Source organism: Hyla sarda, chromosome 8 (genome assembly GCF_029499605.1).
Source record: "Hyla sarda isolate aHylSar1 chromosome 8, aHylSar1.hap1, whole genome shotgun sequence".
Classification (NCBI taxonomy): domain Eukaryota; kingdom Metazoa; phylum Chordata; class Amphibia; order Anura; family Hylidae; genus Hyla; species Hyla sarda.
In genome coordinates, this window is record NC_079196.1 from 79,939,426 (window position 1) to 80,516,141 (window position 576,716).

The 576,716-nt window shown below is 43.5% G+C and overlaps 4 protein-coding genes and 2 long non-coding RNA genes across 16 annotated transcripts; 3 read left to right on the forward strand and 3 right to left on the reverse strand.

The window, feature by feature from the left end:
• Positions 1–6,511: 6,511 nt before the first annotated feature.
• On the forward strand, positions 6,512–32,672 carry LOC130284485 (uncharacterized). 3 transcript variants are annotated; one of them, XM_056534879.1, is made up of 4 exons: positions 6,512–6,625; positions 14,323–14,988; positions 29,910–29,982; positions 31,578–32,672. In XM_056534879.1, the coding sequence occupies exons 2-4, from the start codon at positions 14,430–14,432 to the stop codon at positions 31,618–31,620; spliced, it is 675 nt and encodes a 224-aa protein (XP_056390854.1). In that variant the 5' UTR covers positions 6,512–6,625; positions 14,323–14,429; the 3' UTR covers positions 31,621–32,672. The 3 variants fall into 3 exon arrangements, 2 of the variants coding, with proteins under 2 accessions (XP_056390854.1, XP_056390855.1); XR_008847050.1 differs by lacking the exon at positions 14,323–14,988 and having other exon boundaries at positions 6,560–6,625; XM_056534880.1 differs by lacking the exon at positions 6,512–6,625 and having other exon boundaries at positions 14,308–14,988.
• Positions 6,837–7,547, reverse strand: LOC130284487 (uncharacterized). The gene is made up of 2 exons (XR_008847051.1): positions 7,185–7,547; positions 6,837–7,091 (listed from the first exon to the last, which is right to left on the reverse strand). It is a non-coding gene; the product is annotated as an uncharacterized LOC130284487 (long non-coding RNA).
• A 45,601-nt stretch (positions 32,673–78,273) lies between the features above and the next one.
• On the reverse strand, positions 78,274–120,370 carry ASB18 (ankyrin repeat and SOCS box containing 18). Of its 2 annotated transcripts, none has more exons than XM_056534461.1 (5): positions 120,077–120,370; positions 89,415–89,682; positions 80,617–81,115; positions 78,975–79,088; positions 78,274–78,637 (listed from the first exon to the last, which is right to left on the reverse strand). In XM_056534461.1, exons 1-5 carry the CDS (start codon positions 120,306–120,308, stop codon positions 78,446–78,448), a joined length of 1,305 nt encoding a protein of 434 aa, XP_056390436.1. In that variant the 5' UTR covers positions 120,309–120,370; the 3' UTR covers positions 78,274–78,445. The 2 variants fall into 2 exon arrangements, with proteins under 2 accessions (XP_056390436.1, XP_056390437.1); XM_056534462.1 differs by lacking the exon at positions 120,077–120,370 and adding an exon at positions 91,181–91,421.
• A 10,766-nt stretch (positions 120,371–131,136) lies between these two features.
• IQCA1 (IQ motif containing with AAA domain 1) lies at positions 131,137–373,209 on the reverse strand. 3 transcript variants are annotated; one of them, XM_056533244.1, is made up of 20 exons: positions 373,096–373,209; positions 368,968–369,075; positions 326,408–326,735; positions 307,170–307,289; positions 292,447–292,638; positions 289,660–289,731; positions 227,545–227,750; positions 189,743–189,827; positions 187,060–187,197; positions 176,172–176,247; positions 175,542–175,648; positions 171,291–171,383; positions 166,343–166,410; positions 157,878–157,960; positions 156,029–156,136; positions 147,175–147,374; positions 138,460–138,546; positions 136,280–136,457; positions 133,903–134,138; positions 131,137–131,343 (listed from the first exon to the last, which is right to left on the reverse strand). In XM_056533244.1, exons 2-20 carry the CDS (start codon positions 368,976–368,978, stop codon positions 131,224–131,226), a joined length of 2,508 nt encoding a protein of 835 aa, XP_056389219.1. In that variant the 5' UTR covers positions 368,979–369,075; positions 373,096–373,209; the 3' UTR covers positions 131,137–131,223. The 3 variants fall into 3 exon arrangements, with proteins under 3 accessions (XP_056389219.1, XP_056389220.1, XP_056389218.1); XM_056533245.1 differs by lacking the exon at positions 373,096–373,209 and having other exon boundaries at positions 368,968–369,167; XM_056533243.1 differs by lacking the exons at positions 368,968–369,075; positions 373,096–373,209 and adding an exon at positions 359,258–359,549.
• A 95,847-nt stretch (positions 373,210–469,056) lies between these two features.
• On the forward strand, positions 469,057–470,354 carry LOC130283785 (uncharacterized). Its single transcript, XR_008846847.1, has 3 exons — positions 469,057–469,119; positions 469,783–469,883; positions 470,152–470,354. It is a non-coding gene; the product is annotated as an uncharacterized LOC130283785 (long non-coding RNA).
• Positions 470,355–531,775: 61,421 nt separating this feature from the next.
• On the forward strand, positions 531,776–551,508 carry ACKR3 (atypical chemokine receptor 3). 6 transcript variants are annotated; one of them, XM_056535512.1, is made up of 2 exons: positions 531,776–531,829; positions 549,522–551,508. In XM_056535512.1, the coding sequence occupies exon 2, from the start codon at positions 549,551–549,553 to the stop codon at positions 550,685–550,687; it is 1,137 nt and encodes a 378-aa protein (XP_056391487.1). In that variant the 5' UTR covers positions 531,776–531,829; positions 549,522–549,550; the 3' UTR covers positions 550,688–551,508. The 6 variants fall into 6 exon arrangements, with proteins under 6 accessions (XP_056391487.1, XP_056391493.1, XP_056391488.1 ...); XM_056535518.1 differs by lacking the exon at positions 531,776–531,829 and adding an exon at positions 534,092–534,111; XM_056535513.1 differs by lacking the exon at positions 531,776–531,829 and adding an exon at positions 539,044–539,149.
• Positions 551,509–576,716: the final 25,208 nt, after the last annotated feature.

Below are 576,716 nucleotides of genomic sequence, written 5' to 3' on the forward strand. Positions count from 1 at the left end.
AGGGGGGGCTCTTTCCACACCTGGGCAGGATTTCTTCTCTGGGCTGGTGTCATTTTTTAATATGGTCACTGCCATGCCCAGAGGGGAAGGAAGCAACAACCAATCTCATGCTAGTTTAGCTTGGGCCAGCCAGCCTTCTGTTACCACCCCTGGCAATGGTCCTGCTAGCCTGGGAGCGGAGGCAGCCAGGATTTTGAAGCTTGTTTCTGCTTCACAGGTAGCCAATACTAGTTCTGATAGTGTACCTGACATCAGTGGCGGGACTGTGGTCCCTTCCAGCCTGGTGCCGGGTATATGCATGAAAGAAGCATTGACATGTGAGATTTCTCCACTAGGTTTTCACCTGTCACCTACAATTAAAGAGAAAATATGGAAAGGGGAATACATTGATATATTTTCCCTCTTGCCATCCTCAAAAGAACAGCTCCCCAGCACCTCAGATAATAAAAAGAGTGAAGATGATAAGAAACGTACAGTTAAGACATTTCAGAATTGCATTTTTGCAGCAGTAATGGGTGAAAAACATTCCCACCTGTGTACCGCCTTATTTCATCACCTAGATATTATCTTGGAAGCATACAGAAACTTTGGCGGGTCTGCTTGAATTCTATATGATTAAATGTTCAGACAAAAACTCTCAGTACATCCGCATATGAAGTGGGGCCAGAAGGATGTGGGCCTGTGGATCAATCTCATGTTGCCTAATCAAAGGTCTCGCAGCTTGCCTGTCACTGGTCAGAGCAATTTTCGTAAAGGGATGTGCTTCGCATTCAATGACGGGAAATGTTGGTGGCAGGCAAGCTGTAAATATAAGCACGAATGTGCTCACTGTGCAGGGAACCACCCAGTTAATAAATTCTTCAAAAAGATCAATTTGTCCACCCAACACATGCCATCCAGCAGGGTGATGCTTTCCCGCAGCATTGACGCCAGTGAGGCTCATAAACATGCTGCCCTATCTAAGCAAGTTCCCAAACTCACGGATAGTTAATCTTTTGATTGAAGGTTTTTCTATAGGATTTTTTGTTCCTGAATTTTCTGGTCCTGGTTGTGTTTGGGTGGACAATTTGAAATCAGCTTCCCAGAATATGGATGTAGTCAGGGAGAAAATTCACAAGGAAGTTGCTGAAGGCAGGGGGGAAGGCCCCTTTGATTCCCCTCCCTTTAGCAATTTCAGATTATCGCCATTAGGGGTGGTACCTAAAAAAGAGCCAGGCTCTTTCAGGCTCATACATCATTTATCATATCCACTTAAAAAGTCATTAAATGATGAGGTGAATCCAAAAGATTTTGCAGTAGAATATGCAACGCTTGATTCTGCCTTGGCCCTGTTAAGGGAAGCAGGAAATGGAGCATGGTTGGCCAAGGCTGATATCAAATCCGCATTCAGATTACTCCCAGTTAGAGAGTCAGGTTATAATTCCCTGGGTTTTCAATTTGAGAATAAATTCTATTTTGACAAGGCCCTGCCTATCGGGTTCTCCCTGTCATGTTTCTATTTTGAGGCATTCTCCTTTTTGGAGTGGGTAGTTAAACAGAGGTGTCTGGTGGGTTACATTGTTCATTATTTAGATGATTTTTTGTTCTTGGGTTCTGGTTTAAATGAAGACATTTTTAGATTATTTAATACTTTTGTTGAGATTTGCAACCTTTTTGGTATTCCATTAGCACAGGAGAAGACAGTTTTACCAGTCAAAGAATTTGTATTTTTGGGTATCAGTATAGATAGCCTGAATATGTGTTTTAGTTTGCCACAGGATAAAATTCAGGTTATGTTGTTAGGTATTAATAAGTTTATGTTAAGAAAAAAGGTTACACTTAAAGAACTACAACAGTTATTGGGTATGTTTGTCTTTGCATCCAAGGTAATCCCAATGGGTAGAGTTTTTTCAAAAAGGTTACATTTAGCAACCAGGGGGGATTAAACATCCTAAGTGTCATATTCGTTTAAACAGATCATTAAAGGATGATTTATCTTTGTGGGCCGAGTTCCTATCAGACTTTAATGGATCATCAGTTTGGCAGGCTGAGTTCAAGGACTTATCCCAGTTAGGGGTGTTTACAGATGCTGCTGGCTCATCCGGCTTTGGGGCATATTTTAGACGTCACTGGTGTGCGGAACCCTGGCCACCCAGTTGGTCAGTGGCGGGGTTTACAAGTAACATTGTGTTGTTAGAGTTATTTCCTGTGGTAGTGGCTTTGGTTGTTTGGGGTTCGGAGTTTAAGAATAGACGGATTTTAATCCATACAGATAACAAAGGGGTTGCATTTGCCATCAATTGCTTGTCATCAAAATCAGACCCGGTCATTAAGTTACTCCGTCATTTAGTATTGTTATGCCTTAGATTGAATATATGGTTGAAAGCTCAGTATATAAAAGGGGAAAGTAACGTTATAGCTGATGCACGGTCACGGGGTCAGTTTTGCAGATTTCACAAGCTTTGCCCGGAAGCGGATATGGAAGGTATTCCGTGCCCAACTCACTTATGGAACCTAGTATGGGATTAATACAACACTTTGCTATGAGAGCTATTTCTGAGAAAACGTATGCAGAATATAGTAAGTCATGGTCTAAATGGTGCTCTTTTTGTGTTTCTAATGGCGTTTCTCTGTATCAATCTGAGGTAAATTCTTCCTTACAGTTCATAGCAGGTCTGTTGGCAAAAGAGTTATCCCACAGCCACCTTTCTAGTTTTTTAGCGGGTATAGCGTTCTTTTAAAATTGGTTTGGTGTGCGCCCCATTAACTCCTTTTACCAAGTCAAGCAAGTTCTGAAAGGGTACAGGCTTTCCATTGCTAAGAAAGACCAGAGGAGACCTATTGACTATGCGTTGCTGCAGAAGGTTGTTGCTGCTTGTGTTCAAGTGTGTACAGATGAATATGAAACCTTGCTTTTCCAATCAGCCTTTGTTTTAGCATTTTTCGGTGCCTTACGGATAGGGGAGTTAGCAGCTAAAAATAAATGATCACCCTCTCCGCTGGACATTACAGATGTTTGTATTTCTCATAATGGCCTGATTATAAACATTAAAAAGTCAAAAACGGATCGCTTGGGAAAGGGTAGACAGCTGCATATTTCCAGTTTACCAGGTAATTTACTTTGCCCAGTTAAGTTTTTAAAGTTATATATGGCTATCCGGCCTCTAGAATGGACAACCTTTTTTTGTTACACAGGGATGGCTCTGCTCTCACCAACTTCCAATTCAGATACATATTAAAGAAATGCTGTGCGCATCTGGGTTTGGGTACTTTTAAAATCTGTCCCCACTCATTTAGAATTGGTGCAGCAACGGAGGCATCTCTGGCCGGTTTGCCTGCCAACATAATAAAAGCTATGGGTAGATGGAAGTCAGACAGGTATAAAATGTATGTACACCCTGATCTTTTAATAAATTAAATTATTTTACAGATGAGCCAGTGAGGATAGTGTGGATTGTTGGACACTCCTTCATTCACTGGACAGAGAGGCGGACAGCAGATAGGTCATATGGCCTGAATCTGGGATATTCAATTGATAAGGTCTGGGTATTTTGGGCTGGTGAGAGGGGTTTGAGATGGGACGATTTACATGACCTATGTCTCACGAAAGCCGGTATCTGGCCCCCCCCGATGTAATGATTCTGCATGCGGGGGGGGGGGGGGGGGGGGGGGAAACGATGTTGGCAGAGTTTGCACATCATTATTATTTAAAAATTTCAAGCAGGTTCTTTTCGCTATACATGACACTTTTCCCTCATGCTTGTTAGTTTTCTCCGAGCTTATCCCAAGGAGGTCCTGGTCTTTTAGGAACACTAGGTTCATGGACCGCATACGTAAAAGACTTAATAGAGGGATAGAAAAATGTATGGCTGCTGTTAAGGGCTTCTCATACAGGCACACTGAGCTGCAGGGTTTTGAGACAGGGCTTTTTTGTTATGATAATGTTCACTTGTCCGAAATTGGGGTGGATATCTTTAATGTTGGTTTTCAAAATATAATTGACTTGGCCACGGCTTTGGGGGGTGCTCGCCTGTAAGCTTTTGGGGGTCACCCAGAATGCTCTGGGCGGAAAGTTGGTGGTTATTAAGTTGATATTCAAGTTATGGAGTATTTAGTTGATATTTATATTTATGGTTTTATATGGTAAATTATTAATAAATTATTTATTTATTTATTCCCCTCAATAAACGTCCGTGGCCTTTTCATCCAAAGGTTGTCTGTCTTTATTCATTATTTGTTATTTATTTATCTATTATAATGGGGTGTGGTGGTGGTGGGGGGTCTCTATCCCATGTACAGGGCCCAGGAGGGTAACGGACCCCTTACGATCAGACACTTATCCCCAATTCTGTGTATAGGAGATAAGAAGTAAAGTAGCAAAGTAACCCTTTAAAGGAAATCTGTCATCAGTGTCACCTGCACTAACCTATCGGTACAGACATATAGTGCAGGTGACACTGATGACAAAGGTACTTACCTAGTCCCCAGTGGTGTAGCTATAGAGGTCGTAAGGGTCGCAATTGCGACCGGGCCTCACAGCCAGGTACGCCCTTGGTCCTTAAGTACCAGGGAGCATCAAACTTTAACAAAAATTCGTCAAAACACCTGTGGGGTGTTAAGGCTCACTATACCCCTTGTTACATTCCTTTAGGGGTGTAGTTTCCAAAATGGGGTCACACGTGGGTATTTATTTTTTTGCGTTTATGTCAGAACCGCTGTAAAATCAGCCACCCCTGTGCATATCATCAATTTAGGCCTCAAATGTACATGGTGCACTCTCACTCCTGAGCCTTGTTGTGTGTCCGCAGAGCATTTTACGCCCACATATGGGGTATTTCTGTACTCAGGAGAAATTCTGTTACAAATTTTGGTGGTCTTTTTTTCCTTTTACCGCTTGTAAAAATAAAAGTATGAGGCAACACCAGCAAGTTTGTGTAAAATGTTAATTTTTTTACACTAACAGGCTGGTGTAGACCCCAACTTTTCCTTTTCATAAGGAGTAAAAGGAGAAAAAGCTATTTCTCCAGAGTACGGAAATTCCCCATGTGGCCCTAAACTATTTCCTTGAAATACGACAGGGCTCCAAAGTGAGAGAGCGCCATGAGCATTTGAGGACTGAATTAGGGATTGCATAGGGGTGGACATAGGGGTATTCTACGCCAGTGATTCCCAACCAGTGTGCTTCCAGCTGTTGCAAAACTACAACTCCCAGCATGTACTGATCGCCGAAGGGCATGCTGGGAGATGTAGTTATGCAACAGCCGGAGGTATGCAACTACAACTCCCAGCATGCCGAGACAGTTGTTTGCTCTTTGGGCATGCTGGGATTTGCAGTTTTGCAACATCTGGAGGGCTACAGTTTAGAGACCACTGCACAGTAATCTCCAAACTGTGGCCCTCCAGATGTTGCAAAACTACAAATCCCAGCATGCCCAAACAGCAAACAGCTGTCTGGGCATGCTGGGAGTTGTAGTTTTGCAACATCTGGAGGGCTACAGTTTAGAGACAACTGTATAGTGGTCTCAAACTGTAGCCCTCCAGATGTTTCTAGGCAACTACTCACCGGCTTCCGTAGGATCCATGGAGCCTGCCGCATGTCATCGCCGCTGCCGAGGATCGACGCCGGGCATTGCCGCTGAGGGTAACCGTTGGCGCCGGTCACCAACGGTTCCCCTGCTCTGCCCGGACAACAGTGGGTGGGCAGAGTGGGGGGCTTTGGGGGGGGGGTCGACCGAATGTTAACCCCCTCGGCCCCCAATCTGCTATTGGTCGATCGACCAATAGCAGGGATAGGGGGGGGGGGTGGCACCCCTGCCACCTAACTCCTATCCCTTCAGGTGGACTGTGGGTGTCTTGGACACCCCCGATCCCCCTTATTTTTCGGGTCACCGGGTTAGCGGAGACCCGTATGACCCGGAAATGCCGCAAATCGCTGGTGTGAATTCACCGGCGATTCGGGTGCCGACATGGGGGGTCTCAGGACCCCCTGGGCATTGGCACGGGATGCCTGCAGATAAATATTTCGCCAGTCATCCCGGTCCGGTCCTTGCCCGATGCGGGGCGCAGGGTTGACGGAAATTCCCACAGGCGTACAGGTACGCCCTTGGTCCTTAAGTACCAGGGAGCATGGGCGTACCCACACACCCGTGGTCTTTAAGGGGTTAATCTTCTCCCTTTGTGCTGAGTGTGCTGAGCTCCTGTGTGTGAGGGAGAAGTCTCCACCAATCAGAGCTCAGCTGGCAAAGGGAAGGGGTGGGGTTAGCTCTCGCCTCTCCATCCCTACATATCACAGCCCAGGGGGCTTAGATAAATACCAGCCATTGAATTGCTGGTATTTTTATATTAAAAATACTGGCAGGGTGTCTAAAATACCAGCTGTGCTGATAAAATACCAGCCAGGTGGCAATCCTAAGTGTGTGACATGGTTGTAATAATTATTGGGGAGATTTATCAAAACCCGTGCAGGGTAAAAGTTGATCAGTTGCCCATAGCAACCAATCAGATTGCTTCTTTCATTCTTAACAAGACCTCTGAAAAATAGAAGAAGTGATCTGATTGGTTGCTATTGGCAACTGGTCAACTTTTCCTCTCCACAGGTTTTGATTCCTGATTGTCTTCATATATAGAATGAGAATCTTCTGACACAGTGAGTAGCCAACCATTTCTGGGCATAAGACATCAGAACTTGCTGGGTGCCCTACGGTTGCCTGGACAACTGTGCCCCCCAGCATCAGCCGCCTCTCCCCTCATCACATGGGGCAGATCGGGCAGCAGTTTTGGACACTTCTGTCATCCACATTTTGCTAACAATATTTTTCACACACAGAAATAAAATAAATGAGTCGAACAAGTCAAAGAACAGTTTAAACAAAGGGAACTTTATTTATTATTTACAAAAATGTTTGTGTAGGGATTTTATGTAACCTCCATCACTCACAAAGAGCGGACAGTAACTAACTCAGGACAGGAAAAACCTCCAGAGGGGAGGAAACCTGTAGGGAATCCATGGCTACTGTACTGCCCTTCCTCTGGGCATACTAAAGGAGGTTACCTCTAGAATTTGGGCCAATGTGTCCGTGTATGTGCTGCCCCACAGCCTGGAAGGTGTGCATCTAAGATAGGAAAAGAAAAGAGAGATTAGTTACATGTTTATTATAGAAATGCACATGGAACTGGACTAAAGACCAAAAAGATGTGATACTTACCAGTCACAGGCGGGTATGAATGTGTATTCCTAGGTTCCTACAGTTTAGGCCCCTCACTGATGACAAAGGTTATGACATCACATGTGTGACCTCACGGGAGTTCTATTTGAGTAGTGCTGCTTTCTGATTGGCTGAAAATCCAATCATATTCTGCATGACTTATCTCAGGGATTTTTGGCAATTTTTATTAAAATGGCTCACTCCCTGTGGGTACATTATATTTGTTTCTCCTAACCAGACACTCAGTATTTGTAATATCATTTGGTGACCCTAACAGCCTGGGCCCATAGGTTTCTTATACAGAACACTGCGGCTCTGGCAGGCTCAATGGGGGAGATTCATCAAGACCTGTCCAGAGAAAAAGTTGCAGAGTTGCCCATAGCAACCAATCAGATCGCTTCTTTCATTTTTGAAAGGGCCTCTAAAAAATTAAAGAAGCAATCTGATTGGTTGTTATGGACAACTCAGCAACTTCTCCTCTGGACAGGTTTTGATAAATCTCTCCCAATGGGCAGCGCTGGCTGCTGGGACATCTGACGAGTGACGCCTCTGACGTTGCGGCGTGGAGCGGAAGGATATTATTCATCAGACGTCCCGGCAGCCAGCGCTGCTTATTGATTTAAAGTGGTTGTGGCTCCTGCTGCCAGTTCAAGATCAGGCAGCATAGGCCGAGATTGACATACTGCATCAGTGACCCCCTCTGGCTGTCCAGCAGTTGCAAAACTACAACTCCCAGCATGCCCTGACAGCCTTGTTGGAAGGGGGGGGGGGGGGGTGGGGGGAAAGATAAAGCAATGTGGGCTTTGAAAAAGGCCACACATAAGCTGTGTTTGAAGGAAAACAGTCACCCGTTCACCCACACTAAACCCGAAACACCGGGTTATGGTGTGGGCAGGGACGTGCACAGACATTTTGAAGGGCAGGGGCTCAAGTAAAAAATGAGGGCACTTTTCATAATTTAAAAAACGTCTGCCAAACTTAATGGGCAGATGTGCTGCGGCCCAGGGACACAGCAGTAGACTCCCGCCAGGCCTCCTCGACATTCCTATGCCCATAAAAGTTGGTGTTTTTGTAAAATCGAGTCAAGAACAGTTTCTCTGAGGTCTGCCATGTGTATATACACTTTGGCTGTGCTGTCAGTCTTATTTACAGAAAACATGTGACAGCTGCCCTATAATATACTGTATTATAGAGGAGATTTATACAAAACCTGTGCAGAGAAAGAGCGGTGCAGTCGCCCATAGCAACCAATCAGATTGTTTTGCTGAGGGCTTTTCCTCTGCAAAGGTTTTAATAAATCTCCCCCTATATGCCCCGGTCTGACTTCTATATGACAGAACCCATCACCAATCACCCAGCACCCATCAACAATCACCCAGCACCAATCACCCAGCACCCATCACCAATCACCCAGCACCAATCACCCAGCACCAATCACCCATCACCCAGCACCCAGCACCCATCACCCAGCACCCATCACCCATCCCCAATTACCCATCACCAATCACCCAGCACCCATCCCCAATAACCCAGCACCAATCACCCAGCACCCATCACCCAGCACCCATCCCCAATAACCCATCACCAATCACCCAGCACCCATCACCCAGTACCCACCTTTTGCAGGAATCTCCACACAGCTCTGGTTCTTACACTGAAGAGATGGGCACCACACAAATATATATGCTTACAGTCTACAATATCCAAGAGTTGGCAAAAAAAATAATTATAAATATACAAAGACGGCCGGGTATAGCACAGCATACAGGATGGAGGCAGGGAAGCTCCGCCTCCATTGTGCGCAAGACTGACTTCGCATACTAGCAATGTGGGGCAATACCTAGAAAATGGAAAGACCAATTTTTGTGTACATGCACTGTAATTTAGTGTATTGGGTTTAGTGTGAGTAAACAGCCTGTCAGTTTCCTTTTAATTATATACCGTACCCCCCTTAATTCCCTATATACTGTGCCACCATTAATGAACTATATACTGTGACACCATTCATCTATTAATTGCATATATACTGTGCCACCATTCATCTATTAATTCCCTATATACTGTGCCACCATTAATGAACTATACTGTGCCACCATTCATCTATTAATTCCCTATATACTGTGCCACCATTCATTTATTAATTCCCTATATACTGTGCCACCATTAATTCCCTAAATACTGTGCCACCATTAATTCCCTATATACTGTGCCACCATTCATCTATTCATTCCCTATATACTGTGCCACCATTCATCTATTAATTCCCTATATACTGTGCCACCATTAATTCCCTATATACTGTGCCACCATTCATCTATTAATTCCCTATATACTGTGCCACCATTAATTCCCTATATACTGTTCCACCATTCATCTATCAATTCCCTATATACTGTGCCACCATTCATCTATTAATTCCCTATATACTGTGCCACCATTAATGAACTATATACTGTGCCACCATTTATCTATTAATTCCCTATATACTGTGCCCCCATTCATCTATTAATTCCCTATATACTGTGCCACCATTAATGAACTATATACTGTGCCACTATTATTTAACTATACTGTGCCACCACTAAGGGTGGGTTCACACGTGCGTATTTTCTGCTGCAGATCTGCTGCAGATTTGCTTTAGCAGATTTCTCTTCCCATTGTCAATATACATATACATACACACACACTGACATACAATCACTCACATATATATATATATATATATATATATATATATATATATGTATACATACACACACTGACATACAATCACTCACATATTTACATACACACACACTGACATACAATCATTCACATATATACATATACACACACTGACATACAATCACTCACATATTTACATACACACACACTGACATACAATCACTCAGATATATACATATACACACACTGACATACAATCACTCACATATTTACATATACACACACTGACATACAATCACTCACATATATATATATATATATACACACACTGACATACAATCACTCACATATATACATACACACACTGACATACAATCACTCACATATATAAATACATACACACACTGACATACAATCACTCACATATATACATATACACACACTGACATACAATCACTCACATATATACATATACACACACACTGACATACAATCACTCACATATATACATATACACACACACTGACATACAATCACTCACATATATACATACACACACACTGACATACAATCACTCACATATATACATACACACACACTGACATACAATCACTCACATATATACATACACACACACTGACATACAATCACTCACATATATACATACACACACACTGACATACAATCACTCACATACATACATACACACACACTGACATACAATCACTCACATATATACATATACACACACACTGACATACAATCACTCACATATATACATATACACACACTGACATACAATCACTCACATATATACATATACACACACTGACATACAATCACACACATATATACATACACACACACTGACATACAATCACTCACATATATACATATACACACACTGACATACAATCACTCACATATATACATATACACACACACTGACATACAATCACTCACATATATACACACACACACTGACTTACAATCACTCACATATATACATACACACACACTGACATACAATCACTCACATATATACATATACATACACACTGACATACAATCACTCACATATATACATATACACACACTGACATACAATCACTCACATACATACATACACACACACACTGACATACAATCACTCACATATATACATACACACACACTGACATACAATCACACACATATATTCATATACACACACTGACATACAATCACTCACATATTTACATATACACACACTGACATACAATCACTCACATATATACATACACATACACTGACATACAATCACTCACATATATACATGTACACACACTGACATACAATCACACACATATATACATACACACACACACTGACATACAATCACTCACATATATACATATACACACACACTGACATACAATCACTCACATATATACATACACACACACTGACTTACAATCACACACATATATACATACACACACACACTGACATACAATCACTCACATATATACATATACACACACACTGACATACAATCACTCACATATATACATACACACACACACTGACATACAATCACTCACATATATACATATACACACACTGACATACAATCACACACATATATACATACACACACACACACACACTGACATACAATCACTCACATATATACATACACACACACACACACACACTGACATACAATCACTCACATATATACATACACACACACTGACATACAATCACTCACATATATACATACACACACACACACTGACATACAATCACTCACATATATACATATACACACACTGACATACAATCACTCACATATATACATACACACACACTGACATACAATCACTCACATATATACATACACACACACTGACATACAATCACTCACATATATACATATACACACACTGACATACAATCACACACATATATACATACACACACACTGACATACAATCACTCACATATTTACATACACACACACTGACATACAATCTCTATCATATATATACATACACACACACTGACATACAATCACTCACATATTTACATACACACACACTGACATACAATCTCTATCATATATATACATACACACACACTGACATACAATCACTCACATATTTACAGTCACTTACAGTAAGGGCTGCACAGGCTGGAGTTCATGGCCGGACATGCAGTGGGCGGGGCTTCTCTCTGCCTTCTCTGCTCCTGTCTCCTCCATGTGGAGAAAAGCAAAGAAATGGCAGATAATGACAGGGTGAGTGGCGCCCCCTATCTGCAGGGAGGGCACAGCACCCTCCATTAAACCACATACAACTCCCCAGCAACGGATTCTTTTTACTTCACCTGTTACCGAGTCTGCACCTCCTTTTGTGAGGGCACTAGAGGGGCAGGTGAGGAAAAGGGCAGGGGCTCCAGCCCCCTTTCACTCCTATGTGTGCACGTCCCTGGGTGTGGGTGCTGGTCACGTGAGCGGTTGTGCCTACTGAGCGCTCATATGGCCAGCGCCCATGAATATTCAAGTCCAGCCGGCGGGCCGCCTCCAGCGAAGCGGGCCTTCAGAGGGACGCCGAGCCGGACTACAGGTACGCATATGGGTCAAAGAGCTCGCATCGGTCTCATGTTCACCTGCACTATAACTCTGTGTATCAGGTTTTGTGTGACTGAATGGGTCTAAGCCTAGGAACAGATGCAGTTTTTGTTAGAGTTTTTTTTTTAGCCAAAAATAAAAAATAAAAAAACACCACAAAAAGCTGCCCCCTCATTTCTTTTCCCCCAAGATGCCCTTGTGGTGTGCCACAGGGTGTAAAGGTGTGAGGTGTATGGGGCTTTATGTGGTGCAGAACGTCTGGCACTCGGGTGCTGCCTGAGGGCCCGGGCCTGCGGAAGGGGAGTCTGTCGCTGCCAGCACATCTCCTATGCCGGGTGCGGGCCCTTTAAAAATTACTGAACTGCCGGAGAGGCTGGGGGCTGCTGGGACAAGACGCACGAACGCCTTCTCCAAGCCCCTGACGTCTCCCTGCCTCCGACCCTGCTATTACATTTCTGACACTGACTGTGGCCTCCTCATGACTTATCAGCACCGCGGAGGGAGAGAACTGGCTGCGGAGTAAAGAGGACGGGGAAGGATGAGGTGAGCTGTGGAGATGTGTGTAAGGGAGGGGTGGGGGTGTGGAGATCTGTGTGAGGAGATAGGGGACGGCGTGGAGGGGGAGATGTGTGTGAGCAGATAGGGGAGGGGGTGGAGGGGATGAGGGACAGCATGGCTTGGAACATTCCTGGACAGTCCATTAATATTGAGGATTCTTAACATTATCCATGACTAGGGGATCGTAGAATTACGCTTGGCCTACACCACCCATTTCCAATTACCTTTTTTTCCCCAGTAAACACAGACACTCCAAAGTGGTACAAAGGCCACAGCAGACCCAATTTTATTATCCAAAACCAATTAACAAATATATATTAATAAATATATATATAAATATAACACTTTACATGTCTTCATAAGTAACATGCCCCCTAACATCTCCCGCTATCCAAGGTAACATTACCCCATAACATTCACATAACCTGAACATAGTGCAAAATGAATTAACCAAACTCCTGATATAGCACCAGACTGTAAGGGGACCTGAAGGCAGCTTCTTCTTCTGCTCTCTCCTACTTTGCCCTTGGTCGACCGTCACCTGACCCAAGGGCACCACCTTCGGAGACCACTCTGCCAACCACTCGAGCATGCCTCCAGATCCCCCTCCATCTCTTGCCGCTGCGACAACAATTACCATGCCCCACCTCACCCTAAATCAGGGCGGGCGGGCAGGACTCTCACTGATTCAACTTTCCTAATGACTCCTCCCCTTCCTCCTTATACTCCCCCTTCCCCCCTTTACGCAACGTAATCCCCCCTCCTTACTTCCTGAACCTTCTCCCTGCACTTTCTACTGCCCCCTGTCATGTGCCCCCTCCCCTCCCATGCTGTCCTCTCCGGGAGCTCTCTGTAAAGGGAAATTGTACAGGACATTGTTGCTGCAATCCGGAGGACAGTATAAGCTGAGATACTAGCTGGGGAAAAGCACCTGAGGTGTAGCTGGGACCAGTGGATCCACATCCCTGTAGCTCATGGTTCTGTATTGGTACTGTGGTAGCCCTTGGGGGGTGTATGGTAGTGGTGGTATGGTATCGGTATATGAGGGGTTAATATTAACCCCATAGTTCGTGACGCCAGGCTGTGGGCTGCTACGCTGAGGCAATGCTCCGGCCTATCGCCGCCCCTCCCAGTAACGATAGGTGCATGAAATGACCGAAGGTCCACAAGGAGATTGTTAAGGCCCAGGAGAGCAGCATAGGGGCCACATGGGATGAGCCCCCCTCCCCCTGGTTTTATATATTAAGTTGTAACCATTAATTATATGGCTCACTTACATTTGTGCTGAGATTCTCATTGCAGTGCCAGCTGTTGCTGGTCAGAATAGACCTGGTAGCTGATTGGTTGTTCTGGTTCAAGCGGGAACAATGAACGGAATATAAGTCAGGTCAGCGGGAGTGTTGGTCCAGATGTTCCAGACCTGTGAAGAAGAAACATCAGCCCTGAAGATGGATTTACAGTATGAAGAGGCCGGGACGAGGGAGGCGACCCCCGAAGTGAATGCTCTCTACCTGAGGCTGCTGGAGCGAGCTGCCGGCGCTGGAGGAGAAGATTGGCTGCGCAGATGTCTGGGAGAAGCCTCGACCGGAGCATCGCTGGAACAGCCTTCAGAGGACATTGCTGCTGCGGGACCTGAGGACTTCATCGCCGACGCGGATGTGGAGAATCGTCGCACTCAAGTTCCGGCGCTGGAAGGGGCGGAGCTTACGCGTGACATCACGGAGCGTCCGACTGCCGAAGATGACGTCGCCGGAAGTTCAAGGAATGCCGGATCTTCTGCAGGCCAGCTGTGCCGCTCTTCACGGAGCGTGAGCAGGCCTAAAAGGGCCCTTTCTCCTGTAGCGGAGCCCAGCTGCAGCAGAGGAGCTGTGAAGAGGATCCCCGCCCAGCCCGCCCGGAGTTCTAAAGGGGGCTCGCCGAGACCTGCAGCTTTGTCAAGGGAGCAGACCGGTCAGAGGGCGCCTAATGGTGAGTTGATAGCCGCTCACACCACACCGACACCACAGCAACATAATGGGGGGTCGGTGGATACAACTGGGCAGAATGTCCTTGCAAGCTTGGTGGCGATTTTTAACATGGTCGCTGCTTTGCCTGCGAGGGATATCACTCGCGCCCCTCAGAGCAGTATAAGCACTGCTTGGCTGGGGGGTGGCGAGCGTCCTTTACAGGATGCTTCACAGTCTCTATCTCTGTTCCTGCTGTTAGTATTCCTCCTGTTAACAATGATGTGTTAGTTGCCAATAGCAACATTTCTGACACTGTGAGTGATTTTAATAGCAATAATGTATCAGGTGCTAATTCTAGTGCAGCGAGTATCGCTAGTGTTGCCGAGGTTTCTCGCCCTCTCCCCTCTGAATCTATTCCTGGTATATGCATGAAAGAAGCTATTACATGTGAGATCTCTCCTTTGGGTTTTCATCTTAATATGTCAATCAAGGAGAAGATTTGGAGGGGAGACTATGTTGATATTTTTTCTCTGTTACCAACTAATAAGGAGCAATTGAATAAGTTAGTGGAATTAAAAAAAGAGGACAAAGATGATAAGAAACCAGTTGTGTTTAAATCTTTCAATAATTGGGTTCAAGCGTTTTGCATATTTGCGGCTGTACTTGGTGAAAGAAAAGCTCATTTATGCTCTTCTTTATTCCAACATTTAGAAATGGTTTTAGAGGCATATAGGAGTTTTGGTGGCACTGGATGGCTGTTATATGATGAAATGTTTAGGCAAAAAATAGCGGAGCACCCTCAGATGAAATGGGGCCAGAAGGACGTTGGTCTTTGGTTAAATTTGATGTTACCTCAAAAGCCTAGGAATTTTCATGGCACTAGCTCGGCCCCCAATAATTTTCGTAAGGGATTCTGTTTCGCATTTAATGAAGGGGTGTGCAAATGGCAAGCAAACTGCAAGTATAGGCACGAATGCTCTCATTGTTCAGGCAGCCACCCAGTCAATAAATGTTTCAAAAAGATTAATGCATCAACATTTGGGCAACTTTCCAGTAGGGAGGCGCTTTCAAAAAGCGCCGACTCCAGTGATGCTGTCAAACATGTTGGGCTATCTAAGCAAATACCCAGACACTCAGAGAGCTAACATGTTAATAGAAGGTTTTTCAGTGGGTTTCTTCGTGCCTGAGTTTAAAGGTGTTGGTTGTACATTAGGGAAGAATTTGAGTTCAGTTAATCAACATAAAGGAATAGTGAGGGAGAAAATTAACAAGGAAATTAGAGAGGGGAGGGTTGAAGGCCCTTTTTCTAGCCCTCCTTTTACTAATTTTCGTTTGTCCCCTTTGGGTATTGTACCTAAGAAAGAGTAAGTTTTATTTTGACAAGGCTTTACCGATGGGTTTCTCTGTATCTTGTTCCTATTTTGAGGCATTTGCTTCATTTTTAGAATGGGTAGTCAGGCAAGAGTGTGAATGTGGGGAAATGTTACATTACTTAGATGATTTCTTATTTATTGGTTTAATTGATGAGGTTGATCGGTTGTTAGCTGCATTTTTTAAGGTTTGCAAGTTATTCGGTGTTCCATTAGCGTCTGAGAAGACATTCTACCCTTGTAGGTTAGTTTTTCTGGGTATTGAAATTGATTCCTTGAGCATGCAATTTTACTTACCAAAGGTGTTGTCTATGTTAGCAGGTATTAATAATATGTTGTGGAAGAGAAAGGTAACTCTTAGAGAGCTTCAAAAGATTTTAGGATTGTTTGTTTTTGCTTCAAGAATTATACCTATGGGTAGGATATTTTCCAGACGACTAGGCAACTAGGGGGATTAAGTCTGCGAGATGTCATATTAAGCTAGATGGGTCTCTGAAAGATGATCTTTCTCTATGGGCTGAATTTTTAGTTAACTTTAATGGTTCTTCGGTTTGGCAATCTGGTTTTCAATCCTGGGATGAGTTAGGAGTTTTTACTGATGCTTCTGGGTCTTTTGGTTATGGCGCTTATTTTCAGAATCAGTGGTCTGCTGAACCCTGGCCAGTAGCTTGGATAGAAGCAGGTTTTACATCTAATATAGTACTGTTAGAACTGTTCCCTGTTGTTGTGTCATTAGTCATTTGGGGTTTCGTATTGTTAATAAAAGGGTAATTATACATACTGATAATAAAGGCGTTGCTTTTGCCATTAATTGTTTGTCTTCAAGATCTGATCCTGTGATAAAACTGTTGAGACATTTAGTTTTGATTTTCTTAAGGTTAAATGTTTGGTTAAAAGCTGTGTACATCAAAGGTGCATCTAACGTCATTGCTGACGCTTTATCTCGGGGTCAGTGTTGCAGGTTTTATCAATATTGCCCGGATGCGGACAGATTGGGAGCTGCTTGCCCGGCGCACCTGTGGAATCTAGTTTTGGACTAACGTGGTCTGTTTCTGAAAAAACGTGGTCTGAATATAGTAAGTTCTGGTTGTGTTGGTGTGACTTCTGTGCTAGTAATAATATAGATAAATGGTTCTCTGATGTTTTTTCTTCTTTATTGTTTGTTTCTAAATTATTAGAGAAGAAATTGTCTTTTAGTTAGGTTTCCAGTTGCTTGGCAGGTGTTGCATTCTTTCAAAAATCGGGTGGCGTTTAGGCTATAAATTCATATTATCAAGTTAAGCAAGTCCTGAAAGGTTATCGTATGGCGAGGTTTCATAAAGATCAGAGGAGGCCAATTGATGCAAGTTTATTGAGGAAGCTAGTGGGAGTCTGTCCGGAAGTTTGTATGGATTGTTATGAAGCATCTCTTTTTCAGGCTGCATTCAGTTTTGCCTTCTTTGGGGCACTGAGAATCAGTGAGTTCACCGCGGCTAATAGGAATGCTGATCCTCCTTTATTGTGTTCTGACATTAGTTTTCATAATTCAGGTATGTGTGTTCTGGTTAGGAAACCCAAAACAGATGCGTTGAGAAAGGGTAAGCAGATTGTTATTGGAGTAATTCCTGGTGAGGATTTATGCCCTGTTGAGCTATTAAGAAAGTTTATTGTTTTGCGTCAGGTTGATGCTCCAGGTCTTTTTGTTCACAAGGATGGATCCTGTTTGACCGCCTTCCAATTTAATGCTATTTTAAAAAAATGTTGTGAAAGTTTAGACCTGGGCGACTTCATGATTAGCTCCCATTCATTTAGAATTGGGGCTGCAACTGAGGCAGCTAGGTTAGGATTGAGCTCTGATGCTATCAAGAACATAGGTAGATGGAAGTCTGAGAGGTATAAGCTTTATGTTAGGCCTGATATGATTATTAATTAATATCGTTTTATCTTACAGAATAAAAATCTCCATAAAAATAATTTGGATAGTGGGTCATTCGTTTGTTCATTGGGCTGAGCAGAGAGCGGCCTGCAGACCATACTCTTTAAATCTAGGATTTGATTCTGAGAAGGTCTGTATTTTTTGGGGAGGTGTTAGGGGTTTGAAATGGATTGAATTGTTTGACTTATGTTTACATAAAGCCACTATTTGGCCATCCCCAGACGTGATAATTTTACATGCAGGTGGCAATGACGTTGGGAGAATGAACACTGCATTACTTTTTAAGTATTTTAAACAAGTTTTTCTAGGGTTGCATGACGTTTTTCCTTCTGCAGTGCTGATTTTTTCAGAAATTATCCCAAGGCTTATCTGGGCGAATAAAAAAGCTTGTTTTATTGAAAGAATGAGAAGAAGACTAAATAGAGGGATGGAAAATTTTTTGCCATCTATTGGAGGTTTTTCCTACAGACATAAGGAGTTAGAAGGTTTTATTCATGGTTTATTTTGGTTTGACAAGATCCATTTATCTGAGATAGGAAATTATATTTTTAACAATGGTTTACAGGAAATGATCGAAAAGGCCACGGCGTTAGACCAGTGTTTTCTAATCAAGGTGCCTACAGCTGTTGCAAAATAATCTCTCCCACCCAGTGGTCGCTTCACCCATTGAAGCAGGACTGGCTGCCTTTGCACAACTGACTATTGATGTCAGGTCTCGACGCACTGCAGCCTGGGAAATCCCGAGACACGAGTAATTTTTTATGCTGTTAAAAATAAATATTGGGGCAAAAATCAGGTACAGACACTATATTATGAACTACACTAACTTTACAGCCCCTGTAGCATATGTAGTGTGCCACGGGGATGCGATGAGGTATATGGGGCAGATGTTATTAACCCCTAAATGTTCGTGACGCCAGGGCGCGGTTTTCCTAAGTAACCACCCGAAGGAAGCTCCGCTATCCTTAGCTTAGGCAGGGTAATAATAGTTCAAGACCAGGTAAGGGTTAATGGTAGCTTTACTGAGTTAGACAGATGGTAACAGTCTTTACAGCTAGGCCAGGATCCCAGAGAGGTGTCCAGTAACACGGAGGGCACCTTACAGCTTGCTGGGACTTGCAGTGACTTCACAGACTTTAGGACAGCCATGCTGACTATAATAGACTAGACTATAGACTTGACTTGACTGTAGGTAGTGACAGAAGACATAGACGACTTGACTTACTGACATGTTGCTGTAGGTTAGGCTTAAGGCCTCCAGATGTGCTGGACACTAGCTCTGAGATGTCTGGACTGGACATGACCTCAGCAGAGAATGTGGTGGAAGAGAGCAATTGTAATACCTCCCCCTCTTATAAAGGGGGGCAGAGCAAGGAGCCCATAGGTCAAATTGCATGTCACCTGGTTAGTTGGTGCTCTCTGGGTAACAAAACATGTGACTTGAACATGTGACAACATTATCATGTGATTAACTCAAAGGTCCTTTATACATAACACATATAAGACTATGGGGGACACGCTGGAGGAGAGCCACTAGGGCACAGAGAGACTCAACCTGACAGGGCCTAAGTACTGTACAGGACTATATCCCGTACTGGGACATCACACATAGTTGAAGAAAAAAATTACTGGAATACCCCTTTAATATTGTTTGAAGTCATCACAAGTGCTTGATATCGCCCCATTCACACTCTGATAATTGCTTTAAAGGGGTACTCTGGTGGAAAACTTTTTATTTTTTAATCAACTGGTGCCAGAAAGTTAAACAGATTTGTGAATTACTTCTATTAAACATTCTTAATCCTTCCAGTACTTATTAGCGGCTTTATACAACAGAGGAAATTATTTTCTTTTTTAGATTTCTTTTCTGTCACGACCACAGTGCTCTCTGCTGACACCTCTGTCCATTTTAGGAACTGTCCAGAGCAGGAGAGGTTTGCTATGGGGATATTCTCCTGCTCTGGACAGTTCCTGACATGGACAGAGGTGTCAGCAGAGAGCACATCCTGTAGTTCAGAGCAGTTCAGTGTGCAGCTCATTCGGGTGTGTCTCTTTGTGTGTGCTCCAGAGACTTCCAGCAGACCAGAGCAGGTGTTTCATCAGCCTCCCCAGGAGTGTGGCAGCCTCCTCGGGAGAGCCTCCCTGCATGGCGTCCCTGGCCTCCACCTCCCGTTCTTCAAGGCTGGCGGGGGGTGGAGAGCAAACAGCAACAGCCTTTCCGGTCGGGGGGAGAAGATCTGGCAGAGTCTGCAGTAATGCAGACTCTGCTCCCCCAGCAACGGGTGCCAGCCAGAGATCCAGTGGTGGAAAGAAGGCAAGGAGGAAAAGCTTGGAGTTGTGGGCTGAAAGAGGACCCAAGGAAACAAGTGCAACATTCTGCTCCCGCATGACCGCGCGGTTTGCGGAGTATGAGCAGTGTGGTAAAGAGCTCAGGCTGGCCAGAGAGGACCTGCGTGGGGCACAGAATCTCGCAAACACGTGTTCCAAAAAGAACCGGCCTGAGCTGAAGAGAAGAGTCACGGCACTGAAAAGTAAAATCGTGAAGTTGGAGGAAAGGAGGGCAGAGATCCTGGAGGAGGAGGAGGAGAAGTTGGAGGAAAGTGTAAAGGTTGTGGAAGATAAGGATTCATTGCCTGTCCCTGCTCCCTGTGACACCCGGACTCAGGACAGTTACATTGAGCCGGCACAGGTGGCGCTGCCACTTAGTGAAAGCAAAGAGGAAGATGTGGAGAGTGAGGCTGGGGGATTGCTGAGGGCTATAGTGATGCAGGAGTCCCCAGCCCACCTCCAGAATTTTACTTTTGGTGATGACCTGTGCGAGGATGTGGCAGTAAAGCGCAGGTCAAAGAGGCAGAAGATCCAGGAATCCATACAATATGTGTTTGTTCCTTTCCAGCAGTCTGGGCCAGCTGCAAAGCTGGTTCAGACCGCTGAGCCCCCCAGACTGCCAGACCCCGTTTCTGTGGTGGAACGGAGCCAGCATGGGGGGTACAGCATGGCGTCAGTAAAGGATGTGGATGCAATAGATGTGAAGCCCACCCATCCTGCCTGTAGGGAGGGGCAGGATGGGCTCATGGTGGGCAGTGGCGAAGTAAGCTATGCTGCCGTGTGCTCGGGGGGCGGTTCCCCGAGTGCTGTGGGCATTACCGGCGCTGCGGGGCATTCCTCTGTGGGGGGGGGGGGAGTGTCCGGGTGATGGTGGAGGAGAGTGGTAGGTCTGTGTGCTCGGGGGGCAGTCCTCCGAGTACTGTGTATTCTGTGGGTGCTGCGGGGCACTCCTCTGTGAGTGTCCGGGCGCCGGCATCATCCCCAGAACCCGTGCGGTCGGGCAAAGCGGGTGCTGGCACTGTGGGAGGTGCTGGGGTGCGCCCGGAGGGGCAGCCCCAGACTCCGGAAGTGACTTCAGCTATGGAGAAGGAACCACCAGCATCAACCCCGGCAGCAAAGCCAGTAAAGAAGAGTATAATAAAACATGCAACACTACAAGTCCCAGCCAGCCCAGAATCTGTTAGTCAGGATAAGAGTGCAGGATGTGAGAATGCTGAGTGTGGAAGTGTTGCGGATGAGAGGAATGTATGCGGGAGTGTCAGTGCAGTGAATGATGGTGGGAGTAGTAGTGGTATGAATGGAAAGTCTGGTATGGATAGGAAGAAAGATGATGACAGTAGTGTTGTGAATGGTGTTATTAGTGGTTCTGGGTCAGGTTCTGGGTCTGGTCCGGCTGCCCCCCCCGGTAGTGACTGCTCCTAGGAGCTATGCTAATGTCACTGCCGGGGGTTCAGGGGGGTCCCCATCTCCGTCCGGCCCTGGGGGCCACTTGCAACAGCGCCTCCTGGAGGCTCTACGCAGGGGTGACAGGTCGATCCAGGTAGAGGGAAGGGGTGAGGTCGACCTGTCTTTCTGGATAGAGAGGCACGGTTTGGGGGCTTTCCGAGAGCGAAATGGGGAGGTGGTCTGGTCCCTCTCGACACCCGGGCAGGACAATAACCGTAGGAATGTGGTCCGTCTGATTTGGAGGGGTGAGGATGCGTGTCCACCTCGCACAAAAGTGGTTGAGCTCCTCCTCCAGATGGAATTCAGGGCGAGTGACATCTTAGCCCTGATTCATCCCTACGGATCGTCTGAGTTTGACGTCAGTTTTGTTCGGCCAGAGAGTCTTGAACTCTTCTGGTCAAACTACGAAGTGGCGAAGAACGAGCCCGGCTGGCGGGATTTCGCTGTAAAGGCGATTTCCCGTCAGAACTCTGTCAAGAAAGTGATCGTTTTGACCCGTAACGAGTCGCTTTCTTGTTATGACATCATGACCTGGCTCGGACGTTATGGGAATGTGACGGACATGCCCAAGAAAAACTTTGATGAGCACGGGATCTGGTCCGGGGCCTGGACGTTTTCCGTCAAACTCAAGCGTTCAGGGAGTACGGTTGCCCACATTCCGTCAGCCGCCTTCCTTGGACGTGATAGGATCCAGGTCTTCTACCAGGGGCAGCCTAAGGTCTGTCACAGGTGTGGCAGCCCCACCCACTTTAGCGCAGCCTGTACTGTACAGGTCTGTGCTTTGTGTGGTGGGGTGGGTCATCTGGCCGCATCCTGTAGGCAGATCCGCTGTCATCTGTGTGGTGTCCTCGGACACCCTTTCAGCCGTTGTCCTAGCGCCTTCGCCCGTGCAGCGGCCGCTCCGGCTGAGGAGAGCTGTGAAGTTGCCTCGGCTGGAGAGGGTACGAGCAGGGATGGGGGTGCAACAGGGCTAGTGAGGAGGAAAAAGGGCCCCGCCAAACTAAGGCGGGAGGAAAATCGGAGGAGGAGTAGGGAGCTGGAGAGTGCCCAGGTGACGGGGGTAGCTCCAGACCCTGCTCCTGAAGCTGGCCCTGTAACTGCTGAAGCCCTGGGGGAGAACGTGCTGGATGAGGAGATCAGGAGACTTCACAGAGAGGATGGCAATATGGTCGACCCTTCCGATTCCTCCCACTATGAAAGTGTGGATGAGGAGAGTGGGGTGAGGCCCAAAAAGAAAGTTAAGGGCAAAAGGAAAGGGAGAAAGAAGAGGTCAGAGCCCTCTGTTCCTTGTACTGCGGGCCAGGTCCAAAACGGAAGCCTGACTGCCCCCCCTCTGATTGACCTGTCAAACCGGTACCTCGTCCTCGATACCATCTCCTCCCCCTCCTTGGAGGGGGAAGGTGAGGGCGGGGTGCCTCGGGAGAAAGAGCCTCTGGGGGGAACTGGGCCCTGTCCTGTCGAGGCACCTTCCTCGGATGGCAGGGCTAGACCGGGGCCGGACGGAGACGGGGACCTTATGGACCAATCAGAGTCGAAAAAAAGATGTAAGAGTGGTCCTGCCCTCTCGTCGTCTTCGGGGGATGAGGGGGCTAAAAAGAAGGGTAAAAAGAAATAAAGGGTGAGGCCATCTAATTCAATCACCCTGTATGGCGGCACTCACCCCATTGACGCTGGCATCTATTAACTGTGCCAGCATTAAGTCGGATACGGCTAGATTTGCAGCCTTTGATTTTCTCGGCCGTGTTGAAGCTGACATTTTCTTTTTACAGGAGACCAGGTTGTCAGATCTAGCCTCTCTGGTAAAAGCCAGGAGAGAGTGGAGGCGCGGTCCCTCCCACTGGTCTCTTGCGGCTGAGCCGTATAGTGGGGTGGCGGTCCTTTTTACCGCTCCTGTTGAATGCCGACGGGTTATTGAATTAGATATGGGGAGGTGCCTGATCTTAGATATCTTCATGAAGGGACAAGAGCTCCGGCTCATTAACATCTATGCCCCGCAAACTAAGCGGGGCCGTAAAGATCTCTTTATGAGGATTAAGCCCTTTCTTTTTACGAGTCGGCAAGTGATCTTTGGAGGGGACTTCAATAATGTCACGAGGTCCCAAGATAGGAGAGGCTCCAATGGTCCGCTGACTTGCGATAGTGTGGCACTGATTAGCATAGCTAGAGAAGCTCGCCTGGAGGACGCCCACATCCGGAGCCCCTCGGGCCACACGGGTTTCACCTATCATCAAGGTAGTCGCAGGTCTAGGATAGATAGGTTTTATTTAAAGGAGGAATCCGTCTCTTCCGCAGTGTCCGTGGTTGAGGTGGAGTTCTCCGATCACTGTATGATTTCTTTTTCCCTGAATGTTTCAGAGACCCCCCGGATGGGAAAAGGTTATTGGAAGCTGAATTCGTCCCTCCTGGAGGAAGTGGAGATAAGACAGTCCTTTGAGGATTTTCTTCAGAGTCAGGTACCTTTACTGGACCTATGTAGTAGTAAGTCAGAGTGGTGGGAGATATTCAAGAAGCGGGTTGCGGGGTTCTTCCGCCAGCTCTCGAGCCTCAGGTCCCTGAACAGGTATCGCTTGTATCAGGGTCTGAGGAGGAAACTCGAGCTTCTCGTCTCGACTGAAATCCTTGCTGATGGGGTGTCAGTACGATAGGCACGCATCTTTGGTTTTTGAGAGGGATTTCCGGAAGTACCGCTCGCCCGACCCTTACAGAAACTGTAAGATGTCAGTGAGTAGTAAAGTCATTTCAGGACTGATTGATAGTACGGGATCTCTGAATCGGTCCAGATCAGGGATCTTGGAGGTCGTCAGATCCTTCTACTCGCACCTCTTGGGAAAGAAGGATCTAGATCGAGACAGGATGTCGGCTTTCCTGGCTGAAACCATTCCTGAGCCAGGGGTAGACCCCTCTCTTGATGTTTTGGCAGAAGAAATCAGGGAAGAGGAAGTGAGACTGGCGATCGAGGGGCTCGCCCCTAAGAAGTCGCCAGGTCCGGATGGCTTAACATCCGAGTGGTACAGGACCTTTAAGGAGTCTTTAGCTCCCCTCTTGACTGAGGTATTCAATGAGTGTCTCTCCTCGGGCACTCTACCAAAGTCAATGAGGAGGTCAGCCCTGATTCTTCTCTCAAAGGGTAAAGATCCCAGCCGAATTGAGAATTGGAGGCCCATAGCTCTTCTCAATACGGACAGAAAGCTTCTGGCCAAGATACTGTTTAATCGGCTGGTGAAGTTTGCACCCCGGCTCCTTTCGGGGACTCAGCACTGCTCTGTTCCAGGCCGAAGCACCTTAAGTGGGGTCCTTAGTGTCAGGGAGGCAGTGGAGCGGAGTAGTGCGAGTTTCTGGAAGGGGTACTTGCTGTCCCTGGATGAGGCCAAGGCGTTTGATCGGGTGAACCACGAGTACCTCTGGTCCGTCCTCCTGAGATATGGCTTACCGTGTACTTTTGTTAATTGGCTTAAGATCTTGTATGCAGGGGCAGAGAGTTTCCCGCTGGTGAACGGTTGGTCTGGCCGCTCTTTTGAGGTGGGGTCCGGAGTCCGTCAGGGTTGTCCTTTGAGCCCGCTTTTATACATGTTCGCAATCGATCCCTTCGTCCAGAGGGTAGATTGTGGGCAGTTGGCGGGAGTCGGGATGACTCTGGCGGAGCTGGATGTCACCCAGAGAGTGGTGGCATACGCTGACGATGTCACTATTTTCGTCTCCTCGAGAGAGGAGGTCGATGTGGTGATGTCAGAGGTGGACCTCTACTCGGAGGCATCCGGGTCTAAGATCAACCGGGATAAGTGTGAGAGTCTCTGGCTGGGAGGGGGGATCCCACGTTTGATCTCCCGGACACCCTTCCAAGGCCCCAAGAATCAGCAAAAGTCTTAGGCATCACATTCGGCCAGGACGATTATCCCACCAAAAACTGGGATGGTAAGCTCCAGGATGCCGCTCAGAAGGTGGACCAGTGGAAGGGTTGGTCTATGACCCTCAGGGAAAGGGTACACCTGATCAAATCGTACCTGCTCCCCTTGTTTATCTATCTGGGCAGCGTATGTATCTTGCCAGAGGCTTACTACACTAGGGTCTACAGCCTGTTTTTCCAACTGTTATGGGGGAACAGGATGAACCTAGTCAAGAGGGAGGTTACGTACCGCACGAGGAGACTAGGGGGTTTATCTATGGTAAACCCTGTGGTGTTCTTTACGAACACCTTCTTGAAAGCTAACATCGCAAACCTCTGGAAAGAGAGGGCTCCTCCGTGGGTAATCTCCTGCAGGGAATGGTTTCGGCCTTTCTTCCAGGAATGGGAGAGAGGAGGGCAAGTGAAGGACCTCCGTACACCCCATGGATATCTTCCGGCTTACGCTACCCCGACTCTGAAGGTGATACGTCGGTGGGGTCTGGGAGTGTGGGAGATCAGGACCCAGTCAAGGCAGTTCCTTGACAAACGGGTTCTGTTGACCCATTTCCAGAAGCCTCTGGCGCTAAGGGACTGCCCAGGTCGGGATCTGAGGGTGGTGTTGTACCTTTTAAACATGAAAAGGATCCCCCAGAAGTTTTGGGACTTGGCCTGGCGCTGCTTTCAGGGGAAGCTATATGTAAGGGACAACCTGAAGTGCAGGAACTCTGATGACCGGGGATGTCCCCGAGAAGAGTGTGGGGACACGCTGGAAAGCATGGACCACTTCCATCTTCATTGTCCCTTTAATATAGGGGTCTACAACCGGGTGGGCGCTTCCATCGGCTGGAGTCAACTTGCCGGCCTAACCTATCCAGAGTGGGCTTATGGGGCATTCAGGAACCTGGGTGGCCGAGATCGGGGCACTTTATTCTTAGTCAGTTTAGTGGTTAGGTACTACACGTGGAATGCACGGTGTTTAGTGTCGACCCAACAGAAAATCCTCTCCGAGGTGGAGGTCTGTAGGAACATCACCGGTGACCTCAGGAAGATCAGGTCTTTGGAGTATGGCAGTCTTGGTACCAGTAGGGCTTCTCTCCTGTGGAGAGGTTTTTCTTTTGATGTGCCCTAGGTACTAGACCTTTTTAGGTAGAGTACCTTTATTTTGGTTAGGGGCAGTGTTATAGGGATAGTGATAGGGTGAGAGCAGGGTCAGTTTTAATGGAGGGATAGAATTAGGGAAAATTGTAGGGGGGAGTTAGGGAATGAGTTTAAAATTTTCATGTATCAAGTCTGCCATCCTTCTTCCTGGTGGTGGGCTAATGCATGCACACGCTAGCTGTGTTTTGTTTTAAGCTGATATGGTATGAAGGGCTTACAGGCGACCAAACTTGGGCCTAAAGTGGCTTTGGTTCAGTGTGTATATGTTAGTATGTATAAGTTTGTGTGTAAGTTGGTTGCGAGGAGTGCTAGGTGGGGAGGGTGTATTTGTGGGTGGTGGTGTTTTGCTTTTCTTTTGGGGACCTGACATGGGTCAGTTAGGGACAGGACTTTGTGTACGAACGGTATGGACTCTGACCCATGTGCAGGAGGGGTGGTGTGGGAGAGGGTACAGTTTTAGTGTAGGGATTTTGGTAGGGTTTTCAATTGTTTTTGTAGGTTTTCTGTAGTGTATATATATTTATTTTTAGTTAAATACTATATTATTATGTTCATGTGATTTTGTATGTATATTGTTTATATATATATATATATATATTATTATAATTTTTTTTTTTTTTTACAGCATTACAGTAGTTATGGCAGTCGGACCAGTTATTATGTTACATGGTTTACGTGGTTTATTTGAGTTTATTATGTTGTTACGTTGTTTATTTGAGTTTTTAATATTTTTTATTTTTTATTTATTTATTTATTTATTTTATTTATTTTTTTTTTTTGTAGCCAGCTAAATTTAATGTTTATGTTTATATTTTGCTATGCCAAGTTGTGTATTTTTTTTTGTTTGTTTTTTCTTGTTATGTTTCCCGAATATGGATGGTTTTGAGTTGTAGCCAGGTAGTGCTAAATTTTATTTTCATATTTTGATAAGCCAAGTGCTATTTTTATGTTCATTTTTGGTATGCGTGTGAGTGTGTTGTTTGGTTCAGTTAGGTGGGTTGGCATATTTTAGGCTTTTGTAAAGCTGGGCTGGCCGGTTAGGCAGGGTTTTGTTTTTGTTCTTTGGTACCAGTATATTTCTTATTTATGTTATAGCTGGTTAAGCTTGTTTTGTGTTTTTGTATAAGTTTTGTACTTTTATAATAAAAAAGAGTGTCAGCAGAGAGCACTGTGGTCAGACAGAAAAAGAAATCCAAAAAGAAAAGAACTTCCTGTGGAGCATACAGCAGCTAATAAGTCCTGGAAGGATTTTTTTTTTATAGAAATCATTTACAAATCTGTTTACCGTATATACTCGAGTATAAGCCGACCCGAGTATAAGCCGAGACCCCTAATTTCAACCCAAAATCCCAGGAAAAGTTATTGACTCGAGTATAAGCCTAGGGTGGGAAATACCTCATCCCCCCCTGTCATCATCCAGACCCGTCATTAACATCCTCATCATCATCCCCTTGTCATCATCCCACACATCCCCCCTTCATCATCCCCTTATCATCCCACACATCCCCCCTTCATCATCCCCTTGTCATCATCCCACACATCCCCCCTTCATCATCCCCTTATCATCCCGCACATCCCCCCTTCATCATCCCCTTGTAATCATCCCACACCCCCCCTTCATCATCCCCTTGTCATCATCCCCACCCCCCTTCATCATCCCCACACCCCCCCTTCATCATCCTCTTCTCATCATTCGCCCTCAGTGGTCTTCAACCTGCGGACCTCCAGAGGTTTCAAAACTACAATTCCCAGCAAGCCCGGGCAGCCATCGGCTGTCCGGGCTTGCTGGGAGTTGTAGTTTTGAAACCTCCGGAGGTCCGCAGGTTGAAGACCACTGCGGCCTTCAACATCATCCAGCCCCCTCTCACCCCCTTTAGTTCTGAGTACTCACCTCCGCTCGGCGCTGGTCCGGTCCTGCAGGGCTGTCCGGTGAGGAGGTGGTCCGGTGAGGAGGTGGTCCGGGCTGCTATCTTCACCGGGGGCGCCTCTTCTCCGCGCTTCCGGCCCGGAATAGAGGCGTTGCCTTGACAATGACGCAGAAGTACGTTGGCAATGAATGCACCTCTGCGTCGTTGTCAAGGCAACGTGACTATTCTGAGGCCGGGCCCGAAGCGCTTAGAAGAGGCCTCCCCGGTGAAGATAGCAGCCCGGAACCAGTATCCCACCGGACCACCTCCTCTCCGGACAGTCCTGCAGGACCGGACCAGCGCCGAGCGGAGGTGAGTACTCAGAACTAAAGGGGGTGAGAGGGGGCTGGGTGATGTTGAAGGCCGCTGTGGTCTTTAACCTGCGGACCTCCGGAGGTTTCAAAACTACAACTCCCAGCAAGCCCGGACAGCCGATGGCTGCCCGGGCTTGCTGGGAGTTGTAGTTTTGAAACCTCTGGAGGTCCGCAGGTTGAAGACCACTGCGGGTGGGGGAGTTCACTCGAGTATAAGCCGAGGGGGGTGTTTTCAGCACGAAAAATCGTGCTGAAAAACTCGGCTTATACTCGAGTATATACGGTAACTTTCTGGCATCAGTTGATTTAAAAAAATAAAAAAATAAAAAAATGTATGTTATGAAGTAACCCCTTCATAACCGCATTTACAGAAGCATTGCATACATCTCTATGAGAGTAGCAATATAGTCCCAGGCACTGTGTCACAAAATCCCTGTCAGTCAGATCTGTAATACCACAGCGCCAGGATTTTTATAGCTAGTAAATGTGGCTTTCTATGATTTTATAGCTGAAGTCTTGCAGTTAGCAGCATTAATGTCGCCTGTATCCGGTGTCACTCTGGAAGATTGCATACACATCTGCATCACAATATGTTTATGTATTTCTGCTTGTCTTTACACAGTCACTTGCCATAAACTACTATGCCATCCCATGTCTGACAGTTTGTCATTGAGTAACAATGAGCCACCGAGGATGTAAGTGTCTCTGTTTATCTACATGACAGTGTCTGCTTGTGTCAATGTGTTCTTTTCTATATCTGCCAGTCTGAATGTGTCACATGCAGATCCCTGTTATGACAGACTGTCAGTATCTGCCTGCATGGGGACAACCATATATATGACAGTGTGTGTCTGTATCTCCAGGTCAGTGACAGTAAGTCACTGTGTATCTCTGAGTATGTAGCTGAAAGAGGTTTGTGTCTGTCTTTTCCACTTATGGCATTAGCAAGCATATCTTTTGTTACCCTGTAACAGTAGTTCTCCATTGCCTTTCTTTTGTCATTGCATGTGTGTTATTTAACCGCTACATTGCTATTTTTGTAATGTGTTGATTGTATCGCATGCATTTGGGCTGGGCTATCCCTCTTTTTCAGTGTTTCCCAACCAGTGCGCCTCCAGCTGTTGCAAAACTACAACTCCCAGCATGCCCGGACAGCCAACGGCTGTCCGGGCATGCTGGGAGTTGTAGTTTTGCAGCAGCTGGAGGCGCACTGGTTGGGAAACGCTGCTCTATTTAGCTTACTATGTACTCCTATTTATTATGCTATGATATTTGTTGAACATTTCACAATTTTTACGTGTGGGTTCTTGTAAATGTATTACCTTTTGTGTATTTATATTTATTGTCAGTATTCATAATAATAATATAATAATAATAATAGTAATATTATATTAAACTGAATAATGATAATAATAATAAAATAATAATAATAATAGTAATATTATATTATATTAATAATCTGAATACTATAGGAATAATATAATAAACTAATAATAATATAATAATAATAATAAAACAATAATAATATCATAACAATAATATAATAATAATAATAAAATAATAATAATAATAATACTATAATAATAATATAATAATATTTTATATTAATAATCTGAATACTATAATAACATAATATAATAATATAATAATAATAGTAATAATAAAATAATAATAATAAAATAATAATTTAATAATAATACAATAATAATAATAAAAATAAAATAATAAAATAATAATATTATGATAAAATATAATAATAATATTTTACATTAATAATCTGAATATTATAATATAACAATAGTATAATAATAAAAATAATAATATAATAATAATAATAAAATAATAATACTATAATAATAATAATAATAATAATAATATAATAATATTTTATATTAATAATCTGAATACAATAATAATATAATAATAATAATAATAATAGTAATAATAAAATAATAATAATATAATAATAATTTAATAATAATACAATAATAATAATAATAAAAATAATAATAATAACAATAAAATAATAACAATAATATTATAATAAAATATTATAATAATATTTTACATTAATAATCTGAATATTATAATATAACAATAATATGATAATAAAAATAATAATATAATAATAATAAAATAATAATAATATAATACTGATAAAATAATAATAAAATTATTATAATAATATAATAGTTATCATAGCAATAATAATGTAGAAAAAAAATATTTGCAGAATATGATATTATTTGGATCAAAGCACATAATATACACATTTTCTTTCTCTCCTTAGGAAAGCTGACATATCATTTAAAGGGAGACTTTGGACCAGCTAATGGGACCGAGCCGTTCCAGAATGTCCTCTCTTTTTTTTGTAGGCTCGGCATGGCGGCTGAGTCAGGTCACAGGGACAGAGTCTTATTACAGTCAGCAGTGCCCGTCCTGCAATTCAGACATTAAAGTGCAGTATTTTTCAATTAGAGCTGACGAATTCAATCAAAATTCCATAGATTAGGATGAAATGAGGCATGGGTCATTTACACGAGATTTAATTGCAGGGCTATTAGACAAATAGTATATCTGCCACTCTCACATGATCTATCATTTCAAACATCAATATCTGAGGCACATCTAGCCTAATATCACCTCCCTCTGATCACCCCAGACCTCCCCCCTCCCCGCTCAGCTGTGCTGCTCTTTTGATGAGGACCGGATTCATTTAAACCAGTGGGTGTCAAAGATTAATGTGAGGTGGGGTGGGGTGTGTTTCGGAGTGTACGCCACTCTTTTACTTGTTTTTCAGTGTATCGCATTGTGTTAAGGAAGGCGTCGATGAAAAGATTATCCCCTCAGTACTGGGACATTTGTCAACAACACCCTAAAGAAAGAACGTTGCCACCATAGACCAAAGATTATCACACCAATGGAGGGATTAGCCAAATTATTGACATCCCTGTGATCACTTAAACTTTGGAATTTTAGAACAAAGCCAATATATTGTCAATTTCCAGAATGTTGTCGAAAATTCAAACTTGAAGTCCAAATTACAGATAGGTGCTTCCCTCTCAGCTCCGAGGCTATCCTACTTATCTCCGGCCTGGCATTAAGGGATAAATTGTCACAACTGTGTATTTTATTATGACAAGGATTCTCTAAATCAGATGACCGAGGCATTTCAGATCCATCTTATGTGTGTTGAGAAGACTTATGTTTGGTGTTGAGGTAATGGGGTGCTCATATCTATTGATATTGTATTCATATTCTAACCATGAGAGTTGTGAAATCTCTTCCTATAATGAAGGATCTCAAATATTTCCTATGGAGGTTTAAGAGCCTTGGGTCTAATGACCATACATACGAATGAGGGGTCCAGGATCTGTAATGAGAAATTGAGGGGTCTGTTCTAACAACTAGAAGGAAGGGGGTGGGGGGGGGGAGGGGGGGTCAGCTTTAATGTTCTGATAAAACAAACCACACATCATTTCCTCAAGCGAGGGTCTCTCTATTCTGGGTACAAAGTGTGAGTTTGAGACATTTCAGGGAGATTCATTATAGAAGAGAGGTGGGGGGGCTCTCTCCTCCCCAGTAACGTACTGGACGTGTTTTCATTGCTGCCTGTGCTGCCTCAGTAATTTAATTGGAAGTAAATGTGCAAGATAGTGGATGTCATTGAGGAGAGTCCATGCCTCACTTGCCAGGAATCTCATTGTGTTAACCAGGAACCCACTGTGCTCCTTTTAGAAGCTCTAATCACATTTTTATGTGGTTCTGTATTACCGGTTAATGGGTCTGCCCCCCAACCCCCCCCCCTCACCGCTCGCTGATACACAGTAATTGTTTCAAGACAATCACAAAAGGCAGATTGCATTGGGGAAAAAAACAAGAAAAGAACAATTATTCTTTCTAAATGTTGTTCTAACTCTAAAACTTCATCAGTGAAACTAGACGATACATTCTTTTAAAAGTGTGACTTCTAATATATATATATATATACATATATATATATATATATATATATGATCATTAATATATATAAATACATTTATATAAATACATTTTTATATATATATGTGTTATATATATATATATATATATATATAAAAATGTGATAATTAATTTATATAAATAAATGTATGTATACATATATTTGTTAAATTATATATACATATATTTACATATATATATTTTTATCATGCACATAATTTATATATATATATATATATATATATATATATATATATATACACACACACACAAATAAAAATACAATAAAGAGCAGCACAGTTGTCCACACTGCAAATAAATATATCTTTTTGCTATATATATACAATTATATATTTTTTTATTTTTAATAAGAATATATATATATATATATATATATATATATATATATATATATATACATATACATAAGCACACACAATGCCGTTTTAGACTCTTTTGCTACACCTTGTTTGGAGTCACCTGTGGTCAATCCAGCCATGAGGAGAAAAGAACTCTGCCTCAGAGACAGTATTTTAGGGAGCCACAGATCTCGAGAAGGTTACATTAAGTTCTGCACTGAAAGTTCACATGAGCAAGGTGGCCTCCATAATTCTTGAATGTAAGAAGTTACGAACAACCAAGACCTCTTCCTTGAGCTGGCTGTCCAACTAAGGAAGAAGGGTAGAAGAGCCTTGTTAACAGAAGTGACCAAGAACTCAATGGTCACTCTGGCTGTTCCTTGAAGGAGATATCCAGTGCTGAAAAACTTATCCCCTATACTATGGTCGGACCCCCCCCCCCCCCCCGCGATCTCCTCTACGGGGCCCCGCTCGCTGGGCAGGAAGGGGGCGTGTTGACCACAGCGCGAAGCGGCGGCTGACATGCCCCCTCAATACAACTCTATGGCAGAGCCGGAGCACTCCGGCTCTGCCATAGCGATGTATTGAGGGGGCATGTCAGCCGCCATTTTGTGCGGTGGTCGACACTCGCTATCTGGCCAGCGAGCGGGGCCCCGTACAGGAGATCGCGGGGGGGCCTCAGCGGTCGGATCTCCCGCAATCTGATAGGGGATATGTTTTTCAGCACTGAACTACCCCTTTAAAGATCCTGCGTGCAGATGGAAGAACCACTCGAGCATTCCATCAATCTTGGCTTAATGGCAGACTGACCATAAAGAAGCCTTTCGTCAGTAAAAGACAAATGAAAGCCGCATGGAGTTTGCCAAAAAAACTAAAAAGCACCTAAAGGACTTTCAGACTGTGAGAAACAAGATTCTCTGGTTTGATATATGTCTGGAGGAAACCAGGCACTACTCATCATCTGCCCAATGCCATCCCTACAGTGAAGCATAGTGGTGGTCGCATCATGCTGTGGGGGTGTTTTTCAGTGACTGGGACAGGGAGACAGGTCAGGGTTGAGGGAAAGCTGAATGGAGCAAAGTACAGAGATATTCTTAATGAAAATCTGATTCAGAGAGCTCTGGACCTTGGACTGGGGCAGAAAATCTACAAATCCAGGTGTTCAAACCTTGTTGCATCACAATGAACAACACTGGAGACTGAAATTGCTGCCAAAATGAATACTTATGTCCATGACAATTTAAAGGGGTATTCCGGGGAAAACACATTTTATCCCCTATCCAAAGGATAGGGGATAAGATGTCTGATCGCGGGGGGCCCGCCGCTAGCACCCCCGCGATCTCCCTGCAGCACCCGTATTCTATGCGGGAGCTGCGTCTCCAGTTTCGGAAACCACTGGGACATGAATGGAGGGGGCGTGGTGTGACATCACGTCCCCAGTCCCGGAAACCCGGAGGCGCAACTCCCGCATAGAATACGGGTGCTGCAGGGATAGGGAATAAGATGTCTAATCGCGGGGGGCTCGCCGCTGGGACCCCCCACGATCAGACATCTTATTCCCTATCCTTTGGAGGGAATAAAATGTTTTTGCCCGGAATAACCCTTTAAGTTCTTCCCTTTTTTTTTTTTATAAATTTGAAAACATTTCTATTTTTTTCTTATTCTCATTATGAGGTAATGAGTGCAGAATAATGAGGGAAAACTTGAATTTTGGTGATTTTAGCACAAGGCCACAACATTACAAAATGTAAAAAAAAAAAGTCTGAAGACCCATTGCACTATATATATTTGATTATGGACATGCATAGGAATATATAGATTCTAAAAATATGCAGATGTGGCTCCATGTAATCTGTGATTGCATATACTATGCCCTTCTGAAGTGGAGCTGGAAGTTTCAATCAATATCTAAAGCTGATTTTTTATGATTTAATCAAGTACCGGAGCCCGGACAGAATATAACAGCTATTTAATATAAGATAATTACAGTCCACAGATTGTACTCCGAGACTGGATAAATCACAATGATCAAATCAATAAAGATCATCAGCCTATCGATACAGGGGCTACACAGTGCTTATGCTGAATGAGCAAAGACAAAGGCAGTTTCTGTACATATAGGAAACACGTGACGCCGTTATACATAAAAATGAAAAAAATAAGAAAACGCTTCAATATAAAGGGGTATTTGGGCTTTATACATCTGTGGTACCCCTGTAGCCTTGCTGCCCTGTCAGGCAGACTCCATTCCGTCACCCCTGGGCCCCCTTCACCTATGTGCCCTAATTAGTTAAAGCAGTGCCTATGTGATGTATTGTAATGTACATATATTGTTATACACCTTTAAGTAATGTTGCTATGCATTGTAACCAAGGAAGGTACCAGTGACCATGTGACCTATAGGGTAACCCATGGGACCCCTCCAGAGTTTGCCACATATAAACCCTGGGTGGAGATTGCTCGGTCTCTTTTCCTGCTTAGCTGAGTTGCAGTGAGGTCAAGTCCAGAGAGAGTGTCTAGTGTCTGCAGTCTACCATGCAGCCATGAATCCACAAGTCCACTGCCCCACAGGTGAAAGTCAAAACCTGGTAAGCCACGGGGTGAAGTCTATCTAGTCAGTCCCAGTCAAGTCAGTCAAGATTAATCTGCGTCAAGTCAGTGTGGCCCTGCATCAAATTGTCCAAGTCCACTACAAGTCCCAGCAAGCCCTGAGGTCTCTGAAGTCACTGGTTACCTCCTTGGGCCTAGCCAAGCTGTTTAGACTGTTACACCTGTCTGACTCAGTAAAGCTGCCGTTGTTACGTAATTTGGCATCGGAGTCATTATTTGTCCCCGTACCTAGCCCAGGATCCAGTGGTATACCTTCGGGTGGTGTAGAGATTAAACCACGCCCTGGGGTCATGAACACAAGGGGTTAATGTCATCTGCCCCTAGGGTAACAACATCTGCCCTCATCACACCCTCACCACACATCTCATCCCCTATCCAAAGCATAGGGGATAAGATGTATGATCGCAGGGGTCCCCCCGCTGGGGACCCCCGCAATCTTAGTGCAGCCCCCGGCATTCTGTGCCAGGTGCTGCCTCCGAGACGAGGACATGACATCACAGCCACGCCCCCCTACTGACGTCACACCAGGCCCCCTCCATTCATGTCTATGTGAGGGGGCGTGATGGCTGTCACGCCCCCTCCCATAGACATGAATGGAGGGGCGTGGCCGTGACATCACATCCCTGTCTCGGAGGCAGAGCCCGGCACAGAATGCTGCACAGAGATCGCAGGGGTCCCCAGCGGCGGGACCCTTACGATCATACATCTTATCCCCTATCCTTTGGATAGGGGATAAGATGTATAAAGCCAGTGTGGTGTCCCAGTACAGGACATGGTCCTGTACCTTCCCTAAGTCCCCTCAGGAAGAGTCCCTGCAGTCCATAGGGCTCTCCTGCAGGGTCTACCCCTTTGTCCACCTTCTATTGTCTCATATAAATGCATTGTATATATTGTGTATGCATTGTCAATATGTATAAAGTATGTAGAAATGTGTACAGAAGTGTTAGTCATGTGATGCACTGTCATGTGACATACCCAGAGTTCCTTGGGTACAGGACACACAGGCTTTGCAACCAATGGGCTTAAGTCCAGCCTCCTCAGTATATAAGGGGCTGTAGTCTCTAAACTCTCTTATCTCCTGGATTTCAGCCCAGCACAATACCTGTACTATCTAAATTCATCTCCGCTAGGCTAAAGCCTAAAGAACCTGCAGCGTCTTCAAAACGTGAGTTATCAAGCTCTATCTACAATTCTAGTGACTACTACTCAACTAAAGAATAATATTAGTAGCACAGTGGCCTGCATAGATATTCTCAATACTACAAGTCCCAGCAAGCCTGTGAGGTATCCTGTGTCCCGGTTGCCTCTAGAGGAACTGCATAACTGTAAAGACTGTTTCTTAAGAATTACAAGTAAAAGTTCCAGTTCTTGCATAATTCCTGCTGTGGACATTCCTTTCTTGAAGAACGTTTTTGGGTTGGTTGACGGCGGTTACCATACCTGAATAACCACATCCTGACATCACGAATAATCCGGGGTTAATAATACCTTACCCCACAGGGTTAATACCACCAGACCCTGCTACACTATAGCAACACCCCAGCTCACCACACCAGAATACCCCTTTAATAATGTAAATGACTTATGGATAAGACATGGTGTGGAGTGTCAATGTGACAATTACTGATGGTAACTATTAGACTTCTTTCCTAAACTGCATATTATTCTGTAAAACTCTGTTCTACAAATGTGTTTATTTTTTAAATCCTATTCATGAAGGGGAAATAATCTGTGGGGATAACAATGCAAAGCATGCCCTGTCATGGATTTTAGGCAGAAATCAGCATGTGGATCTGACTTAAGTTATTTTTGTGTTGTGGGAGGCTGAATTTACAGTATTTATGGTGTGGTCACCTGTCCTTTATAGAAAGTGTGAACAATGGCCTAGACTTTCCAGTCTGCCTGAAACCAAAACTGTTTGGTTTTGCCAATAACAACCAATCACAGCTCAGCTTTTCTATCTTAAAGGGGTACTCTGACCCTAGACATCTTATCCCCTATCCAAAGTATAGGGGATAAGATGTCTGATCGTGGGGGTCTCACTGCTGGGGACCCCTGCAATCTCCCTGCTGCATCCGACATTCTTTAAGAGCATCGGGTGTAGCGCCGGAGACTCGGGTTGTCACGGACATGCCCCCTCAATGCAAGTCCATGGGAGGGGGCATGACGGCCTTTACGCCCCCTCCCGTAGACTTTTATTGAAGGGGGCGTAACCGTGACTTCACAAGCGGGGCATGACTGTGACATCACGAGCCTCCGCCCCACATCACCAGTCATCCAGCACGGAGCAAAGTTCGCTCTGTGCAACGGATGTCAGGGGTGCCACAGCCAAGAACGTGGGGGTCCCTAGCGGCGGGACCCCAGCGATCATACATCTTATCCCCTATCCTTTGGATAGGCGATAAGATGTCTAGGGGCGGAGTAGCCCTTTAATGAGCTCGGGGAAAATGAAAGCTAAGCTGTGATTGGTTGCTATGGAGTAAAACAGACAGTTTTATAAATATTAGCCAGTAAATAAAGGAACTTGTCATATTAAAAATGTTCTCCAATCTGCAGTTTCAGGTCATAGAGCAAGAGGAGCTGAGCAGAGTGATGTATAATTTTATGGGAAAAGTTCCAGGATAACTTGTCATTTATTAATGTAAATCTCTACTCTTTCTTGGCTAAGTAGTCAAGTGGGTGGTTCCTTAAAGTCACTGACAGCTCCTTCTACATGCACACTTACGTTCACACTATGGAATTTCCAAGCGGAATTCCATTTTGAAATTATGCAAGGAAATTCCAGTGCTGGCAATGGGATTCCGCTGCACAGTCCACACTACAGAATTTTAGTAGCAGATATTCTACCGCCAAAAGAATGGTCTTGTCCATTCTTTAGGTGTAAACCTCTCAGCAGACATTGTGGTCTATGTGGACGGCAATGTCCGTGCGGTCCTTGCACCGACTCTTTCAGTTTGTACTGGCTGCACTTGGAATCTTTGCCTTCTCTGTGTGAACCTAACCTTATACACAGATAGTCTTTTACTGAATAGGACCGCCCATATGACTACTGAGCACAGATTGAGCTGAGATTGAAATCAATTAATAAATAATTGACAAGTTATTCTGGAACTTTTACCACAAAACTATTTATCAATCTTCTCAGCTTCTCCTGCTCTATAACATTATGTCAGCAGACTGAAGTGCACTTTCAGCATAACAGGTTCCCTTTAAGCGCATGCACAATATATTTCATGCTGGGAATGTGTTGATGCCAGTCACTAGAGCGACTTCCATGCTGCGGCCTGGTAGCCCTGGGTGTTTGTTCGCAGCGGCAAATTTCCCACTGCAGATCTGCTACTAGCAGACACACAGGGCTACCCGGCCGCAGCAGGGAGCTAACTCTAGTGACTGGCATCGGTGCATCCACAGCATCAAATACGCTGCGGATGTGCTACTTGTGACCCTACCCTAATGCTGTTTTCAATGGACAAACTCCGGTAGTGGGCAGGATCTATTCAGGCGCTGGTAGTCTCTTACATAAGAGCAACTTTATTTTCCCATCATGCAATGCGTTTTGCGGAATAACCACTTCTTCAGGCATCTGAAGAAGCGGTCATTCCGTGAAACACGATACATGATGGGAAAATTAAGTTGTTAAGTTGCCTGCCCACTACCAGAGGTTTCTTCATTGTTTGCTGATACGAGGCCAGGAGCAGCTGCAGGAGGTCTGTGCATTGCACCTACATGCATTTTCCCAAAGTTCTACTTGGTTTGTGCAACCAACCTTGGTAAGCGCTTATAGAGATCCTTACTGCTTTGCTTAGGATATCACACCACGGAGCGCTTTCTGTTTCAAATTTAGCTGCTAATGCTGTTTTATATTCCTGCAGCTGTCCCTTCTTCTACCACGCTGCAGTAATTCTAGCATTAAATGGTTAATCTAATGCCATAAAAAAATGTACACTGGTGTAAAAGAGTAAAATGAAGCAACTCTCTAATTTATTCTCCTTTTCAAAACTACTTAACAACAATGTTACTTGACCCTAGGCATTTGATGGTTTTCCTGTGAGGTGTGATGTGTAGTTACAGCCCCACATAGTGGTGAGCTCCCCCTCTCCCTGTGTGTTAGCAGAAGACCAAAGGGGTAAAATGTCATACTCCACTGGGTATTTTGTGAAGAAAGTTGTGAAAAGCAACTCTCTGGCTTAAAGGGATACTCTGCCCCTAGACATCTTATCCCCTATCCAAATAAGATGACTTGCATTTAGGGGCCATGGCCATGACGTCAAGAGCGGTGCATGATGTGATGTCACGAGCCTCCGCCCCGCATCACCAGACATCCGGTATGTTCCGTGCATCGGATGTCTGGGGTGCCGCAGCCGAGATCTTGGAGGTCCCTTTGAACTGAGGATAAGATGTCTAGGGGCAGAGTACCCCTATAAAGGGAAAGCTACCTCCAAAAGGTTGCGTTAGAGAGCTGCTTTCCTTATCCTTCTTCACAGATCACGCACTTTCATACAATCCCCCTTGCTTGCATACACAGTAGACCAGTGTCTGACAACCAGGGTGCTTCCAACTGTGGCAACACCACAAATCCCAGCATGCCCAGACAGCCAAAGGCTGTTTTAGTTTTAGTTTTGCAACAGCTGGAGGCACCCTTGTTGGGAAAAACTAAAATAGACACTAAAAGGCATTTTGCAGTTGCACAGTTCATGTTTAGCCATTTCAGTGGATGCCCAAAAATGGTCATAACCAAAAGCAACAAGGTAATACACAGAAGGCACAAGGGGGATTAGTAAATATGTATATATATATATATATATATATATATATATATATATATATATATAATGCAAAATCATCTGTAGAGTACTCCTAACTACTATATATATATATATATATATATATATATTATAAAAAGTATGTTTTTTTTTTTTAAAGAAGTGTTTGTACATTTTAGGTACTGTATGTTTAATGTCACATAATGCATATGAGGACCTACCGTATTTAACTTTGTGGTATCACATAAACACAACATTTTAAATAACAAAGTTCTGTGGTGGTGGTGGTGATGGTGACCAAGCTTTTTTATTATTTTCACCCCAGCACCATATTATATTTGTAAGAAAGGTTAGATAACCCCTTTAAAGATCTTTACTATATAGTGCTAACATATTTTGCAGAGCTGTATACAATCATGGCCATAAATGTTGGCACCCCTGACATTTTTCTAGAAAATGAAGTATTTCTCACAGAAAAGGATTGCAGTAACACATGTTTTGTTATACACATGTTTATTCCCTTTGTGTGTATTGGAACTAAAACAAAAAAGGGAGGAAAAAAAGCAAATTGGACATAATGCCACACTAAACTCCAAAAATGGTCCGGACAAAATCAATGGCACCATTTCAAAATTGTGGAAAAAATAAGATTGTTTCAAGCATGTGATGCTTTTAACCCACCTCTGGTAATAGTAGGGGTGACCAGAACTCCCTTGATGTATAGGGCCCTTGGTGACAAAATAGCAAGAGATCACCAATAAGGCTCAGATGTAAAACTTAACTTTTACTGAATTAACAAGAAAAAGTGCCAAAGGTAAATAATACACTAAAAGTTCCGGAGGGAGAAGGGTACAGGTGAATCCCTAAACTAAAGTCCCTACTGTGGAAATCTCCTAATCACTAAGTATGGAAAAGGGGGTAAGGAATAATCAAAAAACATAGATACAAAATCCTTCTGGGAAAACGTCTTGTGGACAGATGAGACCAAGATAGAGCTTTTTGGTAAAGCACATCATTCTACTGTTTACCAAAAACGGAATGAGGCCTACAAAGAAAAGAATATAGTACCTACAGTGAAATGTGGTGGAGGTTCAATTATGTTTTGGGGTTGTTTTGCTGCCTCTGGCACTGGGTGCCTTGAATGTGTGCAAGGCATCATGAAATCTGAGGATTATCAATGGATTTTGGGTTGCACTGTACAGCCCAGTGTCAGAAAGCTGGGTTTGCGTCTGAGATCTTGGGTTTCCAGCAGGACAATGACCCCAAACATATGTCTAAAAGCCCCCAGAAATGTATGGCAACAAAGCGCTGGAGAGTTCTGAAGTGGCAGCAATGAGTCCAGATCTAAATCCCATTGAACACCTGTGGAGAGATCTTAAAATTGCTGTTGGGAAAAGGCGCCTTCCAATAAGAGAGACCTGGAGCAGTTTGCAAAGGAAGAGTGGTCCAACATTCCTGCTGAGAGGTGTAAAAAGAATTTCGAAACCATGTAACTCTTTTAGGCCATGTTCACCTATTGTAAAATGTGCAGAATGTCCGCAAAGTGTGCAGAATGTGGCCACTCCCGGGAGAAGGTCCGAAACGGTCGAAGGGGTGGACGTCTCCCTGCTGCGCATATGCTCTGGACATGTGGGTATTTTTCAGCTTGCAATATGGTACCTTGGTATGCATTCATCTCACTTGCACCACAGTGTGCTGTTGTATTGCCATTTTACATTGCTATATATTTACCATGCAGTAGATGTTGTGTGCAACCAGAAGGTTCCCACCCCATTATATACCTGTCTATTGTATGGCACATGCCATTTTTGATACTAGTACCTCATGCACTATATCCAGCAGACATCCTTTATTTCAGTTACTATTCCTCCCCGGTCTTTATGTATTTTAATCTGTGCTTTTTATTAATAAAGTTTGTGTACTTTTTTGCTATCCATGTCTGTTATAGCTATTTTTTGATATTGGTGTTTGCAGCAGAATATTTGTGCGGAATATTCTCGCGCAATTCCACATGGACATTCTGCCAAGTGAACATACCCTTAGCATGTTTTTGGAGTGTGAGAACCCAGAGGAAATCCATGCAAAGGTGGTCCTGGTGTATAAAGGCTTATGCATTTTCAAAGTCTGTTATAGAGATAAGACTAGTTTCAGAACAGCACGGCTGCATTTCTGCATCGGTATTAGGACCGCAGGTCCTGGTCTGATGCAGGTCTAATAACCAGAACTGATGGCATTATACGTAGATCCCTATGATAGATCCCTATTATGCTTTAAGTTCAGGTCATTAGATGTGCTGCGTCTGGACGGCGATAATACCGATATAAAAATGTGGCTGTAATACGCTCATCAAAAAATGGCATAAAGGATTTAACCTTCACAGCTGCAGAATCAATGTATGGTGGCTGCACCCAAAATAATGTACAATTAGTTCTTCTTTATCAGTGTTTATAACGCTGGTCTTTGTATATTTGCATTAAATTTTTTTCATAATTATAACAACAGTTATCTAAAATGGCATAGGTAGCTTTAGATTTGTTTTGCGCAGGCTAGGGATCCAGATGGGAAACGGTTACTGTCTGTGGCAGAGTTAAGACTTGTATGTAAAACAATCCATCCTGTGTAGAGCCAGAGAATATGCTATAAATAGCAGAGAGGTGAAGGCCTCTAGGCTCTGGTTAATCAATATTTTAATTAGTACAATTCCTGTGTGTGATTAGAGCCTAAACAGTTCTCTATGGAGTTTCTGCTATGCATGCACTGCCACCTGCTGGCCAGTTTTGAAAAAAAACGGGCATTCTCTCAAATAGAATTTCTATGCGTTAACTCGCCTACAACTCACTGAAAAGAATCAGTTTTGTTGAACCTGGTTTCATGATGTTTTTGGCTGACAATATTGATCCTTGAACAGTACAGATATTAGATCCCTGAACAGGAGTACTCTGTAATAGAAAAATGTATCCTCTATCCTAAGGCTAGGGGATAAGTGTCAGATCTTGGGGGTCGGATCATCATTTAAAAGGAAAGCTGGGGTGCCGTGCTGGAGATCCCCTATCTTTTACAAGGGAAGATCATTTTTATATCCTGGAGTACTCCTTTAATACTACATTTTTGTCAGGATGCGGTAGCCCTTCTGGGTGTCCCTCCTGGCGGTCTAGGGGAGGTGTGTGTGGCCATTAGGTTCCGCACCTCCCTGCAAACACCCCGGGTACTCCTGCTTTGGCAGGGTACCTACCGTTATCGGCTCTGCGGGCAGATACCTTGGCTAACGTCAAGGGGGATGCCGGGAGCATTTGTGGTCCCCTAGTAGCTTCGGCGAAAAGGGACATCGAGCCTGGAACCTCGCAGGTACCTTTTGGTCAGGAGGCGAAGGGTAAGGTTTGTTGGGGGGCCTCTCTCCTATCGGAGAAGGGCTTGCGATAGACCGCATCCTTTGTGCACGTTTTTTTAGTGTAACACGTTTGCACTTTTTCTTGCACTTTGGGTGATTCGAGAGCACGTTCCTCGGCTTTAGAAAAAAATAACTACATTTTTATAGTCTTGTATACTTTCACACTTCTAAAAATTCCAGCATTTTTATATGGGACATGCACATTTGTTTGGTATGCCTTAGTACCTATGTTTTTGGTGACACTTTTTCTGTAGTGGTTTTTCCAGAACACATCAAATGATTCACAATTCATGTGATTTACTGATTCCTTTAAATCACGATTTATAATGTGAAAACGCCACAAAAGATCCACAAAAACTGCACATTAAAGGAAATCTGTCACCATTGTCACCTGCACCAACCTGTGTACAGACAGGTAGTGCAGGTGACACTGATGACAACGATGCTTACCTGGTCTTGTTCCGTGCTGTGGTTCTCCCTCAATCTTCCGCTGCATCTTCAGCTCCGGCCCGACTTGGAGCATGGGTGGAGCTTAGTGACATCTCTGCTGCTGTTTGCTAGCAGCGGGACCCAGCAGAGAACAGCAGCGGCGATGTCAGCTCCGCCCATCCTCCAAAACAGAAGATACCAAAGAGTATCTGGGCCCGGAACAGAAGATACTGAAGAGTATCTGGGCCCGGAACAGAAGATACCAAAGAGTATCTGGGGCCGGAACAGAAGATACTGAAGAGTATCTGGGCCCAGAACAGAAGATACCGAAGAGTATCCAGGCCCGGAACAGAAGATACCAAAGAGTATCCGGGCCCAGAACAGAAGATGCCAAAGAGGACAGCCGGAGAACCACAGCACGGGACGGGACCAGGTAAGTATTGTTGTCATCAGTGTTACCTGCACTACCTGTCTGTACTGATAAGTTAATGCAGGTGACACTGATAATAGATTTCATTTAATGTCTTTTTTAGTTACACACTGCACTTTTTGGAAGCCTGCCACTGCAGTTTTTGATGCAGTTTTTTTGAGCCAAAGTCAGAAGTAGATCCAGCAGGACGCAGTATAAGGGTTTGTTCACACTACAGAAAATACGAAAGGAATTCCTCACTCCACCCTGCATCAAACTCCCATTGACTTTCATTGGATTTCTACTCCTCTGTGCACACAGGGTAATTTCCAATGATGATTTGAATGAATGAACATTCATTAAGTAAATAGGACTTTGAACGCTGCACTAAATGCTGTGGCAAATTCTACAGAAAGTAAGAATTAAGTCTACATTTTACCACGAAGCAGAAAAGAAGACTTAGCAAAGAAACTTTTCATGTTGAATTCTGTTATGTGAACATAAGTCCTTCCTTCTTATTTCCTGGTTCTTTTTTGAAACTAGCTTAAAAAAGGACATAGAGCTGCCACAAATACTGCAGCTTTTTTTTTTTTTTTTTTATAAGAAATACGGTAAATAAAACAAAAAGAAGCAATAACAAAATGCAGCAAAAAGAAACACTTTCACACATGCCATTTCGATCAACTTTTTTGATGCAGTTTGTGAAATCAGAGCTAGTAGTAAATTAAAGCATAGAGTAGAATCTTTTTTTTTTTTTTTATATATATCTCCTCTCCCTTTATCATCCACTGCTAGTAGGTATTTACTAAGGTTTCCCTACATTTTGCCTTTTTACACATGCTCTGATCTGTCGGGTTTTCCTCAGCTCAAATCCACCACATTTTCTGTGGAAACCTTAGTAAATATGTTGGGTTTAGTGAAAATGTCGGGGCCACGCCCCCTTCTTGGTGACCACACCCACTTTCCTCGGTGGCCACTTCCATTTTTCGGGTTCTCTCAGTAAAATGGAGAGCTAGACGGGTTTTTTCAATTCTGGTACAAATTCTGGCGAAAGGTCTGGCGCAGTCAGAATTTCTGGCGCACAACCCGACAAAACATGTTGTCGGGTTTACAATAGTAAATCAGCGCCACTATTTTGGAAAAACGCCACAAAGACAACATAAAAAAATGCTACAGTTTTTTTTCCTTTGAACCCCACTTGACAAGGAGGTGTGGCATAATATAAAAGGAAACTGACACCAGGATCACCAGTACTAACCTGCTGGTACAGGCTAATAATGTGGGTGACACTTATTATCTCTTTTTTAAATGTTGCTCTGTTGCAGAGATATGGACCAAAGCAGGAAATATGTAAAATAACTGTTTTGGTTCCTTGATGTGTTCCCAAGTCCTGATGTTGCACTGATACAGTAGCCCGCATATTGGCCCTGATTGACTAAAATCCAAGTGTTCTTTCTGGAGTGTTTTAGATTTCACTCCTCTGTGTTGCACGTGTCGGTTCATTTTCTGTTGCCAAACCAAACAAGCAAGATTTCATGGAAATTTAGCAACAAAATAGAACTAAAAAAATTAAATGGAATTAAACCATCTAATATAGGAGTTTACCCCCCCCCCCCCCCCGCACAAGAAAAAACATATATACAAGTAAAGGCATATTTTAAAATTTAAAATGCATTACATATTCTAAAATACCTTGTGTAGAACTGTAAAACAATGAAAAAAAAGTTTTTACACATCCTCTTGGCAGTCGGTTTTTCAGCAAACACAATTCACACAATTTACAGAGTGTTTTCCAACTAACTCGGAGTGTTTTTAGCATTTTGTCGGGACCATACCCCTTTTAACAAAAACTCCGCCAATTTTCTCAGTTCAAAAAAATACTCAGAATAAACTGTCGGTTTTGCAGTTTAAATTTTGGACACACACTGGTCGTACGCTCGCTGTGACAAAAATGTAGGCACAGAAACCAATATAAACAGTCGGGAAGCCTTTAGTAAATGAAGCCCATTGTCTGTATAACAACCCCATCATTTATTTTTATTATACTGTCCTTAAGGACATAGCCCTGACGTGCTGCGAAATTTCAGACATCGGGATTTCCAGCTTAGGAGAGACCTGATCCTAGTATTATCAATGGTGCTGTGAGTAGTATGGCAATCCTCAGTGTAACCCACACAACTTTTGTCAATCAAGGGCTGCAGGTGTTGGTGGTAAGTCCCGGGCATTAAGTACTGCAAAGATTAATGTAGTGTACAGATTGCAACTGTTTGCAGCAACATAACCCAATATGAGTGTGGCCTCTCTAGTGCAATCACTGAGTAAGGTCTTCTTAGGGGTCTAACTCTGAATTGAACAGCATTGAATTTACTAAGATATTTTCCAGCTGGCATATCTAGATGGCATCCCCTGACTGGGTTTTGTTTGTTTGCTATCAGGTACTTCAGTATTTTCCTTTCTCCTGAAAGCTCCCTAGTATTAGTAGTGAAAACCCTGTCAGCAAACGGAAATACTCTAGAGACAAGGAAGTAAGCACTCCATAGAATAATATTGTTGGACCCAGGGGGCTAAATATATATATATATATATTAGAACTGCTCAACCTAGGTGGTCGTGTAAGCACATACACAACAATGGTATAGGTATGTAGAAGAAGGTCGTCTGCTGCCCTCTGGAGTAAAAGTGGTAGTAGGTACTTGGCTTCCGAGGAACCCGGCTCACGGCGCTGATCGACCAGACAGGAAGATATGCTTAAAAGAGGATTTATTGACCAGAATGCATTTTTCATTTTGGTCAATAAATCCTTTTTTAAGCATATCTTCCTGTCTGGTCGATCAGCACCGTGAGCCAGGTTCCTCTAAAGCCAAGTACCTACTAGCAAACGGAAATAGACTGATGTTTCTAGGTCTCTCTCTTGTGGCTCCAACTTGTCTTGTCCTCAGACGTGAACTCAAACTCAGATATGGACAGGTAAGCAGGGCCTTATATGGACTTCCCTGACCTATATCTGCGATGTGATGTCGGCTCTTAAAGGAGACTTTACTCTGCAGTGACCTTTATGTCATAGTACGATTAACCCCAGATGTTACTTTGCAGTGATAGCGTTCTAGCCAAAATACCAGAAGACAGGTACATAGAATCAAGGCACAAGTGTTCATTCACCACCCAGACTAAACCCTATTGTGGGATATTACACATGCGCCACTTAGCCCAGAAGCTACGCAGGTCCAGGGAAGCCCCTTCCCGGCCGTGCTGGTGATCTTGTTGAAAAAACGATATAAGTGAAACTGACCGTATGGAGTTAAATATGCCCATTCATCACAGCATTCAAAACACGTCAGGTTTTCAGATTCTTTTCCCTTCAGTTTTTGAGTAATAACTATAAAGAAAAACAAATTACAGATCCCTCCCTCATCTTTCTAACCCCGTTTACTCTTTCATATATAGAGTAATGAAAATGCACATACATGTAAAGGAGTACAATATACAGTGTAGTAGGATACTGACACAAACATGCAGTCATGGCCGTAAATGTTGGCTGCCCTGAAATTTTTCTATAAAATGAAGTATTTCTCACAGAAAAGGATTGCAGTAACGTTTTGCTATACACATGTTTATTCCATTTGTGTGTATTGGAACTAATCCAAAATAGGGAGGAAAAAAGCAAATTCAACATAATGTTAAACCAAACTCCAAAAATGGGCTGGACAAAATTATTGGCACCCTATCAAAACTGTGGATAAATAAGATTGTTTCAAGCATGTGATACTCCTTTAAACTCACCTGGGGCAAGTAACAGGTGCGGGCAATATAAAAAAACACACCTGAAAGCAGATAAAATGGAGAGAAGTTCACTTAGTCTTTGCATTGTGTGTCTGTGTGTGGACAACAGAAAGAGGAGAAGAGAACTGTCTGAGGACTTGAGAACTAAAATTGTGGAAAAATATCAACATTCTCAAGGTTACAAGCCCATCTCCAGAGATCTAGTTTTGCCTTTGTCCACAGTGCGCAACATTATCAAGATGTTTTCAACCCATGGCACTGTAGCTAATCTCCCTGGGTATGGACGGAAGAGAAAAATTGATGAAAGGTGTCAACGCAGGATAGTCCAGATGGTGGATAAGCAGCCCCAAACAAGTTCCAAAGATATTCAAGTTGTCCTGCAGGCTCAGGAAGCATCAGTGTCAGTGTGAACTATCCGTCAACATTTAAATGAAATGAAACTTTATGGCAGGAGACCCAGGAGGACCCCACTGCTGACACAGAGACATAAAAAAGCAAGACTACATTTTGTCAAAATGAACTCTACTGTTTACCGAAAATGGAATGAGGCCTACAAAGAAAAGAACACAGTACCTACAGTGAAATATGGTGGAGTATCAAAGATGGGTTTTTTTGTTAATTTTTGCTGCCTCTGGCACTGGATGCCTTGAATGTGTGCAAGGCATCATGAAACCTGAGGATTACCAACAGATTTTGGGTCGCACTGTACAGCCCAGTGTCAGAAAGCTGGGTTTGTGTCCAAGATCTTGGGTCTTCCAGCAGGACAATAACCCAAAACATACGTCAAAAAGCACCCAGAAATGGATGGCAACAAAGCGCTGGAAAGTTCTCAAGTGGCCAGCAATGAGTCCAGATCTAAATCCCATTGAACACCTGTTGAGAGAACTTAGAATTGGCGCCTTCCAATAAGAGAGACCTGGAGAAGTTTGCAAAGGAAGAGAGGCCCAACATTCCGGCTGAGAGGTGTAAGAAGCTTATTGATGGTTATAGGAATCGACTGATTTCAGCTATTGTTTGCAAAGGGTGTGCAACCAAATATTAAGTTAAGGGGGCCAATAATTTTGTCCAGCCCCTTTTTGGAGTTTGGTGTGACATTATGTCCAATTTGCTCTTTTTTGGTTTAGTTCCAATACGCACAAAGGGAATAAACATGTGTATAGCAAAACATGTGTTGCTGCAATCCTTTTCTGTGAGAAATACTTCATTTTCTTGATAAACTTCAGGGGTGCCAACATTTACGGCCATGACTGTATGTCTATTTCATAGTTTGTACTGTACACAGGAAAAATTTGCATAGACACAAATATCTACCTGACCAAAACATTGGTGATATAAATAGTGGTAATGTCCAGAGGCGTAGCTTGTAACTTTTGGGCCCCGATGCAAAATCTGCAACAGGGCCCCATATGCCAAATGTAATACTGGTCTCTTATTGGGCAGTTGTGCTTTGAGGCCCCCTTAGGCACCAGGGCCTCAGTGTGACTGCTACCTCTGCTACCTCCATAGCTATGCATCTGGTAATGTCATAACCCTGTTGCACGAGTGTTTCTGTAACCAATCCCAGGGTGTTCAGCCAAGGCTTTTTCCTGTAGTAACAATATATTTACTTCATAAATAAATTCACACCTCATGGGAGGGGATGATTGGATCCAATGAAAAGCTATTAGCTAATGTGCAATACAATAAACAATTTACAGCAGTTTAACCATGTGTATCCTGTATCAGTTCATCCATATAACCCAAGGGGCATACCTTGGAATCTTTAGTCAATCCCACAGAGGATGATCTATGAGTAACCTCAAGAAGCTTGCTCTAATACTCATTTAGCCAAGAGCCATCTCACAGCCTGTGAATAAGATTAGCGGGTTAAATAAATCACCCTGGACATTATTCTAATCCTAGCGCTAAGGATAACACTTTGTGAGGAAAGTAAAGCTCCAATAGTCTAGGAGGGAGATTTATCAGCTATTTTTTTGCTTACAAAAGTAGCACAAAAAGTCGCATGTGCGCCTAAGCTATTTTTTATTTTTTTTTGCGACTTTTGACTGGAAGCAAAAAATTACAAAACAGCTTACCAAAGCAAATTTTAAGTTTTCACTTTGCAGTGGTCAGGGATTTATCAAGTGCTAAAGTTGCACTAAAAGTCACAACCGCCTAAAAAGCACAAGAAATGTAAGCCAGCCCAGACCTAGCTTACAAGACTTGCTTTGGAGAACGATATTTCATAATTCCCGTTGGGAGCCGAGATCACGGCTCCGGCGGGAAATATGGAATCACAGCTGCATAAAGGAGCCCGGGCTCCATTTTATAAACCGAATTCCCTCCACCGCATATCTCTCCCTCTAACTGCTTATCTCATATCTCCCCTCCCACCGCTCATCTCTTCCCCTGCCCCCTCCCCATAAATCACATACGGTGGGGCAAAAAAGTATGTAGTCAGCCACCAATTGTGCAAGTTCTCCCACTTTAAAAGGTGAGAGAGGCCTGTAATTTTCTTCATAGGTATACCTCAACTATGAGAGACATAATGAGAAAAAAATCCATAAAATCACATTGTCTGATTTTTTAAGAATTTATTTGCAAATTATGGTGGAAAATAAGTATTTGGTCAATAACAAAAGTTCATCTCAATACTTTGTTATATACCCTTTGTTGGCAATAACAGAGGTCAAATGTTTTCTGTAAGTCTTCACAAGGTTTTCACACACTTTGCTGGTAATATGGCCCATTCCTCCATGCAGATCTCCTCTAGAGCAGTGATGTTTTAGGGCTGTCGCTGGTCGACACAGACTTTCAACTCCCTCCAAAGGCTTTCTATGGGGTTGAGATCTGGAGACTGGCTAGGCCACTCCAGGACCTTGAAATACTTCTTACAAAGCCACTCTTTTGTTGCCCAGGCGGTGTGTTTGGGATCATTGTCATGCTGAAAGACCCAGCCACGTTTCATCTTCAATGGCCTTGCTGATAGAAGGAGGTTTTAACTCAAAATCTCATGATACATGGCCCCATTCATTCTTTCCTATACACGGATCAGTCTTCCTGGTCCCTTAGCAGAAAAACAGCCCCAAAGCATGATGTTTCCATCCCCATGCTTCACAGCAGGTATGGTGTTCTTTGGATGCAACTCAGCATTCTTTCTCCTCCAAACATGATGAGTTGAGTTTTTACCAAAAAGTTCTACTTTGGTTTCATCTGACCACATGACATTCTCCCAATCCTCTTCTGGATTATCCAAATGCTCTCTAGTAAACTTCAGACGAGCCCAGACATGTACTGGCTAAAGCAGGGGGACACGTTTGGCACTGCATGATTTGAGTCCCTGGTAGCGTAGTGTGTTACTGATGGTAGCCTTTGTTACTTTGGTCCCAGCTCTCTGCAGGTCATTCACTAGGACCCCCGTGCGGTTCTGGGATTTTTTCTCATTGTTCTTGTGATCATTTTGACACCACGGGATGAGATCTTGCGTGGAGCCCCAGATCGAGGGAGATTATGAATGGTCTTGTATGTCTTCTATTTTCTAATAATTGCTTCCACAGTTGATTTCTTCACACCAAGCTGCTTGCCTATTGCAGATTCAGTCTTCCCAGCCTGGTGCAGGTCTACAATTTTGTTTCTGGTGTCCTTCGACAGCATTGGCAATAGTGGAGTTTGGAGTGTGACTGTTTGAGATGGTAAACAGGTGTCTTTTATACTGATAACAAGTTCAAACAGGTGCCATTAATACAGGTAACGAATAGAGGACAGAGGAGACTCATAAAGAAGAAGTACAGGTCTGTGAGAGACAGAAATCTTGCTTGTTTGTAGGTGACCAAATACTTATTATCCACCATAATTTGCAAATAAATTCTTTAAAAATCAGACAATGTGATTTTATGGATTTTTTTTTCTCATTATGTCTCTCATAGTTGAGGAATACCTATGATGAAAATTACAGGCGCCTCTCATCTTTTTTAGTGCGAGAACTTGCGCAATTGGTGGCTGAGTAAATACTTTTTTGCCCTACTGAATTTCCCCCCTCATCTAATATCTCTCCCCCATCTCATTTCCCCCCCATAATCTTAACACGCCACGCACATCTCCCCCCGCCGCCGCTGCCTTTGTGCATCTCACACCCACACTACCTGTTGCAAAACTACAACTCCCAGCATGACCTTACAGTGAGGACATGCTGGGAGTTGTAGCTACTAAGCCAGGGCCTCAAAAACAGCTAGCGCTAACCCCCAATTATTACCCCGCTACCCACCGCCACAGGGGTGCCGGGAAGAGCTGGTAACAACAGTCCCTGAGCGTCAAAAATGGTGTTCTTGGGCCTAGGTGGTAACAGGCTGGCTTTATTTAAGCTGGGGAGGTCCAGTAACAATGGTCCTCGCCCTCCCTGATAACATCAGGCTATTACTGCTTAATTGGCATCTGGCTGAGAATTATTTTTTAAAATTATTTAATTGTTTCCAAAAAACGTGTGTGGTTCCCCATATTTTCATTCTCAGTCAGATACCAACCAAGCAGCAACAGCCTGATGTTATCAGGGTGGGCGAGGACCATTGTTACTGGCCATCTCCAACCTTAATATCACCAGCCTGTTACCGCCTAGCCCCAGGAGCGCCATTTGTGATGCCCAAGGCCTGTTGATACTGGCTCTTCCCAGTACATCTGTGGCGGTGGGTACCAGGGTAATATCTGGGAGATAGTGCTAGTTGTTTTTGAGGCTAACACTAAGCTCCGGCTCAGTAATGGAGTCTGTCTATAAGATAGCTTCCACTGAGCCTGTAAAGTAAATTTTAATAAAAAAAAAACACGTTTAACCTGTTAGGGATGAAGGGCGTACAGGTACGCTCTCACGTCCTGGTACTTAAGGATGGAGGGAGTACCTGTACGCCCTCCGTATTTGCAATCATCACCGCTCGCCGGGCGGTGATCGGACCGGGATGACTGCTGATATCTATCAGCAGGCATCCCATGGCAATGCCCAGGGGGGTCCTGAGACCCCCTATGTCGATAATTGCTGCAAATCGCCGGTCAATTCAGAACGGTGATTTGCGGCGATTCCAGGCCAATCGGGTCACAACCCCCCGATCATCCTAAAGGATAGGAGCGAGGTGGCAGGGGTTACACCTCCCCCTATGGCAGTTGGGGGCAGGGGGGGGGGGTAGAGTTAATTTCCCTCGCTCTGTCCACCGATGGAACTCCAGGCTGAGCAGGGGAAACAAGTAGGGCGAGTAGGGGAGCATGGCAGGCTTACCGGGCGGCATCAGAGCAGTGGCAGCTGCGCATCGGAGCGGGGGACATCGGGCGGCGGCAGGAGAAGTGTGGCCGGAAAGTACGGCAGTGAAGGAGGCTGCAGTGAAGATCCCTGGTAAGTGATCTTCACTGTGGCCTTCTAAAAGTTGCAAAATTACAACTCCCAGCATGCCCAGACAGCCAAAGGCTGTCTGGGCATGCTGGGAGTTGAAGTTTTGCAACGTCTGGAGGGCCACAGTTTTGAGACCACTGTGTAGTGGTCTCCAAACTGTGGTCCTCCAGATGTTGCAAAACTACAACTTTCAGCATGCACTGACTGTCTGGACATACTGGGAGTTGGAGTTTTGCAACATCTGAAGTGGCAAAGTTTGGAGACCACTATACGGTGGTCTCCAAACTGTAGCCCTCCAGATGTTGCAAAACTACAATTCCCAGCATTCCCAGACAGTCAGGGATGCTGGGTGGTGTAGTTCTGTAATATCTGGCTTTTCAGATGTTGCAGAACTACAACTCCCAGCATGGCTGGACAGTCTGGGCATGCTCAGAGTTGTAGTTTTGCAACATCTGGAGGGGTACAGTTTAGAGACTGTTCTTCCCCAGTTGTTGCATAACTACAACTCCTAGCATGCCTTTCAGCTGTCAGTGCATGCTGGGAGTTGTAGTCTTGCAACAGCTGTAGGCACACTGGTTGGGAAACACTGAGCTAGAGTCTGTTTCCTAACTCAGTGATTCCAACCCATGTGCCTCCAGGTGTTGCAAAACTACAACTCCCAGAATGCACTGAAAGACCCTACATGCTGGGAGTTGTAGTTTTGCAACAGCTGGAGGCACACGGGTTGGAATCATTGAGCTAGAGTCTGTTTCCTAACTCAGTGGTTCCCAACCAGTGTGCTACAGCTGTTGCAAAACTACAACTCCCAGCATGTACAGTCTGTCAATGCATTCCCAAACAGGGTGTCTCCAGCTGTTGCAAAACTCCCAGCATGCCTGGGCAGTCAATGGCTGTCAATCAATACTGTGAGTTGTGGTTTTGCAACAGCTGAAGATTTGGGGCGCCCCCCATGTGAATGTACAGGGTAATTCACATGGGCGGGTTTACAGTGGGTTTCCTTCTACAAGTTTGAGCTGCAGCAAATTTTCCGCCGCAGTTTCAAACTCCCAACGGAAAACTCACTGTGAACCCCTGCTTGTGTGAATGTACCCTAAAAACACTAAACTACACCACACCTAAACAAAATACAAAGTAAAACACTACATACACACCCTTACACATCTCCCCCAATAAAAATGAAAAACGTCTCATACGGCAGTGTTTCCTAAACGGAGCCTCCAGCTGTTGCAAAACTACAACTCCCAGTATTGCCTGACAGCCATTGACTGTCCAGGCATGCTGGGAGTTTTGCAACAGCTGGAGACACCCTGTTTGGGAAACACTGCCGTAGGGTTTTGGTGGAGACAAGCCCCATCCTTGTGTCCGGGTCCGCCCCTATTGCAAATTCCTAATTAAGGCCTCAAATGTGCATGGCGCTCTCTCACTTCAGAGCCCTGTCTTATTTCAAGGCAACAGTTTAGTGCCACATATGGGGTATTTCCGTACTCTGGAGAATTTGTGTTACAAATTTTGGGGGTATTTTTCTCCTTTTACCCCTTATAAAAAGGAAAAGTTAGGGGATACACCAGCATGTTAGTATAAAAAAAAATATTTACACTAACATGCTGGTGTTGCCCCATACTTTTCATTTTCACAAGAAATAAAAGGAGAAAAATACCCCCAAAATTTGTAACACAATTTCTTCCGAGTACGGAAATACCCCATATGTGGGCGTAAAATGCTCTGCGGATGCACAACAGGGCTCAGGAGTGAGAGAGCGCCATGTACATTTGAGGCCTAAAGGTGGCTGAAAGTTACAGCAGTTCTGACATGAGCGCAAAAAAAAAAACCTCAAGGAACGTAACAAGGGGTATAGTGAGCCTTAACACCCCACAGGTCTTTAATGAAGTTTCGCTAAAGTTGGACTTGAAAAAAAAAAAATTTTTCATTTTCACAAGGGGTAATAGGAAAAAAGCCTCCAAAAATTTGTAGCCCCATTTCTTCTAAATAAGAAAATACCCCATATCTGGATGTAAAGTGCTCTGCGGGCGAACTACAATGCTCATAAGAGAAGGAGCGCCATTGGGCTTTTGGAGAGAGAATTAGGTTGGAATTGAAGGCCATGTGCGTTTACAAAGCCCCCATGGTGCCAGAACAGTGGACCCCCACATGTGACCCCATTTTGGAAACCACACCTCTCACAGAATGTAGCAAGGGGTACAGTGAGCATACACGCCCCACAGGTGTCTGACTGATTTTTTGAACAGTGGTCCGTAAAAATGACATTTTTAAAATTTGCACAGCCCCCTGTTCCAAAGATCTGTCAAACGCCAGTGGGGTATAAATGCTCACTGCACCCTTTGTTACATTCCATGAGAGGTGTAGCTTCTAAAATGGGGTCACATGTGTGGGGGGTCCACTGTTCTGGCACACTGGGGGGCTTTGTATACGCACATGGCCTCCAACCTCTATTCCAAACAAATTCTCTCTCCAAAAGCCCAATGGCGCTCCTTCTCTTCTAGGCATTGTAGTTTGCCCGCAGAGCACTTTATATTCACATATGAGGTATTTCTATACTCAGAACAAATGGGTTACAAATTTTTGGGGGCTTTTTCTCCCGTTACCCTTTGTGAAAATGAAAAATTTGGGGTAACACCAGCATTTTATTGAAAAAAAAATATTTTTTTATTTTTACGTCCCACTTTAAGAAAAGTTTGTCAATCCCCTGTGGGGTGTTAAAGGGGTTGTGCGCTGCCCTGCCTTTCGGAGCTCTGCTCACAGCATCTGGAAGTTCATTACTCCGAACGCTGTGTGTGGGCTGCCATGTTCGCGGCCGCCGGGCGTGACGTCACGCCCGACCCTCGTGACGTCTCGCCTGCCCCCTCGTGATGTCACGCCCGCCCACTCTACCAAAGTCTATGGGAAGGGGGCGTGACAGCGGTCACGCCCCCTTCACATAGACTTTCGTTGAGGGGGCGGGCAAGACATCACGACGGGGCGAGCGAGGCGTCACAAGGGGCCGGGCGTGACGTCACGCCCAGCGGCCGCGAACATGGAAGCCCACACACAGCTTTCGGAGTAATGAACTTCCGGACGCTGTGAGCGGAGCTCCGAAAGGCAGGGCAGCGCACAAGCCGTTTAAGGCTCACTATACCCCTTGTTACTTTCCTTAAGGGGTGTAGTTTCCAAAATAGTATGCCATGTGTTTTTTTTTTACTGTTCTGGCATCATGAGGGCTTCCTAAATACGACATGCCCCCCAAAAACCATTTCAGCTAAATTTGCTTTCCAAAAGCCAAATGACGCTCCTTCCCTTCTGAGCCCTCTAGTGTATCCACAGAGCACTTTACATTCACATATGAAGTATTTCCTTACTTGAAAGAAATGTGGTTACAAAATTTGGGGGGATTTTCTCCTATTACTCCTTGTGAAAATGAAAAGTTTGGGGTAACACCAGCATTTTATTGTTAAAAATAATTTTGTGAATCACTTGTGAGGTATAAAGACTCAATTTACCCCTTGTTACGTTCCTTGAGGGGTGTAGTTTCCAAAATAGTATACCATGTGTTTTTTTTTTTTTTTTACTGTTCTGACATCATGGGGACTTCCTAAATGCCACATGCCCCCCAAAAACCATTTCAGCAAAACTCGCTCTCCAAAATGCCATTGTTGCTCCTTCCTTTCTGAGCCCTCTAGTGCACCCACAGAGCACTTTACATCCACATATGAGGTATTTTCTTACCCGAGAGAAAATGAATTACAAGTTGTTGGGGGCCTTTTTACCTTTTACCCCTTGTAAAAATGAAAAAAAAAATGGGGCTACAATAACATGTTAGTGTAAAAAATTTAGATTTTGATTTTTCTCCTCCATTTTGCTGCTATTCCTGTGAAACACCTAAAGGGTTAACAAACTTTTTGAATGTCATTTTGAATACTTTGAGGGGTGCAGTTTTCCTAATGGGGTCCATTATAGGGGATTTCCAACATAAAGACCCTCATATTCACTTCAAAACTTAACTGGTCCCTGAAAAATTCTGATTTTGAAATTTTCGTGAAAAATTGGAAAATTGCTGCTATACTTTGAAGCCCTCTGATGTCTTCAAAAAGTAAAAGCATGTCAACTTTATGATGCAACCATAAAGTAGACATATTGTATATGTGAATCAATATGTAATTTATTTAACATGTCCCTTTTCCTTACAAGCAGAGAGCTTCAAAGTTAGAAAAATGCTAAATTTTCAACTTTTTCCTGAAATTTTGGAAATATTCACCAAGAAATTATGCAAGTATCGATGAAAATGTTACCACTAACATAAAGTAGAATATGTCACGAAAAAACAATTTCAGAATCAAATTTATAAGTAAAAGCATCCTAGAGTTATTAATGCATAAAGTGATAGAGGTCAGATTTGAAAATAATGCTCCCATCCTTAGGGTCATAATGGGCTCCGTCCCCAAGGGGTTAAAAAATAAAACAAATAAATAAATAAATATATATATATATTCTAAAAAAAACACTCCCCCCTACAAGCCCTCTTTAGACATTTTTATGATATAAAAAAAAAACGCTGGTCATCTACGTAGCCTACTGAACACAAAGAAGTCCTCTGCATACACGGATCTGAAATGAGAAGAAAAAAAAAAACACAAAAAATTGTTTAGTACATTTAGGGGAAAAAAAGTGGTAAAAACTTTCAATAAACACAGAGGAGAGAAGGTGGTGTTCCCCAGTGGTGTTCTAATGTCATTTATTGTTTTTTGCTTATGTGTGCTAAAAAAAATTGCATTCTAGAGTGATTTACTGGTTTTTCTTTATGTGAGCCAAATTTATCAACCCCCTATGATAGTATGATAAATATGTCACACATAAGCAAAACCAAAGCAAAAAATAATTACTTCAGAACTCGCTTACCAAAGCAACAATGATAAATGTCCCTCTATAACTTTTGCAAAGTGAGTCCCTTTTCCACAAGTGTTTACTCATGTTATGTACCCTATGCTCAGGGTATATGTTGTCAAACCAGTGCCATGCATATATGTGCTGTGTTCAGTGAGTTCAGTGGACCAACATAGTCTGCTAGTCACTATGTTTGCTTAATTTCCAAGCATATAGGAGGAGATTGCCCATAGCAACCAATCAGGTTGCTTCTTTCAATTTTGAAAAGGTCTCTGAAAAATGAAAGAAGCGATCTGATTGGTTGCTTTGGGCAACTCAGCAACTTTTCGTCTGGACAGGATTTGATAAATTTCCCCCATAGTCTTATTTTGCAGGACTCAAAGCGTGACCACCAGCCCTTTTGGAGTCCTGCAAAACAACAGTATAGACTTAGAAATAGACCAGATGTAGTCCCTAGTAGGCTATGTACACGGCACTATACGGTAGCATACCAACATATTATCGGTGTGCTAACATCTACCACAAAGTTATTATGTGTGAATATAGCCTTATTCATATTATTATATAGGGTGGGCCATTTATATGGATACACCTTAATGAAATGGGAATGGTTGGTGATATTAACTTCCTGTTTGTGGCACATTAGTATATGTGAGGGGGGGGGGGGGGGATTTTTCAAAATGGGTGGTGACCATGGTGGCCATTTTGAAGTTTTGTTTTTTCAATAGGAAGAGGGTCATGTGACACATCAAACTTATTGGGAATTTCACATGAAAAACAATGATGTCCTTGGTTTTAACGTGACTTTAATCTTTCATGAGTTATTTCCAAGTTTCTCTTTGTTTACAGCCATTGACATGTCATCGAGGTTAATACGTGAGGAGTTGATAGAAATTGTGTTGATGTCTGGTGAACGCAGTAAGTGGGTCATTGCAGTAGATTTCAATGCAAGACACCCTACGGGACCACCCATCTCCCATACTACAGTTAGCAAACTGCTTGCTAAGTTTTGTGAAACTGGTTCAGTGTTGGATTTGCCAAAATGTGGACGCATGGAATCTGTCACTAATGAAGAAACATCAGTGGCTGTCCTAGCTTCATTCAGCAAGAGCCCACAGCGTAGCACTCACCGCATGTCAATGGAGAGTGGCATTAGTCGAACATCCCTTCGGCGGATATTAGCTACTCACAAATGGCACCCTTACAAACTCCAGCTACTGCAGAATCTCAACGAGGATGACCCAGATTGGCGCACTGAATTTGCAGAATGGGCAAAACCAAAATTGGAACAGGACCCTCAGTTTACGCAGAAGATTTTGTTCAGTGATGAGGCAAACTTTTATGTAAATGGTGAAGTTAACGAACAAAACCACCGCTATTGGTCTGACACTAACCCACATTGGATAGATCCCTCCAAGACTGTTGGAACACAAAAATGTATGGTATGGTGTAGTATATGGGGTACAAAGATAGTGGGGCCATTCTTCATCAATGGAAACCTCAAGGCCACTGGATATACGAAATTGCTACATGATGATGTGCTTCCCTCTTTATGCACTGAAGCAGGCACGTTCCCTGAGTTTTTCCAGTAAGATGGTTCACCACCACATTATGGGTGTCAGGTCCGAGCATTCCTAGATGAACAGTTTCCTGGAAAGTGGATTGGTCGTCGTGGGCCAGTTCAATGGCCCCCAAGGTCTCCCGATCTTACCCCCTTAGACTTTTATCTTTGGGGTCATCTGAAGACAATTGTCTATGCTGTGAAGATACGAGATGTGCAGCACCTGAAACTATGGATACTGGAAGCCTGTGCTATCATTTCTCCTGCAGTGTTGCTATCAGTGTGTGAAGAGTGGGAGAAGAGGGTTGCATTGACAATGCACAACACAATGGGCAGCACATTGAACACATTTTATAAGTGGTCAGAAACTTGTAAATAACTCTTGAAAGAATAAAGTTATGTTAAAACCAAACACATCATTGTGTTTCTTGTGAAATTCCCAATAAGTTTGATGTGTCACATGACCCTCTTCCTATTGAAAAAACAAAGGTTGGATTCAAAATGGCCTACTTCAAAATGGCCGCCATGGTAACCACCCATCTTGAAAAGTTCCCCCCTCACATATACTAATGTGCCACAAACAGGAAGTTAATATCACCAACCATTCCCATTTTATTAAGGTGTATCCATATGAATGGCCCACCCTGTAGTATTAGTGAACAAGAAGCTCATACAAAGTGAAAATCAGGCAGACACTGTGATATTGAGCATTACCTCTATATGTACTGACAGTCTTGTTCTACGTTGAATCTCATATGGAGGTCTAACTTCTAGGTTCACGTATGGGGGGGGGGGGGGTAGGGGGTCCTTGACAACTGGGCATACATTTTGTGTCAAAAGTTGAGAAAAACACACATTGATAAATCTTCACCATTGGTTCATACACTGCTGAAGGACAGAGCTGATTTTTCTGGCGCAGATTGTTCTCTGTGTGGAGACAACAGAGAAAAACTCATTGATGTCAATGGGAGTGTGCTGCAAGGTAGAATCCACGTAGACTTCCTTGCAGAGATTCATCTTGGATTCATCCTTAAAATAATGTAGTATGAATAAGTCCCATGACTATAAGTAACCTACATAAATTCATAGGGGATGACAGCCCTTATTAAAGAGATATCCAGTGAAAATTTTTTTTCATATCAACTGGTTCCAGAAAGTTAAACAGATTTGTAAATTACTTCTATTAAAAAAATTCTAATCCTACCGGTACTTGTCAGCTGCTGAAGTTGAGTTGTTCTTTTCTGTCTGACAACAGTGCTCTCTGCTGACACCTGTCTCAGGAACTGTCCAGAGTAGGAGCAAATCGCCATAGCAAACTTATGTGGCTCTGGACAGTTCCTGAGACAAGTGTCAACAGAGAGCACTGTTGTGAGACAACTCAACTACAGCAGCTGATAAGTACTCGTAGGATTAAGATTTTTTAATAGAAGTAATTTACAAATCTGTTAAACACTCTGGAGTAAGTTGATATGAAAAAAAATGTTTTTCACTGGAATACCCCTTTAAGAAATCTATACCCAACAACTTTGGAGGTCTCCTTCTTCTCAGAAATTCTCTTGTCAAAAATTCTATTGATGCAATTGGTGATATTGAGGACAAGATCAGATTAGAAGTTTTAATAGTATGAGGTTGTGAAGAAAGAAAGCAAGAGCCAGCGCACGATCTTCAGATTTATTCATGAGGTATACACAGGTAACAGGATGGTACACATACCGGCACTCCGGATAGGATGTGACGCGTTTCGGGTCACGTGACCCTTTGTCAAACAGATAGTTGGGTGGAGATCAACCATCTTTTTATATGGTGTTTCACAGGTGCGGCTTGACTGGCCAACGGAACAAAGGTCTATTAACCCTCAATAGCTCGAACATTGTGAAAACATCAAACAAATTTAACAAGAAAATGTTACAAAAATGCACAAATGCACAAACACAAAAATATATGTTATGTTGCATATTACATCAAAAGTTCTATATGCTAACATAATAAAGTAATGCATATTTAGAGGTAATACCGTATTTATCGGCGTATAACACGCACTTTTTAGGCTAAAATTTTTAGCCTAAAGTCTGTGTGCGTGTTATACGCCGATACACCCCCAGGAAAGGCAGGGGGAGAGAGGCCGTCGCTGCCCGCTTCTCTCCCCCTGCCTTCCCTGGGGTCTAGAGCGCTGCTGCCGGCCCCTTTCACCCCCCCTGGTTATCGGCGCCGCTGCCCGTTCTGTCCCCCTGACTATCGGTACCGGCGCCGATAGCCAGGGAGAGAGAAGCGGCGCCGACAGCCAGGGGGAGAGAAGGGGCAGCGGCACCCATTGCCGGCGCCGCTGCCCCGTTGCCTCCCCCCATCCCGGTGGCATAATTACCTGAGTCCGGTCCGCGCTGCTCCAGGCCTCCATCGTGCGTCCCCGGCGTCATTGCTATGCGCTGAACGGCGCGGCGCATGACGTCAGAGCGCCGCGCCGTGCATAGCAACGACGCTGGGGACGCACGACGGAGGCCTGGAGCAGCGCGGACCGGACTCAGGTAATTATGCCACCGGGGATGGGGGGAGGCAACGGGGCAGCGGCGCCGGCAATGGGTGCCGCTGCCCCTTCTCTCCCCCTGGCTGTCGGCGCCGCTTCTCTCCCCCTGGCTATCAGCGCCGGCACCGATAGTCAGGGGGACAGAACGGGCAGCGGCGCCGATAACCAGGGGGTGAAAAGGGCCGACAGCAGCGCTCTAGACCCCAGGAAAGGCAGGGGGAGAGAAGCGGGCAGCGACGGCCTCTCTCCCCCTGCCTTTCCTGGGGGTGTATCGGGGTATACACGCGCACACACGCACCCTCATTTTATCATGGATATTTGGGTAAAAAACTTTTTTTACCCAAATATCCTTGGTAAAATGAGGGTGCGTGTTATAGGCCGGTGCGTGGTATACCCCGATAAATACGGTATATAGAATTGGTATAATATTGCAGAAAAGAGGTGCAAGATTAATCATAATGCAGAATAATATCAGATCTGAAATTTAGACCATACGGCTGGTAGCTGCGTAAATTGTATATCCAAAAGATTTCTCTATTGCGAAGGGTTTTAACCCTATCACCACCTCGTTTCTGCTTATGAACCAATTCTATACCATGGAATAAAAAGTGGGATGTGTCACGGTTATGTTGGTCACGAAAGTGTTTTGAAACACTGGATAGATTAACATGATGGGGATTTAAAATGCCTCTGATATGCTCCTGAATCCTGATTTTAAGTGAACGTTTGGTACTTCCTATATAGGAAAGTTTGCAGATTTTGCAACAAATCCTATATACCACAAAAGTAGTTTGGCAGTTTATGAAGGATTTTATAGGCAAACTGTGTTGAGCAGAAAGTCCAGGTGTGGATTTACACTTTTCGGCATATCTGCAAACGACACATCTTGGGTTGCCACAAGGAAAAAATACATTCACTTTAAGCCAATTATCGGCTCGTGGACGCACACTGGATAACATGCTAGGAGATAGCATGCCACCCAGTGTGGGTGCTTTCCTAGAAGAAAAATTGCATCCATTTTTAAGAATTTTAGCTAAAGTTGGATCCTGGTCTAAAATGGGAAGATATTTTTTTATGATCTTTAAAATTTGATGGTATTCGTTGCTATAAGTGGTAACAAAGCAAACTTTAGATGCACTAACAGGTGCATTCACACGTTGCGTTTTGGGTACCAGCAAGGAATTCCTTTCTTTACCACTGACTATAGATCGAGCCCGATCTATAGTCCACCATGGATAACCTCTATCCTTTAATCTGGAAGTAACCAAAGTGGATTCCAAGTTAAATGAATGGGTAGAAGAACAGTTACGTTTTGCTCTAGTAAATTCACCTACGGGAACAGGTTTTATGGTGTGTTGAGGGTGGCATGATTCTGCCCGCAGCAAAGTGTTGCCGGCACTGGGTTTTCTGTATGTGCATGTATGCACAGTGTTGTTTTCCGCAGAAAGAAAGATATCCAAAAAAGTGAAAAACAAATTGTGAAAATTGTTATTGACATAGTCAATAAACTTGTGTGCACGGTCCTGTGTGGACGACCATATGATGATCACGTCATCCACAAAGCGGCCGTACCACACAATATCTGAAAAAAAGGGATTTTCCTCACAAAAAATATATTGGAGTTCCCACCAAAAAACATAAAGATTAGCTGCAGATGGGGAAGATTTTGCCCCCATTGAAGCTCCTGTTTTTTGTAGGAAAAATTGGTCTTCAAACATAAAGAAATTATGTGATAAGATGTAATGTAATGCCTCCAATGTGAAAGATTTTAATTCGGAACTGTAAATGGTAAACAGATCCATAACATCCGAAACAGCTTGTACTGACAAAGCATGTGGCAATGATGAATACAAAGATTCAATATCCATTGTGAGCCAGGAATAGGAATTCTTCCATTTTATTTGGTCCACAATGGATAGTAAATGTTGGCTGTCCTTAATATAACTGGGGCACAACGGTACTAGAGGCTGAAGAATAGAGTCCACCCACTCACACAAATGTTCGTTTAAAGAGCCGATGCCCGTCACGATGGGTCTCATAGGTGGCGGGAATCGGCCCTTATGAACCTTTGGGAGTGAGTGAAAGATCGGGGTAATAGGATTGGATACTAGCATGTAATCATGTTGCTTTTCAGTAATAACCCCCATCTGTAGTCCTGTATTTAGAAGCTGAGTCAGATTCTCAGTGAACATCACTGTAGGATCAGACTTCAGACGACTATATGTACTGGTGTCATCTAAGAGGGTTTGGTTCAGCTGGCAATAAAGCGATCTATTCATGCATATCACAGAACCCCCTTTGTCAACCAACCGAACTACCAGTTCCCGATTGTCACGTAACTGACAAATAGCCATTTTTTCCCCCTTGGACAGGTTGCCAGCGCCCCGGCCCCCAGAGCCATGTGCCAAGCACATGAGATCCTGGATGACCAAGTCCTGGAAGCTGTCCATGGGGGAAGATCTGGACTGCAAGGGATAGAAAGTGGGATTCCCAACAAAGAAATTTTGAGACTCACAAATGGATTGCATTGCAGAAGATTCATTTTCAAGTATTTTCAAGTTACAAACAGACATCTGTTCAGTATGAGGTTGTGTTCACTCTATTTTCCAAAATCACTGTAAAATAACTCTCTTTTACCATCATTTGCAAAGATTCTCTATTTTTACGACGATTTTGGAAAAGAATGGAAAATTCACTAGTTAAACTCCGTTTGTGAACCCAGCCTAGGTGTGTGTTCACACATTCAAGTTTTTAATTGAAATGATTTAATAAAAAGCCAGAAAGTAATAAAAAAAAGTTTTAGGGTCTAGTCCAGGGGTCTCAAACTCCCGGCCCGTGGGCCATTTGCGGGCCACGGAACGAAAGTTTGTGGCCCGCACCAGGTATATGTAATTTGTATTGCCCGACGTCTGGGACATGCGGTTCCAGGTGCCAGGCAGGTGACTTCTTCAGGCATTTAGCCCTGCTTTGGCAAGCAGGGCTAAATACCAGAAGGCTTCACTTACCCCGCCCTCCTCCCCCCCGTCTCCGGTTGGCTGGCCGACCCGAGTCTGATGAGGGACGTCGCGCATGTGACGTCCCTCCGCAGACCCGCACAGGAGGACGTCACTCGTCAGGCCGCCGCCGGAGAGGAGCAGCGCAGCGCAGGACAGATAAGTGTGTCTATGTGTGTGTGATGTGTGGGTGTCTGTCTGTGTGTAAAAACAAAAGGAAAAATAGCCAGCACAACAACCTTATACACAGGTGCCCGCTGCTGTGGCAAATACAAAATGTACAAAAAAGAAAGTTGCAACAGCACTCTTGGTCTAAAAATGGAGGCTTTTAGCGCACTTTTTGATCAAAATGTGTCCCCCCCCCCTTTCCACCACGCGGAGGTGGCCTCATATTGGATGGGACCCAGACATGATAACTCACCTCTGCTGTGCATATAGCCTCTGACCAGTGGCGTTGCTAGGGTTGGTGTCACCCTGTGCGGTAGAAAATGGTGTCACCCCCATACCTACCCCCTCCCCCCAGTAAGTTTTTAGCCTGTTGTGACAGACACCACTGTTGTAGCGCATTGTGAGAAATTCCAGTATAATAATCAGATATACCAGTTGCCACAGAATAGGAAAGTGTTAAAGAAGTTTTCACCATTGAAATATACAGCTCCCAGAATTACTTAAAGGGGTACTCCAATGGAAAACATTTACTTTTATATCAACTGGTGCCAGAAAGTTAAACAGATTTTTAAATTACTTCTATTTAAAATCTTAATACTTACAGTACTTATAAGCTGGTGTATGCTCCACAGGAAGTTGTATAGTTCTTTCCAGTCTGACCACAGTGCTATTTGCTGACACCTCTGTCCATGTCAGGAACTGTCCAGAGCAGGATAGGTTTGCTATGGGGATTTGCTCCTACTATGGACAGTTCTTGACATGGACAGAGGTGTCAGCACAGAGCACTGTGGTCAGACAGAAAAGAAATTAAAAAAGAAAATAACTTCCTGTGAATCGCTTATACAGCAGCTAATAAGTACTGGAAGGATTAAGATTTTTAAATAGAAGTAATTTACAAATCTGTTTAACTTTGTAGCACCAGCTGATTAAAAAAATGTTTTCCAGTAGAGTACCCCTTTGAGCAGTGGTGAGGATATGCTGGGAGTTGTAGTTTCACTGACCTAACTGTAGAACTGACAAGTGACTACAGCTCTGATAGGACATAGAGAGGAGAATATACAATGATATCAGTGACTACAGGTGACGTCTTCTCTATAGGGAGGAGAATACACAATGATATCAGTGACTACAGGTGACGTCTTCTCTATAGGGAGGAGAATACACAATGATATCAGTGACTACAGGTGACATCTTCTCTATAGTGAGGAGAATACACAATGATATCAGTGACTACAGGTGACATCTTCTCTATAGTGAGGAGAATGTACAATGATATCAGTGACTACAGGTGACGTCTTCTCTATAGTGAGAATACACAATGATATCAGTGATTACAGGTGACGTCTTCTCTATAGTGAGGAGAATACACAATATCAGTGACTACAGGTGACGTCTTCTCTATAGTGAGAATACACAATAATATCAGTGACTACAGGTGACGTCTTCTCTATAGTGAGAATACCCAATGATATCAGTGATTACAGGTGACGTCTTCTCTATAGTGAGGAGAATACACAATGATATCAGTGACTACAGGTGACGTCTTCTCTATAGTCTTCCCTTATCTAATTCAGATGGTACATACCGCCAGGACTTGTTCCAGCTAAAACTTCTGTCTGTAGAATGTGACACCCAGACGTCTCCTCACTATGTCAGCGCATTTTCATCCTCTATATGAAAACAATTATTATTATAAACCTGACAGACACTGTATCCTCTAAATATAATACTACTATACACTACACTCTTTGATTACAAACCTTCCATACATCATACCCACTGAATATAATACTACCACACACTGTACATTCTGAATATAATACCAACACATACTGTACACTCTGAATATAAATCTGCCACATACTGTACCCCTGAATATAAATCTGCCACAAACTGCGCCCTCTGAATATAATACTACCACAAACTGCACCCTCTGAATATAAATCTGCCACATACTGTACCCTCTGAATATAAATCTGCCACATACTGTACCCCTGAATATAAATCTGCCACATACTGTACCCCTGAATATAAATCTGCCACATACTGTACCCCTGAATATAATACCGCCACATACTGTACCCTCTGAATATAATACTACCACCCACTGCGCCCTCTGAATATAATACTTAGAGATGAGCAAACGACAGTAAATTCAACTCGTCACAAACTTCTCTGCTCGGCAGTTGAGACTCTTTCCTAGGAATGTATCCACCTTTTTCAGCCCACCGGAGCACCTGAAGGCTGAACTAATTTACGCAGGATAAGTTATCAACTGCCGAGCCGAGAAGTTTGTGACGAATCGAATTTACTATAAGTTCGCTCATCTGTAATAATACTACCACAAACTGCGCCCTCTGAATATAATACTACCACAAACTGTACCCTCTGAATATAATACTACCACAAACTGCGCCCTCTGAATTTAACGTTGCCATACAGTGCACCCTCTGAATATAATACCACAACCGCAGTAACACCCCTCAACATCCGTTAGCTGATGCTATTACCATGGTTGGGGGGGTATTGGTGGTGTTGCTAGTGGATGATGGGGGTGCTACTACTGGGGGGGTGTTGCTGGAGGATGATGAGGGTGCTACTGGCCATCCCCCTTGGCAGTATCACCCCCATCATCCATCGGCAGGATCATCCTCCTGGCAGGAGCACCTCCATCATCCACCATCAGGATCTGCTGATGGAGGTGCTGCTGGGGGGGGGGGGTTGCTGGTGGATGATGAGGGAGATACTGCCAGGGGGGGAGCATTAGGTAGGCAGCAGTTCCCCCACATTAGATAGGTCGCAGTTTCCCCACATTAGGTAGCATCTATTCCCCATATTAGGCAGCATAGATTCCCCACATTTGGTACCAGTTCCCCCACATTAGGTAGGTACCAGTTACCCCACATTAGGTAGCAATTTCCCCACATTAGGTAGCACAGATTCCCCACATTCGGTGGCACAGATTCCCCACATAAGGTAGCATAGACTCCCCACATTTGGTAGACTCTCCACATTAAGGTAGCATAGACTCCGCACATTCGGTAGTAGTTTCCCCACATTAGGCCGCAGGTTCCCTTGCAGGTTCCCCACAATGGGTCAAAGTCTCCCCACAATAGATCGCTGGTTATAGCCCCCCCCACCGACCCACCCACACACACACACAAAAAAAAAACACATACAACACAGAGAGACAAACACACACACTCACAGACAGACACACACACAGAGTCACACACACACAGAGTCACACACACACTCAGAGAGTCACACAAACACACACAGTCACATACACACAGTCACATACACACAGTCTCACACACACAAGCATAGATAGAGACAGACAGACAGAGAGACAGACATACACACACACTCACCCATCCAGCGCAGCGTTCCTTCTCACCGTGCGCCGTGCGAGTGACGTAACTGACGTCCTCCTGCGCGGCCATGCGGTGTGACGTCAGGCCGGCGCAGACGTGGGAGCGGAGGCCGGGCACAGTGCTGGTGAAGGTGAGTGGGGGTGTGATGATGGACGGGCGCACAGTGAAGGTGAAAGAGGGGGGTTGCTGACGGACGGGCGCACCGCACACACAGCTCAGGGAGGGGGGGGGGGGGTGCTGACGGATGGGAGGCCGGTCGGGCACAGATGGGGGGGTGTCTGTGTAGCTGGGGAGGGGGTGGGTGCTGCGGAGCATCTTGGTGTCACCCCATTAGGTTGGTGTCACCCGGTGCGGGCCGCACCCCCCGCACCCGGGTCGCAACGCCACTGCCTCTGACTGTGTGACATGCTGGATCAGCCATTGACTAAACCACCTGTCTGTGTGTGTCTATGTGTGTGTGAGAGTCGGGGGGGGGGGGGGGGGGAATAGTAAACGACAATGCTATCTTATGTGGGGAACCTGCTACTACCTAATGTGGGAAACCTGCTCCTACCTAATGTGGGGAACCTGCTACTACCTAATGTGGGGAACCTGCTACTACCTAATGTGGGGAACCTGCTACTACCTAATGTGGGGAACCTGCTTCTACCTAATGTGGGGAACCTGCTGCCTACCTAATGTTGGGAACCCCCAGAAGTAGCACCCCCGTCATCTGTCTGCTCATCCTATTACCACACAGGGGTAGGGGGAATTAGGGGGTTGCTGGTGGATGTTGGGGGTGCAACTGTTGGTGGGGGGTGTTGCTGGTGGATGATGAGGGCCGCATGATGGGGGCATTATATGTGATGGGGGCATTATATGTAAGGGACGCATGTGGCCCAGCCTCGCCCAGCTGCTACCACCAGTGGCCCCCAGATAGTTTGAGTTTGAGACCCCTGGTCTAGTCACACACAGAGGACCTCATTTACTAAGCTGAAACTGACCAGTTTTTGTCTGGTTATTTTGGCACAGAGTGTCTGAGACATATCTGCGCCAGTGTGCAACAGTGTGCGCCTGGAAAATCCGACAAACCCAACATTGCACTGTTAAAAGCAGAAAGAGGCGTGGTCTGTCGTAAAGGGGGCGTGACTGGTCCAAAAAGGGGCGTGGTTTCACAACCCAACCGATTTACTATTGAATTCACAGAAAATCTTGTGAATAAATGGCTGGAAAAATCTACCTAGAAAAAGCTGGTCAGAAAATGTTCCCGACTTTTCCCAATAGTAAATAGAGAGGAATCCTGCAAGTCTGAAACAACTTTTCCCACTAGTAAAAAAACGAAACTCTTAGTAAATGAGGCCCAGAATTTCTGTTTGCGGAATTCTTAATTAAAGCCCATAGACTTCTATGGGATTCCACACTCCCATTCACACTTCAGAATTTCCGCTAGTGGAATTCCGCTAGTGGAAATGCAGAAATGTGAATGGAAGTGCGGAATCCCATAGAAGTCGCATTTATAATTGTAGGTGTAAGTGAAAACATTTTTTTACACCTTTTTTTTGTGTGCTGGTAATGTGTAGGAACACCACATTTATTAAATTTGATACATTTTGTGCAGATCACATTTCCGAAATTTCTCTCTTCCCATACACCAAAAAGCTAAGCTAAGTCTGGGCTGATGTAGTTTTAGAGACTTTTCAGTGGCTTTGCGCCTTTTTTGCACCTTTTCACAAAAAGGCGCAGTTCATAAAACCCTTCCATATCATGTGTATGGCCAATATATCAGTGGATTGCAACTGAAAATTCTTCAGGCGGAAATTTTCAAGCGGATTTTCCGTTCCCAAATTCCACTTCACAAATTCCGAAGAGGGAATTTGTGAACAGAAACCCATTCACTACACTAAACATTTTAGAAAGCGGAATTTCAGCCTGCAATTTCAAAGTGGAATCAGTCGGCGCTAGGACCACACGGACATTGCAGTCCCCAATAGAATACATTGTGTTCCGCGATTATTTCCGCCTGAATAATGAGTAACGACATTCTTCGGGTATGTTCACACTACGGAATTCCCCGCGGAATTCCGCATTGTGAACTTAACATTAGTGTGAATGGGTTTCCGCGAGACCCATTCACACTGCGGAATTTCAGCGGCGGATAATTCCGCCGCTGAAATTGTTCCGCGAAAAGAAAGTGGAATTCCAGCCTTAGGCTTTCTTTTATATATGCCCTCCATTTAAAGGGGTTATCCAGGAAAAAACTTTTTTTAATATATCAATTGGCTCCAGAAATTTAAACAGATTTGTAAATTACTTCTAATAAATGTTTTAATCCTTTCAGTACTCATGAGCTGCTGAAGTTGAGTTGTTCTTTTCTATCTAAGTGCTCTCTGATGACACATGTCTCGGGAACCGCCCAGTTTAGAAGCAAATCCCCATAGCAAACAAATCCCCATAACAAATCTGTTTAACTTTCTGGAGCCAGTTGATATATAAAAAAGGTTTTTCCTGGAATACCCCTTTTAAGATCTGTTCCTGGCTTTGTATTCAACAATTACAAAACCGGAATGAGTGAACACACCCAACTGACATGGGGGAAGATTTAGCAAAAGCGGTGCAGAAGAGAAGTGGAGCAGTTGCCCATAGCAACCAATCAGATTGCTTATTTTATTTTTAAAAATCAATCTGATTTGTTGCTTTGGTCAACTGTACCACTTTTTCTCTGCACAGGTTCTGATCAATCGCCCCTATGGTAACTCCGAGCTGTCAATTCAGTTTTACATTTTTGTGAGACATAATAGAGAAACAGCAACAAGTAAAAAAAAAGATGTTTTAGCATTTTTATTCCATAGGGAATACAAGCATTTAGGAAAACACATGTTCAATGTGTCTTTGTGGTCACTCCCAGTGTTATTGGCAGTAGTCTCTGGATTTTACTGACACTTGTGCACAACCACAAGATGTTGTGTTGCCGGTCTTTAGTCTTTGCCATAAACTGTCGTGTTGTGCTAGATCAGACAGTGGTAAAGTTTGTGGACTACTGTTTCTTCTTACTGGATGTCATAAGCAATTTTCTTTAATCTGATATTTATATACATTTTGTCACTCATTGAGATATTTTCAAAGAACATAGAACAATAGATTGTATGACAAAAAACAATTATAATGGTACATTTACCTAATTATCTGTCAGTATAAGATTCAAAAATGATTTCTTTACATTTATTTACAAACTAGAGTATAGTATCGTATAGTAACTAAAATATCCCTTTTTCTCTGGAAGATAAGCCACCAAGTACATAGTAACATTGGGGGGTATGTATGAAGGATTTTACCCTGTTTTTTTGACTGTGATTTGTCTCAAATTTCCTTTTATGTCACTTTTTGCGACAAACAATTGCGACAAATGGTTTAGAACAAAATCACTGATTTCACTTTGTTAGTCGTGATTTCAGTTACAGTCATTCTTTGGTCTGGAATTCATTAATTGCGATTTTTCTCCATCGAGTTCAACCTAAAACCCTACTATGTTGATCCAGAGGAAGGCAAAAATCTCCATGAGGCTGATGCCAAATTCCTTCTCAACCCCAATATGGCGATCGGAATAAATCCCTGGAACAACGTTCTATCCCCATAATTCTAGTATCCATAACCTCTAATATTATTACTCTAGAAAAACACCCAGGCCCCCATTAAACTTATTCAGTCAGACATCATAACATCATGTGGCAGAGTTTCATAGTCACACTGCTCTTACAGTAAAGAATCTCTGTCTGTGATGATTGTGAAACCTTCGTTCCTATAGACGTAGAGGATGCCCCTTTGTCATGGTTACTGGCCTAGGTGTAGAACGATCACTAGAAAGATCTCTGTACTGTCCCTTTATATATTTGTGATCAGATCGGCCCTAAGACATCTTTTCTCTAAACTCAATAACCCCAAGCTTGACAACCTGTCTTGGTCCTGTAATCCTCCCATACCATCAATTGCCCTTGTCACCCTAGTAGACAGAGGGGAAGGCTCAACACCCATAAAAGTTAAAAACAAAAACAAAAAAACCCACAATGTTTTACATTTTTATACCATTGTAAGTTTCCAATCAGCCAGATGTTAGCAGGGAGTCAATAGGGAAATGCAAAACACCAAACCCACTTTGCGTTTGGTGTTTTCTCCCCAGACCCTGGCGTATTGGTGTGATCTGCCAGTTTTGCCAAATCATAGCATGTGGAGTTTCAGCATCCAAGGAGGGAAATAGTGATGCCTAGCATCGCTCCTTCCCTTCGCAGTCGTACAGTATTTCAGCGAGGCATAATGCAGCCCTGGAAACTGCCTCTGCAGAGATCAGAACTCCGCTGTGCCCGCGGCTTATGCTGCAGCTGTGCCCGAGTTGTATATCTACTGCCCAGCAAGAATTTACAGTGAACCTAATCACTTAGGGGGGGGGGGGGGGGGTATGTATCAATAATGGTGTAGCAATGTGTGATTTTATGTATGTTTTTTGCGTCAAATGGAGCATATTTGTGCCAAAATTATCAATAGTCGTACGCAAGTTTGTAATTTTGGCACAAATGTAGCCCTACAAAAGGCGCAGACCCCAGAATTCCAGGCAGTAAATCTGACTTTGGGACGTTCTATTGTTGTAGCTATTTTCTCTGTCACTTTATTCATGGTGTAGATTTGCGCCTAAATGAAGGTATTTGCGCCTAAACGTGCTCCAAATCGAAAAGTCACAATTAATGAATTCTAGACCAAAGAATGATTGTAACTGAAATCACGACTAACAAAGTGAAATCAGTGATTTTGTTCTAAACCATTTGGCGCAATTGTTTGTCGCAAAAAGTGACATAAAAGGAAATTTGAGACAAATCACGGTAAAAAAAACAGGGTAAAATCCTTCATACATACCCCCCTTAATCTCTTGCTGGGCAGTGCGCTATGTGCCATCCCAGCAAGGAAAGAGTTAACTTACACTGCTGGTGTTGGTTAACCCTTTGGGTGGTATCCATAGATGGCTGTATATACTGGATAGAGAAGCTGTCCACTTACCTCATACTGCTGCTCTGGCTAGGTCTGTGTAGTGATGACGTAATTAAGGATGGAGCTAGAGCAGGAAGCCAGGGGTGGTAAGTCTGAGGCTCTGTTCCCATTGTACGTTTTGTATAATGTGAACAGACCTTTCTAGCAGTGTCTTCCCAGACAGGGAGACTCAAGCTTTTGCTGAACTACAACTTCCAGAATACCCGGACAGCCAAAGGCAGTTTTTTTTTTAACACTACCATTAGATATAAATCAATCACATAAATCTTTATTGAAAATAACCATTTAATAGAAATAAATAGGCATATTGCCTGTTTCTTTTGTTGGAGGCTGAGTTGTAGTTTTAAAACAATTGGAAGCTCCCTGTACTAATGTACTCACCCATTTTTGTGTTTTTCTCTTCTTCTCACTACAGATCTGTGTCTGCAGAGGACTTTGTTGGATTTGTTTGACTACATTGGTGACCAGTGTTTTTTTCAATGTTTTAGGTTTTTTAAATAAAATTTTCAGGCTTAGTAGTGGAAGCCATCTTGTAGACAGAATCCATTACTAAGCCGGGGCTTAGCGTTAGCCCCAAAACAGCTAGTGCTAACCCCAATTATGACCGGGTACCCACCACTACATGGGTACCAGAAAAAGCCAGTGCCAACAGGCCCGGAGCATCATAAATTGCACTCCTGGGTCTAGGCGGTAACAGGCTGTCATTATTTAGGCTGGGGAAAGCCAATAACAATGGTTCTCGCCCACCTTGGTAACGTCAGACTGTTGCTGCTTGGTTGATATCTGGCTGAGAATGAAAATACAGGGAATCCTATGCATCCCCCCCCCTCCCCCCCCCCAAATACATAAATAATACAACTCATCATTGTCTGCACATCAGCTATTACACAGGGCTATGTACGCCCCTTGTGTAAGAATTATTTTCTCAAGTTAAAACCAAGCAAGTCATTGATACATTAAATTGGGCTGATCGGTGGACCTACTAAATAGGGTGTATAACAGCCTGTTTGGCCATTAATCGCCCCATGTAATAGGGCCCTAAAGACTGGTTCAATGCTATTAACACTTGTATAATAACACATAGGAGCTGTACATAAAATGTAATAACCTATTGAATGTGAGAAGTCTATTCACAGGATATCAGTCAGAACAGGCTGTTATATACATTTTTATAGAATAAGAAATACAGGGAACATCGAAGTATCATGACAGAAGAATAAACAAATGTGAAAATTGTTAAAGAAGAAAGCGCAAAAATAAAATATTAAAGGGCAAAACTAAAACATTAAAGAAACACTCCTGAATTTTTTGTCTAGGTAGTGCAACATACCTAGACATTACCTATTTTAGTTGATGTAACCACTGCGACCTCTTTGATTCCTTCTGCCTCTCTAATATGATTTCCCTAATGCAGACTAAATTTCCCATAATGTCCCATAGTGTACTCATTTAGAATGTAGCTTCAGCCTGTCTTCTTGGCATAGGTTTCTTCCAGTATATACAAGAGGCAGGGGAGAGCAGTGTGAAGCTGCATCTCATAAGACACACTAGAAATAATACACAGAAGAGACAGGCGGTGTGAGTTAAGTGAGTTTCGTTACTCTGGAGCTACTTACTGTATGGATTGCTGTATCACTACTCTCCTGGTTTCTTAGATAAAGGCAGTGGTGATATGTTTAGAAGCCTTTTATATGCGAAAGAATTTGGAGGGCAGAGCTGGGTAAGGAGGCATCTAAAAGCTGCCCGGAGTATATCATAGATGATGATATAATCCTATAGTTCACAAGTACTCAGACACATGGGAGACTGACATCCTGTCTTCATAGCAGAGCATACTGTGATCTGGTAGTCACAAGTAGTATTGCTGGTAAGTTAGTATATATCCTATAAAAATTGGAGTGCTTCTTTAACATTGGTTTTAATATATATACACTGCTCAAAAAAATAAAGGGAACACTAAGATAACACATCCTAGATCTGAATGAATGAACTAATCGTATGAAATACTTTCCTCTTTACATAGCTGAATGTGATGCCCGTATGACCTCCCTACAATGCCTGGGCATGCTTCTGATGAGGTGGGGGATGGTCTTCTGAGGGATGTCCTCCCAGACCTGGACTAAAGTATCAACTCCTGGACAGTCCCAGATGTGATAAATCGGATTCCGGTCTGGGGAATGGGCAGGCCAGTCCATAGCATCAATGCCTTCCTCTTGCAGGAACTGCTGACACACTCCAGCCACATGAGGTCTAGCATTGTCTTGCATTAGGAGGAAGCCATGGCCAACCGCACCAGCATATGGTCTCACAAGAGGTCTGAGGATCTCATCTCAGTACCTACTGGCAGTCAGGCTACCTCTGGCAAGCACATGGAGGACTGTGCGGCCCCCCAAAGAAATGCCACCCCACACAAATACTGACCCACCGCCAAATCGGTCATGCTGGAGGATGTTGCAGGCAGCAGAACATTCTACACGGCGCCTCCAGACTGTCACATGTGTTCAGTGTGAACCTGCTTTCATCTGTATAGAGCACAGGGTGCCAGTGGCCATTCTTGGTGTTCTCTGGCAAATGCCAAACGTCCTGCACGGCCTTCATACCACCCTCATGGAGTCTATTTCTGACCATTTGAGTGGACACATGCACATTTGTGGCCTGCTGGGAGTAATTTTGCAGGGCCCTGGCAGTGCTCCTCCTTGCACAAAGGTGGAGGTAGCGGTCCTGCTGCTGGGCTGTTGCCCTCCTACGGCCTCCTCTACATCTCCTGATGTACTGGCCTGTCTCCTGGTAGTGCCTCAATGCTCTGGACACTACGCTGACAGACACAGCAAACCTTTTGCCACAGCTCGCATTGATGTGCCATCCTGGATGAGCTGCACTACCTGAGCCACTTGTGTGGATTGTAGACTCCGTCTCATGCTACCACTAGAGTAAAAGCACCGCCAGCATTCAAAAGTGACCAAAACATCAGCCAGGAAGCATAGGAACTGAGAAGTGATCTGTGGTCACCACCTGCAGACCCAATCCTTTATTGGGGGTGTCTTTCTAATTGCCTATTATTTCCACCTGTTGTCTGTTCCATTTGCACAACAGCATGTGAAATTGATTGTCAATCAGTGTTGCTTCCTGAGTGGACAGTGTGATTTCACAGAAGTGTCATTGACTTGGAGTTACATTGTGTTGTTTAAGTGTTCCCTTTATTTTTTTGAGCAGTGTATGTATATATATATATATATATATATATATATATATATATATATATACACATATATTTACAAATGTAAATGATTCAATTGCATATTCGTATAAAGCAATGTTTTCTTATGATGCTTTGGGGAGAAAAAACATTGCTTTATGCAAAATGGTTGCATGATAAATACAGGTAAGGCATTTAATCAGTGGTAAACCATAAGACATTACTGTTATTCTTACTTGGTAGCACAATGTATAAAATCCTAATGGGTATTTTAGATACAGCTTAACCCCAAAGATACAGTTCCCAAAACTCATAAAAGAAAATGTTTAATAGAAAAAGGGTTTTACGTTTACAAAAGAGGGTGAATTCATGGTTACATTGGGATTCAAAGCAGACAGGTACTCTGTCCAGTGGCAAGCAGAAGATAGTCTTTAATAACAGTAGGGACTGGTAGTAAAGGAATGAGAAGGTGACACCGACTACCAAAATGTTTGCGGAGTGTAAATCTGCACAAGTGCTGCAGGGATCGCACTCCTCCGGAGACATCGAAGAATGTTGTGTAGAAAGAACGATGAGTCTAGAAGAAGTAAAACATAATAATATGAGAAAATGTGGAAAGTCTGAAGGGATTATAAAAGGCTTATTGATTTGGGCATGATGGGAGATTTCTTTTCATGTTCTGCTTTGGAGCCATTTGTAAAATCATAGAACACTATTGCATATCATTCTGTAATAGTGTGCCATAATAGAGTGCATGACTGTGGATGAGCTCTAACCTGGGAACTTCAGGTGACACAGAAAACTGGTGGTGCCTGAGCCGATCAGGGAGAGAATGACACAAGTGGAATCACATTGAGCTATATACTACTGTAAGTAGTATCACATGATCAGCAGTTATCCCAAATGATTCTGACCTCAAACACATCCTGTGGGATGTCTTGTCTCCATTTGCTGCAGACTTGAAGGTTTAGGTATGAGTTGTAAAGCAGTGCAATGACTTCAGGGAGTCCAGAACAGCAACGCAGAACCTGCACAGCATAAAGTATACATATCTTAAAGGGGTTATCCACCATAAGGTGATTTTAGTACGTACCTGGCAGACAGTAATGGACACGCTTAGGAAGGATCTGCGCTTGTCTTGGGCCTAAATGACTATGTTGTGAGATTACCATAATACTGTGGCTATCTTTTTGTGTACTGGCATTTCCTGTTTGACTTTTCTTTTTTTGACTACAAATCACATAATTCCATTTTCCTCCCTCACACACATGAGCCACCCCACCCATTGAAACATAAATGAGCTGCATACATTCAAATGACCTGTGGTTTTCAATCAGGGTGCCTACAGCTGTTGCATTAGTTACAGATTGATCTCTCTCCCACCAAGCGATCGCTCCACCCATTGAAGCAGACAGGCTCCCTGTCATCAGCTGACTAGTGAGTCAGGTCTCGGCCGCATTCCAACTTGGGAAAAATCTGAGACAACAGTCATTTTTTATGCTGATAAATAAATATTGGGGTGAAAATCACAGAAGAATTGTGAGAAAACCGTCACACACAGGTACAGACACTATATTATGAACTACACTAACTTTACAGCCCCATGTAGCATAGTCAAATAAAAAAAATCTTGGAATACCCTTTACATATCACTGCCAATATAGTAAATAAGTAAAAATGACATATTTCATAACTGAGCAAATCTCAAAACAGCAAAGTACGCATATAATAATCACATTATAGTTCAGTAAAACCTTTGGCATCATCACAGAGATGGCATCTTCTGGTATGTTAGAATATGTTCTTAGTAAAAAGTGACTAACATACACTATACAAAAGCCGTTTACTGAGACAGGTTAAATAAAATCATAATAACCATCTATTTTACATTGTGTTTCAATACATTTTTGACTATGTCTGCTAGCAGTGATCTGCATGTTAACATGACAGAAAACTGTCCTGATTAAGTCATTGGTGCGGGATTCGTTACAGTGTGTCAGACCTCTCTCTTTAAACAAGAGTACTCTGTCAATCTGAAGAAGGGGTGTGATACCCTGAAACCCGTTATTGTTGTACATAATATAAAAGCTAACATAAAACAAAAGCTGAATAACCCTTTCACCTCCATGCCTTGGTTGTGATACTTCCAGAACACCTGAATGCCTGAGAACAAGGTAATTTTTTTTCCTTCACCATTATCTACACTGTATACAGGCACCCTATGTGCCTGCAGACTCCATTTTGTGATACATACACTAGTTTTGTATATCATCAGATATATTCCTAAATATGATTCACTTTCATATTATAAAAAGTTGGTATAAGTTTAAATGAGTTCTATAAACACCTTTGCACTGCATTGTTTATTTGTTTCATGAATGCTAAATTAAAGGGGTGTTCTAGTCCTCTCTACTTGTGGTGCAAAGCAGAAGTCAAGTTTTTCTAATCTCATACAAATCTCATACAAAGATGAACTTACGTGTATTAAACATAGCTTGAATATCAATTGACCTGCACTAATTTTATTAGGGCTTTTAAAACCTGATGGGTTCTTACCTTTCCAAAAGCCTCAGGGCACACACTGCGGGCTCCTCGGTTGAGCAGAGCCTGTAGAGTAAGATGAGGTCTCTTGTCTTGGAACAGCTCAGCATTCTGTAATACACAGCTCAGGGGCAGGACTCCATTATAGTCAGCAGCACTGACATCCACATCATATTTAAGGAGCAAGTCCACCAGATGGTATTCTGCCTTTCTGCAGGCATGGTGTAGCGGTCTTCTATCTTGTAGGTCTTGGGCTTCTGGGTCTGCCCCTTTCTCTAGAAGAAGTCTGCAAAGTGGCAGGCAGGTATCCTCATCACTAGATTTTCCTCCACAAGCTGATATCAGAGGAGTCTCACCATCCACATTCTTAGCATTGATGTCCGCTCCACAACGTAGGTATAATCGTACATGGCCCAAAAGACCTAGTTGTGCCGCAATGTGGAGTGGAGTGTCCTGCATTACCCCTGTGGTCTGATTCACAAGAGCTCCATGCTGTAGGAGAAGCTCTGCACATCTAATGCAAAATAAACATAAGGACCAATTCAACTTGGTAGATTTGAAATATGAACAGTTTGATACAAGCGACGGGCAACGTGCTTAAAAGGATACTAACTTTAGAAAATAAACTACAAAGAAACACTCCTTCCAGTAATGTTGTGGTTAGTAAAAACCTTCACCGGTGCTCTTTCTGGAAGACCAGTCCAGCTAATCTCTATCTGTTGAACTTAAAGTGTGTACCTGTCAGATTCCACAAAATAAAACAATTAATATGTTACTCGGTACCTAATCCTGACCACGTACATCTCATTTTTATCCCCCTATCACCTAAATATATATATATATATATATATATATGTTGGTGTAGGTAGAAGTTTTTGGTAGATTGTTTTGGTTGGTCTAAATTTGGTCTAAATGTACCATGCTTGTGCAAGGCACGTGATAAATTTTGTGCAAAGTTCTAAATCTCCGCACAGTTCTATATGTACACCGGAGCTGCACCTCACAGGAAACGTGGACATAGGGATTTTGTTCTGTTGCTTTGAGGCTAGGATTCCATTGAGGTTTTTTTTTTTTTATCCACCAGCAAAAACCCCAGAAAAACTGTCACAGCTTTTTCCTGCGTTCTGTCAGTTTTTCTTGCGTTTTTGGCTGGTGTGTGGGTACAGTCATTTTTGTAACCTGTGGCAATTTTTTCACTGTCTTTAGGTATAGTGTAAGGAGGTGAGGAGTGATGTATAGCATATACATATACAGGGTGCAGAGCATCACTACCTACCTAGTATTCAGGGGTGCATAGTGTACCCATGTATACTATACAGGAACCCAGCAAGGAAAGAGTTAACCCACACTGCTGCTGAGTAGTTCTGGGTTGTCTTTGTGTGCTATCCTGTATATACAGCTGTCTATAGATGACTGTATACAGTACAGGATACATTAGGCAGACCTCAACAATTGGAGGCTCCCTGTTTAGGAACACTCCAGAGTAGAGCGCCAAAAATGTACTAACCTTTTTTTTTTTCTTCTCATTTTAGATACGTGAATGTGGAACACTAGGTCAGATTTGGTGGATTGTGACGATGAACAGCGTTTTTTAAAAATGTAAATAAAAGGGTTAACGAGGGATGCGGGGGAGTGTTTTAAAAAAAATAATTTTTCAATGTGTTGTGTTTTTTATAATTGTATTTTCAGGCATGGTAGTGGAAGCTGTCTTATAGATGGAATCTATTACTAAGCCAGGGCTTAGCATTAGCCCCAAAATCAGCTAGCGCTAACCTCCAATTATCACCCTGGTACCCACCACCACAATCGGTACCAAAAGGCATGGAGTATCAAAAATGGCACTCCTGGGCCTAGGCAGTAACAGGCTGGTGTTATTTAGGCTGGGGAGGGCCAGTAACAATGGTCCTCGCCCACCCTGGTATCGTCAGGCTGTTGCTGCTTGGTTAGTATCTGACTGATACTGAAAAAATGGGGGAACCACACACATTTTTTTTTATTTATTTAAAAAAAACTAAAACGCATAAGGTTCCCCCTATTTTCAGTGTCAGCCAGATACCAACCAAGCAGCAACAGCCTAACATTACCAGGATGGGCGAGGACCATTGTTACTGGCGCTCCCCAGCCTAAATAATGCCAGCCTGTTACCACCTAGGCCCAGGAGCTGCATTTTTAATGCTCTGGGCCTGTTGGCACCAGCTCTTCCCAGCACCCCTTTGGCGGTGGGTACTGGGGTAGTATTGGAGGTCAGCGCTAGCTGATTTTGGGGCTAAGGCTAAGCTCCGGCTTAGTAATTGATTCCGTCAATAAGACAGCTTTCACTACTAAGCCTAAAAGTTCAATTATAAAAACACACGACAAATTTTATTTAAAAAAACACACCCCGCAGCCCATTTTATTGAAATTAAAAAAACTTCATTGTTGCAGTCCATCGAATCTGACGTAGTCCTCTGCATTCAGGTATCTGAAATGAGAAAAAAAAACAAAAACAAATATGGGTTAGTAAATTTTTTGCGCTCTCTCCTGGGGAGAACACACATAATGCAGCGTGTTTCTAAACAGTGAGCCTCCAATTGTTGCTAAACTACAACTCCCATCATGGGGGCTGTAGTTAAGCAACATCTGGAGTTTCCCTGTTTGGGAACACACTGCCAGAAAGGCTCTGTTCCCATTATGAAAAATGCATAATGAGAACATAGTCAGGACTGGACTGTGTAGCTCCAACTCCTAATGACGTCATCACTTGGGGGCGGGGCAGTAAAGGTCGCAGTAGTCTCAGGAATGAGATCCCCTTTAGATCTGTCCCTCTGCCCTTGGACTACTACTTCCTTCATGGACAGATTCCGTTCATGATGGGAGTTATAGTCCAGGGGCTGAGGTGCAGATCGCAGCAGGTCATTCTCCAGAGACCCGCTACGATCCGCATTTATAAGTTAACAAGCCGGCAGCACATGCGGCTACACTGCGCTCCCCGCCGGCCAGGAGACAGGAGCTCTGAGTGGTGAACAGCTATTCACCAATCAGAGTTCCTGTCTCCCGGTGGTGGGGATTATAAATTATGACAGCGTATACAGGAGCCTGGAGCAGGCGGGCAGCGCAGTGGAGCCGCATGTGCCGCCGTCTTTTACAGTAACTAAATGCGTATCACAGTGGGTCTCTGGAGAATGACCCATTGCGATCTGCCCCTGGACTATAACTTCCATCATGGGCAGAGTCTGTCCATCATGGAAGTAGTAGTCCTAACTGTCCCAAAATAGTCCCGGGAGGGGGGGGGGGGGAGTGCAAGTGCCATCTCTCAGCGCTGCAGTACTACAACTACCCCCATCATGGGACAGACTCTGTTCCACGATGGGAGTAGTTGTAGTTTAGCAATGTTGAGGGACGGCTCCTGCATCCCCCGGCTGTCTCGGTAGAACACTTTCCTACGTGTCCTTTTTGATGGTATTTTTGCAATCAAAAAAAGTATTTGCGCAAAAAAATTTGTCTAAACAAAAAAAAACGCTCATGATAAATTAGTATCCACTGTAAAATGCATTCCACAATGCACAAAAAAATAGAGTACTTGCTTTTTACTCTATCAAAAAAGACACACAAAAAAGACGCAATGAAAGTCACTGCGCAAATTTTTGCGCAAAAAAATACACAAGAAAAAGGGTAAACTCAATGATAAATCTCCCCCAATGTGTGTGTGTGTATGTTCTAGCATCACGTCCAAACGGCTAAAGATATTAACATGAAACTGGGCACACATGTTACTAATATGTCAACAACAAACATAGGATAGGTGATTTAACCCTTATTCACCCCCATTTGCCAGGGGCGGGGTTTTTGTTGAAAGTTCCAAACAAGTCTATTGGAAATATATGTTACTGCTTAATTTCCAAGCGGCTGGAGATATTTCGATAATACTTGGTCACATGTTACTTATATGTCCCCTTAAAATATGAGATAGTTAATTTAACCCTTAACTACCCCCATTTGTGAGGGTTAGGTTTTTTGTTTAAAGTCCCATGCAAATCTATGAGAAATGTATGTTCCCACATAAATTCCGTACAACTGGAAATATTTCAATAATACCTGGTACACATATTACTTATATGTCAAATAAAAATAAATGATCATTAAATTAACCCTTACCTACACCCTTATATAAAAGATGGGCTTTTGTTTCAAGTCCCATGCAAGTATATGGGACTTCCAGTCAGGGGCATAGCTAGAAACCACAGGGCCCCGATGCTAAAAATTGTCCTGGGCCCCCCTACCCATGCCCCCCCCCCCCCCCCCCCCGACGACCTGCTTTCCCAATCCCTGACGACCCCCTTACTCGGCCTAAGCCGCACAAAGATACCAATTAATATGGAAAAAAAAACAACAGGAGGTGCGCCCCTAGTGAAGACCGTTTACCAGTTGTGACAAAGTGAAATCAAAGATGGGTTCTTACCCCTAGGTGTTGCGCTCAGGGCACAACACCTACAATAGTATCTGGAGAGAAACAGGTGGGCCGCTGCCACGAGGAACTTCCCGGTGTGATGTCAGTCAAACCGGTGGAAGGGAAGTTGCAGGATATTGGGAAATTGATTCCTCTCAAAGAAATTGCTGGTCCCCAAATATTGTAACAGATGTTTGCAACGTGTTTCAATCCCGGACAGGGATCTTCGTCATCTCAGCCTGACGAAGATCCCTGTCCAGGATCAAAACGTGTTGCAAACAAATAAACATCTGTTACAATATTTGGGGACCAGTCAGGAGAAAACACAATGATATCGGTGACCTGAGTGACGTCTTCTCTGCTGTCTTTCCTTTTCTTCCTCATCTGGTCCAGACGCCAGGACTTCTTCCAGCTCCATCTTCTCTGCAGAGTCTGGTTCCTTAATTTGTCAGCAGATCCTTATCCTCTGTATGAAGACAATAATCCTTAGATTTCTGCCAAATACTGTACCCCCTGAATATAATACTGCACCCCCTGAATATAATACTACAAACCACTACCTCCTGAATATAACCCTGCCACGCACTGAACCCTCTAAATATATTATTGTCACACACTGTACCCCCTGAATATAATACTGCCACACACTGTACCCCCTGAATATAATACTGCCAACCACTGTACCCCCTGAATATAATACTGCCAGCCACTGTACCCCCTAAATATAACCCTGCCACATGTTGTACTCTCTAAATATATTATTGCCACACACCATACCTCCTGAATATAATACTACCACCCACTGTACCCCATGAATATAATACTGTCATATACTGTATCCCTGAATATAATACTGCCACATACTGTACCCCTGAATATAATACTGCCACACACTGTACCCCCTGAATATAGTCCTGCCAACCACTGTACCTCTAAATATAATACTGCCATATACTGTATCCCTGAATATAATACTGCCACACACTGTACCCTCTAAATATATTATTGCCACACACTGTACCCCCTGAATATAATACAGGTACACATTTTGCCACCTGAGTAAAATACTGCCACACACTGTAGCCTCTAAATATAACCCTGCTATATGCTGTACATTGAATATAATATAAATCTTCCTCCCGATTCCTTTGTTTCCCCCTCTTTCCCCCTAGACTTGTAAGTCATCTTCATGCTCCCCTGAACTCCCCCCTACATTCCTAAGTCCTTTCCCATGTAAATAACATCACTCCCCTACCACCAACATACTGTCCCATGTAAATAACATCACTCCCCTACCACCAAAATACAGTCCCATGTAAATAACATCACTCCCCTACCACCACCATACAGTCCCATGTAAATAACATCACTATTATACCCCCAACATACAGTCCCATGTAAATAACATCACTATTATACCCCCATCATACAGTTCCATGTAAATAACATCACTTCCCAACCACCAACATACAGTCCCATGTAAATTACATCACTCCAATACCACCAATATACAGTTCCATGTAAATAACATCACTCCCCTATACCACCAATATACAGTCCCATGTAAATAACATCACTCCTATACCACCAATATACAGTTCCATGTAAATAACATCACTCCCATACCAACAATATACAGTCCCATGTAAATAACATCACTCCTATACCACCAATATACAGTCCCATGTAAATGACATCACTCCTATACCACCAATATACAGTCCCATGTAAATAACATCACTCCCCTACACCAATATGCAGTCCCATGTAAATAACATCACACCAATGCTTGTCTCCATTCCTGTTGCTTTTTCATGGCAAGAATAATGGAGGAGATTTATCCAACCATGTGCAGAGGAACAATAGAGCAGTCGCCCATAGCAACCAATCACATTTCAGCTTTCATTTTTCAGAGGCCTTTTTTTTTTTAAATGAAAGCTGGAATCTGATTAGTTGCTATGGGCGACTGCTCTATTGTTCCTCTGCACATGGTTGGATAAATCTCCTCCCCCCCCCCGTCCTTCTCATCAACATTACACCCCCCACCAACCCTGGCTCGGCTCTACTCACCTTCCTGAAGCTGAGCGGTGCGAGGCTGGAGAGTCTGCTTCTCCTGTCACTGCCGGCTGCCTGGGATAGATCTTGCGGGGTCAGAGGCTGTGACAGGTCACGTGCATGCCTGCGCTGCTCTCCCACCAGCCCTCTGCATGTCTGTTGACCCTGCTGCAGCAACAGGGCCCAGGCAGTTTTAAAAAAGTGCTGGCAGCGGCGGACCCGGGACCTGTTGCTGCAATATACAGTTTAGTAAAGTGGCAGGGGGACCCTGTCGGCCCCCCAGGCTATTGGGCCCGGTCGCGTTTGCGATCCTTGCGAACTCTATAGCTACGCCACTGCTTCCAGTACCTTACTCCACAAATAACTCCTGGTGAATGTGTCAGTCTGGCTTGCAAGCCACAACCCATCTCACAAAGACATGCCTACTGTTTAAGCCCCACCCCTTTTACTCTCTTCCCTTTGTGTGCATCGGTCTGGCTTGCAAATCACGCCCAGTCCCATGAAGCCACGTCCCCTTCTATTTTCAGCTTACAATATCTTCCTCACAAATCAGTCCCACCTGAGGACAGGATATGAGGATGGGACATAAGGACAGGATATGAGGACAGCATAGGAGGCTGGGATATGGGGTCGGGTTATGAGATCAGGATATGAGGACGGGATATGAGGACGAGACATGAGGACGGGATATGAGGATGATATGAGGACAAGATATGAGGACGGGATATGAGGTCGAGATAGGAGGACAGGATATGAAGACAGGATATGAGGACGGGATATGAGGTCGAGATATGAGGACGGGATATGGGGATGGGATATGGGTTGGGCTATGAGGACGGGATTTGAGGACGAGATATGGGGATGGGATATGGGGTCGGGCTATGAGGACAGGATATAGGGATGGGATATGGGGTTGGGCTATGAGGATGGGATAGGAGGTCGGGATAGGAGGTTGAGATAGGAGGACGGGATATGAGGTTGAGATATGAGGACGGAATAGGAGGTCGGGATATAAGGTCAAGATATGAGGACGGGATATGAGGTCGAGATAGGAGGAAGGAATAGGAGGTCGAGATCGGAGGACAGGATATGAGGTTGAGATATGAGGACGGGATAGGAGGTTGGGATATGAGGTCGAGATATGAGGACAAGATATGAGGACGGGATATGAGGTCAAGATATGAGGACGGGATAGGAGGACAGGATATGAAGACAGGATATGAGGACGGGGTATGAGGTCAAGATATGAGGACGGGATATGAGGCCGAGATATGAGGACGGGATATGAGGCCGAGATATGAGGACGGGATATGAGGTCGAGATATGAGGATGGGATATGGGGATGGGATATGGGTCGGGCTATGAGGACGGGATATGGGGTGGGGCTATGAGGACTGATAGGAGATTGAGATAGGAGGACGGGATATGAGGTCTAGATATGAGGACGGGATATGAGGTTGCGATATGAGGATGGGATATGAGGTTGAGATATGAGGACAGGATATGGGGACAGGATATGGGGTTGGGATATGACAACAATATTTGAGGAATGGGATACGAAGTCAAAAGCTTCCTCTTTTGTTGATTTTCCTCCCCAACAAGGATAGAAAGGAAAAACCGGACAACGCCGGGTACTCAGCTAGTTTATTATAAAAATACCTCTTTACATTAGCTCACAGTGTTAGAAATCCACTCAGAGGAAGGGGCGTGTCCCTCCCTTGTGGTGGTGAGAGTTGATTGGTGTGTTTGCTCATGATGCCTTGTCCATGAGTCATCTCGTGTCCATGACTCATAGACAAGCTGTTGCAATGGAGCATGTTGGGGGAGAAAGGGGGGGGGGAAGCTCTTGAATTTTTTATGAATTCAGTGTCATCAATGTTTTTGGGGATGGACTACAGCTACCCCCTTCTGTTAATTACAGTGTGGTCTACACCGTCATTCCAAGGTACCCCCATAACAATGATCACAATGGTGACATTCCTTTAGTGTATGGTGACTCTTTACCACCACTGATGATATAGGTTGCTTTTAAATTCTGGCTCATGTGTTTATACTTATGACAATAAAATGTAGTTTAATGGCGGCATTATGTGTAGTGGTTTTTCTGGGCCTTTTTTTTCTTCCAGAGGTTTTTATTAGTCTATTAACTTCTAATGTATTTGTGGTTTTGTGCCCCTGTATTACCAGGCCATGGATGTGATTGTTCCCTTTTATAAATATATGAATATTTTCATCCAGGAGGTAACAATTACATGGGAGCAGTGCAGCTTTTGTCTAGCCTAGATAACTATCTGAAGACTGGATATTTTCGGTTAACCTAATGTGATCCTACCTTAAAGATCCTTTCATGTCACAGACGTGTAGAGGGATGAGACCATCCTCGCTGCGGTGGTTAGGATTGGCTCCATGTTCCAGCAGTAGTTGGACACAGCTGTCATGCCCTCCAGCACAAGCTTCATGCAGTGGAGAGCGCCCCCCAGGTGCAGAATTGGGATCTGCCCGGCGGTGCAATAGATATCGGACACATTCTGTGTAACCATGGGAGGCAGTGATGCAAAGGGGTGATGTTAACTCCTGTGTATATTCCAGTGTCCACAATCCTGAGATAGATAACCATAAAATAATGATGAAGAACATCATTGGACACATGATGCTACAAAAGTAACCAAAAAGTGAAAAAGGTGGCCGTCCATGTAATGAACATTATATACCTAGCACTCTCAGATTGGCTTTGTGTGCATGTTTAATTTCAATTAGGAGAGGAGACTAAGCCATTGTAACCTACTACTGAAAGTCAAATCATAAGGGAACAAATGATCAACAGAATTTGGGGACAGCAACATAGGAACATAGGAACAATAGACTGAGGGGGCTTTCTATGGGAGAGTATTCTAGGCATAATCTGTGACCTGTGCAGAGCTCATTGTGCAGAGAAGAGGGTAGCTGTGACTCTCACCTCTATTATTCTCTGTTATATTGTGAAACAGTGAGCAATGTCCAGCTCACCCTCAACTCCATATTGCGTCCCGGTCTGGGGCAGGGCAACACCAATGGTAAAGTACAATAAAGGAAGAGATTTTCCAGTGCAGACTATGTCATCTGTAGTTGTTTATTGATTAAAAACCAATGTCAGAACAAAGAAATTCATGTGATGTGCTTCAGGTGTCAGCATACACCCTTAGTCATACATGCAGGTGTATCCTGACACCTAAAACTTGTCACATGACTGTCAATAAACAACTGAAGATGGCACAGTCTGCGCTGGACAATCTCTTCCTTCATTGTGCTATCATCTGTTATACATATGATCTCTGAGGGCTCACTAATGGGACCCTGAATGATCACTAGAAGGGAAGAGTTCATATAGATTTTTATGTTGAGCATGCACACTGACGCTCAAATGCTAAAAGAGTTATAGAAACAGTGCTGCAGTGAGAAGGATAGCTCCCAGAACCTTTTTTTGGTGACTGGCTTGGCTCCCAGTGTTGGGTCCACCAAAAACCAAACATTGATTCCTTATCCTGTATAATTTTAAACGTTTGCCAAAATGCCCAAAATATTTTAACCAATGTTTATCTCATGGGTCCATACTACAGAGGAAGTTGTGTAGGTCTTAACACAGTGCATCTTTAGATGTTATATTTTTATCATAAACTGATCAATTGTGCCTTGAAAACAGCGATGAACAAAATTAATTCCCTGCTAAAACATCTCTGCTAATCAAAATAACAGTTAACAGACCTATATTATTGTAGGGACTACCTTGTCACTAGAGATGAGCAAAGTTACAGTAATTCGATTTGTCACGAACCTCGCGGCTTGGCGGTTGTTGACTTTATCCTGCATAAATTAGTTCAGCTTTCAGGTGCTCCGGTGGGCTGGAGACTCTCTCCTAGGACTGTATCCACCTTTTCCAGCCACCGAAGCACATGAAAGCTGAACTCATTTATGCAGGCTAAAGTCAGCAACCGCTAAGCCGTGAGGTTCGTGACGAATCGAATCACTGTAACTTCGCTCATCTTTACTTGTCACACTGTGCTGAACAACAAAAACCCAAAACATATCCTAGTGACTCAAATATGCATGAAACCATCCTACCTGCCAAGCCAAACCTTGCAGGGGTCTGTGCCTGATACCCCATTTCCTCGCCTCTGATATTCAGCACACAGTTTGCATGTCTGGATCCCAGAAGTTGGACAAGGCTAAGGTTTCCAGTCTCCAGTGCGGCAAGGAAAATGTTCTCTGGGGCCAGATGCTGCTGATGTCCCATATCTGATATGACCTGCTGCTTGTGCAGAACTTTACACCTCAAGTTGTCCATCGCAATAGCCGACCACCGTCTTACCACAATCCCCACAGCCCACCTGCTAAGTATTTATAGGGCTCTGTTTGTGTATTTAAGGCATGGGGTTGATAAATCTAACAAAGTATCCCAGGTCACATGCAGACTACACAAAGCTACTTGTGATTATTTTATCGGCATTGTGCCCAGACTGACATTCTTTTTCAGCTCTTTTATAAATATACATACCGATATGCTACACACAAACACTGAGCTGTGATGAATTATACATAACAACATGATGTAGTTCAGGAAACATGCATGTCTATCTGAGCAGTTGGGTCAGGTGCTTCTTGGCATTGATGAAAAACATAGCTTTGATCCTTCTTCTGAAAAGTTATTTTCTTAATATTTGTACATTAATATATTGTTTTATTAATATTTATACTTGAAGATGTTATCAGTCATTCATCATTTTGCAAATACCCCAAAAAATCTTCAAAAGAAGATCCAAAGTGCATCAAGTTCAATCTGACGCACCACAATGTATACAGTATATACAAGCATAGAATAACTGGACCTTAGTTGGCTGGCCATACAAGCAGTGACAGCAGTGAAAATTACTGTATAAGTGCATTGTAATAGAGAATAAATAAATATATTTTAAAATAAGTTTTTCTACCAAGATCTGTATCTGCTTAGGTTGTGTTCTTTGCATACATTGGCATCCTGTCAAAAAAGGAATGCTCGATGTATACCGAGGGGCACTACAGCCTGTCCATTTACTTTGTAGGCCTAACAAATATGGCAGCCACGGGAAATTGGACAGATTGTGGTACGTGACTAGAGGGGTTAGATGTATCACTTTGTGACGTCAGGGCACCGTTAACCTACACGGTCTGAGGATATGATAGCTTCTCCTGGGCCAGGCACGGAATAATAAATACACCGATGCCAGGTTACGGATTACTGTCTCTTTACTGATGATCGAGGTAGCAGGTCTTTACAATACAGAAGTTTGTGCAGTAAGATGGGCAGAGGGGAACCTGGGGAGTCTAATACCCGGCTGGGAGTTATAGTGGCCATTGAATGCAGCCTGAAGATTAATGGCAGCACAGGCCGACTGAAAGCTTTAACTTGACTGGCTGAAGTAGATATTTTCCCCATGGAGCTTTTGCTTACTGCCAGGCTTTGGCAATTCACCTGCTCACAGGGGTCTTTTCCTGAGATTTGACATGACTGTGGAAGATAGCAGACTTCTTCTCCTTTAGGCTACTCCTCAGCTTGATAGCTGGAACACACTATCCTCTCACTCTCTGACTACTGCTCACACTAGACTGCAACTGCACTCTAGACTGAAACGAAACTGAACTCCTTCCCTCTATACTACATTAAGGGCTAGGTTTGGGGGCCTCCCATTGGGCAATCAGGGTCACCTGGTCACTCTGCCTCGATCTCTTAAGGGTACAGTGCATAAGTAACATAACAAAATTACACAATAAAGCAGTAGGCCCAGTAAGCAGTCAGACAGGGTGTCTGAGGCAATCTCTAGCCCACAGGACAGCCTTTGGTGCTGGGACACCCCACATAACCAGCTAGTGATTATGTACAGCTAACTTCCTGCAGCTTTACGTTTATTCTGCTGGACACAATAGCTTGGTCTTCTGTGCTTTTGAGTGTGAACCAGCCTTAGCAAGATCTAGGGTAGGGTTACACGTAGCACATCTGCTAGATGACCATCCTAGAGTGAGCCTCCTCCAGTGCCCAGGTGTCCTGCATTGTCTGCTTGCAGCAGCAATCCGCTGCTACGTGCAGACACACTGGGTCCTGCGAGTCGCACGCGCAGTTTACTCACAGACATCACCCTGCTTCCTGAGATAGGCTGAGTGCCGCAGTGTGACTCGCAGGTCCCTGTGTGTCTGCTCGTAGCGGCGGATTGTTGCTACAAGCAGGCAATGCAGGACACAAGGACACAGTAGGAGGCTCACTCTAGGGACAATCACCGGTGCATTCGCAGCATCAAATACCCTACCCATATTGGGGTACTCCACTCCCCAGTGTTTGGAACACTTAGTTCCGAATGCTGGTGGGGGCTTGGGGGGACGCCCCCTTCTATAGACTTACATTGGGGGGGGGGGGGGGGGGGCGTGACGTCACAAGGGGCAGAGTGTGACATCATGAGGGGGCGTGGCGATCCCCAAAGCCGGCACCAGCTAAATGTTCCGAACGCTAGAGAGTGGAGTATCCCTTTAAAGAAGCAGAAACAATCCAGTGCTACATATTGGCCATGCCATATTGAAATGTTGAAGATTTCCAATTTTGTGAAACTCCGATTAGTTTTTTTTTTGTTGTTGTGGTATTTAACATTAAAAATTTTTAAATATTTGTATAAAAATTATAAATATCAATGTGGACAGCAAACATAAGGAGATTACACAGAACCAAACAGTCCTATAGCAAAGCACCAAAACTAACATCAGCAGTGAATCAGAAAATGGGAAGGACATTATTATGGCCATTATTCTGTCCCTTGTGTCTTTTCTTATTTTCATTAGCATTTAATATAATGGGATGTTTTGTAACTGGGATGGTATATATTATGTAGAATTCTTCACTATTTAACCTTTCAAAGATACAGTTTGGCTTCAGGAACTTAAGAAATGTTGTATTTTTTGCTCTAACGCATTCTGCCATGTTATATAGACAGTCTTTCAGAAACTGGTGGTTTTTGATAAAAGTTGTATTTACAAATATATATGTTTTGCCATTATCAGTTAAATAAACCCTAGATGCTAAAACTCCTTTAGGGTGCGTTCACATGCTTTTAGTTTTTGCGGGTTTTCTGCGTATTAGAAAGTGGGCAGGCTCTTCTCAGCTGTCCGAAGTCCTACTGACTTCAACGGGGCTTGCAGCGGATTTTCTGCTATGTAAATTGCTTCGTGGAAAATCTGCTGCAGACAGCCGAGAAGAGCCCGCCCCCTTTCAAATACGCAGCAGAAAACCCACAAAAAGCGTGTGAACGCACCCTTAAGCTGTCCATTCACCTTCAATAGCTGTCGAGAGAATACATACTTGGCTCAGCCTTCATGTGTCCTGAATGGAGAGAGGGAAGGTAGGCCATTGCTAGACCCCCATGATGGCGTCTTATTTCCCCAGGAACAAAAGGAGCAGGCAGTTGCAATCCAACATGCCTGATCCTTCACTCGGGAGGCCCCCATACAAATTTTATAACCTTCGGGCAGAGCCTGAAATCATAATTACACTCAAACATAGGAATACATAGGTATTGTGATGCATTACTTTCATTAGTTAAAATAAAGGGATCAAAAAAGTTCAAATAAGTTTTAAAAAAAATTTCAGAACTAAAAAAAATAAAAGCAAGCTACCTATATACCCATACACTATGCTCTATAGAATAAAGTTATTATGTCCTTTATTCATGTAGTGAATGTTATAATAAATTAGAATTTGTTTTTTATAACATTGAAATATATATACCAGGGAACATCGCCTGAAAAGGGGATGTTATGAGCTGATTTGCATATTCCCCTACCCAGAATGCCTGCGGAGTGCTTAGTGGCCCTTGAAAGCTCTGTCACACCAGGAGTGGGGAACTCTCACCGAGTTAAATACTCATCCTGTTTATACATACCGTATTTTTCGCCGTATAAGACGCACTTTTTCTTGCCCAAAACTGGGGGGAAAAGTTGGTGCGTCTTATACGGCAAATACACACACCTATCGCGGCAGTCCCTGCGGCCATCAACGGCCGGAACCCGTGGCTAGTACAGGACAACACCGATCGCGGTGATGCCCTGTATTAACCCTTCAGAGCTGACCGCCGCGTCTGAAGCGAAAGTGACACTAACCCGGCTGTTCAGTCGGGCTGTTCGCGACCGCCGGGGTGAAATCACGGCATCCCGAACAGCTTACAGGACACCGGGAGGGACCTTACCTGCCTCCTCGGTGTCTACTCCGTGCCGGGATCCCCTGCATGGCCGGCGCTCTCTTTCGACGTGATGACGGCGACGGAGAGCGTGGATCCCGGGGAAGAAGACGTCCGGAGCGTCGGGGACACCACGGGGACGCGGCAACATCGATGGAGCGACATCCAGGGCAGCAGTGACGGGTCCGGAGCGGCTGGGACATGTGAGTACTACCTCCTATACCAGTGGTCTTCAACCTGCGGACCTCCAGATGTTACAAAACTACAACTCCCAGCATGCCCGGACAGCTGTAGCTGTAAAAACATTTTACAGCTACAGCTATAGCTGTAGGAAAAAAAAATAAAAAATAAAAACCTAAATGCGATAGTGGTACCTGTTTGGGTGTAAAACAGAAACTCTCTTGCATTATCTACCCCCTACAATGCACCTAGTCAAGGCAGTTATCTGTGAGGTGTATATATACCAGGAGAACAAGGAGTAAAGGATATTTAAGCACAAAGAGGAAATACTGTTAGTGTAAAGAGATTCTGAGGGTTTTGAAATAGAAAGTATATTATAAAATTACAAATCTTTAATTTACAGTGATTAAAGAGAATCCATCAGCAGAAATCAATACATTATAAACATACACTTTTGTATGTTGTTTCTTTTAGGCTTCTTTCACACTACAAAATTACTCCATTTTAAACATCCGTACGAAGTTCCGTCTGGAAATCAGCTGAAAACGTCAGTTACAAAATCCTATACGGCCGTTAGAAAATCCCATTATAGTCTATGGGATTTTTCTAATAGCCGTTTTAACCCGTTATAGCCCGTTATTAATAACGGCCATTATTTTGTGACGGAAGTTAGTAACAGGAGAAATACCGCATGAACTATTTCTCCCGTTACTATCTTCCGTCACAAAATAATGGCCGTTGTTAATATTGGGCTATAACGGGTTTAAACGGCTATTAGAAAAATCCCATAGACTATAATGGGAATTTCTAACGGCCGTATAGGATTTTGTAACCGCCGTTTTACAGCTGATTTTCAGACAGAACTTTGTACGGATCTTTAAAACGGAGTAATTTTGTAGTGTGAAAGGGGCCCTACCTGATATGTGCCTTTCCATACCAAAAGGTCACTTTCATGCCATGCAAAACTGCTGGAGGCCTACATGAGGCCAAATGGTGACGCTATATACACAGATAAGGTAGGTATGGGAGGGGCTGTACTACATGACTTCCTGTGATAGTCTATTGACATTATCTGACATTTTACACCCATTCATTGCAGCTGCCATAAAGCATGCACAAACTGTTGCACTGTTTATTCCCAAAAATGTATGGATCCTCAATGGGTAATTTTTTTTTTTTAAATAAAAAACACAAAGCTGAAACATTGAAAGTCATCTACATACTTACATATTATTAATGGAAATAAAAAGTTTAATTTATATGCATTTGTAATTTATATACGTGTTACCCACTGCTTCTCCTGTATCTCCTAGCTTTCCTCAGCTGCAACTCTGGTTATTAAACCCTGGTCACCAAAGTTTCAGATCAGTGATATTAAAGGGGTACTCCGGTGAAAACATTTTTTCTTTTAAATCCACTGGTGGCAGAAAGTTAAACATATTTGTAAATTACTTCTATTAAAAAATCTTAATCCTTCCTGTACTTATTAACTGTTGAATACTACAGAGGAAATTCTTTTCTTTTTGGAATGCTCTCTGATGACATCACGAGCACAGTTCTCTCTGCTGACGTTATTTTAATAATAATAACGCTTTATTTATTGTTGTCCTTAGTGGGATTTGAACCCAAGTCCCCAGCACTGCAAGGCAGCAGTGCTAACCACTGAGCCACCATGCTGCCCTTAGCATACATCTGCTATGCATCTGCTATGCATGGTTGCTAAAATGGACAGAGATGTCAGCAGAGAGCACTGTGCTCGTGATGTCATCAGTGTTCCAAAAAGAAAGGAATTTCCTCTGTAGCATTCAGCAGCTAATAAGTACTGGAAGGATTAAGATTTTTTCGTAGAAGTAATTTACAAATATGCTTAACTTTCTGCCACCAGTTGATTTAAAAGAAAAAAGGTTTTCACCGAAGTACCCCTTTAACGAAAAGGTGGCACTTACCATGGGGCCTGCAGCTCCATCTCATGTCTTCTCCCTCAATAACCAGGGTATGATTCACGATCTCCAAACTCTCTCTGAACAGCATGATGATCCCATCCAAGTCTCCCTCAAAAAAGCAGCGTAGGATATGCCCATCATCCCAAGAGAAGCTCTTAAACATATTGGCTGTCTACACTGGTCTACTCGCAGACTGCTACTCCTGATAATACCAGGGCCGAGCCCAGGACTGGACATGGCCTCTTGGGGATAACCTCATCAAATGGACAGCTTTTGAATTTTAATCCATATAGGCTGTAATTTCTTTTTTTAGCTTCTAAGGCTGAGCATGATAAAGTAAGTGAGATGTGATATACTAGACCAAAGATTAGTCCAATAGATAGTGGACTAAAATAATGACAAATAGAAAGACAGGGTGTAACAAAAGAAAAGAAAAATCTGTGCAAAATTTAAAAGCCTCCCTTTACCCAAAGTGTGTATTCTAAAGGCAAAGTCAATGGGGGACATTTATCAAGGTATTTAGTGCCTTTTTTATTTTTGCTTACGAAAGTCGCATAAAAAAATCGCACAGGCGCCTAGGCACTTTTTGGTGCGGCTTTTGTGGGTAAGCAAAAAGTGACAAACAGCCTTTCCTAAGCAAGATTCAGTTTTCACTTTGCAGTGGTCAGGTATTTATGATGTGCGAGACCCCCCTTCAAAAAGTTGCATGTCTGCTCCAGGTCCGACCTGGAGTACAAAACTCCCATATGTAAGGAAATTTAAAAAGTCGCCGCCGCCGCTCATCTGCTGAGCGGAGAGGGGGGGGAGGGGTGGAATAGCGGCGGGGGACATGAGCGGTAGGGGGGGGGAGATGAGGGGCTGGGGCAGCGGAGAAATACTAAACTACACTGTAATTTTATATTTCCCGGGCTGTGCCATGATTGGCCCAACCGGCCAATCCCGGCAACGCCCGGGAAATATGAAATTACAGTGTAGTTTCACATTCCTGGCAGCAGGCCGGCTCCGCAACCCGGCCAGCTGCCCGCAACTACCACCGGCCCGCTAGCAATTACAACTACAATTCCCAGCCTGTCCTCATTGTTAGGGTATGCTGGGAGTTGTAGTCTTGCAACATCTAGCAGGTGGGTTGTAGGTGCAGGCGGGTGGACGGTAAGCGGCTGGTGCCTCCAGCTGTTGTTAAACTACAACTTCCATGATGGGAGATGTAGTTTAGAATCGAGGTGCCTCCAGCTGTTGCTAAACTACAACTCCCATGACAGGGGTTGTAGTTTAGGATGGGGTGCCTCCAGCTGTTGCTAAGCTACAACTCCCATGACGGGAGTAGCATTTTAGAATCGAGGTACATCCAGCTGTTGCTAAACTACAACTCCCATGACAGGAGTTGTAGTTTAGGAACGGGGTGCCTCCAGCTGTTGCTAAACTACAACTCCCATGACGGGAGCTGTTGCTAAACTACAACTCCCATGACAGGAGTTGTAGTTTTAGAACGGGGTGCCTCCAGCTGTTTCTAAACTACAACTCCCATGACAGGAGTTGTAGTTTAGAATCGAGGTGCCTCCAGCTGTGGCTAAACTACAACTCCTATGAAGGGAGTTGTAATACAGCAACAGCTGGAGTCTTGCTGTTTCTAAACTACAAGTTATATCTTTCCCAGACAGCCAAAAGCTCCCTGTTTGGAAACGCTGGTTTATGGGCGCTTGCCCTAAGGCAAGGCACCATAAATGTACTAACCAATTTTCAGTGTTTTTTTTCTTCTCATTTCAGATCAGTGTATGCAGAGGACTTCTTCAGAACATCAATGACCAGTGTATTTTTTGTTTAAAATGAATAAAATGGTTAATGAGGGCTTGTGGGGGAGTGTTTTTTGGAATAAACGTTTTTAAAATGCTTTTATTATTTTTTATTTACTTAACAGGCTTAGTAGTGGAAGCTGTCTGATAGACAGAGTCCTTTACTAAGCCAAGCATAGCGTTAGCCACAAAAACAGAGCTAATCCCCAGTTATTACCCCGGTACCCACTGCCACAGGGGTGCCAGGAAGAGCTGGTACCAACAGGCCGGGTGCATAAAAAATGCCGCTCCTGGGCCTAGGCAGTAACAGGCTGGCATTATTTTGGCTGGGGAGGGCCAGTAACAATGGTCCTCGCCCACCCTGGTAACATCAGGCTGTTGCTGCTTGGTTGGTATTTGGCTGAGAATAAAAATAGGGGGAACCCTATGCGTTTTTTTTATTTTTTTTTATTATTTATGCAAAATATGTGTGGGGGTTCCCCATATTTTCATTCACAGCCAGATACCAACCAAGTAGCAACAGCCTGATGTTACCAGGGTGGGCAAGGACCATTGATACTGGCTGTCCCTAGCCTAAATAATGCCAGCCTGTTACCACCTAGGCCTAGGAGCACCATTGTTGATGCTTTGGGCCTGTTGGTACCGGCTCTTCCCGGCACCCATGTGGTGGTGGGTACCAGGGTAATAATTGGGATTTAGCGCTAGTTGTTTTTGGGGCTGATGCTAAGCCCCGGCTTAGTAAGGGATTCCGTCTATAAGACAGCTTCCACTACTAAGCCTGTAAAGTAAATAAAAATAAAAAAACTCAACACTTTAAAGACTTTTATTCCAAAAAACACTCCTCCACAAGCACTCGTTAACCATTTTATTAATATTAAAAAAAAACACTGGCCATCGACATAGTCTACCGAATTCGAAGAAGTCCTTTGCATACACGGATCTGAAATTATAAGAAAAAAAAACACGGAAAATTGGTTAGTACATTTATTGTGCCCTCCCTCAGGGAAAACGCCCATAAACCAGCGATTCCAAACAAGGAGCCTCAAGCTGTTGCTAAACTACAACCCCCATAATTTCTAGACAGCTTTTGGCTGTCTGGGAAAGCTAAAAGTTGTAATTTAGCAACAGCTGGAGTCTCGCTGTTTCTAAACTACATCTCCTGTGATGACATTTTTTTCGATGGGAGCAGGAGGAAAAAACGTTGCATGATTTATTTTTCCTCCTGCTATTCTCCCCGGGTTCCCACATGGACATCACACTGTTGTGTCACAACGGCAGTGTGAAAGAAGCCTAAGTTTGATATCTTTTCAACTGTATGGACCTACAGAATACATAGAATGTGTCATTTTTACCAAAAAGTGCACTAGGTTTTGTCCCACAAATAATTTTTTTTTGTTTCGCCATAGATCTTGTGGTGAAATTATTGATGTCATGACAAAGTAAAATTGGTGGTGCAAAAAACAAGGCCTTATACAGTCATAGCCGTAAATATTGGCACCCCTGAAATTTTTCAAGAAAATGAAGTGTTTCTCACAGGAAAGGATTGCAGTAACACAGTTTTTGCTATACACATGTTTATTCCCTTTGTGTGTATTGGAACTAAACCAAAAAAGGGAGGAAAAAAAACAAAGTGGGCATAATGTCACCAAACTCCAAAAATGCGCCGGACAAAATTATTGGCACCCTTTCAAAATTGTGGAAAAAAAGATTGTTTCAAGCATGTGATGCTCCTTTAAACTCAACTGGGGCAAGTAACAGGTGTGGGCAATATAAAAATCACACCTGAAAGCAGATAAAAATGAGAGAAGTTCACTTAGTCTGTGCAGTGTGTGTCTGTGAGTGCCACACTAAGCATGGACAACAGAAAGAGGAGAAGAGAACTGTCTGAGGACTTGAGAACCAAAATTGTGGAAAAATATCAACAATCTGAAGGTTATCTACAGAGATCTAGATTTGCCTTTATCCACAGTGCGCAACATTATCAAGAAGTTTGCAACCCATGGTACTGTAGCAAATCTCCCTAGGCGTGAATGGAAGAGAAAAATTGATGAAAGGTGTCAATGCAGGATAGTCCGGATGGTGGATAAGCAGCCCCAAACAAGTTCCAAAGATATTCAAGCTGTCCTGCAGGCTGAGGGAGCATCAGTGTCAGCGTGACTATCCGTTGACATTTACATGAAATGAAACACTATGGCAGGAGACCCAGGAGGACACCACTGCTGACACAGAGACATAAAAAAGCAAGACTACATTTTGCCAAAATGAACTTGAGTAAGCCAAAATCCTTTTGGGAAAACGTCTTGTGGACAGATGAGACCAAGATAGAGCTTTTTGGTAACGCACATGATTCTACTGTTTACCGAAAACGGAATGAGGCCTACAAAGAAAAGAATATAGTAACTACAGTGAAATATGGTGGAGGTTCAATGATGTTTTGGGGTTGTTTTGCTGCCTCTGGCACCGGGTGTCTTGAATTTGTGGCATCATGAAATCTGAGGATTACCAACAGATTTTCGGTTGCACTGTACAGCCCAGTGTCAGAAAGCTGGATTTGCGTCTGAGATCTTGGGTCTTCCAGCCGGACAATGACCCCAAACATACGTCAATAAGCACCCAGAAATGGATTGCAACAAAGCGCTGGAGAGCTCTGAAGTAGCAGCAATGAGTCCAGATCTAAATCCCATTGAACACCTGTGGAGAGATCTTAAAATTGCTGTTGGGAAAAGGCATCTAAATAGGCTGAAAGTAAATGAAAAATAGATGCTGGCAGCAACGGAATAGATGGATATATATATATATATAAAAAAAAAAGAGGTTCCGCAGCACTCCAGAGTAGAACATCAAGTGTAGCTACACCTGATGTATGTTCTACTCTGAAGTGCTGCAGAACCACTTTTTTCTATTGGCTAAGTAGAGCGGACCCTGACCAGGACTGCGCTTTTCAGCTGTCTCCCACTACACTGTATGCATTTGGAGTTGTTCTGCTTCTCCTTGTGTGTATCTAAATAAACAGATAGATAGATAGATATGAGATAGATGATAGATAGATAGATATGAGATAAATAGATATGAAATAGATAGAGTGATATGAGATAGATAGATATGAGATAGATAGATAAATAAATAGATAAAAAAGGATACGTTGGCCAGCATATACTGATACCAAACTATTGCATGGACCTGGCATACAGGTGCATGCTGCTAGGCTAAATATACACAAACAGGAGAATACAGCAGCACACTGCTAGCACAAAGATACAGATAAATCATGAAATGCTACAATGAAAAAATGAAAAATGTAGGTGCTTTGCTCACCATCTGGCCAAATAGTTTAGACCATCCCACTGCGATAATGTGACCTCATTGGGATGGACCCTACACTGTGAATGTGCTTCTGTGCAATCAGTTACCAGGCTTGTAAGGTCTGAAACATCCAGCACCTTATAAGATGGGTGGGGTGCAAGAACCAACATGGACTTAGCTACTCCCCCATATGCATAACACAAAAAAGGATAAGTTGCCCAGCACATACTGATAACAAACTATTGCATGGACCCGGAATACAGGTGCACGCTGCTAGGCTAAATATACACAAACAGGAGAATACAGCAGCACACTGGTAGCACAAAAATACAGATAAAACATGAAATGCTATATTGCTACAATGAAACAATGAAAAATGTAGGTGCTTTGTTCACCATTTGGCCAAATACAGCGTGCACCTGTATGCCGGGTCCATGCAATAGTTTGGTATCAGTATGTGCTAGCCAACTTATCCTTTTTTGTGTTATGCATATGGGGGAATAGCTACCTCCATGTTGGTTCCTGCACCCCACCCATCTTATAAGGTGCTGGATGTTTCAGACCTTACAAGCCTGGTAACTGATTGCACAGAGGCACATTCACAGTGTAGGGTTCGTCCCAATGAGGTCACCTTATCGAGGTGGGATGGTCCAAATTATTTGGCCAAATGGTGAGCAAAGCACCTCAATTTTTCATTTTTTCATTGTAGCAATATAGCATTTCATGTTTTATCTGTATCTTTGTGCTAGCAGTGTGCTGCTGTCTTCTCCTGTTTGTACATAAATAGATAGATAGATATGAGATAGATAGATATGAGATAGATAGATAGATAGATAGATAGATATGAGATAGATAGAAAGAGAGATAAGAGATAAATAAATAGATATGAGATAGATAGATAGATATGAGATCGATAGATAGATCTGAGATAGATATGAGATCGATAGATATTAGATCGATAGATAGATATGAGATAGATAGACAGACAGATAGATCAGTGTTCCCCAACCAGGGTGTCTCCATCTGTTGTAAAACTACAACTCCCAAGATGCCCACAAAGCCAAAGACATGCTGGGAGTTGTAGTTTTACTACAGTTAGAGGCACTCTGCTGGTAAACACTGAGATAGTTTCCATTTACCTCCCACTGTCTCCCGAACCTGACATTTCCCTCCCACCCAACGTTACTTACTATAAAGGGCAGCATCAGGCTGGGCAGGGTAAGTCTTTCTTTTCCTGGAGGCATGGGTGGGTGTCTGGGCCTTTAGTGGAGCAGGAAACACAGCTCGGCCTGCTAGAAGCACAGCACACAGGGGAGTGAGAGGGGGAGGAGCTTATCTCTCTGCTCTCTTCCCAGTTAGCCCCTGCACTGTGAAAAGGTCTGCTGGCTGAATGATGCTGACAACGATGGGACCATTCTCAGTCCTGATGGGCAGCCCTGCCCAAAAGCGGGAATGTCCCGCCAGATCCGGGACAGCCTTTGTAGTTTTGCAACAGCTGGAGGCACCCTGGTTTGGAAACACTTTCTATCTATCTATTTATCTATATATCTTTCTATCTCATCTATCTATCTATCTATCTATCTATCTATCTATCTAGAAAACGAACGGCAACCGCACTCCCATATGTTGCAAAAAAAGGTGGTCTTTATTCACACAAACGTGAAAATGGCGACGTTTCGGCTAGCTCACCTAGCCATTATCTATCTATCTATCTACAACAAGCAAGTGGAGCAGCACTCAATGCAGTCAGGAGGTGAGTGGGTGTACGCTGTGGTCAGGCTTTGGTCATCGGCCCCTCTTAATGCAGCATATGGATACATGGCAGCACTCCGGAGTAGTGATCAAAAAGTAGTGGCTTAATTGAATCCCCAAAGTGTTACAGCGCAACATTTCGGCCACCTCAAGTGACCATCATCATTACAATTCACAATGTGAGGGATTTAAATATAGTGCAAGCAGTGACATCACATCCTGTTGGGTGTGTACTAAATTATAATTTGTAAATAAACAGTGATATAGGATTACAGCAGCAGTACTCAAAACATCATACATCTACGGAGACTGACTTTACTGTTAACATAAAACACATGTGGCACAACATAATGCATATAATAATCAGTGCAGCGATCCCAAGTGCAGTGTATCTGAGTGGAGAATGATGAGCAGTACCTTCAGATCGGGTCAGGAGGTGGAGTTTGCATAGATCCCAGGTTGTTCATTAGATGGTAAGATCATACAGAAGGTCACCACATGAGAAAAGAAAAAAATAGACAGCAAAAGAGTAAAGAACGACATTTTCGACAGTATTCCTGTGACTTACGGAGTCGATGAAAGTGACGCGGCATGCTCGAGTATGTGCGCTAGCTGGCTGGAGGGCTCCGCACCATATTGAGTAAGGGCAACCCATACTGGTAGTGACGCGACAAATCTTTACACTAAGGCCATCGATTGCAATTCCATGTTGCGATATGATAGTGGCCATCCAAAACCTACTATACGATCTCTCCCAGCCAGCCAGATGTTGAGGGCTAGGAGAATCATCAGTACACCACAGAATGTGGGACCAGCACTAGACACAGTGGCCCTCATTTACTAAGAAAATCGGGTTGTAAGTCTATCTTGCTTTCTTACCCGACTGCTTTTTCCCCTGGTATTTATTATTATGCCGCATCCTGTTTGTCGCACGTGGGTTTTGTAGGTTTTGGTTTCCAACTCCTCTGAGCTGTCGGGAAAAAATCCACAACAATTCAACTAATTCGGGTTGGAAACCTTAATAAATACGTGGGAAAGCTAAGAAATGTCGGGTTACGCCCCTTTTTCGGGTTTGGGAGAATCCACATCGGGTCCGTCAGGAAAAAATGTTGCATGGTGTCGCAGACTGGCGCAGGATGTCTGCGACATGGCGCAGACAAAGATGCGACAAAAAAACCCGACAAAAGAGGTCGGGTTTAGAATAGTAAATGAGGGCCAATGTCAATAAATTTCATCCACAGGGGATATCCCACTAAACTCAATTCCAAGTGTAAAACCCAAGCTATGGTAACTAATAGGCAAGATCTCTTAGGGTATGTTCACACTGAGGAATTGGGGCGGAAATCAAGCAGAAATGTTCTGCCTCAAAATATTGTTACTATTCCACAAGAACTCACAGAGATTTCGCGCGGAATTGGCGCGGAGTTCGAGCAGAATTCCACACACGGAAATGAAAATTTCAAGCGGAGGAGGAGAAGAGTATAATATATATATATATATATATATATATATATATATATATATATGTATATATATATATATTATCCTCTTTTTTTTCATGCGGAAATTCCGTGCCAATTCTGCGCAAATTCCATGCCAATTCCGCGCCATTTCCGCGCCAATTCCGCGTGGAAATGATTCTGACTGAAAAAATAAAATTAACATTGATCTCTATGGGAGTAAGACGCTGATTCCGCCTGAAAGAAAGAACGTGTTCTTTCTTCAAGCGGAACAGACTTCCTCGTCAGAATTCTGCTTGAGGAAATTCCTCAGTGTGAACTGAGGGGCAGAAATTCTGCACAACTCTTTCGGGATTTCACTGCTGAATGAATTGGAGTGGAAAAAGCGAGTAGAATTACTCGTGGAAATTCCTCTCCAATTCCTCAGTGTGAACATACCCTTACCTCCTTACACTAAAGAGAAAACTTCACAACAAAGGGTGGCATTTGTCTCTACCTACTCTATGTCTTCACATAAGGTAGCCACAATTTAGAGGAAATACTGGGGAATCCTAGGTAAGGAATATCCCCAAGTATGCAAGTTTCACAGTCCCCCTTTGATGGCAAATAGACGGCCAAGGAATCTAAAGGATCAGCTAGTGAAGGCTGATGTGTCTCAAATTCATGCTTCTGGACCACATGCCCCCCCATTAAAAAGACGGGGTGACAGAATCAGCATCCTAAAGAGGAAAGAACTCAATTGGATTTTTAAACTCCAGTCCTTAAAACCGAGAGGCCTAAATGGTAACACATACTATATGTAATACTGGACATGTGTAGATAGTAATTCTGCCTGTTCTGAATTTGAGTTGGATTTTGTTCTGGATCACTTATGTTTTTACATTAGGCTGAGTTCACACTACGTTTTTGCCATACTGTTTTCAATCCGTTTTTCTAAAGAAAACCGTATGGCAAAAAAACGGATGGAACAGTATGGAAAAAAGTAAACTGTATGCGTTTTTAAATAGTATACTGTTTTTAAAAGTGCATACAGTTCCGTCAGTTTTTATAGAAAAAAAACCATACGTTTTTGAAAATTTTGGCCATTTTTAATGGGAGGGGTCTTGGGTGGGGACTTTAGGATTCAAATGCACATGTGCAAAGTAAAAACGTATACGTTTTTCCCGTATGGAACCGTATACATGTGCGTTTCCCATTGACGTCCATGTTAAAAAAACGTATGCGGTTGCAGTACGGTTTTTAAACCGGAGACAAAATCGTGGTCAACCATGGTTTTGGGAAACGCACATGTATACGGTTCCATACGGGAAAAACGTATACGTTTTTACTTTGCACATGTGCAAATGTGAATCTTAAAGTCCCCACCCAAGACCCCTCCCATTAAAAATGGACAACATTTTCAAAAACTTATGGTTTTTTTCTATAAAAACTGACGGAACTGTATGCACTTTTAAAAACAGTATACTGTTTAAAAACGCATACGGTTTACTTTTTTCCCATACTGTTCCATCCGTTTTTTTTGCCATACGGTTTTCTTTAGAAAATCGGATTGAAAACAGTATGGCAAAAACGTAGTGTGAACCCAGCTAAGGCTGGGTTCACACTACGTTTTTCAACTACGGTTCCCGCATATGTTTTCTATCAAAAACCGTATGGGGAAAAAACGGATGGAACAGTATGGGAAAAAGTAAACCGTATGGGTTTTTAAACAGTATACTGTTTTTATAAGTGCATACTGTTCCGTCCGTTTTTGTAGAAAAAAAACCCATACGTTTTTGAAAATTTTGTCCATTTTTAATGGGAGGGGTCTTGGGTGGGGACTTTAGGATTCAATTGCGCATGTGCAAAGTAAAAACGTATACGTTTTTCCCGTATGGAACCGTATACATGTGCGTTTCCCGTTGACGTCCATGTAAAAAAAAACGTATACGGTTGCAGTACGGTTTTTAAACCGGAGTCAAAACCGTGGTTGACCACAATTTTGTCTCCGGTTTAAAAACCGTACTGAAACCGCATACGTTTTTTTAAACATGGACGTCAATGGGAAACGCACATGTATACGGTTCCATACGGGAAAAACGTATACGTTTTTACTTTGCACATGCGCATTTGAATCCTAAAGTCCCCACCCAAGACCCCTTCCATTAAAAATGGACAAAATTTTCAAAAACGTATGGGTTTTTTTTCTACAAAAACGGGCGGAACAGTATGCACTTTTAAAAACAGTATACTGTTTAAAAACCCATACGGTTTACTTTTTCCCATACTGTTCAATCAGTTTTTTCCCCCATAAGTTTTTTGATAGAAAACGTATGCGGGAACCGTAGTTGAAAAACGTAGTGTGAACCCAGCCTAAGGCTGGGTTCACACTACGTTTTGTCCCATACGGGAGCGCATACGGCAGGAGGGAGCTAAAACCTCGCGCTCCCGTATGTAACCGTATGCGCTCCCGTATGCCATTCATTTCAATGAGCCGACCGGAGTGAAACGTTCGGTCCGGTCGGCTCATTTTTGCGCCGTATGCGCTTTTACAACCGGACCTAAAACCGTGGTCAACCACGGTTTTAGGTCCGGTTGTAAAAGCGCATACGGCGCAAAAATGAGCCGACCGGACCGAACGTTTCACTCCGGTCGGCTCATTGAAGTGAATGACATACGGGAGCGCATACGGTCACATACGGGAGCGCGAGGTTTTAGCTCCCCCCTGCCGTATGCGCTCCCGTATGGGACAAAACGTAGTGTGGACCCAGCCTTACTTATATTTTTGTTTTGTTTTCTTTCAGAATCGGGTCAGGAAGCTGGGATTATCCCTGACTACTATGAAACAAACTAAAGAAGATCCAAATATGCAACTGCTTGTTATATTTATTTATTATTTTCCTTTTTATATTTTTATTTATTTATTTTTCTTCACTTATTAATTTTTCTTTTACTGTTTTATTTTCATCTTCATTCTTCTTTATTTGCCCTTCTGGCAATCCACAGGGCTCTCTTGTTATTCTGGATCTTAGGGATTCAATACTGGAAATGCTTGCAGACAGTACATGTTTCCATATCAGGGGCCTGTACCCGTCCACGTCCGTCCACTCTCTGGTGTGGAGAGGGGATAACCAGGACTGATATACCTCAGTGCCAATCCCCAATACCTGGGGGAGGACAAGTATGTGTGGTACCTTTTGGGGGGCACTATCTACTGCTTTTCTAGTTAACCACATGCTAGTATCTAGTCTAATTTCATGTGCAGATAGTAATGCACATATCTTGCGTATCTAACATAGTCAAATGTCACATATTTAGTCAAAACTGTAGCCATAAAGTCAGTATATTCAGTCCATAATAGTCATCAAATGTATCATCAAATGTTTAATGTCTATTATTTTCCTGTCCATTGTGCGCAGGGTTCTCTTGTGGCCAGAGAGTTCTCCTGAAAGGCGTAAGTAGCACATAAAGTGACAGAGCTATTGTATATAGGTAGCATTTTCATGTGTTGTCAGAAAAATGTATAACTGATGATCCTAATGTTATGGGGAGAAGTAGCTAAAGCCAAAGGGCTCCATTAGCACAGGCATCAGGGCAGAGAGCCTCAGGCAACTTGATCCGAACCAAGTATTCACCAAAAAGCAGTTACAAGACCAAAGGATCTCAAATGTATTTTCGTCTCAATTATCATAGTTTTCAAACCCCCCAAAAGGGAGCATGTAATAATGTTGATTGTCAGTCCTGTGAAGGACATTAGTGCAATGCCCCAGGAACTGTTTTTATTGCTATGTCTTGGCCTCAGTGGCCACTTTATATTCATCTGCCCTCCAGGACTGGGTGCCAAGGATGGCTGTTGTTAAGAGGGGGAGTTTGTGGTGGCCCAGTACTGGAGTTGCACCCCTGTACCATTGCTGTCCTGTCTGGTGGACTCTATTGCAGTGACCCCTGAGTCCCCCCTTTAGCTGTGTGTTATGAAAGGTTAATAAGTACCTTGTATTATCTAATGTAATGTATATATGATGTTATGTACCTTTAAATATTGTTACTAAGTCTTGTAACCAAGGAAGGCACCAGTGATCAGGTGACTTATAGGTTGATCTATAGGCACCTCCAGATTCTCCCCCCTATAAAACCTTGGGAGGAGCTAACTAGTAAGTCTAGAGTTTGCTAAGGAACAGTCAAGTCCTGAGAGAGTGTCTGGTGTCCTGAGTAGACCCAAGGCCTACCATGCAGCCACGCTTCTACCAATCCAGTGCCCCACAGGTGAAAGTCAAAACCTGGTAATCTACATACAGGGTGAAGTCTGTCTTGTCAGTCCTAGTCAAGTCAGTCTAGATCAGTCTGTATGAAGTCAGCGTGGGCCTACAGCAAAATGTTCAAATCCACAACAAGTTCCAGCAAGCCTGCAAGTCTCTAAAGTCACTGGTCACCTCCTTGGGCCTAACCGAGCTCTAAAGACTATTCCATCTGTCTGCCTCAATAAAGCTGCCGTTGTTCCGTAACTTGGTATCGGAATCATTATTTTCCCCGTGCCTAGCCCAGGATCCAGCGGCCCTACCTCAGGTGGTGACGAGGTTAACCACGCCCTGGCGTCACAAATACAAGGGGTTAATGCCATCTGCCCCTAGGGTAATAACATCTGCCCTCATCACACCCTCACCACATATCATTTTGGGTCATGTATTTAGTGTACTGTAAGTTGAATGTGAGGTTATTGTTCTTTGTAGTCTTCTACTTATTAATAAACTGTTCAGACTTCACATCATTTGACATCATATCTCTACAAGCAGCTACATATGTATAAATCCGGGGATCTTATTGTGTATTAATGTTCCTGCAATAAACCTTGGCCTGATTTGGATAATGTAGAAGCTGGTACAGTATTATTCTGGGGTTTAGAGTATTACCAGGAATTGTGTGATACTTGTAATCAGTAGCTGGAAAGAGTGACCTCATGCCAGACTTCATCCAGATACTTCTGTATACAGCCGGGTATATTAATAGCTCTGAAGTGTCCTACTGATTCATTTACAATGCTATTCTTTAGACAGAAAATACTGTATAAATAATATTTCTTTTAACATTTTTTGTCTTGTATTTTAATGTTTACATTTCTATATCTACAATTAGGGGAGAGGCAGTGCATTATTTGTGTCCTAAAATATTGTCTTGTGTCAGCTAATCGTGGTGGGATTACTGTCACGATGCCGGCTGGCAGGTAGTGGATCCTCTGTGCCAGAGAGGGATTGGCGTGGACCGTGCTAGTGGACCGGTTCTAAGCCACTACTGGTTTTCACCAGAGCCCGCCGCAAAGCGGGATGGTCTTGCTGCGGCGGTAGTGACCAGGTCGTATCCACTAGCAACGGCTCACCTCTCTGGCTGCTGAAGATAGGCGCGGTACAAGGGAGTAGGCAGAAGCAAGGTCGGACGTAGCAGAAGGTCGGGGCAGGCAGCAAGGATCGTAGTCAGGGGCAACGGCAGAAGGTCTGGAAACACAGGCAAGGAACACACAAGGAACGCTTTCACTGGCACTAAGGCAACAAGATCCGGCAAGGGAGTGCAAGGGAAGTGAGGTAATATAGGGAAGTGCACAGGTGATTACCCTAATTGGAACCACTGCGCCAATCAGCGGCGCAGTGGCCCTTTAAATCGCAGAGACCCGGCGCGCGCGCGCCCTAGGGAGCGGGGCCGCGCGCGCCGGGACAGAACAGACGGGGAGCGAGTCAGGTAGGGGAGCCGGGGTGCGCATCGCGAGCGGGCGCTACCCGCATCGCGAATCGCATCCCGGCTGGCAGCGGGATCGCAGCGCCCCGGGTCAGAGGACGTGACCGGAGCGCTGCAGCGGAGAGAGTGAAGCGAGCGCTCCGGGGAGGAGCGGGGACCCGGAGCGCTCGGCGTAACAGTACCCCCCCCCTTGGGTCTCCCCCTCTTCTTGGAGCCTGAGAACCTGAGGAGCAGACTTTTGTCAAGGATGTTGTCCTCAGGTTCCCAGGATCTCTCTTCAGGACCACAACCCTCCCAGTCTACTAAAAAAAAATTTTTCCCTCTGACCTTTTTGGCAGCCAAAATTTCCTTGACCGAGAAGACGTCCGAGGAGCCGGAAACAGGAGTGGGAGGAACAGATTTGGGAGAAAAACGGTTGAGGATGAGTGGTTTGAGAAGAGAGACGTGAAAGGCATTAGGGATACGAAGAGAAGGAGGAAGAAGAAGTTTATAAGAGACAGGATTAATTTGACACAAAATTTTGAAAGGACCAAGATAGCGTGGTCCCAACTTGTAGCTAGGGACACGGAAGCGGACATATTTAGCGGAGAGCCATACCTTGTCTCCAGGGGAAAAAACGGGGGGAGCTCTTCTTTTCTTATCCGCGAACCTCTTCATGCGTGAAGAAGCCTGTAAGAGAGAATTTTGGGTCTCTCTCCATATAATGGAAAGGTCACGAGAAATTTCATCCACAGCGGGCAGACCAGAGGGCAAGGGGGTAGGGAGGGGGGGAAGAGGGTGACGGCCGTACACCACGAAAAATGGGGATTTGGAGGAAGATTCAGAGACCCTGAAGTTATACGAGAATTCGGCCCATGGAAGGAGATCTGCCCAGTCATCCTGGCGGGAGGAAACAAAATGTCGCAAATAATCACCCAAGATCTGGTTAATTCTTTCTACTTGTCCATTGGACTGGGGATGATATGCAGAGGAAAAATTTAATTTAATCTTGAGTTGTTTACAGAGAGCCCTCCAGAATTTAGACACGAATTGGACACCTCTATCCGAGACAATCTGCGTAGGCAACCCGTGAAGACGAAAAATGTGTACAAAAAATTGTTTAGCCAACTGAGGCGCAGAAGGAAGACCAGGAAGAGGGATGAAATGTGCCATTTTGGAGAATCGATCAACGACCACCCAAATAACAGTGTTGCCACGGGAAGGGGGTAAATCAGTAATAAAATCCATACCAATCAGAGACCAAGGCTGTTCGGGGACAGGCAGAGGATGAAGAAAACCAGCGGGCTTCTGGCGAGGAGTCTTATCCCGGGCACAGATAGTGCAGGCTCGCACAAAGTCCCCAACATCCGTCTCCAGAGTCGGCCACCAATAGAAGCGGGAGATGAGTTGCACAGATTTCTTGATGCCCGCATGACCTGCGAGATGGGAGGAGTGACCCCATTTGAGGATTCCGAGGCGTTGGCGTGGAGAAACAAAGGTCTTCCCTGGAGGAGTCTGCCTGATGGAGGCAGGAGAAGTGGAGATCAGGCAGTCAGGTGGAATGATGTGTTGCGGAGGGAGATCAACTTCTGAGGCATCCGAGGAACGAGAGAGAGCATCGGCCCTAATGTTCTTATCGGCAGGACGAAAGTGAATCTCAAAATTAAATCGGGCAAAGAACAGAGACCACCGGGCCTGGCGAGGATTCAGCCGTTGGGCAGACTGGAGGTAGGAGAGGTTCTTGTGGTCGGTGTAGATAATAACAGGAGAACTTGATCCCTCCAGCAGATGCCTCCATTCCTCAAGTGCTAATTTAATGGCTAGAAGCTCTCGATCCCCGATGGAGTAGTTCCTCTCCGCTGGAGAGAAGGTCCTAGAGAAAAAACCACAAGTGACAGCATGCCCGGAAGAATTTTTTTGTAGAAGAACAGCTCCAGCTCCCACTGAGGAGGCATCAACCTCCAATAGGAAGGGTTTGGAAGGGTCAGGTCTGGAGAGGACGGGAGCCGAAGAAAAGGCAGACTTGAGTCGTTTAAAGGCGTCTTCTGCTTGAGGAGGCCAGGACTTGGGATCAGCACTTTTTTTGGTTAAAGCCACGATAGGAGCCACAATGGTAGAAAAATGTGGAATAAATTGCCTGTAATAATTGGCGAACCCCAAAAAGCGTTGGATAGCACGGAGTCCGGAGGGGCGTGGCCAATCTAAGACGGCAGAGAGTTTGTCTGGATCCATCTGTAGTCCCTGGCCAGAGACCAAATATCCTAGAAAAGGAAGAGATTGGCATTCAAACAGACATTTCTCAATTTTGGCATAGAGTTGGTTGTCACGAAGTCTCTGAAGAACCATACGGACATGCTGGCGGTGTTCTTCTAGATTGGCAGAAAAAATTAGGATATCGTCCAGATATACAACAACACAGGAGTATAACAGATCACGAAAAATTTCATTGACAAAGTCTTGGAAGACGGCAGGGGCGTTGCACAGTCCAAAGGGCATGACCAGATACTCAAAGTGTCCATCTCTGGTGTTAAATGCCGTTTTCCACTCGTCCCCCTCTCTGATGCGGATGAGGTTATAGGCGCCTCTTAAGTCCAATTTAGTGAAGATGTGGGCACCTTGGAGGCGATCAAAGAGTTCAGAGATGAGGGGTAAGGGGTAGCGGTTCTTAACCGTGATTTTATTAAGACCGCGGTAGTCAATGCAAGGACGTAGGGAGCCATCTTTTTTGGACACAAAGAAAAATCCGGCTCCGGCAGGAGAGGAGGATTTACGGATAAAGCCCTTCTTTAGATTCTCCTGGACGTATTCGGACATGGCAAGAGTCTCTGGGGCAGAGAGAGGATAAATTCTGCCCCGGGGTGGAGTAGTACCCGGGAGGAGGTCGATAGGGCAATCATAAGGCCTGTGAGGAGGTAGTGTCTCAGCTTGTTTTTTGCAGAAAACATCCGCGAAGTCCATATAGGCCTTAGGGAGACCGGTTACTGGAGGAACCACAGAGTTACGGCAAGGGTTACTGGGAACCGGTTTTAGACAGTTCTTGGAACAAGAGGACCCCCAACTCTTGATCTCCCCAGTGGACCAATCCAGGGTAGGGGAATGAAGTTGAAGCCAGGGAAGTCCAAGGAGAATTTCCGAGGTGCAATTGGGGAGGACCAAAAGTTCAATCCTCTCATGATGAGATCCGATGCTCATAAGAAGGGGCTCCGTGCGGAAACGTATGGTACAGTCCAATCTTTCATTATTTACACAATTGATGTAGAGGGGTCTGGCGAGACTGGTCACCGGGATGTTGAACCTGTTGACGAGAGAGGCCAAAATAAAATTTCCTGCAGATCCAGAGTCCAAGAAGGCCACAGCAGGGAAGGAGAAGGCAGAGGCAGACATCCGCACAGGCACAGTAAGACGTGGAGAAGCAGAGTAGACATCAAGGACTGTCTCACCTTTGTGCGGAGTCAGCGTACGTCTTTCCAGGCGGGGAGGACGGATAGGACAATCCCTCAGGAAGTGTTCGGTACTAGCACAGTACAGGCAGAGGTTCTCCATACGGCGTCGTGTCCTCTCTTGAGATGTCAGGCGAGACCGGTCGACCTGCATAGCCTCCACGGCGGGAGGCACAGGAACAGATTGCAGGGGACCAGAGGAGAGAGGAGCCGAGGAGACGAAACGCCTCGTGCGAACAGAGTCCATATCTTGGCGGAGTTCCTGGCGCCTTTCAGAAAAACGCATGTCAATGCGAGTGGCTAGGTGAATGAGTTCATGTAGATTAGCAGGGATTTCTCGTGCGGCCAGAACATCTTTAATGTTGCTGGATAGGCCTTTTTTGAAGGTCGCGCAGAGGGCCTCATTATTCCAGGACAATTCTGAAGCAAGTGTACGGAATTGTACGGCATACTCGCCAACGGAAGAATTACCCTGGACCAGGTTCAACAGGGCAGTCTCAGCAGAAGAGGCTCGGGCAGGTTCCTCAAAGACACTTCGGATTTCCGAGAAGAAGGAGTGTACAGAGGCAGTGACGGGGTCATTGCGGTCCCAGAGCGGTGTGGCCCATGACAGGGCTTTTCCGGACAGAAGACTGACTACGAAAGCCACCTTAGACCTTTCAGTGGGAAACAGGTCCGACATCATCTCCAGATGCAGGGAACATTGGGAAAGAAAGCCACGGCAAAACTTAGAGTCCCCATCAAATTTATCCGGCAAGGATAAGCGTATCCCAGGAGCGGCCACTCGCTGCGGAGGAGGTGCAGGAGCTGGCGGAGGAGATGACTGCTGAAGCTGTGGTAGTAACTGTTGTAGCATAACGGTCAGTTGAGACAGCTGTTGGCCTTGTTGCGCTATCTGTTGTGACTGCTGGGCGACCACCGTGGTGAGGTCAGCGACAACTGGCAGAGGAACTTCAGCGGGATCCATGGCCGGATCTACTGTCACGATGCCGGCTGGCAGGTAGTGGATCCTCTGTGCCAGAGAGGGATTGGCGTGGACCGTGCTAGTGGACCGGTTCTAAGCCACTACTGGTTTTCACCAGAGCCCGCCGCAAAGCGGGATGGTCTTGCTGCGGCGGTAGTGACCAGGTCGTATCCACTAGCAACGGCTCACCTCTCTGGCTGCTGAAGATAGGCGCGGTACAAGGGAGTAGGCAGAAGCAAGGTCGGACGTAGCAGAAGGTCGGGGCAGGCAGCAAGGATCGTAGTCAGGGGCAACGGCAGAAGGTCTGGAAACACAGGCAAGGAACACACAAGGAACGCTTTCACTGGCACTAAGGCAACAAGATCCGGCAAGGGAGTGCAAGGGAAGTGAGGTAATATAGGGAAGTGCACAGGTGATTACCCTAATTGGAACCACTGCGCCAATCAGCGGCGCAGTGGCCCTTTAAATCGCAGAGACCCGGCGCGCGCGCGCCCTAGGGAGCGGGGCCGCGCGCGCCGGGACAGAACAGACGGGGAGCGAGTCAGGTAGGGGAGCCGGGGTGCGCATCGCGAGCGGGCGCTACCCGCATCGCGAATCGCATCCCGGCTGGCAGCGGGATCGCAGCGCCCCGGGTCAGAGGACGTGACCGGAGCGCTGCAGCGGAGAGAGTGAAGCGAGCGCTCCGGGGAGGAGCGGGGACCCGGAGCGCTCGGCGTAACAATTACTTTCTCCCAGCCCTCGTGATCAGCTGTTACTGCCGGAGGAAAGCTGCATCTAGACATGACATGCCAGCCATTCTGATGCCCCTAATCGAGAAGATAAATCTAAAACTAAAGCTGATCATGCACTAGAGATTTTGGATGGATATTTTTGAAGGCCAATTTGGACCATTTTTCTGCTGACAATCGGTGCCTTTTTTGTGACATCATGAGAGAGAAAGATACTAAGAGATGGCAGATATGTTTTTGAAAAGTTGATCTGTCATGTTGGATGTAAGTAGGTATTCCCCCAGTAAGTAGGTTGTCCCTTCAGTACGCACTTGCAGGTAACCCCTAGTAAAGCCCCTAGTAAAGCAGTTTCAAGAAGACGATTGATCCAGCACTAATGCTGAAACATTACATGTCCATCTTGACGTTTTTCAAGCGCATATTCTGTTTGTCAAAAGATACTATACTATATATGGCCCTTTTTCATGTTTTAACCATTTATATGCTCAAACAGCCTGGTAGCACTTGTGTTTCGTCAGTAAATCCAATATGCTAACTTTGTAGATTTTACCTGCTGCTACCTACTGGAAAATTATTTGTTTACAATGTGAAATATGCTTTATCTTAATATAAAGTTGAAATACGTATCATTATAGATGAATAAATACTTGCATACTAGATACATATGTATATACCTGGTGTATAAGTTACAAAATAAAAAAATTGCTAATTAATTTAAAGGGTTATTCCAGGATTACCTAACTTTAAACTATCCTGCCACTTATGAAGAATTATGCTAGTTCTACATTTACTTGCTATACCGCTCTGTCATGGATCATCTTCTTTTTCTCCTTTATATGGTCCCCCCCAGGTCTAGCGTATCCTTTCAGGTCCTGATGACGTTCATCTCACAATCCTTCATCTTCATCTCCGCAATCTGCAGAATGCGGGAATACAGGGAACGCCAACACGTCAGGACGTACAGATGGACCGCAAACACCATCAGGGGGCTGGCTTGTGAGGAAATACAAGAAATAGCCAAGCCCCCGTATACCAGCTGCGGCCTCGAGCCACAAAGGATTGTGAGACCAACGTCATCCATACCTAAACAAAAACGCTAGACCTGGGGGGACCATATAAAGAAGATGATCCACGGCATAGCAGTATAGCAAGTAAATGTAGAACTAGCATAATTCTTCATGATGTGCAGGATAGTTAAACGTTAGTTAATCCCAGAATACCCCTTTAAAAGAGAAGTATCATGGGGAAAAACATATCTAAAGGATAGGGGATAAGTATTAGATCGCTTGGGGGGAGGGGCTATGTTCAACCACTAGGACTCCCGCGATCTCCTGTACGGGGCCCGGCTCACCCCAGGAGTGGCGCATCATGACCCCCATACATCTCTATGGGAATGCCGGAGATAGCTGAACAGCTCTCCCATAAAGTTATATGGAGGGGTCGTGGTGGCCCCTGCTTCATGTGGAGGTCATGACGCGCCACTCTTGGGGAGAGCCGTGGCCCCGTACAGGTGATCACAAGGGCCACGGCGGTTGCCCCCCCCCCATGATGTAAAACTTATTCCTTATAATTTATATCGGGGATAAGTTTTTCCCCATGATCTATCACCTCTAAGACCCAATTAGAACAAAGATCTTTGCTATGAAATCCCACTAAAATATACTTTATGTGACTGCAATAAATCCTCGTTCTAAGGAAGTTTACGTAAGCTCATGCTAATTCAGGAATTAAACAACTACAGCAGACTTAATCACGGAAGAAAATATCTGAAAAACAAACATCAAGGTGGGATTATATAAAATCACTGTAGAGATTAACAGTGATATAAAAATTCCTTCCTTACATCACTATTTGGCATTCTTGTTCATAAAGTGAATTGCCAGAATGCTTCCCGGTCAAAAAATTTGCATTGTCCCTGTTACGCCGAGCGCTCCGGGTCCCCGCTCCTCCCCGGAGCGCTCGCTTCTCTCTCGCTACCGCAGCGCTCCGGGCAGCTCCACTGACCCGGTGCGCTGCGATACCGTCTCCAGCCGGGATGCGATTCGCGATGCGGGTAGCGCCCGCTCGCGATGCGCATCCCGGCTCCCGTACCTGACTCGCTCTCCGTCTGTCCTGTCCCGGCGCGCGCGGCCCCGCTCCCTAGGGCGCGCGCGCGCCGGGTCTCTGCGATTTAAAGGGCCACTGCGCCGCTGATTGGCGCAGTGGTTCCAATTAGTGTGTTCACCTGTGCACTCCCTATTTATACCTCACTTCCCCTTCACTCCCTCGCCGGATCTTGTTGCCATTGTGCCAGTGAAAGCGTTTCCTTGTGTGTTCCTAGCCTGTGTTCCAGACCTCCTGCCGTTGCCCCCGACTACGATCCTTGCTGCCTGCCCCGACCTTCTGCTACGTCCGACCTTGCTTCTGTCTACTCCCTTGTACCGCGCCTATCTTCAGCAGTCAGAGAGGTTGAGCCGTTGCTAGTGGATACGACCTGGTCACTACCGCCGCAGCAAGACCATCCCGCTTTGCGGCGGGCTCTGGTGAAAACCAGTAGTGACTTAGAACCGATCCACTAGCACGGTCCACGCCAATCCCTCTCTGGCACAGAGGATCCACTACCTGCCAGCCGGCATCGTGACAGTCCCCTTTATTCCAAATTATAAAATGTGAGCTGTTCAATCATCTTATCATTTGGAATAAAGAGCTGGGTTTGATATTATTGATTATTGATTATGGTGATTTGAAGAGCTTTACCCGAAGCCACCAAGTCGGAAAGAGGTGAGTTGGTCTCCTTAGCCCCAATAAGCAGATAGTCCCCCCCAGTAGGCAGGCTGTCCCCTTAATAGCCAGATAGCTCTTCTTCTAGGCAGACAGTCCTCCCCCAATCATATGTACCTTCTCTCCTGTGCAGAGCAGTAGCTGAGCTGCCTCCGGCACCTCCTGCACCAGGGCAGAGGTCAGAGGTCAGGCTCTGCTACCAGTGTAGGCAGCAGCCTGTACCTGTCTGAGGCCTATACCAACAGTTTTAATTGTATATCCATCTGTTAATACAGTTGAAAGTTCAGCTGGTTGGCATAGGGATCTGGGCCAAGTGTCCTAGATTGCCTAGTTAGCTACTCGATTATAAAGTGGGCGATTGAACGACCACCTAAACCACCCCCATTAAAATCCACTGGGCTAGGTGGATTGAGGGTGGAGCCATTTGGTCCCCCATAGCAGTGGTGTACTCTGCCTCTATGGTAGGTACACCACTAAGAGTATACAAAATTACTACAATGTTAGCACATACTAAATAAGTAAAAATGGATGTTGTATCAATAAAAGCTGGCATTGAATTTTACAATAAAGAGCTTTTCAGCAATACGATGGCAAAGAACTCTATCTCAACCCTGTGAGAAACTGGGTAACAGTGAGCACTGTAATAGCTACCACTAGAGGATACCATCTTTGGAAATCTAAAATTGTTAAGATAACAAAGAATCTGAAAAAAATACCAATAGATTTCACATAAAGACTTCACTTAAAAAGAGCCAACTAGTTACCCAATAAGACCTGTGGAGGTATTGGTACATCTGGCTCCTTCATCCAGTCATCATTGGAGAGCTCGATGATGGCTACAACGTGTTTGACTTGATATTTTAGCAGGTCAATAATGGCTTCTTTGTCCCCTTTGGTCAGGGATGAAATAAGATGAGAAACAAATATAGAATGTGCTGAATGGTCAGGCCTACAAATCTGGGATGGAGTTTTACTTCTCTCGTTCCAAGCACACATTATGGATCCTATTGTAGTATTTTTCAGTAATATAAAATAAACTGATGTATTAAATTTGTGGCGATCAGTCTGTGTTGAGCAGGCGGTGTGTTTTTCTGTGCTATTTGGTGTCACTGGCTCATGCTGTGAGTTCTATAGATAGAACAAAGCATGTGATCTATCAGTAACTGTCCAGAGCAAAACACAGTGGAGGCTGTAGGAGTCAAAGACAGTAAGTACATGGCTGTCTCCTTACTGTAACTAAATGTTTAACAACATAACTAAATAATCCAGCTAAATCAATTTGACTCCTAATACGACAACGTCCAGTGAAAGAAGGAGATTACATTATTTATGTTTATATATCAGGCAGATGCCAAAAAAAAGTCTACAAAGCCTAGGTTTACACTTGCATCTGAATTTTGTTTGGAGAGCTCTGTTACAGATTCCATTTATTTTATAGGATCTGACCGGATAAAAAAAAAACTTATCAAGTCAAATTCCACTATTTATACAGATGCCCCATCTTCGGCCGGTCTCTGCTGACAGTCTGCTTCACCGGAGCCGGCCAGAGCTGTAGCAGTGTCTTGTCTTGGCCAGTGATTGGCCAGTGGTACTGTCAGTTCACTCAGCTGTAGGTACTATGCAGAGTCACTGCCCGCTGATGGGGCGCCCCAATACCAAAGCTACAAGAGCGGAGAAAGTTGGTTTAAAGTGTTTGTTATTTTATTTGGCAGACGGAGGATGATAAGAAAATAATCACTTTTACAGGACAACTTTTAGTAACAGGTTCAAGACTTGGGTGTTTCAAGGCTGGCTCATTGGTTGACATTATTGCCTTGCTGGTTCTTGGGGCTAGCCAGATTTGGTCACTTAGACTTGGTACATTATAATGATGTCAGAGTAGTTTTAATAAACATATAAGAATGTGTATTCCTGAATCTTGCTTTAAATGCTTACCTGTTTCTCTTCTGAAGAACAATTTCATTGTTTCATTTTGTTGGTAAACTATTCACGTAGGTGAGCTTAGAAGTCATTGTGCTGTTGCCTACTAATAACTAAATGTCCCTATCCTTCTGTGCTTAAAGCAATATCGGGGCCCAATCAAAAGGTACTAGTGTTCAACAAATTGATGCTTATTTTAACAAGCACCTGGTGCTTTGTGCCCTTGCTGTTACCTGGTTCCTACTCCTCCCTCATTAGTATGGCTGACAGAGAAGGTGGGAGGGTACTCCTATGTCTTGCCAAATTACAGGGAGAAGGACACTGAACAATGAGGACACATCTGTACTCATACATCACTATGTCAGCTCTTCCTGTGCCCATGGCAGGAGGGAGGTAAGCTGCAACACCATGTAATCATAGTGATCCTGCAATGTCCACCACATATCAATCAAGGGCCTTTTACTGCACCTCCATTCTTTCCTGGCCATGTTCTGCTTACCCTTAATGTCCAAGACAGCTGTATTAATAACAATGGACATACATCACAAACTAGTCACTGTAATCTAATGATACTGTGTTAAAATTAATTTTCCGTAGAAATTAAATAGAGAGGGGTATATGTAGTAATACACAATGATCAAAAAATAAAGGGAACACTAAGATAACACATCCTAGATTTGAATGATTGAACTAATCGTATGAAATACTTTCGTCTTTACATATTTTAATGTGTTGACAACAAAATCACACAAAAATTATCAATGGGAATCACATTTTCAACCCATGGAGGTCTGGATATGGAGTCACACTCAAAATCAAAGTGGAAAACCACACTACAGGCTGATCCAACTTTGATGTAATGTCCTTTAAACAAGTAAAAATGAGGCTCAGTAGTGTGTGTGGCCTCCACGTGCCCATATGACCTCCCTACAACACCTGGGCATGCTCCTGATGAGGTGGTGAATGGTCTCCTGAGGGATGTCCTCCCAGACCTGGACTAAAGCATCCGCCAATTCCTGGACAGTCTGTGGTGTTGGTGGATGGAGCGAGACATGATGTCCCAGATGTGCTGAATCGGACTCAGGTCCTTCCTTCCTCTTGCAGGAGCTGCTGACACACTCCAGCCACATGAGGTCTAGCATTGTCTTGCATTAGGAGGATCCCAGGGCCAACTGAACCAGCTTATGGTCTCACAAGGGGTCTGAGGATCTCATCTCGGTACCTATGGCAGTCAGGCTACCACTGGCAAACATATGGAGGGCTGTGCGGCCCCCCAAAGACATGCCACCCCACACCAATACTGACCCACCGCCAAACTGGTCATGCTGGAGGATGTTGCAGGCAGCAGAACATTCTCCATGGCATCTCTGTCACGTCTGTTATATTTGCTCAGTGTGAACCTTTCATCTGTGAAGAGCACAGGGTGCCCGTGGCGAATTTGCCAATCTTGGTGTTCTCTTGCAAATGCCAAACGTCCTGCACGGTGTTGGGCTGTAAGCACAACCCCCACCTGTGGACGCTGGGCCCTCATACCACCCTCATGGAGCCTGACCGTTTGAGTGGACACAAACACATTTGTGGCCTGCTGGAGGTCATTTTGCAGGGCTCTGGCATGTCGCACCTGCTCCTCCTTACACAAAGGTGGAGGTCCTGCTGCTGCGTAGTTGCCCTCCTACGGCCTCCTCCACGTCTCCTGATGTACTGGCCTGTCTCCTGGTAGCGCCTCCATGCTCTGGACACTACGTGACAGACACAGCAAACCTTCTTGCCACAGCTCGCATTGATGTGCCATCCTGGATGAGCTGCACTACCTTAGCCACTTGTGTAGGTCATGAAAGCACTGCCAGCATTCAAAAGTGACCAAAACATCAGCCAGGAAGCATAGGAACTGAGAAGTGGTCTGTGGTCACCACCTGCAGAACCACTTCTTTATTGGGGGTGTCTTGCTAATTGCCTACAATTTCCACCTGTTGTCTGTTCCATTTGCACAACAGCATGTGAAATTGATTGTCAATCAGTGTTTCTTCCTGAGTGGACAGTGTGATTTCACAGAAGTGTCATTGACTTGGCTTTACATTGTGTTGTTTAAATGGGTACTCCGGTGCTTAGACATCTTATCCCCTATCCAAATGATAGGGAATAAGATGCCTGATCGTGGGGGTCCCGCCGCTGGGGACCTACGTGATCTTGCACCCCAGTTAAAATCAGTGCCCGGAGCATGTTCGCTCCGGGTCTGATTACCGGCGACCACGGGGCCGGCAGCGTGTGGCGTCACGCCTCCGCCCCTGTGTGACGTCACGCTCCGCCCCTCAATGCAAGCCTGTGGGAGGGGGCGTGACAGGCATCTTATCGCCTATCCTCTGGATAGGAGATTAGATGTCTAAGTGCCGGAGTACCCCTTTAAGTGTTCCCTTTATTTTTTTGAGCAGTGTAGTTACCACAGCTTGCTTGCACACTGGAAATTGCAGTCTGCAAATAAAATCATATTCATTTGGTGCATTATACACATAAAGTACGGTGAAAGAGTTTTAAACGGGTGTGAAAAAATGCTGTAAGAATGCTTTAAAAAATAGAAGTGTTAATAGTTAATCTTTAGCACTTAACAAAACGTAAAGCGGTCACAGGAATGACCACCCTTTGCCTGAAAATCATCATCATCTCTTCTGGGTACACTTGCACACAGCTCATAAAGGTATTCGGCAGGGAGGTTATTTCAAACATCTTGGAGAACTAACCACAGCTCTGCGGTGGATTCACTGTAGGCTTGCTCAATTCCTTCAAGTCTCTTCAGGTAATCCCAGACAGACTTGATGATGTTGAGATGAGAGCTCTGTGGGGCCATCTCATCACTTCCAGGACTCCTTGTTCTTATTTGCCCTTCTTTTTTACGGTCATCAACATCGCTTTTCTTTTGTGCTTCTTTCAAAAGAACTTAAACAGCACATTTTGAAACCCCAGTATGCTTTGAAATATTTGCCTTGGGAAGCCCTTACTGATGCAGTATAACTACTTGTGTCTTGTTGATCTGTTCTGTCTTGCCATGGCGTATGGCCTGTGACATGACACTGTTTTACACAACATGTTTCTAGAAGAGTTTGGCTCTTCCTCACCCAGTTTTAAGCCTTCTTCACAGCTCTTTCTGTTTCAGTTAATTACTGTGCTTCAACCCAGGGCCGGATTAACGTAGGGGCGGATGGAGCTGCCGCTCCAGGTCCCTTAGTTAAAATAGGCCCAGCGAATAGCACGGGCAGCCCGCGACCAGGGCCAGCGTTAGGGTGGGGCAAACCAGGCAATTGCCTAGGGCCCCTGACCCTCAGGGGGCTCCCTGCCGGCTGCTCAGCATAGGCCTAATCAAGCCCGGGGGGATTCGCGGCCGCCACTGAGAAGCCCGCAGGGGCCCCCGTCACATTCTGGACATCCCTGTGTCCCGAAAAATCTTTTTGGGAAATAAGGATGTCCCTGTTACCACTCTGCGGCAGCCCCGCGTTAACTTTAAAAACGCAGGGGCTGCCAGGAGTTGGCGCACGCAGGGACATCACTGACGTCCTGTGCATGCGCCCATAGCAACGGAGGAGCGGAGCTGTGAGGAGGACTCGCGGCGCCAGAATAGTAAGTCACCAGCACCAGCTTGCAGCACGTTCTCTTCGGTGCTCCGACCATCGGTCCTCCGGTCCTGGGACCTACTGCTATGGTCTATAGGCCATAACGGTAGATCGTGACCCTGGACCGGAGGACTGGTGGTCAGAACACTGAAGTGGGGCAGTACACAGACACTGTATATGGCTGAAGGTTGTATGTCTGTGGGGGAACTGAACTGCACCTAATGTGGGGGAACTATACTGCACCTAATGTGGGGGGACTATACTGCACCTAATGTGGGGAACTATACTGCACCTAATGTGGGGAACTATACTGCACCTAATGTGGGGAACTATACTGCACCTAATGTGGGGGAACTATTCTGCACCTAATGTGGGGGAACTATACTGCACATAATGTGGGAAACTATACTGCACCTAATGTGGGGGAACTGTACTGCACCTAATGTGGGAACTATACTGCACCTAATGTGGGGAACTATACTGCACCTAATGTGGGGAACTGTACTGCACCTAATGTGGGGAGCTATACTGCACCTAATGTGGGGAACTATACTGCACCTAATGTGGGGAACTATACTGCACCTAATGTGGGGAACTATACTGCACCTAATGTGGGGAACTATGCTGCACTTAATGTGGGGAACTATACTGCACCTAATGTGAGGAACTATACTGCACCTAATGTGGGGAACTGTACTGCACCTAATGTGGGGAACTATACTGCACCTAATGTGTGGAACTATACTGCACCTAATGTGGGGAACTGTACTGCACCTAATGTGGGGAGCTATACTGCACCTAATGTGGGGAACTATACTGCACCTAATGTGGGGAACTATACTGCACCTAATGTGGGGAACTATACTGCACCTAATGTGGGGAACTATGCTGCACTTAATGTGGGGAACTATACTGCACCTAATGTGAGGAACTGTACCAACATAATGAAGTGCTCCGTCTTCCAGGCAGCCTTAATCTGGCCCTGGTTATAATAGATCAACTATTAAAAACATACAGGCCTATAAGCACCTGTGCAGAGGAAGAGTCGTGCAGTTGCCCATAGCAACCAATCAGATCACTTCTTTCATTTCTTAAAAGGCAAGAAGCGATCTGATTGCTTGTTATGGGCAACTGCACCACTATTACTCTACAGTCTTGCACTGGGCCCACCAATGTGTAAAAACGGCTTAGGAATTATAGCTAGCTAGCTACCTACCTGCCTATCTAACCTGCCAACAACCCAATTAAATACCTACCTACGTCACACTCTGTGTATCATGCTGTTTGCACATGATGTAAGTAAATGGCATTGCACTAAAACTCACAAATAGCCGTAACCAAGCTGTTGTGTCGTGTCAACTTTAGGCCCACCAAAATCTTTTTTTTTTTATTCAATAATTTTTATTGAAGATTTGTTTTGTAAATAAAACAGAACAACACAAAAACATCTGAGTTATACAGTGAAGTACACCAGGAAAAGGTACAATAATTATTAGCAGTCAGACTTTTACAATCAAAGGTGTGCAACACTGCTCATCGTAACATGAACACGGTCTCTATACAGCCTGCTTGTGAGCAGAAGCAAAATAGAACCCTTATGGTTCTGAACACGGGAACCATAGAGAACAATATAGAACAAATGAAAGGTTCGAGTATACAGAAAATACGCTAGAACAAGTAGAAACAATCGCACCAGTGTGTGTCAGCTGATTATCATGACCACAAGGCCATCTTTTAGGATATTCAGCCTGGGTCGACTTGTGGACAGTGTGGGCTCGATATCCAGGATTTCCAGTGTTTAAGATATGATTGGAATTGGGAGTGGGCCAATGCATATATTTTTTCATAGCTACAAGATAGGTTGACCATATTAATCAGTTCCATTAAGTCTGGCACTTCGACCGACTTCCATCGCCTGGTAAGCATCAGTTTGGTGGACATCAGGATGTGTGCAGTGACCGTACGTGCATGCATAGGTATGTTCTCCAGACCCAACAACAGGATGGCTAAACTAGGTTTTAGTTTAAAGTCTACACCCAAGAACCTTTTCAGTAGACAAGCGACGCCTGCCCACAGAGAAGAAAGTTTAGGACACCCCCACAGGATATGTAGGAGAGTCCCCTCTTCACCACAATTTCTCCAGCATAGTTCGGAGCAGTCAGGGATAAACTTATGGAGTTTACTGGGAGTGTAATACCAGCGGTAGATGGATTTAAGAACTGCTTCTCTATGATTAGTGGAGCGAAATGAGGATTTAACTAGCCTAAGGGCAGTCAGCCATTGATCTGTCGTGAATGTAACCCCCAAGTCTGTTTCCCACTTATCCATGAATGGTAGCCTACTCGGTTCCGTCTTGTCGTTCAGTAGGTTGTAGAAAAGTGTGATACATTTCTTGCTAGGAGAGGGCATTTGGAGAAAGGCCAAAATCCGGGATGGAACCTTAAAGCTACGTGTAAATTTGTCTGTCATGAGACTCCTAATCTGTAAACATTTATAGAAGTCAGTGCGAGGCCCACCAAAATCTTCAGCACCAGGCCCATGATGCTCTTGATCCGGCCCTGCTTCAACCTTCATGTGAAAATGATGATAATTTTCATCTTTATGAAATGATTGGTTAATCATACACTTGACTATAATCCTACAAAATCCATGACTTTGTACAAGTGTACCGAGAATAACTGATGATGTTTTAAGGGCAAAGTGTGTTCACTAGAGTTGAGCGAACTTACAGTAAATTCGATTTGTCAAGAACTTCTCGGCTCGGCAGTTGATGACTTTTCCTGCATAAATGAGTTCAGCTTTCAGGTGCTCCCGTGGGATGGAAAAGGTGGATACAGTCCTAGGAGACTCTTTCCTGGGACTGTATCCACCTTTTCCAGCCCACCGGAGCACCTGAAAGCTGAACTCATTTATGCAGGAAAAGTCAGCAACCGCCGAGCTGAGAAGTTCGTGACAAATCGAATTTACTATAGGTTCGCTCATCTCTAGTGTTCACACCAAAAATGTATTTAGATTTTTCTTCTGTTGATTTATTTAGAAAATTTATAATAAAAATAAAACTATAACACTATTTTTGAAAGTATTCTTACATATTTTTTCCCCCTGCCTACAACATTTGCACAGTACTGTATGCGTAGGGAGGTGGGTGCACATGAATCAGACCAGACAGGTTAGTATTCACTTCATATGCTCATCAAGGAGCCTTGGGTGCTCATAACACATGCCCATGTTGTACTTCCTTGGGACACTTTTGGAAGATACTGGTAAAAAAAAAAAACTATAAGACCTGCGATTCTGGAGATGCCCTGACCCCATAATCTAGCCATCACAATTTTGTTTTTGTAAAAGTTGTTTAGATCCTTACACCTCTAACACATTCATATTTTTTTTTTTTTTTTTTCACTGACAAAGTTGTATTAGGGCTTATTTTTTGTGGGGTAACTTGTACTTTTTACTGACACCCTTTTTTTTATCATATAATTTATTATAAAATAAAAGAAAGATAAAAAAAAAAAGTAACAATTTTGTGAGGCAATCATTCAATAAAATGAAAACTTTATTCTCTGAGTGAGTACAATGTACCAAACCAATGATACCAAAATAGGAAAAGGTAAATATAAAAGGTGCTGTAAAATCAATTTCTGAGGTGGGTCTAGAATACAAGTATTTCACAAATAAGGGGTACCAAATATACTCCCAAAAATAATGACATCCCAATTAAGAAATGGTAGTTCTATGGTAAATACAAATACAATATATATATATATATATATATATATATATATATATATATATATATATGTGTGTGTGTGTGTGTGTGTGTGTGTGTGTGTTTGTGTGTGTGTGTGTTAGAATTCTGGGCTGGACACACAGGTGTGTGATATCTGTTTTCAACAATTCTGTGCAATCTATATACATGACAGTACCAACCCTTTACTAATTTTCTTAACCCCTTAAGGACGGACCCATTTTTTACCTTAATGACAGGCTCTTTTTTTGTGTCTCTTTAAATGGTAATAACTTTAGAACACTTTTTCTGAGCGGAGCGATTCTGAGATAGTTTTTTCGTGACATATTGTGACGTATTGTACTATAAGTGGTGCATTTTTGTTCGCACATGCAGCATTTTTTGTGAAAAATGCCAAAATATTGTGAAAAACTGAAAAATTTCTGGCATTTAAATTTTTTTTTATGGTGTACACTGTGCGGTAAAAGTGAAGTTATATTTATTCTGTGGGTCAGTACGATTATGGCGATACCCATTTTATAGAGCTTTCTATGTTCTTTTTCTTTTTCTGAGCAAAATTCTTTTTCTGCCATTCATTTTCCAACAGCCGTAACTTTTTTATTTTTCGTCCGACGCCATTGAGTGAGGGCTTATTTTTTGCGGGATGAGCTGTACTTTTTATTGGTATCATTTTTGCGATATGTGCTACCTTAAGATATTTTTTATTCTGCTTTTTGTACCAGAGTTGGCAAATTTTGCGCTTTTTGTGTTACTTGTTTTTTTACGGCATTCACAATGTGGGATCATTCACATTATAGTTTTATAGTACACATCATTATGGACGTGGCAATTCCTATTATGTATATTGTCACGATTCGGCTGGCTGGAGGTGGATCCTCTGTGCCAGAGAGGGATTGGCGTGGACCGTGTCGGTGGACCGGTTGTAAGTTGCTACTGGTATTCACCAGAGCCCGCCGCAAAGCGGGATGGTCTTGCAGCGGCAGTAGCAACCAGGTCGTATCCACCGGCAACGGCTCAACCTCTCTGAGGCTGGGTTCACACTACGTTTTCTCCCATACGGGAGCGCATACGGCAGGGGGGAGCTAAAAGCTCGCGCTCCCGTATGTCACCGTATGCGCTCCCGTATGTCATTCATTTCAATGAGCCGACCGGAGTGAAACGTTCGGTCCGGTCGGCTAATTTTTGCGCCGTATGCGCTTTTACAACCGGACCTAAAACCGTGGTTGACCACAGTTTTAGGTCCGGTTGTAAAAGCGCATACGGCGTAAAAATGAGCCGAAAATGAGCTGAGATAAGCGCGGTACAAGGGAGTAGACAAGAGCAAGGTCGGACGTAGCAGAAGGTCAGGGCAGACAGCAAGGAATGTAGTCAGGGGCAACGGCAGGAGGTCTGGAACACAGGCTAGGAACACACAAGGAAACGCTTTCACTGGCACAATGGCAACAAGATCCGGCGAGGGAGTGCAGGGGAAGTGAGGTATAAGTAGGGAGTGCACAGGTGAGGATACTGATTAGGCCTGCTGCGCCAATCAGTGGCGCAGTGGCCCTTTAAATCGCAGAGACACGGCGCGCGCGTGCCCTAAGGAGCGGGGCCGCGCGCGCCGGGACAACACAGACGGGGAATGGGTCAGGTACGGGAGCCGAGATGCGCATCGCGAGCGGGCGCGTCCCGCATCGCGAATCACATCCCGGCTGAGAGTAATATCGCAGCGCACCCGGTCAGCAGGTCTGACCGGGGCGCTGTGAATAAGAGAACGCTGCGAGCGCTCCGGGGAGAAGCGGGGACCCGGAGCGCTCGGCGTAACATATATGATTTGTGTTTTTGATCTTTTTGGTGATAATACAGGGCTTTTATTAGGAAAGGGGCATTAAAATTAAAGGGGCATTTTTTCTATTAGATAGGTTCCACCCCACTCCTACATAAACAAATAATCACAGGAACTGACTGCCCATGTGCTGCCAATATATCCTTTCCCTAGTGATGTGTCCCAAGATAATGTTATTCAGTTCACCTCTGGGTGGTTTTAATGTTCTGGCTGATCGGTGTATAATGACAACATGTATTCTATTAATTACTCTTTCAGTCACACACCAGATGAAGATGAAAATGTTATCTTTCTCGCTAATACCTTTTAACACATGCTCCCAGATCATTGCTTCCTCAGCAGGAGGTCCTCAAAGTTTTTGTGTGAAGGGTGAGCTGCTGAGTATGAATGAAGCTGTAACATAACTAGGCTTATTATATAATTGGACATGTGTATAATTAGCCTTTCTCATCCTTCATCCTACATCTATTCTCTATATCTACTGCTCGGAGTGTCCCTTTAACTTTACAAAGATAACGCTGTGTGATCTTCAAGGCTAAAATGAATCAATATACAGCAGTATTATTGAATAGATAGGCTATCCCCAACTAATCAGAAGGTGAATAGTGATCATGGGAACATAGGGTACATCAGCCTCTGTGATTGCTTTGAGATGGTAGAAAGTCTTATCCATATTTCTGATGGCGTACATGGTTCATTACCTGATTCAAACCAATTATTATTGCAGTATTCAGAGTATGAAGAACATTTATTAGAAATCATTGTAAGATATATTGTACAGGCACATCGGTGTAAATATTTGAACATTTGAATTTACTATTTCTTCTTCCCTTTCTTTGCTCCTTTCTTCTTTCCTTTGTCTTTCCCCGTCTCTTCCTCTGCACCAGGCATTGCTTTGCTCCTCTTCTTTCCAAGTGGTGTCTTAGAGTACCAAGTCTGTTACAGGGGCAGATGAGAAAGTACAGTTATTTTAAAGCATTTTGGAAAATATTGGCCACTGATATCTTTTGACCATTGGGGCATGTAATACAGTTAACATTTTTCCATACATAGAAGAATTTGCATAAGTAACTGTGGTGAGCCACGGGGTGTGAGGTGAGGTGCAAGGGGCAGATGATGTTGCCCAGGGGTAGATGGTATTAATCCCTTTGTGTTCGTGACGCCAGGGCGTCGTTTGCCTGTGTAATAAAGGTCCTTTACTCTTTATGTGAAAACTTATATACACAGGGGGAGATGCTGCAGGAGAGCCTCGGGGACAGACAGGGACTCAACCTGACAGGACTGTAGGATCATACTGGACCATATCCCGTACTGGGACACCACATAACAACAAAACAAAATGGCTGCTATGCAAAGCTACAGTATGTTATGGATCCAAGGGCTCGGTGGTAACAGCCAGGTTAAATGGACTGTATCCTCAAGAAATTACATATAATTGAATTGTGGACTTATACATACATTTGTTCTATTTTCCTTTCTTTTTTTTTTTAAATGTACTTTCATTAATTCTAAAATATTTTAACTAGATACTGAATTCCAAAGCCCAACATTGGTTTTGCATTGGCTAGTCATTGGTTAGAAATGAGACATGGCACCTATGACAAGGCAGGTACATAACTCACTGTGGTGCATGGATCAGGAGCAGGAAGATGAGACATGGAGCGTGGAACAAGACCAGAAAGATGTGGGGATTAGACAAAGACAAGACAATACCAGGCTAGGTATACAGACCAGGAATAGAAGCCAGGAGAACTGATAAAAGGAACAGACCAGGAGCTGTTATCATGAGTACAAATACTAGAAGCAGACCATAAGCCAGAACCGGGAACATTGTCATCAGGAACAAACTAGGAGCAGAAAACAGAATGATAGGTGGAGTACGGCCAGGAGCAGTAATGTGGTCGCAACACAGGAACATGGTCACACCACAGGAATGTGGTCACAGCACAGGAGTAAGCATTGCAGAGCAGCAATTTTCAAAACCTGGGTGAGTTAACTATTGCTTTACTTCTGCAGCAATGTGGTTGGGCAACTAAAAGCATTATAAATGGGTAGATCCATGCTATGCTGGCACTCAGGCAAGGGTCATCAAATAACGTCTATCCCACGCATCACTCTGTAGTTATCTTGGTGGGGCCTAACACCTGGTTGCATAAATTGCAAAGTATGCAGGGTCTGAGGCACTACAGGAGGAAGTGAATCAATTCTGCATTTTATCTGAAACCCTGGTACCTCGGACCTTGTGTATTTACACATGGGTTTGGAGAATTGAACTATGCTTCTGGTTTCAGATGCTATCATCTGTGGCATTAAAACACAACCCATACACCAAACAGAAGGTGGAGGATGAAGCTGGAACGGGACCCCTACAGTGCTGTATGTGACATCCAGATTTCACCCAGCTCACCTTGGGTATACACGATAGGCTCACTTGTCAGCTTTACTATGTAGACTGGGGCAGGATCAGTAGTCATCTCAATAACATTAGAGGGCAGGGGATTTATTATGAGACAACATTTCTATTGCACTACTGGAGTCTTAGATAAAGCAACCTGGTGTCAATTTACAAAATGTAAAGGCTCTATGGGGAGATTTATCCAAAACCTGTCCAAAGGAATAGATGCTGAGTTGCCCATAAGAACCAATTAGATTGTTTCTTTCATCTTTCAGAGGCCTTTTCAAAAATGGAGAAAGCAATCTGATTGGTTGCTATGGGCAACTTTTCCTCTAGACAGGTTTTGATACCCCCCCCCCCCCCCCCTACATGCTGCTTTCAATCCACTCTCTGGTACCTGGGGAGGAGAGCTGTACCCTCTCATCTTGTTGACTGTATTAGTCTATTGACACTTTCCTGTTCATAAACTGCCATTCAATTCAGAAAGTGCTGTTCTCTCTATTCAGACAATGCTGAAAGTGTATGAGTTTCTCCAAGATGACCACTCATTGGAAGTTTTTAAAAATAAAAATAAATCTCTACAATAACTAAAATAAAATACAAAAAATATAGTTTTTTTTTTTTTTTTTTACAGATATACACTAATAAAACTGACATTAAATATACAAGATATAAGGTTGTCCAGTAAAAAAAAATGTATCCCCTACCCACAGATCCTGGAGGATCCGACCACTGGGACCCCTGAGATCTCCTATATAGGGCCTAACTCTTGCCACTCCACTTACCAGTCAGCTGCTTCTCCCCTAAGGGCTTCGGCCCCCAACTGGTGCTGGACAGCAGTGACGCCTGCTCAGCCAATCACCAGCTCAGATGGGGTAACTAAACCAGTACCGTATGTACACCGACATAATCTGTTAGCAGAGTTTGGTGCTATTTGTGCAATGTAGGAGTTACTGTCTCTTCTCAGGGGAGAAACAACTGTTCTGAATTTTGGGGTCATTTGGGGTTTATTATTTTCCTTTCTAATGCAGAAGTAACGTCAGAAGACTTACAATGTCCAATGCTAAACATGATTTGTATTATGCAGATAACACACTAACCTTAAAGGCCTCCTCCTCTTCTTTGTAGATTGGTTCCTGTTTGGACAATGAACCCAGAAATTCTGCTGCTGCTAGTGGCTTTTGGGAAAGCTGTCTTATTCGTCTTTCATTGAGCACTATGTCCACTGCTTGCACCATGTGACTGGGGGTAAATCCATCTGTGATCTTGGCCAAAGCACTGTAATTTAGAGAGGGTGCACTGTCTACCCGAAGGGAAATCAGCTGCTTCCAAAGAACTGGAGAGAAAGGATACGTGACACAGGTTATATAATCTACAGCCAGGACTAACCGGGGAAAAGGCTTTATTTTGGAAAATGCAATCTATGAATTTGATTTGGACAATATTGCTAAAGCTGATGTTTATTAGTTTAATAGAGGTTGCATATATAGATATTGAAGCTTGTGTCCAATCAAGAAAACCTCCTTGTTTGCCTTAAAAGGGAGGTATTTCAGTACAGTAAGAAAAAATGAGCTCGCCAATCTCTCGGCGTCCTGCCACTGCTGCACTTCTATTAATCTTTATCGCGGATTGTAAGGACTATATATTACATCAGCGTTCTTATTCAGTGTATCTAGCTTAGCGCCTCAGTCATGTTCAACATGATTTCCCTTGAAACGGCATTGGTGGTACATACTGTCCGAGGTGGCTTTAATATGCTGACTAATACATTACCTGAAGCGTTGAGAACTCCTGCTTGTGGTAGGGGTATGAAACCCCCTGTTGAATATTATTTCTAATCAATAAAGGTTGCATGCCATTTATTGAGAGACTTCAATTATTCCTTGCTTCAGCTATTATTAAAGGGGTACTACACTGGCCAGAATTTGGAAGCAAATGTTCCAAACGCTGTTTTCGCGCTGCGGGGGTTGCCCGTCACGCCCCCTCCCATAGACTTGCATTGAGGGGGCATGACCTTGATGTCACGAGGGGGCGTGGCCGACCCCCGCAGCGCGAAAACAACGTTTGGAACATTTACTTCCGAATGCTGGCCAGTGGAGTACCCCTTTAAGCTAATTATCACTGGATGATGCTAAATATGGGTTGTCTAGGTTGAGATATTAATCATTCATGTATCCGTGGTTGTCTTGTCAATGCTGATTAATGATATGGCCATACTGGTCTGGGGTGCGATATTCTTGCAATTTTTATATAAATTCTTCTTGTGATTTTTTTTTCTCCTCCAATCTTGGGAAGTCACTTCTTTTTGTGGTGGTTTTTAACTGAAACCTATTAAATGTTATTTTTTATGGCACCTCTAGTTGATATTCTTAGTTTCATAGCCTTTGGGGGTAGTACTATTGGCAGACATTTGGCCATAACTAATATATATTGCTTTGATGCAGCATACAGTACACAGAGCTGAAAGAAGATATCTGGATACACTGGGGGATATTTATCAAAGTTGTCTATGTCCCGCATCAATATAGACCAAACTACAGAGGGTTAGGCTGGTCTATTGTGCGCCTAATTTATCAAAAGGCGCACGGCTCTTGATAAATTCTGCGCACAGACTTCGGGATCTATGCTTTGGATTGTATTTAAACCTGCTCCAGTATGGTCTGACATTTCGGCGTACTTTCAGCCGATGCGACTTGTCGCTGAAAAGTCGCTTTTGATCAATTCAGCACCGTTTTTCTGTCTAAAATAGACTAGAATGCATCATGTTCTAAAAATCCTCTAAAGCAAAAGTCTCAAAAAAGTCGCACATATTTAGACTGCGACTTTCTGTGCGACAAATTTTGACAGGAAAAAGCAGTCTAAATCCTTTGATAAATATCCCCCATTGTGTAGTGTTGTGTTTGGTTACTGCAGCTAAGTTCCCAATTTAGTGAATGAATGAATGAAGTTCAATGGGGGAGATTTATCAAAACCTGTGCAGAGGTAAAGTTGACCAGTTGCCTATAGCAACCAATCAGATCGCTTCTTTCATTTTTACAAAGGCCTTTGAAAAATGAAAGAAGCAATCTAATTGGTTGCTATGGGCAACTGCACCACTTTTCCTCTACACAGGCTTTGATATACCTCCCCAAATGTATTTTGCAGGCTCTGCAGCTGTGGCAAAGAGATGATCTGTGGGGCTTACTAGTGTCAGACCGCCACCGGTCAGACATTGTTAACCTATTCTGAAGAGAATCCATCATTGAATACGTTCTGGAAACCCCTTTAATCACTAAGCCTGAGATATAAGCCTGAGATATAAGCCTGAGATATAAGCCTGAGATATAAGCCTGAGATATAAGCCTGAGTCATAACAGCCTTCCCCAGGAGAACTCAAAATGTATGCAGTAAGGCAACTCAGGGGAATGACTTTTGGCCCTTCTGGGCCCCCGATATTTGTGATGCCAAGCCGTGTACCAGTATGGAATTCTTTCTCACCCAGGCGTGCTGCATAATCTGGCCGTGGAACCAAAACAATTTTCTTGTACACTTTACACAGAGGTTTGATTTCTGCATCAAATGGTCGCTGACTGGTTCCTATGACAATTATTCGATCTTCTGCTCTGATGGATTTTAACAGTTTTGGAAGATCTTTCTTCAAACGTTTGGGGTCTAACTGTTAATGACAAACACGAAAGATGGTTGAGACTAAAACATTACAAAATGTATCAATAAAAGATGTACAGTGATCCCTCAACTTACAATGGCCCCAACATACAATAGTTTCAACATACAATGGTCTTTTCTGGACCATTGTAACTTGAAACCAGACTCAACACACAATGTACAGACAGTCCAGATCTGTGATACATGTCCCAACTGGAGGAACTGACCAATCAGAATGGGCATTTTACTGGTAAATCACCTGTATTACTGAAGTGCATGCACTGACTGATGTCTGGTAGCGCCCCCTACAGTACAGGGAGGAACTACAAGTTCCATACTACTCCTTACTTGTGCCAGGGTTAGCTGCTCCTTTGGACACCAAGTAAGGGTGGCTCCATTTGGGACACTGGGGGGTATGTATGAAGCTTTTTACCCTGTTTTTTTGCCTGTGATTTGTCACAATTTTTCCTTTATGTCATTTTTTTGCGACAAACAATTGCGCCAAATGGTTTAGAACAAAATCACTGATTTCACTTTGTTAGTCGTGATTTCAGTTACAATCATTCTTTTGTCTGGAATTCATTAATTGCGACTTTTCGATTTGGAGCAAGTTTAGGCGCAAATACCTTCATTTAGGCGCAAATCTACACCATGAATAAAGTGACAGAGAAAATAGTTACAACAATAAAATGTCCCAAAGTCAGATTTACTGTCTGGAATTCTGGGGTCTGCGCCTTTTGTAGGGCTACATTTGTGCCAAAATTACAAACTTGCGTACGACAATTGATAATTTTGGCGCAAATATGCTCCATTTGACGCAAAAAAACATACATAAAATCACACATTGCTACACGATTATTGATACATGTCCCCCACTGTGTGTACTGTATTGGACCCTGAAGAAGCTCCTATCCTCTACATAAACCATTGTTTCCCAACCAGGGTGCCTCCAGCTGTTGCAAAACTACAACTCCCAGCATGCCCGGACAGCCGTTGGCTGTCCGGGCATGCTGGGAGTTGTAGTTTTGCAACAGCTGGAGGCACCCTGGTTGGGAAACACTGACACAGACAGTGATTCACAGCTTCCAGCAGCTATTTCTTACTTTTATATGTAAGGATTTGCTTTATCTGGATTGGTTATGTACTTTTTCCTATTTTCGGATGACATTTTGGTGGCTTCAGAACCAATTTCCAGGTTTCCATAGAGTTCTGGTCTCAACATACAATGGTTTCAACATACAATGGCCATCCCGGAACCAATTAATATTGTAACTTGAGGGACTGCTGTATTCAGTATACAGTATATGATAACACATTATCACTGTTAAGATGGATCTCAAATGGTTTTTAATTTTTTAAAATCTTGTAATCTCATGAAGTCCTATAGCATGGATGTTGCCGGTGTGGTATAGTATACATAATGGACACAAGGGGGCAGTAAATCAATGAAGCATAACTAGTATAGTGGAAATGTACTGGACAAATGTGTTACATTTCATTCACTGGATTAGTCCTGGCTGACAGTGTTCATTTATCTAATGGATTTGAGCATGAGAATAAATAAAGAATACAAACGACCTAAAGTTAATAAAGTACTGAAATAAGTGGAAATGAGATAACACGTGACATACAGTTTCTCAGTAGGGCAGTATAAGCTTTTATAGAGGAAATCTTACTCATCCATGGCAATGATAAAGCTACATTGGCACTAGAGATGAGCGAACTTACAGTAAATTCGATTCGTCACAAACTTCTCGGCTCGGCAGTTGATGACTTATCCTGCATAAATTAGTTCAGCTTTCAGGTGATCTGGTGGGCTGGAAAAGGTGGATACAGTCCTAGGAGACTCTTTCCTAGGACTGTATCCACCTTTTCCAGCCCACCGGAGCACCTGAAGGCTGAACTAATTTATGCAGGATAAGTCATCAACTGCCGAGCCGAGAAGTTCGTGACGAATCGAATTTACTGTAAGTTCGCTCATCTCTAATTTGCACCTTGCGATACTCATTTACCTGTTTCTCTGTCTTTGGTACCTTCTTATAAAACATCTTTTCTGCCTCTTCGATCCAGATGATGGATGGCTGCAGCTGTCGGGCCACCTGGAAATATTTGACAGTAATCTTAAAGTCTATCTCCATCTTCATTACCACATACTCAATGGACGCGCAGTCAATTCTCATCACATTTGTGTATTACATCTGCTTCTGAAAATCCAATTAAAACTGAACCTTTGTTCCCATCGTATCCAAATATTTGCATTTACTGCTATTCCTGATTAGTTTGATTCATGTACTGGAAAGAAATGCATATACATTGTGGTCTCATATAAATAAACAGATGCATAGATCAATGTCTATGGCAAGTTCTTAAGTATGCTATTACCTCCAATCACCACTAGAGGATGTCCTTCTATCACTGCTACACAGAACCACATCTGCCTCATTGACATCACCTGCACATTCCAGAATACAGTACCTATCTACCATAAAGAGCAGAAATGTACCCTAAACTTCACATATGCACAACCTACTCTTTAAACTGTATACATTGCAGAATACAGTACAGTGACCCCCCGACCTACGATGGCCCCGACATACGATCATTTCAACATACGATGGCCTCTCAGAGAAGGCAGCATCAACATACGATGCTTTTGTATGTCGGGGCCATCGCATAAACGGCTATCCGGCAGCGCAGTCTGCTTCAGCTGCCGCGGGATAGCCGTTTACGGTGGCCCGTGTGGTCCGCTGACGATCACTTACCTGTCCTCGGGGCTCCGACGCATCCTCTTTGGTAGCCCCTGCATCGCTGGCGCTCTCCATCGTCATCATTATGTTGCTGCGCACGCCGTCTCGTCATCCAATAGGAGCGGCGTGTGTAGCGACGTGATGGAGGCGACGTGAGAGAGAGGATGCCAGGGAAGCAGAGGCCTTGCCGGAGCGTCGGGGACACCTCAGGAACGCGGCGACAGTGATGGAAGGCGACATCCAGGGCAGCGGTGACGAGCGGTGACGGTCCGGAGCGGCGGGGACAAGTGAGTACCACTTCCTATGCCAGTGGTCTTCAACCTGCGGACCTCCAGATGTTGCAAAACTAAAACTCCCAGCATGCCCGGACAGCCGTTGGCTGTCCGGGCATGCTGGGTGTTGTAGTTTTCCAACATTTGGAGGTCCGCAGGTTGTAGCCCACTGTCCTATACTTTACATTGCACGGATCCCTCAACATACGATGGTTTCAACAAACGATGGTCCATTTGGAACGGATTACCATGGTATGTTGAGGGACCACTGTACCTATACACCATAAAGAACAGAGATGTACCCTAAACTGCACATATGCACAACCTACTCTTTAAACTGTATACATTGCAGAATGGGGGCAAATATTTTTAATTGGGTTTTGCCAACCTGCAGCACCCCAGTTATTTCAAAACCACAACCCCCAGCATGCTGGGAGTTGTAGTTTTGCAATGTCTTTGGAGCCACCAGCTGGAGAACACTGCTGTGTAGTAATGATAGGTTGAGCAAGTATAGGAGTTATGAAGACATAGAGGGAGATTTATCAAAACCTGTCCAGAGGAAAAGTTGCTGAGTCGCCCATAGCAACCAATCAGATTTCTTCTTTCATTTTTGAGAGGCCTTTGAAAAATGCAATAAGTGATCTGATTGGTTGCTATGGGCAACTCAGTAACTTTTCCTCTGGACAGGATTTGATAAATCTCCCCCATTAAGTTTTAAGTAAAAGTATTTTGCACTTAGAAAACAGTCAGACAGTTTAATAATACTCCTTATGGTAGAATCTAGGGGAGAAGTATCAAGCGGTCTTATAGTAGGATTCTCTTTGTTGCCCATATCAACCAATCACAGCTTAGTTTTCTTTTTACCAGAGCAATATGAGAAATGAAAGAAGAGTTGTGATTGGTTGCTATGAGCAACAAAGGGAATCTTATAAAACAGAATGAGAACTCTCCCCCATCTTTGACGCCCAAGTTTCTCTTTATTTCTCATATGCTCTGAGTCACTCTTTATCCACCTTTATCTATGTGGTGAGCCATGGGGGTGCGATGTGAGGTGTAGTGGCAGATGGTGTTGCCCAGGGGTAGATGGTGTTAACCTCTTAGTGTTCGTGATGCCAGGGCGTGGTTTGCCACCCGAAGGTAGCACCGGTAGTCCTAGGTTAGGCAGGGCAAATATTAGTCCAAGACCAGGTTAAGGTTAACAGTAGCTTTTACTGAGATAAGACAGTCTATACAGTTAGGCCAGGATCCCAAAGAAGTGACCAGTAACACAAGGGATCTGGCAGCTTGCTGGGACTTACAGTGACTTTTTTTTTTTTTAAAGCCGAGGAACGTGCTCTCGATTCACCCAAAGTGCAAGAAAAAGTGCAAACGTGTTACACTAAAAAAAACGTGCACAAAGGATGGGGTCTATCGCAAGCCCTTCTCCGATAGGAGAGAGGCCCCCCAACAAACCTTACCCTTCGCCTCCGGACCAAAAGGTACCTGCGAGGTTCCAGGTTCGATGTCCCTTTTCGCCGAAGCTACTAGGGGACCACAAATGCTCCCGGCATCCTCCTTGGCGTTAGCCAAGGTATCTGCCCGCAGAGCCGATAACAGTAGGTACCCTGCCAAAGCAGGAGTACCTGGGGTGTTTTCAGGGAGGTGCGGAACCTAATGGCCACACACACCTCCCCTAGACCGCCAGGAGGGACACCAAGAAGGGCTACCGCATCCTGACAAATCCTGTGAACACACAACATACAAAAAGTGACACAGTGAAACAAAAAGAAATAAATAAGTGAATTTGTGCAGATATACTGCCCGGACATCCGGCCGGATCTATAAAAATTTCTCTGATCCTAGCCAGAAGGCCGGGAATCAAGAGGTGAGTGCCACAAGGTGAAGAGATTATGGTGCCCGTGTTTCCACTCAGTGAGCCGATTCTCCCAGTGAGTTTCGGCACCTCTGGGTCACCACTCCCCGAGGCACAAAAGTACCTCGGCTCTAGACCCTCTCAGCCTCATGGCGAGACCTGGAGGGAACAGGTCACATCGGGGCAGCCGTCGAGCTGATTCCTCAGAACCAGCCCCGGAAAGCCCTGGTACACCTGCATCCTCCATGCAGCACCCATCCCCACCAGCATGAAAACTGATAAGAACAGATACTACAAAAGGCCGAGAAGTGACTTTGACAGACTTTATCACAGCCACGCTGACTATAATAGACTTGACTTGACTGAAGATAGTGACAGCAGACAGATGACTTGACTTACTGACTTGTGGCTGCAATTTAGGCTTGAGGTCCCCAGATGTACTGGACACTGGCTCTGAGACGTCTGGACTGGACTTGACCTCAGGATCTAAAAGAGTGATTGTAGTAACTCCCCGTCTTATAAAGGGGGGCTGAGCAAGGTGCCCATAGGCTAGCTACGGGTCATCTGGTCACCTGGTGCTCTCTGGGTAACAAAACATATGACTTAACATGTGACTAATAACCATGTGACCATATCAAAGGTCCTTTACACTTTATGTACAACCTATACATTTTATGGGGAATAGTGCAGGTGAGCCCTGAGGACGTACAGGGACTCAACCAGACAGGACTGTAGGAGCATATCCCGTACTGGGAGATCACATCTACATATTCCATATTTACATTTCACCTCCACATGCAGTGTATATTTTTTTCTGTCAAAAAATGTTGTTTTCCGGCAGCCATAACCCTGTGAAGTCACTGGCCCATGGGTGCCGGGTTGCAGGCAATAAATCAGGAGCAGTATTTGGCGGTGATGTAGGCCGCAGCTGTTCTGCCTCTACCATTGAATAATTCATTATCGAAAAATGTTACTGTTGGCAAAACTGTGCCCTGGCTACACAACCCCCTCACACTCCCGTATCCTTAAAATTACTTTACCATGTGACAGCATCTTCCTCCTCCTCCTTTACACTTGTATCTAATACAGTGGTCTCAAACTTTGGCCCTCCAGATGTTGCAAAACTTCAACTCCCAGCATGCCCGAACAGCCAACGGCTGTCCGGGCATGCTGGGAGTTGAAGTTTTGCAACATCTGGTGGGCCACAGTTTAAGACTACTGATCTAATACAAGCTGATCATGGAGGATATTACACTAAATGACTGCTGGACAACGAATTGTTGGGCCAGAAATGTTTTATATTTAATAAAAATGGCTGATTTATCATGGACCAAGGTAGTTTATCTGCTGCTTATATTGTCAAGATACCCAAAAACCTCCTACAATGTACGTCCTACGCATACCAATATAAATTTCACCAAAGACAATAGCGTACTAGGGACATTAGATTTTGAAAAAGTACTTTATTAACATAAATGCAAAAATTCACAAACATTTAAAAACATTTAAAAGACACAAATATTGCATGTCAGAAATGCCGCCAAAAATGCTGAGAGAACCAGGGGGCAAGACACTGGAGCGTCTAAGCACTGTGATACCAAAGGTATATATAGAATGCAGTAATGCCAATTCACTGTATTAATAAATAGGTATGATGCCTATATGTTAATTAATAGGGAACATCCCCGGAAGAAGCCTTCATTGGTGAAACGTTGGGTGGCGGGCGGCAGGCACTCTATTTCTCCTCCACTTGGTTAGTACATTTTTCTCTGTATATGTCTATGCACTGTCCTATGCTTCTTTATTTAAGCCATTTGTTTCACTTACTGCCTTGTATTATTTATCTTTTGTGTGCCTTGTTTGTATACTTGGCCTCTATATGGGAATGTTCCCTATTAATTAACATATAGGCATCATACCTATTTATTAATACAGTGAATTGGCATTACTGCATTCTATATATCCCTTTGGTATCACAGTGCTTAGACGCTCCAGTGTCTTGCCCCCTGGTTCTCTCAGCATTTATGGCAGCATTTCTGACATGCAATATTTGTGTCTTTTAAATCTTTTTAAATGTTTTTGAATTTTTACATTTATGTTAATAAAGTACTTTTTCAAAATATAATGTCCCTAGTTCGCTATTGTCTTTAATGCTTATATTGTCAATCTAAGATTCAACCTGGCCATTCAGTATTTTGTTGGATCTCAGGGTGCGTTCACACGATATTACTAGCAGGGGGTTTCATGCTGCGGGAAACCTGCTGCGAGTTATGCTACCATTGATTTGAATAGGTCCACAGACAGTCCGCAATAGTGTCAGATTTGCGGACTGTCCGCGGACCAATTTAAATCAGTGGTAGCGTAACTCGCTGCTAGTGTGAGAACGCACACTCAGACTAAAACGTGCCAGCTCACATGACCCTTAGATTCTATGTGGATTTTAAAAGTTTCCCTCAAATGTCTCTAGTCAACATTAAAGTCTACCTGTCGTCAACAAAAACGTATTATATAATGTAGATAATACCATTATATGTATATTTGTAATATACATTGGTTAAAAAATATGTATATTTTTGTCCCTGCAGCTATTGTCTGTGTGTCTCTATGAGGAGTCCAAATACAGGAAGAGTATGTGGACAAGCAGGGTTCTGTGCACTAAGGACAAGCAGGGCTCTGTGCACTAAGGACAAGCAGGGCTCTGTGCACTAAGGACAAGCAGGGCTCTGTGCACTAAGGGCAAGCAGGGCTCTGTACACTGAGGACAAGCAGGGCTCTGTGCACTGAGGACAAGCACGGCTCTGTACAGTGAGGACAAGCAGGGTTCTGTATACTGAGGACAAGCAGGGCTCTGTACACTGAGGACAAGCAGGGCTCTGTACACTGAGGACAAGCAGGGCTCTGTGCACTGAGGACAAGCAGGGCTCTGTACACTGAGGACAAGTAGGGCTCTGTACACTGAGGACAAGCAGGGCTCTGTACACTGAGGACAAGCAGGGCTCTGTACACTGAGGACAAGCAGGGCTCTGTACACTGAGGACAAACAGGGCTCTGTACACTGAAAACAAGCAGGGCTCTGCACATTGAGGACAAGCAGGGCTCTGTACACTGAGGACAAGCAGGGCTCTGTACACTGAGGACAAGCAGGGCTCTGTAGACTGAGGACAAGTAGGGCTCTGTACACTGAGGACAAGCAGGGCTCTGTACACTGAGGAACAGCTGGGCTCTGTACACTGAGGACAAGCAGGGCTCTGTACACTGAAGACAAGCAGGGCTCTGTATACTGAGGACAAGCAGGGCTCTGTGCAGTGAGAACAAGCAGGGCTCTGTACACTTACGACAAGCAGGGCTCTGTGCACTAAGGACAAGCAGGGCTCTGTACACTGAGGACTGGCAGGGCTCTGTACACTGAGGACAAGCAGGGCTCTGTACACTGAAAACAAGCAGGGCTCTACACATTGAAGACAAGCAGGGCTCTGTACACTGAGGACAAGCAGGGCTCTGTACACTGAGGACAAGCAGGGCTCTGTAGACTGAGGACAAGCAGGGCTCTGTACACTGAGGACAAGCAGGGCTCTGTACACTGAGGAACAGCTGGGCTCTGTACACTGAGGACATGCAGGGCTCTGTACACCGAGGACAAGCAGGGCTCTGTATACTGAGGACAAGCAGGGCTCTGTGCAGTGAGGACAAGCAGGGCTCTGTACACTTACGACAAGCAGGGCTCTGTGAACTAAGGACAAGCAGGGCTCTGTACACTGAGGACTGGCAGGGCTCTGTACACTGAGGACAAGCAGGGCTCTGTGCACTAAGGACAAGCAGGACTCTGTACACTGAGGACAAGCAGGGCTCTGTACACTGAGGACAAGCAGGGCTCTGTACACTGAGGACAAGCAGGGCTCTGTGCACTGAGGACAAGCAGGGCTCTGTACACTGAGGACAAGCAGGGCTCTGTACACTGAGGACAAGCAGGACTCTCTGCACTAAGGACAAGCAGGACTCTGTACACTGAGGACAAGCAGGGCTCTGTGCACTGAGGACAACCATGGCTCAGTACACTGATGACAAGCAGGGCTCTGTACACTGAGGACTGGCAGGGCTCTGTACACTGAGGACAAGTAGGGCTCTGTACACTGAGGACAAGCAGGGCTCTGTACACTGAGGACAAGCAGGGCTCTGTACACTGAGGACAAGCAGGGCTCTGTACACTGAAACCAAGCAGGGCTCTGCACATTGAGGACAAGCAGGGCTCTGTACACTGAGGACAAGCAGGGCTCTGTACAATGAGGACAAGTAGGGCTCTGTGCAGTGAGGACAAGCAGGGCTCTGTGCACTAAGGACAAGCAGGGCTCTGTACACTGAGGACAAGCAGGGCTCTGTACACTGAGGACAAGCAAGGCTCTGTGCACTAAGGACAAGCAGGACTCTGTACACTGAGGACAAGCAGGGCTCTGTACACTGAGGACAAGCAGGGCTCTGTACACTGAGGACAAGCAGGGCTCTGGGCACTGAGGACAAGCAGGGCTCTGTACACTGAGGACATGCAGGGCTCTGTACACTAAGGACAAGCAGGGCTCTGTGCAGTGTGAGGCTCTGTGACTTGCTACGGGGTCACACATCAGGATGATTGACAAGCCAGGAGCCTGCACAGAGCCCTGCTTGTACTGCCCTCCCTTCCTGTATTTGAGACACACAGGCAATAGCTGCAGGGACAGCACTTTTTCACCCAAAAATATATAAATTTTTAAACAAATGTTTATTACAAATATACATATAATGTTATTATCTACATTATATAAAAAGTTTTTCTTGACGACAGGTACACTTTAACCAATCTAGCCAAGATCTTCATTCTACCATCAGAAATTTTCAGGGGTCCTTTACTGTTGAAGTCAGGGCTCTCAGACAGTGCAAGGAAAGGGGGCAGAGCCAGCACCAAGGGGCCCCTTTTTATATGTCATTTGGCCCAGGCCCTGATGGCCACCCTGCCCTTATCACTTCACCTGTCTTTTTGACCTTCTCCATCTTACTTGTGTTTCAACCGATTACTGGATCGGAGTCTTTCTATAAGTCATTACAGCTGGCCAATGCACTTAACATAGCTGTCAGTGAATGGCAACTTGACCAATAGCTATGTTCCTCGAACGCCCCATAAATGTGTCCGTCAGCTTGACCAAACTGGCATTTTTTGTGATCACTAGATAGTTTTGTGACCTAAAACTGACCCATGTGTCAGGAACTGTCAAGAGCATAAGCAAATTCCCACAGCAAACCTTTCCTGCTCTGGACAGTTCCTGACATGGCCAGAGGTGTCAGCAGAGAGCACTGTTGTCAGACTGGAAAGAATGGTCAGACTGGAAAGAACTGCACAACTTCCTCTGGAGCATGCAGCAGCTGATAAGTACTAGGAGGATTAAGATTTTTAAATGGAAGTTATTTACAAATATGTTTAACTTTCTGGCACCAGTTGATTTTAAACTTTCTTTCCACTGTAGTACCCCGTTTAAGGAGCTCATACTCTTCCAGCTTATCTCTTACTGGAACAAAGATCAGGCTTTTTAAAACCCATTTCTTTGTCTCTTATATCTGCCCTCATATACATTATACATTAGATAGTTTGCCAGTACCTTTGAAAAAACAGCAGATCAGTCAACCTACATGTAATGTGTAAGGCAGCGTTTTCCAAACGGTGTGTCACCAGCTGTTGCAAAACTTCAACTCCCAGCATTCCCGGACAGCCTTTGGCTGTCCGGGAATGCTGGGAGTTGTAGTTTTGCAACAGCTGGAGACACACTGTTTGGAAAACACTGGTGTGGGGCATCTTTAAAATATACACTGCAAGCATTTCTATATACTTGCCTTAAGCACCATATGCAGCATCATCTGCAGTCCGCTTTTGCCTGGGTACTTTCCAGAAATGTTAGCGGGTGATAGGTTAAACAGGTTTGCTCCAGTTTCATTGCAGATGGCATTCACCAACATCTTCTTTCCCACACCCGCTGGTCCTGCTAGAAGAAAGGCTTTCACCTGCGGAGCTTTCTCATGGACTGATTCGCAGCCTGTCAAACAAAGATGAAAAGTTAAAGCCCATGGAATCCAAAATCGGTAACCAATAACCACAAAATAAATAATGAAGTATTCGCTTTTCTAAATTCTGGAAGCTATTTATTAGCAATGTGCACAGGTGTATGGCTTTAGTTTACAATATGTGTCTTGGATGAGCAAATATTGGGTTCTGTGTTAACATCCGCACAATTGTGCAATGGAGGTATCAACTACTACAGCCTGTCACATTTTGCTTATTTCCCAAATAAAGTAGAAGCCGAATTTGCAACATTCTTTTGTAATCCAACTGTAATGGTCAACGGGTGTGGACCCACTGTGCCACAAGAGGTAACTGGCCAGGCAGGCAGAAGGGACAAACTGACACTAAAGAGAGCTTCAGACACAGCAGAGCTGATATAGGTGTTTATTAGGCTATGTTCACAAGGGCAATGTCCGTATGGAAAATTTCCGAGCAGACATTCCCTCCACAGCGGAGCGCACGATGCTAGCACTGCTTGGAAATGAGCCGTCGGCAATAGACATGTCTATTTTTTTTTCTGCGGACTCTGGAATCTTGACTTCCGCAGCAGAAACATCTGCTGTGGAAATTCTGCCATGTGGCAGCGCAATATAATCCCATTGATATCATTGGACTCTGCTGCTGCGGAATCTCCATGTGGAATTCTAATGCAGAATTCCGCATGGAAATTCCATTGTGTAAACATACGCCTAGCGGAGCAGGAGTGACAACAGCTGGCCAAGATGGCTAAGGGAGTAGGCTGGCTGGAGCAGGCTGCAACAGACAGGAATTGTGGTAGGCAGTCCAAGTTCATTAACAGGAGAGACAGGTCAGGTTCCAGGGGATGAGACAGAGGCAAAGTCCAGTAGACAGGCAGGATCAGGAACACAGGATCAGCAGACAGACAGAGACCTTAGCAGTTCTGAATACGCAACTTTGCTGAGGCCTTGGACATCAAGTGTGGCAGACATATATATGTATATATATATATATATATATATATATATATATATATATGCAGTGCCTGGCTGGGATTGGAGGAGGATTCATTAAGGAGTGCATGCTGGCTCTATAAAACTAAGGAAATACAGCAGACATATGGCACAGAGAATGTCATCCGATGCTGGGTAGAACCAGCACACATGGTACGCTGGTGGTTGACAACCAGCAACATTACACCAACAAGATACAGGAGATGATAGATAAGCACTAATGGACGTGGCAATTAACCATCATGTTAAACCTTGACCTCTACAACACAATCAATAAATCCTAAGAGATCTGCTCTATACATGTTCTCATTAACACTGTTTGCAGCAAAATAGTGCCACATCTTTAACAATTTCCTTCCTTGGTACTCAACAAACAAGGTAATTGTGAATCCTGGAAGAAAAAACAGACATGGCCGCACATCCACAATTTTGTATTATGATCTAATTGCTTCTCAGCATAATTTCAAAAACTAACAGGTTGTTAGTATATACGTTTTGATCAAAAGGTACAAAGCCCACTCGCCACGTCAATAGGTGGCCTTGACGTGGCGAATGGGCTTTGTACCTTTTGATCAAAACGTATATACTAACAATCTGTTAGTTTTTGTAATTATGCTGAGAAGCAATTAGATCATAATACAAAATTGGGGATGTGCGGCCATGTCTGTTTTTTCTACCAGGATAAACAAGGTAATTGACTCTCACAATGTTCTGTCTTCATTTGCATTAGCTTTGTTATGTCTGATAATCATTAATGAGGTGTGTCGTGCAGCCAGGAATGGTTCTGTACATCTTTTCACTATAGAACCTTTTGTGATGAGTTCTACATCGCCGTCTTAACCGTACTACATGACAACAAAGTCACATCTGCCTCCTGTTATGTAGAAACATCCTCGTTCTTCAGCTGGAATCACAACATGTTCTGCTCCATAAAAAGAGATAATATTCACCAAGACCTGACCTGGCCTTCACTATCCTCCCCACACAACTTGCACCAAGAAGGGAGTGACTGAGAGCAGCCATGTGTTCACCATGTTCTTACAAGTGACTTCAATATACTGAGGTTAAAGGGGTTATCCAGGAAAAAACTTTTCTTGATATATCAACTGGCTCCAGAAAGTTAAACAGATTTGTAAATTACTTCTATTAAAAAATCTTAATCCTTTCAGTACTTATGAGCTTCTGAAGTTAAGGTTGTTCTTTTCTGTCTAAGTGCTCTCTGATGACACATGTCTCGGGAAACGCCCAGTTTAGAAGCAAATCCCCATAGCAAACCTCTTCTAAACTGGGCGTTTCCCGAGACACGTGTCATCAGAGATCACTTAGACAAAAAAGAACAACCTTAACTTCAGAAGCTCATAAGTACTGAAAGGATTAAGATTTTTTAATAGAAGTAATTTACAAATCTGTTTAACTTTCTGGAGCCAGTTAACTGTCTCTCTCATTAAGTAAGTGAGTATACCCTCATCATGTGAGGTAAATATACACCCACAAGCTGCTACCAGTCCATACTGGAGACTGGTATCTACTACAAATCTCTATTCCGCATCTGAGACAGAGATTATCATCAGGAGGGAAAATTAAGTAACCATTGCTGGGCTCCAGCAGGTCTCTGGCTGAAGTCTGTGCTACATGCCTTCACGTAACAAACCTTACCACCCTACACCCTGCAATAAGGAATTGTAGCACAACCAGTCATGGGTAGTGCTGCTCACGAATATTCGCAATACGAATTTTATTCGCGAATATCGCATATTCGCAAATTCGCGAATATTCGTGAATATAGCGATATATATTCGTAATTACGAATATTTTTTTTTTCTTTTTTTTTTTTCACAGTACACATCACAGTGATCACCCCTCTCTGCTTGCAGCTTGTGTGGTGTAAAGAAGGCTCTAATACTACTGTGTGAGACTGGTGTGCGAATTTTTGCATATACGAAAATTTGCATATGCTAATTTTCGCATATGCGAACTTTTGCTTATGTTAATTTTGCATATGCTAATTTTCGCATATGTTATTTTCGCATACGCGACTTTTCGCATATGCGAAAATAAAACAAGAATATGCGAATATTCGCGAATATATGACGAATATTCGTCCATATATTCGCGAATATTCGCGAATTCGAATATGGCCTATGCCGCTCAACACTAGTCATGAGTAAAATAAGTTGTCTAAGTATTCACCACCATGAGCCAACCTCCCCTTCCCAAACTCCTCTAGAGATTTGCTAAACTTTTCTTTTACAAAAGCTACCAAGGGGTACTTAGTTGGAAAACAATTTATTTTAAATCAAAATCTTAATCCTTCCAGTACTTATCAGCTGCTGTATACTACAGAGGAAGTTGTGCTGTTCTTTTAAGCCTGACCACAGTGCTCTCTGCTGACACCTCTGTCCATGTCAGGAACTGTCCAGAGCAGGAGAGGTTTGCTAAAGGGATTGCTCCCGCTTTGGACAGTTCCTGACATGGACAGAGGTGTCAGCAAAGAGCACTGTGGTCCAACTGAAAAGAACAACTCAACCTCCTCTGTAGTATACAACAGCTGATAAGTACTGGAAGGATTAAGATTTTTTTAATAGAAAAGTATCCTGGGCCACTGAAGGCTCTTAGTACATTAACAAAAAGAAGTAGAAGATCCTAGAAGTGATCTTCTCCAAAGTCAGCAAATTTTGGGGCTGTTTTTTTATTAACCCATTTTGTACATGGCTCCAACAGAGGACCCGTTGATACTGGTCAATGTAATTTTTTGTTGGAATATTCAACAATGACATCTTCTAACATGTCTAACATAACACTCTTTATACCCAGTTATTAACCCATTCACATAGATTTTCAGCATTCTTAACCCCTTAAGGACGCAGCTCATTTTCACCTTAAGGACTGAGACCTTTTTTGTAATTCTGACCACCGTCACTTTATGCATAAATAACTGTGAGATGCTTTTACCGATTATTCTGATTCTGAGACAGTTTTTTCGTGACATATTCTACTTTATTTTAGTGGTAAATTTTTGTCGTTACTTGCATCCTTTCTTGGCGAAAAATCCCCAAATTTTATGAAAATTTTGAAAATTTTGCATTTTTCTCTGCTTGTAAGGAAAATGGATATTCCAAATAAATTTTATATTGATTCACAAATACAATGGCCCACATTTATCATTGTCTTTAGACAGTTTTTTGTGTCTAAAAAAGGCGCAAAAAAGGCGCAAAAAAGGCGCAAGCTTGTTTTTTTGCGCCTTTTTTTGACCCTTTTTGTTTACACATTTCTGCTGATTTTGAGTTGCAATCCACTGATTTTGAGTTGCAATCCACTGATTTCGGCAATACACATGATATAAAGGGATTTATCATTGCGGCTTTTTGTAAAAAGGAGCAAAAAAAGGCGCAAAGCCATTGAAAAGTCTCTAAAACTAAACCAGCCCAGACATGGTGTAGCTTTTTGGTCTATGTGTAGACAGAAATTTTAGAAAATGTGAACCTGCACAAAATTTATCAAAGCTCTTTTAACTTTTAATAAATTTGGTGCTCCTACACATTATCAGCACACACAAAAAAAAGGTGTAAAAAAATGCTTAACTTGCACGGCAATGATAAATGTGGGCCAATATGTCTACTTTATGTTGGCATCATAAAATGGACATATTTTAACTTTTTGAAAAAATTTGAGGGATTCAAAGTATTACAGCAATTAAAAAATGTTCATGAAAATTGCAAAATCTGAAGGGACAGATGTTACAGAACTACAACTCCCAGCATGCCTGGTTAGTCTAGGCATGCTGGGAGTTGCAGTTTGGCAACCACTAGAAGGGTAGCAGTAAAGATCGCTTTACTGCCCCCTTCCTCCCCCCCCACCCCCCACGGTCGCTTCCCTACCTGCACCGCTAGTCTACGCTGTCTCCACCGATGATCGCCGGTCCCCGCCGCATCTTCTGGTCAGGTACCCGCTGCCATCTTCTCCCCCCGTTCTGCCCAACATCCAGGGGTGGGCAGAGCGGGGGGTTTCCATGGCAACCCCCTGTCCTGCGCTGCCATTGGTCAGCATTCATTTCTGACTAATGGCAGGGGATGATCGGGGCTGTCACTGACAGCTCCGATCATCCTTATTTTCCGGACGATCGGGTCACCAGAGACCCGATCAGCCCGGAATAGCAGAAAATCACATGTCTGAATCGACATGCGATTTTCTGCGATCGCGGACAAGGGGGGGGGGGGTCTCAGGATCCCCCTCGGCGATGTGGCGGGATGTCTGTTGAATGATTTCAGCAGGCATCCCAGTCTGGTCCCCAACTGGCTAGCGGCGGGGACCGGATTTCCCACGGGCGTATGCATACGCCCTACGTCCTTAAGGACTCGGGATGCAGGGCGTATGCATACGCCCTACGTCCTGAACAGGTCAAAGGGGTACTCCGCCCCTAGACATCTTATTCCCTATCCAAAGGATAGGGGATAAGAATGTCAGATCGCTGGGGTCCCGCCGCTGGGGACCCCCAGGATCTCGGCTGCAGGACCCACCTGTTGCGGCTTCCGGAAACGCTGAAGGCTTCGGCTCCCGACCACGGTGCCGCGAGTTCGTGACGTCACGACTCCGCCCGCGTGTGACGTCACGCCCCGCCCCTCAATGCAAGTCTATGGGAGGGGACGTGACAGCCGTCATGCCCCCTCCTATAGACTTGCATTGAGGGGGCGGGGCGTGATGTCACACAGGGGTGGAATCATGACATCACGATCTCACGTCATTGTGGTCGGGAGGCGTTAGGATGAGAGCCTCCAGCGCTGCCGGAAGCTGCAACAGGTGGGTCCTGCAGCCGATATCCCGGGAGGCCCCAGCGGCGGGACCCCCACGGTCTGACATCTTATCCCCTATCTTTTCGATAGGGGATAAGATATCTAGGGGCGGAGTACCCCTTTAAGTATCTCATGTAAGTCTTGGCCTAGCTGGTGAATTCGGAAGGAAAACATCAAGATTTTTGAACTCTGTAATTTAAATTGTTGATACGTCTTTCAAAGACTATATTCTTCCTGAGACCTGGCAAACAGTCTAGCTGCCAGCCATTGTATTGTGCAGGCGCACACATCTGCAAACAAGTCTATTATTAAAAAATATGGCACAATATAACATCACTGAACATTTGTGAACACAAAAGCAAGACAGCTGAGAACCAGGAAATGCTGCATACTACGAGGTTTAGAACAATAACTCCGTACTGGGATAACAATCAATACATGTACAACATTATGGCTACTGTTCTCTACCACCCTGATCGGAATAATTTGTTGTTGAGTTTATGTTTTATACATTTAATAGGTCACTGTACACACTACATGGAGCAAACCTGTACATAATCCTTGCATGTCAGGTAGGCAGGGGTCAAGTCCTGCACGAATGCATGGGAACAAAGTTCCTGCACTTTTTCCACTGCAGGAGGTCTGCAGGGCTCCTGCAGGACGAGCCCCAAGTGGAGTCCTTCAGGACCAGCCCCAAGTGGAAATCTTGGGTGAGTTCCCACACTTTCTTTTCCCAGGACTTCTTTTCCCCCTGCAGGTCGTGTATATATATATAGTATTTCTGTCACTTAACAGTCTATTGATTAGTGGTCTACAAACTGCAGCCCTTCAGATGTTGCATAACTACAACTCCCAGAATGCCCAGACAGTTGGTGGCTCACATACACACTGGTGTGACATCACAACTATGTTTTCGGAGTTGTGGATCATAAATTTCTTTATCTTTATATTCATAAACAAAGGTAATGGCACTCACTCTCTGTGTATCCTTAAAACAAAAATCATGAAAAACATGAAACAGCTGTAACTCCAGTTCAATCTTTGGGCATTTGCCTGATCTGTAACGTCCTGTACTATGTTTATTTTTTGTACGTCTTGAATAACGACATTTTAAGGATACACAGAGGGTAAGTGCCATGAACTTTGTCTATTATTCTGAAGATTTATTTGCACTGCCTTTCTTCACTGAGCAACACCCATATCTTAATCTGTGTAACGCGCTCCTGCAGCCAGTCTGAAGAGCAACCAGGGGCGTAGCTATAGAGGTAGCAGAGGTAGCAGTCGTACCGGGGCCCTGGTGCCTAAGGGGGTCCAAAGCACATCTGCCCCATAAGAGAGCAGTACAATAATTGGCATGTGGGGCCTTGTTGCAGATTTTGCATCAGGGCCCTGAAGCTACAAGCCACGTCTCTGACAGCGTCCTATATACTAGAGTGGTGCCAGCTATTCATCACACCTCTACTTAGATACATTAATGTCTTTATGTCAGGTAAGCTGTTCAAGTATTTTGTGGTGACATCACAAGTGGGCTTCAGTCAGCTGAACAGCTGTTAGTTTCTGTGACATCATAGTTCTTACACAGGAGCCTGTTATTATTAGCGCCCCCACTGCACCTAAGGCAATGCTTTTAGGCCTAGCTGACACTGCCTGGCACAGGGTATGTTTAAAGGGGTACTCCGCCCCTAGACATCTTATCCCCTATCCAAAGGGGTTCAGCGGCGGGACCCCCGCGATCTCGGCTGCAGGACCCACCTGTTGCAGCTTCCAGAAACGCTGGAGGCTTTGGCTCCTGACCACGGTGACGTGAGATCGTGACAGCATGACTCCGCCCCCGTGTGACATCACACCCCGCCCCCTCAATGCAAGTCTATGGGAGGGGGCATGACGACTGTCACGCCCCCTCCCATAGACTTGCATTGAGGGGGTGGGGCGTGACATAACACGGGGGTGGAGTCATGACATCATGATCTCACGTCACCGTGGTCCGGAGGCGTTAGGATGAGAGCCACCAGCGCTGCCGGAAGCCGCAACAGGTGGGTCCTGCAGCCGAGATCCCGGGGGTCCCCAGTGGCGGGACCCCCACGATCTGACATTTTATCCCCTATCCTTTTGATAGGAGATAAGACGTCTAAGGGCAGAGTACCCCTTTAAGGCATGTCTACAGGTTTATCTCATAGGTAGCTTTGTTGGAAGCACCATAAACCTGTCCATGCTGTCCCTGTGGGATTGTTATATGGATCATATTACATTCTGAATGTGCTGCAATAAGGATTTATAATAGGTAATAGGTCATTAATGAATATATTCAATAGAACAGGACCCAAACTGACCCCGTATCAGTGGCACCATATCAAATGCTTTGGAAAAATCCAGATATACGACATCCAATGATTATCTGATGACAGATATAGCTGCATGGAGAAGCTGGGCTGTGGCTGTGCACTTTGATCGGTCAGGGCCTCATTGCCATGACCTTGACTGATCTCTAGGTATAGCCAGGAGAAGTGCGTGGCTGTGCACTTCTCTCCCTGGCTCCATAGACTTACTCTGGAGCCTGTTTCCTGCAATGAGTTAACAGAGAACCAGGGAAAGAAATGCCCTTTTGACATATTTGTGTGACAAGCCATATTTGTATGACAGTAACTGTTTCAAATTCATGTGTTTTATATGAGATTGTTATACACAGCAATTTCTGCTATGCGTTAGGGTGTGATGCTACTTGCCATTGCAGACTGGAGCCAATAGGTTGTGTTGATTTCGGTGCCAGTGCAGCCTAAATTAGATTGCAGACTATAGTCAATGCACTGTGCGCATGTCTGTAAAGCTTAACACAGTATTAGAAAACATTCAGGCCATCTTTTGCTCACCTAATGGCAGGACTCCATACAGGACAAGAAGCTGTTTGACGTCGCTAAGCGATGGCATTGGTTCTATGTCAGCCTGGCGCAAGGTAGTGCCTAAATAACTATATTCACCTGGAAACAAACACGTGAGTTTAGTTAATAACACTGTACACTATATAATATTCACAAATCAATCATTATGGTATTCAATGAGGAAGGGGTACATTTAAAGCAGAGATGAGCGAACTTACAGTAAATTCGATTCGTCACAAACTTCTTGGCTCGGCAGTTGATGACTTATCCAGCGTAAATTAGTTCAGCTTTCAGGTGCTCCGGTGGGCTGGAAAAGGTGGATACATTCCTAGGAAAGAGTCTCCTAGGACTGTATCCACCTTTTCCAGCCCATTGGAGCACCTGAAAGCTGAACTCATTTATGCAGGAAAAGGCATCAACTGCCGAGCCGAGAAGTTCGTGACAAATCGAATTTACTGTAAGTTCGCTCATCTCTAAAAGCAATGGCTGAGATTTACTGAAATTGTCGTGTTTTTAAAAATCATATCACATTAGGGTTTTCTTTCTCACCCCGCTAGTTTTTTTTATCCTCTGATTTCCGCTTAGTCTATTTAGTTGGTTGTTCACATGTAAATCTATGTGCCAACTTCTGCCAGTATGTGCTATTTTGGGCCTAACTGCACCAATAATGCCATTAATGTTAAAAAGACTAATTAAAAGTTTGTCAGAAAAATGTAAACTCCATGTGGTGTGCTATTATGAGACAATTTGCACCAAAAACTGTGGGAAAACCCTTAGTAAATATCTCAGGACATGTGAGAAAACAGGGCACAGCCCGTTTTAGGGTTTCTGAGAGGCTTTGTCAATCTTAGTGCAAAATCTGGAAAAACCTGACAGAAATAATTGATAAACCTGTTGGAAAACACAAAACACAGAAAAAAAGCAGAACAAAAAACTATATAAAAAGTGGCGGCTTTCTGTTTCGTATATCTGGACCAGTACAGTGGTCCCTCAACATACGATGGTAATCTGTTCCAAACGGACCATGGTTTGTTGAAACCATCGTACGTTGAGGGATCAGTGCAATGTAAAGTATAGGACAGTGGTCTTCAACCTGCGGACCTCCAGATGTTGCAAAACTACAACACCCACCATGCCCGGACAGCCAACGGCTGTCCGGGCATGCTGGGAGTTGTAGTTTTGCAACATCTGGGGGTACGCAGGTTAAAGACCACTGGTATAGGAAGTTATACTCACATGTCTCAGCCGCTCCGGACCATCACCGCTGCCCGGGATGTTGCCGTCCATCGCTGTCGCCGCGTCCCCGGGGTGTCCCCGCCGCTCTGGCAAGGCCTCTGCTTCCCCGGCATCCTCGCTCTCCGTCGCCGCCATCACGTCGCTACGCATGCCGCTCCTATTGGATGACGAGACGGCGTGCACGGCGACGTGATGACGATGATGGAGAGCGGCGGCGATGCAGGGGATCCCGAAGAGGACGCGCCGGAGCCCCGAGGACAGGTAAGTGATCATCAGCGGACAACACGGGGCACCGTAAACGGCTATCCGGTGGCAGCTGAAGCAGTCTATGCGATGGCCGTTTATGCGATGGCCCCGACATACAAAAGCATCGTATGTTGATGCTGCCTTCTCTGAGAGGCCATCGTATGTTGAAATGATCGTATGTCGGGGCCATCGTAGGTCGGGGGGGGGGTCACTGTATTGCCAGAGTTTCCCCTTAGTGAATTGAAATGGTTCCTCTGAGAACAGAGCCTTTTGAAATATTATTCTGATAATAAAATTTGCTATGCCATTTCCAGTAAGGCCACAAAGGAGTATTGCTGGCTGCAAAACAGTATCTTACCCATAAAATCGGAGAGTTTCACAGGCTTTGGTTTGATGAGAAGACCTTCTGTGACCAGCTCCTCATATAGAGAGTCTATGGTTCTGTAGATAGAACAACACAGTGTAACACGATGGATATAAATATTTATGACACAACGTACTAAGTGATAAAAGACTTTACCACTTTAGTAGTAAAATTTTTTACTGCTCACAGCTGCAAAAAAAATGTCCAGTGAGAACATCATTCCAAACTTCATCAAGAATGCCAATTTCAGTTTTAGCGTCCGTTCACACTACGTAATTCCCACTGAATTCCGTGAGCGGAGTTCCGCGATCGGATTTACACGCGGTGAACTTTAACATCAGTGTGAATGGGTCTTCCGCAAGACCCGTTAACACTGAGCAATTTCAGCGGCAGACAATTCCGCCGCTGAAATTGTTCTGCTCAGAGAAAGAACATGTTCATTCTTTGAGCGGAATTCCGCGAGCACTGCATAGCCGTCAATAGTAATGTCGCAGTTCCGCGCAGTCCCACCACCGCTGGCGGCTGCCAGGCTGAATCTCTGCTCGCTGAATTCCGCAAGCGGAGATTCAGCGTGCGTTCCTCAGTGTGAACGCATCCTGAGGTGAAATTTCTTTTAAAGGGGTTTTCCCTAAACTGGATTAATCACCTATTCACAGTTTACATGGTAAATGTTTGACAACAAGTGGACCCCTTTTTACACCCCCTGATCACTACACTCCAGTTTTTCGCCACCCTCTAGAGCAGTGTTTCCCAACCAGAGTGCCTCCAGCTGTTTCAAAACTATGACTCCCGGCATGCTCGGACAACAGAAAACGGTGTCCCTGTAGCGGAGTGTGACCCTCCACAGAAGGACACAACTTTCTGCTTTACAGCCCGCTCCCTTTCACTCCATCCCCGCTACACTCTCTCACGGGGATGGGGACACAGTCTCTCAGCACATCTGCCTTTCTCCCATCCTCCAGTGCCGCACATCCACCATCCGTCCGCTAGCTGTTGCAAGATTACAACCCTTAGCATGTCCTCATTGTATGGGCATGCTGTGGGGGTTGTAGTCTTGCAACAGATAGCAAGGAAGGGGTGGAGGGGGTGGTAGATGTGCGGCACAGTTGGGAGAAAGGCTGTGGAGTGCTCCTCTTTCTGTAATCCCCATTCTGTGGTGCGGAGATGTGCTGAGAAACTGTGTCCCTGTCCTCCAGAAAGCCCTGGAGGGGACAGAATGGGAACGGAGGGGCCCCATGACAGGGGTATTATGCGGGAAGGTAGGGGTTAAATGTGAGGAGTTTAGAGGAGGGAGCTAGGGAAGCGCGGGCTTTTAGTGAGGGAGTAGGGAGGAGTTAAGGAGGGTATATAGGAGAGGGCATTGGTACGGGGGTCACAATCTGCGTGGCTGAAGAAGTGTCCCTACCTGTGCCATGGCAGACATGGAGGCGATTCTGCGGCGCGTGCGGGATGAGGTCCTCCGGTGCGGCTCCCAGTGGCTGGAGGACGCGCTCCCATCCCTCACCGCCTCTCCGGTGCTTTCGGCGGGGGAGTCCGGGCCCCGTTCTAGCGGTCGGCGCTCTCGCCCGCCGGAGCGCCTGTCACCGGCAGCTTCCCCTATTCCCAGGCGCCGACGGGTGAGTCCTTCTCCGGCCGCTTCCTGCCGTGGGTCCGGAGCGTCGGGCGGGGGGCGGTCCGGTCAGGCACCCCTCGGTCGGCCTGTTGTGAGGAGCGGTGCGGGGCGTGCTGTCGGCGCGCCCCTGGGCTTCGGTGAGGGACCGGCGCGTGGTGCGGCCCGCTCTGGAGGGCGGGCCTGGCGGAGATCCGGAGCTGCTGTTTCCTCTGCCCCTCAGTCGGGGGGGCAGTCTCCTGCAGGCCTGGTTGCTACCCGGGCCGTGATTCATGTTGCGCCCTCTGCTTCCTCTTCCAGGGGGAGCAGGAGGGCTGGTTCTGCGGTGTCCCCTGCTGCTGCTGCTGGCAGGGGGGCGGTGCTTCTGGGAGGAGACGAGATCGAGGCTGCTCTCAGTGAGGTCAGTGAGGATGATCTGCTGCTGCTGGCTGGAGAATCTACTGAGACCCTGGACCCGCTGTCTTGTCCCCTGCTCCCCTCCGGGTTCCGAGCCGGTGAGGTCGGGTGAGTCTACCACTGTCTCCAGTCTGGGGGGTTTTGGGGGGGGGGGGGGGGGGTGGGCGATTTACAATTGTTTTTTAATGGCTTGCATGCTTTACTGCGGGGGAGTGGTCTGGGGGCGGGGGGGTCCCAGGTGTCTCCGGTACCTGTTTGGGGGGCTGGGGGGGTGCAGCAGGCTGGGGGGGGTGTTGGGGTGTCAGGACCGGTTGGGGGGACTGGGTTGGGCTCGTCGGTAGGGGCCCCGGTGGTGGCGGCGTCGGGCTCTGGGGGAGGGGTTCGACTTGCGGATGCGGCTAGGGGGGAGATTTATGTTTGTTTTGAGGGCCCATTGGGCGCTCATCTCAAGGCGGAAGTCCGGGAAAAAATTTGGAAGCGGGAGTATGTCGACATTTTTTCGCTCCTGCCGCTGGATAAGTTCAACTTGGACAGGGTCCGGCCGGACGAGTCTAAGCGGTTGGAAAAGGTGGAGGAGGAAGAGCGTCGGCGGTATCGGCTGATACCGCGGACGTTCTCCAATTGGCTTCAGGCCTTCGCCATTTTGGCTAGCGTGGTGGGTGAGAGGGCGCCGGAGTCCTGCTCCGGTCTCTTCTGCTACATGGATGCGGTGGGGGAGGCATATCGGATTTATGGGGGCTCGGCGTGGCTTCGGTACGACGAGCAGTTCCGGCAACGCATGGCGGTGCGTCCGGATCTGCGTTGGGAGCATAAGGATATCGGTTTGTGGATGCGGCTGATGGCAGCTCCTCGTAGCGGGACCGGGCCGCAGTCCTTTCGGGACGGTGTCGGGGGTTCGGGTTTGGGGTCAGGGCGGTCAGGGGGGGCCAGGCGTGGGGTTTGTTGGCAGTTCAACGAAGGGAGCTGCAAGTTCGGGGCGGATTGCCGGTTCAAGCACGAATGTTCCGGTTGCGGGGGTGGGGGACACGGTTTGTCACGCTGTTTCCGGCGGGGGAAGGGTAAGCCGGGAGAGGCTGACCAGAAGAGGGGTGACGCCGGTGCGGGTGGAAAGGATGTTGCCTTTCCTCGCGCTTTACCCAAATAGGGAGGCGGCGGAGCTGTTGCGCTTGGGTTTTGCGGAGGGTTTTCGGATCCCCTTTTCCGGGTCGGCGGGTTCGGGGGGGCAGGTGCGGAATTTGGTTTCGGCACGGGCCCGTCCGGAGCTGGTGGAAGAAAAGCTTTTGCGCGAGGTGGATCTGGGGAGGATGGCTGGTCCTTTTGCTGGCTCTCCTATTGAGGGATTGCGGGTGTCGCCTTTGGGCCTAGTGCCCAAAAAAGAGCCTGGCAAGTTTCGCCTCATTCACCATCTCTCCCACCCTGAAGGGGGATCGGTGAATGACGGCATTGACCCGGTTTTGTGTGCGGTGTCGTACACTTCTTTCGACGCTGCGTTGGTGTGGGTGCGGCGTTTTGGGCAGGGGGCTTTATTGGCGAAAACTGACATAGAGGCAGCTTTTCGCCTGCTGCCTGTTCATCCTGACAGTTTTTACTTGTTGGGTTGTTGCTTAGGTGATAGTTTTTTCGTTGACCTTTGTTTGCCCATGGGTTGTTCTATCTCGTGTGCATTTTTTGAAAAGTTTAGTTCGTTTTTAGAATGGGTGGTGCGGCGGGAGTCCCAGTTGGACTCGGTGTTGCACTACTTGGTTGACTTTCTTTTTTTGGGACCGGCCGGGTCTCGGGTTTGTGCGGTGCTGTTGCAGGAGATGGAGCGGGTCGCAACGTGGTTTGGCGTCCCGTTGGCGCCGGACAAGACGGAGGGCCCGTCTACGGCGGTTAAGTTTCTGGGGATCGTTATTGATACCGTGGCGATGGAGTGTCGGTTGCCGGATGAGAAGCTGAGTGAGCTGAAAGAGGAGGTCAATAGGGCATGCAGGGTTAAGAAATTGCAATTGCGGGAGGTCCAGTCACTACTGGGTCGTCTCAATTTCGCCTGCAGGATCATGCCTATGGGGAGGGTTTTTTGCCGGCGGCTTGCGGCGGCTACCGCGGGGGTTTCGCGGCCTACCCACTATGTCAGGTTGTCGGCAGACTTGAGGGCGGACTTGCGGGTTTGGCAGGATTTTTTGGGCAGGTACAACGGTCGGTCAGTGGTGATGGGTTGCCCGGTTTCTAATTGGGATTTGGAGTTGTTTACCGACGCGGCGGGCGGTTGTGGTTTTGAGGCCTATTTGCAGGGTCAATGGTGTGTGGGTCAGTGGCCGGAGGTCTGGCGGGTGGCGGGTTTGACGCGGAACTTGGCTTTGCTTGAATTGTTTCCGATTGTGGTGGCGCTGGAGGTGTGGGGGGACTTGTTTCGCAATAGGAGGGTCTGCTTTCATTGCGATAACATGGGGGTGGTACAGGCTATCAATAATCAGACGGCGAATTCTCCGCCGGTTGTTACGCTACTGCGTCACCTGGTGCTGCGGGGTTTGGAGCTTAATTCGCATGTTGTCGCTTTGCATGTGCCGGGGGTGGTTAACTCAGTCGCTGATGCTCTCTCTCGTTTGCAGTGGGACCGATTTCGGGAGTTGGCACCGGAGGCCGAGGAGCAGGGGATCCCTTGTCCGGAGTGGCTGTGGAGGCTGGTTTAGCTGTGGCGATGGGCCTTGTGGGACGGTCTGTGACCAGGTCAACGTGGGAGTCTTATAGTCGGTGGTGGGCAGATTGGGAGTTATTGCTTAGGCAGCTTTCCATTACGGGCGCCCCTTCGGAATGGGAGGCGGCTCTTTTATTTTATGTGGGCAGGGCTTTTTGTGAGCGGGTGTCCCCGTCGGGTCTGGGTCGCCGGATGGCGGCTCTGGCCTTTTGGTTCAAGGTCCGGGGAGTGCCGGATGGGACGAAGTCTTTTTTGGTGCGGCAGGCGGTGCGGGGGTTTCGTAAGGGGGCTAGTTCTAGGGATTTGCGCAAACCGGTGACATTTTCGTTGTTGTTGCGCTTGGGTTCTTTATTGGCTGGGGTGTGTTTTTCGGTATATGAGCTATGTTTGTTCCGTTTGGCTTTTGCGTTGGCGTTTTTTGGGGCTTTTCGTATATCGGAGTTGGTGTCTCCTAGTCGTTGTCGGGCCGGGGGGCTTCTTTTTTCGGATGTGGTTTTGGTGGAGGGGGTTTTGCAGTGCCGTGTTCGGCGGTCAAAGACGGATCAGTTGGGTCGGGGGGCGGTGGTGCGTTTGGCGCGCCTGGGGAGTTCGGAGATGTGCCCGGTGGCTTGTTACTCCGCGTTTTTGGCTTTGCGGGTGGGGATTGTGGGTCCGTTGCTGGTCCATGCTGACGGGGGTTTTCTGTCTCGTTTTCAGTTTGTGGGGGTTTTCCGTAAGTGTTTGCGCGCGGCGGGATTCGTGGCAGAGGACTACAGTTCTCATTCCTTCCGGATAGGTGCGGCGACCGAGGCGTCTCGGTGGGGCCTGGGACCGGAAATGGTTAAGCAGATTGGGAGGTGGGAATCTGAGAGGTATAGGCTGTACGTTCGTCCTCATTTGTTGTGATGTGCGTGTGTTTGCGCCTGTGGGTTGTACTGTATTCTTTTCTTTTGTCGTTTCAGGTGGAGCGGCTGGGCTTGTCTGGATTGTCGGCCATTCGTATGTGACGCGAGGGGCAGTGAGGGCAGGGGTTCGGCCGGCGGGCAGACAGTTGGGATTGGACGGTTCGGTGGCCCAGGTTCGCTGGTTGGGAAAGGGGGGCATGAGGTGGTCAGAACTGTTGTCCAGGGTCCAGTTCTTTGTTCAGCTGGACCGGTCCCCAGATATATTGGTGGTCCATTTAGGTGGGAATGATTTGGGTGTGCGCAGATCTCGGGATTTGATCAGGGACATTAAACTGGACCTGTTGCGTTTGTGGTCCTCTTTCCCGGATTTGGTCCTGGTGTGGTCCGAGATGGTTGCCAGGCAGAAATGGAGGCAGGCTCGGTCGGTGGTAGCAATCAACAAGGCGAGGATTAAGGTGAATAAGGCGGTGAGTAAGTTCGTGGCCAGGAATGGTGGTTTGGTGGCGCGACACCGGGATTTGGAGGATGGGGGTGCGGATTTTGTGGCCTCGGATGGTATTCATCTTAATGGGATGGGTATGGATTTGTGGCTTCTTGAGTTGAAGGAGACGGTGGAGAGGGCATTGAGGCTGTGGAGGAACGGGGACAAGTAAGGGGTCACTTGTCCCCGTTGTGGCGGGGTCAGGAGAGGAATCTGGGGAGGCACCAGTGGATGGGCATGGTATGTTGGATGGTGTGGAGGTGGGCTGGGAGCGGTTCCCAGCCAGAAGGTGGAATTCAGGTTGGTGGGCTTCACAAAATGGTGCTCCTGTGCAGGTGAGCTACGGCTAGGAGCAAGTGAAGATCCCATCACCTGTGGTCTGCTAACGGTGCCCCTCAGGTTCTTCTCCTGCGCTAATAGACATCCTAATGTTAGGACAGGTTATATTGTTATGTATGACGTTCATACATCGGTTTACAATGTTGTAATTGATTATTTATGTTATTTAATAAATGGGCTGCTGTGGCCTTTGTTTAACCAACACATGTCTTATGTCATTTATGGGAGGGAATAAGCTAAAATTAAGTTAAAGGTGTTAAATGATAGATGATCTGGTGGGGGTCTTAGCAGCTATAATATCCCCTAGTCAAGAAAGCCCTGGAGGGGACAGAATGGGAACGGAGGGGCCCCATGACAGGGGTATTGTGCGGGAAGGTAGGGGTTAAATGTGAGGAGTTTAGAGGAGGGAGCTAGGGAAGCGCGGGCTTTTAGTGAGGGAGTAGGGAGGAGTTAAGGAGGGTATATAGGAGAGGGCATTGGTACGGGGGTCACAATCTGCGTGGCTGAAGAAGTGTCCCGCCCGCCCGCCCTTAATTTTGTCACAGTGGCGGGGTCAGGAGAGGAATCTGGGGAGGCACCAGTGGATGGGCATGGTATGTTGGATGGTGTGGAGGTGGGCTGGGAGCGGTTCCCAGCCAGAAGGTGGAATTCAGGTTGGTGGGCTTCACAAAATGGTGCTCCTGTGCAGGTGAGCTACGGCTAGGAGCAAGTGAAGATCCCATCACCTGTGGTCTGGTAACGGTGCCCCTCAGGTTCTTCTCCTGCGCTAATAGACATCCTAATGTTAGGACAGGTTATATTGTTATGTATGACGTTCATACATCGGTTTACAATGTTGTAATTGATTATTTATGTTATTTAATAAATGGGCTGCTGTGGCCTTTGTTTAACCAACACATGTCTTATGTCATTTATGGGAGGGAATAAGCTAAAATTAAGTTAAAGGTGTTAAATGATAGATGATCTGGTGGGGGTCATAGCAGCTATAATATCCCCTAGTCATGGGAGAGGGTAGCAGGGATGCGGAGTGAGAGGGAGCGGGCTGTAAAGCAGAAAACTGTGTCCTTTTGGGGAGGATCATATTCCACTACAGGGACACAGTTTTCTTCATTACACCGGAAAACTAAAGTTTTCATCCAAAAAACAGAGTGCCCCAAATGTCCTACACAATAATAGTGCCCTGACTTGCGCCCTACACTGTAACAGTAATAGTGCCCCTTTGTGCCTTCCTCCCAGTAATAGTGTCTCACACAGAAAAAGTGTCCAAGTGCTCTCATAGTACCCTCCTCACAGTAATAGTGCTCTTACTGTTTATACAAACTAATAGTGCCCCCTTACTTCCCCAACACAATAATAGTGCCCCCTTATTGCCCGTAAACAGCAATAGTGACCCCTTAGTCCCTTACTCAAAGTAATTATGCCTCCTCGTTACCACTACACAGAAAAGTGCCACCATAGTACACTTCTACAAATAATAGTGGCCCCATAATGTCCCCAAACAGAAAAAGTGCCCCCTTAGTGCCCTTTTCACATAGTGTCCCACAACATTATTGTTCACATTGATAATCTCCCCACACAATTGATGTGTTGATCATGTGTCCCTGAATAAAAAAAAAATTATAATAATAATAACAATAAAAAAATGTCACTTAGCCCTCAAAATGAATTCTCACTCAACCCTCACTCCTTTGAAGTGCTGCCCACAGGGCCTCCTGTGACCTATGGCCTGTACTGTAGGAGGCACAGTGGAGGTGGTTGCAATAATGTCACTGCATTGCGTTGGCCTGTGGTTAATCTTGCGGTAAAAGGTCTGAAGTGTCTGCAGCCTACAATTGTGGGGCAGGTAGATGGTGGCTCCTTTTGTGCCATAGTATTTAACTACATCTGCATCCTGAGGACACAGATGTAGTTGAAAGAAGTGCAAAAAGCATTTTTTGTTTTGTTTTGTTCAAGTAAGGGGGCACTAACATGTAGGTGGACCTGGAGAAACTGCCCTCCCCCCTTCGCTAGCTAAATTTCTGCGCTGGGGTCTTGTCTTGTGGTTATTAGGCTGAAATATACTTATGTGCATACCTGTCTGGTGTTAAATCCTTTTCCTTCTTTTTCTTTCTCTTTCCGCTTTTCTTCCCTTTTTTCTTTTTCTAAAGTTTTAAGACATTTACTTTGTTAAGATATACAGCCATTACTTATGCATTACATCGGTGTTTCCCAACTAGTGTGCCTCCAGCTGTTGCAAAACTACAACTTCCAGCATACCCGGGCATGCTGGAAGTTGTAGTTTTGCAACAACTAGAGTTACGCTGGTTAGGAAACACTGAATTGGTTGGGCATCACTGCAGTACACAATTGCCATACAGAATACGGAAGGACCAACAAGAGGACTCACCGACAAGAAGCCTTAGGGTATTGATTAAAAACAAAATATGTATTGGATTTTCATTTGATAATCCAATACAAATAAATTTTTTACCTATACCCTAAATTCTCTTTTCAGTCATTCCAACATCCCTCTGGCATCACTACACCCTGTTCCAAATTATTATGAAAATTCTATTTGCCACAATTCTCTTGTCACAAAGATTAAATACTGTATATACATGAGTATAAGCAGAGTTTTTCAGCACGATTTTTCGTGCTGAAAACACCCCCCTCGGCTTATACTCGAGTGAACTCTCCACCCGCAGTGGTCTTCAACCTGCGGACCTCCAGAGGTTTCAAAACTACAACTCCCAGCAAGCCCGGGCAGCCATCGGCTGTCCGGGCTTGCTGGGAGTTGTAGTTTTGAAACCTCCGGAGGTCCGCAGGTTGAAGACCACTGCGGCCTTCGACATCATCCAGCCCCCTCTCACCCCCTTTAGTTCTGTACAGTACTCACCTCCGCTCGGCGCTGGTCCGGTGCTGCAGGACTGTCCGGAGAGGAGGTGGTCCGGTGGGATAGTGGTTCCGGGCTGCTATCTTCACCGGGGAGGCCTCTTCTAAGCGCTTCGGGCCCGGCCCCAGAATAGTCACGTTGCCTTGACAACGACGCAGAGGTACGTTCATTGCCAACGTACTTCTGCGTCATCGTCAAGGCAACGCCTCTATTCTGGGCCCGAAGCGCGGAGAAGAGGCGCCCCCAGTGAAGATAGCAGCCCGGAACCACTATCCCACCGGACCACCTCCTCTCCGGACAGTCCTGCAGCACCGAACAGTCCTGCAGCACCGGACCAGTGCCGAGCGGAGGTGAGTACTGTACAGAACTAAAGGGGGGTGAGAGGGGGCTGGATGATGTCGAAGGCCGCAGTGGTCTTCAACCTGCGGACCTCCGGAGGTTTAAAAACTACAACTCCCAGCAACCCCGGACAGCCGATGGCTGCCCGGGCTTGCTGGGAGTTGTGGTTTTGAAACTTCTGGAGGTCCGCAGGTTGAAGACCACTGAGGGCGGAAGATGAGAAGAGGATGATGAAGGGGGGGTGTGGGATGATGACAAGAGGATGATGAAGGGGGGGGTGGGATGATGAAGGGGGGGTGGGATGATGAAGGGGGGTGGGGATGATGACAAGAGGATGATGAGGGGGGGTGTGGGATGATGACAAGGGGATGATGAAGGGGGGTGTGGGGTGATTACAAGGGGATGATGAAGGGGGGTGGGGATGATGACAAGGGGATGATGAAGGGGGGTGGGGATGATGACAAGGGGATGATGAAGGGGGGATGTGTGGGATGATGACAAGGGGATGATGATGAGGGTCTGGATGATGACAGGCTGTGATGATGATGAGGATGTTAATGACGGGCCTGGATGATGACAGGGGGGATGATGTATTTCCCACCCTAGGCTTATACTCGAGTCAATAACTTTTCCTGGGATTTTGGGTTGAAATTAGGGGTCTCGGCTTATACTCGGGTCGGCTTATACTCGAGTATATACGGTATTTTGTTTTTCAGTTAAACTCATGGATGGCATTGTGTCTCAGGGCTCTTTTGATCACTGAAAACAATCTTGGACACCTGTGATAATTAGATTGCCAGATGAGCCCAATTTAAGGAAAAACTACTAAATGTGGGTGTTCCACATTATTAAGCAGAGCACCATTTCCAAGCAATATGGGAAAGAAAAAGGATCTCTCTGTTGCTGAAAAGAGTAAAATAGTTCAATGCCTTGGACGAGGTAAGAAAACATTAGATATTTCACGAAAACTTAAAGGGGTACTCCGGCGCTTAGACATCTTATCCCCTATCCAAAGGATAGGGGATAAGATGCTTGATTGCGGGGGTCCCGCCGCTGGGAACCCCCGTGATCTTGCACGCAGCACCCCGTTACAATCAGTCCCCAGAGCGTGTTCTCTCCGGGTCTGATTACTGTCGATCACGGGACCGGAGCATTGTGACGTCATGGCTCTGCCCCGTGTGATGTCACGCTCTGACCCCTTAATGCAAGCCTATGGGAGGGGGCGTGACAGCTGTCATGCCCCCTCCCATAGACTTGCATTGAGGGGGCAGGGCTTGACGTCACGATCTTCCGTTCCCGTGGTCGGGAGCCAGAACCTCCAGTGCTGCCGGAAGCCGATACAGCTGGGTGCTGCATGCTATATTGCGGGGGTCCACAGCGGCGGGACCCCCACGATCAGACATCTTATCCCCTATCCTTTGGATAGGGGATAAGATGTCTAGGGGTGGAGTACCCCTTTAAGCGTGATCATTACACTATTAAGAGATTTGTGGTTGATTCAGAGCACAGACGGGTTTGTGCAGATAAAGGCACATTGAGGAAAATTTCTGCCAGATCCATGTATTGGATCAAGAGAGCAGCTGCTAAAATACATTACATAGCAGCAAACAGATATTATATGCTGCTGGTGCCTCTGGAGTCCCATGGACATGAAGGTGTAGAGTCCTCCAGAGGCTTGCAACTGTGCATAAATCTTCTATTCGGCCACCACTAACAAATGCTCACAAGCAGAAACAGCTGCATTGGGCAGAAAAGTACATGAAGACTAATTTTCAAACAGCCCTGTTCACTGATGAGTGCCGTGCAACCCTGGATGGTCCAGATGGATGGAGTAGTGGATGGTTAGTGGATGGCCACCCTGTTCCAACAAGGCTGCAACGTCAGCAAGGTGATGGTGGAGTCATGTTTTGGGCCGGAATCATGGGAAGAGAGCTGGTCAGCCCCTTTAGAGTCCCCGAGGGTGTAAATATGACCTCTGCAAAGTATGTGGAGTTTCTGACTGACCATTATCATCCCTGGTACAGAAGGAAGAACTATGCTTTCCGTAATAAAATCATCTTTATGCATGACAGAGCACCATCTCATGCTGCAAAGACCTCTGCATCAATGGCTGCTATGGGGATAAAAGGGGAGAAAGTCATGGTGTGGCCTCCATCCTGCCCTGACCTCAATCCTATTGAGAACCTTTCGAGCATCCTCAAGCAAAAGATCTATGAGGGTGGGAGGTAGTTTACATCCAAACAGCAGCTCTGGGAGGCTATTCTGACATATTTTAAACAAATTCAATCAGAAACTGTCCAAACACTCACAAGTTCAATGGATGCAAGACTTGTGAAGCTGCTATCAAATAAGGGGTCCTATGTTAAAATGTAATGTGACCTGTTAAAATATTTAAAAAGTTACAATGTTTTTAAAAGTTTGATTGAAATACCTTTTGATTTCAGTAAATATGTTGCAAACACAACAAATGACAATTTTCAGTTCTTTACAACCTATAAAGTGTTTTGAAACTTGCTATGCTTAAAGGGGTACTCCGCCCCTAGACATCTTCTCCCCTATCCAAAGGATAGGGGATAAGATGTCAGATCACCGCGGTCCCGCTGCTGGAGACCCCCGGGATTGCCGCTGCAGCACCCCGCTGTCATTACTGCACAGAGCGAGTTCGCTCTGTGCGTAATGACGGGCGATACAGGGGACGGAGCAGCGTGACGTCATGGCTCCGCCCCTCGTGACATCACGGCCCGCCCCCTTAATACAAGTCTATGGCAGGGGCGTGACAACCGCCACACCCCCTCCCATAGACTCGTATTGAGGGGGGCGGGCCGTGACGTCATGAGGGGTGGGGCCGCGACGTCACGATGCTCCGGCCCCTGTACTGCCCGTCATTACGTGCAGAGCGAACTCGCTCTGTGCAGTAATGACAGCGGGGTGCCGCAGCAGCAATCCCGGGGGTCCCTAGCAGCGGGACCGCGGCGATCTGACATCTTATCCCCTATCCTTTGGATAGGGGATAAGATATCTAGGGGCGGAGTACCCTTTTAATAATTTGGAACAGTGCATTGTAAGTTTTTTTATGTTTAAAAAAAATCCTGTTATCATTAGGAGGTTTGTTCAATAAAATTTGAATTGTACTCTTAATAGTTGATAACATGAGAATTATGCTGACTGTTATTTACATCAATTATTTAGGTAAATGAGAAAAATATAATTTGCATAATAATTTGGAACAGGGTGTATTGACATCCACATTTTAAGGGATCATTTGAATTCTCTCCCCCCGTTCTGCTTGCTGTTTAACCCACTGTCCCCACCCGGAGTTCGGTTGTAGATGCTGGCTACCATGAGGCCTTACTTGTGCCTGCAGCACAAATTTGCCGGGTGAGGGTACACCTATCCTTGACTCTTCTTCACTGTATTTGTTGACGATAACAGCATGTAGATAGCGCCACTATTTCTGTTCCTTTTTTCTATACATTTCTGCTGCTTATAGAAACATAGAATCATATGCTGTCAATTTACTAATAAGTCATATGGACAAGTTCTAGTAATTCTTGTAATTCTCACCATATGAACAACACAGGACTTGTTATTTATTGTCTGTCTTAAAAAGATTAGGATCAGAAAGAAGTCAAGCCCCTTCTAAACTTTTTACTCACCATGGCAATGTGGATTTGTTTAGACCAGGTAAACATAATCTCTGTTTAATCTCCATAATTCTCTATGGAATGGAATTAAGCTTTCTTATATACAATTAATGATGTAAATGGCTGCCTGTCTGTGAACTCTAATACCCCTAATCCTCTTACTTACCTTTCCTCCTTTCTTCCCCTTTTTCTTCTTGTTTTTATCTCTGTCTACGGACAATTTCAGGTTTTGAAGTTCTTGTCTCATCAGCTCATCCACCTTAGCAAGAAAGTAAAAAGTAAAATGAACTTTAGTGTCATTTTTTTCCCCATGTTTATCCCACTTTTGTTTTAGAGAATAACACACTTGAGGGGGTTATTCAAGTGTTCTTGTCATAGTGATTCGAAGACATAAGGACATTAATGTTCAGAAAGGTGGGGTGCAGGCTCAGAGATCGCGGGGGGGTCCCTGCAGCTGGACCCCCATACTCACACATCTTATTCCCTATCATTTGGATAGGGGATAAGATGTACCCCTTTAAGCCTTCCAGTACTTATCAGCTGCTGTATACTACAGAAAAAGTTGAGTAGTTATTTCCAGTTTTACCACAGTGCTCTCTGCTGACACCTCTGTCCATATCAGGAACTGTTCATAGCATGAGCAAATCCCCAAAGCAAACCTCTCCTGCTCCAGACAGTTCCTGACACAGACAGAAGTGGCAGCAGAGAGCACTGGGGTCAGATTGCAAAGAACTACACAACTTCCTCTGAAGCATACAGTAGCTGATTAAGAGCTGGAAGGCTTGAGATTTTTAAATAGAAGTCATTTACAAATCTGTTTGTCTTAATGGCACCAGTTGAATTGAAAACATTTGTTTTGTACCAGAGTACCTCTTTAACCCCTTCAGGACGGAGCCCATTTTGGCCTTAAGGACCGGAGCATTTTTTGCACATCTGACCACTGTCACTTTAAACATTAATAACTCTGGAATGCTTTTAGTTATCATTCTGATTCCGAGATTGTTTTTTCGTGACATATTCCACTTTAACATAGTGGTAAATTTTTGTCGATACTTGTATCCTTTCTTGGTGAAAAATCCGTAAATTTGATGAAAAATTTGAAAATTTTGCATTTTTCTAACTTTGAAGCTCTCTGCTTGTAAGGAAAATGGATATTACGAATACATTTTTTTTTTGGTTCACATATACAATATGTCTACTTTATGTTTGCATCATAAAATTGACGTGTTTTTACTTTTGGAAGACACCAGAGGGCTTCAACGGTCAGCAGCAATTTTCCGATTTTTCACAAAATTTTCAAACTCAGTATTTTTCAGGGACCAGTTCAGGTTTGAAGTGGATTTGAAGGGTCTTCATATTAGAAATACCCCATAAATGACCCCATTATAAAAACTACACCCCCCAAAGTATTCAAAATGACATTCAGTCAGCGTTTAACCCTTTAGGTGTTTCCCACGAATAGCAGCAAAGTGAAGGAGAAAATTCACAATCTTCATTTTTTACACTTACATGTTCTTGTAGACCCAATTTTTGAATTTTTACAAGGGGTAAAAGGACAAAATTTTTACTTGTATTTGTAGCCCAATTTCTCTCGAGTAAGCACATACCTCATATGTCTATGTAAAGTGTTCGGCGGGCACAGTAGAGGGCTCAGAAGGGAAGGAGCGACAAGGGGATTTTGGAGAGTAAGTTTTTCTGAAATGGTTTTTGGGGGGCATGTTACCTTTAGGAAGCCCTTATGGTGCCAGAACAGCAAAAAAAAAACACATGGCATACCATTTTGGAAACTAGACCCCTCGGGAAATGTAACATGGGATAAAGTGAACCTTAATACCCCACAGGTGTTTCAGGACTTTTGCAAATGTAAAAAAAAAAAAAAATTTTACCTAAAATGCTTGCTTTCCCAAAAATTTTTTATTTTTAAAAAGGGTAATAGCAGAAAATACCCCTAAAAATTTGAAGCCCAATTTCTCCCGATTCAGAAAACACCCCATATGGGGGTGAAAAGTGCTCTGCTGGCGCACTACAGGTCTCGGAAGAGAAGGAGTCACATTTGGCTTTTTGAAAGCAAATTTTGCTCTGGGGGCATGCCGCATTTAGGAAGCCCCTATGGTGCCAGGACAGCAAAAAAAAAACCACATGGCATACCATTTTGGAAACTAGACCCCTCGGGGAACGTAACAAGGGGTTAAGTGAACCTTTATACCCCACAGGTGTTTCACGAAGTTTGCATATGTAAAAAAAAATAATTTTTTTTACCTAAAATGCTTGTTTTCCCAAAAATTTTACATTTTTAAAAAGGGTAAAAGCAGAAAATACCCCCCAAAATTTGTAACACAATTTCTCCCGAGTACGGCGATACCCCATATGTGACCCTAAACTGTTGCCTTGAAATACGACAGGGCTCCAAAGTGAGAGCGCCATGCGCATTTGAGGCCTAAATTAGGGACTTGCATAGGGGTGGACATAGGGGTATTCTACGCCAGTGATTCCCAAACAGGGTGCCTCCAGCTATTGCAAAACTCCCAGCATGCCTGGACAGTCAACGGCTGTCCGACAATACTGGGAGTTGTTTTGCAACAGCTGGAGGCTCCGTTTTGGAAACAGTGGCGTACCAGACGTTTTTCATTTTTATTGGAGAGGGGAGGGGGGCTGTGTAGGGGTATGTGTATACGTAGTGTTTTTTACTTTTTATTTTATTTTTTGTTAGTGTAGTGTAGTGTTTTTAGGGTACAGTCGCACGGGCGGGGGTTCACAGTAGTTTCTCGCTGGCAATTTGAGCTGCAGCAGAAAGTTTGCGGCAGCTCAAATTTGCAGCCAGATACTTACTGTAATCCTCTGCCCATGTGAGTGTACCCTGTACGTTCACATTGGGGGGGACATCCAGCTGTTGCATAACTACAACTCCCAGCATGCCCGTTGGCTGTCGGTGACTGCTGAGAGTTGCAGTTTTGCAACAACTGTAGGCACACTGGTTATGTATCACTGAGTTTGTGACCTAACTCAGTGTTTCACAACCAGTGTGCCTCCAGCTGTTGCAAAACTACAACTCCCAGCATGTATGGTGCATGGTGTACGGTGACTGCTGAGAGTTGTAGTTTGCAACAGCTGGAGGCACACCGGTCGTGAAACACTGAGTTAGGTTAAAAAAAACTCTGAGTTTCACAACCAGTGTGCCTTCAGCTGTTGCAAAACTACAACTCTCAGCAGTCACCGACAGCCAACGGGCATGCTGGGAGTTGTAGTTATGCAACCAGCAGATGCACCACTACAACTCCCAGCATGCACTTTAGCTGTTTGTGCAAGCTGGGAGTTGTAGTTATACAACAGCTGAAGGTACACTTTTCCATAGAAAGAATGTGCCTCCAGCTGTTGCAAAACCATAAGTCCCAGCATGCCCATAAGGGAATGCTTGGAGTTCTGGTGGTCTGCCTCCTGCTGTTGCATAACTACAGCTCCCAGCATGCCCTTTTTGCATGCTGGGAGCTGTTGCTAAGCAACAGCAGGAGGCTGTCACTCACCTCCAACGATCCAGACGCTGCAGGTCAGTCCCGCTGCCGCCGCTGCTCCTGGGGCCCCGATCCCAACATTAACGCCGGGGATCGGGGTCCCCAGCACCCGGGGTGCACGTCCCGCACCCGCTCACGTCCTCCAGAAGAGGGGCGGAGCGGGTGCGGGAGTGACACCCGCAGCAGGCGCCCTGATTGGTCGGCCGGTGCACCTCTCCCCTGCAGTGCCACCTCTCCCCTGCAGGCTCTGGCTGTTCGGGGCCGTCAGAGACGGCCCCGAACAGCCAGTAATTCCGGGTCATCGGGTCACTGGAGACCCGATTGACCAGGAATCGCCGCAGATCGCTGGACTGAATTGTGCGGCGATCGCCGACATGGGGGGGCATAATGACCCCCCTGGGCGATATGCCGGGATGCCTGCTGAACGATTTCAGCAGGCATCCGGCTCCGGTCCCCAACCGGCTAGCGGTGGGGGCCGGAATTCCCACGGGCGTATGGATACGCCCTCGGTCCTTAAGGACTCGGGATTCAGGGCGTATCCATACGCCCTATGTCCTGAAGAGGTTAAGACAAGTAAAAGGTGTCCATAAATGTTCAATAACTGTTGGGCAAATGCTTTTTCCAGGAATTTTGCAAGATTCATCTACAGTATATACATGTGTTATCAATAGGGAGAGTACAGTAAGGCACTGCCACAAACCTCTGGTGGTGGCTTATCTCGATGGGGAAGAAAAGGATTGATGGTTCAAGGGTTAACATTCAACATGCCTGATCCTTCTTTCCCCAACACCATATGTCAGAGAGAATCAGGAGGTCTCCATGCATGTAAAATAGTCGGCTGTCCTGCTGAAATGATTGGGTTTTCTCTAATGTGTATGGGGAGTCCTTAGACTGTATTTTAGCCAAACCTGTATTCTGATCTCTTCTTCTACTTCCTTCCTCTTATCTTCTTTGATGAGCTCAGGATCATGTGCTTGATGCAGGTTCCAAGACTCCTTACGACTTTGCCAAACACCTTCAAGTGAAGCAGACATTGAGAGGTGAAGACAATGCAAATGTTCCCCCTAAGGCTAGGTTCACACTACGGAATTACCGCTTTGAAATTGCAGGCAGAAATTCCGCTTACTAAAATGTATAGTGTAGTGAATGGGTTTCCGTTCACAAATTCACACTTTACACTGTGAAGGGCAATTTGTGAACAGAAAATCCGCTTGAAAATTTCTGCCTGGCGTTGCTCATTCTTCAGGCGGAGAAACTTGAGGAACACATTGCAGTCTATTGGAGACTGTAGTGTCCGCACGGTCCTAGCGCTGACTGATTTAGTTGTAGCTGGCCGCACTCGGAATCTCCGGGCAGAAATTTGCCTGGAGATTCCGTAGTGTGAACCTAGCCTCATAGTTTATCTATATATGCCTGAGCTGCATCAGAACATACAGAGCCATTCTCTCTATTATGACTTGGATCATTCCCAAGATATATAGAGCCTTGTCCGTGTTCTGTCTTTATCTGTAATTTTCACTTTTCATAGATAACCTTACTTTCATAAGTGTGGTTTGCAGATGATAAGTCAGGCAGAAATTGGCTTGGGTTCATTTTCCAACCTGGTTCTTCTTCCTACAAAAGAAAGTTAGGAATTTACTTAGCATACATCCATGACACATGCACATGTAGAGTATGTTTTGTATGCCTTGTGCTTCCTTGTTTTAGCTGATATGGCATTTATGGAGTTTTATCCATACTGATTTTATCTACTAATACATTTTTTATCTACATACTATTTTATCACTGAAATTATAATTTTTTTTTTTTTACTGCTGCCTACATTTCCCATGAAGCCTTTAGCTTTACAGATAGAGGGTGTGGAGTCTCATCACTGCAGTTCACCTAATGAGATCAACCTAACCACCTTGCTGGGCTCTTGCAGCCTAACCTGCTGAGACTTATAAATTGGTGTCAGTTCACAGTTCATGCAGCTTTTATACATTTTCTTATGCAAAGTGTGTGGTTTAGAGAAATATTTCCATGAGGAGAAAGGGATTTAATCAGGGTGTTTTATGAAGATTTAAAATATGCAGGCAGTATTCACCCATTGAACCACTCCTTTTCATTTTTTACTGCACTTTGGCTGTATTTTTGCTGCGATTTTTTAAACTTGCTGTAAAAATTATTGTGGTAAAATAATTACTGTATGTGGTGCAATTTTGGAGAAATCACAGCAAAAATAAGGAAAGGTGTATAACAATTTTATGTCTTGATCCATAAAGATAGCAGCAGCAGTATACAGACAGAGCTGGGAAGGAAGGGGTCTGGGAGATTCCAAGAGGGATCTGATAGGTGATAAAATCATCCTGTAGTTCCAAGGAAGCCAGCTGACCCAGGACAGACCATGTCCAGAGACACATGCATGTACAAGTCATGTCATTTTCTGGTGATTCGAATGCTGGTCACATGACCTAGGTACAATAATGAAACGCATGAATGCAGCTGTGCTGGAATAAAACAGATGACACTGTAGGAATAGTGATGGTAAGTGTGCAAGATGGGGGAAATAACACAATAAAGTGCTTCTTTACTTTTAATGTTGCTTTGTTAAAGTTTAAGTTTATTATTTTTATTGCGGGCACAGGCAAAATAAAAAAAAATAAAAAAAAATCTCAAATTTCATTATTAATTAGAAGGGTCAAGGTTTGATCTCTCTATATGCATACTTATACACAGCTGTCAATCACTGAATAGGTCCGCCCTACTTAGCCCAGATTGAGCAGAGATTTACATTAATAAATGACAAATTATCCTGAATTTTTTCATACAAAACTATATAAATCTGCTCCGCTCCTTCTGCTCTATAAAATGCTGCCTACAGAATGGACTGCATTTTGAGTGTGACAGGTTTCCTTTAATTAAATTCCCAAAGGAATTTTCTAAACCAGACAATCCCTTTTAACCAAGGATATGAATATGTGTATATCTCTATATAATTACAATAATGGCAACCAACATTACACAATTCTAAGTTGGGAAGCATATTTTGCAACAGCAGATGAAACAGGCAATGTAAATGGGACTTAACTGGGTCAGATGGGTGTTTGGTGAAGTCATTAATATGAAATCACTAAGAATATGTAATATAAATATTATTCATATAGAGTCATATAGAACCCTTATGTCTGACACTGTCCAAACACCAAACAATATCCAAATTTTTTCCCTATATTACTGATATAATGGAGAAAAACATGCCTGATGGGGTGTCAAGTCTTGTTCTCCTAAGTCGATAAGTGGAAAGTAATAAGGGTTCATAAGTTCATGCTTGAAAAGCAAAGATGATTGGAAACATAGATATGGCGTGTGATCCTATAGATATATGGTTCATGAGCAGTCCCACGTACATTTCATTAGAGCCCTGCTTATTTAAGTGTGGCACAGTTTCCAATTATCCATATCTAGAGGGAATTATCTCATCGACTAAGGGTAATAATCTGTATTTTAAAACATGGAAAGAACTGGTGATTTCACCTCATATTATCTTACTAGTAAGTGCAATTGAAAAAAAAAAATGACAGTAATATTTAATGCAATAATATAGAATAGAATTATTTATCTTTTATGTAATCTTTTAGGAAATAAAAATTTAACATTTCGTAAAGTAAAAGAAGATGTAATTTAAAGTAGGTCTTTTAATGGGATACTCTGTCCCAAGACATGTTATACCCTACGTAAGCATAGGGGATAACATGTCTGATTGCGGGGAGTCCAGCCGCTGGGACCCCCCCCCCCCCCCTCCGAAATCCCCGAGCTGGCGCTGTGGCTTCCAGGGGCTTCTGGGTTCGCGACGTCATGTCACGCCCCTCCATTTAAGTCTATGGGAGGGGGCGTGATGGCTAGTACACAGCCATCATGCCCCCTTCCATAGACATGAATGGAGGGGGCGTGACGATGGTGGTCGCCTGTCATTTTGCACAGAGCAGAGTTCGTGGATTGCATTGCGGAGTGCCGCACGGGAGATTGCGGGGGGTCCCAGCGGCCGGACCACCCGTGATCAGACATGTTATTTCCTATCCTATGGATAAAGGATAATGGGGAAGATTTATCAAAACCTGTGCAGAGGAAAAGTTGCCCAGTTGCCCATAGCAACCAATCAGATCACTTCTTTCATTTTGCAGAGGCCTTGTTAAAAATGAAGGAAGAAATCTGATTGGTTGCTATGGGCAACTGGGAAACTTTTCCTTTGCACAGGCTTTAAATCTCCCCCAATATGTTTAGGGGCAGAGTACCCCTTTAATGTTTTCCATTGAACAGATTAGCCATCATAACACGTATGTTATTTATCAGACTAGTCAGTGGTAGTGGAATTAACAGGTTTACTGGACAGTAAAGTATGTATATCAGGTGCTGAAGGCCTAGGTATCGGTGTTTTCTATATTGCAAAAGTACAATTCTAGATTTCTCTGTAATGAACATATGTAGGACGGCTGAGAGCACAGGGAGCACTAGTATAGCAAACGTTATTGTGGATATGCTCAGCTAGCACAGCAGCCGTAGCTAGAAATAATGTAAACCACAACAGAGGTGCTCTGCTCCAACGAAAGACCAATATTATATTAAAATAAGAATTAGAATGAGCAGGCACTCACCATTCACATGGCATTTCAGTGGTTAGGCCAGAAGAAGTGCACAGCTGTCACCCCCCCCATAGGATGGCATTGAGGGGGCGGAGCGTGACGTCACACGGAGCAGAGCCTTGACGTCACACGGCTCCGGCCCCGTGATCAACAGTAATCAGACCCGGAGCGAACACGCTCCGGGGACTGATTTTAACGGGGCGCTGCGTGCAAGATCATGGGGGTCCCCAGTGGTGGGACCCCCGCCATCAGGCATCTTATCCCCTTTCCTTTGGAGAGGGGATACGATGTCTAAGCGCCGAAGTACCCCTTTAAGAGTGTGTATAACACCTAAAACGTGTCACATCTTTACCTATTCTAAGCAACGTAGTTACATTTTATGGAAATTGGGCAATGAACCAGTTTCCAATTTGCTTAATATTAAATACCACTGTTAGAAAACACATTTGTATGTTAGGAAAGATTTGTGGAAACAAAGTCTCAAGAATAATCCTTTAATAATCCCTGTCCTTCAAAGGGGATGTATGGAGCCGATTTTTGTGTTATTCCTGGGGCCGAGGAAAAGGGCGGATGGTGAGAGCACTCCAGTCACTGATTAAATGCATATTTTCAGAGATCTCCAGATTGTAACCACATCTTTCCTCTCTGACCTGTAGGGTGCACTTGGCTTTCTTGGAACTTGGGCGGCTATTCCCTCTACTCCCCAAAGACAACAACCCCTCTGATGCCAGTGTGTGTCATTCATCAAACATACACAATGTTTGCCGTCCTCCAGCACGGAGCCAAGTGTCGCTTTTGATCAAATACAATCTAAAGTTTCGTTGCCTAAGACAAATGATAAATATTATGCTAATGATATTAAAGTGGAAAGCACACATGCATATTAAACATATTGCTTTTATTATCAGTGATTATTATTAGCTTAATTATTATTTATGATTATGGATTTTCCCCTAAATATTTCACGCAAAGATATTTTAGCAATGAACGTTGACTGCAGGAATCCTCAGCGATTTGGATTCTGATTAGAATAAATTACAGGTTGGCCTCTATAGTGAAAGTTAATCAGGTAACATTTTGCTTATATCTTGAAAAAATAATACATGTAAATTAATATAGAAACACATTATGTACTACACAGACAGCCCATGTGTCTCTTATGGACTCTCCAGAACTGTGCTTTTCAAACAGTGTGCCTCCAGCTGTTGCAAAACTACAATTTATAGCCATAGGCTGTCCGGGCATGCTGGTGGTTTTTAGTTTTGATACAGCTGGAGGCACACTGTTGGGAAAACTATGCTCCAGAGAGTGGAAACCGAGACAACATTTCCTTGGTAGTGTGAACCATGCAAAAATCCTTTTATCATATAGTGTGTGGAGCATAAATTGAAGGATCATGGACTTTAAGGCTAGGATCACACATACTTAAAGGGGTACTCCAGCGCTAAGACATCTTCTCCCCTTTCCAAAGTATAGGGGATAAGATGCCTGATCGCAGGGGTCCCGCCGCTGGGGACCCCTGTGATATTGCCTGCAGCACCCTGTTAGAATCAGGCCCCGGAGCATGTTCGCTCCGGGTCTGATGACTGGTGATCACGGGGCCGGAGAATTGTGACATCAAGGCCCCGCCCCGTGTGATGGCACGCACCGCCTACTGTCACGCGCCCTCCCATAGGCTTGCATTTAGGGGGTGGAGCGTGACATCACACGGGGCGGGGCAGTGACGTCACAATGCTCCGGCCCCGTGATCGCCAGGCATCAGACCCAGAGCGAACATGCTCCGGGGGCTGATTCTAACAGGGTGCTGCGTGCAAGATCACAGGGGTCCCCAGCGGCAGGACCCCTGCGATCAGGTATCATATCCCCTATACTTTGGAAAGGGTCCGAAACACCCTCTAGCAGCGCAGAGCCAGGACCGTGGCGGGGCCCCATATAGGGATACATTTCTTAGCACTGGACATCTTCTTTAATCAATATAAATAAATAGCTGAAATCTGCAGCAGAATATATGTGTGTGATTGTACCCTAATGTGGATAGTCCCCAAAGTCTGCCTGCCCCCAAATTAAAATGCATATATTTTCTCTAATTCTGTATGTTACCTTGTATACACAAGATAAATGTATACACAAGAATGCTTTCTGGTAAAGGTCAAAATATTTTACAATTAGGAATGCCTAAAGGTCCACAGGTGGGGAGAAATTTGTTTGAATATATATATAACGGGACGGGATTAATTAAGAATATAATTATGGGTAAATTAAAGGGGGAGCGACAGATGCTCCGTTCATTTCTATGTAGAAATCTGCCGCTATTAGCGGACACACAGAGCTACCAGAGGTACTGCTCGCTCTGCAGTCGCATATAACCCTGCCCTAAAGTACCATGTGGGAATCCAGTCTAAAGCATGTGTACGAAACTTTGGAGAGGCAGAGATGTTCTGGCATAATTTAAAATTTTCTTAAGATCTACTGCAAAATAAATAAATAAAAGCGTTTGCAACAAACTTTATTAACCCCCTTCCCTAGCATGCCTTTGGGTCCTTAATACCCAAGCATTTTTTGTTTTTGTTTTTTTATTGTCACCCTCCAAGTCTGGGCTGATGTCAGAGGTAAAAGGCACTCTTCACATGCAGCAGTCATGATTTCACTGTGGCATGTGAAGGGCTAAACTACCATAGCAGAGGTTCCTCCAATCCTGATAGTAACAGCAGGAACCCAGCTATCATATTGACGGTCGAGCTCCTAAAATCTCTGCACGTGGCTCTTATGCCCACATGCTACTGGACAGCCATAACATAGGCACAGAACTGCTCTCATTCACATTGGGATGAGTAACATAGTGTCCTTTGTCTTGGGCTGCTTTGTTGGGAATCCCTCCAAGACCTACTGATACAAACCTGCCAAGTACCAAGATAAAGTAAGTCTAGAGTGCAGAAGAGAAACTAGAGGAGTGCTGGAAAATGTAGTTTGGATCACAAGTTATATCTTTTGGTTGCCAGCTAAGGTAACCAGCCTGCCAACTTCTTATTCCAAAACACAACTGTCCAATGGCGAGAGCACTCAAGAAGGTTATTTTATACTTTTGATCATAAATAATAATATATTTAACATTTTTATATTGTAACCACCAGTCAAAAATTGGTTAAATTGCCAAATCCATTAAAAGTTTTCAGTGGGAATATAGGAAGAACTCTGAGGATTCCAGGCAAATACATTAGTTATCTACTATTAAGATCGCGCACCTCATTTTTTAGGTATATACTAAAATATCATACTCTCATTCTAAAACACAATTTTTTTTTATGCTTGACACTAAACACTAACGCCACATGGAGTTAGGCTTTAATGGAAATAATATGATCTTTTTGACACACAACATGTGGACTAGATTAGACTTTTGTTACTTGTTAATACATTTTGATAGTATAATGTAATAATGTTGTCCCCTATGGCAATGTTTCTACAATTGTTGCCGTTACTGAATCCTTCTCATTGTAACATAGGAAGTTGTATTAAGGACCACTTAATCCATACACACTGTGAAACGTTAATGTCAAAATTTGTTTGGGAAATGGGAATAATAATGTTCCCCTCTTAATATATGGAGAACATACACATTTTAGTGGCCTTTAATCAAAATCTACGGGGAAATAACTTATAATATGTAATACAGTTTTTGTTTAAATGGTTTTAAATTATTAATGTTCAAAATTTTTGCGAGTCTCAATAACAGAAATGAAAATAAACCACAGTAGTAGCTAGGCTTATCTTTATTCATCTTCACTCACATGTCTACTTTCAAAGGCATTTCCAAGGCAGCATTTTATTTTTGGCACCCCTATGGCACTCTGCACCTTAGTATGTTCTTATCTATGAGATACCAAGGATAGGATTAAAAACATCCAAGAATCTTGGCTATGCTATGGTAGGTTACTAGTTGCAGACAGTTCTTGGACCAGAGAGCATGTTCAGCATACCTCATCAGGGACATTATGCAATACATACAGAAAGTGCCATTTGTCCATAGCCCTCATCAGTCTCAAAGGGGTAGGTCAAGGGATTAATTGTATGTATGGCTTGGAACATATGGCAGCAGGTATATAGCATACTGACAACAGTCTCAGGACCAAAGCAATATATGGCAGGTATGAGAGAAATAACAAATCAGGTTACCAGGGGATATAGCGGCAGGTTAACCAAGAATGAAAGTAAGTTAACAGGTAAATTAAGTCAGGACACTATGCAGATAAGGATATACAGGGTTTGATAAAGCAAAACGAAACAGAGAACACACCAGGCTGGGGGCAAAGCAAGAAAAGCAATGAATCAGGACCCATACCGTGGAGGAGTACAAAACACAAACACGTCTGAATACAGGTCAGGATACAGGTTAAGGTTCAGATACAAACTAGACAGAATTTAAATGACCATGAATACAGACAGATCACTTGATAAACATGACTAAGCTAAAAGCTAAACAACTGGGTCAGAACTACAAAGTGATCGCTAAAACAAAGTAACAACTCTGAACTGAAACCAAACAGGACTTAAACAGAACAAAACTGAAATCAAGAGCCAGAAGGCTGAGGATGAGACAAATACTTCTCCTGCTGATTGGCCTGAGCCTGTAACTCCTCACTGACCAGAGCGCAACATGCAAAGCCTACCCAGGTTCGGTCAATACATTTTGTTTAGCAAAGAAAATCTTAATGGAAGTCTTGGCAAGATTACTTGACTAAAGTCAACCATAAAATTGGACTATGTAGCCTTAGAAATGTTGCCATCCAGAGAAAGACTCTCCTGTAGTGCATGATGAGATCCTGAATCTGTTTCAATATACAGTGGAAGTCTGAACTCCTAAAGTCTTTGTTTTGTTTAGCAAAGCAAAGGTCACCCCTCAGGTGTCCCCTGAGGAAGTCACTTGGCGACGGAACGTGTGGGGTTCTTGTGTGACCCTGTCCACTATACATTTGCTGCACCATCTTCCACCAGTCTGGTTTGCTATCTATGCCTCTGTGTTTTTGCATGGGATTTACACAGACTCTGTTATTCTTTAAGATAGGTGTTGTTGTTGCAGGGCAATTGTTCTATAATAATAATATCTTGACATTATGTATCTGATTTATGGATTGCCTGCCTTACACTGTGTTTTAGAACTATAGCATATGCACTTTACACAGAGGTTTACAATTTCAAGTATTATTTTGGTTAACCTTGGCTGAGTGCATTATTGCTAATATTTCATTTGGGACAGGGTCACAATCCGGGGGAGGGGGTTCATGGCCTTGCTCCATAGTGAACAAATTTTAATAGTTTTTAAGATGTCTCTCACTGTTGAAATAGCAATATCTTAAAGGGGTACTCCCGTGGAAAACTTTTTTTCTTTTAAATCAACTGGTGGCAGAAAGTTTAACAGATTTGTAAATTACTTCTATTAAAAAAAATCTTACTCCTTCCAGTACTTTTTAGGGGCTGTATAATACAGAGGAAATTATTTTCTTTTTGGATTTCTCTGATGTCATGACCACAGTGCTCTCTGCTGACATCTGCTGTCCATTTTAGGAACTGTCCAGAGCAGGAGAAAAACTCCATAGCAAACATATGCTGCTCGGGACCGTTCCTAAAATGGACGGCAGAGGTCAGCAGAGAGCACTGTGGTCATGACATCAGAGAAATCCAAAAAGAAAATAATTTCCTCTGTATTATACAGCCCCTAAAAAGTACTGGAAGGTTCAAGATTTTTAAAATAGAAGTAATTTACAAATCTGTTTAACTTTCTGCCACCAGTTCATAAAAAATAAAAAAAAAGTTTTCCACGGGAGTACCCCTTTAACTGTGAGATGACAAGGAAGGCAGCACAGAATCTCACACATTCACTGTAATGCAGCGCAATATCGCACTGATTGTAACAAGAGTCTAGCACTGCATTCTGGGGGAAGCAGCAGTACTGCAAGTTAAGCTGAGAACATCCGGCTGAACAGTATTATTATTTACAATATTTATTAAAAATTCAGCATTTTTAAATGCTTATATTATATTCTGTTTTTTTTTTTTTTTTGCCATGTACTTAATAATAATAATAAATAATAAACAGATGGCATTTCTCCATAATAGGTCCTCTTTAATGTGTCACTGAATGGTGCAAACATATTGGAACTAAATTGGTAACATATTTAAATGGCCACTGTCATTATGCAAAACTTTTCCATATCCTAACGACATGTCAAAAGTTTTAATTGGTGGAGGGGGGGGGGGGGGGGTCTGAGTGTTCCTCTGCTGACCATGATAATGAGCCAGAAGAAGTTTGTGCTTGGCTTGTTCTCACCCTGTTCCGTGTCTCCTAATTGAGACAAACTCTCCATGTAAGTATATAAGAGTGTCTCAATCACGTGACACAGGCAGGGGAAGGGGGGGGGGGCTGGTAGGAGAGGACTGCGCAGCGCAGACTTCTCCATGCTTATTCTCCTGATCGGTGGAGGTCTGGCCACTCCCACTCTCCTGATCCCTGTTGGTCAAAACTTTCGACACTAGGACATGTCAAAAGTTTTACATAATACCAGGTACACTTTAAGAGAATAGCTTTGTAACATTGCATCCAGTAGAACATGCATCATACTGATACAACATTTCTCAGCAGCAAGAAGTAAGGCTGGGTTCACACTACGTTTTGTAACTACGGTTCCCGTATACGCCCCCCCCCCCTTCTCCCAGCCGTATACGTAAAACATAGTGTGAACCTAGCCTAACAGAGAAGTGCAATATGGTCTCATAAAGTCAACTTGGAGTTTGTGTAAAGTGAATATGGTCCAGGGCTGTCATTTAAAAAAACATTTTTAACAAATCTGTCTAAGGGTGCATTTACATCACGTTTTAATCCTACAGCTGCCGGATCCGGCAGGGGTATTTCAAAACCGGGTGCACTTGTATCCCCGCCGGACTCACGCAGCTTCTCATTCATTTGAATGAGCCGACCAGAGTCAGATAGTGACTCCAGTCGGCTATTTTTTCCTTCGTATCTGTTTTTTTCACCAGACTTAAAACCGAAGTATGGCTGCATTCACACCTCATTTTCAGCCAACGGTTGCTGGATCTGGCTGGGGGAGGGGAAAACCGGGTGCTCCCATACCTCATCCGGACCAGCGCTGAAATCCATTTACTTTAATGAGCTGACCGGAGTCAAACAGTGACTCCGGTCAGCTCGTTTTTGACCCGTATCCGGTTTTGTGACTGGACCTAAAACCGTAGTATCTCTGGCGGCAGACGTAGTATTAAAACGTGGTGTGAATGCACCCTAAGAGAACCTTGGCCAAATACTTACATTTATATATAAATGTACACTGACCAGATTTGGCAAAAGTTGTGTTGTTCTTACCAGAAACTCCATGTGTTCTGCAATCCTTGCTGCGGAGAATATGTGCATGTGCTACAGTCCATCATCTGATGCTGGTATAAATGCCTTTGACTATCTCGAATGTCAAAGAAAACACAAAAAATGTAAAATAGCTGAAGTGGGATATTTCTTATTTATGTAATTCCGTGATTATATTTTTGGTGTTTTTCAGGCACATTCTGGGAGTTTATGCATTTCTATCAGATTATGTACAGTAATTGTAGTAAGTATTACATGAGCTTGTAAAGTTCCTCTGTTGCTACTACATGTTGTTTTTGCTGGCATTTGATACAGTTTACTACACTTTTATGCCGTGTGTGGATATCTGCTGTACTTGTAAAATTTAATACAGGTTTAAAAGGCTCTTGAGATTTTTCATTTCTTCATATAGAACCAGCAGGGATGTCTTCTTACCTCCTCCTTGCCTTTACCCTTTTTTCCTTTGGCTTTATCTTTTTCCTTCTTTCCTTTCTTTTTCCCCTTTTCCTTTTTCCCTTTATCCTTCTTTTTCTTATCTTTGGCTTCTTCTTTAGCGATTAGCTCTGCAGCAACCTAAAAAATAAAAAATTAGGGAAAGCCCCAGTCTGGTCATATTTTATATATAATTATTTTATATTGCAACAGTTTATAGTCTGTATAAGGCCTAGTGGGCCTTATAATAAGTCCTTAGCACAGTTAGAAAACAAGCATCTTACACAAGAATTACTGCAAATATTCACTAATATGTATGAAACTTTTGCTGGAGATACTAAGAACAAGAGAAGCAATAAAGTAGTGATCACACAGCAGATATTTTTCTGGGCTATATCACTGTAGTACTACTCTACAGTCGTGGAATTATGGCTCCAGTTTAGGCTCCAAAACCAGATAGCCTGTTACAAGAGATAAACCGGTATTACTTCTCAGCTTTCAGCTTGGTAAAAATATTAAAGGGGTACACTAGTACATTAAAATATACCCCCTCCTCTCTGCAGGATAGGGTATACATTTCTGATCTCGGGGGTTCTGATCACTGACAAGACCCCTCCCCCGATCTTCAGGACTATGCTCTGTCTCTGCCTCTCTGTGAGAGTACCCAAGGTAGCCACAGTACAGTGTTGAGTATAGTATTGAAAATACCTATTGTTCCCCTGTGGATAGGGGATATGTTTTTAATTTCTGGAGTATCCCTTTAACTTGTCATTCATCTTCCATATGTACCATGCTCTTTTAATGTAAGCCAAAGGCTCTAAAGGGCCCCATGCAAATTAGATAAAAGACTATCCCCCAATAGATGGATGGAAAGATGGATTTCAACTGCCCATTCTTTTGTTTTAGGAGACATATGCTGCTGGCAGAAGAGTCTGGTAGTGGGGTACCTCTTTTCTCTATGTAGAACGCATAGAATGATGACCAAAGAGAAGTAATGATGGCACTCACCACGTACAAGGTGAAAGCTGTGCTTATTCAACAACCGGCAGGTTACAGCATGGGGAGGAGGCACGCCAGGAGCGTGTACGCTCCTGGCGTCCCTCCTCCCCATGCTGTAACCTGCCGGTTATCGAATAAACACAGCTTTCACCTTGTACGTGGTGAGTGCCATCATTACTTCTCTTTGGTCATATTTCCCTGTACTTCGGATTGAGCACCCCGCTATAGGTGCACTGACTGTGGGTCTGTGAACGTCATTATTTGGGCGTATGAGAGCTGTACCGAGCCCTCTTTCTCTGTAAAAACTTGATTTAGAACGCATAAAATGTTGGATGAGAGAAATGCTCATGTGTATAGGAGATCGGGAGAGCGAGTTGTTGGCCAACAGCCATTGAAGGTGTATGGGCACACTAATATATATAACATTTGCTTAAAATGTAAGCAGCCAGGCAGATAGGGGTGTAAAATAACTAACTATGCAATACTCACCTCTTCCGCTTGGGTAGTGGAACTCTGTACTGTCCCAGTGCTTTTGTTTACTTTCCTCGATTACGTGCTACCAATGATATTCTGTACCCGCTGCAGACTCCATGATCGAATGCAGTGGGATTGGAACGTCATCAGAAAAGGAGGGACAGCGTGTCATTGAGATAAATAAACAAAAGCAACGGAGCGGAATAGAGCACAGGCACTAAATCGGAAGTGGTGAGTATGGCATAGAGAGTTATTTTACAGCCCTAGTTGCCTGCCACTTCTTTTTAATCAAAACGAGCAACACCCTTTAATACAGTGCATTACAATATTAGACACAGGAAAAGATTTGGTTTTAATCTCTTCATTGGCATTTTTTTCAGATCATCTTCTAAGTTGCTGCTATCTGGGCACAAGATGTATGGTACAAATTCTTAGTCTTTAGAGGAATTTTTAATATGTTACCTGGTTGGGCTTTATCTCATACCTCTTTATTGTCCACTATCACTTTCAGATTCTTCAGACTGTCAAGAAAGACTATATTGACAGCAGGACGCATACAGGTTGTTATTAACATGCTGTTTAACATAGGTGATTTAGAACATAATAGTCCTTTTTTATTGGCCTAGAGAGCTGACATGTAACATGTGCCAAAATCTTTACAATTTATTTAATAAAGAAATCAAAATCTGGAAAGAATCTGTATTTAGTTTGAAAGCTCTTGGCTCTCCGTGAACAGACCCTGACATGGTAGCAAGATCTTGACTGGACCTGGTAGACTAAGGCACAGCTCTCCAGGGGTATTTGGTGTCATGTGCTAACATTTAATACTTATTATCGCTCCAGGGATCAAAGGCAGGAGCCAGAGTACAAAGCTTAGTCAGTAACATGCACAGGGGAGATTAGGATCCTATTCCATGAGGCTGCAGATCTAGTGACAGGGATAAAACCGAAAAAAGAAAGAAACCACTGCGGCGGCCAGAGATGTAAATGTTACATTGCATGTGGCCTCACTTTCAATCTTTTATTGTTCGGAGATGCAAGGCGACAGCTGACAGCTGGGATAAGGCAAAAAGACACGAGTCTCCTATGAGGAGACTTTTGGCCCTGACCTGCGCCTCCTCTAGTCTTGGTGACTTAATTGAACATTGCCAGAATTGGTGGACAATACACAGTTCCTTCACATATAGGATGTCAGGATATATAGTTGTGATACCTGTTCTGGAGTCTTCTGGGCAAAGATGGCCTTTGATCCACCATCCTCTTCATCTGGGAAGTCTGGAAATTTTCCTGTGGCGTGCCTAATATAGTAGAACATATATTTTTAGTTCAGGTACATTTACAGTGTGGATGCATTTGTATGAAATAACATGTCTGGAAATAATTTTACAGAAAAGTACACTGGTGCAGGAGGGTGCAGGAAGGTGTTAGGTCTCTTTCACACTGAGTTAGCAGTACACACTTACTGTATAGCTGGGAAAACTCCCTCAGGCCCAGTGTGAAAGTATTCACTGGTATTAGGCTAAGTTTCCAGTTTTTTTCTGGCGTAAAAAAAATGCCAGAAAAAAAACGCCACGGCATTTTTCTGCATTTGGCGTTTTTCTTCTCGTGTTTTTCCTTTGAGTGGAAATGGCATTTGTGGCCCCTTTGGCATCTTTTTAAAGAATTTGTTGGGTACCAAAAAAAAAAAAAAAAAAGGATGCAGTATGGATGGAAAAAATTGTATTGAATAAAATTTATATTTTTTATAACGAAATTTATATAAATTTTTTAACAAAGAACAATTCATGTGGGCGGGCAGGGACCTAAAAATTTTGCCGGTAGTATTAAAAATTGTTGAAAAGGGCCATTTAAATATAAAATACTATATTTTTTATAATTCATTTTGTTAAACTTTTTATTAGTAATGTATTTTAATAATGTGTTTAATAAAGTGTGTGTTTTTTTTTCCACTTTTTTTTGTTTATTTATTTTTTTTAGGTAGTACTATAATCCTGAGAACTTCACATCACAGTGTACAATGCAGGGGAGCGGAGAATTGGCCGCGCCACCCGCTTCTATAGATTATATAGGAGGATCGTAACGGATGTCAGAAGTGACATCCAGGGGGATCTGTACAGGTATTACTACTCCCAGAATGGAACAGTGTGCCATTCTGGGAGTAGTAGCACTACCTAAAAAAAAAAAAAAAAGAAATAAAAGTGAAAAAAGTTAAAAACACACACACACACAAACTTTATTAAACACATTATTAAAATTGAATTCACAAGAGGAAAGTAAGGAAGACATCTGCCACTCACCAGGTTTCAGCAAAAGTATCATCTTCTTTATTGAAGCATACTCACATACTCATATAGATCGGAAGAGGTTGGTGGGGGGACAGTGATAGACGACCGAGCTCTGTTTCGCACGACTTGCGTGCTTCCTCCGGTCATACTAATTCCTACCTGTGCAACATTTAAATACAGGTGCGTGCAAAATTACTTGCCTATCACGTCATGTGACGTGATAGGCAGGTAATTTTGCACGCACCTGTATATAAATGTTGCACAGGTAGTATGACCGGAGGAAGCACGCAAGTCGTGCGAAACAGAGCTCGGTCGTCTATCACTGTCCCCCCACCAACCTCTTCCGATCTATATGAGTATGTGAGTATGCTTCAATAAAGAAGAAGATACTTTTGCTGAAACCTGGTGAGTGGCAGATGTCTTCCTTACTTTCCTCTTGTGAATTCTATTAAACTTGACTGCATACATCAGAGCACCGCCACCAGCATCACTTGCTACATCCAGATCCGATTATCAGCACAGGCTCCCAGTCCATGCGCTTAACGCAGTGCCGTGTTACTACCTCCTTGAGAACTACATTATTAAAATACATTACTGATAAAAAGTTTTACAAAATGAATTATAAAAAATATATAATTTTTATATTTAAATGGCCCCTTTCTACATTTTTAATATTGCCGGCTACATTTTTAAGTACTTGCCCGCTCACATAAATTGGTCCATTTAAAAATTAATAAAAATTTTGTTATAAAAAATATAAATTGCATTAAATACAATTTATTCCATCCCTACTGTATTTTTAATTTTTAATGGTACTCTACGAAATTTTCTTAAAAAAAGGTATCTCCATCCCTTTTTGGATCACTAAAGTCCAAAAAAGAATAAAAACTGCCTGCAAAAACGCCAAAGTTAAAATCCACATGGCGTTTTTCTTTGCGTATTCTTCACTCCCATAGACTTCTATGGAAGAAAAACTGCACAATTTCATTGAAAAAAACGCCATAAGCTCAACATGCTGCAATTTTGAAAAACTGCCAAGGAGCTTAAAAACGCCAAAAGGATAAAAAAATAAATACAAAACTGAAAAACGTAAAGTTGAAAAGGCTTTTTGCGTTTTTCTATTACGTGCAGCTAACATCTGGCCGCAACGTTTTTTCACTGCGTTTTTCTTGGCATTTTTACAACAAAACACAACTTTGCCTTAATCAGAAAATGTGCAGTAAAAAACACCTATTCATTTACCATGTATGCACTTATTTAGTCCACCTCACATGTACAATAAATAAACTAAATACCAACACCATAAATTTAGCTTGACTTCATATTGCACAGTCATTTACAGAATGCGTAATACAGAGCAGCTTATATCCATCTGGTTCATGCCATATCATGTTGTGGTGCCATATTAGTAGGCTCTTAGTAACATATATAGTCCATTAGCATATATAGTCTATAGCACCCCAACATTTTCTTATTGCTTTTTGTTTACAGTTAGACTCCGTAGAGTCCGTATCAAGAGAGCATACAATTTCAGCCAGATAAGCTTGTAGCGACATGGGGGGAGATTTATCAAAACCTGTGCAGAGAAAAACTTGCCCAGTTGCCCATAGCAACCCATCAGCTTGCTGCTTTCATTTTTATGAAGGCCTGTGAAAAATGAAAGCAGTAATCTGATTGGTTGCTATGGGCAACTGGGCAAGTTTTCCTCTGCACAGGTTTTGATAAATCTCCCCCTTGGTGACATGAACAGCGCACAGAAAATTTAAGGACATTAAACAGCCTCTCACTGTGTCTACTGTGCCCTACACATTTCCTGTATACACATACATTCATCAGGGGCAATTATACAGTGGATTATGAAGGGATAGCTTCTGGTATAGCAGATCATGCAGGGATAGTGGGTGAGATTTATCAAAACCTGTCCAGAGAAAAAGTTGCCCAGTTGCCCAAAGCAACCAATGATATCGCTTCTTCCATTTTTAACAAGGTCCCTGAAAAATGAAAGAAGGAAGCTGATTGGTTGCTGTTGTCAACTGGGCAACTTTTCCATTGCACAGGTTTTCATAAATCCCCCCCAGTGTCCCTATCCCAATCAATGACTGACATATAGCTCAGCTGTGGGGAGTATTGTACAGTTCTGTATTTCTGCTGCTGCAAAATAATATACACACACCAATTGCTAACCTCCTTTTTGGAAAGGATTAAGGTGTTCTGTACTGATAAATCAATGAATCAGTGGTGGACATAAAGCTCCCCTTAGGCTTTTTGTCTCAATCCCATTCTTCATAGACTGTAAGCTCTCGCGAGCATGGCCCTAATGTTAGGCTGAACTGGTAATTGGTAAAAAAAAAAAAAATGAAAGTGAACCTTGTTGCAAAACTTTTAACCCTTTAAGGACGCAGGGTTTTTCAGTTTTTGCATTTTCGTTTTTTCCTCCTTACCTTTTCAAATCATAACCCTTAAAATTTTCCACCAAAAATCCATATTATGGCTTATTTTTTACGTCACCAATTCTACTTTGCAGTGACATCAGTCATTTTACCCAAAAATCCATGACGAAATGGAAAAAGAAATCATTGTGCGACAAAATCGAAGAAAAAACACCATTTTGTAAATTTTGGGGGCTTCCGTTTCTACGCAGTGCATATTTTAGGAAAAATTACACCTTATCATTATTCTGTAGGTCCATACGGTTAAAATGATACCCTACTTATATAGGTTTGATTTTGTCGGACTTCTGGAAAAAAATCATAACTACATGCAGGAAAATTTATACGTTTAAAAATGTCCTCTTCTGACCCCTATAACTTTTTTAATTTTCCAGGTACAGGGTGGTGTGAGAGCTCATATTTTGCGCCGTGATCTGAAGTTTTTATCGGTACCATTTTTGTTTTGATCGGACTTTTTGATCACTTTTTATTCATTTTTTAATGGTATAAAAAGTGACCAAAAATAAGCTTGTTTGGACTGTGGAATTTTTTTTACATGTACACCATTGACAGTGCGGTTTAATTAACGATATATTTTTTTAGTTCGGACATTTACGCACGCGGCGATACCACATATGTTTATTTTTATTTACACTGTTTTATTTTTTTTATGGGAAAAGGGGGGTGATTCAAACTTTTTTAGGGAAGGGGTTAAATGATCTTTATAAACACTTTTTTTTTACTTTTCTTTTGCAGTGTCATAGCTCCCATAGGGACCTATAACACTGCACACACTGATCTTTTACACAGATCACTGGCGTTTATTAACACGCCTGTGATCAGTGTTATCGGCGCTTGACTGCTCCTGCCTGGATCTCAGGCACGGAGCAGTCATTCGCCGATCGGACACCAAGGAGGCAGGTAAGGGCCCTCCCGGTGTCCGGTCAGCTGTTCGGGATGCCGCGATTTCACCGCAGCTGTCCCAAACAGCCCGACTGAGCAGCCAGGATACTTTCACTTCAGACACGGCGGTCAGCTTTGATCGCCGCGTCTGAAGGGTTAATACAGGGCATCACCGCGATCGGTGATGTCCTGTATTAGCCGCGGGTCCCGGCCGTTGATAGCCGCCGGGACAGACCCGATATGACGCAGGGACATCGCGGGAGCCGGCGGATGACGTAAATATAAGTCCTTCGTCGTTAAGGGGTTAAATATCAAAATTATAATAACTAAGCACACTTCACTGAAAAGAACAGAATAATAGATGCAGCTTTAAAGCACTGATTCGTTTACTATATTAATAGATTATTATACAGTGGTCCCTCATGTTACAATATTAATTGGTTCCAGGACGACCATTGTATGTTGAGACCAGAACTCTATGGAAACCTGGTAATTGGTTTTAAAGGCACCAAAATGTCATCCGAAAATAGAAAAAAGTGAGAGTTAAAGAAAAATAAGTAGATAACTAATATAGATCCTTGCAAATCCTTGGATATAAAAGTAATAAAGATCTGCTGGGAGCTGTAATCACTGTCTATGTCAGCGTTTCCCAAGCAGGGAGCTTCCAGCTGTTGCAAAACTACAACTCCCAGCATGCCCGGACAGCCAAAGGCTGTCCGGGCATGCTGGGAGTTGTAGTTTTGCAACAGCTGGGGGGACCCTGCTTGGGAAACACTGGTCTATGTAGAGGATATGAGCTTCTTCAGGGTCCTGTACAATACACACAATGTCCTAAAAAAGTTACATGGGGTTCGCCCTCATCTAGTGTGCCAAGGGAGCAGGTAACCCTGAAACAGGTAAAGAGAAGTACAGAAAATGTAATGCCTCCCTGTACTGTAGGGAGTGCTACCAGACACCAGGCAGTGCATACACTTCAGTAATACAGGTAAAGAGTACAGAACATTTAATACCTCCCTGTACTGTAGGGAGGCGACACCAGACACCAGTCAGTGCATACACTTGAGTAATACAAACGTTTTACCAGTAAAATGCCCATTCTGATTGGTCAGTTCTTGCTGCCATTGACACGTTACACAGATCTGGACTGTCCATAGCATTGTATGTTGAGTCTGGTTTCAACTTACAATGGTTCAGAAAAGACCATTGTATGTTGAAACTATTGTACGTTGAGGCCATTGTAAGTTGAGGGATCACTGTATGTATTAAAAAACAACAACAAAGAAGTCAATGCACTCAGTTTAATTTCCTAGAAAGAAGTTGTTTTTCACATAACTGGAAAAGTCATGCTTACTGTGTCACAACCTCATTGACAATGAGAAAAATGTATCAAACTAGGGCAAAAGAAATGTGGAGCCTTTGCCCATAAAAACCAATTACATTCCACCTTTTACCCTTCAATTGGCCTCTAAAACATGGATGCTGGAATCTTTTTGGGTACTATGGGCTGTTTCCTCTACTTTTCATAAGGTCTAGTTTAAAGGGGTTCTCCGGTGCTTAAACATTACCGGCGACTACAGGGCGGGCGGCGTGTGACGTCACGCTCCGCCCCTCAATACAAGCTTACGGGAGGGGGCGTGATAGCTATCATGCCCCCTCCCGTAGGCTTGCATTGCGGGGCGGAGCGTGACGTCACACGTTGGCGCAGGCGTGACGTTACACGCCGCCCGCCCTGTAGTCGCCGGTAATCAGTCCCGGAGCGAACACGCTCCGGGGGCTGATTACAAACGGGGTGCCGCGTGCATGATCCCGGGGGTCCCCAGCGGCGGGACTCCCGCGATCAAGCATCTTATCCCCTATCCTTTGGATAGGGGATAAGATGTTTAAGCACCGGAGAACCCCTTTAAATAACTCTCCCACAATGTGCACCATAGTGTACAGTATTAAACTGTGTTAATATACTTAACTTTAGTTGGTTGCACTTTTTTAAGAGATCATCGCATCATATGTTTTTGCTGCATAGGGATGTAATAGTACAGTAATCCTTGTGATCTATGTTTGATATTCTGACTATGATAAAACAACACGGTTTAAGGTGTCAGTGGAGAATCCTTGTGGGTGGTAGAGTCAGGCTTCTTTTGGGCATAGAGCAAGGTACAGATTTGACATCCAAGTCTCCAATGATAGATCTTCATGTTGTGACTGCTAAGCAACTCTTGGCAGGGATCCTTTATTAATGGTGGGAACTGACCTAACATAAGTATAAATGGAATGAGAGAGCATACAAGACCTTTTCTTCATTCACCGGCATCTCCTTACTAATAGCAGGGTCTGACATAACATGGCCTGCTGATCTGCTGCAGCCCATCTGCTTTGCGGGGAAAGCAAAAAGCCAAAAGGACAAAGACAGAATCATTATTTATTGCCTGTCCTCTCAACACCTTCTGTATAGAGGCAACCTTAACATTCCTCTCCCACAGATCTGTTATCAATAAGGGGTTTCCTGTTTTGTGTTCTATTGATTCTGCTTAAGAACGAACCCACAACCGCAGGTACACACATCTCTGAATACACACAGACATTGTATTAGGCCATAATATATACTGTACCGTACTACAATGCGATACCATTAAATACATAAAGCAAAATTGAGTCATGTCAGGTAAAGACATGCTGTAGAATAAAATATTTGCCTAGAACCAATATGAACATCCATTAATCAGTCATATGGGAAAACCAAAAATGTTCCAAAAACAAAATAGTAAAAAGTTCTTCATAAAACATAACACAGGTTGTTTTTTTTTTTGTTTATTGTTTGATTGTTGTTATCTTTATTATAGAAAATGAAGGATAAAACTGGTTTCCACTCCCGCATTTTATCCATATAGTCTATAGTTTATTGAAAACACATTAAAATCCAGGTACCGGGCAAATCACATCAAGCAGTAGCATCTAGAAACATTAACGCGTTTTGAATAGATTAGTTCTTCATCAGGGAATGCTGGGATACATGCACTTATTAAAGTACTTCTGCATTATGTGATTTTCCAGTACTTGGATTTTAATGTGCTTTTAATTAGCTATGGGTTTTATGGATTAAAGGGGTACTCCGGTGAAAACCTTTTTTCTTTTAAATCAACTGGTGGCAGAAAGTTAAACATATTTGTAAATTACTGAATGCTGAATGCTACAGAGGAAATTCCTTTCTTTTTGGAACACTGATGACATCACGAGCACAATGCTCTCTGCTGACATATCTGTCCATTTTAGCAACCATGCATAGCAGATGTATGCTAAGGGCAGCATGGTGGCTTAGTGGTTAGCACTGCTGCCTTGCAGTGCTGGGGACTTGGGTTCAAATCCCACTAACGACAACAATAAATAAAGCGTTATTATTATTATAATAACGTCAGCAGAGAACTGTGCTCGTGGTGTCATCAGAGAGCATTACAAAACGAAAATAATTTCCTTTGTAGTATTCAGCAGCTAATAAGTACAGGAAGGATTAAGATTTTCTAATAGAAGTAATTTACAAATATGTTTAACTTTCTGCCACCAGTTGATTTAAAAGAAAAAAGGTTTTCACCGGAGTACCCCTTTAAATGCCTTTATTTGTTATAATGCCTTGAGCTAATAGTCTGTGCATATCTTTCCTTCCTACTTGGGTTATACTGCAGCAAATGGAAGTAAAGGAATGTACGGTGAGAATAACCTCTACGTAATAAATGTGACTAATGACGGGGGATGGGCACTGGGAGTAGATAGGGCATGTGCCTCAGGTGCTGGGAGCCAGAGGGGACAACAAACCATGTATTAGTTTTTGCCTTCAATAAGGGAAAGCCTAGCACATCTGCTGACTAGTCAGTCACACTTCTAATAAAACCACAATGCGGTGGACACCACTGGTGCCCGACAAACTGCACTGATTGATAATGGGGCCCTTCAGGTTCTTACACAGTGTTTACTGTTTGTAAAGAAAAAAACAACATGACAGAATCTGGAGCCTCCGACACAGACATAAACAGAGAGTTGTGCCAGGTTTACAAAGTGTTGTGTAACATTGTCGTAAATCTATTGTAGACACCGCCATACGAACTACACTATTTATACATAAGCCCCAATGGAAATGAAGTGTCTAAACATGATTCCCAGCCTTAACTATCACTCGATCATCAGACGGCCCAAGGAAAATGTTGGAGATGACAGGGTTGTAATTGTTTCTCCGCAGAGACTGTGTCCTAATCACATCATCATTAGCTGTAATATTTCACTCTCTTACCCAGTGCTTTATTGGTATGTGTCACTTTACAATAAAACAATGGTATTATTCCTACTATGTTTAAGTATCCATATTCATCCAATATTGGATTCACACATCTGTTTCACTGTTGGGACTACTCCTTTTCTAGGTGCTCGTTACAAAAAGGATGTTTGAAAACTGCTATGTGAAGAGCTCAGCATTTGGTTTTATTTATGCAGTTGGTAACATAAAACTAGCATCGTAGTTGTGTAGTTCTAGTCTGACCACAGTGCTTCCTGATGCCCTCTCTGTCTGTGTCAGGAATTGTCCAGAGCAAGAGCAAATCCCCATAATAAACCTCTCCTGCTCCAAACAGTTCCCAACAAGATCAGAGGTGGCAGCAGAGAGCACAGTGTTAGAACTACACAATCTCGTCCTATTCACACAGCAGCTGATAAATACTGGAAACCTGGATTTATTTTTATAATAAAAGTTATTTACAAATCTGTATAACTTTCTGAGCTCAGTTGATATGAAAATATATTTTTCTTCACATTAGGACTGAGCAACGATCTGAAAAGATTTTCAGTCCATAGATTTAACTTGATCTGGTTAGGCCTGCATGTGAACATTTCTTTCTATACAAGAAAAGGCATCAAGTGAAGATTCTGGGCATCAATGCAAAATATGTAACAGGACTCTTAAAAAGGTACTCTAGCCCTGAGACATCTTATCCCCTATCCAAAGGATAGGGGATAAGATATCTCACCACGGGGGTCCCGCCGCTGGGGACCTCCACAATCTTGTATTCGCCACCCACCTGTTTGGGCTGCACGCCATGGTGCCAGCTCACAAACAGCCGGGTGGCGACCATGGGGCCGGAGTATCGTGATGTCACGACTCCGCCCCCGTGTGGGGTTTGTATTTGATATATACGCCTTTCAATGTACATTCATACCCCCTGACTGTATAATCCCGCCCTTTACCTTATATTCACTGCCATTCTTAAAATTAAGTTCACACCCATCTGATTGATTCCTTGAATTTTCAGGCAAACTAGAAACCCTCATACCTCAAGAATGGAAGGAACTGTGAAAATGTGTTTGATTAAGGCACCCTGAGCTATTTAACCCCTTAAGGACCAAGCTAATTAAGCCTGTACGCCCCTCAAAGACCAGGCCTGTTTTTTCAAATCTGGGATGTATGTCTTTATTTGAGAATAACTCTCGTAATGTTTTGCCAATGAAAACAATTCTGACATTGCTTTTTTGTCACAAGTTGTACTACTTGAAAATAGTAAAAGTTAATCGATATCATTTGTATTTTTTTATTTGCAATGCAAGAAACTGTGAAATTTTTGAAAAAAAGACGATTTTTTGTTATTTTGACGTTAATAGGTTGCATATATTTATACATAATGTTCATTTTTTTTATCAAAAATTATAATTTCTTATGTCTACTTTATGTTCTCAACTTTTTAAAAAAATTATTATTCACATTTTAGATGTATTAGAGGCCTAACAAATGTACTTGACATTTTGAAAATTTGAAAAGTACATCTTATTTTTATGTGCTAAGCAAGGATTGTCGCAACTGAGAAGTAGTAGAACATGGGAACCCCCCCCCCGAATGACACCATTTTAAAAACTAGACCCCTCAAGGTATTCGCTAGGGGGACAGTGAGTATTTTAATACCATAGTTTTTTTGGCAGGAATTATTACAAAGTCAGTATTGAAAATTGGAAATTAGCTTTTTTTCACAAATGCATCATTTGTGGGACATATTTTTTGTACATCACTTTTGATATTGAAAGAAATGCACCCTATATTTTATTTAGCTGCTTGTCCCATGTTCGGAAATACCCCCGCTTTGGCCATATATGGTTCCTTGGCCGCGTGGTAGGACTCAGGAGAGGAGCGCCATTTGGCTTTCAGGGCAGAACAGTACCCCCACCCCCACAAGTGACCCCATTTATATACCGCACCCCTACAAGTTATTGGCTGGACCTCTCTGATTGGTCCTTGGTCGGCTAGCAGTATAACGCGTCTGTCTGTGACAGTTAAGGCTCCTGATGGATATATCCGCCATGTTGTGGGAATAAGCACCCGCTCATGGCGAATATATCCATCACTGCTGCGGCTGGGTAGCTCAGTGTGTCCGCTCACGACTGCCGGCGGGAAATCCGCCGCTTTGAGTGGACACACAAAGCTACCCAGCCGCAGCAGGGAGCTCATTACCGTGACTGCTGCATAATGTGTAGGATCACATGGTGGACATCCGCAGCATATTACATGCTGCGGATGTCCGCCAATGCTATCCTACACATTATGCATTTTTTTTATTAGATTCATTTAATAAATGTATTTTTATAATTTTTTTTTCTTTTTCTTTTTTTTTACACTTTTTTTTTAAACACTTTTATTACATTTTTATTTATTTTTACACTTTTTAATGCTTTGGAATACTTAGTATTCCAAAGCATTGCAGTTATATGCTGCCTGCCCAGTTTTCACTAGCAGGCAGCATATCAGGACATGCCTCTGGCATCCTGACAGGCAATACCCAGGGCAGACCTGGGGGTCTTTGTAGGACCCCTGGCTGCCCAGCTATGCAGCAGCACCCCGTGATGCTCCGAGGTGCTGCAGGAGAGACAGAGGGAGCCCCCTCCCTCTGTTAGAACTCCTTACAGTGCGCGGTCACTTCTGACCGTGGCTGTAAGGGTTAAACTGTCGGGAGTGAAGTGAACTTCACTCCCGGCAGTGCTGCAGTCCTCGGCCAACCGCGTATTACACACAGCACCCCGTGATCGTGATGCGGGGTGCTGCAGAGGAGACAGAGGGAACCCCCTCCCTCTGTCATAACACTTACAGCCCGTGGCTGTAAGGGTTAAAACTGCCGGGACTGAAGTTTACTTCGGTCCCGGCAGTGCAGCAGGGTCCCGGCTGTGTGATACAGCCGAGTCCCTGCTGCGATCTCGTGGGTGCACTGGGCAGCACCCACGAGAATTATGGACAAGTATAGACGTCCATTTGCGGGAACGGCCGCCAAACTGGACGTCTATACTCATCCATGGTCGTTATCAGGTTAATGACAGTAAAATCTCAAATTTTGGGGGTTGGCCACAGGTCCTCTTTAAAGGGGTACTCTGGCCCTGAGACATCTTATCCCCTATCCAAAGGATAGGGGATAAGATGTCTCACCGCGGGGGTCCCGTCACGCCCTCTCCCATAGACTTGCATAGCGGGGGCGGGAGGTGATGTTGCACAGGGGCGGAGTCGTGACGTCACGATACTCTGGCCCCATGGTCGCCACCAAGCTGTTTGTGAGCTGGCACCGTGGCGTGCAGCTCAAACAGGTGGGTGGCGAATTCAAGATTGCGGGACCCCCGCGGTGAGACATCTTATCCCCTATCATTTGGATAGGGGATAAGATGTCTCAGGGTTGGAGTACCCCTTTAAAGAGGACCTGTGGCCAACCCCCAAAATTTTAGATTTTACTGTCAATAAATAGCTCAGGGTGCCTTAATCAAACACATTTTCACAGTTTATTAATGCATTCTTCCATTCCTGAGGTATGAGGGTTTCTAGTTTGTCTGAAAATTCAAGGAATCAATCAGATGGGCGTGAAATTAATTTTAATAATGGCAGTGAAGATAAGGTGATGGTTGGGATTATACAGTCAGGGGGTATGAATGTACATTGAAAGGCGTATATATCAAATACAAACCCCCTGACTGTATAATCCTGCCCATCCCCTGATAGTCACTCCCATTATTAAAATAAAGTTCACTCCCATCTGACTGATTCCCTGAATTGTCAAATTATAAACCCACAGGTTTCTAATTAGGAACGGAATGTTATATTGAGAATTTTCTTTGTAAAAAGGAGTGTGATCAGGACACCCCTAGACATCTTATCCCCAATCCAAAGGATAGAGGATAAGATGTCTGATGGCGGGGGTCCCGCCGCTGGGGACCCCCACATTTTACCATGCGGCATCCACCAGTAATGGCTTCCGGAACCGCTGGAGGCCCTCGGGCTAATACCATCCCGACCACGAGAACGGAAGATCGTGATGTCACGACACCGCCCCCGTGTGACATCACACCCGCCCCCTCAATGCAAGTCTATGGGAGGGGGCGCCTCCAGCAGTTCCGGAAGCAGTTAGAGGTGGGTGCCGCATGGTAGAAAGCGGGGGTCCCCATTCTAGGCATTCTTGGATAGGGGATAAGATGTCTAGGGGTGGAGTACCCCTTTAATCATAATAGAATCTTATTTTTTAGGGGTTGGCCCCATGTTCTCTTAAAACCTACAATGTGCTTTTTGTCATATTGAGCTCTTCTTATATAGCAGGAGGCCCTTTGGGTCCACTTAAAGCGATTATGCAGGAATTGAAAAACATAGCTAATTTCTTTCAAAAAACCACTCGCCGTCTGTCTCCACTTTGGGTGTGGTATAGCAATTTGGCTCCATTCACTTCAATGGAACTGAGCTGCAGAACCACACCCAACCTGGAGACAAACAGGGGGTGTTTTTTGAAAGAAATTAGCTATGTTTTTCTATTCCTGGATAACCCCTTTAAGCCGCAGGACCTGGGTGTGACTACTGTCTCTGCACCCCCATAGCCCTGCCCCAGCATATACGAATACAACATGTGCATGTTCATGGATAGACTGTCTACACGTTATAAAAGGACATTTTCCAGGGCAAGAATAGTGCAAGCCATCTGATGGCACTGGATTAAATATTCCTGACCTAAACTTTTTTCAGGTGTGTGTAAATTACACTACATGTTTTTCTCTGTATTTTTTCTATCTCCTTTGCTGATCATTCTGCAACCGTCAAACATAGATGTCATGAAAACAATAGACCAGATTCCACAGACCAAAGTGCAACACTCTCCTGCTCAAAATATAACATTTTAAAGCCACTGTAGAATCCGTGTCTTCCTTTGACAACCACAGAGCATGAAAACAAGTACAGATGCTTTGCTAAGATTACTATTCACACAGCACCTGTGGTATGTCCCAGAGTGCAAAAGGGTAAGATAACTAGAGAGGGTGAAAAGAACAGATGGGGAGCCGCTTCCAAACATGGACGGAAAAACGGTATCAAGTTAACTTTCAGCACAGACTGCCGGTGTAAAATGTATGTAAGCAACTATTTCTTCAATGGCAGCCCCCACATAACCCTCATCTTTCGAGGCTGTTTTGAATTTTTCAGGCTTATCATAAAATGACATTGAATCTAGGTAGATTTCTACCTACCACCCAGTCTGTCTCCTAAACTATGCTGTCTACTCCTGGATGATTAATCTGTATACTATGTTCAGCCCAGTGGATAAACAAGAGAATCCATCCTAGATATGTTGGACAGGAATGTCTTCGCGAAAGCACAAATGTTAGGATCATTTAAATGCATTAGACTTACAATATAATATCCAATATATATATATATATATATATATATATATACACCATTATTTATTTATTTATTTTTATCGTCTGTGTTAACGGTAGAGTAAGTGGAAAAGGAGGAGGACTCTTGCTCAATAAACTTAATGCTTGGGGAATAACATGAGGATTAAGGCATGTATTATAATTATAGTTCTCAGGAGGATTCCACCCTGCTGATCGCATTCAGGAAACTAGAGGCTCCTGATAGAGGCCCATGTGCCACCTCCCACTTGCACTAATGGCGACTTGATTTATGGGAAGTTGCGATTTCTACATCTCTGTCTTGTACCGAGATTTATCCCCTGTCTGCCTCGGAGGCCTGCCTTTCTTTTCTTAGGATTAGAAACCTGCTCCAGGGTAAATCAAGCATGTGAGGAGCGTGAGACATTGAAATACAGAAACACAGAATTTGATGGCAGATAAGAAGCTTTTGGCCCACTGGGGTTAAACAGATTCCACTTGTGTCGTAGACTAATCCCCATCAACCAACTGCAGCCACTGCACCCTTTCCCTGCAAAAGAGAACTGCAAAACCTGTAAAAAAGGACTTTGCTAAAACAAACGCGGGCCTAAGTCTATATTGACGGAACAGCGAGTCTCGTAGCCGGAGCGGAGAAAACAACAGTTTATTAACAACAGACTGTGACTTCATGCTAAGAAGGGAAAGTGGCACATGGGGAGGGCTGGGTTTTTTGTGTTTAATTGAACTTTCCATGTTTCTGCCTTTCCGCAAACCAAAGGGATTAACATACTTGTTCCACTTCACATGATCTAGTGAAAACGCAATACACTGAAAGCACTCACCCAGATAACCTTTTATTGTCAGGCTTTTCAATTAGGAACGGCAAACTGGAGAAAGCAGCATAAAAAGAACAAAATTCTCATCTATGTCTCCCCCCCCTAAAAAAATAAAATAAAACCACAGGTGTGGCTGTTTGCAAAATCGAACACTTTTTTTTTTCTTTTCTGAATGGGGCTGATAATGCCCCCTCGTTCCTATGGTTAACTGAAAGGAAAACATCCTTTTGGATTAATGGGACTTCATGCCATGTCTGGGGGATTTCCTTCCGTCTGACCACAGCCTCATTTTTTACTTCACTCTTCATTAAACTCACACCTGTAACATTCGCCTTCTTGCCCTCCTGGAGTTCTGCAGAGGAGGGGCAGAATGTATCTGGATGTAAAACACTAGATGTTAGTGCCAGCATTATCCAAATCTGTCTAGTACCCAGGCCTCTAAACTGCGGACCTCCAGCTTTTGCAAAACTACAACTCCTAGCATGCCCGGACAGCCGTTGGCTGTCCGGGCATGCTAGGAGTTGTAGTTTTGCCACAGCTGGAGGTCCCCATTTTGAAAATCACTAATCTAGTGGATATCTAGTAGGGCCGGGAGTAACAAACATGTCATCACACATTTTTTCAGCGCCCAAAGACTAAAATCCATGAAATACAGCAGAAGTCTGAACACCTTTCTTTAGCTGCCTCTCAGCTATACTTTATAGGCTTATTATGGAATCCGGTTGCTCCTGTTTTTAAATGTAACATGACAGATTAGTCTGGTTTACATCTTTCTCGTCTGGATTGCGTAAGTCCTAAAAGGCATTTGCATTCGTTCTATATACAAAAGTTTACCAGTCTGAAATATCTAAAGACTTGAAAATTTAAATAGGCAGATTATACCATTCGTGACCTACTTTCACATACACATATGCATAGGCAATCAAAAGAGGCCATACGTCTGCATCTCACCTAAAGCTTCGACATCACACGTCTGAATGCAGATCTGTGACAACACCTAGAAAAACTGTTAGTGCTACGAGTTTTGAGGTCCAATTAAATTGTATTTATTTATTTATTTGTGTTTATTTATTTATTTATTTAGTTTTCGTTGAAATCTGAATGTAATATATATATATATATATATATATATATATATATATATATATACCAAAGCATATGGAAGGCATATATTGCAAGCAAAAAATATAATGCTATTTATGCAAAGAACAAAGAATCACTTTATCTATTAAGATATAGATAAAAGTATAGAACAGATTTATTTATTTATGTGTTTATTTATTTTTTCCCCTTGAAATCTAAATGTTATATATATATATATATATATATATATATGCATCAAAGTATATGAAATGTATATGTTACAAGCGAAATATTTAAAGCTATTTATACAAAGAACAAATAATCACTTTATCTATCTATCTATCTATCTATCTACTCCACAAACGAGAGACCGCAGCACTCCAATGGATAGGTGAATAAGGTTTATTGACCCAAAATCAAGAACTTATCTATCTATCTATCTATCTATCTACACACACACCAAAGCATATGGAAGTCATATATTACAAGCAAAAAATAATATAATGCTATTTATGCAAAGAACAAAGAATCACTTTATCTATTAAAATATAGATAAAAGTATAGAACAGATTTATTTATTTATTTGTTTGTTTATTTATTTATTTGTTTATTTATTTTTTTCCTTGAAATCTAAATGTTATATATATGCATCAAAGCATATGAAATGTATATATTACAAGCAAAATATATAATCCTATTTATACAAAGAATCACTTTGCAGAAACATAGATAAAAGTATAAAACAGGTGTATTTATTTATTTGTTTGTTTATTTATTATTTCTTTTCCCTCGAAATCTAAATGTTATATATCAGCACCAAAGCATATGGAAGGTATATATTGCAAGAAAAAAATACATAATGCTATTTATACAAAGAATCACTTTACCTATTGAAACATAGATAATAGTACAGGACAGACTTTTCTGTGTTCAGTTTGACATTAGCGCAAGCTTCTAGCCAATTCTAATACAAAAATATAGTATTATACAACTAAATGAGAGGGTGACTAAGTCCTCCTTTTGCATTGGAACCTTCCAGTACTTAGCTGCTTTATAATACAGTTCTTTTCTTTTTGAATGTCCTCTTTGTCTGACCACAGTGCTCTCTGCTGACACCACTGTCCATGTCAGGAACTGTCCGGAGCAGGATAGGTTTGCTATGGGGATTTGCTCCTACTCTGGACAGTTCCTGAAATGGACAGCGGTGTCAGCAGAGAGCACTGTGGTAAGACAGAAAATACATTTTAAAAGAAAGGAACTTGGAAGGAAAGGAAAGCAAGAAAGTATTGGAAGGATTACATTTTTTAAAAGAAGTAATATCTGTAAAAGTAAAGAAGTAAAATCTGTTTAACTTTCTGGCACCAACTGATTTAAAAAATGTTTTTTTCCAGTGTAGTACCCCTTTAATATTTTTTAGATTAAACACATTAAGCTTTATGACAATGGATGTGACACTTTACCATGCATTACAATGAGTATGATGAGAGATTGATCACAGATCCCTGGTAGAATACAAATCTTAATCACCTCTCTCCATTTGTATAGAAGGGTGACCTCTCAATGTCTTTGTTACTTCCTATTTATACTGGTAATAGGTTAGTACACAGAGGAAGTAATGAATAAAACACAAACAAACTGGACACCTTTGGGTGTTGTTTTGCTCCCTTGGCCTACATTTACTGGATATCAGCCATGGTGGGTAAGACACAAGAGAAGAATTGGGCAAAATATTGTAAGTAAAGAAGACGTTTTGCAATTGTCCATTATGTATGAGCATGGTCAAAGCAGTTTGATACATGACTGAGAGCATTAACAAATAAGCTGAATTTAAATATTTGCAACTAAACCACTTACACAATCATCTATGAACATAAAGGTAGTAAAATAATCTAATGCAAAGGTAACATAGATGAGTTGTTCAATTAGAAGTAGCAGTAAGGTTGATCATTTAGTTTACAAAATTGCATTAGGAAAATGAAAGGCGTTCACTATGGCTACCATCCAAAGGGAGACAGATAATGCAAGTAAAAAGTAACACTGTCATGAAATGTACTAACACTCTAGTAGATTCAGCTGTCTGTCAGTGATATTTATACAAATGCCTCAAGCGCAGGAGGGCTCTGAAGATGGGTTAAAAGGCTACAGAGATCTCCAAAGAGTCATCAGAACTAGGAACGTGTACAGATGTCCCATCCATTACAGCAACATGTTCACCACAGCTACAAATGAAACACTGATAAATGACCTACAGGGCTGTAGGTCCACTGGTCATTTACCCATCCAACTTTCAATACTTTCAATTTATCCACATCCAAGTGAGCCAAAGGAAAACAAAAGAGCTCATGAAATTCCGCTTGAACCCCATGTTGACTTCCCTAACTTGTTCATTAGTGTCAGCAAGCCTATAAATCTTTACGTACAGAAGCTCCATAAAGGTCCCTTTCCACCTACAAATCCAGTGTCACCCCATAAAGCACATTGAGTCCAGATGTCTGGAAATCTTTGTGGACTTCTTTTGGAACATTAGTGGGTCTTCACATGTCACCACTGAAAATTGTAGTCACTTAGAGACTTAGTTTTTTTTTCCATTGTGCAAATCTTCAAAATAGCCATTTTAAAATGTGAAAGCTTGCATGTTTTAGCAATATTAATCCAACCAAAGGAGCTTTTTGGGAGATCAAATCCAGCCGAGTACCTCTATTCTTAGGAGTTGTGGTCAACCACCAAAGTAAATTGTATTAATAAAAGCAGTACACTTCCCATTTGGCTTTACTTCCAATACAAAATGGTTAGGGGTTACATAAAGTATAGTTTAAAAAGTAAAAAAAATATTAAATATAATATATCTCCCATTTGAGCAAGTTTTCAACTACTGATACTGGGAAGGCATCAAACTGCCTTTACAAAGTCACAAGCATTCCAAACAAGTGGGGACTTGTTTCAGACAAAAATATAACATCTAATATTACATCCCTCTGTCTTATATACTGCTCCTGGGTTTCTTCAGACAATTTCCTTTAAACACAATGGATTGTTCAATCTTCCATGCCATTCTAGCAAACAGATACATTGAAATAAATGGACCTGAGTCAAACAATTGTGTCGCTAAAATCAACACGCTTATGGTTGGTGCTCTTACCAAGTTCAAACTTTCTGGTATAAAGAATTTCACACAAGGTTAAAATATCTTTCAGCTGTCAAGAATGTCTTCAATAAGCATGGCCACTTTTTTTGTAGAAGAAAAGGCCTTTTTAGAATAGGAGATTTCTTTATAGGGAATTCCAATAGCCGTTAATTAGTGAATACAATTACTGGCAATAAGGGAAGGATCTGTAATGTAAATGCTTCTATCCCTGTAGATGTCCAACAGTAGCTCTCTAGCTTTTGGTAATTGCTTATGTGTCGGAAGAGCTTGGAGACAGATAGAAGAGCTACACTTGGCTGCACATGGCTCGGAATGCAGTACTGGGATGTTATATTGCCTATGAATGTGGAAAATACTTCTATCCATTAAGAGACGTTATCTATCAATGAGACTATTACTCCAGTAAAGATAAGACTAACATCTACTAAAAGAGATCTAGCTTGTGCATGAGACATGAGGGATCTCCTGATGTGGATATCCTAGACGTGCTTTAATTGACCTTAGTAACTGGGGCAGGAACAGACATTAGTTAAACCTTGGGCTGGTTGTCTCGGCAGACATCAAGTGCTTCACCTTCAATTCCTCATGGTAAATATTCCTGTAGAAGAATTAAGTCAACAGATTTGAGTGGCACATCATTATATGGAGCAGGCCTAGTGTGTGCACAGCGCTCACTCATTAGAAGGTCAGGCTGCGTGCTAGCCTCACTTACTCATTAGTTTTCTTCACTCCCTGGATGGGACATGCATTATTCATTCATTAGCCCTTTCCGCTTATAGAAATGTGAGGAATTCTGCTTCTTTTGTCCCATGCTTCGTGTTTTTTTTTGTGAGTTTTTTTTTTGCTTCACTACCTATGTATAAAAGTCTCTGCTGACTTGTGAGGGTTCATAGAATTCATTTCATGCCCCATTCCTAAATCTCCCTTGTTCCAGGATTCTAGGAATACATTTAGACAGTTCGCAGCTCAGGCATGTAACAGTATGCAACACAATAGGGAGTTGATGTTAGACTGATGTTGTGTCAAGTTTTATTTTGTCTTGTTAACTAGTTTTCTGGGGGAAAAAGCATGGTGGAAGGAAGTGAATAGAAAAGAATTACTGTAACATCTACTGATATAAACCAGTATTCTTCGAATCAGGTCTCATTTTCAAGACGCATACCTGACCCTTGTCCTGAAACCACCACCTCATCGACACTCACATCCTGGCAAAACCTGTGTGGGTGGGTTTTTCCAGGTACTATGGTGTCCTGTATTACTTTACAAACATATTAAGGTTCATTTGCTCTTGTATATCTACTTAAAGTGGAGAAAAAAAGACTGTGATTTTTTTGGGGGAGTTGATTTGGGCAGCCTGTATACAGTACTTTGCAATATGTTAAAGTTATGTTGGAATAATAAGTACCAAACCATGAAGATCCAAACAACAACAACAACAACAACAAAAAAAACAGACAAACATCTGTCTAAATATCATCATTAACTTTGAATGCATACTTGTGATAGCTGCTGGGTTGTTTTTAACCCCTTAAGGGCCCAGGGCATACAGTTATGCCCTGGCTCCCTGGGACTTAAGGACCAGGGCGTACCTGTACGCCTGTGAGAATTTCAGTCCCCGCCGAACGCCGGGCAGGGACCGCAGCGGGATGCCTGCTGAAATCATCCAGCAAACATCCCGTGACAATGCCTGTGGGGGGGTGTGGGGCCTGAGACCCCCCATGTAAGCGATCGCTGGGGAATTCACACCGGCAATCTGCGGCGATTCCGGTCATATGGGTCACGTGTGACCCGATGACCTGGAATTAGAAGGTGATCGGCGGTGTAGTATACACCGCCAATCACCTCCTGTAGCTGGGGGGAGGTGGCTGTCCCGTCACCTCCCCAGGAGCGCTGCTATTGGTCGTCCGACCAATAGCAGCTGGAAGAGGAGGGGGTTAATGCCCCCTTCTCTAAGCTCTGCTCGCCCACCAAGTTCAGTCAGTGGGCAGAGCTGAGAGAATCCAGGGACCCCCCCCCCCTCTGTGAAGATCTGTGCCCCTCAGGGCTGAAGAAGAGGTGTTAGTGCAAGGTGAGCTTCAGTATAGGGACAGGTAGGAGGTTAAAAAAAAATTGTATGCAGATGTTTCCCCCCCCCCCCCCCCCCAGGACTCCTAACAGTTCCTCAGGATCTGCCTTTGCCCCCCCCCCCCCACCCTTTATTTTTTATTTTTATAACGATGTGTGATTTCTAATCACACACTGTTATATAAAGTTAACACCAAGCACATACACTAATGCTGCAGGGCATTTTCGGTGGAGAAGGCATATGCCTAACTTGCCTCTGACAACGAATCTGTCCATGAGGACGAGGAAGATCCTACTTTTCTGTGTTCTTCCTCGTACTCCTCACCATTTAGCAGTGATGATGAGTCCCCCACAAGGCAGCGGAGACGCCACAGGTGAAGCCACACCCCCCCTTGATATTGACCCAGTCGCCGACACTAGTACGAGCGTCCATGCCGCTCATTATAGGAGTCTGACCCCCCCCAGACAAGCGTACCGGAGCCCCCTTCCGGTAAACCTGTCTGGAGACCCCCAGAGGGATATCAGCCACGGATTTCTGAGTTTGTTGGCAAAGTTGCGGTCTACTTGGTACAGATTGCCATGTACAACTCTTTTGTACTGTACTAGTACGCTGGCAACACAGTGACATTCCTCCAGTTCCAAGAAGTCCTAAAGGCCCTGATCTTTGGTGACCGGGAAAGAGAAGGCCGGACTTCCCAAAGATATGAAGTTATAGGTGCCAGGATCGTCCCAGGTCAGCACTTTCCAGGTGAAGTCCCACTGTACTCCACTTTACTAACTCAGTGTACTCCATGTAACGTTCCTTGAGGGGGGGTTCTGCTGTTCTGGCTCCATAGGTAGCTCTGTAAATGCTCAAGGCCCCTGACTGCTCTACTGCTCTTCCGAGACCTGGTGTGCACCCGCAGAGCAGTTTACGTCAAAATTCGAGGTATGTCCTTACTCCAAAAAAATGTATTTACAAATTTACGGTGACATTTTCTCCCATTACCACTTGAGAAAATGAAAAATTTGGGGAAGCCCCAGCATTTTAGTGTAAAAAATCTAATTTTTCCTTTTCATATCTCACTTTAATGAACATTTATCAAACACCTGTGGGGTTAAGGCTCACTGTACTGCTTGTTATGTTCCTTGAGGGGTGTAGTTTCATAATTAGTTTGCCATGTGTTTTTTTTTTTTTTGCTGTTTTGGCTGTTTCAGCTAAATGTTCTTTCCAAAAGCCAAATGTGACTCCTTCTCTTCTGAGTCGTCAAACACCTGTGGAGTGTAGAAGGCTCACTGTACCCCTTGTTACATTCCTTGAGGGGTGTAGTTTCCAAAACACTATGCCATGTGGGTTTTTTAATTGCTGTTCTGGCACCATCCTAAATGTGACATGCCCCCCAAAAACCATTTCAGATAAACCTACTCTCCAAAATCCCATTGTCGCTCCTTCATTTCTGAGCCCTCTAGTGCACCCACAGAGCACTTAACATTCACTTATTAGGTATTTCCTTACTTGAGAGAAATTGGGTTACACATTTTAGGGTGATTTCTCTCCTTTTACCCCTTGAAAAAATTAAAAACTGGGTCTACAAGAACATGCGAGTGTAAAAAATTAAGATTTTGAATTTTCTCCTTCACTTTCGCTGCTATTCCTGCGAAACACCTAAAGGGTTGACACACTTTCTGAATGTCATTGTTAATACTTTGAGGGGTGCAGTTTTTATAATGGGGTCATTTATGGGGTATTTCTAATATGAAGGCCCTCCAAATCCACCTAAAAACTGAACTGGTCCCTGAAAAATTCAGATTTTGAAAATTTTGTGCAAAATTGGAAAATTGCTGCTGAACTTTGAAGCCCTCTGATGTCTTCCAAAAGTAAAGAATATGTCAACGTTATGATGCAAACATAAAGTATACATATTGTATATGTGAATTAATATATGATTTATTTGGGATATCCATTTTCCTTATATGCAGAGAGCTTCAAAGTTAAAAAAATTTTAAAATGTTAACATTTTTCATCAAATTTTAGAATTTTTCAACAAGAAATGTTGAATATGAAGATAAAGTAGAATATGTCACGAAAAAACAATCTCGGAATATGAATGAAAAGCGAAAGCATTCCAGAGTGGTCAGATGTGCAAAAAATGCTCGGGTACATGAGGTGAAAATGGGCTGGGTCCTTAAGGGGATAAGGAGAAATGGTTTGCTGGTCAAAAACTAAGGTAGCTCTGTCATTCATACACACACACACACACACACACACACAGTTGAAATTCCCTCACATAATGAGTGCTCTCATTATTATAGGCATTGTGCCCCCCATATTAGTACTGAGCTTGAGATCATACAGATTTGAGACCCAATACTTGGAACACACTAGGTAGAGATAGCTGGTAGTATGTGACTGTCACAGTTATTGAGAAATGTGGTTGAGACTTGTAGATTGCCTGAGGTGAACTGGTTCTCTATTCCTAGTGGTACGCGCAAGGCCCAAAGGCCTGCAGCGGTTCTGGCCTGTTCTACACTGGTCTTGCAGGATTAAACTTGACACTTCAGACTTTAGACTGTGACTTGAGACTTGACTCAAGACTTTACTTGACTTACAGCTATACCTAAAGACTACCTGTCACCAAAAGAAACTTTTAATATAGTGTTTCTTGTGTAATTAGCAGACACTTTCCCATTCACTTGCTTTTAAAATTATCAATAGTGTTGCTCGCGAATATTCGCAATTCGAATATTATTCGCAAATATCGCATATTCGCGAATTTCGCGAATATAGCGCTATATATTCGTAATTACGAATATTCATTTTTTTTTTTTTTATTTATTTTTTTTTTTTATTCACAGTACACATCACAGTGATCATCCCTCTCTGCTTCCAGCTTGTGTGGTGTAAAGAAGGCTCTAATACTACTGTGTGAGACTGGCGTGCGAAAATTCGCATATGCGAAAATGCGCATATGCTAATTTTCGCATATGCGAATTTTCGAGTATGCTAATTTTCTATATGCTAATTTTCACATATGTTAATTTTCGCATACGCGAATTTACGCATATGCGAAAATAAAACGAGAATATAACGAATATGCGAATATTCGCGAATATATGACGAATATTCGTCCATATATTCGCGAATATTCGCGAATTCGAATATGGCCTATGCCGCTCAACACTAATTATCAACATAAATATGTTTAAAATGTAATATAAAAAAGGGCCACTAGGTGGCTCTGTTCTGTTCCCTGCAACAACTAATACAGTGAGTTTGGTCTCCTCCCGGCCTGGCAGGAGACCAAACTCAGGAAGTATTTCTCTCCACTGAGCTTGATTGTCAGCTGCACAGAAAGTGAAAGCTCCACAGATTCTCACAGAAAACTGCACAGACTGAAAGCTGCAGGAGAGCCTCCCTGAATGTTGCACAGACTGAACCATGCACAGACCCTGAGGTCTTCTATTCATCACAGCACTGCAACTATGTGAGGGCAGAAGTGGTCCCCCAGCAGGCTTCAGTGATGTCATGCCTGCTGGGAAACCCCCTCTTTCTCCTGCTAGGAAATTGCATGAGCAGGAAGAAAGCTTTTTAAAGCTCTGAATTTTTTTTTTTAAGGGCTGGAGAGGGTTCGGAGTAATGTCAATAAAGACTTGGCACACTGTTAATAGAATTGAATCAATGTGAATTTATTAGCAATCCAAAAATAAATGTTAAGTTTCGGTACACATTGGACCTTCCTTAACCTGGATTGATGCGGGAACTGGAGAGAAAAATTGTTGAACGGCTAGCAGCCGTGTGACATGGAGATATGTAATGCAGCCTGTAGTCACTGGAGTATATGGAGCATATCCTATGATTATATGCTTTTCTATTATTGTACCACTTTAAAAAAAATCTTAAAGGGGTTATCCACCATAATGTGATTTTAGTACGTACCTGCCAGACAGTAATGGACATGCTTAGGAAGGATCTGCGCTTGTCTTGGGGCTAAATGGCTATGTTGTGAGATTACCATAACACTGTGGCTAGCTTTTTGTGAACTGGTATTTCCTGTTTGAGTTTTTCTTTTTTGACTACAAATCCCATAATTCCATTTTCCTCACTCCCATACATCAGCCACCCCATCCATTTAAACATAAATGAGCTGAATCGATTCAAAAGACCTGTGGTTTTCCATCAGGGTGCCTACAGCTGTTGCATTAGTTGCAGATTGATCTCTCTCCCACCAAGCAATCCCTCCACCCATTGAAGCAGACTGGCTCCCTGTCATCCGCATTGCAACCTGGGAAAAATTTGAGACAACAGTCATTTTGTATGCTGTTAAAAAGAAATTTTGGGCGGAAACGAATTGTGAATTCCATTAACTTTACAGCCACTGTAGCATAGTCAAATAAAAAAAAAATCCTGGAATACCCTTTAAAAGTTTTAGCTAAATTAGTACATTTAAAATCCCTCTATTTTGATGACCTATAACTTTAAAAACATTTTTGTATAAGCGGCAGTATGATGGCTCATTTTTTGTGCCATGATCTATACTTTTTATTGACACCACATATGATGTAACAAAACAGCAGCAATTTTGGACTTTTTTTTATGTTTACGCTGTTCACCATACGGGATAATTAACATTATGTTTTGATAGTTCGGACATTTTACCTTTTTATTGGGGTGGGGATTTTTAAAAATGTTTTACTTTTTTTTATTTACATTTTTTTTACTTTTTTTATTTTTTTTACAATTTTTATGTCCCCATAGGGGACTATTAATTGCAATCATTTTATTGCTAATACTGTTCAGTGCTATGCATAGCACTGAACAGTATTATCGGCGGGTCCTCAACTGCTGATAGCAGCCGGGAACTGCAGCGCATTTCACGAGCGTGCTCACGGTCATGTCAATAAGTTAAATGTACATCATGGTGCGTTAAGTACCACTGCACCATGACTTACATTTAAGTCCGATGTCGTTAAGGGTTTAAATAGTCTTACTTAAGTGGACTTCACGGGAAAGTGTGCCATGGTAAACTTGCAAAGATCCCCTCCCTCCCAAGGATTCCAACCACAACCAAAGTATCTGCTTCTGCTGGCTTTCCTTAATATTTCCAGCATTGAAGGGATTTCCCACTAAGGGCATTTGCTAATGGCTGTTGCTGCCTCATCGATTGTCATTCCTTGGATCACTTTTGGCATTTACTTTATTCCAGGAATAACCCAGAAGACCTACCATTTTGAAGGTGCTCTGACACAATCTTCTTACCCTCACAATGTGTCCCTTGTTGAAGTCTTTCACATCCTTACACTTCCCCATTTCCTACTTCCATCCCATACCCTCCAGGAACTGACTTGCAACTTGCTACCTAATATAATCCAACCCTTCACATTTGCCATTAGAACTAGACAATTAAAGGGGTACTCCATCCCTAGACATCTTATACCCTATCCAAGGGTAGAAAGTGAAGTATTTCTCACAGAAGAGGATTGCAGTAATGCATGTTTTGCTATACACATGTTTATTCCCTTTGTGTGTATTGGAACTAAACCAAAAAAGGAGGAAAAAAAGCAAATATGGGCTGGATAAAATTATTGGCACCCTTAACTTAATGTTTGGTTGTACAACCTTTGGAAAAAAAATTACTGAAATCAGTGGTTTCCTATAACCATCAATAAGCTTCTTACACCTCTCAGCCGGTATGTTGGACCACTCTTCCTTTGCAAACTGCACCAGGTCTCTCTTATTGGAGGGGCGCCTTTTCCTAACAGCAATTTTAAGATCTCTCTACAGGTCTTCAATGGAATTTAGATCTGGACTCATTGCTGGCCACTTCAGAACCCTTCAGCGCTTTGTTGCCATCCATTTCTGGGGGCTTTTTGAAATATGTTTGGGGTCATTGTCCTGCTGGAAGATCCGAGATCTCAGACGCAAACCCAGCTTTCTGACACTGGGCTGTACAGTGCTACCCAAAATCCATTGGTAATCTTCAGATTTCATGATGCTTTGAACATATTCAAGGCACCCAGTGCCAGAGGCAGCAAAGCAACCCCAAAACATTGAACCTCCACCATATTTCACTGTAGGTACTGTGTTCTTTTCTTTGTAGGCCTCATTCCATGTTTGGTAAACAGTAGAATGATTTGCTTTACCAAAAAGCTCTATCTTGGTCTCATCTGTCCACAAGATGTTTTCCCAGAAGGATTTTGGCTTACTCAAGTTCATTTTGGCAAGATGTAGTCTTGCTTTTTTATGTCTCTGTGTCAGCAGTGGGGTCCTCCTGGGTCTCCTGCCATAGCATTTCATTTCATTTAAATGTCAACGGATAGTTCGCGCTGACACTGATGCTCCCTGAGCCTGTAGGACAGCGTGAATATCTTTGGAACTTGTTTGGGGCTGCTTATCCACCATCCGGACTATCCTGCATTTACACCTTTCATCAATTTTTCTCTTCTGTCCACGCCCAGGGAGATAAGCTACAGTGCCATGGGTTGCAAACTTCTTGATAATGTTGCGCACTGTGGACAAAGGCAAAACTAGATCTCTGGAGATGAACTTGTAACCTTGAGATTGATATTTCTCCACAATTTTAGTTCTCAAGTCCTCAGACAGTTCTCTTCTCCTCTTTCGGTTGTCCATGCTTAGTGTGGCACACACAGACACACAATGCAAAGATCAAGTGAACTTCTCTCCTTTTTTATCTGCTTTCAGGTGGGATTTTGATATTGCCCACACCTGTTACTTGCCCCAGGGGGGTCTAATGGAGCATCACATGCTTGAAACAATCTTATTTTTCCACAATTTTGAAAGGGTGCCAATAATTTTCTCAAGCCCATTTTTAGAGTTTGGTGTGACATTATGTCCAATTTGCTTTTTATCCTCCCTTTTTTGGTTTAGTTCCAATACACACAAAGGGAATAAACATGTGTATAGCAAAACATGTGTTACTGCAATCCTTTTCTGTGAGAAATACTTCATTTTCTAGAAAAATTTCAGGGGTGCCAACATTTACAGCCATGACTGTAGCTCTAATTTGCATCACATTGTACATGGTTAAATCCATCCTGTCTAGAAGTTCCCATATTACTCTAAACTTTGCAATAGCTTCCATACATTAGATTACATACTTATTGGACATAATTTCTTAACCTTCAACATAGATTCCTGTGACGAATCAGTTGATCCCCACTGAACCCATACATGAACTCTGGTGGTGAGAGTCAGACACAGACGGTTATTTATGGCACAACAGTACAAAGTCCTATGCCTCATTTAACTCCGATGAGCCTGTTCTTGCACACACTTAGGTTTAAGTCCAACCGCGCAGGAAAACACAGCTGCCCCTTTATTCAAAAGGCAACAAAAATATGGAGACCATTTTGTTTTCTTGTTTTGACCATCATTAAATGAAATGTTCTTAATTGGGACCCTGAACAGGGAAGTTTGTCCTTACACATGGACTTGTTTGCCATTATGGGGCCCTTTCAGTGATGATATACCTTTTCTTCTTCACCTCACATATGATATTTATTCATATTTTATATACTTTTCTGTCGTAATTTTTTATTGTGAATGAAGAATATGCCCAGCGCAGGTAGATCAGACGAATTATTTATTAAATCTTGCTTCAGCACATGAAAAACATAAAGAGTGACGCGTTTCGGCCCGAACGTTGAGCCTTAGTCATACAAAGTGAAACCAGACTTACAAATCTTAAATAGGGAGCACTGATCCGGTGCAGTGCTCCTTATTTAAGATTTGCACGTCTGGTTTCACTTTGTATGACTAAGGCTCAACGTTCGGGCCGAAACGCGTCACTCTGTATGTTTTCCATAAATAATTTGTCTGATCTACCTGCACTGGACATCTTCTTCATTCACATTACTGTGCTACAGTGCTACAGGCGTTGCCCATGCCAGTCCGGTCGCTACGGGCTTGGGAAAGAGCTGGACTTTCACCTGTTTGCTGGTATTTTTTATTGTACACTTTTCTGTTATGTCAATGTGATATGTGCTTTCTCATACATAAATAAAAGAGCCTTACAGTGTTTTAAGGCGCCAGTGATGGACTGAGCTGGTATTTTGGGTAGAAGGGACTTTCTGATCTGTTTTTTTATTTCATCTACTTGTGGGATGTGATGTGACCATGAAACAATTTTTAGATTGGGTATTTTTTTTGTTTACAGAGTTCACTGTTCAGGATGAATAACAGTATATTTTTGTAGCTTTGACATTTCGACATCCAGCGATACCAGTTATATTCATTTTTTTGTAGTTTAGGTTTTTTATTTGAAAAATGGGAAATATTGGTGTTTTGTATATTTTATCAGGGATTTTGTTATACCATGTTTAAAAAAGAAAGCTTTTTTTAATTAATTTTTTTAGCACATTTTAGTCTTCTTAGGGTGACTTTATTATGTGATCACTGCTAAAGTATACTGCAATATTTATGTTTTGCAGTGAACTGTGCTATCAATGATCTACCTGTCTATAGTATGCAATAGAAGCCCTATTATGGCAGCTATGGAGACCTTTAGAAGTCGTCTGGCCACAATGAAAACCAATCATGACATCTGCTTCTAACCACCTAGATGCTGCAGTCACCATTGACCACAGCATCCAGATGGTTAAATTACTGGGTTCAAGACTAGGTCTGATGCCAGTTGGTGACTGCATCTGTCAGCTGCAGATAGCAGTTTCCTGAATGCATGTACAGCGAAATGCATTAAGGGGTTAAAGAATTAGCTCTTGGAGCAAAAAAACAGTGCATATGTTATTTATCATACGATAACCCTCAGTGTCCAATATTAATTCTACACAATATATTGTAATGTACTTGTTAGACTATGCACTCCGGCCTCACACCCTGGCCGTGAGCACATGGTCCCCTTACCTTCTGCTGCCGACTGGGCTGGGACTCGCATCGCGGATCACACCCGCATGTGAGCCCCAGTCCGACATTCTCCGGGTGTTTCTCCTGCCCCTGCCTCCACCTCTCTGCTCCGGTGCGCGTGTCCCCGTCCCTTAGGGCGTGCGTGCACCGGAGCTTTAAGATTTAAACGGCCAGTACGCTCATTAGTGTAACCACCTGTGGCTTGTTTATAAATTCCTCCACCCACCTTAGTTCTCTGTCGGATCTTTGTGTTGCCTTGTGCCCAAGAGAAAGCGTTCCTTTGTATTGCCTTGCCGTGTCCTAGTTCTCCTGCTCTTGTGACTTGACCTTGCTCCTCTGCCGCCTGCCTACTGAACTCCTGCTACATCCTGACTGCGCTACTGTGCCGCCTGCCCTGACCTACTGCTATCCAGACTACGAGTTGCCTCATCCCTTCTGTGCCTCGCATCTCCTCAGCCACCTGTGTGGTCGAGCCGTGCCAGGGGTAGCGACCTGGGTGTCGCCTGCAGCTGTAATCCCATCCTGCTTTGCGGCGGGCTCTGGTGAAGACCAGCGGCACCTTAGACCCAGCTCCCTGGTACGGGAGTCATCTGCCACACAGGTCCAGCAGATCCACATACACAGGAGTTCCTGTCTTCAGAAACGTGTTACAATACTATGTAATACACAGACATAAAAATGGCAGCTACATACATGAGGGTTTAGGAACACCAAATGGGTACTTTACAAGGGGGAGATAGAAATTGTTCAGTTCTGAACAATACAACAAAATACCTGCACATTATAAGAAAAGCATAATATGCCCCCCACAAGACCTGTGAACGAGGAACAGTAAATCAGAATAGCATGTCTCAGGAATGCAGATTTGACATAGAAGAATGGAAAATGGGAACATATTTTACTGAAACCTTTATCCAACAAACACAAAAAAATTAACCCATTGTTTACGGAAATAGAGGCCCTGATTTACTAACCTTTTCCGGACAGTGTTTCCTCGGGTTTTGTGCAACTTTATTGGCGCACAGTGTCTGTGCTATGGCGCTGACACTGTGAGACATAGCGTGACATAATTTCCCGAGTAACCCAACATTTCCTCTGAAAATCCCAAAAAAGGGACATGTCCCCAACACTTTTCAAAATCCCAACCAATTTATTAAAATATCAGATTTAAACTAGTCGGTTTTAGCCTTTCTAAAACCCACAACATTATACAAGGTTGAAAATCTATTTTAAATGTGTATCCCATTATTTATTTTTTTTTTATATCTTTTAATTTTGCAATGTAAATGTTAATATTTCTTCCCCAGCAGTGTTAGTGGCCTATTCTAGTGTGAGCAGTTCACATTTTTAATTAATCAGTACGGTGTCCATTTTAGGACAGCATCAGCCGTCAAGCTGTACCTCGCTCATCCTTCAGCCAAAACGACATCCTGCCTCCTCCCTCGCTCATCCTTCAGACAAAACGGCGTCCCGCCTCTTCCCTCCTCCGTCAGGCGTCAGGCAAAACCTTTGTCATCCTTAAGTCTGTCATACCTCAGATGAAAATGAAAGTGCTGAGTCAGCAGAGCTTCGGCAGACCTGCTAGCACAGACAGTGTGTGATTGGCTGCTGCCAGCAAAGATACTGTGATTGGTTGATGGGAGAGTAGGTGTGTGCAGTCCCGCTCCACTGTTTACACACATTTCTTTACAAACCCTAATCCTCTCATGTAACCAGCTTTCCCCTATTCCTGCAAAACAAACCTGCGCTAATCCTCTCATGTACCCAGCTTTCCCCTATTCCTGCAAAATAAAATTGTGCTCACTGTGATTGGTTGATGGGAGCTTAGGTGTGTGCAGTCCCGCTCCACTGTTTAGACACATTTCTTTACAAAGCCTAATCCTCTCATGTACCCAGCTTTCCCCTATCCCTGCAAAACAAACCTGTGCTCTCGGCTTTTCCCCTATTCCTGAAAAACCTACAGTTATGTACTCAGCTTTTAACAATTCCTGATAAACCTACAGCTGACTACATAACTGTAGGTTTTGTAGGAATAGGGGAAAAGCTGAGAGTGCAGGTTTGTTTTGCAGGAATAGGGGAAAGCTGGGTACATGAGAGGATTTGGGTTTGTAAAGAAATGTGTCTAAACAGTGGAGCGGGACTGTACACACCTACGCTCCCATCAACCAATCACAGGGAGCGCAGGTTTGTTTTGCAGGAATAGGGGAAAGCTGGGTACATGAGAGGATTTGGGTTTGTAAAGAAATGTGTCTAAACAGTGGATCGGGACTGCACACACCTACGCTCCCATCAACCAATCACAGTGAGTGCAGGTTTGTTTTGCAGGAATAGGGGAAAGCTGGGTACATGAGAGGATTTGGGTTTGTAAAGAAATGTGTCTAAACAGTGGAGCAGGACTGCACACACCTACGCTCCCATCAACCAATCACAGTGAGCACAGGTTTGTTTTGCAGGAATAGGGGGAAGCTGGGTACATGAGAGGATTTGGGTTTGTAAAGAAATGTGTCTAAACAGTGGAGCGGGACTGCACACACCTACGCTCCCATCAACCAATCACAGTATCTTTGCGCTCCCATCAACCAATCACAGTATCTTTGCTGCCAGCCAATCACACACTGTCTGTGCTAGCAGGTCTGCTGAAACTGTGATGACTTAGCACTTTCATTTTCGTCTGAGGCATGAGAGAGTTTAGGTTGACAAAGGTTTTGCCTGACGGAGGAGGCGGGACGCAGTTTAGGAGGACGGAGGAGGCGGGACGCAGTTTAGGAGGACGGAGGAGGCGGGACGCAGTTTTCGCTAAAGGATGAGGGAGGTACGGCTTAAAACTGACAGCGATTTGTCTGGGGAAGGAGGCAGGATGCCGTTTTGACTGAAGGATGAGCGAGGTGCGGCTGACGGCTGATGCTGTCCTAAAATGGACACCGTAAATCAGACTGCCCCTCTTATACTGTGCGAAGTCCCAAGTCCCAGCATGCCCTTTCATTTGTTTGCCATTTTGGCGTTCCATCATCCTTCACTTTTGAAGTGTGTGCTGCTGTCAATGTAGGTTACTGCCCAAACATATATTTCCAAATCCTCCTCTGTCCTTTTAACCTCTTAAATGTGTAACGACCAAGGACGTGTATCCATGTCCTAGTGCCATTAACTGTGTATGGTGCGAGCTCACAAATTGAGCCCGCGCCATACCGCACAGCCCTCAGCTTATTCTTGTAGCTGAGGGCCAGCTTTAATAGCCGACATGCGGAGATCACCACATGTCAGCTATTAACCCTTTAGATCGCCGCTGTGAAAGCTAACAGTGGCTTCTAAAGGTATATTCAAACACTCCCTGGTGGTCCCGTGGGGTTGATTGCCCCCCCCAGCACGATCGCGGGGGGCGATCAATTGATGAGGTATCCAGCAGGCTTACCAGTCATGCTGCATCGGTCCCAGACATTTTGTTAAGTTTATGGATGTCGTGCTTATTGCTGTGAAAGCTTCACCGTGTCTGAAAGGAACATTTCCCATTCAGGTTTCAAATTGACGTCGTGCGCCCAAAAAAAACCATGCAACAAAATCCTGCGACACCTTAGTAAATTAGATGGGAAAAACGAGTAGGGAACATACCAAACCCGATGCAACAGAACCCGACACATTAGTAAATCATGGCCAGTAAGTTCAGATATAGGTAGAGGCGGTGGCTTATTTAACCTGGGAACAAAGTATCATGCAAGATAAAATAAAATCAGGTTTTTGGTGAACTTTTATCTAAAGTGTATGGCTAACTTTAGCCTTTTTTGGGCGTTTAGTGGCCTTTGTGTTTTGTTTTTTTTACATTGAGAGCTGCATAGAAGGTAGAATTTAGATTATAATGTACCTATATATAACCTAGCAGCAAACAAAGTAGGACGGTCCAGCCCAAGGTAGCAGGTAAAAGCAGTATTATCTTTATTGGGTAGTATTCAGACAGAACATCAGCCGACGCGTTTCGGACCTACACCCGGTCCTTAGTCATGGCATGCCATGACTAAGGACCGGGTGTAGGTCCGAAACGCGTCGGCTGATGTTCTGTCTGAATACTACCCAATAAAGATAATACTGCTTTTACCTGCTACCTTGGGCTGGACCGTCCTACTTTGTTTGCTGCTTACACGTGGTCAGGGACGCTGCTGATCAGGCCCGTGCACAGGTGCAGGTGGCGAAGGTGAGCTGTCGGCTAGTCTACTCTCTGATATATATAACCTAGGGTTTAAGATACTGGCCACAACATGTTGGTAAATATTCAGCACAGATACCCTCAAACATTTTATTATTTACGCCTTTTGAGCTCAGAAGCATAAAATATATTGTGTCAATGCAAAATGGCAGCATATTAGAGATGGCATAGCACAGGGGGTCTACATGCTGTGTATAGCATATGACTTAAATTACTGAGAGGTAAATATACCTTTGTGCAGAATGCAAACTTTTTCTAGTCTTACTAAATCACCTCTGGTCTTGGATGTTGAGAGCTTAATGCCTCCTCATATTTACTGTTGAATCTCTAGTGATTCCTTAACATTACGTAACAGGCTATAATAATGATGAGACTGTCTTTGCCTTAGCATGAGATGTTTTGATTACCTACTGTATGTCTAGAATAGCAATTAATGATCTGGCTCTTTCAAAAAAAGGAAACTACTAAAGTTGAGCTCTATAGCGCTGGAAATAAGTCATGTCAAAGTCACTCATACACTCACTTCTACAGTCTAGTGTGTATTAAAATACTAACTGTATTCTAAAAGATGATTAAAAAGATAAACAAGTATAAGGCTAGATTTCCACTTGTTTTTTTTAACACCTAAAAAAAACACCAGCAAAAATGCCAGAAAAACTGCCACAGCTTTTTCCTGCATTTTGGCAGTTTTTCTGGAGTTTTTTCTGGCATTTTTCCTGGTCTGTGGAAACAGCCAAATTTGTCCCCTGTGACAGTTTTCTCATTGTCTTCAGGTACCACTCTGTGGGTCGGATGCTGAGTGCCCGGTTCACAGAGTGTTAGGAGGTGAGGAGGGATGTACAGCATGACTCCTTGCCTCCCCAGGCCCTATAGTTTACAGGAGTGCATAGTGTACCCGTGTATACTATAAAGGAGCTGGGAATCCTGTTACCAGACTGACAAGACTCCCTGCTCCTATAGCCCCTTTGGGCGGTATATAGAATATACAGCTATCTAAAGATAGCTGTATATAGTGTATACAGAAGACGAGCTCTGCTCACCTCCCTCACTCCCGGTCCCCACTGGGTCAGTGTAGCTCCACCCCCTAGTGATGAAGTAATTAGGGGGCGGAGCTACAGACAGGAGGCAGAGTGGTAAATTTGAGGCTCTGATCACATTGTCCGTTTTGTATAATGGGAACAGACCCTTCTGCCAGTGTCTTTCCAGACAGGGAGACTCTAGCTGTTGCTGAACTACAACTCCCAGCATGCCCAGACAGCCAAAGGCTGTCTGGGCATGCTGGGAGTTGTAGTTTTGCATCAATTTGAGGCTCCCTGTTTGGGAAGACATTGCATTATGGACGCTCTCCCCTGCCGAGAGTGCCAAAATTGTCCTAACACATTTTTTGTGTTCTTTTTTCTTCTCATTTGAGATCCGTGTATGCAGAGGATTACAGCGGATTCAATGGATTTCAGCAAATGAACTGGATTTTTTTTTCTTTTAATAAAATGGTTAACCAGGGCTGTGTGGGAGTGTTTTTTTTTTTTTAAATAAAATAAAAAAAATGTAAATTGAATTTCCAGGCTTAGTAGTGGAGGCAGTCTTATTGATGGAATCCATTACTAAGTTGGGGTTTAGTGTTAGCCCCAGAAACAGTTGAAACCTAGCCTAAAGGTAGCCATGCAAGTATGGTGTGTAGGGGGCAGGGGAGGGGAAGGGGCTTGGGAATAAAAGGTGTCAGCCAAGCTACTTGTCTAAGGTGTATATTGCATGTACTGTTTTAAGATGTCTACTGGTTATTATATAGTGTATAATGTTCTGTACCATTAGTTTTTTTTGTGAATTAGGTCATTTCAGGTCAGCACTGCACAACCCAAGGCAAATTTATGGAATCACACAATGTTGAAGAAAATATTATGCTATGACCTTGTCATTTGTATTTCTAAAAAAGATACTGACACAAGTGTGAGAATGTAAATTACTCTGCTGTTATAAGTGAAAGTGCTTACAGATCTTTGGAGGTTTGGAAAATATAACCTCAGAAAGGGAGTTGCCAGTTAAAACAAATGAATGGATTATAAAACATGGTGTATGGTAAAAGATGTTGGTTGTTCCTTGTCAGTTGTAAAATTTAATACAAACAAAATGAGTAGAATTTAAAAGCAAAACATACAGGTACATCAAGGAAGACATCAATGTGCAGGATAAAATAGTAAAGCAGAATCAATTGAAAATAAAATATGCAGAAAAAAATAATTGTATGTGACTTAACTGTAAGAAGCTATAAGTAGCCATCCATTTGTTCCAGCAGTTATAGAGATACCAAAATGTCCCCATCATAATGGTTTGTTAAAAGTGGCCTAAGTGTGTCCATATTAGAAAAACTGGCAAATCCAAGGATCAGTATACTGGTGATACTATTAATTCTGCTTTCAAAACTTTTAAAACATTAATCACAAGTTTAAGTAAATAGGGAAAAGAATCAACATAAAAAATAAAAAAAACTTTGGGCCAATTTGCACCAGAAAACTGGCTTCCATGACTTGTACCACATTTTCCATGTGTATAGACATTTTGTAGTCTACACTTTTGTGCCTTGCTTGACAAAGGAGTGTAGCTTATCAGAAAGTGGGCATGGGTGTGGCTTAAATGCATTAAAATTGTGTCAAATTTTGGCACACGTTTTTGGCATAAAAGTAAGACAACTAAGAGACGCTGCAGGCTTACCAAGACTGTCTAAAGGTGTGTCAGATTTTCAAACAGTATAAGGTATAAGTCACTGTTAAAAACCTGCCACATCATTAGATTGTCTAGACTAAGTTTACACTGTCTAAGCATTATACAGTTTTTTTATTATCTCCCCCATTATGTTCATTTCGGGTCAAAACCTATTAAAAACATCTGAAACCAGGCATAAAGGTGTTAAAGGATAAAAATAATTTCTATATTTGAGTAATTCCTTTAACCAACCAAACATACCACAAATTGCATTCAGCAACCTCTAACATGCATAGTTATACCAAATATGTCTTTAAATGGTTTTGTTTAAAGGGGTATTTTTTTTTAAATCAACTGGTGCCAGAAAGATAAACAGATTTGTAAATACTTCTATTTAAACATCTTAATCCTTCCAGTACTTATCAGATGCTGTATGCTCCACAGGAAGTTCTTTTCTTTTGCATCTTTTTGAATTTCTTTTCGTCTGACCACAGTCCTCTCTGCTGACACCTCTGTCCATGTCAGGAACTATCCAGGGCAGGAGAAAATCCCATAGCAAACCTATCCTGCCCTGAACAGTTTCTGACATGGACAGAGGCATCAGCAGAGAGCACTGTGGTCAGACAGGAAATACAATTCAAAAAGAAAAGTGGAGCATACAGCAGCTTATAATTGATAATTGATATAAAAATTTTTTTTCCACTGGAGTACCCCTTTAAGTAAACTCAGACATAGAAATCTGCCAAATAAGTTGCAATAAGTGAACACATAAATTATCCACATCCCCTCAGCCAATTTCACGATTTGCAACTCCATAATAGGTACAATACTGATGAATACATTGTACACTGGATTCATGGTTACCTGCATTCTATGAACCATTGCCGAATCTGGTCTTGCAATGTCTCTTTAATGTCTAGTCCCTCTGTCTCTCGTATAGTGTCCTTTATTTGTACCAGGGCCTGCTGGAAGCCAGCTTCATGCTCTTCTTGTAATTCTGACCGCAGGGATTCAGTTTTTTTGGCCATTACCTCTGCCATGCTCATTTTGTTGAAGTGTGGTGGTGGCACCTGGAAATAGAATAGGGTAAAAAAAAAAACAGATTGGTTATTGCTTTGCCTGGTTAATTGTATGTTGCTTCATTAATGGGATGGATGGCTGACACATATGTCTGACAACATTCTAACATTATACGGCATGTCTTTGGCAAGATCTTCCACCTAACCAGTTGTGTGTTGACACATACTGTATTCCGCACTAGTTTAGATTAACAAGTGGTGGATCAAACTCCACTGGCATGATGGGTGGTTTTCAGAATATGCCCCTTTATAACCATACACAACACTATGCAGGGTGGGCCATTTATATGGATACACCTTAATAAAATGGGAATGGTTGTGATATTAACTTCCTGTTTGTGGCACATTAGTATATGTGAGGGGGGAAACTTTTCAAGATGAGTTGTGACCATGGCGGCCATTTTGATATCGGCCATTTTGAATCCAACTTTTGTTTTTACTTTCATGAGTTTATTCTTTCATGAGTTATTTACAAGTTTCTAACCACTTATAAAATGTGTTCAATGTGCTGCCCATTGTGTTTGATTGTCAATGCAACCCTCTTTTCCCACTCTTCACACACTGATAGCAACACCACAGGAGAAATGCTAGCACAGGCTTCCAGTATCCGTAGTTTCAGGTGCTGCACATCTCGTATCTTCACAGCATAGACAATTGCCTTCAGATGACCCCAAAGATAGTCTAAGGGGGTCTGATCGGGAGGCCTTGGGGGCCATTCAACTGGCCCATAACGACCAATCCACTTTCCAGGAAACTGTTCATCTAGGAATGCTCGGACCTGACACCCATAATGTGGTGGTGCACCATCTCAGGTACGAACATTCCTAGATGAACAGTTTCCTGGAAAGTGGGTTGGTCATCGTGGGCCAGTTGAATGGCCCCCAAGGACTCCTGATCAGACCCCCACTACGGATACTGGAAGCCTGTGCTAGCATTTCTCCTGCAGTGTTGCTATCAGTGTGTGAAGAGTGGGAGAAGAGGGTTGCATTGACAATCCAACACAATGGGCAGCACATTGAACACATTTTATAAGTGGTCAGAAACGTTACGTTAAAGCCACGCACATCATTGTTTTTCTTGTGAAATTCCCAATGAGTTTGATGTGTCACATGACCCTCTTCCTGTTGAAAAATTTCCTCCCTCACATATACTAATGTGCCGCAAACAGGAAGTTAATATCACCAACCATTCCCATTTTAGTAAGGTGTATCCATATAAATGGCCCACCCTGTGTATATATATATATATATATATATATATATATATATCCCCCCCCCCCAAATACATGCTGTCCATTGCCATACCCCCATTCTTCAACTATTCCCTTCAATAAAACTCCTTGGATCAACACTTCTTCTTACAGGTTGAACTTGACGGATTAGCATCTGTTTTTCATCCTTACTGTAGCACATTTACTTTTTTATATAACAAATGGAAATGCACAAAATCACTTGTTAGACTGATGGATTATACATAGAATAAATAACAAAAATAATCAAGTCTGGTCTATTTTAATTTTATTAGCATAGGCAAATACGATGAAGTTACTTGTACACATCTTCGTATAGCCAATTTTCTTAAAGTAAAGGCCACCTTTAAACCCCTAGAATCAGCCCATATCATCTAACTAGTCAGATGGTATAAATTTGTCATTTTTGCAGCATTTCATTATCCTCTACAAGCTTTCCTTTTGTATGTTATTGGTCAGCGCTCAGTGACTTCCCCCAGGTGTAATATTGGGTCAGTTGGATACCGTGGATGCTACTTTATATACATTTTAGAAGAAAATTACAGATTCTATAAGAAATCTAGACTCTTATAGCTTGTGGGATAGTGAGAATTCATCCTGCCGAACTTTGCTCCTGAGAACAATGTGTGATGTGTATTTGCAGCAAGAATACAAGAATAGTCTGGTGCAGGGGGTTCCTACTGTTCTGCTAGTGGTGACAATGGAGAATTCAGGGTTGCCTTTGTAAGACAGAGCTTTGTATTGTGTGACACTGAAAAGAAAATAGAATTGTGATCTTTACCAATAGAGATCAAGGGAGTTTACAAAATAACTAAAATTGTCTCAAGGGTCCAATTTAAGATGGCTTTTGTAGTTCTGTTAGGATAGTTAGTGGCATTTATAAACACTTGAGAGCAACAGAAATGGGGCAGAGATAACTATTCCGACAAATGGAATGTCACTTATGCTGTGTAGATAGAAATTTCAGAAGTCTTAAAATAAATGTAGTAAAGTTTTCAGATTAGAAACATATTGGGGGAGATTTATCAAGAAAAGTCTATGTTAGATCAAATGTCCATCTTTTTTTGTCTATAGTTTGACTAGCGTGCATCTTTTTCATCAATAATGCGCAAAGCGCCGACAAATAATGGTATGCGAAAGCGCCGACAAATACTGTCCATGCACTGGCAAGTACTTGTCAGCGCATAGCCGGGCAAACCTCCAGTCGTTGCAAAACTACAATTCTCAGCATGCAGTGACAGAAGGGCATGCTGGGACTTGTAGTTATGCAACAGCTGGAGGCACACTACTATGACTTTCAGCATGCCCTTTGCCTGTCCGTGCATGCTGGGGGTTGTAGTTATGCAACAGCATGAGGCGCTTTGTTTGCAAAACACAGAGTTTGTTACATAACTCAGTGTTTCCCAAACCATGTGCCTCCAGCTGTTGCAAAACTAAAACCCCCAGCATGCACGGTCTGTTAGTCAGCCAGACAGCTGAAGGGCATGCTGGGAGTTGTGGTTTTGCAACAACTGGAGGAATACAGATTGGGGACCACTGTGTAGTGGTTTCCAAACTCTGGCCCTCCAGATGTTGCAAAACTTCAACTCCAAGCATGCCCAGACTGCCTAGGCATGCTGGGAGTTGTAGTTTGGCAACATCTGCAGGACCAGATGGTACAGAACTACAACTCCCAGCATGCCTGGACTGTCTGGGCATGCTGAGAGTTCTAGTTTTGCAACATCTGGAAGAGCACAGATTGGAGACCACTGCACAGCCAAAGGCTGTCTGGGCATGCTGGTAGTTGTAGTTTTGAAACTCCTAGAAGCAGCAGCGAAGATTAGTGACGATCTTCACTGCTGCCTCTAATGCCGACGCTGCTGCTGCTCCATTGCCTCCCCCATCCCCGGTTTTATAATTACCTGTTCCCGGGGCCCGGGGTCCACACTACTTCTGGTTCTGCGGAATCATGCGTGCTGCGCATTGACGAGTGATGTCCTCAACGCGACGTCACCGTCAGTGCGCCCAGTGACAGCTCAGGACGCCGTCGGAGCCAGATGTAGTGCGGACCCCGGGCCCATGGGAACAGGTAATTATAAAACCGGGGATGGGGGAGGCAATGGGGCAGCGGCGGCGGTGGTGGTTGGACTAGGGAGGACCCCAGGACAGGCAGGGGGAGAGAAGCGGGCGGTGGTCTCTGGCCCCGTGAAAGCCCCTGCAGTTCATTGACCGGGTTAACTGAATGCCGTCTATAGACGGCGGAATGCGCGAAGGACCTGCGCAATTCGCACGTCCTTGGCCCGACATGTTCTCCAAATGCACAACGGTGACCCCAAAAATTTAAGATTCATAGGCATTCAAAGTGTGGAAAGAGGCCCCCGTGGAGGTGATTGGGATAAAAAATTGCTACAAATTGAATGCAGATGGATTCATCGCCTGAATTCTTTGGCACCAGGGGGCTTGAATGAGTCCCAGAATTTCATATGCTTCATTTAAACTTTGGTATCTATAACTACTGTGATCTATCAATTTCAGTAATTTAATTTTGATATGGTAGTACTGGGGACTATTATCCCCTAATAAGAATGGAAAATTGTATTCAATCTTCCCTGGGGAGTGTTATACATGTTTTCTATACTTTGGGCCCCCACCAGCATCTTTAGAGGGTACCTATGGGCGGTACTGTACTGTACCAGCCACCAATGATTACCCTTAGGTAGGGTGACCCAGGGTATGTTTGACTACATTCCTTTAGGATATTGATATCTTTACTAATATAACATTCTAGATGCTAACCGCTTGCTTGTTAGCTGAAGACAAGTTGTAATTTGATTTCTGTGCTGTATTATATTGTAAGTAACTTATATACCTTGTGGTGTTAAACGCAGCTAACAGAGAGGTTTGTGAGGAGTTAATCTCAGTCAGGGACGCGCTGTTAGTCCCTATGGTTACTATCGATTCCTCCCCTTTGGGCGTGACACGCCGAATGCTGGAGAGAGGGGGCGGGATCCATGGTCCGGGAATTACCCTATGACACGCTCCGAGGGCGGTGCAGTAAGTTACGGCCGCAACCGGAAGTGACGTCAGTCCCGGCCAGGAATCCCAGTGAGAGCGTATGCGCCCTCCCCCTGCCTGTGGCATGTTGGCGCGCACAGGTAATGGACGCCAGGAGGATATTTAAAGATCGCATGCTGGTAAGGTAAGTTGCCACTGCCATCCTGCTGCTATTATGCTATGACTGCCAATGCTGCTGAAGTCTCCCTGATGAGCCAAAGACGAAACGCTGCGTAGGAGACACGCTGCAGTCAGGTTTATTGCACTGAACAGCACTCTGCACTTTCATTCATTGCACCCTATTACTGTATCACTGTGTATTTATCAGGGACAGTACAGAGTAGGAAACAGGTTCCTGAGGCACGGGGGTCGCCCTTTCTAGGGCGAGTGCCCCAGTTACGTGCCACACAGCTAGGGTGCATATAGAATAGGGAGTCTTGCACTACACTATAGGGATTTATAGGGAACATAGGGAGAGATACATATATGGCTTCCCAGCAAGTTTCCTAATATAAGCCACTGCTTTTTTGGATATCCCCCCACCTCTATTACCATTATCTGTGTAATTTTTGTTGGGCATATGTGCAATTTACTCCTGGTCTATGCACCATATTGCTTGAATGTTTAGAATCATGTTTAGATTGATTGACTGATAATTCATGATTGACTATGAGCTTATGGGTATAGGAAAGTGCAAGTGCAATATCGGACTACGTGCAATATATTATTGTTTGTGTGGATTTTTTCACTTTACTTTATCTATTATGGTGATCTATGCACTTTAGAGGTGTTTATAATTAATTACTTGTGTTTATACATTTTATCAAGTATTATTAAAAGTTATATTTTAAATTGGTACCCCAGGACTTTAGGATTTGATTTATGAAACAGTGGGGCTCTTACACAGGCTTCTAATGCCATTATCTCATAGACTATGAGTCATTGTGTCTAGTTTTTTGAACTACTTCTGGTTCTGCGGAATCATGCGTGCTGCGCATTGACGAGTGATGTCCTCAACGCGACGTCACCGTCAGTGCGCCCAGTGACAGCTCAGGACGCCGTCGGAGCCAGATGTAGTGCTGACCCCGGGCCCATGGGAACAGGTAATTATAAAACCGGGGATGGGGGAGGCAATGGGGCAGCGGCGGCGGTGGTGGTTGGACTAGGGTGGACCCCAGGACAGGCAGGGGGAGAGAAGCGGGCGGTGGTCTCTGGCCCCGTGAAAGCCCCTGCAGTTCATTGACCGGGTTAACTGAATGTCGTCTATAGACGGCGGAATGCGCGAAGGACCTGCGCAATTCGCCATTTATAGACGGGATTCTGCGGGAAGGGGTTAAAGGTTGAATTGTGGAAGGTAGAAATTATTCTCATGCCTACTGGTAGGTGGTGTAGCTTTGCGCCTAAAAATTTACATTTGCGCACAAAATAGCGACTTTTGACAAAAGTCGCAAATGATAAATATGTGACCACTGCATGGTCAAAAAGAAAATGTTCTACTGGTAGGCAAAAAGAGTAAAACTGTCTATATCAAAAGGCGCATAAAAGTCTCAAAATATGCTGCTTGTGCCTGAACTGCGCCAAAACATAGACAAAAAAAAATGCAATGATAAATGTCCCCCATTGTTCGTGAAATGTAAGCTGTATTTAGTGTCACTTTGCACACAATTGCTGCCTTGGTGTAAAGTGGACCTGTAAACTTTATCTCCTGCCCATTCCTCAGACCAGGCATGGAGACACACATTCCATACTGAATGGTATGGTTGCTGTGGCAACCATACCATGCCCAGTGGTTTCAGTGCATGAGCCCTTTTCTAATTAATAGGAATTACTGGAACTCGCTTGGCATCATACGGTTGCCTCAGCAACTGTACCATTCTGTGTGGAATGCATCTGTTATCTCATCTGAGGACGGGTGGGTGTTTGCAGATGTCCTTTAAAGTAATGCTGCACAAATAACTGCAAATAATTAAATGGGCACTACCCTTGGGAAAATTGGCACAGGGAACCATACTGTGAGAATCAGTATGGTTCTCAGTGCTGAGACCCATACCGATCAGGAGAATGAGCCTAGTGAAGTGCGCTGCATTGCTGTTCACTATCCGGCTTGTGGCAATCTTTGCCTTACTGCTCTATAGTATATGGAGGCAGACTTCAGACAGAGGTGCCGGCTTTCAATGGCGCAGGTCACAGAAGAAGCATGGATAGGTAAAAGCAAGGTAAGTTTATTCTCCCAGCATGCAACGCGTTTCACTGCAACAGCAGCTTCATCAGGCATCAGGATGCCTGATGAAGCTGCTGTTGCAGTGAAACGCGTTGGATGCTGGGAGAATAAACTACCCTTGCTTTTACCTATCCATGCTTCTTCTGTGACCTGCGCCATTGAAAGCCGGCTCCTCTGTCTGAAGTCTGCCTCCATATACCTCCTGCTCAGCCGGCTGGCTGCGGACACTACATGCGCTCACCATTGTTGTGTATGTGGGTACACAACACTTCCAGGTGAGCCTCCTCTTTCAGCGCAAAAATTGCCTGACAAGTTACTCTTTTAACCCCTTAAGGACTCAGGGTTTTTCCGTTTTTGCACTTTCGTTTTTTCCTCCTTACCTTTTAAAAATCATAACCCTTTCAATTTTCCACCTAAAAATCCATATTATGGCTTATTTTTTGCGTCGCCAATTCTACTTTGCAGTGACATTAGTCATTTTACCCAAAAATGCACGGCGAAACGGAAAAAAAAATCATTGTGCGACAAAATCGAAAAAAAAACGCCATTTTGTAACTTTTGGGGGCTTTCGTTTCTACGCAGTGCATATTTCGGTAAAAATTACACCTTATCATTATTCTGTAGGTCCATACGGTTAAAATGATACCCTACTTATATAGGTTTGATTTTGTCGCACTTCTGGAAAAAATCATAACTACATGCAGGAAAATTTATACGTTTAAAAATGTCATCTTCTGACCCCTATAACTTTTTTATTTTTCCACGTATGGGGTGGTATGAGGACTCATTTTTTGCGCCGTGATCTGAAGTTTTTATCGGTATGATTTTTGTTTTGATCGGACTTTTTGATCACTTTTTATTCATTTTTTAATGATATAAAAAGTGACCAAAATACGCTTTTTTGGACTTTGGAATTTTTTTGCGCGTACGCCATTGACCGTACGGCTTAATTAATGATATATTTTTATAGTTCGGACATTTACGCACGCGGCGATACCACATATGTTTATTTTTTATTTTTTTTACACTGTTTTATTTTTTTTATGGGAAAAGGGGGGTGATTCAAACTTTTATTAGGGAAGGGGTTAAATGACCTTTATTAACACTTTTTTTTTACATTTTTTTTGCAGTGTTATAGGTCCCATAGGGACCTATAACACTGCACACACTGATCTCTAATGCTGATCACTGGCGTGCATTAACACGCCTGTGATCAGCATTATCGGCGCTTGACTGCTCCTGCCTGGATCTCAGGCACGGAGCAGTCATTCGTCGATCGGACACCGAGGAGGCAGGTAAGAGCCCTCCCGGTGTCCGATCAGCTGTTCGGGACGCCGCGATTTCACCGCGGCGGTCCCGAACAGCCCGACTGAGCAGCCGGGTCACTTTCACTTTCACTTTAGAAGCGGCGGTCAGCTTTGACCGCCGCTTCTAAAGGGTTAATACCGCACATCGCCGCGATCGGCGATGTGTGGTATTAGCCGCGGGTCCCGGCCGTTGATTACCGCCGGGACCGACGCGATATGATGCGGGATCGCGGCGCGATCCCGCTTCATATCGCGGGAGCCGGCGCAGGACGTAAATATACGTCCTGCGTCGTTAAGGGGTTAATACACCATGGAGCGCTTTGTTTTTGTCGTTTTTAGCTTACTGCTCTATAGGCTTATAATGGAGCAGCGAGACAAAGATCACTACAAGCTGGGGATGACAAGTAATGGTGTGCACTTCTCCCGGCTCATTCTCATAATCCGTATGGGTCTCAAAAATGTTAAATGTCTCTGTGACATGTCAAAAGTTTTTCTAAGTGACTGTAATACTTCAAAAGAACATATTAGGTCAGATTCTGGGGCTGCAAACACCAGCCCTGGGACCTAACAGGTCAGGAGAACAGTATTCCAACACTGCTGTCCTCAGCTCTCTGCAAAGCAGCATAGAGATGAAAATATACTTTAGTCACTGACCACCATGACTGGTTATACAGTCATGATGTGTGGTTACAGTAACACTTGCCGTGCCCCTACCCACTAATCAGGCTTGATTGACAGCTTGTGCGCAAGACTTCCCCCTGCATTTAGGCTGTCAGTCGCCACCGTCTGTATAACCAGTCACGGCCAGCAGTGACTAAACTTAGTTTCCATCTCTCTGTAGCATCTTCGAGAGCTGAGGAAAACAGTGCTGAAATGCTATTCTCCAGCTGCTGGGAGGACGTCACACCACGTCCCCTTGGGACATCACGCCATGCCCTCTCCATTCATGTCTATGAGAGGGGGTGTCATGCCTCCTCCCATAGATATGAATTGAGGGGGCATGGCGTGATGTCCCAATGGGGCGTGGTGTGACAAGGGGGCGTGGCATGACATCACTAACTCAGCATTCTCAACATAATGTTCAGAATGCCAGGTGTCTGCATGAAGATCGTGGGGGGTCCCAGAGGCCAGACCCCCCGCGATCAGACATCTTATCCCCTATCCTTTGGAACAGAGTACCCCTTTAAGTTGGACATTTCCCTGTGCAGTATCTTCTGTGAGTGTTTACATTATCTTAAAATAGCATGACATACCATACATTTCCTAATTATAAGAACAATACAATATGATGGCTAAATAATAGAGCCAAACATTGGTCAAAATTATTATTAAACAGCTGTCTAAGTAATAATGCTAAACAGTGTCTCCACCACCATCCAGTGCTGAAATTATGTGTACAGTGCAGTGCCACTATATTACCACAATATCACCATACAGTGCTAAATAACACAATACTTCCGTACAGTGCTAAAATAATACAAAAAAGGTGGATAAATGAAAGTTCTGCATACTACATACAAGTAATCCTATACCGGGCTGTAAAATTTCTATATAAAACTGCAAAACAGTGAATATTAAGATTCCTGGTGGTTACAAGTTGTCCCAGGTAACAGATTATTTTTGGTATCCCTTCTTTGGTCCTGTTGACATAGTCATTTACAGTAATGCACTGGTCTGCATCATATTCCTTTCCATTGCCTTACAGATCAGTCAGCATACATAGGCTATTTTACAATATGCCTGTAGTCAGGACAGTACATAGATCTGCAGAGATAATCTACTTCCATCTACTCCTTTTAGGAGTATATACGGTATATTAATTACATTATATTAGTAATTTTCTGATTTATTCTGCAAGTTTACGTAAAGGTTGTATTTCACTTTGTATATAATTTAAAGTTTTTTCAATATTTACATTTATGAAATTCTTTAATATATTATTTATAATTGCTCCAAGGAAAAACTTCATTTTATGGGATTGGCACTTTGGCTGTCTTTAATGTAAACAATGCAAAACATGGCAGAGCCAGTTAAGGACTAACAGACTAAATCTCTATATTTAAAACTTAACTATGTATTACATGGCTGGGGTATTTTGATGAAACTTGGTACACATGTTACTCATATGTCAACTAAAAATAAAGTAAATTCAACCCTAACCCACCCCTTTTGCATGTTTATAAGACTTTATGGGACGTAAATAAATCAATTTCTTCCCTGAAACAACATTTTTTTTCAGGACAGAGCCAATGATTTTTGGACACTCTAACTACTGTACCGGATTTGAATAATAGAGGAGAAACTCGAATATCATTACATCTACCTTTGAGGAAACAAATTACCCTAATGAAAATGAGCGAATTGCAGTATGATGAGAGGAATACAGCACTTTCTTCTATCCTGTACAGTCCAGATGCCCCTGAATGGATGCCTTCCAGCCTGTAGTTGAGAGGGAACTTTTTGAGCTGGAGAAATTTACTGCTGCAAGTAGCCTGCCGTCAAACACGACCACCAGAGACCACAAAGCTTTTAAAGAATTACAAGAATATTCTGATATTATAGTTAGGTCATCTGACAAAGGTGGCTCGGTTGTAGTGGTGGACCGTGAGCTATATCGCAAGCAGGTCTGGGACATGTTGGGTGACAACACCCCGTATGGCAAGTTAAATTTTGATCCCACCATAGAGTGAAGGTCCGGTTTTGGGTATTTTTTTATGTAAAATGGAAGAGCAACTTTTTGTTTCAGAACCTGTTTGCCCTATTTTTCATTGTTTCCCTAAAACACATAAAAACATCCCCCCCCCCCTCCGCCCTATAGTTTCGGGCAGTGGCTTAGTTAATGAGAAGCTTTCCATGTGGTTGGATAGTCTCCTACAACCTTTAGTCACCAGAGTCCCTGAGTACATACAAGACACCAAAGATCTTTTGGTGTTCTTTCAGGATTTCAAGTGGGAGTCTGACATGATGGCGATTTCCAGTGACGTTACGCCTCTATATAGTGTCATACCCCATGACCGTGCCCTCATGGCACTTCTTAAAACCTATAGTAATTACAGTTCAGATCTAAAAAATTACATATTGGGCATTACATCATTTTTACTTACCAATAATTATTTTTCGTTTGATGGATCTTTCCTCCTACAGGTCAGGGGTTTTCTGATGGGGGCCAAATTCTGGCCCTCATTGGCCAACCTCTATATGGCCCTGTGGGAGGAGAGATCTATCCACACTACAGCTTATCCCTTTCTATGCCACATCGCATGGTATGGATGCTATATTGATGATGTCCTTTCGGTGTGGAGGGGACCATGTGATCATAACACCATTTCTTCTTTTGTACAGTACCTCAACAACAATGTGGATAAATTAATTTTTACGTGCAATTTCCATCCCAATGAAATTATTTTCTTGGATGTTTTTTTTCTTTCTGACTCTGTCTCGGGCACAGTTCACACTAAATTATACAGGAAACCTTGTTCTGGCAATTCCCTATTGCATGCAAAGAGCGGACAGGAGAAGCATACAATACACAATTTACCAATAGGCAAATTTGTCAGAGCAAGGAGATCATGCTCTAAGGATTCCTTTTACAAACAGGAATCTGAGGTGATTAGATTGTGCCTCCTTAACAGAGGGTAGTCCTCAGGCCCCATTGACCGTGCCGAGAACATAATGAGCAATAAAAATAGAGCTGACTTTTTGTACAGTGGGAAAAGGCCACAATCATGTAAGGAGAATACGTCAAAATCCCTGGTAGTTTTTTCCCCAGTTTTTTCACAACAATATAAACAAGTAAAAAATATTGTAAAAAAGAGTCTTCCAATATTACAGCAAGACCATACTTTAAACACCAATTTGTCTGAAGGGTGCAGATAAATGGCACGTAAAAATGCTACAATAGGAAATTATGTATCTCCCAGCTATTTCATCCATAATCCCTCCCCGAACAAAACAACATGGTTACCTTATAGAGGAAGTGTATTTTGTGGCAGAAGCAGATGTCCTTCCTGCAAGTTCATTCAAAAAACCCATGAAGTTGAATCGTTAACTAACAAATGTGAATTTCCAATTTCTACCTATTTGTCCTGCGAATGAGATCATGTAGTCTATTCCATCCACTGAGTATAGGGTCCAGTATGTTGGATCGACTACACGCAAGCTCAAGACCCGCATCTCTGAACAAGTGGCAGGCACACAAGTCTTAAATGGCATTCAGACTAGTGCTCTTTCATGCACGTCTAGACATTTTAGAGACGTGCATGCGGGCAGCACTATTTCACTCTGCGTAGTTCCCATAGAAAGAGTAAGGTGCCCCCACGGGGTGGAGAATGGAGGAAGAAACTCCTAGCACGGGAAGCCTACTGGATTATTAAACTGGGTATGCAATTTCCTGCAGGCCTAAACAATAGATCAGATATTATGCTACACTATTAGTTGATATCCTATATATTTCTGATCACATACTCATTATCTCATAGAATTGTCATGACACACACTATAGGTTCATATATATTCATTGGCACACATTATATTTTACATATATGAAGTGTTTGCATATTTATATCTTTATCTTGCCATTACATCACTGTGAGATTTATACTGCAGTTTACATCTCATACTTATTATACACATTAATATTTTCATTATGTATTGGTGTATTTTTGTACCTTTGTATATTTGCACATATACCTGGTTCATGACACCACATATTACAAAGGATAAATTTCCCTCTCAGAGTCTTGGACCAGCTGCTGTTAAACTTCCTTAATGGAAAGGGGGAGTTCTCTTTACATTGTATGTCTATTTATTCAGGGTTTAATTACTGTTTATATACCTTAATAAAGGGTCCTCCCGAAACGCGTCAGTGTTTCCATGCTATTTCATTCCTTTTTCTCCCCCATTTTTGTAATGATTTTAAGAAGATGAAAATAAAGCTTGCATTTTTTACTATATCCTGACTGGAATCTGGAGTGCTGGTTCCCTCCCCTTCGCTGACAAGTTAAACTGATGACATATTTCCTTAAAAAAACAAAACATACATCTCAAAAGTTTTGTTTATTTAGGGTCTCTATGCCTACTGATAGCTAGGTATAACTAGAAGAAGCCTGTGGCCGTGTGCTTCACTCCTCAGCTTGCTGCTTGAACCCACCTGTTACAGGAGATGGACTACATAGATTTCTAATAGAGCTTGTCTCTTGCAATGAGTTGAAAACCAAGGACAGAGCATGTAGGACCCCTTAATAATGATAATGGGGAGGTTGTCACAGGCGATCAAGACAAAGCGGAGGTACTGAATGGGTTCTTTAGTTCTGTATACACTATGGAAAAAGGAGCTGACATTGGCCAGGTCAGTGCTGGTAACACATCATGTAATGTACTGAACTGGCTTAATGTAGAGATGGTACAAGGTAAGTTAAGTGATATAAATGTAAGCAAATCTCCAGGACCGGATGGACTACACCCAAGAGTTCTTAGAGAGGTAAGTTCAGTAATATCTGTACCCCTGTTCATGATATTTAGAGATTCTCTGGTGTCTGGTATTGTGCCAAGGGACTGGCGCAAGGCGAATGTGGTGCCAATCTTCAAAAAGGGCTCTAGGTCTTCCCCAGGAAACTATAGACCGGTAAGTTTAACGTGCATTGTGGGTAAATTGTTTGAAGGACTTATAAGGGATTACATGCAGGAATACATAGGGGATAATAGTATTATAAGTGATAGCCAGCATGGGTTTACTAAGGATAGAAGTTGTCAAACCAATCTAATTTGCTTTTATGAAGAGGTGAGTAGAAGCCTTGACAGAGGAATGGCTGTGGATATAGTGTTTCTGGATTTTGCTAAAGCATTTGATACTGTCCCTCATAGACGTCTGACAGGTAAGTTAAGGTCTTTGGGTTTGGAAATTTTAGATTGTAACTGGATTGAACACTGGCTCATGGATCGTACCCAGAGAGTGGTGGTCAATGATTCGTACTCTGATTGGTCCCCGGTTATTAGTGGTGTACCCCAAGGTTCAGTACTGGGTCCGCTGTTGTTTAATTTATTTATCAATGATATAGAGGATGGCATTAACAGCTCAGTTTCTATCTTTGCAGATGACACCAAGCTTTGTAGCACGGTACAGTCTATAGAGGATGTGCATAAGTTACAAGATGACTTGGATAGACTAAGTGTCTGGGCATCCACTTGGCAAATGAGGTTCAATGTGGATAAATGTAAAGTTATGCATCTGGGTACTAATAACCTGCATGCATCGTATGTCTTAGGGGGGATTAAACTGGCAGAGTCACTGGTAGAGAAGGATCTGGGTGTACTTGTAGATCACTGACTACAGAATAGCATTCAATGTCAGGCTGCTGCTTCCAAAGCCGGCAGGATATTGTCATGTATCAAAAGAGGAATGGACTCAAGGGACAGGGACATAATACTCCCCCTTTATAAAGCATTGGTACGGCCTCACCTGGAATATGCTGTTCAGTTTTGGGCACCTGTCCATAAAAGGGACACTGCGGAGTTGGAAACGGTGCAGAGACGCGCGACTGAACTAATATGGGGCATGGATCATCTTAGCTATGAGGAGCGATTAAAGGAGTTACAATTGTTTAGTCTTGAGAAGAGACGTTTAAGGGGGGATATGATAAATGTATATAAGTATATTAATGGCCCATACAAAAAATATGGAGAAAAACGGTTCCAGGTTAAACCCCCCCAAAGGACGAGGGGGCACTCCCTCCGTCTGGAGAAGAAAAAGTTTAGTCTCAAGGGGCGACACGCCTTCTTTACCGTGACGACTGTGAATTTATGGAACGGTCTACCTCAGGACCTGGTCACAGCAGGAACAATTAACAGCTTTAAAACAGGATTAGATACATTCCTGGAACAAAATAACATTAATGCTTATGAAGAAATATAAAATCCCATCCCTTCCCCAATATCGCGCCACACCCCTACCCCTTAATTCCCTGGTTGAACTTGATGGACATATGTCTTTTTTCGACCGTACTAACTATGTAACTATGATCAAGCAGCAAGCCAGGAAGAATGAAGTGCATAGCCCTGTGCTTTTCCCAGCTATATCTAATGATTGGTTGGAGTCTCAGCACACGGACCCTGACTTTAAAACTTTTGACATGTCTGTGTTACATGAAGTGACAGTAATATTTTATAATAAAAATTCTAAAATCTGTACAATAGATATGTAATATATATATATATATATATATATATATATATGAGCTGCTTTGCATGTTCCCCTACCCAGAATGCCCGCGGAGTGCTTAATGGCCTTCTGAAGCTCCGTTACACCAGGAGTGGTGGCAAATACTCATCCCCTTTATTTGCTCTCAGGCCTCTTACCCCAGCCAAGCCAGATCACCCTGCTCTGCACTGACGAGTGGCAAAAATCACGAAACAGCTGTCTGCAGATGGGTAGAAACTTCCCTTTTGGGGAGTAGTCTGGCTTGGCATAAAATCCCGATCAATTTTTTATATTCCTTAGAAGCATATTTCCCTATATATATATGTATGTATATATATATATATATATATATATAGTACTTCCAGGTACCTTAGGTCACATGACTACTAAGCCTACTGTTATTTTAAGCTTAAGGACCTTCCAGGTCACCTGAGTAAGTCACATGATGTACCACAATGCTTTGTGAAAAGACTGACAGTTGGTGGGAACCAATAAGCTATGAGTCTGCCCCTTTCCATATAAGGGCACTGTATCCAATGATCGCTCTCTTCTCCCCATGCTTTCTTGGGTTCCGGACTAGCAGAGAGAGAGAAGCTCCGTGCATACCTTCAAGACAAGCCTAGGCCTGAAGCCTGCTAACTTCAGCCGAATACCAAACCGTGAGTTCAACTAAACTCAATCCTAAATCTACGTGACAACTGAACCTAAAACTAAACCCTAAATTCAGTGGAACAGCGTAAAGCAAGCCTCAGAGCTTATTCCCTACAAGGTCCCAACCAACTGTGAGGAACTTTAAGTCCTCTTTTTCAGCAGAAATAACAGCTATATTAACCCTAATTCGAAATAGCTCTACAGTTGCTCAGCATTTCACTGCTCTTTTAGTGCTAAGGCTTTATTTTCACTCGAAATCTCTTTGAGTAGTTAAAGTCTTTTCCCCTCATGCTCCTATAATGTTTCACCATTGATGATCATGGGACTGTGCCAGAGACACCTGCTTGGCATGCACAATGCTTCATTGTCTAGGAGGAAAACCAATTAGCCGGCTGTAGTAGCAGGTTCATATCCCCTGGTCAGGAGTTAATTCCGACAGCCTCCTTGTGTTCCAGCGTCAGACAAGGGATTCGTAGCTATCCTATGTGCCCTTCCCACGATTCAGTCCCAGAGCCACGTGTTATTTGTTAGGATCCCATGTAACATTCACTGCCATTGCTTTGTCACTGACTTCCTGACATGCAGCTGGTTAAGTGGTTGAAGGAAAATGATTGTGTTGCCCCCTCTTTCCTTCTCAAGAGCAGCAGGGGAAAAAACACAAAATAATAAAACAAACAACCAGTGCACTGAAAAAACAAGCCACTCAAAGAAATGAAAAGAGCTAAGTTAAACAATGGGCCTGGGGGATGCTTCTGGCTTCACAGAATTTCAGGCTCTGCAATTCTATACAAATCATTATACATTTCTATAAAAAATATAGTTATAAAAATCATTGTTACTGTAGTGTCCCAGTGCAAATATTCCAGTTACTATCTTAAAGAAGACGTCATGTGGGAATTTGACATATTGCATAAATGTGCATGAGATACTGTAGAGTTAATGCAAGTGTATTTATGTGCATTGCATCACTTTTATTGCATACACTGAGGTCTTCCAGATTGTAAAGGGTCAACAAAACTGCATTTTCAGGATGAAGAAGGTTTGAGCACATGATCCTGCCAACCAATGGTTGCAGGAGAAGTCTCTAGTCCAACCTCCCTCTCCCATGAGAAGGGCTGGACCTTAAACCTGCTAGTCAATAGTTTAGCAATAAGCTTTGCCAGAGCAACATCTTCTAGGTTTGTTATTGCTGGGCATGCCACGACTAGGCCATATGTCTTCTACCTTGGTTGCTGTCTGCACTGTGAGCATAAAAGGGCAACAAGTTCTTCATCTCCAAGAGGGAGAATATCATCTATGCCACAGAGGAGAAGACCTAACAAGGACCTCTCTGCAATACACTTCTCTCTTTGCTGGCCTACAGATGGAGTTAGTGCTGCTTGGCTACCATGTCGGGGAGATTTCCCTGGATACATATATTCTTATAAATATTGTGTAGCAGTAACAGAGGTATGTGAGAAAGGACATGTTAAAAGCAACTTAAGAATGCTAACTTCAGTAAATCTGCTATAAAAGCAACATTTAAAGGAACAGTGACCAAATATCCGTTCTTCTGGCTGAAAAGTTGTAATATTCCCAGTTATACCAAAGCAACTGTTGAACATGCACAAGAAGTTTAAGCAAACTTCCTAAAGTTATTTCACTGAATCCTAGCGTCCAAATGTCTTATGTTGCACATGGGAACAGCTTTCTTGTATACAGTGCCTTGTAAAAGTCAATGGAAATGTGCAATTGTCAAAAGATTTTTCTCCCTCAATTCAATAAGCTGATTCGATTACATTTGTGGTTGCATGCAGTTTTCCATGCTTGTGTACCAGTTGTGTTAAAACCATTGTATGTTGAGACAGTAACTCTATGGAAACCTGGTAATTGGTTCTGAAGCCCCAAAATGTCATCCAAAAATAGGAAAAAGTGAGGATTAAGGAAAGATAAGTATATAACCTGTACAGTCCTGTACAGTACACACAGTGTCCTAAAAAAGTAACATGGAGCTGCCCTCACCTGGAGCAGCTAACCCTGGCACAGGTAAAAAGTAGTAGAGAACATGTGTTACCTCCTTGTACTGTAGGGGGCGCTACCAGACAGCCAGTCAGTGCATGCACTTTAGGAATACAAGGGTTTTACAAGTGAAATTTCCATTCTGATTGGTCAGTTCTTCCAGCCATTGACAGGTATCACAGATCTGGACTGTCTGTACATTGTATGTTGAGTCTGGTTTCAAGTTACAATGGTTCAGAAAAGACCATTGCATGTTGAAACTATTGTATGTTGAGGCCATTGTAAGTTGAGGGATCGCTGTACATTGTATGTCAGGCTTATACATTGCATTAATGCTGTGATTCCATTAAATGGATAATCTAATTTTTTCAAATCAACTGGTGTCAGGACATTTTACAGAAATTCAAGCTGTCCAGCAATTACCAGCTGCTGTATGAAGGTGTGTTGTTCATTTAAATCCAACACGGAGCTCTCTGCTGCCACCTCTGTCCATATCAGGAACTTTCCAGAGCAGAAAAAGGTTTGCTCCAGGGGTGTACTCCTGCTCTGGACAGTTCCTGATATGGACAGAGGTGGCAGCAGAGAGCACTGTGTTAGATTGGAAAAAAACACAACTTCCTCCAGGCCATCCAGTAACTGATAAGTACTTAAAGGCTTGAATTTTTAAAATAGAGGAAATGTATACATTTTTATAACTTTGTGGCACCAATTAATCGTAAACAGTTTTTCTAGTTTTTCTATTGGAGATAGGAAACAGCACAGAAAAGAAGTAATGTGTTGCTTCTTTTCTCTATATGTGCCAAAGCTCCCATTGACTTCAATGGAAGCTTTAGCGCATAACTACACAGAAAATAGGAAAAAGGGGCCAGTCTCCCCTTGCTACCAACAGCTCAATGAGAGCTGCTTAGTGTGGTAAGAATACATTGTAGTGAGCAGGGAGATATTGTGGTAGATTCGGCGCTTGTGGTGGTCACATACAACATGCCAGCTCCGCCTGAAGCCTTGCCAACTCATCCAACTTTTGGCCAATCTGTGCTAGATGCAGATTTTTATAAATTCCCCCTTATATTTCTACAAACATATAGGCTTATATAATATACAGCTCTTTCCAATGGAAACGACAGTATCCCCACCCATTCGAAATTTGTTGTCGTTAACTTGGCAATATATATCATGAACCAAATGTATTTTATTAAGATGAAATACATTAACATTCCTGTTATTTTCTGTGTACTAAAAGAAGCCAAAACATTAAAAAAATTTGTCAGAAAAAGTTCCTACAACAAACATCAACAATTACGTCACATAACGCACTCTCCCAACTTTGGATATAATAAAGTCTAATTTTGTTTATTTTTAATAGTGAATTTAAAGAAAGATTAACTATTACTAATAGAAAAATATGAGGGTAATATACTATTCAAGGAAAACAGTGTCCAACTGCCAGCAAGTAATGATATTGACCTGAAGAACATTTACATATATTTATTATATTTACCTTTTGCCTTTTAGTGGAATATGATCAAATAGGAGGGTAGATTGATTAGTACTTTAATTTCTGAAGTTGCATTGGAAAAGGAAATCATTCAGAAAAATACACAGGTGGCAAAATGCCCTTTAGTGCTTAGTATTGTAGAACTTAGGTCATGAGTTTCATTCTGATCATTGTAACTTCTACATAAAGGTTGTATGTTCTTCTTAGGCCAAGGCTGCACTGCCACTTTTCATTGCGATATCAGATTTATTTTAAAGGGGTGCTCCGCCCCTAGATATCTTATCCCCTATCCAAAGGATAAGGGTTAAGATGTCTGATTGCGGTGGTCCCCCTGCTGGGACTCCTGTGATCTCTGTGCAGCACCTGGCATTCTTTTAGAATACTAGGTGCGGGTGGCGGGGGTCATGACATCACGCCCATGCTCCCTTGTGATGGCACGTCACGTCCCTTCAATACAAGTCTATGGGAGGGGGTGTGGCGGCCGCCACACCCCCTCCCATAGACTTGCATTGAGGGGGCATGACATCATAAGGGGCATGGCTGTGGCATCACGATCCCGCCGCCCGCTCCAAGCGTTCGGAACAAAATGTTCCAAACGCTGGGGCAGTGGAGTACCCCTTTAACTGCAGATTGCATAGAGCTTATTGGGAGCTTTGGACTGCAGTTGTAGCATGATAGCTACAATCTATCTTGTAGTACTACAAAGGGTTGCAGTTTAGCCCTGGCCTTATACTGATGTGGGTTTTCTAACACACACAGAAAACATGCTTAGGCCAATGTTATGTTTGCGTAATACAGATGCATTTATACATCCATATGTCCAGATGCTGCATCATCTTTGTCCCAGCTGAAGCACAGGCTGGGACAAAGTCCAGTAAGTGAGGGCAGTACTAGCACTCCTCTGTGCTCACTTCTGTCCTTTCAGACTACAGCAAGAAAACAGAGAGGACGGGGTTACAGAGCAGCTTGCAGTGAATGGATGAAGAGATCCAGCACAGCAAACAGACTCAGTGCTTGCCTCGGACATGCCCGTTCCTGAGCAGGTGTTGTCAGTATGAGTAAGCAGCAGAATAGAGGGAGCCAAAAAAAGAAGCTAGACACATTAAAAAAAAAAACACATATAACAAATCGGATGATCTAGTTAATAACATATATGAGCATTAAATGAACGCTTAACCCTTTAAGGACATAGCCCATTTTCACCTCTAGGACGCAGCCCTTTTTTGCACATCTGACCACTGTCACTTTAAACATTAATAACTCTGGAATGCTTTTACTTATCAATCTGATTCCGAGATTGTTTTTTCGTGACATATTCTACTTTAACATAGTGGTACATTTTTGTGGTAACTTGCATCCTTTCTTGGTGAAAAATCCCCAAATTTTATGAAAAAAATGAAAATTTTGCATTTTTCTAACTTTGAAGCTCTCTGGTTGTAAGGAAAATGGATATTCCAAATATATTTTTTTGGATTCACATATACAATATGTCTACTTTATATTTGCATCATAAAATTTACGTGTTTTTACTTTTGGAAGACACCAGAGGGCTTCAAAGTTCAGCAGCAATTTTACAATTTTTCACAAAATTTTCAAACTCGCTATTTTTCATGGACTAGTTCAGGTTTGAAGTGGATTTGAAGGGTCTTCATATTAGAAATACCCCATAAATGACCCCATTACAAAAACTGCACATCCCAAAGTATTCAAAATGACATTCAGTAAGTGTTTTAACCCCTTAGGTGTTTCACAAGAAAAGCAGCAAAGTGAAGGCGAAAATTCAAAATCTTCATTTTTTACACTTGCATGTTCTTGTAGACCCAATTTTTGAATTTTTACAAGGGGTAAAAGGATAAAATTTATACTTGAATTTGTAGCCCAATTTCTCTCGACTAAGCACATACCTCATATGTCTATGTAAATTGTTCGGCGGGCGCAGTAGAGGGCTCAGAAGCAAAGGAGCGACAAGGGGATTTTGGAGAGTACGTTTTTCTGAAATGATTTTTGGGGGGCATGTTGCATTTAGGAAGCCCCTATGGTGCCAAAACGGCAAAAAAAAAAAAACACATGGCATACCATTTTGGAAACTAGACCCCTTGGGGAACGTAACAAGGAATTAAGTGAGCCTTAATACCCCACAGGTGTTTCATGACTTTTGCATATGTAAAAAAAAAAAAAAAAAAAAAATTCACTAAAATGTGTGTTTCCCCCCAAATTTCACATTTTTGCAAGGGTTAATAGCAGAAAATACCCCCCAAAATTTGTAACCCCATCTCTTCTGAGTATGGAGGTACCCCATAAGTTGACCTTTAGTGCACTACGAGCGAACTACAATGCTCAGAAGAGAAGGAGTCATATTTGGCTTTTTGAGAGCAAATTTTGCTCGGGGGGCATGTCGCATTTAGGAAGCCCCTATGGTGCCAGGACAGCGAAAAAAAAACACATGACATACGATTTTGGAAACTAGACCCCTTGAGGAACGTAACAAGGGATAAAGTGAACCTTAATACCCCACAGGTGTTTCACGACTTTTGCATATGTAAAAAAAAAAAGTTTTTTTTTACCAAAAATGCTTGGTTTAGCAAAAATTTTACATTTTAAAAAAGATAATAGCAGAAAATACCCCCCAAAATTTGAAGCCCAATTTCTCCCGATTCAGAAAACACCCAATATGGGGATTAAAAGTGCTCTGCTGGCGCACTACAGGTCTCAGAAGAGAAGGAGTCACATTTGGCTTTTTGGAAGCAAATTTTGCTCTGGGGGCATGCCGCATTTAGGAAGCCCCTATGGTGCCAGGACAGAAAAAAAAACCCACATGGCATACTATTTTGGAAACTAGACCCCTTGGGGAACGTAACAAGGGGTAAAGTGAACCTTTATACCCCACAGGTGTTTTACGACTTTTGCATATGTAAAAAAAAATTATTTTTTTTACACTAAAATGCTTGTTTTCCCCCAAATTTTACATTTTTACAAGGGATAATAGCAGAAAATCCCCCCAAAATTTGTAACCCCATCTCTTCTGAGTATGGAAATACCCCATAAGTGGATGTGAAGTGCACTGGGGACGAACTACAATGCTCAGAAGAGAAGGAGCATCATTGAGCTTTTGGAGAGAGAATTTGGCCATGTGCATTTCCAAAGCCTCCCGTGGTGCCAGAACAGTGGACCCCCCCACATGTGACCCCATTTTTAAAACTACACCCCTCACGGAAGGTAATAAGGGGTGCAGGGAGAATTTACACCCCACTGGCATTTGACGGATCTTTGGAACAGTGGGCTGTGCAAATTAAAAATTTTATTTTTCATTTTCACAGACCCCTGTTTCAAAGATCTGTCAGACACCTGTGGGGCGTAAATGCTCACTATACCCCTTGTTACGTTCTGTGAGGGGTGTAGTTTCCAAAATGGGGTCACATGTGGGTATTTATTGTTTTGCACTTATGTCAGAATTGCTGTAAAATCAGCCACCCCTGTGCAAATCACCAATTTAGACCTCAAATTTACATGGTGCACTCTCCCTTCTGAGCCTTGTTGTGCGTCCCCAGAACACTTTGCTCCCACATATGGGGTATCTCCGTCCTCAGGAGAAATTGCCTTACAAATTTTGGAGGCTTTTTTTCTTTTACCGCTTGTGAAATTTTAAAGTATGGGACAACACCAGTATGTTAGTGTACAAAAATGTTTTTTTTTACACTAACATGCTGGTGTAGACCCCAACTTTACCTTTTCATAAGGGGTAAAAGGAGAAAAAGCTCCCCCCAAAATTTGTTAGGCAATTTCTCCCAAGTATGGCGATACCCCATATGTGACCCTATTCTGTTGTCTTGAAGTACGACAGGGCTCCAAAGTGAGAGCGCCATGCGCATTTGAGGCCTAAATTAGGGATTTGCATAGGGGTGGACATAGGGGTATTCTACACCAGTGATTCCCAAACAGGGTGCCTCCAGCTGTTGCTAAACTCCCAGCATGCTTGGACAGTCAATGGCTGTCCGGAAATGCTGGGAGTTTTTGTTTTGCAACAGCTGGAGGCTCCGTTTTGGAAACACTGCTGTAGGATACGTTTTTCATTTTTATTGGGGGGGAAGGGGGGGTGGTGGTGGTGGTGGGGGGGCAGTGTACGTGTGTATGTGTAGTGTTTTACTCTTTAGTTTATGTTAGTGTAGTGTTTTTAGGTTACATTCACACTGACGGCGGATTACACTGAGTCTCCCGCTAGGAGTTTGAGCTGCGGCTGCAGCTCAAACTTGAAGCGGGGAACTCACTGTAATCCGCCGCCAGTGTGAATGTAACCTGTACATTCACATGGGAGGGGGGGGGGGGGGGGGGGCAAAACTACAACTTCCAGCTTGCACTGACAGAACGTGCATGCTGGGAGTTGTAGTTTTGCAACAGCTGGAGGCACACTGGTTGGAAAATACTGAGTTAGGTAATAGAACCTATTACCTAACTCGGTATTTCCCTACCAGTGTGCCTCCAGCTGTTGCAGAACTACAACTCTCAGCATGTACTGATTGCCAAAGGGAATGCTGGGAGATGTAGTTATGCAACAGCTGGAGGCACGCAAGTACAACTCCCAGCATGCCGAGACAGCCATTTGCTGTTCCTGAATGGTGGGAGTTGTAGTTTTGCAAGATTTAGAGGGGTTCAGGCTAGAGATCACTGACAGTGGTCTCTAAACTGTGGCCCTCCAGATGTTGCAAAACTACAAATCTCAGCATGCTAAGACAGCAAACTGAGGGCCACAGTTTAGAGACCACTCTCTAAACTGTCGCCCTGCAGATGTTGCTAGGCAACAGACTCCCGGACACGCGGCGCCATACTCACCTCCGCCGCCATGATCACAGCCTCCGCCGGGTAAGTGACCCCGCTGCCGCCGCCGCAATTACACGGTTCCCCCCGCTGTGCCCGGACACCGATGGGTGGGCATAGCGGGGGGAACCGAACTTTAACCCCCCCGCCCCCAGTTTGCTATTGGTCGGCCGCTCTGCCGATCAATAGCAGGGATAGGAGGGGTGGCAACTCTGCCACCTCACTTCTATCTCTTCAAGGGGGATCGAGCTGTCTTGGACACCCCCAATCCCCCTTATTTTATCGCGGCGCCGCCGTTGATGGGCAGGGGGAGAGCGCTCCCCCTGCAAACACCGTAGATGCCGTGATCAGAACTGATCACGGCATCTATGGGGTTAATGCTGCCGGGACCGGCGCGATCGCGGCCCCGGCAGCTGCGGTGGGACTCCGGCTGTGATTGACAGCTGAGTCCCACCCGCGATCTCCTGCGCTGCCCGCGGCAGAGCAGGAGATCGCTTGGACGTATGCATACGTCCATTTGCGCGAACGTGTAGTTCGCCTGGACGTATGCATACGTCCAATAGCGGGAAGGGGTTAAAGGCTAAAAGTCCCAGACTTACTGCAGGTCTGATGACAGCTGTTAGTTTGGGTCATCAGATGTATGGTGGCACCACGACTTGTGTCCATAATATGGATGTGTTCATATTACCCTAGTATAAAACCAGCATAGGGTGTGTTCACATGTGGTGGATACACTGCAGATTTTTGGCAGATTTTGACTTACTCATTGCAGTTAAAGGGGTATTCCAAGATTTTTTTTTATTTGACGGTGCTACAGGGACTGTAAAGTTAGTGTAGTTCATAATTTAGTGAATGTAGTATCTGTACCTGTGTTTAAAGGCTGGTCTCTCAATTCTCATTTGATCTTTGTCCCGATGTTCATTTTAAGCAGCATACAAAATGAGTGTTGTCCCAGCTTTTCCCAGGTTGCAGTGCGGCCTGAGACATCACATCACTAGGCAGGTGTTAAAAGGCAGCCTGTCTGTATTTCAATGGGTGGAGCAACTGCTGGGTGTGAGTGAGATCATTCTCTAAAGGGCTGCAGGGAATTGTAGTTTACAGCACAACACAGCAGGCAAGGCAGCTTATGTGTGCTGCAATTGGGGGGGCTGATATGTGGGAAGAAGAAAAGGGACCTCATACTTACAAACAAGGGATCCTGGTACTGGTAGTTGGAGGGAGCAAACTTCAACAGGAAATAGCCATTTCACAAAAAGAAAGCAGAAATATGGTGGGCTCACAATTAGCCCTAAGACAAGCAGAGATCCTTCCTAAGCATATCTATTACTTTCTGGCAGGAAAGTACTAAAATCCCCTTATGGCTGATAACCCCTTTAATTGGAAGAATCTGCAACAAATCTGCAACATATCCACCATGTGTGAGCATATTCTAAAGGTACATTTCCCCCACAGTTATCATCTCTAGTATATGCCCAACTTGCTTATAGATGGAAATTCTACCACTACCCTGGGAACACACTTTGGGAGTAGGACTGCACAGAGAAAACAGCAAAAAGGCCATTTTATGAATCAGATAATAGTTTCTAGGATTCCACCCTCACCAGTTAGTGAGTGGGGTTGAGTTACATTTTTTACATGAAGAAGTGGTACACATCTCCTGTTCTCTAGCCCATTATGGGCCTATTAAAGTTTTAAGCCCTTTCTCTGCCTTGTACATTAAAGCATAGTCACCTTTGGCAGATCTGATTCAGAATTTTCTATGACTACTGAAAACATTCAGGTTATCTGTATCGGATTGTTGCAGCACATGGATTTCTTCAAGTCCCATTAATACAGGACAACCATAAAAAAATCTGCAACTTATCTGCCGTTTGTGTATAAACCTGAAAAGTTATACAAATTTGAAGCTTCCACCGTGGGTGTTGCCAGCAACACTTTTGTTTATCTTGCAGTTTTAAGACAATCTGCCTTAAATTTATGGCTTTCCTGATATTCCTACACCTTTCCGCTGATTTTTATGACCTGATTTTTGGAGGAGTCTCCTTGTGATTGCTTTACTGAACTTCTACACTTTTATGTATGGATCAACTGGTTTTAAGGGCACTTTAAAATGTAGCTGTTAATTTATAGTAGTTATCTCCCTAATGCATTCATATCGAAGTGAAATTTACTTTTATGGTCAGCGTGTCTCTTCTAGCCATATGGAACTAACAAGTTATATAATTTATATTTTTCTTATTTTTTTTTTTTTTTTTTTGGAGCCAGGATCTATTTAATTTTCTATAGTTTATTTTAATATTATTTTAAAGAAGATGATACTGCTAGTACATGATCAATATTTTTGCAATTTAATTCAGAAGCTGAATGCTTATTTATTGCTATGGATGAGAAGGCCATATCTTAGATTTCAATATTACGTGTGTTAAGATTTAGCAAAATATATATACGCTTATTCTATTATATATTTAAAAAAAATTCTAACAATGTAAACACACAGTATAATTTATATTTCTTCTTTGGTGCAGCAATCTAATGCAGGGCAAATATAATTTCGGTCAAGTACAAAATTTATGATGTAATCCTAAAATGTGAGATAGATTATATTTATGGCATAATAGCGGGGAGTACTGTTCAGGATATTTATCTTTTGGTTTTGGCAAGAGTGGAGAACAGTTGCAAAGAAGATCTGATCGTGGGGGGGGGGGGGGGTCTGACTGCTGGGACCCCTGTGTCTCCAGAATGGGTCCCATCTATCCCCACTGAGCGCTCTGGCTCCCACCTTCCGAGATCTAATAGTCTCTGGAGTGACATCCCGCTCAGCCAATCAACAACTGAGGCAGGAGACCTCTGCGGTGGATAGGGGTTAAGTTTTAAAAGCCGGATTACCCCTTTAATGCTCGCTTTCCTCTGTGGTGCCGCCACAGTGAAACTGAACACTTATTGACAGTTTTCTCACAAATTACAGGGGGACACTTTGTGATCAGCTCATTTTTATGGCATTGGTATTTTTAATGCATTTTGATAATGTGAGTTTAATGTTTGAACTTGCTTTCACTTTATCTGTGTTACATCAATGTGGTACTTTACAAGACTTAAAAACATACAGTAACTCCAGTGCTATTAACATCATTGCACCTCTTTCCAATACGTATATTGCAAGTGTGTACCTCTACGGATTAAAAAAATAATAGCTCCGGATCTACCAACTGTGCAGATGCAGATTCCTCCTTGAACAAAGCTGAATGGGTCGGTCTATCTCCCAGATACCTGCATTTCGAGGTCCCTGCTACTCAGCATCCAGCAGAGACTATTGGTCAGAATGGAAGCCAAGGAGACAAAACTCTTCTTCTATGGAACTCTATAGTGTGCTAACACAATGACAAAATGTACATTAATCGAATGAAGACCAAAGAGCTATATTTGTGATCATAAATGGTGGCCTGATAACAAGGATTAAACAAATTAAAAAAAAGTCACAGTTATCTAATCCACCGATGAATGCATAAAATTGTCAAGATCCAAAGATGGATATTTAATTCTTTACTATTATCATAATAAGAACAATTAAGAACAATTGAAATATAAGTTTGATCATAATCACAATGCAGTTGTCAGGATCCGGACTGGTATGCAGAGAGGACACTGGAGGTGGATCCTCTGTGTCAGTGAGGTGATGGCGTGGGCCGTACCAGGGGAACGGAATCTAAGAGGTTACTGGCATTCACCAGAGCCCGCCGCAAAGCGGGATGGACTTGCAGCGGCAGGTAACCCCCCAGGTCGTTCCACCCGATAGCGACTAAACCTCACTGACAGCTGAGACAGGCGTGGTACACAAGGACAAGGCAAGAGCAAGGTCGGACGTAGCAGAAGGTCTGGGCAGGCAGCAATGGTTTGTAGTCAGGGGCAACGGCAAGGGTCTGGATACACAGGCTAGGGATACACAAAACGCTTTCTCAGGGCACTAGGGCAACAAGATCCGGCAAGGACAGGAAGGGGAAGTGGGTTTTTATGTGTTTAGAACTGATTGGGCCAGGCACCAATTAGTGGTGCACTGGCCCTTTAAATTTCATAGAGCAGGGAGGGCAGTGAAGGAGGACGTGGTGGGTGAGAGACACGGGGCGCGATCCGAGAGCGGGCACGTCCCGCACCTCGGATCGCGTCCCCTCCGGGAACATGGAAGCAGCGGGACCCGGAGCGCTCGGCGTGACAGCAGTTCTACAAGAAAAGACAAATGAAGACCATCTACATCCCAAACAATGTTTTTATGTATGAAAGAACGATTTTCAGTGCTGAGAAACCATATTTTTTCATTCTCAATTTGTACATTTAAAGTGTCACCATCATTAAAAAACATATTTGCACATGTTATAGAGAAATGCCAAAAGTTTTGTATTACATAAAATCTAATAAAAATTATGATACACAAAAAAAAGTTTTATCAGTCAGGGTCTGGGTGCTGAGACTCTCGCCAATCAAACAGGAAGAAAAGATTGGCTAAGTGCTTTTGTTCCTCTGGCTCTCCTGACTGCGGGAGATAGGCTCCATTAGGATTTTCATAGAATCAGTTTTCTGCAGCAAGGAGGAATGGGGTGAGAAGTGCTTAGCAAAATATTTTTTCCTGCTTATTGTAGTGATTGGTGGGGGTCTTAGCAACCAGACCCTTAAATTTGAAACTTCTGACATAAATCTACTGCAATGACAGTAAAACCTTAAATCGACAATTATTAAGGTGATCACTCGTACATTGTTCAAATGGTAGTAGAGAGGTGAAATGGTTACCTTCTTATTAATATAGAAAATATAAGTTTTCTGTACTCAATAATAAGTCAGACCATATTACAACACCATTCCATTATAGAAATTCCTTCCAAAAATACCTTAAACACTTTATAAATGTTCCCTCTTTGGGAATCAATTCATCCTCCTGTTGAATAGATGATCATATTCCACCAGTCATGAGGGTGGTCTGACCATAACACAACACAGGTCCTCCTAGAGCTGTTGCTGGATGGGCTCTGAGTTTGTTCATGGTGTGTGGTTTTAGATTTTACACCAATGTGTGAATTGCATTAGATTTGTTTTTCGATATATGATGTTAAATAAGTTCATAGTCCAACCTTTTAAGCCTTTAACCCTGTATGCTTTTCAATGTTGAAAATGCCTTAGACCCCCTGTTGGTTTGAGACTCTATGCTTTTTGAATCTGCCAGAAGTTTTGGGAGTTTTGAGCCCTCCTTTCATAAGAACCAGTGACAGGGTCTCTGTAATGAAAAACGTATATCAAATCTGTATCTTGAAATTATGCCATAGAAGACCCTAGGGACCTAAAGCTTATAAGGCTTTCTCAGGAACAACATTTTTGATTTCAAAATGAACTTATATAACTGGCTAGCAATGTTTAGCCAATGGTTTATGAAACGTTAAATCTTTTAGCTGCCTCAGACATTCTTCAGTCCTATCTGCCTCCACTACTTGGCCATTTTTCAATGTTTTTATCGGTATGTGTTGACTTAAGTGAAATACATTCAGATTGAAGACTCTGCTTGATGTGTGTTTTGTAACAGGATATACCCCATCCTGTACATTTACCCTGTCATCTTTAGCACTTCCTATATATTATGGACCTTCATTATAAGAAAGATGAATTTAGAACATCATATTGCTTCATGAAACGCAATAAAAATGACCTTCTTCGTATGACTGTTACTAGAATTACAAACTCTATTACATCAGAGAAGTAAATGGCCCATAATGTGCATATAGTGTATGTTCTATAAAACAAATGAAAGAAGTCAACGAGATTACCTATGGACCACAAAAGTGAAGCAAACCAAGATGGCAAACAAGAGTAATATATATTTATGAAAATAAGTCATCAAGATAACTGACCGGGTTTGACATGTATTTCAAATACTAGTTTGTCTTTAGTTTCTTACTCTAACTTAATTCCCCATTGTTCGTAATCTATATAGATAAGGCTTGTTTAAAGACACAAAATATCTATCCTGTGAAATCTACAGGTCTCGGAATGTGTTAATTCGAATAGCAGATACCAAAAGAAAGTCTGCTCATTATTTTGGCTCTCAGAGAACGGTTCTTGAGTCTTTTAATAAGTGAAGTTGTATACAAGGTTACTTGTACTACTTGATGGTCAGAAATGTCAGAGGTTAAAAAGGTATTTCCAATTACTGCACATGTGGTACAAAGAATTTATATAAGGAGTGATCAAATGTCACGATGCCAAAAGATAATGAACATATGCAGATAATTTAGAGAAGGAATGTTTTCCTTAAATACAATCATTTAGAGTCTTCCACATTGTGAGGAGTTAAATGGGACATTATGAGACTAGAACGCCATTCTGTTGCAGCATCAACATTTTTGACCTCTCTGAACTAATTTATCAATTTTCTTACCACTTTAAAAGGATGACATTTGATTAATATGGTGTACATAATATACCATATTTCAATCAATTGCCAACTGCTCATACTACACATACACGCACATACCCACACATACACGTACATATAAAAAAGTTACTTTGATAATACAATTGCATTACAGAAACATATGCATCATCCTATAATATCAGTAAATGTATTACACATAGAAATCCCAAACAATGCCAGCAGCACATAGGTTAAGACGTGACAAGCTTACAGTCTTGTCTATAAATGCTCCCAGTTTAGGGAATAGGATCAATAAACTTGGGTCAATAATGACATCTGAGAATGTAGATTTAATGGCTGTTACTGAGACATGGTTTAATAAGAGTAATGACTGGGACAAAACAATACCAGGTTACTGGAATAGACAGAAAAGGCAAGAAAGGGGGAGGGTGCCCCTGTATGTGAAAGATATCATACTATGTAACCTAATACAAGGTAATAAAGCCAACATAGAGTCAGTTTGGGTTACGTTGCCGTCTGGTAATCATACAGTAACTTGTTTAAGTGTGATTTATAGACCCCCTGGTCAAGTAAAGGAACTACTAGTTGAGGAAATAGCTTAAATGACATTGACAGGGGAAGTTATCATCATGGTGGACTTTAATCTTTCTGAAACAAGAAAACCAAAATAGCTAGTTCTGCCAGGAGTATAGATATTCTAAATTCCCTACTGGGATTATTTTAAGTAGCTGAGGAGCCAACCCAGAAGGAGGCCATTTTAGATTTTGTATTCACAAACGAGTATTTAGTATATGATATTACTGTAGGTGAAAACTTGTGATCTAGTGATCACCAGTCAGTGTGGTTTATTATAAGAACAGTGATTGAGTCCCAACACACAAAAACAAAAATTTTAGATTTTAGAAAAAACAACTTTTCTAAAATTAGATTAATGGCAAATATTAGACCGGAATGGTTGAAATAAAGTCCATAATAAATTGGACTATTTAAAAGTTGCATTATTAAAGGCAACGGATAGTTGCATGAGGCTTGTCAGCAAAAGCAACAAGAGACCACTGTGGTACTCAGTAGAAGGGGCCCAAATCATAAAAAAAAAAACAAGCTAGCATTTAGTAATTATAGAATAACCCCATAGCAATGAAGAAAGCCAAATCTTCAATAAAGGGGCACTCTGCCCCTAGACATCTTATTCCCTATAAAAAGGATAGGAGATAAGATGTCTGATCGCAGGAGGGGAGGTCCGGGCACTGGGACTCCCCGTGATCTCTAGGCCGGCACCCCAGCATTCTAAACCACAGCCATCACTTCCTGTAGAAGTGGTTGCTGCCAATACAGTGAACAAGTTTCAGCATACATGGGATAGGCATAAGGCCATCCTTTATAAATGATAGCCTTAATAGCATTCAGAATATTGGGCAGACTCCATGGACCGAATGGTTTTTATCTGCAGACACATTCTATGTTTTTTATGTTTTAAGGTTTCTATAAAAGGCTGGACTTGTTCTATAGGTTTAAGGTATAATATGACTAAACTAATGCTGCCATAAAGCAAAGAGATGTGTGGCTTCTGTGGAGTGGAGGGTGAAAAAATGGTATTCCTTCCTAAAGTTAAATTCTTGATAATGGATAATACCTTGGTTTTTTTTAATGTAATTTTGCTGTCTAATCTCACACTTGAGGGTTTGGTTGTCATTGTGCTTAGGTTCACAGCCAGGTCCTGCGGCACACCAGAGTCCTGGCATGTGCATGTCCTTAGAACCTGCTAAGGGGTTTCCAGGGGGTTTCAGCTGGGTTCAGAGAAAGAGTTACGAGCTGATGTGTAACAGGGTTTGAGGAGTCTCAACAGATACAAGAGACCCCGATGCATGTGAAGCCACTAGACCTGTAGTGTCCTATGGCTGGCAAGGCTCAAGGAAACTCTCTACTTCTAAATATTAGCTTGGATAACAGGTCTATCAAATCAGTACTCCTTATTAGTGTTGCCCCCGAATATTCGCAATTCAAATTTTATTTTTTCACAGTACACATCACAGTGATCATCCCTCTCTGCTTCTAGCTTGTGTGGTGTAAAGAAGGCTCTAATACTACTGTGTGAGACTGGAGTGCGAATTTTCGCATATGCGATAATTTGCATATGCCCGACATATGTGAATCCGACCTAAGAAACATAAAAAGCTACGTCTTCTGGCTGTTGTTGTTGTTGTTGAGATGTTGGGCAGTAAAGATCAAGAAAAAACACAACCTATGTCTGGCTATTATCCATTGCTACAGCCCATGAAACACTGGCGAGTGGTCCAGAAGGGTATGCTGCCCTGAGTGCACTCTGTCCCTCCGGACAGCACCCTCAAAAGCTAACAGAAGAAATGTTGGTTTCCTAGTTTTCAGAAATGGTGCTAGCACTAGGGCAGGCCCAGGAAGAATCTGTAAGAGGATGCAAAGAATAGTGTATATATAAGGATGTGGTTTGGTGCTAAAGGGGGAGAGTGTAGTCTTACCACATTAGGTGCTTGGAGACTCTGTTATTTGTCAGAGTAATTGCTAGGCCTGGGTTTGTCCATTATAAGGCTGTTGTAGGGCTGGAGTGGGTGATGGTGTGCCAGGAACCATGAGAACCATAGAGCTGAGATGGCACCACATAGCATGGCCAAAGTGTTGTTGCCAGAAGCCAAACAGGAAACTGTAGAAATCATATTACGTGTTTTCTGGAACCTGTTATTTCATTATAACTTGGAAGATGTCAACAGTAGGGTGCACAATCTTCAATGTATGAGCTAATTTGCCTTGATGGCTGCCCTATGGTTTGAATGTTGCAAGTTAAAATAGGTAAAAGTAAAATAAACCTACAAAATTATTTTCTCTCAATAAGAAATCAGTGTACATTATACAGCAAAAATGTAGAGAATAACTGTAGAGAATAAAAATGTAGCCTATACATTATGCTTACTATAGAACAACATATACTTTTATATTTAAGAAGGGAAATGGCATCTCATAGAGCCATCTTTTCAGGCATCTGCTTAAATAAATATATTTGTAGCATTTTATCTTCCTTTTATCATCTCTACCCACACTGATAATGTTCATAATGAATTACCACATTCATTAAAGTCATCTATACTAATTATCCAAGCTAATCGATACAGTGTATTCATTTTAATTATTAATTCTTTATAGATTTTACTCTCTGTATGATTGGTAACTTTAATTAGAATTCTATAATACACAAATTACTTTTCTATTAACATTGGAAATTCATGTATTTCACAAGAAATTTATGCTAATTGTATTTTATCATGTCTTTGATGAGATATTGTACTTCAATAGATATGCACTTAATCCAGCATTGCTTTTAAACAATGTGCAAATAATACACTGTTCATCTTATTTGTGAAATCTTTGCTTTACTTTCTCTGAGACAACCCTTACTTTAATCATGAAAGTGTCCCTGATTTATAATGATGTCCGATGTGTTTAAAAATATACGATCCATAGAACAGGACATCTCAAAGAAGATGGTCTGGTCAGCACTAATATATGGTTTTCATTTCTTTTCCACATGATGTCACAATTGATCTTGCTGAGATGTCCCTGTCTAACATGAGTTAAAAGTCTTGGGCATGTAAATAGGATCAGACATGGTATTGCCAGTGGTGTCCAGCAGCAACCATTGTCCAATAGCTGTTAGTTGGCAAATCAAAGGGTACTCTACCCACAGACATCTTATCTCTTGTCTGATAGTGGGGGTCCCGCCACTGGGACCTCCCGCAATCTCTGTGCAGCACTCGTTCCGCACTCAGCATTCTAAACGGTATGTTAAGAACACTAGGGGATAAGATGTCTGTGGGCGGAGTACCCCTTTAACCCCTTAACGACGCCGGACGTAAATGTACGTCCTGGTGAGCTGGTACTTAACGCACCAGGACGTACATTTACATCCTATACATAACCGCGAACATCGGAGCGATGCTCGGGTCATGCGCGGCAAGTCCCGGTTGCTGATAGCAGCCAGGGACCTGCCAGTAATGGCGGACATCCGCGATCGCACGGATGTCCGCCATTAACCCCTCAGATGCCGTGATCAATACAGATCACGGCATCTGCAGCATCATGGTCACTAAAATGGATGATCAGATCGCCCACAGCGCTGCTGCGGCGATCCGATCATCCAGAACTGCAGATGGAGGTCCCCTCACCTGCCTCCGCTGCCTTCCACGGGTCTTCTGCTCTGGTCTGCGATTGAGCAGACCAGAGCAGAAGATGACCGATAACACTGATCAGTGCTATATCCTAAGAATAGCACTGAACAGTATTAGCAATCGAATGATTGCTATAAATAGTCCCCTATGGGGACTATTAAAGTGTAAAAATAAAAGTAAAAAAAGTAAAAAAAAACGTTTAAAATTTTTTAAAAACCCTCTCCCCCTATAAAAACTTAAATTGTCCCATTTTCTCTATTTCACCTGACAACGTGTAAAAAAAAATATTTTATATACATATTAAAATAAAATGTTAATGATACCATACGGTGAATGGCGTGAACGTAAAAAAAAAAAAAAAAGGCCAAAATATCTGCTTTTTTTTTTTATAACATTTTATTCCCAAAAAAATTCATAAAAAATGTATTAAAAGTTTTATATAAGCAAATATGGTATCAATAAAAATTACAGATCACGGCGCAAAAAAATAGCCCTCATACCGCCGCTTATACGGAAAAATGAAAAAAGTTATAGGTCTTCAAAATAGGGGGATTTTAAACGTGCTAATTTGGTTAAAAAGTTTGCGATTTATTTTAAGCGCAACAGTATGTTATCATGGGTATCATTTTAATCGTATTGACCCAAATAATAAAGACCACATGTCTTTTTTACCGTAAATTGTACGGCGTGAAAACGAAACCTTCCAAAATTTGCAAAATTGCGGTTTTCTTTTTAATTTCCCAACACAAATAGTATTTTTTGGGTTGCACCATACATTTTATGGTAAAGTGAGTGATGGCATTACAACGGACAACTGGTTGCGCAAAAAACAAGCCCTAATACTAGTCTGTGGATGAAAATATAAAAGAGTTATGATTTTTTGAAGACAAGGAGGAAAAAACTAAAACGTAAAAATAAAATTGTCTGAGTCCTTAAGGCTCAAATGGGCTGAGTCCTTAAGGGGTTAAGGGTCCAGCTACAGTTCATATGACTTATTTGTTGAAGATTTTCCATATGTGATTTCCATGTGGCAAATATGCAGCATTTACAGTAGCAGTGAAGCACTGTGGAATTATTGGGGATTTTCAGAATTTAGGTCAAAATCTCAAATAAATCTTGATGCAGAAACACTATCATCCGAAGCAAAATCTATAACTGTGAATTTATAAACACATAGATTATGTTTATTTTTTATTTTTTATTTTCATATTATGAACCAACATCCACTTCAGAAAATCCACAAGTAATCTGGAGCAAAATTTGCACAATTTGATGTGGAGATGCTGTGGATTTTCCTTTGTACCCTGGCCATATCCTAAAAATGGCCACAGACATTAGATATTTGTTGATTCAGTTAACATTTCTGCGATCTGCTGTTAATCAAATGTTAAACAGGCACTGTCATTTGAACAATCTTTGCATAGATCAATAGAAAAACTAGAAGAAAATTTGTAATATATCTTAGATTAAAATTGTTTCCCTCCCTCTCACCTCCTGCTGATTAAATCTTCTCTGAAAGCTTTGTCCTGTGTTTGCAAGACAAGTAATAAAAGTCTATAAAGGAGGGGGGGAGAATTGTAAATTAGAGATGAAGCCTGCAGAGCAGAAATCTGCTGAAAGGTAACGTAATACCATATATAAGTTATAAAATGGCCAGATATTGTGCTGCTTTTTATATCAACACAAGTAGAGAGCTTATCCTAAAAAGTCACCTAGAATGACAGGTACTCACCCAGATTTGTCATGCTTACAAATAATTTCAGTGGACAATTGATCAATGTTTTTGATGTGATGTAGCATTAGACAGTTGTTCTTTCGCCTCATCTACCCCTGACTTACCCACAAGCATACATTTTCAGGTTACCTAAAAATATGTTTATAACTTTAGGTGACAAAGAATCACACAGCTTAGATCCAAAATGTATTTCAGATACAGATACAATTTACTCTTGGCAAATGGAGCTGAAATGGTTTGGACTTCCTAAGAAATGGCGAATGTTTAAATACAGTATATGGCTACTTAACCTCATTTAGTAAACAATAGAACTGGAAATAAACTTCCTTTGAATGGACACCTGAGGATGCCTGACAGCCCCTGCAGGCCTGAAACTATTGGCAGATGATTCCAACAGCAATCTTATGTTTATGTCCAGTTTAAAATGAGTGTGTATTTGTGTTCTGATGTTCTTGCGTCAAGTACCGTATTTTTCGCCGTATAAGACGCACTTTTTCATCCCCAAAACTAGTGGGAGAAAGTTGGTGCGTCTTATACGGCGAATACACATCTATCGGGTCGGTCCCGGCGGCCATCAACGGCCGGGACCCACGGCTAATACAGGACATCACCGTTCGCGGTGATGCCCTGTATTAACCCTTCAGACGCGGCGATCAAAGGTGACCGCCGTGTCTGAAGCGAAAGTGACACTAACCCGGCTGCTCAGTTGGGCTGTTCGGGACCGCCATGGTGAAATTGCGGCATCCCGAACAGATTACAGGACACCGGGAGGGACCTTACCTACCTCCTCGGTGTCTGCTCTGTGCCGGGATCCCCTGCATGGCCGACGCTCTACTTCGACGTCATCACGTCGTCGCGCACGCCGTCCCTTAACCCAATAGGAGCGGCGTGCGTAGCGACATGATGACGGCGATGGAGAGCGTGGATCCCGGGGAAGATGACGTCCGGAGCGTCGGGGACACCACGGGGCGCGGCGACAGGGATGGAGCGACATCCAGTGCAGCGGGGACGAGCGGTGACGGGTCCGGTGCGGCGGGGACACGTAAGTATTGCCCCCTACCAGTGATCTTCAACCTGCGGACCTCCAGATGTTGCAAAACTACAACTCCCAGCATGCCCGGACAGCCAACGGCTGTCCGGGCATGCTGGGAGTTGTAGTTTTGCAACATCTGGAGGTCTGCAGGTTGAAGATCACTGTTGGGTTCAGAATCTTTTTTTTCTAGATTTTGCACCTTTAAAATTGGGTGCGTCTTATATGCCGGTGCGTCCTATAGGCCGAAAAATACGGTAATCATGTATTGTACATAAAAAGTCTGCATGTTTTTATTAATGTAAGTCAGAATCCCAGGTGCAGCCCAAGAATATGTCTATATATTCCACACTGCCAGAAAATGAAACACAAAAAGACTAAAAACAGAACCTGTAATTTGTTCTTTTCAGCCTTATTACAATTTATTAAAGAACAAACAAGCAAGCAAACAGAAAAAGGAAAATTTATTTAAAAAAAAAAGGGCCTGACCCACTTCATATGTGTGTGGTTTATGTTTATTTTTTAGGGGATAGGGGCGAGAACAGAAGATAAATTCCATTTAATTTATACAGCGAACAAATAAATGATATTAAATAATAAAAAAGCTAACATTAGAAGGGGTTTATAGTTTTTCAGCAATAAGGCTTAAATAGCTAACAATATCTAGTGCTCAGTGGGAGCTAATTTTTTTTATCTCTGAGTGCTGAAGGTCCGGAAATGTGCACAGGGCCCTTATATTTCCTGTACCATGTTCCTAGTGGAGCCAGTATGTACTTACATCAGAAATAAATAGATACAGATGCAGATATAGTTTTCAATATCAACACTTGGGGATCAGGTTTCAAGACTAGATTAAAACCATATATTCAAAGAAACACCCAATGGAGAAGGTTAAATAAAATTTGACTTTTTTTTCCCCCTAAAGAAAACATAAAAAAATAAATAAATACCAACCAGTGCTACTAAGCTCTGTGCTTACATGTTTCAGATGTTATGTCATTAATCATACCATGTTTCCCCGAAAATACACCCTACCCCGAAAATAAGCCCTAGCTGGATTATCGGGGTGGGCTGCAATATAAGCCCTACCCCGAAAATAAGACCTAGGCCGGTTGTCTTCAACCTTCGGACCTCCAGATGTTGCAAAACTACAACTCCCAGCATGTCCGGACAGCCGTTGGCTGTCCGGGCATGCTGGGAGTTGTAGTTTTGCAACATCTGGAGGTCCGAAGGTTGAAGACCACTGACCTAGGCAATGCCCGGTCAAAAATATTAAAAAACAAACTTTAACTCACCGTACCTTCATCCTCCGTTCCCCCGTTGGGACATCTCAGAGCCTTCAGCCTATCACCGGCCGCAGCGATGTCCCACCTCGGCCGATGATAGGCTGAGCGCATTGTCATGTGAGGAGCTGGCCTGCTTCGTACATGACAGTGGGCTCAGCCTATCATCGGCCAAGGCGGGACATCGCTGCGGCCAGTGATAGGCTGAAGGCTCTGTGACGTTCCCATCCCCAGGAAGCAGCAAGAACAGCGGAGCGACCATGAGGCCGGTTCCTTAGCAACGGGAGAACGGAGGACGAAGGTAGAGTTAAAATTTGTTTTTTAATATTTGCAGCCCGGGCACAGGAATACAAAGTACAAGTAGTGATAATTATTTGGCAGGGGGGGAGAGAAGCTGTGCTCGCGGGTGACATACGATTAGTCTCCCGATGTGGGGTGCAGTGCTGGGCTGATAAACAGGTGGTGGGGGACGTTGGGGGGGAGGCAGAGCTGCACCCATCACATGATGATGATGATGGGGGGGGGGGGTAAATATCGTTAAATGTTGTTCAATGTACATACTGTAAATAAATAAGCCCTACCCTGAAAATAAGCCCTAGTGTGTTTTTTGTGACTAGAATTAATATAAGACCCGGTCTTATTTTCGGAGAAACACGGTAGCTGACTAAGAGGTGGACTTAGAACCCACTGGCTATTGGGTTTTTATCAGCCAATTTTATGAGAGCAAGTTACTCAGAGCCCCCTCATTTATTAAATCTCGCTTTATTGTGCCCACTTCTCTTAAGAATTTCATCCCAACAATCCCAAATAGTAGACAGAAGCAGCAATATTAGTTTCTGTAAGGTGCTACTCCTATACTCTTTGCATACCTTGCCTCATCTTATAGCACTGTCTATAAAACTACAGCATAAACAGTAGGGATTTTTGACAAAACATCTTCACATTTACAAGATATCATAGAGTAATCTGCCAGGCCCCAAAAACATTGCCAATAGGGCATCAAGATCTTCATGACATGCTCTTTTTATGTACCAGTTTGGTTGTTAATGTATAAAGTTGCAACCTAGTGTAAAATGTAGGCATTCCCCTGAAAATTGCGATTTTTTTTTCTTACTACTGACATTGCACGTCCTTCTCTATATCTACTGTCATTCCCAGAGAGGGTATTATGAAGTTAGTAGTGACAAATTCCCTTTGACTCTGTCCTATATGTACAGCAGAAGACAGAGATGGACATGTTAACAGTTGAGTCTATTCTATGCAATAGGTGTAATATGATAGCAATTAAACCAGCAAGATGCCATGGTAAATAGTGACCACAGCATCAAACCGGTTAGACAGTGTATGTGGATCCCTCTTTCCTGTTCAGCATTTATTGTGAGGGTGCCGGTTTTCATGGCAGCCAGGAGCTTAATGAAGGTCCTTAGGTTTGCCATCTTAGTACTCCTATTATGCCCTAAGTGTTACTGTCAAGAAAAAACAAACTTTTAAACTTTTGACATTTCATGCAGACATGTAAAAAGTTTTGATCGGTGAAGCTCTCAGTGCTGAGACCCCCACTGAATGCTTTATAGAGCCATGTGCTTTACTCTCTAACTTTGGTAAAAGACGTTGTCAAACCCAAAAATGTACTTTCATGAATAGGTGGGAAAATTCTGAACAGAGGGTTGACGGTGGATATAGTAGGCCCTAATTTACTATTGTAAACCCAACCTGTTTTGTCGGGTTGTGCGCCTGAATTTGGCACTTTGCGGCAGAAATTGTGTCTGCGCCAAAATTTCCACCCAAAATTTTTAAAACCCGCCCAACTCTCCATTTTAGGGTACGTTCACACATACAGGATCCTGCGCAGATTTGATGTGCAGGATTTGTAACGGCCGATTAGAAGCTGTGCTCGGTCATTTAGTTTATGTTGAAATCTGCATCAGAAAATCCTGTGCTTCAAATCCTGCGCATCAAATCTGTGTTAAAATACCCTTACTCAGAAAACCTGAAAAAAGGGGAGTGACCACCGGGAAAAGGGGCATGGTTGTCGAAAAGGGGGAGTGTCCCCGACATTTTTTTCAAAAATCCCAACATATTCACTAAAGTTTCCACAGAAAATGTGGTGGATTTGAGCTCTGGAAAACTCCGCAGATCATAGCAGTTGTAAAAAAAAAAGCAAAATGTAGGGAAACCTTAGTAAATACTGTGGAAAAATACTTGTAGGGAAACAAAACCCACAAAGAAAACTACACTCCACTCTTTGTAAATCAGGGCCAGAGTGTTTTTGGATTTTGCTAAAGAATATAACACTGTCCCTCATAGACGTCTCATATGTAAATTAAAGAGGTACCCCGCTCCTAGACATGTTATCCCCTATCCAAAGGATAACGTGTGTGATCGCAAGGGGGGGGGGGAAGTCTGGCTGCTGGGGCTTCTGTGTTTGTGACGTCATGCCACGCATAAAATTGGGAGAGTCACTGGTAGAGTAGGATCTGGATGTACTTGTAGATCATAGACTACAGAACAGCACAATGTCAAGAAGCTGCTTCTAAGGCCAGCAGGATATTGTAATGCATCAGAAGAGGCATGGACTCAAGGGACAGGAACTTAATATTACTGCTTTATATTGCTCTGTTACGGCCTCAACTGGAATATGGAATATTTTGAGCACTGATGAATAGAAAGATGTCCTGAGCAGGGAAAGATAAAAAGGTGCACCACTTGACTAATAAGGGGCATGGAACATCTTAGCTATAAGGAAAGACTAAAATAATGAAATTTGTTTAGTCTTGAGAAGAGATGTTTAAAGGGAATATAATCAACTTATTTAAGAATATGTGTTAAATAGTAGAGAGAACCAGCACTATCAAATGAACAACAATGACAGCAAAAAAATGTGGATAATAGACAGTGCAGATAAATGGTAATGTTAAAAGTCCACGAGACGGCGGTGCACAAACCAGGAAAAAACAAGAGAACTATGCACGAAGAAAAAATAAAACGCGCTCACCGTACTTGCGTGGAAAAACTAGGTGTGGTTTATTGAGGAAGATATGGATACATCTTCAGTGGAGGAAGGGAGAGACAACAGATACCACCTCTGATGGAGCTGGATAAGCAACGACGGTCCGTTTCGCATAATGTACTGGTTGATCAAGCAGTACATTCTGTGAAACGGACCATCTCTGCTTATCCATCTGTTGTATCTGTTGTCTCTCCCTTCCTCCACTGAAGATGTATCCATCTCTTCCTCAATAAACCGCACCTAGTTTTTCCATGCAAGTATGGTGAATGTGTTTTCAATTTCTCTTCGTGCTTATTTAGGTATATAAATGGTGCATACAAAAATATGGGGAAAAACAGTTCCAGGCAAAACCTCCTAAAAATGCAAGGGGAATGTCCTCCCACCTGGAGAAAAAAAGTATATTCTCTAGTGGCATTAAAAGCATTATCCAGAATTAGAAAACCCTGCTTTAAAAAACAAAAACCAAATAAAAAGTCACGTGTAGTACTGCAGCTCAGTCCCATTCACTTCACTGAAGCTGTGCTGCAATATAAGACACAAACTGTGAACAGCAGTGGAGCTGTTTTTGCAAGCAAAAAGCAGCATTTATCTAATCCTGGAGCACTCCTTTAACCCCTTAAGGACCCAGCCATTTTACACCTCAGGACCCGGCCATTTTTTGCACATCTGACCACTGTCACTTTAAACATTAATAACTCTGGAATGCTTTTAGTTATCATTCTGATTCCGAGATTGTTTTTTCGTGACATATTCTACTTTAACATAGTGGTAAAATTTTGTGGTATCTTGCATCCTTTCTTGGTGAAAAATCCCCAAATTTTATGAAAAATTTGAAAATTTTGCATTTTTCTAACTTTGAAGCTCTCTGCTTGTAAGGAAAAGGGATATTCCAAATAATTATTTTTTTTATTCACATATACAATATGTCTATTTTATGTTTTCATCATAAAATTGACATGTTTTTACTTTTGGAAGACACCAGAGGGCTTCAAAGTTCAGCATCAATTTTCCAATTTTTCACAAAATTTCCAAACTCACAATTTTTCATGGACCAGTTCAGGTTTGAAGTGGATTTGAAGCGTCTTCATATTAGAAATACCCCACAAATGACCCCATTATAAAAACTGTACCCCCCAAAGTAATCAAAATGACATTCAGTCCGTGTTTTAACCCTTTAGGTGTTTCACAGGAATAACAGCAAAGTGAAGGAGAAAATTCACAATCTCCATTTTTTACACTCGCATGTTCTTGTAGACCCAATTTTTGAATTTTTACAAGGGGAAAAAGGAGAAAATGTATACTTATATTTGTAGCCCAATTTCTCTCGAGTAAGCACATACCTCATATGTCTATGTAAAGTGTTCGGTGGGCGCAGTAGAGGGCTCAGAAGCGAAGGAGCGACAAGGGGATTTTGGAGAGTATGTTTTTTTTAAATGGTTTTTGGGGGGCATGTTGCATTTAGGAAGCCCCTATGGTGCCAGAACAGCAAAAATCCCCCACATGGCATACCATTTTGGAAACTAGACCCCTTGAGGTACGTAACAAGGAATAAAGTGAGCCTTAATACCCCACAGGAGTTTCACGATGTTTTCATATGTAAAAAAATAAAAATAAAATTTCACTAAAATGTGTGTTTCCCCCCAAATTTCACATTTTTGCAAGGGTTAATAGCATAAAATACCCCCCAAACATTGTAACCCCATCTCTTCTGAGTATGAAGGTACCCCATAAGTTGACCTGAGGTGTACTATGGGTGAACTACAATGCTCAGAAGAGAAGGAGTCATATTTGGCTTTTTGAGAGCAAATTTTGCTCGGGGGCATGCCGCATTTAGGAAGCTCCTATGGTGCCAGGACAGCAAAAAAAAAAACAACCACATGGCATACCATTTTGGAAACTAGACCCCTTGTGGAACGTAACAAGAAATAAAGTGAGCCTTAATACCCCACAGGGGTTTCACGACTTTTGCATACGTAAAAAAGAAAAAAAAATCACTAAAAGGTGTGTTCCCCCCCAAATTTCACATTTTTGCAAGGGTTAATAGCAGAAAATACCCCCCAAAAATTGTAACCACATCTCTTCTGAGTATGGAGATACCCCATAAGTTGACCAGAAGTGCACTACGGGCGAACTACAATGCTCAGAAGAGAAGGAGTCATATTTGGCTTTTTGAGAGCAAATTTTGCTCGGGGGGCATGTCGCATTTAGGAAGCCCATATGGTGCCAGGACAGCAAAATAACCCCCACATGGCATACCATTTTGGAAACTAGACCCCTTGAGGAACGTAAGAAGGCGTAAAGTGAGCATTTGCCCCCCACTGGTGTCTGTCATATCTTTGGAACAGTGGGCTGTACAACATTTTTAATTTGCACAGCCCACCATTCCAAAGGTCTGTCAGACACCAGTGGGGTGTAAATTCTCACTGCACCCCCACATTACATTCCGTGAGGGGTGTAGTTTCCGAAATGGGGTCACATGTGTTTTTTTTTTGCGTTTGTCAAAACCGCTGTAAAAATCAGCCACCCCTGTGCAAATCACCTCAAATGTACATGGTGCACTCTCCCTTCTGGGCCTTGTTGTGCGCCCCCAGAGCAGTTTGCGCCCACATATGGGGTATCTCCGTACTCGGGAGAAATTGCGTTACAAATTTTGGGGGGCTTTTTTCCCCTTTACCTCTTGTCAAAATGAAAAGTATAGGGCAACACCAGCATGTTAGTGTAAAAAGTTTATTTTTTTACACTAACATGCTGGAGTAGACCCCAACTTCACCTTTTCATAAGGGGTGAAAGGAGAAAAAGACCCCCAAGATTTGTTAGTCAATTTCTCCCGAGTACGGCGATACCCCATATGTGGCCCTAAACTGTTGCCTTGAAATACGACAGGGCTCCAAAGTGAGAGCGCCATGTGCATTTGAGGCCTGAATTAGGGATTTGCATAGGGGTGGACATAGGGGTATTCTACGCCAGTGATTCCCAAACAGGGTGCCTCCAGCTGTTGCAAAACTCCCAGCATGCCTGGACAGTCAACGGCTGTCCGGCAATACTGGGAGTTGTTGTTTTGCAACAGCTGGAGGCTCCATTTTGGAAAGAGTGGCGTACCAGACGTTTTTCATTTTTATTGGGGAGGGGGGCTGTGTAGGGGTATGTGTATATGTAGTGTTTTTTTCTTTTTATTTTATTTTGTGTAAGTGTAGTGTAGTGTAGTGTTTTTAGGGTACAGTCACACGGGCGGGGGGATTACAGCGAGTTTGAGCTGCCGCGCAAAATTTGCTGCATTGCAAACTTGCAGCCCGATACTCACTGTAAGCCCCCTGCCCATGTGAATGTACCCTGTACATTCACAAGGGGGGGGGGGACCTCCAGCTGTTGCAAAACTACTACTCCCAGCATGCCTGAGAATGTTTGGGAGTTGTGGTTTTGCAACAGCTAGAGGCACATGGGTTGGGAAACACTGAGTTAGGAAACAATGTTTCCCAACCAGTGTGCCTCCAGCTGTTGCAAAACCACAACTCCCAAACATTCTCAGGCATGCTGGGAGTAGTAGTTCGGCAACATCTTTAGAGCCAGATGTTGCCGAACTACAACCCCCAGTATGCCAAATCTGTCCAGGCATGCTGGGAGTTGTAGTTCTGCAACATCTGAAGGGCCAGATGTTACAGCACTACAACTCCCAGCATGCCTGGACAGTAAGGGCATGCTGAGGATGTGTAGTTTTGCAACATCTGGAAGGGCACAGTGGTCCAAAAACTGTGGACCTCCAGATGTTGCAAAACTGCAACTCCCACCATGCCCAGACGCCAAGGGCTGTCTGGGCATGCTGGGAGTTGTAGTTTACAGGGTCCCATTACAGCAATGCATGTCGCTTTACGGCGACGTGCATTGCTGTAAAGGGCCCGATCGCGGCTGAAGATATACTCACCTGTCGCCGCCGCCGCCATCTTCATCGTCTGGATCCGGGTCTTCAGGAACGAGGTAAGTACCGGGGCCGGTCCCCAGCACTCCCCCGTCCCCCCGCCGCGTCCTCCGGTCTTCCTCCCGTCCTCTCCGGACTTTCAGGGGCCGGGCAGGACGGGAGGAAGTAACCGCCCCCCCTCCTGCGATTGGTCGGTTAACTAACCGACAGATCGCAGGGTATAGGAGGAGGTGGCAGGCTTGCCACCTCGCTCCTATACGTTAGCATGGTCCTGGCTGTCTGTGACAGCCGGGATCATGCGAAATTACCGGGCGGTCGGGTCCCAGAGACCCGATCAGCCCGATATCGCCGCAGATCGCAAGGGCGATTTCCCTTGCGATTTGCGGCAATCGCCGACATGGGGGGCCTACATGGCCCCCCTCGGCGTTTGCCCTGGATGCCTGCTGAAGGATTTCAGCAGGCATCCGGTTCCGATCTCTGCCCGGCGAGCGGCAGAGACCAGAAAACGCCAGGACGTACGGGGACGTCCTGGGTCCTTAAGGCCCAGGGTGCGGGGACGTCCCCGTACGTCCTGGGTCCTTAAGAGGTTAAAGGGGTACTCCGGTGCTTAGACATCTTATCCCCTATCCAAAGGATCATGTTCGCTCCGGGTCTGATTATCGGCGACCACACGGCCGGCGGCGTGTGATGTCACGCCTCCGCCCCGTGTGACATTACGCTCCGCCCCTCAATGCAAGCCTACGTGAGGGGCATGATAGCTGTCACGCCCCCTCCCTTAGGCTTGCATTGAGGGGCGGAATTCTATTGAAGTCAATGGGCAATTAGTTTATTGTGGAATTTACTGCAGAATTTTTATGCAGAATTCCGTGCAGAAATTCTGCTGTGTGAACCTAGCCTTAGTGATACTCATCTACATGATCACCTGCAATTCTGATGGTGCCCCCCTTGGTATGGTATCTAGCCTTTCCCTTCATCCTAAGCAATGTTTTAGTTTGCAGCCATACTATATAAGCTGTGGATTTTATGCTGTACATTTTATTATTGATTTACCAGCATAAAATCTTCAGCATGAAATTCACAGTGTATACAATAGGTGTGAACAAAGCCATAGATTTTTTTTATGGGCTCCCTTGGCTCTCAAAGCCCGCCACTTATCCCATCAACCCCCTTAGCTATTCCTCTGCCGTGTAACAGTTGTACCGCTGGTGTTATACTCTGAATACTTAGTTGTAAAGCACATTTCCCACTATGCATTGTACTTCATTAGAGGTCACTTCTTTCATCTAATAGGTAACAGAATTAGAATGATAAAGTCAGTGATTGATTAAAGAATAACTCCAGAAAAGTCTGAATGGCTTCCTGGATGAAATGTTGTGCCAAAACAAGGACGGCACTGAGGAGCTGATGACAGCTTGTTTTTATGGAATAGGCTACAGCTATACATCAGAATATGATTTATATTTTTCCTGAGACTGTTTCCTTACATCTATTAAGTTCACAGTAGATCTGCAACTATCTGCATTTCATTTCTTCTGTATAAGAGACATCTGTGTTTAGACTTGTCTATTACATATGCATGTGCATTGATTTATCCCATACTGAGGCCTGCTGACAGCGGATGCTGATGTCTGATAAATATGTTAACAGTATTTAAGCACACTTTTCAAATATGTACTCCTGGATAGTCACTCCTTCTGAACATTGCTCTCAGCCAGACAATGGCTAAAATAAGGTAGGAAAACATTTACTCTCCTCTGAACTCAACTGCTGAGATACTGGTACTCTGCTATAATGCTGATTAATCTAGTCCTGTGAGACGAATCCATGTGCAATAAGGAATGATGCAATAAAACCGGAAGAATATTTCCAAAGAGATCGTGAGTTATGAATTTTATGTATACTCACTTGCTATGTGAAGCTTATTTGATGTGCTGCTAGCATTCTATTGCCCTACCAATGTGTACTACTCAGGCGGCATGAGAAGAACATATAGTGGCTGAATGAGACAGCCTGGAGGTGACAGCAGCATCAGGAGTCCTTAAAGTGACCCAGTGACAGAGTGGTGCGGTGGGTGGCAATACCAGTACCCGGTGATGAAGGTGGCTGGAATGTTTGTAACTGGGCAGCAGCACCTTAAATATGTTTGGCACTATCCATATTTGTGCAGTGTTGGTGTAGCACCATGGTCGATCTACTCTGATACATCAGGCAGTGGTAGGTGGAAATCCTGGCTGATCCACGCCTGATTCATCTTCACAAATGTCAGTCTCTCCACATTTTTCGTGGACAGACGAGTTCTCCTTGGGGTGACTATGTCCCCGGCCACACTAAACACTCGCTCTGATGGAACACTACTGACCAGGCAGGACAGCTTTCCAGGGCAAACTCTGCTAGTAAAGGCCACAAATCAAATTTGGCTGCTCAGAAGTCCAGCGGATATTTAAGGTATGTTAGCATGGGCATGTCAAGGTATGCCACCACCTGCCGGTTCAGGTCCTGATCCAGGTTTACCTGCTGCTTATGAGTTGCTTCACTATACGGGTGAAAAAAAGTACTCATCAGTGAGCGTAGACTCCGGCTGCTGCTGATGGAGCTGGTACTGCTCCTGCCACCCCACCCCTCCCTAGCAGCCATGGCAGTGGAAAATGAGCACAGAGGGCCCCCAGAGTCAGACCTGCGAGAGGATGGATGATGGCGCAGATAGGCATCGGCCAACTGACTATGTAGGATGTCTCTGTAGTAGGTCAGTGTGTCCTCACTCTCATTGGGTATAAAAAAGGCCCCCATTTTGTGGTGGTAGCGAGGGTCCAATAAGGTGGAGAGCCAGAAGTCATCCCGCTGCCGAATGGTGACAATTCGGCGGTCACTACGCAAGCAAGTGAGCATGCATCGTGCCATTTGTGCAAGTGACTCGGAGGGACTCCCTGCCTCCATCTCCACTGCATACTGCCACCGTGTGTCTGGTTCCTCTGTCTCATCTTCCTCATAACCCTCTAGCTCCTCTGGCTGCTCGGGCTCCTCCTCTCCCATCAGATGACTAGAAAAACCGCCCATTTGGCGAAACCTAAACTGTGCTCCACTGTGCCCTTTCCCTCCTCCTCCATGTGGCCATGAGATGTAGGTGCCACCACTCCATTACCCTGACCAGCCATTGTTTCCAACATGACGTTGTCGTTCATCCCATAATCCTGGCGACTGACTAATAATGTGGCTTCCTCAAAGGGTGTGAGCAAACGGCAGGTGTCACGTATGAGCTGCCACTGGTTGACATTGAAGTTATATAAGGGAATCCCCCTATCTGCTTGGGTCATCAAGAAATCGGTGATGGCTTTTCTCTGTTCATATAGTCGGTCCAACATATGGAGGGTGGAATTCCAACGTGTGGCAACGTCGCAAATCAGACTAAGTTGGGGGATACTGTTCTGACACTGCATCTGAGGGAGGGTGTGCTTTGCGGTGTACAAGTGGCTGAAGTGCATGCAAAGTATCCTTCCCATTGTTAGGATGTCGTCCAAATGGGGGGAACACTTCAGGAACCGCTTGACAACCAGATTGAACAAGTGTGCCATGCAGGGCGCATGGCTCAGCCTTCCTTGTCGCAGCGCAGACAAGATGTTCTTCCCGTTATCAGCCACCATGGTTCCCATTTCTAGTTTTCGTGGAGTAAGCCATGCTCCGATTTCTTTATGAATGACTTTTAGCAGTTCCTCCCCTGTGTGACTCCATTCGCCAAGGCAAACCATGTGAAGAACAGGGTAACACCGCCGTGCCCTGCACACATGCTGATGGGTCACTGAGACTTGTCTGTGCAGTGGAGGCCGAGGACACAGTGGAGGGTGAGGAGGCGGAGTCGCACACTGTCACAGGACCAACAGCCTGAGACCGTGGAGGAGGAAGCGGCGTGACCTGTCCAAGTTGGTGTTGTGGCTGTGCAGGAACCACATTCACCCAGTGAGCCATAAAAGACATGTATTGTCCCTGACCGTAGTTACAGCTCCAGACATCGGCGCTGCCATGCACTTTGGTACACACTGACAGGTTCAAGATGTCAGATTGCCGCGGTCCCACTGCTGGGGAGCCCTGGGATCCCCGCTGCGGCACCCCGCTATCATTACAGCACAGAGCGAGTTCGCTCTGCACGTAATGACGAGCAGTACAGGGGCCGGAGCATCGTTATGTCACGGCTCCGCCCCTCGTGATGTCATGACCCGCCCCTTTCAATATAAGTCTATGGGAGGGGGCGTGGTGGTAGTCACGCCCCCTCCCATAGACTTGCATTAAGGGGACAGGCCATGATGTCACGAGGGGCGGAGCCATGACGTCCCGCTGCTCCATCCCCCGTATCGCCCGTCATTACACATAGAGCGAACTCACTCTGTGCTGTAATGAGAGCGGGGTGCCGCATCGGGGATCCCAGGGCTCCCCAGCTGCAGGATCGTGGCGATCTGACATCTTATCCCCTATCCTTTGGATAGGGGGTAAGATGTCTAGGGGCGGAGTGCCCCTTTAAAATGGGTGACAGCTGTTGCGCGCGCGCAACAACTGTCACCCATTTGCATGCTGAAGCTCTTGTGAGATGTCCTGCCAATTGATGTGATGCACCCCTGAAAATAAAGAATCAAGCACTGTTTGCACTTTTAAGCTGGTGAGTGCAGCCCATTATTTCTTCTTTGTTGGATTTGTATGGACTTCTCCCTATTCGTGGGCTTTCTGCACCGCAGCAGGTGCAGCTCCAGTGTCTCACAGTTACCCGGGAGGAAATCTGCATTGCGCTAACCCAGTGTCCGAGTGGAATATAGCTAAAGAAGGGTGTTGAAGTGCCGACTGCTGTATCTTCTTTACTATCATAGAAGATGTGTACTTATGCTTTTGGGAAAGTGGAAATTGTTTACTAAAGATTTCACTGAGCGATGGCCCAAAGGCAACTTCATATCTCTCTACAGTACTGTAAACTGAATAAATTGGAAAATGCATGTAAGAGCAAAGAAATAGGAAAAAAAAACTTCCACACCACAAGCCTATGCTGTAAATAGCTGTAGTAAACATGTATTATTGAGGGATCTCTGTGAGAACGTTTTGCTGTATGTGGGCCAACAGCTAGCAAATAATCCAGCATGATGCAGTCCATAGACAAATAGAGAGGGACTCTGGAGAGATTCTTTAAAGGAATGATAAAGTGACCAGGAAGGCAATTTGTAAAGAAAAATATTTGTGCACTGAAGGAATTGGCCTGGCGCATTAAGTAAACGTATGTGGATGTGCCTTGCCATACATCATACCTCCCCACTGTCATTTGCGATAGCTGGTGTGGTGATGGCGGCGGTGGGGGGGTTGTGCGTGTGCTGATGCTGGGTGCATGTTAATGGACATTCTCCAAAGTGCAGGCCCAGTTCAATTCTTGCATCCTCCGGCTAATGACCCAGAACAGCTGCTCAATGTGCGTGCTGGGCGCCGGCAGAGAACATTAAACAGGGGAAGGCAGTTATGGAAGGACATATCTGCACAAGCAGTCGGGTGAGGGGAATGTCGGGGCGAGAGGGAGCCCATTAGCTGTGAAAGCCAAGCGATTAATGCACCCGCAGAGACTTCATTAATAAAGTAACTTCTGTAAAGATGAGCCATCGCTAAAACCTTCAGGGCTGTGTCATAATGGAGCAGTGTGTGGGGCTAACACAAGCAGAGGAAGAAACGGACCTGGAGTCAGTCAAAATAGAGAAAAGGAGGTTTATGAAAGATTCTATTATAAGCCTATCCTGATTTCTGCTCCAAAGTACATATTATACTGCCGCCGCACTTCAAAGAGCTGTGGCTTTAAAAACATGAAGACTCAGCCAAAAGTTATTAAGCTGCTGGTCAGTGGAGTCGCAAATATTCCCCCTCACTGTGAAGGCGAGTAAGCTCCCCATTGATGTACCTGCAGACCATTGCATTCATTCATCTATAGTCAGTGTAGATGTGGCAGAGGACACAAACATACTGGCCCAGATTTATCAAACAGTATGAGAGGAAAAATGGAGGGATTTTCCCAAAGCAACCAATCACAGCTCAGCTAACGAGCTGTGGTAAAGTGAAAGCTGAGTTGTGATTGGTCACTGGTAGGAAATCCCTCCACTTTTTCTCTCACACAGTTTGATAAATCTGGGCCACTGTATATAACTATACACAAGTAGGTTATAAAAATGTCAGGTTTCCAATCAGTATGAATAGAAAAAGAAAAGGAACTAGTAGCTTGTGTATCTCCGAGGAAGCCTAAGGGGACATGGTATCCAGTGGTCCCTCAACATACGATGGTAATCCGTTCCAAACGGACCATCGTTTGTTGAAACCATCGTATGTTGAGGGATCCATGCCATGTAAAGTATAGGACAGTGGTCTACAACCTGCGGACCTCCAGATGTTGCAAAACTACAACACCCAACATGCCCGGACAGCCGTTGGCACGGGGACGTTGTAGTTGTAGTTTTGCAACATCTGGAGGTCCGCAGGTTGAAGACCACTGGTAGAGGAAGTTGTACTCACTTGTCCCCGCCGCTCCGGACCGTCACCGCTCGTCACCGCTGCCCTGGATGTCGCCTTCCATCGCTGTCGCCGCATCCCCGACGCTCCGGCAAGGCCTCTGCTTCCCCGGCATCCTTGCTTTCTGTCGCCGCTCTCCGTCGCCGCCATCACGTCGCTACGCACGCCGCTCCTATTGGATGAAGAGACGGTGTGCGCAGTGACGTGATGACGACGATGGAGAGCGCCGACAATGCAGGGGATCCCGAAGAGGATGTGCCGGTGCCCCGAGGACAGGTAAGTTATCGTCACCGGAGCATCAACATACGATGCTTTTTTATGTCGGTGCCATCACATAAACGGCTATCCGGCAGCGCAGACTGCTTCAGCTGCCACCGGATAGCCCCTATCCGGGGCTATCCGGTGGCAGCTGAAGCAGTCTGCGCTGCCGGATAGCCGTTTATGTGATGGCACCGACATAAAAAAGCATCGTATGTTGATGCTGCCTTCAACATGCGATGGTCTCTGAGAGGCCATGGCATGTTGAAATCATCGTATGTCGGGGCCATCGTAGGTCGGGGGGTCACTGTATATGGCTGTCCAGCTTTAGCATGTGATGCAGTTTAGTGTTATGAATGTTGATATTTCATATTTTCACCCCCTTTTCTTGTCATCCCATAAGTAATTACCAATCAGGAATCCCCACAGATCAACGCAGTGTTCTACTTTGTCAGCAACAGCCCGGACCCCTTTAGGGCCTCATCTAGAGATAATTTGACTGCCGCAGTCGTGTCCATCACCGAGCAGATCTGTGTAATTAAACCAAGTATACACAGCACATACAATGGGGAGCATAGTGTGGCATGGTGCCATAGCATATATAATTTACGCCTGTCAGCTCTGGAGTCTTATTTACATGGAATTTATGCAGTCTATGCATTTATATACACAAGAATAATATGCGGACAGAATTTCATTTTATAAGATTTCATGGAATATGCAATTGCTATAAAAAAAATTAAAAAAAAGCTTTAATAAATAATATATAGCCTCACATTGACTTCAGGGTTTTTGCATGGTGTAAAGGACAATATATGGATTTTCTCATAAAATAATTATATATTATATGAATATCATCAACCTTATATAAAGAACTATAAAATAAGGGTGGTAGAAAATTGTTGGTTCAAACAATATTATCTTTAAGACATGACACATGAGTGACTTGATGTGGCCTAAATTCCACACACAAAAAAATAATTCATTAGAATCCAAACATTTTGTAGTTCATTACGGATTTGCTTTGTTCCTGGTCCTGAACCCTGAAAGCACCATATAGAGGGACACAGTGTGTCTACAGGTCTGTACAGTAATACCCATAGTACACATAGGGACTATACTGTGCATAGCAGTACAGTACATATATGCTATATACTATATGCATTACATGAGTTCATGCATATAGTTTTATGGGCCATAAAGAATCCCAGGTCACTAACAATAAGCATAAAATTTAGGGGGCACAATAGCAAAGTAAGGAATGGGCTTCCCAATTTATTTACAGCTTTTTGCTTTTGCAGCAAACAAGGTATAAATAGTAATGGGACAACATCTGCAACAAGTTTATATGTTCTCTCTGTGTTTGTGTGGATTTCCCTTCGGGTACTCCGGTTTCTTCTCGCACTCCAAAACATACTGAAAATTATTTGATATTGTGAGCCCCAATGGGGACAGGGACCAATTTGAGTGAACAGCGTACAGCGCTGCAGAATCTGTGTGCATTCCATAAATTTAGAATACCGTATTTTTCACCGTATAAGGTGGGGGGGGGAAGTTGGTGCGTCTTATACGGAAAATACACATTTTGCCTGCATTAAAACCCTGTCATATCGCGGCGGTCCCTGCGGCCATCAACGGCCGGGACCCGCGGCTAATACAGGACATCACCTATCGCGGTGATACCCTGTATTAACCCTTCAGATGCGGCGATCAAAGCTGACCGCCGCGTCTGAAGCAAAAGGGAAACTAACCCGGCTGCTCAGTCGGGCTGTTCGGGACCGCCGCGGTGAAATTGCGGTGTCCCAAACAGCTTACAGGACCCCGGGAGGTACCCTACCTGCCTCCTTGGTGTCCGATCGGCGACCGACTGCTCCGTGCCGGGATCCCCTGCATGGCCGGCTCTCTCCTTCGTCGTCATCACCTTGTCGCACATGCCGTCCCCTCATCCAATAGGAGCGGCGTGGGTATCGGCATGAAGGCAGCGACGGAGAGCGGCGACAGAGAGCGAGGATACCGGGCAGCCGAGATGTTCCGGAGCAACGGGGACACCCAGGGGACGCGGTAACAGCGATGGAGGGTGAAATCCAGGGCAGCGGTGATGAGCGGTGATGGGTCCAGAGCGGCGGGGACACATGAGTATTACCTCCTATACCAGTGGTCTTCAACCTGCGGACCTCCAGATGTTGAAAAACTACAGCCAACGGCTGTCCGGTCATGCTGGGAGTTGTAGTTTTGTAACATCTGGAGGTCCGCAGATTGAAGACCACTGTCCTATACTATACATCGCAGTATTTGGTTCAGATTTTTTTTTCTAGATTTTCCTCCTTTAAAATTGGGTGCGTCTTATATGCCGGAGCATCTTATATGGCGAAAAATACGGTAAATATAATGTAATAGAGTAGAAGGAGGAAACCACAATAGATGTTGTTAGTAGAAAACCAACACTTTATATGGTTTTCTCGACTATAATGATTTAGGATCTGTGATCGCAGAAGGCCCCCTAGTCACTGGTTAGTAGATGCCATCTATGTCTACCACTGCTATAATAATGCCCCTGCTGGGTCTACAAGGAATCATTTTTTTTTTGCTGCATAATGGCAAGAGAAAATAGTAATATTTATATGTATTATACCCACACATAATATATACGCTATACAGAAGTATAGACACAATTTATGACTTGAGCACATTAAATGGCTTGTAAAATGGATAGTCAGCAAAGACCTAATTTCTGCTAACAGGACAAATATTGCTTCCGCTGAACTCCCTGGTAAGTCTAAGGAGACACAATGGAGCAGAGAATGCATAGTTTATGTCTCCAGTTTTCTCAAACAATAAGTGGGTTATTGGAGTGAAACTCTGCACACATCCCCCTGCGCTACAATGTATACCGAGATTGTTAAGGTGTTCCTGTGCATTAGACAGAAGAAAATGTTGTACCATGTGATTGATTCTCGCCCCAGAAATATCTTTTGTCTTCCAACAATTTTTTTACAGAATAATAATCTCTAGCATTGGTCTTCATGGTACTATATGTTTCTGGAGTTCTACATTTCTAAAAATAAAAATAAATTATTTTAGAACAGCAAAATACTGACCAAAAATGTTATTTCTTACTACTGTTTGTATGTGTTTTCTGACATAGATATGTTGGCGGTCATGTAGATCGTATTTAATTTGGAGGTACCCTTTGCTTATGTATTAATTCAAGTAAACACAGAGCTTAGACATGAACCTATAGATAACATACATAAAAATGTCTAGCACAGAGAAAGCAGGGAGAAGGAAAATGCTGGGAAAAATATGTGTATATGTATGAATGCAAATGGATGCCCAGAAGACTTAGTTCTCAAAGAGCTCTCAATGGTTGCAATTTATTGTGCTTTATATATTGGAAAAAACTATTAAAAATAGGAGCATAGGTGAGTCTTATTATTTAGTTGGAAATGCACTTTGAGCCTTAAAGGGGTACTCCGGCGCTTAGACATCTTATCCCCTATCCAAAGGATAGGGGATAAGATGCCTGATTGTGGGGGTCCCGCTGCTGGGGACCCCCATGATCTTGCACGCATCACCCCAGTTAAAATCAGCCAGTCTGATTATCGGTGACCACAAGGCCGGCTGCATGTGACGTCACGCCTCCGCCCCCGTGTGATGTCACACTCCACCCCTCAATGCAGCTGTCACGCCCCCTCCCATAGGCTTGCATTGAGGGGCGGAGCATGACATCACACGGGGGCGGAGGCGTGACGTCACATGCAGCCGGCCTTGTGGTCGCCGTTAATCAGACCCGGAGCGAACATGCCCAGGGGGCTGATTTTAACTGGGGTGCTGCGTGCAAGATCACGGGGGTCCCCAGCGGCGGCTTATCAGGCATCTTATGCCCTATCCCCTGCTCAGCATTTGGAACAAACTGTTCTGAACGCTGGAGCCGGCGCTGGGAGCTTGTGACGTCATAGCACCGCCCCCTCATTACATCATGCCCCGCCCCTCAATACAAGTCTATGGGAGGGGCGTGACAGCCATCACACCCCCTCCCATAGACTTGCATTGAGGGGACGGGGCTATGACATCACGAGCTCCCAGCACCGACTCCAGCGTTCGGAACAGTTTGTTACAAATGCTGAGCAGTGGAGTACCCCTTTAAAACCTATATTAAGTAAATGCTATAAATTGTATGTAAATAAGTTGTGTAGTTCTCCCATTGTCGATGTGGTGTTGTCTTAGCACCACACCTCCTCCCTTTCTCTGCTCCTCCCTCTCTTAGAGGATGCATCATCCTCTGCTGTCTCAGGAGGTGTGGCTGGATCTTGTATCTGAACTCTAGCCCCATCCCTGAGTGATGTCATTACCTTTGACACGCCCCTATAGGATACATCACCAAATCCCTGTCATATAAACATACAAATATATATTAATTGGGACATATGGGGAGATTGAGGTGTGTTTATACCTGCCTTGTGCTGAATAATACCACAGACAGAAGAGCAGGCAAGGAATTAATGCAGCAGGTGCTGCAGCCTCCCTGATATGATAGTCTGCTGTGAAATAAGATGTTTTGAAACAGATGAGCAGAGAACTTTTGTGAGTCAAATGAGTAAGGTCCTATATTGAGGACCTGGCCCGGTTAGCAGATTCAGCCCATCTATATTTGAAGTAATTTGAATGGTAGCCATCAGTGGTGCAACTAGAGTTCATAGAAATGAGATGGGCATCCATTACCTAATGAATTGCAGTTGCAGGGCAATTAGGGCACTTCTGAATCAGGATCAAAATCCTTAACAAATCTGATAATTTGACCAGAAACTGAAACAGCAGCATAAATAGAAATAATAAAAGGTATGATAGCATAATTTATCAGAGAACCAACTTAGTAGTACTAAGATGGCAAACAACCACCAACTTGTTATCTCCTACAAATTGGGCCCCTTAACCTCCGAGCTCCATAAGGGGTGCAATGGTTACTACAGATAGTTACATCCATGACTGCCATGTTATGCACCATTATAAAGGGGTACTACAGAGGAAAAAAAATGTGTTCTGCTGACACCTCTGTCTGTGTCAAGAACTGGAACAAACCTCTCCTGCTTTCGACAGTTCCTAACACGGACAGAGGTGGCAGCAGAGAACACTGTGGTCAGACTGGAAAGATCCACACAATTTCCTCTGCAGGATACAGCAGCGAATAAGTACTGAAAGGATTAAGATTTTTAAATAGAAGTCATTTACAAATCTGTATAACTTTCTGGCACCAGTTGATTTGGAAAAAAATGTTTTCCTCTGGAGTACCCCTTTAATCTCTATAGGGAAGATGTATGCTTTTCAGGAGGTTCCCCTGCCTGATGACTGGGGATTAAAGGGGTACTACTATGCTGACAACTTATCCCCTATCTAAAGGATAGGGGATAAGTTGCCTGATCGCACGGGGTCCCCCGCTGGGACCTCTGCAATGTCGCACGCAGCACCCCGCTGTCATCAGGCCCTCGCCCGTGCCATAGACTTGCAGTGAGGGGGCGGAGCGTGGCGTCACACGAGGGCAGAGCTGTGACGTCACGATCACCGGCCCAGTCATCAGACCCTGAGCTATGTTCGCTCTGGGGCCTGATGACAGCGGGGTGCTGCATGCGAGATCGCGGGGGTCCCCAGCGGCGGGACCCCGCGCGATCAGGCAACTTATCCCCTATCCTTTATATAGGGGATAAGTTGTCAGCACAGTAGTACCCCTTTAATAAAGCTGGATCTGCAGTGATCAGCCAATCCGTAGCTTCAATATAGAACAGGGTAAGTCGTGTTAAGATACTGTAACCCTAATAATAGAAGAAATATAAGGCTAATATTTGTAATTCTCTGGATTCTTTCTTGTTCACAGACTGTTTTATGCTATTCGGAAAGTCATTAATTACAAAAGAAGAAAACCATTAGTTTTCAGCACCCTGGGAACTTGAAAAAGTTCGGCACTTCATAGTGATTTCATATGAATATAGTGAGCGGGATATTGTTCTTCACATCTTCCCACACTCGATAAACCGATGACAAAACTGCAGCCTCTTGGTGTTATTATTTTTTCTTACGTAGCGTGCAACGTTCTCTGGGAAATGAAGAGTTAATTGGACCCAGCAGTGCCGACTCTGCATGTTATCTTTAGAAGTGTTGCATTTTTGATATGTGGCTTTGGCTCTGCAGTGAGGGGAGAGTGGGTCATTAAACATAACATTACCCTGTAAATCAAACTGTTCTGCCCCCACGCAAACACAGGCATAAATATTTATGCAAAGTGTCCATAACAGCTAATTTGTCAGGCAGATTGTGCCGATATAAATAGAATGGATTCAGATTGGCTGCACAACTGCAAAGAAGCTCCCTGCGTGTGTACAAAACCATTATACACCATAGTGCTGAGACTCTGTCATTTTACACTGTAAAGACTATGCATCACGCTATATTAATGCCACACAGTGAGTGCCTTTCTATTACATCCCGAGATGCTGCATTAAGTGCAAGACATTAGTTTTCGGCATATGCTCATCATTTTTTCTTTTCGGTTTGTGTCTCACATATCAGACAGTGAAAAATGACATTGGAAAACTCAGAGATACTAAAAAACCTATTAATAAAGAGTGTGTGTGCCAAAAACAGCTCATTACAGTGCCCCCGCTGCCCGTATAGCCCCTCCTATAGAATCATTTAAGGAGAACTCGTAACAGCCAATGGTCTTTTATATAAAGCGCTATAGAGCCCTTATATAAGGATGTCCTAATAATGTTAAGCTAGAGGGCGCAATTGTACTGCATATTAGAGGTGTTCATGCTTCATGGTTTATGTAAATGTTTTATTTTTACTTTTTAGCTTTCTAAATGTGCAGGCCTTTATTGCTGTGATGTGAATACTTTTGTGTTGTTTTCTGCTGCACACACTCTCCATATTCCATGGCACTTTAAATGGGTACTCCACCCCTAGATATATCATCCCCTATCCAAAGGATAGGGGACAACATGTCTGATCGCGGGGGGTCCAGCCGCTGGGATGCACAGCCATCACACCTCCTCCCATAGACATGAATGGAGGGGACGTGGCGGCTGTGGTCGTCAGTCATCCAGCACAAAGTAGAGTTCGCACCAGATGACTGGGGTGCCCCAGTAGCCGAACCCCCCCCCGACATGTCATCACCTAGCCTTTGGATAGGGCATAACATGTCTAGGGGCAGATTACCCCTTTTTGTCTCTCCCAGTTCTGCTCCTCCTCCCCTCTCACAGCATGCAGTTTCACAGAAACCAAGAAAGAGAACTTAAATGAGAAAAAGAGATGCTGCAGCAACTATTTCGCGTATTTCAACCCCAGTTCAAACTTTTATGGAGAGCTTATAGACAGGGGGAAGTATAGGATATTAAAAAGTGAGCATGGTGTTACTTTTCTCTAATATGTTATGCATTATACTGTATTGTATGCATCATACAGTATTTGCTGTAGTGTTTACCTCAGATATCTACAATAAACAAGTCATTTCTGAACAAGGCCTTATAGTGCAGTTTCTGGAGAAGGGCTGGTTCACATCTATACCACAGCAGTGTGTTGGGAGATAAGTTTAGACAGTACCTACATGTAGGCTGTGGTTTACCTATAGGCTTCTATAATGCAAACAAAGTCAAAAGTATGTCACTTTTTGTCCCCTGTATGACTGTCTATGATTTTTTGTGGTATAGAAAAATTCTGAACACACCACTTTTATGTACCACAAAAAATTGTATACGTTAAAATGTATCTAAAAGTATACAAAAGAAACATTGGTGATGTTTTGGTACATACATATGTGGTATACTACAATAGTGTTGAGCGGCATAGGCCATATTCGATATTTTGCGAATATATGGACGAATAATCATCATATATTCGCTAAATTCACATATTCGCGTTTTATATTTGCATATGCGAAAATTTGCGTATGCAAAAATTAGCATATGCAAAAATTAGCATATCAAAAAATTAGCATATGCGAAAATTAGCAGATGCATATTTTCGCATATGCGAAAATTCGCACGCCAGTCTCACACAGTAGTATTAGAGCCTTCATTACACCACACAAGCTGGAAGCAGAGGGGTGATCACTGTGATGTGTACTGTGAAAAAAAAAAAAAAAGAATATTCGTAATTATGAATATATAGTGCTCTATTCGCGAATATTCACAAATTCGCGGAATATGTGATATTCGCGAATAAAATTTGTATTGCGAATATTCGCGAGCAACACTATACTACAAATGTATGTGTGTAGTACAGTTGTGAACCTACCATGAACCCTCATGGTACGTTCCCATGTGCATATTTTGCTGCAGATTTTCTGCTGCTGATTTTCCTACCCATTGAATTGGGAAATCTGCTGCAGACAATCTGCAGCAAAATATGCATATATCCTTAGGGTGAAAATACACGATCATTTTGTGTTGCAGTGTGGTTTCTAATGGCATGTAATGGAAGAATTTCATTGCAGTATTGGAAACTGTAATGCAACTGCAATGTGTTTGTGTTTTCCCCCTAACATTGTGTACATGTTCTGCATAATCCTCTATGTTTATTTTATATGCATAAAAACAGTAAGAGATCCAACTGATAAAGCTATTGGTGCCCTTGTGATTTTGCATGACTATGTGCCTCCAGTTTCCTTTTTCATCAGTATGTGTCCAGTGGGATGTGGGTTAGCCCCATTTATTGGGGTCAAGTGTATCCAATCTACCCGATGCATACTTTAAAGGGTATTACTTTTTTTTTTTTATGTGACTGAGCTACAGAGGCTGTACAGTTAGTGTGGTTCATACTATTGTGTCTGTACCTGTGTTTGATGGCTGGTCTCGCAATTCTTATGTGATTTTTGCCCTGATGTTTATTTTTAACAGTATACAAAATGAGTGTCGTCTCAGGTTTTCTCAGGTAGCAGTGCAGCCCGAGACATTACATCAATAGTCAGGGAGCCTCTTTGAGTTTCAATGGGTGGAGCCACCACTGGGTGGGAGGGAGATCATTCTCCACAGTGCTGCAGGGAATTGTACCTCCAAGAACAGCACAACATGGAATGTACAGCAATGAGTTATGTGACTGATGTGTGGGAGGAAGAACAGTGACCTTACACTTACCAACAAGGGATCCTTAGACTTGTAGTTGGAGGGAGGGAACTCCAACAGGAAATAGCCATTTCGCAAAAAGAAAGCAGCAGCATCATGGTGGAATTATATCATAGCTATTTTGTCCCAAGACAAGCACAGAGCCTTCCTAAGCATGTCCATTACTGTCTGACAGGTGAGTACTAAAATCACCTTATGTAGGATAACCCCCTTAATGCATTAATCGGGCCAATTTTCATTTTTGCTGTTTTATCATCAGTACATCAGTAACAGGTGTAGGGATAGTATAATGAACAGTAAATGAAGCCATAAGGATAACAAATGTTGACTGTTTCTACAGAGTAATAGCAAAGATTCATTCTGACACAAAAGCGTCTCCTTTGCCAAAACTAAACTCAAGTGTATGGCTGAATGTATAGTGTGGTAAACATATTAACGTTGTCCTGGAGAAGCGTGTCCTCTGGAAAACCTACCATGCCCAGGAAGATCATTTCCTCTTCTCTTTGCTGCCTGGTTTTCTTCCTCTGAATATAGCCTCGCCAGACCTATGGTGTGAACGGAAAATCAGTGAGGATACGGCAGGAATGGAAACAGCTTCCTGAGCGGCAGAGCAATTGGGGAAATAGAAAAGCGTACAGGAAGGGAGTGTGGAGTGGAATGGGCAGTGAATAAACTGGAGATTGGCTTCGGGCTAAGACTTTGTGAACCTTTCACATTACTTACCCTAGGAAAAGTCACAGTATTCCATTTGTAAACAGTATGACTGCTGTGGGAAATGGAAATGCCTCTTTTTCCTTATTTAACCTTACGTTCTTTTTTGTGCTGGATTATTAGTTTATTCATAATTATGTTTCAAAGTATGTACTAGAAAAATAAGCGTACATTTCCACATATGTTTATGGGAGCATAGCTAGGACCTTTAGCAAGGCTATGTCCTCATCAGAAAACTGCCTGTATATATTAGGATACCAGTACAAAGGAAAGCCACATATTAAGTGATAAACCTGCAGCAGGTCAATTGACTTTAATGGACTTATTTATTGTAGTGACTACCTTCTGTCTTTTTCTCAATTTGTACTCTATATGACAGACTCAACAGTGCAGTAGACCACACTTCTCTAAGGAAGTTTCTTAGGAAAACAGTATACCTTATAAAAACAGTCCCTTAGGAAAACAGTATACCTTATAACAACAGTCCCTTAGGAAAGCAATATACCTTATAACAACAGTCCCTTAGGAAAACAGTATACCTTATGAAAACAGTCCCTTAGGAAAACGGTATACCTTATAACAACAGTCCCTTAGGAAAGCAATATACCTTATAACAACAGTCCCTTAGGAAAGCAGTATACCTTATAACAACAGTCCCTTAGGAAAGCAATATACCTTATAACAACAGTCCCTTAGGAAATCAGTATACCTTATAACAACAGTCCCTTAGGAAAGCAGTATACCTTATAACAACAGTCCCTTAGGAAAGCAGTATACCTTATAACAACAGTCCCTTAGGAAAGCAGTATACCTTATAACAACAGTCCCTTAGGAAAGCAGTATACCTTTGACAAAGAAACCAGACACAATTGTAGACTAAAGGGGTACTCCCATGGAAAACTTTTTTTTTTTTTTTTAATCAACTGGTGCCAGAAGGTTAAACAGATTTGTAAATTACTTCTATTAAAAAAAATCTTAATCTTTTCAGTACTTTTTAGGGGCTGTATACTATGGATATATATATATATATATATATATATGGAGTGAGTGAGGAAGGAAGGAATAGCACTACTTGCGATTGCTACAGAACTGATAGGGTTAAACTTCAAACGAACAGCTCACACGGAGGCGGGTCGGGAAAGGCCATCAGCTATGGTGGTGCTGGGAAGATCCGAACATAGGAAAAAATCAATGTGCATAGAAGATAAATTCAAAAACAAAATACCCGCACTCACCATTAGGTTAGCGACAGCCGGCTCCTAGGAATATATGATGGTTAGACCAACGGAACGGGGACCATGCTGTAACGGGCGCTCAGGTGTGAGGCGATAACCGGTTATTTCATCCGGCCGCACACCTGAGCGCCCGTTACAGCATGGTCCCCGTTCCGTTGGTCTAACCATCACATATTCCTAGGAGCCGGCTGTCGCTAACCTAATAGTGAGTGCGGATATTTTGTTTTTGAATTTATCTTCTATGCACATTGATATATATATATATATATATATATATATATATATATATATATATACTATAAGCTTTTCTTTTTTGGATTTCTCTTCTGTCACGACCACAGTTCTCTCTGTTGACCTCTGCTGTCCATTTTAGGAACTGTCCTGAGCCGGAGAAAATCCTCATAACAAACATATGCTGCTCTGGACAGTTCCTAAAATGTACAGCAGAGGTCAGCAGAAAGCACTGTGGTCGAGACAGAAGAGAAATCTAAAAAAGAAAAGCATTTCCTCTGTATTATACAGCCCCTAAAAAGTACTGGAAGGTTTAAGATTTTTTAATAGAAGCAATTTACAAATCTGTTTAACTTTCTGGCACCAGTTGATAAAAAAAATAAAAATAAAAAAAAAAGTTTTCCACGGGAGTACCCCTTTAATGTCAATTGGAGTCCCACACATACTTTTTTGATTCACAATTTTTTTTTGATTGTCAATTTTTCACACATGTAAATTAATCTTCAGATCAGACTCTTGAGACGCAAATGTGTGTAAAGGCTCCCATAGTGACATTCTGAGACATGCTGAACCAAGTTCTAGGCCTTGACATGAGCAATTCAATATCCTACCCTACCATCTTGTAACATGCGAGGCGCTGGGTGCGCAGAACTGAAATTTAAGTCGACCCCTCTGTCAGTAAAATCCAATCAGTAAAATTTCCTGTCGAATCTAACCAGATGACTTTTTTTCACAGCTTTAGCCCAACATTTTTTTTTTAAATAAAGTATTTAAAGAAAATACTTTTAAGGCAGCATAAAAATAGAATAAGGTTTTTTATAATGACTATAATGCATTAAGTGAATAGGACTGGCTGCAGTTTCACCGCACAGCTGGGTAGCAAGATGCGCTGTGCAGGAATAGCCATAGAATCAGAACTGCAGCCCTTTATTTTTGAGAATTGGTCAGGTTCCGGAGACTTTGCTGATAACAAAGGGATGGGCCATGATGGTATAATCCTAGTGAGATGCCATCACTTTACTCGATTAGAATACCTCTTGAATAAAGCTATAAGACCACTCTATAGAAATGGTATATTCATACCTTCTGGATATGAAGTACAGCCAGGTCTGGGTCCAGGACCTTCTCCCCATGAAGTTTGGCCATCCTTTCTCTCTTTTCCTCTAGATGGATCTCCCTCATGAATTTGGCTCTCAGCCGCCCCTGTCGAGCCCTCTCAGACACTTGGATGACACGAACTGCCTCATCTAGTGACATTGACTTCAATGGTTTTACCTGGCAAGAGAGAAAATATAAACAGAAGATGTCAAGCGGGTCAAAAAGAGGGGTATTTTAATAAGAGGCGTATTTTAATGGCTTGAATGTCAAACAGGCCAAGCACTTTAATTTGGAGTTTTTTCATTAAAAAAAAAAGTACTGTAATGTACAACTCTATGAATGGAAAATACTGAGATCATATGAGTGATCTTTTCATACCTAGGCCAATAAACAAGGGTGAAGGAAGGAAAAAAACTTTCTCCATCATCACAGACTTTCTTTACTTTAAAGCACAACTTTCACCAGTTTCTTACCCCCCAGAGTACCAACATGAGTTTACTGCTGAAAACACATGTAATGCAGCCATACCTTTGGCTGCGCTTCTGTTGCTTTATCAGGTGAAAATGATCTTTGTATGCCGGTCATCATCATTTGGACAGGCATGGCTGGGCTTTGCAATGGCCCCCCGCTGCCACACCTCTCCCCCCTAGGTCACCGCTTGTACCGCTGTGCCAGAGCGACAGAGGTCCTCAGTGCATGCACCCCTGATGTCCTGGACGTGCGCGCGGCCTGTCGTAACTTCACAGAGCGAGCTTTTCAAGTTTCTTGGCCTTCCTCTGGACAGCTGCTTTTTAGGCTCGACTTGATGGACCCTTTTCTTTTTTTAACCTTATCATCTTTTTAACACCCTGATCAAAATCATAGCGATAAGAAACTGTCCTTGTTTGCATAGTGAAAATGTGCAAAACATCTTGAGTAAAATAACCCTGGATGTCAACAAACCCATTAAAGAAAAAAAATCCTTAAAAATGAAATATCTTGAAAGTGTTTATACTATGAGGCTCCCAAGATGTATATTACCAGAGAATAGGAAATAATAAAATCTGTTACTGTATTTTCTGAAGTGTTTGAGGTCCTGAAAGGCTAATATATTTTATATTAGTTTCTTTAATATGGAAGATAAAATAAATTTCCTTTCTCATTATGCCCCTTACAAACATACTTTTCCTTTATCCAGCTACATATGGACAAATTCCTGCATACAGATCATACTGTATGTAACCCACATGTGTAGGTTTCCTCCAGATATTCTAGTTTCCACCAAACCCCAAAAATATACAGAATACTATAGGTAGGGGAATATGTAAAGCAGCTCATTACACAACCTTTTCAGGTAGTGTTCCCTGGTATCAGCTTAGCTCCTGTTAAGGAATATAAAAAGCTGAACGGGATATATGCCAAGCCAGACTACTCCCCAAAAGGGAAGTTTTGACCCATCTGCAGACAGCTGTTTCGGGGTTTTTGCCCATCGTCAGTACAGAGCAGGGTGATCTGGCTTGGCTGTGGTGAGAGGCCTGAGGCTTTAAAAGGGGTTAGTACTTTCCTCAGGGAGAGGACACCTCTTCAGGTGTGACGGAGATTCAGGTTAGGCCATTTAGCACTCCGCAGGCATTCTGGGTAGGGGAATATGTAAAGCAGCTCATTACACAACCTTTTCAGGTAGTGTTCCCTGGTATCAGCTTAGCTCCTGTTAAGGAATATAAAAAGCTTAACAGGAGCTAAGCTGATACCAGGGAACACTACCTGAAAAGGTTGTGTAATGAGCTGCTTTACATATTCCCCTACCCAGAATGCCTGCGGAGTGCTAAATGGCCTAACCTGAATCTCCGTCACACCTGAAGAGGTGTCCTCTCCCTGAGGAAAGTACTAACCCCTTTTAAAGCCTCAGGCCTCTCACCACAGCCAAGCCAGATCACCCTGCTCTGTACTGACGATGGGCAAAAACCCCGAAACAGCTGTCTGCAGATGGGTCAAAACTTCCCTTTTGGGGAGTAGTCTGGCTTGGCATGTATCCCGTTCAGCTTTTTATATTCCTTAACAGGAGCTAAGCTGATACCAGGGAACACTACCTGAAAAGGTTGTGTAATGAGCTGCTTTACATATTCCCCTACCCAGAATGCCTGCGGAGTGCTAAATGGCCTAACCTGAATCTCCGTCACACCTGAAGAGGTGTCCTCTCCCTGAGGAAAGTACTAACCCCTTTTAAAGCCTCAGGCCTCTCACCACAGCCAAGCCAGATCACCCTGCTCTGTACTGACGATGGGCAAAAACCCCGAAACAGCTGTCTGCAGATGGGTCAAAACTTCCCTTTTGGGGAGTAGTCTGGCTTGGCATGTATCCCGTTCAGCTTTTTATATTCCTTAACAGGAGCTAAGCTGATACCAGGGAACACTACCTGAAAAGGTTGTGTAATGAGCTGCTTTACATATTCCCCTACCCAGAATGCCTGCGGAGTGCTAAATGGCCTAACCTGAATCTCTGTCACACCTGAAGAGGTGTCCTCTCCCTGAGGAAAGTACTAACCCCTTTCAGAATACTATATATATATATATATATATATATATATTATAAGGTTAACCGGCTTTGTACATTATTGGTCCTATAGTGTGTGTTTTAGATAAGAAACGAATTCTAAGCTTGCACACAATTATAAATAAGAATAGATGTTCATATTTACTCTATTCTATTGTCAAAGGAACAAAAATAAGTAAAGTTCTACCCCTCTCATCAACCCTCCCAATAAAGGCGGTGCATCTAAAGCTGCCTGTGTGGGTTTAATAAACTAATGCTGCCCGTGGGATTTAATAGACTAAACATAACCTACTTGTGACTATTTTAGTGTGCTTAATGGCAGTGTATGTTGGGACATAATAGTGTAGAAGAGGTTTTATGCAGGGGCATTGCTGGGGGGGGGGGGGGGGGGGGCTAATGGGGCTGTAGCCCCCGGTCTCAGGCCCATAGCCCCGGGTCTCTGGCTAGGACTGTTTTTTTTTTATTGCCACCAAGGCAGACAGTGGTGACTTCTGTGAAGTGACATGATGCTCCTGGCAGTCCCACTGTTCTCCTGCCCTCCGTGTATAGCTGTAGTCTCAGATTATTTTGGCCTTTCGGCTAGGCGCAGAGAGCGGGAGAATAGCATCTCCTCACAGCAGACAGACTTTACTCGCTGCAGCGTACATTTATGCTGCATGTCCCTAAGGGGTTAAAAAAGAAAACAAAATGCATGATGTTCACTCTTTATTTGCTAACGAGCAATTTTAAAAATATATAACCCTCCCCTCCAATAAAAATAAAAATCATTACCTTTTCCCATTAAAGAAATGTAAAAATATAATAAAAATAATAATCCACTATATATCTGGTGTTGAAAACACGTTCTTTAAAAATATAATGTTTATTATCCCACGCGGTGAATGGAGTAAACTTCAAAAAATTCCAAATGCCAAAATTGATGATTTATGATCATATCAACCATTGCTCTTAGAGGTATTCCCAAAATTTTAGATGATCCCCTATCCACATGATAGGGAATAGCTAGGAGATCGGTGAGGTCTGCCTGCTGGGACACCCACTGATCTCCAGAATGGGGGAGTGATGTCCCTGATAATGCTTCATGCATTCTCTTAGGGGCGTGTCTGAGGGCATGGTTAGGGCGTGTCTGAGGGTGTGGTTAGGGGGAGTGGCTGGGCTATGGGCTCTAGCCCTGGGTCTTTTGGAGACCTAGCAATGCCCTTGGTTTTATGAATATGTGCACGTTCTTGTCATTGCAGGGAAGGGGTGTATGCACTCTTATGATATTGGGCCGTACCTCTTGATGAGGTCACAGCATGTATTGGCGACATGATGAGTAAGGAACATGCATATTTATGATGGGGGGTATAGCACGGGGGTGGGGGGGTATATGGCATATTGAACATTTCTGTTGTGGACATTCCCTTTGCCTGACCCACATATAGAGAGTGTGAGCACAAAAAAGTGCCTAGGGTAGCATGAATCCTAAATACGTGTAGAGGGAAAGAAGAATGTGTGGCTAAATTTTGGATCTCTAAGTATTTTATCTATTATTCATTCCATTGTTTTTTAAAATTATACTCAAGCAATTTGAGGGTGTGTGGTGGCTTGTATTGTATTGGTGGATTTGTTTTATAGGTATTAATCTGGCTCTTGGGTTAGACACTGACTTAAAGGCAACAACCTACAGGTGGCAGTACAGAGTTAACTACATTCCTTCTGGAGAAGAGATAATTTGCATAAATTTTTTCCCATGGAACATTGCCTTAAAAGCATTCATATGCCAGCTGGCAGTCTCCACAAGGAGAAACATTACCCCTAAGACTTGGCTGACCCTAGTGATGTTTTATATTTCTCTTGCCACAAAATACAAATGTTGCCTATGCATTGAATAGCTGTGCATGCCTAACAATGAGGATATGAAAGCACTTGCTGAATACGTTTACATTGATGTGGTGCGAGTCCGTACACACCCCTTTCATATTATTTCTATGTATGTTTTTGGGGAATTGAAATAATGCTGAGTTACTAATCTTTTCTGCTATCATTCTTTTCCTCCCAAAATAAAAGAGCTTAATTCTTTAAACAAACGGACATTAAATTATGTCTAGGAACTGAAAGATCAGGGATCAAACTGATATTTCCTGCAATGTGCCAGGGGAGTACTTGGTATGAGGCGTTCCTGAAAGAAGAAAGAGGATTGATGAGCGGCCTGTTCTACAGCTATGCACATCTTCACAAGGAGGATCCCTGACCTGGAGGGTAGTCCTCCATAACACCTCTTAACCCCTTCACTGCATGAGAAATCACCAACAACTTGGAAAATGATTAGATACATAACATTGTGGCCCCTCTTTTCCTGCAGTGATTAGGTACAGGAAACCTGATAAATACATACAAGGCGTCCGCCCTATGAACCTTAATTAATCGGCCCCTGGAGTTTTTGGATGCCAAATCTCTAAGGCTAGTTATTGAGGAAATCTGCACTATAATGCTGCTTTCTTAAGCCACCTTCACACCGCATTGTTTGGATCTGTATTTTGCATCAGTATTTGAAAGCCAAAACCAGATTTGGGTCTAAAAACTTGGAATTTTTTCCATTATAATTTTCCTTTGTGTAGGTTTCACTCCTAGTTTTGTCATATACACTTACTGATACAAAACACCGACCAAAATACTGCTAGGAAAAACTACGAAGCATTGGCCCTGATTTACTAGGGGCTCATTCACACTATGGAATCTCTGAAATCTGTTTTAATTGACAAGAATGCATTTCAAGTGGATTTTGCCAAAAGAATGAACATGGTCATCTGTCTGGGGTCCAAAATTCAGTAGTGTGAATGGGGCAGCTGAATCCGATTAAGAACAATGGAAGGCTGCTGCACCCTATTTTCTAAGCATAATTCTGCAGCTGAATTCTGTTCGGAAAATCTGTAATGTGAATGGGGCCTAAGAGTGTTAGGTTTTTATTAGTGTAAAATGTTTCAGACTTGCATGATTCTGCTTTATTTACTATTTACTTTATTTACTTTATTCACAGGTCAGGAAAGCTCTGACCAGCTTTTTCTTGGTGTGGATTATCAGCCATGTATCCAGAGAATTTTTTGTAAATCCAATAGCAAATAGGTCTGGTTGTGAGAACACACTTTTTTGTCGACCACACCCCTTTTCTGGCTGGCCACACCCCTTTTCTGATTTGTTGGGTTTTTAGGTTTATTTTGGCGCATTGCACCACAAATTCTGGCACACATTTGGCGAATTGCAGCAAATTAGGACAATTTGGCACACAATCCGACAAAGGCAGGTTGGGTTTACAATAGTAAATCAGGGCCATGTCTTTTTCTGACTAGTTTTAATTCCAGGGCTCAAGTCCTGCAGGAATGCATGGGAACGGAGTTCCTGCACTTTTTCCACAGCAGGCACACTGTTTCCATTAGCAGAAGTTCTGCAGGACCAGCCCTTGAGTGGAAATCTTGGGTGAGTTCCCACACTTTTTTTCCCCCAGGACTTGACTCCTGTTTAACTCTATTATAAATTTTAGCCTGTTGACAAGGTAGTGTATGGGAATATATTGATGGGATTCTTTACTATTTTTGGTTTGTTTTTCTGCAATTAGAAAATGGGCATTCTGGTCTTTTTAAAAAATTTGCATGGAAGAAATGGGGTGAAAAATATAAAAAACTGTACTCACACCTCAGCTAGCCACTGATTTATCTCCTTTCCAGTTTTCCCATGTTCTGTGGTGATGTCCCTTTCTGCACATGAGGCTGCAGCCAATTTCCGGCCTCAGTGGTCTTTTCCTGTATGTACTTGATGTGACCAATGAGGCCAATGATTATCTGCAGCATCACGTGCTTCTAGTGGAGACCAGAGTGGCAGCAGTGCAGGAGCTGGCTGAGGGATGAGTACAGTTTTTGTTTAAATTTTACCCCATTCCCTGCCCATATACAATTTTTATTATAAAAACAACCCCTTTTAAACTAAACTTTTTAGGAACTATAAGAAAGGTTTACAAATTAAAATGTGACAAAATTCTACTGCAGATTGCAACTAAAAAGGGAATGCATGATGTTCTTCACAATTCTTCCACAACACTTTATACCTTTATTAACATTTTTGGAAAGAGTCGAGAAAAGGAGATTTGGCCAAAAAGTGGCATACGATTTTCCAAATTTAACATGCATCAATTGTCGGGTCAACTATTGGTGTATACATATACTGACAGAAAAAAAGCATACAGAATAGTATTGTGCAACAAACAAGTGAGTGATCCAGCTCACCTTCCGTGATGTACGGTGCTCGGACTGGTGCAAGGCAAGGCATCCAATATTGAAGAAGGAATGTACGGAGGGTCCAGCACTTCATTGCAAGCAGTTTTATTGAAGATACATCACACCATAAAAACGACAGTCAGTCAGACATGTTTCGAGCGCAAGCGCTCTTCCTCAGTCACTTGCGCTCGAAACATGTCTGACTGACTGTCGTTTTTATGGTGTGATGTATCTTCAATAAAGCTGCTTGCAACGAAGTGCTGGACCCTCCGTACATTCTTTCTTGAATAGTATTGTGTCTATTATGTTTATACAAGTTTTATTAGATAAATAATGCCAGGTAATATTTTGCATTGTTGCAAAAATTCTGTGCTTGCCGATCCCTACTTCAGTTTATTAAACACTGACATTCTTACAGTCAGGTCATAACCTTCTATGGCTTTCCGTGACCTCTCTCAAGTTCATCCTCTATATTCTGTGTTCTAGACCATAAGCCTCTCTTGTTTATATAGGAGCCTAATGATTTATAGTTAGGATTGCACATTTTATGACATCCCCATTTGTATGAGCTATTAACCTTGGGTATTTATGGCTTATAGGGTGGAACAGCAGCTTCATTCAACCACATTTGTTTCTGGCGTGATATTGGTTGTGCTGGGCTATTGCTGTTATTGTTTGGCTTCTTGTCTATATTTTGTTAGTATAAACTGCAGCCTCCCTATCCAGATGATGCCAATTAATATGGAATTTTAGATATTCACTTAACTGCGCCCATACCGCACAATATATTCATAATGAATTTAATAAATCTATAACAGCAGGGGTCACAACTCCAACATGCTGCGGTTAAAGTGAAGAGTGTCTTTGTTCTCTAAGCTGACTGTGGATGAAACACAGTAGAAAGTGTAAATCTGTCAAATAGTTCTGACAACATAAACGTGACAATAATTCACCAACATTCATTGTCCATACACCTTTCAATAGCTGTCATCTGAATATGCATTTAGGTAAGTCAGTTTAGGTAAGAAAAGCAAGGTTGGGAAGTTGAAGTGTACCATCGCTAACAAAAACTTTTTAAAAAATGTAGATAATACCATAATATGTATAGTTGTAATATACATTGATTAAAAAAATGTGTAAATTTGTGTCCTTGCAGCTTTTGCCTGTGTGCCTCATTGAGGAGTCCAAATACAAGAAGTGTGGGTGGATAAGCAGGGCTCTGTGCACTGAGGACAAGCAGGGCTCTGTAAACTGAGGACAAGCAGGGCTCTGTACACTGAGGACAAGCGGGGCTCTGTACACTGAGGACAAGAGGGGCTCTGTACACTGAGGAAAAGAGGGGCTCTGTACACTGAGGACAAGAGGGGCTCTGTACACTGAGGACAAGCAGGGCTCTGTACACTGAGGACAAGCGGGGCTCTACACAGAGGACAAGCGGGGCTCTGTACACTGAGGACAAGCAGGGCTCTGCACACTGAGGACAAGCAGGGCTCTGCACACCGAGGACAAGCAGGGCTCTGTACACTGAGGACAAGCAGGGCTTTGCACACTAAGGACAAGCAGGGCTCTGTACACTAAGGACAAGCAGGGCTCTGTACACTGAGGACAAGCAGGGCTCTGTACACTAAGGACAAGCAGGGCTGTGTACACTGAGATCAAGCAGGGCTCTGTACACTGAGGACAAGCAGGGCTCTGTACACTGAGGACAAGCAGGGCTCTGAACACTGAGGACAAGCAGGGCTCTGTACACTGAGGACAAGCGGGGCTCTGTACACCGAGGACAAGCAGGGCTCTGTACACCGAGGACAAGCAGGGCTCTGTACACTGAGGACAAGCGGGGCTCTGTACACTGAGGACAAGCGGGGCTCTGTACACTGAGGACAAGCGGGGCTCTATACACTGAGAACAAGCAGGGCTCTGTACACTGAGGACAAGCGGGGCTCTGCACACTGAGGACAAGCGGGGTTCTGCACACTGAGGACAAGCAGGGCTCTGTACACTGAGGACAAGCATGGCTTTGCACACTGAAGACAAGCAGGGCTTTGCACACCGAAGACAAGCAGGGCTCTGTACACTAAGGACAAGCAGGGCTCTGTACACTGAGGACAAGCAGGGCTCTGTACACTAAGGACAAGCAGGGCTGTGTACACTGAGAACAAGCAGGGCTCTGTACACTGAGGACAAGCAGGGCTCTGTACACTGAGGACAAGCAGGGCTCTGTACACTAAGGACAAGCAGGGCTCTGTACACTAAGGACAAGCAGGGCTCTGTACACTAAGGACAAGCAGGGCTCTGTACACTAAGGACAAGCAGGGCTCTGTACACTAAGGACAAGCAGGGCTCTGTACACTAAGGACAAGCAGGGCTCTGTACACTAAGGACAAGCAGGGCTCTGTACACTGAGGACAAGCAGGGCTCTGTACACCGAGGACAAGCAGGGCTCTGTACACTGAGGACAAGCAGGGCTCTGTACACTAAGGACAAGCAGGGCTCTGTACACTAAGAACAAGCAGGGCTGTGTACACTGAGAACAAGCAGGGCTGTGTACACTGAGAACAAGCAGGGCTCTGAACACTGAGGACAAACAGGGCTCTGTGCACTGAGGACAAGCAGGGCTCTAAACTGAGGACAAGCAGGGCTCTGTACACTGAGGGCAAGCAGGGCTCCTGTCCACACTTCCTGTATTTTGTCTCTTCATAGAGACACACATGCAATAGCTGCAGAGACAGCATTTTTTCACCCAAAAATATACCATACACAATCCCAGGGCACACAATTCTGCTGTAGCAGGGGTAAGTTTTGCAAACTCGTAAAAAAGGAACGCACATTTATCTGAAGTTCACGACCATCTGGTCTTGCAGAGGATACGAACGACTCAAAAATTTTTTCACACAGCCGAAGCACCTCAAGCATCAGAAAGAGTCAAGATCTGAGGCGCGACGTTTCGGGGTTCCCTCACACCGATCTTCCTTTGTATGTCCTGACACACCTTCATTGAATCAACTAAATTAGACACATTTCAAATACAAGTTTTCAGATTTTAAAACCATATAAAAATTCACAGATTTCACCTGTATTACAAAAATGCTCTAAAACTACACAATTCATGTAATCCTGACGGTTGTAAAGTTTCAAGTTCAGTAATCCAGAATACCCTCCTTTGTAGGAGCAGCTTCTTATTGCTCTCCCTGTTCCCACCTTGCATTACTTGTTCGATCACCTGCCATATAAGCTCATTCACACGATGGCATTTTTCTAAAAAAAAATGCCTAGCTACAGATATTTCCCCGAACCTGCTTTCTTGCACTGGACAGCATTTTGTTTCTAGGGCTTTATGTATGGCACTTTTATGTTATGAAATTCTGATTTTTCACCATTCTACTTCTCTGCCCTACGTGACCCATCCCGCAGGGACACTTCATTAGGTATATCACATTTTCACTGGTACAACTAAAATAGCAATTTACTGGTACACCTAAAATAGCCCTTTTTTGGGGTGATGAAGATTTTCCCCTTTTATTATCCCCTTGCATTGTATGCATGAAAGGCATGCAAACGATCCTTTTTTTCACTAGCTAAGAACCCCTGTTCATTCTTCTTTTTGACAGCTTTGTCTCTTTGGACAAGTCTATAACCAATAGTCTTCCCTTTAGTGTGAACAAAGAGGGGAAGTTCCCGAAACAATATGCCATATTTAGGGTTTGACCACAATAAACCCAAATATTCCTGCACTGCCTGTCAAATGATAGGGATATGTCTGTCATATGTGCCTGTATACATGGCACGATTACATACCTTCTTTTCTTTAGGTTTAGTTTTCATCAATTCTTTTCTGTCCATTATCCTTACTTCCTTTCCTGCCTCAGTAGCTGTTTATTATCATAACCTCTATCCATAAATTTCTTCACAATCTGTTTTTCTGATTTTTCATACTCACTGTCTGTACTAGATATTATTTTCACTCGGATCAACTGACTTTTTGGGAGGCCCCAAAAAACACCAGGCGAATGAAAGCTATGTCGCTGGAGCATATTATTTTTATCTGTTCTCTTCGTGTACATCACAGTTTGAAATGTGTCCCCATGTTTAATAACTTCGATATGAAGATACTGTATCCTAGTCTTATCATACTGTATGTGAGGGTAAATTTAATAGAAGGGTGCATGGAATTCAACCTCTCAACAAAGGACTGTAATTCTGCCTCCTCTCCCCTCCAGAGCATGAACACGTCGTCCACATAGCGGAACCAAGTGGGCGACATGTTCATGCCACCAGGGGAGAAGATGACTACGTCCTCAAATGCTGCCATGTAGGCATTTGCCAAACTGGGTGCAACGGGGGACCTCATTGAAGTCCCGACTATTTGTAAAAAACAATCTTGATCAAAACGTAAATAATTTTTTGTTAAGACAAAATCCAGTATTGCCATCAAAAACGCAATCATTGCATTTGTAAGCCTGTTATTTCTACATAGTAACTCCTGCACATTCCTGACTCGTTCTGCTTGGGGAATATTGGTGTACAGACTCTGTACATAAAGGGTGCACAGAAATCGCACACCAACTGCATCAACTGGATACAATTCACACAAGAACTGGCTAGTGTCCCGGAGACACCTAGGTAACTGCTTCACCTCTGGCTGTAGGAAACTGTCAACAAGGGTGGCGAGCGGCTCCAACAGGGAACCCGATCAAGAAACGATTGGGCGACCTGGTGGGCGGTCGCGATCCTTGTTGACCTTGGGAAGTAGGTACAATACGGGCATCCTGGGGGAATCAACTCTCAAATTGCTCAACATCCATTGGGAAATAATGCCATCCTGTACACTCTCCAAGTATGAAAAATCTGAAAAACAGATTGTGAAGAAATGTATGGATAGAGGTTATGATAAGAAACAGCTACTGGAGTCAGGAAAGGAAGTAAGGATAATGGAAAACTAAACTTAAAGAAAAGAAGGTATGTAATCATGCCATGTATACAGGCACATATGACAGACATATTCATATGATTCGACAGGTAGTGCAGAAATATTGGGGTTAATTGAGGTCTTGGCACCTTGTTTTGGGAACTCCCCCTCTTTGTTCACAATAAAGGGAAGACTATTGGTGATAGAGTTGTCAGAGGAGACATAGCTGCCTTTCATGCAAACAATGCAACGGGATAATAAAAGGGGAAAATATTCATCACCCCAAAAAAGGTCACACAGTTCCAGTGAATGGCTATTTTAGGTGTACCAGTGAAAATGTGATATACCTACTGAAGTGTCCCTGCGGGATGGGTCACGTAGGGCAGACAAGTAGAATGGTGAAATACAGAATTTCATAACATAAAAGTGCCATACGTAAAGCCCTAGAAACAAAATGCTGTCCAGTGCTAGAAAACAGGTTCGGGGAAACATCTGTAGCTAGGCATTTTTTTTTTAGAAAAAGGCCATCGTGTGAATGAGCTAAGATGGCAGGTGATCGAACAAGTAACGCAAGGTGTGAACAGGGAGAGCAATAAGAAGCTGTTCCTAGAAAAGGAGGTATTCTTGATTACTGAACTTGAAACTTTACAACCTTCAGGATTAAATGAATTGTGTAGTTTTAGAGCATTTTTGTAATACAAGTGAAATCTGTGAATTTTTATATGGTTTTAAAATCTGAAAACTTGCATTTGGAATGTGTCTAATTTAGTTGATTCAATGAAAGTGTGTCAGGACATACAAAGGAAGATCGGTGTGAGGGATCTAGTACACATGAGTAAGGCGGTAGACCCCGAAACGTTGCGCTTCAGATCCTGACTCTTTCTGATACTTGAGGTGCTTCGGCTCTGTGAAAAATGCTTTGAGTCGTTTGTATCCTCTGCATTTTTTGTAAATCTGCTGCAAAAAATAAGAAGAAGACCAGATCATCGTGAACTTCAGATAAATGTGAGTTCCTTTTTTTACTTGTTTGCAAAACTGACCCCTGCCATAGCAGAATCGTTATGTTCCCAGGGATTGTGTATAGTATGTTCTAAGAGAGCATTTGGGATGTGATTAAAACTGTGCGCTACAAGAAACTTTTATATATCTGAGAAACCTTTATATATCACCCAAAAATATACACATTTTTTTAACCAAAGTATATTACAAATATACTTATAATGGTATTATCTACATTATATAAAATGTTTTTGTTAACGGCAGGTAACCTTTAAAATTCAATGTGCAATGTCTATGCCTTGACATTATCTCTAGTGTCAGTAGGCTCCCATACACTTTAAGCAGTTGGCAGGTTCATGTAAATTGGCCAGGTTTGTCTGACTTTTAACTAAAAGAAGACATATATTTTAATAACTGCTTGCCAAACTCTGTCCCAACCTCCTCAGACATGTGCTGGATGGGCATTGCAAAATGTTCTAGTTACCTCTATGGGGAGGGGTAAACCAGACAGCACTGACACCGGCTTACGTCTCCCATAATAATAGGGGCAAGTGGTAAAAATCTAACATGCTCAACCCCTCTATCCGCCAACCACCATACACATTAGACGGCCATTTGAACCCGCCATAGTTAGAAGCATTGGACTACTTTAGTCTAAGGCCTGACCCTGTGCTATAAATAAGAACTAATTTGGCAGATCGGCACTGGTTTAAAGAGCCTTTTCATGGCTTAAGCACTGAATGATCGCTGGATTATTCATGTTGCCCTTTGATGATCAGCCAATGACAATTTGGGGATTAGACTAAACTATGCACTCAGCTAAGGATGAGCATTTTCTCATTAATTCGGTGATTGGTAGCCCTATTACATCGGGTGATATTGGTCTGTTAGGCCAATAATCCTCCTGCCTAATAGGGCCCTTTAGAAGTTAAACTGTTTGGCGACCTATAAACTTTGGTATACTGGAGATGAGCATCTATCTCAATCACAACTTGGATCAACAGTCATAAGTAGGCATTAAAAACTTGTGGTTATTGAGACTGAATTAGTAAACCTATAGGCAACAAGTCTAATTACAAATCTACAGTTGTGGCTAAAGATCTGCAAATAGATTTACAGGCTACCAGTCACAAAGTTGTCAAATTGATTTGCTTGCCTTTATCACTTGCTCTCAGGTTAACCTAATAACCTCTCATAAAAGCTTTGATTTGTTTCTACTATACATTACAATGTCTCCGTGGGTCACTTTACTATCCTAATGTTCATGAATTCCCATTTTAGTATTGGGGTGTCTGAAACAACTGCTTTTAATACACATGGATTTATAGTGTAGAGAACAAAGTAGGGTGTAGATACTTCTCAAGTCTTTCTGTAACACTTTGTACCTGTGAGCTCTAAATGGGAATCCCACGCAACTCTCTCACGCCTGCTTAATCCCGTCTATAACTTTGAAAGATGGCTTAAACAGGCTGTGCCTGGTGGATGAAAATAGCTGAATATAGAACTAACTTATCTCCATAAAAGATTGTTTTTGTCCTGGACAAAATCAAGTGTTAAGACACCTATTAGGATTATATGAAACTGCTGTTCTAAATGTTTTGTTTCTTTAGTTTTAGTTTGCACTCCTGAAGAAAACAGATGATGATTAATAGAAAACAATAATCACATAGGGACCTTTACAGAGACGAGTCCATTCAGACGACTGTAGCGTGGATCCATGAGGGAGCTGTATATTTAGTGTCAAAAACTACATCCCATTATGTGTAGCTTCTGGGAATGGTTTCCTGCAAATACACAATGGGCGCAATTCCGTTCTTGACACTAAATAATACGGTTCCTGCACGGAGCCGCAGACCAGCTGTCTGAATCAATTTGATTGCAAATATGCTAATCGCCTGCGTCAAAAAGGGGTCATCAGTGAACACCAGACTTTTCTTTTGTTGGCTTCAAAAAAGATTATATGTTATTAGAAGGGCCGGTGTAGACTAATTGCTTTTATTATCTTTTTATATAAACCTTACCTCTTCTGTGGCCTTGGCTCCATTGCGCTCCAATATCTGGGAAAGTATTCGTTCACGATCCTTCAATACTTTAATTTTTTCCTTAATGAAGTATTTTGGAATTGGAATTTCCAAACTTTCCTGGAAGAGACATTGAAGAAAAAAAAGGAAGTGACTCAGTACTCATTGGTGTTAAGTCCTTAGCATTGGTTCTCAATGTAGGGTTAGTAAAGGAGGGCCCTAACTAATCAGAATGCAGTGTTAGGCTAGGTTTCCACAAAGGATTTTCTGGCAATTTTTGGAAAACTGCCACTGCAGTTTTTGAGCCAAAGCCAGAAACATATTCAAAGAGAATGGGGCATATAAAAGAAGGACTAATACTTCTCCTTCCTGCTGGATCCACTTCTGACTTTGGTTCAAAATTGCCATGGCAGTTTTCCAAAAAACGCCAGAATAAAACCTGTGTGGAAACCTAGCCTTAGGGGCACTCAGTATAACGTGACAGCCCCTTTATTTCATTATCAGACACAGTGACATTTATGCAAGTGCGGTCATATCTGGTACTGCAGTTCAGCTCATGTAAGTCAAGGAAATGATCTACAAAGCCAGGCAGAGCGGATGAGTGTTGTTTTGTACTGCGGTAAAGGAGCTGTGGTGGGCCGAATTTCTGCTTATTGCTAGCGGGTTCAGTAAGTTGGAATTTTCACCAGTTATATGTTAAAGGGGTATTCCAGGCCAAAACTTTTTTTTATATATCAACTGGCTCCGGAAAGTTAAACAGATTTGTGAATTACTTCTATTAAAAAATCTTAATCCTTCCAATAGTTATTAGTTTCTGAAGTTGAGTTGTTGTTTTCTGTCTAACTGCTCTCTGATGACTCACGTCCCGGGAGCTGTGCAGTTCCTATGGGGATATTCTCCCATCATGCACAGCTCCCGGGACGTGACATCATCATTGAGCAGTTAGACAGAAAACTTCAGAAGCAAATAACTATTGGAAGGATTAATTTTTTTTATAGAAGTAATTTACAAATCTGTTTAACTTTCCGGAGCCAGTTGATATATATAAAAAAAAGGTTTTGCCTGGAATACCCCTTTAATGGTCCAAATTAAAAGGTTATTCTAATTCGTATCACCTATCCACAGGATAGGTGAAAGATAACTCTTTGGTAGAAGTCTGACCACTGGTATCCCCACCGATCATGAAAATGGGGGTCAATGATTTTCTCATTTAAATGGAGTAGTGGTCAAACATATGTGTTCCCTCTCCATTCACTTTTTATAGCATTTACAGAGATAGCTAAGTGAAGTGTTTAGCTTTGGCACTCCCATAGAAAGTTAATGGAATGGTAACATGCATGATTGACTGTTGCTCCAAGCACATGGGGGAAATGGTGCCCCTAATACTCAATACGTGTTTAACCCCCACTGACCAGATGTTTATCGCCTATCTTGAAGAGATGATAAGCTTTCATCTTGGACAAACCCCTTAAAGATAGATCATTAATTAAAAATTGCTAAAAATTGTAAAAAAATAAAAATGAGTTGCTGAGTATAACGGTATAATAAAACCACACATTATATTATTATATTATTTCTCAAGTACTCAATAAGTACTATTCAATTATTATAAAGATATGAGGATATTTACTACTGAAATAATTCTGGAGTGAACTCTTAAGTTATAATAATTCAGCATAATTTGAGATGTTATATTGCGTGATTCCTACAGTACATTTTTACTATCACAATGTCGCACCACACTATACTAAAGCTGCTAAAAACATTAACACTCAGACCCAGACATTGTTGGCATGAGATTATAACAATTTTTTCCAGCCCAGTCTGGAAAAATTTCAGCCTTCATTCATTTTTTATTATTCCTTTGTGAGTACGCAGGTACTTTTTAATTCCCACATTCACTGGGTCTGTTTTACAAATGTGGAGGAAAATATATTAAAATCTAGAACCTCCCCCCTTCCCTGTGGCTGCAAGTGTGCATTTTTAATGAAAAATATAGGGCACAATGATTTTCTGCAAAATACCAATATCCAAGCATTAATTGTAATTCATAACATAAAAAGTTCTTCTTTAAATGATGTAGCCTGTGGTGCCTAGAATTCTCTATCCCAAGGATTTTCACATTTTGTAAATATTAAAGGGATTATTCAGGGACAGAAACCCAGAGCTTATTTCTTCTATAAACAGCACCCCCCTTGTCCTCAGGTTGTGTGTGGTATAACAACTGGGTTGCAATACCTCAAACAACCTGAGGACAGAGGGGGTGCTCTTTTTTGGAAGATATTAGCTCTGTGTTTTTACCCCTGATTAACTCATTTAAAGGGGTACTCCGCTGCTCAGTGTTTAGAACAAACTGTTCCGAACACTGGCGCCCGCAGCTCTTAACGTCATAGCCCCGCCCTATCATTACATCACACCCCGCCCCCTCAATGCAAGTCTATGGGAGGGGGCGTGGCGGCTGTCACGTCCCCTCCCCTAGACTTGCATTGAGGGGGCGGGGCTATGACATCATGAGGGGGCAGCGCTATTTCGTCACAAACTCCCGGCGCTGGCTCCAGTGTTTGGAACAGTTTGTTCCAAATGCTGAGCAGCAGAGTACCCCTTTAAGCTGTTGAGGCAGGCTAGAAATGCACCAAAATCTGATATACAATCTACATGTGCTACATGTTCTGTGACAGATTGGATATGTATATTCAAAAATCTGCAGCATGTATAAGGATTTACTGTAGATTGTTTACACTATAAGAGACAGTTCACACAATTCAAACATTCTTATATTTTACGGCAGGTTTACTGCAGCAGATTTTGCTACCCATTGAAGTCAATGGGCAGCAAAATACAGTATCCTGGATGTATTTGATGCTGCAGATTTCAATGAACACTAAATGACTGAACACAGCTTTAAATCTGTGCAGGATACTGTACATGTGAATACACCCTTAGGGTAGGGTCACACATACCATATTTTGCTGCTTTTGGGTTGCAAAATCAGCTGCAGAAAATATGCAGGAAAATATGGCATGTGTGACCCTACCCTTAGTGTATGTTCACACATACTGTATAACCTGTAGATTTTATGCTGTGGATTTTGTCATTGATTTACCATCATAAAATCTGCAGCACAAAATGCAAGGCATATATAGTTTGTGTGTACAGATTTTCTGCAACAGAATTTAAATACAGTGGTCCCCCAGTTTACAATGGCCTCGACATACAATAGTTTCACCATACAATGGTCTTTTCTGGACCATTGTAACCTACAGACAGTCCAGATCTGTGAGACATGTCAATGGTTGGAAGAACTGACCAATCAGAATGGGCATTTCACTGGTAAACCCCCTGTATTACTGAAGTGCATGCACTGACTGGCTGTCTGGTTCCACCCCCTACAGTACAGGGTGGTATTACATGTTCTGTACTACTCTTTACCTGTGCCAGGGTTAGCTGCTCCTTCGGACACCAAGTAGGGGTGACTCCATTTTACTTTATAAGGACACTGGGGGGAATCATTGTATATAGAGCTTTTTTTTGTCTATTTTTTTCGCGCAAAATCTGACAGAATTCTTCATAGCCATGTCTACGGTTAAGTTTACCATAGAGCACTTTCTACTGTATAATCAAATTTATTAACTGCATGTTTTTTTTTAACGCAATAAAAAGCGCAAATGCACTTTTCTTGTGCAAATATACACCACCTCGGAGGACACGTACCAAGGTGTTCTAAAGCATCTGAGAATGTGAAACTTGTGTTCCCCTTTGTATTTTGGAAACATAATATATTAACTTTTTTGGGACAGATAGGACTACTACTCCTATCATGGACAGACTCTGCCCATGATGGGAGTTATAGCCCAGGGGCTGAGGGGCAGATCGCATCGGGTCATTCTCCAGAGACCCGATGCGATCTGCATTTATTAACTGTAAAAGCCGGCAGCACATGCGGCTACACTGCGCTGCCCACTGGCTCCTGTATACACTGTCATAATTCATAATCCCCGCCCGAGAGATGGGAGCTCTGATTGGTGAATAGCGATTATGAATTATGAGCGGTGTATATAGGAGCCGGCAGGCAGCGCAGTGTAGCCGCATGTGCCCCCGGGTTGTTAACTTAATAAATGTGGATCGCAGCGGGTTTCTGGAGAGTGACCTGCTGTGATCTGCACCTCAGCCCCTGGACTATAACTCCCATCATGGACAGAGTCTGTCCCATGATGGGAGTAGTTGTAGTACAGCAGTGCTGAGGGATGGCACTTGCACATCCCCCGGTTGCGGGACTTTTAGGACTGCTACTGCCATCATGGACAGACTCCGTCCATGATAGGACTTATAGTTCAAGGGCTGAGGTGCAGATCGCAGCAGGTCATTCTCCAAAGACCCACTGCGATCCGCATTTATTAATTTCACAAGCCGGCAGCACATGCTGCTACACTGCGCTCCCCACCGGCTCCTGTATACACCGCTCATAATTCATAATCCCCGCCGCCGGGAGAAGGAGCTCTGATTGGTGAATAGATATTCACCAGTCAGAGCTCCCGTCTCCCGGGTGGGGATTAAGAAATGTGACAGCTGTATACAGGAGCCACATGTGCCGCCGGCTTGTTAACTTAATAAATGCAGATCGCAGCGGGTCTCTGGAGAATCACCCGATGCGATCTGCCCCTCTCAGCCCATGTACTATAACTCCCATCATGGATGGAGTCTGTCCATGATGGGAGTAGTAGTCCTAAAAGTCCTGCAGCTGGGGGGTGTGCAAGTGCCATCCCTCAGCTCTGCGGTACTACAACTATTCCCATCATGGGACATACTCTGTCCCATGATGTGAGTAGTAGTCCAAGGGCAGAGGGACAGATCGAGCTACACAATCCAGGCCTGACTCTGTTCTCATTATGCGTTATGCATAATGGGAACAGAGCCTTTAGGGCAGTGTGTTCCCAAACATGGAGACTCCAGCTGTTGTTTAACTACAGCCCCCATGATGGGAGTTGTAGTTTAGCAATAACTGGAGGCTCCCTGTTTATGAAGACGCTGCATTATGTGCAATCTTCCCAGGGGAGAGCGCAAAAAATGTACTAAACCATATTTCTTGTTTTTCTTTTCTTCTCATTTCAGAAATGTGAATGCGGAGGACTCAGATTTGGTGGACTGCGACGATGACCAGCGTTTTTTTCTATTTCAATAAAATGGTTAACGAGGGCTGTGGGGATTTTTTTGAATAAAATTTTTTTTTCAATGTGTAGTGTTTTTTATAATTGAATTTTCAGGCTTAGTAGTGAAAGCGTCTTATAGACAGAATCCATTACTAAGCCAGGGCTTAGTGTTAGCCCCAAAATCAGCTAACGCTAACCTCTAATTATTACCCCGGTATCCACCACCACAGGGGTGCCGGGAAGAGCCGGTACCAAGAGGCCCGGAGCGTCAAAGATGGTGCTCCTGGGCGGTAACAGGCTGGCGTTATTTAGGCTGGGGAGGGCCAGTAACAATGGTCCTCGCCCACCCTGGTAACATCAGGCTGTTGCTGCTTGGTTGGTATCTGGCTGATACTGAAAATAGGGGGAACCCTATGCGTTTTTTTATTTTTTATTATTTTAAATTAATTAATTAAAAAAACTTGTGGTACCCCCATTTTTTCATTATCAGCAAGATACCAACCAAACAGCAACAGCCTGACATTACCAGGGTGGGTGAGGGCCATTGTTCCTGGCCCTCCCCAGCCTAAATAATGCTAGCCTGTTACCGCCTAGGCCCAGGAGCGCCATTTCTGATGCTCCGGCCTGTTGGCACGAGCTCTTCCTGACTCCCCTGTTGCGGTCGGTACTGGGTAATAATTGGGAGTTAGCACTAACTGATTTTGGGGCTAACGCTAAGTCGGGCTTAGTAATGGATTCTGTTTACAAGACAGCTTCCACTACTAAGCCTGAAAATTCAATTATAAAAAATACAACACACTGAAAAAAAAAGTTTTATTAAAAACACTCCCCCACAGCCCTCGTTAACCCTTTTATTGACATTTAAAAAAACGTTGTTCATCATCGCAATCTGCCGAATCTGACAGTCCTCCGCATTCACGTATCTAAAATGAGAAGAAAACAAAAACAATAAAACTGCAACCATTTCTGTGATTTCTACACTATCAAAAAGCTGGTGTGAACATTTTTATGTAAACTGGACTCTCACCCCTTAGAAAATACCATGTAAAGCAGACAGTATACGTGGACACGCCCACTTTTACAAAACTGGCGTGAACTGTGTTAACCGCAGCACAAAGCTCTTTGAAAATGTGGTTGATACTTTTCGCGCCAAAATAGATTTTTTTTTTTGGTGCAAAAGTCTCCCTCTGTGTACTTTATAAAGATTTATGATTTTACTATTGTGCAGAGTTTTGTTCGGCACACACTGCTACTCCGGCACTTCTAGCTATGTGAGCAGTGTACCGCGGGAAAACGCCACAACTCTGGGAAGTGTGATGTAGAGAAGGAATGCACGGTAGAGTGAGGGGGGCCTTTCTATATTTGCACAAAATTTATCAAAGGACGTGTGCAACTTTAGTACATTTTGAGCAAGAGTGTAAATTAGACAAGCAGTGTAAAGGGTAGAACTGTGTCTACAATAGACACCTAATGATAAATCTCCCCCACTGTGTGTTCTGTACAGGACCCTCTTGTTCTCTACACAGACAGTGATTTACAGCTCCCAGCAGATCTTTATTACTTTTATATATAAGGATTTGCTTCATCTGTATTGATTATCTACTTATTTTTCTTTAATCCTCACTTTCTCCTATTTTTGGATGACATTTTGGGGGCTTCAGAACCTATTACCAAGTTTCCATAGAGTTATGGTCTTAACATACAATGGTTTCAACATACAATGACCGTCCTGGAACCAATTAATATTGTAACATGAGGGGGCACTGTACATTAAGGGAAATAAAAACAAAATTTGAAAACTGTAAAATCACAGCTCAGTTTTCATATTACCAGAGTTTGTTGAGAAAATAAACCTGAGATGTGATCGGTTGTTATGGGCAAAACCAGACAGTTATTGTTTTCACAGATTCCCTGCAGATTTTGTGCACCTAATCTGCAGCAAAACTGCAGCATATCTCAAGCATGTAAACATCTCCTTAACCCCTTAAGGACCCAGCCCATTTTCATCTTAAAGGGGTTCTCCACCATAAGGTGATTTTAGTACGTACCTGGCAGACAGTAATGGACATGCTTAGGAAGGATCTGCACTTGTCTTGGGGCTAAATGGCTATGTTGTGAGATTACCATAACACTGTGGCTAGCTTTTTGTGAACTGGTGTTTCCTGTTTTAGTTTTCTTTATTTAACTACAAATCCCACAATTCCATTTTCCTTCCTCCCACACATCAGCCACCCCACCTATTGAAACATAAATGAGCTGCATCCATTCAAAAGACCAGTGGTTTTCAATCAGGGTGCCTACAGCTGTTGCATTAGTTGCAGATTGATCTCTCTCCCACCAAGCGATCACTCCACCCATTGAAGCAGACAGGCTGCCTGTCATCAGCTGACTAGTGAGTCAGGTCTCGGCCGCATTGCAACCTGAGACAACAGTCATTTTGTATGCTGGTAAAAATAAATATTGGGGTGAAAATCACATAAGAATTGTAAGAAAACCGTCACACACAGGTACAGACACTATGGCCCTTATTTACTAAGAGTGGAGTGTAGGTTTCTTTATGGGTTTTAATTCCCTACAATTTATTTTCCACAGTATTTACTAAGGTTTCCCTACATTTTCCACTTTCCCTACACTTTGCTTTTTTTTTTTTTTTTTTTAACACATGCTTTTTACACATGCTCTGATCTGTCTGGTTTCCCTCAGCTCAAATCCACCCCATTTTATGTGGAAACCTTAGTAAATATGTTGGGTTTTAGTGAAAATGTCGGGAACACGCCCCTTTTTTGAGATCACGCCCCCTTTTCCTGGGGTTTGGAGAGTTAGTCTGTGTTTTTTCAATTCTGGCGCAAAATCTGGCGCAGACAGAATTTCTGGCGCAATGCGACAGAATCTGGCGGACAACCTGACAAAACATGTCAGGTTTGCTATAGTAAATGAGGGCCTATATCATGAACTACACAACTTTACAGCCCCTGTAGCATAGTCAAAAAATAAATAAAAAATCCTGGAATACCACTTTAAGGACCCGAGCATTTTTTGCATATCTGACCACTGTCACTTTAACCTCTTAAGGACCCAGGGCGTATGGATACGCCCTCACACCCTGGGCCTTAAAGACCCAGGGCGTACTAGTACGCCCTGGCGTTTTCCGGTCTCTGCCGCGCGCCGGGCAGAGATCGGAACTGGATGCCTGCTGAAATCCTTCAGCAGGCATCCAGGGCAAACGCCGAGGGGGGCCATGTAGGCCCCCCATGTCGGCGATCGTCGCAAATCGCTAGGGAAATCGCCCTTGCGATCTGCTGCGATACCGGGCTGATCGGGTCTCTGGGACCCGACCGCCCGGTAATTTCGCATGATCCCGGCTGTCACAGACAGCCAGAACCATGCTGAAGTATAGGAGCGAGGTGGCAAGCCTGCCACCTCCTCCGATCCCCCTGCGATCTGTCGGTTAGTTAACCGACCAATCGCAGGGGGGGGGGGGGCGGTTACTTCCTCCACTCCTGCCCGGCCCCTGAAAGTCCGGAGAGGACGGGAGGAAGACCGGAGGACGCTGCGGGGGACGGGGGAGTGCTGGAGACCGGCCCCGGTACTTACCTCGTCCCTGAAGACCCGGATCCAGACGGCAGCAGCGGCGACAGGTGAGTGGATCTTCAGCCACGGTCGGGCCCTTTACAGCAATGCACGTCGCCGTAAAGCGACATGCATTGCTGTAATGGGACCCTGTAAACTACAACTCCCAGCATGCCCAGACCGCCCTTGGCATCTGGGCATGCTGGGAGTTGCAGTTTTGCAACATCTGGAGGTCCACAGTTTGGAGACCACTGTGCCCTTCCAGATGTTGCAAAACTACACATCCTCAGCATGCCCTTACTGTCCAGGCATGCTGGGAGTTGTAGTTCTGTAACATCTGGCCCTTCAGATGTTGCAGAACTACAACTCCCAGCATGCCTGGACAGTAAGGGCATACTGGGAGTTGTAGTTTTGCAACATCTGGAAGGGCACAGATTGAGAACCACTGTATTAGTGGTCTGCAAACTGTAGTCCTCCAGATGTTGCAAAACTACAACTCCAAGCATGCTGGGAGTTGTAGTTCGGCAACATCTGGCTCTAAAGATGTTGCCGAACTACTACTCCCAGCATGTTTGAGAATGCTGAGAGTTGTGGTTTTGCAACAACTGGTGGCACACTGGTTGGGAAACATTGTCTGTTTCCTAACTCAGTGTTTCCCAACCCGTGTTCCTCCAGCTGTTGCAAAACTATAACTACCAGCATGGACTGATAGACTGTGCATGCTAGGAGTTGTAGTTTTGCAACAGCTGGAGGTCCCCCCCTGTGAATGTACAGGGTACTTTCACATGGGCAGGGGCTTACAGTGAGTATCAGGCTGCAAGTTTGCGATGCAGCAAATTTTGCGCGGCAGCTCAAACTCGCTGTAACCCCCCGCCCATGTGACTGTACCCTAAAAACACTACACTACACTAACACAAAATAAAATAAAAAGTAAAAAACACTACACATACACATACCCCTACACAGCCCCCCTCCCCAATAAAAATGAAAAACGTCTGGTACGCCACTGTTTCCAAAATGGAGCCTCCAGCTGTTGCAAAACAACAACTTCCAGTATTGCTGGACAGCCGTTGACTGTCCAAGCATGCTGGGAGTTTTGCAACAGCTGGAGGCACCCTGTTTGGGAATCACTGGCGTAGAATACCCCTATGTCCACCCCTATGTAAATCCCTAATTTAGGCCTCAAATGCGCATGGCGCTCTCACTTTGGAGCCCTGTCGTATTTCAAGGCAACAGTTTAGGGTCACATATGGGTTATCGCCGTACTCAGGAGAAATTGCCTAACAAATTTGGGGGGCTTTTTCTCCTTTTACCCCTTATGAAAATGTGAAGTTGGGGTCTACACCAGCATGTTAGTGTAAAAAAATAATTGTTTTACACTAACATGCTGGTGTTGCCCTATACTTTTCATTTTGACAAGAGGTAAAAGGGAAAAAAGCCACCAAAATTTGTAATGCAATTTCTCCCGACTACGGAGATACCCCATATGTGGGCGCAAAGTGCTCTGGGGGCGCACAACAAGGCCCAGAAGGGAGAGTGCGCCATGTACATTTGAGGTGATTTGCACAGGGGTGGCTGATTGTTACAGCGGTTTTGACAAACGCAAAAAAAACTAAACCCCACATGTGACCCCATTCCAGAAACTACACCCCTCACGGAATGTAATGAGGGGTCCAGTGAGAATTTACCCCCCACTGGTGTCTGACAGATCTTTGGAACAGTGGGCTGTGCAAATTAAAAATGTTGTACAGACCACTGTTCCAAAGATCTGACAGACACCAGTGGGGGTAAATGCTCACTGTACCCCTTGTTACATTCCTCAAGGGGTCTAGTTTCCAAAATGGTATGCCATGTGGGGGTTATTTTGCTGTCCTGGCACCATAGGGGCTTCCTAAATGCGAAGTGCCCCCCGAGCAAAATTTGCTCTCAAAAAGCCAAATATGACTCCTTCTCTTCTGAGCATTGTAGTTCGCTCGTAGTGCACTTCAGGTCAACTTATGGGGTACCTCCATACTCAGAAGAGATGGGGTTACAAATTTTGGGGGGTATTTTCTGCTATTAACCCTTGCAAAAATGTGAAATTTGGGGGGAATCACACATTTTAGTGAAATGTTATTTTATTTTTTTACATAAGCAAAAGTCGTGAAACACATGTGGGGTATTAAGGCTCACTTTATTCCTTGTTACGTTCCTCAAGGGGTCTTGTTTCCAAAATGGTATGGCATGTGTTTTTTTTTTTGCTGTTCTGGCACCATAGAGGCTTCCTAAATGCAACATGCCCCCCAAAAACCATTTCAGAAAAACGTACTCTCCAAAATCCCCTTGTCACTCCTTCGGTTCTGAGCCCTCTACTGCGCCCACCGAACACTTTACATAGACATATGAGGTATGTGCTTACTCGAGAGAAATTGGGCTACAAATATAAGTATACATTTTCTCCTTTTACCCCTCATAAAAATTCAAAAATTGGGTCTACAAGAACATGCGAGTGTAAAAAATGAAGATTGTGAATTTTCTCCTTCACTTTCCTGCTATTCCTGTGAAACACCTAAAGGGTTAAAAGGCTGACCGAATATCATTTTGTATACTTTGGGGGGTGCAGTTTTTATAATGGGGTCATTTGTTGGGTATTTCTAAGATGAAGACCCTTCAATCCACTTCAAACCTGAACTGGTCCCTGAAAAATAGTGAGTTTGGAAATTTTGTGAAAAATTGGAAAATTGTTGCTGAACTTTGAAGCCCTCTGGTGTCTTCCAAAAGTAAAAACTTGTCAATTTTATGATGCAAACATAAAGTAGACATATTGTATATGTGAAAAAAAATTAAAATATTTTGAATATCCATTTTCCTTACAAACAGAGAGCTTCAAAGTTAGAAAAATGCAAAATTTTCAAATTTTTCATAAAATTTTCACATTTTTCACCAAGAAAGGATGCAAGTTACACATTTTTTTTAGCACTATGTTAAAGCAGAATATGTCACGAAAAAACAATCTCGGAATCAGATTGATAACTAAAAGCATTCCAGAATTATTAATCTTTAAAGTGACAGTGGTCAGATGTTCAAAAAATGGCCGGGTCCTAAGGTGTAAAATGGTTGGGTCCTTAAGAGGTCAAGCATTAATAACTCTGGGATGCTTTTACTTTTCATTCTGATTCCGAGATCGTTTTTTTCGTGACATATTCTACTTTATGTTAGTGGTAAATTTTGGTCAATACTTGCATCATTTCTTGGTGAAAATTTCCAAAATGTTATGAAAAATTTGAAAATGTTGCATTTTTTTTTAACTTTGAAACTCTCTGCTTATAAGGAAAATGGACATCCCAAATAAATTATATATTGATTCACATATACAATATGTCTACTTTATGTTGACATCATAAAGTTGACATGTTTTTAAGCAGTTAAGCATCAATTTTCCAATTTTTCTCAAAATTTTCAAAATAGGAATTTTTCAGGGACCAGTTCAGCTTTGAAGTGGATTTGAAGGGCCTTCATATTATAAATATCCCATAAATGATCCCATTATAAAAACTGCACCCCTCAAAGTATTCAAAATGACATTCAGAAAGTGTGTTAACCCTTTAGGTGTTTCATAGGAATAGCAGCAAAGTGAAAGAGAAAATTCTAAATCTTCATTTTTTATACTCGCACAGTCTTGAAAACCCAGTATTTGAATTTTTACAAGGGGTAAAAGGAGAGAAATCACACTAAAATTTGTAATCCAATTCTCTTGAGTAAAGAAATACCTAATAGGTGGATGTTAAGTGCTCCGTGGGTGCTGAAATGGTTTTCGGGGGCATGTTGCATTTAGGAAGCCCCTATGGTGCCAGAACAGCAAAAAGAAAAAAAAACACATGACATACTAATTTTGAAAATACACCCCTCAAGGCACGTAACAAGGGGTACAGTGAGCCTTTACACCCCACAGGTGTTTGACAAATGTCCGCTAAAGTTGGACATGAAAATGAAAAATTAGATATTTTTCACTAAAATGCTGGTGTTACCCCCAAATTTTTCATTTTCACAAGGGGTAGAAGGAAAAAAATCCTCCAAAAATTTGTAACACCATTCCTTCTGAGAAAGGAAATACCCCATATGTGGATGTAAAGTGCTCTGAGGGCAAACTACAATGCTCAGAAAAGAAGAAGCTTTTGGAGAGAGAATTTGGTAGGAATAGAAGAAGGGGCATGTGCGTTTACAAAGCCCCCCGTGGTGCCAGAACAGTGGACCCCCCCCCCCACATGTGACCCCATTTTGGAAACTACACCCCTCACAGAATTTAATAAGGTGTGCAGTGAGAATTTACACCCCACTGGCATTTGACAGATCTTTGGAACAGTGGGCTGTGCAAATGAAAATTTTAATTTGTCAGACACCAGTGTGGTTTAAATGCTCACTGCACCCCTTATTAAATTCTGTGAGGAGTGTAGTTTCCAAAATGGGGACACATGTGGGGTCCACTGTTCTGGCACCATGGGGGCTTTGTAAACACACCTAGCCTTCAATTTTGGGCACATTCTCTCTCCAATGGAGCTCCTTCTTTTCTGAGCATTGTAGTTCGCCTGCAGATCCTTTTACATCCACATATGGGGTTGTTCCATACTCAGAAGAAATGGGGCTTCAAATCTTGGGGGGCTTTTCTTCCTATTTTCCCTTGTGAAAATGAAAAATGTAGGGTAACACCAGCATTTTAGTGAAAAAACATTTTTTTTTTCATTTTCACATCCAACTTTAACGAAAATTTTTCAAACACCTGTGGGGTGTTAAGGCTCACTATCCCCCTTGTTACATTCCATGAGGGGTGTAGTTTCCAAAATGGGGTCACATGTGGGTATTTATTGTTTTGCGTTTATGCCACAACTGTGCAAATCCTCAATTTAGACCTTAAATGTACATGGTGCGCCCTCACTTCTGACCCATGTTGTGCGCCCGCAGAGCACTTTGCCTCCACATATGTTGTATTTCTGTACTCAGGAGAAATTGCATCACAAATTTTGGGGGTCTTTTTTTTCCTTTTACCGCTTGTGAAAATGAAAAGGATGGGGCAACACCTGCATGTTAGGGTAAAAAAATTTAAACATTTTACACTAACATGCTGGTGTAGACCCCAACTTTACCTTTTCATAATGGGTAAAAGGAGAAAAAGTCCCACAAAATTTGTAATGCAAATGCTCCCGAGTATGGAAATACCCCATGTGTGACCCTAAACTGCTGCCTTGATATACAACAGGGCTCCAAAGCGAGAGAGCGCCATGCGCATTTGAGGCTGTATAGGGGATTTGCATCCACCACCAAAATATCCTACGGCAGTGTCTCCCAAACAGGGTGTCTGCAGCTGTTGCAAAACTCCCAGCATGCCTTTACAGTCAGTGGCTGTCCCACAATACTGGGAGCTGTTGATTTTCAACAGCTGGAGACTCCGTTTTGGAAACAGAGACAGAGACATTTTATTTTTTATTGGGGGGGGGGGGGGTAACTGTGTAGGGGTATGTGTATATGTAGTGTTTTACTTCTTATTTTGTGTAGGTGTAGTGTAGTGTTTTTAGAGTACATTCACACGGGCGGGGGCATACAGTGAGTTTCCCTCTGCAAGTTTGAGCTGTGGCAAATTTTCAGCCACAGCTCAAACTATACATTAACATGGGGGAGAGGGGGGGGGGGAGCAAACCTGCAGCTGTTGCAAAACTGCAACTCTCAGCATGCCCTTTGACTGTCCGTGCATGCTGGGAGTTGCAGTTATGCAACAGCTGGAGGCACACTGGTTGCAAAACACAGTTTGTTTCTTAACTCTGTTTTGCAACCAGTTGCAATACTACAACTCCCAGCATGTACGGTATGTCAGTGCATGCTGGGAGTTGTAGTTTGCTACAGCTGAAGGCACACTACTACATTGCCCAGCATGTCCTCTGGTTGTTTGTGCATGCTGGTTGTTCATAGAAAAAAAGTGCCTCTAGCTGTTGCATAACTACAAACCCCAGCATGCACAAACAGCCAAAGTGCATGCTGGGAGTTGTAGTTTTGCCACAGCTGTAGCAAAACTACAACTCCCAGCATGCCCTTTGGCTGTACATGCTGGGAGTTGTTGCTTAGCAACAGCAGGAGGCAAACAACTCACCTCCTGCTGTATCCTGCTGCCGTTGAGGACGCTGCTGCCGCCGCTGCCCGGGGTCCTCCGCTAACACTGATGGACAGGTAAGGGACCCCCGACTTGCCCAATCGCTGCCAGATCTCCTTCCAGCAGGCTCGGTGATTGATCGGTCATCCGGACCGATCAATCACGCGATCGTGAGGTAGCAACCGTGCCACCATACTTCTGCTGGTAAAGGGTCCGAGACACCACCTATCACCCTTTTTTTCTGGGTCACCAGGTCACTGGAGAGCCAATTGACTCGGAATTGCCGCTAATCGCCGGTGATCGCCTACATGGGGGGTTGGGGGGACATCCCGATCCGGTCCCTGCCCGGCGAGCTGCGGGGAGCAGAATTCCCACAGCTCTACAGGTACGCCCTGGGTCCTTAAGTGCCAGGACGTTAGGGCATTCCTGTACGCCCTGGGTTCTTAAGTGGTTAAGGTACGTTCACACGTGCCGTATTTTGCTGCATATTTGCTGTTGCATATTTTCCTGCTTATTTAAGTCAAAGGGTAGCAAAATTAGCTGCGTATTTTGCTTCCCATTGATTTCAATGTGTAGGAAAATACACAGCAGCAAATACGTAGCAAAATACAGCACGTGTGACCCTACCCTTAGGGTACGTTCACACGCGCTGATTTTTTTGCGGGTTTTCCGCTGCGTTTTTTAAAGTGGGCGGGCTCATCTCGGCTGTCCGCAGCAGATTTTCCGCTGCAGAATTTACGCTGCGGAAAATCTGCCACATTCCCTACTGACTTCAATGGGGGAAACTTGCAAAACATTTGCCGTGTATGTCTTACTCTATGTCTGGTATCCGGCATAGGTGAACTCAGCCTAGATCTCCACGCAACTGATGCCCACAACTGATGACAAGTTATCATCAGATGTATGGCATCCGGCATCCGTTATTTCTGGACGGTGGACAGGGGAACGGAGCAAGCTGCGTTCCCATGTCCGGTGCCCTCCGGCATCAAAATTGACACACTGGATGTTTGTGAACTGTCCCATTTAATTGAATGGGATCAGTTATAGCATTGGTTTCCATCTGGTGCATGTCAGAGGAAAGCTATGCCAGATGCCTGATAAATGTGAACCCAGCCTAAACGTACCATAAGGGTACATTTACACCTGCATATCTAGCTGTGTATTTTGCTGCAGATTTTCTGATTTTTGCTACCCATTGAAGTACCCAGAGTACGTTCACACATGCAGCAAAATACGCATATATAAACATACCCTAAGGGCTGATTCACACATATAGGATCTGCTGTGGCTTTCAAGGCAATTCTGAAGTGTATTGTATTGGATTGAAAAATCCACAATTGTGGATTTTACACCTACGGATCTGCTATTTCAAATTCACAGCGGATCCGATGTGTGAGGACACGTAAAGTATATATTCACACCTACAGGATCTGCTGCATATTTGATATTGCAGATTTGAAGCTGCAGATTTAACCTCTTAAGGACAAAGGATTTACAGGTATGCCCCTGCATCCTGGTACTCAAGGACCAAGGGCGTCCCTGTATGCCCTGGTCCCACTCCCACAGTTTGAAGCGCGCTCATGAGCTGAGCGCCCATTATACCTGGTGGGTCCCGGTTGCTATCAGTAGTCAGGACCCATGGTTATATGCTGATCCCTGGCATTAACCCTTTAGATGCCACAATCAAAGTTGATCTAAATGTGGGATCTAACATTGCCCGTTAGCTCAGGGAGCTGATCGGTACATCTGTGGCAAAAATCGGGTCCCGATCAGCTGAGTGGACCTCCTTGTCGTCCGATAGGTGCTCTGATGCTGTAGCCAGCCATAGCAGGCTAGAGCAGCAGAGCACCGATAACACTGACCAATGCTGAGCCAAAGCTCAGTGTATGCATTTGCTAGATTGCATATTATGGCCCTCTATGGGGACTAGAAAAAAAATGTGAATAAGCCCCTCCCCTAATAAAAGTTAGAATCACCCCCTTTTCCCATTATTTTTTTATAAAATAATGTAATAAAATATTAACATAATCATATGGTACTGCCGCGTGCGTAAATGTCTGAACTATTAAAATATGAGGTTTATTAAATTGGCGTACACGTTAAATTATAACAAAGTCCAAAATTGTGCATTTTTGGTCAATTCATATACAGTACCATAAAAAATGTATAAAAATAAATAAAAAAGCCCCATGAAAACGAAAATGGCACCAAAGAAAACTACAGACCATGGCACAAAAAATGACCCTCATACATCACCATATGCGGAAAAATAAAAAATGTATAGGGGTCAGAAGATTTTTTTTAAAGTAGTAAAATAAAATAAAACCTATATAAATTAAATATCCTTGTAATCATATGGACCTACAAAATAAAGATAAGGTGTCATTTTTACCAAAAAGTGCCTTGGATTGAAATGGAAGCCACCAAAATTTACAAAATGGCTTTTTTATTTTTTTATTTCACTCCACAAATATTTTTTTTCCATTTTGTTGCAGATTTTGTTATAAAAAAGGGATGTCATTACAAAGTAAGACTGATGACACAAAAAACAAGCCATTATATGGGTCTGTAGGTGCAAAATTGAAAGCGTTAGAGTTGTTAGAAGGGTTGGAGGAAAAAACTAAAGTGCAAAAATGAAATTTAGCCTGGTCCTTAAGTGGTTAAAGCTGTGTTCAATCATCATGCTACAACTCTGGAACATAACATCTGCAGTATTAAAATTGCAGCAGATCCTGTACATGTGAATGCCCCTTAAAGGGGTACCCCGGTGGAATTTTTTTTTTCTTTTAAATCAACTGGTGCCAGAAAGGTAAACAGATTTGTAAATTACTTCTATTAAAATATCTTAATCCTTCCAGTACTTGTTAGCTCTTGAACAATACAGAGGAAATTCTTTTCTTTTTGGAACACAGCACTGTGCTAGTGATGCCAGCAGAGAGCACTCTCCGCTGACATCTCTGTCCATTTTAGGAACTGTCCAGAGCAGCATATGTTTGCTATGGGGATTTTCTCCCACTCTGGACAGTTCTTAAAATGGACGGAGATGTCAGCAGAGAGCACTGTGTTCCAAAAAGAAAAGAATTTCCTCTGTAGTATTCAGCAGCTAATAAGTACTGGAAGGAATAATATTTTTAATAGAAGTAATTTACAAATCTGTTTAACTTTCTGGCACCAGTTGATTTAAAAAAAAAAAAAAATATTTCAACAGGAGTACCCCTTTAAGTGAATAGAAGGGAACCTTATTTACTTGCATTGTATTGCAGAATTCCAGTGCAGATAAATGCGATGTGTGACCTAAGGGAGACATTTTTCACTGCCTGTAAACATGCATGGATTGCAGGAAACCCCATTCCCATTCATGAGATGCTATTCTTCATTGGATTTGACATGGATTTCTGCATAAATCCACACCAAAATTCATGTTGATCCTGAGACACCCTAAGAATTTCCTAAATAGTATATACTTTTTCTCTGCCTAAAGCTACATTGTGTGTATGGCAAAATAAAGTGCAAAAGTTTTCGCAAATTTCATATTTAAAAGGAGTATTCCAGGAAAAAACTTTTTTTTATATATCAACTGGCTCCAGAAAGTTAAACAGATTTGTAAATTACTTCTATTAAAAAATCTTAATCCTTTCAGTACTTATGATCTTCTGAAGTTAAGGTTGTTCTTTTCTGTCTAAGTGCTCTCTGATGACACCTGTCTCGGGAAACGCCTAGTTTAGAAGAGGTTTGCTATGGGGATTTGATTCTAAACTGGGCGGTTCCCGTGACACGTGTCATCAGAGAGGACTTAGACAGAAAAGAACAACCTTAACTTCAGAAGCTTATGAGTACTGAAAGGATTAAGATTTTTTAATAGAAGTAATTTACAAATCTGTTTAACTTTCCGGAGCCAGTTGATATATATAAAAAAAGTTTTTTTTCTGGATAACCCCTTTAAGTGGCACAAAAGATAAAAGCTAGTTTTGTGGTCTCTGAATAATAACTAAGTTTAGGATAACAGGTTTATAAAGCATTGAAGAAGGGAAATATCACATAAATTTTCAGCACATTTACCCCTATCTATTAATTACCCCTTTTGATTTATTTTAGCATATGTTTAGGCTTACCTACATAATCTGAAGGTCAGTGAGGTATGAAAAGCATGGCTTTATGATAACGTATGGGTATAGACATCTTAGGAAAGTATTAGCAATTCTCTGTAGTGGTTATCTACTGTCCTCATATTTATGTTTCCAGATATCTGGATTACCGAACAGTGGCTATAAACTAAACAGATGTACAGTATAGCAATAAAGAAACTTGGTTAGAGTCCAACATTGTAAAAGTCTTGGTAAGACCACTCTCACCTCTGTCTGACCTCAATGACAGAGCGTCTAGGTAAGTTTTTTAATACTCACAGGTCCCAGCTTTAGATCTTGCAAAATGTCATCAAAGTATTGAAACTCTGAAATCTCCAGTTCCACCAGCTCATCCTTCAGTTCTAATACACGTCCCATCACTCCGTCCAGAACCAGCCTGACCACCCGTTTCTTTTGTGGATGTATTATTTGATCATACGCCAATTCTAGATTGCGGAAGATCTGTAGGTATCGGATATACAGGGTCCCGAGCTGCTGGGCAACTGCCATGCGATCTTTTTCTGGCTTGGGAGGCACCTCTGGCATCTCCTGCTTGAGAAGCTGGGACAGATCTTGTTGGGCTTCCACCCACATTCTGTTGTAAAATCTACAAAAAGATCACATAGGATATAAATAAGGTTATCCAATGATACTAAAAGCAGCTAAGAATAATCACAATGATTGAGAACTTTCTACAGGAATAGGATATAAGGTTCTAAGTACTAGAACATGTATTAGATAAACTGGTTCACAGCCATAGTTGGGCTTGTATGGAGTGTGTTGGGAACAGAGGGCATCAACAAGTTGCTCTGCCATGGGATTTAAATAAAGAGCTAGGACAGTAAATGTGAATATTTGCCTTAGGTAAAGGAAAGCCCAACTCTTACTAGGAAGAAAAAAACGGACGTTCTGCACTCACCGCTCAAACTCTGGTCAGTCGGCTCCCATCTCGGGCTGCTCCTCTGGTATGGGGATCAAGGTAGCGTGGGGCGCAGAGCGCCCCACGCTACCTTGATCACCGTACCAGAGGAGCAGCCCAAGTTGGGAGCCGACTGACCAGAGTTTGAGCGGTGAGTGCACGGCGCCTGTTTTTTTCTTTGTTGTGTATATCGTTGTGTATATTGTGTATATTATTGATATATATATTACTTATTGATATATATTACTTGTCCTAGCACCTCCGCGGCTGGATTAACTGGCTACCTGACCTGGTAACACACCGTCCCACTCGTGGGACTGCGTCCGCAAGGTATCGGTGCCAGTTATTCTTTTCTTATTGTTTATTTCACCAACTGTTACTAGTCCAATCTGCTTACCACTCATGGTGAGATTAAAGGGGTACTCCCGTGGAAAACTTTTTTTGTTATATCAACTGGTGCCAGAAAGTTAAACAGAATTGTAAATCACTTCAATTAAAAAATCTTAATCCTTCCAGTACTTTTTAGGGGCTGTATACTAAAGAGAAATCCAAAAAAGAAATGCATTTGCTCTGATGTCATGACCACAGTGCTCTCTGCTGACCTCTGCTGTCCATTTTTAGGAACTGTCCAAAGCAGGAGAAAATCTCCATGGCAAACATATGCTGCTCTGGACAGGTACTAAAATGGATAACAGAGGTCAGCAGAGAGCCCTGTGGTCATGACATCAGAGGAAATGCATTTCTTTTTTGGATTTCTCTTTAGTATACAGCCCCTAAAAAGTACTGGAAGGATTAAGATTTTTTAATAGAAGTGATTTATAAATCTGTTTAACTTTCTGGCACCAGTTGATTAAAAAAAAAAAAAAAAGTTTTCCACGAGAGTACCCCTTTAATGTTGACTGATTCACTTGTTTGCTGTTGCGCTATATTGGTCGTCATTGTTAAATCGGCTTCTCAGAAACTGACCTGTAATTCTGTCAGCAAGTTTTCCTGGGAGCAATGACACAACTGAGCAGTTTTACCATCGTTTCTGAGAAGCCAATATAACTGCACTTCTCCACAACAAAAAAATAAAAATGTCCAATGCTGTATATGTTACGCCGAGCGCTCCGGGTCCCCGCTCCTCCCCGGAGCGCTCGCTACACTCTCGCTCCCGCAGCGCCCCGGTCAGATCCACTGACCGGGTGCGCTGCGATACCGCCTCCAGCCGGGATGCGATTCGCGATGCGGGTGGCGCCCGCTCGCGATGCGCACCCCGGCTCCCGTACCTGACTCACTCCCCGTCGGTCCTGTCCCGGCGCGCGCGGCCCCGCTCCCTAGGGCGCGCGCGCGCCGGGTCTCTGCGATTTAAAGGGCCACTGCGCCGCTGATTGGCGCAGTGGTTCTAATCAGTGTGTTCACCTGTGCACTCCCTATGTATACCTCACTTCCCCTGCACTCCCTCGCCGGATCTTGTTGCCATTGTGCCAGTGAAAGCGTTCCCTTGTGTGTTCCTAGCCTGTGTTCCAGACCTCCTGCCGTTGCCCCTGACTACGATCCTTGCTGCCTGCCCCGACCTTCTGCTACGTCCGACCTTGCTTCTGTCTACTCCCTTGTACCGCGCCTATCTTCAGCAGTCAGAGAGGTTGAGCCGTTGCTAGTGGATACGACCTGGTCACTACCGCCGCAGCAAGACCATCCCGCTTTGCGGCGGGCTCTGGTGAATACCAGTAGTGACTTAGAACCGGTCCACTAGCACGGTCCACGCCAATCCCTCTCTGGCACAGAGGATCCACTTCCTGCCAGCCGGCATCGTGACAGTAGATCCGGCCATGGATCCCGCTGAAGTTCCTCTGCCAGTTGTCGCCGACCTCACCACGGTGGTCGCCCAGCAGTCACAACAGATAGCGCAACAAGGCCACCAGCTGTCTCAACTGACCGTGATGCTACAGCAGCTACTACCACAGCTTCAGCAATCATCTCCTCCGCCAGCTCCTGCACCTCCTCCGCAGCGAGTGGCCGCCTCAGGCCTACGACTATCCTTGCCGGACAAATTTGATGGGGACTCTAAGTTTTGCCGTGGCTTTCTTTCACAATGTTCCCTGCACTTGGAGATGATGTCGGACCAGTTTCCTACTGAAAGGTCTAAGGTGGCTTTCGTAGTCAGCCTTCTGTCTGGAAAAGCTCTGTCATGGGCCACACCGCTCTGGGACGGCAATGACCCCGTCACTGCCTCTGTACACTCCTTCTTCTCGGAAATTCGAAGTGTCTTTGAGGAACCTGCCCGAGCCTCTTCTGCTGAGACTGCCCTGCTGAACCTGGTCCAGGGTAATTCTTCCGTTGGTGAGTACGCCGTGCAATTCCGCACTCTTGCTTCAGAACTTTCCTGGAATAATGAGGCCCTCTGCGCGACCTTTAAAAAAGGCCTATCCAGCAACATTAAAGATGTTCTGGCCGCACGAGAAATTCCTGCTAACCTACATGAACTCATTCATCTAGCCACTCGCATTGACATGCGTTTTTCCGAAAGGCGTCAGGAGCTCCGCCAGGATATGGACTTTGTTCGCACGAGGCGTTTTTTCTCCCCGGCTCCTCTCTCCTCTGGTCCTCTGCAATCCGTTCCTGTGCCTCCCGCCGTGGAGGCTATGCAAGTTGACCGGTCTCGCCTGACACCTCAAGAGAGGACACGACACCGCATGGAGAATCTCTGCCTGTACTGTGCCAGTACCGAACACTTCCTGAAGGATTGTCCTATCCGTCCTCCCCGCCTGGAAAGACGTACGCTGACTCCGCACAAAGGTGAAACAGTCCTTGATGTCAACTCTGCTTCTCCACGTCTTACTGTGCCTGTGCGGATATCTGCCTCTACCTTCTCCTTCTCCACTAAGGCCTTCTTGGACTCCGGATCTGCAGGAAACTTTATTTTGGCCTCTCTCATCAACAGGTTCAACATCCCAGTGACCAGTCTCGCCAGACCTCTCTACATCAATTGCGTTAACAATGAAAGATTGGACTGTGCCGTGCGTTACCGCACGGAACCCCTCCTAATGTGCATCGGACCTCACCACGAAAAAATTGAGTTTTTGGTCCTCTCCAATTGCACTTCCGAAATTCTCCTTGGACTACCCTGGCTTCAACACCATTCCCCAACCCTGGATTGGTCCACAGGGGAGATCAAGAGTTGGGGTCCCTCTTGTTTCAAGGACTGCCTTAAACCGGTTACCAGTACTCCTTGCCGTGACCCTGTGGTTCCCCCTGTAACCGGTCTCCCTAAGGTCTATATGGACTTTGCGGATGTTTTTTGCAAAAAACAAGCTGAGACTCTACCTCCTCACAGGCCTTATGACTGTCCTATTGACCTCCTCCCGGGCACTACTCCACCCCGGGGCAGAATTTATCCTCTCTCTGCCCCAGAGACTCTTGCTATGTCTGAGTACATCCAGGAAAATTTAAAAAAGGGCTTTATCCGCAAATCCTCCTCTCCTGCCGGAGCCGGATTTTTCTTTGTGTCCAAAAAAGATGGCTCCCTACGTCCTTGCATTGACTACCGCGGTCTTAATAAAATCACGGTAAAGAACCGCTACCCTCTACCTCTCATCTCTGAACTCTTTGATCGCCTCCAAGGTGCCCACATCTTTACCAAACTGGACTTAAGAGGTGCTTATAATCTCATCCGCATCAGAGAGGGGGATGAATGGAAAACGGCATTTAACACTAGAGATGGACACTTTGAGTATCTGGTCATGCCCTTTGGCCTGTGCAACGCCCCTGCCGTCTTCCAAGACTTTGTTAATGAAATTTTTCGTGATCTCTTATATTCCTGTGTTGTTGTGTATCTGGACGATATCCTGATTTTTTTCTGCCAACCTAGAAGAACACCGCCAGCATGTCCGCATGGTTCTTCAGAGACTTCGTGACAATCAACTTTATGCCAAAATGGAGAAATGTCTGTTTGAATGTCAATCTCTTCCTTTCCTAGGATACTTGGTCTCTGGCCAGGGACTACAAATGGATCCAGACAAACTCTCTGCCGTCTTAGATTGGCCACGCCCCTCCGGACTCCGTGCTATCCAACGTTTTTTGGGGTTCGCCAATTATTACAGACAATTTATTCCACATTTTTCCTCCATTGTGGCTCCTATCGTGGCTTTAACCAAAAAGAATGCCAATCCTAAGTCATGGCCTCCTCAAGCGGAAGACGCCTTTAAACAGCTCAAGTCTGCCTTTTCTTCAGCTCCCGTGCTCTCCAGACCTGACCCATCTAAACCCTTCCTATTGGAGGTTGATGCCTCCTCAGTAGGAGCTGGAGCGGTCCTTCTACAAAAAAATTCTTCCGGGCATGCTGTTACTTGTGTTTTTTTTTCTAAGACCTTCTCTCCGGCGGAGAGGAACTACTCCATCGGGGATCGAGAGCTACTAGCCATTAAATTAGCACTTGAGGAATGGAGGCATCTGCTGGAGGGATCAAGATTTCCAGTTATTATTTACACCGATCACAAGAACCTCTCCTATCTCCAGTCTGCCCAACGGCTGAATCCTCGCCAGGCCAGGTGGTCTCTGTTCTTTGCCCGATTTAATTTTGAAATTCACTTTCGGCCTGCCGATAAGAACATTAGGGCCGATGCTCTCTCTCGTTCCTCGGATGCCTCGGAAGTAGAGCTCTCTCCGCAACACATCATTCCTCCTGACTGCCTGATCTCCACTTCTCCAGCCTCCATCAGGCAAACTCCTCCAGGGAAGACCTTCGTCTCTCCACGCCAATGCCTCGGAATCCTCAAATGGGGTCACTCCTCCCATCTCGCAGGTCATGCGGGCATCAAGAAATCCGTGCAACTCATCTCTCGTTTCTATTGGTGGCCGACTCTGGAGACGGATGTTGTGGATTTTGTGCGAGCCTGCACTGTCTGTGCCCGGGATAAGACTCCTCGCCAGAAGCCCGCTGGTCTTCTTCATCCTCTGCCTGTTCCCGAACAGCCTTGGTCTCTGATTGGTATGGACTTTATTACAGACTTACCCTCATCCCGTGGCAACACTGTTGTTTGGGTGGTCGTTGATCGATTCTCCAAGATGGCACATTTCATCCCTCTTCCTGGTCTTCCTTCTGCGCCTCAGTTGGCAAAACAATTTTTTGTACACATTTTTCGTCTTCACGGGTTGCCCACGCAGATCGTCTCGGATAGAGGCGTCCAATTCGTGTCTAAATTCTGGAGGGCTCTCTGTAAACAACTCAAGATTAAATTAAACTTTTCTTCTGCTTATCATCCTCAATCCAATGGGCAAGTAGAAAGAATTAACCAGGTCCTGGGTGATTATTTACGGCATTTTGTTTCCTCCCGCCAGGATGACTGGGCAGATCTTCTACCATGGGCCGAATTCTCGTATAACTTCAGAGTTTCTGAATCTTCTTCCAAATCCCCATTTTTCGTGGTGTACGGCCGTCACCCTCTTCCCCCCCTCCCTACTCCCTTGCCCTCTGGTGTACCCGCTGTGGATGAAATAACTCGTGATCTTTCCACCATATGGAAAGAGACCCAAAATTCTCTCTTACAGGCTTCATCACGCATGAAGAAGTTTGCTGATAAGAAAAGAAGAGCTCCCCCCATTTTTTCTCCCGGAGACAAGGTATGGCTCTCCGCTAAATATGTCCGCTTCCGTGTTCCCAGCTACAAATTGGGACCACGCTATCTTGGTCCTTTCAAAATTTTGTGCCAGATTAATCCTGTCTCTTATAAACTTCTTCTCCCTCCTTCTCTTCGTATTCCTAATGCCTTTCACGTTTCTCTTCTTAAACCACTCATCATCAACCGTTTCTCTCCTAAACTTATCTCTCCCACTCCTGTCTCCGGTTCTTCAGACATCTTTCCTGTAAAGGAGATACTGGCCTCCAAAAAGGTCAGAGGAAAAACCTTCTTTTTGGTTGACTGGGAGGGCTGTGGTCCTGAAGAGAGATCCTGGGAACCTGAGGACAATATCCTAGATAAAAATCTGGTCCTCAGGTTCTCAGGCTCCAAGAAGAGGGGGAGACCCAAGGGGGGGGGTACTGTTACGCCGAGCGCTCCGAGTCCCCGCTCCTCCCCGGAGCGCTCGCTACACTCTCGCTCCCGCAGCGCCCCGGTCAGATCCACTGACCGGGTGCGCTGCGATACCGCCTCCAGCCGGGATGCGATTTGCGATGCGGGTGGCGCCCGCTCGCGATGCGCACCCCGGCTCCCGTACCTGACTCGCTCCCCGTCGGTCCTGTCCCGGCGCGCGCGGCCCCGCTCCCTAGGGCGCGCGCGCGCCGGGTCTCTGCGATTTAAAGGGCCACTGCGCCGCTGATTGGCGCAGTGGTTCTAATCAGTGTGTTCACCTGTGCACTCCCTATGTATACCTCACTTCCCCTGCACTCCCTCGCCGGATCTTGTTGCCATTGTGCCAGTGAAAGCGTTCCCTTGTGTGTTCCTAGCCTGTGTTCCAGACCTCCTGCCGTTGCCCCTGACTACGATCCTTGCTGCCTGCCCCGACCTTCTGCTACGTCCGACCTTGCTTCTGTCTACTCCCTTGTACCGCGCCTATCTTCAGCAGTCAGAGAGGTTGAGCCGTTGCTAGTGGATACGACCTGGTCACTACCGCCGCAGCAAGACCATCCCGCTTTGCGGCGGGCTCTGGTGAATACCAGTAGTGACTTAGAACCGGTCCACTAGCACGGTCCACGCCAATCCCTCTCTGGCACAGAGGATCCACTTCCTGCCAGCCGGCATCGTGACAGTATATATAGGGAACCAGGGAAGGTTCAGTCACCATCCTGTTACATTAGGAAAGCCTGGGCCACCAGATTTCCATGTGAAAGGCCTTCCTTCTCTAACATACTATATCCTGTCCTATCCATGGCTCTAAATATATGGCTCATGCATATAGCCATAATATGTCTGGGTAGGACTGGATGGCATGAAAAGATGGGACACTTTTACTTCTATTGTAATCTCTTTAGAAATTGGGGAAAAAAATTATCTATAAATGACAAAGTCATTTTTATACTTAGTTTATTACTAAAAAAGATGACCTACAAGTATCCTATGCTACCCAGGTTCCCATATTGTTCCGAATTCCGGTGGAAACAAGTAGAAAACAAATGTTTTCAAATCAACTGGTGCCTGAAAGTTAAAACAGAATTGTAAATTACTTCTATACAAAAAAATCTTAATCCTTCCAGTACTTACTAGCTGCTATATAAAACAGAGACATTTGTGAATTTCTTTTCTCTCTGACAACAGTGCTCTCTGCTGACACCTCTGTCTGTGTCAGGAACTGTCCAGATTAGAATCATATCCCCATAGAAAACCTCTCCTGCTCTGGACAGTTCCTGACACGGACAGAGGTGTCAGTAGAGAGCACTGTTGTCAGGCTGGAAAGAACTTCACAAATTTCTCTGTAGTATATCTGTAGTACACAGCAGCTGATAAGATTTTTCTATAGAAGTGATTTACAAATCTGTTTAACTTTCTGGCACCAGTTGATTTGAAAACATTTTTTTTCCACTGGAGTTCCCCTTTAAGGCAATTTGAGGCAAAACAATATATCATGGAGTTTTATTAAAACTTGTGCAAAGGAACAGTGGAGTAGGTGTCCATAACACAATTTCAGATTTCAGCTTTCATTTTTCAAAGGCCTTTTTAAGAAAAGAAGCTAAAAATCTAAAATCTGGTCAACCTCTCCACTGTTCCTCTCCACATGTTTTGATGAATATCCATTAGAGATGAGCGAACTTACAGTGATTCGAATTGTCACAAACTCCTCGGCTCGGCAGTTGCTGACTTTATCCTGCATAAATGAGTTCAGCTTTCAGGTGCTCCGGTGGCTGGAGACTCTCTCCTAGGACTGTATCCACCTTTTCCAGCCACCGGAGCACCTGAAAGCTGAACTCATTTATGCAGGATAAAGTCGGCAACCGAGGAGCCGAGTTTGTGACGAATCGCTGATCTCTAATATCCGTTTTCTGAATCTACATGTATGTTCAGGTTTACTTCTACAGATTCTTACTATATTTATTGACTGTGAATAATTTTCAATTTTTCTAAAATATAAATAAGCACAAATAGTAATCATATTTCTATAAATGTATTCTAATGAAAAGAGCAGGTTGACTGAGGGTCATCCGTGCTCAGATCAGTGCAGACCCCATTCAATCCAATGACCCAAAAGGAGTCGCCTAGTGACTCAATTAACCGTATCTGACCGTATCTGGCTTCTGGGTAGGACTGAAAAATGTGGCATACCACCAGTAGCTGACTGGTTAGCTGGGAATGTAACCAATGCCTCATTCAATTGAAAGAAATGTGTAGAAATTCATGCACACCTTGCAGAAGCTATCTTATTAAGGGTCTATTCACACATACAGTACCCTGCACATATTTAATGATTTAAAGGGGTACTCTGGTGCTTAGACATCTTATTCCCTATCCAAAGGATAGGGGATAAGATGCCTGATCGCGGGAGTCCCGCTGCTGGGGACCTCCGGGATCTTGCACGCGGCACCCCATTTGTAATCAGTCCCAGGAGCATGTTCGCTCCGGGTCTGATTACGGACGACCACAGGGCCAGCGTGTGACGTCACGCCTCCGCCCCTCAATGCAAGCCTACGGGAAGGGGCGTGACAGCTATCATGCCCCCTCCCGTAGGCTTGCATTGAGGGGTGGAGCGTGACGTTACACGGGGGTGGAGGTGTGACGTCACACGCTGGCCTTATGGTCGTCCGTAATCAGACCCGGAGCGAACACCCTCCTGGGACTGATTACAAACGGGGTGCCGCGTGCAAGATCCCGGGGGTCCCCGGCGGCGGGACTCCCGTGATCAGCCATCTTATCCCCTATTCTTTCGATAGGGGATAAGATGTCTAAGCACCAGAGAACCCATTTAAAGCTATGTTTACATTGTAAAACTGCATCTTTAAATCTTCAGCTTTCAAAATGCACAGCATACTGTACGTGTAAATACACCCTAAGATGAATATACATTTTCAGTGGCAGAAATTTCTGCAGCATGTAAACGTACCAAATCCACACTTTCCAGTCTGTAATATAAATTTTAGTATATGGGGATATTCGCATAGGCGTATAAAATATGTCCATATTTTTAAAACAAAACATGTGCTAATTTTATCCATTTTGTAGATGCAATTGTCCATTAAAGTCTATAAAAAAGACTTAAAAGGGTACTCCGGTGGGAAAAAATAAATAGACTTAAAGGGGTACTCAGTTGATAAAAAAAAAAAAAAAAAAAAAAATTTCTACCGGAATACCCCTTTAACCCCTTAAGGACAAAGCGTTTTTCCACTTTTGTTTTTTCCTCCTTTTAAAAATCATAACCCTTGCGCCTAAAAATCCATATGATGGCTTATTTTTTGCACCACCAATTCTACTTTGTAATTACATCAGTTATTTTACCCAAGAATTTACGGTGAAAAGGAAAAAAAATCAGTGTGCGACAAAATGGCAGTAAATTTTTTGGTAAAAATGACACCTTCACTTTATTGTGTAGGTCCATACGATTAAAATGATACCCTACTTATATAGGTTTGATTTTGTGTTTCTTCTGAAAAAAATCATAACTACATGCAGGAAAATGTATCCGTTGTCATCTTCTGACCCATATAACTTTTTTATTTTTCCACGGAGTGGTATGAGGGCTAATTTTTTGCACCATGATCTGAAGTTTTTATCAGTACCATTTGTTTTGATCTGACTTTTTTATCACTTTTTATTCATTTTTTATGGTATAAAAAATGACCAAAAATATGCTATTTTGGACTTTGGAATTTTTTTTGTGTGTGTATGCCATTGACCGTGCAGTTTAATTAACAATATATTTTTATAGATTGGACATTTATGCACATGGCGATACCACATGTTTATTTTTATTTACACAGGTTTTTTTTAATGGGAAATGAGGGGTGATTCAATCTTTTATTAGGGAAAGGGTTAAATCATCTTTATCAACTTTATTTTTCACTTTTTTTTTGAATAACATGCAGTACATTGATTCAATACACTGATCAATGCCATTGCATTGCAATGCATTGATCAGTGTTATCGGCGGTTGATTGTCCAAGCCTGGATTTCAGGCTTGAAGCAATCAATCGCAGATTGGACGTGCAGGAGGCAGGTAAGGCACCCTCCTGTTGCGTTCTAGCTGATCGGGACAATGCGATTTTACCGCGATTGTCCCGATCAGCCCGACTGAGCTGCCAGGAAGCTTTCACTTTAACTTTAGACATGGCAAGAGTTAATGCCGGATATCTGCTTGAACTGCGATGTCCCACACTAGCCACGGGTCCTGGCTGCTGATAGCAGCCATGACCGTGCGGGTAAGATGCGGGCTCAGCTGCTGAGCTCGCTTCATAACTCTCCTGTGCCGCAGCACCGTTTAGAAACAGCGTTTTTCGGCTAGGGGTTAAAATACGGATGCATCCATATTTGAGTCATATTGCATCCATATTTCTAGAGTATGTCCAAGTATTTTGTATCCAGTTTTTAAAGTGCAAGCCAAATTCTTGACTAGAAGACAGTCCATCAGTATTCACTGTATAGAAATGCAAATACAATGCTGACATAACTGATGGTATTTCATCTGTAATATAGCCATATTTTAAATCTGTATTATGCATATATGCTACTGTGCAAAAGTTTTAGGCAGGTGTAGAAAATGTGCTGAAAAGTAAGATGCTTCCCATAATGGAGGCATCTGATTGACTCCAAATTTTTATTCTAAAGCAGAACAACGACCCCAAACATACAGCCAATGTCATTACTAACTGTAGTGTAAAGAAGATCAAGGAGTCCTGGAAGTGATGATATGGCCCCCACAGAGCTCTGATCTCAACATTGTCCAGTCAGTCTGGGATAACATGATAAAAGGGATAAGATTATCCTTATGGAGACACAATTGCTGGTTTGTGGAGCTTCAAAGGCCATTAGAACTCCACTAGGTGTTCTGGGAAGAGGAAAAAAGACATGAAACGATAGAAGGATTTGAACAATCCTACATCCACAAAATATATTTGGTTCGTTCTCCAAGATATTTGGGACAACCTTCCTGTCAAGTTCTTTAAAAAAATTGTATACAAATGTATCCAGAACACTGAACGCTGTATTGAAAGAAAAGGGTGATCACACCAAATATTTATTTACATTTCTCTTCTTCGATTACCATTTTGTTAATTGATAATACTATACTATAATAATACTTTTTAGGCTTCTATTTTTATATGCCTTTTTTACTTTGCAACATTACTTTTGCACAGCACTGTACATCCAGGTGCTGGTGTGAAACAGGTCTTATATTGTACAGTGGGGCAAAAAAGTATAATTAATTAAGTATAGTGTAATTTTCATCATAGGTATACCTCAACTATGAGAGATATTTTTTTAAAGAATTTATTAGCAAATTATGGTGGGAAATAAGTATTTGGTCACCTACAAACATGCAAGAATTCTGGCTCTCACAGACCTGTAACTTCTTCCTTAAGAGTCTCCTCTGTCCTCCACTTAATACCTGTATTAATGGCACCTGCTTGAACTTGTTATCAGTATAAAAGACACCTGTCCATAATCTCAAACAGTCACACTCCAAAATCCACTATGGCCAAGACCAAAGAGCTGTCGAAGGACCCCAGAAACTAAATTGTAGACCTTTATCAGGCTGGGAAGACTGAATCTGCAATAGGCAAGCAGCTTGGTGTGAAGAAATCAACTATGGGTGCAATTATTAGAAAATGGAAGACATACAAGACCACTGATAATCTCGATCTGGGGCTCCACGCAAGATCTCACCCCGTGGTGTCAAAATGATCACAAGCAAAAATCCCAGAACCACACAGGGGGACCTAGTGAATGACCTGCAGAGAGCTGGGACCAAAGTAACAAAGGCTACCATCAGTAACACTACGCTGCCAGGGATTGAAATCATGCAGTGCCAGAGGTGTCTCCCTACTTAAGCCAGTACATATCTGGGCCTGTCTGAAGTTTTCTAGAGAGCATATGGATGATCCAGAAGATTATTGGGAAAATGTCATATGGTCACATGAAACCAAAGTAGAACTTTTTGGTAAAAACTCAACTCGTTGTGTTTGGAGGAGAAAGAATGCTGAGTTGCACCCAAAGAACAACACACTTACTGTGAAGCTTGGGGATGGAAACATCATGCTTTGGGGCTGTTTTTCTACTAAGGGACCAGGACGACTGATCTGTGTATAGGAAAGAATGAATAGGGCCATGTATCATGAGATGTTGAGTGAAAACCTCCTTCCATCATCAAGAACATTGAAGATGAAATGTAGCTGGATCTTTCAGCATGACAATGATCCCAAACACACCGCCTGGGCAACGGAGTGGCTTCATAAGAAGCATTTCAAGGTCCTGGAGTGGCCTAGCCGATCTCCAGATCTCAACCCCATAGAAAACCTTTGGAGGGAGTGTTGCCCAGCGACAGTCCCATAACATCACTGCTCTAGAGGAGATCTGCATGTAGGAATGGGCCAAAATACCAGCAACAGTGTGTGAAAACCTTGTGAAGAGTTACAGAAAACATTTGACCTCTGTCATTGCCAACAAAGGAGGCGCTGGACACACTCGGAGGGTAAAATCAACTTTAATCACCCAATAATAGAGAGTCAATTTGGATTTTTACTTTAGGTACTTTATTTCCAGGAGGATTGAACGAGACAATAGAAAATGCCTGGTAATGTGTATAATTTTGTGTTTTATATATATTATGCTCTACGTTATATTAATAGTATTTTTTTTCAAAAAGGAAAAAAAGGGAAAGGAGAAGGAAGAGAAGGAAAGAAGGGAAAAAGAAAAAAAAAGAGAGAATTTTTTTTTTTTATTCATCATTACTCTCTACTAGTTACCTTTGGTGTAATACTCTACCTTATTGAACATAGTTGCTAGTTAGCTAGGTGTTTTTTTCACCCCTGCATTCCTGTATATATGAACATATTATTTCTATATATATATATATTTTTTATATTTTTTATACATCTTTTTATACATGTTCCCTTCTATATGTATTGTTCACATGTGAAATTTTCCCCCTTTTCTCTTTATTCGTATGTGTATCTTTGTATACTGGGTGGTTCCCCTCCAGTGGAGCCTTGAGGGTTAATTCCCTCCTTGGCTCACCTGGAGGGCTAACCACCCAGTTCCATATATATAGTATGCTTTTACTCACCTGAGTATGCCTGATGAAGCAGATAAATCTGTGAAACGCGTTGCATGATGGGTGATTAAAGTTGATTTTACCCTCCGAGTGTGTCCAGCACCTCCTGATGTCCGCCACCTCCTTGGAGGCTCCTTGGTTTCTTTGTGCATCTTTCTGAAGGTGGACCGGCTGCCGGCATACTTACACACAAGTTATTTTCCATTGTTACACTTGGCGAGTGTAACATTCTGGGAGAGCATTGTAATTACCTCTGTTCACCCTGGTTTTTAGTGGTAATGCGCTAGGTAGCGCCCTCTCTATTCCATTGCCAACAAAGGGTATATAACAAAGTATTGAGATTAACTTTTGTTATTGACCAAATACTTATTTTCCACCATAATTTGCAAATAAATTCTTAAAAAAATTAGACTATGTGATTTTATGTTTTTTTTTTCTCATTATGCCATAGTTGAGTTATAGTTACAGGCCTTTCTCATCTTTTTAAGTGGGAGAACAATTGTTGGCTGACTGAATACTTTTTTGCCCCACTGTATAAGCCAGTACTGAGGTCACTCAGTATTGCACCTTATCGATTGGAATGGAAAGCCAAATAGTCACATACTTCGCCAAATATATAACAGCAACACAAGGTCCGGCATAAAAAAAAAAAAAAAAAACATGCTGCTATTTATTTAATCCACCAAAATGTGCTATTATGTAAGTAAAAACGTGTACAAATATATAGAGCAAAGTACAACACACTGGTGAACCTTCCCTTAGAAATCAGGGAAATGCTGTAAATGCCATTCCCTATTTACTCAAGCAGACAGCTCCTACTGTCTCAGTGCCAGAGAATTGTTTTCTTAAACATTTTGCATTAAATCCCATGCAACCTGGTGTTTAGAAGTTTTTTTATTTTTACAATTTTGGGCCAAAAAAGGGTAATCAGTAATCTGTATAGAGTAAGCACCTTCTTACAATACATCCACTTATCCCAGATGGATGAATGTAGTATTCTGTTTCTATAGGCTGGGTATAGAGAACAATAAGATAATATTATGGCATTGTGCTATTGAGTTCACTTGGTGCACATGGCAGCTGCAAATCTCTGAACTCAATAGAGGGGGTGGATGGAAGGGTTAGAGGTGCCAGGCGCCCTGTGCTGAGGTGGGGCTAAAAATGCATATATGTAATGGGTTCTGGTGTCACCATGGTGCCCGCTTTGTTCACTGATAATAGTGAGGTTGGCACAAGTTCAGCTGAGAAGGTCTTTGGGCAGCTTTAATGTGCAGGCTGCTTACCCTGCCAAAATCTTTCTGTATTTGTGCTGAGAGTTTGAGACTCACGTCCGTTTCACCTTAACACACCCTGGCAGATGCAGGCCCGTAATGAGCTTCTGGGTAAATCTTACCCATGTTGGCAAGAGAAAGCAGACAAGGCCCTGTTTCATGGTTTACACAAGATTTTAGTATTGTGAGAGTCCCAGCTATTCCCTTTTGCTCGATATAACTGAATATAGCTGTTACAAATTTCTTAATTCCATGTAATAAAGTATATTACAAGTGGAACTAATGTGCAAAAAGTCATAACCCATAATAATGAAAACCATCTGTAATCAGAAAGCCCGACTGGTGTTTTATTGCTGATTGATGTAAATAAAGACACTGTAAAATCTAACAGCCCTTAACTTATACAAAGGAATGCAATTCATATGCTTTACTTTATGTACCAAGCAGATTGGGATTTATAAATATATTCTGACCACATTAATATGCAGACCCTTTTACCAAGTATATGGGCCACACATAGCTTTAGATCGCCCATGTTTGTGGAGTCTGATAATAATCAAGTGCAATTATGCTAAATGAGATCCTTAATCGGCCCATGGATATCAAGAATTTTACGAGACAACTTTTTTTATTTATTTATTTTTTTAGCTGTTTTCATGTTACTGTAATGAATATATACAGAACAGTGAGAATTGTGGGAAAGAAAAACTGTTAGGGCTCATTCACATGGAAAGGCTATATGCATGGACCCTGTATGCCAGAATGCAGAAAACCTCAAATCCATATCACAGACCTACATGCATTGTATGCTGCTGTATGGTGCATCCATAAGACACTGTACTCTCTCCTAGAAGAGATATATGACATATTATGGATTCATGTTAGTTGAATTTTATAGAGATAGTAGAATATTTCAGCAAAGGGTAAAAGACAAATCATTTTGAAGGTGGATTTCCATCTTTCTCAGATCCATCTAATTTTTTTTTTATTTCTTTATTTTGACATTTTCTAATACAAACAAACATAAGCCAATGAAATACCCAAAATACCAACATAAAACAACAAACATAATCCATCCTTTTCCCAGCAATCCCAGACTCTACTTCCAACCTCCATTATATATTTTTCTTTATAAAGGAGTAAGGGGGGAATTTATCATTTATCTATGAAACTTTTTGTTGTTCTTAATTTTTTGCCTGTGTTTGGTACAGGTACTTTTTGCACCAACACATTGCAATTTTTGATTTAGAGCAAAACAGAAAGTGCTCTAGTTTAGAACACTTTTGGTTTTGCCATTTGCAATGGGCAGGGATTTACCATGTGCACATTTTTTTTTACTTAGTAGCTTTTGTTTGGCGGAAGAAGGTCTGCCATGGTGGAAAACCATGGCAAGGCAGACCACACTTGAGAAAGTGATGGTACACAGGTAAAAAATGTTACAAGATTTATTTCCACCCTCTTTTGGGGTGGTGGTCTGATGCCATTGCACCATAGTTATCAAATGCTGTGAGACACTTTGATAACTATGGCACCAAACCAAAGCCCCAAATAAAGACGGTGAAAAAATGCTTAGCTCACGTGACTTTTTGTAAATTCCTCCCTGTCTTGATGTCTTCTAATGTCTTCCCAAAAAATTATAACATTCTCACATGACCATATCATGTGTATAAAGTTTGCTTTCAATGACCCACAGTGGGGACAGGCAGAAGTATGTCTTAAACCCATTTTAACCCCTTAAGGACCAGGGGTTTTTCCGTTTTTGCATTTTCGTTTTTTGCTCCTTGCCTTTAAAAAATCATAACTCTTTCAATTTTGCACCTAAAAATCCATATGATGGCTTATTTTTTGCGCCACCAATTCTACTTTGTAATGACGTCAGTCATTTTGCCCAAAAATCTATGGTGAAACGGGAAAAAAAATCATTGTGCGACAAAATTGAAAAAAAAACCGCTGTTTTGTAACTTTTGGGGGCTTCCGTTTCTACGTAGTACATTTTTCGGTAAAAATGACACCTGATATTTATTTTGTAGGTCCATACGATTAAAATGATACCCTACTTATACAGGTTTGATTTTGTCGGACTTCTGGAAAAAATCATAACTACATGCAGGAAAATTAATATGTTTAAAATTGTCATCTTCTGACCCCTATAACTTTTTAATTTTTCTGTGTATGGAGTGGTATGAGGGCTCATTTTTTGCGCCGTGATCTGAAGTTTTTAACAGTACCATTTTTGCATTGATATGACGTATTGATCGCTTTTTATTCATTTTTAAATGATATAAAAAGTGACCAAAAATGCACTGTTTTGGTCTTTGGAATTTTTTAGCGCGCACGCCATTGACCGAGCGGTTTAATTAATGATATATTTTTATAATTCGGACATTTCCGCACGCGATGATACCATATATGTTTATTTTTATTTACACTGTGTTTTTTTTTTTATTGGAAAAGGGGGGTGATTCAAACTTTTAATAGGGGAGGAGTTAAATGATCTTTATTCACTTTTTTTTTCACTTTTTTTTTGCAGTGTTATAGCTCCCATAGGGACCTATAACACTGCACACACTGATCATTGTCATCCCATAGGGACCTATAACACTGCACACACTGATATCCTATGCTGATCACTGGTTTTTCATAAGAAACCAGTGATCAACGATTCTGCCGCATGACTGCTCATGCCTGGATCTCAGGCACTGAGCAGTCATTCGGCGATCGTACAGCGAGGAGGCAGGTAGGGGCCCTCCCGCTGTCCTGTCAGCTGTTCGGGATGCCGCGATTAGCCGCGGCTATCCCGAACAGCCCGACTGAGCTAGCCGGGAACTTTCACTTTCACTTTTAGCCGCGCGGCTCAGCTCTGAGCGCGCGGCTAAAGGGTTAATAGCGCGCGGCGCCGCGATCGGCGCTGCGTGCTATTAGAGGCGGGTCCCGGCTTCACTATGATGCCGGGCCCACTGTGATATGATGCGGGGTTACTGTGTAACCCCGCGTTATATCAGAAGAGCAGGACCAAGGACGTACCGGTACGTCCTTGGTCCTTAAGGGGTTAAATAAACTAATCAGTGTATAAAATAACAACTATACGATGAACAATCCTAAACTCTAATTCAAAAAATAATATGTACATTATTCCACAAAGGGGTGAATGCCAAACTCCAAGTAGCAACTATATACATTTCCAACAACCGTGAGCTATTACGCTCACAAACTCCACAAACGCCCTCCACCCAAACCTATTCACCAAAAAATCTAATAGTGATGCACCCAACTGCCCTGATAAATATCCTAATTGTGATGCCATGAAGTAAAAGTTCAGAAGGAGAGGCCTCCCAAATTACTGGGTTTAACCAAATGTTTTGTTCCCCATATTAGATAATTTATCAGTTTTTTAGTATTTTTTTTTAAACCATATGTCCTTACCATAAATAGGCACTGCACTCATATGGTACAGTATCAGGGGTATGAAAATTAGGATAGATATATGTTTATCCCAAGCCATGTTAAAATTCACTTGCTGTGGCTTTACCAATCGCAGAAGCCGAAATTCCAAGCCTCTACTACTCTTTCAGTAAAATAATACAGTTACTAAAATTATAAACGCCAAAAGTGGGACATTTCATCCCCACCCCAAGACCATGTGTGAATGCCCCCAAAACAGCCATCAAATCAAAAAATTTTTTTTGCATGTTTTACATAAATCCTTCCCCTTTTGTAGTCTGGTTTACTGGATGGAGAGTAATGGAGTGGGGTGTAGCCATAGCTGAATGCAGGTTGCCAGAGGGGGAATCAGGAAGGTTACCGGTTAATGGAGCTGAGAACGAGGAAGCTAGGAAAGTAAGATGTTAATCCAATGTGGCAGTGAACAGGAGGGTAGGAGGGGCTAAGGGATTTTACTGGTGTGTCACTTGACTCCAGTCAACCATCTAAAGCCCATCTGCCCTTTTTTGAGTCAGGGAGTAGTTAGTCATAGTAACGGCGTGGTAGAAAGGGGCACTTGTTCTGTAGAGAGGTGCTTAAAGGGGTACTCCGGTGGAAAACTTTATTTTTAAATCAACTGATGTCAGGAAGTTAAAGGAGTTCTCCGGCGCGCACTTTTTTCCTTTTATCCAGGCCGGGCTGCAAAATAAAAGAAAACACACTTTCTCTTACCTGCCAACGAGCCCCCGGAGCTCCGGTACAGGTGTTCGGTACCCGGACTGTATTCTTCTTACTTCCTGTTAGCCCAGCACGTCACACAGAGCTTCAGCCTATCACCGGCCGAGGCGGGACATCGCTGCGGCTGGTGATAGGCTGAAGCTCCGTGTGACGTGCCAGGCTAACAGGAAGTACGAAGAATACAGCCCGGGGACTGAACACCTGTACCGGAGTGTACCGGAGCTCCGGGGGCTCGTTGGCAGGTAAGAGAAAGTGTGTTTTCTTTTATTTTGCAGCCCGGACGGTATAAAAGGAAAAAAGTGCGCGCCGGAGTACTCCTTTAAACAGATTTGTAAATTACTTCTATTACAAATTTTCATCCTTACAGTACTTATTGTATACTACTATAATAGGGAACCATATCTTTAATACAACTGCTCAGCTGGTGCACATCTCTTATATTAAAGGGGTACTCCGGTGGAAAACTTTTTTTTTTTTAAATCAACTGGTGCCAGAAAGATTTGTAAATTACTTCTATTAAAAATTCTTAATCCTTCCAGTACCTCTTAGTGGCTGTATACTACAGAGGAAATTCTTTTCTTTTTGGATTTCTTTTCTGTCACGACCACAGTGCTCTCTGCTGACCCCTCTGTCCATGTCCAGAACTGTCCAGAGCAGGAGAAAATCCCCATAGCAAACATATGCTGCTCTGTACAGTTCCTAAAATTGACAGAGGTGTCAGCAGAGAGCACTGTGGTCATGACAGAAAAGAAATTCCAAAAGAAAAGAATTTCCTCTGTAGTATACAGCCACTAAGAGGTACTGGAAGGATTAAGAATTTTTAATAGAAGTAATTTACAAATCTTTCTGGCACCAGTTGATTTAAAAAAAAAAAAGTTTTCCACCGGAGTACCCCTTTAATATAAGAGATGTGCACCAGCTGAGCAGTTGAATTAAAGATATGGTTCCCTATTATATGCCTATGGGGATATGTGGTTTTGATGATTTATGGTGCCCTTGGGAAAGCGTGTTAAGGGCATTATGCTCAAAAAGTTGGTGGAAGCTGCCTACAGAGGACCGTATACCTCAATAACGAATCTTGGGATGGTATTATTATTGATGTTTTGCACATACATTTATGAAACAATTGGGGAGATTTATCATAGCCTGTGCAGATGAAAAGTGGACCAGTTGGCCATAGCTACCCATCAAATTGCTTCTTTCATTTTTAAAAATATCTAAAAAACAAAGAATAAGACCTGATTGGTTGCTGTGGGCAACTGGTCTACTTTTCCTCTACAAAGGTTTTGATAAATCTCCCCAAATATAGTTATATAAACATGTTTGTTATTGCTATTTGTTAATATACATAGCTCTGGTCTTTTACCCATAGTCTGTAGTGGCATTTGTATGGGATGGGTATAAGAGGGTGTAGGGTAGAGCAGCACGTACTATTCCTTCCGAGGGTCCTGTAGGAATGCTGGCAAGTATGCATAAATCTACATGAATCATGAGGCCTAACAATGCCACAACCCTAAAATGCAACAAACATAGAGCAAAAGATGGGATGAATTCATGAATAATCTACTGTTAAGTGACAAACTAGAAGATGTAAAGAAGTTTGAAGTTTTGTTGAGTGAAGTAATTTAAAGTCTGTCAGTTCACTAGGAAGACCAATGAGGCATGACTGCAGAAGTGCATCGTGCATTGATTTCCCAGGACACTAAATGACTAGGTGTCTGCTCAGCCCACATAGTTGTAGCATCCACCATTTTTAGGTAGTTTCTTTTTATTTTCCATTTCTTTTTCTGTTCCCCATTGTATTTACCGTATAAGCCGACCTGAATATAAGCCGAGGCCCCTAATTTTACCCCAAAAACCCAGGAAAAGTTATTGACTCGACTATAAGCCTAGGGTGGGAAATACATCATCCCCCCATGTAATCATCCAGACCCCCGTCATCATCCCCCCCCCCGTCAATCCCTTCATCAGTGGTCTTCAACCTGCGAACCTCCAGATGTTACAAAACTACAACTTCCAGCATGCTTGGACCGCCATCGGCTGTCCGGGCATGCTGGGTGTTGTAGTTTTGAAACCTCTGGAGGTCCGCAGGTTGAAGACCACTGCGGCCTTCGTCATCATCCCCCCCTTCATCATCACCACCTGTCAATCCCTTCATCAGTGGTCTTCAAACTGCGGACCTCCAGATGTTGCAAAACTACAACTCCCAGCATGCCCGGACAGCCATCGGCTGTCCGGGCATACTGGGTGTTGGAGTTTTGATACCTCTGGAGGTCCGCAGGTTGAAGACCACTGTGACCTTCGTCATCATCCAGACCCCCCTTTTGTTTTGTACTCACCTCCCCTCGGCGGGAAGTTAGGGTGAGCTGGTCCAGGCCATCTATGCTGCAGGGACCATCCAGTGGGGATGGTTAGTCATTGCGGGCTGTCCATTTTCACCGGGGGGGCCTCTTGTCCGCGCTTCGGCCCCGGACTAGTGATGTTACCTTGACGACGATGCACTGGGACGCTGCGCATGAACGTCCCTGTGCGTCGTTGTCAAGGCAACATTACTAGTCCGGGGCCAGGCCCGAAGCGGGGAGAAGAGGCCCCCCTGGTGAAAATGGACAGCCCGCAATGACTAACCATCCCCACCGGAGGGTCCCTGCAGCATAGATGGCCCAGACCAGCTCACCCTAACTTCCGGACGAGGGGAGGTGAGTATGCTGGGAGTTGTAGTTTTGCAATATCTGGAGGTCCGCAGGTTGAAGACCACTGAGAAGGGATTGACAGGCGGAGAGTTCACTCGAGTATAAGCCGAGGGGGGGGGGGGGGCGTTTTAAGCACGAAAAATCGTGCTGAAAAACTCGGCTTATACTCGAGTATATACGGTAGAAATGATCATATAATGCAACAACAATTTACTCTTTACACATTTATTTCTGATGTTGGAGAGGCCTGAAACAGTCATAGTTACACATTTTATGTCCATAAGTAAGCATTAGCAGACTATGATTTTTTTTTTCATCTCTGATTTCTCATAAAAAGCACTGAATAAAAACTGACTTGGAGAGAAGTAACAAAAAACCACAGGGCGGGGTGTAAAGCCTCAGATGTGGAATTCCCAGCCAGGCAGAGAATGTACAGCTCTACACATCCTCCTAATTCTTTTATGAATGCACCTGCTCTTATAAAGCTTTGTGAACTACACAGAGATCTACACTATTTTACCTCTCCAGACATTCATTGATCTGGTTATGGAGTGACAATAGAACCCATGTCATTTCCATTAAAGAGGATGTATTGTTCCCACCCCTTCAAAATGATCTACTGCTAAATCTCTGAGGATGAGTACACCCACAGGACAAATTCTAGGATTATTTGTTAATTTAAAGGGGTACTCCCACCCTAGACATCTCATCCCCCCATCCAAAGGATAGGGGATAAGCAGAGGCAGCTCTTTTTGAGGCCTTAGGCAAAAATATATCTGAGGCCCCCCAAGCGTGATAAAAAAAAACTGCAATGCACTATATCTATTTATCAGTGGGTATGTAGTTTAAAGGGGTACTCCGGTGAAAACCTTTTTTTTCTTTTAAATCAACTGGTGGCAGAAAGTTAAACATATTTGTAAATTACTTCTATTAAAAAATCTTAATCCTTCCTGTACTTATTAGCTGCTGAATACTACAGAGGGTCACGCAGGGGACGCAGGAGGATGCTGTGTGCGCAGTGCGCACGCAGGCTTCCATTTCCCCCTGCGCGCAGGCCGGGGCGGGACATTTGAAAAAAAATAAAATGTCGCCAAAATCACTGCTCTAACTACACGATTTAGGCGGCCGCGAGGCCCCCTTTAGCGCGAGACCTTAGGCAGCCACCTATATCGCCTAATTAGAGAGCCGCCTCTGGGGATAAGATGTCTGATCGCGGGGGTCCCGCCGCTGCCCGGGTCCCACCTGTTTCTTGTCCGGAAGCGCTCGAGGGTCTCTGTGGCGACCACAGGAACGGAAGTACGTGATGTCAGGACTCCGCCCCAGTGTGACGTCACGCCCCGTTGTAGTTGTAGTTTTGCAACATCTGGAGGTCCGCAGGTTGGAGACCACTGGTATAGAGCTTTAGGCACCCCGTGGTACCTAGTCGGAGCTTAGAAACATGCTGCATATGGCAGAACCATATTTGACAAAAAACGAGATGAGTAATTAATGTCAGGCTGCAGATTGGACAGTCTCTGAGGTGCGGCGTGTTCCATGGAGTGGCTGTAAATTGTATAGTCTACCCCTCGTCTCTCTTGCTCCGCGCTGTCGGCTCCACTGACCCAATGATGACTAGACTAGGCATAAATGGGAAAAGCAAGACTATGATATAGAACAGTAGACTTTGCTGGTACTATGTTATGCTGCAGATTTTCTACAAGCCTTTCTTACTTATGGTTTTCAATGGGTGTGTGTGTGTGGGGGGGGGGGGGTGCCATTTCAGTATTTGCCCCAGGCTGCAGGCAAGTTAGACTGGGGCTTGCATATGGCATATCAATTGAACTCAACAAATCATCAGAAAATGAGCTTGCTAGCATCCTTTGCTGAAAACTACCACTTTACGAGAAATAAAATATACCAGCTTAAAGGGGTACTCCGGTGGAAAAATAGTTTTCAAATGAACTAGTGCCAGAAAGTAGATTTGTAAATTACTTCTGTTTAAAAGTCTTTATCCTTCTAGTACTTATCAGCTGCTGTATGTTCTAGAGGAAGTTGTGTAGTTCTTTCCAGACTGACCACAGTGCTCTCTGCCGACACCTCTGTCCATTTCAGGAACTGTCATGAGCAGAAGATGTTTGCTATAGGGATTTGCTTCTACTCTAGACAGTTCCTGACATGGACAGAGGTGACAGCAGAGAGCACTGCGGTCAGACTGGAAAGAACTATATAACTTCCTCTGGAGCATACAGCAGCTGGAGTACTGGAAGGGCTATGATTTTTTAAATAGCAGTAATGTACAAAACTGTATAACTTTCTGGCACCAGCTGATTTGAAAATATTAGCATTCCACTGGAGTACCCCTTTAAATTAAAGGGGTTCTCCGCTGTCCTGCCTTCCGGAGCTCCGCTCGCAGTGTCCTGAAGTTCATTACTCCAAACGCTGTGTGCGGGCTTCCGTGTTCAAGGCCGCCCCCTCTTTACGTCACACCCGCCCCCTGAATGAAAGTCTATGGGAAGGGGGTGTGACAGCGGTCGCACCCCCTTCCCATAGACTTTCGTTGAGGGGGGCGGACGTGACCCCACGAGGGGGCGGGCGTGACGTCACAAGGGGGCGGCCTCGAACACGGAAGCCCGCACACAGCGTTTGGAGTAATGAACTTCCGGACGCTGCGAGCGGAGCTCCGGAAGGCAGGGTAGTGGAGAGCCCCTTTAAAGGAATAATACTTGCATCTAGTGACCAAATAATACTACATGACAATGACTAAATAATACCACCAAAATGTGACTAACAGGCCTTTTACATGGGCCCAAATCCATTCTACATTGTAAGTCAAGGATGCCTACAGTTCTCTAAATACAGTCAGTTTCCAAGGTTAGCGGCGTAGTGTTATCTTGGCTTACATATTCATTTGCTTTAATATACAAAAAAAGTCCACTTGTACAAAGTAAATTTATGAATCATGACATTAGAAAACATGATTTAATCAGCAGACTTAGAATTAGACCCCTTTAAATCATCATTAGATTGTTTATTTCTTCCCAGCAGGGGATCTAGGGTAGTCCTGTGTGGCTCCTCTTGCTCTCTAACCCTCTCAAATATTGTTCTCCACCAAAGAAATATATAAAAGTATAACATTTCTGCCTACAGAACAGAAACGTCAGGTCAGACATGTAACTGTACATCTCCCTGGCTGCTGTGTGTATCAGTTACCTGACATGGGAGAAGATTAGTGAAGGAATTGGAGCTAAATTGGGACTTGTGTTATATCTACTGACCGCCAAGCAATTAAAATAATAAACCAAAAGATGTCCATTATCATTTAATGCATTAAAAGTACCAAAATGAGCCACAATTGAATGAGTGTGTATGTGAGTAGAGTGAGCCTATATATATTTCATATGTACTCATCTTTGCCCCCCTCCAGCAATAAAGGAATAATCAGTACCTCTGCTTGGCTGCCTGTTATAACCCACAGAAAGGAGCCGTTTAACAGTGAGTGCCCAAACGATCCATAATTTATCCAGGTTAGACATAATACAAGGCTTATATCCAGGGAAGATTAGTCATAAATGCTTAATCTACTGATTCTGGCCTATTAAACAAATCTGGCGTATCGAGGAATGGCTGTGATATAATGAGGCAGAACGCTCCTGATCGCTACACACATTTCACCTTTAAAAATAACTCTGGCAAATCTCTCTCGGTCCTCGCTGAATTAATGGGTGCAGCATGCGTCCCGTGTTCAAATCTCCTCATTCTCGTGAAAGATGGTATAAGAGGCGAGTCTTACGGAGATATAACCAGCGTGAAGGGCAATGAACTTATTAAAAGCCCCATTGAGGAGCCTGGCTGCAGCACATTAGATCCTCAAATGCCCAGAGAGTCTACTGGACGCTCTTGCTCTCTGGAACATAATGTTTTTAGATGGTCTGATAAAGTGGATCAGATGGTAGAAGAAGTGCGAGTTTGTCAGTGTGACTATATAAATCACACCTTCAACGAACACTAGACTGGGGAATCTGCGCTCTGGAAGTCAATATACTCTCCATTTGCAGTCATGGGAAAGGCAAAGCTTTATAAATTATATGCTATTTTATTCCTTGACATGGATGTTAAACTGATGTCTTGCAGTTGATGCGAACTACTCAGACTAAAAGTGAAATATTAGGTCTGTGGCCTGGAATTCCTGCTACCACCCTGGGGCTAAAAGGGTAACATTTCTCAGTGAGGAGAGTGCTACTTCCAATAGGTGGCACTAGAGAGTAAGCGCTTTTTTCTCTGGGAGAGAACTACTTTGCATAACCTTGCCACCACCATGAGCATTTAGGATGGCACCCCAATGGCAAGTGAAAAGTATAGGAAGAACAAGGGTAAGCACAGCAATATCAATAAGTGTCTGATCGCTGAGGTTCTGACATCTGAGTAAAGAATACATGGAGCATGTGCGAACTGGGAGCTCCATGCAGCAGGGAAATTTGGGGCCCCGTTCTGGAGATTGTGTGCATAGGGGCACATTTTTAAATGCAGGAGTACCCCTTTAAGGTTGCCTTTACTCAGGCAGTGTAGGTTTTGTTACAATTATTTACTATGGGGTAAATGGTCCTTAACCCCTTAAGGACCAGGCCATTTTACACCTTAAGGACCACAGCGTTTTTTGCAATTCTGACCACTGTCACTTTAAACATTAATAACTCTGGAATGCTTTTAGTTATCATTCTGATTCTGAGATTGTTTTTTCGTGACATATTCTACTTTAACTTAGTGGTAAAATTTTATGGTAACTTGCATCCTTTCTTGGTGAAAAATCCCAAAATTTGATGTAAAAAATGAAAATTTTGCATTTTTCTAACTTTGAAGCTCTCTGCTTGTAAGGAAAATGGATATTCAAAATAAAACATTTTTGGGTTCACATATAAAATATGTCTACTTTATGTTTGCATCATAATATTAATGAGTTTTTACTTTTGGAAGACACCAGAGGGCTTCAAAGTTCAGCAGCAATTTGGAAATTTTTCAAAAAATTTTCAAACTCGCTATTTTTCATGGACCAGTTCAGGTTTGAAGTGGATTTGAAGGGTCTTCATATTAGAAATACCCCACAAATGACCCCATTATAAAAACTCCACCCCCCAAAGTATTCAAAATGACATTCAATAAGTGTATTAACCCTTTAGGTGTTTCACAGGAATAGCAGCAAAGTGAAGGAGAAAATTCACAATCTTCATTTTTTACACTCGCATGTTCTTGTAGACCCAATTTTTGAATTTTTGCAATTGGTAGAAAGGAGAAAATTTTTACTTGTATTTGAAACCCAATTTCTCTCGAGTAAGCACATACCTCATATGTCTATGTTAATTGTTCGGCGAGTGCAGTAGAGGGCTCAGAAGGGAAGGAGCGACAAATGGTTTTTGGGGGGCATGTCACCTTTAGGAAGCCCCTATGGTGCCAGGACAGCAAAAAAAAAACACATGGCATACCATTTTGGAAACTAGACCCCTCGGGGAACGTAACAAGGGGTAAAGTGAACCTTAATACCCCACAGGTGATTCACGACTTTTGCATATGTAAAAAAAAAAATGTTTTACCTAAAATGCTTGGTTTCCCAAAAATTTTAAATTTTTAAAAAGGATAATAGCAGAAAATGCCCCCCAAAATTTGAAGACCAATTTCTCCCGATTCAGAAAACACCCCATAAGGGGGTGAAAAGTGCTTTGCTGGCGCACTACAGGTCTCAGAAGAGAAGGAGTCACATTTGGCTTTTTGAAAGCAAATTTTGCTCTGGGGGCATGCCGCATTTAGGAAGCCCCTATGGTGCCAGAACCGCAAAAAAAAAAAACACATGGCATACTATTTTGGAAACTAGAGCCCTCGGGGAACGTAAAAAGGGGTAAAGTAAACCTTAATACCCTACAGGTGTTTCACGACTTTTGCATATGTAAAAAAAATATTTTTTTTTTACCTAAAATGCTTGGTTTCCCAAAAATTTTACATTTTTAAAAAGGGTAATAGCAGAAAATACCCCCCAAAATTTGTAACACAATTTCTCCCGAGTACGGCAATACCCCATATGTGGCCCTAAACTGTTGCCTTGAAATACGACAGGGCTCCAAAGTGAGAGCGCCATGCGCATTTGAGGCCTAAATTAGGGACTTGCATAGGGGTGGACATAGGGGTATTCTACGCCAGTGATTCCCAAACAGGGTGCCTCCAGCTGTTGTAAAAGTCCCAGCATGCCTGGACAGTCAGTGGCTGTCTGGTAATACTGGGAGTAGTTGTTTTGCAACAGCTGGAGGCTCCGTTTTGGAAACAGTGGTGTACCAGACGTTTTTCATTTTTATTGGGGAGGGGGGCTGTGTAGGGGAATGTGTATATGTAGTGTTTTTTACTTTTTATTTTATTTTGTGTTAATGTAGTGTAGTGTTTTTAGGGTACAGTCGCACGGGCGGGGGGTTCACAGTAGTTTCTCGCTGGCAGTTTGAGCTGCGGCAGAAAATTTGACGCAGCTCAAACTTGCGGCCGGATACTTACTGTAATCCTCCGCCCATGTGAGTGTACCCTGTACATTCACATTGGGGGGGGGAAACATCCAGCTGTTGCAAAACTACAACTCCCAGCATGTAGGGTCTATAAGTGCATGCTGGGAGTTGTAGTTTTGCAACAGCTGGAGGCTCCGTTTTGGAAACAGTGGCGTACCAGACGTTTTTCATTTTTATTGGGGAGGGGGGCTGCATAGGGGTATGTGTATATGTAGTGTTTTTTACTTTTTATTTTATTTTGTGTTAGTGTAGTGTTTTTAGGGTACAGTCACACGGGCGGGGGGTTCACAGTAGTTTCTCGCTGGCAGTTTGAGCTGCAGCAGAAAATTTGCCGCAGCTAAAACTTGCAGCCGGATACTTACTGTAATCCTCCGCCCATGTGAGTGTTTTGCAACCAGTGTGCCTTCAGCTGTTGCAAAAGCTACAACCCCCAGCATGTACGGACAGCGGAAGGGCATGCTGGGTGTTGTAGTTATGCAACAGCGGGAGGCAAACTACTTTGGCTGGGGATGCTGGGGATTGTAGTTATGCAACAGCTGGAGACACACTGGTTTGCTACTTAACTCAGTGTGCCTTCAGCTGTTGCAAAACTACAACTTTAAGCAGTCACCGACAGCCAACAGGCATGCTGGGAGTGGTAGTTATGCAACCAACAGATGCACCACTACAACTCCCAGCATGCACTTTAGCTGATTGTGCAAGCTGGGAGTTGTAGTTACACAACAGCTGAAGGTACACTTTTCCATAGAAAGAATGTGCCTCCAGCTGTTGCAAAACCATAAGTCCCAGCATGCCCATAAGAGAATGCTGGGAGTTGTGGTGGTCTGCCTCCTCCTGTTGCATAACTACAGCTCCCAGCATGCCCTTTTTGCATGCTGGGAGCTGTTGCTAAGCAACAGCAGGAGGCTGTCACTCACCTCCTGCTGCTGCTGATCGACGCTGCAGGTCAGTCCCGCCGCCGCCGCCGTCGCTCCTGGGGCCCCGATCCCAACATTAATGCCGGGGATCGGGGTCCCCAGCACCCGGGGTCATCTTCCCGCACCCGCTCACGTCCTCCGGAAGAGGGGCGGAGCGGGTGCGGGAGTGACACCCGCAGCAGGCGCTCTGATTGGTCGGCCGGGAATCCGGCCGACGAATCAGGGCGATCGTGAGGTGGCACCAGTGCCACCTCACCCCTGCAGGCTCAGCCAGTAATTCCGGGTCACCGGTTCACTGGAGACCCGATTGACCCGGAATCGCCGCAGATCGCTGGACTGAATTGTCCAGCGATCTGCGGCCATCGTCGACATGGGGGGGCATAATGACTCCCCTGGGCGATATGCAGCGATGCCTGCTGAACGATTTCAGCAGGCATCGGGCACCGGCTCCCCTCCGGCTAGCGGCGGGGGGCCGGGAATGGACAGGACGTACTCCTACGCCCTCGGTCCTTAAGGACTCGGAAACGGGGGCGTAGGAGTACGTCCATTGTCCTTAAAGGGGTTAAAGGGGTACTCCACCCCTAGACATCTTATCCCCTATCCAAAGGATAGAGGATAAGATGTCTGATCGCAGGGTTCCCACCACTGGGGACCGCCACAATATAGCATGCGGCACCCACCTGTTTCTTGTCCGAAAGCGCTGGAGGGTCTGGGTCGCGACCACGGGAACAGACGTCCATGACATCATGACTCCGCCCCGTGTGACATCACGTCCCGTCCCCTCAATGCAAGCCTAGACTTGCATTGCGGGGACGGGGCATGACGTCACACGGGGGCGGGACCCCGGCAATCAGACATCTTATCCCCTGTCCTTTGGATAGGGGATAAGATGTCTAGGGGTGGAGTACCCCTTTAAAGTGTACCTGTCATCACAAAAACTTTTTATATGTTGTTATTGAATGTATTAGAAACAGCTTTCTAATAGTGATGAGTGGCATAGGCCATTTCCGAATTCGAGATATTTGACTTTTTTTCCATGCGAAATTCGTAATGAAATTCGCAAAATGCGCATTCGCGATTATATCTTTCAACTAACTACTTTTCTATTGGTTGCTAGGGAAGTTGCTAACCTCTGACAACTGTATTTGCATCCTTCTCATTGGCCTACAAGCTGAAAGAAGGGAGAGATCAGTGTCCTCTGGAAGTGCCCATATTTGCGAATTTTCGCATATTCGCCTTCTTTGGACCACAAGTTGGCAGCAGAGAGGGATGATGCCTTTTTATTTACAAAGTACACATCAATGTGATGTGTACTGTGGAAAAAACAAAACGAATATTCATCATTACGAATATATTTTGCTATATTCTAAATATTCGTGAAATTGCGAAGTGCCGATATTCGCGATAAAAATTAGCTATTCGAATATTTGCGCTCAACACTACTTTCTAATACCATGTCATTATAATTTTTTTTTATATTTATATATTTATTTTGAATTGTAAAAACTGACCACTAGGGGTCTCCTTACATGTCCCCGCCACAAGTCTCTCATAGAGTTCAGACTCATGCATGAGTCCGAAGTCTCATAGTGCAGCCTGGACACTGACAAGCACAGCGCAGCTCCCTGACTGTCAATCAGACAGGAGCGAGCGCTGTGCACGCTGCATGGCGCACCTCAGCTACATTGAACACTGCCTGCAGTGAGCAAGCTTTGAAAGAGGATTATGAAGGAAATACTAGGCGAAAATGAAAAAGAAAAACTGCGGGGGGCAGGTAATGAAGAGGGCAACATATCAGCAGCATAATATAAAGCAATGGAGGTGGTGGCAGGTACTCTTTAAAGACTCGCCCCTTACCAAAGCTGCATAAAAAAATGCTAGAGAAATTCCACTTTCTTTTAAAATTGAACATGCCCAGTCCCTTATTCCAGTGTTTTCAGTGTTTTAGTTCTCTCTCTTCCTCTATTGAAATGAACATTCATAAATTGGGCGGGTTGTGAGAGATATTGTCCAACAACCATGTTTATGGCCAACCTTAATGATTTCATTTAGGCTATAGGATTAAAATTGGTTCACTTTAAGGATATTTCCTGTGAAATGGGATAGCTCACTGATCAGTTGGGGTTGGGTCGGACTACTGGGACCCCCACAGACCACAAGGACAGAGGTCAGTTGTCCCCTGAGTGAATGGAGCAGTAGTGTCCATGGTCAGCCTCTGCCCCATTCCCTCTCTAAGTGACTTCCCAACAATGCTGAGTGCTGGCTATGTATGCACACTGGAGGGCATTTGATCTCTTTTTATGGGACTGGTGGGGTCCCAGTGGACAGATTTTTAACAATCAGTTATGGCTCTCGATTCTGGCACTTACAGGGGGTCCCCTTTTATGATGTCCATGTGCCCTATAAGGATATTTGAACGGGAGCTTTCCTATTGAAATTACAGTGACCCCCCCCCCCCCCCCCCGACCTACGATGGCCCCGACATACGATCATTTCAACATACCTTGGCCTCTCAAAGGCCATCGCATGTTGAAGTCAACATCAACATACAATGCTTTTGTATGTCGGGGCCATCGCATAAACGGCTATCCGGCAGCGCAGACTGCTTCAGCTGCCACCGGATAGCCGTTTACGGTGCCCCGTGTGCTCCGCTGACGATCACTTACCTGTCCTCGGGGCTCCGGCGCGTCCTCTTCGGGATCCCCTCCATCGTCGGCGCTCTCCATCGACATCATCACGTCGCTGCGCACACCGTCCCATCATCCAATAGGATCGGCGTACGTAACGACATGATGGCGGCGACGGAGAGTGAGGATGCCGGGGAAGCAGAGGCCTTGCTGGAGCGTCGGGGACACAGCCGTAGGCTGTCCGGGCATGCTGGGTGTGGTAGATTTTGCAACATCTGGAGGTCCGCAGGTTGTAGACTGTCTAGACCATGTCCCTCAACATACGATGGTTTCAACAAACGATGGTCCATTTGGAACGGATTACCATGGTATGTTGAGGGACCACTGTACTCATTTACTATTGTGTTTATTCAACCTGATTATGACCAGGGTCATATAAAACAATAGCGCATGAAGAGAAGGCATTAAGAATCGTGTCCATTGCATCCAAACAGGTAACAATTATTTGTCTATGGCATTAAAGGGGAACTCTAGTACTGAATCTTATCCCCTATCCACAAATGAATGATGAATTAATCCCATTCCCTTGCTTCGCTACAAGCACAATGCTAACAGAAACTGAACTGGGTCACAAGCAATATGCAAAGTAAATGAGAAATCAGATTACATTGATTATAATGATCGTCTGTGACACCACTCTGTACCTTTTTTTTTTTTAAAGGTAATTTGGAAGGGGCCATCAATTTGACCATCAAAATTGCATAAATTTACCCTAAATCTACACCTCCCCATAACAGGTGCAAATTTAGTGTCCTGTTCTGTCAATTGGGGGTGGGGATGTTCAGTATATGGTACCTACCTACTGCTCATTGCTATATGCTATGCTCATCTCTGCTTCTCATATATCACCATGATGCCCAACTGCCTGGTGCCAACACTAAACTAACAACTATAACTGGTGATGGTTCTTCCTGTATAGCTGAGCTCAACCATCTACTGTAGGTCAGGAGGGTACACCCGCTGGATATTAGTTGTCAAAATAGGAGAAAAGGCTGCAAAGCTGGAGTCTGGGCTGTTAGCCCGATTCTAAATGTCCCCAACACCAGTGAAACGTGCTGGTAGCCTGGGGCAGCTTACCCCCTATTATAATATACTAATGGTACAATCCACATATCAACATGATGGATTTGTGGGATGGCTGTTACAAAATGGCTGCCGTAGCCAAGGATAAACTAAGAAGTCCTGGATGACTGACAAACTGACTGAAGATAATTCTGCAATAAATCCTAATGAAATGTTGTGTGCAGAACTATTGAAACATTATTTTCTATGACACAAATATACAGTGATCCCTCAACTTACAATGGCCTCAACATACAATAGTTTCAACATACAATGTTTTTTTCTGTACCATGGTAACTTGAAACCAGACTCAACATACAATGCTATGGACAGTCCAGATCTGTGAAACATGTCACAACTGGAGGAACTGGCCAATCAGAATGGACATTTTACTGGTAAATCACCTCTATTACTGAAGTGCATGCACTGACTGGATGTCTGGTAGCGCCCCCTACAGTACAGAGAGGAACTACAAGTTCTGTACTCTTCACCTGTGCCAGGGTTAGCTGCTTCTTTGGACACCAAGTAAGGGCGGCTCCATTTGGGACACTGTGTGTACTGTATAGGACCCTGAAGAAGCTCCTGTCCTCTACATAAACCATTGTTTCCCAACCAGGGTGCCTCCAGCTGTTGCAAAACTACAACTCCCAGCATGCCCGGACAGCAAACGGTGCAGGCCTGTACAGGACTCAGTGTAAATCACTGTCTATGTCAGTGTTTCCCAACCAGGGTGCCTCCTGCTGTTGCAAAACTACAACTCCCAGCATGCCCGGACAGCAAACGGTGCAGGCCTGTACAGGACTCAGTGTAAATCACTGTCTATGTCAGTGTTTCCCAACCAGGGTGCCTCCAGCTGTTGCAAAACTACAACTCCCAGCATGCCCTGACAGCCATTGGCTGTCCGGGCATGCTGAGAGTTGTAGTTTTGCAACAGCTGGAGGCACCCTGGTTGGGAAACACTGACATAGACAGTGATTTACAGCTCCCAGCAGCTATTTCTTACTTTTATATGTAAGGATTTGCTTTATCTATATTAGTTATCTACTTATTTTTCTTAAATCCTCACTTATTCCTATTTTTGGATGACATTTTGGAGGCTTCAGAACCAATTACCAGGTTTCCATAGAGTTATGGTCTCAACATACAATGGTTTCAACATACAATGGTCGTCCTGGAACCAATTAATATTGTAACTTGAGGGACCACTGTACATAGAGTGCTGAAATAAATGACAAATACTGTAGAATACAAATCTCTGTATGTCACTATTATGGATAGTTGCCAAAATATTAGATTTTGAAAAGAATGCTTTGGCACTTGCACCATTAGGAGCCTATGCACATTACGGACATGGGGAACGCTGGGTAAATCCGCACCTGCGGAGTATTGCGGTGGTGCTCTGTCTGCAGATCACATAAAACACTTGAAAAGAGTATATATATGACGGCACTCTCTATACAGCAGCAAAAACCTTTATTATAGAAGTCACTGTATACAGGACATCTGCAGATGGAGACAGTGAGGACGGGGGTAAACACAGGACAGACTGTTTCATGCAACACGGGCGCTTCCTCTAGCCGGGATACCCGGCCTCCGCTGGAAAAATGACAAGTCAATTCTTTCATCTGAATCTGCTTGGAAATACATTGACTCTGTCCATGATGGGAGTTATACTCCAGGGGCTGAGGGGCAGATCACACCGGGTCATTCTCCAGAGACCCGCTGTGATCTGTATTTATTAACTGTAAAAGCCGTCGGCACATGCGGCTACACTGCGCTCCCCGTCGGCTCCTGTATACAGTTCTTATATTTCATAATCCCTGCCCAGAAGACCAGAGTTCTTATTGGTGAATAGCTTTTCACCAATCAGAGCTCCCGTCTCCCGGGCGGGGATTATGAAATGTGACAGATGTATACAGGTGCCGCCGGCTTGTTAACTTAATAAATGCGGATCGCAGTGGGTCTCAGCAGAATGACCTGCTGCGATCTGCACCTTGGCCCCTAGACTATAACTCCCATCATGGATGGATTCTGTCCATGATGGGAGTAGTAGTCCTAAAAGTCCTGCAGCCGGGGAATGTGCAAGTGCCATCCCTCAGCGCTGTGGTACTACAACTACTCCCATCATGGGACAGACTCTGTCCATGATGGGACAGATCGCAGCAGGTCATTCTCCAGAAACCCGCTGCGATCCGCATTTATTAACTGTACGAACTGGCGGCTCCACTGCACTCTCCGCCGGCTCCTGTATACAGCTCTCATAATTCATAATCCCGCCGCCGGGAGACGGGAGATCTGATAAGTAAATACCTTTTCACCAATCAGAGCTCCCGTCTCTCGCCGGCGGGGATTATGAATGATGACAGCGTAGACAGTATTCCCTGCCGGGAGCGCAGTGTAGCCACATGTGCTGCCGGCTTTTACAGTTAATAAATGCGGATCGCAGCGGGTCTCTGAAGAATGACCAGGTGCGATCTGCCCCTCAGCCCCTGGACTATAACTCCCATCATGGGCAGAGTCTGTTCATGATGGGAGTAGTAGTCCTAACTGTCCCAAAATTAATAAATAGTTAATCATAAATTAATAAAGTTAATATATTATGTTTCCAAAATGCAAAGGGGAACACAAGTTTCACATTCTCAGATGCTTTCTGACACTTTGGTACGTGTCCTCCGAGGTGGTGTATATTTGCGCAAGAAAAGTGCTTTTGCACAATTTTTGTTTTTTTTTTAAAAAATGCAGTAAACTTAACCGTAGACATGGCTATGAAGAACTCTATCAGATTTTGCGTGGCAAAAAAACGCAAAAGATACACACAAAAAAAAGCTCTAAATACAATGATACATTCCCCTCATGGTCTTCAGCATGGATAGCGTACACTCTAGCACTGTTTAGGGAGGCACGCTAGCTTTAAAGGGGTACTCCGGTGCTAAGACATTTTATCCCCTATCCAAAGGATAGGGGATAAGATGCCTGATCGCGAGGGGCCCGCCGCTGGGGACCCCCTTGATCTTGCATGCCACACCCCGTTCAAAATCAGTCCCCAGAGTGTGTTCGCTCCGGGTCTGATTACTGTCAATCACGGGGCCGGACCGTTGTGACGTAAAGGCTCCGCCCCCTTGTGAGACGTCACGCTTCGCCCCCCTCAATGCAAGCCTATGGGAGGGGGCGTGACAGATGTCACGCCCCCTCCCATAGGCTTGCATTGAGGGGGCGGAGCATGGTGTCACACGGGGCGGAGCCTTGACATCACAACGTTCCGGCCCCGTGATCGGCAGTAATCAGACCCGTAGCGAACATGCTCCAGGGACTGATTTTAAACGGGGTGCGGCGTGCAAGATCCCGGGAGTACCCCTTTAAGGAAGGGCTGACAATGAGGTAAAAGTGCTGCCATTGTTCTGGCTATTATATGTGGATCTTTGCCATGTATTGCTACTTAGGCTTTATGGCTTGGACAATTGTATGGACAGCAACCGATGCAGCATACTTTATTAGGGGGGGATTTCTCAAACCTTGTGCAATCATACAGTGGAGCAGTTGCCCATAGCAACCTTTAGATTGCTTTCAATTAAAATAAAGGCTTCTGAAAAATGAAATGATTGGTTGCTATGGGCAACTGCTCCACTTTTCCTCTACACAAGGTTTGATAAATCTCCATGCATATCTTAGTTTCTGCAGTAGAACAATGTAGAGATGAAACCAAAGCAATAGTGCGGTGATATAAATATGTCATCGTGGTACTGATCTGTAAGGAGGCCCTGATAGCATTCTATGGACCCGCATTGTACCTTATACATGGTTTTATTTGGCGCACCATGAGGTTTGTGTGGTACAGACCATCACACGTTACATTATGGAGTCAGTGTGTATGATGCTCCACAATGATGAAGGTCAGTATTGAATATTGCACAATCCATTTATATAATAATAATAGATCATTGCCGTCAAGATTTATAATATTGTGTTCTAATACTCAATGGCTTAAAGGAAATTATAATTTATGCAAATTTGTCTGATTTATGCATCATAAATAACATTGTAAGTGGAGTTCCTGGAAGCTTATAAGATATAAGTATCATTCTAATTGCTGCACAGTTAAACAGATGATAATAAATAGAACAATTATCATCCAATTTAAAATATTACATCATTTAAATGTACAAAAAAATGAATGCTTTAACCCCTTCCTGATTGCCTTTTTAGCATCTGCGGCCATTTAGTACAGTGAACGGCGGGGGCTAATCTTATTCTGGCTCTCATTACTAAGCAATACTGACCATTGCATGGACGGTATTTTTCATAGCAAATTACCGGCAGCAGCATAGAAATACCGGTTTTGCTGGTAAATGACCGGCTGGGTGGCAACCCTGGTCCCCATACACTTTAGTCAAAGATCTGCCAAAATTTCCCAACTTTGGCAAAGCTGAACGACTGTCTAAAGTGTATGGGGTCTCTCAACTGTCTTCTCGCAGATAATATGGGAGAGAGAGAAGGGTCAATCATGTTGGATTGCAAGTCCCTGAATTTAAGCCCCCACCAGAGCTTTCTGACAGCGGCTTACCCCTCCTTCATCTGCCTGAACATTTGCCTGTTCTGAATGTTCATTTGAATTGAACAACAAAAAACGTGGTCTCAAATGGCTGGAGGTGCTCAACCCCAAATGCTGTTGTGCATTTATACTGGGGGAGCAGATCCTGCCCTTGTGGTCTGTTGCTAGGGGCGATCCCCAGCATAAAAATGCATACAATGGAGGATGCCTGCAGCGGACTACAAGTCCCACAATAGAATCCTACACCAGATAGACGGTGTGGATGTGTAACAATTAGAATAATACAATACAGGAATATGGGTGCACTACTGTGGTAGATGTATACAATGACATTGGCTATCCCTCAACACTGATGTTAAAATTGAGACATTCGCCAGTATATCCTTATATGAAGGACACACCAGAGCCCGCACACCAATGCCAAGGTTTCTCAAGTGGCACGGGACCTAACGCTAATCCTACCTGTGTGTGATAAGCAAAACAGGGGCCAGTGGGCAATTACGGCAGCAGTCGGTCAACTCACAACCTCCTCCCAGATACCCTCCAGCGTGACTGAGCACACATGCAATGGGAGGAGGGAGGCAAGTTGCAAGCCCCACCTGAGTTGGCTAATATGGGTGCATGGCCTCACAGGTGCTTCCTTAATGCTGGTGTAGGATTCTATTGTGGCACTTGTAGTCTGTTGCAGGCATCCTCCATTGTATGCATTTTTATGCTGGGGATCGCCCTTAGCAACGGACTATAAGGGCAGGTTCTGCTCCCCCAGTATAAATGCACAACCGCATTTGGGGTTGAGCACCTCCAGCCATTTGAGACCACATTTTTTGTTGTTTGCTTAAATTTTATACTTGGAGGTGTATAAACTCCAAAATTAATGTGCCTTGAATATCTTCAAGGCAGCATTAAGGTAGCACCTCTGAGGCCAGGCACCCATATTAGCCAACTCAGGTGGGGATTGCAACTTGCCTCCCTCCTCCCATTGCATGTGTGCTCAGTCACGCTGGAGGGTATCTGGGAGGAGGTTGTGAGTCGACCGAATGCTGCCGTAAATGCCCACTGGCCCCTGTTTTGCTTATCACGCACAGGCAGGATTAGCGTAGGTCCCGCGCCATTTTGAGAAACCTTGGCGTTGGTGTGCGCCATGATTTTTTTTTATCAGTCACATTTTTGTTTAAATTGGACTTTTTAATCACTTTTTATAAAAAAAATTCTGATATAAGATATGACCAAAAATCACTATTTCCGGTGTTTGTTATATTTTTATGTTTAAACTGTTTAACGTGTGGGATCATTATATTCGGACAATTTCTGCAACAATACCATACTTTGGCTGTCTGGGCATGCTGAAAGTTGTGGTTTTGCAACAGCTGGAGGCACATTGGTTGGAAAACACTGTGTTAGATTATTATGTGAGATACATAAAAAGAATAGTAAAGAAAATCTCTTTCTTAAAAATAAAATGAAATTAATTAATAATGCAAATAGTCTTCCCCAGCACACCTATACTGTTCTACTATCATTTGTAAGACAATAGTATGGCAAGGTATTTCATACAAAATGCATGTAACCCCAAATCTAAGCAAGTAATTCTTTAACTACCTACAGTACCATTGCACATCTCTGCTCAAATGACTGACTACCCCCCCCCCCCCCACACACCCCCCAACAATCCAGATCCAGCAAAACAGCCCTGAATCTTAGGTGTTGTTCCATAAATTCTGGGACATCAGCCACATGTTCCATTTTGTGTGCCAAAGTGGAAGCTTGGTACCATGCTGTTTCACAGTTGGGACTGCATGGCCTGGAAGACAGGGTTGGGTAAATAGGCTTAAAGGGGTACTCCACTGGAAAACATTTTCTTTTAAATCAATTGGTGCCAGAAAGTTAAACAGATTTGTAAATTACTTCTATTAAAAAATCCCAATCCTTCCAGTACTTATCAGCTGCTGTATAACACACAGGACGTTCTTTTCTTTTTGAATTTCCTTTCTACCTGACCACAAGTGCTATCTACTGACACCTCTGTCCATTTTAGGAACTGTTCAGAGTAGGAGCAAATCCCCATAACAAACCTCTTTTGCTCTGGACAGTTCCTGACATGGACAGAGGTGACAGTAGAGAGCACTGTGGTCAGACTGGAAAGAAGAAAAAAAGAACTTCCTGTGTGTTATACAGCAGCTGATAAGTACTGGAAGGATTGGGATTTTTTTTTTTTTTTTAAAGAAATAATGCAAAATCTGTTTAACTTTCTGGCACCAGTTGACTTAAAAGAAAATATTTTCCAGTGGAGTACCCCTTTAACCTATCATCCAGGACAGGCGAGAGAAGTAGGGAAGCTGAGCCGTGGCCAATGCTGTTCATCCATGTACATTGCTGCCATGAGGCAGAAGGAGTCAAGTAGAGTTGTGGAGTGTGGAAAGAGGGAGCGTGGCAAGGTGGAGGGTAAAAAACAATGCAGAAGTAATTTATGTATCAAAAACTATACTGGACATTGTATCCTGATTCCCCAGCAGCCTCGACCTCAGACTCCAATGTGTCTTCGCCGATTCATTTCATTTTAAAACTCCTTAGACTTATGCTTATGAGGGTATTGGGTGGGGCTTTATAAGAAAATAGATGCTGCGCACGCCACCTAACATGTCCCTCTTTCCATTCATTAAAGGTTCTGAGATGTGCTATTAAAGCGTCTGTACATAAGAGTCTTACAAGATAGACATGGTTGAATTACAATAGGGCCCTTTGTTTACTAGTGTTATAGCAACACAAAAGAATGACTTGATTTTTTGTTAAACTAACTAGATTAAATCAGAAAAGGAAAAGAGTAAAGACCTGTTCCTATTTCAGCTACAGAAAATATATACTGTATATACTCGAGTATAAGCCGAGTTATCCAAAACGATTTTTCATGCTGAAAACGCCCCCCTCGGCTTATACGAGTGAAAAAAAAAAAAAAAAAGTTTCTGGCTTTAGCTGTGAGGGGATGGTCCTGGCCGTCCATCTCCGCCTGTCAATCCTTTCTCAGTGGTCTTCAATCGGCAGACCTTCAGATGTTGCAAAACTACAACTCCCAGCATGCCCGGACAGCCAATGGCTAGATGGGAGTTGTAGTTTTGAAACATCTGGAGGTCCGCAGGTTGAAGACCACTGCAGCCTTCGTCATCATCCAGACCCCCCTTTTGTTTTCTACTCACCTCCCTTTGGTGGGAAGGAAGGCTGAGCTGGTCCGGGCCATCCATGTTCGACCACCTATGCTGCAGGGACCGTCCGGTGGGAAGGGTTAGTCGTTCCAGGCTGTCCATTTTCACCGGGGGGCCCTCTTCTCCACTCCGGGCCGGCCCCGGACTAGTGACGTTGCCTTGGCGACGACGCGCAGGGACGTTCATGCGCAGGGACGTCACTGCGCGTCGTTGTCAAGGCAACATCACTAGTTCGGGCCGGCCCGTCCATATTCGACGACCTATACTGCAGGGACCGGGGCCGGACGGTCCCTGCAGTATAGGTGGTCGAATATGGATGGCCCAGACCAGCTCACCCTTCCTTCCCACCGAGAAACTGGGGAGGTGAATAGAAAACAAAAGGGGTGGTCTGGATGATGACGAAGGCCCGACAGTGGTCTTCAACCTGCGGACCTCCAGATGTTGCAAAACTACAACTCCCAGCATGCCCGGACAGCCGATGGCTGTCCGGGCATGCTGGGAGTTGTAGTTTTGCAACATCTGGAGGTCCGCAAGTTGAAGACCACTGAGGAGGGATTGACAGGCGATAATGTGATGGGGGATGATGACGGGGGTGTTAATGACGGGGGGGGGGGGTGTTAATGATGGGGGTGTGGATGATGACATGGGGGGGGGATGATGTATTTCCCACCCTTCCTGGGTTTTTGGGGTGAAATTAGGGGCCTCAGCTTATATTCGGGACGGCTTATACTCAAGCATATACGGTAAACATTTTGCTTCCATTCTGATACCATGTTAAAGTTCTATCTGTCACGTTAAAATGAGGAATAGAAATACATGGGTATGAAAAGACATTAGATAAAGAACAGCTTGTGCAATCTGAGTTGCGATTTTCCTTTACATTTTGGCATTATATAGCTTCGCTCTTGAATGGGTTAAGTAAAACGTGCGTGCAAGTATTCCCTTTATATGACTACTATTATCTTATGCCGGCGTTTCCCAATCGGGAGCCTCCAGCTGTTGCAAAACTACAACTCCCAACTGCAACAGCTGAAGGCTCCCTAGTTGGGAAACACTGAAGGGTATGTATAAAACCTTGTGCTCCATTATTTTGGCTGTAGTTTGTTTCTATTTTTTGGTGCAGTTGCTTTTTTGCGACATTGTTTTGCGCCAAACCATATAGAACATGTTTTACAAAGTGACATTGGAAGTTGTGATTTCAGTTGAAATCATGCAGTGGTCAGGAATTTATGATTCGCGACTCTTCAGTTTGTCGAATATTTTGGCGCATCTTCGCAACTCTTCACCAGTCCTCAGATGGCTTAGAAACTGACTGTGGACAGCATTATTGAAAAGTCGCACATTTGTCGCACGGGTTAAAAAGTCGCACGAAAAGTCGCAGAGAAATGTTATCAGCACCAGATTCATCACATTCCCTGCGCCATGTAAGAAATTTGGTGCAGGTACACCGTTTTCACCACGTAAATTAATGGAGTAAAGAAGTTGTGCACCTCCTCCACTTTTCATGAGTACCCCCCCCCCCCCACTGTCTTATACAATGATAAGATGATGAGCTTTGCAGACAACTTTCAGAATTTCGAAAACACTAAGATTTACGCAAAATATGGTGGGACGTCAATGCAAAACCTCAGCCCACAGACATTTTAGGGGATTTCAGGGATTCCTGCTTTATAATAGAGAATAGCCAAAGCCTGTACTTACGTGTGAGACATGACTTCTGCAGCACTGAGTGATCGCTTCCGGGTAAAGAAGATCCAGCATCTGATATTGTATAGAAGCACACGGAGGGTGTGAGGATATCCTCTAATCCTAGGAGAAGATTACATCTATTATATCAATGAGAAAATGTATATACTGTATATATGTAGTAGCAGGAGAGGGATTCTGCCATGATTGTCTGGGCTTTCTTCTGTTTATTTGGTTACTAAGGAGACACTAGGAAGAGGCATTAGAAGGCATTTCCATTTAAAAGGAGGTTGCTTAGCAATGCTGCGGCTTCCTATGTCAGCCACTACAGCTCTGCTGGACGCTGCCAGGTACACAAGACGGTGCGCAGGCTGCAAAACAATCGCTCCTGTGTGACTGCTGGAACAATGACAATGCAAACTGATCAAGGGAAATTGTCTAAGAATTTGTACCGTACAGTAGTAGAAATACAGGCATAACAACATGCAGACAGTCTAAAAAAATTCCAAGGACACTTATAGGGTCTTGGGGCTGCCTGTAGACTTACATAGCTAGTGCCCACTAATATAGTTGGTACCCAGAGCAAGCCAGCACCCTCAACTTTCTATCTAGACCCCATTGTCCTCTGACAGGCATTACCTTTACTTATTTTGTTGTCAGTGCTGGTGTATGAAATTTTTTGTGTGGAAAGAGTTGTAAATAGTTTAGGAACTATTTTTATTTAAGCTTTTTACTCAAGGAGTTAAAGGAGTAGTCCAGTGGTGACCCAGTGGTGAACAACGTATCCCCTATCCTAAGGATAGGGGATAAGTTTGAGATTGCGGGGGGTCCGACCGCTGGGGCCCCCTGCGATCTCCTGTACGGAGCCCCGACAGCCCGCGGGAAGGGGGCGTGTCTACCTCCGCACGAAGCGAAGCGGAGCCGAAGCGCTGCCTTCGGTAATCTCCGGCTCTGCCATAGAGATGTATTGAGGGGGCGTGTTGGCCGCTGCTTCCTGCGGAGGTCGACACCCGCTATCTGGCCGGAGAGCCTGGCCCCCGTACAGAGAGATCGAGGGGGCCCCAGCGGTCGGACCCCCCACGATCTCAAACTTATCCCCTATCCTTAGGATAGGGGATACGTTTTTCACCACTGGACTACCCCTTTAAGCCTAACACTGTACGTCCGGAAATGAAAAAATGGACAATACAGTCCTATTAATAGTACATAGATACAGGTGTATTCTGGGAACTATTTTGGGATGCATGCATAAAATTTAGCCTATAAAATACATTGTCATCAGCTTTTATGTTTGTTTAACCCCTTAAGGACGCAGGGTTTTTCCGTTTTTGCATTTTCATTTTTTCCTCATCACCCTCTAAAAATCATTACACTTTCAATTATGCACATAAAATTCCATATGATGGCTTATTTTTTGCGCCACCAATTCTACTTTGCAGTGACAGTCATTTTACCAAAAAAAATGCAAAACGGAAAAAAAAATCATTGTGCGACAAAATTGAAGAAAAAATACAATTTTGTAACTTTTGGGGGTTTTCGTTTCCACGCAGTGCATTTTTCGGTAAAAATGACACCTTATGTTTATTCTGTAGGTCTGTACGGTTAAAATGATACCCTACTTATATAGGTTGGATTTTGTGGTTCTTCTGAAAAAAATCATAACCACATGCAGGAAAATTTATACGTTAAAAATTCTCATCTTCTGACCCCTATAACTTTTTTATTTTTCAACGTACAGGCCGGTATGTGGGCTCATTTTTTGCGCTGTAATCTGAAGTTTTTATGGGTACCATTTTTGTATTGATCTATCTTTTTAATCACTTTTTATTCATTTTTTCATGATATAAAAAGTGACCAAAAATATTTTTATTTACACTGTTTTTTTTTTTTATGGGAAAAGGGGGTTATTCAAACTTTTATTAGGGAAGGGGTTAAATGACCTTTATTCACTTTTCTTTTTCACTTTTTTTTGCAGTGTTATAGCTCCCATAGGGGGCTATAACACTGCACACACTGATCTTTTACCCTGATCCCTGCAAAGCCATAGCTTTGCATGGATCAGCGAGATAGGGGCTCGATTGCTCAAGCCTGTAACTCAGGCTTGGAGCAATCAAACGCCGATCAGACACGACGGAGCAAGGTTAGGGGACCTCTGCTCGCGTGCTAGCTGATTGAGACATCGCGATTTTATGCCGATAGTCCCGATCAGCCCGACTGAGCTGCCGGGAAGCTTTCACTTTCATTTTAGACGCAGCGATCAACTTTGATCGCCGCGTCTAAAGGGTTTATAGCGCGCGGCAGAACGATCGGTGCCGCACGCTATTAGCCCAGGGTCTCGGCTATCATTAGCCGCCGGGACCGACCCGGTATGACACGGGTCATGACCCCGTTTTAAATACTGGGACCGGTAACACTAAGATAACACATCCTAGATCTGAATGAATGAACTAATCATATGAAATACTTTCGTCTTTACATAGTTGAATGTGCTGACAACAAAATCACACAAAAATGATCAATGGAAATAAAATGTATCAACCCATGGAGGTCTGGATATGGAGTCACACTCAAAATCAAAGTGGAAAACCACACTACAGGCTGATCCAACTTTGATGTAATGTCCTTAAAACAAGTCAAAATGAGGCTCAGTAAGTGTATGTGGCCTCCACGTGCCGGTATGACCTCCCTACAATGCATGGGCATGCTCCTAATGAGGTGGCAGATGATCTGCTAATGGGATGTCCTCCCAGACCTGGACTAAAGCATCCACCAACTCCTGGACAGTCTGTGGTGCAACGTGGCGTTGGTGGATGGAGCGAGACATGATGTCCCAGATGTGCTCAATCAGATTCAGGTATGGGGAACGGGTGGGCCAGTCCATAGCATCAATGCCTTCCTATTGCAGGAACTGCTGACACACTCGAGCCACATGAGGTCTAGCATTGTCTTGCATTAAGAAGAACCGCACCAGGGCCAACCGCACCAGCATATGGTCTCACAAGGGGTCTGAGGATCTCATCTTGGTACCTAATGACAGTCAGGTTACCTCTGGCAAGCACATGGAGGGCTGTGAGGCCCCCAAAGAAATGTCACCCCACACCATTACTGACCCACCGCCAAACCGGTCATGCTGGAGGATGTTGCAGGCAGCAGAACATTCTCCATGGCGTCTCAGGACTCTGTCACGTCTGTCACATGTGCTCAGTGTGAACCTGCTTTCATCTGTGAAGAGCACAGGTGCCAATGGTGAATTTGCCAATCTTGGTGTTCTCTGGCAAATGACAAACGTCCTGCACGGTGTTGGGCTGAAAGCACAACCCCCAACTGTGGATGTCGGGCCCTCATACCCCCCTTATGGAGTCTGTTTCTGACCGTTTGAGTGGACACATGCACATTTGTGGCCTGCTGGAGGTCGTTTTGCAGGGCTCTGGCAGTGCTCCTCCTGCTTCTCCTTGCACAAAGGCGAAGGTAGTGTTCCTGCTGCTGGGTTGTTCCCCTCCTACGGCCTCCTCCATGTCTGTACTGGCCTGTCTCCTGGTAGCGCCTCCATGCTCTGAACACTACGCTGACAGACAAAGCAAACCTTCTTGCCACAGCTCACATTGATGTGCCATCCTGGATGAACTGCACTACACTTGTGTGGGTTGTAGACTCAATCTCATGCTACCACTAAAAGCGACCAAAACAGCAGCCGGGAAGCATAGGAACTAAGTGGTCTGTGGTCACCACCTGCAGAACCACTCCTTTATTGAGGGGTGTCTTGCTAATTGCCTATAATTTCCACCTGTTGTCTGTTCTATTTGCACAACAGCATGGGAAATTGATTGTCAATCAGTGTTGCTTCCTGAGTGGACAGTGTGATTTCACAGAAGTGGGATTGACTTGGGGTTACATTGTGTTAAGTGTTCCCTTTATTTTTTTTTGTGCAGTGTAAATATGTTATAAATATAGTGCACAACTATATAGCAGTTTAATTCATACATCTACATACACATTAGCTATAGTCATTAAAACCAAATTTTTTACAAATCTTAACATTTTGGGGGAGATTTATCAAAACCTGTCCAGAGAAAAAATTGCTGAGAAGGGCATTTTTGTCACTGTTTCACTGTTTAACTACGAACGTTTTTAAAACTAACTTACCAGACTCAGGATAGGTGCACATGCACGTGTGGGATTTTTGCTTCTGTGAAGTTGTTGTAAGCAAGTTTTGTAAATGAAAAGCTTGCTGGTTTGCACACGATAAATGCACAACCCCTGCAAAGTCAAAGGGCAAAATCGGTCAAGTAAGCAAGTTTGGCAAAAATCACTACAGGAAAAAAAGGTACAAAAAGTCACAATACCATCGATGCGCCAAATGTGTGTAAAATGCTTACAGCACATTCCTAGTGGCTCAGAAGTTTACACACCTGTGGATAGTATTGCTTCTAAATTGTCTACGGCTGGTTTCATTTTATGTTTTACTCATGTGTCATACCCTGTTTCCCCGAAAATACACCCTACCCCGAAAATAAGCCCTAGCTGGATTATTGGGTTGGGCTGCAATATAAGCCCTACCCCGAAAATAAGACCTAGGCTATGCCCAGACTGCAAATATTAAAAAACAAACTTTAACTTTCCTTCGTCCTCCGTTCCCCCGCTGCTAAGGAACCGGCCTCACTGTTCTCCACTGTTCTTGCTGCTTCCTGGGGAGGGGAACGCCACAGAGCCTTCAGCCTATCACCGGCCGCAGCGATGTCCTGCCTCGGCCGATGATAGGCTGAGCGCATTGTCATGTAAGGAGTCGGCCGGCTTCTTACATGACAGTCGGCTCAGCCTATCATCGGCAGAGGCGGGACATTGCTGCGGCCGGTGATAGGCTGAAGGCTCTGTGGCATTCCCCTCCCCAGGAAGCAGCAAGAACAGTGGAGGGACCATTAGGCCAGTTCCTTAGCAACAGGGGAATGGAGGACAAAGGTAAGTTAAAGTTTGTTTTTAAATATTTGCGGCCTGGGCACAGGAATACAAAGTACAGCGCAGCGGCTGACAATTATTTGGCAGGGGGAGAGAAGTAGCGCTCGCAGGTGACATACGGTACGATTAGTCCCCCGATGTGGGGTGCAGTGCTGGGCTGAGGGAGGGGACGTTGGGGGGCAATGTATGTTGTTACGATACATACCGTGTAATGACATGCCTATGTATACGGGCATGTATAGGCATAGACCCTGTTGACTTTAATGGCCCGAACATAGTTAGCTAGTGACTACAGTCGGATCATTTCTAGCATGTATACGTGTATTGTTTCAGACCACGCTTCTGTGTCCCAGAAAATAAATATATACATGCAGTACATGACTCAAATGTAGCCACTACCTACTAAAGCCATGACATCATTTTCTGAAATTTTCCAAGCCATTTAAAGTCATAGCAAAACTGGTGTATGTAAACTTGTCTGACCCACTGGAATTTTGATGTAGTGAATTATTAACCTCTTAAGGACACAGCTCCTTTTGGCTTTGAGGCCAATTTTCATTTTCACATTTTCATTTATTCTTCCTCTCCTTTTAAGAGCCATAAGTCACACCCATATGAGGGCTTGTTTTTCTACTCCACCAATTATAATTTTTAATAACACCTTTCCTCCATTTATTTTACCATAAAATGTAAAGCTTGGTACAGGGGAGTTATTCGTTGTTACACAGCGCACTTTACAGTAAAAATGTTCTCTTTATTCTGTGGGTCAATAGGATTAACCCCTTAAGGACCCATTTTCACCTTAAAGACTAAGAATCTTAGTTTTTGCATTTTCACTTTTTCCTCCTCATCTTCTAAAAACCATATACCGTATTTTTCGCTGTATAAGACTCACTTTTTCTTCCCCAAAACTGGGGGGAAAAAGTTGGTGCATCTTATACGGCGAATACACCCCTATCGCGGTGGTCCCTGCGGCCATCAACAGCCGGGACCGGCGGCTAATACAGGACATCACTGATCGCGGTGATGCCCTGTATTAACCCTTCAGACGCGGCGATCAAAGCTGACCGCCGCATCTGAAGGGAAAGTGACACTAACCCGGCTGTTCAGTCGGGCTGTTGGGGACTGCCGCGATTTCACTGCGGCGTTCCCGAACAGCCCGACTGAATAGCCGGGTTAGTGCTTACAGGACACCGGGAAGAACCTTACCTGCCTCCTCGGTGTCTTCTCCGTTCAGGGATCCCCTGTATGGCCGGCGCTCTCCTTCCTCGTCATCACGTCGTCGCGTACGTGCGTCGGCGTGCGTAACGACGTGATGGCGGCGACGGAGAGCGAGGATACCTGGCCGGCAGCAGAGACGTTCTGGAGCGACGGGGACACGGCGACAGCGATGGAGCGACATCCAGGGCAGCGGTGACGGGTCCGGAGCGGCGGGGACACGTGAGTATTGCCTCCTATGCAGTGGTCTTCAATCTGCGGACCTCCAGATGTTGCAAAATGACAACTCCCAGCATGCCCGGACAGCCAACGGCTGTCCGGGCATGCTGGGAGTTGTAGTTTTTCAACATCTTGAGGTCCGCAGGTTGAAGACCACTATTGGGTTCAAAATCTAATTTTTTTTAGACTTTGCACCTATAAATTGGGTGCGTCTTATACGTCGGTGCGTCCTATAGGGCGAAAAATACGGTAGCGTTCAATTTTGCACCTACAGACCCATATAAGGGCTTGTTTTTTGCGTCACCAATTGTACTTTGTAATGACATTACTTATTTTATAACATAATCTGTGGCGAAACAAAAAAAAAATTTTTGTGGGGTGGAATGAAAAAAAACAAAAAAAAAACGCCATGGTCACAACACCATATTAATTTCGACAACAGAGATGCTATTACAGGCAAAAGGACAACAATAACTATCTCTTACATCTCTATACGGAACGGCAGTTTTATGAAAGGGTCTTTTGCTACAGAAAATGATTTATAGTATATTGGTGGATTACTATATGATATGTTTTATTTATCTTTCATTACATATTTTTTCATGACAACATTTTTTTAAACAAATTATTAATTTGGACAGTCTTGAGGACCCGTTTGATGGCTAATTTTTTGCACCGTTATTTATAGTCTTTATTGGTACCACTTTTGCGTATATGTGACTTTTTGATCACTGTATCTTCAATTTTTTCTGGGATGTGATATGACCAACAATTAGCAATTTAACCCCTTCATGACCCAGCCCATTTTCACCTTCATGACCTGGGCATTTTTTGAAAATCTGACCACTGTTACTTTAAACATTAATAACTTTGGAATGCTTTTACTTATCATTCTGATTCCGAGATTGTTTTTTCGTGACATATTCTACTTTATGTTATTGGTAAAATTTCACTGATATTTGTATCCTTTCTTGATAAAAAATCGAAAAATTTCATGAAAATTTTGAAAATTTTGCATTTTTCTAACTTTGAAAGTCTCTGCTTGAAAGGAAAATGGATATTCCAAATAAATTACATATTGATTCACATATACAATATGTCTACTTTGTGTTTGCATAAAAAAATTGACATGTTTTTACTTTTGGAGGGCACAGAGGGCTTCAAAGTTCCGCAGCAATTTTCCAATTTTTCTCAAGATTTTCAAAATCGTAATTTTTCAGGGCCCAGTTCAGGTTGTAAGTGGATTTTAACCCCTTAAGGACATAGGGCGTATCCATACGCCCCCGTTTCCAAGTCCTTAAGGACCGAGGGCGTATGGATACGCCCTGAGCATTTCCGGCCCCCACCGCTAGCCGGAGGGGAGCCAGAGCCGGATGCCTGCTGAAATCGTTCAGCAGGCATCCCGGCATATCGCCCAGGGGGGTCATTATGTCCCCCCATGTCGACGATTGCCGCAGATCGCTGGACAATTCAGTCCAGCGATCTGCGGCGGATTCCGGGTCAATCGGGTCTCCAGTGACCCGATGACCCGGAATTACTGGCTGATCGGGGCCGTCAGAGACGGCCCCGAACAGCCATTGCCAGCAGGGGTGAGGCCTCACGATCGCCCTGATTCGTCGGCCGGATTACCGGCCGACCAATCAGGGCGCCTGCTGCGGGTGTCACTCCCGCAACCCGCTCCGCCCCTCTTCCGGAGGACGTGAGCGGGTGCGGGAAGACGACCCCCGGTGCTGGGGACCCCGATCCCCGGCGTCCCTGTTGGGATCGGGGCCCCAGGAGCAGCGGCGGCGGCGGCGAGGGACAGTCCTGTGCGGCTGGATCGTTGGAGGTGAGTGACAGCCTCCTGCTGTTGCTTAGCAACAGCTCCCAGCATGCAACAAGGGCATGCTGGAAGCTGTAGTTATGCAACAGCAGGAGGCAGACCACCACAACTCCCAGCATGCCCTTATGGGCATGCTGGGACTTGTAGTTTTGCAACAGCTGGAGGCACATTCTTTCTATGGAAAAGTGTACCTTCAGCTGTTGTGTAACTACAACTCCCAGCTTGCACAAACAGCTCAAGTGCATGCTGGGAGTTGTAGTGGTGCATCTGGTGGTTGCATAACTACAACTCCCAGCATGCCCGTTGGCTGTCGGTGACTGCTGAGAGTTGTAGTTTTGCAACAGCTGAAGGCACACTGAGTTAAGTAGTAAACCAGTGTGTCTCCAGCTGTTGCATAACTACAATCCCCAGCATCCCCAGCCAATGTAGTATGCCTCCGGCTGTTGCATAACTACAAGACCCAGCATGCCCTTCCGCTGTCCGTACATGCTGGGGGTTGTAGCTTTTGCAACAGCTGAAGGCACACTGGTTGCAAAACACTGAGTTTGTTACCAAACTCGGTGTTTCACAACCTGTGTGTCTCCAGCTGTTGCAAAACTACAACTCCCAGCATGCACTGATAGACCGTCCATGCTGGGAGTTGTAGTTTTGCAACAGCTGGATGTTCCCCCCCCCCCCAATGTGAACGTACAGTGTACACTCACATGGGCGGAGGATTACAGTAAGTATCTGGCTGCAAGTTTGAGCTGCAGCAAATTTTCTGCCGCTGCTCAAACTGCCAGCGAGAAACTACTGTGAACCCCCGCCCATGTGAGTGTACCCTAAAAACACTACACTACACTAACACAAAATAAAATAAAAAGTAAAAAACACTACATATACACATACCCCTACACAGCCCCCCTCCCCTCCCCAATAAAAATGAAAAACGTCTGGTACGCCACGGTTTCCAGAACGGAGCCTCCAGCTGTTACAAAACAACTACTCCCAGTATTGCCAGATAGCCACTGACTGTCCAGGCATGCTGGGAGTTTTACAACAGCTGGAGGCACCCTGTTTGGGAATCACTGGCGTAGAATACCCCTATGTCCACCCCTATGCAAATCCCTAATTTAGGCCTCAAATGCGCATGGCGCTCTCACTTTGGAGCCCTGTCGTATTTCAAGGCAACAGTTTAGGGACACATATGGGGTATCGCCGTACTCGGGAGAAATTGGGCTTCAAATTTTGGCGGATATTTTCTGCTATTACCCTTTTTAAAAATGTAAAATTTTTGGGAAAACAGGCATTTTAGGTAAAAAAATGTTTTTTTTTTACATATACAAAAGTCATGAAACACCTGTGGGGTATAAAGGTTCACTTAACCCCTTGTTACGTTCCCCGAGGGGTCTAGTTTCCAAAATGGTATGCCATGTGTGTATTTTTGCTGTCCTGGCACCATAGGGGCTTCCTAAATGCGGCATGCCCCCATAGCAAAATTTGCTTTCAAAAAGCCAAATATGACTCCTTCTCTTCTGAGACCTGTAGTGCGCCAGCAGAGCACTTTTCACCCCCATATGGGGTGTTTTCTGAATCGGAAGAAATTGGGCTTCAAATTTTGGGGGGTATTTTCCGCTATTACCCTTTTTAAAAATGTAAAATTTTTGAGAAACCAAGCATTTTAGGTAAAAAAATAATAATTTTTTTTACATATGCAAAAGTCGTGAAACACCTGTGGGGTATTAAGGTTCACTTTACCCCTTGTTACGTTCCCTGAGGGGTCTAGTTTCCAAAATGGTATGCCATGTGTGTATTTTTGCTGTCCTGGCACCATAGGGGCTTCCTAAATGCGGCATGCCCCCAGAGCAAAATTTGCTTTCAAAAAGCCAAATGTGACTCCTTCTCTTCTGAGACCTGTAGTGCGCCAGCAGAGCACTTTTCACCCCCATGCAAGGTGTTTTCTGAATCGGGAGAAATTGGGCTTCAAATTTTGTGGGGTATTTTCTGCTATTACACTTTTTAAAAATGTAAAATTTTTGGGAAATCAAGCATTTTAGGTAAAAAAAAATATATTTTTTTTACATATGCAAAAGTCGTGAAACACCTGTGGGGTATTAAGGTTCACTTTACCCCTTGTTACGTTCCCTGAGGGGTCTAGTTTCCAAAATGGTATGCCATGTGTGTTTTTTTGCTGTCCTGGCACCATAGGGGCTTCCTAAAGGTGACATGCCCCCCAAAAACCATTTGTCGCTCCTTCCCTTCTGAGCCCTCTACTGCGCCCGCCGAACAATTAACATAGACATATGAGGTATGTGCTTACTCGAGAGAAATTGGGTTTCAAATACAAGTAAAAATTTTCTCCTTTTTACCCCTTGCAAAAATTCAAAAATTGGGTCTACAAGAACATGCGAGTGTAAAAAATGAAGATTTTGAATTTTCTCCTTCAATTTGCTGCTATTCCTGTGAAACACCTAAAGGGTTAATACACTTACTGAATGTCATTTTGAATACTTTGGGGGGTGTAGTTTTTATAATGGGGTCTTTTATGGGGTATTTCTAATATGAAGACCCTTCAAATCCACTTCAAACCTGAACTGGTCCATGAAAAATAGCGAGTTTGAAAATTTTGTGAAAATTTTCAAAATTGCTGCTGAACTTTGAAGCCCTCTGGTGTCTTCCAAAAGTAAAAACTCATAAATTTTATGATGCAAACATAAAGTAGACATATTGTATATGTGAACCAAAAAAAAAATTATTTTGAATATCCATTTTCCTTACAAGCAGAGAGCTTCAAAGTTAGAAAAATGCAAAATTTTCATTTTTTTCATCAAATTTGGGGATTTTTCACCAAGAAAGGATGCAAGTTACCAAAAAATGTTACCACTAAGTTAAAGTAGAATATGTCACGAAAAAACAATCTCGGAATCAGAATGATAACTAAAAGCATTCCAGAGTTATTAATGTTTAAAGTGACAGTGGTCAGAATTGCAAAAAACGCTCCGGTCCTTAAGGTGAAAAAGGGCTCGGTCCTTAAGGGGTTAAGGGTCTTCATATTAGAAATACCCCATTAATGACCCCATTATGAAAACTGCACCCCCCAAAGTATTCATAATGACATTCAGTAAGTGTTTTAACCCTTTAGGTGTTTCACAGGAATAGCAGCAAAGTGAAGGAGAAAATTCTAAATCTTCATTTTTTACACTCGCATTTTCTTGTAGACCCAATTTTTGAATTTTTACAAGGGGTAAAAGGAGAGAAATCACCCTAAAATTTGTAACCCAATTTCTCTCGAGTAAGGAAATACCTCATATGCGTATGTAAAGTGTTCGGCGGGCGCAGTAGAGGGCTCAGAAGGGAAGGAGCGACAATGGGATTTTGGAGAGTGAGTTTTTCTGAAAGGGTTTTTGGGGGGCATGTCCCATTTAGGAAGCCCCTATGGTGCCAGAACAGTGGACCCCCCCCCCCACATGTGACCCCATTTTGGAAACTATACCCCTCATGGAATTTAATAAGGGGTGCAGTGAGCATTTACACCCCACTGGCGTTTGACAGATATTTGAAACAGTGGACTGTGCAAATCAAAAATTTTATTTTTCATTTTCACAGACCACTGTTCCAAAAATCTGTCATACACCAGTGGGGTGTAAATTCTCACTGCACCCCTTATTACATTCCGTGAGGGGTGTAGTTTCCAAAATGGGGTCACATATGGATATTTATTGTTTTGCGTTTGTCAGAACTGCTGTAACAATCAGCCACCCCTGTGCAAATCGCCTCAAATGTACATGGCGCACTCTCCCTTCTGGGCCTTGTTGTGCGCCCCCAGAGCACTTTGCTCCCACATATGGGGTATCTCCGTACTCAGGAGAAATTGCGTTACAAATTTAGAGGGTCTTTTTTCCCTTTTACCTCTTGTGAAAATGAAAAGTATAGGGCAACACCAGCATGTCAGTGTAAAAAATTTATTTTTTTACACTAACATGCTGGTGTAGACCCCAACTTCACCTTTTCATAAGGGGTTAAAGAAGAAAAAGCCCCCCAAAATTTGTAAGGCAATTTCTCCCGAGTACGGCGATACCCCATATGTGTCCCAAAACTGTTGCCCTGAAATACGACAGGGCTCCAAAATGTGAGAGCGCCATGCGCATTTGAGGCCTGAATTAGGGATTTGCATAGGGGTGGACATAGGGGTATTCTATGCCAATGATTCCCAAACAGGGTGCCTCCAGCTGTTGCAAAACTCCCAGCATGCCTGGACAGTCAATGGCTGTCTGGCAATACTGGGAGTTATTATTTTGCAACAGCTGGAGGCTCCGTTTTGGAAACAGTAGCATACCAGACGTTTTTCATTTTTTGGGGGGAGGGGGGCTGTGTAGGGGTATGTGTATATGTAGTGTTTTTTACTTTTTATTTTAGGTTAGTGTTAGTGTAGTGTAGTGCTTTTAGGGTACAGTCACATGGGCAGAGGTTCACAGCAAGTTTGCCGCTGGAAGTTTGAGCTGCAGCGCAAAATTTGCGCCATCTCAAACTTGCAGCACTCACTGTAAACCTCCGCCCATGTGAGTGTACCCTGTACATTCACATTGGGGGGAGGGGGCAAACGTCCAGCTGTTGCAAACTCCGAGCATGCCCTTTGGCTGTCCGTGCATGCTGGGAGTTGTAGTTTTGCAACAGCTGGAGGAACACTGGTTTGGAAACACTAAGTTAAGTAATAAACTTTCAAGTGTTTTGCAACCAAACTTAGTGTTTCCAAACCAGTGTGCCTCCAGCTGTTGCAAAACTACAACTCCCAGCATGCATGGGCTGTCAGTGCATGCTGGGAGTTATAGTTTTGCAACAATTGCTACAGCTGGAGGCACTGAGGTAGGAAACGGACAATGTTTCCCAACTAGTGTGCCTCCAGTTGTTGCAAAACTACAACTCCCAGCATGCCCAGACTGCCCAGGCATGCTGGAAGTTGTAGTTCGGCAATATCTGAAGGATCAGATGTTGCCGAACTACAACTTCCAGCATGCTTGGGCAGTCTGGGCATGCTGGGAGTTGTAGTTTTGCAACATCTGGAGGTCCACAGTTTGGAGACCACTGTATAATGGTCTCCAATCTGTGCTCTTCCAGATGTTAGAGAACTACAACTCCCAGCATGCCTGGACAGACTGAGCATGCTGAGATTTGTAGTTTTGCAACATCTGGAAGAGCACAGATTGGAGACCATTATACAGTGGTCTCCAAACTGTGGGCCTCCAGATGTTGCAAAACTACAACTCCCAGCATGCCCAGAAAGCCAAAGGCTGTCTGGGCATGCTGGGAGTTGCAGTTTTGAAACTCTCAGAGGCAGCAGTGAGATCGCTTTACGGCGATCTCACTGCTGCCAATGAAGATGCCGCACTGCTGCTGCAAACTCACCTCCGGGACGCAGCGCAGCCGGGACCGCATGGAGGACGCCGGGACCGCTCGGGACACCGCTCGGACGGGTAAGTGACGCCTGGGGACGGGTCAGGGACACTTAGCAGAGCGGTGTGTGACCCGATTCCCGTGATCGGAACTCACACACCGCGCTGCTATCAGCTAGTCAGATTTGACTAGCTGATAGCAGCGATCGCTGGGGGGGGTGGGGGATGAAACCCCCCGTGGTCGCACGATAAGATGGCTGGCTATCAGTGATAGCCACCATCTTTCCGGGCGCTGCGGGATGCCGCGAGTAGCGGCAGTAATGTTCATGACATACCTGTATGTCATGGGTCGGGAACACCTTGCCACCCATGACGTACAGGTATGTCATAGGTCGGGAAGGGGTTAAAGGGGTTATCCAGGAAAAAACTTTTTTTTATATATATCAACTGGCTCCAGAAAGTTAAACAGATTTGCAAATTACTTCTATTAAAAAATCTTAATCATTTAAGTACTTATGAGCTTCTGAAGTTAAGGTTGTTCTTTTCTGTCTAAGAGCTCTCTGATGACACGTGTCTCGGGAACCACCCAGTTTAGCTATGGGGATTTGCTTCTAAACTGGGCAGTTCCCGAGACACGTGTCATTAGAGAGCTCTTAGACAGAAAATAACGATCTTAACTTCAGAAGCTCATAGGTACTGAAAGGATTAAGATTTTTTAATAGAAGTAATTTACAAATCTGTTTAACTTTCCGGAGCCAGTTGATATATATAAAAAAAGTTTTTTCCTGGAATACCCCTTTAAGACTGTCGTATATTTTTGCATTTAAGCTGTTCCCCATACAGAATCATTAATATTATATTTTATTGGTAATAGACATTTACGCATGTGACAATACCAAATATTTAGATTTGTTTACTTGTAAAATGGTAAGAAAGGGTAAATTTTTATTGGGGAGGGGCTTATTCACACATAAAAACGTTTTACATTTTTTAAGTCCCCTGAGCTCTTACTGCTAAGTGCTATATACATAGACACCGGAGTCATGCTGCGGGTGGTATGATAAGTCTCTCAAAGCCCCTCAAATACTTCATATACTGTGATCAGTATTGATTACGGCACCTAAAGAGTTAATGATGGTCATCAGCGTAATTGATGAGCCAAAGCCTTTTAAGGCATAATCTGATCTTTTAAAGCTGAAGGCCTATCCTCCAGCATCAGGAATATTTTACAGTTCCTTTTTATCCTGCACCTTTTACCACCTTGCAAAAATGATAATTGGAAAATAATAACAAAACAAAAAACTGAACCCGACTTTGCCACATTATTACTGAAGTATGAAATACTCTCATCTATACTCACATGTACTCCTGTTTATTTGGTTAGTTCAACATTATTTTGCATTGGCTCATGAGGATTGTACCATTGTTGACCTGACCTTTTTATGGTTTAATTGTTTGGAGAATTTTAAATTTAAAAAAAATTGCCAAATATTAAATTTTTGGGTTACATATACTATGTCTACTGTTGATGGAGGGAGCAGATGGCTGGAAAGAAATGCCCACAAGCATGAAATAATCCATCCAATGTTTTCATTTGGTGGATATATTACGTTTATTCTACAGGGACACTGTGGAGATACGGGCATTTCAGCTCTGTGAAAGCTCCGAATATGTCCAAGAAAATGAAATCTGGGTATCTGATTTTTAAAACAGTAATGCCAGTTTATGTATACCTTACAAGCTATAATATCATATTTTTGATTAAGACCTGCTTTTTTTTCTTTAGCTACAGAAGCACACGTATATGGCAGATTTGTTTGTTTGTTTGTTTGTATAACAATAAAATGTATTTTACACTATCAAAGTACTATTCATGTTGTGTTGATTAAATGGTAAAAGTCTTTTTACATCTCTATAAAGACTAAATCTTCTGATCAATACAACAAAAAATTAAAATAATTCATACGCAATGCATTCACAGAGGGAATCATAACAACGAAAATGATTTTCTGATCACCAAGAATCCTAGCATACCAAACTACTACTACCTTCCCAAGATTCATACAAATCCTGCAAGCCAACCTGGACTACCGATTCTTTGTGACATTCCAATACAAAAAACGTATTACATTACATAGATTTAAAGCTGCAAATATTTGTTATTAAACAAGATTCATGCTTCAAAGATACTCCATCTCTCATTTAAATCAATAAAGACATACCCGGGAAAACTACATACCTTTGAGACACTTTGCATAATGCTCCACTGCACTCTAACATTCCCAATGACCTAAGTTTAGAAGTCAACAGTTCCACTCTAGCAGGTGATGACACTACACATAAAAATCATAAGAAGCTTATAGTATATGGGATAGAATTGATTTTGAAACACGATTTTTTCTCTTTTAACTCCCCTTTTAACTAATTTAGTTCTATATAAGAGTTACATAGATAATTAACATTTACAGAGAAACGTTCCAATACATCAATAAAGTACTTGGACTTAGTTCTCTTCACAGATCAATATAAAATCACTAAAACACATTTTTAATCCATTGACAGTAACTGTCTATAGTTACATAGTTAGTATGGTTGAAAAAAGACATGCGTCCATCAAGTCCAACCAGGGAATTTCAAAAGCTGCTGTTTTATAAAATGAAAACATGATCTGCCCTACGGTCAATGTCATAGAACAAAAAGAAACTGTACGAGAGTAACAGATTTTATTCAACAAAGCAATACTATAGAACGAAGGTTAAAAGAAGAGGGATATCCCAAATGACTTATTGAGGCAGCGTACAAGAGAGCATTGTTCAACTCCACCTTGAAAAATTATTGGAGAAGAAGGGTGATACTCCTCACAACAACAACTTCATTATCACGTACAGCACACAAATCCATCCATTACATTTTGGAAAGACGTCTTCAGCCATTGGTCCGCACCTCTGAAGATGCTTGGCTGAGCGAAACATGTCAGGGGGGCTAAGTGTGTTAATATTTTCAAGTCTAGTATCACCAGAGTACCTTAATCAGGCTGGTGGACTGCAGTTACCAGTTTGCTCAGACAATAGAAGAGGTCAATAGGGTTGTGCAATACAGCGTATAGTGATAGGCACCATACAGCCCTGTGGCACGCATCAATATTTACACTCTGGCGATCTAGGTATTTTGAAAGAGTTTTTGTGCTTGTATTTCTTAATGAATATCTAATAAAAGTTATGTTTTAGGTGGGGTAAATAAGAGAATAGAGGAATACCTTTTCACTGGGATCTTAAGTTATTAACTTACCTGTGACCCCACCAAGGTATCTTTTGTATTCCATAAGACGGGGGAGGGGCAGGGGCACCATTCAGCTATGTACGTCACTAACTACAGGTAGTATTCCCTTCTGTTTATTTCATATATTCCTTCCTTAGGCCGCTTTCACACTATAGAATGCTCCGTTTAAAAAATCTGTTACAATGACCAATTAACAAAACCATTAAAACCCGCCGTTAAATGGCCATTACAAAATCCCATTATAGTCTATGGGATTTTTACAATACCAGTTTTAACCTGTCATAGCCCGTTATTAATAACGGACGTTATTTTGTGACGGGAGAAAGTGACAGGAGAAATAGTCCATGCAGTATTTCTCCCGTTACATCCCATTCTATAGTGTTACCTCCCGTTTTGGAGCTCTGCTTGCAAAAGGGACTGGCTCTTTATCCTGCATAAGAATGGCTTCAAGACCTGTTTCTTTTTTATCCTTTCTGTTTTTATTGAACAAAGGAGAAAGACAAACATCTCAAGTAATACACAGAGGCCTATGCGCAGAAAGAGGGGATAGGGTCATGGTTCAGGATGCAAACAGTCTTTTCAGTACATTCTGATGAAGGTGGACAAAGTAATCTTGCATAAATGGGTTGGAGCGGGGAAGGAGGGGTCAGTTGGTACAGGTGGGGACTAGAGATGAGCGAACTTACAGTAAATTCGATTCGTCACGAACTTCTCGGCTCGGCAGTTGATGACTTTTCCTGCATAAATTAGTTCAGCTTTCAGGTGCTCCGGTGGGCTGAAAAAGGTGGATACAGTCCTAGGAGACTCTTTCCTAGGACTGTATCCACCTTTTCCAGCCCACCGGAGCACCTGAAGGCTGAACTAATTTATGCAGGAAAAGTCATCAACTGCCCAGCTGAGAAGTTTGTGACGAATCGAATTTACAGTAAGTTCGCTCATCTCTAGTGGGGACTGTTGTAAGGGAAACTTTGATGTAGGGATCCTGGAGGCGGTGAACCCCTGAGAGTTGGTGGGCCTTTTCAAAGCGCATCATACAGGGTTGTATTAGAGAACTCAGAAGTCAGGTAAAGGCAGCATAGTCAAACATCTTGTATATTGGGGTTGGGTCTCCAAGACCTGTTAATTAACTCCTTAAGTGCTCAATAACTCCTTCCTTGCTGGGCTGAGCTGTACTCTGTGAGGAAAGCTCAGCCCCGACTTTGTCAAGTTCGCAAGTCGATCCTGGCAATAATCAAAAGTTCGGCGAGCCACGAACCCCCTGAAGTTTGGCTCAAATCCAGGTTCGGGGGACTCAGCTCGCTCAACTCTAGTCTAGATCAAAGTATTTTAGAGTTGCTTTGTCTGCAATAGTCTTCTTTGCTGACTGGAAAGCAATTTCTTAGATTTCTCTCCTTTCCCAGAGTACATCTTTGCTAGTTGGCTCTCTTGGTGGCTCACACATGTCTGACAGATGCTGGCAAAATTTGAAGAGCTAATTTACCATGGCCGGGAATCATTGTACTTCATGTATATCTGTAGGGGTAGGCATGTTTTCTATTGCCCTCACCTTCATCTGCTTTCACACTTTTTGAAGTTAGAACATGTTCAATATGTAGATTATATCTGTCATTTTTAGTTAGAGATGTGGCTAATTCAACTCGATTTGTTTTCTTTCAACATTTCACCAGGAATATCGCCTTCTGATCATGATCCTTTGTTCCAGATTCCAGATTTTTACCTTCAACAACTATTAGCATATCATGTTACGAGGCTTACATTAATCTCTGCTGGAACATCTCTGGAGCAGGGCCTATTCCCCTGGGTATTCTAAGCCAATAAACTTGATTTTCCATCCAGTTTAACGTGCCAGAATACATTTTTTACATAGAGAAAATATTTAGCCAGACTGTCTTATCTTATAGGCGTTGAATTATTTATTTTAGAGCCAGTGTCTTAAGATCAATAAATATTCCTGAATCGTCTGATGGTTTCTTCACTGTAACAAACTGTTTGACAAGTCTTTGCTAGTCTGTGCTTCCCATATAGGTGCTATCATGCCTATGCTGTGCAAATCCTGCAGTAACTAAGTGGATGCATTAAACGTGCACTGTCAGAATCACAAACTTTTTATATTTTGTATCCTGACAAAACATTAACTTTTCTAATATACTTTATAAAAAAATTGTTATTGCTCTCTTTTTTAAAAAATAAAAATCATGGCTTATAAAAAAAAAGACCACTAGGGCTCCCCATACCATCCAGAACATACTGTATTTTTCGCCGTATAAGACGCACTTTTTCTTCCCCAAAACTGGGGGGGGGAAAGTTGGTGCGTCTTATACGGCGAATACACACCTATCGGGTCGGTCCCTGCGGCCATCAGCGGCCGGGTCCCGTGGCTAATACAGGACATCACCGATCGCGGTGATGCCCTGTATTAACCCTTCAGACGCGGAGATCAAAGCTGACCGCCGCATCTGAAGCGAAAGTGACAGTAACCCAGCTGCTCAGTCGGGCTGTTCGGGACCGCTGCAGGGTGAAATTGCGGCGTCCTGAACAGCTTACAGGACACCGGGAGGGACCTTACCTGCCTCCTCGGTGTCTGCTCCGTGCCGGGATCCCCTGCATGGCGGCGCTCTCCTTCGACGTCATCACGTCGTTGCGCACGCCGTCCCGTCATCCAATAGGAGCGGCATGCGTAGTGACGTGATGACGGCGACGTGATGACGGCGACGGAGAGCAGGAATCCCGGGAAAGAAGACGTCCGGAGCGCCGGGGACGTGGCGACAGCGATGGACCGACATCCAGGGCAGCGGTGACGGGTCCTGAGCGGCGGGGACACGTGAGTAATACCTCCTATCCAGTGGTCTCAAACCTGCGGACCTCCAGATGTTGCGAAACTACAACTCCCAGCATGTCCGGACAGCCAACGGCTGTCCGGGCATGCTGGGAGTTGTAGTTTTGCAACATCTGGAGGTCCGCAGGTTGAAGATCACTGTTGGGTGCAGAATTTTTTTCTAGATTTTGCACCTTTAAAATTGGGTGCGTCTTAAATGCCGGTGCGTCCTTTAGGGCGAAAAATACGGTAATCCTGTCCAGCAGCAGCATCATCTTTGTCCCAGCTGAAGTACAGGTTGGGACAAACTCCAGGAAGCGATGTCAGGAAAAGTACTCCTGTGCTCACTCCTGTCCTATCTATTAGAATACAGAGCAGCCTACAGTGATTGGATGAAGAGACCCAGCACAGAGGGAGAAAGTGAATGTATGGTGAGTTAGATTGGGTTCAGTGCTTGCCTCGGACATGCCCTTCCAGAGCAGTGGATGTCAGAATGAGTGAGCATCAAAACACAGGGATTTGTGATCCAAACACATAAGTTAAACACATAAAAAAGACATGTAAAGAATCTGCATGACCTATTGAGTAACATACATAAGCAGCCAAAGGCTTTCTGGGCATACTGGCTTTAAAGGCATTCCTCTTTTAGGCTATACTGTTTGATCAGTTTTTCTTTCCTGTGTTTAATAATTACATTTTAAGTATTCTAGGAAACTTCAAGAATCATGTTAGCAAACAGTACCTAAATTAGGATCATAGGCTTAATGGGGGAGATTTATCAAAACCTGTGGAGAGGCAAAGTTGACCAGTTGCCCATAGCAACCAATCAGATCGCTTCTTTCAGTTTGCAGAGGCCTTGTTAAGAATGAAAGAAGCGATCTGATTGGTTGGTATGGGCAACTGGTCAATTTTGAATCTCCACATGAGATCTCCCCCAATGACCTTTACTCTGTGCAGGGGAATAAAATTACTCTCATGCAACTGACAGATATATGTATGGCCAGGCTTATGGCACTGTCTGGGATAAAGTCTGGCATATTTCTCTGTATTTTTCCCCAGCGTTACTTTCCTCTTCTTATCACTAAGGGCCACAAAATGTTCCACGTACAAAGTAAACTCAACCTTTTTTTGTTTGCCTCCTGGTCTGTGGCCTCATTCACAGGGCGAAATGTGGAATCTGCTCGGAAATGCATTGCCAAGGAGATGGCACATTTCTGAGTGGTCCTAGTGTCAGCATGTTCTGCTGATGGCCAACATTTTCTAGGCGGATATGCCTGCAAAAAATCCGTGTGTGAACGTACCCTTAGAGAGATTGGAAAACAAAGTTTCTATGATTCTCCTCTGTACAGTCCTAGACTTGTAGATTAGTTATAGAGAGGTTCTGTTATAGAGAGGTCCTGTGCCCAGCTGCCACTATGTTCTGTTAACCACACAGTGGTTGGTACCAGATTATATTATCATGGATATGCTATTTGCCATTACGCATGTACCTGCCCGGTAAACTGCAACCAACAAGTTTCAATATAACTTTTGTACAAGTAATAAGACCCCTAGAAGCCATACACAGCATATAACGTATCACTTGCCATCCTTGGGACTCTCCCTGCTCCCTTTTTTCCTATTGATCCGGTGCCTATTTCATGCCAGGATGAATGTTGGTAATGGTTGTAGTTGGTAACGCAGGTAGAAAGTAAAGTGGCACTCACCGGGTCCATAGCAAAAATGTTATTCCTTAGTGCAGTGTCACATAAAATCAGGGGAAAGAAAATGCTGGCAATGCCAGCATTGTCTTCCCTCTGTATTTATGTGACCCTGTGTTAAGGAATGAAAGTTTTTCTACAGACCCGGTGAGTGCCACTTTACTTTCTACCTGCGTTATTGTTGGACTATATGCATATCTTTCTCTTGGAGCTGAGCACTGCAGGAGTGCTCTGTTTAATTCACCCTGCAGAAGCCCGAAGTTGTATGCCCTAAGGCTATGTTCACGCATCCGGAATGTCCGCAAGGACTGCAGGCGCTGGCCTAAAATGCCAGCCCTAGGACTGCACAGGAATGCACCATCTCATAGACAGCAATGCATCCCGTGCAGATTCCGCAGAAAGAATGAACAGGTTCATTCACTGGGGCGGCTCCACCTTCAATGGACGATGGTCCCGAACCTGTCTTCTGACTGCAGTGCAGTCTCCTTATGAAGTCAAGATGAAGATAAGGAGGAGGAGGGGCAGGGCAGTAGTTTGAGGCTCCCTGGTATAGGGGGATGGGGCACTGTTGGAAGAAGGGGGGACATGCTGAAGATGGGGGTCACTAAGTGGAGCAGTGTTTCCCAACCAGGGTGCTTCCACATGTTGCAAAACTACAACTCCCAGCATGCCCAGACAGAATTTGGCTGTCCGGTCATGCTGGGAGATATAGTTAAATAGTAACATAGTTAGTATGGTCAAAAAAAGACATCCATCCATCAAGTTCAACCAAAGAATTGAAGGGAAGGGGTAGGGTGGGATGAAGAGGAAGAGATGTGGTTATATTTCCGCATAAGTATTAATGTTATTTTGTTCTAGGAATGTATCTAACCCTGTTTTAAAGCTTTCAACTGTTCCTGCTGTGGTGACCCAGTACGGGAGTTGTTACCCCGTACTCTTGCTGCCCTGTCAGGCAGCCTCCCTCCCTGTCCCCTGGGCCCCCCTGCATCTGTTCTACTGTAATTGTATATTATCCCCTATGTTATGTATATAAGAATGTTGTATCTTTAAGAAAGGTTAACATGTGATCATCAGTAGTCATGTGAGTTGTCATGTGATTGTTACCCAGGAGGTATCAGTGACCAGGTGACTTAAGGGGGGCCAATGGGACCCCACCAGAGTCTCCCCCACAAAAACCCTGGAGGAGTCTCTTCGCTCCCTTTGTTCCTGAGTCTTTGCTGAGGTGCAGTCGAGCCTAAGACTGTGTCTGGAATCATAGGAACCTCAAGTCAAGTCTGCAGCAACAAGCTACAAGTCTACAAGTAAGCTAAAGTCACAGCTTAGTCTGTCTCCAGTCAAGTCAGTCACTGTCATCTATTGTCAAGTCAATGTGGCTTGCACTAATTTGTCCAAAACCACTGCAAGTCCCAGCAAGTCCTTAAGGTCTCTGAAGTCACTGGTCACCACCGTGGGCCTGGCTACACTGTATAGACTGTACCATCTGTCACTCATTAAAGCTACCATTGTCCGTAACTTGATGTCGGAGTCATTATTGCCCCTGTGCCTAACCCAGGATCCAGCGGTATACCTTCGGGTGGTATTAACCCCTTAAGGACACAGGGTTTTTCAGTTTTTGCATTTTCGTTTTTTCCTCCTTACCTTTTAAAAATCATTACCCTTTCAATTTTTCACCTAAAAATCCATATGGCGAAACGAAAAAAAAATCATTGTGCGACAAAATTAAAGAAAAAACGCCATTTTGTAACTTTTGGGGGCTTCCATTTCTACGCAGTGCATATTTCGGTAAAAATGACACCTTATCATTATTCTGTAGGTCCATACGGTTAAAATGATCCCCTACTTATATAGGTTTGATTTTGTCGCACTTCTGGAAAAAATCATAACTACATGCAGGAAAATTTTTATGTTTAAAAATGTCATCTTCTGACCCCTATAACTTTAAAATATTCGTGAAAGCTATAGTTAAAACAAATCTAAGGTGGTATTACTCCCCGGACAGGCTCCATAAGATGTCCTCAGTGAATTCCGAAAAATGTTGGGGAAATTGCGGGGAGACAGGATCCCTTATACATATCCTATGGCAATGCCCAAGGGCACAAGATCATTGGCATAGAGTAGAACGACTATTAGCAGACATCATCCACATTTCAAGCAGATTGACACCTTAAAAAGCTAGTGATTATTACAAACCCAAACATATCCAGTAAAGATGCGATTTTTAGTATGTAAGATTCTAGTAGTGGCAAAGCTAGTTCTATGCAGATATTGGAAGCAAGCGGAGTTCCCTGAAGTGAATGAAATAATAAACACGATACAACATTGCTATAAACTACCAGTCCTGGCAGCAAACATTTCAGACTCATGCTGGAGTCCTAAACACTACGAGCTGCCAGTCTGCTTTGTTCACAAAGGAGAACACTCAGAGCTGCCAGCCTGCTTTGTTCACAGCCTGTTTGGCTGTGAACAAAGCAGGCTGGCAGCTCTGAGTGTTTAGGACTCCAGCATGAGTCAGAAATGCTTGCTGACAGGACTGATCGGGAAAAATACAATAGAAAGAAGCATATTTTTATTCAACATTCAATAATCTAAAATATATCAAAAGTTTATTTGATGAGAGGTACCCTTTAAGGATAAAAAAAAGGATATAGAAGTAGGTGGCACCACGGAGTGAGTGATAGATGAATATGTAATAATTGGCGGGTGGAAGGGTACAAATATAAATGTATGAAAGTATGTGATGATTTCATGCACATGAAATATGTATGGTTAACTGTATACAATGAAAAATGACATGCCGATATTCACGGTAAAAATTTGCATTTCGAATATTCGCGCTCAACACTACTATCTATCTGTCTCCTATCTATCCATCTATCTACAAAAAAAGAGCACAGCAGCACCTCCAATAGCAGAAATCTGGCTTTATTCAGCACAAAAATGCCAGAGCAACGTTTTGGCCGTCTTTCACTGCCATTGTCAAGCAACAATGGCCGTGAGAGATGGCCAAAACGTCTCTCTGGCATTTTTGTGCTGAATAAAGCCCCATTTCTGCTATTGGAGGTGCTGCTGTGCTCTTTTTGTACATAGATAGAAGATAGATAGATGTCAGATATTGTGCCCTCCATAATCACACGATCCTTCCATACCAGTGTTTCCCAACCACTCCGGTTCATCACTGTGTTAATGTGCTGCTCTATCTACGGTTTTTATCTATCTATATATCTATCTCATATCATTCTATTAGGGCTGCACGATATATCGCATTTACAATCGAATCACGTTTTTTGCGAATTGCGATATAACGATTTCACCCTACCCTATGAAAAAATGTGCGATTATGTGGCGACACAGTGAGCCGCACGCTGAAGGTTCCTGGCCGCACCGCACGGAAGAAGACAATTAGCTTAAACATTGGAGCAGAGCCGATCAACGGGCTCTGGCAGTGGCAGGCTCAGCTCACGAGCGGCACAGACCGGCCCCTCCAGCCCGGGTCTCTCTGTCTCTCCTCCCAGCAGTGCTCTGCGCTAGGAGGAGGTGCCTTAACCCCAACACGGCCAGCCGCAATTAAGAAACGGTTCAGCCATGCGGCAGGTGTATGAAGAGAGCTCAGGAGCTGAGCTCTCTTCATACTGGCTAATGCTGGACATCACCGATCCGAGTTGATCGCAGCCTCTAAAATGCCGTGAACAAGTGCCGATAGCTCAATGGAGCTGATTTGGTTACCCACGGCAAAACGTGCAGGGCCCCGATCAGCTGAGAGGACGGGTGGAGGTCCCCTACCTGCCTCTGGCTCATCTGATCGGCACTCCAATAATGCAGGCAGCCTGTATTAATGGAGCACTGAACACTGATCAATGCAGTGCTAGAGGCTTCTATGGCACAGCATTGATCAGTGTCTATAAGCAAAAGATTACATCTGTGTGTCTCTAGCTGTTGCAAAACTACAACTCCCAGCATGCCTGTACAGCTTTTGGCTGTCTGGGCATGCTGGGAGTTGTAGTTTTGCAACAAATGGAAGCATACTGTGTAAAAACACTGCCCCATGGGGACTAAAAAATTTGAAAAATTAAAAGTGAATAAATGTGAAAAAGCCCCTTCCCCTTAACCCCGTAGGACTGAACCCTTTTTCACCTTAAGGACTGAGCCCTTTTTTGCAATTCTGAGCACTGTCACTTTATGCATTAATAACTCTGGAATGCTTTTACCGATTATTCTGATTCCGAGATAGTTTTTTCGTGACATATTTTACTTTAACACAGTGGTAAATTTTCGTCGTTACTTGCATCCTTTCTTGGTGAAAACTCCCCAAATTTTGCATTTTTCTAACTTTGAAACTCTCTGCTTGTAGGGAAAATGGATATTCCAAATACATTTTATATTGATTCACATAAACAATATGTCTACTATATATTTGCATCATAAAGTTGACGTGTTTTTACTTTTGGAAGACATCAGAGGGCTTCAAAGTTCAGCAGCAATTTTCCAATTTTTCACATTTTCAAAATCGGAATTTTTCAGGGACCAGTTCAGTTTTGAAGTGGATTTGAGGGGTCTTCATATTAGAAATACACCATAAATGACCCCATTATAAAAACTGCACCCCCCCCCCCCCCCCAAGTATTCAAAATGACATTCAAAAAGTGTGTTAACCCTTTAGGTGTTCCACAGGAATAGCAGCAAGGTAAAGGAGGAAATTCAAAATCTTCATTTTTTAAACTCGCACGTTCTTGTAGACCCAGTTTTTTAAATTTTACAAGGGGTAAAAGGAGAAAAAGCCCCCCAAAATTTGTCTCTCGAGTAAGGAAATACCTCATATGTGTATGCCAAGTGCTCTGTGGGTGCACTAGAGGCCTCAGAAAGGAAGGAGCGACAATGGGATTTTGGAGAGTGAGTTTTTCTGAAATGGCTTTTTGGGGGGCATGTCCCACTTAGGAAGCCCCTATGGTGCCAGAATGGCTAAAAGAAAACAACATGGCTTACCATTTTGGAAACTACAACCCTCAAGGAACGTAACAAGGGGTCCGCTGAGCCTTAACACCCCACAGGTGTTTGACGAATTTTCGTTAAAGTTGGATGTGTAAATGAATTTATTTTTCTTTCACTAAAATGCTGGTTTTCCCCCAAATTATACATATTTACAAGGGGTTATAGGAGAAAATGCCCCCCAAAATTTGTAACCCCATCTCTTCTGAGTATCGAAATACCCCATGTGTGGACGTCAAGTGCACTGCAGGTGCACTACAATGCTCAGAAGAGAAGAAGTCACATTACCCTACGGCAGTGTTTGCCAAACAAGGTGTCTCCAGCTGTTGCAAAACTCCCAGCATGCCTTGACAGTCAGTGGCTGTCCGGCAATACTGTGAGTTATTGTTTTTCAACAGCTGGAGGCTCCGTTTTGGAAACACTGCCATACAATAAGTTTTCATGTGTATATATAGTGTTTTACCCTTTATTATGTGTTAGTGTAGTGTAGTGTTTTTAGGGTACATTCACACGGGCGGAGGATTACAATGAGTTTCTTGCTAGGAGTTTGAGCTGCGGCGGAAAATTTGCCACATCTCAAGCTTGCAGCAGAACTCGCTGTAAACCCGCCCGTGTGAATGTACCCTGTATATTCACATGGGGGGGGGGGGGCAAACCTCCAGCTGTTGCAAAACTACAACTCCCAGCATGCACTGACAGACCATACATGCTGGGAGTTGTAGTTATGCAACAGCTGGAGGCGCATTGGCTGCGAAACACAGAGTTTGTTACTTAACTCAGTGTTTTGCAACCAGTGTGCCTCCAGCTGTTGCAAAACTAGAACTCCCAGCATGTATAGTCTCTCAGTGCATGCTGGGAGTTGTATTTTTGCAACAGCTGTAGGCACACTGGTTGCAAAACACTGTTAGGTAAAAAAAACTGTTTCACAACCAAGGTGTCTCCAGCTGTTGCAAAACTGCAACAATCAGCATGCACTGACAGTCGAAGGGCATGCTGGGAGTTGTAGTTTTGCAACAGCTGGAGGCACACTGCTACAACTCCCAGCATGCCCTTTGGTAGTCTGTGCATGCTGGGAGTTGTAGTTATGCAACAGCTGGATACACACTTTTTCATAGAAAAAATGTGCCTCCAGCTGTTGCATAACTACAATCCCCAGCATGCACAGACTACCAAAGGGCATGCTGGGAGTTGTAGTTGGAACTCCAGCTGTTGCAAAACTGCAACTCCCAGCATGCCCTTTGGCTGTGCATGCTGCGAGTTGTTGAACAGGCCTCACCTCCTGTTGTATCCTGCCGCCGGGACCGCTGCCGCCAATCCTGCTGTTCCTGCCACCACCGCACACGAGGGGACCCCCGCGAGACCAGGGCAAGGAATGAAACCCCCGCCGGTGCCAATCGCCGCCATCTTCGCCATCCCGATCGCCGCCCAGCAGGGTCGTGATTGGTCGGTCGTTCCGACCGGCGTCCTTAAGGGGTTCATAAAAGTTTAAATCCCCCTCTTTTCCCCACATTTTTCAAATAAAATAAACAAAAATAAACCTAAACAAATGTGGTATCGTCACGTGCATAAATGTCCAAACTATAAAAATATAATGTTAATGAAACCACACGGTCAATGGCGTAAATGTAAAAAAAAAAAAAAATACAAAGTCAAGAATTGCTTACTTTTGGTCACTTCATATTGCAGGAAAAAATAAAAAGTGCTAAAAATTTTCTATCAAAACAGAAATAAAAATACAGATGACAGCGCAAAAAATACGCCTCCTCGCAGGAAAAATAACAAAGTTTTAGGGGTCAGAAGGGGACTTTTTAAAGGAGTACTCCGGTGCAGTAAAACTTACCACCAAAGGATAGGGGATAAGTTTTAGATTGTGGGGAGTCTGACCGCTGGGACCTCCCACGATCCCCTGCATGGAACCCTGGCAGTCCCCAGGAAGGGGGCGTGCCGATCGACACACAAAGCGGTGGCCGACACACCCCCTTCATGTATCGCCTAGAGCAACCTGGCGGGGGGGTGTCGGCCACCACCTTCTGCGGGGGTCGACACACCCCCTTCTTACGGGACAGCCGGGGGGCCATGCAGGAGATTGTGGGGGGGTCCCCTTTCCTTTGGATTGGGATAAGTTTTACTGCATTGGAGTACTCCATTCCCCCTATATTCTATTGGCTATATGAAATGAGGGGATTGGACATTAAATAGGAGGGATTTCACCATTTGTTTATTATATCGCAATCGCATATTGAAATCACAATATTTACCTCCATAATCACAAGCGCACATTTTTCCCAAATTGTGCAGCCCTATCTATCTATCTATCTATCTCTCTCTCACAATTCAGTCTGAGACCGGGCCATACCAAATTCCAGAAAAGGAAGATATAATTACGGAACGTCTTACACTTGGGAGCAGTAGTGAGAGTGCGGGGGACTTTGGATTTCGGAGATGGCAAACAGGAAGAGACTGATGGCCAATTACCTTCCGTGCATGTGAAGGAGGATTGAGGATCTGATTAAGAGATTACATGGAAATTGCGCAATTCCCAGGGCGTCGTTCTTGACGTATGTTAAGGATGAAGTAGAGGGATTGTGTATACTGTGTGTAGGGATTGGGACATGCTGATAGGGGGCACTGTGTGGATGTATGGAAGACATGCTGATGAGCTGGTGTGGATTTATGGGGAACATTCTGATGGGGGGCTGGTGTGGATGTAAAGGGAACATGCTTATGAGGGGGCTGATGTGGATGGATCGCGGGCTGATTAGGGGGGGCTGGTGTAGGTGGATGGGAACATAGTAACTTTTGTCCTGGGGCCCATGCGACTTTAGGTAGCCCCTCTATTGAGATGATACAGTATGTGACAGGGTTGTATTAATTATTGTCTTCATATAGAGGATGAGAATCAGCTGACAAAGTGAGGAGCCAATGATGTCCGAGCGCCAGACTCTGCAGAGGGAAATTATGGCTGTCTGGACCAGATAAGTGAGTTACTTATATCATTGGGTATTCTTCTGATTGTGTCCCATCAATACTGTAGTCACTGATGTGATTGTGCAGCTGAGACCAGGGGAAGGGGGTCATCTGGGGTGGGCACTGGCTGTCGTGGGGTAGGGGGGTCCAGGGCAATTTTTTGCATTGGGGCCCTGTGGTTTCCAGCTACGCCCCTGGCTGTGGCCTACCATCTCAGGGAATGGTGATCCATTTATAACCGTAATAGTTTTCTTTACTCTGCCAAGTAGTGAATTACAGGGTCCATGTTATCAGACTCTGTACTGTACATTAGATGGGTCCGCTCTGTAAGTGCTTTAGAGATTTTAAAGCTCCACAAGACCTACCGCTATGTATTTTGGGATCACTGCCAAGTTTACAGGGAGCAATGCTGGTTAGGATTTGTTATTAATGCTACTTTCTAAAATATTCTATAAAGTAGCTCCAAAATTAATTAATCAACATAAGGGGTATAAATGTAGTACATACGTATATATGATTCATGCTTGTTTTTAACACAAAATAATAAACTAAAGTAATGACACCCTAGCGAATTAGAATTATTAGGATATAAAATTACAATGGTCCACTCTAACATAAGTGAAAAGCATGAAAGAAATATTAACCTACATCCTTTATGTGAAAAGCAGGTCATTCCATTCCTAAATAATCCCTCAAAGAATAGAGTACGTAATAAAGGATGTAATAAATGACAATCTAAATTATACGTGTACAGGCTGGATTAACAAGAGTTTAACAAAATCTTTATGAATGGTGGTAACCCCCCCCCATCTAATGCACAGAAAACCTAGTGAAACCAGACTTGGAATGTAGAAGTGGGCCAACTTGGCAAAGAAAACAAGGTCCGATTGTATTATGACAAGTGTGTAATAAAATCCACAGCAATAATTGTAACTATCCTCCCCTGCCCCTATATTATCTACAAGACAAGAGAAATGCTTGGAGGAGATGTATCATCTGTGTGGCCCTTCAATATCTCTTCATGCACGTGTGCCATTCGTGTCTCCTGTTGGTAAGATTTGTGGCTGCATCATTTCTCCATTTCCTACTTGGGCACTAGTGTTGCTCGCGAATATTCGCAATGCGAATTTTATTCGCGAATTCATGAATATTTGCGAATATAGCACTATATATTCGTGATTACGAATATTCTTATTTATTTTAATTTTTTTTCACTGTACACATCACAGTGATCATCACTGCTTCCAGCTTGTGTGGTGTAAAGAAGGCTTAAATACTACTGTGTGAGACTGGCGTGCGCATTTTCGCATACGCAAAGATTTGCATATGCAAATTTTCGCATATGCAAGTTTTTTGCTTATGCTAATTTTTGCATATGCACATTTTTGCATATGCTAATTTTCGCATATGCGAAAATAAAACGCAAATATTACGAATATGCAAATTTAGAGAATATATGATGAATATTCGTCCATATATTCACGAAATATCGCAAATTCGAATATGGCCTATGCCGCTCAACACTATTGGGCACCACCAAAGAGAGGGCCATATATCACTCATACCTGCATAATTTCTCCAAGCAATAGGATCACCTATAGAGGTTGGTGAGTCACAGTATCAATAGTATCTTTATGATTTATTTACCGTATATACTCGAGTATAAGCCGACCCGAATAAAAGCCGAGGCCCCTAATTTCACCCCAAAAACCCAGGAAAAGTTATTGACTCGACTATAAGCCTAGGGTGGGAAATACATCATCCCCCCATGTCATCATCCCCCCCTGTCATCACCCCCCCCCCTCATCATCACCGCCTGTCATCATCCAGACCCCCATCATTAACACCTCCGTCATCATCACCCCCCCCCCCCTTCATCATCACCGCCTGTCAATCCCTTCATCAGTGGTCTTCAACCTGCGGACCTCCAGATGTTGCAAAACTACAACTCCCAGGATGCCCGGACAGCCGACGGCTGTCCGGGCATGCTGGAAGTTGTAGTTTTGCAACATCTGGAGGTCCGAAGGTTGAAGACCACTGAGAAGGGATTGACAGGTGGAGAGTTCACTCGAGTATAAGCCGAGGGGGGCGTTTTCAGCACAAAAAATCGTGCTGAAAAACTCGGCTTATACTCGAGTATATACGGTACCTACATTCTAAAACAACACCAGACTAAAAATGTTCATAAATGTATTACACTTGTGTACAGCCATGCCCACTATTTGTTTTCAAAGACAAGTGTTGAGCTATAAACATTTGGATTGTTAAAGGGAACCTGTTTTAACATTCATGCTGCCCAAACCAATCAGGCCAGGTCCTGGTGGCTTCTTCCTGCCCCACCAGTTTCGATTTTTCCCTGTACCCAAACATCGGGGCAGACAAAAGCTACCAGGATTTCTACCCACCATGTCTCATAGTTCAGGCATCATGAAAGTGATGACTGGAGGGAATGTGTCACAAATTATAATTTGTTTTAAAGGTTCAATACATTTGTTTGTATGTTTTAAATATTTTTGGAAATGTAAAAAAAATTACTTGGCAGAAAATATGAAAAATAATTATTTAAGTTTTCTTATATTCCACTGTTGACTAGTAGAGGGAGCTAAAATGAGAATATGAAAAGAAAATAACTTGAAACTTGGCTACTGTAAATTTGACCCACCCCTTTCCCTGCTGGTGACCTCACACCTCCCTTCCTCTTGTGTCTGTGCGAGAGAAGGGGGAGAAATTCAATTGTGCCATGCCATCTTGTTGGTGACTTAACAGTGGTAAAGTACAGCTGCTACAGATTAATGGTATAATTATATACAGTATATAGGAAGAATCTGCTGCGGATGTAGCATTTTACAATACCAGTCGATGACATTTTAACAGATCTATTCCATGGTTCACAGTCTAGTGTAAACATCTCCCCGTACAGTCAGTCTGTAGTGACCCAGTAAGGGACAGACATAGTCAGTGACGCACGCATGCTCAGTACAGAGACACATGCAGACTTTGTACTGAGCGTAGCTCTCACACACGGCTTTCCCATGCTCCTGAAGGGCACATGATATGCTTCGTATTGAAACGTTTATAATAATTAAGGAACCTGGTAAAGCTGTGTGTTACAGCTATGCCCTGTAATGAATCATGGCCCTGTAATGATAACAGAGCCTGACTCATACTGAATGGCATGTGATCTGCTTAGTACTGACACATTTCTGGCCATTCAGGTACTTGGAAAAGCTGTGTGTGACAGTCAGACTCTGTTATCATTACAGGGCCATGAGTCATTATAGGGTCTGACTGCCAAACACAGCTTTCCCAGGCTCCTTAATCCTTAATGGCCAGAAATGTTTCCATACTAAGCACATCAGGAGCCCGCTGCAATCTGTCTATTAATGCAGGTACTACAGCTCCCAGCATAGGGCAGAGTGTACTCCATGTTGGGAGTAGTAGTACTTGTAGTTAAGGAAAGATCACTGCGGGTATCACTCCTGACACCCGCTGTGATGCTCCTGTATAATGTGTGGATGCAGCGGCCGGCGCTCTCCTATGGTCCCCTGCACGCAGGATATATACACATTCGGAAATATAAACAGGTGTATATATACGGCAGTGCAGGGGACCATAGAAGAGCGGCCTGCCGCATCTATACATTATACAGGAGGATCGCAATGGGGGATCTGTCAATAAGTACAGGTACTACTACTCCCATCATGGAACAGTGTGTTCCATGCTGGGAGTAGTAGTACTACCTAAAAAATAAAAAAAAATAAAAACAAGTGAAAAACACGCACACACTACATTTTTATTATTGTCGGCTACATTTTTAGTGCTTTACCCGCTCACATAAATTGATCCCTGTTTAAAAATTAAAGGGGTATTCCAGGCAAAAACTTTTTTTATATATATATCAACTGACTCCGGAAAGTTAAACAGATTTGTAAATTACTTCTATTAAAAAATCTTAATCCTTCCAATAGTTATTAGCTTCTGAAGTTGAGTTGCTGTTTTCTGTCTAACTGCTTTCTGATGACTCACGTCCCGAGAGCTGTGCAGTTCCTATGGAGATATTTTCCCATCATGCACAGCTCCCGTGACGTGACATCATCATTGAGCAGTTAGACAGAAAACTTCAGATGCTAATAACTATTGGAAGGATTAAGATTTTTTTAATAGAAGTAATTTACAAATCTGTTTAACTTTCCGGAGCCAGTTGATATATAAAAAAAAAAGTTTTTGCCTGGAATACCCCTTTAACCCCTACAGGACCCATGACGTAACGGTACGTCCCGACACCCTGGGTCTTAAGGACCAGGGACGTACATTTACGTCATGGGCAGTTTTAGTCCCCGCCGTGCGCCGGGCGGGGATCGGAGTGGGATGGCTGCTGAAATCATTCCGTGCAAATGCCCAGGGGGGTCATCAGACCCCCCCATGTCGGCGATCGCGGAAAATCGCAAGTGAATTCACACTTGCGATTTGCGCGATTCCGGGTCATTACGGGTCTATAGTGACCCGGTGACCCGGAATGTAAGGGGGATCGCGGGTGTCTAAGACACCCACGATCCCCCTGAAGCGATAGGAGTGAGGTGGCAGGGTTGCCACCCCTCCTATCCCTGCTATTGGTGGTCTAGACGCGACCACCAATAGCAGATCGGGGGCGGGGGGGTTTACTTTCGTTTTCCCCGTCCTGCCCTCCCACAATAGGCGGGGCAGGACGGGGACCGGCGCCGAAGATCCACTTACCGATCCGGGCGGGCGTCGGAGGCTGCGGGCGACGGAGATTGGCGGGCAGCGATGACGTGCGGCTGGATCCGACGGAAGCCGGTGAGTTGCCTAGCAACATCTGGGGTGTACAGTTTGAGACCATTATACAGTGGTCTCTAACTGTAGCCCTCCAGATGTTGCAAAACTACAACTCCCAGCATGCCCAGACAGCTGTTTGGGCATGCTGGACTATGTAGTTTTGCAACAGCTGGAGGGCTACAGTTTGAGACCACTATATAGTGGTCCCTAAACTGTAGCCCTCCAGATCTTGCAAAACTACAACTCCTAGCATGCTCAAACAACTGTTTGCTGTCAGGGCATGCTGGGAATTGTAGTTTTGCAACAGCTGGAGGACCACAGTTTGGAGATCACTTTGCAGTGGTCTCTAAAACTGTAGCCCTCCAGATGCAAAACTGTAAATCCCAGCATGTCCAAACAGCAATCAGCTGTCTCGGCATGCTGGGAGTTGTAGTTGCGTACCTCCAGCTATTGCATCTCCCAGCATGCCCTTCGGCGATCAGTACATGCTGGAAGTTGTAGTTTTGCAACAGCTGGAGGCACACTGGTTAGAAAATACTGAGTTAGGTAACAGAACCTAACTGAAGGTTTTCCAACCAGTGTGCCTCCAGCTGTTGCAAAAGTACAACTCCCAGCATGCACGGTCTGTCAGTACATGCTGGGAGTTGTAGTTTTGAAACAGCTGGAGGTTTGCCCCCCCATGTGAATGTACAGGGTACATTCACACGGGCAGGCTTACAGTAAGTTTCCTGCTTCAAGTTTGGGCTGCGGCAAATTTTTCGCCGTAGCTCAAACTTCTAGCGAGAAACTCACCGTAACCCGCCAGTGTGAATGTACCCTAAAAACACTACACTACACTAACACCTAATAAAGGGTAAAACACTACATATACACCCCTTACACTGTCCCCCCAATAAAAATGAAAAACGTATTGTATGGCAGTGTTTCCAAAACGGAGCCTCCAGCTGTTGCAAAACAACAACTCCCAGCATTTCCGGACAGCCACTGACTGTCCAGGCATGCTGGGAATTTAGCAACAGCTGGAGGCACCCTGTTTGGGAATCACTGGCGTAGAATACCCCTATGTCCACCCCTATGCAATCCCTAATTTAGTCCTCAAATGCGCATGGCGCTCTCTCACTTTGGAGCCCTGTCGTATTTCAAGGCAACAGTTTAGGGCCACATATGGGGTATCTCCGTACTCGGGAGAAATTGCACTACTAATTTTGGGGGGCTTTTTCTCCTTTTACCCCTTAGGAAAAGGAAAAGTTGGGGCTACACCAGCTTGTTAGTGTAAAAAAATAAAAAAAATTACACTAACATGCCGGTGTTGCCCTTTACTTTTTATTTTCACAAGCGTTAAAAGGAAAAAAAGACCCCCGAAATTTGTAACGCAATTTCTCCTGAGTATAGAAATACCCCATATGTGGGTGTAAAATGCTCTGTTGGCGCACAACAAGGCTCAGGAGTGAGAGCGCACCATGTACATTTGAGGTCTAAATTGGTGATTTGCACAGGGGTGGCTGATTTTACAGCGGTTCTGACATAAACCCCCCCAAAAAAATACCCACATGTGACCCCATTTTGGAAACTACACCCCTCACGGAATGTAATAAGGGGTACAGTGAGCATTTACACCCCACAGGTGTCTGACAGATTTTTGGAACAGTGGTCCGTGAAAATGAAAAATTTTATTTTTCATTTGCACAGCCCACTGTTCCAAAGATCTGTCAAACGCCAGTGGGGTGTAAATACTCACTGCACCCCTTATTAAATTTTGTGAGGGGTGTAGTTTCCAAAATAGGGTCACATGTGGGGGGTTCCACTGTTCTGGCACCACGGGGGGCTTTGTAAACGCACATGGCCCCTGACTTCCATTCCAAACAATTTTTTTCCCAAAAGCTCAATGGCGCTCCTTCTCTTCTGAGCATTGTAGTGCGCCAGCAGAGCACTTGACGTCCACACATGGGGTATTTCCATACTCAGAAGAGATGGGGTTACAAATTTTGGGGGGTCTTTTCTGCTATTAACCCTTGCAAAAATGTGAAATTTGGGGGGAAACACACATTTTAGTGAAAAAAAAAATTTTTTTTTTACATATGCAAAAGTCGTGAAACACCTGTGGGGTATTAAGGCTCACTTAATTCCTTGTTACGTTCCTCAAGGGGTCTAGTTTCCAAAATGGTATGCCATGTGAGGGTTTTTTTTGCTGTTCTGGCACCATAGGGGCTTCCTAAATGCAACATGCCCCCCAAAAACCATTTCAGAAAAACGTACTCTCCAAAATCCCCTTGTCGCTCCTTCGCTTCTGAGCCCTCTACTGCGTCCGCCGAACAATTTACATAGACATATGAGGTATTTCCTTACTCGAGAGAAATTGGGCTACAAATACAAGTATACATTTTCTCCTTTTACCCCTTGTAAAAATAAAAAAATTGGGTCTACAAGAACATGCGAGTGTAAAAAATGAAGATTGTGAATTTTCTCCTTCACTTTGTTGCTATTCCTGTGAAACACTTAAAGGGTTAAAACGCTGACTGAATGTCATTTTGAATACTTTGGGGGGTGAAGTTTTTATAATGGGGTCATTTGTGGGGTATTTCTAATATGAAGACCCTTCAAATCCACTTCAAACCTGAACTGGTCCCTGAAAAATAGTGAGTTTGAAAATTTTGTGAAAAATTGGAAAATTGCTGCTGAACTTTGAAGCCCTCTGGTGTCTTCCAAAAGTAAAAACACGTCGATTTTATGATGCAAACATAAAGTAGACATATTGTATATGTGAATAAAAATTTTTTTTATTTGGAATATCCATTTTCCTTACAAGCAGAGAGCTTCAAAGTTAGAAAAATGCAAATTTTCCAAATTTTTCATCAAATTTTGGGATTTTTCACCAAGAAAGGATGCAAGTTACCATAAAATTTTACCGCTATGTTAAAGTAGAATATGTCACGAAAAAACAATCTCGGAATCAGACTGATAACTAAAAGCATTCCAGAGTTATAAATGTTTAAAGTGACAGTGGTCAGATGTGCAAAAAACGCTCTGGTCCTGAGGTGTAAAATGGCCTGGTACTTAAGGGGTTAATAAACATTTCGTAATAAAAAAGATACATTTCGTTAGGTACAATTTTTTCCATCACCACTGTATCTTTTTTATAAAAAATTTTTTATGGTACCCTACGAAATTTTTATAAAAAAGGTATCTCCATATTTTTTTTGGATCGATAAAGTCCAAAAAAGAAGAAAAAACGCCTGCAAAAACGCAAAATTTAAAACCAACATGGCGTTTTTCTTGGCGTTTTTGCTCTCCCATAGACTTTTATGGGAGGAAGGCGCCACAATTTCAGGGCAAAAACGCCAAACTAGGTTTTTGCAGGGCGTTTTGAAAATCCAGCCTCTGAGCCAGAAATTGCTGAAAAACGCCAAAAGGATTAAAGGATCTGGCATTTTGCAGTTTACCATTGACTTGCAGTTAACATCTGGACGCTGCGTTTTTTCACTGAAAAAATGCAGTGCGGGAAAATTGGTGTTTTTGACGGCCTTTTTGCAAAAAGAAACCTCAGTGGAGTTCCAGCCTAAGGCTAGGTTTCCACTTGTTTTTTTTTGTACACCTCAAAAAACGCCAGCAAAAACGCCAGAAAAACTGACACAGGTTTTTCCTGAGTTTTGGCAGTTTTTCTGGTGTTTTTTCTGGTGTTTTCCCTGGTGTGTGGAAACAGCCAAATTTGTCCCCTGTTGCAGTTTTCTCACTGCCTTCTGGGTACCGCTCTGTGGGTCGGATACTGAGCGCCCGGTCCACAGAGTGTAAGGAGGTGAGGAGGGATGTACAGCATCACTACTCACCTCCCCCGCAGTATAGTATACAGGGGGGCATAGTGTACCCGTGTATACTATACAGGAGTCGGGAATCCTGTCACCAGACTGACAGGACTCCCTGCTCCTATAGCCTCTTTAGGCGGTATACAGGATATAAAGCTATCTATAGATAGGTCCACTGTCTGGGCATGCTGGGAGTTGTAGTTTTGTACCAATTGGAGGCTCACTGTTTAGGTAGACATTGCATTATGGGTGCTCTCCCCTTCGGAGAGCGCAAAAAATGTCCTGACCCATTTTTTTTGTGTTTTTTTTTCTTCTCGTTTCAGATCCATGTATTCAGAGGATTACGACGAAATCGATGGATTACGACGGATGAACTTTATTTTTTTAATTTTAATAAAATGGTTAACGAGGGCTGTGGGGGAGTATTTTAAAATAAAATAATTTTTCCAATGTGTTGTGTCTTTTTTTAATTGAATATTCAGGCTTAGTAATGGAGGCTGTCTAATAGACCGAATCCATTATTAAGCCGGGGCTTAGCGTTAGCCCCAAAAACAGCTGGGGCTAACCCCCAATTATTACCCCAGTACCCACCGCCACAGGGGTGTTGGGAAGAGCCAGTACCAACAGGCCCGGAGCATCAAAAAATGCCGCTCCTGGGCCTAGGCGGTAACAGGCTGGCGTTATTTAGGCTGGGGAGGGCCAGTAACAATGTTCCTCGCCCACCCTGGTAAAGTCAGACTGTTGCTGCTTTGTTGGTATCGTGCGGATACTGAATATACAGGGAACCCTATGCATTTTTGTTTTTTCATAAATAAAATAAAAAATAAGAAAAAAACGCATAGGGTTCCCCCTATTTTCAGTATCAGCCAGATACCAACCAAGCAGCAACAGCCTGACATTACCAGGATGGGTGAGGACCTCTGGCCTTACTGGCCCTCCCCAGCCTAAATAACGCCAGCCTGTTACCGGCTAGGCCCAGGAGCGCCAGTTTTGACGCTCCGGGCCTGTTGGTACCAGCTTTTCCTGTCACCCCTGTGGCGGTGGGTACCGGGGTAATAATTGGGGGTTAGTGCTAACTGTTTACGGGCTTACGCTAAGCCCTGACTTAGTAATGGATTCAGGCTATTTTATATATATATGTATATATATATATATATATGTATATATATATATATATATGTATATATATATATATATATATATATATATATATGTATAGCCTCCATAACTAAGCCTGAATATTCAATAAAAAAGAAAACACAACACATTGGAAAAATTATTTTATTTTAAAAAACACCCCCCCACAGCCCTCGTTAACCATTTTATTAAAATATAAAAAATCCTGTTCATCCGTGGTAATCCATCGAATCCGTCGTAATCCTCTGCATACACGGATCTGAAACGAGAAGAAAGAAAAAAACACAAAAAAATGGGTTAGGACATTTTTTGTGCTCTCTGCAGGGGAGAGCGCCCTTAATGCAATGTCTACCTAAACAGTGAGCCTATAATTGGTGCAAAACTACAACTCCCAGCATGCCCAGAAAGCCTTTGGCTGTCTGGGCATGCTGGGAGTTGTAGTTTAGCAACAGCTGGAGTCTCCCTGTCTGGGTAGACACTGGCAGAAGGGTCTGTTCCCATTATCCAATATGGACAATGTTAACAGAGCCTTATACCCTTGCCAGCCTGGATCGCGTCTGTAGCTCCGCCCCTAATGACGTCATCACTAGGGGCGGAGCTACACAGACATGCGGGGACTGGACGGAAGTAAGGGGACTTCTCCATCTTCTGTATACATTATATACAGCTATCTATAGATAGCTGTATATAGTATATAACGCCCAAAGGGTTAACCTACACTGTCCAGCAGTGTAAGTTAACTCTTTCCTTGCCGGGCTGGCTTAGCGCACAGCCCAGCAAGGGGTTAAGTGAGCCAGCAATGTGTATACTGTTTACACATTGCAGGCATACTGTAAGTTCTTGCTGGGCAGTATGTATACGATGTATATATACTGCTCAGCTCAGGATCAGCTGTTCTCCCGGCTCTGTAGCCTTGAGAACAGCTGATCCCGACATTCACAGCAGGAGGATGGCAGGGGGTGTCAGGAGGAGTGACACATCCCCTGTGATCTGTCCCTTACTGCAGGTACTATTACTCCCAACATAGAGTACACTCTGCTCCATGCTGGGAGCTGTAGTACCTGCATTAATAGACAGATCACTCCTCCTGACACCTGCTGTGATGCTCCTGTATAATATATAGATGCTGCAGCCGCTCTTCTATGGTCCCCTGTACTGCCCTATATATACACATACTTCTATTTCCCACAGAGTTGTGATTGGCTGGAACCATCTGATCAATCACAGCTCTCTGTGGTAAATATAAATATGTGTATGTATATATATATATATATATATATATATATATATATATACGGCAGTGCATGGGGCCATAGAAGAGCGGCCGCCGCATCTATACATTATACAGGAGGATCGCAATGGACCCGGCGATCTTTCAATTAGTACAGGTAACTACTACTCCTATCATGGAACAGCGTGTTCCATGCTGGGAGTAGTAGTAGTACTACCTAAAAAATAAATAAAAAGTGAAACACACACACAAACTACATTTTTTATTATTGTCGGCTACATTTTTAGTGCCCTACCCGCGCGCATAAATTGATCTCTGTTTAAAAATGAATTAAAATTTTGTTATAAAAAAGAAAAATTTTATTAAATAAAAATTTTTCCATCACTACTGAATCTTTTTTATTTTTTAATGGTACCCTACAAAATATTAATAAAAAAAAAGGTGTCTCCAACACTTTTTTGGATCGCTAAAGTCCAAAAGAGAATAAAAAACGCCTGAAAAAACGACAAATTTAAAACCCACATAGCGTTTTTCTTGGTGTTTTTTCACTCCCATAGACTTCTATGGGAGCAAAACGCCAAGATTTTCCCCAAAAAAACGCCAAAGTCTCGACAAGAGGTCGTTTTTTAAAAACTGCCAAGGAGCCCAAAAACGCCAAAAGGATTAAAAAAATGCCAAACTGAAAAACGCCAAGTGGATTTGGCATTTAGCAGTTTACTATTGACTTGCAGCTAACATCTGGCCACAGCGTTTTTTCACAAAAAAACGCCATGCGGCAGAATGGGCGTTTTTATTGGCGTTTTTGTAAAAAAAAAAAAAAAAAAAAAAAACAAGTGGAAACATAGCCTAAAGGAGATCTCCAGTCTTGAAAAACTTATCCCCTATCCTAAGGATAGGGGATAAGTTTCAGATCGCAGGGGGGGGGGGAGGGACCCCGGCAATCTCCCGTATGGGGCCTCGGCATCCCACGGGAAGGGGGCGTGTTGACCACCACACAAAGCGTCGGCTGACACGCCCCCTCAATACAACTCTATGGCAAAGCCAGAGCACTGCCTTTGGCAATCTCCGGCTTTGCCATAGCGCTTTATTGAGAGGGTGTCTTAGCCGCCGCTTCGTGCCATGGTCGACATGCACTTTCTGGCGAGTGAGCCGGGGCCCTGTACAGAAGATTGTGGTGGGGCCCCAGCGGTCGGACCCCCTGCTGTCTGAAACTTATCCGCTATCATTAGGATAGGGGATATGTTTTTCAGGACTGGACTACCCCTTTAAAGAGAGGTGGAAACACATGTGCATAGCTCAATCCATTCACGTCTATGGGGGGGGGGGGGGGGGGGGGGGTTTATTACCGCTACTGAGCAAGCAAGCTAAAATGTTTCTGTGACTCCAATAGTAAAGTAAAATGATGGAGATGTATACATGCCAGAGATGACATCTACATCAACCATTTATGGCAGATCCTAAGTCATGAATAATGGGAATACCCCTTTAAGGTAGTTGGCAGGTAAATGTTTTCAGCAGCTGTATCATTCTCTTGGAATGTCGAAATGGGTGAACTTGGAGATGAAAACAATATCACTCGCCAAGTTGTGTACAGTTTGTAAACCAATCTTACCACTTTAGCTTTCATATTCCCTGGAATCATTTAAAAATGTCATCACTTTATAAGATGTTCATAATAGCTTGTAATAAAAGATATTTAATAGCTTGTAAAATGCAACATTGGAAATGTGGTGATTAAGAAAATTGATGAGCATTAAGCAAAAGTGTGCTGCTTGTACAAAGGTAACGTGGTAACTAAATCCGGAATGTAAATGGGAATTTTATGTGCACTATGGCCAAATTACTAGAGTCTTACAGTAGTAACAACAGCATTTTATGATTATGGTGAAAGCTATTTTACTCCTGGATACAGTTAAACAAAGGTATAGCTTGAAGCACATGTGTTAAAGGGGTACTCCGGCGCTAAGACATCTTATCCCCTATCCAAAGGATAGGAGATAAGATGCCTGATCGCAGGGGTCCCGCCGCTGGGGACCTCCGTGATCTTCCACGCCGCACCCCGTTAGAATCAGGGGACGGAGCATAGTGATGTCACGGCTCTGCCCCCGTGTGACGTCTCGCTCTGCCCTCTCAATGCAAGCCTATGGGGGCAGAGCATGACGCCCCCTCCATACCATAAGCTTACATTGAGGGGGCGGAGCCGTAACGTCACTATGCTCCGTCCCCGTGATCGCCAGTAATCAGACCCGGAGCGAGCATGCTCCGGGGGCTGTTTCTAACGGGGTGCGGCGTGGAAGATCACGGGGGTCCCCAGCGGCGGGACCCTAGCGATCAGGCATCTTATCCCCTATCCAAAGATGTCTTAGCGCCGGAGTACACCTTTAATTATGTAACAGGGCCCCCCGACTATCATGTGTGTTTATCGTCACTGGTCTCTTCAAATGGAGTTTAGACCTAATGGAGTTTAGACCTAATATGTCAAATATCGATAACATGTTACATATGTGACAACATTAGGTTTATAACAACGGCGGCTTTGATAAGTGTGGCCTGGATGACATGGCACAAATGGTGGCTACTGCTACTATCCTGAGGCTGGGAAGAGACTGGCTATAGAAAGTGGTGGCTTAGATTTTCCTGTGTGGCCTGCAGCTAAAGTGGTGTACACTGAGTGCATTGACAGCATGAAAGCAGTTAGTTCTGGAGAGTCTTTTTTTGGCATTCAGCCTGGTAAGGGCAACATAGGGGCAAGCAGTGGTGTGCTTAAACCCATAGGAGACGGCAGTTAGGCCCTATTTAGTAGTTTAACCCCTTAACGACCAAGGACGTATATTTACGTCCTTGGCCGGCTCCCACGATATAACGCGGGGTCACGCGGTGACCCTGCGTCATATCGGGTCGGTCCCGGCATCAGGGCCTAATAGCGAGCAGCAGCGATCGCGGTGCCGCGCGCTATTAACCCTTTAGACGAAAGTGAAAGCTGCCCGTCTGCTCAGCGGGGCTGATCGGGACTACCGCAGTGAAAATGCGGTGTCCCGATCAGCTGGGACACGAGCGGAGGTCCTCTTAACTGCCTCCGGCGTGTCCCCTCGGCGATTGATTGCTCCAAGCCTGAGATGCAGGCTAGAGCAATCAACCGCTGATAACGCTGATCATTGCAAAGCTATGGCTTTGCAGTGAACAGTGCTGGCAATCAGTGTGTGCAGTGTTATAGGTCCCTATGGGAGCTATAACACTGCAAAAAAAATGTGTAAAAAAAAGTTAATAAATGTGATTTAACCCTTTCCTTAATGAAAGTTCAAATCACCCCCCTTTTCCCATAAAAAAACACCATGTGAATAAAAATAAATATAAACATATGTGGTATCGCCGCGTGCGTAAATGTCCGAACTATAAAAATATATAATTAATTAAACCGCACGGTCAATGTTGTACGCGCAAAAAATTCCAAAGTCCAAAATAACGTATTTTTGGTCGCTTTTTATATCATGAAAAAATGTATAAAAAGCGATCAAAAAGTCTGATCAATATAAATATGGTACCGATAAAAACTTCAGATCACGGCGCAAAAAATGAGTCCTCATATTGCCCCATATGCGGAAAAATAAAAAAGTTATATGGGTCAGAAGATGGAAATTTTTAACATATACATTTTTCTGCATGTAGTTATGATTTTTTCCAGAAGTACGACAAAATCAAACCTATATAAGTAGGGTATCATTTTAATTGTATGGACCTACAGAATAAAGATAAAGTGTTATTTTTACCGAAAAATTTACTGCGTAGAAACGGAAGCCCCCAAAAGTTACAAAATGGCATTTCTTCAATTTCGTCACACAATGATTTTTTTTCCGTTTCGCCGTAGATTTTTGGGAATTGGTGGTGCAAAAAATAAGCCATCATATGGATTTTGCGAAATTGAAAGGGTTATGATTTTTAAAAGGTGAGGAGGAAAAAACGAAAGTGCAAAAACGGAAAAACCCCGTGGTCCTTAAGGGGTTAAGGAGAACTTTTGTTTGTTGTTGATAGCTGCAATAGGATCATGTTGCCCTTCAGGGCTGTTGACTAAGGCCCAGATAGTTAGGCCTCAAGTGTGGCCTAGAAAGTAGGTTCTGGGATGTAGGCCCAATTAAGCCCTGGGAGCAGTGGTGCAGTGGTCTGGGGCCCGTCAGACATTGGGAGGGGTAGTGGGGTTCATTGGAGCAAGACTAATCCCCCTAATGAAAAGAACAAGAACCTGACAAAAAGTTGAACTGTTGAATATTTCTATATTTTTGTTAATGTTGTATTTCATGAAATGTTTAGGAAATGGCATCACCTAGTGTGAATGGAACCAGAAGCTGGTGTGTCTCATCTGAACCATCATGATTGCTGCAGCACTGTATGTGAAGAAAGGCTTGGTAAATGTATTTGCTTAAATTATATTGATTTGTAATCGTTTTCTTTTATTAGGGAACTATGCAAGAGCAAGATAAACTCTAACCTTACAACTGTATTCCAGAATTCTGCTTTAGGTTCAATATTGTAATACATCATGACTGGCTGGCCGTATGTACCATGCCTAATGCAGACTGCAAAGTGTTTTTTGTCAGTGTAACATTTAGAATACAGTTTTCTAAACATTGGTACAATTTGCTCAATTTACTAGTATGAAGTGGGCTCAGGAACTAAGGAACTGCATTCAGCATGTAACTGCATGGGCTCAGGAACTAAGGAACTGCATTCAGCATGTAACTGGATGGGCTCAGGAACTGCATTCAGCATGTAACTGCATGGGCTCAGGAACTAAGGAACTGCATTCAGCATGTAACTGGATGGGCTCAGGAACTGCATTCAGCATGTAACTGCATGGGCTCAGGAACTAAGGAACTGCATTCAGCATGTAACTGCATGGGCTCAGGAACTGCATTCAGCATGTAACAGCATGGGCTCAGGAACTAAGGAACTGCATTCAGCATGTAACTGCATGGGCTCAGGAACTAAGGAACTGCATTCAGCATGTAACTGCATGGGCTCAGGAACTAAGGAACTGCATTCAGCATGTAACTGCATGGGCTCTGGAACTAAGGAACTACATTCAGCATGTAACTGCATGGGCTCAGGAACTAAGGAACTACATTCAGCATGTAACTGCATGGGCTCAGGAACTAAGGAACTGCATTCAGCATGTAACAGCATGGGCTCAGGAACTAAGGAACTGCATTCAGCATGTAACTGCATGGGCTCAGGAACTAAGGAACTGCATTCAGCATGTAACAGCATGGGCTCAGGAACTAAGGAACTGCATTCAGCATGTAACTGCATGGGCTCAGGAACTAAGGAACTGCATTCAGCATGTAACTGGATGGGCTCAGGAACTGCATTCAGCATGTAACTGCATGGGCTCAGGAACTAAGGAACTGCATTCAGCATGTAACTGGATGGGCTCAGGAACTGCATTCAGCATGTAACTGCATGGGCTCAGGAACTAAGGAACTGCATTCAGCATGTAACTGCATGGGCTCAGGAACTGCATTCAGCATGTAACAGCATGGGCTCAGGAACTAAGGAACTGCATTCAGCATGTAACTGCATGGGCTCAGGAACTAAGGAACTGCATTCAGCATGTAACTGCATGGGCTCAGGAACTAAGGAACTGCATTCAGCATGTAACTGCATGGGCTCTGGAACTAAGGAACTACATTCAGCATGTAACTGCATGGGCTCAGGAACTAAGGAACTACATTCAGCATGTAACTGCATGGGCTCAGGAACTAAGGAACTGCATTCAGCATGTAACAGCATGGGCTCAGGAACTAAGGAACTGCATTCAGCATGTAACTGCATGGGCTCAGGAACTAAGGAACTGCATTCAGCATGTAACAGCATGGGCTCAGGAACTAAGGAACTGCATTCAGCATGAAACTGCATGGGCTCAGGAACTAAGGAACTGCATTCAGCATGTAACTGCATGGGCTCAGGAACTGCATTCAGCATGTAACTGCATGGGCTCAGGAACTAAGGAACTGCATTCAGCATGTAACTGCATGGGCTCAGGAACTAAGGAACTGCATTCAGCATGTAACTGCATGGGCTCAGGAACTAAGGAACTGCATTCAGCATGTAACTGCATGGGCTCAGGAACTGCATTCAGCATGTAACTGCATGGGCTCAGGAACTAAGGAACTGCATTCAGCATGTAACTGCATGGGCTCAGGAACTAAGGAACTGCATTCAGCATGTAACTGCATGGGCTCAGGAACTAAGGAACTGCATTCAGCATGTAACTGCATGGGCTCAGGAACTAAGGAACTGCATTCAGCGTGTAACTGCATGGGCTCAGGAACTAAGGAACTGCATTCAGCATGTAACTGCATGGGCTCAGGAACTAAGGAACTGCATTCAGCATGTAACTGCATGGGCTCAGGAACTAAGGAACTGCATTCAGCATGTAACAGCATGGGCTCAGGAACTAAGGAACTGCATTCAGCATGTAACTGCATGGGCTCAGGAACTAAGGAACTGCATTCAGCATGTAACTGCATGGGCTCAGGAACTGCATTCAGCATGTAACTGCATGGGCTCAGGAACTAAGGAACTGCATTCAGCATGTAACTGCATGGGCTCAGGAACTAAGGAACTGCATTCAGCATGTAACTGCATGGGCTCAGGAACTAAGGAACTGCATTCAGCATGTAACTGCATGGGCTCAGGAACTGCATTCAGCATGTAACTGCATGGGCTCAGGAACTAAGGAACTGCATTCAGCATGTAACTGCATGGGCTCAGGAACTAAGGAACTGCATTCAGCATGTAACTGCATGGGCTCAGGAACTAAGGAACTGCATTCAGCATGTAACTGCATGGGCTCAGGAACTAAGGAACTGCATTCAGCGTGTAACTGCATGGGCTCAGGAACTAAGGAACTGCATTCAGCATGTAACTGCATGGGCTCAGGAACTAAGGAACTGCATTCAGCATGTAACTGCATGGGCTCAGGAACTAAGGAACTGCATTCAGCATGTAACAGCATGGGCTCAGGAACTAAGGAACTGCATTCAGCATGTAACTGCATGGGCTCAGGAACTAAGGAACTGCATTCAGCATGTAACTGCATGGGCTCAGGAACTGCATTCAGCATGTAACTGCATGGGCTCAGGAACTAAGGAACTGCATTCAGCATGTAACTGCATGGGCTCAGGAACTAAGGAACTGCATTCAGCATGTAACTGCATGGGCTCAGGAACTAAGGAACTGCATTCAGCATGTAACTGCATGGGCTCAGGAACTAAGGAACTGCATTCAGCGTGTAACTGCATGGGCTCAGGAACTAAGGAACTGCATTCAGCATGTAACTGCTGCCATCAGCTTTCTAGATCGGTGATAACTTCAATCCTGGTTGATTAACCTTTTCTATGTCATGGTCAATAGCAACTGCTGAATCTAGGTGCCTAGAGCTGGTCCTGTCATGACTGTTACTGCGTCCCCTGCAATTGCAATTGTTGGTTGTCACTTTGCTGTTACAGCACAGGGGCTGCTTCTATAGCAGTACATTAGTATTGCAGTGTATTTTACAGGCATTAAACAATCGTGCATTTATCGTATTTTTCACCGTATGACGCACTTTTTCTTCCCCAAGTTGGTGCGTCTTATACGGCAAATACACATTAAAACCCTGTCCTATCGCAACGGTCCCTGCGGACATTAACGGCCGGGACCCGCAGTTAATACAGGACATCTCCGATCGCGGTGATGCCCTGTATTAACCCTTCAGACGCGGCGATCAAAGCTGACCGCCGCGTCTGAAATGTGAAAGTGACACTAACCCGGCTGCTCAGTCGGGCTGTTCGGGACCGCAGCGGTGAAATCGCGGCATCCCAGACAGCTTACAGGACATCGGGAGGGACCTTACCTGCCTCCTCGGTGTCCGATCGGCGAATGACTGCTCCGTGCCGGGATCCCCTGCATGGCCGCTGCTCTCCTCCTTCGTCGTCATCATGTCGTCGCGCACGCCGTACCGTCATCCAATAGGAGTGGCGTGCGTAGCGGCATGCGTAGCGACGTGATGGCGGCGACGGAGAGCGAGGATACCGGGCAGCAGAGATGTTCTGGAGCGACGGGGACGCGGCGACAGCGATGGAGGGCGACATCCAGGGCAGCGGTGACGAGCGGTGACTGGTCCAGAGCGGCGGGGACACGTGAGTATTACCTCCTATACCAGTGGTCTTCAACCTGCGGACCTCCAGATGTTGCAAAACTACAACTCTTGGCATGCCCGGACAGCTAACGGCTGTCCGGGCATGCTAGGAGTTGTAATTTAGCAACATCTGGAGGTCCACAGGTGGAAGATCACTGTCCTATACTTTACATTGTATTTGGTTCAGAATCTTTTTTTTCTACATTTTCCGCCTTTAAAATTGGGTGCGTCTTGTGTGCCGGAGCGTCTTATATGGCGAAAAATACGGTAAGTCCCCTAGGGGGACTAAAATATAACAGAAAAAAGAAAAAAATGAAATAAAATATAAAAAAAAATATTAAAATATAAAAAAAAATCTTGACTACCAAAAGATATGATTTGAAATGTCTGAACTATTAAAGAATGATATTAATTTAATTAGCAAAGTGAAAGCTGTAAATGAAAGTATTAGAATTGCCAATTTAAAACACTACATATCCAAGAAAACTTTGAACACAAATTATTCAAAAAGACTCAAACATGCCAAAATGCTACTAATAAAAATAATATAATTTTATATCGTTCTAATCTGACTGACAAGTAGAATAAAGCTCAGTACATGAAGCACCCAAAAAGTTTCAGAATTGCGCTATTTTTTCAATTCCACCTCACAAATATTTTTTTTGTTTTCAAGTACATTGTTAGGAAAAATGAAGGGTGCCATTAAAAAGTACAACTTGTACTTTAACCCCTTAAGGACTGAGCCCTTTTTCACCTTAAGGACTTTTTCACCTTTTTTGCAAATCTGACCACTGTCACTTTAAACATTAATAACTCTGGAATGCTTTTAGTTATCATTCTGATTCCAAGATTGTTTTTTCGTGACATATTCTACTTTAACTTAGTGGTAAAATTTTTTGGTAACTTGCATCCTTTCTTGGTGAAAAATCCCAAAATTTGATGAAAAATTTGAAAATGTTGCATTTTTCTAACTTTGAAGCTCTCTGCTTGTAAGGAAAATGGATATTCCAAATAATTTTTTTTATTCACATATACAATATGTCTACTTTATGTTTATATCATAAAATTGATGAGCTTTTACTTTTGGAAGACACCAGAGGGCTTCAGAGTTCCGCAGCAATTTTCCAATTTTTCACAAAATTTTGAAAGTCGCTTTTTTTCAGGGTCCAGTTCAGGTTTGAAGTGGATTTGAAGGGTCTTCATATTAGAAATACCCCATTATAAAAACTGCACCCCCCAAAGTATTCAAAATGACATTCAGTAAGCGTTTTAACCCTTTAGGGGTTTCACAGGAAAGTGAAGGAGAAAATTCACAATCTTCATTTTTTACTCGCATGTTCTTGTAGACCCAATTTTTGAATTTTTGCAAGGGGTAAAAAGGAGAAAATTTTTACTTGTATTTGAAACCCAATTTCTCTCGAGTAAGCACATACCTCATATGTCTATGTTAATTGTTCGGCGGGCGCAGTAGAGGGCTCAGAAGGGAAGGAGCGTCAAATGGTTTTTGGGGGGCATGTCACTTTAGGAAGCCCCTATGGTGCCAGAACAGCAAAAAAAAACACATGGCATACCATTTTGGAAACTAGACCCCTCGGGGAACGTAACAAGGGGTAATGTGAACCTTAATACCCCACAGGTGATTCACGACTTTTGCATATGTTAAAAAAAAAAATTTTTTACCTAAAATGCTTGGTTTCCCTAAAGTTTTACATTTTTAAAAATGGTAGTAGCAAAAAATACCCCCCAAAATTTGAAGCCCAATTTCTCCCGATTCAGAAAACACCTCATATGGGGGTGAAAAATGCTCTGCTGGCACACTACAGGTCTCGGAAGAGAAGGAGTCACATTTGGCTTTTTTGAAGGAAATTTTGCTCTGGGGGAATGCCGCATTTAGGAAGCCCCTATGGTGCCAGGACAGCAAAAAAACAAAAACACATGGCATACCATTTTGGAAACTAGACCCCTCGGGGAACGTAACAAGGGGTAATGTGAACCTTAATACCCCACAGGTGATTCACGACTTTTGCATATGTTAAAAAAAAAAAAAAATTTTACCTAAAATGCTTGGTTTCCCTAAAGTTTTACATTTTTAAAAATGGTAGTAGCAAAAAATACCCCCCAAAATTTGAAGCCCAATTTCTCCCGATTCAGAAAACACCTCATATGGGGGTGAAAAATGCTCTGCTGGCACACTACAGGTCTCGGAAGAGAAGGAGTCACATTTGGCTTTTTTGAAGGAAATTTTGCTCTGGGGGAATGCCGCATTTAGGAAGCCCCTATGGTGCCAGGACAGCAAAAAAACAAAAACACATGGCATACCATTTTGGAAACTAGACCCCTCGGGGAACGTAACAAGGGGTAAAGTGAACCTTAATACCCTACAGGTGTTTCACGACTTTTGCATATGTAAAAAAAAATAAAAAAAATTACCTAAAATGCTTGGTTTCCCCAAAAATTTACATTTATACAAAGGGTTAAAGCAGAAAATACGCCCCAAAATTTGAAGCCCAATTTCTCCCGATTCAGAAAACACCCCATAGGGGGTGAAAAGTGCTCTGTTGGTGCACTACAGGTCTCAGAAGAGAAGGAGTCACATTTGGCTTTTTGAAAGCAAATTTTGCTTTGGGGGCATGCCGCATTTAGGAAGCCCCTATGGTGCCAAGACAGCAAAAAAAAAACACATGGCATACCATTTTGGAAACTAGAGCCCTCGGGGAATGTAACAAGGGGTTAAGTGAACCTTAATACCCCACAGGCGTTTCATGACTATGGCATATGTAAACACAAAAAAAATTTTTTTTTTTACCTAAAATGCTTCTTTTCCCAAAAATTTTACATTTTTAAAAAGGGTAAAAGCAGAAAATACCACCCAAAATTTGTAACACAATTTCTCCCGAGTACGGCGATACCCCATATGTGACCCTTAACTGTTGCCTTGAAATACGACAGGGCATTCCCAGCATGCCTGGACAGTCAACGGCTGTCCGACAATACTGGGAGTTGTTGTTTTGCAACAGCTGGAGGCTCCGTTTTGGAAACAGTGGCGTACCAGACGTTTTTCTTTTTTATTGGGGAGGGGGGCTGTGTAGGGGTATGTGTATATGTAGTGTTTTTTACTTTTTATTTTATTTTTTGTGGTAGTGTAGTGTAGTGTTTTTAGGGTACAGTCGCACGGGCGGGGGTTCACAGTAGTTTCTCGCTGGCAGTTTGAGCTGTTGCAGAAAATTTGCTGCAGCTCAAACTTGCAGCCAGATACTTACTGTAAGCCTCCGCCCATGTGAGTGTACCCTGTACATTCACATTGGAGGGGACATCCAGCTGTTGCAAAACTACAACTCCCAGCATGCGCTGACAGACTGTACATGCTGAGAGTTTTAGTTTTGCAACAGCTGTAGGCACACTGGTTATGTATCACTGAGTTTGTGACCTTACTCAGTGTTTCAAGACCTGTGTGCCTCCAGCTGTTGCAAAACTACAACTCCCAGCATGTACGGTGCATGGTGTAAGGTGACTGCTGGGAGTTGTAGTTTGCAACAGCTGGAGGCACACCGGTCGTGAAACACTGAGTTAGGTAAAAAAAAAAAAAAAATGGGTTTCACAACCAGTGTGCCTTCAGCTGTTGCAAAACTACAACTCTCAGTAGTCACCGACAGCCAACGGGCATGCTGGGAGTTGTAGTTATGCAAGCAGCAGATGCACCACTACAACTCCCAGCATGCACTTTAGCTGTTTGTGCAAGCTGGGAGTTGTAGTTATACAACAGCTGAAGGTACACTTTTCCATAGAAAAAATGTGCCTCCAGCTGTTGCATGCTGGGAGTTGTGGTGGTCTGCCTCCTGCTGTTGCATAACTACAGCTCCCAGCATGCCCTTTTTGCATGCTGGGAGCTGTTGCTAAGCAACAGCAGGAGGCTGTAACTCACCTCCTGCTGCTGCTCCATCGCAGGACTGTCCCTCGCCGCCGCCGTCGCTCCTGGGGCCCCGATCCCAACATGGACGCCGGGGATCAGGGTCCCCAGCACCCGGGGTCGTCTTCCCGTACCCGCTCACGCCCTCCGGAAGAGGGGCGGAGAGGGTGCGGGAGTGACACCCGCAGCAGGCGCCCTGATTGGTCGGCCGGTAATCCGGGCGAATAATCAGGGCGATCATGAGGTCGCACCAGTGCCACCTCACCCCTGCATGCTCTGGCTGTTCGGGGCCGTCAGAGATGGCCCTGATCAGCCAGTAATTCCGTGTCACCGGATCATTGGAGACCCGATTGACCCAGAATCGCCGCAGATCGCTGGACTGAATTGTCCAGCGATCTGCGGTGATCGCCAACATGGGGGGGCATAATGACCCCCCTGGGCGATATGCCAGGATGCCTGCTGAACGATTTCAGCAGGCATCCGGCTCTGGTCCCCAACCGGCTAGCGGTGGGGACCGGAATTCCCACGGGCGTATGGATACGCCCTGCGTCCTTAAGAGGTTAAGAGAATGAGATGTAAAAAAAAAAAACTGAACTTTTTTTTTTTTTATCTCAATAAAATATTCTTCCACCTAGAGAGCAACCAACATTTTTCTTAAAAGTTTTAATCAACTGGCTCCAGAAACTTATACAGATTTGTAAAAATCTTAATCCTTCCAATACTTATCAGCTGCTGCTACTACAGAGGAAGTTGTGTGGTTCTTTTCAGTCTAACCACAGTGCTCTCTGCTGACACCTCTGTCCATGTCAGGAACTGTACAGAGCAGGAGAGGTTTGCTATGGGGATTTCCTGCTCTGGGCAGTTCCTGACATGGACAGAGGTGTCAGCAGAGAGCATTGTGGTCAGACAGGAAATTCAAAACTAAAAGGACTTCCTCTGTCATATACAACAGCGTATAAGTACTGGAAGGATTAAGATTTTTAAATAAAAGTAATTTACAAATCTGTTTAGCTTTCGGTCACCAATTGATTAAAAACATTTTTCTATCAGAGTACACCCTTAAGAAGACAATTTATTCATTCAAATATAGTGCAAAAGTGACATTACTTATCACATTCTTAAATTACAGTAACTATATTGTTACTAATAAATTATTTTTATTTCACAATTAAGTAAACCTCTTTTTCAGTGGAGGAATAATGCAGGACTCAGCACTTGAATTATAGAAATCCTGGTGTAATTCTTGCTGACACAATTAACTGGTTAACGACCATGGACATCTATACTTGTCCAATGGCTGTTAACCGGGTATGACGTGGGCTCCCGGCCAACCCCAGCTGATTCTTGTAGCTGGGGGCCGGCGTTAATAGCCGACAAGCGGCGATCGCCGCAGCCGGCTATTAACCCTTTAGATCGCCGCTATCATAGCAGACACCGGCATCTAAAGGTGCTTGTATCCCATCCCTGGTGGTCCAGTGGGGTGGATCGACCCCCGCAGCGCTATCGCAGGGGGGAGGGGGTGATCCACTGTGGAGGTAGCCTGAGGGCTTACCTCTCCTTCCATGCTGGCTCCGGAGCTCCGAATGATAAAGCTTTGCAGGACCAGGCTTTATCAATCGAGCGCGGAGCACACAGATGAATGGGATTTTTATAGAACCACATTCATCTGTATGAGGAATCAAATCATTCCTCCTAAGGGGACTAAAAGTGTAAAAAAAAAAAAAAGTTTAAAAACACACTCATTAACCCCTTCCTTATTAAAAGTTTTAATCACCCCCCTTTTCCCAAATTCCATATAAAAATATATAAACATAATAAAAATAAAAATATATGTGGTATCGTCGCGTGTGTAAATGTCCGAACAATAAAAATATATCATAAATTAAACCGCACGATCAATGGCGTGTGTGCAAAAAAATTCCAGATATAGAGGCCTCTGCACTCTAGCAAAGATTTTGCTGTCCAGCACCTCACAAGACAACAACCACCGGTACTAAATTCAGCATAGCAACTGGACACCACACTATGAATTAAGGGTAGTGAGATAAAGAGAAACCATTGGGGACTTGTGGTTCAGATAGCATGAAAATGACAGGTTCCCTTTAAAGTCATGGGGCCTTTGCTGACCATTTGGATCAGTTGGGTAATGGATCTGTCACATTGTCATGTCTTCCATTGTAGAGAAAAGCCATATGCTAGTGGAAACAGAGCCTTAAATTTTCACTTTATTTTATTTATTGTTAAAGACTCTCATACAAATTAGAAAACATGTATGGGGGTCTCCCGACTCTCCACCAACAAAAGTTGGATTTCAACTGCCTGATCCTTTCCTTATTGGAGAGATAAGTCGCTATCAGATGATTTTTAACAGTGGATTGCCCCTTCTTTCTCCATTCAGAACACATGTACTTTCAGCCGAGCTAAACGCACGTGTCTGGAGGGGTTGTAAGAGAGATCTGTTGGTCAACAATGGAGGGCATTATTCAGACAAACATTTGTCGATCTATTTATTTGTATAAAAAAATTGTTCAAATCATTTTTTCAAGAGTTCAATGGCAGCAATTTGCAGACCATAGCAGAAAGAGTAATGAATATGATTTTTACTCAAAACATATAAACCGAAGCAGGATTTGTCATAGAAGCCGGCCTAGAAACTTTTGTTGTTCCTTTAAAGGGGTACTCCTCCAGAAAATATATGTTTTTTTTATTAACTGGTGCCAGAAAGTTAAACAGATTTGTAAATGACTTCCATTTAAAAATCTTAATCCTTCCAGTACTTATCAGATGCTGTATACTACAGAGGAAGTTCTTTTCTTTTTGAATTTCTTTTTCTGTCTGACCACAGTGCTCTCTACTGACACCTCTGTCCATTTTAGGAACTGTCCAGAGCAGGAGAAAATCGCCATAGCAAACCTATTCTGCTCTGATCAGTTCCTGACATGGACAGAGGTGTCAGCAGAGAGCACTGTGGTCAGACAGAAAAGAAATTCAAAAAGAAAAGAACTTCCTCTGGAATATACAGGGGCTGATAAATACTGGAAGGATTAAAGGGGTATTCCTGTGGAAAACTTTTTTTTTTTTTTTAAATCAACCGGGGCCAGAAAGTTAAACAGATTTGTAAATTACTTCTGTTAAAAAATCTTAATCCTTCGAGTACTTTTTAGGGGCTGTATACTACAGAGGAAATGCTTTTTATCTTTTTAGATTTCTCTGATGTTATGACCAAAGTGCTCTCTGCTGACCTCTGCTGTCAATTTTAGGAACTGTCCAGAGCAGCATATGTTTGCTATGGGGATTTTCTTCTGCTCTGGACAGTTCCTAAAATGGACAGCAGAGGTCAGCTGAGAGCACTGTGGTCATGACATCAGAGAAATCTAAAAAGATAAAAAGCATTTCCTCCATAGTATACAGCCCCTAAAAAGTACTGGAAGAATTAAGATTTTTTAATAGAAGTAATTTACAAATCTGTTTAACTTTCTGGCACCAGTTGATTAAAAAAAAAAGTTTTCCCACAGGAGTACCCCTTTAAGAAATTTAACCCCTTAAGGACCAGGGGTTTTTCCATTTTTGCATTTTCGTTTTTTGCTCCTTGCCTTTAAAAAATCGTAACTCTTTCAATTTTACACCTAAAAATCCATATGATGGCTTATTTTTTGCGCCACCAATTCTACTTTGTAATGATGTAAGTCATTTTGCCCAAAAATTTACGGTGAAACGGGAAAAAAAATCATTGTGTGACAATATTGAGAAAAAAAAACGCCGTTTTGTAACTTTTGGGGGCTTCCGTTTCTACGTAGTACATTTTTCGGTAAAAATGACACCTTATCTTTATTCTGTAGGTCAATATGATTAAAATGATGCCCTACTTATATAGGTTTAATTTTGTCGGACTTCTGGAAAAAATCATAACTACATGCAGGAAAATTAATATGTTTAAAATTGTCATCTACTGACCCCTTTAACTTTTTTATTTTTCCGTGTATGGGGCGGTATGAGGGCTCATTTTTTGCGCCGTGATCTGAAGTTTTTAACGGTACCATTTTTGCATTGATAGAACTTATTGATCGCTTTTTATTCATTTTTAAATGATATAAAAAGTGACCAAAAATGCACTATTTTGGACTTTGGAATTTTTTTGCGCGCACGCCATTGACCGAGCGGTTTAATTAATGATATATTTTTATAATTCGGACATTTCCGCACGCGGTGATACCATATATGTTTATTTTTATTTTTATTTACACTGTGTTTTTTTTTTATTGGAAAAGGGGGGTGATTCAAACTTTTAATAGGGGAGGGGTTAAATGATCTTTATTCACTTTTTTTTTCACTTTTTTTTTTTTGCAGTGTTATAGGTCCCATAGGGACCTATAACACTGCACACACTGATCTTCATCATTGATCACTGGTTTCTTATAAGAAACCAGTGATCAACAATTCTGCCGCATGACTGCTCATGCCTGGATCTCAGGCACTGAGCAGTCATTCGGCGATCGGACAGCGAGGAGGCAGGTAGGGGCCCTCCCGCTGTCCTGTCAGCTGTTCGGGATGCTGCGATTAGCCGCGGCTATCCCGATCAGCCCGACTGAGCTAGCCGGCAACTTTCACTTTCACTTTTATGCAAATTTAGCCTTCATTATGATGCCAGGCCCGCCGTGATATGACGCGGGGTTACTGTGTAACCCCACGTTATATCAGGAGAGCAGGACCAAGGACGTACCGGTACGTCCTTGGTCCTTAAGGGGTTAAATAGTAGTAATTTACAATCTCTTTAAATCTTTAATCTGTTTAACTTTCTGGCACCAGTTGATTTAAAAAAAAAAAATTCCACTGAAGTACCCCTTTAAACAAGGTCTATGTTTAAAGAGCCGCACAGTTACGGCCAAGTTCATGGTGAAGGTCATAGGAAACGGACCCTGCAGTTGGTTGTAGATTCCCAGTCACAATTATGCATATGAAAGGAGATTGTGTTTGTTTGTATTCCAGTTTCTGAAGTGTGCTTTGTCGTCTTATTATTATCTATAAATAACACAAAGTGACTGTGAGAAAACTAAAAGGAACAAATCTTGTGTCAGGTGCCGGAGACAGGATGTTTTTTAGGGGAATTTTTTTTCCTGTTTCTGGTAAACATAGGGGAAGCTTTTGTGTGGCAGATGTAGGAAAGGGGAGGGGGGTGTTCTGCTTTTATTGTCTGAACACCTGCTCTGCTTCTGACTCATGAAAGGAACGGTCCCATTGATAGGATTCAGACCTGAACCGGGAGGGATCCAAGTTACTCAATGAAAAAATTTTAGACTCCAAATTTTAATCATTCTGTGATTAAGAGAAAAAGACAATAACTCCCTCCCTTAGCTTCCTGCAGGGTTCTTGTGATAATATCTACGCACATTATTACACTCACACCCCCAGGCAAGGAACCCAGCTTTATTATTTATAAAGATTTAGAAAAGAAAAAGGGTTTATTAGAAAACCGGAATCTTGGCAAACAAGAAGTACACATGGGAAAGATCGTCAAGTCAATGTTACCTAAGATACACAATATAAACAATAAATAAACAACATCATCTAACAATATTATAAGAGAAGGGAGGCTATCTAATAGTTTAGCATCCAATCTTAAATATATGTATTCCACGTATCTTTTTTAATCTTCATCTTTCTTGGTAATTTTAAGCAGTATTGATGCAAAAAAGATATTAAACACCATTTCAGTTTTATGACCAAAAGGGATCAGATATAAAGATTTAATTTCCGAAACTCAGAAATCACGCACTTGTAAACCTCGCTTTATTACGGATTTCACCTCCATAGTGCGACCAGGAATGTCTGTTTATTAAAATTCTGATTGAAGAATCAGCCCCAGGTTCCTGAATTAAGGTTGGTGCCAATATCAGACACTCGCTCTCTAGGATGACGGATGCGGGTTTCACACTAATACATACCGCAGACATTTTACACATTCCAGACTGCATTATTTTACACTCATTTCTCTATATTTTGTTGTAACCACATTGATGAATCTGAAGTTAAAGGGGTATTCCAGACAAAAACATTTTATCCCCTATTTGGATAGGGGATAAGGTGTCTGATCGCAGGGGGGCCCGCTGCTGAGACCCCCCGCGATCTCCCTGTAGCACCCGCATTCTATGCAGGTGCTGAATCTCCAATTTCGAAAACCTCCAGGTTTTCGAAACTGAAGAGTCAGCACCCGCATAGAATGCGGGTTCTACAGGGAGATCGCAGGGGGTCTCAGCAGCGGGCCCCCCTGCGATCAGACACCTTATCCCCTATCCTTTGGATAGGGGATAAAATGTTTTTGCCTGAAATACCCCTTTAAGTAGAAGACATCTGTAGGCACCTTGTGGATTAGGTTTGCGGCCTGGAAATTAGGTTTACTAAGTGTATGCAAATGATGTTATGTCTTTAATCGAACACCAATTTATATATATAAATATATATATATATATATATATATATATACCGTATATATAACAACTGAAGGTAGAAGCGGCACTCCAATCTTGACTGAATCAAACTGTGTTTTTATTCACACAACTGTGCAAAACAGCAACGTTTCGGCTTAGCAATAAAGCCTTTCTCAAGCATAGTGAACAGCAAAGCATAGTGCATATATATAGGCCCCCTGAATACATATGCAAATAAGAGGGGGGTGTGCCCAGTATAAATCACAACAAAGTATAAACATACTCAAGAGACCACAATCGGTCATTACAATTTGTGCTAAATACAAAATCAAACAACTATCTGTGTATAATACACACATTGTAAGTGATTACATAATCAATAATAGTGCATAGTGTATAAAATTCATATAAGTCCGATTTCCAAGGACACGAACACAGGGAACCAATCAGCATCGTTTCTTCCTGGAACACGTTGTGTTTGTATACACGGTCAGTGCGCAGGTGCCGTGAGTTCATGTCCGGTCACGGCCGGAAGACGTCAGGAGTCACATGATTTCGGGTACGGCCGGAAGGCATCAGTGGTCACATGATTGCTTAACGTAATTACTTAATTTACTCTAGCACGCATGCGTGGCCTCATTGCTACTCCACCTCCATGGTTAATCAATACGCATGCGTAGAGGCCCACTCAGTGTCATATGAATGTTATAGCGCCATATTGAATATGGGCAAACAATAGGTGGATACAGCATAGCAATGTTGCAGCCCCGTAGATGACCATGCTACCATATATAAAATAAGGCAAGGCATATCATGAAAAAAATTATTCTACATATTAACAAGAGAGGTTTTATCCATTGTATATGGTTTGCGGAATTCATTATAGGGGTCCATTCTATGGACGGAAACCAGTGTACTTAGACAGACTACTTCCAGGATACACATTATCAGGCCAGGATCCCTATATACAACTGGGACCATATTGGTCGCCACAATGTTTTGGTCCATATCCAGGACTCATATATCCACCGTAGCAAAATTAAAGGCCCCTGTGTTTTTAAACTGGAGCTGTCTTACTGGATATTGCATAACCCCTAATATTCGCTCCCTAATACAATGCAATTCACTCTATAAAGCTCTTGCTCAAAACGACACGTACTTAAGGTAATCCACTGTGCTGCAAAACATGCTATGCTGTAAAAAAGAAAATAGTAAGGGATATAGCGTATTAACTGGCCATTGATACAAGAGCAAGAGCTTTATAGAGTGAATTGCATTGTATTAGGGAGCGAATATTAGGGGTTATGCAATATCCAGTAAGACAGCTCCAGTTTAAAAACACAGGGGCCTTTAATTTTGCTACGGTGGATATATGAGTCCTGGATATGGACCAAAACATTGTGGCGACCAATATGGTCCCAGTTGTATATAGGGATCCTGGCCTGATAATGTGTATCCTGGAAGTAGTCTGTCTAAGTACACTGGTTTCCGTCCATAGAATGGACCCCTATAATGAATTCCGCAAACCATATACAATGGATAAAACCTCTCTTGTTAGTATGTAGAATCATTTTTTTCATGATATGCCTTGCCTTATTTTATATATGGTAGCATGGTCATCTACGGGGCTGCAACATTGCTATGCTGTATCCACCTATTGTTTGCCCATATTCAATATGGCGCTATAACATTCATATGACACTGTGTGGGCCTCTACGCATGCGTATTGATTAACCATGGAGGTGGAGTAGCAATGAGGCCACGCATGCGTGCCAGAGTAAATGAAGTAATTACGTTAAGCAATCATGTGACCACTGATGCCTTCCGGCCGTACCCGAAATCATGTGACTCTTGACGACTTCCGGCCGTGACCGGACATGAACTCACGGCACCTGCGCACTGACCGTGTATACAAACACAACGTGTTCCAGGAAGAAACGATGCTGATTGGTTCCCTGTGTTCGTGTCGGCAGGTGAGCGCCGCCTTGGAAATCGGACTTATATGAATTTTATACACTATGCACTATTATTGATTATGTAATCACTTACAATGTGTGTATTATACACAGATAGTTGTTTGATTTTGTATTTAGCACAAATTGTAATGACCGATTGTGGTCTCTTGAGTATGTTTATACTTTGTTGTGATTTATACTGGGCACACCCCCCTCTTATTTGCATATGTATTCAGGGGGCCTATATATATGCACTATGCTTTGCTGTTCACTATGCTTGAGAAAGGCTTTATTGCTAAGCCGAAACGTTGCTGTTTTGCACAGATGTGTGAATAAAAACACAGTTTGATTCAATCAAGATTGGAGTGCCGCTTCTACCTTCAGTTGTTATTGTTTGGGAATTGGTCTGTTCCCGGAGCTGAGCACCCAGCCGGATCTCGAATCCTTATCACGGTGCTTCTCTTTCTACACAGTTGTTATATATATATATATATATATATATATATATATATATATATATATATAGATGTGATCTACTTAAAGGGGTACTCCTGTGGAAAACTTTTTTTTTTTTTAAATCAACTGATGGCAGAAAGTTAAACAGATTTGTAAATCACTTCTATAAAAAAAAATCCTTCCTTAATCCTTCCAATACATTTTATGGGCTGTATACTACAGAGGAAATGCTAATCTTTTTGGATTTCTCTGATGTCATGGCCACAGTGCTCTCTGCTGACCTCTGCTGTCCATTTTAGGAACTGTCCAGAGCAGCATATGTTTGCTATGGGGATTTTTTCCTGCTCTTGACAGTTCCTAAAATGGACAGCAGAGGTCAGCAGAGAGCACTGTGGTCATGACATCAGAGAAATCTAAATAGATAAGCATTTCCTTTGTAGTATATAGCCCCTAACAAGTTAAACAGATTTGTAAATTACTTCTATTAAAAAATCTTAATCCTTCCAATAGTTATTAGCTTCTGAAGTTTTCTGTCTAACTGCTCAATGATGATGTCACGTCCCCATAGGAACTGGACAGCTCCCGGGACGTGAGTCATCAGAGAGCAGTTAGACAGAAAAGAATTAAGATTTTTTTATAGAAGTAATTTACAAATCTGTTTAACTTTCCGGAGCCAGTTGATATATAAAAAAAAAAAAGTTTTGGCCTGGAATACCCCTTTAAGTGTATGGACACTTTTAGTTCAATAGGGGCAGAGCTGCAGTAACCAAGCACTGCCATTATGTAGTGACCAAAGCCATATGCTTCTGGCCTCATTTACAGCATAGACGGCAGCGGCACAGGTGGTTGGCTGGGATGTCGAACAATTACTCATGGCTTATCCAGGAATAGGGCATCAATCAATGTTGCCTGAAAAACATCTTTAAATATTTTTCTGAGTGGTTCTCTGCTCTGGAGTTCTACTATGGAAAAAACTGTGTTACAGTCTCCAATTGCTTTTAATGGGATTCTGCTGCACCATTCAAACTAAAGATATTTTGCCGTGGAAATTCTGGGCCCCAGACTTACATATTTATTCTTTTGAGACAACACATTTCCGAGGGGTCCTAGAGTCAACTTGTTCTTCTGGCACTTGCAAAAGATGGAATCTCTGCCCTGAATATCTTTGGGTGGAGATTCCATAGTGTGAATAAGCTCTTAGGGAGGTATTTATGAAGCACTTTACCCTTGTTTTCTGCAGTTAATTTGGTGCAAAAATTTGGCACAGTGCGTTATTTTTTTTTGCGACATTTGTTTCACCTTTTCATTTACTCACATTCCTTTCCTTAGTAGCAGTATGTGTGTTTTCAGTTGGGTTTTTGCAGTGGTCAGGAATTTATGAAAATGCGACTTTTTAAAAAGGCACAAAATTTGGCGCAAACCCTTTAAAAAGGTGCAAATCACCTCCATAAAAAAAGTGGCATAGAAAACACACATTACAAAAATGAGTTGAAATTACTCATTAATATAAGCAGGCCATACCCCGGGCGTCCCGGCCGAGATTAATTTCCCCTGTCACATTCGGGACATCCCTGTGTCCCGAAAGATCTTTTCGGGACACAAGGATGTCCTGGTTACCTTTCTGCGGCCCCGCATTAACTTTAAAAACGCAGGGGCCGCCAGGAGGTAGCACATGGTAAGTTACCAGGGGCACATCATCTTCTGTGCTCCGACCAACACTCCTCCGGTCCCGGGACCTCCTGTTATGGCCTATAGGCCATAGCAGTAGATCGTGACCCTGGACCGGAGGAGCGGTGGTCGGAGTACTGAGTTGAGGCAGTACACAGGCATACAGCCTCCAGCCATACACTGTATATGGCTGAAGGCTGTATGTCTGTGGGGGAACTATACTGCCAACCTAATGTGGGGGAACTACAATGTAATGTGGGGGAACTATACTGCCAACCTAATGTGGGGGAACTACCGTATACTGCCAATCTAATGTGGGGGAACTACATCCTAAAGTGAGGGAACTATACTGCCAACCTAATGTGGGGGAACTACCGTATACTGCCAATCTAATTTGGGGGAACTACAACCTAATGTGGGGGAACTATACTGCCAACCTGGGGAACTATGCTGACAACCTAATGCGGGGAACTATGCTGACAACCTAATGCGGGGAACTATACTGACAACTTAATGTGGGGGAACTATGCTGACAACCTAATGTGGGGGAACTATGCTGACAACCTAGTGTGGGGGAACAATGGAAAGGTACCGTACCGTAGAGGGGTAGTCTTATACTGGGAGTATATCCCAAACTCTATATTTTAACTGTGAAAGTTGGGGGTCGTCTTATACGCCCAGTCGTCTTAAACACCAGAAAATATGGTGTGTGTGTATATATATATATATATATATATATATATATATATATATGATCAAGGTGTAAGAGTGGCACTGTGTGGGATTCAAATCCCAGGATCCAGGTGGGTGCTCAGCCCTATGTAAGACTTGACCAACACTTCCCAAGTAATGTAGTTTCCAAAATAATAGGGCGACACTCCAACAATCCAAAGTAGAAAAGTGATTTTATTCACCCAAAATGTACTTATTTGGTACAATTAAGTTTAAGTTGGTTGAAACGTCGCTTCACATTTTGGGTGAATAAAATCACTTTTCTACTTTGGATTGTTGGAGTGCCGCCCTATCATGCTTGAAAAATACCTCATTGAGTAGGTTGAAACGTCGCTTCACATTTTGGGTGAATATAATCCCTCTTCTACTTTGGATCACTGGAGTGCCACCCTATTATTTTGGGAACTATATATATATATATATATATATATATATATATGCTATAAAAAATCTGACTTAAAAAAATTGCTTTTTAACCTCTTCAGGACACAGGGCGTATGGATACACCCTGCATTCCGAGTCCTTAAGGACCGAGGGCGTATCCATACGCCCGTGGGAAATCCGGTCCCCACCGCTAGCCGGTTGGGGACCAGAGCCGGATGCCTGCTGAAATCATTCAGCAGGCACACTGGCACATCGCCCAGGGGGGTCCTGAGACCCCCCCATGTCGGCGATCGGAGAAAATCGCATGTCACTTCAGACATGCGATTTCCTCCAATTCCGGGCTGATCGGGTCTCTGGTGACCCGATCACCTGGAAAATAGGGCTGATCGGAGCTGTCAGCAACAGCCCCGATCAGCCTAAAGGATAGGAGTGAGGTCTCCTCCTATCCTCCTATCCCCTGCCATTACTCAGAACGGAGTTCTGACCAATGGCAGCGCAGGACAGGGGGTTGCCATGGCAATCCCCCGTTCTGCCCGCCCCTGGATGTCGAGGGGCTCTGGGAAGAAGATGGAGGCCGTACCTGCAGGAGAAGATGCCTGGGGACCTGGGATCTTCGCTGGAGCCTGCTGGATCTTTGCTCAGGTAGGGAATCGACAGTGGGGGGGGGGGGGGGGGGGAATTGAAAGTGAAAGTAAATCGATCTTTACTGTGGCAACCACTAGGGGGGCCAAACTGCAACTCCCAGCATGCCCAGACAGCCAAAGGCTGATGACAGATGTTATAGAACTACAACTCCCAGCATGCCTGGGTAGTCGAGGCATGCTGGGAGTTGTAGTTTTGCAACATCTAGAGGGTCACAGTTTGGAGACCACTGTTACAGTGGTGCCCAAACAGTAGCCCTCCAGATGTTGCCAAACTACAACTCTCAGCATGCCTCGACTACCCAGGCATGCTGGGAGTTGTAGTTCTGTAACATCTGTCCCTTCAGATTTAGCAATTTTCATGACATTTTTGAAAATTGCTGCTCTACTTTGAAGCCCTCTAATTTTTTCAAAAAGCAAAAGTATGTCCATTTTATGATGCCAACATAAAGTGGACATATTGTATTTGTGAAGAAAAATAAAAAATTTTTGGCATATATCCATTTTCCTTACAATTAGAGAGCTTCATTTTCATGAAATTTTTGGATTTTTCACCAAAAAAGGATGCAATTAACGCCGAAAATTTACCACCAAAATAAAGTAGAATATGTCACGAAAAAACAATCTCAGAATCAGAATATTCGGTAAAAGCGTTTTCAAGTTATTAATTCGTAAAGTGACGGTGGTCATAATTGCGAAAAAGGGCTCAGTCCTTAAGGTGAAAAAGGGCTGCGTCCTTAAGGGGTTAAAAGAATTTTTTTTTTAAATTTAGAAACATATTTCAATATGGTTAGGATGGACATATTTAAAAGTCTGGATATTTGGTACAATTAAGTTTAACACACAATGAATCACATCTGAAAGAGCTTTCTGTAACACCCACCTGTAAGGTAGGTACACTAACACATATGTCATTTTTGAAAGTGCACCAAATTTATAGCCTGACTTTATAGCCTTTTTGTAAATTTGGTGCAGTGAGTTAAAAAGCAACCCATGAAAAAAAAAAAGAGTAAAAAACACATACCGCAGCCATTATTCATAAATACCCCCCTTAAAGTGCAATATTCTAACAGCATAAGGCTTTGTCTGTTCGAATTGGGGGAGATTTATGATTTAATTAAGAGCAGTTTTTGTGCATATATTTGCCGCTTTGTTTTGTCGCATGTGCTCCTAGGCTAGTTTGTATGTGACTTTAACTCTGCAATCCTCTTGAAGCAAAATAGTTCATACACCCTTACTTTAGTCATTTTGCATATCCTACTTGCAGTGGTAACAGATTTATGAAGTGCGAATGTCTCACAAAAAGTCGCAAACATCTCCAAAACACTGCAAACCTACACCAGCCCAGACCTGGCCTACAAAACTGCGTATTTTGAAAAAGTAACTCATTTTTCCCCATTTAATACATTTAGTGCACGTACACATTTCCTACACCACAAATTAAAGGTGTGAAAAACATATTCACCTACACCAACCTACGGTAATTAAAAATTCTTCCCATTATGATTAAAGCTAGGTTTCCACTTGTGGTTTTTTTTTTCCGGCAAAAACGCCCATTCTGCCGCAAAAACGCCCATTCTGCCGCATGGCGTTTTTTTTTTTTTTTTTTTTTAAACTCTGGGGCCAGATGTTAGCTGCAAGTCAATAGGGAACTGCAAAATTCTATATCCACTTGCCGTTTTTCAGTTTGGCGTTTTTATTAATCCTTTTGGCGTTTTTCTGCTATTTTGGGCTCCTTGGCAGTTTTTAAAAAATGAACTCTTGTTGAGACTTTGGCGTTTTTTCTGGAAAATCTTGGGAGTCTATGAGAGTGAAAAAACGCCAAGAAAAATGCCAAGTGGGTTTTAACTTTGGAGTTTTTGTAGGCGGTTTTTATTCTTTTTTGGACTTTAGCGATCCAAAAAAGAAGATGCCTTTTTTTATTAAAATTTTTGTAGGGTACCATTAAAAAAAAAATTAAAAAGATACAGTAGTGATGAAAAAAAAATTATTTATCGAAATATATCTTTTTTATAACAAAATTTTAATACATTTTTCTATAGGGATCAATTTATGTGGGCGGGTAGGGCACTAAAAATGTAGCGGACAATAATAAAAATGTAGTGTGTGTGTGTGTTTTTCACAATTTTTTTTAACCTTTTTTAGGTAGTACTACTACTCCCAGCATGGAACACACTGTTCCATGAAGGGAGTAGTAGTACCTGTACTAATTGACAGATCGCCAGTTGCGATCCTCCTGTATAATGTATAAATGCGTTAGGCCGCTCTTCTATGGTCGCCTTCACTGCCGTGTATATACACCTATTCATATTTCCCACAGAAAGCTGTGATTGGCCAGATGGTTCCAGCCAATCACAACTCTGTGGGAAATATGAACAGGTGTATACAGTCATGGCCGTAAATGTTGGCACCCTTGAAATTTTTCTAGAAAATAAAGTATTTTTCACAGTAAAGGATTGCTATACACATGTTTATACCCTTTGGGTGGATTGAAACTAAACCAAAAAAGGGAGGATAAAAAAGCAAATTGGACATAATGTCACACCAAACTCCAAAAATGGTCCGGACAAAATTATTGGCACCCTTTCAAAATTGTGAAAAAATAAGAAGGAAGCAACTGATTTCAGTTATTTTTTCCAAAGGGTGTGCAACCAAATATTAAGTTAAGGGTGCCAATAATTTTGTCCAGCCCATCTTTGAAGTTTGGTGTGATATTATGTCCAATTAGCTTTTTTTCCTCATTTTTTTTTTGGTTTAGTTCCAATACACACAACGGGAATAAAGGTGTATATAGCAAAACATGTGTTACTGCAATCCTTTTCTGTGAGAAATACTTAATTTTCTTGAAAAATTTCAGGGGTGCCAACATTTACGGCCATGACTGTATGTCAGTGCAGGGGACCATAGAAGAGCGGCCGCCCGCATCTATACATTATACAGGATGATCGCATCGGGTGTCAGGAGTGACACTCGCTGCGATCTGTCTATTAATGCAGGTGCTTCAGCTCCCAGCATGGAGCAGAGTGTGCTCCAAGTTGGGAGAAGTAGTACCTGTAGTAAGGGACAGATCACAGGAAGTGTCATTCCTCCTGACACCTGTTGCGATCATCCTGATGTGAATTTCAGGACTCAGCTGTGCTCAAGGCTACAGAGCAGGGAGAACAGCTGATGTTGAGCAGTAGATATACATCGTATATGCGCTCAGCATCCGACCCACAGAGTGGTACCCAGAAGGCAGTGAGAAAACTGCCACAGGGGACAAAACTGTCTGTTTCCACAAACCAGGAAAAACGCCAGTAAAACTGCCAAAATGCAGGAAAAATCTGTGGCAGTTTTTCCTGGCGTTTTTGCTGGCGTTTTTTAGGTGGAAAAAAAACAAGTGGAAACCTAGCCTAATTCTTCCATTAGACATAAAGGTAAGAAAGATTTTCTGATGTATTCTTGTGATGGAAGGCTCTGGCATAGGCTAACAATGAACACAGGTTATGTTCACATCTACATTGAAGGCTACATTAGGAGCTTCAGGTTCAGATTATGTTGTTTTTTATCCTACGTAATAATGCATTTGCTTTATTTAAAAACTCAGAATTCCAATGAAGTACGTGACTGACGGCAGAATGAGTCAGTCTTGGTTCCTGCTTGTGCAGTGGTCAGAAGCTCAACAGAAAAAAGGAAACATAGAAATAGAATTAGTCAGTCAGGCTAAAGCAGTAAATGTTAGCGGCACTTCAGTGTACGTCTGATGATGTCACTGCCAGAGACTTGCCAAACTCATTTGTTAGAGTACCTCTAGGACCATGTGGTTCACATCAGGAATGAAGTGTAATCCTCTAGAAGCAACAGCAAATTTATATCAGTCTGTCATACAAAATGAGCAACTTACTGTCTCTCCACATATTTTATTTGTTTGTAATGCTTCACTAGGAACTTTCCAAACAAACAGATATAATACCTTATGTTCTAACGTTTTCCCCATGGTGGAATTAAATGCATGTTTCTTCACAGTTGTTTTTCATATTTTTGCTTTAGAAGTCCCCATCCAAATGTAGCCTGCTCTGTTTTTATTACAAGGGTTATATATGCTGATCCTGAGGTCTACAGGGACAGAAATACAGCCCTAACCCAGCTGTCTAAGGCACCTTTGAATGGGTTAAGATTGTGAATATGGAATTATATACACACATGGGGTAAATTTATCATTTGCAATTTTTACACCTCAAGCACATTTTTGTCCTTTGGTTTGTACATCACCTATTATGTAGAGGGGAACTGCGTGAAAAAAATTAGCTGGCTTTAGTAAATTCCCACCATGAAATATATGAAAAACACTCAACCTTTGCTATTTACTTGCTGTTAAAATTCTCAACCTTTATATGTTTTTAATGTGATTGAAAAAGCGGCCACTAGGTGGCTCTGTTCTGTTCCCTGCCATAAGTCAAACAGTTAGTTTGGTCTCCTCCCGGCCTGGCAGGAGACCAAATTCAGAAAGTGTGTGCGGGGCATGGCAGAGCACAACTCTGGAAGCTTCAGTGATGTTGCGCCTGCTATCAGTGATGTTTCCTAGCCCACTTTCTCCTGCCAGGAGCTCATACAATGTGAGCAAGGGCAAAGGTATGATACAAGCTCGGATCTATGTGTCAGTTAGTAAATGTACAACTACTCCCATCATGGAACAGTGTGTTCAATGCCGGGAATAGTAGTACTACCTAAAAAATGTAAAAAATAAAGAAAAAAAAGTTAAAAACACACACATTATTGATAAAAAGTTTAACAAAATTAATTATAACAAATATATAAATTTTACATTTCAAAATTTTTATTATTGTCGGCCACATTTTTAGTTCACTGCCCACCCAAATAAATTGATCTCTGTTTAGAAAAAAGAGACATTTCGTTAAATACAATTGTATTTTGTTAAATACAACAGTATCTTTTATATAATAATAAAAAAAAAAAAGAATAAAAACCGCTGGCAAAAATGCCAAAGATAAAACTTCTATAGTAGTCTATGCTATTTTCTAAAAGATAGACTTCAATGGGAGAAACACGCCAAGATTTACCCCCCAAAAAATGCCAAAGTCTCAACAAGAGGTCAAAAAAGAGCCAAAAAGAGCTGAAAAATGCCCAAAGGATTAAAAAAATGCCAAACTCAAAAACGCCAAGTGGATCTGGCATTTTGCAATTCACAAATACTTGCAGCTAACATCTGGTTGCGGCATTTTTTCACAGAAAAAACGCTGTGCGGCAAAATGGGCGTTTTAATTGGCGTTTTTGCATGAAATACCTCAGTGGAATCCTAGCCTTACTCTAGCTCACAACCCAAATAACTGACTCTACAGGATGAGGATCTATATGGGGGGGAGGGGGGGGTGACACGACACTTGAAGGAGCATATCCAGGGAAGTCTGCCCTGACTTGACAGACTGCCTAGCACTGGTCCAACCAGAGACTAATAGAAGATTAAGTAAGTCAGCAAGGCCCTTGTTCACCTCTATTCTTTCTTGAAGAAATCCCTCTTGGGCAGAGATGAAGAGAAAGTTGTCCCCACAGCAGGGCTGGACAGGGTTCAGGAACCACTTGGTTGCAGGATGGACTAGTGACTGAATGGTGGACTTTATGTAGAAGGTATGTCTGACATTAGCAGTGCCTAAGCTCACTAACTTTGGTCTCCTCAGGATTAACAGGGCAAAATCTGAGGTCCACCTTTTCCCTAGAAGAGGAGGGCAAACTTGGGACAGGCTCCAGAATTTATTAGTCGAGAGTCTGCATGTAACTAAATTCTTGTTTACCTGGAAAAAATATGAAATGCAATGTAAGGCCCCTTTCACACTGCCATTGTGCCCTGTCGGCAAATGTGCCTTAACCCCTTCATGACCCAGCCCATTTTCACCTTCAGGACCTGGGCATTTTTTGAACATCTGACCACTGTCAATTTAAACATTAATAACTCTGGAATGCTTTTAGTTATCATTCTGATTCCGAGATTGTTTTCTCGTGACATATTCTACTTTATGTTATTGGTAAAATTTCACTGATATTTGCATCCTTTCTTGGTAAAAAATCTAAAAATGTCATGAAAATTTTGAAAATTTAGCATTTTTCTAACTTTGAAAGTCTCTGCTTGAAAGAAAAATGGATATTCCAAATAAATTACATATTAATTCACATATACAATATGTCTACTTTGTGTTTGCATAAAAAAATTGACAAGTTTTTACTTTTGGAAGACACCAGAGGGCTTCAAAGTTCCGCAGCAATTTTCCAATTTTTCTCAAGATTTTCAAAATCGTAATTTTTCAGGGCCCAGTTCAGGTTGGAAGTGGATTTTAAGGGTCTTCATATTAGAAATACCCCATAAATGACCCCATTATAAAAACTGCACCCCCCAAAGTATTCAAAATGACATTCAGTAAGTGTTTTAACCCTTTAGGTGTTTCACAGGAATAGCAGCAAAGTGAAGGAGAAAATTCTAAATCTTCATTTTTTACACTCGCATGTTCTTGTAGACCCAATTTTTGAATTTTTGCAAGGGGTAAAAGGAGAGAAATCAACCTAAAATTTGTAACCCAATTTCTCTCGAGTAAGGAAATACCTCATATGTGTATGTAAAGTGTTCGGCGGGCGCAGTAGAGGGCTCAGAAGGGAAGGAGCGACAATGGGATTTTGGAAAGTGAGTTTTTCTGAAAGGGTTTTTGGGGGGCATGTCCCATTTAGGAAGCCCCTATGGTGCCAGAACAGTGGACCCCCCACATGTGACCCCATTTTGGAAACTCTACCCCTCATGGAATTTAATAAGGGGTGCAGTGAGCATTTACACCCCACTGGCGTTTGACAGATATTTGAAACAGTGGACTGTGCAAATGAAAAATTTTATTTTTCATTTTCACAGACCACTGTACCAAAAATCTGTCATACACCAGTGGGGTGTAAATGCTCACTGCACCCCTTATTAAATTCCATGAGGGGTGTAGTTTCAAAAATGGGGTCAAATATGGATATTTATTGTTTTGCGTTTGTCAGAACTGCTGTAACAATCAGCCACCCCTGTGCAAATCGCCTCAAATGTACATGGTGCACTCTCCCTTCTGGGCCTTGTTGTGCGCCCCCAGAGCACTTTGCGCCCACATATGGGGTATCTCCGTACTCGGGAGAAATTGCATTACAAATTTAGAGGGTCTTTTTTCCCCTTTTACCTCTTGTGAAAATGAAAAGTATAGGGCAACACCAGCATGTCAGTGTAAAAAAATTTTTTTTTTACACTAACATGCTGGTGTAGACCCCAACTTCACCTTTTCATAAGGGGTTAAAGAAGAAAAAGCCCCCCAAAATTTGTAAGGCAATCTCTCCCGAGTACGGCGATACCCCATATGTGTCCCCAAACTGTTGCCCTGAAATGCGACAGGGCTCCGAATTGAGAGAGCGCCATGCGCATTTGAGGCCTGAATTAGGGATTTGCATAGGGGTGGACATAGGGGTATTCTATGCCAATGATTCCCAAACAGGGTGCCTCCAGCTGTTGCAAAACTCCCAGCATGCCTGGACAGTCAATGGCTGTCCGGCAATACTGTGAGTTATTATTTTGCAACAGCTGGAGGCTCCGTTTTGGAAACAGTAGCGTACCAGACGTTTTTCATTTTTTGGGGGGAGGGGGGCTGTGTAGGGGTATGTGTATATGTAGTGTTTTTTACTTTTTATTTTAGGTTAGTGTTAGTGTAGTGTAGTGTTTTTAGGGTACAGTCACATGGGCAGAGGTTCACAGCAAGTTTGCCGCTGGGAATTTGAGCTGCAGCGCAAAATTTGCACCATCTCAAACTTGCAGCACTCACTGTAAACCTCCGCCCATGTGAGTGTACCCTGTACATTCACATTGGGGGGAGGGGGCAAACATCCAGCTGTTGCAAACTCCGAGCATGCCCTTTGGCTGTCCGTGCATGCTGGGAGTTGTAGTTTGGCAACAGCTGGAGGCACACTGGTTTGGAAACACTAAGTTAAGTAAAAAACTTTCAAGTGTTTTGCAACCAAACTTAGTGTTTCCAAACCAGTGTGCCTCCAGCTGTTGCAAAACTACAACTCCCAGCATGCATGGTCTGTCAGTGCATGCTGGCAGTTATAGTTTTGCAACAATTGCAACAGCTGGAGGCACTGAGGTAGGAAACGGACAATGTTTCCCAACTAGTGTGCCTCCAGTTGTTGCAAAACTACAACTCCCAGCATGCCCAGACTGCCCAGGCATGCTGGAAGTTGTAGTTCGGCAATATCTGAAGGATCAGATGTTACCGAACTACAACTTCCAGCATGCTTGGGCAGTCTGCGCATGCTGGGAGTTGTAGTTTTGCAACATCTGGAGGTGCACAGTTTGGAGACCACTGTATAATGGTCTCCAATCTGTGCTCTTCCAGATGTTAGAGAACTACAACTCCCAGCATGCCTGGACAGACTGAGCATGCTGGGAGTTGTAGTTTTGCAACATCTGGAAGAGCACAGATTGGAGACCATTATACAGTGGTCTCCAAACTGTGGACCTCCAGATGTTGCAAAACTACAACTCCCAGCATGCCCAGAAAGCCAAAGGCTGTCTGGGCATGCTGGGAGTTGCCGTTTTGAAACTCCCAGAGGCAGCAGTGAGATCGCCGTAAATGAAGATGCCGCACTGCTGCCGGAAACTCACCTCCGGGACGCAGCGCAGCCGGGTCCGCCTGGAGGACGCCGGGACCGCTCGGGACACCACATGGCCGGGTAAGTGACGCCGGGGGACGGGTCAGGGACACTTAGCAGAGCGGTGTGTGTCCCGATCCCCGTGATCGGGACTCCCACACCGCGCTGCTATCAGCTAGTCAGATTTGACCAGCTGATAGCAGCGATCGCTGGGGGGGATGAAACCCCCCGTGGTCGCATGGTAAGATGGCTGGCTATCAGTGATAGCCACCATCTTACCGGGTGCTGCGGGATGCCGCGAGTAGCGGCAAAAATGTTCATGACGTACCTGTATGTCATGGGTCGGGAACACCTTGCCACCCATGACGTACAGGTATGTCATAGGTCGGGAAGGGGTTAAAGGGGTACTCCGGTGGAAAACTTTTTTTCTTTTTAATCAACTGGTGCCGGAAAGTTAAACAAATTTGTAAATTACTTCTATTAAAAAATCTTAATCCTTCCAGTACTTATTATTTGCTGAATACTACAGAGGAAATTCTTTTCTTTTTGGTACACAGAGCTCTGTGCTGACATCATGACCACAGTGCTCTCTGCAGACACCTCTGTCCATTTTAAGAACTGTCCAGAGTAGGAGAAAATCCTCATAGAAAACATATGCTGCTCTGGACAGTTCCTAAAATGGACAGAGATGTCAGCAGAGAGCACTGTGCTCGTGATGTCAGCAGAGAGCACCGAGGTCATGATGTCAGCAGAGAGCACTGTGTTACTAAAAGAAAAGAATTTCCTCTGTAGTATTCAGCAGCTAATAAGTGCTGGAAGGATTAAGATTTTTTTAATGGAAGTAATTTACAAATCTGTTTAACTTTCTGGCACCAGTTGATTTAAAAAAAAAAAAGTTTTCCACCGGAGTACCCCTTTAACAGATGTTATTTTTATCGGGCCACAACGAAAAACAGGGCCCAACAGATCCCATTTACTATTATAAGGTTCATCGGGTGCCGTTGTTTTCTGACAGGAATAGTGCATGATGTATTTTTCCTCCCGCCATTCTCCCTGGGTTCCCCGGCGGACGTCACAATGCCGTATCACAATGGCAATGTGAAAGAAGCCTAAGCAAGTTAACTCTCTGCCTGCTGTAGACCTCAGTTTACACTTTAAACTAGTGGTGCAAGACAGAAAATACATGTTATGCAGAAAATACACTTTGCATGACCATACAATATTTGAGAGACATCCAATCCATCCAACTATACCTTAGTCACCTGACTACTCTCTGATGGATGGTTAGTAGCTGGAGATGCTGTACTGGGCCCCAACATATGTGCTAGAGACAAACAACCATACATATCCTCATGTCCACAATTACTAAATTACTAAATAATATCCTGTGCATACAAATGTTGTTAGCATTATGGCTCCATTTCAATTGATGATCCATGAATAGAATAAAAATTGTCATTTTACTAGTATTGTGTAATATTATGTCTGATACTTGTCTTTGTTTGTACCCCATAATTGTAAGCGCTGCAAAATCTGTAGGCGCCATATAAATAAATTAATTAATTAGTATTCGCATAATCCTCTTTGTTGTGGTTTGCTATAGAGTAACTCTAGGACCTTAGAAATGTGATGATATGAGAAAGCAACTTAAAGGGGTATTCCAACGTATAATTCTTATCCCTCTCCATAAGATAGGTGATATGTTTCTAAATACAGGGGGACTGAACTCTTGAGAATAGGCACTTGGGGGGAGATTTATCAAAACCTGTCCAGAGGAAAAGTTGCCAAGTTGCCCATAGCAACCAATCAGCTCATTGGTTGCTATGGGCAACTTTTCCTCTGGACAGGTTTTGCTAAATCTACCCCTTGTGTCTCAGCTCAGAACGAAGCGACAATTTGCATATCCATGCTACCATTCATCCATTCATTGTCTATGGAGCTGCTGATGATATTAGAGCCGTGCCACTGCTGTCTTCAACAACTCCACAGACATTGAATGGAGCACTGGCATGAAATATGACTTCCATATGGCTCTCTTCTGAGGTCAGACTCATTTTGAGGTGCCCATTTTCGAGATTGTCGAGGGTGGGGTGGAGGCATGGGGATTAGGGTTATAAATTAGAATACTGTCTTGAGAGTCTGGAGACCACAGTAGGTTTACCTGCAGTCCTATGAGGAATTCTGTCCTAATAAAGTGCTCTAAGCAACAAACTTGGCTCTGCTACATCCATATCCATCTGTATGTCAATGATTGTAAATTATTCTTAATAGATGGTTGTAAGGGAAATGATGCAGTGTTATTCTATACTTAGGGTGCGGCTAATTTTTAAAGTTCTAAAACTAAAAAAATATACAAAACAAGTGAAGGAGAAATATTCCATATGTTGTTAATATAGGGTTAGACAGCAAATGGTTTAGTAACTGGATTAGAGGAGACGTATATTGCCGTCCATTCTTCATTTTCCATCTCGAACATCTCAGATTAAAGTTCATATGATCACCATGGGATTACTTCCTAAATGCATATTTATCTCTTTATCTATCCATGACCAGGACATATTTTCTTTAAAGGATTATCCTCCCTGCTACCTCTCCCTGACTATAACATTTCATCTTTTTCCTTCTCACACTCTCATTGTGTTTCTCTCTTGTTGTTCTGGCAATCCTTCTTCAGATACCAAACGTGACTTGCCTGTGATTCTTAACAAGGTAAGTGAGGGTCAGCAAGCGCTCCAAGTATTACGGCACATGGTATGTTTTAACCAAACATTAAATGTTGGCTTCCAGACCAGGAGTTGAATGAGAAAACCTCTGCTATTAACCCTTAATGGTTATTCATGCTATAGATCACACACTTTCTTCTTTGCAGTGTTGAGTTATTAGCATGTCAGTTGTAAATCAAGTGGGAAATCCAGAGTTTGAGGAGCGGCCTACAGATTGAAGCCATCTTGCTTGAAATAAAAAATATTTTGTTTTTGTTACCTTTGGAAAGTTCACCCCTCTACATTCTTTATGGCCACCCCCTCCACTTTAAACTTCCCTGACCTTTTAAATGGTACGCAGTCCCTCCAGAAAGACCCTAATAGTCTGGGATAGAATAACATGACAGATAAAAATCAGTTTAAGCTGGGTTAAGAATTCCATGATATAATTTGTGAAATCCAATGGATTGTTGCTGTAAGATTTGTCAGGTGATTTTTTTTATTCGGGAAACAAATGGAAAGTTTTAGAAAAAAGCATTGTAAACATGGATAATGGAAATAAGACCTCGTGTGGCCCCTGAATCAATGAACAAGGGCCTGGAAACATGTTGTGTGTGTGTTACAGTTTTGTATTGTACAGATCTGCATTGTGTTGCTCATAGGAATCTAAGGGAGCATACTGTAGGTTTTTACTATAATATTTGTGAAAAGACAAACTGCAGCATGTATTATCAATTACTAAAGTACATAAATATTCACTTCTTCAGTATCAAATAGAAACACCATACAATGATGTACAGAGTGCCTATTGGTCCATATTATAAAACTGTAGGGACACCAGGCACTGTGCATACAATTTTGCATAACATATACTCATAGGTAAATATCAAGAGCTCTAGAATGGTGTTCTTCAGTCTGTAGCTCTCCAGCTTTTGGAAAGTTACAACTCCAGTCATGCCACATTTTGAGAAATCCTGATCTAGAAGAATAAGTGTTGATCAGAATTCTTCTGGACAATCGGGACACAGATTGGCCGTTTGCAAATGGTTGTACTTTTTGCCCTGTTTTGCACAGACACATAAGGGTGGTGTATAGGGTATTTATTGTCCCACAATACTCCTCTAATTTCACATGGGAGGCATATCTATGGGTATTTTTGGTTGAATTCTTTGCAAATTTGATTGAAAAAATCATGGTGTGCACCATCGTACGCCGAACTGTTTGTATTACACCTGATACAGCTTTGTATGGTGGCACACCAATATGACTCCAGGCAGAAGAACTTTATGGACTTAAAGGGGTTATCCAGGAAAAAACTTAAAAAATCTTAATCCTTTCAGTACTTATGAGCTTCTGAAGTTAAGGTTGTTCTTTTCTGTCTAAGTGCTCTCTGATGACACGTGTCTCGGGAACCGCCCAGTTTAAAAGAGGTTTGCTATGGGAATTTGCTTCTAAACTGGGCGTTTCCCGAGACAGGTGTCATCAGAGAGCACTTAGACAGAAAAGAACATCCTTAACTTCAGAAGCTCATAAGTACTGAAAGGATTAAGATTTTTTAATAGAAGTAATTTACAAATCTGTTTAACTTTCTGGAACCAGTTGATATATAAAAAAAAAAGTTTTTTCCTGGAATACCCCTTTAATGTTTGGATTTCATGGACTTTATGGACTTAATGGACTGATTTTATAGACACATGGAAAATAGTCTATTAATATTGAAGTACATGTTTTGTGTCACTCTAGTAGTTAAAACGTATATATTATTATTAAAACTATAAAATCATGAACCAAACATCACAGTAAATATTAATGAGTTTTGTCCCCTATATTTATCTTTCTAGGAATTGGATAAATCTTAAAAGAAAATAAACTTGTGCAAAGTAGTTGTAGTTGTAGTTGGTTTATTTCATATCTCTAAGATACCCCTAGTGTTTGTAAAACTCCTCTAACTTTCATGAAAGTTTACAGTACTGCTATCCACTTAAAGGAGTACTCCACCCCTAGACATCATACCCCTATCCAAGGATAGGAGATAAGATGCCCCCCATAGCCCCCCCCCCCCCCCCCCCCCCCCCCCGAGATCTCTCCTGCAGGCCCTAGTCACCTGCAGCATGAAGCCGAAGTTTGCTCCATGCTTGATGACTCACGATACAGGGGGTGCCACGACCCCGCCCCCTTAATGCAAGTCTGTGGCAGTGGGTGTGGCCCTTATCCCCTATCCTTGGAAAGGGGATAAGATGTCTAGGGGTGGAGTACCCCTTTAAGTGGCCACCTTAGGTACCAGGTCCTTGCTGTTGGTACAACTGTACTTGAGCTCTTTTTACACCATGTTTTTTCTGTTTCTGCTGGACACATATATCTCAAGAGCATAAAGACACACAAAAAAGAAGTCCACTGCCCCTCCCCATGATTCTACTGGATAAGTTTGGTTGAATCCAGCAAATAGGGAAACTGATATTTTGTTTGACGAAAATGTGTGAAAAAAATCTCCTAAAAATGCACTCAGTAATATCACTACACAGCAATAATGCACATAGAAACAAAAACACTGGCACTACCCGCTCTTTACATGGTTTCAAACAAAGCTCCTTGCAGACTTAAATGGACGCTCCACATTCAGAGGTGCTCAGCAGGGTACAGAGTAAAGAGATCCGCAGAGCATTCCAATTTTCATAGAGGTAAAACAAACTGTGGCACTCACCACAAGGAAAAAGAAATGGAGCTTATTCAGGTCACATGGTCCAGAACACAGCTGATAAGAACTATGGCTGTTTTATATGGCACAGCACATTTGGGTTTTTCCCCAGACAAAGTGTACTGTGCTTCATGAAATGGCCATTGTTCCTATCAGCTGAGTTCTGGACCATGTGACCTGAATAAACTAATTTACTCTCCCTTGTGGTGGAGGCCACAGTTTGTTTTATCTCTATGAAAATTATAACAATAGAGATAGTAATTCATCACTGGATAGAGCTAATGCACAGTGATGTCATAGTTTAGTAATAATTGTCATAGTGCATAAATCTAGAGGGCTTATACACAGGGATTTTACAAAACACCAACCCAAATCGTTATAACAAAGGGGAAATAGCCCAAAAGAATAAATAAAAGCACAGGAGTAAGTGCCTCAATTATAATACAGTACATAGAAAATAAGAGAAAATGATGGGAAAGGGTTATTGCTCAAACTGATGTCACAGTACATGGCTAAAGACCACTGATATGTTATAACACAGAGCCAACAGATACAGTACCATAATATGATGACAATGCACACAGTGATGTCACAATACAGAGGTAATAATCACTAATCTTTCTCTACAAGGCAATTGGGTAATTATGCCATATCTGGCCCTAGGGCCCAAGTGTGACTGTGACCTCTGCACCACTTATAGTTATTTCTATATCACAATAACAATCACAGCCACAGTACCTCCATAACATTGCCAATCACTGTGCCCTTTTAACAATTTATGCCTCAGCATCTCCATACCATTACCAAACATAGTACTACCATAAAAGTGCCAGCTAATGTAGCCTTAACTGTGCCAACTAGACATGTGCACAGTGAATTATTCAAGTTAAAGCTGTAGTGTCCTTTAACTCTAGGAGCTGAAGAATTTGAGCTTGCACCCAAGCCCTAGAGCCTTTGGAGACCCCAAAAGCCTTCTGCTTTATACTCATAGATTGTAAGCTGTAGAAAGCAGATTGTTATGTTTGATGATTGTCTCTATTTGAACCCTCATGAAAGTGCTGAAGAATGTGTTCTCATCATTAATCATTGTATCATTATTATTATTATTATTATTATTATATAAAGAGTCCAGCAATGTTGGGAGGCCCTGTTGCACATTTTACACTTGTAGCAGGAGCTTTAAGTTATGCCTATGATTGTTCCAAAGAACCGAAGATAGCTGAAGAGAGCCAAAGATAGCCAAACAGTTCTCCTATACAGCTATATGGAGGGGGAGTGGCGGCCCCTGCTTAGCGCTGGGGTCGTGATGCGCTGCTCTGGGGAGAACGGGGGCTCCATTCAGGAGTTTTTCACCACGAGAATTCTCCTTTAACCCCTTAAGGAACCAGCCAATTTTCACTGTAGGACCCGGCAATTTTTTGCACATCTGACCACTGTCACTTTAAGCATTAATAACTCTGGGATGCTTTTACCTTTCATTCTGATTCCGAGATTGTTTTTTCGTGACATATTCTACTTTATATTAGTGGTAAAATTTTGTCGACACTTGCATCTTTTCTTGGTAAAAAAAATTCCAAAATTTGATGAAAAAATTTAAAACTTAGCATTTTTTTTTTACTTTGAAGCTCTCTGGTTATAAGGAAAATGGATATTCCAAATAAATTATATATTGATTCACATATACAATATGTCTACTTTATATTTGCATCATTAAGTTGACATGTTTTTACTTTTGGAAGACATCAGAGGGCTTCAAAGTATAGCAGCAATTTTCCAATTTTTCACAAAACTTTCAAAATCGAAATTTTTCATGGACCAGTTCAGTTTTGAAGTGGATTTTAGGGGCCTTCTTATTAGAAATACCCCATATATGACCCCATTATAAAAACTGCACCCCTCAAAGTATTCAAAATGACATTCAAAAGGTTTGTTAACCTTTTAGGTGTTTCACAGGAATAGCAGCAAGTTGAAGGAGAAAATTCTAAATCTTCCTTTTTTTACACTCAAATGTTCTTGTAGACCCAGTTTTAGAATTTTTGCAAGGGGTAATAGGAGAAAAAGCCCCCCCAAAATTTGTAACCCAATTTCTCTCGAGTAAGGAAATACCTCATATGTGTATGTCAAGGTTCGGTGGGCGCCAGACACCTGTGGGGCGGAAATTCTCACTATACCCCTTATTACATTCTGTGAGGGGTGTAGTGTCCAAAATGGGGTCACATGCGGGAGGGTCCATTCTTCTGGCACTATGGGGGCTTTTTAAACACACGTGGCCTTCAATTCCAGACAAATTTTCTCTTCAAAAGCCCAATGGCGCTCCCTCTCTTCTGAGCATTGTAGTGCGCCAGCAGAGTACTTTACATCCACATATGGGGTATGTTCTTACTCAGAAGAAATGGGGCTACAAATTTTGAGGGGCTTTTTTCCCTATTTTCCCTTGTGAAAATGAAAAATTTAGGGTAACACCAGTATTTTAGTGAAAATTTTTTTTTTCATTTTCCCATCCAACGTTAACGAAAATTCGTCAAACACTTGTGGGTTGTTAAGGCTCATTATACCCCTTGTTACGTTCCATGAGGGGTGTAGTTTCCAAAATGGGGTCACATGTGGGTATTTTTTTTTTTTGTGTTTATGTCAGAACCGCTATAAAATCAGCCACCGCTGTGCAAATCACCAATTTAGACCTCAAATGTACATAGTGCGCTCTCACTCCTGAGCCTTGCTGTGCATCCGCAGAGCATTTTACGCCCACATATGGGGTATTTCCGAACTCAGGAGAAATTGTGTTACACATTTTGGGGGTCTTTTTTTCCTTTTACCGCTTGTGAAAATAAAAAGTATGGGGCAACACCAGCATGTTAGTGTAAACATTTTAATTTTTTTACACTAACAGGCTGGTGTTGCCCCCAACTTTTCCTTTTCAAAAGGGGTAAAAGGAGAAAAAGCCCCCCAAAATTTGTAGTGCAATTTATCCCGCCATGCGCATTTGAGGACTAAATTAGGGATTGCATAGGGGTGATCATAGGGGTATTCTACACCAGTGATTCCCCAACAGGGTGCCTCCAACTGTTGCTAAACTCCCAGCATGCCTGGACAGTCGGTGGCTGTCCGGAAATGCTGGGAATTGTTGTTTTGCAACAGCTGGAGGCTCCATTTTGGAAACACTGCCCTACAATACGTTTTCATTTTTATTGGGGGGGGGGGCAGTGTAAGGGGGTGTATATATAGTGTTTTCCTCTTTATTATGTGGTAGTTGTTACGCCGAGCGCTCCGGGTCCCCGCTCCTCCCCGGAGCGCTCGCTACACTCTCTCCGCTGCAGCGCTCCGGTCAGATCCACTGACCCGGGGCGCTGCGATTCTGCTGCCAGCCGGGATGCGATTCGCGATGCGGGTAGCGCCCGCTCGCGATGCGCACCCCGGCTCCCGTACCTGACTCGCTCTCCCTCGGTCCTGTCCCGGCGCGCGCGGCCTCGCTCCCTAGGGCGCGCGCGCGCCGGGTCTTTGCGATTTAAAGGGCCACTGCGCCGCTGATTGGCGCAGTGATTCCAATTAGTGTCTTCACCTGTGCACTTCCCTATATCACCTCACTTTCCCTGCACTTCCCTGCCGGATCTTGTTGCCATTGTGCCAGTGAAAGCGTTCCTTGTATGTTCCTAGCCTGTGTTCCAGACCTCCTGCCGTTGCCCCTGACTACGATCCTTGCTGCCTGCCCCGACCTTCTGCTACGTCCGACCTTGCTTCTGTCTACTCCCTTGTACCGCGCCTATCTTCAGCAGCCAGAGAGGTTGAGCCGTTGCTAGTGGATACGACCTGGTCACTACCGCCGCAGCAAGACCATCCCGCTTTGCGGCGGGCTCTGGTGAAAACCAGTAGTGACTTAGAACCGATCCACTAGCACGGTCCACGCCAATCCCTCTCTGGCACAGAGGATCCACTACCTGCCAGCCGGCATCGTGACAGTAGATCCGGCCATGGATCCCGCTGAAGTTCCTCTGCCAGTTGTCGCTGACCTCACCACGGTGGTCGCCCAGCAGTCACAACAGATAGCGCAACAAGGCCAACAGCTGTCTCAACTGACCGTTATGCTACAACAGTTACTACCACAGCTTCAGCAGTCATCTCCTCCGCCAGCTCCTGCACCTCCTCCGCAGCGAGTGGCCGCTCCTGGGCTACGCCTATCCTTGCCGGATAAATTTGATGGGGACTCTAAGTTTTGCCGTGGCTTTCTTTCCCAATGTTCCCTGCATCTGGAGATGATGTCGGACCTGTTTCCCACTGAAAGGTCTAAGGTGGCTTTCGTAGTCAGCCTTCTGTCCGGAAAAGCCCTGTCATGGGCCACACCGCTCTGGGACCGCAATGATCCTGTCACTGCCTCTGTACACTCCTTCTTCTCGGAAGTCCGAAGTGTCTTTGAGGAACCTGCCCGAGCCTCTTCTGCTGAGACTGCCCTGTTGAACCTGGTCCAGGGTAATTCTTCCGTTGGCGAGTATGCCGTACAATTCCGTACTCTTGCTTCAGAATTGTCCTGGAATAATGAGGCCCTCTGCGCGACCTTTAAAAAAGGCCTATCCAGCAACATTAAAGATGTTCTGGCCGCACGAGAAATTCCTGCTAATCTACATGAACTTATTCACCTAGCCACTCGCATTGACATGCGTTTTTCCGAAAGGCGTCAGGAGCTCCGCCAAGATATGGACTCTGTTCGCACGAGGCGTTTCTTCTCCTCGGCTCCTCTCTCCTCTGGTCCCCTGCAATCTGTTCCTGTGCCTCCCGCCGTGGAGGCTATGCAGGTCGACCGGTCTCGCCTGACACCTCAAGAGAGGACACGACGCCGCATGGAGAACCTCTGCCTGTACTGTGCTAGTACCGAACACTTCCTGAGGGATTGTCCTATCCGTCCTCCCCGCCTGGAAAGACGTCCGCTGACTCCGCACAAAGGAGAGACAGTCCTTGATGTCTACTCTGCTTCTCCACGTCTTACTGTGCCTGTGCGGATGTCTGCCTCTGCCTTCTCCTTCTCTACCGTGGCCTTCTTGGACTCTGGATCTGCAGGAAATTTTATTTTGGCCTCTCTCGTCAACAGGTTCAACATCCCAGTGACCAGTCTCGCCAGACCCCTTTACATCAATTGTGTAAACAATGAAAGATTGGACTGTACCATACGCTTCCGCACGGAGCCCCTTCTAATGAGCATCGGATCTCATCACGAGAGGATTGAACTTTTGGTCCTCCCCAATTGCACCTCGAAAATTCTCCTTGGACTTCCCTGGCTTCAACTTCATTCCCCAACCCTGGATTGGTCCACTGGGGAGATCAAGAGTTGGGGGCCCTCTTGTTCCAAGGACTGTCTAAGACCGGTTCCCAGTAACCCTTGCCGTGACTCTGTGGTTCCCTCAGTAACCGGTCTCCCTAAGGCCTATATGGACTTCGCGGATGTTTTCTGCAAAAAACAAGCTGAGACTCTACCTCCTCACAGGCCTTATGATTGCCCTATCGACCTCCTCCCGGGTACTACTCCACCCCGGGGCAGAATTTATCCTCTCTCTGCCCCAGAGACTCTTGCCATGTCTGAGTATGTCCAGGAAAATTTAAAAAAGGGCTTTATCCGTAAATCCTCCTCTCCTGCCGGAGCTGGATTTTTCTTTGTGTCCAAAAAAGATGGCTCCCTACGTCCTTGCATTGACTACCGCGGTCTTAATAAAATCACGGTTAAGAACCGCTACCCCCTACCCCTCATCTCTGAACTCTTTGATCGCCTCCAAGGTGCCCACATCTTTACTAAATTGGACTTAAGAGGCGCCTATAACCTCATCCGCATCAGAGAGGGGGATGAGTGGAAAACGGCGTTTAACACCAGAGATGGACACTTTTGAGTATCTGGTCATGCCCTTTGGCCTGTGCAACGCCCCTGCTGTCTTCCAAGACTTTGTCAATGAAATTTTTCGTGATCTGTTATACTCCTGTGTTGTTGTATATCTGGACGATATCCTAATTTTTTCTGCCAATCTAGAAGAACACCGCCAGCATGTCCGTATGGTTCTTCAGAGACTTCGTGACAATCAACTCTATGCCAAAATTGAGAAATGTCTGTTTGAATGCCAATCTCTTCCTTTTCTAGGATATTTGGTCTCTGGCCAGGGACTACAAATGGATCCAGACAAACTCTCTGCCGTCTTAGATTGGCCACGCCCCTCCGGACTCCGTGCTATCCAACGCTTTTTGGGGTTCGCCAATTATTACAGGCAATTTATTCCACATTTTTCTACCGTTGTGGCTCCTATCGTGGCTTTAACCAAAAAAAATGCCGATCCCAAGTCGTGGCCTCCTCAAGCGGAAGACGCCTTTAAACGACTCAAGTCTGCCTTTTCTTCGGCTCCCGTGCTCTCCAGACCTGACCCTTCCAAACCCTTCCTATTGGAGGTTGATGCCTCCTCAGTGGGAGCTGGAGCTGTTCTTTTACAAAAAAATTCTTCCGGGCATGCTGTCACTTGTGGTTTTTTTTCTAGGACCTTCTCTCCGGCGGAGAGGAACTACTCCATCGGGGATCGAGAGCTTCTAGCCATTAAATTAGCACTTGAGGAATGGAGGCATCTGCTGGAGGGATCAAGATTTCCAGTTATTATTTACACCGACCACAAGAACCTCTCCTACCTCCAGTCTGCCCAACGGCTGAATCCTCGCCAGGCCCGGTGGTCTCTGTTCTTTGCCCGATTTAATTTTGAGATTCACTTTCGTCCTGCCGATAAGAACATTAGGGCCGATGCTCTCTCTCGTTCCTCGGATGCCTCAGAAGTTGAACTCTCTCCGCAACACATCATTCCACCTGACTGCCTGATCTCCACTTCTCCAGCCTCCATCAGGCAAACTCCTCCAGGAAAGACCTTTGTTTCTCCACGCCAACGCCTCGGAATCCTCAAATGGGGTCACTCCTCCCATCTCGCTGGTCATGGGGGCATCAAGAAATCTGTGCAACTCATCTCCCGCTTCTATTGGTGGCCGACTCTGGAGACGGATGTTGTGGACTTTGTGCGAGCCTGCACTATCTGTGCCCGGGATAAGACTCCTCGCCAGAAGCCCGCTGGTTTTCTTCATCCCCTGCCTGTCCCCGAACAGCCTTGGTCTCTGATTGGTATGGATTTTATTACTGATTTACCCCCTTCCCGTGGCAACACTGTTATTTGGGTGGTCGTTGATCGATTCTCCAAAATGGCACATTTCATCCCTCTTCCTGGTCTTCCTTCAGCGCCTCAGTTGGCTAAACAATTTTTTGTACACATTTTTCGTCTTCACGGGTTGCCTACGCAGATCGTCTCGGATAGAGGCGTCCAATTCGTGTCTAAATTCTGGAGGGCTCTCTGTAAACAACTCAAGATTAAATTAAATTTTTCTTCTGCATATCATCCCCAGTCCAATGGACAAGTAGAAAGAATTAACCAAGTCTTGGGTGATTATTTGCGACATTTTGTTTCCTCCCGCCAGGATGACTGGGCAGATCTCCTTCCATGGGCCGAATTCTCGTATAACTTCAGAGTCTCTGAATCTTCCTCCAAATCCCCATTTTTCGTGGTGTACGGCCGTCACCCTCTTCCCCCCCTCCCTACCCCCTTGCCCTCTGGTCTGCCCGCTGTGGATGAAATTTCTCGTGACCTTTCCATTATATGGAGAGAGACCCAAAATTCTCTCTTACAGGCTTCTTCACGCATGAAGAGGTTCGCGGATAAGAAAAGAAGAGCTCCTCCCGTTTTTTCCCCTGGAGACAAGGTATGGCTCTCCGCTAAATATGTCCGCTTCCGTGTCCCTAGCTACAAGTTGGGACCACGCTATCTTGGTCCTTTCAAAATTTTGTGTCAAATTAATCCTGTCTCTTACAAACTTCTTCTTCCTCCTTCTCTTCGTATCCCTAATGCCTTTCACGTCTCTCTTCTTAAACCACTCATCCTCAACCGTTTTTCTCCCAAATCTGTTCCTCCCACTCCTGTTTCCGGCTCCTCGGACATCTTCTCTGTCAAAGAGATCTTAGCCTCTAAAAAGGTCAGAGGGAAAACTTTTTTTTTAGTGGACTGGGAGGGTTGTGGTCCTGAAGAGAGATCCTGGGAACCTGAGGACAACATCCTAGATAAAAGTCTGCTCCTCAGGTTCTCAGGCCCTAAAAAGAGGGGGAGACCCAAGGGGGGGGGTACTGTTACGCCGAGCGCTCCGGGTCCCCGCTCCTCCCCGGAGCGCTCGCTACACTCTCTCCGCTGCAGCGCTCCGGTCAGATCCACTGACCCGGGGCGCTGCGATTCTGCTGCCAGCCGGGATGCGATTCGCGATGCGGGTAGCGCCCGCTCGCGATGCGCACCCCGGCTCCCGTACCTGACTCGCTCTCCCTCGGTCCTGTCCCGGCGCGCGCGGCCCCGCTCCCTAGGGCGCGCGCGCGCCGGGTCTTTGCGATTTAAAGGGCCACTGCGCCGCTGATTGGCGCAGTGATTCCAATTAGTGTCTTCACCTGTGCACTTCCCTATATCACCTCACTTTCCCTGCACTTCCCTGCCGGATCTTGTTGCCATTGTGCCAGTGAAAGCGTTCCTTGTATGTTCCTAGCCTGTGTTCCAGACCTCCTGCCGTTGCCCCTGACTACGATCCTTGCTGCCTGCCCCGACCTTCTGCTACGTCCGACCTTGCTTCTGTCTACTCCCTTGTACCGCGCCTATCTTCAGCAGCCAGAGAGGTTGAGCCGTTGCTAGTGGATACGACCTGGTCACTACCGCCGCAGCAAGACCATCCCGCTTTGCGGCGGGCTCTGGTGAAAACCAGTAGTGACTTAGAACCGATCCACTAGCACGGTCCACGCCAATCCCTCTCTGGCACAGAGGATCCACTACCTGCCAGCCGGCATCGTGACAGTAGTGTAGTGTTTTTAGGGTACATTCGCACTGGCGAGTTACGGTGAGTTTCCCGCTAGGAGTTTGCGCTGAGCCGCAGCTCAAACTTCAAGAAACTTACTGTAAACCTGCCCGTGTGAATGTACCCTGTACATTCACATGGGGGGGGGGGGGGGGGCAAACCTCCAGCTGTTTCAAAAGTATAACTCCCAGCATGTGCTGACAGACCATGCATGCTGGGAGTTGTACTTTTGCAATAGCTGGAGGCACACTGGTTCAGTAGGTCCTTGTACCTAACTCAGTATTTTTCAACCAATGCGCCTCCAGCTGTTGCAAAACTACAACTCCCAGCATGTACTTATCGCCGAAGGGCATGCTGGGTAATGTAGTTATGCAACAGCTGGAGGTAAACTACTACAACTCCCAGCATGCCGAGACAGCTGTTTGCTGTCTGGGCATGCTGGTATTTGCAGTTTTGCAACATCTGGAGAGATACAGTTTGAGACCACTATACAGTGATCTCCAACTGTTACCCTCCAGATGTTGCAAAACTACAAATCCCAGCATGCCCAAACAGCTGTCTGGGCATGCTGGGAGTTGTAGTTTTGCAACATCTGGAGGGTCACAGTTTGGAGATCACTGTATAGTGGTCTCAAACTGTAGCCCTCCAGATGTTGCTAAGCAACTCACCGGCATCCGTAGGATCCTGGGAGCCAGCCGCACGACATCGCAGCCTGCCGATCTCCACCGTCGATCATCACCTCCGCCGCCATGGATGGGTAAGTGGACTGAATGATTTCAGCAGGCATGTCGTCATGGGTCCTTAAGACCCAGGGTGTCATGACGTAATATTACTGTCCATTACTCTGGACAGTTCGTGACAAGGACAGAGGTGTCAGTAGAGAGCACTGTGGTCACACTGGAAAGAATGAAACAACTTTCTCTTGAGCATACAGCAGCTAATAAGTACTGGAAGGGTTAAGATTTTTAAATAGAAGTAATTTACAAATCTGTTTAACTTTCTGGCACCAGTTGATTTGAGATTTTTTTCCCCCACCGGAGTACCCTTTTAAACCCATCTTTTTCCATTTCTACAACAACATAGTATGCTTCTGTGATGGCTCAGTACGGGAGGTGTTACCTGGTGCTCCTGCTGTCCTGTCAGGCAGCCTCCTTCAGTGTCCCCAAGGCCCCCTGCACTTGTTTCCCCACTGTAAATATGTTTTACCATGTAAAGTGTTATAAAATGTAATGTTGCTTTTGAGTTATACCATGTGATATGTCATGTGATTGTTACCCAGGAGGTATCAGTGACCAGGTGATCCCAAGAGTGACCTATGGGCTCCCTGCTAGTCTCCCCCAGATAAGCCCTGGGTGGAGTTTCTCTCTCTTGGAGCTCTTGCTTCCTGCTGAGGTCCAGGGCAGTCCTGTCTAGTGTGTGTCCAGAGTGTTGGAGACTTCAAAGTCAAGTCCTGCAGCCACCATCAAGTCAAGTAAGCTAATGTCCCAGCTTTATGAGTCAAGTCAAGTCAGTCCCTGTCATCGGTCAAGTCAGCGTGGTCTGCATTCAATTGTCCAGTCCTACTACAAGTCCCAGCAAGCCCTTAAGGTCTCTGCGTCACTGGTCACCTCCTTGGACCCTGGCTGAACTGTATAGACTTTACCAACTGTCTACCCTCAGTAAAACTACCGTTGTCCGTAACTTGCCATCTGAGTCTTTATTGCCCCCCGTGCCTAGCCCAGGATCAAGCGGAATACCTTCGGGTGGTTATAGACTAAACCATGCCCTGGCATCACGAATACAAGGGGTTAATGCCTTCTGCCCCTAGGGTAACAACATCTGCCCTGAACCACCCACCCCGCCACCACACTTCATTGAATGCCATTGGGCCATACATATATGTTATTTATAGGGAAAGAAGGACAATCTGATCTATGTGTCCCACATGTATTGCATCAGTGGACAGTTAAGTTGTTCTTAGAGATATAATAGCTACATCATCTGTTTAGAAAGAAGCGGGAGGCCCCCATACACACTAAACAGTTAGAGAGCCTATAAAAAATTGCAAGTTTGGTAAACTTTTCACTAATGTAATTGTGGTCCTTTAGGATGTCCCCATAGTGGTTAGGTTAAGAGTGAATACTGAATATCAATGAATAGGATCCACTTTAATTATGAAGAGTGATTAACCACACTGAGTAATACATGTGTAAGCAGTTCCTACACTGTATATATCCATTATTTGCTTTGGGATAATTCATAGATGTTGTATATTTTAGAACCTCTTATCTTACTGTGTGAACGGGAAACTCTACAATTGTTCAAATGTTTGGTAGATCTCATTGTGTTTTGTGAAGGAGTCATGAACTCAAACCTTGTGTTAGAGATTTATGATTTCCTACTTAGTGTCTTTATTGGTCGGTTATTGTACGTCCAGTGGCGGTAACTTCATCCGCGGACTGGTGACAGCTGGCAGGGAAGGTGTTAATGAAGGAAACAATGAGCTTTCTCCTCACACACAAGGTGCAGGCATCGTCCCCATATCTTACTAAGCAGCTCCAGATGTGAGGCCCGTGGAGCTGTCTAGTGATTTATTCTCCATATCTGAGGAGACTCCCTTTCTCTCACACATTTCTTTCTTCTTTCTCCTTTAACCCATCAAGTTTTAGTTTTCTCTCTTGACTTTTTTTCAAGTCTTTCTACATTTTTTTCTTCCAGATTGTTGAGTCCACAAAGTGCTCGATTTGATTTAGGGCGACCTTTCAGGGTCCTAGAAATAATCATTTAAAATGCCTCATGAAAACGAATGAGATGGGTCAGCTATTAAGATTCCTGCAGGGATGAAGGTGGACGTCACTGACTGGTCCAGATCACAAGGCCATCTGTTAGGCAAAGCCATCTACGGGATGAAGATTGAGTAACAAAGGAAATGTTTAGTTTGGCCATTATCATGGCTTTTTGGCTAACAGAAAGGCACTTTAGCTCTTTTGTACTAGATCCATGTTGTCAGAACGTGACTTTGGCCAGAACCTTTAGCAGTCATGTTTCTTCCTATCATATTAATGTCTGTGATCCTGCAATCGTTTTTGACTATACAAGATGAAGTGTTACATTTATACCATTTATAATAATAATTTGTTGTCATTTTCTGCAGTGCTTTACAGTCTTTTGTTACTCTAGAACAGTGGTTCTTAACCTTGTTGGAGGTATGAACCCCACCAGTTTCATATGCGCATTCACCGAACTCTTCTTAATTGGAAAAATAAAATATGATTTTTTCAAACTGAAAACATAGGAGGTATATATTTAAGTATATATTTATACATAGGTGCACAAAATGAACAAAACCATTAAGCACAAAGAAAAAAACCATGAAAACATGATTTTCATACAAAAACATAATGAATATTTACTGCAAATCAGTGTGACTTCTGCTGTTGACTTTCAGAGACTAGTTTAGAAATGTGCGGCTTTACCTTGGCAAGTGCCACTCTCATGTCATTTTCGCAACAATGGCAGTGTTCCCCCACATTAGGCAGGCAGTGTTCCCCCACATTAGGCCGGCAGTGTTCCCCCACATTAGGCCGGCAGTGTTCCCCGACATTAGGCAGACAGAGGTCCCCCACATTAGGCAGGCAGTGTTCCCCCACATTAGGCAGGCAGTATTCCCCCACATTAGGCAGACAGAGGTCCCCCACATTAGGCAGGCAGTGTTCCCCCACATTAGGCAGGCAGTGTTTCCCCACATTAGGCTGGCAGTATGTTCCCCCACATTAGGTGCAATATAGTCTGCCACATTAGGCTGGTAGTATGTTCCCCCACATTAAGTGCAATATAGTCCCCCACATTAAGCTGGCAGTATGTTCCCCCACATTAGGTGCAATGTAGTCCCCCCACATTAGGCCGGCAGTATGTTCCCCACATTAGGTGCAATATAGTCCCCCACATTAGGCTGGCAGTATGTTCGCCCACATTAGGCTGGCAGTATGTTCCCCCACATTACGTTGGCAGTATAGTTCTCCCCACATTAGGTGCAGTATGTTCCCCCACAGACAGTATGGCTGGAGGCTGTATGCCTCTGTATTGCCCCACTCTTTCGACCACCGCTCCTCAGGTCCAGCCATAGCAGGACCGGAAGATCACTGGTCGGAACACCAAAGCTGACGCGCCGCTGGTAAACACTTATGAACTGCCAGCGCGCGTCCTTCTTGCTTCTTCTCCGCTCCTCTGAGCTCCGTTGCCATGGGCGCACGCATGGGACATCAGTGATGTCCCTGCATGCGCTAGTTCCCGGCGGTCCCCGCGTTTTTTAAGTAAACGCAGGACCGTAGGGACTTAACAGAGGCGTCCCTGTGTTCCGAAAGCATCTTTCGGAACACAGGGATGTGCTGAGGCAAAAACACCCGGTGGGGCTCCCCTGCCGAAGCCCCGAGACTGACTCACCGGACCCCTGGGGTTTGATCGAACCCAGGTTAAGAACCACTGTTCTAGGGTCTTGACTAACTTAGAGGAATTAGCATGTAGGTTTAACAGATAATGGGCATATTTATCAACAATATCTCATGTCCTGGCGGACATCCGCAACCCCTCAGATGCCGTGATCAATACAGATCACGGCATATGCAGCATTGCGGACACTAAAATGGATGATCGGATCGCCGGCAGCGCTGCCGCGGCAATCCGTTCATCCAGCATGGCAGCCGGAGGTCACCTGCCTCCGCTGCCTTCCACGGGTCTTCTGCTCTGGTCTGCGACTGAGCAGACCAGAGCAGAAGATGACCGATAATGCTGATTAGTGCTATGTCCTATACATAGCACTGAACAGTATTAGCAATCGAATGATTGCTATAAATAGACCCCTATGGAGACTATTAAAGTGTAAGAATAAAAGTAAAAAAAGTTTTAAAAAAAGTTAAAAAAATTTGAAAAAACCCCTCCCCCAATAAAAACATAAATTGTTCCATTTTCCCTATTTCACCCCCAAAAGTGTAAAAAAAAAAAAATTTTTATATACATATTTGGTATCGCCGCGTGCATAAATATCCCAACTATTAAAATAAAGGATATGTACGGTGGTCATGATACTGTACGGGGAACGACGTGAACGTAAAAAAAAAAAAAAAAAAGGCCAAAATTGCTGCTTTTTTAGAACATTTTATTTTAAAAAATGAATTAAAAATGTATTAAGTTTTATATAAGCAAATATGGTATCAATAAAAAGTACAGATCATGGTGCAAAAAATTAGCCCTCATACCGCCGCTTATATGGAAAAATAAAAAAGTTATAGGTCTTCAAAATAGGGGATTTTAAATGTACTAATTTGGCAGTTTGCTATCTTTTTTAAGCGCAACAGTAATAGTAAAGTAATAGTAAAGTATGTTATCATGGGTAGCATTTTAATCGTATTGACCCAAAGAATAAAGAACATGTCATTTTTACCGTAAATTGTACGGCATGAAAACGAAACCTTCCAAAATTTGCAAAATTGCAGATTTCTTTTTAATTTCCCCACACAAATAGCATTTTTGTGGTTACGCCATACATTTTATGGTAAAGTGAGTGATGGCATTACAACGGACAACTGGTTGCGCAAAAAAACAAGCCCCCATACTAGTCTGTGGATGAAAATATAAAAGAGTTATGATTTTTTGAAGGCGAGGAGGAAAAAACAGGATACTCCTATCCAAAAGATAGGGGATAAGATCCCCAGGATCTTGGCTGCGGCACCGCGCTATCATAACTGCACAGAGCAGACTCGCTCTGTGCGTAATGACCAGCGATACAGAGCATCGTTATGTCATGGAACGTCATATAAATTTATATAAAAAAATATATATTCGAGACACCAGATTTCTGGACTTTGCCCTACTACAGTACTTCTATGACAGAAGATCTGCAATGTCTCCTCTAAGGGCATGTTCACACAGTTAATACCTTTGTAGTTTTTGGTACAGAAATAGATTTGATTTCTGCATCTAAGACCATCAACTTTAATGGGAGCTTTATGACTTGGCCCCCACTTGCCTGTATGCACACTCCTTAACAAAGCTTTGATAGCAGGTCTGGTGTCAGAATAAACTAGTAAAAAAACACCAGAAGTGGTAAGTATATATTTTAATTTTTTATGTCTGGCCTTAGTTAATGTCTGGCCTCAATTAATGTTACAAGCTGAATTGGGGGTGGACTTATATTTGGGGTCTGGTCTGGAGTCAGATTGTTTTCTGTGGTCTGCTCTGGGGTCTGATTCATTTTAGGGATCTGGTGTGAGTTCTGTAATAATTTTAGCAGTCTCGGTCTCTGATATAATTTTAGAGGTCCATTTTAGGGGTCTGAATGAGTTTAGCAGTGTGGTCTAGGATCTGAATGAGTTCATAAAGTCTACGGTCTTATTTAATTTTAAGGTCTTAATATAGGGTTCTGTTCTGATTTTCCTACTAAAAAGAATAATAATGTACTTATAATGTCCAGTAAATAGTTTTCCATATGTATTCCAATATGTGACATATTAACATATGTTGTCTAACACCTTTTCAGTTGATGTTTAGCTCGGACCTTCTCCTGACCGCAGATAAAAGTAAGCAGACCTTCACTAGTTGAGGCTAGTTGAATACCCAAAATGATTGTCATTTTCTGATCCTGGTTGCATAGCCGCACTGACAATGTTTTTTATAATTTTACTACATCTCACTCCAATGAGTGACAAATATGACTAATAAAATACATTAAAAAGGTAGTGGTAACAATGATGGATACAAAAAGCACAAAGTAAACAAAGAGGGAAAGATGTTCAGACTTTCATAAATGTACCGTCCTCACTCCTGTGCAATGACGGGTCATCGCAGGGCATCACCAGGAGCATTCGGGGATCTCTATGATATCCAGATCTGCTCTGCGCAGAACTGTGCCATATTGGTGACAGTCCTGCTGACCAATCGGGAGGTAGAAGCACTGGGTCAATCAGCTGCTTTATTGACGCTCAAACCTCTTGATGTAGGATATTTAAACCAGCAGCTGCTCCCTCACCTGTAAATGGTCTTCGTGCAAGCTTCACTAGCTTTCTGTGTTCAACTTAGCTTTTTTTGGATCCTAACCATTGCCTGTTCCTTGACTTTGACTTCGGCTTTCTAAATTAGACCTGATGTTACTCTCCTGGTTCGACCCCTGCCAGTTTATGATTCTGTTTCTGGCTTTGACTTGGTACTGAGATGCCCTACTGGTTTTGACCCCATTGGCTTCTTTCCCTGTTTACCTCTTGGCTATTGATTTTTTGTGCCCATGTGTTGCTGACCTGGCCTTTCTGATTTACTTAATATCCTGTGGCCTTAGCCCAGTGTAGGGACCATCACCCAGTTTGGGACCGCCTCTTTAGGGCAGATCTTGCAAGTAGGACGGGACAGTGGTTGGGGTAAGCAGTAGTCACATGGCACAAAATATTGATGGGTATTAAATATAGCAGGCCATACAGATATCATATTCACAGATTCTGTTTGCTGTATGTATCAAAGGAAATAGACTGCAGTTGTATACGGCTGTATAGGTGTAAGGGTGGTACAACCAGTGTAGTATATGAGTACAAGATTATTGGCAGATTATGCAGAACTTTATTTCACTAATAAACTGAGAATTTATAGGTTGTACAGTGACACAATATACAGTCTCTGCAGACATGATAGGCCTCTCCTCCCTCAGCTCTCTCTCTGGATCCTGCTCAGTTTGTAGTTTCTCCTATCAGGGTTTCTCTGCAGTAACCCTATTGTATGCAATATTACTGAGCACAATGTTATGCTGAATTTATGTAAAGGATGTAAAATATAAATGACTGCAGTAATTTATTTTTAGTAATTCATTTTTGATCGCTGATAGAGATTGTTGGAGATTTCTGGGGAAGAACACACATACTCTGGTGTACTCCTTCCTACTGTAATGTGCGGTTCTCAATCAAACCATCATCCGAAAAGGCAATTGGTCTAATGTTCTGAAGTTGATGGTGTCAACTGAAGGTCGGATCATTTACACCTATTTCAGTCAGACAGGGTGCTGGAGAATAAGCAGAGCAATGTATCAAGGATGGATAATAGTTCTGAGGAACACCCAAGATTATCCCTCTGGCCAATGACTAGAAGAAGCAAAATTGTTAAATGACTTATATGCAACCTGTATAAACATAGTCAAGAGATAAAATCTGAGCTTCTTGTATCTGGCATTCCTCAACATGTCTCCCCAAATCTACCCCTGACCTTGACCTGAGCAGCTTAACTACCTCTCTGCAACACAAGACACACAATGTCTTGTATGATACTTACTATCCAGGTGAACAAACTGATGTCCAAGGCTAAGCATAGATAAACTGATCCTTCACCCACAATGCTGATAGAGCTTTCCTTTTAGGTATCACAGATAACCATGTTCTTTCCCATACAGTTATTATAGATCAATGTGTTTACCAGTGAACATCCTATGGACTTAAAGGGGTACTCCGCCCCTAGACATCTTATCCCCTATCCAAAGGAGAGGGGATAAGATGTCTGATCATGGGGGTCCCGCCGCTGGGTACCCCCACAATATCCCTGCTGTACCCGGCGTTCATTTAGAGCGCGGGGTGCAGCACCAGAGGCTCGTGACATCATTGTCATGCCTGCTCGTGACATCACGGCCATACCCCCTCAATGCAAGTTTTTGGGAGGGGGTGTGATGGTCATCAAGCCTCCTCCTATAGACTTGCAATGAGGGGCGTGGCCATGATGTCCCAAGCGGTATATACCAGTGACGTCACAAGCCTCCGTCCCGCATTGCCAGTCATCCGGCATGGAGCAAAGTTTGCTCCGTTCACTAGATGTCTAGGGTGCTGCAGCAGAGATCACGTGGGGTCCCTAGAGGACACCCACGATCAGACATCTTACCCACTATACCCACTATCCTTTGGCAAAGTACCCCTTTAATGACAGTTTAGTAATAGTAGACTCTTCTGGGCCTGTTGGTAACTATATCTAATAGCCCAGGAAGTTCTATTCTGCATAATAGATTATGGTTGCATTATTGTTACTAGAGAAATGACTGAAGTAGCTTAGCCTACTAGCATTATATATTACTTACAGAAGAGATAGTGTACAGTAAACAAAAAGTAAAAGAGATAGATAGAGAAAAAGCAAGGTCTCAGGACAGAGCCTTTAGGTACACCAACAGGGAGAGGTGAGAGGAGTAGGTGGGAAGATAAATGTTAGTTTAAAGCAGATCTGTTGTTTTAGGTAAAGTCTCAGGATAAGATGTGGGTATACCGGGAATCCCGATGACTATGACTAGCTCCATCTAGCCATGGGCATACTTGCAACCCTGTTTTTCTGCTGACAAGTCTTTAATCATATGGAATTATACAGTATATAATTCAATGGCAACAACATTTCCAATAAGCTGTTATTTAGCACATTACCAAAAATGTATTAAATTGCTTAAATTAGAACTCCGGTGGAAACAAGTAGAAAACAAATGTTTTCAAATGTTTGAAAATTACTTCTATAAAAAAAAAATCTTAATCCTTCCAATACCTATTAGTTGCAGTATAAAACAGAGAAATGTGTGAATTTCTTTTTTGTCTGACAAAAGTGCTCTCTGCTGACACCTCTGTCCGTGTTAGGAACTGTCCAGATTAGAAGCATATGCCAATAGAAAACCTCTCTTGCTCTGGACAGTTCCTGACATGGACAGAGGTGTCAGCAGAGAGCACTGTTGTTAGGCTGGAACGAACTTCACAAATTTCTCTGTAGTGTATCTGTAGTATACAGTAGCTGATAAGTACTAGAAGGGTTAATATTTTCAAATAGAAGTGATTTACAAATCTGTTTAACTTTCTTGCACCAGCTGATTTGAATTTTTTTTTCCACCGGAGTTCCCCTTTAAGGTATCAATCAATAGTCAGCTGAAATCAACAACTTTGATGGGTCTGGCCGACAATCTAATGTCTGGGGGCCTCCCTAATCTCCCCCAACAGATAATATTGGGGGGAAGGAAGGCCTTGGCATGTTGGCCTAAACTGCCTTCCCTTTTATTAAGCCACTGTCTTAGTCCTCCTATCACCATTGAGAACTCATAAATGTTCATGTTCAGTGAGGACTGCAAGGATCCTGCAGACTCTCTGTTAGTGTTATTAATACCATTTAATAAATGTATTTAATACATGTGTTATTTGGAATTTTTTTACATGATTGTATCTTGGACATGAGCATTTAGTTATCATACATTTGTGGCAATATTTATACTATATAACACCTATCCGGGATTAATCAGACATTTACTTATCCCTATTCTGGTTATAACCACTAATTAATTGCATACATTAAAGTGTACCTGTCGTCAACAAAAACTTTTTATATAATGTAGATAATACCATTATATGTATATTGGTAATATACATTGGTTAAAAAATGTGTATATTTTTGTCGCAGCTATTGCATGTGTGTCTCTATGAGGAGTCCAAATACAGGAAGTGAGGGTGGACAAGCAGGGCCTTGTGCACTAAGAAAAAGCAGGACAGTGGGCACTGAGGCTCTATAACATGATCCTGGATGATTGACAAGCCAGGAGCCTGCTCAGAGCCCTGCTTGTCCTACCCTCACTTCCTGTTTTTGGACTCATCATAGAGACACACAGGCAATACGTGCAGGGACAGCAATACGGGTTAGGAGCCTGAGGAGCCCTGCTGTGCACTTCACAAGGTTATAGCTCACTATTTCAGTGTGTCTCAGGTGCGATTTAAATTAAGAAAAAATTTACGTCTCTGGACAACATGTCAAAAGTTTTTCCAATTGACAGTAATGCTTTAAGGGACTTGCATCTATTTGCTTGATACACAGAGGAGACCGAGACAGAGACTACTTTTCAAGGCCAGTGTTTGCCATCTAGTTCTTTCTAATGGATATCAAACACCACTGTTGTTGTTACAGCTGTAAATACAGTGGCCAACCCAATCCGAAAAGATCAAGTGAAAGGTCTAAACTCTAATATGCCCACAGCAGTGACAACATCAGACAAGATTCACCCATTCAGCTTGTTAGGCTTATTAACCTCACCACTCCGGGGTCCAGAGAAACCTGTCAAGGCTAAGTGATGGTCAAATAGTCATAGGACCAGTATGTAGTCTTCTAGAGATTTTCTCCACCACATCACAGTACAGTTAAAGGGGTATTCCGGCTTTATACATCTTATCCCCTATCCAAAGGATAGGGGATAAGATGTATGTTCACAGGGGTCCCGCCGCTGGGGACCCCCGCAATCTCGGTGCAGCCCCCAGCATTCTGTGCTGGGTGCTGCCTTCACGACAGGGACGTGATGTCACGCCACACCCCTCCATTTATGTCTGTGGGAGGGGGATGTCACGCCCCCTCCCATAGACATGAATAAGGGGTGTGGCGTGATGTCACTAGGGACATCGCCATGATATCACGTGCCCATTAGTGTTGCTCTCGAATATTCGCAATGCAAAATTATTCACGAATATCGCATATTCGCGAATTCGCGAATATTTGCGAATTCACGAATATAGCGCTATATATTCGTAATTATGAATATTCGTTTTTTTTATTTTTATTTTTATTTTTTTTCACAATACACATCACAGTGATCATCCCTCTCTGCTTCCAGCTTGTGTGGTGTAAAGAAGGCTCTAATACTACTGTGTGAGACTGGTGTGCGAATTTTCGCATATGCGAAAATTTGCATATGCTAATTTTTTGCTTATGCTAATTTTTGTATATGCTTATTTTCGCATATGGTAATTTTCGCATACGCAAATTTTCGTATATGCGAAAATAAAATGAGAATATTACGCATATGCGAATATTCGCGAATATATGACGAATATTCGTCCATATATTTGCGAATATTTGCGAATTCGAATATGGCCTATGCCGCTCGACACTAGTGCCCATCTCAGAGGCATAAGGGGATAAGATGTATAAAGCCAGAATACTCCCTTAACATATAGAAATATCATAGTAATTATGAATGTGCAAATTTTTTTTTTATCTGGCTTGACCAAAGTTGAAAACTCATATTACATATATAACGTACTTATTAATTTACTTTTTTCAAGGGGTTGTTTCTTATGGATGGATAATATTAAAAAACAGTGTTGCTTTTACAATGCTTTTTACTTGATACAGCATCTAGTAGTACAAATTGTAGCTCTACTTAAAAAGTGAAATAAAAGTCATGTTTTATCCTCTTCAGTAAGAGGGAAAGGGATATTTTAATTCTGCCCCTGTGGCAGGATTGTTTGCAGAAATAATGATTGTTAAATCCCACCTCCTTTTTGGGTCTCCATTTTGAACCAGATTTCTATAGGTAACTTTAGTTTTGTAAAATGTGCACATAGTGGGGGGACATTTATTAAAACCTGTGCAGAGGAAAAGTTGACCAGTTGCCCATAGCAACCAATCAGATCACTTCTTTCATTTTTCACAGGCCTCTTTTAAAATGAAAGAAGCGAGCTGATTGGTTGCTATGTGCAACTGCACCACTCCTCCTCTGCACAGATTTTGATAAATATCCCCCAGTATGTAATATGAATTAGCCTGGGCTACAGGATACGGCTAGGATGAGCGAAAATCGGGCGCTCCCGTATCACAGGTGGATCCGACCTGAACCCCATTAATTTCAATGAGCCGACCGGAGTCAAATTTGTGCCCCGTATACTGTTTTCTGACCGGACCTAAAACCATGGTATACCACGGTTTTAGGTCTGGCTAGAAACCGCATACAGGGCAAAAATGAGCCGACCAGAGTCAGCATTTGAGTCCGGTTGGCTCATTTAAATGCATTGAATACGGGCCGGGGCGGGCTGGGATACGGGAGAGCCCGGTTTTTACCTCTCCCAGCCGTATCCGGTTCCCGTACAATACAAACATAGTGTGAACCGGCGCTTATGATGATATGCCACTGAGGTTATTGGAATGATTCTTCATTATAAGTCTGATGTTAGAGAGTTTGTTAAATGTAATGTAACCTTTTCTTATATCACATTTTAGGATATATTTAGCTAAAGGACTAATGTGGGGTTTATAACTTCAAAAAGAGTTGTTTAGATCTAAACAGCTTTAGAGGATTTCTCAAAATAAGTGTACACAAAATATGTAAAATCTATATACTTTTTGTTTCTTTACATTTTAAGTACTTGTAAAAAGCAAAAAAAAAAGCTATTTAGCACGAAAAAAACCTTACTAAAAATCTTTGTGTCGTACTAGATCCCTCAGACTTCTTTCTTATTTTTATGAAACTTTTGAAATGTTTCAGGGACATGCCAAAAGCTTTGATCGGTTGGTGCTTAGATGAGATATAGCCATGTGAAGCACTCAGCGCACTTGACTCCCAGCTCCGCACTCATCTGATTACAGGTGATGACTCAACAGATTATAATAATAATAACTGGCTTCTCATCAAGCGCTCTACCTGCCAATCTCTTCCCTGATTGGACAAATATCCATTTTCTTTGGTCACTCTTTTTTGTCCTATTTTCTTCTGTCTAAACCTGGCTACGTCTTATAGTTGAGGCCATCTTATAGTCCAAATTATATGATAATTTGATTAAATAAGTCAGCGTAATCTTTGGGAAAAAATTATTATAATTTTTTTTTTTTTTTAAACTTTCCCCTTTATCCATAGGTTAATATCGTCTTTGGAGATCAAATAGAATGTGACAGTGCTCCTAAACATTCTACATAGTATACAGTCTTCCACAGAATGAATGTTTCCAAGGCATAGAAAAAGAAAGGCACCACCAGGGAGTTCCTTCTTTTTTATATGGATATCATTTAGGCAGTTGGTGCTTCAATTCCCAATTAGAGCTTTTAATATATTAAATACTTCATGGAATCCCTTTGGTAAAGTGTTTGGTTGGATTAGTTTGGATTAGTTAGGATTCTATATACCATCTTCCTTATTCTATCTTGCCAACAAGGTGATGCTGGGGGCAGACAGCGTGGGATGAAATACTCACATTCTTTCATAGCTCCCTTGGCATTTTGCAAACTCCCAGTGACAACAGTACAAAGAAACAACGTGCAAACACAATAGGAAATGTGCACAAACACAGTCAGCTCTGCACAACTCTACACAACAGAAGCAGTTTCTGGAATTCTGTTTAACATTCCAGCACATATGCAGGGGAATGCACAGCAATGAGCTTTCATCTTATTTTAGATGCATGAAAACATAATTTATTTCTCCGCCCTTGTTTTACGTTGAATTATTGAGATGTATTAAGATGTAAGGCTTGACTCGAGTCACCTCTCACCACTATGACCTTTCCCATCTGCTACCAAATGTTGCATGGATTTTTTTTTCTATATGTGCAAACTTTTAGGAAGGGAATGACTAAATGAACACTGGAAAGACTCTGCATGGTGGGATGCCAAGATACATGAATATTTAAAAAAAAATATGTAAAGGTTGTAAAAAGGTGTTAAGTTTCTGTCATGATAGGAACTCAGGGTGGTTGATTTACTGACCCTTATGATAATCTTATTCCTGCTTCACTTGTCCTTTAAAGGGGTACTCCACTGCCCAAGAGTATGGAACATTTTGTTCCGAACGCTGGGTGCAGGCTGTGGGGGTTGTGACGTCAAACCACACCCCTCACATAGACGTCACAACCCCTGCAGCCCGCACCCAGCATTCAGAACAAAATGTTACGAACGCTGGGGCAGTGGAGTACCCCCTTAAGTCACGTCATGTTCAATTGTAAGGATAGACCAGTGTTTCCCAAACGCGGTCCCCAAGCACCCCCAACAGGTCATGTTTTCCGGATTTCCTTAATCTTTCGCAGGTGATATAATTATGGTCAGTGAATCAGGTATCACCATAGTTATATCACCTGTGAAAGACTAAGAAAATCCTGAAAACATGACCTGTTGGGGGTGCTTGAAGACCGCGTTTGGGAAACACTGTGATAGACTATAACTTTTAATTCAACCACTCCATCATTCTTATATTCTGAGGAGGGATAAACCACTGCTTGGCCTATCTCCCGAAAAAAACAAATGGACCAGGCAGTTGAATTTCAGCATGCTTGATCCTTCTCTCCCCCAACTTCATCTGTTAAGTGAGGATGGAAGGCCCCATACACATCAAAAGATTGGCTGTTTTGGCTGACATGTGTTGGTTTTGGCTGGCACATGTGGAATGGGTATGTGGCCAATAAAAGTGCCAATGGATCTGTAATCTGATTGAGGACTAATTGAAGACTAAAATGGGGTTAATGATTGGATATCTAGCACCCTACATGCTTGGATAGACTCACCAATTGTATTTAGGGTAACAATATTCCCATCTATATAAATAATGCAGAGAAGAGCAAAGAGGGGTGAATATCTGAGAAATAAATATCAACAACCTTCGCTTTGTCAAATACATCATGCTCTTGGCAGATAGCAAAAGTGATCTAGAACATCTGCTGACCAAGGTTAAAGGGAACCTGTCAATCACTTTCCTGCTAATTGAATCGCATGTCATGAGGGCAGTCCCTGACAGCTTCTCTCCACCCTACCATTCATGACTGATATATGGCTCCATCAAGTCAAAGCTGGATGGGCAGGCAGAAGCTACCGGGGACCGCCGTGGTGACTCATGGTTTAGGTAGCATAAAACTGATGATAGACTCTATTTAAAGGGGTACTCCAGTGGAAAACTTTTTTTTTTAAATCAACTGGTGCCAGAAAGTTAAACAGATTTGTAAATTACTTCTATTAAAAAAATCTTAATCCTTCCAGTACTTATTAGCTGCTGAATACTACAGATGAAATTCTATTCTTTTTGGAAAACAGAGCTCTCTGTTGACATCATGACCACAGTGCTCTCTGCTGACATCTCTGTCCATTTTAAGAACTGTCCAGAGTAGGAGAAAATCCCCATAGCAAACATATGCTGCTCTGGTCAGTTCCTAAAATGGACAGAGATGTCATCAGAGAGCACTGTGTTCCAAAAAGAAAATAATTTCCTCTGTAGTATTCAGCAGCTAACAAGTACTGGAAGAATTAAGATTTTTTAATAGAAGTAATTTACAAATCTGTGAATTCAGGTAGAAGAAACAGACATGGTTGCACATCTACAATCTTGTATAATGATCTAATTGCTTCTCAGCATAATATCAAAAACTAACAGGTTGTTAGTATACATTTTTGATCAAAAAGTACAAGCCCACTCGCCACGTCAAGGCCACCTATTTAGAGTGGGTCGCTAATGTCCCTAGCATAAAATTGTGTAGCACTGGGCGGCGACCACCACCGTCGCGGCACCAGTGCCCACGGGGGGGGAACGACCCACTGGCAGAGCGGCTCCAATGCCACTCAAACCAGTCTATGGGCCGCACCCCCCCACAGACACGGCGGCACTGCGGCAACGGACGCCGCACAGCACCACACCAGTGTGAACAAGGTGTAACAGCACACTTACCATGCTCTCCCAGTCAGACTGGGAGGCTGCCAGGAAAAAAATGGCCCTTGTGTAGCTAACTACTACTTATATAGGGTTGGGCTGAGGGGGTGGGGAAGAGTGCAGACACATGTTCAAACAAAAATAAAAGGAGGGATAGAAAACACAATGCGAATTCAGGTACAAAAACAGACATGGTCGCACATCTACAATCTTGTATAATGATCTCATTGCTTCTCAGCATAATATCAAAAACTAACAGTTTGTTATTATACATTTTTGATCAAAAAGTACAAGCCCACTCGCCACGTCAAGGCCACCTATTTAGAGTGGGTCCCTAACGTCCCTAGCATAAAATGGTGTAGCACTGGGCGGCGACCACCACCGCCACGGCACCAGTGCCCACGGGGGGAACGACCCACTGGCAGAGCGGCCCCAATGCCACTTAAACCAGTCTATGGGCCGCACCCCCCCACAGACATGGCGGCACGGCGGCAATGGACGCCGCACAGCACCACACCAGTGTGAACAAGGTGTAACAGCACACTTACCATGCTCTCCCAGTCAGACTGGGAGGCTGCCAGGAATGAAATGGCCCTTGTGTAGCTAACTACTACTTATATAGGGTTGGGCAGAGGGGGTGGGGAAGAGTGCAGACACATGTTCAAACAAAAAAAAAGGGAGGGGATAGAAAACACAATGTGAATTCAGGTAGAAGAAACAGACATGGTAGCACATCTACAATCTTGTATAATGATCTAATTGCTTCTCAGCATAATATCAAAAACTAACAGGTTGTTAGTATACATTTTTGAGCTATTACACCTTGTTCACACTGGTGTGGTGCTGTGCGGCGTCCGTTGCTGCCGTGGCGCCGTGTCTGCGGGGAGGTGCGACCCATGGACTGGTTTGAGTGGCATTGGGGCCGCTCTGCCAGTGGGTCGTTCCCCCCGTGGGCAGTGGTGTCGCGGCGGTGGTGGTCGCCGCCCAGTGCTACGCCATTTTATGCTAGGGACGTTAGGAACCCACTCTAAATAGGTGGCCTTGACGTGGCGAGTGGGCTTGTACTTTTTGATCAAAAATGTATACTAACAACCTGTTAGTTTTTGATATTATGCTGAGAAGCAATCAGATCATTATACGAGATTGTAGATGTGCACCATGTCTGTTTTCTACTCGAATTCACACTAATTTACAAATCTGTTCAACTTTCTGGCACCAGTTGATTTAAAAAAAAAAAAAAGTTTTCCACCGGAGTACCCTTTAAGGAACACAGTCTCCTGTGTAAACTGTGTATTCCTTACTCCGTTCAGCCATTCAGAGTTAATTTTCATATTGTAAGATTGTGCTATATCTCTGGAATGGCTAAACAGACTGGCATAAGGAATACATCATTTTACTCAGTATCACCCACCCTGTCTACCAGTATATTCAAGTTAGTGGGGTTGATCCATCTGTCAGTTTCCCATTATGAAGACCAAGAGCATGACAACTTGTAAGATTGACCACTTTAGCATTTACAGAGAGGAATTAGACCCCATGAAGAGTCATAGCCTCCTAGGATCAGTGATAAACAATGTGACGTTAAGTAGTCAAGAAATCAATCAAAATTTCTCTAGGATATAGAAAAGCCAGCCCAAAGCCAGTAGGGTTTTGGACAAAATCCTAATGTACTGAGATTTGTGCTTAAATACCAAGATTAGTCCAAACCCTGATGTTCCCGATGTGAACTACAGGATAGCATCATTACCTTCCAGATCCCTCCTGGCACCTACTATTAGAGATGAGCGAACTTTTGAAAAATTCAATTTGGCCATTTCACCGAATTTTTGCCCCAAAAATTAGTTTCGGACCAAATTTATTCACGGCCAATCGCTATTAAAAATGGTTATTTTTGGCCTACAGAGAGCCTCAATAGGGGGTGTAGAGCACTTTGCCTTGTCCTAACATGCATAGGGAGTGTGCTGTGTTAGGGATATTATATTGTTATTCAGTATGACATGCAGATTACAGGCATTGCTATTAGAATCACTGCTGCGTTGATGTGGCAGCAGGGAGACCATATGGTATCAAAATTGAAGAGAATAAAGTGTAATTTTAATTTAACTTAATTTAATTTGAATTCATAAAACATTTTCGAGTACCCATTCTGGTGAGCTTCGAGCTGACGGTCCTCTGCCAGGCGAGATACCACCTGTTCCAGCCCCTGCCTCTCATCGGCCTCCTGACTATGAAAGTGCAAATGTTTCATTTAATCAGTTATGGTTCATTTTTATCACTCCAAGCTGTTTCATTGGATTCTTGTGATAATTCCACAGGTAATATGACAAAGAAGACCATAGGGCCTCAGTCTTGAAAATATTATATAGATTTTTTTTTAAATGTAAATTTAAGATTTATATTAGATTCCCAAGTTTAATGTCCCGGTATTTACTTTGACCTAATACTGTATGACCACAAAACCCAATCTAACAAGGAGTCACATGGCGGCACAATGACAGAGCCTTGAGGTGGCAGCAGCATGAGGAGACTGTAATATGGCAGAATGACACAGCCTGGAATTGGTGGCAGCACGAGAAGACCATATAGTGGCAGAACGACCCGGTCTGGAGGTGGCAACAGCCTTACAAGACCACAGGACCTCACAATAGAGAAGAATAAAGATATTTTTGAAATTTTAAATTGAAGATTTTAGATACATTAAAATTTTAAAAGTTTAATTTAAGGTGCCAACAGCATAAGGAGACCATGTGGTGGCACAATGACACAGCCTGGAGCTGGCGGCAGCATGAGTAGACAATAGGGCATCACAATCCCCAAGATTAAAAAAAGAATTTTGAAAATTGAAATTGAAGATTTATGGTAGCTAGTGCTACTATAAAATATTTTTAGGTAATGTCCCAGGCCCAGCAGCATCAGTAAACCATATAGTGGCTGGCACAGCCTGGAGGTGGTGGAAGCATGAGTAGACAATAGGGGTTCACAATCCCTAAGATTAAAAGATGAATTTTAAAATTGAAATTGAAGATTTATGGTAGCCACCACCTGCTGGTTCAGGTCCTGCTCCAGGTCTACCTGCTGCTGATGAGTTGCTTCACTATGCGGGCCAGGGACTATTGATAGGATTCAAATTATTGGGCAGACTAGATCGGCCAAATGGTTCTTATCTGCCGACACATTCTAAGTTTCTATGTGAAGAAAGGTACTCCTCAGCAACTGTAGACTCAGGCTGCTGCTGATGGAGCTGCTACTGCTCCTGCCACCCCACCCCTCCCCAGCAGCCATGGCAGTGGAAGGTGAGCCCCCCGAATCAGACCTACGAGAGGATGGATAATGGCGCCGATAGGCATTGGCCAACTGACTACGTAGGATGTCTCTGTAGTAGGTCAGTTTGTCCTCCCTCTCAGTGGGTGTGAAAAAGGCCCCCATTTTGTGCTGGTAGCGAGGGTCCATTAAGGTGGAGAGCCAGAAGTCATCCTGTTGCCGAATGTTGACAATTTGGCTGTCACTATGCAAGCAAGTGAGCATGCATCGTGCCATTTGTGCAAGTGACTTGGAAGGACTCCCTGCCTCCATCTCCACTGCATAATGCCATGGTGTGTCTGGGTCCTCTGTCTCGCCTTCCTCATAACCCTCTAGCTCCTCTGGCTGCTCCTGTTCCTCCTCTCCAGTCAGATTACTAGAAAAAACGCCCATTTGGCAAAACCTAAACTGTGCTTAACTGCGACTCGGCAGGTTTCACGTATGAGCCTGCCACTGGTTGACATTGAAGTTACACAGGGGAGAACCCCTATCCACTTGGATAATCAAGAAATTGGTGATGGCTTTTCTCTGTTCATATCGGTCCAACTTACGGAGGGTGGAATTCCAACGTGTGGCAATGTCGCAAATCAGACTATGTTGGGGGATACCGTTCTGACGCTGCAGCTCAAGGAGGGTGTGCTTTGCGGTACATGAGTGGCTGAAGTGCATGCAAAGTTTCCTTCCCATTGTTAGGATGTCTTGCAAATGGGGGGAACACTTCAGGAACTGCTTGACAACCAGAGTGAGCATGTGTGCCATGCAGGACGCATGGCTCAGCCTTCCCAGTTGCAGCACAGACAAGATGTTCTTCCCGTTGTCAGTTACCATGGTTCCTATTTCCAGTTTTCGTGAAGTAAGCCATGCTTCGATTTCTTTATGGATGACTTTTAGCAGTTCCTCCCCTGTGTGACTCCGTTCGCCAAGGCAAACCATGTGAAGAACAGCTTGACACCGCCCTCTCTGAACACATGGTATGCTGAAGGGGCACTGAGACTTCTCTGGGCAGTGAAGGCTGAGGACACAGTGGAGGATGAGGAGGCAGAGTCGCATACTGTCACAGGACCATTGGCATGAGAGCATGGAGGAGGAAGCGGCATGACCTGTCCAAGTTGGTATTTTGGCCGTGCAGGAACCACATTCACCCAGTGAGCCGTAAAGGACATGGATTGTATCTGACCATAGTTACAGTTCCAGACGTTGGCGCTGCTGTGCACTTTGGTACACACCGACAGGCTCACGGACTGGCCCACCTTCTCTTCCACAAAATTGTGCAGGCCTGGTACCACCTTCTTCGCAAAGAAAGGACGGCTTGGCACTCTACACCTCGGCTCGGCACAAGCCATCAGTTCTCTGAAAGGTGCATAGTCCACCACTTGAAAAAATAGGGACTACAGCACCAGTAACTTGGACAGAAGCACATTCAGCTTCTGCGCCGTTGGATGAGTGGGCACATACTGATGTCTCTTGGACATAGCTTCACCAATGGATTGTTGACGGAATTACTGACTAAAAGTAGGAGGAGCAGGAGCCTCTGGAGTGACATCTGAGGTGGTGGAGCCTTGGCTGGCGGAAAGAGGCAGCAGCGTGCCACTGGGTGATGCAGCAGGCTGGACCACTACATCGGAGCCACGGTTCTCCCAGGATGCTTTATGGTGGTGCAGCATATGTTGAAGCAGGGCCGTGGTGCCAACATTGCAACCCTGGCCACTCTTCACCTTCTGCCGACACATCTTTCATGAGGCTATGTTGACCTCCTCCGGATGCTTGATGAAAAACTGTCACACCGCCAAGTAGCTGATTTTCCCACCAACAGTCTGCACTAATGCTGCTACTGCTGTGACTGCTACTGCCGCTGTCTCCAGGAACCCCTGTTCCACTATCTCCCGGGAAGATTGGCTACCGCGAAGCAGGTGGTCTCCCCCGGGCACGTTTGCCTCCAGAATTTCCACTTCTGCCACCCATGCTACCACCTTGCTTTCTCAGCTGCTGCCTCACGGGCAACCTGCAACCTTCTTCTCCTGATGATGATGAATCCCCTTCTGCACCCGGCTCCCAATTGCGATCGGCTTCATCTTCATCAACAAGTGTCTGCCTATCACTGATGTCCTCCTCAGCTTCCTCAACAGTGTCTGCTTCAGGACTCTAAATGCTGGCAACACCATCTCCCACGTCATTCTCATCACTACTTGCCCGCCTAGCGGAGGAAGCAGCGGAGGTCTCCTCCACTTCTTGGCTGGGCAGTAGCTGCTGACTGTCCTCTATTAGCTCATCCTAAGTGAATAGTGGAGCTGAGCCCACAGCATAAGATACTTCTGTAGGGGAGGGAACAGCATAGGGCAGAGGCAATGGGAGGACAGGGACAGCTCCCGGGCCATGTCAACTGAGGGTTGTGTCTGAGGAACCCACCGACTGTTGACTGGGGCTATCAGATGTCACTTGTGATGAAGTGGTTGACCGTGTTAACCAATAGATGACGGCAGATGGGTTGCTGGTCGAGACACGACCGCTATCTGATACCGGGAGCTCAGGCCTCTCGCTGCGACTCCTGCGGCCACTCGCCCCTAGTCTGCTGCGACCTCTGCCTGCACCTGATTAATTTAGGCCTCTGCCACTCCTCTGTGCACATCCTGGCACTTCTCTGCCTGACATACTTAGTGCATATATGAACGGAGTACAATACGCTTCACTACGCTTAAAACAGTCTTTGTCTAGAACAGCAGCAGGTGTGTACATTTTGCTGTTCTTTCACAGTATCTAGGCCCTTGACAGATTAACAGGTACAAAATAGTACACTACTTAGATGTACGTATGTGGTATGCACTTATGAGGCCGGAAAAATGCGCTACAATATGCTTAAAAAGTATGTGAGCACAACACCAGCCGGTGAGTACTTTTGCCTGGACTTTCACAGTATCTAAGCCCTTGACAGATTAACAGGTACAAAATAGTACACTACTTAGATGTACGTATGTGGTATGCACTTATGAGGGCAGAAAAATACGCTACAGTACGCTTAAAAAACATTTTGGAGTGAAACACCAGCCGGTGATTACTTTTGGCTGTCCTTTCACAGTATCTAGGCCCTTGACAGATTAGCAGGTACAAAATAGTACACTACTTAGATATACGTATGTGGTATGCACTTATGGGGGTTAGCTCGGCCGGTGCCAGTTAGCACCTCATTAGCATATACCGAAAATAGAAGATTACAGTCGAATGGCGTGGCGGATTCGGGCATGGTAAGCATCAAACTGATCAGTGTAGGTATGTGGTATGCACTTATGAGGGCAGAAAAATGCGCTACAGTACGTTTAAAAAATTTTTTTTTTACAACACCAGCAGTATACAACATCACAGGGGTGACTGGCTGCTGATATGCTGCATTTTGCATGTGATTCAGGGTCATCCCGCCTTCCTGTCTTCCCGCCTTGCCTTCCCGCTTTCCCAGAGTTCCTTGCCCCATGTCCGCACATGTGGATCTGCCATTTTAGATGCCCTTTAGCCTGGACCACACTAAATGGAGTTTAATGAAACGATTCGCGCGATAGAATCGCGGCGATATTCGCATTCATTGCTAATCAAATTTTTCATGAAATTCACAACGAATTTGGATTCGCCAGCTTCGATTTGCTCATCTCTACCTACTATATATCCTGATCCCATAGAGATTGCTGTAGCTCCATCTGTACAATGCTGCTGCAGCTATATCTATGGAATCAGGATATATAGTAGATATACGCTTTCTGTAAAGCTGCACACTTTGACATTTTTGCTGTTTTTTTTTAATGCTTTTTATGTGGTTTTCCCAATATTACAGATAAATGGCACTGTTTTACTGTGATTGCACAAATTTTAATAAAAATGCATCATATTTACAGTAATTTTGAAAAATCCCAGCAAAAACAAGCAAGGTAAAAAAAAAAAGTAAAAAAAAATATGTTAAACATAGCCTGAATACTTCAAATCATCATAAAACACCTCAGTTGTGATTATAGGTTTCAACTACTAGCTGCTATCACCAGGGGATCACCATGCTCCATACCCTCTCTTTGCAAAGCCAGAGGAATTATGGGAAATATAGGCATCATTAGGAAATCATTTCTGTGATTCTGTCTGCAGTTGGCCTGAAATCTCATGCAAGATATATCTGCTAAAACAGGTAAGCACAAAACATACACAAGAACCTCTACATTATTCTCTTATAATAACCTATGCTTCCCTAATAATGAAGTATAGTCTATTGATGTGGCTCTAGGCTGGGTCCTGTGCATCCTATTTCTTAAATAATCCATAGTCCACAGCTAGAGATGGGCCAATCAAAATTGAAGAAGTCAAATTTCATGAAAAAATTGATTCTGAACAAATCTGAATTTCCTCACGCTTCATGGTAACGAATTGCTTCATTCACTACATTTTGTGTGGGCCGGGGGGCTAAAATGGCAGCTACACGTTTGAGGACATGGGGCAACGAAGTCTGGGAAGGCAGTAAGGCGGGATCACCCTGAATCACATGGCGGCATGCAGCCAGCCTATCAGCAGCCAGCCCTGTGATGTCACAGCCCTATATATTCAGCAGCCATTGCTGATGGCGGGCATTATCCATTTTTCTGAGAGAGCAGAGAGTGTGAGACCGTTACTGACAATATAGATATTAACAGCCGCGAATCCATTCACCTCAAGCTCGCATTCATTCTGGCTAGAGAGAGAGCAGACACTGTGTAATCACTAATCAGCGTTACTGACAATACAGATCAGCACAGGGGAAATCCGTTGACCTCAAGCCTGCATCACTGCAGACAGGGGGAGTTTAGAAGTAATTTCATAGTCTGCCAATTGAGATCATCACAGGAAGCACTCCCCATTCAAAGACTGCAAGCAGCCATAGTGCAGGCAGGGACATTTCAGAGAGAGAGAGTATGCTTTTTTCTGTTGCAACCGTACTGGAGTGTATTACTGTTATAAAAGTTAAATGTATACGCACTCTGCAGTTCTGCGTTTTTTCTGGATAAAGCTAATAGGGGGCAGTAAGTGTAAAAGCACTAAAAGACTTAAAGGGGTACTCCGCCCCTGGCATCTTATCCCCTATCCAAAGGATAGGGGATAAGATGTTAGATCGCCACGGTCCTGCTGCTGGGGACCCCGGGGATCGCCACTGCGGCACCCCGCCATCATTACTGCGCAGAGCGAGTTCGCTCTGTGTGTAATGATGGGTAATACAGGGGCCGGAGCAGCGTGACGTCATGGCTCCGCCCATCATGACATCACGGCCCGTCCCCTTAATGCAAGTCTATGGCAGGGGACGTGGCGACCGCTACGCCCCCTCCCATAGACTTGTATTGACGGGGGCGTGCCGTGACGTCTCGAGGGGCGGAGCCGTGACGTAACGATGCTCCGGCCCCTGTATTGCCCGTCATTACGTGCAGAGCGTATAGGGGCCTGTTAGTGTAAAAGCAGGGATATATATACACATTAAGTGTCCGCAAGTTTCTGTTGCAGCCGTATAGGGGCGTATTTCCCTATAAAAAGTAAAATATATACCCACACCACTGTTCTACTTGTATGTCAGGCAGAGAAGTGCCAGGCCATGCACACAGGAGTGGCAGAGGCCTAAATTTATCAGGCACAGGCAGGGGCGGACTGACACCACTCAGGGCCCCCGGACCAAATAAAGCAAGGGCCCCAACAAGACTCCACCCCTGCCCCCCCCCCCCCACCTCTGCTCTGCCCCTATTCCTGCCCAGTATGTACATGAATATTTGCCATAGAATAGGGGGTGCAGTGCACTTGAGGCTATGGTGTACTTTGAGGGATGGCAATGCCAATCACCTTAACTACACGAAGCGCTTAAAAACACTGAACTATCCTCCTTCTTTTTTTTTTTTAAACTTGAATTTTATTGAACAATTTTCAAGTTAATACAAACAAGAGGTATCAAAATAAGTATGGATCAGATTCGCAGTATTTAAAGCAAGTCAAGAGATCCAATTACATTCCATTCAGTTTAGCTATATGATCAATAGAGAACCAACACAACAAAAAAAAAAAAGGAAAATGAACCATAAAATTATCCTCCTCCTTTTTACGCCAACTTGGGATCTCTGTCTGTGATACCCAGTCCAACTTGGCTGCAGCCCTTACTCACTTTAAAAAGGGTACTCCGGTGGAAAACATTTTTTTTTAAAATCAACTGGTTCCAGAAAGTTAAACAGATTTGTAAATGACTTCTATTAAAAAATCTTAATCCTTCCAGTACATATTAGCAGCTGCATACTACAGAGGGAACTTTTTTCTTTTTGGATTTCTTTTCTGTCATGACCAAAGTGCTCTCTGCTGACACCTCTGTCCATTTTAGGAAATGTCATGAGCAGCATATGTTTCTTATGGGGAATTTCTCCTGCTTTGGACAGTTCCTGACATAGACAGAGGTGTCAGCAGAGAGCACAGTGGTCGTGACAGAAGAGAAATCCAAAAACAAAATAATTTCCTCTATAGTATACAGCTGCTAATAAGTACTGGAAGGATTAAGATTTTTTTATTAGAAGTAATTCACATATCTGTTTAACTTTCTAGCGTCAGTTGATTTAAAAAAAGAAAAAAAAAGTTTTTTACAGGAGTACCTGCCTTTCACCGCTCACTACATGATGGCACAGTTAGATATGTAACTCTTATCTCTGACTGTGCCATCATATAGTGAGCAGTGAAAGGCAGGTAAAAAACATAGGAACTGGTCAATTTATAAGGCACACGCGTTACCTTTTTTGCCCCCTGCTTGGGTGAGGCTGAGGCCTCTTAGATTTATTACAGAATTAGCACAGCAGCACAGAGTATTTCTGGAGGGAACTGTTGTGAGGCAGACTGCTTCACTACAGTTCCTGCCAAAAATACTCTGTGCTGCTGGGAAGCCTACTCCATCTTCTACCTGCCTTTCACCACCCCCTACATGATGGTACAGTCAGAGATATAAGTTATATTTCACATATAACTAAGTCAGACTGTGCCATCGTGTAGGGAATGGTGAAAGGCAGGTAGTAGATACATACAACTATACAATTCATAAGCCACCCACCTGGCCAGGCTACCCTGTTTTTGGTCCATGCAGCTGTCAACAGAGAAGGCCGTTAGAGAGATCAGGGCACTTCTTCGGGAGCGCTCTGTACACTGAGGACAAGCAGGGCTCTGTACACTGAGGACAAGCAGGGCTCTGTACACTGATGACAAGCAGGGCTCTGTACACTGAGGACAAGCAGGGCTCTGTACACTGAGGACAAGCAGGGCTATGTACACTGAGAACAAGCGGGACTCTGTACACTGAGGACAAGCGGGGCTCTGTACACTGAGGACAAGCAGGGCCCTGTGCACCGAGGACAAGCAGGGCCCTGTGCACCGAGGACAAGCAGGGCCCTGTGCACCGAGGACAAGCAGGGCCCTGTGCACCGAGGACAAGCAGGGCCCTGTGCACCGAGGACAAGCAGGGTTCTGTGCACCGAGGACAAGCAGGGCTCTGTGCACCGAGGACAAGCAGGGCTCTGGGCACCGAGGAGAAGCAGGCCTCTGTGAACCGAGGACAAGCAGGGCTCTGTGCACCGAAGACAAGCAGGGCTCTTTGCACAGAGGACAAGCAGGGCTCTGTGCACCGAGGACAAGCAGGGCTCTGTGCAAGGAGGACAAGCAGGGCTCTTTGCACCGAGAACAAGCAGGGCTCTGTACACCGATGATAAGCAGGGCTCTGTACACCGAGGAAAAGCAGGGCGGGCACACTGAGGACAAACAGGGCTCTGTACACTGGGGACAAGCAGGGTTCTGTACCTGAGGACAAGCAGGGCTCTGTACACTAAGGACAAGCAGGGCGGGCACACTGAGGACAAACGAGGCTCCGTACGCTGAGGACAGGCAGGGCGGGCACAACGGGCTTCGGCGGTGGCAGCAGGGAACCCCGGCGCTGCTGGGCTTAGACGCTGCTACAGTGGCTGTCTGGGAGCACAATGTCCTTAATAGCTCCAGCCCAGCCCCTGGCTGCCGCGGCGGGCCCGGCTATTAAAAGAAAAAAATATATATATTTTTTTAAAGATTTCGCATGACACCCGGCGGACAGCTGGCACATTAAACTTGTTAATCTCTTTAATCTCTTCGATTCTGAGGCCCTATGGTCTCTTCAGGCTTCTGCCACATCCAGGCTCCAAGGAAACGGATTGAAGCGATAAAAATAAACCATAACATGGCACACGTGTTCAATCTGGTTGTCAAGCGGTTCCTTAAGTCTTCCACCCATCTGCAAGGCATCCTAAAAATGGCCAGGAAACTTTGCATGCACTTCTGCCACTGGTACACTGCAAAGCACACCCTCCTTAAGCTGCTCATCATCATATATTAGCTCTGGAATTACCACAAGAATCCAAGGAAACAGGCTGGAGTGATTAAAATAAAATATAACTGATTTAAAAGACACATTTGCAGTTTCATACGCAGTTTCACAATACCAGCCGTGTTTACTTACACGTGCATGGCTTAATATTTTAGACAAGCATATGATAGTGGCAGGATCTACCCAGTAGCTCTCCCAGATCAGGCCTGCAGAGAGGGAAGACAAACTGACACACTACTCTGTCATTGTGCCGCTCTGCGGCCTAAATAGGCTGCCGCCACCTCCAGGCTGTGTCATTGTGCCGCCATATGATCTCATGCTGCTGGTGGCACATTAAACTTGTTAATCTCTTATACTCTTCAAATGACATCTCAAAAATCTCTTTGATCTCTTCAATTGTGATGCCATATGGTCACCCGACCCTGCTGCCACATCCAGACCTGCGGCAGTGATTCTAATAGCGACGCCTGTAATCTGCTTGTCATGCTGAATAACATTATTATTTCACTATCCCAGCACACTCCCTAAGCGTGTTACAGCAAGGAAAAGTGTTCTACACCCCTATTGAGGCTCTCTGTAGCCCAGAAATAGCCGTTTTTAATAGGGATTTGCCGCAAATTTATTTGGATCAGACCAAATTTTTTAGGATCGGCGAATTGGCCGAATCAAATTTTTTAAAAACTTGCCTGTCTCTTTTCACATCATGTGACCACAAAGGCTAAACACAGCATTCCTTTGTGATATCAATATGGAAATCGAGGCTTCTTGCTTAAATGTGTGTTTTAAAAATTTAGAAAATTCCCCCTAATAAAAATAAATAATAAAAATGTCATAACACCATATTTTCCCATGTTTCATTAAAAAAAGTCTAAACTGCAAAAAATGTATCTAATTGGTATCACCACCATAGAAATGTCTATATGAAATGCCTAATGGTATAATTGCTGATTTTTCATCACATTACTGCCCAGAAAAATATAAAAATAATTATAGTTATAGGGGTAAAAACAAAACTGCCCAAATTCTCACAATTAAAAAAAAAAAAAAATTTAAATTGCCTGTGTCCATCCCCAAGAGGTTATAGACCCAGTTAAAAGGTGCACCAGGTAACAGAAGACGAATATGAGACCGAAGAATATGACAAAGTTTTTTCCACTTTCCATTTTTTTCCATGACCTCACCTCTCCCCTAACAGCTTTTACAAATGAATCGCATACAGTATTGAAATATTAACCCTTTCTCTCCCTGGGACGTATGGCTACATCCCTGCAGTTGCGACGTTCCTGTCCTACCTATTCTCTACTAACCACAGCATCTTTAGTATTGACAGGGGGAGGGAACTACCCCTGTCCCCCATGGGTGACCCTGCAATGTGATTGTGGTTTCCTGATGGTTTCCATGGCAGCAGGAGGCCAGATGATGGCCTCCTATCTGCCAACTACAAAAGATTGTGAGATTCCTTCTTTCATTTTTAAAATGGCCTCTGAAAAAAAAAAGTAGTAATCTGTACCATTTTTGGTAAATCTCCCCCACTGTCCCTCACACGCTCAGCTGCTCTCCCTAAAATGGCTGCTGCAGCTACGTATATCAGCTGCTCTCCCTAAAATGGCTGCTGCAGCTACGTATATCAGCTGCTCTCCCTAAAATGGCCACTACAACTATGTACATAGGGCTTTTCTGGTGCCTCTGAGGCTCTGACCCACCCCTATCCTAACTCCTAATTGGCTGGGAGCTGTATACAAGGCATTATTGACTTCTCAAGGTCAGGTGATCTTTCTTTTTGCAAGGCATTTGTCCAGCCTGAGGTCATGTGATTTTCCTTCCTTTTTCTATTCTGACATGGCCCCACCACCATTTTACCAGGTTTGGCTGAAATCAAATGGCCAATGTACGCCACCGGGCCAAACTTTTTTTTAAAGTTCTGATCTAAACCAGGTCAACCTATTTTAGTTTTTCCTTTACATACCTTAGTATGAAAACAATTTTTTTAGTGACACTCTACCCAAAACTAAAGTTTCCTGTGTATTTCCGAAAACGATATTATCTGTCAGTACCTTATCTGTCTTAGCCTGTTGCATGGTAACATTGTGAAACAGTCTTTAGTGACATCCTTTTTTTTTGCTTGAGTCTATCGGGATCTCTGTGTCACTCATGTAGAAGTTCCTGTATGGTATAATTGCCTAGACTGTTCCACACAGGCTCTTCACACAAACTGTCTATGAAATCACATCTCAACTTCCTGACTGCATACATTTAGCTATTTTAGCAGAATATGAAAGGGAGGATTATTACACCATTGTCTTAACAGATACATATAGTACTGGCTATAGCTGCTCATGGGATGCTTTAACCCCTTAAGGACTCAGGGTTTTTCCGTTTTTGCACTTTCGTTTTTTCCTCCTTACCTTTTAAAAATCATAACCCTTTCAATTTTCCACCTAAAAATCCATATTATGGCTTATTTTTTGCGTCGCCAATTCTACTTTGCAGTGACATTAGTCATTTTACCCAAAAATGCAGGGCGAAACGGAAAACAAATCATTGTGCGACAAAATCGAAGAAAAAATGCAATTTTGTAACTTTTGGGAGCTTCCGTTTCTACGCAGTGCATATTTCCGTAAAAATTACACCTTATCATTATTCTGTAGGTCCATACGGTTAAAATGATACCCTACTTATATAGGTTTGATTTTGTCGCACTTCTGGAAAAAATCATAACTACATGCAGGAAAATTTATACGTTTAAAAATGTCATCTTCTGACCCCTATAACTTTTTTATTTTTCTACGTACAGGGCGGTATGAGGACTCATTTTTTGCGCCATGATCTGAAGTTTTTATCGGTATGATTTTTGTTTTGATCTGACTTTTTGATCACTTTTTATTCATTTTTTAATGATGTCACGGCCATGCCCCCTCAATGCAAGTCTATGGGAGAGACATAGACTTGCATTGAGGGGTCATGACCATAACGTCACGAGTGGGGTGTGGCCGTGATGTCATGAGGCTCCGTCCCACATCACCAGTCATCCAACATGGAGCGAAGTTTTCTCCGTGCATCGGATGTCTGAGGTGCTGCCGCCGAGATCTCGGGGCGGCAGGGCCCCCGCGATCAGACATCTTATCCTCTATACTTTGGATAGTACCCCTTTAAGGGCGGGACACAGCAGCCGTATGAAAGTAGCCTAAGAAAGACTTATTCCATCTCAGTCTCGTGTTTGCATGCTATGCAAATATTGTAAAAAAAAACAAAGAACAGCAGATGCAACATTTCTGGAAAGTGTTAATAGCTACTGGCAGGGTAACACAGGGTAACTATAGGCGGTTACAGTAACACTTGTCCTATGGGATAGGTGTACAAGTAAGAGAGGCCAGATCATATTCATGTGTAGACTGCAAGAGTCAGCCCAGCGAGGGGCTCCTGTCTGTGGGATGAGCTGATGGCCCAGCTACAAGCTGCACAAACTCTACAATAGTCTTTTATGAGGAGCTTTAAATCGTAACGGGCAACACATCAGCCTTGAGCTATGGATTTAACCCACTGACCCCAGGCTAGGCAGGGTGAGCATTTAACAAGTTAACAATCTCCAAACCTGAAGTTTGTTTTCAAGGCTAAATTCTCTCATAAAAATAATGAACAATGAATCAGGAATAAGAAAGAGAAGTTTATTGTATTTATAGGAACAGATTTCTAAAGTACCTTCCTGATATTCCATAGACATTTTGTATTTGTGAAAATTCTAGCGTTCTTCAGAGACAAATAATGCTTTGTGATATCACATAAACAAACCCGCGCTGCATTCTTTGGGAATGACTCGAATTAGATAATTATTCCCAATTAACCCCTGTGTATTTTTAAAGGAAAATTGCAGGGAAAATACAAACATAAATCGTATTTTTTTCTAAATCCCAGAAGTCAGCAAATTTTCCCCAAGTTCATTCATCAATTTTTCAGAAGGCCTTTTGTTATTATTTTGCGGACTGAAAACAACTTCTCAGTGTTTAAGGCCTGGGAAATAATATAAAACTGGATACATGTCTCCAGTTATGGTCTGTCTTCAGTGCAATTATATAGGATGGCTCTGCTAGTTCCAAAAACAGATGATTATTATTATTGGTAAATTGGTTTTATAATTAGAAAAATTTTAAATGTTAATAATTATGGAGGAAAAAATTTAAAAAGTTAAAAAGGCAAATTTACAATCTCTCAAACTAGCGCATTATGTCACTATGTGCAATGGTTGACAAAGGGTATGTTCACATGACAGAATGTCCGTGCAGAATTCTACATGAATGTTCCACACGGACATTCCTCAGCAGCTGAGTACCTTTGATTTCAATGGGATTCTGCTGCTCTGTTCATGCGGCAGAATTTCTGCAACAGCTACATCTGCCGCTGAAATCCTGACCAGGAACTGTCCAGAGTAGGAGCAAATGCCCATAGCAAACCTCTCCTGCTCTGGACAGTTCCTGACATGGACAGAGGTGTCAGCAGAGAGCACTGTGGTCAGACAGAAAAGAACAACTCAACTTTCTCTGTAGCATACAGCAGTACTAGAAGGATTAAGATTTTTTAATAGAAGTAATTAGCAAATCTAGGTTTGAAGAAAGTTGGTTTCAGCTCACCTGATCCTACACGTGCACGGCCAGCCTCTGAAGCAAGAGAGGTATTGGAAGAAGGGTGGAGCCAGCACTGAATAAAAGTATCATTTATTTATATCCAAGTAAAAATACCATGGCAGGCAAAAAATGCAACACAAGGACAAAATTGCAAAACAGCATAGCTTGTATTCCTCAAACGCCGACACGTTTCAGGCCATAAGGCCCTTAGTCATGGCATAACTGCAGCATAGAGCCCCTCTAGGAGTGGGTTCACATCATGTTTCCCTCTCAAGTCCGGTCAGAAAACTTGATACGGGGCAAAAATGAGCCGACCGGAGTCACTGTTTGACTCCAGTCGGCTCATTCAAATGAATGAGAAGGGGGCAGGGTCCGGCTGGGATACGGGAGCGCCCAGTTTTCACTCCCACCAGTCGGATCCGGTCTCCGTACTAACAAAACGTGATGTGAACCCACCCTAACTTAGTAGATGCCTGGATTTATAAGGGTATGTTCACACATACCTAATTCACTGCAGATTTCACACAGAGGAGTTGATGCTGCGATTTGTATCCATATAAATAACCAGCTGAGATCCGCAGCATCAAACCTGCAGGGTGAAGTCTATAGCAGATTAAGTATGTGTGAACATACCCTAAAGGCGCTGCCCAGTAAGCACAGCACTTGACAAAAATATTCATTATCTAAAAGATTTCTTCAGCAGAGTTTACTATTATGTACTTTTCTAATGTAAATATTTTGGGATTTAACGTGGATGTGTCATCTACAGGGAGGATTCTAGTAAATCACCTGTCTAATGTCTTACTCACTGTATGTAAACATTTACAGTGGTCCCTCAACATACGATGGTAATCCGTTCCAAATGGACCATCGTTTGTTGAAACCATCGTATGTTGAGGGATCCGTGCAATGTAAAGTATAGGACAATGGTCTACAACCTCTGGACCTCTAGATGTTGCAAAACTACAACACCCAACATGCCCGGACAGCCAACGGCCAACGGGGTTGTAGTTTTGCAACATCTGGAGTTCCGCATGTGTAAGACCACTGGTAGAGGAAGTTGTACTCACCTGTCCCTGCCGCTCCGAACCGTCACTGCTCGTCACCGCTGCCCTGGATGTTGCCCTCCATCGCTGTCGCCGCATCCCCTGGGTGTCCCCGACGCTCCGGCAAGGCCTCTGCTTCCCCAGCATCTTCACTCTCCGTCACCACCATCACGTTGTTACGCACGCCGCTCCTATTGGATGACGGGACGGCGTGCGCAGCGACATGATGACGACGATGGAGAGCGCCGACGATGCAGAGGATCCCGAAGAGGACGCGCCGGAGCCCCGAGGACAGGTAAGTGATCATCAGCGGACCACACGGGGCACCATAAACGGCTATCCGGTGGCAGCTGAAGCAGTCTGCGCTGCCGGATAGCCGTTTATGCGATGGCCCCGTCTTCGAAAAGCATCGTATGTTGATGCTGCCTTCTCTGAGAGGCCATCGTATGTTGAAATGATCGTATGTTGGGGCCATCGTAGGTTGGGGGGGTCACTGTATATTAGTACATACCCTTCCATGTATACTGATGCAGACATCCAAATAATAGAAAATGGCAACAAAGTAGAATTTACAGCTGGTCCTGTGTAATTTGGAAAAATCTCGCCACAAAGTAAACCTTTAGATCTGAGACTTCCTTCTGTGAACTAGGAATATTGCAAGGTTTAAAGAACTCGGCAAACATACAAAAATTTCCTCCTCTTGTCTGCTTGCTTTACAAGTTGTCTGGCCGAACCGTCAGCTTGTTTGTTAATAAATAACACTAACGCTAAACAAAGCATTCATGTACTGTTATCTGTGATTGAAAAGCGCAATAACTGTGTCATAAACCTGAGGCATCACTGATGGAGACAGCTACAGGCTGGATAGTCATATATAAAATAGCTTATGACGATAGAATCTATGGGGGATCCGGGCTAATAATGAGGAAAGGGCATTCACTGCCATCTCCCACTGAGGTCCAGCCAATAAAAATCCTTTGATTTCATGGAATGGCGTCTACTGGCATTTCACAATACCTTTCCAGTAATTTAAGAGCCAGCCGACTGTCAGCCTTATGAATGTATCATGTCACCAGATAGACTGAAGAGGCAACTGTGCCTATTGTGTATGTAGAAGAGAACATAGATTGCTTGGGGGTCTCACCTTTCTGTTTACATTACATGGGACTCCATTTACCGTAAGTCATTTAAAAAAAAAAATGATATTCACCATGACTGTCAATACAGTTGGATGAAAGAAATAGTATCATGTGTCTGTCACTAGCTGATCTCTACTTGCTTATGCAAAGAAGCAAGCCTAGAAGAAGCCTAGAAAAAGCCTAGAAGAAGCCTAGAAGAAGCCTAGAAGATTATTTTGAGAGACCCACAATCTGAAGAATACCCCATATGATACATGAGCAAATATTTGTTTTTGTTTTTATAATATCTGTTTGTATTTCTAATATATTGGGTAATCAAATAAAAAAAAGAATCAAGATAATATAATAATCTGTATCTACCATCCTTACCTGTTTTGGTAAGGATAAAAAATCCTGATTCATTGACTGCACAGGTCCCCATGTGAAAATGGCTGATGTTTAATGGAAGTAAAGGGCTGCACAAATGATCCAGTGATTGTTCTTGAGGCCTTATCTGCATAATAGTTGAGCCATGTAATAGGCTCCTAATTTATCGCCAATGTATTGGATTAGTGCTTGCATCAGGCAGCTGTCTGTCTCTCTAATACCACCCTAAGGCTAGAAGAGTTAGAGGTCATAAAATGATGTGTGACCCAGTAGATGTCCCATGGAGGGCAAAGTTGTCTGCTAGTGACTTAGGCATCAAAATGGCCTAAAATATATTGTGTACAGTAATCCCCAGGGTTATACTTTCACTCTAGTACATATTGCTGGTGATCCATGTTCCTGGATCTGTAACTTTTAAGACGTCGTCCAAGTTAAAGGGGTATTCCGCCCCCAGACATCTTATTCCCTATCCAAAGGGACCCACGCGATCTCTGTGCAGCACCCGTTTTTCGTTTAGAAGGCTGAGTGCGGACCTGGGTGGGTTGAGATGTCACGACCACACCCCTTGTGACGTCACACCACACCCTACCTCTCATAGACTTGCATTGAGGGGGCGTGGAATGACATCACGAGGGGTGGGGCTGTGACATCACTTCCCTCGCCGCCAGCTTTAAGCATGCAGAACAAAATGTTCCAGACGCTGGTGCAGTGGTGTACCTCTTTAACCCCTTAACAACGCAGGACGTATATTTACCTGAGTGTGTTTCAAATCCGGCAGGTCCTGTTTGCTATCAGCAACCAGGACCCACGGCTAATACCGGACATCGGGCTGATGTCCGGTATTAACCCTTTAGATGCTGCGATTAAAGTTGATAGTGACATCTAACCAGGAGAAAATACTCCCGGTTAGCTCAGTTGAGCTGTTCGGGATCGCCGCGGTGAAATCACGGTGTCCCGAACAGCTGAGAGGACAGCGGGAGGTGTCTTACTTTGCTCCTCGTTGTCCAGTTGGCATTTGATTGCTCCAAGCCTGAGATCCAGGCTGGAGCAATCGAGCACAGATTACACTGATTAATGATATGCTATGGCATAGCATTGTTCAGCGTATGCAATCAAAGGATTGTATGTAATAGTCCCCTATGTGGGCTAAACAAAAGTGTAAAAAAAGTAAAAAAAATATTTAGTTTGAATCACCCCATTAAAAAAAAAGATATATATGTACGCAAAAATAAAAATAAAAATATGTGGTTTAGCCATTTGCGTAAATGTCTGAACTTAAAAAAATATAATGTTAATTAAAACAAAAATGGTACCGATAAAAACTTCAGATCACGGCACAAAAAATGGGCCCTCATACATCCCTGTATATGGAAAAATAAAAAAGTTATAGGGGCCAGAAAATGACAATTTTACACATACTAATTTTGGTGCATGTAGTTATAATTTTTTTAAAGTAGTAAAATAAAATAAAACCTATATAAATTAGGTATCCTTGTAACAGTATGGACCTACAGAATACAGATATTGTGTCATTTTTACCGAAAAGGGCACTGCGTAGAATCGGAAGTCCAATTTTGCTCCACAAATATATTTTTTCTGGCTTCGCCCTTCATTTTGTGGTGAAATGATGTCATTACATGATGTCATTACAAAGTACAATTGGTGGCACAATAATTAAGCCCTCATATGGGTCTGTATGTGCAAATTGCTCAAAGTCCCTATTAACAAGTCAGAAGATAAATTTTTATATTTTTTTTTTACTATGTATAAAGAAATTCTAAGTGGATGTTTAACCATAAACTCTGTCCAATGTTTCCTTCAGAAGGTCACACTTCGTGTCCTGCAGCTTCCCTAGTCTGGCTCTATGTCATAGTGTCATCCTGGTTCACAGAGGTCAAGAACTTTTCTTTGACTGTGTCACTGTGCTGAAAGAAATGCAGCCTAAATACCCCCATTCCTCTTCTGTATCCTGCAGCTCTTCGAGATAAAACACCATCCTGACCTTAACATTTGAAACATTTCTTTTTGTGTCTACTAATTTAATTGTTTGCTACTTTCTAGACCACAATGTTATGTCAAGAAGGACTGAAATGTCCATCACCATTCACTTAGAACAATCTTTGAAGGCTCTTTAGGACAGCAGTTTGCTGATGGATTCAATGGACACAAACAAGTAGGAACAGTGCTCGACCCAGCTGCAAAATCCGCTCCACTTCTAAAGGTAACGTAATGGAACCAAATGCGCAAATCGTGCCAGTGTGGGGTTCTCAATTCTAGGAAATGCAGGCCATTAACAATGAAATAGTAGAATTCAAGAATGGCACTCACCCGGCTGACAAGAAATCAGTGTTGTTTATTGTGCAACCAAAAACATACAACAGAGCAGCATCATGGGAGAGGGACGCCTTGTTGGCAATTGTCGGGACAGTCACTCAATCCTGACAAAATATTGAGTTTGCTTGGTTTGTGTATGACAAGTAAAAAGGAACTGGCAGACCTTTGTCTGACATCTATATTTGGGAAAAAAATAAATATTTAGTCTGGTCCTGTTAGCTGTTGGCATTTGCTTCTTTTTGATGCCCTTGTTTTCTTGCACAGTCCAAATGTATAAGTGAAAGTCGAGACTTCTGTTGACATTTACCAAGGGATTTGCTATACATACATGGCTATTGTGTAAAAATCCCAGTGTAAAGCTGACCACCCATGCCAGGAATCCTGCTGATTTATACCTAGGACTTTACTATTTTATCTGCCTCTAATGTCATCACATTGGAAGTAAGACCAGTGTAGGACTTTATATGACTACATACATGCTCTGTAATATATTGTCACTTTAAAGATAAAATAATACTGTCATATACTTCATTTTCACCGTCTTTTTGCAGCCTAATGGCTATTCTTGGCTGATAATGAGTCTCAATTACTGAGATGATCTCATAATCTTGTATTATAAGGAACTTTAGTGGAATTCTTGGGTGATTGGAGGAACGTCTTACACTTGCACGGGCCAGCCCTTGGCGGCTGATTGCCGTCTTAATGACATAATCATTCCCAAATCACCCACAAATCCTTCCACAAAATGTCTTCTGTGAAACTAAAAAGGATAATGTAAAATACCTTTTACTGATGTAGTCCCTGGAGTGGCCTTATCAGATGGTAACCAGAATCCTGCCTTGCCTTATTGAATTATCATCATTTGGGACTTTTCAACAACTTGTTAAAGCCCAGTTACAGATCATGTTCTCCGGCCAGCTTTTGCATTACCCCCGGGGATAAGCACAGTTTGTACAGCCTAAGATGGGAACATAAGGGATCTTTGTAAAGGATGCAGACACAGAAAACAAACCAGCAGTGTCAGATGAAATTAACATGGCTAAGGTGCACTGCAGAACCATGCCACAATGGCAATGTTCTCCAGGTCTGTCGTAATGGATTCGGATTTGTTTATATGTCAGCGCTGCTATAACTCTGAACAATTCAAGTCGGTGTGAGCGAGGAAAATTATAGTACCAAGGAAACTGTCGCCCAAAGTGCTTTCATTCAGCGTGTAATGCAATATGGTGCCAAACTCTATAAAGAAACAAGCCTATTCACCAACAGCGAAGCCTGCTTTAATAGGGCTAGACATAATTTGACACATAACTCTTTGCTAAATATAAGAAAATATTTCCCTCAATAAAATTCACACGTACATCTCTGCTCTGTGTCATTTTGGAATGACAGTTCCTAAATGTAAAAGGAAAAACCTAACAACGTTCACATCAACCAATGAAAAAGCCGATCCTCATATTATATAACATGACATGAATGTAATGGTTAGGACGCAGTTCATAACTTTTTCATAACTGTCCATTGAGTCAAGAAAATTGTGCATTTATACTCATGCTAGGTTGGCAAACACCAATCTGTTTTTTCTTCTTCTGACATTAAGGTTGTGAATAGGGCTGAACTGGAAAGCTAGTTACACTATATGGGGAGCACATGGAGAGCAATGTGTCTGGGAAAAAGTTGCTTCTTCCTTCCAACAACTTTTAAAATAATAAAACTAATCTACTATACTGTCATATTTAGAAAAAAAAACAAAGGAGACAGGAGTGCTTCTATGAGCAGGACCACCAATGAGTATATGGTAAAGAAGGTAAGTAATTTGCTCACCTTCTAAAGTTGTGCAATACCAAGGCACAATGCTCAAAAGACGATAAGGAGATCGCACTCAGTGCTATCTGGCTGCTGTAGGCTTCCCACGTTGGAGTGGCGTGTAACAGATCGGGGACAAACACAATAGGATTTTGGGAAGTCTTCCCATGCTGTCGAACCTCCAAGAATAGGATGGAGCTACTGATTATGAATAACAGATTTATTAAAACACACACAACGCGTTTCAAGGCCGGAATGGCCTTTTCATAAGTCGTGCTGATTTAAAAGGCCATTCCAGCCTTGAAACGCACTTGGCGTCCTGAGAAACAGTGTTAGGGTGCATTCCAGTCATGTTTTGTAGTTACGGTGACAGGGTCGCATTCATTTGAATGAGCCAACTGAAGTCATATAGTGATTCCGGTTGGCTCATTTTTGCCCTGTATACGGTTTTCTGGCTTGACTGAAAACTGTAGCATACCATGGTTTTCAGTCCTTATATGGGGCAAAAATGAGCCAACTGGAGTCACTATATGAATCCAGTCGGCTCATTCAAATGAATGAGATGCAGGCCTGGTCTGGCTGGGATACAGGAGCGCCCGGTTTTCACATTTCCCAGCCAGATCCAGTCATCGTAACTACAAAACGTGGTGTGAATGCACCCTTAGGCTATGGTCACATCTACGTCAGTGGTTCTGTTTTGGGTCTCTGTTGTAGATTTGTTCAATGCAAAAGAAACATCCGTTGCACAATGGGCACCAAAGGAATGGCAAAAGGTCCCGCAATATTGCATTGACTTTACGTGGTCTGCTTGGTGACTGGACAAATAATACCAGTTGCAACATTTGTGTCAGAACTCCTTGAATAGAGTTCTGACACATATGTGAACCTAGCCTTAGCAATAGCTTTGGTTAGAATTGCAAAATGTAGATATTGAAGGCTTAAAGTGGCTATTTGCTATTTTAGTTTTATTTCAGTTTCCCAAGACACTTACAGTCCATATCCAAAACCCCACATGGTGCACCATGTGGGATATTAGATATGGACTGCAACTGTCTTCTTTATCTGAAATATAACTGGCAAGTATTTACTTTATGTCCTGGATATATTCTTTTTGCAGTTCTACCATATTGTGCATGCAGCTCCTGTGCAGACCTATGTGCACCAGCTAAATGCTGCTGCTGCTGATCTGTGAATGGAGACTGCATCCTCCATTGCAGCTTTAAACCAGCAGGACCACAAGCAGGTATTACAACATACACAAAGTTATACACAAATCGGCTTCTCTATGGATACATAATAAATACTTTTTTGCACTGGTGAATATATACTTTGTTATTTTTATTATAGAGCACTCTAAGTGGGCATGAGAAAAAGTAGATGGCAAACCATTCAATGTATTCATGCTCAGCTGCTAAATTCTGAAGAAATACTAGTGTAAGAAGAAAATATGGTCACTATGTTAAAAAAAAACACATCAGGAATTGCCTAAAGACATAAATAAATTGAGGATACGAATAAAACATTGCCATCAGCAAACAACGAAATACAAGTTATTCCCTCCGGAAGCTCAAGCACATTGCTTAAAAAATCTAGGGCACGTCTTCCTTTCGTGCCAGTGTAAGCCACGTATATACCAAATCTGATTACTTACCAGCATAATAGTCTGCCTAGTCATTAAAAAAAATAAGCAGAAGTAAATAGACAACTACAAAATGAAAAAGAACTCCAACATAAATGACATAAATAGCATACAAACTATCACATTGTCTCACTAATAGCTTGGGGAGGGATGGGGGGGGGGGGCAGTACTGATTCTCATTTAAGAGATTCAGTGGTGTATGGAGAATTATTTTTCAGGCAATGCTCCATGGGAAAAAGTATGCACAATAGATCTTCTCCAAAAGAAAAAGATCTATCTCATACTAGCCAAACCAAAGTCTTCTGTAAAAGGAAGACTTGTTGATCAGTAGATTGTTGTTTTGGGGTTCTTATCCGTTGTCAGTGGGAAAAAGGGTATGGTGTATTTAGACTTATTTTTCAGACAATGCTCCATGAGGAAACTGTATGCCAATTTGTTCTCCACTGGTAGAGGAAATAACCCCCAAATAGCTATCCAAAGATGGGTGACTTTTCCTTTTGAATACACTGCTTTGGCTAGTTTGATCTAGTTCTCTTCCTTCTGGGGGAGAGGTAATTTGTATACTTTTGTCCCATATAGCATGGCCAGGAAAAAGTGTCCATACACCACGGATCTGTTTAATGAGAATTAATACCCAATTCTGAGCTGCATTAAAATCATCTGTCTAACCAACCAACCACTACCTTACTGTCAAGGTACAAGAACCTCCAAAACATCTATATACATATGGGTGACATCCTTATTTCAGAAGAATTAAAGGTAGGTAGACAATGTCATAGAGCAGCAGGAAATGCTAGCGGAATGCTTTGGTGAATGGTTAGAGGTATCAGTGTCGTGTCAGATGGGGCAATGTGTAATTAACCTTATCGTGATGCCAAGGTGTGGTTGACCTATACACCCTCTGAGGTAGGTCAGCTTCACCTGTGCCAGGCACGGGGCAAATAATCCCTCTGACGCATGGTTACGATTAACTGGCTTCCTTACTGAGGTTGGAAAGATGGTACAATCCGTTACACCTCAGATCAGCATGAAGGAGTTGTAGGGTGAACTTAGGGAAGCTTATCGGCTTGCTCTGACTTATAGTTAATTATGCTATATATGACTGATTCATCCCACGCTATGCTTTAGAGACTTGGACTTGACTAACTTGCTGGCTTGACTGTTATAATATCCCCAAGACTGTAGGCTTACCGCAAGGCTTTGACTTTCACCTCGGTAGTTCGGTTAACTGGTAGCTGATGCGTGGTTGCTAGACTAGGCCTCAGGCCTCCTTTCAGATACACCTCACAGACAGACTTCACTCCTCACCAAACTGTACTTCAGCAAAGACTAAATGTCCAAGAGAGAGAGCTAAAACCTGACCTCACTATATATGGGAGGAATTTAGAGAGATCCCATTGGCCGGATAAGTCACATGTTCACCACTGCATACTCCCCCTAACAACAAGGTCCTTAGAAAGAAGAGATTTTAAGGCAACAAGTACATAGATAATACAATACATTAACCCTTATATGAAAGTATATTATATAGTGCATTATAGAGAGTTCTGAGTAGAGGGGACCATGAAGGACATTGAGCAGAATCTACCACACAGGATGGGCAGAAGTAAAGAAGAACATGTGATTCTGTACTGGGTCACCACATTATCAATAGAGAGCAAAGTGCTCATGGGTGTATAGGGAGCAGTATTAGTAGTGCAGAGAGAAGTGCTCATGCCGCTGTACAGAACACTGGTGAGAGAGTTCAGAGAAGAGCTACTAAACTAGTACATGGGTCACTGTATTAAACTTAACAGAAAAGGTTAAAGACCTTAACATGTACAGGTTGGAAGAAAGACGAGAGGGGATGTGATATAAACTGTTAAATACATAACGGGAATCAATGCGATAAAGGAAGAGAGAATATTTAAAAGAAGAACAACTACCACGACAGGACAAAGTTTTATATTAAAGGGGAAAAGGTTTATATCAGAGGGGCAAAGGTTTTTTTCAGTATTGCTTTACTGAGAGAGTAGTGGATGCATGAAATAGCCTTCCCTCAGAATTGGTCGCTGCAAATACAGTTTAAAGGGGTTTAAAGGGGCTATGCAGGAAAAAAACTTTTTTACATATCAACTGGCTCCAGAAAGTTAAACATATTTGTAAATTACTTCTATTAAAAAATCTTAATCATTTCAGTACTTAAGAGCTGCTGAAGTTGAGTTGTTCTTTTCTGTCTAAATTCTCTCTGATGACACCTGTCTCGGGAACTGTCCAGTGTAGAAGCAAATCCCCATAGCAAACATCTCCTACTCTGTGCAGTTCCCAAGACAGACAGAAGTGTCAGCAGAGAGCACTGTTGTCAGACAAAAAAGAACAACTCAACTTCAGCAGCTGATAATTATTGGAAGGATTAATAGAAGTAATTAGCAAATCTGTTTGACTTTCTGGAGCGAGTTGATATATAAAAAAATAGTTTTTCCTGGAATACCCCTTTAACCCCTCAAGGACCCAGGGCGTATGGGTACGCCCTGGCTCCTTGGTACTTAAGGACCCAGGGAGTACCTGTACGCCTGTGGGAATTTCGGTCCCCGCCGCACGCCGGGCAGGGACAGGACTGGGATGCCTGCTGAAATCATTCAGCAGGCACCCGTGCAAACCCCTTGGGGGGGTCCTGAGACCCCCCCCCCCCCCCATGTCGGCAATTCAGACCCGCAATTTTCCAGCCCTGTTCACCCTTACCCAGTAGGAGTGAGGTGGCACGGGTGCTACCTCACGATCACGTGATTGATCGGTCGGAACGAACGGCCAATTACTGCACTACTGGGCGGCAATTGGGGCGGCGATCAGGGCCAGCGGGTGTCTCCTACCTCTCCCTGGCCTGGGTCCCCTCAGGAGCAGCGGTCCCGGCAGCAGGACCAGTGGCCGCAGCGGTGGCGGTCCCGGCAGCAGAATACAGCAGGAGGTGAGGCCTGTTACCCTCCTGCTGTTGCTTAGCATAAACTCTCAGCATGCACAGCCAAAGGGCATGCTGGGAGTTGTAGTTTTGCAACAGCTGGCGTTCCAACTACAACTCCCAGCATGCCCTTTGGTAGTCTGTGCATGCTGGGGGTTGTAGTTCTGCAACAGCTGGAGTCACATTTTTGTCTATGCACAGACTACCAAAGGGCATACTGAGAGTGGTAGCAGTGTGCCTCCAGCTGCTGCAAAACTACAACTCTCAGCATGCCCTTCGACTGTCATTGCATGCTGAGTGTTGCAGTTTTGCAATAGCTGGAGACACATTGGTTGTGAAACAGAGTTTGTGTCCTAACTCAGTGTTTCCCAACCAGTGTGCCTCCAGCTGCTGCAAAAATACAACTCCCAGCATGCACTGAGAGACTGTACAGCTGGAGGCACACTGGTTGTGAAACAATGAGTTAAGTAACAAACTCTCAGTGTTGTGCAACCAATGTGCCTCCAGCTGTTGCATAACTACAACTCCCAGCATGTATTGTCTGTCAGTGCATGCTGGGAGTTGCAGTTTTGCAACAGCTGGAGGTTTGCCCCTCCCCCCCCCCCATGTGAGTTTACAGGGTACATTCACACAGGCGGGGGTTTACAGGTTTTCTGCTGCAAGTTTGAGATGCGGAAAATTTTCCGCCACAGCTTAAACTCCCAGCGAGAAACTCCTTGTAAAACCCCGCCCGTGTGAATGTACCCTAAAAACACTACACTACACTACACAAAAAAAAAAGTAAAGCACTACTTATACATATACCCTTAAACAGTCTCTTCCCCCCCCCCCCCCCCCCCCAAAAAAAAAAAGCGTCTTGTGAGGCACTGTTTCAAAGACGGAGCCTCCAACTGTTGAAAAACAACAATTCCCAGTATTGCCAGACAGCATGCTAGCATGCTGTCTGGCAATACTGGGAATTGTTGTTTTTCAACAGTTGCAGCTGGAGACAACCTGTTTGGGAAACACTTTGGTAGGGTATTTTGGTGGTGGATGCAAATCCCCAAAATAGGCCTCAAATGTGCATGGCACTCTCTCGCTTTGGAGCCCTGTCGTATTTCAAGGAAACAGTTTAGTGCCACATATGTGGCATTTCCGTACTCGGGAGAAATTGTGTTACAAATTTGGGGGGCTTTTTCTCCTTTTACCCCTTATGGAAAGGAAAAGTTGGGGTCTACACCAGCATGTTAGTGTAAAAAAAATAATCTTTACACTAACATGCTGGTGTTGCCCCATACTTTTTATTTTCGCAAGCGGTAGAAGGAAAAAAAGACCCTCAAAATTTGTAACGCAATTTCTCCTGAGTACGGAAATATGTGAATGTAAAGTGATCTGCGGGCGCACAACATGGCTCAGAAGTGAGAGCCCACTATGTACATTTGAGGTCTAAATTGGTGATTTGCACAGGGGTGGCTGATTTTACAGTAGTTCTGACATAAACGCAAAACAAGAAATACCCACATGTGACTCCATTTGGAAACTACACCCCTCACGGAATGTAACAAGGGGTATGGTGAGCCTTAACACCCCACAGGTGTTTGACGAATTTTCATTAAAGTTGGATGTGAAAATGAAATTTTTTTTTTTTTTTTCACTAAAATGCTGGTGTTACCCTACATTTTTCATTTTCATATGGGAGAATAGGAAAAAAGGCCACCATAATTTGTAGCCCCATTTCTTCTGAGTAAGAACATACCTCATTTGTGGATGTAAAGTGCTATGCGGGCGAACTACAATGCTCAGAAGAGAAGGAGCGGCATTGGGCTTTTGGAGAGAGAATGTGTCCGAAATTGAAGGCCATGTGTGTTTACAAAGCCCCCATGGTGCCAGAACAATGGACCCACCCCCCACATGTGACCCCATTTTGGAAAAAAAAAACTCACAGAATTTAATTAGGGGTGCAGTGAGCATTTACACCCCACAGGTGTCTGACAGATTTTCGGGACAGTGGTCCGTGAAAATGAAAAATGTAATTTTTAATTTGCACAGCCCACTGTTCAAAAGAACTGTCAAATGCCAGTGGTGTGTAAATGCTCTGTTATGTTATGCGCTCCGCCCGCACACACTGTCTGAAAGCGCATGGTCCCGTTACCTGCTGCTGCCAGCGGGGCTGGGAATCACATCGCGGGATGCGCCCGCATGCGAATCCCAGTCTGTCACTCACCAGGTGCTTCTCCTGCCCCCGCCCATGCCTCTCTGCTCCGGTGCATGTGTCCCTCTCCCCTAGGGCGCGTGCGCACGCCGGAGGTTTAAGATTTAAAGGGCCTACACTACACTACACTACACTACACAAAAAAAAAAGTAAAACACTACTTATACATATACCCTTAAACAGTCTCTTCCCCCCCCGCCCAAAAAAAAAAAAAGCTTCTTGTGAGGCACTGTTTCAAAGACGGAGCCTCCAACTGTTGAAAAACAACAATTCCCAGTATTGCCAGACAGCATGCTAGCATGCTGTCTGGCAATACTGGGAATTGTTGTTTTTCAACAGTTGCAGCTGGAGACAACCTGTTTGGGAAACACTTTGGTAGGGTATTTTGGTGGTGGATGCAAATCCCCAAAATAGGCCTCAAATGTGCATGGCACTCTCTCACTTTGGAGCCCTGTCGTATTTCAAGGAAACAGTTTAGTGCCACATATGTGGCATTTCCGTACTCGGGAGAAATTCCGTTACAAATTTGGGGGGCTTTTTCTCCTTTTACCCCTTATGGAAAGGAAAAGTTGGGGTCTACACCAGCATGTTAGTGTAAAAAAAATAATCTTTACACTAACATGCTGGTGTTGCCCCATACTTTTTATTTTCGCAAGCGGTAGAAGGAAAAAAAGACCCTCAAAATTTGTAACGCAATTTCTCCTGAGTACACAACTACCCCATATGTGAATGTAAAGTGATCTGCGGGCGCACAACATGGCTCAGAAGTGAGAGCCCACTATGTACATTTGAGGTCTAAATTGGTGATTTGCACAGGGGTGGCTGATTTTACAGTAGTTCTGACATAAACGCAAAACAAGAAATACCCACATGTGACTCCATTTGGAAACTACACCCCTCATGGAATGTAACAAGGGGTATGGTGAGCCTTAACACCCCACAGGTGTTTGACGAATTTTCATTAAAGTTGGATGTGAAAATGAAAATTTTTTTTTTTTTTTCACTAAAATGCTGGTGTTACCCTACATTTTTCATTTTCATATGGGAGAATAGGAAAAAAGGCCACCATAATTTGTAGCCCCATTTCTTCTGAGTAAGAACATACCTCATTTGTGGATGTAAAGTGCTATGCGGGCGAACTACAATGCTCAGAAGAGAAGGAGCGCCATTGGGCTTTTGGAGAGAGAATGTGTCCGAAATTGAAGGCCATGTGTGTTTACAAAGCCCCCATGGTGCCAGAACAATGGACCCACCCCCCACATGTGACCCCATTTTGGAAAAAAAAAAAATCACAGAATTTAATTAGGGGTGCAGTGAGCATTTACACCCCACAGGTGTCTGACAGATTTTCGGGACAGTGGTCCGTGAAAATGAAAAATGTAATTTTTTATTTGCACAGCCCACTGTTCAAAAGAACTGTCAAATGCCAGTGGTGTGTAAATGCTCTGTTATGTTATGCGCTCCGCCCGCACACACTATCTGAAAGCGCATGGTCCCGTTACCTGCTGCTGCCAGCGGGGCTGGGAATCACATCGCGGGATGCGCCCGCATGCGAATCCCAGTCTGTCACTCACCAGGTGCTTCTCCTGCCCCCGCCCCTGCCTCTCTGCTCCGGCGCACGTGTCCCTCTCCCCTAGGGCGCGTGCGCATGCCGGAGGTTTAAGATTTAAAGGGCCAGTGCGCCCATTAGTGTAGTACACCTGTGGCTCATTGATAAATTCCTCCTCCTCCCACATTTCCCTGCCAGATCTTTGTTGCCTTGTGCGTGAGAGAAAGCATTCATGAGAGTTGCCTTGCCCTGTATCTGATCCTTTGCTTTGTGACCTGACCTTGCTCCTCTGCCTCTTGCCTACTGACCTCCTGCTAAGTCCTGACTACACTACTGTGCCGCCTGCCCTGACCTTCTGCTATCCTGACTACGAGTTGCCTTATCCCTCCTGTGCCTCGCATCTCCTCAGCTGCCTGTGTGGTCTAGCCATGCCAGGGGTAGCGACCTGGGTGCGGCCTGCCGCAGTAATTCCATCCCGCTTTGTGGCGGGCTCCGGTGAAAACCAGTGGTACCTTAGACACCGCTCCCTGGTACGGTCCGAGTCATCTGCCACACAGGTCCAGAGGATCCACATCCACCAGGGTTCCTGTCTTCTGAAACATGAGTGTTACAGTAAGATCCGGCCATGGATCCCACTGAGGCACCACTGCCTGAAGTCGCGGATCTTCCCTCCGTTGTGGTACGTCAGTATCAGCCATTGGCGCGACAGGCGCATCAACTTACCCAACTGTCTGCTATGATACAACAGCTTTTGGCTTTGCAACAGTAGCAGCATCTGCAACCTGTTCCACTACCTCCTCCAGCTCCTGCAGTGTCTTCTGGCTCCCAGCTACGTCTACCATTACCCTCTAAATATGATGGTGATTCCAAGTCATGCAGAGGCTTCGTTACACAGTGCTCCATGCATTTGGAGCTCATGTCTGAACTGTTTCCGATGGAACGTGCTAAGGTGGCCTTTGTTATCGGCCTACAGCCGCCTGGGTTACACCCCTTTGGGACCGCGGTGATCCAGTTGCATCCAAATTGATGACTTTTCTGGCAGAATTTAGCTGTGTCTTTGAGGAACCTGCACGTGCCTCTTTTACTGAACCTATGTCAAGGGAATTCTTCCGTTGGTGACTACGCGGTTCAATTCCGCACTCTAGCCTCAGAACTAGCATGGAATGATGAGGTCTTGTGTGCCACATTAAAAAAAGGACTGTCTAGCAGGATTAAAGATGGCCTGGCTGCACGTGATCCTCCTTCTTCTCTGTCAGAACTTATCCACCTGGAAAACACGTATTGATGTGCATTTTGCTGAAAGGCAGGAAGAACTGCGCTCAGAGAGGGAACCTGCCCGAACACAGAGATATCCTCGCCTGGCACCCGTGTTTCAACGTTCATCTCTACAGTTTCCTGCGCCTCTTGCCGAAGAGGCTATGCAAGTCTATCATTCCAGTCTTATGCAACAGGAAAGATCACGACGACGCAGTGCGAATTTGTTTGTATTGTTATAGCCAAGAACACTTCCTCAAAGACTGTTCTGTTCGTCCACAGTATCCTGGAAAATGCTCGCTCCTATGGCACTTGACCATTTCTGTACAAGTCTTCACTTCTGCCAAGTCTTCCTTCAGCGCTAAAGCATTTTTGGATTCTGTATCTGCAGGTGACTTTATTGATGCTTCTTTCATCCACAAATATCATGTTCCTGTTACTCTGCTTGCCAAGCCTTTGTTCATCTCCTCTGTTAAAGGACAACATTTGGACTGTAAGGAGCTATTCCGTACTGAGCCTCTCGTTATGCAAGTCTTGCATAAAGAAAAGATTGAATTCTATGTACTGCCTCACTGTATTTCTGAGCTTCTTCTTGGCCTTCCTTGGCTACGACGTCACTCTTCGCAACTAGATTGGAGAATTGGAGAAATTATACGCTGGTGACAGTCCTGTCAAAATCTTTGTCTCAGTCCGGTCCAGCCTAAAATTGTTTCTCGTCCTCCTCCTTTGCCTGGTCTGCCTCCACCTTACCAAGATTTCTCTGACATATTCTGCAAGAAACAGGCTGAGTCTCTGCCTACACATCGTCCTTACGACTGTCCTTACTTCTGCCTGGTACCACTCCTCCTTGTGGAAGGATATACCTTCTATTGGTTCCTGAGACCAAAGCCATGGAGAATCTCCAAAAGGGATTAATTCGTAAGTCCTCTTCTCCTGCTGGAGCTGGTTTCTTCTTTGTAGGGAAGAAGGATGGCTTACTCCTTCCACGCATTGACTACCGGGGACTTAACAACAAAATCACGGTCAAGAACCGTTACCCACTACCTCTTATCTCAGAACTTTTTGACTGTCTACATAGTGCCAAGGTCTTCTCCAAGTTGGACTTAAATGGAGCGTATGACCTTATTTGTGTCCGCAAGGGAGATGAATGGAAAACGGCCTTCAATACTCGTGACAGACATTTTGTAATGCCTTTTGGTCTCTGCAATGCTCCAGCCGTTTTTCAAGAGTTTGTCAATGATATCTTCCGTGATCTTCTCTACACCTGTGTTGTCGTATACTTAGATGACATCCTCATCTTCTTTTCCAACTTAGAGGAGCATCGTACTCATGTTCGTCTGGTTCTTCAGCGACTATGGAAGAATCATCTCTACGCCAAACTGGAAAAATGTCTGTTCGAGAAGTCTAGTCTTCCACTACCTTGTCATTGGGGCCTGCAGATGGATCCAGATAGATTGTCTGCAGTGTTGGATTGGCCTCGTCTTTCGGGCCTGCATGCTATTCAAAGCTTTCTGGGATTCGCTAACTATTATCGTCAATTTATCTCACATTTTTCATCCTTGGTTGCTCCAATTGTGGCTCTCACTAAAAAGGCATCTAATCCTAAGTCTTGGCCTCAAGAGGCTGAAGAGGCCTTCTCCCATTTAAAGTCTGCGTTTTCCACTGCTCCCGTGCTTACAAGACGTCATCCGGAGAGGCTCTTTGCTTTGGAGGTTGATGCTTCATCTACTGAAGCGGGTGCCGTTCTTATGTAACTGTAACTTGTGGGTTTTTCTCCCAGACATTCTGTCCTGAGGAATTACTCCATTGGAGATTGTGAACTCATCGCTATTAAGCTAGCTTTGGAGGAATGGTAACATTTATTGGAAGGTTCTTCTCATTCGGTCAGTATCGATTCCTTCCAATAAGAATCTTCTATACCTTCAGCCTGCTCAGCATTTGAACCCCCGCCAGGAAAGGTGGTCACTGTTCTTTTCTAGGTTCAACTTTTTCCATTCACTTCCATCCAAGAACATCAGAACAGATGCTCTCTCCAGGTCCTCTGATGTCATTGGTTTGGACTCCACGCCTAGGCATATTATTCCTCCTGACAGTTTGATTCCTGTCACTAGTGCTGAAATTCAAAAAGTTCCTCCAGGAAAATTGTGATGTTTCTGATTTTGTTCGTTCCTATGAAACTGGTGCCCGTAACAAAACCCCTCAACAGAGACCTGCAGGACTCTTACAGCCTTTACCCATTCCGGAGGCTCTCTAGTTCCATATTGCCATGGATTTCATCACCAATTTGCCACAATCTCATAATAACACTGTAATTTGGGTTGTTGTAGATCGGTTTTCCAAATGGCTAATTTCCTTCCACTACCAGGTCCTCTACTCCACAGCTTGCAAAGTACTTCTTGCTGCATGTATTTCATTTACATGGTCTTCCTCAGCATATCCTTTCGGATCGTGGTGTGCAGTTTGTCTCTAAGTTCCGGCGAGCCCTTTGTAATCGTCTGGACATCAAGCTGGACTTCTCCTCGGCCTACCACCCTCAGTCCAACGGTCAGGTGGAGAGGGTTAATCAAATCCTTGAGACTTATCTGAAATGTGAGTGTTACATGCTCACTGCACCCCTTATTAAATTTTGTGAGGGGTAAACGCACATGGCCCCCGATTTCTATTCCAACAAAGTTCTCTCTCCAAAAGCTCAATTGCTCTTCTTTTCTTCTGAGCATTGTAGTTTGCCCGCAGAGCACTTTACATCCACATATGGGGTATTTCCATACTCAGAAAAAATGGGGTTACAAATTTTGGGAGGCTTTTTCTCCTATTACCCCTTGTGAAAATGAAAAATTTGGAGTAACACTAGCATTTTAGTGGAAAAAAATCAAATTTTTCATTTTCACGCCCAATTTTAGCGGAAATTTGTCAAACACCTGTGGTGTGTTAAGGCTCACTGTACCTTGTTACATTCCATGAGGGGTGTAGTTTCCAAAATAGTTTGCCATTTTTTTGCTGTTCTGGCACCATAGGGGCTTTCTAAATGTGACATGCCCCCCAAAAACCCTTTCAGCAAAATTTGCTTTCCAAAAGCCAAATGTGACTTCTTCTCTTCTGAGCATTGTATTGTGCCTGCAGTTCACTTGACGTCCACACATGGGGTATTTCCATATTCAGAAGAGATGGGGTTACAAATTTTGGGGGGAATTTTCTCCCATTAACCTTTGTAAAAATTTAAAATTTGGGGGGAAACCAGCATTTTAGTGAAAAATAAAATTCATTTTCACATCCGATTTAACGAAAAGTCATCAAACACCTGTGGGGTGTTAAGGCTCACTGTACCCCTTGTTACGTACCTTGAGGGGTTTAGTTTCCAAAATAGTGTGCCATGTTTTTTTTTCTGTTCTGGCACCATAGGGGCTTCCTAAATGTGACATGCCCCCCAAAAACCATTTCAAAACTCACTCTCCAAAATCCCATTGTTGCTCCTTTCCTTCTAAGCCCTTTACTGCGCATGTGGAACACTTTACATACACATATGAGGTATTTCCTTACTCAAGAGAAATTGGGTTACAAATTTTGGGGGGCTTTTTCTCCCTTTAACCCTTGTAAAATTTCAAAAACTGGTCTACAAGAACATGTGAGTGTAAAAAATGAAGATTTTAAATTTTCTCCTTCAATTTACTGCTATTTCTGTGAAACACCTAAAGGGTTAACACACTTTCTGAATGTCATTTTGAGGGGTGCAGTTTTTATAATGGGGTCACTTATGGGGTATTTCTAATATGAAGGCCCTTCAAATCCACTTCAAAACTGAACTGGTCCCTGAAAATTTCCGATTTTGAAAATTTTGTGAAAAATGTCAAAATTGCTGCTGAACTTTGAAGCCCTCTGATGTCTTCCAAAAGTAAAAACATGTCAACTTTATAATGAAAATATAAAGTAGACATATTGTATATGTGAATCAATGTATAATTTATTTATTATGTCTGTTTCCCTTATAAGCAGAGAGTTTCAAATTTAAAAAAATGCTACATTTTCAAATTTTTCCTCAAATTTGGGAATTTTTTACCAAGAAATTATGCAAGTATCGACAAAAATTTACCACTGACATAAAGTAGAATGTGTCGCCAAAAACAATCTCATAATCAGAATGAAAAGTAAGAGCATGTCAAAGTTATTAATGCTTAAAGTGACAGTGGTCACATGTGCAAAAAAATGCCCGAGTCCCTGGACCTATAAAATAGGTCCAGGGACTATTCACAAGGTGGGATTAATGGTTCTTATCTGCCGACACATTCTGTTTCTATTCTTTTAGATGTAGCCCTGGTTTAGCTTGTATGAGATCATTATTTTCTTGCTATAAGAAAGCTCATTTTCACTAAATAGAAAAATACACTGAACAATCACTGTCTTAAAAATCCTCTACTCTGTATCAGGTTAGTCCACTAATTTGGGCAATCACAGCTTGCAGATTTGGAACATGTTCCACATTTGGGGCAAATATCCTCCACATTTCACTTGACCCATACCTGCCTCAGCATCTTCCACAGTTGGTGTACATTTTTGAGTGGAAGCAGATTTGCAAACATGGATATCCAGATATGTGTAGCTCAACCACAAAAAATGAGCGAGGTTAACTAAAAGCTCTCCCCGACAGAGAGATATAAAAAAGTAATAGAAATGGAATATTAGTCCTCAGCTCAATATCAAAAAGATTAAATGGTGGATGTCTGGTATCAATAATAGAGAAAACAAAATTGGTATATGAATGGCAGGGCCCTACGGTAGCGCACAATTGGTTAAAAGGTAATAGATATAAAAATACAACAAGTTGTTACACTACAGAGCGAGTGATACTCTTAATAACAAATGTATCTATTAAGGCTACCAGCCGTATGATGATACACTGGGTGATACTGTAACATATGGTGTTACACTAATCAGAATGGTAGTAAATTCGGTGTGCACAAAAATAAAAATAAAAGCGTTCCTCCTGGAAAGGTAATAACTTGATATCAAAAATAAATAATTGTACATTTATTTATTTTTGATATCAAGTTATTACCTTTCCAGGAGGAACGCTTTTATTTTTATTTTTGTGCACACCGAATTTACTACCATTCTGATTAGTGTAACACCATATGTTACAGTATCACTCAGTGTATCATCATACGGCTGGTAACCTTAATAGATACATTTGTTATTAAGAGTATCACTCGCTCTGTAGTGTAACAACTTGTTGTATTTTTATATCTATTACCTTTTAACCAATTGTGCGCTACCGTAGGGCCCTGCGGGAACGCACTATTTAATATCTATTAAATACCATTTATATACCAATTTTGTTTTCTCTATTATTGATACCAGACATCCACCATTTAATCTTTTTGATATTGATTTGCAAACATGTTCCAGCAAACCCCAAACATGTTCAAAGGGCTAATAATGTGGTGAGCCACCCAGAAGAAGGTGAGCATATTTTTTTTTTTATTCCTTCCTCCTGGTTGAGGATTATAAATTAAAGTTCCTACCCAGATTACATCAATTATTTTTTAAAGTGTACAACATGGGAGGTGTAGGAATTAGGCTGAAAAAGCAATAACTTAAGGGGGCATGAGTATAGGTTGCACAATTTATGATAACATACATTTCCTTGTACAACAATGTGATCAAATAGTGGGTATGCTATAACTACATATAGTGGGAACATGCCCTTTACAAGAAAATAACTTTGAATTTAATTTGTTTGCATAGAATTTTTAGAAACTTTTTGAAAGTTGTCATTCTTGAAGTTATTGTTAGTGTTTGTTGATTTTTTCTACAATGTTCAAGAAATACATTCTTATACCAGTTCACTAAACTGGGAAGGAACAGAAAGTGGGGAAGCCAGACATTGTATTGCTTATTGCTAATTGGATTCTCAGCTGGAACGGAAGACATTTTGTTTTGCACCATTACTGGAGATGGTGTGCATCAGGCCTACTTTATAGTTCCCAAATACCTCAAACAACATCTGCAATAGCAGTCCTAAGGGATTTACTACGCAGGATTAATTATGCCCCAAGACAGCTATCAAAGAAAAGTGCTTTTGTGCATATGCTGGCAAGCGACACAATTTCCCATGGGTATTGCTCATGATGAAGCCTGTGATATGTTAGAAATGCATAGTGCATGGTGTTCCTACAGCAATTTCTATTCAACGACATGAAGGATAATTAACAGTTCTTGCGTCTACAACATAAATTGTTTACGCAAAAGCCACAGTCCACATGGCATATGTCTCTTGCCGATGCAAAATAACAACTACAGCTTGGTCTTTATCATCATATTTATGATTCTGTATGAATCTATGCCCAGACTAATCCTGAGAATTTGAAAAGTGAAAACTTTGCCACTAGCCCTGGTAAAACTCAAAACTTTTATCGGTATCACTTTGGAAAAATTCTTTTACACTGAAGCGTTTTTGACATATTAGTCCTTAGGCATGGCTTATAATTAAAGATGAGCGAATTTTTAGAAAAATTTGATGCAGCCGATTTGCCAAATTTTCCCCCAAAAAATAGTTTGTCTGAATTTATTTGCGGCAAATCACTTTTAAAAATGGCTATTTCTGGCAAACAGCCTCAATAGGGGTATAGAAAATTTTGCCTTGCTGTAACATGCATAGGGTGTGTGCTGGGTTAGTGGAATAATACTGTTATTCAGTATGACATGCCGATCAGAGGCTTCACTATTAGAATCACTGTTGCAGAGCGGCATAATGACAGAACCTGGAGGTGGCATCAGTATGAGGAGACCATATAGTGGCTGAATGACACAGCGTGCGGGTAGTTGGCAGCATGAGGAGACCATATAGTGGCTGAATAACACAGCCTGGAGTTGGCAGCAGCATGAGGAGACCATATAGTGGCTGAATGACACAGCGTGGAGTTGGAGGCAGCAGGAGGAGACCATATAATGGATGAATGACCCAGTGTGGAGGTGGCGGCAGCATGAGAAGACCATATAGTGCCTGAATGACACAGCGTGGAGGAGGCGGCAGCATGAGGAGACCATATAGTAGTTGAATGATACAGCGTGGAGGTGGCGGCAGCATTAGGAGAACATATAATGGCTGAATGACACAGCCTGGAGTTGGTGGCAGCATGAGGAGACGATATAGTGGCTGAATGACCCAGCGTGAAGGTGGTGGCAGCATGAGGAGACTATATAGTGACTGATTGACACAGCCTGGAGTTGGTGGCAGCATGAGGAGACCATGCAGTGGCTGATTGACACAGAGTGGGGGTGGCGGCAGCATGAGGAGACCATATAGTGTCTGAATGACACATCCTGGAGTTGGTGGCAGCATGAGGAGACCATATAGTGGCTGAATGACACAGTGTGGAGGTGGCTGCAGCATGAGGAGAACATATAGTGGCTGAAGGACACAGTCTGGAGTTGGCAGCAGCATGAGGAGACAACATAGTGGCTCTATGACACAGCCTGGAGTTGGCGGCAGCATATAGTGGCTGAATGACACAGGCTGGAGTTTGCGGCAGCATGAGGAGAACATATAGTGGCTGAATGACACAGCTTGGAGGAGGCGGGAGCATGAAGAGACCATATAGTGGCTGAATGACACAGCTTGGTGTTAGCGGCAGCATGAGGAGAATATATAGTGGCTGAATGACAAAGCCTGGAGGTGGCGACAGCATAAGGAGACCATATAGTGGCTGAATGACACAGCCTGGTGGTGGCATCAGCATGAAGAGAACATATGATGGCAGAATGAGAAATCCTGGAGCTGGCATCAGCATGAGGAGAACATATGGTGGCAGAATGAGATAGCCCCACAAAGGAACCTCTCCCTCTTTCCACCTACAAACACTGCCATTTCCCAGGGTTTTTAGGTGGAAATAGGGATTGGTTCCTGTGTGGGTCGGTAAGGGCTGACGTATCAGGACGATCATGATGTGGCACCAGTGCCACCTCACTCCTGCTGCTATAGGGTGATAGGTGCTTTGTCGGACTGCACCTATCACCTTTTTTTCTGGGTCACCGGGACCCCATTGACCCGAAATCACCACAAATCGCCAATCTAAATTGACATTAGGGGGTCTCAGGACCCCACCAGGGGTTTGCACGGTGTTCCGGCTTAATGATTTCTGCAGGCATCCTGGTCATGTCCCCGCCCGGCGAGCAGCAGGGACCGGAAACCCATGGGCGTACAGGTACGCCCTTGGTCCTTAAGTACTAGGACGTCAGGGCGTACCCATACGCCCGTGGTCTTTAAGGGGTTAAGACTTTAACTGGAACAAAATGGTACACCACTTAGATGTACGTATGTGGTATGCACTTGTGAGGGGAGGACAAAGCACTTCAGTAAGATTAAAAAGGTATTTGTCTACAACACTAGCAGGTGTGTACTTTTGGCTGGCCTTTCACAGTATCTAGGCCCTTAAGACTTTAATAGGAACAAAATAGTACACCACTTAGATGTACATATGTGGTATGCACTTATAAGGGGAGGACAATGCGCTCCAGTATGCTTGAAACAGTATTTTTCTACAACATCAGCAGGTGTGTTATTTTGCCTGGCTTTTCACAGTATCTAGTTTCAAGGAGAAAGCAAATGGTGATGCACTGGAGTCACTGCCCAGAGTAGGGCCTGTCAATATGCATGTTCTGTCATTGGCAAGATGGTACAGACATGTGAGGTATATACTGAGCATGGCAATCAAGCCCTGTATGGCAGTCATGCAGGGAAAGGAGGGAGGGAAAGCCAGAAGGCAGACATTTCTTTTAACCACTTGTGGACTGGTTAAAGTGTCCTGCATGTCTGTATGTAACAAAGACGTTCCTAAAAGCTGGTTAAAAATCATGCAGCTGCAGTAGGAAAGAGCCCGCCAGTCCCTCAGGAGAAAAGGCAAAGATGGTTTATCACCATCCAGGCCTTCCCAATCACTGTATACTTGTCATTTTAAGGGGTAGTCCAGTGGTGAAAAACGTATCCCCTATCCTAAGGATAGGGGATAAGTTTGAGATCGCGGGGGGTCCGACCGCTGGGGCCCCCTGCGATCTCTCTGTACAGGGCCCCGGATCTCCGGCCAGATAGCGGGTGTCGACCACCGCACGAAGCGGCGCCCGACACGCCCCCTCAATACATCGCTATAGCAGAGCCGGAGATTGCCAAAGGCAGCGCTCCGGCTCTGCCATAGAGTTGTATTGAGGGGGCGTGTCGGCCGCCGCATCGTGTGGAGGTCAACACACCCCCTACCCAGAGGATGTCGGGGCCCCGTACAGGAGATCGCGGGGGCCCCAGCGGTCGGACCCCCCGCGATCTCAAACTTATCTCCTATCCTTAGGATAGGGGATAAGTTTTTCACCACTGGACTACTCCTTTAATGAGCTCCATATTTACACTTCAAGAAGTGGCCATTATATCTTATACTTCCATCCTGTCAAGTGCTGGGTATCTGCACAAGATGCTTGGTCTTAGCAAAACTAGATCAACTCTCAATGAGTGTCAGGTGACTGGATTCCTCCTGTTACTATGGCTAATGTCAGTCCAAGTTGCAGTGGTATTCAGTAATAATATTGTAAGGTTTGATTGTCATTCCCCCCATAAATAATAATAATAATAATAATAATAATAATAATCATTAGGAGGTACCAAATTTTAAAAGAGTATTTTAGTGGAACTTTGTATTGCAAAAAAAACAAAACAAAACAACATTGAAATAAAGATGGAAAAAATAAATTTCTACGTATCACAGAAAAAAAGATGTTAAAGATAAACTGACAGTTATTTGACCGCACTAAATTCTGGGTTGTAGTGTGGGTGAATAGCTATACAGAGAAGGGTCACTTTCAGTTTTACCTTATATCCATAGCTTTGCCCTTTAGAAGCTCTTTGTCATTGAGCTTTAGCATGCAATCAAGGCAGGGAGCCGGCTAGCGCAGCTCCCCCTGCCTCATCAATATTGCACCCGGCCTGCCTCCTCTGAGATGTCAGAGCCCGAAGAGGGGTGCTGAGTGCTTTGCTTGCTATACTGAGCTCCGATGCGACGGAAGGGGCGGGCCGGGTCGAATATTGATGAGGCAGGGGGAGCTACGCTAGCCTGTTCCCTGCCTCCATTGCATGTTGGAGTGCTATGACAAAGAGTTTCTAATGGGCAGAACTATGGATATACCTAAGGTAAAACTCTAAGTGACCCTTCCAATCACAGTAATGGAATTAATAACTTTCAAACCTGCATGTAGTACAATGTGTCTGAGAATGTGCCTAGTCATGAATAGGGAAACCTATCTTGCCCATCTTGAGTTGGTTTATATACTGTATTTCTTCATGCAAATCTATTTATCACATCAAAATGAGGGATATTAAGGCTGGGTTCACACTATGGAATGTAAATGCAGGTGAATGGGTTTTACATGAGCCCATTCACACTGGAGAACTTTCTGGTCAGAATTTCCAACACAAAATTCTGATAAAGAAAACTCTGCCAGAACATTTAACCTGTTCAATATTCTGGCAGAACTCGGGCTGCAGACATTGCCATATATCAACACAGCAATGTCTGTGCAGTCCTATCAGTCAGTGCTGGCCGCACTGGGAATCTCCAGAAGGATATTGTCAGTCTAGAAATTCTGCAGTGTGAACCCGACCTTAGGGAACAAAGAGGGTCAGAGGGAGAAAAGTAAAGGATGTTCCTTCGAAACAGAGATACAAGGGAGGTAGAGAGTAAATCACTATCATTGGAAACTCCAAGTCAGTATAGATAAAGGTTTACAAATGGCCAACACATCAAAATGGTAACTGGACATAACCTTAGTGAGATACTAAATGGGTCATTAAATGGGTACTCCAGTCTTTTCAAACAAGTATGGGACAGAGAGAAATAAAAATACAATCTTACCAAGCCATAACCTCCTGCTGGTCTTTCGCAGTTCCTGTTCACCTACATCTGTCTTCTTTCTGCTTTTAAGACGAGCGCTCAGAGCAGGACCTGCCTGTTAAGTCAATCACTGACCATGACAGGGTACCTCTCTGGCCAGTGATTGTCTCAGCCATCAGGTTGTAACACTCATGTTTCAGAAGACAAGAACCCCTGGTGGATGTGGATACGCTGGACCTGTGTGGCAGATGACTTGGACTGTACCAGGGAGCGGAGTCTAAGGTGCCACTGGTTTTCACCAGGGCCCACCGCAAAGCGGGACTTGCTGCGGCAGGCGGCACCCAGGTCGCTACCCCTGGCATGGCTCGACTACATAGGCGGCTGAGGAGATGCGCGTCACAGGAGGGATAGGGCAGCTCGTAGTTAGGATAGCAGAAGGTCAGGGCAGGCACAGTAGCGTAGTCAGGAACATAGAAAATGGTTGGTAGGCAGGTGGCAAAGGAGATCAGGTCACGGAGAAAAGGATCAGATACACAGCAAGGCAATAACAGGAATGCTTTCTCTCAGGCTTAAGGCAACAAAGATCTGGCAGGGAAGTGAGGAGGGTGGAGGAATTTATCAATGAGCCACAGGTGAATTACACTAATGAGCGCACTGGCCCTTTAACTCTTAAAGCTCCGGCGCGTGCATGTGCCCTAGGGGACGGTGACATGCGTGCCGGCGCAGAGAGGCGGGGGCATGAGAAGTACCGGGTGAGTGACGGATTGAGGCTCGCATGCAGGCGTGTCCCAGCCCCGTCGGCAGCATAAGGTAAAGGGACCATGCGCCCACGGCCAGCGTATAACATAACAGTACCCCTCCCCTTTTGTCTCCCCTCCTTTTACAAGTAAGAAAACTCCTGAGAAGGTCACGGTCCAGGATATTCTCCTCAGGCTTCCAAGATCTCTCCTCAGGACCGTAACCCTCCCAGTCGACTAACAATAACTGTTTACCTCTCAGTTTTTGTAGCCAGAATCTCTTTAACCTTGAAGATGTCAGAAGAGCCAGAGACAAGGGGGTGGGGGGGGGGGGTGGGGACAAGATTCTTCTGAAAAAACTGACAAGAGGCTTGAGGAGAGAGACACTGAAGGAATTGGGAATATGTAACGTAGCAGGTAGATGCAGTTTGTAGAAGACAGAATATATTTTTTTGTAGAATCTGGAAAGGACCAAGGTAGCGAGGACCGAGCTTGTAACAGGGGATCTTGAAACTGATGTACTTGGATGAAAGCCACACCATGTCACCAGGAGAGAAGGACGGAGGAGGTCTTCTACTTTTATCCGCTTGCGCCTTCATGCGTGAAGAAGCCTGGGATAACGACTGTTGGGTCTGTTGCCAGATGGTAGAGAAGTCACCAGAGGAAACTGGGAGAGGAAGAGAAGAATGGAGATGGAGTCCGTAGATAACAAAAAAGGGGGATGACCTCGTGGACTCTGAATCCTTATGATTATATCATAATTCAGCCCAGGGAAGAAGGTCGACCCAATCGTCTTGGCGAGCTGAAACAAAATGCCGAAGATAAGTCTCAAGGATTTGATTAACCCTCTCCACCTGACCATTGGACTGAGGTTGGTAGGCCGAGGAGAAGTCAATATTGATGTCCAGACGGTTACAAAGGGCTCGCCAGAACTTAGATACAAACTGCACACCTCGATCCAAAACGATATACTGAGGAGGACCATGTAAACAAAGATATGCAACAAGAAGTACTTCGCCAGCTGCGGGGCAGAAGGAAGACCTGGTAGAGGAATGAAATGAGCCATCTTGGACAAGCGATCTACAAAGACCCAGATGACAGTGTTATTATGAGATGGTGGCAAATCGGTGATGAAATCCATGGCGATATGGGACCAGGGAGTCTCTGGAATGGGTAAAGGCTGTAAGAGTCCTGCAGGTCTCTGTCGAGGAGTTTTGTCAAGTTTCACAGGAACGAACAAAATCAGAAAAATCATGTTCAAGATGGGGCCACCAGTAGTGCCGGGAGATAAGAAGTAGAGTCTTGCGTATTCCAGGATGTTAAGTTCCGGAGGAACTTGCTGAATCTCAGCAGGAGCGGCATGGAATCCAACGGTCAGGAGGAATAATATGCCTAGGCGTGGAGTCCAAACCAATGATGTTAGAGGACCTGGAGAGAGCATCAGCCCTAATGTTCTTGTCTGATGGACGGAAGTGGATGAAGAAGTTGAACCTAGAAAAGAACAGTGACCACCTTGCCTGGCGGGGGTTCAAACACTGAGCAGACTGAAGGTATAGAAGATTCTTATGGTCGGAGTAGATGCTGACCGGATGAGAAGAACCTTCCAATAAATGTCGCCATTCCTCCAAAGCTAGCTTGATAGCGAAGAGTTCACGATCTCCAATGGAGTAATTCCTCTCAGCAGGAGAGAAGGTCTTGGAGAAGAACCCACAAGTAACAGTCTTGCCCTTGACGTTTTTCTGAGTAAGAACGGCACCCGCTCCAATAGATGAGGTATTAACCTCCAAAGCAAAGGACCTCTCCGGATCAGGTCTTGTAAGTATGGAAGCAGATACAAACGCAGACTTTAAATGGGAGAAAACCTCTTCAGCCTTTTGAGGCCAAGACTTAGGATTAGAAGTCTTCTTAGTGAGAGACACAATTGGAGCAACAAGGATAAAAAATGTGGGATAAATTGACGATAATAGTTAGCGAATCCCAGAAAGCATTGAATAGCACATATGCCAGAAGGATGAGGCCAATCCAATACTGAAGACACTTTATCTGGATCCATCTGCAGGCCCTGATGAGAGACAATGTAGCCAATAAACAGAAGACTAGATTTCTTGAACAGGCATTTCTCCAGTTTGGCATAGAGATGATTCTTCCGTAGTCGCTGAAGAACCAGATGAACATGAGTACGATGCTCCCCTAAGTTGGAAGAGAAGATCAGGATGTCATCTGGGTATACGACAACAAAGGTGTAGAGAAGATCATGGAAGATATCATTGACAAACTCTTGAAGAACGGCTGGAGCATTGCAGTGACCAAAAGGCATTACGAGATACTCAATATGTCCATCACGAGTATTGAAGGCCATTTTCCATTAATCTCCCTTGCGGATACGAATGAGGTTATACGCTCCACGTAAGTCCAACTTGGAGAAGACCTTGGCTCCATGTAGACAGTGAAAAAGTTCTGAGATAAGTGGTAGAGGGTAATGGTTCTTGACCGTGATTTTGTTAAGTCCCCATGTAGTCAATGCATGGACAGAGTGCGCCATCCTTCTTTCCAGCAAAGAAAACACCAGCTCCAGCAGGAGAAGAGGACTTATGGATAAATCCCTTTTAGAGATTCTTCTGGATATACTCAGCTATGGCTTTTGTCTCAGGAACCGATAGAGGGTATATCCTTCCATGAGGAGAAGTGGTACGAGGCAGAAGATCAATAGGGCAGTCGAAAGGATGATGTGGAGGCAGAGACTCAGCCTTTTTTTTTTGCAGAAAACGTCAGAGACATCTTGGTAAAGTGGTGGCAGGCCAGGTAAAGGAGGAGGATGAGAAACAATTTTAGACTGAACTGATTGGAGGCAAAGATTTTGACAAGATTGTCCCCAACAAATAATCTCTCCAGTTCTCCAATCCAGTTGCGGAGAATGGTGTTGCAGCCAAGGAAGACCAAGAAGAATCTCTGAAGTACAGTGTGGCAGAACATAGAATTCAATCTTTTCTTTGTGCAATACTCCCACTTGCATGACAAGAGATTCTGTACGGAAGTGAACAATACAGTACAGTTTTTGTCCATTAACAGAGGAGATGAACAAAGGCTTGGCAAGCAAAGTAAGAGCAAGATGATACTTGTGGACCAAAGAAGCATCAATAAAGTAACCTACTGATCCAAAATGCAAAAATGCTGTACCTGTGAAGGAAGACTTGGCTGAAGCGAAGACTTGTAGAAGCGTGGAGAGGTAGTATTCACACCCAGGGTCGCCTCTCCCACAAACCCTAGGTGCGAGCGTTTTACGGACGCTATGAGCAAGCTGTACAGTCCTCGAGGAAGTGCTCCAGGCTAGCACAATACAAGCACAAATTCTCACTACGTCGTCGTGACCTTTCCTGTTGCGTATGACAAGAACGATCCACTTGCATAGCCTCTTCGGCAAGAGGCGCAGGAAACTGAAGAGGTGGACGTTGAAACATGGGTGCCAGGTGAGGATATCTCCTTGTTCATGCGGGTTCCCTCTCTAAGCACAGTTCCTCCTGTCTCTCCACAAAACGCACATCAATGCGTGTGACAAAGTGTATTAGTTCAGTCAAAGAAGATGGAGGATCACGTGCTACGAGGGCATCTTTAATCCTGCTTGACAGTCCTCTTTTGAATGTGGCACACAAGGCCTCATCATTCCAAGCAAGTTCAGAGGGTAGAGTGTGGAATTGAACCACGTAGTCACCAACAGAAGAATTCCCTTGACAGAGGTTCAGCAAAGCCGTCTCAGCAGAAGAGGCATGTGCGGGTTCCTCAAAGACACTGCGAAATTCTGCCAAGAAGGTTGACAAATTATAGGACACTGGATCACCTCAGTCCCAAAGGGGTGTAGCCCAGGCAAGGGTTTTCTGGACAGTAGACTAATGACAAAGGCCACCTTAGCATATTCTGTTGGAAACTGTTCAGACAGGAGCTCCAATTGCATGGAGGACTGTGTAACAAAGCCTCTGCAAGACTTGAAATCCCCATCATACTTGGAAGGTAAAGGCAGACGTAGCTGAGAGCCAGAAGACACTGCAGGAACTGGTGGTGGGAGTGGGCCAGGTTGCGGTACCTGCTTCTGTTGTAAGGCCAAAAGCTGTTGCATCATAGCTGAAAGTTGAGAAAGTTGCTGCACCTGTCGGGCCAATTGCTGTGACTAACTTACCATAACAGAGAGAAGATCCGCGACTTCAGGCAGGGGTACCTCAGCGGGATCCATGGCCCCCTGTAACACTCACGTTTCAGAAGACAGGAACCCCGGTGGATGTGGATCTGCTGGACCTGTGTGGCAGATGACTCAGACCGTACCAGGGAGCGGAGTCTAAGATGCCGCTGGTTTTCACCATAGCCCGCCCACAAAGGGGGACAGACTTGCTGGAGCAGGGGGCACCCAGGTCGCTACCCCTGGCACGGCTCAACCACACAGGCGGATGAGGAGATGCAAGGCACAGGATGGATAAGGCAGCTCGTAGTCAGTATAGCAGAAAATCAGGGCAGGCGGCACAGTAGCGTTTTCAGGAAAGTAGCACATAGTTAGTAGGCAGGCAGCAAAGGAGCAAGGTCAGGTCACGGAGCAAGGGATCAGAAACACAGAAAGGCAATAACAGGAATGCTTTCTCTCAGGCTCAAGGCAACAATGATCCGGCAGAGAAGTGAGGAGGGTGGAGGAATTTATCAATGAGCCACAGGTGAATTACACTAATGATCGCACTGGCCCTTTAAATCTTAAAGCTCTGGCGCGTGTGTGCCCTAGAGGACGGAGACACGTGTGCCGGAGCAGAGAGGCCGGGGCAGGAGAAGCACCAGGTGAGTGACGGACTGGGGCTTGCATGCGGGCGCGTCCTGCGATGCGAGTCCCAGCCCCGTCAGCAGTGGCAGGTAACGGGACCATGCGCTCATGGCCAGTAACGTAGCTAAGGTCCTGCACCGAGCGTTTGTCTTGTAAGCAAAAAGAAGACAGAAGCATCAGGGACTGAATGGAGGCAAACAGAAGCTATGGAGGACCAGTGGGGGACTGGAGTTAGGTGAGTATGTTTTTTTTTCTATATTCCACCTGCCTGTGTAGTATATCTTATAAAAAATAATAACCATTTAATAACAAAGGAAAACCCCATAGATACAATGAGGCTGTACTATAGATTGAGTGAATAGCACCTCTTCTGCTGTATCATGACTGCATGTATATACCTCATAGATAGTTCAGCCATCTGGTATTTGGACCACAGAAGTTCAGAAAAAGGGCTCAGCTTAATACTGACATGAAGTCACTAAATATTAATAAAGCATTTTCATACTTTCAAGAATGATGCTAGTAATTCATAAGCAAGAATTTCTCAGCCCAAACCATGCAGCCAGGGGAGATGGAAGGAATTCATTAATGTGCAATATGAATTTACAGGTGGTGCTGGAATGGTACGGAGACATATGAGAACCATTAGGATCAATAAGACCAACATTTGACTTTGCAAATAAGGGCTACATATGTTATTAAATGGAGCATAACTTTTTGTTAAACCCCTTAAAAATGTGCTGAATATTAGGACATGATCATAAACAAAATCCGTTTTAACCCCTCAAAAACCTGGGCATTTTGCGCTATGTGTCTTTAAACCCAGTGGGGCAAATAAAGTGGAAAAAATCACTTATCGACATCTCTTACATTTAATTGTTTTGGAAACAAATCATTTTTCCCATGACCTAAAATGTATATGTATTCCACCCTAAAGGAGTTCCTTGGGAATATAGAACATTTTTGTACAAAACCGGTATGTCTAACCGGTATGTTTTTAGCCTAACTGTTACAATTGCTGCATCTTAATGAAGTTAATGGGTTACAGAGTGGCAAAAAATAGGAGCATGATCCTGTTCTAGATTTATTCTAGAAATAGACGATAATTGACTTCTGTGGGATTACCCCTTTTAGGCTAAGTTTCCACTTGGTTTTTTTTCTGGCAGTTTTTGTAAAACTGCCATTGCAGCTTTTGAGACAAAGCCAGAAGTGTATTCAAAAGGAATAGGACATATAAAGGAAGGACTTATACGTCTCCTCCCTTATGGATCCACTTCTGACTTTGGCTCAAAAACTGCAGTGGTGGTTTTCCAAAAACTGCCAGAAAAAAAAAACAAGTGGAATTCCTAGCCTAAAGGGAATTTGGGCCAGCCCTTGGGCCCCATGCTGATTGCAAGAATGGAAATGTTGTGTCCCCATTTTAATGGGGCTGTGGTCCAGTATGAATGCTGCTGCTCCAGAACTGTGTAGATAAGCATGTTCACACATCTAATAGCCATGTAATTTCTGTAGCAAAAGCTATTTGATGTCAGCATCTGAAACTCCTCTCCCATTGACTTCAATGGGAGATGGGGGACCATGCAGCAACCATACATGTGGGGAACCACGGAGCTTCAGGGAACTGCCCAGGGCTCAGGGGCAGCCACGAGACATCACCTCACAAGGGCACAGATTATGTTTGTGTACATTGTGCCTATGTGACTACTGGAGATCCTATAGTGTGGTGCCATTCTAGTGAATGAGGCCTTAAAGGGGTACTCCGGTGGAAAACAAATATTTTCAAATCAACTGGCGCTAGAAAGTTAAACAGATTTGTAATTTAAAATAAAAATAAAAATGAATATGTGCAGCTCACAATTAATTAGCCGAGGTATAATGATTATACACCTATACCTAGGTGTGATTTAATATAGAAAGAAATAAAGGAATACGGTAAATCATCACCTCAAGGGTAATACAGACAACCTGATACATGATAATTGTAAAAGGATCGTGCTTCAATTTTATAATGAAGAACTGCAAAATGTATTAAAAATGCATATATATTAAACAATATACATAAAACAATAATAATAATAATATAACATTATTGTTTCATGTACCATATTTTTCGTCCTATAGGACTCACCGGCGTATAAGACGCACCCTATATAAGACGCAGCCCGTTGGCTGTCCGGGCACGCTGGGAGTTGTAGTTTTGCAACATCTGGAGGTCCGAAGATTGAAGAACACTGCATACTCACGTGTCCCCGCCGCTCCGGAACCGTCGCCGCTGCCCTGGATGTCGCTCCATCGCTGTCGCCGTGTCCCCGTCGCTCCGGAACGTCTCTGCAGCCGGCCGGGTATCCTCGCTCTCCGTCGCCGCCATCACGTCGTTACGCACCCCGACGCACGTACGCGATGATGTGATGACGAGGAAGGAGAGCGCCGGCCATACAGGGGATCCCTGAACGGAGGAGGCAGGTAAGGTCCCTCCCAGTGTCCTGTAAGCACTAACCCGGCTATTCAGTTGGGCTGTTTGGGACCGCCGCGGTGAAATCGTGGCGGTCCCGAACAGCCCGACTGAACAGCCGGGTTAGTGTCATTTTCCCTTCAGACGCGGCGGTCGCCGTGTCTGAAGGGTTAATACAGGGCATCAACGCGATCGGTGATGTCCTGTATTAGCCGCGGGTCCCGGCCGTTGATGGCCGCAGGGACCGCCGCGATAGGGGTGTATTCACCGTATAAGACGCACCAACTTTTCCCCCCCAGTTTTGGGGAAGAAAAAGTGCATCTTATACGGCGAAAAATACGGTATATTGTTTTATATATGTGCATTTTTTATAAATTTTGCAATTCTTCATTATAAAATTGAAGCACGATCCTTTTACAATTATCATGTATCAGGTTGTCTGGTGTTAGCCTTGAGGTGATGATTTATTTATTTATTTCTAGATTTGCAAATTACTTTTGTTTAAAAATCTTAATCCTTCCAGTACTTAGCAGCTGCTCCAGAGGAAGTTGTATAGTTCTTTCCAGTCTGACCACAGTGCTCTCTGCTGACACCTATGTCCGTGTCAGAACCTGTCCAGAGCAGGAACAAATCCCCATTGCAAGCCTCTTCTGCTCTGGACAGTTCCTGACACGGACAGAGGTGTCAGCAGAGAGCACTGTGGTCAGACTGGAAATAACTACACAACTTCCTCTGGAGCATACAGCAGCTGATAAGTACTGGAAGGCTAAAGATTTTTAAATAGAAGTAATTTACAGATCTGTTTAACTTTCTGGAACCAGTTGGTTTGAAAAAAAATTTCCACCGGAGTACCCTTTTAAGGCCCCTTTCACACTGTCGAGAACGACCATTGAAGTCTCTTTTTTTTTTATGTGACTTTAACAGAGCAACAGGCAACAACAGGTCCCGGCAACTCCCATTTACTATTATGCTCCCATTTACTATTATGGGGGCTGCCGGGACCTGTTATTTTTTTATAGGAATAGTGGGAAAAAAAGACGACTCTTGCAGTAATTTTTCTCCCACTATTCTCCCCGGCTCCCCTGACGCAGTGTCATAACGGCAGTGTGAATGTAGCCTAATTCAGTGCTTTCCAAACACTGTGTCTCCAGCTGTTGCAAAACTACAACTCCCAGCACGCCCAGACAGCTTTTGGCTGTGAGTTGTAGTTGAGCAACAGCTGGAGAGACACTGTTTGGAAAACTCTGCCTTAACTGTACCTCCATAAGCCTTCCATGGCATTTGGGGGCATACACCAATTTTTTCTTTCCTTTGGATTTACATAGAACATATATGGTATCTCCATATTCCATCAGATCACATCTGCATGAAGCGGCTTAAAACATGAACAAAATCAGTTCCAGCTCAATCTATATACGCTGAAATCTTTGCTTTTCCTTTGTAATATCTTTTGATTTATAGATTTGTTAAAAATCAAAGAAAATGTGTTTGCTATAAATGTGTCAAATTTGTGCAGCGCAATGTTACAACTGGCTCTTCCTTTTTCCTGGTGGACTGTGTGTGCCGAGTGTCGTTCCGTTATTACTATCTGTATAGACTGGAAGTCCCATAATGTCAATGCTGGGACTGCAGGAATGTCATTACAATGCTTTTAAAAGACTGAAATTGGCTTTGGACTCCTGAAGTCTGCCCGGAAGTGGCACACATGTATTTAGTGGCTCACAAATGTCCTGTTTCACATTAGCGCACTAAACGCAACCAGTCACAAAGTCAGTTCAAAGAGTCATGGAAGTTTTGTTTTGTTTTCCATTGACCAAAAAAAAACAAAAAAAAAACGAAACTTTGGGACCAGAAATATTTCGTCATAGTCATGTACAATGGAAATACGAGACTGCTCTGTAAACATGTGAACGTCCATTATACACCTGAGAATTCTTTCAGCGGGGACAGGAATGGCTGCATAATAGAATAACCTGCCGACCTGGACTCTGGAAAGAAAAATTTACATTGATTTGGGGTAAAATGTTTGGATAATAATTCACTCGAGAGAAACTGTTTATTTTTATGGGAAGGACATTTCCAAACAAACCACACCTGACAGCAACGATGATTTCCTATTTTTAGGAAGACTTAGGTCAAAAAGACAGATCAGGTAAACTAGGGTGTCTGCAACATTGTGAGGTTTTAGGGTCTATTCACACGTACAGTATCCTGCGCATATTTGATGCGCAGGATTTGAAGCTGCAGATTTTTATGCTGCACATTTCAATGTAAACGAATTGACTGTTTTGGTCGCCTGTTCATAAAAGGGACACTGCGGAGTTGGAAAGGGTGCAGAGACGCGCGACTAAACTAATATGGGGCATGGAACATCTTAGCTATGAGGAGCGATTAAAGGATTTACAATTGTTTAGTCTTGAGAAGAGACGTTTAAGGGGGGATATGATAAACGTATATAAGTATATTAATGGCCCATACAAAAAATATGGAGAAAAACTGTTCCAGGTTAAACCCCCCCAAAGGACGAGGGGCACTCCCTCCGTCTGGAGAAGAAAAGGTTTAGTCTAAAGAGGCGACACGCCTTCTTTACCGTGAGGACTGTGAACTTATGGAACAGTCTACCTCAGGAACTGGTCACAGCAGGAACAATTAACAGCTTTAAAACAGGGTTAGATACATTCCTGGAACAAAATAACATTAATGCTTATGCAGAATTATAAAACTACATCCCTTCCCCTTATCCCCTTACACCCTTCACTTCAATTCCCTGGTAGGACTTGATGGACGTATGTCTTTTTTCAACCATACTAACTATGTAACTATGTAACTAAACACAGCTTTATATTGTCAGCTTCAAATCCTGTTCATCAAATATGCGCAGGATATTGTATGTGTGAATAGACCCTAAAGGTACGTTCACACGTACAGGATCTGCTGCATATTTTTGCAGCTGATTTTGCTACCCACTAGAGTTAATGGACAGCAAAATCAGCTGCACAAAATATGCAGCAGAAATATGCAATATATCCTTTACGTGTGAACGTAACCTAAGAGTCTATTCACACGTACAGTATTCTGCACAGGATTTGATGTGCAGATTTAAAGCTGTGTTCAGTCATTTAGTTTACATTGAAATCTGCAGTATAAAATCCTGCCCATCAAATCTGCGCAGAATACTGTACGTGTGAATACACCATAAGGGTCTATTCACACGTACAGGATCCTACGCAGATTTGATGGGCAGGATTTGTTACTGCAGATTAGAAGCTGTGTTCAGTTATTTAGTTTACATTGAAATCAGCAGTAGAAAATCCTGGGCATCAAATATGGGCAGGATACTGTACGTGTGAACGTACCCTAAAGGTGTTTTCTGGAACTTTGGGTTTGATGAATTGTCCACAGGACACCCAGCACCCATAACAATCAGTTTTTTGCTGCCGCGCACTATACAGTAAATGGGGCCAGAAGCTCAACGCTATTTATTGTATAGTGGTGGTGCCTGAGTACTGCAGCTCAGCTCCCATTAAAGTCAATGGGAGCCGGCCTGCAGTTGCCTGGTGCCACCACTATACAATAAACAGTATTTGGTTTATGGGCCTGTTTACTATATAGTGGGGTGCGCTGAAAAACTGAATGGCAGGGGTGTTCGGTTTCAGCACCACACTGATTAGTGATTGATAGCCTATCCTGGGTGTAGGCTATCAATCCAAAAGTCCTTTAAAGGGCCTATGAAACTTCAATAGCTGACAGTATTCGGCTGACAGCTATTGAAAGTATATGGGCATCTAAAATCTTTACGCTTTGTAGATGCCTTATTTTAACAAGTCTGTCCTTGTGACCAATATTTTCTTAGAAAAGAGGACAGCTATCTCTCCTGATCACCCCATACACATGAACATTCACGCATTGTGAATGGGGAGGGGAGGTACACCGCCAGACAGATCTGGAAAATAAAAGGGTTGATGGTCAAAATCCAACATGCTGAATTCTTCTCTTCCATGACATCATCTGTTGGAGAAGAGTGGGGAGACTCCCCTTACACATTAGACAGTTGACGGGTTCCGCTAAAATCAAGAGTGTCAGCTGACTTTTCACTAACGCGTATGGAGACCTTTAGGCTAAGGTCACACTGCAATGTATTGAAGTAATACTAATTGATTTTAAGTATTGAAGTAATACTAATTGATTTTAAGTATTGAGCTGCAGCTGAAGTACAAAGCAATACATTGGCCCAGATTTATCAAAATGTATGAGAGAAAAACTGGAGAGATTTTCCTACAACAAATCGAAGTTCGGATTTCCTATCCTAATGCTCTGGTAAAGTGAAAGCCGAGCTGTGATTAGTTGTTATGGGAAAAATATCTGCAGTTTTTCTCTCATACATATTGAGAAATTAGGGCCAGTCAAATTGCATGCAATCCTGTGGAACGTAGCTGTCAATAGTTAAAACCAATCCATAATACTTCAAAAATTGCATTGTAGCTAGCCTAAAGGGGTACTCCGGTGGAAAACATTTTTTTTTTTTTTTATTAACTGGTGCCAAAAAGTTAAACAGATTTGTAAATCCCTTCTAGTTAGAAATCTTAATCCTTCCAGTACTTTTCAGCTGCTGGATGTTCCAGAGGAAGTTCTTTTCTTTTTGAATTTCCTTTCTGCTTGACCACAGTGCTCTCTGCTGACATCTCTGTCCGTGTCAGGAACTGTCCAGAGCAGGAACAAATCCCCATAGCAAACCTATGCTGGACAGTTACTAACATGGACAGAGGTCTCAGCAGAGAGCACTGTGGTCAGACAGAAAAGATATTAAAAAAGAAAAGAACTTCCTGTGGAGCAGGGGGGAGAAGGAGGGTGTTTACTATGAAGCTGCTGGGTGGACATCACAGTGCACTATGCACCCTATGTGCACCTAGCCACTTAATAAAGTGCACCTAGCTGCATAGGCTTATATCAGAATACGGTAAATACTATTGTCATCAACGTCACCTGCCATAGTCTATAGTCTATACTAATATGTGATGCTGATGACAGATCCTCTTTAAAGGGGTTATCCAGGAATAGAAAAACAGCTGATTTCTTCAAAATACGGCACCACACCTGTCCTCAGGTTGTGTGTAGAATTACACTTCAGTTTAAGTGAAGTAAATGGAGCCAAGTTGCAATACCACAAACAGGACCTGAAGAAATCAGCTGTTATTCTAAGCCTAGATTACCCTTAGATAAATGTAAATTGTGAATACTGTATATTTCTCCTACATATGGATACAGAGAAAAAAAGGACTAAGGGCTCTTTTAAAAGGACCCAAACATGCCTAATACCAAATCTACCTCAGGAGGATAGGCCCTGATCGGTGAGGGTCCAACACCTGCCCCCACAAATCCTCAGTTTGCCAGAGCTGCAGCAATGCTATACACAGTGAAATAGAGTAGGGGTAATGGTAGTTGTGTTGGGGCATAGCTGGGTGACTGCTGCTCAGGTAACCCCAGAAGTACCTCAGGTAACCCCAGAAATGCCTTATTTCTTCATAATGTTCCACTTCTGGGGTTATCTGAGACACTTCTGAGGTATCTTAGGCACGTCTGAAGGCATTTTTTTCTGAAACACTTTTGGGGACATCTTACAGACTTCTGGGGGTACCTGAGGCCCTTCTGGGATTATTTGTGGCACTTTTTGGGGTTATCTGAGGCACTTCTGTGGGTTCTGTGGAACTTCCGGGGTATCTGAGACACTTCTGAAGGCATTTTAGGTTTTTCTGGTCTAGGTCTTCTGGACAAGTTTTTTGAGGCACCACAGGGTTGGCCTAAATCACTTTAGGGGGCATCTGAGGCTGTAATAATGTAGGGTAATAGATTTGTGCTATTGGGCACTTTTGTACCTTGCAGGATGTGTTTTGTTGGATACAGTGAGTTGCTATGTAGCTGGAATCTGACTGTACATGTACGGTAACTACATAATCTACAAATCCCACCCTTTAAAGTAAATGTATGTACATAATTGGGCTGTCCCATGTCCCCCTGCACTTTCTATCTGTCTGGGGCTGCCTGCTGTGTATTTCCCCTACTCTATACCTTCTGCAGCTCTGCTGATATAACTTCTTGTTCTGATCACAGTCCTTGGTGACTTCCCCACATCTCTCCCGCAGACTGTCCCTCATCTCCATTGACGTACAGTGGGTCAGCCACCAACCTAAAAGTGGTTTCTTAGTCACCAGTTTCTTATTCACAGAAAGTGTTTTTTTTTTCTTTACTACTAGGGGTTATCTAGGCAAATAAAATGTATCCTCTTATCTACAGTGATATAGATAACCCATTTAAAATTGGTAGACGGCTATTTTTTGTAAGTGTAGAACTCTTTTTGTCCAGGCTGTACTGAAATGAATTGAAGTGTGGCTTCCCTCTGTGTGCTGGCAGTATGACATCAGTAGCCAAAATACATTTGAAGGGGGTTATCCAGGAATAGAAAAACAGAGCAAATTTCTTTCAAAAACAACACCACACCTGTCCTTAGGTTGTGTGTGGTATTACAACATCCATTCATTTCAGGGAAATTTGGCTGCACTTCCTGAGGACAGTGTGGTGCTAATTTTGGAAGAAATTAGCTCTGCTTTTCTAATGATGGATAATTCATTTAAAGGGGTTATCTAGTAAAAACTATATCTTTATACCTTTATCCACAGGATAGAGTAAAAGTATCTGATTGCAGGGGGTCCGGCCAGCACCTCCACTTCTTTTGATCAGATACTTATCCCCTATCCTGTGGTTAGGAGATAAGATAGTTTTCACCGGACAACCCCTTTAACTTATTAAAAACACTAGTTGCTTATTCCGCTCAGTACCTGTCAGCCCACATTTATGGCAGTTCATTATCCAAAACCACTTTGGATCAGGCTGAACTCCATTGAGTTTAATGTGGGGCCTCCTTATTTGCATGTTTGCAGTGTGAGATCAATTGCCAAACACCAAGTATTGTTTTGAAAACATGAGCCACTAATTTAAGAAAAAAAAGTGCATGTTTTCTCAATTTAATGCCATTTTTTATACCCAGAACAACTTTGGACCAATTGGACGCAACAGGTTTGGATTCACAACAACCCTCTCAGTACGCTGGCAGTGTACCATTGTATGACCCAAAGTCAATTAACTGTTTCAATCACTCTATTGGTGCCCTCTTTAGTGCCCATTTCTTTACTATGTATTTGTGTTTTATGCTACTTTTAACTGCATTCACCTCATTGCACTCTCGGTCAATGCATTTGCATATTCAAATAAGTTCTTATTATAAATAAACAGTAAAGACAAAAATATAATTTCTCTGAGTTACAAAAAAATAAAAAAATAAATGACTTCTGTCCTGAATAAGGAGTAAGAATCCAACTTCAGCGCTGTGCATAGGTGTGGGAGAGCTCCCCCTGGTGGTGCAGTGCCTCCTTCTTCTATATAAGAGCTGGAACAAGCAGAGAACTCACAAACACACACAGAGAAGTGAGAGCAGCCTGGGTCTGTGCATCCTCAAGTCCAGGACTAGGGTAAGCAGAGGGGGACACTGGGCCAGCATTAAGGGGGTAGAAAAGCGACTCCTCCCACTGTCTTGTCACAACTTGTCATTCAGCACAGAGAGAGTTAATTGAAACTTAAAAAAAAAAAAAATTATAATAATAATAATAATAATATATATATATATATATATATATATATATATATATATATATTTATATATACATTTGGAAGTGGTAGAACATAGGATCTAATGTCACCTGGGTACGGCTAATAATATTATAGTTTATATTTATTATATTATTATTTTTATTATTATATTTGTGTCTAATAACACTGGTGTGTGATGGCTATCTGCCTGCAGCACGTGTTGGGAGAAGTTATCTGTAGCTGCACACTTGTCACTATCCTGACAGCCTCTGATGCACATGCAAGTATACAGAAGTATACAGAAGTCTGTATTTCATAGTGTCTCCTACAAGTTTACATGTATACATGCTGCAGTTTTTGCTACTGAGTTATCGCAATGTCCTTTGTGCTTGACATACACCTTAGTACCATTACCTGTTCTGGCTGCAGGATTATACATTTTGCTGCTGTTCAGCCCTTGTACTATAACTATTAGACGCATTAGTCTAGTCTACTTTATATGTGCATGACCCATGCTTAACTCTTAGCACCCTGTGGCCATTTGTTGGCCATTGTGAGCCTCACATTAGCCTGTGCCCCCTTGCCTTGCTACTCCCCGCTTGAACTTTGCAGCTCTTTTAGTAAATTGGATAAATATAATAGGATAAAAATAATGGACACAAATCAGGCTCCCCAGACTGCCCCCTAACCTTTTCTGTCTGTGTACACCCTTTATAAGAGAAAAAAACGCACTCACACAATTCCTTACCCAGTGCTTTGTTTCCCCCTTGTCTTTTATACCTAGGGTTGTTTTCACACTTCGTTGTGATGCAAATCGGTTTTGCATTAACTGTCATTATTTTTGTATACTGTTGTTGTTTTCTATTTTATTTTTATTCCGTGATGTGTGTAATGATGCCGCAATTACATGTATAGATACCGGCTCTGATACATAATCCTGTTCTATGGATGCTGTCACTTAGAGGACTTAGGACCATGTTATGGGCGTGCTTACTGCATTCCTTAAAACTTTTCTCTAGTTCATTTTAAAGTGTAGCCATAGGGGGTCAATGTGGACAAAAATAAGATTTTTCGACAGGTATGGCTAATATGACGTACATCAGTGGTCTCCTAACTGTGGACCTCCAGCTGTTGCAAAACTACAACTCCCAACATGCCCGGACAGCCAACGGCTGTCCGGGCACGTTGGGAGTTGTAGTTTTGCAACAGCTGGAGGTGCACCGTTTGAATACCACTGAGTGAGCATGTTCACACGCTTACTCCACTTTTGCAGACTTGAACTATTGAAATGTATCAGTAAATTGTAGAATTATTAACAAGTGTTAAGTTTTTATTGAAAGTGCTACTGTATGAAAAAATGTACATCCATATTCCATTGTTCTTACATACCTGGACCCATTGCTGAAAAAGAGAGTGATAGGAGTCAGAGTATACACCAGCAAATACAGGAGGGGTAGTGTATTAAACAGAATTGTAGAGGTATGAACAAGTGTTGAGTTTTTAGGAAGAGCCAGGTTCTATTGTTCTAACAAACCTGGACCCATTGCTGAAAAAAGATGGTGATAGGAGTTAGAGTATACATTGGTGTGTACAAATACAGGAGGTGTAGTTTCCTGTATAGAATTTAAGCACTATGAAGTATTGAGTTATAGGAAGTGCTGATTTATGGCATTTCACATCACAGACCCCTTTTTTAGACCCATATCCCATTGTTCTTACATACCTGGACCCATTGCTGGAAAAGGGGAGTGATAGGAGTTTGAGTATACACTGGTGTATGCAAATACAGGAGGTGTAGTTTCTTGTATAGAATTGTAGCATTATGAAGAGTGGAGTTATAGGAAGTGCTGATTTATGGCATTTCACATCACAGACCCCTTTTTAGACCCATATTCCATTGTTCTTACATACCTGGACCCATTGCTGGAAAAGGGGAGTGATAGGAGTTTGAGTATACACTGGTGTATGCAAATACAGGAGGTGTAGTTTCTTGTATAGAATTGTAGCATTATGAAGAGTGGAGTTATAGGAAGTATTGATTTATGACATTTTGTATCACAGACTTCTTTTTTTCTTTCTTTTTTTTAGATCCATGTTCTATTGTTCTTACATACCTGGACCCATTGCTGGAAAAAGGGAGTGATAGGAGTTAGAGTATACATTGGTGTGTACAAATACAGGAGGTGTAGTTTCCTATATAGAATTGTAGCATTATGAAGTGTTGAGTTATAGGAAGTATTGATTTATGGCCATTCACATCACAGACCCTTTTTTTTAGATCCATATTCCATTGTTCTTATATACCTGGACCCATTTCTGGAAAAGGGGAGTGATAGGAGTTAGAGTATACACTGGTGTGTACAAATACAGGAGGTGTAGTTTCCTGTAAAGAGTTGTAGCATTATGAACAAGTGTTGAGTTTTTAGGAAGTGTTGATGTATGACATTTTACATCACAGACTCTTTTTTTTTAGACCTATATTTCATTGTTCTTACATATCTGGACCAGTTGCTAGAAAAAGGGAGTGATAGGAGTCAGAGTATACGCTGGTGTGTGAAAATACCAGTGGTGTAGTTTTTGTTTTATAGCTATTGTGTTGAGTTTTTCAGTGCTGAATATTGTCATTACACATCACAGACTCTTTTTTTTTTTTTTTAACATCCATATTCCATTGTTCTTACATATCTGGATCCATTGTTGAAAAAAAGGTAGTGATAGGAGTTTGAGTCAGAGTAAACACTGATGTGTACAAATACAGGAGGTTCTGTTTCCTATATAGAATTGTAGAATTATGGACAAGTGTTGAGCTTTTAGGAAGTGATGATTTATGACATATCATATCACAGACTCTTTTTTTTTTAGACCCTCATTCCATTGTTCTTACATTCCTGGACCAATTGCTGAAAAAAAGGGAGTGATAGGAGTTTGAGTATACACCAGTGTTTCATTTATGACTTGTTTGGATTTTAACCCTGAAGTGTGGCATTGTTTAGGTTGGCTATGAAAGAGTTAAAAGAGTGCAACCTAAATCTATTGTCTGGGTGTTGCTCTACATCTGCACAGGTAACCTAAGGAGGGAGGGGAGGATGTGCTTCTGTCATACTGTAGAGCACGTAATCTCCATTAAATTCCAGCCCTAAAAAGTGGGCCAGCAGTGTGTTTGACTTGGAACCAAGCAAAGGCTTGTTTAGCAGAGGTGCTGACAAGACAACCTGCAAGTGATTTGGCAAGTCGGAAGACGTACATTGCTTTGGAATTACTAACACACGTCTAAGCGCAGCCATATCATGTATAGTTTCGCATAGATATATGAGATAAAGAAATTATGATGATCTAAATTTTCCGCACATGGACAATTGGGTGACACAAGCCGGCAAGTTGGAATTGAATAACAAGTGAATATACAAATGTAAACAGTGTGGGGAGCAAGAACAGTCCGTAGCTTCTGTTTTCTATAACCCCATTATAGGTAGCCAAAGGGTTCTCTTCCTTGATGTCATATCATCCATCTAATGCTTATCTTGGATCAGTTTAAGGGAGATTACTATGATCTGTAGATTTCCTGGGCCATTTAACCTATTTTACAACGCATTGTACAGAGAGGAAATCTAGGAAATGAAAAGCAGGGCACTGCCTTATAAACAGTTTTTATAGGGACGCAAATAGGCCATGGACAGCTGCAAACTGCAGTAAAGTATTTGGGGACAAGGTTTTTGGTTGTATATGTAACATGCATGATGGGGTGTGGGAATTCTTACATCTGTGCTCTGTGTTAGTCAGAGGTGACCACTATTACAGAGGAATGACTACTGTATCATGTATGGTGAATCAATGTCAGATACATTGTAACAACCAGTTCCTGTTATTGTTGATTGTTTTGGATGTTACACACATCCTGTTATTAATATTAACACTGATATTGTTCAACATTAGTATCCATAGATTTTGAGGTGGCTACAGGATTTTAGTTTCACGGTAGTAGTAATAAAAATCTATCAAAATGTTCTTTTTTTTTTTTAAAGGAAAAATACCTTTTATTCCAAAAATACCAACCATGAAGTTCTACTACTAAGCTTCATAGACTGTGTAAGCCTGTGGTGAATATGGAGTCAATGAGAATCTTCAGGTCAACCTGCCAAGGCCAATTTCTAACTTCAGAGAGCACAACGAATTATGAAAAATGAGAAAGGAGACGGAGTTTGTCTTTAAAATTCTGAAGTAAAATAACAGGAAAGAGGAATGTGAAAGGGGAGAGGCAGGAATCTAAGCTGATGAAAAAAGGAAAGAAATGAGAGGGAGTGAGAGAGAGAGACAGCAGGGGACACAACACAGAATAGTTGCTGGGTTTCTATGAGGTGGATGGAATAAAGAGCTCACCAGGGTGCCTTATTACCCCAGTTTCGGGGAGGATCATTTCTAAAGGGCATTTTCTGACATTTTACAAGAGCCAGCTCAGTGGAAGTGGGATTAAGAGAAGGAATGGAACTGTGTCAGGGAAATACAGTAACATTATCAGGATAGTGTGGGATTTAGTTACATTTTTTTCTTGTGTTTGTACTTTTTGTTTCCTGATGCAGTTTTTGCAATTTTTAGAGTTTTACAGTTTACAGGTTGTACCTGAAAAACCATACTGCATTGCAAATCTGGGGCAAATCACAGTATTCCGCAGAATTATTCTGCATGAAAAGTTCAGGAAAATTTACAGGACATTGAAAGGGGGATTGCGCTGTCCCATTCACACAGCAGAATTTGCAGAATCCAGAAAGCAGAATTTCCACTGCAAAATTTCCGCTACGGAAGTTCTTCTTTTTGGGTTCTGCAAAAATATTGAGCACATCTTTAAATGTTGCAGAATACTAGGCAGAATCCCCTTTGAACTCAATGAAGCTTAGAATTTCGGCTGAATTTTGCGTTTTAAACGCACAGAAATTTTGCCCGAATACCGCAAAACTGCAAAAATTCCCCGGCAAGCTTTGAGCGGAATAGAAGAATTTCTGCAGTGTGAAGGCCCCAATCACATGACGGAATTTCCATGCGGAATCCGGTGGAAAACTTCAGTTAAAAAATTCTACTACATGAAGTTAATATTGCAGTGAATGGGATTACCTCTACCCTATTCACATGGCAGATTGTTCCCTGCAGAATTTCCGCTGCAGCATTTTTGCATTCCAGATTCCGCAAAAAGAATGAAGACGTCAATTCTTTTTGCAGAATTCCATGGCAGAGTCCCTTTGAAGTCAATGGGACGCAGAATTTCGACTGGAATCTGATGAGCGCAAGAAATTCTGCACACATTTCACCCAGCATCGCAACACTCCAAAAATCCACTACCAGCTTGGCAGAACAGGTTCTCAGCGGATGCACAGAAATTCCGCAGTGTGAATGGGGCTTAAACCGTATGCAGTTTTTTTCAGATGCAGTTTTGATGCACCTCAACTGTTGCATGTGAAAGCACCCTTGATTATTTTTATCTATTTATTTATAGCCTACATAGAGGGGGTGGACCGGGGCGCACCCTCGTCACATGCGTCTTTAGGGCCGACTTGAGAAACCTAAATTCACTAAAATATACACCACCTCAATAGGGGGTGTATATTTGTGCCCCTGGCACAACTGCAGCCATAGACCCCTTGGCTTTACTAAGAGGTGTCCACCTCTTAGTAAATATAGAAGGCCCGAAATGTGCGATGCACCAAAACACAGTCCATAATAAATGTCCCTCCTTGTCCCTAACTACTGATCCACCTTAGTTTAGTCTTCCCTTCAGCCTATGGTACCATAAGGAAAGAATAAAAGATGGTTGGGGGGACATATGGGGAGATTTATCAAAACCTGCCCAGAGGAAAAGTTGCCCAGTTGCCCATAGCAACCAATCAGCTTGCTTCTTTCATTTTGTAGAGGCCTTGTTAAAAATGAAAGAAGCGATCTGATTAGTTGTTATGGGCAACTGGGCAACTTTTCCTTGCAGAGGTTTTGATAAATCGCCCCCATAATCTCTACTTTTCTCTATGTGGTACTAAATATGGGTTGATGTCACCATTCTACCAGTTGCAAGAGAGAATTCCTAATGTAGACTTTACATGAGCGTTCCATTCTCAATAGTGTCTTTCGGCTACAAAATAACCATGTAAACAATGGGAAGATGACTCATTTCTATTATTTTTATTATGATATTTTAAGGCGGATATCATTTGGTATTCTTATGTGCTGCAGATCATCCACTAAAAGAAGCTCATTGAAACTAGTGTTGAGCGGCATAGGCCACATTCGAATCTGCGATATTTTGCGAATATATGGATCAATATTTGTCATATTCGCGGCCTTTTTTTACTATGCGCCATAAAATTTGCATGCGCATGTGCATTCACCATAAAATTTGCATGTGCAATATCGCATGATAAAAGAGCTAAAAGAAGGGAGGGATCAATATACGTGAATATTCGCATATGCAAATTTTTGGGGCCGCTCGCCAGTCCGACACAGTAACTTGTATTGGAGCCTTGTTTACACCACAAGCTGGAAGCATGGAGGGATGATCACTGTGATGTGTACTGTGAAAATAAAAAATGTGAATATTCGAAATATTCGAATATGCGATATTCGCGATAAATATTCGCATTGCGAATATTCGCGCCCAACACTTATTGAAATGTCACATTGAATGGGAAAAAAAAAAAAAAAATATATATATATATATATATATATATATATATATATGTACTATAGCCACTGCTATATACTATACCTTGTGTGGTTATTCTTATTCCTAGTCTCTTTTACAAAACCGGATACGGGTCAAAAATGAGCCGGCCGGAGTCACCGTTTCACTCCGGTCGGCTCATTAAAGTAAATAGAGTTCAGCACTGGTCTGGCTGGGGTACGGGAGCGCCTGGTCTTCCCCTCCCCCAGCCGGATCCGGCAACCGTAATGTAAAAATGAAGTGTGAATGCAACCTTAGGGGGATATTTATCAAAACCTGTGCAAAAGTTGCCCAGTTGCCCATAGTAACCAGTCAGATTGCTTCTTTAATTTTTCAGCGGCCTTGTTAAAAATGAAAGAAGCAATCTGATTGGTTGCTATGGGCAACTGGACAACTTTCCCTCTGGACAGGTTTTGATAAATCTCCCCCATAGTTCTGGCATCTAAAAGCTGCATTATAGCAGAGATAGACAACAGCGTGGTTGAAGATAAGGAATCCGAAAGTAAATATTAACTATTATTTCCAAACCAATACTGACGTCATCCGCTTTGGTCCATTTTAGTGAGGGGAGGTGTGGTTCAGACTACTGAAGTACAATGTAAAAACAATTAATGGAGATTGATCAAAACCTGGGAAAAATGAAAGAAGTGATCTGATTGGTTGCCCGTAGCAACCAATCAGAGCGCTTGTTTCATTTTTCAGAGGCTTTTTTTTTAAAAGAAAGAAGCAATCTGATTGGTTGCTATGGGCAACTGGTCAACTTTTCCTCTGGACAGGTTTTGATAAATCTTTGCCTATTACTCTGGTGACTACTTTGAATCAATATAGAAGGGGTAAAGAATAAGAGGAACAATGACCGAAATGAAAAACATAGACATACTCTATTTAATGTGACATTTTTATTCGGTTTTACAATACCAGTGTGAAAATATAAGTTCCATTCCATAAAGGGAGATACATAATGAAGTAAATGGAACATACTATCCTGGGTAAGGTGGGGGTAGTATTAAAGAAGATCTGTAGGATAAGTTATAGATCGCGGGGGGGTCCGAGCGCTGAGGCTCCCCGGGATCTCCTGGACGGGCAGCAGCAGTATACTGGAAAGGGGGTGTTCCGTCCCTGCATGACGCGGCAGCCGACACACCCCCTCCATGTACCCCATAGAGATACGTGGAGGGGGAGTGTCTGCCGCGGCTTTCTGCTGGGGACGAAACTTCACTTCCTGCAGACTGCCGCGGCCCCATCCAGGAGATCCTGGGGGCCCCAGCGCTCGGACCCCCCGCAATCTATAACTTATCCCCTATCCTTTGGATAGGGGCTAAATTATTTTGCACTGGAGTACTCCTTTAAAAGGGTAGTTTATTGTTTTTGCTCTGTTCTCCTGACTTGGATTGAAACCATGTCACACTTTTTTTTTGTCAATTAAAACTAGGAATCCTAGTGCCCAATTGTTATTCAGTCGTCTCTTTTACACATTGAAGATTATAGCCTTGACATTACAAGAGGGATTAAATACCCCCCTGGTTATGCACAAAGACATTAAGAACCTACTCACCCAAATTAGTCAGTGTTCCCTACTGTGATAAAGTCCCACTACCTTTTGTGTTTGCAGGAAGACTATAATCTGACAATACACTTACCTTTCCTTAATCTCATTTGGACAAACCTGTTTATCTCGGCCTCTTTTGAAAGTAAATTCCACAATTCGATCATACACCTAGCTGGTTCACTCAGATCAGATTTCTATTGTCCCGAAACCAATCATAATCCCGGCCTCATTGTCCTGACTGACAGAGACTGGAGTTACTAGAGGAGCTGGTAACTCCGCTTCAGATCCTTATTGTCAGGACGGGGACATGTGACAAGGTAATTATTACTTAGGGGGACTATGTTTACACTTAGTTTGTATGCAGATGGTTTCTTCCTAGGAATTACAGTACAAGTCTAGCCTGCAGCCCTAATAAGATGCTCTTTCATTGTCTTTCTTTTAAAATGGAATATTAACATATATACAGTGAAGAAAAAAAATTGTAAGTTTGTCCACTGACAAAAAAAATGACCAGTCTATTATTTAAACGGTCCATTTATTTGAACAGTGAGAGACAGAAAAAAAAATGTAAAACATTTAAAATAATTTATGAATTGATTTCAATTTTGAAATTAGTATTTGACCCCTTTGCGAAACATGACTTAGTTTTGTCGGAGCAAACCCCTTGTAGGCAATCATAGAGGTCAGATGTTTCTTGTAGTTGGCCACCAAGTTTACACACATCTCTGGAAGGATTTTGTCCCACTTCTCTTTGCAAATCTGTTCCAAATTATTAAAGGTGTAGTCCATCCCTAGACATCTTTGCAGATCTGTTCCAAATTATTAAAGGTGTACTCCATCCCTAGACATCTTATCCCCTATCCAATGGACCCCCCCCCCCCGATCTTACTGCTGTACCCAGCATTTGTATAGAGCATCAAGTGCAGCGCCGGAAGCTCATGACTAGTGTTGAGCGGCATAGGCCATATTCGAATTCGTGAATATTCGCGAATATATGGACGAATATTCGTCATATATTTGCGAATATTCGCATATTTGTAATATTGGCGTTTTATTTTCGCATAAACGAAAAATTCGCGAATGCGAAAATTAACATATGCGAAAACTTAGCATATACAAAATTAACACAAGCGAAAATTCGAATATGCGAAAATTAGCATATGCAAATGTTCGCATATGCGAAACTTCGCGCGGCAGTATTACAGCCTTCTTTACACCACACAAGCTGAAAGCAGAGAGGGATGATCACTGTGATGTGTACTGTGAAAAAAAAAAATTACCAAAAAAATAAAAATTACAAAAAAAATAAAACGAATATTCGTAATTACGAATATATAATGCTATATTCGCGAATATTCGCGAATTCGCAAATATGCGATATTCGCGAATAAAATTCGCATTGCGAATATTCGCGAGCAACACTACTCATGACGTCACTGCCACGTCCCCTCAATGAAATTCTTCCCATAGACTTGCATTGAGGGGGCATGGCCATGATGTCACTAGGGGGGGCGTGACCGTGACGTCACGAGCCTCCGCCCCTTATCGCCAGTCATCGTGCTCAGTGCATTGGATGTATGGTGTGCCGCAGCCGAGATCGTTGTGTTTTGGGTCATGGTCGGCTGGAATGCCCATGTCCTTGGCTTTATGTACTACACTGATGAGGCCGAGGACAGTTCACTTCTCTTCGTAGCACCTTGCCCCATAGCATAGCACATCCTTGGAGTCTTTGGCAATGCAGTCAAGGCTTAAGGGCCAATACCACCCTTTGTTATTGGGCCAGCAATCAGCCTAAGAATAAGCAATTACCTATAGCATGACCTATTGCAGAAAAGGGTTTCATGAACAATCTAGTGATCAATCCCATGGCTCTCCCCATTTAATTCTTGCCATGTAAAGGCCATATGAGATTGATGCTTGTTTACTGTGTGGGGTCAGGTCATGTATTAGGGTCTTAAGGGTTTGGTTAGGTATTGGACTACCTGAAAGTGATAACACCCAGATGACTCCTAACTAGTAAAAGGCACACAGAATTCACATAGTAAAACTGGATTTTTATAGGTTGTGCTGCATCTGCAGATATATACAGGGGAATCTTGGCAAATATGGGCACACAATGTATTTAGAGGACAGAAAAGACCTGACAGGTTCCCTTTAGTAAGATTGTCCAACCCTCTTTCTCTTGAAATATTTCATGGTGTGGTATCTTGATACCACATTGTAGACAACCATCTATTCCACGATCCATCCTGTTTTGTTTTAGAGAAGTCTATGCATGTTGCTGGTTTGTGAGCAGTTACCCCTGAGGAGTGTTGGTTCCATTTTTGTATAGGGTTTTACTAAACTTTCTACTAAAATGAATGTCCATAAATATACCGTAACTAAAGTCCTGAGACTTGTTATATAATGACAATTTATTATAGACTACTTTTAGGAACTCCGACCTCCACATTTTTTAAACCGACATCCTGTCATAATACAAATATTTTGTCATATTTCAGAGCAGTCATGACATTTTATTTGTAAGAGTACAATGGAAACGTGACTGTATACATAGGCAGAGAAAACAAAGCATTGAATAGTCACACCAAGCTGACAGCAGCTTCTTGGCCTTAGGATACAGAGATAGGAAGGCCCCCTGACAGTGAGGGCACATGAGAAGCTGCTAGGTTTGCCACGGTCACCTTTTTGTAAAGATTTATCAGCAGGCAGCGTGGTAGGTAAGCCACTTTGAAGAATGGTGTGAAAATCTGTCTTTTGCTTTTAACCTTTCTGAACTAAACATTTCACCCCTCCCAATCCCATATGTTGTTTTTTACCTGAAGAGAAGTAAGTGTATATACTATTAAAGGGAGAAAAAAATGTTTTCAAATCAACTAGAGCCAGAAAGTTAAACAGATTTGTAAATCAGGTACAAAAAGACAAAACGTATGTGCACTCACCGCTCAGCGGAGACTGTAGCATGTAGGGGTCCGGTTCACCGGGAGCTGGATCTCAGCGACGGCGCAGGATGTATGGCGCTCAGAGGCTACGCCGGCAGTTTCGCAGGTGAGTGCGTGCTTCGTCCGGCCTCACGAGGCCGGACGAAGCACGCATTCACGTGCGAAACTGCCGTTGTAGCCTCTGAGCGCCATACCTCCTGCACCGTCGCTGAGATCTAGCTCCCGGTGAACCGGACCCCTACATGCTACAGTCTACGCTGAGCGGTGAGTGCACCTACGTTTTGTCTTTTTGTACCTTTTTTGATACTTTACATTTGTATGTGTGCACCCCGCAGTAGACACGAAGACAAGTACCGAGGTTTGGTTACATTGCAGTTCAGGTGATATATGCCCTTAGTGTGCTCTCCCCTTTCTTGCCTGTGTTTATATACCAGCATTGTAAATCACTTCTATTTAAAAATCTTAACCCTTCTAGTTCTTATCAGTTGCTGTATACGACAGATATACTACAGAGAAATTTGTGAAGTTCTTTCCAGTCTGACCACAGTGCTCTCTGCTGACACCTCTGTCTGTGTCAGGAACTGTCCAGAGAAGGAGAGGTTTTCTATGGGGATATGCTTCTAATCTGAACAGTTCCAGACATGGACAGGGGTGTCAGCAGAGAGAACTGTTGGTAGAAAAGAAATTCACTAATTTCTCTGTTTTATATAGCAGCTAATAAGTACTGGAAGGATCAACATTTTTTTTAATAGAAGTAATTTACAAATCTGTTTAACTTTCAGGCAACAGATGATTTGAAAACATTTGTTTTCTACTTGTTTCTACCGGAGTTCCCCTTTAACTGGGAAAACATAGGACTCTATATCTGCGGGCTAGGAGAAGCAGCAATACGCAATGTAGTTACAGGAGTATTTTTGCTTTTAGAATCAAATTGTTGAAAAATATTTTATTCTTTAAAAACTTGTGACACGTTCATTGGACATTATATTAAAGGGGTTCTCCGGTGCTTAGACATCTTATCCCCTATCCAAGGGACCTAGCGCGGCACCCCGTCACACCTCCGCCCCTGTGTGACATCACGCTCCACCCCTCAAGCCTATGGGTGGGGGCGTGAGCTATCACGCCCCCCATCTCTCCTGATCAACAAGAACATCCGGCAGGCCGAACAATTATGTGTTCTCGATGAAGAGAAGAGGGGTAATCCACTGCCAGAAATCTTTGGTGGGAGCTTATCTTTCTTAGAACAAGGGATGGGCAGCTGAAACACAACATCACCCGAACCCTTCTCGGAAGGTTTTAACCCCTTAAGGACTCAAGACAATTTTATTTCTACATTTTCATTTTTTCTCCTTGCCTTCTAAAAATCATAACTCATATTTTCATCCAGACTAGTATGAGGGCTTGTTTTTTGCATGACCAGTTGTCCTTTGTAATGACATCACAAATTTTACCATAAAATGTATGGCGCAAGCAAAAAAATACTATTTATTTGGGGAAATTGATAAGAAAACCTCAATTTTGCTAATTTTGGAAGGTTTCGTTTTCATGCTGTACAGTTTACGGTACAATAGACATGTTTTCTTTATTCTGTGGGTCAATTCGAATAAAATGATACCCATGATTGCATACTTGTCTATTATTATACAGCTTAAAATAAATCGCTAACTTTTTAACCAAATGAGTGCGTTTAAAATCCCTCTATTTTGCTGACCTATAACTTTTTAATTTTTCCGTATAAACAACAGTATGAGGGCTCATTTTTGTGCAGTGATCTGTACTTTTTTTTAATACCATATTTGCATATATAAATCTTTTAATACATTTTTTAGAAATTTTATTTGGAATAAAATGTTAGAAAAAAAGCATCGATTTTGTCCTTTTTTTTTTTTTTTTTTTATGTTCACGCCGTTCACCATACGGGATAATTAACATTATATTTTAATAGTTCGGATATTTACGCACGCGGCGCTACCAAATATGTTTATTAAAAAAAAAATGTTTACACTTTTTGGGGGTAAATGGGGAAAACTGACAATTTACATTTTTATTGGGGGAGGGGATTTTTCAATTTTTTTTTAATTTTTTACTTTTTTTTACTTTTACACTTTAATAGTCCCCATAGGGGACTATTTATAGCAATCATTTGATTGCTAATACTGTCCAATGCTATGCATAGGGCATAGCACTCACTGATCAATGTTATCGGTCATCTTCTGCTCTGGTCTGAGATCGACCCAGCGGAGGCAGGTGAGGGGACCTTCATCTGCCGTTCTGGATGAACAGATCGCCGAGGTATTGATCACGGCATCTAAGTGGTTAATGGCAGACATCCGCACGATCGCGGATGTCGGCCATTACCGGCGGGTCCCTGGCTTCTATCAGCAGCCGGGACCTGCCGCGCATGACCCGAGCATCGCTCCGATGCCCCCGGTTATGTATAGGACGTAAATGTACATCCTGGAGCGTTAAGTACCACCGCACCAGGACATACATTTACGTCCTGCGTCATTAAGGGGTTAAACAGTCAGTCTGTCCCACCAAAGTAAGGGGGTTCAGCTGAATTTCAACTAAAATGTATGGGGACCTTTAAACAAGCTTCAGGCAGATTGGATGCTAAGTGACTCTTGTGCGAGCTGTCATGGCAGCCATGTTTGTTGTCATCCATCACTCCCACAAATCTAGACAGAAGGCCTTCTAGGGGGCTTCTGCCATTTCGATTTATCTTGATATTTGCAAGAATAAAACCATTTTTAATAGAAACAGATGGATTTGTGACTGAAATGAAGAATCAGTTCTATTCTGGAGTTCAGTCAAGGTAACTCATTAGATTTGACCATGGAAATCCCTTCTAACTGGGAGATGTTTAGGATTTTCCACTTCACTGTATATGAGGAAGTATACAGTATGTTTATATGTAATGAAGACCTTTAAATTGCCTTTCATGATTAAGACATGTGTAGAACATATGGAAGCTAGTAGCGGCTTAGGAAATGGATCCTAAGGATGGACTGTGATTTTTTTTATTGTCTGTAATTTCCCAGCATTTTAAGTGATGTACCATGTAAGAATGACAGGTAGTATGAATATTATAATAAGGTTATGATTTATACCTTTATAGTGTTTTTAATAATTCTGTGCAATTAAGACATGTAAACACGATGGTGAAAAGCATTCAGTTGCTGTTACATTGTTTCAATGAGCTTATCCTTTATTTTTTTTATCTAAGGTCTTCTTTCATGGTCTCGAGTCTAATAGACAATTGTGTGCATGTTAAATTAGGAAGGGTCAATTTCCATTGTATGTGTACAGAGAGATGGTGCGGATGTAATCCTGCCCTCTTTATCTGTCACTTTAAGGATTCCATATCCCCTTTAATGTCCTAATCCATTGGGCACACAGGGCATACAGTCAGGGATGTCAGTGGTGGAAATAAGATCAGGAGATAGGGGTAAATATATCACATAGTGGAAACGCAATGGGGTCATACATTAAATGTGTTTTAAGAAGGGGAAAAAAATTAATATTTTTGAAAATGTCAAGTCAGTTTCTATAACAATTCAAGTAATAATACTCCATCATCATATGCTTATTACGTAAAAAAGGGGATCACAAGATGTCCCATCTCTGAGATTGCCAGGAAGCAGCTTTAATATTTTATAGAAGATCGCAGCAACTATTTAATTTGCTTGCAGCGCCACCTCGGGGAAACGAAAGCATTACATCATGCCTAGTGTAATGCACAGATGTGCCAGATCCTTGATAGGCATATATAGCCTCTCTACTTGCTCTACCTAATAGCTGTTAGTCCTAAACAGGGACCCCGCTCTATTAACCAAGAATCCCCCAAATTGGTTTTCAGTAATTGCAAATGTAAACCTCTGGATAGGATTGTTTTCGGACTAGGTGCACCCACTCTTATAGACTTTCATGGCAGTTACAACCCCCCACAGCCACCTTTAAATTCACCATCCCAATTGTGCCTTATCTCCTACTATTATTTATTCATTCATCTTAATATTGCAAAAGGATTTCATGTAAAGTGATTCAACTGGTGTTAGTCTACACCTGAGGAGTAACATAATAAATCCCATGGTTATAAAGCCTTAGACTATGAAAATCAGGTCAGTGTCAGAGGCAGAGGAGCTATATCAGGTCACTGTCACAACCTGCTGAGTGACAACCCCTGACTTCACCTAAGGAGAATACAGATGTTAACCCATTAATTGCATAGTATAGACTATACCCCCTGTCGTCACACTTGCTGTGCTTGTCCCACATGTTTTGATTGGGGGTTGGGGGAGGGAGGGACAGAGGGCATGAGCTTATGCACATGTGGTTAAGGGTCATTTAGCCATCAAAGGGCACGCGTAAAAAGAAAAGCAGATCTGGGGTCACTTTAGGCTGATTTCCTGTTGCTTATTTAAGAGGAGTGCGGTTTGTTAAGTCTTGTAGTCTTCAGAATTCTGATGTAGTTTTTCATGACATAGAACTGTTTACTAGATAGTTAATATCATGAGCACTTTACAAAATATTAGCCTACAATTCAACATGAAAATGGTGAACATGAATGATTGTCTAGACCCGTCCAAGTCTGGTCACACACAGCAGAGGTTTATAGTGTGCATTATTTTCTATAAGTCTATTGTGACATTTTGAGAAGAACTACACATTGTTCACTGCTCCACATCATATCAGTGACAGTATTGGTGAGGGTTGGGGGTCATAGTTTTGGAATTCTTGGCAGCAGCATCTCGTAAAATTAAAAAAAAAAAATTAGCAGTCCAGTTAATTCATGATATGTGATAGGTAGTATAGGTTATAGACAAGTACTGCTTTTCTTCATATAAAATGTAACACTTCTTTATTCAAATATATAAAAAATATTTTTGGGATTCTATTTCAATCCTCCTAGCAAGGTAATATGCAGTCATATTTAAGGTGGAAAAAGGTAGAAACCAATGTGTTTTGGAGCTTTGAGTTATGGCTATAGTAGCCCAAAAAGCGTTGATTTCTAGCTTTCGCCATCCCCAATATGTCTGCATTTTACCTTGCCATGAGGACTGCAATGGACTTCAGAGATTAAAGAAAAGTAGTGCCAGTCAATAACATCTACTTACCATTGAAGAATCTCTAGGACTGTGCATCGGGCATGTAGGTTTGCTGCTGGATCTACGACTATTTCATAATTGTGATACATTGTAAAATACCATAGTGATGTAAACATGACCTGCAATTTCCTAAGCATTTAATATTCCTTACTTTATCAATCCTCTACATCATTTCACATCATCTCTCATTTTACATGAGCTCTGTAGATATTCCTTTTAGACATCTCTTGTCCAGCAGGTTTTATTTAGCAGGGGCTACTGTAAATTCCTGGACGGGAAATGAGGTGGAGAGTATCTGGTTTTCACATTGCCTTCTGCTTTGATCTCCATAGCTATCATGTGTAACATATTTGGGGACAAGTATATTTCTCAATCTGTACATCTGTGTGTCTGGCGACCATGCTTCCTATTATGCCAAAGACATACCGTTAATACTTATCATTTCACATTATTTAGATGTAATTGTTCGGACACATGAATGAACTGTCTACACAAATATATTCTAAATATAACAATAAAGCTTAGTAACCCAGCACATTACTGTTTAATTACATGTAATACATGTAATTTAATACCATTTTGATGATTTTGTCTGTGTTTTCTCTCCATCTTTGTAGCCTAAACACACTTATTAGCTGGTTATTCTGTGAACTGATGCAGGAAACTATTTTGGATCGTGTTGAAATACTGTTATTTTTGCAGTGCTTTCTGCTATTTTTATGTTTCTGTTTTGTCAGGCCATTGTTGGTTTTGAGTGTCTGGGACCTAATGCTGTTGTCAGGGACCTGTCATGTCAGTAGTTACAGACTTGGCTTCCATGGATTATAGGAATTATAGAAAATAGGCTGGTAAATCTGACTTTTGTAAACTTCCCCTCCAGGTGCAATTTTTAGCTGCTGGTTGCCTAAGCATGCTAGGGCTTGTAGTAACAGCACTGGTGGAAGACATGGTTCACCCATCTCACAACATTTCTCATACCTAAATTAGTAGATCTTAGTATCAAGGATTTGTGGATTCAGCAGACTAATATGGCATTTCAAAATGCTAGTGGCTCATTTTCTGACTGATTTTCAGTTCAGTCCAGATGGGATACGGCAGGAGGTGCTTTTGAAATTCTCCTGCCGTATCCAGTTGCCGAATCTACAAATCCTAAATGTGAATGCACCCTTAGTTTTGTACAAATATTTGACTAAATGAATAATTTTTTGTGCACTTGTGTATAAATCACACCATCGCAGTGCCACAGTCTAACCATGTTTGTTTTTATCCCAACAGGTTGTATTCCCCATTGACCTTTTGCACCAATGAGTGCTGCAGACTTTGTTGCCGCTATGGATTACATGGACAGCATGAACTCCAGTGATCTCAACATCAGCTGCACTTCTGTAGACTGCATTACCCTGGAGTCTGTGTCATGCCCGAATACACTGAACAGGAGTGCTCTGCTATACACTCTAGCCATTGTCCACATCTTTATTTTTGTTATAGGACTTTTGGCTAATTCTGTAGTCATTTGGCTAAATCTCCAGTCGAAGACTACCGGCTACGAAACTCACTTGTACATCTTCAATTTAGCCGTGGCTGACCTCTGCGTGCTTCTGACCTTGCCGGTATGGATTGTTTCATTGGTCCAACATAACCAGTGGCCGATGGGTGAGATGACCTGCAAAGTGACCCACCTGATCTTCTCCATCAATCTCTACAGCAGCATTTTCTTTCTTGCCTGTATGAGCGTTGACCGCTATCTGTCTGTGTCTCTACGTGGAACCATTAGCAAACACCGGAGACAGATTATACGACGGCTGGTTTGTGTACTTGTCTGGCTTGTTGCCTTTGCTGTCTCGCTCCCAGACACATATTATTTAAAAACCGTGTCCTCTCCAGTTACTAATGAAACCTTCTGTCGCTCCATGTACCCAGAAGATACATTCAAAGAGTGGCTACTGGGAATGGAAATCCTGAACATCCTACTGGGTTTCATCATCCCATTTATAATCATTGCGGTCTTTTATTGCCTGCTGGCATGGACTCTGTCATCCTCATCGCCTTCTTCATTGTCATCATCATCCTCATCATCTGTGGACCAAGAGAGAAGAATCAGTGGAAGGCTCATTGTTTCTTATGTAGTAGTATTTATGGTGTGTTGGTTACCCTACCATATTATGGTGCTATTGGATGTATTTTATTTCTTACACGTGCTGCCCTTTAGCTGCTTGCTAGACAATTTCCTCTACGCTGGCCTTAATATCACCCAGTGCTACTCGCTTCTTCACTGCTGCATCAACCCAGTCTTGTATAGCCTTATTCACCGGAACTACCGCTATGAGATCATGAAAGCATTCATATTCCGTTACTCGTCCAAAACTGGCCTCACCAAGCTCATTGACTCCTCTAAGGTTTCAGAAGCAGAATATTCAGCTGTGGAGCAAACTCCCAAGTGAGGTACACCAGAGACTGCCGCCACCGCTCCCCAGTATAGACTGAGGTATCTGGGATCAAACTCATTCGCATTCCTGCCAGCGCTGGCAGATGAGAGTAGAGTCTTCAGGCTACAAGTACGGCTTAATTGATAAAGCTGGCACTTCACCAAGCTACACGTCCATCGCCAAGAGAGCACAAGCAAACTAAGACTGTGCAGCAATAATAGCTGTGACCAGGGATTTCACTGCTTGTCTCCAAACATCTGCTGTGGAACCGTACTCTAAATAAATGGCACTAAAGAGCATGGACGTGTGGTCATATCTCACTTAATTTTCTATTAGAAAGGGCATTGCCTGTTTATCACTTAATGGCCATAAAATGGTAAAACCTACTACCCCTCCTATGTCTACAAGACACAGCCTTCCTGTCAAAATAAGACTTTCAGCCAAATATTACTGAACTGGCAAATGCTGTAATAAATACCCACAGGGAAAATCCAGTCCATTGATATCCTATCAGCTGCTGCCTTTGTATATATGTAATATAAAACATCTTTTTGTAAAGCACATATAAATATATCTATATTTTTCTATAGCTTATTGTATTTAAAAGCCAATTTAACTGGCAATTCTTTGTATTTGAAATTCAAATACATATGGAGATATATATATATATATATCTCCATATATATCCATATATATGTATTATCTATATTTTTGAAGGGTTATGATCATTGAACATTGCAAATGTTACTGTTGTTTTTTTCTATATCTACCTTTGGTGGTTTTGCTAATACACAAAAGTACACAAAAGCTCTTTTAACCATTAAAGCTTTGTACAAACAGTAGTCTTTGTTATCTGTGTGAATTTCGGTGTGAAAAGTGTCTTGTGAGAGTATTAAACAGAAGTAGCCTCTGTGGGACGACTTGTTCTGCTAGCCAATGGGCAATGGTTCAAATAGAGCTTGCAGTGGAGGAGACAAATGAGATCCCTAATAGAGAATGGATGGTAGGAAGATGCCCAGAGAGGAGATAAAAGGAGTGTACTGATGAGATGTACAATGACTGTAAACCTCCAATAAATCCAAGACTTAATAAGAGAAAACAAGGCATGCCCTCCGCTTTGTGCCCAGGATAGGGCATTCATCAAATTCTAAGAAATCACCGTATTCTGACTCACCGACTGTTCAGATATTTTGGTACAGAATTCCTTTTACTTGTCATGACATCTTGCCAAAGCTATAGTTAGGATTTCATAATATACAGAGCTCAGATATTTGGTAGACATCCCTCAGTGGCCTTGCAGCAAATATACGTGACCGATCACCAAAATGTAATGAGTAGGAACAAGGATATGCCTATAGCACAGATATACAGAAATGCTGTGACAATCTAACAACAAGCAGGTTTTCCTAGCACCAAACAACATTGCACATTACTGCATGGTAGAATCCATGACATGTATGGACAAAAGAAATTGTCGCTTAGCTTAAAGCATTACTGAAATTTAAATGAACTTTTGACATGTCACACAGATATGTCAAGAGATAAGGTCGATGATTGTTAGATATAGCCAGGTGAAGCACATAGCAGCGTGCTTCACTCCCCGACTCGGCATGCTGTCCAACTGATTACAGAAGATTTTCCACTTTAGTCTATGGCGCCTTCTCCTACACTGAGCTGCCGTATGCTTCACCCGGCTGAAACTACGGATTTGAGAGGGTCTTAGCACTGAGACCCCAGTTAATCTTAATTTTTTACATGTCTGTAATGCATTAAGGGGAAATGACGGGGGGTCCACCTGCACTAAACTAATAAACTAAGGTATTAATTACCCAGATCCGCAGTCCAGAGATACCTGTTGTATTAGCCTCCATTGCCAATCTGGAAATGGCTGGCTTTGCGCAATGGAGGTGGGACCCGACATAACCCAGCATGGCATGCTGGTTTCGCTCGGTCATGCCTCCATTGCGCAAAGCCAGCCATTTCCAGATTGGCAATGGAGGCTAATACAAAGTGTATCTGCCAAACCGGACCACGGATCCGGGTGATTCATCATTGAAATCTGGTTCACTCAGACTTTAATCCTGTGTATTGGGTTTAGTGTGAGTGAACCCATTGTCATTTGCCTTTTAAACCAAAAATGGATTTTCTTGGGTTGGATTTGGCCTAAAAAACCTCAACTCTGAATCTGCAGCTACCTCTGTGTCCCCAGTCGAGCCTGTTTCCATGATGCCATGATCACATGATTCTACTATCAATTATGCGTTTCAGCAGTTACATCCATCACATGATGTCATTGCAGCAGGCCCAATGGGGGACAGTGGAGTAAGGGTGGATCTACATGTGAGTAAAAACAATTTTTTGTATTTAGGCCTGAAGACTGCATTATGTTGTCATAATATGTCTCACCTATCCACTAAAAAGGTAATGAATGTTAGAACAGTGAGGGTCTGACCTTGGGTTCCGCCATCAATTAGGAGCCGGCTTCTGTTACTCCCATTGTGTTATATGGATCACACCTGCGGAACTGCCACCCCATACACACTCTATATAACAGACAGTCTTGAATAGAAACACAGATGGCCGGCACTGCTCGCCTTTCACCTCCCACTCTCAAGGGTCAACCACCACCACTGATGGTACTCTACTTATAGGAATTGAAGTCCTCATTCAAATCCCCAATATGGCTATGTTCACATGGCAGAATGTCCGTGCAGAATTCCGTAGGAATATTCCGCATGGACATTCCGCTGCGGCAGAGTCCCTTTGAATTCAATGGGATTCTGCTGCACTGTTCACATGGTTCCAACGTCCGCAAAAAGCATAAACATGTCTTCTTTCTGTGGATCTATCTTAGAAATGCATTGCCATCTATACAATGGCTCATTTCCGAGCGGTCCTAAAGGCCGACGGATTCTTCAAATGTGTCCACAAGTATTTTCTGTGTGGACATTCCACACAAATTACGCAATGTGAACATGGCCTCTAGAAGAAAGTGGCACCTACCAGTTCTTTTGCATCTTAATTTATTCTATCAAAGTGCAAGTACAGCACTCCCTCGGTCATGGGCACCAATGTGAAATGCTTTAAACAGAGACATAAACCGTGTAGGATCCCCCTAATGGGACATATTCCATACTAAAGACTAGAAGAGTGTTTCCCAACCAGGGTGCCTCCAGCTATTGCAAAACTACAACTTCCTGCATGCAAAGGCTGTCCGGGCATGCAGGGAGTTGTAGTTTTGCAACAGCTGGAGGCACCCTGGTTAGGAAACACTATATTAGAGCTGTAAATGCGGCGCTGGATATGTGTCCTCCAGATTGGGGAATCTGTTAAAACGAAAACAGATATATAACAGATACCCCAATTTATAGATTTTTTTTTATCTTAATGAACTTTCGCTTTTTTATCCTCATGAACTGAATTCTCTTCTTCCTAAGTATATAATTTTGTCACATAACCTTGGCCAGGATTATATTTAATCGTCAATAGCAATTGCGGAATGAAAAACAACTCCAGCTATTCAGAGTGACAACGAGAAGATGGGAATGTGTGACAGTCTGTCTCTGACAGCAGTGACTCTGTGTACCCATAATACATACACGCAAGTTCACACTAAGTCCTGAGAAAACAGACCTCGCCTGTAATGTCTGGTTTCCTTGTGACCTCGGAGCACCTTGCTCATTACTGGACTTGTTGGAACAAGGCTCCTTACTCAGACCTACATAGCTACCCCCAACCTCTAATGAATTCCAGACAAGGAGAGTGAGACAGAAAGGGTGGAGGGATCAAACACCTCACCCCCCCCCCCCCCACACCCCAAGGCGAGGAGCACCGGGTAGCTGGGTGACATCTATAGAGATCCTGACAGGCATATTGATTAGACAAGTGACAAAGTCATGTACCGAGACCGACACGTGGTGGTACAAAATGAGGGAAATGAAACAAAAGCATAAAACAGTTCATTGTGATGATAGTAAGAGACAACTGCAATAATTGAGTAATTAAATGCACATATAAGATATATATTGATAGATAAATATATAGATACATACGAAAAGATTGCAGCACACGTAGAGTTCCATAAAGTGCAGTGTTTATTGTGTCCTCACAACATAAGGTGCGACTTTTCGGAGACCTCTCATCTCCTTTCTCAAGCATGCTTGAGAAAGGAGACGAGATGTGTCCGAAACGTCGCACCTTATGTTGTGAGGACACAATAAACACTGCACTTTATGGAACTCTACGTGTGCTGCGATCTTTTCCTATGGATTTAAGCTGGATTCCCTGACCAGGAACCCGATGATGATGTGCACCTTATACGTTGGTCTGTTGGGCGGATGTGCTGCTTATTAGGATTTCTAGATATATAGATAGATATCCAAAGAAAGAAGCAGCACAACCCTCAATATCTTTGGGTGTATTGGGTGTCAGCAGAAGTGTGCAGTCCAGGTAGCTAAATAGCCAATAGTAAAAAAAGAAATTCTGCAGCACTCCGAAGTAGGAATTCAAAGGTGGTTTATTGTCCCATATCAGAAATACAGTGGTCCCTCAACATACGATGGTAATTCGTTCCAAACGACCCATCGTTTGTCGAATCCATCGTATGTTGAGGGATCCGTGCAATGTAAAGTATAGGAAGCTGTACTTACCTGTCCCCGCCGCTCCGGACCAGGTCCTCACCGCTCCCGATGCTGTCCCAGGGGCTCCCGATGCTGTCCCGCTGCTCCGCTTCTTCGCGATCCTCCGGCTTCTTCCGCATCTTCTGCAGGGTCCGGGCCTCGCTTTCTGGTGACGTTATTACGCTGCTGCGCCAGCGCGGCGTGCGTAGTGATGTAATAACGACGCCGGAAAGCAAGGCCCGGACCCTGGAGAAGATGCGCAAGACACCGGAGGATCGCGAAGTGGACCCGGAGCAGCTGGAATAGATAAGTGAACCTGCCAGGGATGCTTAAACTGCTATCCGACAGCAGCTAAAGCATTTTGCGCTGTCGGATAGCAGTTAATGCGATTTCCCCGACATATAAAAGCATCGTATGTCGATGCTGACATCGACATGCGATGGCCTCTGAGGGGCCATCGTATGTCGATTTTATCATATGTCGGGGCCATCGTAGGTCGGGGGGTTACTGTACAGCGTTGCTTGAGCATGCTTGAGAAAGCCAGCAAGAGGTCGGTGAAACGTATCTGTGAAATGGAACAATAAAACATCTTTGAATATCTACTTCGGAGTGCTGCAGAACCTCTTTTTTGCTGTTATATGTTTATGATTATGTATAGTAACTCATCACAGCACCTTCTCAGGTAGCGTGCCCTAAGATCAGCTCTGGCTCCAGTTACAAAGTCTCAGAAGCTGATTGGAATTGCTGCCAAGCCAGAATTCTCCCCAGAAGGGAAGAGGAACCATCTGCAGACAGCTGTACCCCGAAACAGCTGTCTGCAGATGGGTCCTCTTCCCTTCTGGGGAGAATTCTGGCATGGCACAAATCCCAATCATCTTCTGAGACTTTGTAACTGGAGCCAGAGCTGATCTTAGGGCACGCTACCTGAGAAGTAGTGTTGAGCGGCATAGGCCATATTCGAATTCGCAAATATTCGCGAATATATGGACGAATATTCGCCATATTCGCATATTAGTAATATTCTCATTTTATTTTTGCATATGCGAATATTCGCGTATGCGAAAATTAGCATATGCGAAAAATTTGCATGTACAAAAATTAGTATAAGCGAAAATTCGCAAATGCGAAAATTAGCATATGCAAAATTTCGCATATGCGAAAATTCGCACACCAGTCTCACACAGTAGTATTAGAGCCTTCTTACACCACATAAGCTGGAAACAGAGAGGGATGATCACTGTGATGTGTACTGTGAAAAACAAACAAACGAATATTCGTAATTACGAATATATAGCGCTATATTCGCGAATATTCGCGAATTCGCGAATATGCGATATTCGCGAATAAAATTCGAATTGCAAATATTCGCGAGCAACACTACTGAGAAGGTGCTGTGATGAGTTACTTTGCATACTTTTTACCCAGAAAGACTGCGGAGTGCTAATGGCCTTTTTGAATCATCGTTTTACATCGGTAGCAGTGTTCCTCTCCCTGAGGAAAATACTTGACCCCTTAAAATATATATATATATATATATATATATATATATATATATATATATATATTGTTGCCCAGTAGAGGAGGTGTTACCCCGTGCTCCTGCTGTCCTGTCAGGCAGCCTCCTTCAATGTCCCCAAGGCCCCCTGCACTTGTTTCCCCATTGTAAATATGTTTTACCATGTAAGGTGTTATATCACATGGTACAACTCTTAAAGCAACATTACATTTTATGTCATGTGATTGTTACCCAGGAGGTACCAGTGACCTACCTATGAGCTAGCTCTTACCAACTGTCTACCCTTCGTAAAGCTACAGTTGTCTGTAACTTGGCGTCGGAGTCTTTATAGGCTAAACGATGCCCTGGCGTCATGAATACAAGGGGTTAATGCCATCTGCCCCTAGGGTAACAACATCTGCCCTGCACCACACACCCCACCACCACACATACACATATAAATATATATATATATATATATATATATATATATATATATATATATACACATTATTTAAATCAAGCACCTCTTTATTCCCAACGATTGTACACCAATACATTTCATCTCCATAGAATGACTGAATAACAGATAGCAGAGGAAATACTTATATACACTTCAAAACATACTGATAAACTGATTAGATTGTGAGTTATAATGGGACCAGGGACCAATTTGAGTGTACAGTGCTGCGGAGTCTGTGTGCGCTACATAAAATAGGGTCAACGGCCCCTCTAATCTTACCTTTCTTGTTGTCTCTCTGGTTAATTTTTTTTCTTTTTCCTTATTTTTTCATTTTCATTTTAAAAAGATGAAAGAATGGATCTGATTGGTTGCTAGGGGCGGCTGCACCACTTTTCCTTTGCACAGGTTTTGATAAATCTCCTCCATTATTTATTCAGATTTCATAGAAAATCTAAAGTGGCATGTTCCCGCTAATTTCATATTATGTAACATTTTTCTTAGTGGAGAATCAGATGCCTCACAGTTGCCCTATATGGGGGCACAGAGTCTTACCTTGGTTTTGCTGGGTACATAGGTCGTACATTGGTTTATTCTCATTCGATTGACTATTTGATTTCTTGTGTTCATGGATAGGGTGGCTCTGATCTACATTGGAGAAACATTTTGAATAAACCTTTTTTTTTTGCTTTTTTTTCCTTCAAATTAGTTTATTACACCTTACTACTAGAACACCTTCATTTTCTATAGTATTGTACAGAGAATGCGTATACATTGGCCCCTGAGCCCGGCGATCCTTACAGTCTGGAGTTTTTATCCCCAGCTTGCTGCTCTATCTGTTTTGATGCAGGACTTGGGTTCTATTCACACTATGCATCTGTAGCGGACACCTGCAGAACAAGCCGGCACTAGGACCGTTTGGAATTGTGTCGTCTCAATAGACACCAATGCATTTCAGAGCGGATTCCACAGTACGAATCAACATGCTCATTCTTTCTGCAGAATCTGGGGTACAGTATTTCCATGGCAGAAAGACCGCTGTGGATATTCTGTAATGTGATTGGTGCAGCAGATTCCCATTGAAAACAATGGGAGGCTGTTGCACTGTAATTTGAAAGTGGAATTCCTGAGAGGAATTCCTCTCAGAAAATGCATAGTGTGCAAGTCTATGGAGCCCAAGTGTTGTAGTGAGATGGGGAGAACAGCGAGCCAGGGAAAGAAGCGTCCAGCCAATGTGCTTCTCCCAGTTCTTTCCAATGGTTGGTTGGGGTCTAAATACCAAGAACCTGATTGATCAAAACTTTTGAACAGTATTTTACAGTGATGCTTAAGTGCTTGTCCCCCTTTTTGTTAGAAGATGGCCACATGGTTCTCCAGTCCTGGGATCTCCAATGATAAGATTTAGTCTGCAGGGTTACATGACAGCTCCAGCACAGGGGAAATAAAGCATTACATGGTGGCTCTAGAAATCAATTGACCGTCCATGTGATGTACAGGCATGACGGGTCCCGGAGAAAGTGAGACACTCTCCATAGTGACTTATTGGTGATGGTTCTTAACAGGTGTCCCCTGTGTAAACTGTGAACTCCATGGGGGAGATTTATCAAAACATGTGCAGAGGAAGAGTGGTGCAGTTGCCCATAGCAACCAATCAGATCGCTTCTTTCATTTTCCACAGGCCTCTTTAGAGGCCTGTGGAAAATGAAAGAAGCAATCTGATTGGTTGCTATGGGCAACTGCACCACTCTTCCTCTGCACAGGTTTTGATAAATCTCCCCCCATGAGCTAAAATGGGTTTACAGTTTATATATAGTGTTAATCTACACAAAGGTTTTGTTACTGTGTAATACATAGTATTTGTTCAAATTACCGCACATTATTGTAAAGAGATTTGTATATAGACTAAAGCTCAAATCAAGCTTTATGAGCAAGCTATTTATGAACATTAGATTTTAACTCTTAAAGGGGTACTCCGGTGGTCAACGTGTTTTTCCGTTTGTGACTTATCCTATTTGTTTTGTTTCATTTCTATTCTTGTTGTTTAGACAACTCTATTTCCGTTATTTGATGTCTTTTTATCCCCCACTTTGTTTTCCTATCTTTGCTTCCATTTCCTGTTTCTTGCTGTGCTGAAAACTACAAATCCCAGCATGCCACATGCCTTGCTGGTTTGGGGCAGCTCTATTTTAAATTTTTTTTGTTTGTTCCGCCCTTTACCCACCCTACTATTTTCCCGGGTCAGCCCCCTTATACACAGCACACTAATATAATCAGCCCTGGTTGGGATACACTGGCATACACACACAAAAGGGACTACAACTCCCAGCCAGGGGCGGACAAATCACATGTGCAGCATTTTCAGCTGCTCAGGGGCCCGCCACTACACATGGGCCCTCAGGCACTGGCCAAGGGCCCCCTTGAGAGAGAGGTGCAGCTGGTGAGGATCCAGGACAGTTGTCCCGATCCCCACTCAGACAAGCGCTATTTGTTTTTTACAATCCCTGCGCTGCTCCTGCTCCGGTATCATTAGGGAGACAGGCAGTAGCGCAGGGATGAAGGCACCTTATTCATGGCTCCGCCCCCATCACAGGAAGAGGACGGAGGGCGAGAGCTGACAGGCCTCCCAGGAGCACAGCGGCTGTGAGGGGAAGTTATGTCCCCTGTCCTGCCTCTCTTCTCACTGGCAGTATAACCTGGGGCTGGGGGATAGCAGCCCAGAGGGGTCACTTTCCCTGCTCCGGTGTCCACAGGTCACCTACAGGTCACATTACAAGAACAATTTTTGGAAAAAATATCGGCAAAAATGGCGCAGTTTTTACCGAGATTTCGAAAAATCGCGGTAAAACTGCGCCATTTTTGCCGCGATTATTCAAAAAAAAATTCTTGTAATGTGACCTGTAGGTGACCTGTGTACCCCGGAGCAGGGAAAGTGACCCCACTGGGGCCACAACATGTGGACACACTGCTTGTTTATTTATCATTAATCCATTAAGGCAGTGTTTCCCAACCAGGGAGCCTCCAGCTGTTGCAAAACTACAACTTCCGGACAGCTAAAGACTGTCCGGGCATGCTGGGAGTTGTAGTTTTGCAACAGCTGGAGGCGCACTGGTTGGTAAACACTAAGATAGATAGATTGACTGGGCATAGATCAGTGTTTTCCTACCATGGTGCCTCCAGCTATTGTAAAACTACAGTCCAGGCATGCTGGGAGTTGTAGTTTTGCAACAGCTGGAGACACCCTGGTTGGAAAATACTATCTATCTACCTATCGATCTATCCATCCCACAGGGTGCCTCCAGCTGTTTCAAAACTACAACTCCCAGCATACCTCAACAGCCAAAGGCCCAGGAGTTGTAGTCTTTTAGTTTAGCAACATCTGGAGGCACCCTGGTTGGTAAAAAGATATCCATGTCCTATCTATCATCTATCTATCTACTGTATCTATCTTATATCTATCTATCTCTATCTATCATCTATCTATCCATCTAATATATATCTATCTATCTCAAATCTATCTATCTCACATCTATCTATCTATCTCATATCCATCTCATATCTATCTGTCTATCTATCTCATATCTATCTATCTATCTATCTATCTATCTATCTATCTACTGTATCTATCTTATGTCTATCTATCTCTATCTATCATCTATCCATCCATCTAATATCTTTCTATCTATCTCACATCTATCTATCTATCTCATATCCATCTCACATCTATCTATTTATCTATCTATCTATCTATCTCATATCTATCTATCTATCTCACATCTATCTATATATCCATCCATCTCATATCGAGCTGTCTATTTATCTATCTAATATCTATCTATCTATTTCATATCTTCCTATCTCATATCCATCTCTCTCATATCTATCTATCTATCTATCTCATATATATCTATCTATCTCATATCTATCTATCTATCTATCTCATATCTGTCTAATATCTATCTCATATCTATCTAATATATATCTTTTCTATCTCATATCTATCTCGTATCTATCTATCTATCTCTCTTATATCTATCTATCTATCTCATATCTATCTCATAGAGGCACGTTCTTTGCACAGGGGCCCTATGCTGTCTGTGTCTGCCCCTGCTCCCAGCATGTGTCATTCAGGAGTCTTCAGTCTGTGGTATAACACCAGCATGCTGCCTCTGTAGTCTCCTGGGGGTTGTAGTTCACCACACCTCTATAGGGCATGCACCAGTGTTTCCCAACCAGGGTGCCTCCAGGTGTTGCAAAACTACTACTACCAGCATGCCCTGACAGCCAAAAGCTGTCTGGGCATGATGGGAGTTGTAGTTTTGATACAGCTGAAGACACCCTGGTTGGGAAACAATGCACTTTGTAATACAGTATACTGAATAGGCTAGGCCAGTGTTTCCCAATCAGTGTGCCTCCAGCGGTTACAAAACTACAACTCCCAGCATGCTCAAAGACTGTCAGGGAATGCTGGGAGTTGTAGTTTTGATACAGCTGGAGGCAGACTGGTTTGTAAACACTAGCATACACACACATAACAGGGACTACAACTCCCAGCATGTGTCATTCAGCATGTGTCATGGGGGATTCACATATAGAGATCATCCCCAGTCGGAGATTTATTCCCCTGCAGTCTATACATCCCCAGCCCGTGCACCTTGTTATCCCTTCACATACATCTTCTCTGTCTTCTTTCAGTGCAGACCTGCGTCCTCAGAAGACAGAGCAGGGGGGAGGGGAGATGAGGCGCTGTGTAGGAGCTTCTTGCTCTCATGCACACCTGTGACCACCTGGAGGGGGAGATGAGGGGGCGTGGCTTATCTCTCTCATGCAGTTTTGAAAGAACAGAGAAAAAGAAAAAAACATGACATCTTGTCCACAGCCTAATCCTAACCTGTGGACAACTGTCAGAGATCCAACACAGAACTACAGAACTTCCTGCCCCACAAACAGGTAAGAAAAAAAGACACATGCTACACAAATATATAATACATGTCAATTGCAAAAAACATGAACATTAAAAGAAGGTGCAATGTAGCCAAAAATCTTAACCACCGGAGTACCCCTTTAAGGCCCCCCTTAACCCCTTAAGGATGCAGCCCTTTTTCACCTTAAGGACTGAGCCCTTTTTCGCAATTATGACCACCGTCACTTTACAAATTATTAACGCGAAAACGCTTTTACCAAATATTCTGATTCTGAGATTGTTTTTTCGTGACATATTCTACTTTATTTTGGTGGTAAATTTTCTGCGTTAATTGCATCCTTTTTTGGTGAAAAATCCCAAAATGTCATGAAAATTTTGAAAAATTTGCATTTTTCTAACTTTCAAGCTCTCTACTTGTAAGGAAAATGGATATTCCAAATAAATTTTATTTTTATTCACAAATACAATATGTCCACTTTATGTTGGCATCATAAAATGAACATACTTTTGCTTTTTGAAAAAATTAGAGGGCTTCAAAGTAGAGCAGCAATTTTAAAAAATGTCATGAAAATTGCTAAATCTGAAGGGACAGATGTTACAGAACATGCCTGGGCAGTCGAGGCATGCTGAGAGTTGTAGTTTGGCAACATCTGGAGGGCTACTGTTTGGGCACCACTGTAACAGTGGTCTCCAAACTGTGACCCTCCAGATGTTGCAAAACTACAACTCCCTGCATGCCCAGACAGCCTTTGGCTCTCTGGGCATGCTGGGAGTTGCAGTTTGGCCCCCCTAGTGGTTGCCACAGTAAAGATCGATTTACTTTCACTTTCACCCCCCCCCCCCCACTGTCGATTCCCTACCTGATCAGGATCCTGCAGGCTCCAGCGAAGATCCCAGGTCCCCAGGCATCTTCTCCTGCAGGTACGGCCTCCATCTTCTTCCCAGAGCCCCTCGACATCCAGGGGTGGGCAGAACGGGGGGTTGCCATGGCAACCCCCTGTCCTGCGCTGCCATTGGTCAGAACTCCGTTCTGAGTAATGGCAGGGGATAGGAGTAGATTGCAGCTTTGCGATCTCACTCCAATCCTTTAGGCTGATCGGGGCTGTCACTGACAACTCCGATCAGCCCTATTTTCCGGATGATCGGGTCACCAGAGACCCGATCAGCCCGGAATTGGAGAAAATCGCATGTCTGAATTGACATGCGATTTTCTCCGATCGCCGACATGGGGGGGGGTCTCAGGACCCCCCTGGGCGATGTGTCAGGGTGCCTGCTGAATGATTTCAGCAGGCATCCGGCTCCGGTCCCCAACCGGCTAGTAGTGGGGACCGGATTTCCCACGGGCGTATGGATACGCCCTCGGTCCTTAAGGACTCGGAATGCAGGGCGTATCCATACGCCCTGTGTCCTGAAGAGGTTAAATATTAGAGAAACGTTGGCTGAAGCTGACGATTTTAATGGGAGCAGGCAACTGTCTAATGTGTATGCACAATTTTTCTTTAGATGATGTTTGGCAAGAGACGGATCCTGTTTGTTCGATTTTAACTGGCCGATCTTTTTGTTCTTGGAGTCTGGCAGCAGCTTACCCCTCCTTTCTGTTTTTAGAACACATAAATGTTCATTCAAGCCAAACATTTATTAGTGATGAGCGGTAGGGCCCATATTCGAATTCACGAATATATGGACAAATAGTTGTCCTATGTTCTCAAAATTTGCATATTCACTATGTTCATTCATTTTTTTAAATGCGAAAATCGTAATGAAATTCGTACAGTGTGCATGTCCAATTACATCTTTCAACTAACTAACTAACTAACACTATACCATACACTAGAACCTATCTGCTAAACTAACCTACCTTATATAACACTAACTATCAATTCAGTATATAATTTGATTTACTTTTAAAATAAAGCACAGCATAGACAGTGTTCAATCTCCTCTCACAACCACGTGAAACTGCAAAAAAAAAAATGCTGGGAAGAATCTTATATAGTGAAGGGGTGGGAAACTTTCCTATTGGTTTCTAGGGAAGTTGCTAACTGCTGACAACTGTATTTGCATCCTTCTCATTGGCCAACAAGCTTAAAGAAGGGAGAGATCTGTGTCCTCTGGAAGCGCCGATATTCACGAATATTTGCATATTCGCATATACGAAATGTTCGCGCTCCACACAGTAAATAATATTGGAGCCTTCTTTGGACCACAAGCTGGAAGCAGGGAGGGATGATCACTTTTTTTTTTTTACACAGTACACGTCATTGTTGTGATGTGTACTGCGAAAAAAACACGAATATTCGTAATTACGTATATATATACGCTGATATTCGCCATAAAAATACGCATTTTGAATATTCGCGCTCAACACTAACATTTATGTGTATGGAGGGATTGGAAGAGAGAGCTGATGGCCATGGAAGCTATGGAACTATTAAAGGGGTACTCCGGCGCTTAGACATCTTATCCCCTATCCAAAGGATAGGGGATAAGATGCCTGATTGCGGGGGTCCCGCCGCTGGGGACCCCCATGATTTTGCACGCAGCACCCCAGTTAAAATCAGTCCCCGGAGCATGTTCGGTCCGGATCTGATTACCGGCTACCACGGGGCAGGCGGCATGTGACGTCACGCCTCCGCCCCGTGTGACGTCACGCCCCTCAATGCAAGTCTATGGGTGGTGGCGTGACAGCTGTCGAGGGGACCCCCGCGATCAGGCATCTTATCCCCTATCCAGGGGTCAAGTCCTGGGAAAAAAAAGTGTGGGAACTCACCCTAGGTTTCAGCTTAAAGGGGTACTAGACATCTTATACCCTATCCAAAGGATAGGGGACCCCCACATTCTCCCTGCTGCTCACGGAGTTCGTTTAGAGCGTTGATGTCACGGTCACGGCCCCTCAATGCAAGTCTATGGGAGAGGGGTGATGACCCCTCCCATAGACTTGCATTGAGGGGGCATTACTGTGACGTCACGAGCCTCTACCCTGCATCACCAGTCATCCGGCACAGAGCGAAGTTCACTCCGTGCACCGGATGTCTGGGGTGCCGCAGCTGAGATCGCGGGGGGGGGCGGGGGCGATCCGACATCTTATCCCCTATCCTTTGGATAGGGAATAAGATGTCTAGGGGCGGAAAAACCCTTTAAGGACTGGTCCTGCAGGACTCCTGCTAATGGGAACTGCATTCCTGCTGTGGAAAAAGTGCAGGAACTCTGTTCCTATGAGTTCCTGCAGGACTTGAGTCCTGCCCCTATCCTTTGGATAGGGGACAAGATGTCTAAGCGCCGGAGTACCCTTTTAAAGGTGTATGGCCACCAATCCTGAAGAATTGAGAATACAGCTCAGGCCTATACTACAGATTTTAATTCAAGATCACTACAAGATAAGTTATGCAACAAAACCTGCTATGTAGGTTAATTCTATATATATATATATTAAATGGTAAAATGGTATCCAAAGGAAAACATAAGACAGTATCATTTTATTCACTTGAAATCGATAAATGGTTGTTATGAACAATCAATCATTCCATCGCTGCTTCTGCTGGAATGCTCTATGTTATAGAAATCTGTCTGATATGGTTTATAAGAATTAACAAATCATAAATTCCTGGTATTTTTCTTTGTGTTATTATTTTTTTTTTTTTTTTTTTGTTAATGATGATTAATGGGGCTTGGATAGGACGAAAAACAAAGTGGCTTACAGTGATCAATTTCAAAAATTATTTTTACTGAGCAGAACTGTTTTGACAGTCACAGAAAAAGTAGATGAGGAAAAATTAAAGGGGTGTTCCAGCACTCTAGAAAAAATATTATAGTGCAGGGGTCCTGGTAAAGTAGAAAAAAACCTCTACTTACATACCACCGGCCCCACACTGGTCCTATCACAGCTTTGGTTCATTGTCCTCCAGTCCTCTGCTGCTCATCTTTTCAACCTGCTTCTAAAACGAGAGCTTGGAGCAGGACTCCCACTCAGGACAAGGACACCTCTGCGGCTTGTGACTGGCCTGTGAAGGTCCTGCTCTGAGCTCTGGTCTCGGACGGAAGCAGGTTGGAGAGGGGGCAGCAGGGGACCAGAAGAAGAGGAACCAGAGCTGTGGTCAGCCCAACAGGGAAACCTGGGGTATGTAAGAAAATATATTCTTTTTCTTTTTTACCAGGGTCCAAATAATTTTTCCTCCAGTGCTGGAATATCCATTTAAGGGTAAGGTCACACATGCCGTATTTTGCTGTGTATTTGCTTTTGGGTACGTTCACACGAGCGGATTTTCGCAGCGTATTTAGCTGCGGATCTGCTGGTGAAGGCCCGCTCTATGCTGTCTTTACATGTGTCTGCTCGTAGCAGCAATACGCCGTTACGAGCAGACACACTGCGATGTGCGAGTCGCTCTGTACTCGCACATCTCCAGAGCTCTCTGCCTAGCTCAGAGCAGTATGATCTGATTTCTTCTTTTTTTTTTTAAATGAACAACAGAAATCTAATAATAATATTAATAATAATAACAACAATTTTCTCTATGCTTAACTACAATAATATAAACAGCAACTGATATAACATGTACCCAGTAGATTAGTAACAAAGTAACTGAGAATAATAGGGGAATGTTTTCCGGTAATTGAAATAAAATCTTATTTATTTATGAAAAACACATTTATTACTTTTTGGTATACATGTTGACATTATTACTGGTGCTTTTTCTAAAAGTGCTTGTTTTATCTTTGGGACTTTTTTTTTTATGACTGTCAGTTCCAAAGTATCAAGCCTGTTTGAATGCACATGGATTCGCTATGCTTCTGGAGAGCAGAGCAGGGCACTCTGTATGTCTCCATATGGTACCCTATTATGGAGTTAGAGCCCTATTACATGGATTCAATATTTCCTCTATGCTTAAATGGGCACTGCCACCAACTCTTTTTTTTATGTTGTAGTACTTATGTACTACAACACATCTCTAATATACTTCCATTATTTATTTTTTGTTTAAAATATTTTATTTTACATTTGAAAACCGGCCACTAGGGGTCTCCCTCCTATTGGTCGTCTGCAGCCTGCCGTGACGTCACAACTGAATTCGGACCAATGCCGAACGGGCTATCGGTCCTAATTCAGTCAGCCTGCTCTCGCTCCCTGTCAGACAGGCGGGAGCGAGTGCTGTGAACGCCTGGGCTGAGCTCATTGGCTGCCTGGCCTTGCAGCTGCCTGCGCTTATTGGCTGCCCGCCAATCTAGAGGCAGTGCAGCACTGAATCTAAGTGCTGTGCTGATGCTCCAGGACTGTACATGTCCTCTATGGGTAAGTGATGTCTTATTTCACTTACCCGTACTTCGTTTCTGTTCCGGTTCTCGGTGGTGAGCACGGCAGGTGGGCGGTGCTCCTATACTTCTCCTCCATGGATAACACTAAACTGATAAACAGGGAGGAGGAGACCCCGGAGCAGCCTGCCTTCCATATATGCCGCTCATCTATGCTGCGCTCCCGACGGGAGCGCAGCATAGATGAGCTAAGAGCGGAAGTCGTCCCCCCCAGCAGGCATCAGTGACACTGCCCCTGCTGGGGAAGTCTGCCTGGTAAGTGAGCACACTACCAGGCAGACAAAAATATATTTCTAAGGGGCTAAAAAAAAATTACAGGCCGGGATGGGGTTAGGGATAGATGGGCAATAGGCAAGGACAGAAACATTATTTTGTTACATGGTGGGAGCTACTCTTTAAATACAATTCCATGCTTGAATGTTTGAGATCACTTTTCTTCCTCCCTCTCATCAGCCACCCCACCCATTGAAACACATTGTTTTTTTTGTTTGTTTTACCAGGTAGCCTACAGCTGTTGCTAAATTGAAGCAGGACTGTCTCCCTCTAATCACCTGACAAGTGATGTCAGGTCTCGACGCACTGCAACCTGAGAAATCCCGAGACATGAGTAATTTTGTATGCTGTTAAAAATAAATATTGGGGCGATAATCACAGAAGAATTGTGAGAAAACCGTCACACAGAGGTACAGACACTATATTATGAACTACACTAACTTTACAGCCCCTGTAGCATAGTCAAATAAATAAAATTCCTGGAATACCCCTTTAATACAGTTGTATTTTGACTGTAAATAAATTGCCAAATCGTAGAGAATCGACTTGCAGCTTGCGACCAAAAATAAATCAAAGTTGTTCGGTCGCATCATGCTGCAAGTTGCACCAAAACCAATTTTTTTGGCATTTTGTATGAATAACACTTCTGAGCTATGAAATTGGATGAATATAAATGTGCAGGATCAGAATAACCAGTAGGCTATTGGTTATTTTCTATCTATGATCATGCCATGATACAAACTCCTATTAAATTGGTTTCTTTTAAAGGGGTACTCCATTTGCCAGCGTTCGGAACATTTAGTATTGAATGCTGTATGCACGCTGTGGGGGTCGACCACGCCCCCTCGTTACATCATGCCACGCGCCTCAATGCATGGCATGATGTCACGAAGGGGCGTGGCTGACCCCCCCAGCAGGCACACAGCATTCAGAACTAAATGTTCCAAACGCTGGCCAGTGGAGTACCCCTTTAAATCTGTTCTACATGAAGACAAACTTAAAGAGCCATTTCCTTTGTCTAAAATTTGTTTATCATTGTTATTCAGTGTTTTTTTTTAACTGCCTTGAGCTTCAGTATGAGCCGCTAAGACCCATATGGGATTTCACCCATCTTTCCACAGACCCTGAATGGCTTTTAAAGTTGCATTGTTTCAAACTCCTCCCTAAAGATCGCTCACTGCCTACTGCTGTGCTTTTGTGTCAGTCCTCACTGTAGTTCTATCATGCATATAGTCAGAGCATAAGGAAGAGCAATAGCAGCCCAGAGAGAATGGTTCCTGTTGTATCTAAACTGAAGAAGTAATAGCATTAATATGTAGTGTTCATCTATAACCTACGAGGGTCTCCTGAACAGTTCTACACTATAAGGGTCTATTCGCACGGCAGAATTTCCGCACATCTGCACCAATTCCCCTTCCGCATTAATGTGGGTGGTTTGTGGCTTGTACGGATTTTGTGTGGAGTTCGTGCGGAATTGGTGTGAAATTCAGAAGTGTGAATGGGAGTGCGGAATCCCATACAAGTCTATTGGGTTTTAATTTGAGGCGGAATCTGTGCGGAATTCTGCATGAGGAAATTCTGCCATATTAGGTCGCGTTCACAGGGCGGAAATTCCATGTGGACTTCCGCGTGGAATGTCCGCACGGAATTTCCATTGCAGCAGAGTCCTGTTGAATTCAACAGGACCCTGCTACTCACATTTCCGTGCCAGATGTTTCCGACACGGAAATTCCTTTTCAGTGTCCGCACACAAAATGAATGTGTTCATTCTTTGTGCGGATTCTACGCGGAATGCATAGTCGTCTATGAAACGGCGCATCCCGTGCGGGCCTAGCGCTGGCAGATTCTGCCGGCGCCCCACACTGTACGGAATGTCCGCACTGAGATTTTCTGTGAAGACATTCCGTCGTGTGAACGCGGCCTTAGTGTTAACCACTTGTTAGTCAAAGATATGTAGTGAACATATAAAACTCATGCAAAGCTTATTGCCTCCAGGTTGAGGTATGTAAATTGCATGTTCACAGGTAAAGTCCTGTTATTAACTAAAGTGCAAATTAGTAAGAACAGAGTTTAAGGGCTTCAAAGCAAGTTCCTTGGTTTTCCCAACAGACCTGAAACCTAAAAAAAAAATTGGACTATAAACAGCTGCTTCTATATCAACTGTAGAACCCTGTGCTATAATAAATCCCATTCTTGTAAATGTTCCCCAAACACGCAGGCTGAGTGCAATGTCTCTCACGATTGTAGAACATAACGGGGTAAGCGAGGAAAACAAAGAAAGCTTTCCACTGCTCAACTTCAGTCATCGCCTTCTTGGCTCTACCTAATGGACCCTCTTGAACAGCACTTGGATATTCATTTCCTGGCCTGGTAATGAGGGTGGTGTGTTAGCCATGGCTGCAGGAAATCAGTCATTACGGGAGGAGGAAGAGGTGGCCAGCCCAACTACCTGGTGCAGAAGTGGGTTCACATGGCCTGGGATTAGGAGGATGCTTAAACAGATTGAACTGTGACATGAAATACAGCATATAACTAATAGGTGATAGGCCTGTTCCAGGAGTAAGGAAGTATACAGCAGTGATCTCAAACTTTGGCCCTACAGATGATAGGTAGCTGTCCGGGCATGCTGGGAGTTGAAGTTTTGCAACATCTGGAGGGCAACAGTTTGAAACCACTGGTATACAGCAAACTATATAATAGACTGGACCTCGTACCTGTAAACTAGGATAGAAATTTTATTTAGCATTCATAGCCCCTTAAAGGGGTACTCCCCTGGAAAAACAGATTTTTAAACTACTTCTATTTTAAAAATCTTAATTAGAGATGAGCGAACTTACAGTAAATTCAATTTGTCACGAACTTCTCGGCTCGGCAGTTGATGACTTATCCTGCGTAAATTAGTTCAGCCTTCAGGTGCTCCAGTGGGCTGGAAAAGGTGGATACATTCCTAGGAAAGAGTCTCCTAGGACTGTATCCACCTTTTCCAGCCCACCGGAGCACCGGAAAGCTGAACTAATTTATGCAGGAAAAGTTATCAACTGCCGAGCCGAGAAGTTCGTGATGAATCGAATTTACGGTAAGTTCGCTCATCTCTAATCTTAATCCTTCCAAGCAGCTGCTGTATGTTCCAGAGGAAGTTCTTTTCTTTTTGAATTTCCTTTCTGTCTGACCACAGTGCTCTCTGCTGACACCTCTGTCCATTTTAGGAACTGTCCGGAGCAAGATAGGTTTGCTATGGGGATTTGTTCCTACTGTGGACAGTTCCTAAAATGGACAGAGGTGTCAGCAGAGAGCACTGTGGTCAGACAGAAAGGAAATTCAAAAAGAAAAGAACTTCCTCTGAAACATACAGCAGCTGATAAGTTACTGGAAGATTTTTAAATAGAAGTAATTTACAAATCTGTTTAACTTTCTGGCACCAGGAGAGATGAGTACGTTATTTATTGTTTTCTAATTCATCCTGGTCCCATGTAACGGTAAAAGTTATTCTCCAGACAACTATTTTCTGTATGACAGGTCAGTGAGTTGCTATCTTACATTTAAACTATGGATTGGATGATCACTAAGTGATTTAGCTAAGACTCCAGTTCAGATTACCGTATTTATTGGCGTATAACACGCATTTTTTAGGCTAAAATTTTTTGCCTAAAGTCTATCTGCGTGTTATACGCTGATAAGCCGCTGCAGTTCAATGATTTTAAGCAGGCGCTTTAAATCAATGAACTGCAGCGGCTTTTGCAGGTCCAGAGACCTGCCTTTGCTGCCTGATTCTCTGCCCCTGCCTATCCTGGGGTCCAGAGACTGCCGGAACCGCTGCCCCATTGCCTCCCCCATCCCCAGGAAAGCCAGGGGGAGAGAGGCCATCGCTGCCTGCTTCTCTCCCCTGCCTTTCCTGGGGTCTAGAGCCTGCCGCCGCTTCTCTGCCCCTGGCTATCGGCGCCACTGCCCCATTGCCTCCCCCATTCCTGGTTTTATAATTACCTGTTGCCGGGGTCAGGTCCGCGCTGCTTCTGGCTCCGGTGTGGTGTTTCCTGCGTCGTTGCTATGCGCTGCGCAATGACGAGTGACCTCGCGTTGAAGACATCATTCGTCATTGCGCCTCGTAACGCATAGCAACGACACAGGAGATGCCACACTGGAGCCAGAAGCAGTGCGGACCCGACCCCGGCAACAGGTAATTATAAAACCGGGGATGGGGGAGGCAATGGGGCAGCGGCGCCGGCAATGGGGCAGCGGCGCTGATAGCCAGGGGGAGAGAAGCGGCGGCAGCAGGGCTCTAGACCCCAGGAAAGGCAGGGGGAGAGAAGCGGGCAGAGATGGCCTCTCTTCCCCTGCCTTTCCTGGGAGCTTCTGCGGGGTCAGAAACAGTGTATCGGGGTATACACATACACACACGCACCCTCATTTTACCAAGGATATTTGGGTAAAAAACTTTTTTTACCCAAATATCCTTGGTAAAATGAGGATGCGTGTTATAGGCCGGTGCTTGGTATACCCCGATAAATACGGTAGTACGATAAATTGCCCAGTGATAGGGGTATTCCATGCTAGATTTGGCAAGGTTGTTTATTTTTTATTTTTTATATATAACCATTATATGAGGCATGAGGCATTATGATATTACTGTATTTTTTTTTTATATTATTTGACTAATGATATAGTAAAGTTCTATTTTTTGCACTGTAATTTTAAATGTAGCCTTTCATGCAATACATTTTAGTTCCATAGTAAGTTGTCTGGGTTTATTTTAGAACATATGTATCATTTGTTGGGATTAAGGTTAGTATTCAGACAGTGTTTATCCTACATGAAAACAGAAAGAGATTAAGAGATCACTGGGGCCTCTATCACTGGCAGCAAAGCTCAGATGTAGCTTCTTTATATTTCTATTCTTATTGATTGTTTCATATCTATTAAAAAGAGCACTAAGTGGTTCATGTACTATGTGCAGGATTTTGGTGCGCCGCACAAATGTCAAGCTTCATCTATATCTCTCATCTGGATTTACTAAGAAAAGCACACCTCTCAGTGAACCCAGCAGCTGGTGTATGATTCTGCAACTTTAAATGGGTACTCCACCCCAAAGGATAGGGAATTAGATGTCTGATCATGGGGGTCCTGCTGCTGGGAACCCCTGTGATCTCCCTGCTGCATCCAACATTCATTTAGAGCTTCAGGTGCAGTGCCGGAGGCTCGTGACATCACAGCCGTGCCCCGCACGTGACGTCATGGCCACGACCCCCCTCAATGCAAGTCTATGAGAGTGGGCGTGATGGCTGTCACGCCCCTCCCATAGACTTGCATTGCGGGGGCATGGCCATGATTAGAGAGGAGCGAATTTTTGAAAAATTTGATTTGAGACGATTTGACGAATTTTCCGAAAAAAATTTGGTTCAGTCCGAATTTATTTGTGGCGAATCGCTATTAAAAGTGCCTATTTCTGGGCTACAGAGAGCCTCAATAAGGGTGTAGAACACTTTGCCTTCCCATAACATGCAGAGGGAGTGTGCTGTGTTAGTGAAATAATACTGTAATTCAGTATGACATGCAGATTACAGACATCGCTATTAGAATCACTACCGCAGAGCGACTGGATGTAACAGCAGGGTCGGGAGACCATATGGCGCCACAATTAAAGAGATTAAAGAGATTAAAAATTTTAAAAGCCTTTTTTGAGGACCCGTTCTGGTGAGGATCGAGCTGGCGGTCCACCGCGAGGAAAGCTACCACCTGTTCCAGCCCCCCCCCCCGATTGTCTTACTCTGTGTGGAACTGTGAATGTTTCATTTAATCAGTTATCGTTGATTGCTATCGCTCCAACCTGTTTCATTGGATTCTTATGGTAATTCCAGAGGTAATATATGACGATGACTAGAGAGGAGTGAATTTTTAAAAACGTGATTTGTCCGACTTGATTCGCTAATCTCTATTGAGGACCCATTGAAGGGCAAGTCTGGTGCCAGCCTGATGCCGGAATTCTAGCTCCAACTGCTAGAGGGAGGTTGTGTGTTACTAAGAGCTCCAGACTTCCAGGAACCAGGCCAGAGCCAGCAGAGTTTCCACCAAGCCTCTTCCCAGTAGTGTGGCAGCCTCCTGGGAAGGGCCTCCTGCATGGAGTCCAGGGAGTCCCGGGCCTCCACTTCCCATACTAGGCTAGGCTGGGGGTGGAGAGCAGCCTGCTACAGCCAACATTCCAGCCGGTGGGAGAAGATCAAACAGAGTCTGTAGCAATACGAGCTCTGCTTCCCAGGCGGCAGCAAAGAAAAAGCCAAGCAAGAAAAGTGTGGCTGATGTGGAGATGTGGGGGAACAGAGGGCCCAGGGAATCAACGGACACCTTCTGTTCCCATAAGACAGCAAGTTTCAAGGAATACGAAACCTGTGGTAAAGAGCTTCGTGCAGCAAGGTAAGAACTGAAGCTGGTAAGAAACCTCCATAACACTGGTTCCAAAAAGAAGAGGCCAGAACTTAAAATATGCATGGAGGCTTTAAAACTAGAAATTAAAAAGCTGAGGGAGAGGAGGCAAGAGCTGGTGGAAGGCAGGGGTATCTCCTGGAAGAAGCTGCTAAATGACAACAGATTCGCCGCCGTGAAAACCCCCGGGTAAGGAGGTTGTGGTGGAGGATGATGGGGAGAGTAGTGATGGTGAAGATGAAGTGCTGTTGATGAAGGAGCAGGTGGAGGTTATGGCAGAGAAGATTGTGAAGTGGCTGCGGGAGGTGAGGGGGTGCAGAAGCTAATACAGATGCTAGCAATAGTGAGGCTGCTGGTGTCTGTGTCACCCCCATCCCTGCTTTTCCCCCCAGTGAAGATAATGGCAGTAAAGGGGAGAAGGTGGTGAAGTGGCTGTGGGTAGTAAGGGGGGTTCAGCAGTAACTGTTGATGCCGTACCTGTTGGTGCCTATGTCACCCCCACTCCAGTTTTCCCCTCATTGAGGATCACCTGGATGCTGCCCAGAGGGTCGCCCTGCCTTCCTCCTCCTCGGATATTGAATATGAATCAGATAGTAGCAGCGGAGGGTGGGGTGCTCCAGGCCATCGTCATGCAGGAGTCACCCACTCGGTTCGAGAACTTTACCTTCAGCAATGAAATGGGTCCTGACAAGCCTGGGAAGAAGAGGAAGAAAAAAGGAAAGAAAAAAACAAAAGAAAGAAGAAGTAACTAAGTTTGTTTGCTCTTCTTTTCAGCAGTCTGGACCTGCGAATGCTACAGGGGGTGCCGGAGACCCGAGTTGGGCAGGGAATAATCATGGTCTCTACGCATTCCCAAATTGGCTTAGGGTGCGGTCCCCAGAGCAGCTCTGGTGTTATGCGGCATCCCCCTATGAGGGGGGGAGTGTCCTGGCGCCGGGGTCTGTGAGCAAAATCACTTAGGGCGGTGCTGGTCATGGCGCTGTGAGGCACGGGGGTGCCTTGGAGGGAGAGTGTCTGGGCGTCAGACCTTGTCAGTTTGGGGAGCGGTCGCCAGGGCAGACCCAGTGTCGAGGGTGTCACCTGCTTGGGGGGGCGGTCCCCTGGGTAAGGTTTCCGACAGTGATCCTGGTGCTGCAGAGCGTTCCTCTGTGAGGTGGGGGGAGTGCTCGGGCAGGTGGCGTTGGCACTACGGAGCCTCCTCCACCCGTGGGGGGTTCTTGTGCATCAGCAGTAGGGGGTGGGGCGGGAGTGTGCTCGGAGGGGCAGCTCCCACCCAGGTCGATGATGCTGGTGGCAGTGTCAAGAAAGGGGGCGGGGTAACCTGCGACCACGCTAAAAGATGTCTCTGAGCCCATGATGACGGATGGGTCCAACAAGCCTGCTGCACAGAAACAGACGAAGACAGAGGCCGTCCCAGATAGCAAAGGTGAAATGGTAAATAAGAGCTGTGAATCTAGTAAAGGGAAAATGGAGGCTGGGAGTAGAAGGAGTGATTGCAGTGTGCAAGTGATGGGTGCCAGCAGTATGAATGAGAGGAGTCCTAGTGAAGTGAATGAGAAGGGTGCTAATGGAGCAAATGAGGGGGGTGCTAGTGCAGTGAATGAGAGGGGTGCTAGTGGAGTGAATGAGAGGGGTGCTAGGGGAGTGAATGAGGGGGGTGCTAGTGGAGTGAACGAGAGGGGTGCTAGTGGAGTGAATGAGAGGGGTGTTTGTGATGCCACCAGCAAGAAAATGGTTAGCAAGGCTTCTGATGTGTGTGCAGGTTTGGGGTCTGGTCCGACTGACCCCCCCCCCCCCCGGTGGCAGCTGCTTTTCCAAGAAGCTATGCCAGTGTCGCTGCCAGGGGATTATGGGGGGTCCCCGTCTGGGTCTGGCTCTGAGAATGGTCACTTGCAACAGCGCCTCCTGGAGGTTCTGCGTAGGGGAGACAGGTCGATCCAGGTAGGGGAGGGGTTCGGTTGACCTGTCCTTCTGGATAGAGAGACACGGTTTGGGGGCCTTCTGAGAGAAGAATGGGAAGTTTGTCTGGTCCCTCCCGACACCCGGGCCGGAGAGTGGCCGTAGGAATGTGATCCACTTGGTTTGGAGGGGCGAAGATGCTTGCCCCTGAGGTGGTGAAGAGTGAGCCCGGCTGGTGTGATTTTGCCTTAAAGGCGGTGTCTCTCCAGAACCTGGTCAAGAAAGTGACCATTTTGACTCATAACGAGTCGCTTTCTTGTTACAATATCATGATCTGGATCAGGAGGTACGGCGATGTGACAGACATGCCTAAATAGAATTTAGATGAATATGGGATCTGGTCTGGGGCCTGAAATTGAAACGTTCAGGGAGCACTGTTGCTCACATCCCTTCGGCTGCTTCTTTTGGGAGAGACAGGATTCAGGTCTTCTACCAGGGGCAGCCCAAGGTCTGTCACAGATGAAGCAGCCCCACCAACTTTAGTGTGGCCTGTACTGTACAGGTCTGTGCTTTGTGTTGTGGGATAGATTATCTTGCCACCTCCTGTAGGCAGGTCAGGTACCACCTGTGTGGTGTCTTAAGGTACCCATTTAGTC

Excerpts from the sequence above, each read along its gene's own strand:
- LOC130284485 (XM_056534879.1), top strand. The coding sequence starts at position 14,430 with ATGTTCCAGACCTGTGAAGAAGAAACATCAGCCCTGAAGATGGATTTA. Across the intron at positions 14,989-29,909 it reads CGGTCAGAGGGCGCCTAATG|TCACTTGCCATAAACTACTA; the intron begins GTGAGTTGATAG and ends GTCTTTACACAG. Across the intron at positions 29,983-31,577 it reads AACAATGAGCCACCGAGGAT|GAAAGCTGACATATCATTTA; the intron begins GTAAGTGTCTCT and ends TTCTCTCCTTAG.
- ASB18 (XM_056534461.1), bottom strand. The coding sequence starts at position 120,308 with ATGTGTGCTTGGAACGAGAGAAGTAAAACTCCATCCCAGATTTGTAGG. Across the intron at positions 79,089-80,616 it reads GCCCTGAGGCTTTTGGAAAG|GTTCTGCGTTGCTGTTCTGG; the intron begins GTAAGAACCCAT and ends TATGCTGTGCAG. Across the intron at positions 78,638-78,974 it reads TCCCACAGGATGTGTTTGAG|ACTCATCGTTCTTTCTACAC; the intron begins GTCAGAATCATT and ends TACTTCTTCTAG.
- IQCA1 (XM_056533244.1), bottom strand. Across the intron at positions 227,751-289,659 it reads AAATGATCTTCCTGGGCATG|GTGCCACCACCACACTTCAA; the intron begins GTAGGTTTTCCA and ends TTCTATTTCCAG. Across the intron at positions 136,458-138,459 it reads TACCAAAGACAGAGAAACAG|TTAGACCCCAAACGTTTGAA; the intron begins GTAAATGAGTAT and ends TGTCATTAACAG.
- ACKR3 (XM_056535512.1), top strand. The coding sequence starts at position 549,551 with ATGAGTGCTGCAGACTTTGTTGCCGCTATGGATTACATGGACAGCATG.